This window comes from Dermacentor albipictus, chromosome 1 (assembly GCF_038994185.2).
Source record: "Dermacentor albipictus isolate Rhodes 1998 colony chromosome 1, USDA_Dalb.pri_finalv2, whole genome shotgun sequence".
Classification (NCBI taxonomy): domain Eukaryota; kingdom Metazoa; phylum Arthropoda; class Arachnida; order Ixodida; family Ixodidae; genus Dermacentor; species Dermacentor albipictus.
The window spans coordinates 339,474,517-340,051,232 of NC_091821.1; the positions used below are offsets into that span (position 1 = coordinate 339,474,517).

The window sequence follows — 576,716 nt, forward strand, 5'->3', positions numbered from 1 at the left end:
CCACTGGCCCGACATCAAGCCGAAGCCAACAACCTCAAGTAAGTGCAAACGTGCTCGTGCTGTATGCGCATATCGACGACGCATGCGATGTGCAAGCTACCCCCTTCACTTGCGTGTTAATACCCTCTTGCACTAAGCTAGCGCGATTCCCTGTTCACCGTTTGTAACCTGTTTTCGCTCGTGTTTAGTAACGCTTGAAAGCCGCAGCGCACTAGCTGCTTGTCGTGTCAAAGAAATGACGCGTCATCAGTTGAAAGCAGATCTACACGAACAACATTCATTTGGATTGAAAGATGCACACGTTGCGACAGTATAGTAGAAGATGAAGATGTCACTGCAGAGAAGATATCCGTTTAGCTGGGTTGTGCCTTCTCGGCTCACGGTCACGCGAGCTCAAATTCTCGCGTAAGCAGCTTCGACCGTCAACGCAGCTGGCGGGTCAGCTTGACTATCAGTGTTGACAAGTGCCGTGCCGTTCGCAGCATTTATACGAAGAAGAAGAATTAGAAGAAGAAGAAGGAAAAAAATATCGTTTTATGAAGAAACGTCAGGCTTCACCCCGACGATCATCACGAGACGTGTGTCGACGCGTTTACCAGACCCCGCGTAAACCGCTAACTGGCCCGCACTGTACACCGAACTGTACTATATTATACTCTTTCGCGGTAACGTTCAGTAAAGGGACATATTCTCACATATTTGTGCACCCATAAGTTACAAGTTATACGTTAACTTTCATTAATGTAACCTGTAGTAGGAAGTACACAGATTCTTGTTAAACATAGCGGTTGCCGTAACATTTCTTATAGGCACACAGTCTTGCAAGCTTTTACATGTACAGCTCGCGCAGCGATAAACGCTATTCGCGAATTTGACCGGAGGTCCAGAAAGCGGGGAGCATGTTAGCGCCATAAAAACCGTCCCACCTATCGTATACGACTGATCCTGCATGTAGCGCCGACGCTCATGCAAATCTTTAACGCGTTATATTTCCAACAGTATAGAAATCCGTTGGTCAGCTGGTCACTTTCGGTATGCGTGGATCGCCGAGGATATTATAAGCGCCAAATAACGAGAAAGTGGCATTGTCTTTGTTTTTGTTTTGTTTGTTCCGGTTTCCATTTCTAAATCGATATTATGTGACGCCTAAAGCCTAGTGGACAGGTACCGCGTGCCAGACGCGTGACAGTGCACGCAGAAGTCTTGCTGAGCGCGTTTACATATTCGCATGATTTATAGTTAGCGCGTTCGCATTGCAGTGGCTACCGCTCCCCCAGCAGTGGAATGAACAGAGCAAGAACGGTAGCAGGATGGCTGAGTAACGGCAGTCAATCACCCATATATGGCTAAGCATATTCAACTCTTCACTAAAGCCTACATAGAGAGGAGAAAACTGCTCCTCTCTCGGTCGCGTACGTACCCCCCTTGATGCGTTTGGCTGCGAATAATTGATTCCATTTCGTGTATGGCACTGTTTTCTCCTTCTTCTTTTTGACAAATATATTTCTGTTAGACGTTGCAACTTCGTCTGGTACCCGCTGCTCCTTTTCTCTTAACACTGGACACAAGTAATATTCAATAGGAATATTCATAATGTAACCCCGTAGAGTGGCAGCAGGCGTATAGGTTCACTTCTCGTGTTTCGCCGTCCAGTAAGGTTGAGACGCGCACGCTTCACGACACCGTAGATTACAGTTAGCGCGCAAATGTTGACGCGCACGCGATTGGCGCATATAGTCCAAGCATGTATACATTGCACTGCGCACCACTCGCATAGGTTGTGTTCAGTTTCTACTAGGCTCAAATACCCGGAACACGTGCCAACACTATAACAGATGGAGGCTAAGTTCGTTATCGCTCCTTGCGATTTGTTTCTTACTCTTCTAGAAAAAAAGTTTTTAATGTCTTAGCATCGTTCCTCGCTTACTATTGCCTTCGCACTTTGCTGAACGTATGTGCAGGGTGTCTCTTAAACAGTGACGGACAACTTTTGAGAGGCCCTTCACGAACTGGCGCCGGAAATTCGCCGGTTACCTTTTTGAGAGGGTGTATACGCGGACTTTGCAGAGCAGTTCCTTCAGCTGTTCTTCGAGCTCGGGAACCGTCTAACGATTTCGCACCGAAAAGATGGCCCTTGCGAACAACTCATAATGTCCCCCGTTGTTCCCTTTCTTTTTTTTTTTTGGTGTAAGAAGAGGGGATGCAGCTAAAGTCGTATACATGTAGTTAAATGTTGCACAAACTTTAGAAAGGCTAGGGCTATCAATGCGGGCCCTATGGAAAAACCGTATTCGTGCCCTCAATGTAATCCTATAGAAGCGTACAATCATTCGTCGGAGAAAGCACAGCTGTTGTGCTTCCGCCGGGCTTATGTTTCTGCAGATTCTTCGTCTGAAGCCCATGAGTGGGCGACGTTATTGAGAGTTTCTGTTCTCAGCAAGCGGCTCTGCGCCTTCTTCCTGACTTGCACTTGTCTGTGTGTGCGGTGTACTATAGCCAAGCCACACAACACTGCAACATGTGACGGACTTTGTCGTCTCTCTTGAAAACCGCAGTGCCAATCGACGTACGCGCCGCCTTGCCCTAAAATATTATTAAAAAATGTTAAGCTAGGTTTCTATACGACATTTCTTTAACGTACCTTCTTTGTCACTTTTGTCAAGATTTGAGAAAACGATGTCAATGCCGAGGACTGGTGCGACGCCGTCTGGAAGTTTTCGCATTAGCTCCCATGAGGTTGTGGCAACGTTAGGTCGAGCGTAGTTGATCGTTTATTGACAAGTCAATTACATTGTATTCGCTTACATATGAGAAAAAAAACTCAAACGTGCAACCAATTAGGATTTTTCTTCAGAAAAAAATTATAGCAGGAAATTCTTGACGCCACACTGAGATCATAAACGACCCGGTTAGGGAACAAAGTTGAAAAAGGGAGATCCTTCTTCGATAACTTTAATCTAGTAAGCCGGTTTTTTGTTTCCTATTTCTTTGCGAATGAAGTCCACAGGAAGCTTTCAGAGTAGTCCGCCCTTTTTGTCTGACTTAGTACCTCCACTTAGTGTCAATTAAAATACGCGCTATGGGTGTGCATTCTGACCTCGATACCCAAAAAGGGTGAACCAGGAAAGCGCGCTGTGATTGAAGGAAGCAGATGAAATGGCAAGATGGTTTCAATTACGGTGGCCACGGCACAAAGTGCGGGCACGTCTACAGTGTGGTCTACCACCACCGTGTCGCTGTATGACGTTCCTTCTACTGGCCATTGCGTAAGTGGTTACCCTGCAGAAGTGCCGCGAATCGCTTCATAACATATCTTCATCAGAACAAATTCTACGAGCGTTTACCACTTTGCCTTGCATACAGGCAAAGCAATTCTAGAAAAACCTTAATGTAGTGGCTCACTACGGGAACTGCGGTGAGTACGCCTTCGGTTCCGCAAGTTTCCGTCGAAGAAGTCCACGCAGGAAGGTTGCAGAAGTCCGGCGTCCGAGACCCCAGTGCGTTACCCAATCTCGGAGTCCATAAAACACGTCGCTATTGCAGACGGACTGCGAATCGATGCCCTCGTCGCCGCAAGTGAAACGGCTCACCCACTTCCGCTGCTTCAGCCAATCGCAGCGCGCACTCCCCGGGGAACAGCTGCAGCTTCCGCAGAGATCGGGTGGCGAACACATGCCCCTGGTCAGAGAAGCTTATACCTTCTCTCTCTCTCTAAAAAAAAAAGATCAAAACAAAAACGGCGAAACGTGACAAACGAGACACCCTGTATGTACGTACACTCCAATGTGCGAGCCGTGCGCTCTGGGCACCACGCAGAGGAGTCGTTCGTCCCTAACGTGGCCGTGGTGGGTGGAAAGAAACCAGCCGCCGACGCCGCACCGTCTCCTGCTGCTGCAGCACAGGCTTTGCCTCAGGCTGCCGTTCCTCAGGGGTCCGATATCGAGGCCGGTACTCCTAGGAAGTCCCAGTAGCGACAGCGACCCATATCTATGTGCGCATCCGACGTCATACGTAAGAACGCATCCGCGCCTCTAGACCTTATAGCGGACTCCTGCTGTAATATAGTTCATACTCCAAGAACTATATATGGCGCACTGACAACACCTTTGTGAGAGAATGAATGCTTGTTTCACGATTAACTCCGTTTTAGAGAGTTATAGCCCACGCCGATGGGATTGTATACTTTCAATGTCTACGTGTGTCTAAGCAAACTTTATCGCACCGCACATAACTCGAGGGATGGGACAGCCGAAACAAACGCAGCGGCTTGTCGTCGTCTCCCTGACGTAATACGCAAATTATCCTCGAGCAGCGAAGCTGCTCTTCAAGTGAAGCAAAAGTCGACAACGACAGCAGTCATTGATGCACATGGAAATGAAGGTGTTGTTTTGGCTTCTTATAAAAGAGCATTGCGGGGTCTTTATAGGGAAACCTTACAGGGACACTATAAAGAGAAGCACTGAATCAGTTTAGAGTGATAAAGCTCTCCTTCAGAACTCAATTTTTGGTAATTTGGTGGGAATGCGTTGATTAGTAGGGGAGAAAATGAAGGTCATAGTTAAATCTTTTCCTTTTAATTTAGTGTCGAAGCCTCATTGCTGGTACGTCAGTGTGACGTCACGGATTGCACAGCATCTCCATACTTGGGGCATTCTGGCGCAGTATAAGTTCTCAAAATATGCTAAATTCACTTTTTTGGCGTTCTTTTCTTTTTTTTTTAGAATACGGTGCAGTCCATCTTTGCCGATAAAAGGCTAAATAGGCTAGAGCAAACGTTATCAATGTTTATAAAGACATGGGGAGCTGCTGCGAGAACTTCAAGCCGGCCTCGAGGCCCGCTTCTCGTTTTCTTTTTTTTTTGTGCCTTTTCTAGTTTACGGTAAGAATGACTTTGCTGGTATTCTAGAAAGGAAAATTACAGACATTGTTCAAGATAATTTTTTAGTGTCCCTTTTAACTTATTATTAGACTAGGGATAGAAAATTTTCAAACGGAATGTCGCCGGTACGGAATGAATCCGTGACCTCCGCGATGCCTAGCGTCAGAAAATCGTTATCGAGAGAGTGAAGCACCGCGAAATGTGCGTGTGTATGTGCGTGTGTGCGCGCGCATATGTTCTCTCTTCCTCTCCTTATGTCTCGGAACGGCCAAGGTTGCCTCCCTTATTGTGCGTCACAGGGTGTCTCATTGTCACGTCTTCATGCCGCTCGTGTCGCTATACGATTGCTTCAAGGCTGGTAATTTAAGCCGCCACCATGCAAGGTCCTTAGGCAGTTTATTCCGCACACAAATACGTACTGCAGCGACTTCTATCGTGGTTTCGAAGCCAACGCGAGCGATCTTAAAGTTATACGGCCCCTAAATCACTCCAATCTTTAAAGCGAGCGAGCGATTTCTCTCTTTTCGCTTCCTTCCACACGTGCGCTCTCTCCTCCTCGCCACGTAGTTCTCGGAAGACACGTGGACATTACGTCGGCGCCGAAGGTCACGTCGGCGACTCTACCTTGTTTGAAAACACCATCAACTTCCACTTATCACACGACTCCCGAGTTTTTTTCGGCTACGCGCTGTCACCGTTGCACGGGCAGTGCAAAACGCAATGAACGAAATGAACTCGGGTGATTGCACACGACGGGCAAGCGAGATGTCATAAAAGAGCTGCAGGCGTACGTGAGTGCATTGTAGAGGCGCACCCGCAGACAGACCTAAACTTGAATTCTCGGGTTTTATGTGCCGAAACCACGATTTGATTATCAGGCACGCCGTAGTGGGAGACTCCAGATTAATTTTGACGACCTGGTGATCTTTAACGTGCCCTAAAACGGGACACGGGCGTTTTTGCATTTCGCTCCCATCAAGATTAGGCTGTCGCGGCCGCGATTTGATCCCGCGACCTTGTGCTTAGCAGAGCAACACCATAGCCGCTAAGCAGCCGCGGCTGGTTCGGACCTAAGCTGACGTTCCTCGTACACGGAGAAATATACAGCCTTTTATCCTGGAGATGTCTCGAGCATAACCGTGTTGGCGACACGACGTGCAACGAAGGGACTGGAAAAGTTGGAAGAGTAGCAATCTTTTGTTATAATTTCAATTTTTTGTTGCATTCCGCTTGACTTTCGCGCATTTAATAGCCGTATTGAAAGAAATGTATGCAGACGTACAGTTTACCCCTATTATTTATCCGAAATATTACTCACAAAAACTTGATCGATAAAGTTTACTTTGCTTCAATGCACATCCGATTGTCTCGCCGACGTTGCTTTTCGCGTGAAACGTTGTTACCGGGCTAAGGTCATTGCAGCCTTTTTGATTTGGTGCTTTCCCAGCACACAGAAAAGAAGAAGAAGAAGAAAAGTTCTTCAGTTACAGGGAATAAAAGATTCTAGACATTTTGCGCACGAATATCTCGAATGGTGTGTTTCGTAGAGAAACTACGCCTATAAACGGACTTAGAGGCCGCACGTACGTAGTCATCGTTAACATATAACGTGGCCCACCTGACCGTCATTTTCGCATCTGCGCGTTTCTTCCGCAGCCGAACACTTGGCCGCATCGTCCAGCCCTGGCCAACTTGCAAAGGAGGCGTAGTCCGAGTCGACGTGAAGCCAGGATTTCTGTTTCACTGCCTTTTTTTTTTTCGTCTGCGTTGGTCTTGGAGATGCGCCTATTTGTGTTCACGAACTCAAAAGTTGCCATCACCACCATCGTCATTAACACTCTCTCGGCATCCGACTTGCATCGTTCACTGATTTGCGTGTGCACGCGCAACGCTGGCGAGGGCGCTTACGACCTCGTCATCCCAGTGCCCCACCGTAAGTATCAGAACTGCTGCGTCATACTCGGAACAGCCTCGTCATCGCAGTGAGGGATCACCACTCTGAGAACCGCTGCGTCATTACACCGAAGTCGTCTGCTTTGATAAGGGAGCTTCATACCACGTGCATAGACGAGTGAACGAGATCTGCGCTGTTTAAACGCTGCGTCCCTAATCCTGTGGGTATTTGAGCGCAAAAAACAAAAGATAAAAAAAGATGAAGAGCCGCACGGAGTGCGTTTTGGCACTTCGACCTAACTGCTGCTGAAACAAACTTTCTCGTTGAAAGTCTAAGGATGCTGAGCAGAGAGTATTGCAAATGTGTTGCATGTCTGGGTAAACCGTACTATATTTACCTTGAATACAGTGCAGGAAAAAGTAAATTAACCATGACATGCTAAAGAAATGCCTCTTGTCATCTTCTAAAAACAGGCTTGTTGACGTCCTCTACGCATTAAACATTTTAACACCATTATGGGTGTATAAAGGTTGTACTTTGTCTGTCTCGTGTCTAGCATGCACCTCATTCTTCATGGGTAACATCGAGTCGTTAATGAGAATAATTATTTCTTCTTTGTATGCATGTGCGTGTGCGAGAGGGGGGGGGGTTGAATTTTTATTGCAAGTGAACATAATGATAGTTGCGACAGAGAACACGAAGATTGCTTGAAATAAACTTTAAAATAGCTACCGTTGTCAAACTCTCGCGTCTGATATTTCGGTGCACATCAGGTGCTCAGAATAATTACTTTTCAACCGCGGCTCCTCTCATCGCAGGTGTGGTTTGAGCTCACTGCTCACTGTTTACAACAAAATTTGTATAGCTTTAAGGCTAAGGATGTTAGTCATGGGACAAACAAACACCTTTAATGCTGTAAAAGAATTTCATTGCATACATGAGTTCACATGGGTTCATGGACCTTACTTCTCGTGATGTTTTTCCGCAAAGTCATTTTAATTTCGGCGTTGCCGTATACGTCAGCCGCGCGTTTAATACGGTGATCCACCGCCTTGCGCCTGCTGCTTTTTGCTTAAACTGAAAGGTTTCCCGTAAGGTCGCTTTTTCGTAAAGTGGCGTGGCTGGGCAAAACGCTTTTGCAGAATTTTCAAGGCGCCGTACGTCTGCCAAGCTCACAGAAGAGCGCACTTATCGTAACTTGCGGTACGCATCTAGAAGCGCTCGGGCTGTACGCGAAAACAGCTGTCAAGCCAAGCGGCGCATGGCGTGAGTAGTGTTACACCGACATGCAGCAGGGTCGTTGGTCGAGTTTCTCTACTGGGCCGTCAAGGCATATGTAGGTTCAGCTGAGAGCAAAGTGCGTCGCGCAGACACCTGCCTGCCGTTTGAACCGGTTTGAAGCTCGCCTCCCGAGTTGCGGGCAGTACCGTACACGTATGGTTGAGGCAACCGTACAGAATAGGTTTGCGCTCAATGCTCTTCGAACAGAAGTCCACACACACCGCTGTGAGACGGGCTATATTTGAGACTCGTCATTGTGAAGCCGTAAGGTATACACGACACAAGAAGGAGTTGTGGAAGCACAGCTGCTCAGGGGGCGCGTCTCTCCGTTCACATGAATGAGCGCGGTTGCAGTGTGAACAGCAAAGAAAGAAGCAAGACGGAACAAAAAATACGGAAGCTACGTGCAGTCGTGAGGAGTGTAAATGGAAGGCAAGGTATGTGTCAGCTTCTCATTGCGCATGCCATGGCGACAGCAACGTTTCGTTGGCATTTCGCCAACAGCATACCACGGAAATGTATAAGACTGCGTCAGCTGTAAACTGTGCCGAATCCGTGTAGTACATCGTATACGTAACTCAAAGAAAAAAAGTAAAAACAAACAAACGAACGTCTCGGCCCCAACTACACCCACAAAGCGTAACATCATTTTTGACAAGCTGAATTTGATGCCGCAAAATTCTACTTGCTGTGTAGTGCTGTAAACTCAACGCAAAGCCATATAGTAGCGTTTTTTGGTACACTGGAGAAGATTTTAGTTGTAAGTAGTGTAGCAAACCAATTATTGAGTACCTTACTAATCTTTGCTCAATTTTTTTTTCTTTTTGTACGGATGTATTCTCGGTTGCGAGAAATAAATATGAACAAGTTGCTTTAATGGGATTTGAAGTGGTGTGGGGTTAACGTTTGCCATAGTTTCATTCAAGCGTGCCTACATTGCCAGCTGTAAACTGTGCCGAATCCGTGTAGTACATCGTATACGTAACTCAAAGAAAAAAAGTAAAAACAAGCAAACGAACGTCTCGGCCCCAACTACTATACCGCACGACTATATTGGCGTCTGGTGACACTGTTACCGTTGTTCCGCAGGCTTTTGCTATTGTTCTGCTGCTGCGAATGAGGACGCGGGTTCAATAACCGACCACGGCAGCCACATTCTAATGGGGGCAGCTACAATGCTCGATTACCAAGCTTTAGGTGCACGCTAATGGAAACCCCAAGTGGTTAAAATTTCGAGCCCTCCACTTCGGCATCTCTCCGATTGTTGCTTTACGATGTTAAACACCTTGGATCAGTTGCGTTCATGAATGCTAAGTTCAATGAATTGTATATAGCGTCCCGTCAAAGAGAAACTGACTCGGTCCTTGATTTTATAGCGTGGTAAAATTGTCTTGCTTTTTAGTTCTTCGTTGCAATGAAAACGGCGTGAAAGCTCTTCGATCAGCAGATCGTACGACGTGCATGGTTGGGGGGCAGCGCAAGGGACGGAGACGAAGGTAGCGAGACGAACTGAAGGTTGCAACTGAAGGTTTTATTGCAAAAAAAGAACATACACTGAGTGCATCACGTGATGCACTATAGAAAAAGCTAGTGACAAGAAGCGTCAAAAAAAAAAGCAAGGCCGTCAGCAATGGCGATGAGAGGTTATGAAGGTGCAGCAATGATTAGTACAACCCAAGCACGTGCGTGGCATAATTCCAAATGTAACAGATACTTCCCACTCAAGCAATGATAGCGATGGCTGTCTGAAACAGGTGGAGCCCTTCTCCTTTATCTAGAAGGTCTCCATGATTTTGGTAGAGACCTTATTCCGATGCACGAACAATAGCTCGGTGCCTTCAAAAGGCGGCTTGCAGCTACAGTCGTGGCAGTGAACTGATGCGAGTGTGGAAATCCCTTCAGGCAGCTATTGTGTGCTCTTAATCTAATACCAAGGTAACGGCCAGTTTCACCGTTAAAGACAAGACAAAAAAGAGGAATCGAGTGAACGACGTCACATTGGCAAGAGGAATGTCAACCCCTGTTTTTCGCTGCACTTCATTTTGTGAACGTCCCTGAAGAAGGGACCGTGTTAGTCGTCTCGCGTCCTTAGTCCTTGGCCCTTGACCCAACCACGAATGTTAACCAACGTGCTCTATTTTCGGCTCTTATTTACGACGGGTTGTGACGCAGTCGCATTTTATTGCGTTCGTACGTTCCTTTACTGCGAGAAAACGCGGACGCACCGAACGTGCTGTTTCATTGCGAATACTAATGCTCAGTGGCCTCGCGAGTGCACGTTCTATACATGCCATATAGAGAGAACATTCGCAGTGCAGTGACTTACCGACCGATGGACCACACGCCCGGAGAGAGCCGTCCGCAACTTAAAAAAAAAAAACACGCATGCTTATCGTTGCGCCGTTGCTTTCATCGTTGCATGTAGAAATCGCAGCTTAATAGCTCCCATTCAACACAAACAAACGCAAACGTCGTTCGTAATCGATTCGTTTTGCACCCAGAACGTCGAAGCAGCAGGGAACGCCTGATTGTGAATTCCAGCCTTTCCAAGAGCCCAGGCCGGAAAAATGCAGCATTGTCAAAACGTGAAGGAAGGAAGTATTTAATGATTGGAAAATGTAGAGAGGTCGGCCGGATAATGGAGCATCTGGCCTGCTACTCTACGTAAGGGAGGGGGAAGAGGGGAAGAAAAGGGGTCACAATGATGGATGATAATGGGAGGAACGAGGTGAATGACACATTACACAACTGGTATCACAGGCGTGAGTCCAGGCCCGTGTCACCTAGGAAACGTTAAAGTGCACGCATTGTCTCTGTCGTCTGCCAACTCTGTGGCCACGAGCCTAGCAAGAGGTCCTCCGACAGTGGTCCATTGTGGAAAACGTGAAAATAGCGAATGAACTAATGGAACCGCGGCGCTACATTTACGAGGCCGATAAAACTAAAAGGCTCTATGTTACTCACATGCCACCACAAAACTAGTACGGTCTTTTAAGAACCGTTCGGTGAACTGCACATGAAAAAGGCCGCCTGTGGGTGGCCGCGTTCGCATACTTGCAGCAATGCACTATAGAAATGTCCATGCATCGATGCTTCTGCAAGCGTCCGGGAACAGCCTGAAGTTTGGCATCGGTTTCCCAAACTCCGTGCATTCGCTCAAAGGCGTGCTGCAACGATTCGAGTACTGCAACGATTCGAGTACTGCAACGAGTACTGCAACGATTTGAACTGACACAATGGTTAGATGTATCTCTCTGCTTGAAACTCTTCTAGACAAACAACAAAGGGCCTCGCATGGACTCGATTTGTCTTACTGTAACCAGAAACATGTTCGAGCTTCGTTGAAAGAGAACACACAGAAACAGATGCTGGCGCTTTCGAAAACCGGGCTCGTCCTCTGTCCTGTCGCGCGAGAAGCGCCGGGAAGGAGTTGCACCGCTGCGATGGTCTGTCTCGGTTACCGTAGAACTGGACAATGTCACGTCTCTTTGTAGCTAACGGGGAGTCGACGACCGGGAGATCGAGACCCGCGGACTGTTGGCCCATGCGCAAGGTGTCCACTTCTAGGGTGGTGGGCAGCCGTAAGTATGACATACATTACAAACACAACCACAGTGTGAGCGCCACACGCCTGCTATAACCTGCCTTCGCAAGCTTCGCTGGCCCGGCTCCCGGTTTCCATCGCACATCGATTCCTGCTGAATGGAAGCACAACGCACATAACCAAGGCGCTCATTCTCATTCGTCTTGTTATTCCATTACACACCAGCTTTTGTTTGTTTATTCTTTATTTCTTATTTATTTGTTTAGTTTCCACTAGCACATTTTTCTTTCGTGCCGGCCATTTCAAGCATGGCGTCGTCATGCTGCTCGAGCTTATTTTCTTACTTCTGGTCCATGTTTGCTGGAGAAGCATTTTGTTTGTGACCATGTGCACGCGCACACCGCTGGGTTCAACGACGCAAGAGCGCGGGTGAAGGGAGCTGTTCTAATTCCGTCGGGTCGCATTGTTTCCGCACTCACATTTGAGTCACGAGCAACCGGCATATATAGGTAAAGCGACCTATACCGCAGAGGACCTACCGACATTGGCACGAACCTTGAGGGTACTACGTTATCAGCAACACGCCGAGAGCTCGCGCTACATAGCGCACCGCCTGACCTCGCATATTATTTAGCTCGCGTTAGGTGGTGGTGGTAACAACTTTATTGAGACTCTGCTCAGTTATGATCTGGCAGGCCCGAGTCCTAGAATGGCCCCTCACGAGGAGCGACCCTTTCGGCCCAGTCTTGCAAGTTATCTGCACCGAAATACTGACTCGCATGCGCTTTCTGCGCACGAGTGTGATTTTGCCTGGTGACCGTTTTCCGGCAGCACTAAACCGCATGCGCCTTACGTTTGCCTCGTGCACTTGGCGTGCTGTAGCTTCCCAAACTAACCCGCACGGTTATTTGCTGTTTTGCACCATACGCCACCCTTTGTGTCTCCTTTCCGAGACTTGTGAGAGGCACTGCAAGCGTCCTCAGACAGCGTTTGCGAACGATGCATATTCCTTTAACAGTGTCAGACTTTCCGTAGTGTGCATTGGTTGCCTCCAAAAGGTAAGTGACTCTATACTGGAAACAATGCTGCAGATAATGTAGTTAAGTCAGGATGTGGAGTAGCGATCGCTGTCGCACATGATATTGTAAACTAATGTGCTGCGCACCACAGGAAGTTGAAGTGCCCTCATACACAAGCTACAGCAACCGAGGCCACAGTGGCTTCCTTTTGTTAAAGTTAATCAATATGTCAAATAACTGTACAGCCACATATGTGAAGCACCGACAAATTGCCGTCGTTAAATGATGCCTGTTCGCAACAGGGGCAAATCATTGTCGGTCATAAAGGATAGCGATGTGTGTGTGGGCGGGGGCGGGGGGGGGGGGGGGGGGTAGGGGTAAACGAGGGGGAGTAGAGAGAGAGGTAGTTGTTTGCTTCCCAAAACCGGTAATACGAGATGGACGGATATAGAAGTCGTTTCGCAACCAATCTGGTTAAAAATTGCTTTGGCTGGCTGCCATAATCGTCGGCCACGGGAAAACTGTTCAATTCGAAGGCGACAAAAAAAAAAAGAAACCGGCATCTTTAGCCTCAGCAGTGGTGTGTTGCGCGACTCAAGCGCGAAAAGCGTGAAAAGAGGAAAATAGTACAGCTTCGCACGTAACTACGCCTCGACGGGAACGCCTGTTACAGGGAAAAAAAAAAGTCATTTAGAACTAAAAAGTTTGCGAAAGCGGCGTCAGGCCGCGAGTATCGCTGCTGTTATTCACAGCTGCGCATGAAGCGCTTGAGAGCTCGGAAACAACTACCGCGCCTGCCACGCATCATTGCAAGGCGGCCCCGACACGCATCCCATTGTCTCCGATTCTATTTGTGGTTGATAACAACAGACAATCAGAGGGCGTTTTGTTTAACGACGGGCCTCCTGGCATGTGCATATTTGACCCGCCAAGACAAACGCCCCTGGTGTTTTCTTTCTGCTTGCGTCTAATCGACAATCAAAAAAAAAATCGCTCTTACCATAGAAAAGTCACCATAGGATATGTCCCCTTTCATTTGTGTTTAAGCAGCGGAGGGTTACACTTATCTAGACCAGGTAGTCACGCCCTGATCCCGAGAAGGAAGCATACAGAAGAATAAAAATGTGTTTGAACTACTTTGGCAGACACCCAAAGATCATAGAGTATGCCAATGCCAGTGATATGCCAATATGTATGGGAAAAAAATATGTAACTACCGCGTTCTGTCGGTATTAAGCTGTAAGGTTGGCCACTTCGAGCATAACAATCTTAAACTAAGGGCCAAGCATCGAGGGATGTAACGGAAGATCATGGGTATTACATTCAGAGTTAGGAAGACGCGGATAGATATTCTTTTTGAGATTAAGATTAAGCACGTTTGGACAGCTTATGAAATGCACGAATAACATGTAGTCTAATAAAGAACAGTACAGATACCATGAGAAAAAGAACAGTCTGTGGCTGCAGAGGTTTATGCAGAGTATAGTGAAATTGTGAAATTTAATTTCCATGCGTACACAATAGATTTGGCGGACGCACAACCTGGGTAATTCGAGAAGATTGCTAGACAAGGTTGTCGTCTCACAGTAAACTTAGAATCAGACATTAAAGTTGAAAAAATTGCTGTGTTGCCTGGGGCCGGTGCTCATAAAGCATTCGCACGAAAGTTCGTACGATATAACCGTTCGTAAGAAAGGCAACGTCAATGGAACGTATTCTTAGCGAAAGTGGCCAGCTAAAGTCTAACCGTCCGTAAGAGCGAAAAGTTTCGTAATTTAGACCCAGATTCGCAAATATTCTAGTTCGTAAGGCCTATTCGTCATTGGCTGGCTAAATTAGACAACTTTCGGGAAATTTAAAAGTATAAAATCGGCCCAAATAAGCGAAAATTCATTGAAATCATTGACCTCACACTAATGTCATTTGTGCAACTGTTTCGAGCTAAATTTAGAAGTAGAGTGATTTCTTCGCTAAACAACCTTTTTTTTTTTTCTAGCCAATAAAGGCAACGAGAGAGTTGTAAGGTCGCTATGCGACATCAAAATCTACTTGGTGTTTCTTTTTAGCGACTCTTGAGGGCGTCAACGCGCTAAATTTGTTTATAATATAGTTGTACATTCTTCAATTGTACAAATGTATCGTTATATTGAGCGGGCGAAGCAGTTGAGACAGAGGACACTGCGGCCACTCCAGCGACGACGTAGCTTGACTGGGTTAATGGCACGGTCCCTTGAAATTGCGAGTTTCTGCAGGCAGTCAATAAAGGGCCACCGGTCCAAGAGGCATACGGTGACGTTGGACCTGCTCACCTCAAACTAAAGTAGGCCGAATTAAAAAATGAAATATCCTGAATCAATCTGTCTATACTCCGTTCCATAGATAGCACTCAACGCTATGGAAGCTGTATACGCAAGAAGTTAGACCAAGAAAAGTTACGACTCCGCGCGTTCCGTCCATGCTTCGCCGCGCGTCGTCAACAGCGTTCGCTCGCACGATCATGCATGTGAAGATCCTCACGACTGGTTGCAATTAAAAAACCCGGAAAGAACAACAAAATTTTAAAAAATTGCCGTGGTTGAACGCGGTTAAAGCAAGTTTGTCGAGCGATAACACGGTTTTGCTTGCTTGACAGAGACGCTGCTCGGCGCCGTCAGGAACTACCGCATCTACTACCAATTGCACCACACAAGACAACACACACACGCTGCTCGGCGCAGCAGCAGTAGCGAGCGAATTGACCTTCATGCTTCGTCTCCCTTCAACGCAAGCTGAGCGCCGAAAGCACAGCTCATACGAAGCTACCAGCACTCGGCGTACTCTGTAAACATCGCGGATCGCTTCGAAGATGAGGCCCGCGCAACGGCGCACTTTGTTGACATCGCATATCGCTTGCGAGGCATATATGGGCGCCCACGCGGCGTACGCAGCAGCCGCCGGTAGTGGCAGGCTACAGGTGCCAGTTTGACCTTGGTTGAGCTTGAAGCTCGCATTTACGGAACCAGGCGTTTTCTGGGCTTATACCTGCAGTAGCAAAGCTATCGCTCGAAAATGATCTAAAACAATGCTTTAGCAGCCGTATACCACACTGTGTTTGCTTTTAAGGATTAAAACTTGTTTCATTCAATGCTGAGCCCATATAAAAAAACATTTGCGCACAATTGCGGTCAGAAACATCAAACTATATCCAAGTGCGAACGAAGCCACTGTAAGAAGTATCTCTAGCCTCCACAGCGTTGACTGCTACGTATGGAACGGATTGTAGTAGCATATGTAGGCAACGAAGGCCCACTACTCTGTTGGCGGAATGGTGTTGTTGCGAAAGGAGCGTCGGCCCCGACGGTGCAATCAAGGCAACAATCATCTGAACGTCCAAACACTAGCTGAAATTGGAGACCAAGCACGAAAAAACGATGGAGAGGTTTTTTGCGAGTAAAAAGGGCTCGGGGGCAGGTACGAATAGTAAAGATCTGGCTAGCTACTCAGCATCGAGGAAGGGGTGCAAAAAAGAAAGCGAGGGGAGTAAAAAAAAAGAGCGACAGAAATGACCACTGTGGGGGACGAATTTGATCGCTTGCAGGTATATGTGGGGTGAGGACTCTCAGCATTACGAATCCAGTCGGCTATCACGCAGCAGCTTCTGGGTATATATATAGCTTTAGATCACGTTGACGACGGCGTGTCTCGTATTTCTTCCAAGCCAGTGTCAAGCACGCGTACGTCATTTAGATAAGCCGCCGGAAGCATACACGGGGAAGTAAACTTGTTGACTGGCACACTTCCGCTGTCGTATCTGAACAGGCGAACAGTATTTTGATTAAAGCACTTCAAAGGACTAGGGAGAGCAGCGAAGGAGGATACCACATCTCGTGGTTCCCAGACCATCTGGATAGCTCAATTAACCCGCTTAGATGTAATCCTAACGAGCAGGCCCACCGGAGAGCGCGCGATTTCACGTACTGCGCTGTCGTGGGTAGCCAGGCTTGGAACGAGGTCAACGTGCACAAATATCCGTTATGTACTTTCCACGAAATTGTTTCCCATTATCGAATGGCCAGGAGAACATTTCCACCTCCTCACCCCAAATTGAACAAACCTCAAGCTAGCACACTCAGACTTCTGCAAAGCCGTTCGTATCCCCACTCTTCGGTCCCTTAACAGGATAGATCCTGACGACTCACAGTCGTGCCCCAACTGTGGTCATGACTCATGCTCTCTTGAACACATGCTCTGGCTGTGCCCTTAATGCCTCTCCACCCATCACGAAAGAACAATGGCAGGAATTTCTCAAGAGCAGCAATCTCCACATTCAACACCAGGCTGCCCAGAGGGCCCACAACATTGCGGCGGGACTTATCTCCCGGTCCCATCGTGGGCGGAGCCGCCGACTTGATATTCGGGAGCCTTCGGTTTTGGCTCCCCAAGATCTCAGTCCCTTAGGACTCAAATAAAGTTCTTGTCATGTCATGTCACTGGCACACTTCTCGTCACGGTTATTTTCACGTCGCGTAGCAGTTAAATTTCAAAGGAATGCTCTTCGTTTATTTCTGAGCGGCGGCAGACGTCGTTTATGATGGAAATGTCTGGCCAGGATCGGCCGCGGTGAGCCTTGAGACGGCGGGCTGAACATGACGCCCATGATGATGATGATGATGATGATGATGATGATGATGATGATGATCTTCATTTAAGACATGTACTCACTAAGTGAGATAGGCCAAGAATAGCGTAAGAGGAATATTTATTCTAAAAGAGAAACGAAAAAATGGAACAAATTAAGGGAACATTGAAAAGTGAAGAAATGCGATTGAGCAGTCAGGCTAACACTAAACAAGTTTATGAGAAAGGTAGTAACGAAGAAGAGATAAAATACCACATAAAAGAAAGGATTTGGAATATCAATTTCAGTTAAATGAACAGTGATGACGGGACTTGAGCTTCGCTCAGAGCTCATCGTTTTCGTCGTCGTCTTTTCAGACGCCGTGAAGTGGTGACCAACGTCGCCTAATCAGATAAAAACTAATATATTGGTGAAGTACATGCTCGTTCTGCCTGTGCAGGCCTGGTGATGATGCAGGCCTGTTCTGAGGTTAAATGGTTTCTCATTTTTTCCCGCTATGTCGTTCTTGTCACATTTCACCTATTTATAGCCGCCATCATCGATTACCGTCATTCTGATACCTGGTTGGTGGCCTTCTGATTGCTATAGGAGATGATGGCGATGACCATTTTGTGCACCATAACTCGTGTTTGAATGAACCTGGTTCTCTCAATTTCCTTGCAGCAGACGGCAAGGAGGCCAAGGAAGAGCTGGTGGAGACGCTGTACAAGGTCGACGGCGACAAGCTGGTGATCGAGCTGGAGCCGACGCAGCACCAGAAGCTGTGAAACCTCGTGCGTGCCTCCGCTCTGCAGTGCCGCCGAAGTTGCGCCGAACGGCCAGCGCTACGCCTTTGTCGGTCCACGTGGGCCAGCAGGTGTCGCTTCGATGGCGGTGTTCCTCCCTTCTAGACACAACGCAAGCCGTTCACCCCCTTTTGTACTCATACGACCTATCCTTCCGAACGACCCCTGGCGGCCCTGGTCACGAAGAGCTACTCCCGTGAACTGACGGTGGCACGGAAAACTGAAAAGGCATTTCAGTTACGCCAGAGGGGTCGTCGAGACCGCTGGTCCCGCACATGTCACAAGGCCTTTTCAGCGGGTATTTTGAGCGTTGGGAGCCCTACGTGACACAAGACTACCGCGGACGCTTCCAAACGAAAGCGCCAGGGGCCGGAAGGTAGAAACGCTTTCGGAATAAAAAGGGAATAAACCAGGTAAAGCGCTGCAGGTAGGTTGGCCGACGTCTCTACAGGTGTTTTTCAAAGGTGGCCTCATCATCTTTGGAATTAGTTTTACGTGATGACCGTAGTGAGGTCACGTGGTGTCACCTGACGTGAGTCAGTGGCGCAATACGCCAGCAACTCAACCCTCCCCCCCCCCCCCCTCGAGAATCTTGATTTGCAGATTGGCGCAGCCTCCAGTGAAACGACGTGACGTAGCTCCACTAGCAAGATATAACACGCCAAGGATAACAAGGCTGCGTTCGTCGAAGATGGGGTTCGCCTATGGAAATATTGACCAGCTTGTTTGTGGCGCCTTCACCCTGGTTCATCCTTCTTTATATAGATACCATGCGTGCGCACATACTTGCTTAAAGACGGTCTGTTTTTCCAGTCTGACTGGAAAAGACACAGCGAAAATAAAGTTCCTCCGGAGGACTGAAGCACACCGGCAATGTCTGCGGACATGGTTTATGAACTACAGCGCCTGACAAATCACGCGTGAGCTTTATAGGTGCGAAATGCCGATGCATATTTGTATTTGTAATACGTCAGCTCAGGGCATTTCGCTTCTCGGTGAATATTGCGGTTTTTTTTGTTTTCTTTTTTTACGGCACGCGAGATAGGCACAGTTGCCATGCAATTTGTTGCGGAGTGAGTGGGCTGCCTATAGAGTTCAACAGGATAACTTGACTGAAGAGAGATGAAGGTTCTGCAGGCGTACGTTGAGAACTTTGTGACTACTCCAACTTGGCAGTAGTCAAGCAGAGCTCGAACTCCGGACAAAGCAATGCTACCAGTGAACATAGAAAGCGTATACAGAACAACCACGACTGCATTTTGCGAAATAAAAAGAACATCGCGGGAGACTAAGTAAAATTCAGCAATATTTTGGATAAGCGAGGTCCTGCTCAAAATTAAAATTAGCTCATTGACACAATATATAGGAGTAAAATTTTCTAAAAAATGATGCCGATGCCACTCTGACCAACAATTCTGATGGAAAAGCCGATTCACAGCACCATTTGCCTATGTACGCTGCAATATAAATAATAAGTAATACACGTAAACCTGGCTTAAATTCTGTATAAATTTGCCAAAGCAAAGGGCAGAAGACGTGCAGGCCTAGGTACAGTTATACCTCGGTTCCGTGCTTCCTATATTATCGACAGTGTCAGGTTGGCTTCCACGCGTGAGCGGAGGAAACGGTTGCCCAGAATGCGAATAAATCGAAGCGGTCACTTCGCAAAGCGCAATAATAATGCTCATAGACTTGTATCGTTTGACGTTCTCCGATTTCTGTAAATTAACATTTATGCGAGAGCAATGAAAGTTTCGCACATAAATAAGTTGTTATCAGGGAAATAAGTGAGAAAGGATCGTGCTCAAGCAAACTACAGTTTCTCAATAATCTGCAATAGTTACATTATTGAAGTACAGTCTGTCGACAAAGTTCTATCGACAGTGAGGTTAAGAGGTTAATAGGCAGCGCAATCCGAGCTATACTGCAGAACAGTGAGGTGTCACTGATATACATAAATAACGTTTGTTGTCAAAGAAAGAGAAAAATGCCATGCGAGCGCTGGCTCTTTCAAGGTTATGATAAGCCTCGCTGTCAAGAGAATAAGTGCCAAATCATTTCGCGAGAGTAGGTGATAATGAATGTCGTCCAAATGAAACAGACTTGGACAGTGAGATCAGGTTCTGTTTAACCAGACCCGAATTAGTGCATCGAAATGAAGCATGCAACACCAGACACAATGTTAACTGTGCTATATTTTCCCCTTAATTGTTTCATAAGAAATATGGACTGCATTTATATATGTATATATCACTTGCATTTGTATCAATATAAATTTTGAGTGCACCCTACATGAATGGGCTGTCCTGTGCTTCATTTGGACGACGCCGGTTGCACAATGTGCGTATGGTGTTCACTTGGAAAGCTGAAGAGAGTGTAGACTGCTAGTGCGTTCCACCTGACGTTCCTTGAACTGTAACTGCGGGAAGTAAATGCGGACGGCGCAAGAACACCAGCATGCAGACATCCGAAGCCACTTTACGAAAGCTTTTTCGTACGTAAGATCGACGCATCGTTCCGCTGACGCCTTCACTTTCGTTTACTTGGCTGTCGAGGCGGACCTCGTGAGGCGATCTTACGCACGAACATCTCTGTGTGTTTGGCCCTTGACTTAAGTGCTTGTATGAGTGTTATGAAGCATGTATTATGCGTGCGATGATGTTTGTGTCTTAGTGACGTCATCACGAAGGCTTATAGTGTCGTTAAACATGAGCTTCGAGTTTGTTCACTCGTGTCTACCTACAGTGAGACAGCGCAAGGTGCAGGGCGACGAGACTCGACAGACTTTCCGTGCGTTCGCGTCCTTGTTGTTGACGATTTAGCTTCGTCATAAAGCGTTTCGCTTGTTTTGGTTCGCAAGCGTCGCGGATTTTGTCGAGCCTATCGTTATGTGCAGCGCCTGCTACTTTGAATTTATAGTATGCTTACCTTCTCTTTTCTGGACGACAAACCGATGAATGAGCCGTCGCTGGTGATGCTCATGTGCTGTTGTATCAAAGTGTTGTTACTGGTGGTGGTTGTAGCGCCTATTTTTGCTGACACCAATTCTTTGTAAAACCACGTAATAAAACTGTCTGCCAACGAATAAGAGAGAACCTGTCAATGATGTCACGTTTTCATTACTGTCGGGATAAAGAAATCTTCGTAAAATGATACCTGCTAAAAGGTTAAGCAACTCTGAATGATTCAAAAAAAAAAATTCCGCATTTGATGCAATTGCATAACGCGTCGTTCTTCACTGAAAGTGAGGTCAAGTGGAACAAAGCATCCATTATCCTCCAGAAATTAAGCTTGCAAAATTTCTAGGACCCTACACAGACAATAAGTAAAACGTTGGAGTGATCTTCCGCGTATGTGCAAAAGACGCTAGAAATGGTTATTAACCCGAACTTAAGCTCCCTGTTTTAAGAATTCTCTATTTAGTCGTCAAACCTTCCCTTCAGAAGCCAGTACGTACTTCAACATTTGCAGATCTCACCCTTTTAATTGGCGTGCTTGTCGTCAGCGTAAATGTTAATAATAATAATAATATTTGGGATTTTACGTGCCAAAACCACTTTCTGATTATGAGGCACGCCGTAGTGGAGGACTCCGGAAATTTTTACCACCTGGGGTTCTTTAACGTGCACCTAAATCTAAGCACACGGGTGTTTTCGCATTTCGCCCCCATCGAAATGCGGCCGCCGTGGCCGGGATTCGATCCCGCGACCTCGTGCTCAGCAGCCCAACACCATAGCCACTGAGCAACCACGGCGGGTGAGCGTAAATGTTATGCCAGATCAGACGAAACTTAACACTCTTTGAAACCCTAGGCATGAGTGCGTGGCAGCCCCTAGGAAACAGCGTGGGAACGTCCTCAAATCTTTCTTGGTGTCACTGGAGCAAACATCCTTGACTTACGTCTCAAGCGTTTTCGTGCACCGCTCAAGATCCAGTTGCACGAATAGGGCAGCGTCAAGTAACTAGGTCGCAGCCGGTCAAAAAAGCACGCGCTTGAATCAGCACTGCGGTGACAAGGGGGCGGTCTGGGCCCCGGAGGTCAAGCTTCGGGGCGTTTCGAATGGGTCGGGACCGAGAGCTACTGCACGCAGCTAAGGCAAGTTGACGTCAGAGAGCCTCGGGATGTGTAATTTATCGCTTCGGAGCCCAGCGCCGCGACGTGCCTGAGAGAGCCTGAGCGTTGCAGCTTTGGCACGCAACACTCGTTGACCGCCCAAGTCACGATGATTGTAGAAACGCAGCGACCCGCGAAAGAAGAACGTTTCTATGCAACGGCGTCACTCGAATAACTTAAGACAAGGAAGCAAAAGAAAGCCAAACGAAAACACACGCAAGACAAAAAAATATTAAGAAAGAAAACACGTGGAAGACAAATTGCCATTTTAACAACGCATGAAAGCAAGGGCAAGAATAACTTACTGCTTGCAAAACAAACACTACGTATACTCGGCGCTACATTTTCGGAAGTTGCGCATCGCGGAAAATCCAGCTGGACACTTTCTTTATGAGGGTCTAGGGTATAGACAGCATGTGCAGTGTCGTCTGCAAGTCCTACAGTTGTGCTACTCCACTCAAGAGCAAAAGAAAGCCAAACGAAAACACACGCGAGAAAAGGAGGAGGAGGAGGAATAAACTTTATTAGTAGAAATGAGCCGACGGTAAAATCGTCCGAGGTGGGCGGCTTCCCTAGTCCAGGATGCCGTGGGCCTGAGCTGATAACTTGGCCCTGCTCACCAGGCGATGCTGGTCTTCAGGGCTCGAGCTTGTCAGCTGGGCCTCCCACTGCTCGACGGTTGGTCCGGTGATGGGCGGTGTCGATGGGTTTTGCTGACATTCCCATACCATGTGGTAGAGGGTATTGGGCCTAGAGCAGAAAGCGCATTTGTGGGTATAGGTCGTAGGGTACATCGCGTGTAGCAGAGTGCCGTGCGGGAATGTGCCGGTCTGTAGTTTTCGGAACATCACCGCCTCTTCTCTTGTCAGCTGGGGATGCGGGGGTGGATAGATCCTCCTACTCAGCCTGTAGTGGCTCAGGATATCGGCGTATCTTTTCGGGACGCTATCTTGTTGGTCTACCGGTGCTCGTGAACCTGGTGGGATAGCCCGGAGAATGTGATCTCGGGCAGCGGCATTAGCCGCTACATTACCCGCCAGGGACTCGTGTCCCGGGGCCCAGACAATGTACAGTTCAGGAAAATTGTCTCGTTTTTCGAGGATGCTCAAGGCTTGTTTGGAAATGCGGCCCTTTTGGTAATTTCTACATGCTGTTTGCGAGTCGGTGATGATTGTGATTAGATCTTCCTCTCGCTGGCCCGTAGTGGCCGCCAGGGCTATCGCCGTTTCTTCCGCGCAGTCGATGTCTGTAGTGTTTACCGAGGCCGCAGCTACCTCTTGTCCTTGGCCGTTGATCACGCTGATAGCGTGGGCCGCTCTGTTCTTGTACTTTGCCGCGTCGGTGTATCGGACCTCTCCTTGTTTTGGTCCTTCGTAGGCCTTACGTAGAGCTTTCACTCTCGCTCGCCTCCTTTCTCTGTGGTATTCAGGGTGCATGTTTCTCGGGATGCTGGCCACCGTGATCTTCTCCCTCAGGGGTAGAGGAACCCGCTGTTTTGTAGACTCATATTCGACTGGGTAGCCCAGTCTTATTAGCATGTCCCTACCCGTGCTGGTGAGCTTGAGTCGCTCTATCTGGCTGGTCTTGTGGGCCTCTACAAGTTCCTCCCAAGTATTGTGTATGCCCAGGCTGAGCAGCTTCTCCGTCGACGTCGTCGGTGGAAGCCCCAGTGCCAGCTTGTAGGTTTTTCGTATTAGGGTGTTCAATTTGTCTCTCTCGCTGTTCTTGAGACCCAGGTATGGGGTGCCGTAAGTGACTCTGCTGATTATCAGGGCTTGTATTAATCTGATTGTGTCCTGCTCTTTCAGGCCGTGCTTTTTGTTTGTCACTCTTCGCACCAAGTGCGCGACTTGGATAACTGTCGCTTGCAGTTTTTTAATGGCGGCGAGACCGGCACCGTCCTTCTGGAAAGTGAGGCCCAGAATACGAAGTGTGTCCACCTTGGGTATGTTGACTCCATTTAGTGTCAACGTTGGGTCAGGTGTGTCCTGCGGAGGCCGCCCTCTTGTCCTCTTTTTGAGGATCAGGAGCTCCGACTTTTCCGGCGCGCATGAAAGACCGCAGTGGTGTAGATAATGCTCGGTCCTGTCGATGGCTTCCTGCAGGGCGTCTTGTTGTTCGCCCGCCGATCCCGTGCACGTCCACATGGTCAGGTCGTCTGCATACATTGCGTGACGGATACCCCTGATGTTCTCCAAGAGGTTCGGCAATCCCCTCATCGCTATATTGAACAGCAACGGGGAGATCACCGACCCCTGGGGGGTTCCTTTCTGCGGTACTGGGAACTTCTCGGTCCTGAGATTCCCCAGGCCTATGGTCGCCGTTCTACCCGTCAGGAAGTCCCGGACGTAGTTGTATGTCCGCCGTCCGCAGTTGGTATGTTGTAGGCTGTTTAGCACTGCTTCGTGTGAGACGTTGTCGAAGGCTCCCTTCACGTCGAGTGCCAGGATGGCACTCTTGTGGCATGTGCTGAGGCCGTCGATGACTTCTTCTTTAAGCTGAAGTAGAATGTCCTGGGTGGAGAGGTTAGGCCGGAAACCGAACATAGTGTTCGGCAGGTGCCCACCTTCTTCCAGGTAGGGCGAGAGACGATTGTGGACCATGTGCTCGAAGAGTTTTCCCGCGCATGACGTAAGAGAGATCGGACGCAGGTTCTGTAGGTTGATGGGCTTGCCGGGTTTCGGGATCATCGTTACGTCCGCGTGCTTCCAGGAAGCCGGTATACTGCCCGTCTCCCAGCTTTCATTGATATACTTTAGCAAACTCTCCGTCGCCCCGTCGTCCAGGTTACGGAGGGTCTTGTTGTTAATTTTATCCCTGCCGGGCGTCGTGTTTCTTGTGAGATTTCTTATGGCTGCCACGATCTCCGACTTGGTGAAAGGTTGGTCTAAATCCGGATTGGGTTCCCCCTCGTACTCCGGGTGAATGACTGGCTGCGTCTTCCGTTGTTGCTCGTCTCCGATGTATTTCGCAGTGATGGCTTCGAGCGCTTCTTCTTCGGTTCCCTGGAAGTTGTGTATAAGTCTTTGTATGTGTTGCCCCGTGACAGTTTTTGATTCCGTCTTCGCCAGAAGGGTCTTTAAAATGGCCCAGGTCTTTCGGTTGCTGAGGGTTCCCTGTAACTGGTCGCACACTTGATTCCAGTTCTGACGTCCGAGTTTTTCAGCATACTCCTCCGCCTGCCGCGAGATTGCGGCAATGCGGATCTTGAGTTTGCGGTTTCTCTTCTGCTTCTTCCATCTCTTCAAAAGTCCTCGCCTGGCCTCCCAGAGGTGAAGTAGGTGTGGGTCGACTTCGGGATTGTCCGCAGTGAGTTGGATGGTCTTTGTGTACTTGGTAACCAAGTCCATCACGTTATTGGTCCACTCCTCGATGTTCTCTAGGCTGCTGGGGTGTTCATCTTTGCGGAAAGCAGGCCAGTCTGTAATTTTGGCTTGACCTAATCTCACAGGGGTTTTGTGGTGCATGATTTCGGTCTGGATGATATGATGGTCGCTGCCCAGAGTCTCGTCCAGTCTCGACCACTCGACTTGCCTGAAGCCAGTGGAGAAGGTCAGGTCTGGGCTGGTGTCTCTGGAGACACTGTTGCCGATTCTAGTTGGTATTAGAGGATCGGTCCACAACGTCAGCTGGTGGTGTTGTGCCGCGTTGTGCACGTCCATACCCTTCTTGTTGGTTGATCGGTAGCCCCAAGCCACGTGTGGAGCGTTAAAGTCGCCCACCACGAGAAGTTTCTGACCGTCGGTGACTTTCTTCACTTCTCTCAGTAACTTGTCCAAGTCCTTTAGTGTGTCGCGCGGAGGACTGTATACATTCAGGATGTAGAGGCTGTGCAGGGTTTTCTTGGGAGGAACCAGCTCAATCAGAGTGTGCTCGATTCTGTGGTTGATTTCGTGCTGCTGCGTCGTGTAGTGCTTCTTGATGAGGACGGCGGTCCTGGTCCTTCCTTGGGCAATGTGCGTTTTGTAGCCACGCATCGTAATATTATTTGTCTCTGTTTCCTGTAAAGCGATGACGTCAGGTTGGTGTAGGGTGCATAGGTGAAGTAAATTTTGCCGTTTCCGATTTATTCCTCTGCAATTCCACTGCCAAATTTTGAGGGTTTCGGTCGCTTCTTTCTTCTTTGCTATTTTATTCGCCATCTTGGCTTCCCAGAGTCTCGTTCATCTGGGCTTCTCTGATGGGGTATTTTGGCTTTTTCCTTGCCTGCTCTTTTTCCCTTTCTAGGATGGAGATGCGTTGGTTGAGCTCGTTGCCCATCTGGGTGATCTCCTGGCGGAGCGTTTGTAAGGCTGCTTGGACGGTGGCTGCCACAGACTTGCTTATGGTGTCGACGGCCTGAGCCAGTTCGGCTCGGAATTCATTTCTCAGTTCGGTCTTGTCTTCGGTTCGGGCCTTGTTCACCTTGTACTCTATTCCCGATTCTAGGTCCTCTATCGGGGGAGTATGTTCCCTCGGTGGCGTTGGCGTTATGGTCGGTGTCTGCTGTTTTTGCAATTGCTCAATGAGATGTTGGAGCTTCCTCTCCAGGGCTTGTTCCCTGGCCTGAGCTCTTTTGTCCCGTTCCTCCTGACGTCCTTCTTGCTCTTCTAGACGCTTCATGAGCACTTCATTCCGCTTCATCAGGTCGGCGTTTTGCTTTCTGAGGGAGGCGATGGTTTCCTCGTATCTCGAATTTCGCTCTTGTGTCGGCAGTGAGGGAAATTGGTCGGTTGTCGACTTGGAACTGGCTATCACTTCCGCCCAGCTGATCTTCTGCTGTTCTTGCTGTGGCTTACTTGTTCGATATTCCGTGGAGCTTGAACTTGTCTCCCTTGTTATAGGTGGTTGTCGGCCTCTTGATTTACTTCTCTCCCTCACGTACAGGGGTGGGGGTCTTGGCTTGAGCCTTTTCTCGCACTCCTTGCTTGCCGTCTCGTGAGGTAGCCCACATAGTTTGCACTGCAACTGGCAATCATGATCTGTTTGTGGGTTCTGCACCCCGCACCTGTTGCAAATGTGTTTGTCTGGGTTGGGGCATACGTCCTGCCGGTGGCCGATTTCTCCGCAGGCCTTGCAATACTGTACCGATCTGCGGTATGGGCGGCAACGTGTGTACGAGCCGGCCACCTTCACATAGAAAGGGATGTGCGGACCTTCGAAGGTGATAACTGCTGAGGTGGATTTGCCGAGCATCCTCGCATGCAGGATGCCACAGTTGTTGGCTGCCAGCAGTTCCGCAAGTCGTTTCTCCGTCGTACACGCAGTGATGCCGTGCACGACTCCACGTACTGTTCCTGGGAGCGGTTTGATGTACGGCGTCATCTCGTATGTGGCCGCCCCAAGTTCGATGCCGTTGATGGAACCGAGTTTCAGTGCGTAGTCCTCGTCTGCGGTGCTGGCAATTATCAGGTTCTGCTTCCACTGCGTTTGGATGGTTACGTTCGCGCAAAATTCTTTGAAAGGGGAACCACTTGCCCTTGCAAGTCCTTCGGTGATCTTCTCGTCCGGCCAGCTTGACAGTTTCATGCCGGTTCTTGGTCGGTATACCACCTTGTAATCATTCTCTGGCAGCGGTGGCGTCACGCGTCGCGGCGGTGGCTTGCCGTTGGTTCGGCTTCCCTGATCTTGCTGCCGTTGGTGGTTGCTGGTGGCTTGCATGCTTGCTTCTACTCTCGGGTTGCTCCTCGCGCTCAGTCCTCCTTGCTGGTTCTGGGGGTTTCCTTGCTTTCCTCTCTCTTGTATGCGGTCCTCGTTCGGCGCCTTCTTGTTTTTTCTTGCCTTGATTGCTTGGAACCATGGGCCAGCTTGACTCAGCGTCTTGCCGCTGTTCTCATCGAATTCCATGTTGCTCTGGACCGCTGTGGAGTCTTGGCTATTGTTCTCTATGTCCATTTCGTGAGCACTGCCGTTCGTTTCCCCTGCCATTCTCGGTGCTCGCGAGGCCACGCGGGCCCGCTCCTGGGGCGCGTACGGCGTTCGGAGAACGGTGTTCTAATATGCCGAGGTGCTCGTTGCTCGGTGCGTCAAGGTAAACAAATCCACTCACCGTGGTAATTCTGGTGACTTTCGATGCCGATTGCCTTGTTGAGTTCAGTGGCACAAAATCGTGAAGGTTGGTTAAGGTTAACCGCAATAACTCACCACGCGAGAAAAGAAAAAAGAAAGAAAGAAAACACAAGAGAGACACACACTGCAAGACCGGGAGAACACGATTCTATACCAATGCTATTCCTTTTCGCGCTTCGTCCGTAGTCGGCACGGCGCCCTGATCACGATATCGCCGGGATCGTCCAGCCGTTAACGGTGGATGGTAAGCAAGGAAAGGAGTAGAGCGAGAGATAGAGAAAAAAAACGCTTTCGTTACACCGGCACAATTTGCATGGCTGAGTACTTATAAGCATTTACCGTTGCAGCCCCTGTAATGCGCATATGGCATGCACGAACTGCAAATTACGGAGGTGTCTTCTTTTTTCTCGCGTTTCATACTGCTGCCTCGTTAAAGGTATTGCGTAGCGTTCCGAGGTAAGTGCACGTGTAGGCCGAGAAATTGGTATAGAAGAAAGAAAATGGCCGCCAATCACTGCTGCCACACGATGCAATGTTGCAGAACGAAACTACGCATGACGACCCTTTCAGTTGCAGCAGGACTGTTCACGTTGTCACAGCTTGAACACTATAGAAACAAATACACAGCGAAGGCTTACTTACGCAGCAATGTAGATGCAAGTACAGCTTACCTTCAATCGAGGTTTACTCGTCACAGTAGAGCACGGTTTACATTAGTACTTCAAGAAAACGCACGTCTTATAGTAAGCCTGCCCGTAAATACTTAAAAGACACCGCTGCAGAATCAATACGATGCTTGGATGAAAGAGTGCCATTTGTCGTAGTAGTATGAAAATGAGGTTAGCCTGACACCGAGACTGAGCGCTCTGAACAGCCTACCAGCATCGCTCGGCTGGCAAGGAGGCAAGCCTCAACGAATGGCAACTTTTTCTTCTTCCGCTTACGTAACTGCGTTGAATGTGTCCTGGAGAGAAAATGAATATACGACCGGACCGAGTTACAGCAAAGAGGTATCCACTGCTTTTTTGTAAATTGAGTCGAACCGCTGGCCCGGGGCAACCGACATACAGGAACCATGGTACCATTCGCCGGAGCCCCAACATTATCCAGAAGCTTTTCGAAGCTGTTTGTTTATATATAAGGAAGGGTGCGCGAGAGAAGTATGTCGAAATACGATCGAGGTCAGAAGTTACCTTACACTCAGCCACAACTGGACAACCGAACGTGGGGCAAGAAAGGCACGGTAAATAGCTACATAAAAATTAAAAGCGTGGATACGAAAACGTTAAAATCATGGAGGAGTGTATATAAGGTGTATATAAGGAGTGTATATAAGTGTATAAGGAGTGTAGAATAAGGTTTGTAGATGAGAAGTGGTGTCTCTTAACGCTGGGAATGGCAACTGTGAAAAGAGTGAACCAAGCTGCTAGGTAGCCATCAACGGTCAAGAAAGCTTACCGGCCAGCAGAAATTTTCTTAGCCTAATGGATAATAATAAATAGAAGAATTCAAAACACAATCTATCAAAGAAAGCTGGGCCGTATACGTTTTGAACTCCTGGGCGCTGTTCCATCTGCTTCTCTGCCGCCCGATAGGAGCACGTTGGTTGTACCAGAAAGGCAGCAATCAGACGTGTGCCCCTGGTTCGGACGTGTACGAGGCTGACCTTCCTGGCACTGAAGAGGTCACTTCGTCTTCTCAAAAGAACGCGCAAGCAAAACGTTGATCGTGTCCCCGTGTTACTTCAATTACGAGCGAGAGTCCATATGCGGATCCTGTAAGAGTGCTGCTTGCGTGGCGGTGTGACGTTTTAGAACGCTGATCAGATTGTTGGATCGGCTGGAATGCGTTAGTCGCCCTCTCAGTGCATATAGGGATTATGCTTGCCGCAAGCATGGCGTGTTTGTCAGATGCAGGGAGAACGTGATGAAACGCACGTTGAGAGCATGCAAAGCACGAACAGAAGCACGCAAAGTTCCAAAGTCACTTGCAAAGTCTAATCGAATTATATTTCATCGATAGGACGGCCAGAAGCGACTTCCTTGATTCGTCGACGTGTGTTTACTTCAAGAAAAACGCGGCCTGTCGGTCTACATCAAAATCTCTTAGCTGCCAAACCAATGCGACTGATGCGTAGTTACCTTCATTGCGCGCAATATGCGCAATCGGAGTTTCCCCACGACCGCTGATAACGTCTCGCTGATAAAACTACTCATCGTAATACAAAGGCAGCACAAGTTTCCAAGACAGTCTGGTAAATGAACAGCATGGCTGGATTACAAAGAACAAAACTGTAGCTCATCTGCTAACGTTTCACGCTTTGTACAGTGACGAGACCAAATGACCAAATGCTGATTTTGTGCGGAAAGCTTTTCTTTTCTTTTTTAAGCGGACGGTCCACTGATTTAGACTCGGTGGGAAGCAGGCTCGATGCTGCCTGCATAGGCCTGACGCACACGTGGCGTGAGTCAGCATGGCAGCTCAATGAAAACGGACACGTGACCGCCGGGTGGTCGTAGTCAAAGTCGTGGACCTGAAGAACTCACCCGATGCGTCGTCTGCAGTCCAGACAATCGTCTCGGACACCGTTGACGGAATTTCCCAAGCTTCATCCCAGACACACATGCACTAGTCGGGACGGATACAGAAGTGTCACGGGAATTCTCGTGGTTCTCGCGAACCGGCCGCACGTAGGAGCAGAAGCCCTTGTTCTTGTGTGTAAAGTGCGCTCCTATACTTCGTGTGCGTGTTGGTGGCGATGGTGTTGCAGTAGGCGGGGCTAGCCTGGCATACTTAGCCGGCAATTCTTTCGAGAAGTGTATATAGCGTGCTACAGGGTTTATTGCACGCGAGGCGATTCGCACATGTCGCATGTGGAACGCATGCGCACGATCTGAATCGCTTCTTTGTGACGACTACGTTCTTCGTGCTACATGTCAGTATATGGGCATGTGTATACTCCACCATGCGGAGTGTGTGTGTGTGTGCTATGTGCTCTCTCATCTTTCATCGCCCCCATCGTTCTCCCATGTGTAGGGTAGCAAACCGGTCAAGCTAAACTGTTTAACCTCCCTGCCTTTCCTTCTCCACTTTTTCCTTCCTTCCTTCCTTCCTTCCTTCCTTCCTTCCTTCCTTCTTTCCTTCCTTCCACCATGCGGGCGCACTAGCTATCATGGCTAGTACGCTCCGCTACCTTCCTATGATCATATCACCTTTTTCTTCTTGCCTAATTAGTAAAACACTAGACCGTGACTAATAAAGATCGTCGTTCAATGTTCCTCTTGTCGTCTCTGCGCTTCATTGAATTTGAGCAGCCCAGCGCTGGTAAAGATGTAGCCTCCTAGAAGTCTACACATAGCAGGCTGTGCAAACAACATGCAACGTTTAACCTGCTATAATTAGATCAGCGTAAAGTGTGCGCAGTAGTATGTTAGCGGCTTTGCATGTTGTAAAGATGATGCGACACATCATGGCTTACTTACTACTGTTTCCCGACGTCATGCGACGGAGGCTGCATGCAGTCGGCTGCTCAGATGGAAAACTAACACACCGAATGATGTTGCCGCTGGAAGACTTTCCACTGACGATGCTTCCTCATATCACGACACTAAGTTTGTTGCACTGGCCATGCAAAAATGTAGAGCATAGTGGCACCGGTGTCGGTATTTCTTACGATTACCAGCCACGTGGCCTATTACGTACTTCCTCTACATAGCAACGTTATCCGCCTCAGAAGTAATCAAAATTTATAATTTCTTTCCTCGTTCCTTCCTTTTGCTCTGAGGCCGGGTGACCGAAGCTGCGTTCCAGATGGTGGTCTGGTCTCGATCAAAGAAATTCCGAAAATAAAGTTTTGTTTTGTCGGGCACAGCAGCCCATAAGACCATAATGTGCCACGTAAAATTATCAAAGCATCTAGCTTTCTGCGCTAAAGATAAATAGAGTGCACTTGGGCCGCACCCACTTAAGGAAACGTCCAATATGTTCCGTGCCGGCTCGACACACTTTATTTCTGCGCCTTGTCGATGTTAAAATTCAACGACTAGTCCTCATCCATGAGGCATCACTGCTGATGTCACTGCTCACGAAGCCGCAATATAATCACCTCACAAACTACGTTTACGGCTCGCTGCGGTGTGAGTCGAAGGTGTAATACTAGTACACAATGACCACAATTGAGTAAACGTATGTCGGTTTTTAAGGATCGTCTCTTGGCGGAAAATGAATAGCAAAAGAGAAAAGACAATAGATCGCAGTTATGAGCAAGACAGATAAAGTTAGGAAAGTACACTGAGAGAGAGAAGCGTCAATCTATGCCTGAACATGGTCAGCCATGAATTACCTAAGAAAATTACCATGGGCAGGAAATCTGTTGTCGTCGTCGCCCACACATTCCACAGACACATCGGCATACAAGACCTACAGAAAAATAAAACCTAAGCCAAAAAAAACTAACAGAAAACCAAGTTTCGCCATGATACATACCCTTTCTTCAGATTTTCTGGACACATGTATGCCCACGATTTCTGACAAGCATGAGGCGTCTTGAAAAAAAGAATGGTTCGTTCAGGGTACTACGTTCCATAATTGCGGTAACCGATTCTCCCGGTACTTCGATCAGTTTTAATACAGTGAGAACATACTGCAGAGTTCTTTGATAAGGCCTGAATGTTTGTATCTCGCCTCGGTCAATGCCATTTCCGATGGTTTTACTCTACCACGGTCCTCATTTTTTTCGTGATGGGATTCACCATAGCGACAGTACAATTCGAAACGGCGATTGCGTCGTGGTGAGGTACAGTGGTGAGCAGCCTTGTCTAGAGCGCGGCGACGGTGCTCTGCGGAGCAAGTCAGCGCCACCTAACGTTACGCTCTGGGTTTGAGCTACGCGTCTCGTGCGCATGCGCGGCCAAAATAAGGCGGTGCCTGCTCGTGGGTTCTCGGCCTCAGTGCTTGCGCTTCAGTCCGCCAGGGCCGCGCTGAACGATATGTAACAGCGGCCGGAAAACCAACGCGTTTCGCGCGTATCACGGGGCGGCTAGGCAAGCAAGTGCTAATGATATTGGGTGATCGCGCGTTTCTGAAGCACGTCCAAGTGATAGCGGGTGATCGCGCGTTTCAGGCGCAGACCAGGCTAAGAGTGCGAGAATTGGGCCTATATGGTTGTTTGGTGTCTATTTTCGTCGCCTATTTTCGTCGGCTGTGGCCCTTAGCTAAATACGCAGTGCAGATACACGCTGAAAGACATTATGGCCGCGGCGAGTGGTGCCTGTGCAGAAATGCGCGGTGATCTGCTATCACTCGCGCTTGCTTGCCTGGCCGTCTCGTTACACTCGTGAAACACGGCGACATAGCGACGCCCTCGCCGCCGTCAAAGGGTCACAATTTCAGGCAGCGCGTCCCTGGCGGCACGAAACGAACTCGCAAGGCGGTGGCTGTACAAGGAAGCGATGAGCAGGCATGCCTCTGTTTCTGCCGCGCATGCGCGCGGGAAGCCTATCTCAAACCCAGAGCGTAACGTTAGGTGGCGCTGATTTGCACCGCAGAGCATTGTCGCCGCGCTCTAGACAAGGCTGCTCACCACTGTACCTAATATATTGTAAAAAAATAATGTTCGCGTGGAAGGCGGCACGCATCTATCGAAACAGCACTGTCCTTGTCTCCTCGACAGCATTTACCGTCCCCACTTCTATTGGCGAGAAATACTGCAGTAATATCGACACCCAGTCGCCGCAGAACAATGCGTCGAGCTGTTCTCGGCTTGCTGTGGCATTCCACAGCCGATACGCCGCAATATGACTTCTGACAGGCAACAGGAAGTCACCTAGACATCCGCAGGAAGTCGCGCGACGACTGCTGGTGTAATCTATATCGTCTCAGGGAGGTTAATTTCACCCCGACCACTCGCACGCAGCCACAAAAGCCTGCTATATGAAACGCAGAAATTAAAATAAAGTAAAAGGACACGAGACCTGTGTTTCCGATAAAGTTGTGTTTATTGCGGAACCACTTCAATGAAAGTCACACAAAAAAAGGAAAAGAACAACCTACTGGTTTGCGATTCTGCGCAGATTACAGAGAGCACGTCATTTCCTCCGCCACAGGCTCGATTTGCAACAATGCGCCCGCGACGCTTCGCGCCTGACCAGCGGTGTAATATTTTTACTTTACAGCACGATACGTCAAGTAAAGACATGTTACCTCACGTCTATTATACGGGTATTATACGATCTCGTTGCGCACAACGAGATCGGCCCTAAAATGGGGAAAGGTTGGATTGGGGGGGGGATGAGGAGGGGAGGCTGAGAGGAGGGGGTGTGGCAAGGTTGTATGGGCGAATAGGGAGATAGGGAGGCGGGCAATGGGAAGTGAGGCGCAACAACACAGTCGCACACATACCCGCGCACGTTGTTCAGTCTGCATCGTCCTATGACAGCGACACAATATGTTCCGTATAGCGGCGCGCGAACCATATACGCGGTCACATTCGGAGATGGTAACAAGGGCATAACACGCTATAGGTTGGCGGGAAAAAGGGGGACTTCACTCGGTCAGAGGTGGCAATAGAGCGGAGACATGTTTTCGTAACAGCGGGATAGAGATAAGTAGGCTTTGTTTCGTCGCTGCACTTTGCCTCATTACTTAGACGCATGCATCTCGACAGAACACGACTATACGCACGCTCGCAATACTCGTGTAGTAGTAGTTGTCGAAGTAGTAGTATAGACATCGAAGAAGAGAACAAAAGTGCTACGTCCATTCTCTGTCATCATCAACGTGGTACATAAAATACTCTGCCGCTGCCGGCACGCACCGCGTGGTCTATGGTGGGTCATCGTATGTACAGGGTTGGGAGTAAACAACTTTCGTACGGGCGTCCCGAACGTTGCTTGCAAAGGTCCGTCGCGCATCATTTACATGTGCGTGCGTGCAAGCACTCGCATGTGCACATTCCACGCCAACACGATATGTCGTTCATGTAGGAAAGCGAAACCGTTCAACGTTGAAACTCTTTCAGAGGAAGCGCCCTCTATGGGCCACTCACAAAAAACGCAAGCTCCGTGTGGGTACCCGCGAATGTCATCGTCGGGACACTTTTTTGCTACGCCCGGCCGCTGCTGGTGTGTAGTGTGCGTGTTTTTTTGTGTTTGTTTGCGATGTAAGTGCAACAGGCGCGTTTGTGTTGGTGTGTCGTGCGGTGCTTTGAATTGAGGGTGACAAATATTTCGGCATCTTTGAAGTGTACGACGCACACCTGCAAGCTGTCCTCACGTGTGACAAAAGTTCGCGCTTAATTCTTTTAATTTGTTTTGCCTAAGTCACCTAGTCTGTCTCACTTATCACAAAAAGCTTTTACTCCCATCACTATTATAATAATACACAGCTTCGCTTCGGCTTAAATATAAGTTGCAAGAAAAAGGCGACGATGTAAGAAAACTATCTCGTGGTAGAAGCTCATGTCGATGCCCCATGTATATTTAAATACTGCGACTTTGTATGCAGCTGTAGCTTTTATTGAGGGCTATCGCGACACGTATGTCTGGTGTGCATGAATGGTAGCGTAATTACCAGTTCCTTTGTTAATGATACTGAGTTGCCACACATGTACGTATCCACTCACACGCCACTCTGTTAACTGTATAGCTAGGTATTATCGAAGGTCTTATTGAACAGGTGCAATTGGATCTTAGCAAATAAAGTTTCATTTTCCGTAGAACAAGAAGCACACCGAATTCGAGGACACTCTCTACTTTAGTAGGTAAAGGAAGTTTTCAGTCAGTGCAAAAGAAAAAGTAGGTGTTCTCATTAAAAGAAAGGGTAGGTTTCATCGCATTGCTGAAACTGCAACAAAAAGCTTAACTCGGTTTAAGCTATAACGCGTCGCCGATGAGGAAGCAACCGAGAGAGGGAAAAAAGCAAATACACTTATCATTCTAACAGATTAGGCTACGCACCACGACGCGTATGTACAAAGCATCATTTGCATATGCCTTTCAATATACTGACCGAGGCCGCACTTTAGGGTATACAACGCGTATGACAACGCACTAAGCAGCAATGCGTCTCAGAACATTCAAAAACTTCTTAATCAGTAAGAATGCAAGCCGCGATAAGCGCAGAAAAAGAAATTATTTTGTAAGCTACACTCACCACTCGGAAAACACTTGCCGCAAAGTGTTCGTGAGGACAAACGTGTGCGAAGAAAGGTTTACCCACAAGTGACGTCAGTTTATCTAGCCTCTCTAAAATGGCGAAAAAGCATCGTGGAGTCATCAGAAAACGTTAAATTCAAATTCACGTAAGCATCGGTAGGTGTCAAAAATGATATTCCGTTCAGGAAATGAAAGATTGTATGCAGAGCCACAAGGTCAACGAACATCAGAAGCAAGCGACAAGGTGTCTCGCCGTTCCTCTGTCTGATTCAAGTCGCTCTTTGCGTCCTAGATGCCTGAATCCGCAGACAGAGCCGTGCTGCTCCCTCCTGAACCTGGAAAGAAAAGCAATCACTTAACTTCACGTGCAAGTGCAAAGAATCTCCGAGAAATATTTGCAGCAAGCAAGTGAATGCGCCACTTTGCATGAGCTAAGTGAGAGTGAACAAAACAAAAATAAAATGGTTGTGAAAGTTAGCGGAGAATAAAACTCGCAGTATGAAATGCCCAATAATACTACAAAAGGATGCGATACGTGCTAGAAACACTGTACCCGTCTAGGGAGTGGTCAGCTAATCTCGTAATAGCCATCGGCGCGGAGAACGTCGTTCGTATAGCAAGGGTGATGGCGATGAATGACATATTCTTTTTCTTTCATAGGTGGGAGAAGACAGGCTAAACGAAAGAGGAAAGAAGCCTTTCTTACGTGGCTTCTGCAACGCTTTAAAGAAAATTATTGAAGAAAACGAGCCACAGCGCTGAACGGGACGTGACTGAGACAGACGAAGCGCTTCATCTGTTCCAGTCACGTCTCGTTGTTAAGCGCTGTTACTCGTTTTCTTCAGACGCGTGCCAAACAAGCCAAGTTAGCCGTTATTGCTGAAAAATTGATTGATTGATTGATTGATTGATTGATTGATTGATTGATTGATTGATTGATTGATTGATTGATTGATTGATTGATTGATTGATTGATTGATTGATTGCAATCGCGAAGCCAACAGGCGTGAGTGGTTAAATCGTGTGGTTGTCTAACTAATAAAGAATAGAGTCCCTCAATTCCCCTTATCCTTATCACTCATGGCTTACTGAGTGATCAGTCGATCCATTACTTGATTGATTGATTGACTGATAATTAATTAATTTATTTATTTATTTATTTATTTATTTATTTATTTATTTATTTATTTATTTATTTAATTACTGAGTTATTAATCGACCGATTGATTTATTCGTTTACTCATTGACTTTCCCTTAAAAAGCTTCCTTCGTCGGAAGGCAATCGATCAAAATCAGTCAGTCGAGTAGCGGCTGATCAAGCGGACAAAAGAGATCTCCGAGGGATGTGTAAGCGCCCCACGGATGGAGGCGTGCGCATGCGCTGGCAGTGGACACTCACCTTCCCGAGGCGCAGGCCGCGGCCGCCCACTCCACTACTCCCTGAGCTTGTGCCACTCGGCGATCTGGCGCCTCGGAGAGTTACGCACCTCGCGCCAGTGCTGCTGCGCGGCGGGCGACCCGCGCGGGCCCAGCTGCAGGCGGCCCACCACCTCGTTCTTGGTCACCCGGTCCCAGTCGAGCACAAGGAACTCGAGGCTCAGGTTGTCCAGGCCCTCGTTGTACGGCACCTCGAACACGAACGACTCGTTGAACACCGGGTTCACCGTGCGCTTCTTGATGTGCGTCTTCTTCTTGGCGATCCGCTGCTCGTTGTACAGCAGGTAGATCTTCACGTACGGATCTGCGCCAAGCAAGGCGTGAGCAGCGTCGCCCTTTAGCCCTCGAGGTCACGGCCATGTCACGCACGAATCGCCCATTGAAGCGTTTCGCGTAATTTTGCTCGTTTGGATGAAGGAGGCGTGACAATGCCAAGACTACCAGCACCGTAGCTACCACGGGGTCAGTGAAATTTTACACCATCGTTCCTGCGTCAAACGTCACATTTACTGCGCATATGGCGTCCCAATGCATTGTCGCAATTTGAATATACTTCGCGGAAACAAGAAACCTGGATAAGGAGTTTTACGCCGAACCATTGCGGGCCCCTCGCAAGTACATGGTAGCGGCGACTTCTCACACGGCCATTTAGTTGCGCACGTTATTTGCTCGGAGCGATTACGCTCTATGTCAGCTCTATGAAATTCCACACGTTCCCGGACGATAATGGCCGATGGTACCTTCTCACCAAGCCGCTCAAATGCGTCGCAAGAACGCCGGAGCTAATTTTTAAGCTGGAAGAATCAGCAACATTTTGTGGGGTTTCTTTTTCTAACCGCGCACTTATCGAAGAAACGAGGGAGTGCGACTCAACTGTAACACGAACGTAAGGATAAACTGCGCCATTAAACGTTACTACGACTTCAGCTGTTCACGTGAGACAGAGACCAACGAATTAAGATTATCGAAGTGGAGTAGAAAAAACTATGACGCAAGATGTGTCGCATCTCTATGGGAAACATTTGTGCAAGAAACGCGTAAGCCTTCAACGTCTGGTTGGCGCGTGTGGGCTTCTACACAGTTGCAAGAATGCTGACAGTGACCGACAGTCGATGCGCGTCATGGAGGCTACTACTGACCGACGATGGGAACAATCACACGCTGATTCTTTTTCTCTTTTTTTTATGGTAAAGATCTACAAGACACAACACCTAACACCTAAGAGATGTTCGAATGGTGAAACTTTCGCTTCGAAAATAAGTATTCGAAAATACGCAATTAGAATGTGGAATTGAGTGATGAACAAGTTCTCTGCGTTTGTATGCAAGTGAAGAACAAAAAGAATGCCGACAATTTTTTTTTCCACTTATGAGGAAGCTTTAGCTCGGCATTTTCAATCTGAATACGTGGGAAAAGATAAACAGTTTCTCTCTGCACCCACTGCGCCAAGTTTGATGATGCTTGTCACATTTTAAAGAATCAGTTAATATCTAGTGATTGCAGGAAACAGGAGTTTTTTAGTGCAGCCGTCAATTTTTTTTAATCAAAATTGCTGAAGGCTGTTGAAGTTCAAGAAACAGAAGTATCGAGTTTATAAATGTGTAAACCATCAAAGTCAGATTTATGTAATCTGAAAGTATTAAGACAGCTAAAGAAATCAGCATTGGTACATTGCACCCTTCTTTGAAGTATACCACTAATTTGCGAGTGAGACTTCTGCTAAACCTCCGTAAACATTGTAACACTTTAAAGCAAGCTGTAAGTTCAAATAACAAATTTGTCCGCGTTAGATTATCTAACGGATGCAGTTTACAGAACAGCGATATCTGATTTTGGTGCTGAGGTACGGATTTGTAAACTCGGGGCTTCTATTTTCTTTTCTTCCTTTTTTTAATGTGCCACGTTTTGAGAATTTTCATAAAACATTCAAGGCCCTAAATCTAAAATCTGGTTGTTACATTCACTAGCATGAAACCTTATCTCTCAAATACAATAAGTTGCATTCAAAACTATTCAGCAGTTGCTTTATTAAATCATTTCGGCGTTTATATGTACTTGAATAGGCGGCATCGTAGTTGGCCCCGAGCGAAAAAGCTTCTTCATATATGCTGCTGTTCATTACTCTATTACATTCAAAGGAATGTGCAAGCATAGTCAATTTTCTGGTTGGCCTTACAATGGACCACTCAGTACTGGTTAACCTCCCTGCCTTTCATTTTATCATTTGCTCACTTTCTCCATACGTTCTTACCACACCATTTCTATGGCAGACGGGAGTCCGATTATCGTAGTACTTTCGTGTATTAGGTTAGCTAAATAGTATATTCAATGATATCGAGTATCACATTACATAAACATGTAATTTTAATCGCATTCGAAATTTCCAACATTTTCACAAATCCCGCTATAGTATCCCTGTCGAGCCAAAAGATAAAAGAAGATTAGCTTTCCCACCTATTCGAAAGCACCCTACCAAGAAGTTCGCTCTTTCATTGTCACAGAACCGGCGTTTGTACAAATTCCGCTCGGTAAAATGTCCTCCACGTCAACTTTTTGTCGCGTCCGAAAGCGTCAGGCATCAACACAAGATTCAGAAGACATAACTGTCAGGCCAGATATGTTTCCCGCGCTACCACGAAGCCGTACGTGCAACCTGCATCTGCGCTGGAATGTCCCACGATTCACGTGCAACGTGGAAATCGGCACTTCACGCACCGCAGAGTCCGGTGATGTCCACCTTGGGCAAGTTCCGAGCCTTGAGGACCACCACGGTGAGTCGGTTGGCCGCCGGCTGGTGGCACAGAGAGACGAGCAGCTCGCCGCGGCCCTGGGAACGAATCTGCGGAAATGCGGTCTGGTTAACGCGTTGGGCATTGTCCTTACGACTAACTACGGAGGCTTGTATAAACACCACAGAGAGAAGGAGAGAAGTGGGCTATAGCAACTGCTTCCCGAAAGGGACACCACTCCTATCCACTTTAAGAGAAGAGAAAGCAATGGAAGAGAAAAAAAAAGGGGGGGGGGGAAGAAAATTTCGGTAGAAACTACATATATTGAAGTTGACTGTCAGTAATTGATAGCTTTCCAGTTACCCTGCGACATGGAACACGGCGCTGTGAATCAATTATGCGAACAAGGACGTGAAAAAAAAAAAAACTACGACACTCGACACATGCGAATCGCCGACTAACAACAGTTTTAATGAAAGCGACGGGGAAGAGAAAGTGTGTATATTAGGGCGAGAGTAAACAAGATGCATGGCTATACCTAGCGCTTCCTATCTGCACACTAAGTCGCACGCGAGTGAACTTTCTTTTCTCGGTATTTGCCCGACGCCGCGGGTGCCCACCTTGAAGTGCCGGGGCGCGATGTCTCGCGACAGGGCGAGCGTCTTGTCGAGGTGGTCGGTGTCCAGACCCGCCATGGAGCAGACCACTTCGCCGATGACGTCATCGCGCGAGTACCGGTCGAAGCTGAGCACGACGAAGTGCAGCGTAGTGGCCTGCAGCTGGTTCGGGTTGATGCCGTAGAAAGTGAAGTCCTCGTCGTACACCGGGCTCAGAGTGCGCCGCAGGACGCGCGTCTTCACCTGCTCGTGTAGAGAGAGAGAGAGAGAGAGACGAGGATTAGTACGAACCGCAACTTCTGTTGTAGAGAAAACCGCAACTGAAAGTGTTTGAGCAAACGCGTTAAGTACCGCAAGATCCCGCGTGCAGTATTAACCTAATCTTGTTACTAAAAATTAAATTATGGGGTTTTACGTGCCAAAACCACTTTCTGATTATGAGGCACACCGTAGTGGAGGACTCCGGAAATTTCGACCACCTGGGGTTCTTTAACGTGCACCTAAATCTAAGTACACGGGTGTTTTCGCATTTCGCCGCCATCGAAATGCGGCCGCCGTGGCCGGGATTCGATCCCGCGACCTCGTGCTCAGCAGCCTAGCACCGTAGCCACTGAGCAACCACGGCGGGTCCTAATCTTGTTACTGAGAGGTAGGCGTGCGCAAAGGAAGGATCCAAAATGGCAACACAAAAGCTCACTATCAACGGAAAGGTCGTACACTTTGAAGAAATAAAGGAGAAATAGACGAAATTTATTCTAATTTACTACCCCACCCCCATTTTAGTTAACATTAACCTATGTACAAGGGAAAGCTTTGCGGCCACGATATAGAAGAAAGTTATTCGGGTATACTACAGAACAGCGATTCGTCTTTGGTCGTACAAGGGCAAACTGTACTTTCTAAAGAGCTTAAAAGCCGAATTAATTACAAGGTGAAACTTCATGTGGCAAAGGTCGGAGCAAAACCCCGTGTTACAAGCTGGATTTTAAGATAATTGCTTAAGACTGTGCACTTTAGGTAAACCGGTTATCATTTATTTTCAGCTGCTCACTATTCGCGTTGACAGAAGTCGTGTGACAATCATTGGCTAACGCTTTCATTAACTGAAATGCGGTTGTGAACCTTTGGAATATTTGCATTATGAAACGAGGTATTACGAGACCGCAGCGTTATTTTCGAGCAACTCTTGAATGCGCGTACATCTGTGGACTCAGAAGTGCAGCGCGCCGGCACAGTGCTTTCAAGGCCGGGTAACTCAAATAATGCGCGCTTCCTAGAAGTCAAGCACGCGTGTACTAACGCCGCAGAGCGAGATGTCGTTTGACGTATTATCACTAGACGCACACATATATCAATCTCAACGGACACGAAAGCACTCATCTGCGCTATAACATGGCGCGCGTTTTAGAATTACCGAAAGCTCGAGAAAGGTTTCGTTGGGGGAAAGCATTGGTTGCGCAAATTAGACGAACAGAAATTACACAAACCCCGACAGCACGCGCGCTATGTACAGCCGTGCGATTGCGTCCTCCGTAACTTGGCTTCGTCTAATTTTCGTTAACCAATGCTTTCCTAAGTATCAACCAATTTACCTAGAACAAGTTCCTTCGGGCTACATTTCTACGTACAGTACAATCTATTTTGCATGAGTATCTTCATTTCCCCAAGATTATCTGTTAACGTAGCTTCTGTAATCCCCCGTGTCCTGTACTTCGTGTTCGTCTATGTTGCATTAGCCGACGCCTTCCTTCATATATCAACCGACTTGCCCAGCTGCAAGCTCTTTTGAAGGGATTAAAGTTGACACGTGCCGTTGCACAAAGCTCGCCAAGAATAACACGCACGTACGCACTTCGGGCCGATTTTATTTTTATATATACTTTTTCGCTCCCTTGTCGTTTAACATTGGCTTCACGGTCGCCGTCTTGGTGTGCGCGCGAGTTAGACAGTCTCCGAGGCAGGAGCGTTTGCTTGCGACACGCCACAGCGCACTGCCGTGGGCTCTCCAACTCCTTCGCCGACGACAAGTCTTCATAGACGCCGCGCTTTACCGTGTCGGCATGTGCGAACCTTCGCAGTACCTCTTAAAACACTAAGCAACCAAATCGATATATGGCGCAATATTTCTCGCGTTTAACGGTTCGCAATAGGATGCGTTGACTAAAGAGTGCGCGTAGCAGGCAACCCTTAAGCGTACGTTTTAATATACAAGGGGTCTGTCTGACGCTTTCTGACTCTTCTGACACGGAAGGCATATACTTAAACATATAGGCTAAGAAGTGATAAACGACTAGAATGGACTGTTGCCTTCCCTAGGTTCACCCGCTCCTGTAACGCTGGCCTGATTCATGCATTAAACCTCGCCTTTACGACCGCAACGCGCTTAGAATTCGGCTGCAGGGCAATTACACGTCGTACTCCAACGTACGTATGCGTTGCGTGTGTTTCGACCAGCTTTTTCCTGTTTCCTTTCGATTTATGCTGACAGCATGCGTTGCTCAACAACATTAGGCATTTTACCCACTGGTGCGAACCTGTACGTATTACGATTGTTTCGACATGCAGCGACGACTGAAGGCACATTCAGTCGAGTGCCTCAGCTGTCGCTGTCAAATAAAGATCACGCCACTCCAATGTTTGCCGACCCCTCTCTTTTTGCAGAGAATGTCGAGTCGGACAAAAGGGCTGCACACGGCAAGCGAGAGACTTCACGCTCTACCTTGTGCTGCTTCTCGGGCAGCAGCTGTAGCTTGACGTAGGGGTCGGAGGACCCCGTGTTCGGGTCCCGCGCCGGCAGGTCCGAGCAGCGCTCGATGGTCACCAGCAGCGCGTGCTTCTCCGAGTTGTAACGCAGCCGGAAGTGCAGCTGGCCGAGCTGCGTGGGCTTCTCTTCCGTCACCTGCGATGGGGAGGAGGACGACGCTGCGGTTAAATGGCCTACGCACTGCAGCCGCACGGCATGGCCACAATTAGTACATGACCGGGGTTGTCGGAGAAATATAGGAGAGGCCTTTGCCCTGCAGTGGGCGTAACCAGGCTGATGATGATGATGATGATGACTGCAGCCGCGGACAAACAGTGTACACGCGATAGTTTTATCAAGCCGACGCTTAAGTCAACCAGAGCACGTTTTTTTTTCTTTTTGTCCGGTACGTATATTAACAAGAAAGCTTGTCATTAGGAACCGTCACCCGTATTCACAAAATAAGCTATCAAGAGGAAGCTTTAGCACGGGGCCAACACCGAATTTCCTATTGAAATACATTTCACAAGAAGCCAACAAACACTGACACGCAGGAAAACATAGGGGAAAGAAACGATAAATTAATGGAAATGAAAGTGAATGAAATGAAAGTGGAAGTTTTTTTTGTTGTCCACTTTAATTTCCATTAATTTATCGTTTCTTTATTTCATTTATTAAGCACAAGTAATTTCCCTTATGTTGTCCTTCGTGTCAGTGTTTGTTGGGTTCTTGTGGTATGGCTAATAAAAATCGGGCCCCTCGGTTAACCCCCTTTCTTCGCCTCTATTGAAGTACATGTAACGCGCAAAAATGCTTATGTGATACTACCACTGGACCGATTTAAATGAAATTTGTTGCACTTGAGAGGGAAAGTTAAATTCTAGTAGCTGTGGATAGAAGGTTCTACAAAATTTCTGAAACAAATTGAAGATATTGAAGCACGATACTTACAAATCCGTAACTCTGCACCAACAACAGGCATCACCATTCTGTAGTCTGTATATGTTAGCACGTCTAAAACGGACAAATTTAATTTATGAATTTAGAGCCTGCGTGAAATCGCTACAATGTTCACGCGAGTTTTGTAGAATTCCTACTGACAAATTAATCGTGTATTTTAGAGTGGTGTAGTATAATACTTCAATTTCGTCCGCCTTGAATGTATTATTAGACGCAGTTTACAGAATTGTGATCTTGTCTTTATTGCTGAATCACGGAGTTGTAAGCCTGATAGTTTTGATTTTGAAATTTGGAATTTTCAAAGCTTTTATTAAAATATCGACGACCATAATAATATATCTGGGCCTGTATTCACAAAAAAGCTTTTACGATAGAATTGTTCGTAAGGGAACGTTCCAACCAGTATCGACATTGGGCATGTCATAAACGAAGGCGACCGGCCAATAATAAAGAGCCCTTAGGAAAGAGAAGCTTTGTAAATTCGGCCCCTGCTTCCTACACTCAGTAGATTTCGACTTCTTTTAAATTCCACATATATGGGACCAGTACAGTGCATTCAATGACACCAAACCCATTTGGTTTTCAAGAGCATAACTTCCCGGCTTTGGTAAAGGCCTTGGTAAAGTCTAAATATATTGCATCTATCTGCTCCCTGTTATTGATTGCTGCTGCAAAGTCATGATATGTGGTAATGAGCTGGGTGACGGTCGACATGCCTTCCCTAAAACCATGTTGATCTTCAGACAGCAAGCAGTTGTCCTACGTATTGTTTTAGATGATCACAGATCACGTGCTCCAACTTTTGCAGCAGATTGCAGTCAATGAAATGGGGCGGTAGTTTGAAACGTTTAAATGTTGATTAGTCTTTTTTACAGGCACAATTCGAGAAATTCTCCAGTCAAATGGAACGGCACACTTCAATAACGATGCATTGAGTATAACACACAAATACTGTGAAACCCATCCCGCGTAATGCCGATTACCTTTTCTTCTTTTAAATTTAAGACTAATTTCAGAATGCCCTCGTGGGTGATAGTAAGATTCCTTATTTCCGAGCCGACTCCAACAGATTGGATGACGTCATGCGCGTCTTTAGGTGCGTACACTGACTGGAAGTTCTTGTTCAATACATTTTCAACAGCCTTTGGATGACTGACGAGTGTGCAAACAAGCTCTGGAGACATAGACCGCGAATGGGCTGCTCTCGAAAACATAACAAACTTGTCAGGTGCTTCTCTCAAAGAAATTGACTAAAGTATAAGAAAAAAAAGGTTCTCCTTAGCTTTGTTAATTTAGCACCGCAGTCCATTTCTTAACATGGTCAACCTTGGCTCAGCACATCAGCTTGAAGGTTGCAACCATTTTAATTTTCCCTTCGTTTGGATGACATCCCTCGGGGTCCAAGGGACACGTTTCTTTTTCTTTATGTTATTGGGAACGAACCTAGTGAATCATTCTACACATAGATTATTAAAACCAAGACATATAATATATATATATATATATATATATATATATATATATATATATATATATATATATATGTCTTGGTTTGACAAAATGCACATCGACAGTAGTGACTATTGCAATCGCCCAGCTAGGACCAACCCATACAAACACACATTGCGGTGTGTTTACCTCTTCCTCCCCTCTCTCCCCAGCGTAGGGTAGCAAACCGTATCTACCCATCTGGTTAACCTCCCTGCCTTTCCCCTTCCTTCTCTCTCTCTCTAAAGAAAGAAAGCTTCTGGAGCGGAACAGGATAAGTGAAGCGTAGGGTGGTATTTCCTCAGACTGCTAGCCTTGTGCTGTGTGCATTTATCAAGAGGCAATGGCGGATCCCGCACCTCCCCTTCCCTCCCCCCCAAGACGTGCCAGCACTTCAGAGCTGATAATAGTGAGTGTGCGTTGAGACGCCCCTACTCTCCCCTCTCCTTCTTCCCTTTTACTAGCTGCCCTGGATCCGCCCCTGGCAAGAGATGACCTTGACAACTTTTTTTTCATATCCCTTCGCATCGCTTCAATGTGGTAGACAGGGTACGAAGGCAAACTTCAGCTCATAAATACTCAGAGCACAATACACGCTCTCATAGCTGTCGGATGAAGAGTGAAGAAAACCGAGGGCGAAACATGACGTAAAAGCGGTTCATTTGCGCGCTGCCCTCCATACAGCCACGTGACACATCGGTGCGTAGTTCAAGAATTTGGAGGATGAACATCGAGTTGTTTCTCTCTCTCTCTCTCTCTTTTATCCAAGGTGACGCCATGGCATTCTACTCTTCATTGCAAATAAATCGTTGAGTCGCCGACCCGTCGCCCTTCAGTATGGCATCGATCAGTAGTTTATAAAATCCATCGAAACTTAAGCGTAATCGTCGGCACAATATAGCTTTGTGTTATCGACCCCAACGTCATCGACCGTTCACTACGCAAACATGATCGAACTCCTTGCAAATTTAAACACGACAATGAACTCGCCATTATCGGTCAGTGGACGAGCAAGCGAACCGGTCCTTGAATAAGTGAGCGATCTTACGTGTGGACCTCACAGTAGCTGATGGTTGTGGAGTTGCAACAGGCGGGGTCAGTCTTGCGTGCTTGGGCGGTAAATTGTCCTACCCGAGTTTCTCTTGCGTTGCTGCGCGGCTGTTTCGCCAAACGTCGATCGAATCAGTGTCTCGGAGGATGGCAATCAAAAGGAACTTCTTTTCCTATCACTATCGGCAAGGACTGGGCGAGTATTCCAAGTTCCGAATACGAATAGAAGATTACAGACTAACTATTCGTATTCATAGTTGAAAAGGAACTATGCAATATTTTCGAATATTTGAAACTGAATAATATTTCGCAACAACCGCCTTGTTACTGTTCTCCGTCTCCTAAAAGAAGTATCGCAAATTGTCAGAAGTGAGATAACGAAAGAAGTTATCGAAACAATGTAGAAACGGAATGGGTTATGCAGTAATGCAAGCTCGGTCTGCCTGCATGTCAACCTATGATTTTTGCTTCTATCCTGTCATTTAGCGTTTCTGGATGTCTAGTCAAGCATCAGTTTTATTTTCGATGCTACAACCAGTGATGGTTTCCTTGCGACGGGACCTTTTAGATGTTTCCACGGCCCACAAGTCCTTCAGCAGCTTTATTTTTTCTTTCTTATTCCGCAACCTTTGATCTATTTCCGGCAACCATTTATTCAGCACTTTCTTTTTTTGAAAGTTGGTTTGAAACCAGGCTCTAAAGATGTGGAGATACTATTTGTGCAGCTCGTTTAATGGCAATTAGTTGCCTTATGCTTAAAAGTGATCCCTTGTCCCTGACAGCTGTATTTTTTGCACCACTAAGTACAGGCATGGCATCTAATTTTACCGATATAAATATTCCTGCTGTAAATATATGTGTATGTGCTTGACTATTCGATATTCGATACTACAAGCTTGCGTGGGGAAGATCTTTCTTCTGTAGTCTGCGAAGCAAAGTCATACTTTCCGGATCGAACTACGAGCCCATCCAGACGGAAGTATTTCACACCACATCAAACGCAAAGCAAGGAAGCAGATCATTCCATCTTAAGTGATCAAGCCTCGAAACCTCAATCTCTCGAAACGGGTATCGAGCGCGATATACGAGAGTAGCGCCTTTGCGAGTAAGTCATTTGATAACACAGGGCAACTGAATGAGAAATGCCTCCTCGTTGATAAAAATATCTGTAGAATCTAGACTGCTTTCTTCTATTTAGGACCATTGACTTACATTATACAAAAAATGTGTTCACTTACACATGCAGCGGAGTTCATGAACCAGGGTACTGAGCTCACAACTGTTAATAAAAACCTGGAGCATGTTAACTGTTTCAAGCAGTACAGAGCACTCGATCCATGAGGGGAGCCACGAGGGGAAATGGGCAGGTAGAAAGGCGACTTTACAATTGCTAGTAAGTACAGCGGGGCATGGCACTACCGTAGGCGCCGGACGTTTGTGCGCATGCGGAAGTAAGAGCGGGCGCGAGATAGAAAATGTGGGGGCTTTTGTTCCTTGAATATGTGACTGCCTAGGTAATACGGAGGAGGTTTCCTAGCGCATATTGCATGTGTTTGTCCCTAGGCGTGCCGGCATTGTGGAGTGGGGTCGGGTTTGTTTACGCTTGGACGCTGGCTGCCGGTGCAGTGAGACTGTTTCCATGGGAGCAGTTTGGACCGTAGTAGAAGTCGGGTCGCATATATTGAAAATCTAGACGGCAGAGCGCCTTAGCAACCGCAGTTGAACGCAAGTGGCTGAAAGGCCGCCGGTGACGGTCGCCCAGCAAGGTACTGCACCAGGCACTGACAGGTACTGACAGTGCTGACACCAACGATCGTAGAGACCTGTAGAGTCAAGGAACTGAAGCAACGCTCTCGCCGCTTTCTACGCGAGCGACGCACAAGAACCTTTGGCGCCGAAAACGGTATCTATGTCAATCCGGTTTTGGGTTTGAGTACATAGCTTCCTGTATCCCGCCTGTAGAGTGACGCAGGTCAGATCAACACACAATTGGCATAACACATTTCACCCACATTCCCCGAGTGTCGCACAGCCGGCCACACAACAGCAATAGTGCCACCTAACATAGCGGTGGCGAGCCGAGTGCCCGAAGCGTCCACGGGGCGACGCCCTATGCTAGTTTGGCGCTGCCCGGGGAGAGAGAGAGGCTCTGGACGTCGTAGAGAGCAGAAAAAATGCAAGAGGCGTTCATTTTCTCTTCGCACGAGTGAAAAGGCGAGCGGATGAGTGATCCAGTGAGAGAGCACATGAGTGAGGCAAAGTGTGATTGTGCGAGTGAGTCATCCTGTTGTGAGTTTGTGAGTGGAAGGACGAGAGTCAGTCAGTCTTCTAAAAGACAGGCATACCACTGAATGAATAAGTTAAAGAAACAGTGAGTCGGCGAGAGAGAGAGAGCGAATGCAAAAAAAAGGAAAGGAATACGGAGATCAACCAAATTGACGCCCTGTTTGCTATCCTACGCGAGAGAAAATGGTAAGGGGGGAGAGAGGGGAATGGAGGCACCCAAGAGAGAGAACGCTGCGCGCACGCAAGATGCGACGCATGGCTATGCCTAGGCCAATCAGGCAAATGGGCAAGTGGTTAGTTTAAGTTAGGTTAGACTACTGGTTAGGCAAGCAAGTGAGTGAGCAACGAATTAGCAACGGACGGAGCATACCTCTTTCTCCTTGGTGTCGGCGACGTCTTCCGCTGCCGGCGGGCTGACGTCCTTCTTGTCCCCGTCTACATGCGCCCTGGCTGTCGAAGCGACAACTGAGGCGCCGGTAGTCGAGGCTGCCGCCGCGGCCGGCACCACGGCGCGCACTTCCTTGGTCGCCGACTCGCATATCGAGCGGGCCGTCTCCGTCGGTGGCGTCAGACCACCTGCAACGCACCGATATACAGCGCCAGTGATTGGCAGCTCGTTGGCGTGAAGCTGGCCGTCAGCATGCCAGAATGACTGTGCGCTACTATAGGGTCGAAGTCGCAAAGATGCTCTGCGCCCGACTTCTTTACGCGATTTCTGGTTCATCATGCGCCAAATCTCTCGGAAGAACTCGTTGATTGATTAGTTGGCTGCGTGAAGGAGAAAGCGCCAAGAAAGACTATCGGGTATTATTCCGTCTCTCTCAAGGACGTTTGCTTCGCGTTACAGCTCTTTCGTAGAAACAACATTTTTCTGTGCGCTCTTCTTTAACCAAAACAGTACAGGCCGGCTGAGGATGACGTGTAATTCATTGCTTTCGAAAATAAATATTGACGCTAGAACACATGTGACGACAAGAATAGTTTGTCCTTAAGGTAAAAAAAGAAGGCCTTGCTATCTGGCAATAACATTGAAAGAAAGGGGAGTGGAGAGGCGGTAAATCTATGCACGGTTACTTCTTTGCCACAGCTAGCAGTTGAGCTGCCACGAAGTCGATCGATCGACTCTGCAGACTAAACGGGTCGGTCGCCCCAGCCTCTCTGACGTCATGGAACCCCCGCCGTCAGGTAGTTAAGTGTTCGCATACGAAACAAGCGCGTCGATTGGAGACACCAGCTTCGTAGCTCTCCACCACCCTGCGCAAGCAAGCAACGTTACGAACACAAACTGCTTGTAGCTGACGCGCGGCTGTATCGCCGCGTCTCAAGGCACTGTGCACGCACACACCTTGACTGGAGGGCGACTTGTGTCCTCCGCCGCCTAGCGGAGACTTGCTTCCCCCCGTCGGACTGGGCGACTTCTTGAGGATGGGGCCGGCCGGCCCGCTGCTGGGCGACCGCACGGCCGACGACTTCTTCAGGGGCAGGTTCTTGTCCGGGTGTCGGCGCTGCGAGGGACCCTTGGCCTGCGCCACCCCGCGGCGCCGGTAGCAGGCGCACGAGACGGCGGCCAGAGCGACCACGAGCACAAGGCTGCCCACCCCGATGCCCACCAGGGCGGGGCTCGCTGCGAAACAGCAAGATTGACTCGTCAACGAGAACTGCCCGGTCGGGAAACATCGCCTTCGGGCGACAATCTATTCTGCCCATAGAAAATGTAGTTTCACCACACTTCTTGCAGCTTCAGACGGAGAGGGAGAGATAAGAAAGAAATATAAGAGAGAAGGAGGTAACATCAACTAGAAACGCGTTTGGTGCAGTGGCGCTTCAACGTGGAAAAGAAGGGGAGAGGGCTTTGGGGGTGGTAACTTTCAACATATATGTTAAGGTATGCTATACTATCCTCCTTTTAAAAACCACCATGACGTCATGCCAACAAGTTCATCTCCCCCAACCCCTATTTTTTTCAGAAGGAGGTATTCTGGGTGCTCTAGTGGTCTGTTTGGCTACCCTACGATGGCGAAGGTAGGTGCAAGTACATAGAAAAAGAGAGAGAGAGAAGAGGAAGGCGGTGAATGTTTGCACGTGCGCGCTCTGCGGCGCGTAATCACAGGAGTTCTCAAAAAGCACGAAAGTGCCTTCACTGTCAGCTTCAAAATCACTAAAAGCTGCAGCTGAACAGGTTTAAGAATTTTTCATCTTTCATTGATTTTGCCAAGTTTACAAAATATGGACTCCATGAGTGAACTCTACACAGGAACGTTCGATATGAGAACATCGACTATTTCATGTCCAGCAAAGTTAGATATAATCCATCCAGCCACCTGAAAAATATGCCTGATGTAAAACACTGTCAGAAACAATGAAAGACGTGAGCCTGCTACCCAACAACATATTGGCACTGGAAGCGAGCACCCCAGCCCGTCTTTCTTCCAAATCTTTTCATCAAAACACTTTGCATATATTATTAAAATCTGCATCATCTTGAGTCACTTCCGGTCGGACCGACCGGAAGTGACTCAAGATGAAGCTGTACGGAACACTACACCTAGGACATTATTTTCGTCCCTGCTTTTGCCTTTGATGCACTATCTTGGCTGGCACTGTTGTGCACACGTCTGAAGGGAGATTTGAAACTTCCAACTTGCCTCCAAGAAGCAAACGCACAGGACCGCATAAAAGTTATCAGTGAGACTAAAAGCTGCTTGCCACATATTGAGATGTCAGATTTAGAATCGTAACTGTCGCTTAAAAACGACTTCGGTGTTTCCTCCAATTTTGCTATCGACTGTATAGCGTAGACAGGGAAGAAGGTGTGCAAACGCCTCACGCTGCAACAACAGCTGGCACGGATAGCCGTGTGGAAACCGAAACGCCGTTACACATCAAGGAAATATGCAAGAACTGGTAAACGTTTATTTATCAGATTCGGAGCCCGGACCGCACCTAAACCCGCTACCACGTCAGCCAGGGCGGCGAAAACAACACAAGCACGTACATGGCCATGGCAAGTACATTTGTGCAAGAAAGCAATTAAATGTTGCTTGCCTGTTATTTAATTAGTGTAGTACTAGTGCAGTAATTATACATCATATTAATTAAGTATGTGCGACTGTTTTGCTGAACTATCCGCAGATGAAAGAAAAAAAAGGAGGGGGGGGTGGAACTCGCTCCAGCCTATTGCCAACGTTACTATGGGCTTTGCGTAAGGCTTCCCGCACTTAAATCAATGTACAAAATTACGAAGCTCACCGCAGCACAAGATTGTGCTTTGTGCTTTGTGGGAATAAAAACGTTGCCTATAAAACCGGCGCCAACGTTTCGAAAAAAAGTTTTCGTCGTCAAGGCTCAACGACTCCATACGCCTCCGACTTTCTATACATTGCAAGCATCTGCGAACCTTTTGCATTTTGCTGACCTTTAAATACGCATGCATAATGCCTCCACAGGCTGTTAATGCTGAAGGGACAACTACTCGTTCATATACGATTGCTTTCAATGTGTCTTTTTAACAACGACTCAGTCGACGATAGTGACCTATGACAATTTGTAGTTCTGTGCGCAAAGCTGTGAAACTGCACTTTCTTAAAAAAACAGAAAGAAAGAAAGAAAGAAAGAAAGAAAGAAAGAAAGAAAGAAAGAAAGAAAGAAAGAAAGAAAGAAAGAAAGAAAGAAAGAAAGAAAGAAAGAAAGAAAGGGAGAAAGCTACCCTGCACTCACCGTATTTTTAGCTTAGAGACGCGACATCCCTTACAAAGAGCTTCCAGTCATCGCAATGCGCTGGATATTGAGCGATGCCGTGGATTTCACAAAAGTGTTATATTACCGATTGTGGAGCTATTCCGAGTAAGAAAAGAAAAAAGCACTGAAACGTCCGACCAAGTTGGACAAAATATACATATATATACGCTGAAGCGACACGAGGCGCAATCTAATCCCTCGCGCCCCCGCACAGCTCTACGGCGTAAACTTAATGGAATATGGCAGCGCCGTTCTTACGTAACACTGAGCAGCGTGTGCGTCTCTCAGAATGATGAGAACACAGATTTGAAGAGAAAAAAAAAAAAGCTTTCAAGCGCGAGAGCAAGGGGATGTCGCACGCGAGTTATAGATATATACAGTATAATACGGGAGAGAAAAGTAGACGCAACAAATTCGAGGAAGGTTAGACTGACAGGATATAGTGGCTGAGACTGCAGGCACATTATGGGGATAAATATTAAGCGACTATAGGCAGAGCGACTGCATTCAGCAGAATATTCCACTCGCCGTGTGTTTCCCCTCCCTCCCTCCCTCCCTCCTCTCTCTCTCTCTCTCTCTCTCTCTCTCTCTCTCTCTCTCTCTCTCTCTCTCTCTAGCCTGCGCACATTGTTCGCATGATGTTTTCGAGTGATCGCTTTGCTTTTCTTAAGGCTGAATTATGAACAACGAGGCGACGCTTACAGTGTCGACGATGAGGCTGGTCTGCAGCATACGAAATGAGGTGCAGCTATCATCATAAGGCCTAAGAAAAAAATAATAATAAAGCTTGATGGCCGTTATCGTTAGGCTTGCGAAATGCTTACAATAGATCTTCTCTATGCGGACACCTCATGCATGACTGAAGCCTGTAGTACCGCGTCAACATCTTGCTGGTCTCGGCGCAGCTCGTGTGGTGTCTACGCAATACAGAACCTTAGGGAAAGTAGTATTTTTCTCAGTCTGTTTTTTGTTTGCGCATTATTAAAGGTTCGTTGCGACTAAGTGTACACAAGATTTGTTTGCGCATTATTAAAGGTTCTTCGCGACTAAGTGTGCGCGAGAGAAAACCGGTGCGGGTCTCGAGTGAGTAAATGGTTTATCGCAGGAAGTGGAAAGGGAGGGGGGATTGTGGGGAAGGAAGGGAAGGAAGGGAGGGAGACCATCGCGGTTTGTACTCTTTAAATATGTACATTGTCAGGAGATGTTGGCGCCGTAAGCGACGCCGTCTACTTCTTTTTAAGTTACACGAATACATAAGAAAATAATAAGCCTGATTATAATTCACCTATCACATGCGCGCACCAATTTCAAGGGGCGATAGCACAATGCGGCAGAGACCAAAATAAAGATTAAGTCTTGCGTTGGGGCTAGTTGGAATAGTATAATTGGACTGCGGCGCTGCCCAGATAAAATTGACACGCAACTAAAATACGAATACGTATCACGATTAAACAAAAATGAAGGTCACCGAAAAAAAAAAGTAAAGGCTGAGACGTTACTTAGAAACACCTAAACGTAAAGTCACATCACATAAAGGGACAACCGTTAAGATTTAGTAGTTTCACTTTTCTGGATGCACATACAGATCAAGAACCGGTGTTTTTTTTTCCCCTTTCTTTTCTGGCGTATTCCTGCTTTTCAAAAGGATTGCCACTCACAGATAGACATGTGAATTTTAGGGTTTTACGTGTCGAAACAACGATTTGATTGCAAGGCACGCCGTAGCGGGGGACTCCGGATTCATTTTGACCAACGGGGTCCTTTAACGTGCCTCCAATGCGCGGGACATGGGAGTTTTTGCATTTCGCCCCCACCAAAATGCGGCCGCCGAGGCCGGGATTCGATCGCGCGACCTCGTGCTTAACAGTGCAACGCCATAATGGCTAAGCCACCGCGGCGGGTAAAGATAGACATACCCTGCCACATAGTTTGTATAAAGTAACTCACCGTCTTATAAGCGCAACAAATTAAGAAACTGCGGCATGCATTTTTAATTAGAATAAACCAAAATGCCCAATGAAAAAATTTTGAACATTTGGTCATGCTGTGATATAGGTTAGACGTCTCCAGTTCAATACTCACGTCCATAGATCTTAGGGACCTTCTTCAGAGACCAAGTATATATTTTTTTCTCTCAACACTAGAATTAAAAAAGAAAGCAAAGAGACAAAAATTAAATTACGCAGGGCCCCGGGTACTGTGCGTTTTATGGATTCATGCGGAAAATTCCTCTTCGCGAAACGCAGGCAACTCGAATATGAAGTCTTTTCCTGTTCGACGCGCACCAGTCTTTATACGCCTCGTCGTCTAAACACCAGAAAGACCGTCCCTGGAACGCCTGCTACAGCCTGTGGAATACCAACGAACGGTGTTCCCAGAAAATGTGTCTTAAACACGTTGCCGCTCGAAGGCGGCATTTATGGGGCGATTCCGTCGCTCTCCCGGTACCATATCTAATTCAAACAACATTTCTTTTCGGCAGGAGGACTAAATTCATTGCGGCAACACATCACAGGCTCCACGTGATGCGTTTCATGACTGGTACATACGTTTACACACGTTACATAATCTCCAAACAAGCCAGCGGGACTGACGCTAGACCAGGAGTTTTGACCAAATAAAGTTAGTTTCTTTTTTGCCCGCACACAAACCTTGCAAGACTTCCTATAGAAATTCGACTAATTTCTACAAAGGGTTTTTTTAAGGTCTACGGAAGATTAACAGCCATCTTGTGAAATGTCAACATATATATTTTTTGTAAGTACTCGTTGAGAAATCGTATTCGTGGATAAGCGAAACCGCTATAAGAACACTTGTGCCGACGAACACGTCATATTTGTAACGTTCGCGCTAAAGAAACTGCGTTCACTAAAAAGAAAAAAAGAAAAAAGAAAGAGAAAAGGTTTGTGGGGTTAGAAAAAATAATCTGTTGCCACAGTGTATTATGACACTCTTCCCGTCATTACAGCCCACATTAGAGAACATACAAGTTTTTTTTTTTTTGCCGCGCCCGTTATTCTCCTTCCAAACACCCGCGAAGTGTCGCTTCACCGGATATATATATATATATATATATATATATATATATATATATATATATATATATATATATATATATATATATATATATATATATATATATCCCTCTCTCTCTTCGTATAGCTTTCTAAACGCGATCTCACTTCTATCCTTGTGTCCCCGGCTCGAACAATAACACCTCCCCGGCACAAGAGAAATACAGAAGATAGCAATACCTGTATAACGCTTCTACATCTAGCGTTGTTTTCTTTCCTCGGCTCCCTAGTGGCGGCGCAAAAGGGGATGAAATTTTATGCTCCTCTCTTGTTGGTGACACACACGCCGAGCGAAACCGTATAATACCCTCCCGTCTCGAATCTCCCCGGGGCGACGTGAGCGTGTATAGAGGCGGGCATGGCAGAGCGCGCAGTCGAGATTGCCGAAAACAGTCCGCCCGGGCCTTGCGCGACACGCGGAGTGAGTGTGCGTGCGTGTAGCTGTGCGTGCGCACGCACACCGAACGTGCGATAGCCGAACGTGCATGGCACGAAGGATCGTCTCTCTGCACCGCGGAGCCATCGATTGGCACGCAGACTCATTCCGATTCAAGGTTACGCCTGGTCACCTTGTCAGCTACTTCCCCTTCCCTCCCTTCCTCCCCATCCAACCCCCTTTCAGTTCCACCTAGATGCATTCAGCGGTACTGTGTTTCGCCTTGCATTATGTCGCGGTCACTCTTGCGTTTTGTCGCCGTCCTTTTTTGGTGACTCTTTCTTTTTTCTGCCTGCCGACTCTGAGTGCTTGCCAATCCCATATTCCCCCGTCTATTCCCTTAACCGTTACTGGGCTCTTTCTTTTTTTCTTTTGTTTCCTTTCGCTCGCCGGACAGCAACCATGCGTCGAGCTTCCTTCGCAGGAATTCGACGACTTGCTTTTCTTTCATTTTCTTCTTTTCCTTCGTGTCCGTATGCAATGCTTAAATGATTAGTACCGAAAGTAACCGTGACAGACGCTGCTAAAAGAGAAAGAGTAGTCCACGAAGACAGTAAAAGCGGCGATCGTAAACACCCCGCACAGACGAGAACCGATCGCTTCGCTGAATAGGCTTTGAAATGCCGTCTACGCCTTTTGTGAGAGGAATTGAACTAGCACCTGGTTATTACTCGCTAACTTCTTGTTTGCTTCAAGGCCAGCGTAAACAAAAGAAGTTTAAATATATGCAGTCGAGGCACTTCGGAATATTTTATTGCCAAGTGAGAAGTATTTAAGACTTAGGTGCGCTGGAAATGGAGTAAGCGAGAGCTCATGAAAAGAATAAAAAGTTATATGTGAATTAAACATGCGAATGGCAAGGCAGAAAAATGCTGAACTTCTGTCACGAAACCAATCTACCTATGTGCCAGAGAGGTATAAATACGAGGTTGGCTTGTTTTTCGAGTAGGTAAAAACTAAGTGCTTCGTTTTCCACAGGTAATATATCTTTTAACGGTGAGGCACTGTGCTATCTGCACGGGGTAAAAAAGGGGGAAACGCTGAAGACAGCAATTTTTTATAACTAAACAAGCCGGCTATCAGGTGACAGTGTTGCAGCCTCCACGACTAGTGCTCAGCTTCAAGCACCGTTTAAGGCTGGTGAAAATAGCCACATGGTATTAAGTGCTAAGCGTATAAGCTGCAAGGCCAAGCAAAAGAAAATAATAATAAACACGTGATCGTTCCGCTCAGGGCAGCTGTAACATCGCCAACTCTAAAAAGGGCAGCTTATAAAATACGTCGGTTACATCGGTATGCGGCCGTCGTTTGCACCTGCTGCTGACAATCATTACAAAACATGGTGCGGCAAGCACTACGCTGCAGTTCCCAGAGCCCTTTTCGGCAAACAGTAGTCCTCTTCAACAGGCAAAGTAAATACCCCCAATAACATGCCAGAAAAAGCTCAAAATTTCCGCCTTCAGGTCGCTGTGGGTAACGTAAAGCCGAAGCTCTTTTGTCAAACCACACCAAGAATCATGGCTTCCTGTAGACAGCGTGAGACTTCAGTATCGCACATCTCTAATGCGCCACCTTCGTCAAGCGCGTACAGCTTCGAAGACAATGTGAAACGGGAAGTGAGAAGACGAAAGCGACCCAGCGTGACCGACGTTTGGTTGCGCATGTCCTGTGCGAAGCAACCAAGCACTGCGTGGGCGAGTCGGTTATCGGCGATACCATACGACAGCCTCCATATTGAATGCGGCGCTGGGTGAGTCACAGCTTGCGTCCGCGAAAAGCGCGCGTGCAACGGGAAAACCTGCGCGCGCGATACTCGGAGAGCCAGTGGAAGACACGGAAATACTTACATTCGTCGACAGCCTTGATCTGTGGGCTGTCGTCATGGTGGAAGCTGTGCTGCGAGACGCGGAGCTTCATCGCCGCTCCCGTTCGAGTGGCCTATTGTAACGCGGCGATAGCAATGCGCCGAGGCTTCCTTTTTTCCTTTCCGCTCCCCCTGAGGCTCGCGGAGCAGGAGTCCCGTCGTGTCACCGATGCGCAGACGCGTGCGAGATATCACGCCAACAAACGTTTACATGGTGGCCGCACGGGCGTTCCGCTGTGGTACGGAGGGGCGCAGATTTTTAGGGTTCCCGACGGACGAGCAAGTCACCAAGCCGCGTCGAGGCGAAGCAAAAAACAAAAGTAAATCAGCGCAAATTTTCGGTGCCGATTGTCAGGAACACACACAAGCGCCCCGTTGCGAGTGAGCGCCTCCCGAAGGACGGCGAACCGATCGATAAGTTGGCGGGCCGGCGGCGTCAACGCTAGGCGTCGCCATGGGGACGTGACGTCACGACGACTGCGCGGAGCCATTGGCTCGAGAGTCGCGGGGCGCCACCGGGTTTCGGCCGTGGCTGGCCGACTAGGGTTGCCAGACCCAAGGTGTTCGCGAAACTCGCTTTTCGACGTGCTTCCGCAGGCAAGAGTATAGTCGGATGGTACCGATGCGCTTTGAAGTGCGCACTTTACTTTTCAACGCTTATGGTGAATTCGTGCGGCTAACTGAATTGCTGATTCATTCTGCGCACTGAAAATCGCGTGGTTCATCGGCATCAAATCGCGCTGCGAGTAACTCATCTACGGCACTTTTACGCACGGCGTGGTTTGACGATTCAGCTCGCCATGTGATTCCGCCTCTAGAGACGTTAGTTCTGCCAACTGTTCACAGCCCTCATACATCCCCGATGTATAACCGTGCCACTAAACATGCGGGAAATACATTGAAAGTATATGTGTAGTCTTTGAAAGCCCGTTGCGAACCCATAGGATAACATTTTCACACGTCTGTTCCAAGACCGCAGTTATTTGTATCATGATTTGTTTAAAACCCTAATTGCTTCATATGCACGTGTGCGTTCGTGTGTGCTCTGGCACTCGCGTGCTAATGAGCCTTCATTCGATATTTTTACTCGCATCGTATGTAACACATGAATGTTCTGTGAAAAACGAGCAAGTTAAGACGGTTGAAACGAAACAATACTCACGGCGAGGCCGAAGAGACACCAATAGGCGACACGGACAAGTGATCAAAACCATCAAATGTCTAAAATGGCATTCTTCAGTGCATTTTCGCTATAACTAAGTCTGCGGAACTAGTGAAAGAGTGAAGGAGGCTGCTACTGCCATCAAGCAAGATGCTGGAAACAGCGAAACGCTTCAAATTGATTTCGATGTTGCTGGGTATACGAACCTATGTAAACTTATTGATAATTAAGCTTGCAAGTTAAATGTGACACTGCGTTTCCTGCATACATATAAGTTTTTATCATATTGTTTCACCATTCTTCGTTGATTTATTTACCAGCTCCACGCCTCACTACAATGCTAGTTTCTGTAAAGGTAGCTTCACCATTAGCGCATCCTTTGTGTGGCACAGCCTAACGTTCCAGCTTCAGATTGTAAGACATGGATCGATTGCGATGCCACGAAGAAGGAAACGTACCATCCGGATTGAATTAAATACGAAATAATCAAGTCACTTTTTACGTGTAACTGTTTTCAACTACGATGCGGTTTCACTGTATAACCGACGGCAACCTTCTGTAACCTCGAAAGTATACGTACCCGCTAAAAAACACTCCGGTGCCGCTCATAACTTCCAAGCGTGGAAGCAACAAAAATACTCGTTCTGTCTTGCTTTTTCGCATTTGCGTTTCATGCACTTTTTGCAGATGCTATCACGCTCTCACTAATCGGAAGTATAGGCAATGTCGCGCAATTACACCAAGGGGGAAAAAATCTTACACATAGGGGGTGTACTAGTTTTCCGAAAATGAATCTAACTCCTTATGAATTCCCGCTCAATTCAATAATCTTGGTGTCACTAGATTCGAATATATCCTTACAGCGGCAGATACGGACGTGCTGCGATAACTGGCTCCCCCATGCGACAAAGAGCCATGCCGTCTACAGGACGCTTCGAGTGCCCACTGCCAAGCCATTTAAGCCAATGATACTTCGTTATTCCTATCGTGCTCTTATTCAAGAGACCAGTTTGTCGGCATTCAGCCTTCCAACTTAAATACAAGCTGTTCAGAAAATTTTGAATGTATTGCAAAGGGCTTTCTTAAGCAGTATGGTCTGTCGTGGGAGTTACTGAAAGGCAAATTTGATACACAGGTGCGCTGACTCTCTAGCGAAGCGCGACAGGCACGAATTGCAAAAACACAATGCGGGGCCCCACACCCTCCCTATACCCTAGGCGAGTCGACTAGGAAATCTGAAGATTGTTCAGCAGCAAATCACCATCGTCGACGCCGTTGCGATACCACTCCCAGGCTATCCATGAACCGCAGTAACTCCGCCTCGAAGAAATTGGATTGGAATTAGTGGAAGAAAGAAATCATCCGGCGACACCTGGTTCGTTCGTCGTTGCCCACACCGTTCTTCGCTTAGTCTGCCAGGTGAAGGGCGGGCTGTGGGGTGCAACTCCTCACTTCTAGCAAAAACCAAAGGCTCACCGCACAAAACAGACACATAGAGAAATAGGTTGCATAGAGTAAATAGGCGCTATTTCTGCTTCCCTGCAGGGAGCACGGTTCCGCGCCAATGAGAGGCTGAAAGGACCTGCGATACCAAGTTTAAGTTAGTCCTGCCCAAGGTGGCGCTGCCATCCGAGCTAGTTCTCTGCAGCCGACGCTGCAATATGCACGTTGGCGAATTTGCACAGGTCTCATGAGCATTTGCGAAGCCTTTCTACGTGTTTGGTGTGGCGCAACATTGTGCCATCTATAGCATGCGCTCCGCAAATGACGGCTGCCGCCTTCGAGATTTTGGTGCGCATACCGTACTTTTTTTCCCCGCTATTACGCATATCACGCACGAGAGGCTGCAGAAAAGATAACTCGAGCCATTGCAAGCACTAATTTGCGCACGGAAAATTTTTCAACTAGGCAGCTAGGCGAGACGCTTCACCAATCATTGCAAACACTACGTATAACTTGTCATCGCAACTAAAGAACGTATTGACGAACAGAATGCAACCACCTGTCATGTTGCTGAAACAAAACAACTCCCTAAAGGCGCTGTCCGATCTGTGGAAGACGGCTCGAGAAAAAGTGCTCGCAAGAGTTCACGCAGGTCTTGGCAGCCCGACCAAGGTCGGAGAGCCATTGCGAGAGCTCGTTTCGAATGGTGCTCCTGGCGGCACGCTGAAAAGCGCCACATGAACCTTACTACGTAACTGTGTCAAGAAATAGCAAAGGGAGCTTTAGAATTAGCGGACTCGACGTTATCGGGACTCGAGATTATATATATATATATATATATATATATATATATAGATAGATAGATAGATAGATAGATAGATAGATAGATAGATAGATAGATAGATAGATAGATAGATAGATAGATAGATAGATAGATAGATAGATAGATAGATAGATAGATAGATAGATAGATAGATAGATAGATAGATAGATAGATAGATAGATAGATAGATAGATAGATAGATAGATAGATAGATAGATATGCGTTGTGTGTTTGTGTGTGTGCTCACAGCCGCACTTAAACTATGTGTGTGTATGTGCAGGAATTTACGGAGATTTCCTTTTAGAACAATGCAGGGAAAATTGGCGAAAATACAGAATTTTCGTCGCTAGGAATGGGAGTTCTGCAAAGTACGGAACATCACAGTGCCTTGCTAAGTGTGCTCGGGAAGAAGGCAGTTACCCACCGTAGGTTTCCGCGTCTCTGTTTGATTCACGTTTCCGGAGTGAATAAAGCGACACCCGTCATGTGTGTGTGGCTGCCGAAGCTTCAAGGCATGTCGAAGTACGATCGCGTGGTGGTATGCTCAAATGCCAACAAAAAAATTGGAGGACGCTTAAGCTTCGCCTTTAAGAGTGGAACACGATAGCATTCAAAGATTCCCGAGTGCTTTCCAAGCGTCCCGGCAACTGGAGCGTATGTAACTGCAATGTTTACCTGGAAACACTGGCGGCGAATGCTATGCACGAAGACGGGCTTTCTGGTAAAAACGCGGCCTTTTTCGTGGGCCGCGATGCGGCGGAGGCGAGCGTTATCTGGAGGTGTTGCAAGGAACCGGGCGCGCCGCTCCTTGGCCTCCAAGGTATTCGCGCGCATATGGCGGGCGCCGTGGCCGGACTATGAATGGTAGAAACGCTGGAAAATAGGTTTCTTTGAGTTTTCACGTCAAAGAATTACGTCTTATCCTGTATTCAAATTAGAGTCCGACGCTATCATGTCTGTACGTTGTGTGTATATAGTACTTTACGATTTTTCTACGTATTTTAGCTAGAGAAATTCAATTCGGTAACTTCCTTCCGCCACATGGAGGGCCTGGGTAAGGGTGATCCGAAAATCTTTTTGCCGAAACGACATCCTACACTAAACGCCCACGTCGGATTTTCTGCGACACAGGGCATTAACTCTATCGCGTTAAAATTAGCAGGCATCACTGTGCTAATCATTCCACGCAAGGCCTCATGTGCGGAAGCGACGGCAGCTATGGGACGTTGCCTTACGGCGCGGGAAACTTCTTGACCCCAAGCTTTCTTTCTGTCACCTCAGCGTTTGTTGCCCTCGATGATGCCTACATGGCTAAACGGCGAAGTTTATGACGACGTACCAGCATTTTGGTTCGGTGTGTCCGCCGTGAAAATGCGGTGCGAAGGCACTTCGCATTAGTTCTGAATGCTGCTTGCCAACTGTACCGTTTTCCGCTTCCTTGTCGCCTTGCTCTAGCCACTTTGCATGACTGCCCGAGTGCATCGCGTTGTGTGCTGTAGCTGCTGCGCCTTTCAAGCACAGATTTTGTTGGTTTTATGCTGCCCATTAAATCGTCGCACTAGCTGTCACGCAGTTCAAGGTTTTTATCTATTTTACGCACGGCTTCACGAATATTGAACTGTTGCTTGTTGATTAACGCCGAACTGTCGTTGTTTTTAAAGATCGGGGCTCTCGCCTCGCCTGATTTGTAGCATATCATGTTATTGTTTTTTTTTTGTTTTTTTTCAGAATCATTACAGCTAAGTGTTTTTTAACAGCTTGATTCTTTTCGCCAGAGGCCACATTCATTATATGTTGGAAAATGTTTAGAAAAGATTTTGATGGGGCGAAATGCGAAAGCACCCGCGGACTTGGATTTAGGTGCACGTTAAAGAACCTCAGGTGATCCGAATTTCCGGAGTCCCCCACTAATAATAATATTTGGGGTTTTACGTGCCAAAACCACTTTCTGATTATGAGGCACGCCGTAGTGGAGGACTCCGGAAATTTTGACCACCTGGGGTTCTTTAACGTGCACCTAAATCTAAGCACACGGGTGTTTTCGCATTTCGCCCCCATCGAAATGCGGCCGCCGCGGAGTCCCCCACTACGGCGTGCCTCATAATCAGATCTTGATTTTGTCAAGGAAAACCCCAATTTTCTTCTTTTTTTTTACAAAATGGGTAGGTCAGGACGAGGTTTGTTCTTTGATGCCGCGTATGGTATTGCCGTTTGACTTTCACTGAATAATTCCCTTCATAATTGTGAAGTCAATAAAGCTTGCTGCTGTCTGCGCAGACTTATCACGCCGTTTTTTTTTTTGCGCACCTGAGTGCCTTTTTGCATGCATTTTGTAATAATTTTAATTTTTTGTTTATATCTGCGTAGGAGTGCAATGCTTAGGCCGCAAAAGAGTAAACCCCCCCTTGCCGCCAGCGCCCGCCTATATATACCTTGACCGGCGCTTCTCTACCTTTAAGTATATCGTGTGGCTTCTCTCTCCAGTTACATAAATAATACTCACAGTTTGGTAATACTTTAGCTTTGTACGTTTCTAAGCAGCTCACTGAGAGAATTCTAAATTGAGAAAGCCCCTCGAGTAAGGCAGTTCGTTGGCATGGGCACCGGAATTGCATCGGTGTGAAGCAGCGCCAACTCGCGCTTGTACTCACCCGTGCCTTTGACGACCTCTTTGACGAAGGTGAGCATTTTCCTCAACAATTTTCACAACTGCCCGTCATAAGGCTATTTTCGCAGCAGTTATTCGGCGATGTCACGTGTATTCAGCGGTACCAAGATCACTACAATGTGTGTCCTACATCGCTCCGTGGGGAGTCGTTTGATATAAAGGTCTGCACAAACGACGTGTGCCAATTATAAGCGCGAAAACAGTAATGTGGCAAAGGTAGAATTCAAAAGGACGAGCGGGACATTGTATTAGTTAACAACATGACAATACTGCTTAACACAAGCTCCGCTTCGTAACTGGGCCTCGTTACGCTTGCCTGCGGAACGCACCTGGTACGTATGCAGACTGGGTCGTCCCAAACTCCACTAACATCGTGTACATGACCGCTTTCATGGAGGACAGCGCCGTTCCTGCAGCCTTCACCGCAGTTGCAGTCTGGCACGCGAACAAAGTAGAAATTACAGCCGCGAACTTCAGCCATCGGTGCTGCAAAAGATTGTCGTCTGCTATTGCACCCAAGCGTGCTTTCGAAACCGCCCGCTACGTGGCCATCAATGGCGCCTTTAGAGGCGGCGCGTCCGGCGGTGTTTGTGCATTGCCTGCCCGCGCCCTATCTGGTAGGAAATCTCCGGCGGGTGCAAGGGAAATGCGAGATGGTTGGTGGTTGCGCATGCGCTGCCTGCCCACACGCCTGATGCTGGAGGATTTCGGAGACTCACTGAGGCGAGAGGCAGCAGAAGCGTTTGCTTCGCTCCTCACGCCAGCGTTGTCATCCATCAAGCGAGATGTTTAAATGTGCACGCGTGACACCTTGCTACTTAATTTAATTTGTAAGTATGTTTACTGCAATTAATTTGGCCAATAAAATTAAAAAAGAACATTATGGGGCTTTACGTGCCAAAACCACTTTCTGATTATTGAGGCACGCCGTAGTAGGGGGCCCCGAATATTCACCCTGATAAAAATGCACAACCAAACTTAACAAATCAAGCACAATGTGTACACCAACAAATGTAGGTTTGCATTGTTTTTGATCAGTCAAGCAGCCAAAACCATATTTATGGCCAAACATGCGCACTCCACTACTACAAAAACGTGCAATAAATGACAAAAGGTTTGGTTTTACTACATTGTTTTATTAAGCTTATATACAGATAAAAATATATGCATCCTAGCAAACATAGAAAAACTGACTTCATTTCCTAAATAAAGTAAAGCAATATGCAGAAAAAAAAATTAAGGAGGCAAGTCTGAAGGAATCATTGTAAAAACATCAATTCAAGTGACAATTATGCTACAGGCAACACGCAAGGGGGAAAAGAACTTAGGTTGCCAACGAAATGTGCACTCTGAATGTTTTTCAAGCAACAATTAATGAGAAGAAACAAAATCAAAGTGATGACCTGCAAAAATATATGTACACGAGCTATACAATATATCTTATGTAAATTTTGACACGCGCATTGCATCTTGGCCAAAGAAATGGCCACTGTTTTCACCACACGAACACGCGCTATACAGTCACTGCTATCTATCTGCCACTCTAAAATGACTTCCATCTCCTCAAAAAAACTGACTTCCAAAACACCTTCCCGCCCATTCATGAGAACATCGTAAAAACTGCAGGCAGCTTATCTGGCTTCACACGATGCGGTTTCCAGTTCAAAAATTTAGAAAGATTTCAAAATTTAGAAAAAGGAAAATGCAAGCTCACTTTTCACATGGATGTGTACCACTTTCGTAATGCAACACTAACTGCAATCAGAGGTTCTACTGGCAGTACAGTAACGAACAACAGGCATCAGCCTCGCAATATCACTATAAATGCACAAAAGAAGGGCTTTCCTTAGGCCACATTCTTTTAATTTTCTTTCTTCAAGTTTGTGCCAAATGAACCGTGCTTTCCTTGAATTACAGTTAAGCAGTAAAAAGGCGTTACAAGATAGAAAGTAGTTCACAATTAAAATAAACACATAAACGCCTAGTCCAAACATAGGCAGAGCACCAGCCATAGCAGGCAGCAGAAGCAGTGTTGAAATGGCATGCAGGTGCTTAGACTGAAGCCAATGCCTCCTAGTGCACATTGTCTGCAGTAATGCAAAGTGGCGTACTGACAAACCGCACCTTATACAACCACTGCTAGGCAGATAATTTCAACAGCTATTCTATCATTTTGTTAGCAGTCAAAAGTTATGCATCGAAGTATTTGGTGCTGAAATGTTGTAAGCTGTTTGTGGCGTCCTGAATGTTGGGTCCACCACAAACAAACAAACTGGACATTTATTTTGTACATTCAACCTATTTAGCCACATGATTCGTTACATGACAAAGGCACCTATTTCCATGAACACCACCAGCACCAAAATATTTAGTTTGTTGGCTCACTGTAAGCCAACACACTTGAAACAGCTAGGCTGGTTGTTTGAGCACCTGATTTAGTTTATTATTACACTTAATAATAATAGTAATATGTCTTGTAGAGAATGTACGGTACCATTTAAATAAGGCCCCAAGATGATCTAGGCTAAGATAACAGCTGTTGAAGACATCTACACAGGCAGTGCTTGTACAGGGTATGCTTTGCAAATGTGCAGCTGGGCACTTCCAAAACATGAAGAGTTGTATTTGACCCGTGCTCATGCGTTCTCAACAATGAACCGCTCTCTACATGCAAGACTGCGTGGCATGCCAGATTGACATCAGAAGAAGCAGCTACAAATAGATAGCAATATTCTTTATGGTGTGCTGAGGAGGCATCCCATAAAAAGGCAGCGTAAGCATAAGCAGGTTGAGTAGTACAACAAATATTGAACGTTGTTGAACTACAAGTAGCTAATACAGACCCTTCACTTCTAAATTGAGCTAGGTGACATTGTGACAAGGCAGAGTCCATGTAGCCAAACGTGGATACAAGCTACATCCTCGCCGACTCTTTCTTGCAGTGAAATTCTCACGGTAGCACAGCAAAGAACAAGAGCAACAGAAATGTCCATGGTTTTTTTTTTTTTCTTTGAGGAAATGTTTCCAGCGCTTCTGGAAATGTTTGTTTTCCTTATGGACAACAGTAGTACATTTTCATTTCAATTATGAAATGGTGTTCTGCCTAACTTCAAATGCATAGAAGTCTTTAGCTGCAAACAACCTCGCACACATTACATATAAGTGGCAAATGCACCGCATTTTTGCTTGCAAGTGCGATGTGATACATGGGCTTAACTATAATGATCTGATCTGGACAAAGCATGTCATCCAGTTTTCACCCCTGTGTCTAACCCTGTTTCAACTCCCTAACGGGGTGTACACACGACAGACCAAACTCCACCGTTGAGCATGACGTGGCTGAGCTGCAGCAAATTGCACCGCCAGAAGCTTATCTGCTTTGTCCTCGTAGGTCCCGTGTTTGGGTGGCATTGAGCCACACAGTGTTCGTCTGCAGATTTTGGTCCATTGTGTGAATAGCCCAAATCTAGCAGGGCATTACTAATCAAGATTAACTATATAAGCCAGACTTGGGAGCGTGTGCATAACTTGTTCCTACACTGTTGTTTGTGCCCAGCCTTCTTGTACACTTATATATGCTTCAAGTGCAATACTAGCCATATCAGAGAGAAAGCAAGATGCAATATCAGCATCTTCAAAACGCTGCAAATGCCTGCCATGATATGCTAATATAACTGGGCTTCCTTTGTTCAAGTCAAGAACTACAATGTGTCCGTAAAGGAATGAAGCATAAGAGGTACTTCATTAAACCAAAGTTAGGCACCCCCTTATATATTTAGGATTTCATTTAAAAACATTTACTTCACTCTTCCTGAACACCTGCCACTTAAGATTCTGAGCACACCTCCCTATCTAGGATACAAGACTTGGGGGGAAGGGTGCACTTAAATTTGGATTAATATAGGATAACAACCTGAGGGTTCCAGAATGGGATCAAGTACCTCGGACTATTTGCAACTCTAACTACTCGACCACCCAAACAGTGTTGGCAGCGAGTCTGAAAATGAAAAAAAAAAAAAGGAGAGAGAAAAAAGTGTGTAGTGAAGATGCATGCTGCGAAGTCACATCGTCAGTGCAATGCTAAATCCTGGGCTGGAGCCTGGCTTTGCTCAAACTAGAGTGTCGCATCATCCAGTGTTTGTACCTGGTGGTACACACCTTCTATGTGCTCTGCTAACATTTCTAAAAACAAAATGCAGCACCAAATGTGTCAGGTCTTAGCCAAGCATGCCATGATGCCATGGCAACACAGGTGCTTGCTGCAGTGTATGATGGTCTGCGTTATACCACAAGCTTGTCCACATAAAGTGCATAGGAAAAAATTAACTTTCTGGGGCATAACCATCCCAAATTTATTGAGAACTGCCAGCCTCTGCTTAAAAGGCACTGCTTGAAAACAAGAAGCACTTACTATACATAAGTGCTCCTTAAGATATACAACATTACAAAGACAAACCAATTATTAAAAGCAAAGGAAGCTCCAGAAATGCTGGAAACACTGTCATTAGAGAGAGGCCAATGCAGAAATTTAATTAGAAATCTAAGGTCACTGTGCTTTCCTGCAACAGACGTACCAAGAATTACACCTAATCAGGTGCCAAATCTGTTGGCATGGTCCAATAAAACTGAAATGCAAAGGTCTAAAAAAATTAGGGTACCGTCCATGCAAGTCAGTAGAAGAATGAAAAACAACAAACCAGACAGCCCATAGCACAACAGTGTTTTGTTGCCAATGTATACACACGGTTCTGCCACACAAAAGCAGAGGGCACTAGACAGTTGGGAATTGTTACCACCTTCATCTATTGCAATCGCTTGTGAAAAAAATGTTTCCAGGAGAATGCAAACCCTCACACTGTATATGCAAAGTGTACAGGGCTTAGTGTATGCTTCAGTTTTGCAACACAAGGCAACTTACACAGGAATGCAACTATCACATCCAAAGAAAACTACATGTACCATAACCCTTGTATCCAAAAATCTCGTTATTATACGAGATCATGAGCAAAACAAGTGATCGTATAAGACTGCTGGGTATGTGGGCTATGTCGCATCAGAGTTCTTTTTTTTATGAAAAAGGCAGATTGGATATCTTGCAGATTGAAGCTTCCAAAAGACAAATTGAGGTCTAACTTTGCTTACATACCAAATATCAAATTTTGCGTCTTATATGAATGTGTCCAGCTAAAGATACAATGACTTTCATTACAAAGCTTACAAGTATGTTCCCAATACTAATCTCTTCCCTCTTAGTTTAACACATTATTTTGTTGTTTTGCTTTCTCGTGAGAAAAGAAAAATGCATAAGGAGAATTCCACAATGGTGTGTTGCCATAACTCCACGTCATGACATTGCCTGCGAGATGAGCACTGAACTATGGGCGGGTGTGAGCAAATATTACACCTGGCTTTTTCAATATGCCATAGCAGAGTGGGGCAACATTGCACACAAACACACACACACACGTACACGCACACGGAAAAGGATGCAACCAACCAAAACAACTTAATTAAAACAAAGTCATGCCCATGGGAGAAAACACTCCTTAAGGAACTCACATCAACTGAATTCACAGGATGAGGCCCTTGGCAAAACGATGTGAATTACAACGCAACGGTACAGTTTCTCAGTAAAACAGCCTAGTCTCATCTCTTTCCTTCAAATGTTCACCCTCAAAAGTCTTTCACAGACACTACCAAGAAGCAACGCGCAGCGCAGTTTCTCATGCCCAGTGCTGGCATGTATGGCACTAGAATCCTTCATCACTTTCCATTGACTGAAGCTGCATGTCGTTCAAGTCTGCCACGGAGCTCCCATGCGAGGATTCCGGGTCTATGGGATTCGACTCGATGCTCCCAGAGTCGTCAACCGCTGAAATAGCAAAATTCAATGAGGTAACTACTTGGGTTCGCACAACCCTGAGGCAGCAAGTCAAAAGCGGATGAAACACACTGCCTTGCTATAACCACTTAAATTGGCACTCATTAAAAATGCACAAATCACATACTATCAAAGCCAAAGTTGACGAACAGTGGGATCCAAGCAAACATTGAATTTCCAAGCAGTTTGTGACTGCAGCCAGCAAAACTGTACGACATAAAACTGTATGCCGTTTGCATATTACCAGTACAGGCTGGGAATCCGAATACCAGGGTGCATGCCTGGGCTGTGGAAATATTCCGCTTTCCTCTCAGATCCTGTGGTCCGTAAACTTTCGATGCCGACTGTAAACTTTCTTAAATGCAATCTTTGTTGAAACAAATTCTCTGATAAGCTATAAACTGTTGCGAAACCTTTATGTAGTTCCTCATATATTTCAGTACACTTCTATAATTGAGCCAAGTTCTCACAGACAATTTCTCATGATCTCTTTATGTTGATGTTGAGGAAGCCTATTTATTTGAATTTAGGATGCACTTGTGCTCTAACTGCTGGCATGTTGGAATAAGCACAGATGAGTGTCCTGTGTGTGCCTAGAGTCCTACGCAGTGCTACAATGATTTCCTCTGCAGTATCTTTGAACATGCAGCAGACTCCCTTTAAAGAAAGTGGACCAAGATCCATAACTGTTCAGTTTATTTGAAACGTTTACTTAACACAGTTTGTCCTCAAGTGGTTAGAATGCCTAGTGTCAGATACCTTTCAACACATTGCTAGAATTTCACATTCCAAGTTTTCATTTCTGAAATCAGTGTCTCTTACTATGCCTTTGTTTCAGATAAAAGCATACCAGCATTCATAAGCAGGTGTTATGCAATTATAATTTAACAGTTTTGCAATGATATCTGTAACGTCCCAGGGAAAGGGTAGCCTATTAGCGTATTTGCATGTAAATAATGCGACCACGAATATAATGCGAGATGGGGACTTCCGTCCTCTCAAAAAAATATATATATATATATATATATATATAATGATTCAAACATGACATGATGCCGCAAATAAGCAAGAAACAGATTTTAATAGTGATATTAACATTAATTTAGTGGATACTGATAATAGTACAGTAATATCATATAGTGATTGTATTGTTGGATTTGGGCTTGTCTTTATTTGCTCCTCCTACTCGATTTTCCGCTTCTGGACGACTCCGGAAATTTCGACCACATGGGGTTCTTAAACATGCACCTAAATCCTAAATCTAAGTACAGTCGCCGACCGTTTATTCGGACCTCACGGGGACTGCGAAAATGTCCGAATAAACAGGTGTCCGAAAAAACAGATTAAGAAAAAAAATTTAAATCCTTTATTTCCACGCACTTATTCGGGCTCAGCAGTAGGCTTGGAAGAAATCGTGAATGCGCCGTTGCACGCTGTTCCGTTTACGCGCAATTAGATAAGCCTGAATCTCGGAGAGGGTCGTACGGTCACTATTAGCGGCTGAAAGCACAGTCACTGCTTGTACACGCTCCGCATACGACAGCAGCGTAGCACATGGTGCATCATCTTCCGACTCAGAGTCATCGTCCGGCGGTGCAGCAGAAACCTGACGAATGATCTTGCCGTCGTCGAGTTCTGCGCATGTCAATACAGCACAGTGTCAGCACCTATGAAACTGTCAATTGAGACGGTGTCCGGAATTGCAATGCAACCACTGCGCAGGTCTCGGCAGAACATTTTCCGCGTCAGTAGGGAGCACATCGGAAGGTGACAAGTCTTAGGCCTCCCGGCACCCGCTTGCCGGCATTCCCCAGCGCAGTCTGCGCGGGCACTGTCGGCGCCATTAGACCCTTGACGCGATGTTTACGTACGCCGCGTTGGCTAACCGAAACCTCGACACAGCACACAAAGCAAACGCCACCGTGCCGACACCAGTCGCACAAACGAAAAACGCGGCCTGCTCGCAGCGTCTTGCGCAAAGAAACAAGTCAGCTGCTGGATTGTCTTGACATGGCTTACTAAGCTGAAACCGGAACTGCCGCAGAGCCACTCTAGCTAATCAGCCAGAAACAATGATGATGAGCGGGGATTTCCAGTAGCGCCACTTCGTGGGGCAGCAAGGAAGCTCCGTTCAAAACAAAAATGGCGTTCAGCAGCAAGTCGAACCATGCACCGGTCAGAGTCGGTGCATGGCGCTCTTGACCGAGTTGGCTCAAGGAGTGTCCGAAAAATCAGACGAGAGGTTGCAAGGTGTCCGAACTTTCGGCAGTTGTTATACATTATGGTCTATGGGGAGAATGGCAGTGCCGCGAGGCTGACCGAATAATCGGGCATGTCCGAATTTTCGGAGTCCGGAAAATCGGTCGGCGACTGTACACGGGTGTTTTCGCATTTCGCCCCCATCAAAATGCAGCTGCCGTGAGCGCATAGCGATGTAATACTTTGGATACACGATCGTTACCACACAATGTATGCTCTGCGCTTGTCAGCTCAAAATGGCTAGACCTCGTGAGGGGCCATTCAGAACTTGTCTGAAATATGACCAGAGCCAAATATTTATGCCATACATATATTCCTATATGTCACTGCAAAGGGACCAAGGGATCAAAGGGACCAAGGGACCATAATGACAATCTACAATCAGTCGCAGGTCGAGAGTGTAGAGGCGAGTGTTCCTCAATGGGAACATGTATACGTACGCCAGCAAATCACCTCATCTGAGTCCCACTGTCCTTTCCTATCCCTTGTATATGTATCTCCCCCTTTGCTTCCTTGCCTCGAAGCCCACCACCCTAGGCGAGAAGCCTTTAGTGGACTGAGTGTGATTGATAGTTCTGTGAAGAGGTCCATTTAGCCTTTCCTGGTACATCTCTAGAGTAGCACCCACAAATAAAGAGGAGGACAAGGTGTTGGCAAAGAGGTACTTTGTGTACCTTCTACTAACCTTTCTCCTAACACCCTTTTCAAATGACTTCTTTGTGCAATGAGCTGTCTTTGTAATCCCCACTTAGAAGATTTTGGCTGTTCGTGGTGTCACATGCTCATCTTTATGGAACAGCTAAAGCTCCTCCTTCTCATGCTGGTGGCATTTGAAAGAACTACAGTCAACAATTGATTTTTCGTACACCTGGCGATTCGGACACCTTCACGGCATCGCCACGTGCCCCACAGTGCCAATGTATATGAACATCTGCAATTTCAGATGCTGAAACCCTTCGCTGTCCAATTTTGCTGACCTTTTGTTGTGACCGTAGGGCGGAAACAGCATTAATTCAAGCCACCACTGCCTCCATTTTTATTATCTCGCTGCCTCAAACCAGTGCTCTCATGTCGATCTGCTAGCAGCCATAGTACGCGTTTTGTGCTGTCGTTCGGCCTAGCTGCTTCGACAATCACTATCAAGCTTCCTGCTGTTCAGTGCCATGTTCTCCATTTAAAAGATGTGCCACTATCAGTAATGATGCCAAGTCCACCTTTATCCTCAGCGATAGCATCAAAACATGGAAAGCATGGCAAGGGTCTTAATCATTGCACAATGCCACCTCCCAAAAGTCAGCTTCGCTGCAATAAGGCAGTATTATGCAGTAAAACGTACACAATGTACTGCAGTAAAGCCTTTTAAGGGTGCACACTGTCACTGTCATTGTACATAAAATGTGTTGCTAGTTATACACTCATGCACCTGCCGTCTCCTGTCATGGTACAAGCACTGGGATGCCTAAATTGTAGTGGCAGGTTTTTAAAGCTATTTCAGACGTGGCTGTGGCAATATGAGCCCTTAAAGGCAGTCAAAGGCTTTCATTCATTTTATCGGACCGCCCGATTTTTCTGACGTTTCAGCCGTCCCTAGAGAGTATGAAAAATCCAACTGTGACTATACTTCTTGAAACACATGTGTGTGTGACCCATAATCCATAATGGCTGCTTATTGTGCCACCACAAGGCAACTGTGATAAGTTTTACAGATGCTAGCAGCAACTACGGGTGACACTGAGCTTTTTTTTACTTGACCGCGGATGTGAATTGGCATTTGTGGTTTGTTGATTGGCTGCAGACTGCTGGTTCTAGTAGCTGTCAAGTTTTTCCTTGCCACCTATTTGTGACACCGCAAGCAGCCAATGTGAAGCACAGGACACGCGCACTCACATGTTTTCTTTCATAAAGGCAGTGCATGTACAAATTGCATGCACATCACACTTTTTGAGGGAGCCCTCACCTGCACTCTCAGATATCCCCGACTTGGCTGAATGTGAAGCTCGAGACAAACGACAGATGCAAAGGCTTGCAAAAAAAGAAATAATAATAAAGGAGGAAACTGCACTTACATAGTTGCTGGACAGCAGCAATGTCCTCTTCATCATGGCTGAAGCGCTTGTCAATGGACTCCTTTATCTGGTTGTTGGCACCCTTGGGGTCTAAGTCCATTGCCCACGAGAAGTTCATCAGGGCTAGATGGGTGTTGCCCAACTTCTTGTGAACCTGCATAAAAGGCGCAACCAGAATCTGATGTCACGCACAAAAAATGTCATCCAGTCTCTTAATTTGTAGGGACAATGCTTTTAAGGCCATTTCGTACACATGAATCTGCAACTGCACCTTGAAGATATTGATATGGAACAGCAGCCACAGTGTGGCTGCACTGAGGAGGAGGAAGACGACGTGTGTGCCCATTTGATACAGCGTCGCCATTTTGGCCTCCGTAAGCCCCCCTGTAAATTGTAAGTGTGCGGCACAGTAACACCATGTGTAAGTACAACGGCTGGAATTGGTGCGACCACATAATTGCCATCAGGTACAGTTGATGAGGACAACAAGTCAACGTGTGTCACAGAGTGAGGCAGTAGGCGAATAAAATCCATGCAGCTCAAATGGCTCGGAAGCGGGTCCACAGGGTCAGCAAAAAGAGGCAAGTCAAGGCAAAGTGAGTCGGCCGAACAGTCAATGAGGGCAGAATGATTGGCAAGGAAATTCATACTGAGAATGAGTTCATGAGGGCAATGCTCGATGACGGTATGCAAGTATTTTGCTGGGTGTTTATCTAAAACCCATTTTCATTTGCCCATCTAGATTTTTTTTTTTAAATTCAAGCTGCACCTGTCATTCACAGATAGTAATATTGCATCATTTGAAGCCTGCCTGCACATCACTGGCATATACAATATAAAACATTGTGCGTGGAGTGAATGTATGCAGTGAATTCATTTTTGTAATGAAGAGTGTGCAGCTGAATACACCCCCTTATGCAGCACACCAGCCTCTTGTTAATGGTCCAGACAAAACATTGCACTCTCTTATGTGGAATGTGCAATTAGACAGGAAGCTTTCAATAATGCTCAACATGTAACCACGGATACCCAGGGCAGAGAAATATTCTAAAATTCTGATGTGTCATGTTGTACTGTATGCTTTCTAAATGTTCAAAAAGACAGATAACAGGTACTGTTATGTGTGAAGATGTCCCTAATATCTGCCTCAAGGAGAAGTAGGTGATCAGTTGTTGATCTGCCTTCCCTAATATGGCCTAAGTATGGGTTGAGCAAAAGAAAGAAGGCACAAATAATCATATCACCATAAGCATAAATACAAAATCAGAGCACACAAGCTATATTTTATGTCTGACACTCAAGCTTTGTCATGCCTATGTGCAATGACAATAGGCTGCAAAGCTGTTATTGCAACTAGATGCGGGCGGGTACACTCTGAATGCTGACAATAATGGGAGAGAATCAATAAAAGGCCCCAAAAACAAATTTGTAACAAGACAGCCCAGTTGACCAATAGTTACCTTTCCACTAAGGAAGTAAACCAGCGACTCCTTGGGAACAAGCTGCTTCAGCTCATCCAACTCCTTGAGCGCCTCCTGGTAGCGATCCACCGAGAAAAAAATGGTAGCTCGCTGAAACTTGCAGAGCGGATTCCTGGGTTCCATCGAAATGGCCCTGTTTAGAGTTAGAATGGACTCTTCTGTCCTCTTCAAGGAATGCTGCACCTGTGCACAAAATTAGAACCAAACAATATAATCATGTAGCAATCCTGCTCAAAAAGTAGAGATGGCCTATTTATGCACGTACAGTCAAACCCACTAATAACGAGCCTGGATATAAAAAATAAGCGGCTATAACAATTCTATTTCACTGCACTTACCATTTTCTGACCCTGTCTATAGGAACTGTACCCAGATACAGATTAACCTTATTGACAAACTTTAATATAATGAAATATTAACTTTTTACAACTTCTTGTCCATAAGACACTATGTACAGCAGGACCTCATTCAAACATTTCGGGAGTGAATAAAAAGAAACTAGACAAGAAACATACTACAGTGAACTCTCACTTGAGTGAACTTCAAGGGACCCAAGGAAATAGTTCCCTTAACTGAAAGTTCACTAAAATGAATATTCACTAGAACATGGAACTGCACAGGGCACAGCAGACATCGAGTCAAAAGTGTGAAATGCAATTTATGAAGTTATGCACATGAATACATACGAAGTGCGTAACAGTTACGTTGCTACCTATCTCATTTTGAGAAAAAAAAAATCACATTTTCACTTGCACTGGTGCTCTTAAAAAACAAGAGGTAACAAAGCTGTCCAGAGAGTCTTTTTTGTGTGTGTGTGTGTGTATTTCCTCTGGCACAACTTGTTGCTGAGACTCAAAGTCTCGCAACTTTCCAACACATCCTACAGCCTCGGCTAGAATTACAGGATTTGAATCTGCCTCTAACATTGCATGAATAGGAAAACCGCTGGAGATATTCTAAAAGTTTGTTATTTGGAAACAGTCATTAGCCCTTTGAGGGTCGATGTTTTTCGCCATATGCGACGGCCCAGCGTCAATTTTTTTTATTGCAGATTCCAATTCTTCTTAGGGACTTATTTCAACAAAAAAATTTACCGTAATTTTTCTAGGGTGACCGTAAAGTGAAAAAAAAATATTTTGTGTTGGTGTACATGTGCTTTTCATTCATGAATAACAATAAAAAAGGAAATTAACTCATAAGAACTAAAAATTTGATGCCTTGTTATACACATAGTTCAAGGCTTTCAAAATGTGCACATGAGAATATTTCGCAACTCTTACCTGTTCCTGTTCTTACACTAATATTTACGTCCATTACGTAATCGAACTGCGTAGGTGTGCGCACTCAAGAAAACCGTGTGGTTGTGTGCCCGTCAAAAAACCAAAATGTGTGACAAACTTCTGCTAATCTTCACCTTATTGCCAACCAGAGGCAATTAGTTTTCGCGAGTGTCAAAAAAAAAAAAGCAACGAAAACGCATGCACGGCAGCATCCTTCCTATGCGCACCCCTGTGAACACTAAACGAGCGAGAGACAGGCGGTCGCCCTTTGAGCAATTAGTAACAAGATAGCCATCAGTTTTGCAAGCGAAAGAAGCCGAAACCACCAGCGGAACAAAACCCAAAGCGCCGGCCGCGCGCGTGCATGCCATTGCGCGAAGGGTAGTATATAGACGCACGGGAGCAAACTAGCGCTGAAACAAACCATGCAACGAAAACCGAGAGAAGGAGGCACGCGAATAAAATTACCTGTATTCCCACATAGTGGAAGCACATGATAGAAAAAAAAAGTTAGGAAATTAGCACGCTTTTTAAACATACAGACGGCACCGTAAACATGCGGCATCGATCATTTTTGGACTTGTTCGCGGCGCCGTATATTTACGTCGTTGACCCTCGAAGGGTTAAACTGATGTTCATACAACTGAGAGTTTACGGTGACCACGATAATGCACTATCTGATGTCACTAAAGAATATGGCAGACTGAACAGCAGTTGACATTTATGTAATGCGAAGCGTTGTACGAAATGCTACAGCTTGAGACGCCAACACCAAACTGGAGGGGCCACCTGGAGGAGCCTGAGCGGCCCGAGACGTGCGCTGTTCTTGTGGCTGCACTGGTACTGGAGTGTAGCAACAAAACTACAACCAAGCATGAAGGAAGTGCTTGATGACTTCAGCCCTTTGTTCACTACAATTCCTGGGTGTACCACCCAGCTCAGCAATGCATAGACACAGAGGATGGTGCGCCTGCAAGATGCAAGCTCCGTCCAGTGAATGCTAAGAAGCAGAAAATCATTGAAGGCTGCATACATGGCCTCCTAGAGCAGGGTCTTATAAGGCAAAGCAGCAGCCCTTGGACTATCATCCCATTGCTTGTCGCAAAGAAGACGGGAGGCTACCAGCTTGCTGTAAACTACTGACTGTTGAATGCATGCACCAAGGTACTTGCCTACCTAATGCCTTGAACAGACTGGCTGCTACAACTTGGCCAAGCTCAGTGGTTCTTAAGGTTCGATCTCTTGCAAGGGTTATTTTTTTCAGATTCCTGTTTGCGATGCCGAAATTATGAAAACGGTCTTCCTATGCCATCAGGGTGCATTTGAATGCGTCAGGATGCCCTTCAGGGTGGCAGGTAGCCCAGCAGTTTTTCACACCTTGATGTGCTACAGGAAATCAATCACCACTTCACCATGGCATTTTTAAATGACGGTCTAGTCTACAACCTATGTAACAGCACGAAACGTAAGGGGCGACAATAAAGGCCGAGTGAAAAGCGCTCTTTTCACTTTGTCTCTACAGTGAAACCTCGTTAAACCGTAGTCGGCCGGAGCTCGGAAAAAGTACGTACTAAACGGTAGTACTGTTTAAGCGAAATAGCATGAGATCGCCCACTTACCTGTCGAAAACTGAACTCAGAGAGAGTACGATGAAAGGTGAAAAAACATGCAGTATTTATTCACTTCGCGGGACGTAAGTGTTATTTTCGTTTGATGTCGCGGCGGCCTAGCACGACGACAGCGGCCTCAAACTTACTGAAGCTCCGTGCCCGCTTCTCAGCCAGCCCCCCTCCTCTCGGCAAACACTCGCACGGCAGATTCCTCGTTGGCGTTACGTATTCTCCGTGCACGCGCGCAGTAGTGCTGCATAAGTCCCGGGGCGCGTTTTTCATTGCCGGGTGCCGGAGTTCGGAAAACTTTTCGTTTGGAATAGTTACGTTATCGCGCCCCTGTTCTCCTTGCGACGATCGCATTCACGAGGCTGACGTAACGCGCCGCTTCTGCCACTGTCGGGCCTGAATAGCCCGTGCTGTCGCTTTCCGTGTCGTCCTCATCACTGTCGCTAGTTGACACTTCGGCAACAACAGCGGCAACGATGGTGAAAAGTCGAACCTCGTAACCGACATCTCTTCGCGGTCGCAGCAGCGCTGCCGAGCAACTTCGCATTCCAAATGCCACACACTGTAGTCAACAGCAGATCCACGTCGCGGGCCAGCGCCGACTTCATGTCACGTTCGGTAGCACGGACGATGTCTAATTTTTCTTCTATGCTGAGCATCCGGCGTCTTTTTATCCTAGCTTTGGCATGACGCGAGTCCTCGCTTGCACAACGCCGCAACGCTCTCTGGCACGGCGTCCATGCGGCGTCTAAATGATGTTGATGTTGATGCGGCTTCACGTGCAAACGCACAGGGCGCTTGGAGGCCGTTGTACCGATCTCCGAGGCTTGTTGTTCTCCCGGGCCGCCCGATGGAGACGACGCACCGCCGTGTTTGCGCGACGAAAAGTGGAAACGCTACGTTTTAACCGATGCGTACGCAATAAGCTGGTACGGTTTATGCGGATACAAAATACATTATGTTCAATGGCCGCTGAGTCGGGGAATTGACTTTACTACTTTTAAAACGAAACTACTGTTTAAGCGGGTACGGTCAATGCCTCCTTTACTAGATGCCAGCCGCGTTGCTCGCTTTCCCATTGCGGCGGCGGTTCCCTTAGTTCGTGGCCTCCGCGATTCGAGGGCAACGGCGCGCCGCCGGAGCCGATCGCGGAGCCGATCGCGAAGGCCACGCTTAGTTGAAGTTAGTTCAGCATAAATTTCGTGAGGCGGCGCTCGTTGCCTTTTCAACTTCCGGCGGATGCGGGCCTCCGAGATGGCAACAGACGCCATGGTAATCTCCGAGGTCGCAGCACGTGACGCAGACGTCCGCCACAAGCGGCGCTCGTTGCCTTTTCGCGGAGGAGAGTAAAGGGAGAGGGCCAGGAACCGAGTTTACGGACAACGCGGCTGGCATCTAGTAAAGGAGGCATTGGTACGGTTTAACGAGGTTTTACTTATCATTGTCCCTTCCTTATGCTTTGCACTGTTACATAGGTTGCAATGAACCAACTAGCCCAGCAAGCAACCATTCTGCAATATATGTCTAGTCTATTTGGAGATGCTTGAGAGTCGCATAGAGTACGTGAGGGAAGTACTGCAACAAATTAAAGGTGCTGGCTTATGATTAACCAGGATAAAATATGGGTGCCGTCAGCCCCTTAAGTTCTTGGGCCATGTCATCTCACATGAGCAATGCAGACCAGATGAAGGAAAGGTGCACGCAGTGCTAGATTCAACACAATTCCAAGACTCAGCACAATTAAGCAGTTTCAAATCACAAGTGACAAGCACTTTATGGTGCAATCTCCCAAAACTGGGGATCTAAGGATCTTCACACTGTGCCATATTAACCGGCGGGACAAAAGGTCGAGTACCACAATGGCACTATTAAGCAGTGCCTACAAGCATACTGCTCTAACCACAAGGACTGGGAGCAGTCCATACCCGAGATCGCCCTTGCCATCTGTACTGCAGAGAGTATAGTCATTAGATATATAGTACACCAGCCTCGCTGTGTTACGACTGTGAGCTCCACACCCCATAAGAACCCGCAAGTGACAAGGAAGATACAGACTTTCTGGCAGTGACACACCATGCCTTTGCTGCAGTACTCCAGCAGTGCTTTATGGAGGCCCTCAAGTCAGCTCAGAAACATCAAGCAGCAGCTCGGCAAGCACAGAAGTGCAGTTACAACCGTCATTGGCAGCCAATAACCATTAATGACGGTAATCTTGTGCTCATAGATAGTCGCACCTTGAGTGATACTGCTAAGAGTGTCTAAGCCAAATTGGCATCGTGGCAGTGCGGCTCTTATCGCGTGGTTAAGTGATTTAGGCGACAATGACTTTGTTTTGGGTGACCCTACTACGGGACATTGTCGTACTGTTATTGCCCATGCAGACCAGTTGGTGCTTTAACATGGACCCCAGTTCCTCTCTTCCCGTACAACTTCTCATTCTGAGGGTGGGGGAGAGCTTTGAGGAGAGTGGCAGCATGAGCTGACCGAGAGCTCCAGGTTAGCCAAGGCAAAGTGCCATTCTCTAAGGCCGCGCGCGTGGTTGACTGTAGCTAATAGAGGAAGGACCAGGTGGCATGAGTGCGGCAGTGAGAATGGAAGGAAGACTAGGGTTGCAAGAAGTGTGTTGTGCACGAGTGGAGGGCATGGTGGGAGTCACGGAGTGCGGTAATAAAGTGAATGTTTGAGACGGACATGTCGGCCTGTCGTCGTTCGTAACATGCTTAATGCAATAGAGTTGGCGGCAATAGCTGTGAATGTGACATGCAATGACCGGTAAGGAGATTAGCTGGTACCGGAATAGAAAACTGAGGGGACACCAGTGTTTTCACGTGAGATGGCCAGTCGAGTGTTGCGAGCCAGCTGCTGCAGCAGGCAGTTACAGTTCACGATTGCACACACCTAGCACCTTTTCTTGTTTACATGGGATCTAGCGGCAGAAAAACGTATTGACACGTGTACGTGTTTATTGAATTACCACATTTCATTGTCTAACAAATGTTATCGCACAGTGCAGGACGTGCCTGCATGTATCGGAAGTTTCTGGAATGTTATTGATGGTTCTATCCCCTGTATGTTGTCGCCGTAACTTCTGTAATCTGATTGCATGTACCGTATAATGCGGAATATAGGTCGAGGCGGAATATAGGTCGACCCCCTTACATTGAAGCAAAGAAGTCAACATAAAAATTATAAGGCACAACACTCTTTTCTATTTAGTGGTGCCGCCAGAGTCGTCGCGTGCTCATTCGTCTGAGCTGTCTGAACTATCGTCCGAAGACGACTGCTTTTCGCTGGCTGCGTCCCGCAACATGCCATCCTCGGTGCCGTCCAAGGAGTTGCCAATGCAACACTTCTTGAATGCCCGCACCACCATATAGTTGGGCAGCAAGCGCCAAGCCTGCGGCACCCATGTGGCCACAGTGGCGAGAGGCGGCCTGCGCAGCCGGCCAGTTGGATTCGTCGGGTTGTCGCCGGCCATCCAATGATTATATTGTTCACGGACACGGTCCTTAAAGGGCTTGTTGAGCACGACGTCCAGTGGCTAAAGGGCTGAGGTCATGCCTCCCGGAATGACGGTGAGTTCCGTCCTCCCGTCGCGGAGTGCCTGCTTCACACCTGCGGTCAAGTGCCCGCGAAAGGCATTCAAGACGAGCATGCTCGGACACCGCAGGAGTGCGCCGGGTCGCCGATTCCAGACGGTCTTAATCCAATTGAGCATGAGGGCCTTGTCCACATAGCCCTTTTCATTCACGCGAACAACAACATCCCGCGGGAAAGCCTCTTTCGGCAGCGTCTTCCTGAACGGGTGCAGCTTTCTGCCGTCTGCAGTACACACGAGCATCACCGTGAAGCGCGAATGCTCGTTCCCCGTAAAAGAAGCTTGACTTCTTTTGCGCCGTGTTCGCACACTGTGGTGGGCGACAGCATGTCGAACCACACCGGCGTTTCATCCGCGTTGCCGATGTGTCCCAACATGTAGCCATGCTGCTGCCGGAGACGGATAACATGGCGCTGAAATTCGACAAGCTTGTCCTCGTATGCCTCTGGCAGCTTCTGGCAGATTGATGTGCGCCGTCGAAGTGCAAATCCCTTGCGTTGCATGAAGCGACGAACCAAATAAATGGAGCCCTTGAATTGTTCCTTGGGCAGTCCGGATTCTCGGGCGATCTCAATAGCTTTGATGCGGATGAGTTCCGCTGTCACTGGCAATGATCTGGCACGATGCTCGCGGACGAAATCAGCCACCTTGTCTTCGAGCTCCGGGTGCACGGTGTTGCACCCGCGAAAGGACGTCTTCCGCGCGTTGCAGGCAGACAGCTTGACTTTCTGCGTTCGCCAGTACCGGACGCTTTTATCCGACACGCCGAATTGCCGCTGGGCAGACATGTTCCCATGCATTTCAGCATATTCAATTACTTTCTTCTTAAACGCCGCGATGAACTGACGTCGAGTACTCGCACTCATTTTGTGGGTTGTTGGGAAATTATCTACGCCAGGAATGATCGCTGCACAAAAGGGAAGATGGCGTCGGTCCAACTGCGTAGGCCGCATCGTCGGTCACCAAGGAGGCGATAACGATGCGGATGCCGAAAGGTCTGCACTCCTACATGTTGCCAGACGACTATTCATGTTGTGCCAAGGGCCGGTGTATAAGTCGAGGGGTGACCTTTCAGTAATATTTTTTGGAAAAAACCTCGACCTATATTCCGCACTATACGGTATGTGCGATGCGAATGGTGTAGAACTTTCTGGAAGACACGTACATGTAAGAACTACCTAAATTTTTCAATAAGCATCACCCTCATCTCACTTGTATAAAGTTCACAAACGGACACACTTAGCACCAACACAAATGCAGTCAGTGGCATACATGAAACTTACCACTGCAACGTGGCAAAGGAGCACAGAGCTCTGCGGGTTGATCTGGAGTGCTCGCTTGAAGTGCAGCTCTGCCAAATGAAACTGTTCCTGCTTGTAGTAGATCATACCTGCTCCATACCTGGAGAGGCGCAGGAAGAAAGCAGTAGTCACGCACAAGGGCAACACACATCTCTGCAAATTCTACCAGGTACTGACAAAGTTCAAATACTCTTGACAGACAAATTCCTTCAGCCTAATGATGTAATAAAATTATCTTCATTTACACATGCCTACACTGTCATCACTCCACTTGCAATGGTGGTATATGCTGTAGTTCTACTTTAAGACTCTGCTTGCCTTTGCAGATGTTAGCAGGACGTGAAAAAGAATGAAGAAAGGTTAAAGTGGAACACCAAAAAGATAGAGCCATCGACAAAATTTTTTGACTTGCTCGATTATTTGGACACTCCCACCTGCTCCACAAAACCAATTTATAACAGTAACCACAATTTGACACCGCATGGCTTCTCACTTAATTTTTGAAACATGATCTGCACTCACAATGTTGCAAGCACTGCGATCATGAACAGTGTTTCTGCTCTTCAGTTTGTCACCTGCAATTTCCCTTGGTTGGCAACACCATTTCTTGGCTTTCCGAGTGCTGTTAGGTCAATGGGGAAAACATTCGTTGACTCTGCACCAAACTGTACCTTTAGGTCAGTGAAGAAGCAGCTTTGATTAGGCCTAGCGACATTGCAGGTGCAGCCATGACAACAATTCACTGCCAGCAAAACGTGATGGTGTGTGAAAAGCTGTCATAGAAAACTAACAGCTCAGATGCAAGGTCATTGGGCTCAAGATTTTGTGTGTGGCCTGGTGCAAACTGGCATTGAGGTCCATGGCCAACTGGCTGAAAATGCTACGAGCGCCTACCAAGTTGTTCTGTACGCTTACTGGACAGACTACAAAAGCTCACGTGCCAACAGAAAACTTCAAACTAAACTTGTGCACAGCATAATTGCGAGCAGCATGCAGTCAAGGCTGTCTAAAACAAGTGACACTGCAACAATGTGAGACCCACAATGGTCAGTGCAACAGGCAAATGTGAAACACCCCCATAACCTCAAGCACCACGAAACTTCTAAATCAATATTGTTTTCACTGAATCAACCGAAGTGAAAGAAAGTATTTTTCAGGCAGCTGGCTATCTAGTGTTGTTCGCTGCTCTTCAGTTTCCAGATGGGCAAACATGCTTGTGCAAAGTAAGCAACTGTCTGAATTATGCAAGCCTCCGTGTGACCACAGAAGCGAAACGATGACATCATGACATTCACATCATGATGACATTCACTTAGGCGATGACCACGATCGCATCAGGACACAAGAGGCTAGATCATGACTTGCATGCCATGTCATTTATGTTATGTCATGCATATATATGCAGTTAAACTGCCATGGTGGCATCACGACAGCATAAGAGGCTAGACAGAGTGATAGACTCAAAGTGCCTAACATAGGCAAAAAATGCTTTGTATTAAGAAAAACAAACAAGAACAATTATCCCCTTCAGGAAGGATTGGTTGGCAGGTGCATCGGGCTAAACTGCACTTGTCAGGCATACCAGGCATTGTAGTGGCGAGGGTTGACCAACATGGCACTGCGGAAGGCTGACAGGGCCTGCTCCATTTCTTCCATGGCTGTTAACTCATGCCCGAGTAGCGTGTATGCATAGACAAAGTCCGGGTCTGCCTGAACTGCTCTCTGCAGGAAGCGCACTGCTGTCTCGTGCTCTCTCTGCAGACTGAAGCAGTTGCCGGCCGCACAGCAAGTCTACACCGCAATGAGAGAGAAGCAATGCACTCAAGATGAACAGGCATGGCAGTCGTTAATAACCACATCAAACTGACAGACAATGAAGACAAACAAAGCATTCAAAAGAATGATATTAAAATGAAATTCGGGGGTTTTATATGCCATAACCACAATCTGATTTATGAGGCGCACCATAGTAGGGGTCTCTGCAGTAATTCTGACCACCTGGGGTTCCTTACCATGCACCGAACTCTCGGTACATATGTGGAAACAAAAAAGAAAAAGAGCTTTAATTTCACTGTCAGATTATAAATGTAAGATAATTTTTTGCAACAGACCTTGTATCCTTTTAATAATAATAATAAAAAGGCAAGAGCGGGCGGGGAAGCATCACCATACTTCTTTTGCTGAAGCATCAGCTGTGTCATGTGGAGGCTATAGGTTCAGCTCCCAAGTTATGTTGAGGTTGTGCTTTCTTCCATCGGCAGTTCAATTATAGAAATAGCTCATTTTTCCTCATGCTTTTCTTGGCTTCACTCTCCCAGTTTGACATGGTTGCGACATTACTAAAGAGTAAACAGTCACTCAGTTCTCCTTATTTTTGCTTGTAGTAGTGGATATTTCAACGTGTGGCAAGTTGCATACAGTCGCTGACCAATAAATCGGACAGCAATAATCCGGACATGTTTGGCAATTCGTACAGCTTCACAGAGCTGCCAATGGCCACATATACTTAACGACAAATATTTTGGACAGCCTCCAGCCCTGAATTCGGTTATCCCGATTCCGTTCATGGCTGTAGCATACTCGTCGACTCTGCCACCATTATCTCCTCTGACAACCTCCACGAGACATCAAGTATGGCCTCAGAGATTGCACACTAGATGGTAGTCTCTGAGGCCTAGCCTTGGTTGCAGCTTTATGCTTCAGAGATTTAAATGCTAATGCCAATCTTGGAGGCTTTGCCTGAATAGTGACGCCGTATCAGCATTGTGATTATCGCATCCTATTCCAGCATCCCCGCACATGGCCCGCTATTGCAATTCTGTTTGTTGAGTTTGCCTTCCAGACAGCATTCTGCCATGCTGTGCTTGTTCGTTTAGTTTGCGTTCCAGACAGCGTTCTGCTGGCTCCAAGAAGTCTTTCTTGTGAAGTTATGGGCAGGCCGCGTCAAATGGCACCAACAGTGCCCTCGCAGTCTGAATGAGACCGACTGTGCAACTGAAAAGGCTGAACTGTCGCCTACCACAACTAACTCAAATGCGGGCACCGTTGATGACCTGCTAGGTTGCAGTGTGCCAATTCCTCCCACCATTATATTTGAAGACTTTAAAGATGTCGACAGCATGGTTTCGTCGGGTACCGAACTGAACAATGATGAAATAATTGAGCAAGTTCTCCCACCGTCAAACAGCGACGACTCTGACCCGGATGATCATGTGCCGTGTACTCTGGAGCCTTCACATGCAGATCTGACTCAAGCCTTTGCAGTCCTTTTATCGGCGTACAGCGCAACTCAAAACTGGCAGAAATACAGGCCCACTTGGTTGCATGTACGGGGAAGTGCTTGCAGCAATGAATCAACTACTTGTTCCTCGCACAGGGGCCTTACAAAGTAAATAAAGTAATCTATTTTGGATACATTTGTTGTTTTTTTTTTACATTCGATAGTTCGGACTTATTTACGTTTCACATGGAGTCCAAATTATCGGTCGTCGACTGTATATGCAGCCTGCTCCAGGTTCTTCGGGTTTAGCTAAAGTACTTTCCTATGCAAAGAATGTGCCATTTTATTCCCAGAAACATGAGGAGGCTGGCTCCAATGGTTAACAGATCAGTTGCAAAGCAAGCAAGCTTACAATCAATGGTGTAAGAGGCCAGTAAAACACTACAATCAAAAGAAGTTCAACTGCAGCTTCACAGAAGAAGTTATTCTCCTACAAGTTTCTTTTCTTTTGTTCAAATCACATCAAGAGGCTGCCAAATCTCAAGTCTCACAAGGTAATCACGCACCTCTGGCGCTGTCTTGTCCAGATCCATCATGTCTTGAGCAAGAGCAGAAAGGCTCACTTCCCTCTGCAGGTGCCACAAGGCTGTGCTATAATACTCCAGGCCCTGTAGCCGGTGTGGCTCAATAGACCTGAGAGTCTCAAAGGCACGAGCAGCCTACAAGAAGAACAGGGCATTCATCCACATTTGCTCTCTTCAAATAATACCTATAATACCGTTGCAAAACATCAAGATCTCACATGAAAACTTTGTCACACTAGCTAGACATGCAGGGAACATTTAACATCTGCATCGTATGGCGCAGTGATGTCAAACAATCCGAAACTTTAGCTGTGCTGCACAAAAACCATTGAGCACGCTCATGGCAATGGCAGATAAGAACAAACTGTGCAGTCCACAGTTTAGACACAACTCCAGCCAATATTTAATTAGTTCAGTTTATTGTCCTGAAATGAAAAGCACTGCCTACAGATCACTCACAAAGACCAAAACTAGCCCGGAATTTCTGCACGTTAATGTCGACTCTGCGTATGTCTGATATGTATAGAGTTCGCAACACTGTGATTAAGGGGTCACATTTTTCGAGGCTATTTGCGTTGCACCAATTTCTGCACACTTGCCCAAGTCACTGCCAAATGTTATTTCAAGCAAAACACAACACTGAATCTTCTTGAAGATGCAGTGCAAACAGCGAAGTAAAAGCAGCAAAGCAGCAAAGAGGCACCGCTAAACAACTAAGGCAGTCTTCCCACAGTCAGTAGGCACTATGAATGCTTACCTTGTCGTACTCCCCCAGCTCAAAATGTGCCCTGCCCAGGGCAGCGAGCACCCAACCCGTGGAATACTGGTGGGGCTGCAGGGCCTCCAGCGTTTCGATGGCTTGCCGACACCTGTACTGGCCCAGATAGAGCCGTGCCTTGCCCAGGTCTTGCAGCAGCTGCATCAGGCCCTCTGCAACAGCCAAAATGGCAGCTCATCCTACAGCTGCATAACATGCGCCTACGGTGCACAGTCATCACCTTCTGCAGCTATGCCCTGGTACTCAGGATATTGGGCACAAGATGCTCACAAAGGCCAAACTCAAGTCTAATGTTCCAGAGGACTACACACGTTGGATAACAACAAATGTGCTAACTCACTGCTACAGTACCTGCATCACAAAAGGCTGCATGCATTTGCTCAATGGCCCCCCCCCCCTTTTTTATTTATTACATATGCCTTGCAGCAAATCCCGTAAAGAATCTGTTAATTAACCTCTCCTGACCAGACTTTTCTGTCACATGAAAACTGCCTAAACTGCATTGCATGTGCTTGTTTGTGTGGTAGGAAGCAAAAAAATAAATGCACTCAATTCATTGCCCAATGGTTAATTTTGCAGCGTCACAAGAAAGCTGGCAATTGACCTCAAAAACACAAAAACTATCATGGTATTCTCACTTAAGGGGGGAGGTGGGGATCAGAATTAACTTTTTTGTTTCTTGACAGAAAGGGCTGAAATTTGCACATTGCACACTGCAAGAAGAAGACAAATCTAAAATTTCATTAGGATATCTTAATTAGTTTTTGTTTTATAAGAATTTATAAGTTCCTTGCTTGTGGAAAGCCTGGCACAGTAACGAAACATGATAGAGAGCTGGGAATACTTTGCATGTTTGCACAGATGTCTAATCTACATCAAGACAGTGTTCGATTTTTTTTTTAAAGCACTAATAATTTTTTGCTCAACGTAACATGCAACATGACTGTGCTTCACTGCATGGAGCCATGTAGTAATTGTGAAATAATTAAATAATGGGGAGATAAAGAAACATTTCAAGACTGTCTTTAAGTACAGCACAGCTTGTGGATCACAGCAAAACAAACTGGGCCAAAATCGGTCCAGCCATTGTTGTGCTACGCTTTCCACGAGCGAAGTGATTGACAAAAAAAATGCAATTGAGAAAACTGGCTGCAAAGTTATAACAGCACTGCAAATTTATTCAAAAGCACCAGGGCTGTAATATTTTGAATCATTGCTGTCAGGCATCTTCTTACACCTTTGCCTCAATGTTTGGTGGGCTTTGGATGCCTTCTTCAGGCGTTCTTTATCCTTTTCTTGTGCCGTCTGGAGTAGTGCATGACCACCATTTTCACTGCCAGACCGAGCCTGGTATCGCAGTGTACACCCACAGAACGCTGTTGGCCTCTTGGGCACAGTTTTAGCGATCAAAGAGTTCATCGCGGAAACGGGCATAACAATGAACTCAGTCACAAGGGGGCCGAAATTTGTTCTTGGCATTGCTGCTTCCGCTCAGTCGCGGACACTGCGCGAAGGGAGTCGCGAACGCTGCATGCCTGCGCTTCTGCAGTCACCGCTAGCACAAAACGCGGCTCGAGGCGCGTCTGAATCGTGCGACGATTCGTCTGGTGAGCCTTGAGTCACCATCCAGTATGTAGCTCCTCGACGGTTGGGGCTCACTCGCAGGCTGCGTGCCCCTGTCGCACGATGCATCGGAAACGCACACCGTCTCTGCCATCTCTGCCCGCGTCGCCATCAACGCGATCTCGGTTGCCGACTCGCGCGGCCGTACGCACAGGTGCGAGAGCCTTCGTTGGCACGTCTTCCGGTGGCTTGGTTATCAATGTAGATGTCCCAGGGCGATTGTCCGCTTCGCTGCTGGAATCGCACGGTGCAAGATAACGCGGCACGTCATCCGCGTGTTCAGTCGGGTTCTCCGCTTCCCCCACTTGCCGCAGTCTTTTTCTCGCCGTAAGAGGCTTGCGCTTCCGTTTTCCGAAGGCATGCTTCATTTAAAAGTTCTTTTCGAACGAGCGACGATCCATCACTGACCTGGGAGCTTTCATAAATCCGAATTCTGCGAGTGTCGAACGAAGAAACACGCCGGTGTGGTTTTCAAAGCAGACAACTGCGGTCCGCTGTGGTTGCCAGCTTGCCCGCAGCTGCAGCGGCAACCAATGGCGAGACGCCTTTCAGTACGGCAACCAATCGGAGGCCCGCTTTCATCGCAGGGCCCGTGTGACCGCCTCCAGCAGACCCGCGCTTCTTTTGTGTTTGTGTGTTTGTTACAAGATGGCGACGACCGAAGAATTGAGAAAGGGAATGGCGAAACTTCGAGCTTTCGAACGATACCAAGATGGCGGCGTTCGGTGGCGGGAAAGACGAGTTAGGGCTCCGCGAACTGCGGTGATTTTCCGCGATTTAAAGCTGTTTTCTCGCCCTACGCACTGATAAATTAATTTTTTTCGGGCACTTTTAGCGCGTTTTCAGTCAAACCATTTTGATACAATGTAGATTAGGCATTGCAGATAGCGAAACGCGTCGTTGCCAAAAATCGATCTTTTTTGCGATTTTCGCGATCTGATCCCCGCGTCCCCCCTTAAGCTTCCTTAGAATGGTCACTTCTAATCTGAAAGTACATGCATACAGCTTTGTTTTCAGAACAAAAGATGGCGATGTGCTATTTGTTGCAACAACATATGCAAGAGCACCTCATCCCATTTTGAGGGTTTATAATCAGGATGTCAGCAACATTGTGACAACTGGCTAGACGAGATTCGTGAAAATCTGCAGACCCTCAAGTCAAAATTAAGGCGGTACCACTGCCTCCATCTGTACTGAACACAGTCTCACCGATTCTGTGTAGCACAGCAAAAAAATCAGGTCTCATCAGCCAACCAGAAAAAAGAATTAGGAGAAAGGTTCATCCACTGTCCACCTCTGATTGCTTTCACTGTACCACTAAGTGAATGGAAGCTTCACGGAAGGATTAATAGCCCACAATGGACAAGTCGTCATCTGTTCTCTGGAACACGCAGCCGATTCTTGTTACTGATTTGGCTGATACATGCACTAACCTTTACTGCACTAAAACATAGTTGGCAAGGTAAAGCACCGTGGAACCTCTTTGATACATACTTGGTACCATGGCTATACATTAAACAGTAGTGTGCACTACATACCTGGCAGGAATGCACCATGGCGCACTATCTGGCAAGTACTAGTTCGCAATTTTTTATGTGTGCCACCATCAGCAAATTTTTAAAATGTAATGCCATAGTAGATATCAACTAAAATATGCATTAAGAAGTTTCTGAAAAAAAAAAATTGGAGACCTTTTCCGGCACATTAGATCTTTGGTCACACCGAGTCAAGGTTGTGCACATCATATAGAGAGGCCTCTGCCAAAGTTTCCCACAGAAATTTTTGAGGGGTGGAAGCAGAATTTTGACTTGGGGCCAGGAATTTTTTACAGAACTTGCCGAAAATCAGTAAGTCTGGAACTCTCCACTAAAAACAGATACCACAGTTCTGTAAACTGCATCCATTAGAGCATCTAAAGCTGGTAAATTTGATACAAATAAACCTCGTTTGACTGAAGACAGTAAAATCTGCAATTTAATTCATTACAGTCGACTGAATTTTCGGATGCCCAAATTTTCAGACATGTCTGATATTTCGGACGTCTTCACGGCACCGCCACAAGCCCCATAGAATCAATGTATAAGGACATCTGAAGTTTCGGATGCTCGAACCCCCCGCCGTCCAATTTTCCGGACTTTTTGATGCGACAGAAGGTCCTTTGGCTCCTCGCGCAGCGCCCTTGTGAAGGAAATAGACTTGCAGCCGAAGCATATCACCACTTTGAACCACAAGTAGCCGGATCTAGCCGTCACATACAGATTTGGTCTGGCCACGCTGGCTATGTTCATAGCCGCAAATGGCCGCACTTCCGCTTCCGGAGGAATTTCCGGAGCGGTGCTATTTCGTTTGTTTGCGCCACGGTTTGCGCAGGCCACGTTTTGGCTAGCGTGGTGTGTGGTTGTGCTGTTGTGTCAAGTGTGCTCTGCGACGCTAGGCCTAGGTGCTTCGACACTCGTCAGCGAACTCCACTGTTTGCAACTTGAGGATTTCGCTCGCCTTCGATGGCCGCCACTCCGTCTTCGTCGTCCTCGCCGATGGCATCGAAGCACAGAAAGCAGTACCGTATCCACGGAAATAACTTTTGAACAGTTTGTTGGCGCTGACAACGAGCTCAACTTCTGCGCAGAACTGACTGACGAGGGAATAGTCCGTCAGGTTGTGGGGAATTCAGAAGACTCCAATGTTGAAAATGAGGAGCCAATGCCTGCACCGCCTACAAGCACCGAGTTGATGCGAGCAGTGTTGACTTTTTCATCGGTGTACAGTGCTGACATGACCCTTGCTCAGATTGAGGCGAATATGATCGCATGCAACCGAAATGCCGTCCAAACAACAATCAACAAGTTCTTCAAGCCACTGCAGCAATAACACTGGCTGCTCGACGATGCACATGTACACAATAAACCGGCAGTCGGCTGCATACAGAGTTTTTGAACGCCTCTTTTTATAGCACCTTCATTGATGCTTTGGCAGGGTTTCGGAAGATTGGTACTTCACCCTCTACCTCTAGATCCGAGAAAAAAAAGAAGAAAGGTGCGGTTTTTTGCATGCATTCATATTTTCGGACTGCCTGAATTTTCGGAAGTTTTTTACGTTCCCTAGAGGGTCCGAAAAATCGGTCATTGACTGTATATCCAAATTTTGTTATATTAATATTCGATCTTTCATGAACTAAGTACAGTCACCAATCAATTTTTTTTTATACGAAAGGGGCCATAAAAGTTTTTTGTTTATCAGGCAATCAGAAAAAGCAAATCTGAATGAGAAAAAGAAATCATTTCGTTGAATTTGAGAGTCAGCAACGAAAGACATGGTGTCTGGCCATATTGACGGTACCAGCGGTACTGGTACTGGTATTGACGGTGTCAGCGGTACAAGTCAAAGCCAGCCACGTTTTCGCATCCACTCCTCCCCCATGGCTCATAGCATCGCCCACAGTGGGACAAAGCTATCAGGAAAAGCAGTGGGAAGCGAAGGCTTCGTCTGCCTCTTGCTTCAACGCATCTCCTTAACTCGAGATTACACATCCTCCATCAATGAACGTGCTGGAGGACAGCTCACTAAGACATGTCATCTCAGCTTGCCCAGCCTATACACTCACAGCAGATTAACTCTAAAACAAGGTGCGTGGGCTACATACGCACTCAGCCACTGAAAACCATGCACAGCCACAATCGTGGTATAAAAGGTGATGCAAGCTCACCTGCCCCCACTTCCTCCCCCCTTCTCCCTTCACACGCGCTTGTTCACGTTACTGTGAGTCTGCTCACCTCCCCACTTTCCCCTTACTCGTGCAGGAAGACTGAGCTAATCAAGCCGCCATCCTTCTTGGCTTGTCCTTGCCTGCTTTTACTCACGTCTAAAGTATACAGTGGGCACAATGGGATCTCATTGCACTTAACTTTATGTGGAACACAATGCACGGTAGGCAATTTGAGAGATGCAGTCGCAAGCAGCCACATGTAAATTAACTATTTAACCAACTGTGCCCGTGGAAGTTTCCATTTATTGTCTCCGTATTCCTTCGCAGCAGCAGTCATATCGTAAGATGCCAACAAACAATGACACCAAGGAAAACATAGGGGAAATTACTTGTACTTACTAATTGAATCTAAGAAATGATAAACTAATGGCAGTGAAAGTGGACGAAAAACAACTTGCTGCAGGTGGGGAACGATCCCACGTCTTCGCATTACGCGTGCGATGCTCTACCAATTGAGCTACTGCGGCAGCACTCCACAGCAGCAGCAGTGAAATTTTTTTATTTTGAAATTATGCTTCCTTCCAGTGAGGTTCAATATACACGGTGTTGTATGGACAAGTTGTAAAGGGTTACACAATTTGTTATATCGAGAAGTTCCGTATTCGAAATTCGTAAATTGAGGTTTAAATGGACACAATTTTACAGCTTACCTGGAATTGTTACACTGCCCAACAGAGTTTTGCAAGTGTCCTAATCACAAATTAGTGGCATACATTCAAACCTCGTTATAAGGAAGTTGAAGCGGAAGCCGAAATGACTTCTGTTATATCTATCATCATTATACTGGCTACTGCCATTTACTGCAGTACTTGCCGAATGGCACACACAACTTTAAAAATGCAAAATATAGCACACTTCTCTGCAACTCGGTAACGACTACGCAGCCATGCGTGCGACGAAAACTAAAAAAGAAAGCAAAAGACTCCAGCGCAATTTTTTAGCACCTGCTGCAACAGCCATACGATAGCGTCCATATGTTCCTGTGATGGTCTTTCGCTTCTGATTTTCGCTTGGCTCGCTCATACTGTTGTGAAACCCATCGAAGTATACGGCCGAGAGAGCTTAGCACAGCGCCAGGAGCAATGTGATCTATGGCCCCACAACTCCGGCATGTGAGCACGTCGGCTTGGCTTGGCCACTTCGTGCCATTTACACACGGTCTCAAAGGTCACACCTAGTTGTGTTAGCACAATGCACTGTGGTTCAGTTGGAGAGAAAAGTGGACGCTCTAGTTCTTAACACGCTGCACACAGACACCAACATCGATATGTGATGCGGCACAGCTAGGCAGGGCCTCAGAGATAGCCATCTCGGAGGGTGCACCTAGCTTCACCGGCTACTTGTCGCAGTGAGAGAGAGAGGTGCAATGAGAAAGAAGTGCTGCTTCTATGCGGCTACCATGCACGCAGCTACCGGCGGTGGTGAGAAAGACCAGTGCTGGTCGACGGCATGTTTGGTGCAAGAATTTTGAGCTGCCACTGATTGAGTGTGGAAACCCAGTGGAAGACGCTATGCTCGGTGAGCAACGGTCAGTATTTTTGGTTTTGGAGATGAATCTAGTTCTTTATATTCATTGGCAGAACAATTTTACTACGTTAAAATGAGGTTTAAAATACATTGATCCCTATGGAGATTTCAAGGGGAACTGCATTTACTTCGTTACATCCATTATTTCGTTATATCCCATTTCATTATAATGAGGTTCAAGTGTATTTCTGAGGTGCAAAATTAGATAAACTTGTCCGCTTTAGATGTATTAAATACGTGCAGTTTACAGAAATTATTATTTTTTTTTACTGCCTAGCTACAGCGTTGCTTACACAAATTTTAGTTTTTTTTTTTTAATTTTGCAATTTTGAACAATTCCGAAAAAAATGTATAAATAAACATTTCGCTTCCTACAGCCATTACATTTCATTGTTTTCTTTTAAATGCTACAAACTTCAGGAAATTCAGTGCAGTGGTTTTCACAGGTATTTAGATAGAAGCACTTAAGCTAAAGCTTCGTCGTAACGAGGTTTTACTGTACGGGGAGTGCATCACCTAACAGTGGACAACCCTCTGGATTACAACAGCGCGAAAAAAATAAACAAGTGTCCTACCTGCTGAGGCCCTCTGCATGCAGAGTGCAGTCTGGGCCAGGGACACAGGCAGTGGCTCAGGCTTGTTCATCTCGTTTAGCTCCCCTTCGGTGATGCCACCCGCGTTGTTTGAGCCAGAGGTGGCCGTGTTGGTGCGCAAAGCCCCCCGGGAGGGCTTGCTCTTTTTGGACGAGGGTAGCCGGGCGGCCAGGCCCCGGATGGTCTTGGGCGACGAGCTGCCCTTGTTGTTCTCCTTGACCGAGTTGGAGCTGCTGAAGAGGCGCGAGCTGCGCCGCACGCTGCTCAGGCCACTGGGTGGAAAGCTGCAGGGCCAACAAATGACACTGCAGGTCATGGGCCTCTTTGATGAACATTCAAAGCAGGGGATCGCAAATGAAGCTCTGTGGATGGCTCTCTTTGGGCTCCGAGAGCAGCACACAACTTGAGGCATGCACCCCATTTCTCTCACTTTTTTTTTTTTTTTTTGCAATTACAGCACTACCAATCAGCACACGTTCACCACTGTTTGATGGAACTAGCAAACACATCTCTCCTTTCTGCAAAACGATATACCTGCAAGCAGGTACAGCTCTACAGAAGGGCAGCAGAACTCTCAAAATGTCCTTCTGCCCCTACATCACGCTGATGCTACCATTAAGAAGTAACAAATTTTTCAAGTGCCTTGCTGCACTCCAAATGGAAAGGAAGAATCATGCTCTACCCCTTTAATGCCCATTTTCTTGAAAGCTCGTGGCAAGAATTTCAACAACCCACTTTCATATAGTTCCACATGCATTTGACTTCTTATTGGGAATGAATTTGTTACTAAATCTCCTCCCAGTTAAATTTGAAAAGCAGTTAAGGCGATATGCAATATAATGTACAACAGTTCTTAGGAAAACATTAGCAACAGTGCAAAGTGCAAGTATGTAATTTATTGTTTCCATGCCACGGCAAGGCGCCGAACAGCTATTAAAAATCATCAGAAGGTTCTTTACTAGCCTTTTGGAGGTATCATGCTTGCATATCTTTCAAGCAGATTTGATCACTAATTATTTTTCACCAATGTTAGCATATATGAGAACATTACTAAAGTATTTTCATGTCAGATGCGAGTGTCATCACGAGGCTCAATTGTATTCAGCTTAACTCAAGTGCTAAAGCCAGTCTACTGATGTTTGCTATTTGCAAGGGATTCCTACTGTTGAGAAAATCACAGTAAAATTAGCATTGCATATTATTTAACATTAGATATCACTCATGTAAAACTGACAAATACATCTTCCTCCGTTTCTTTTCTCTCTTATTTTTATAGGCAGCATTCGGCCTTTAAGAGGCTGCAGGAAGGTTCTTAAGGGGGACGTGACGTTTGATAACAACGTTCTAATTTTATGAGGATTTTTATGAAAATTGGTCTTGTCCTGACAGAGTGCTACAAAGGTTCTACTGTCACCATCACAAACAATGTTTGTATATAGCAAACCATGTTTGCCAAGGGACCTCCTGAATAGAGTCAATGCTGCTTCAACCTCCATTCTGCCAGAGTTCACATCTGTGTTTTTTTGGCAGACGTACGATGCTTTCCAATCATCATAGCCTTCATCCCCTTTTTTGGGGCCAAGCATGCAACCATGGCATCGGTTTGATAGGACCACACAGTCAACACCAGTCCTGTGAAAAATTCCACTACAGTGCCGACACCTATGTGGGATGTATGGCCGCGTGCTAACCGTGTCCCATCATAAACCACTGTTATATTGTTATTAAAGGTAGGGCCCATCTACCGGTAAACATTGTGTACTGCCACCACAGCATCAGAAAAAATATAGGCAGCAGCTGTCTCACTGGCAGGTCTGAACTCAGCCTTGAGATGTTTCTGAAATGTTGTATGATGCAACCCTCTATGGGAGACATTTATTATTGACCAGAAATCGGTCAAGTTACTGCCCCTTTGCCAATACTTTTAACAGCCCAGGGTGTCTACCAAGATTTCCAAATTACCTGAATTTTCCAGGTTTTACCTGAGTGCCTTTGCAATATTCCCTGAGTGGCCCAGAACTTTGTTTTATGTCAAGACGGGCACGCTACATCATGTCGCCCTATGGTGTCACCCTCTAGTAAGCACGTTAAAAAACAAAAAACCAACTTAATCCAGTTTGAATAGTAATGGGTAGTGTTTATTTTATTTAAAAAGAAAACAGAAGGGAGGGATTATTTAAATGCCCAGCGAATAAAAAATCTTCGAAAGAAATAGTAAAACCCACTGCAAATCGAGTCGAACATTCTCTAATACAAATAAATGAGAGATACATACAGAATATTTTCGAATATGAGCTATTTCTATCAACTGATAGCAATATAATTGGTATGAGGCCCGAACTTTATCACAAGTGATGTTCTCTCGAAACAGCTGGTAAGTCAATCTCAACTGTCCTGACATACTCACAGCCTGCCTCAACACCTCAGTGTTGCGTTTCACTGTTTTAAAGAATTTTTTCGCTTGGATGAGGGACACCTGCATCTCGGCGCCAGCCAACACTTTGCTTTTATAGCGCAAGCTTCTTCAAAAAAGTGGTGGCATGCTTCCTTTCCCATTCATTTCTCAATGCGTAGGTCCTTTGTGTTGTTCTCCTTCGGCTGCGCGTTCACCACACGGAGTATTTGAAGCATCCTCTTGGACCGTTGTACAGTCAGCGTCCGATTTTTCGGACTCTCTAGGGGCCGCGAAAACGTCAGAAAAAAATGAATGCATGCCTTTTACAGCCCTTAAGGGCTCAAATCACCACAGGCACGCCCGAAAAGCTCTGAAGGCCTGCCAGTACACTTATTAGGCATAGTGGTGCTCGTACTGTGACAGGAGATGGCGGGTGCATGGGTGCATAATTAAAGGAATACATAGTGTCCCGTGACAGTTGCCCCTTCCCCCACTTGTTATGCTTCACAGCGTAGCATTGCTGTAATGAACCAGCATTATGCAACACGCCATGCTTTCTGAGCTTGGAAGCTAATCGCGATGACCACAAAGGCGGTGTCGGTGCCTCGAAGCAGCTAGGCTTAGCATTGCCCCGGTAGTATCTACGGCTGCCAGCAGATCTGCGTGCGAGTGTGCCGGTTCCAGGCGGCGAAATTATCAAAATGGCAGCGGTTGTGGCTTTTATTATGCCGTCTCGGATCTGCGGTCACAACAAAATGTCCGGAAAATCGGATGGCGAAGGGTTCATGCGTCCGAAATTTCAGACGTTCTTATCCATTGACCCTATGAGGTATGTAGTGGTGCCGCCAAGCCATCCAAATTATGTGGCGCCCGGAAAGTCACTCGATGATGATGTGTGGTGTTTTATGGCGCAAGGGCCAGGTTTGGCCAAAGAGCGCCATGACAGGTGGTAATGTCGACGATGTGTTGGGGGTGACATGCACAATGAGCTCATCATGGTAGATGAAATATGGCTGTAAAAGGGCCTAAAAACTTACGCTGTAAGTGAAGTAGAATACATAGGTGCTCAAATAATGACGGTGACTAGGATGTGATGTGGACTATGGCAATGGGCTTTCGTTAAAACATGATGCAATAAAACTTAACAATGACAACAGAGTTTCAAGAGAGCCCTTGAATGCAGGGCTGTTAGTCGTGTGCTAAAAGTTGCCTGGCCAGATGATTTTCAGGGTGTCCGTTTCGGCTAAAAACTCTAAGACTGTTTGCAGATTAAAAAGCGGTTCATCGCTAAGAAAAAATGCAGGGTGAAGGGGTAAATTCTCGCGATACGCAGCAGGGAAAAACTTTTTCCTGTCTGTTTCTATAGCAGGGCACTGAATAAGAACATGGAGGACTGTGAGGCTATCGCCGCACTTAACGCAAGTTGGAGGATCGCCCCCAGTCAAGAGATGAGAGTGGGTATTATATGTATGGCCTATCCTTAAACGGCAAAGAAGTACTTCCTTGTAACGTGCTGTTTTCCCACTTATCCAGTTCCCCAGTTTTGGTTTTATTATGTGAAGCTTATTCATTACTTGTTTATCCCACTTGCCTTGCCAATGATTCCTTAATTTACGGCGCAGAAAAGGCTTTAGGTCTGTGATAGGGATGGGAATATTTCTATCTCTGTCGCTAAAAGTTACTGATGTAGCGCTTTCGTCAGTGGCTTCGTTACCTTTTATACCTTTGTGACCGGGTACCCAGCATATGATAATCACTTGATTGCACATATATAGGGTGCACAATAAGTTATACAGCTCATTCAAAACGGAATTCTTGTATTTTTGTAAACTAATTAGTGCTTTCACGACACTTAACGAGTCTGTGAAGAGAACAGCCTTAGCGATGTTTGTGAGCCTGATGTGTTTAATGGCCGAGAGTATAGCGTATGCTTCCGCTGTAAAGATGCTTGTGTATGGGTTTAGTGTCCCAGATATTGAAAATGATGGTCCAAGAGCTGCGTAAGCAACACCATCAGCAGATTTTGAAGCATCCGTGTAAAATTCGGCACAGGAATACTTCTCTTTTAGTTCAAGAAAATGTGACTGTATGCGAGCCTCAGGCGCTCGTTTCGATATTTCTACGAAAGATATGTCACATTGGATAGTTTGCCACTCCCAAGGCGGTGGGAACCGAGTAGGAGCCATTGGAATATTTTCTAGAAAATGGACATCTGTTTCTTCTGACAGTGTTTCTAGTCGGAGTGACAGAGGAGGCCTTATGGCTGGGCGGTTACGGAATAACCCGGCAGTGGACAAGTCGCTAATTGCAAAATGACATGGATGCTGAATATCTGATTTAACTTTCAAGGCGTAAGAGAAAGATAAATATGCTCTTTGTAGATGAAGGGACCATTCGTTGGATTCAACGTACAGGCTCTCCACAGGACTAGTCCTGAAGGCACCTGTAGCAAGACGGATACCCAAGTGGTGAATCGAATCTAACATCTTCAAGGCGCTAGGCGTAGCAGAGTTATACACTATAGCACCATAGTCAAGGCGTGACCTTATCAAACTTTTATACATGCTCAAAAGGCATCTTCTGTCACTTCCCCAGGATGTACGAGACAAGAGCTTCAGAAGATTCATTGTCTTCATGCACTTCGCCTTCAGATATTTCAAGTGGGGGACAAATGTCAACTTAGTGTCTAATATGAGGCCTAAAAATTTATGTTCATGGCTCACTGGGAGCTGTTGTCAATTAAGGTAAATAGCGGGTTCAGGAAATATACCTCTCTTGTTCGAGAAGAGAACACACGTACTTTTTTGCGGGTTTAATTTAAAACCATTCTCGTCTGCCCACATTGACAATTTGTTTAGTCCAAGCTGTACATGTCGCTCACAGATGGAAAGACTAGACGATTTAAAACCTATTTGTACGTCATCTACATACACAGAATAAAACATCGTATGTGGTATGATAGTGTAAAGTGAGTTCATTTTTATAACGAATAGAGCGCAGCTAAGCACGCCACCTTGTGGTACACCTGTTTCCTGTGTAAATAGACGAGATAGCACATTACCAACTCTGACGCGGAACGTGCGGTTAGACAGGTAACTTTGGATGACATTCAGCAAATTACCTCGGACTCCCATTTCGGCCAGGTCACGGAGAATTCCGAACCGCCACGTGGTGTCGTAAGCCTTCTCCAAGTCAATAAATACTGACAAAGAGAACTGCTTATGCACAAAAGCATCGCGAATATTCGTCTCGATGCGGACAAGGTGATCAGTAGTGGATCTACCTTCCCTGAAACCACACTGTAGGGGATCTAGTAGTTTGTTACTTTCAAGAAAATGAAGGAGACGCCGGTTAACCATTTTTTCAAAGAGTTTACATAGACAACTTGTCAACGCTATAGGCCTATAGCTGTTGACTGAAGTTGGGTCCTTGCCATCTTTTAGTATTGGAATAATTATTGCTTCCTTCCAGGCGGATGAAATGTAACCAGCGGAAAACACAGAGTTGAAGAGTGACAGTAGTGTTTTGTGTGTTTCAGGGTGTAAGTGTTTGATCATTATATACAATATTCTGTCACTTCCTGGAGCGGACTTGTTACAGCCATTCAGCGCAGCCTGAAATTCCGCCATGCTAAATGGGCGGTTGTAAGATTGGTTGCTATTTCCTTTCCGACCCAGAGGCAGTCGTTCCGCTTGTTGCCGGTATCTCAGAAATGCGTCTGAATAGTGGGATGAGCTAGAAATCCTTTCAAAATGTACCCCTAGAGAGTCGGCTTGGTCAATGAGTGTGTCTCCTTGTGTATTTACCAATGGTAGAGGATGAGTTTCGCGGCCTTTTATTTTGTTTACCCTGTTCCAGGCTTTTCCCTCATCTGTATAAGAATTAATACTAGAGATGTATTTTTGCCAGCTTTCCCTTTTGGCAAGGCGGCGCGTTCTTCTACCTTCTGATTTTATTTTCTTAAAGCTGATCAAGTTCTCGGTAGTTGGGCAGTCGCGAAGGCGACCCCAAGCCTTATTTTGATTTTTGCGGGCTTCCTTACACTGCTCATTCCACCAAGGAATACGCCGTTTAGAGGGTGATCCATTCGTTTGAGGGATACATATTGATGCAGCATCAGTTATAAATGCCATCAAATACGATACTCTATCATCAATTGAAAGGGTACAGATGTCATCCCAGGTCAAATGTGTCAGCTCTGTGTATCGTTTCCAGTCAGCACAGTCGACCTTCCAACGTGGCAGATGTGGGGAACACTTATCGCCTTTTGTTAATTTTAAGAGAATTGGGAAATGGTCACTCCCATATGGATTTTTGATCACGTCCCAATCCAGGTATGGAACTAGTGTACTTGATGTTATACTTAAGTCAATGGATGAGAACGTTTTGTTCGCCACGCTGTAGAATGTGGGTTCTCTTTTGTTTAGTAAGCATGCATTGGAGGATCAAAGGAACTTTTCTAATAAGCGCCCTCTCGTATCACAACGAGAATCTCCTCAGAGTGTGTTATGTGCGTTCAAATCACCTACTACAATGTAAGGTTCGGGGAGTTCTGCGATAAAACTCTGGAATTCTGTTGTGGAAAGTTGATGGCAAGGAGGGATGTACAGAGAGCTAACTGTTACTAACTTATCAAATAGCACAGCTCTGATCGCCACTCACTCAAGGGGCGTTTGCAGATGTAAATGCTGGCAGGCGATACCCTTATCAACTATAATAGCAACACCACCTGACGAGGCGAGAGCGTCACTGCAATCTTTGCGGTAAATGGCATACTGTTTCAGAAAGTTAGTATGTGAGGGATTGAGGTGTGTCTCTTGCACACACAGCACCCTTGGATTAAACTTGCGAAGGAGTTCCTTAATGTCATCAAGATTGTGTATTAAACCTCTCACATTCCAATGCATTACCTGTGTGGTCATATTGGAAGTGTTTTATGGTGTGTGTCAAGAGATATAAAGTTGGCTCAAGGGACCTTTCCAGGCCCCTTGATGCGGTGTATTTCCTTTTTGTTGGCGCGCTCCAGGGAGCAACGCCGTTCTTTTGGCGTCTGAGACGCCGGAGAAGTTTTCGTTACATCCATCGCCTCTTCAGAGGCACTGGATGACGCCCGCTCAGCGGGCACTCTCGGGAGTTTTTCAGGCCTGTCTGCACGAGCAGTGGCCCTGGGACCAGCAGGCTCAGAGGTCTGCTGGCCCTTCGTGGTAGGGGGCGGGAGAGCAGTAGCTGCTCCTGCCAGGGGGGCTGATGGCGTAACCGCGGTCACACTCCGTGTGACTTGCGCGGCCGCCAGAGGATGTGGCGCTGCCCCCCGGCGCGTCACATCACTGTAGGACGGATTTGATTGGTGGTGGACAGAAAAACGCTTGCACGCTTCTGGAAAAGAAATGTTTAGTTTGACCTTCAGTTCGATTATTTCTTTTTCTTTCTTCCATGACGGGCACGATCGCGAATAGGCGGGGTGGTCTCCGTCACAGTTAGCGCAGTGGGTTGCGGAAGAACAGTTATCTGATGTGTGGTCTTTAGATGAACATTTTGCACAAGTAGCACGCCCTCGGCAGCTCTGAGATCCATGCCCAAAACGCTGACACTTGAAGCATCGGCGCGGATTGGGGATGTATGGTCGTACCCGAAGTTTACAATATCCGGTCTCTATCGAATCAGGCAGTTCACTTGTTCCGAACGTTATTATTACATGCTTTGTTGGGATTTCCTTGTCATCGCGTCTTAACTTAATTCGTTGCACCTTTACAACGTTTTGGTCTTGCCATCCATCCAACAGCTCGCTTTAACTGAGTTCAAGGAAGTCGTCATCGGAAATGACACCACGCACAGTGTTCATTGACCGGTGGGGGCCCACAGAGACAGGAATGTCACCAAATGCAACAAGTTTAGTCAGTTTGCTGTATTGAAGCTTGTCACGTACTTCCAGAAGAAGGTCGCCGCTTCCCATCTTAGTTAATTTGTAACCAGAGCCGATTGCTTCTGTCAGACATTTTGCAACCACAAATGGGGATATTGTACGGACTGTCTTGGTTTCATGTTGACTATGTATTACGTGGTATTTGGGGAATATTTCTTTTGGTTTCATCAGAAAGTTAAAGGTTTCATCGGTGCGCCCCCTCTTCAGGGAGCGATCAGGGAGTGTGGGGAAATTTGAAGCCATATATAAGATTAATGTGTTCGGCAGGAATGCCCGCCGCCCACCTCGGAGCCCAACATGGGGACGTCACAGGATTAGACAAATTCTATTCTGCGTACGCCAGCGGTACGTTCCCACTATAACCTAATATATTATACCCAAGACTGGATATATTACACAAGGTTAACCCTTGCCGCCAGGAAATAGGAAGTTCAGGAAATGATCAGAAGACAGGAAAGATGGAAAAGTGGGAGAGAAAGACGAAGATTAGAGAGGAGGACAGGAAAAGGCGACTGCCGATTTCCCCCGGGTGGGTCAGTCCGGGGGTGCCGTCTACCTGAAGCCGAAGCCAAAGGGGTGTGTTGCCGCCGCCAAGGGGCCGTAAAGGTCCAAACACCCGGCATTGGCTCAACCCCCAGGATCCCCTTTTCCCCGGACACGGCTAAGCCGCGCACGGCTACACGCGGGAGGGTCCAACCCTCGTTTGCTCGGGTACGTGGTGTCGCAACACACCAAACGCCTGCTTAAGCAGACGCCCCTGCGGGGGGAAAGTCACTCGTTGACTGTACTCCGGCAACTCTTCCAGCCGACGACGCGGCATCAAAGACCATTCATTACGATTATTCTCTGTTACTCTAGCCAGCATTACCGCAACTTTCGTTCCCTTTCAATAAAAATTACAGCAAATTTTTTCTGATAGAAGCACAAATTCTGAGTTTTCCTTGAGTTTTTCCGACTACTCAATATCCCTGAGAATTCCCGGTTGATAGACACCCTGACAGCCTGTACAGCTCTTATATTCACATCAAAAATTTTGCCGCCTTACTTTCACAGCGATGACCACTCCTTCGCGACATTGCCGCAAAATGCGCACATCAGTATCATTTGCGCTGCTAATCTATGCCTTGTTCCCTGCTGAACTGAAAGTCCTGGTTGGGAGCACTGCTGGCACTTAGATTTGCTGAGAAGCGCATTCAGGGCAGTCGTTTGAACGATGAGAAACTCCTCCGCTTGTTCCGTACCAGCAAGCACCTCGTCTTCACCTGTCAGTTCAATTTCCCACGCGGTCGGCGACACCGAACTTAGTTTTGCTTGCACTCTCGCGGCGACCTGCCGGGATGCTTCGGCCGATACAAAACGCGGCTCCATGCGCACCGGAATGATGCTGCACGTACTTGTAGACAGCGTAGCAACATCGTGCGAAGTGCCGAGGCGATAACAGGACACATCAGAGGCACGATCGCTGGATGGATCCGATGATGTGGAATGCGGCACGACAAGCTCAACGGTGCCACTGCTGCTCGCACGAGATGTTTCGCCCGAGTAAGAAGTGTCAGAGAGCGACTCCTCAACATCATCGACACAAGTAGGTATTTCGCCCACGTGTGAAGTGCTCGGCGGCGGCTCCTGAACGGCATCATCGGCACGCGAACGCATATCCTGCCTGCATGTGGAGTCCTTGGCTGCGTGTCTGTGACTTCTGTGCTATGCTGCACAGTACTGCCACGCGACCTTGAAGCAGTCGTTTTCACCGTCGGCGATTTTCACTTACGATCGCCGTAAGCATGAGCCATCTTGTACTTCAGCAGTCGCCGACCCATGGTCACCAATAAACTTCCTTAACTACGCCCCGCAAGCACTGATGAATGCGTCGAGCTGATGTGTCCAGAGTAGCGTACCACAACACAAACCGGCTTCCGAAACTATGCTCCTCATGCACTGACAGTGAGCCAATATGTACACAGGCGCATATCACAACACAAGTCAGCTACGTTCCGCAAGTACTGGCGATTCTGGCAAGCCGAGATGCGAGGAGGTGCTTATCACTTGTGGAGACCACTGCCGAAACTACGTTCCATACATGCTCACAAATCATGCAAGGCCATTGTCAGACGCGCGAGTCATGGGGGATATCAGATGTAAGCTTCTGAAATTATACACTGCAAATACAGACAAACACTGCCCTCCGAGAGGCGTGGCCTGCACGCGGCGGTACGGTAGTAGAAGACGCGTACCGCCAACAAGACCAATCGCGAAGCTCCAATTGGCCACATGACAGGCGTGGCCAATCGGAGGCCTTGGAATGCTTTTTGTGCGCTTGCTTCTGAATGAAGGAGTGGCTGGCGTGGCAAATTTTAAGACGGGAAAATGTGCTTTTCAAAAACATGGGCAAAATGGCGGCGCTTGGTTGCGCCGTTGTGGAGATATCATGGCTTGAAAAATGCAGTTTTTTCGCAATTTCCGTGGAATCTTTTTGTCACGTTGGCTGCTACAAACATATTTTTTAGCACTTCTACGCGGTTTTCAGCGTTAATATTTTGGAATCGGATAAAAAAAGAAGAGTTATAGAAACTGAATACGTGCTTTTCAGAAATCCGATCTATTGGTCATTTTTTTCTATACGAAAGCTGCGTCCCCCCTCAAGCATAGCTGTTTGCTTGAGAATGTGAAGCTAGGATTCCATCAACATGTGTACAAAAGAAAGTCAGTACCTGGTTGGAACAGGCGGCGTCTGCAGCAAGTTGTTGTTACTCGACTGGCTGAATATTTGTATCTTTGGCGTGTTCAGTCCCTGAGGCTTCCTTGCAAGGTTCTGCAAAGAATATGACAAACTAATAAGCATTCAACCTACAAAACTGTACAGACATAACACCTCTTAAAGACAGGTCTTATTGTCAACCAATCTGTTACGAATTCCAAAAATTTTGGCAGCGCCCATCTCACAAGGACTGCTAATGTTAATGAGATTAGCACTGGAGCAATCTGGTGACAAAATACATGGCCACTGCCAATACGCATTGTGTATGAGGCGTGTATGGCCAGGCTCCTCTCTCCCGCTTCCCTCTAACACACTGTGCCATCTGGCAATTCCACCAAAAGTTGGTGCGTGGCACATGTCCAAATATGTATTCAGATAACATTGTTTGAATATATGCGAGGCAGGTTTGATCTCTACCCAGCACTTAATAAAGTTTAAAAGATTTTTTTTTTTTTGGTAATTGAAAAGTGGCACATGCACAGTGACCCAAGTTGATGTGAAAGAGGTCCATTTAAGAATGTTCCACACTGAAGTTGTTGGCACTGCACAGGTCGACCGCATTTGGTGCTGGCAGAAAAGAGTTCTCAAATTGGGAGGCCTATAGCAAGTTCATGTGATGCCCCGCCCCCGTCACTCCCTCCCCACACCAACCTCCCTTTTAATTAATTTCTTTCCTCCACGTCCATCTTTCGTGTAAATGCTTCTGCAGACGGGAGTCAAAGCGCTGGTCACATTACATTTTCGAGCCCACCATGCAAATCTGAAGCTAGTCTTGGGACGGGTCACCCAAAGCTATGAAAAGAGACTGTCGTGCACCTGTGAGCGGCATTCAGAATGAGGGGTCACTGTATGGTGTTTCGCAAACGTGGTGGCCGTGAACAATGGTCATTTCACACGCTCGCTTTTGTTGTCAAGGTGATTTTTCGACCTTCTAAAGGTCGACTTACGACTTTCGGTTTTCGTTTTCCAACTTTCGGTTCGGTTTTTCGACTTTCTGAGCAACGCCCTCCGAGCACCCTGCGCGCTTGCGCATGAAGCCACATGAACATCATTTTGGCTTGATGCAAGCAAGGACTTGCATCGTGTCGAAGCTCGGATAAAAAAACATCGGGTGCTCAGCATAGAAGGAAAATTGGACTTCGTTCGTGCTATCGAACGTGGCAGGAAGAAGTTGGCGCTGGCACACAACAGCAATCTACGTTGACTACAGTGTGTGGCATTTGGAATGTGAAGAAGTTGCTCTGCAGCGCTGCTACGATCGCGAAAGGGCGTCAGCTTTTCGCCATCAATGACTTTATTGCCAAAGTGTCACCTAACGACAGTGATGAAGACGATACGGAAAGCGACAGCACGGGCAATTCAGGCCCACAGTGGCAGAAGCTGCGCATTTCATCAGCCTCATGAATGCAATCATTGTGACAAGAACAGCGCCCCACAATGAAAAAGGCGCCCCGCGACTTCTGCGGCTCTACCACACCTGTGCACGGAGAATATGCAATGTCAACGAGGAATCTGCCACGCGAGTGTTTGCCAAGAAGAGGGGGCTGGCTGAAAAGCTGGCTCTCCGCTTCAGCAAATTCGAGGCCGCTGTCGTCGCTGCTAGGCCGCGGCGGCATCAAACGAAAATACCATGTTTGTCGCGCGAAGTAAATAAATACTGTATGTTTATTCCCCTTTCATCGCACTCTCTCCGATTTCCATTTTTGACAGGTAAGTGGGCGATCTCATGTGATTTCGGTTAAGCAGTACTACCGTTTAGTACATACTTTTTCCGAGCTCCGGCCAACTACGGTTTAGCGAGGTTTCACTGTAGTAGATATTTGAAACATGAATCGAATTATTCAAACGTTCACTATCGATTTGATTCAATGATATGTGAGTATTCGCACACCCCTACAATTAATGCAACAATGCAATGAAGAGATTCAGTGAATGTCAAATACAATGTACCGTAAGCGTACCTGCCAACCTGTGAACCTTAATATTAGTGATGATTACGCAGACACAATAGATGGAAGGGTGATAGGTGGTACGCATAGGCACTGCAGACATAAAGATTGAGTACTGGGCGTGCTGACTGTTTACACACCTTTTTGACTGGAGGGCAGGCTTCCTTGGAGATGGTGTCCAAAATGCCCTGTGAAGTGGGTGTGACATAGGCGAGCATGCCACTAATGGCTGTTGGGGGCACGGTGCCAGGCGTGGAGTTTGACAAAGGTAGCACACCAAACCTGCACAAGCGAAGACAGCACCAGCAGTTCAGCTAACCCAAATATTTCAGCAATAGTGAAAAAAAAAAAGCCCATCGAAGTGAGTTTTCCTAGTGTTAGCATTAGCAAAGAATGTTAACGGTTTTGTACTCTCAAATAAGATAAGTGATCAAGAGCCAGCAAACAATGGAAGCCTCAAGCTGGACTAAACATTTCAACAAGAGGACTGGTCTTCACTGGAGCCTTATGTAAAGAAGTCCTGTTCTTGAAACATTGGCTCGAGCCTGAGGTTTTCCTTATTTTTAATAGCTGTATATCCCTTGAAGTTTCATTCTTCCTGTGAACTTTTCGTTGGATGGAAATAAGTGATTTTAGAACTCACCAAGATGATTGTATTCGTGCTCTAACCCCAAGCAACACAAGAACTTGTTTTGTCAGGTCACTTTTGTTCTTGTTTTCTCTCTATCTTTTAGCAAATCGACCGAACCCTGGTCACCCCCCAGTTATCACCACAGGACCCACCACAGGGCCCAACAGTTCTCACAATGAATGAATGAAAATGAAAGCCCAGACACTCACGATGCTGACAGTGGACTCAGGGCCCCAGGTCCTCCCGCAAAAATGCTGCGTGCCCCCTTGACAGCCGAAAGTGGTTGCATCTGCTTGCTACTTTTGCTGCCCAGGCAGAGGCTAGTGATGCTCTCTGGAGCCAGCAGCTCCGGGGTGCTGGTCATAATGCCAAGAGGGGTAGTGTCTGGGCAGGACTGCTGGGGCGTACTTGTCGTCACTGTTGACCGCATGACCAGCAGTGGTGCCTGTGATGGTGGCGTTGAACCTGCTGACAGCGGCAGCACAGACACCTTGCCCGCAACTTGTCCGCCAGGACCTCCACCTTGGCCACCCAACACCTGGCAAGATTAGCAGGCACAACATGCCAAAAATTCATTAAGCAAACACAGATGTACAAGAGGAAAAGAATACGACAAGGAGTGCACTATCCCATGTGCCTATCTGCAAGGATGGGTTTTCATTAGTCCTGTATATGTGTCAGCCTGATTTGTCTGTTAGCAAAGTGAGAACAGTTACCTGGTGGGTGAGTTGTTCAGACATAGTGCTACTTTCGGAGCAAGGATGAGACAAACTATAATCTAGACAAATGAGCCCTGTCTATCAAATAATATTTAATGGTAAATTCTGCAGAATATATGCACCATAATCACGGGAGCAAGCAGTGATGGTTGAAAGTATACCTTTGATGCATCGAGCCTTAAGTATACCTGCACGACACGTTTAAGAAATTCAACTTTCTATTTTTATTTTTCTACTCTATTCGTTTTCCCCCATTTTTGAGAAGAGTAGAGCACTATTCACAGTAAGCTATTACAGACGACACACAAACTATCCCAACAAGATGGTCTAGTCAATATATGTAATTTCATGCAAGTTAGTTAAACATATCACTGAAATGAACTGCCACTGTGCGCTATGAATGAAACTAATGATCGCAACAGAACCCAATATATAAGCAGCACTAAAGCTTAGGAACTAAGAACTGTAAGTAGATTGTACAACCCCTTTTGATGCATAACAAACTACAGCAGTTGAGGGAGCTGCATTCCAGTAGGTTTAAATCTTGGAAACTACAGCACCACAATGAAAGTGAAATGGCCATTGAAGCTTACAGCAAGCCAGTCTCAGGTTGCACTGGCCATGTGGAAGGAAGAGAATCTAACGCCTATGGCTGGTACCTAGTGCCCTTGTGTGCACAGGAAGCATGACAGTTGATTCCACTTCGTAATGGTCATCAGCCTCTAAGGGTCGTCGCTCATGATGGCCTCCAGGTGCAGGAAAAGCTCAACTATGTTTGTGGTTCCTGAATACTAGCAGCACTCCTTTTCATTTGTCACAGATTACAATTTGCCATTACAAGACACAAGCTCTTTTCCGGCATTAAAAAAGCCTAAGTGACAAACCCCCAGGAAAGTGCAAATCTACACACAAGTCACTGTGTGCAGTGTAATGATGGCTAGAACTGCACACTATTTCTTTTTCTGGGTCGCACTGGAAGCTGCTACCTTAAAACAAGTTTGCTCGAGAAGTAACGGCCAGACAAATATAACTGAAGGTCCTTTCTCTGAAGATCTAAAAGCTGTGCTCTGAAATACACATTCGAACCCTATACAGTGAAAGCTCGTTAATTCGAACTTCAATAATTCGAATTTATGGATAATTCGAACTGTACGATTTGGTCCGGCCAAGCTCCACAGAAGTATATGTATAAAAAAAAGTTCGTTAATTCGAACGCGAGAAGGTTCCCTCACGGATAATTCGAACTACGCTCGCCTGGCACACGGCCAGAAAAACGCGCCTACTGCCTACACACAAGGCTGTATTGCCTCCGAAACACAGAGAACGGCGAGAGAAGGCAAAATCGGAAAAAAATCTAACCGACGCGGGGTCAGCCAGAAGGCAGCGGCGGCTGCCGCCTCTCCATTCTACGTAACCTCCGAGACTTCTTGCCCGTTGTGAATCTCGGAGGCTTTGCAAATCTTGTACAGCTGCTAATGTTGTGCGGAGATGGCATGGCAAGCGCCAAAACACAGCGAATCAAGTACCTCGCCGCTGCGCTTGCAATCAAGAACCAACGAATCAGGGCCTTCGCCAACTTCACATGTTCAGCGTCTTTGTCTCGGCAGTCTTCTTCGGTTGTGCACCTCTGTTTTCAGCTTAGGAGGTATCGGCCGTCGCGATTCATTGTGATGGTGTTAAGCCTCGGCTAACGTTCGTTTCGGTGGACAACGTTCGTTTCGGTGGTACAGTCGGAACCAGAGCTTCGACTTGAAGATGGCGTGTGCCCGCGGCACACACCATCACTTTCTGACACGGCAAATTTCTGGCATGCCCTACTGCTTCCAAATCGCAGTGTACTGTTGCTCTCCTTCACTTTCGTTAGTTCGAACTTTCATTAATTCGAACTGAAGCGTCTTCCCCTTGCGGTTCGAATTAACGAGCTTTTACTGTATATTGCTGCCCCCAATTTAACAAAAACTCCAAGTAGCAAGAAGCACAGGCAAAGCAGCAGTCCTCCGCCACAAGCTGCAAGCATTAGACGAAACAATGTTATTCAACATGTAAACGTAAAAACAAACCTTTATATCGTCCGTAATGCTGTCAATGTTGGTTTTATTAACAAAGTTGACAAGAGGATTGCTTCCTTGACATAAACTGAAGTTTTCAAGAGATGAGACATTAAATATATCTGTAGGATTTGGCGATTCTCCTGAAACAGGAAAATAAACAAAAATGTTAAAACCCGAAAAGCATTCCACACTTCAGAAAGAGGCAACAACCAAATAATGTTTTTGCTACACATAAATCTTAAGGTTAAGAACATTCTTAATGAATAAGCTGTGACTGGCCAACACAGTTTGAGTGCTGAAATGTAAAGGAACCAACATAAGGCAACATTAGGTAGTCACCAAAGCCACCCCTTTGCTATTCAAATTACCCGGGCCAAAAACATATCACAAAAAAACATTCGAAGGCACCCATCAATTGAGGAAAACGCACCTAGGTTTATGAGAGACTCATATGAGGACCAGAGGAATGGGTTGAGCTTCAGGCTTTTCCTATTGAAGAAAGAAAGAGTAATCAGGAATACAGCTCTGTATGGCAATAATCTGCACTATCATTTAAATAACAGGCACTTGCAACATAACTGAGCATATTTTACAGAAATACACTGTCCCCCCCCCCCCATATACAATGATTCATTATCTCAACAACATGAAAATGCACGTTATTCATATAAATATGATGCAGTTCACTACATTGAGAATTATGTTTCATATGCTAACTGCATGCCCGTTTTTGTCACAGGGATACTTAAAATTAGAAGGCAACAGTGAAATTAAAAAGCTTCAGCACAATAACAGTGCACTTGCTGAGACATAGAGGCAGTCTGTCTGAAGATTAATTCAAGCAAACAAAAATTTATTTGAGTTTGCCAAAAAAAAAAGTTAAATTATGAGGTTTTACGTGCCAAAACCACACCTGATTATGAGGCACGCAGCATTGTGGGGACTCCAGAAATTTGGACCACCTGGGTTTCTTTAACATGCACCTAAATCTAAGTACACAGATGTTTTTGCATTTCGCCCCCATCGAAATGTGGCCGCCGTGGCCAGGATTCGAACCTGCGACCTCATGTTTAGCAGCCCCACACCATAGCCACTTAAGCAACCACGGCGGGTCTGAGCTTGCCAAAATAAAAAACCAATGAATATGTCTAGGTACCTAGCTACTCAATGAAAGCTCTCAACATTTTAAGACATTTTCTTCAAAACTGTCCTCTACTCTTATTATCATTGTAAGGGTGAGAATTACCCTATCCATGGCAGCTGGACTGTGCTATACAGCTTTCTAACAGACTGTACTGGTCATCTGTTCAATGCATTACAAAATAGACCCAACAGCACTTTCTTTTTGTTAGCCGCAACTATAATTATCTCCAATGGTTTCCAGAAAACATGCCTGAAGAAAGCTTTAATCAGAAAGTGTTGTTTTTTTGTAGTGCAGCTCAAAATACAAGTGGATGCGTTACAAAAGGCTAGTAAATAGGCATTTTTGATACAAAGAAGCAGAAGAAAAAAAAAATGCCACAATTCCTGCTCGCCAAAAATAACACATGATCCGGAATGCTGACAAACTTGTGAAGGTCTTCAGAATGACTTCCAAGAAAAGTGCCACCCATGGCTGCTCCCAGCACAATGAAACACCTCAGAGGTGACGTCCTGGGATTTATGTCATATCTGCTAAATAACAGGTGAACATGTATTCTGCTTAGGTACTTTTCAAATGCTGCTAATATGAAAATCTGCAGATTCTTAATAGTACATACTATTCATCTTTTACTAATTTAGCAAAAGTGAAATATTGCTGCAGATGGCCTTTAATGCGCAGTATCTTAAATAGAGGGTAGGTTCACATAAATACCTATAGCCAACAACTCCTCAGGATATCTTCTCTGCTTCAATACTGCCACCTCATTTTGTGCACAAGTATTACACATGTGACACACACAGGCTCTCCAAAGGCCTTTGGAATAGGGAATACACATCGGAAAAGTGCTTACACAGGCTGACAAACCACAAAAAAGTATCTCTTTTCTGGTGTGAGGTCTCTTGAGGAAAGGGAGACATGCAATCTTCATTGCGAGCCTAAATGTGTAGCCCTCATGCACAGATCACGAACACAAAACTTGACAAGACACTGTCCCAAGGTGCTCACTTGAAGGCTTCTGTTGCACGGCTGACACGCTCTGTTTTCGAACACAGTTGTCCTAGCAGAGCTAGGGCAAAGGAGGCGGAATCCCCGAATGTTGTGACCGTCTCATCCAGGCCTCCCTTGGCTGAGCAGCGCGATGCCAAGCCAACGTCAGCATCGAGGGCCGACTCTGCCTCGGCAAACTTGCGTAGGTCGATGCAGCAGCGTGCCAGGAGGAAGCGACTTTGGGGCGAGCGGCAGCCACGTGACCGCAGCAGCATGTATGCCGAGACCTTGTTCCCTGCCCGGTAGTGGCATGTAGCTAAAAGATGCAGGCTTTCTTCCGTGTGCACTGAGAAGACATGGCGGCAGTGGCATTAGAAATTTTATGGCTTATGTAACCACAACTCCACATAACCTAGATAAATTCCTTACCACTCAAAAGCTTTACAAGCTCCGAGCTATTTTAAAGCTAAGTTACGATTCTATCACTTTTAGCTGTAAAGAACGTAAGCAACTAGTATTTTCACATACTGGAGATTTTCTAAAGTATCTTATCAGACTGAAGACAATAGGCCCACTCGTCATCCTTGCTGCATTCTTAGCAGATGTGCTACTGAATGCTTCAAAGGCTGACTTATTACTCTTATCACGCAATATATGCAATGAGAAATATTATGCTATGGAACTGGGTCCCCAGTAAACCAATGACCTGTTATCACATCTGCCAATCAGACTGCTACATATTACAAGCACTGGATAGTTGCAGCATGGAGTAAGTCCAAGGTGATATGCAGCCAAATGGGTTGGCTTACAACTGAACAAATTGGTCACCAATACCCGGAGGAAGTCCCAAAATTGCCATACCTGTATGGCTGCTGCATACATGTGTAGGTGGTAATGTTATCAAGGCCAGGCATTGTTAAAGCTTGCCTCCAAAAATGTACTGTAATGCTAAGGTGCCCTTCATGTTTAGCGTGGATAATGTAGTATATCATGACAGCAAGATGATTTGTGAAGTCCACGAAAAAACTACATTGTACATTGAACTAATGTGCCAGTTTAGTGACCTCTGCAACCAATGCACAGCTGAACAACGAAGAATCACACGTGTTTAAAATCTTCGTCTACAGGAAGAGCATTCCTTAAATAAGAAACTCAAAGCAAACAGTGATAGAAATGGGCAAACAATAAAAATAAAGACACCTTACCTTCTGCATAAAGCCGCTCTGCGAGAAAGATGGCATCCGAGAATGCATAGTGATTCAGGCAATGCCATATGGCTGCCTGCAATACACATTAAATATTAACAGTAAATATCTTTCTTCATAGTCATCAGCAATGCATAAGGAAAACCAATGAACTCAGAAAATGAAGTCACTTTGATACAATGGAATGCTGAACAATTTCTTGTAAAGTGCCAAATTTGCTTGCATTTACAGTGTGCACTATTAGATAATGTAGCAACATTGTTTCTAAATAAATAATATTACAATGCACATACTCTTGCTGAGTAAGTGAAGACAGCACATATACTCTTTGTATAAGGGAACATTGCACTAGCGCGTAAAAAAGGACACAGACAGGAACATGAAAAAAGACACACCGAACACTAGACATCAACTGGCTTTATTCTCAGAAGGACAAAAATATATATGCAAAAAGATGCGTGCTACATGATCAATCCCTGAAGCGCATGCATAATGGCACCTTATTATGCAAGAATCTAATTTCTTTTGCCGTCAAAAATACGTTAGGTTTGCTGACGCAGGCCTGTTTCTCCCGATGAATAAGGTAAGCCTTGAGTATTTCATGCTCTCTGTGAACTATGCTAGAAGTAATCACTTGAGTCTTATCAAAGAGCGGCATGCATTCATTCTCACAGCGCTTGCAATGTGCTGCCAAGTGCCCAGATCCCAATGGTGCCTCAACAAGCAGCTTGTGCTCCATCAGAAAAACGTTGATGCACCGACCAGTTTGGCCGATGTAGCAACTTCTGTAAACCACATTTGTCCTGCACTCCACATAAGGCAGTTCATGTTTAATTTGGCAGGGTGGTTTTCTGCAGGTGGCGCCACTGACAACTTTGCAAAGTTTCCCGGGTTTATCCCGTGCCATGAGCACAACTCCGACATTGCCTTTCTCCGCCACTTCTTTAAGGCGGTGTGTCAGCTGGTGAATATAGGGCAGTGCCACGCATCTAGCCTGCTCATGAGCTTGCCGCTCAATTGTCAACGCCTGATCACCAGCTATAACCACTTTTTTCAGGCCTTCAGCTACGGATGCCACAAGTTCCCTAGGGAACCCTGCCTTTGTCAGACAAACTGCCTGTATATGTACACTTTGATGAACCTTGTGTGACCGGGATCGAGAGGGATCGCCAAGACATTATTATGCGCTGCCCTTGTGTGAACCTGCTTTGCAGACGAAATGGCATCTTGAAACCAGCCGCTTACACGGCAGCAGCTCCGTCCTGCTGCTGCCAGCAGGCAGCGACACAAGTCTGCGCCAGGGCCAGCTTTTCAGGCAACATTTTTCCCGCAGGCAAAAACAGTTTCTCATTTTTGTCTTGAAGAGCAGGCAACTAATCGTGCCAAGTGTTATACTAAACGAAGTTGACAACAAAATGCGATCGTTCTGCAAAATTTGAGCATGACCAGTGCAGCAGTGAGTGCAAAATCTTTTTCCGAACACGTGCAGCCAAATATTCAGGAGCCAGTGCTTATATCTCACATTCAAATACAACATACAAAACAGCAAGAAAAGTCGCTCTAGCCTTCGCAGCATTGCCTGCCATGTATGAAATGGAGTATTCATGCAAGCTAGCATGTAGCCATAACAGCTGTCACAACCCGCTACACCTTGCTAGAAACAACACAGGTATTTCTCCCAGCTTTAAGTCAATAACAAAAGGTAAATCTCTGCAAGGAGGCAAAGTTCGTGTTTTGAAATGAAGCACTGCACTTGATATGTACTGCTTAGGAGCACATTACAACTGGGAAGTCTGCTCCCTGGTGGCCCATGTAGCTTGTCTGGCGAGATGTGCTCTACTTGACTACAAGAAAAACCGGGTCATGGGTACTGATGACTAGTTCAATCCAAGAAGATCCGACTTCATTTGGTAACTCAGCATTTGCTCTAAGTGATGCTTATTTGCAATGCACAATTATGTGCACCTGTGGTGTCCTGCAGCTTCATTGTCGGGTTTCATGACTAACAGGGTTCCTGTACTTCAGCAGTAAAGATCAGGGAGCTAGGAAATGAACAGCCTATTCAGCATTTTCCTTTAAGAAATCGCAGTCAACATATGTATTGCGTTTACACAGCACATTTTCAATTTGTAACAATAATGACACAAATACTGCAGATGCCTAACGCGTAATTTATGTGTCCTGTGAACGCTTGTGACTCAAAAATGTTGCAACATGAACTAAGTTAACGTAATGAAAGGCAGAAATGACGCCGCACAGGTGTGTTAACCGCAATCGTGAAAAGGTTGAAACTTAAGATTGCATGTCCGACTCGTAATTTCTTTTCTGTAAGAACACGTTCATTCGTTATAATTACACGCACTAACTCTGAAGCAGTGTTGTGGTTTAACGTATTACGCTGATTACGTGATACTGAAATGCTTGTTTAGCTTTTCACCAAGGGATTTAAGCCTACTTCGTTTCGAACTAGTCCACAACAACGGCTACATCGGATACACTATAGGCAAATTTCACTAGTACATAGTGGCAAGTCTTCATGCAACTATGCCAATCAAGCGCTCATTCATTGCCCTTAATGCCAGCTTGTTTTCATCACGACGGTACGCTGGGTAAATGTCCGTGCAGAATTGTTTATCCTCCGTCGCTTTATGTTCGAAGACAATATCTACAGCGCACAAATTAGGACGATAACTGCACGTGAATAATAGTCGCTCCTGATGCTTAGACGCGACTAACTATGTCATTGGAGTGCCCACAGGGACAAAAACAAGAAAATACGAGAGACGTAAGATCTAGTGTTTCGAGGCTGATAGGAGAATGCAAAGGTTTACCACCACTTTACCTGCACCGGCTCTTGGACTATCATGGCCACTCGTTCTTTCTACACCACAATCCGATCCAGCCTGTCTTCTTGGTGGCGTCCACAATCACACAGAATATGAAATAATTACTAGTTGAACGTGATTTTGCATGAACACGGACATTCACAACTATCCAACCGTCACAGCCATATTTCAAACCCAACGTTAACCGACTGCTGCCTCTATTGCTTGAGCGAAGTTGGCGGTGTTAGCCAAATGTCTTGGAAGTTAAAAACATTGGTAGAGAAACTATGCGACGTCCGGATATATGGGAATGCTCCTGCGGTGAGGCGCCGCTAATGGCGCTGTTGTGAGATTACCTACAAGCAAAATTAAAAGTTGAAAGTGAACGTTGGTTGTTAGAAATGCGTGAGAAAACGAAGGCCGCACCTAGAATATTTTGGAACCACATAAAATTATTTGGCAGGAAGTCAACAAGAATACAACAACATATCCTAGACGAAGATGAAAACAGACTGGAAGGAGAAGCACATCCGAAAAGTAACAGCCGAATCTTTCCAAGGCAATGACGAGGTTGCATTTGAAGAAAAAAAGAGCATAAAAGAGACCGAAGTGGAAAAGGAGCTGGTGCTGACAAATTTAAACTGGAAGAAAGCGGAAGAGAAAATTCCTAAGCGCACAGCAACAGGGCTAGACGAGGTTCCCGTTAGGCTTATAAATGAACTAGGACCAAAAAGTAAGGAAGCTCTGGTGAAAGCAGTGGAGAAAACTTTAAAAGATAAACGAATACCAGACAGTTGGCGACAAAGTAGAATTAATTTAATTTATAAAGATAAGTGGGAGAAAGACAGAATTCACTCGTATAGACCGTTGACCATTACGATCGGTATAATATACAGGCTAGCAATGCAGGCATTCAAATTAAAGCTTCAAGCATGGGCAGAGAATAATGGCATTTTGGGAGAGCTTCAGAATGGCTTCAGAATAGGTAGGCGTTTGGATGATAACTTGTTTGTTCTTACTCAGTCTATTGAAATATTAAAAGCAGAAAGCAGACCATTGTATGTGGCCTTTTTAGACATTACAGCAACCTACGACAACGTAGACCGCAACATATTGTGGGATATTCTGGAAGGGGAAGGCGTAATGATTGTCTACAGCTTTGGAGAGAGATTTACCTAGAAAATACCGTTTGCGTTGAATGGGAAGGGATGAGGAGCGAGGAGAAAGTTCATATCAACAAGGGACTGAGGCAGGGGTGCCCTTTATCCCCGCTGCTGTTTATGATGTACATATACATGGTGAGAATGGAGAGGGCGCTAGAAGGAAGTAATATCGGGTTTAATCTCTCGTACAAATAGGCGGGCACAGTAGTAGAGCAGCAGCTCCCAGGTTTATTTTATGCGGACGACATTGTGTTGCTAGCTAACAAGCAAAGTGATTTGCAACGTCTGGCCAGGAATCTGTGGACAGGAAGGCAACAATTTAGGTTTGAAATTTAGTGTTAGAAAATTAGGTGTTATGGTATTCAATGAAAACAGTGTACAGGCAGTGGCGATACAGGGCCAAGAAATACCTCGGGTAACAGAATATAAATACGTTGGTATATGGATAAACGAAGGCAATAGATATATGGAAACACAGGAAAAAAAAAACATAACAGTAAAGGGGAAGAGAAATGCAGCCATATTGAAGCACAGAGCGCTATGAGGATACAATAGGTACGAGGTCCTCCGAGGTATGTGGAAAGGTGTAATGGTTCTAGGACTTACTTTTGGAAATGCGGTTGTTTGCTTCATACCTATATGCGAGTGACAGCCACAGCTTTTTATTGCAAATTCTCCACACGGCGCAGCCGCAGCCGCTCCTCGTGATATATCACGTACAGGCCCTGGTTAGGCAGTGTCGAAGGAACATCTTTTATCGGTATCGTGATAATACGATAATCAGTATCTGCATTTCCGATACATCTATTGAGGTATATCGTGCATCTTAATTAAGATACTATATAAACATATCCCTAAATTCCCCAAGACACCGAGTCTACTGAAGGCTAGCAAATAGCGGCAATTTAAGAGGAAGCCTTAGCCCGGGTTCAAGTCCGACGCGGCCTATTCAAATACATGTAAAACGCAAAAACGCTTTTCTGAGATAACCCCTGGAGCGATTTTAATGAAATTTGTTGCATTTGAGAGAGAAAGTAAAATGCTATAGTGACTGTCGGAAGCGAAATTTCGATTTAGAGCCTGAATTTTGTTAAAATATTTTCAAAGCATGGAAAGTTTGGAAAAACAAATAGAAGCACGAAGTCTACAAATTAACAATTGGCTGAGGCTTAGCTTGGTTAAGCCTAGTCAGATGCGAAGCATATTGGTGGCTAAACTTGGTAAGTAACTGTCGCCGAGCCGCATACTGAGCACGTTGCTTGGCCAGACGTTCTTCCCGCTCTTCATCAGTCTCTGTAGCACGCCGCAACCTTCGCTTCTCATTCCAACGAGCAGCTCTGTCTCCAGGAGGCGTCTCACCTCGTGAGTGTCTAGCAGAGCCAAGCACAGCTGCTTATATACCGCCGCGACGCCGCGAGCGACGGCGCGAGTTGGAGCCCCGTTTCTCCTCTGTCGTGACGTCACGGTGTCACGTGGTATTGAAGGCGACACCGCCGCGCCTGAGGAGCTGGGTTGAGCTCTAGTAATATGCTTCGCATAAAACTCTTCGTCAAGAACAGATATCGCGGTTCTGTAAACGGCATCCACTAGACCATTGAAAGCGGACAGATTCTATATCTCAATCTATATCTTACGTGAATTTGTGACGTTGTGTAGGAGGGTTCTGCAAAAGCTGTATTTCCATATTACTAATTTTTTTAAAGATTCATGTGTAACATCAATTTTGTCCGCTTTAGATGTACTCTTAGATGCAATTCACACAAATCTGATTTCATTTTTCATTGTTGAGTTACATAGTTGTAAACTTAATAGTATCGTTTTCTGAAAATTTGCGATTTTTGCCAGTTTTTAATAAAACATCGATGGCCTAAGTCGAACATTTGAAACAACAGTCACTAGATTTTAAGTTTTTCTTTTAAATGCAGCAAACCTCGTCAAATTTGGTGCAGTGGTTGACGAGAAAAACTAATTCTCCTTTTACATGTATTTACATGTATAATTTCTATTGCCCCAAGAATCGGGTTCGACCATATACCTAATCTTTTTTTTAAAGAGTTGTGTGTATCTATATATCCCTATTGTTTCTTTTTCCCGAGCTGTTTGACGTGCGAAGCAAATTTGTTTAAATGAGATCTATGTGCTATATGCGCTTACTCTGTCTTTCCTTTCTCTCTTCTCGTTCTTCCTCTTTCCTTTTTTTTCGTTTTCTTTTTTTTCTCGCTCCTAGCTGTCTGCTGCCTTTTGGACCTTCTTTAGGACCAGTCAAGTTGATCTTTTGTAGCAACTTTTTTCCTAATGCCTTGGCACTTTGTACCACTTGTTTTCATGAATAAAGGCATCATCATCATCATCGTATTATTATTATTATTATTATTATTATTATTATTATTATTATTATTATTATTATTATTATTATTATTATTATTATTATTATACAGGAGCACCCGAGCTAAAGCTTCCTCTTAAGCGCATTCTAAGGGACGGCAGTTTTGTGTTAGCTCATCATCATAAAATTATGTTGAACGAGTGGCATATCAAACCACTGATTATAACGTTCCGTAAGCGGACTGGAGCCGTCACTGCGAATATATAATTAGAGCAGCTCTGTGGTCTCGTGAAAGCAAGATTGCGCGAACAGCTGTTTTCGTGTTCCTCTTGTGTACATAGATTTCTCCATGCTAAGTATGGTCAGTTCCGTACACCTACCGTACCCAGCAGTGGCGTAGACAGACTTTCTTTATTTCGGAAAGGGGAAGGGGGGGGGGGCACGCACTTGACCGGGGACGTAGAGGATGGGGGGGGGGGGGGAGAAGAGAGAGAGAGAGCTGGGCGCAGGCAGCTTACTTACACATAAATTTAGGCTTGTAGGAGGGGGGGGGGGGGGCGTGCACGTACCTGGTGTGCCACCCACTGGCTACGCAAGGAGCACCCGTGCTCTTAGATCTGAGTGAGATCGCACGCACTGTCATTTAGGGAGCGCGGTTCTTAATTGCGTTATCTTGCTGCCCTAGCCATGGTACAGTTGGTACAAACTATATACTCTATGCTACCATGTTGTGCTGTAGCAGTAAACAAATATCCGACAAGTGAGATGAGTTGCGTAATGAAGGGAGAAATTGCAGCTCGTAGAAGGCGCCCCCACAACTTCCCGCTTGCTTCTCGATCGGAGCCGGTTGACGGGAATGGCGCAGTGGCGCCGCCCTACGGCCGCTCGCAACGGGAGCCTCGCACGCATGCTGACCGCTTGGGACGGCTGGGATACTCGCACTGCTACGAGCCGGCAAGGATGCACCTGCAAGACGCCCTACAAGAAATAAAAAGGCTTCTGAACTAACAAGCGCAGTTTATTAAACTTAAGGTAAAACTAAATTTAATTACATTTCACCTAAAGCAGAGGCCTGGTCTATTACATGTCAACGTTTTCGGTCACACCACGCCAAGCGATGGCTCTCATCCCCGATCTCCAATTGAGATTATCAAAAGTGGAAAATAAATGTACGTACGACACCGCATTGAGGACGTCATGTATTGCTCGCTATAGTAGAAGCGTCCCAGAAGCGATATGCAAGTATTCTATATTTATTTATATTAATTAAGCGCTATCCGCTGCAGCACATGCAAAACCTTTGCATGGTAATGTGCAGTTTGTTCGCCATGGTCTTGGAGGCAATGCTCTGGTCAAACTGCGATGCCACGCGGTCTCCATATTATACAAACGGAATATGCTTGCAAGAGCTCGTATAAGCACAGGAAAATATAAATACGTTCTATTGAGTTAAATTTGCACCGTCTGAATGAGCGATTGTCGCGTGCAAACTCAAAAACGAGTGGCAGTCATACGGTTTGTGCTTTCCAGGCCGTCATAATAGCGAGAAAATATTCGGCAAATTTATCCCCCACCACTCACCCGTCCCTTAAAAAAAAAGGAAGAAAGAAACCATGAGGTAGGCTGGAAGCATGGCGCTCATTCGAAATCGAAACGCAATGCCCCTGCGGGTTCATTTCTTTTAAATGAATTGTTATCGCTGTAAGAAAGGTTGGTAGATAAGCGCTTGCTGCTTCTTTAGCTTTGCATCTTTAGGCGGCTACAAGCTGGCTCAGCCAGGTTCCTCAGAGGTCGAGCCTGGGTATAAATTCCTCGCCGCTATAAAACTTGCTTATCGGAAACGGCGCGAGCTCAGTCGATGTTAGCGCAGACAAAGCGATGGCTGACAAGTACCGGCTGCTGCTGAAAAACGCTAGGCAAGTTGTCCAAGTTGTGGACAATGGACAGAAAATTGTGAAAGGCGATTCTATGCGGCGACTGGCCGTCCTGCAAGGAGACGATGTTACTTTCAGCATAGTGGTGAACCAGTGAGTAAAACTTTGAAACATTCTTTTTTTTTTTTCTCGCTCTCTTCTCGGATCTCTCTCTCTCGCAAGCACAGACTTTTAGTGCATGTCGTATTTGTTGGGAAGTATTTTTGCACTAAGGGTGACCGAAAAAAGAAAATACATCTTGATGATCATTCCTCGAACACTTATCACATAATATCTCGTCGCACTTGAAGAATGATTATTGTATATATGTGCTTCAAATACTCAACGAAGAAAAAAATTCTTTACTATATTTTTTCGGTGAGCAGTCCGGAAATAACTGCTAAAAGGGTAACAACTCATTTTGGTGCACTATACACTACAACGCTTTAGTGCGTCCAGGTCTTTGATTCCGCTTTAGCTTTATCTTCGCAGCTTAAATTACACGACGTACCTATATTTTCCTCTTAAATGAGAAGAAAGGGGGTTAACCGAGGGGCCCGATCTTTATTAGTAATATCATGACAAGCCAACAAAAACTGACACCAAGGACAACATAAGGGAAATTACTTGTGCCTAATAAATGAAATAAAGAAACGATAAGTTAATGTAAGTGAAAGTAGATGAAAAAATAACTTGCCGCAGGTGGGGAACGATCCCACAACCTTCGTGCGAAGGTTGTGGGATCCCACAACGTTCCGCATCTGCTGCTGCGGAAGTAGCTGCATGTTTATGCAGTATTCAATGCCATTTTCGAGAGTTTTAGAACTCCGCAATGGTGCATATACTGTACATACGTTGACTCTTACGATGGAGTACACGCACGTTCACTTGGCTCATGCCGAAGCATGGTGAATGGGCTCCCATCATAGCATTTCAGAAAGGTGTCATATACGACAGCTCTTGCTCTCGCAAGAGGAGTTACCAGGGCATGTTGCAAAACTTAACTCTAAAAGTAATTATGATGATGACAGCTAACATTTAAGGACCCTTCGATGTATGTCAGTTTTCAGGACGCCTTTTCTTCTTCTCTTTAGACTCTACTTACTTTAGTATGCCCACGTTTACATTGCTTATGACGTATACAGCATGTATTCCTGGGGGAAAAAAGGATAACCACTACATTTTTTCTTGCTCTTTTCTTGAAGTTTATTTTTACACTCCCGTTCTTAGTTTGTTTCGTCTGGGTTCGATACCAATGCATGAAAGCAACATTGCAGGTTTGGGAGGATAGCTGCGATAGACGAAAGCAGCGTCATCGCCGAGAACTTCGAACAAAGCCAGTTTGAAGAAGTTATCGATGCCACCGGCTGCTGCGTTCTTCCCGGTGAGTTTGGGCTGTGTGCGACTAAAACGCAGCTCAGGTTGATGTAGCGACTCGTTTCGAGATTACTGAAAAACTTAATTGCTCAGAAATTCTGTCTAGTGAAGCGTTTCTCACATATCTTATGCAGGGCTCGTTGACTCGCACACACATCCCGTATGGGCAGGGGACCGTGTACACGAATTCGCGATGAAGGTGAGTGCCATAGGCTACTGCCGTCAAGCTAAGACGTGCAATTTCAAGCAAATTTTTATTTAAAGCCAGCTTTTCTTTGCATACGTCCCGGAGTTTGGCGTGTCGTCGAATGTCCCGTCGTGTAAAGTGGGCCGATCCCAAGGACTGTGCAATCAAACGTGGCAATCTGATGGGTCGATCGTTGCATCAGTGCACGATGTGCGTCCTCGCAAGTGTTTTAAATGTGGTATTTAACACGGGACGATCCTGGAGGCAGTGCAGTCAAATATGTATACAGGCCTATCCCGATAACGCGTTACAGTTGTATCATGTGCATCTAACTTCTTTGCTTCCTCCAGGTGTCTGGCCGTTGGTGTCTCCAGGCGTCGGCATGTGGCCGAGTACGCGTAGCGGGGGGTGTCTCACAAAGCTGAGACGCGGAGACGCAAAGCATGAGGAACATGTGTGACGTTAGGAGTTTGGAGATGAAGCACGTGCCTATAGTGGCTATACGGTTTATGCGCCACAAGTGTTTGTATAGCTCAGTGCAATGATAAACGATATTTAACAACGTCGAGATTGGCAGGTGCATTTGATATTTTTTTCGCGTACAGCGTAGACGCGTTGAACAGCGCGTTACGTTTCCTACTTATCAGCATACATACACTCGTACTTGTTGTATACCTGCCCCTCAGGATCAACAAGCGTCTCGGATATGGAGAGTGTGATGTAAGTCGTCGATAGGATCCGCGTCCACCGATTCCCACATCCCGTGTAATCCGGAATATTTTCTCTAGCGTAGGCGATGGGTGACATGCCCTTCATCTAAATGTGGCTCACGGATGTAGGCCCCCCATGCCGTCAGTTTTGAAGCGGTGCTTCTGGAACAGGTATGTGGTTGAACGCATTCAACTGGTTGCACGGGCCTTCGCAGTTGGCCGGCGCGACGTACCTGGAGATCCACGAAAAGGGAGGTGGCATCCACTTCACGGTGGAGCACACGCGCAAGGCCAGCGAGGAGTATCTTCTGGAGGGCCTGGTGGAGCGGCTGGACGCCATGCTGCGGGCCGGCACCACATTGGTCGAGGCCAAGTCCGGCTACGGGCTCGACCTGCACACCGAGCTCAAGATGCTAGACACGATCGAGAAGGCTCGCCTGAGGACGCCGATAGAGATATCCAGCACCTACTGCGGCGCGCACGCCGTTCCGAAGTGAGACAGCGCCGTGCACGGCGCATGCGCATAAATGTTTGCGGCATGTCCACACGCGAGTCTTTACGTGCGTTCATGCAAGTGCGTTTAAGAGGGAGCAAGTTTCTAGCGGTAGATTAAACGACGCTTGGCGTATACGTCAACGCGCACAGCGTCACATAGAGAGCTTGTTTTTGACTCGTGGGCGCGGCCATCTATATAGGGATGTTACAGAAACAATTCATCAACCGTTTGTGCACAATGCACTCGACATGATCGCGGAGCACCGAACCTACCCGCACGACCATCTTTATGCCCAGAAAACGTCTGTGTACTACCGTGAATTCGGTTGTTACTATTTGAAAACGGCAGCCTTCACAGTCCAAGATGGCGGCATTGCAACATTTCGATGGGTATACGAGCAATGACGAAGATCCTAATGAGATTTGGAATGCAATTTCTCTGTGAATTTATGCCATGTTGTCGAATTCCGTTTGAGTCGTGCAATCAAAGGCGGTGTAACTGCTCTGTCAGCCAATGGCGTCTGACAAAACGGTGAATAGAACAACGTGGAGGACAGCATGGAAGAAGGAAATAACTGAGCTATAGGAGGGAGCTTTGCGTCACGCAGCCATGCAGCCTTGGCAAGCGAACTCTCCGTGAAGTAATTCCCTTCGCGTTTTCCCTCGGGGTAGCGGCTCAATACGTGACCTCTGAGAACGGGCATGATTGATTCCCAGTATTCTTTAATCGCTGCGGACTTGTTCGGCTGCCCTGCTGTAGCTGTGGCTGCAGAGCGGGAGCACTAAAACCTACCGCACGCTCTGACGTGGCGATCACGTGTTGGGCCAATACATTTGGCTTCAATCGTGTCGCGCCAATGGTCTCTCCAAATTCTTTCCTTCCTCCAAGACAAAGCGTGTTCAGAATAGCACCCCTGGTGCGGGTAGCCTATATAGCCGAGCCGTGCTTCCTTTTCGGACTCCAGAAAAGAGCACTTTTTTCCACACCACAAGTCCCCAACCCTGTAGTCAAACGCCTGGAATGCTATAGTGCAGATGATAGTGGTGAAAAGTGAAAAACTTTGGTTATGGTGAAGGGTGAGGCTGAAGCGGTGCCAGCCTTGGAATTCCTTAGAAGAGGCTTTGGCTATTTTACGAGTTCAGAAATTCAATTACACACGTTTGCTACATTGCTGAACGACACTTTGTCAGACTGCACAAGTACCTGCCGTATAATGTCAGTCAGTCATGTTCACGTCCCGTCTGCCATACCGCGTATATATGATGTTGTACGCTTGCGTAATGTTATAAAAAAAGTATATATAGTTTTGAAGTGGCTTTCACGTATCCTCGAAGTAAGTCAAACATCGAGCGGTGGCAAAAGAATTATAGCTGGCTTTAAACACAATCGTCCCTCTATACGCACCAACATTTTCTCGTGTGTGTGTACTCAGGGAGCAGCGCACTGTGTCGTCGCAGGGGAAAGAGCGCTGAGGAGGCCACCGAGGACATCGTGACGAATCAGCTGCCGGAGATAAAGAGGCGCATCCAGGAGGGCACGCTGACCGTCGAGAACATCGACGTCTTCTGCGAAAAGGGCGTCTTCGACGTCCACAGCTCGCGCAAGATTCTGCAGGCCGGTCGCGAAGCGGGCCTCAGGCTCAACTTCCATGCCGAGGAGCTCAACTGGATCGGCGGAGTCGAGGTGGGAACTCCGAATGCATAGGCGAGCCTTAAAACACGTGCTCAACTCGTTTGAAGCTTTGAAATAAGTACACGGTCGAACAACAGCCGCGTCAAGTGGCACGTCGCACTGCATTTCTATATAGAGCACCGCGCCCATGTATATGCGGTAATGCGCTAAGAAAAGCGAATCGCATTAATGCGCCCGGAAATGCTAGATCGAGTCAACTCACGCGGTGCATGTAAACGCTGACGTATCGGATCGCGGGAGAGAAGAAAGGTGAGACGGCTGTGGCGTGTGCTCTCCTTAATTGACTCATAACGACAAATTGACATAACATAATTGACTCCTTAATATCCTTAATTGACTCATAACGTACTCGTCGAAAAGAGGTTCCGACGTGGGTCAGACGAAGAAGGATGGGCCACATATAAATGCTGTTGCAAAGGATTTCCGTGACGCACTACGAAATGCGATGCGCTATACTGTCGCATTCGTGCACATGCGGCTATAGTGAACATACCGAACGCTTAGACCTCATTTCGCCGTGAATCCAATAAAGATTGTCAAATCATGAAGTTGCGATGTGCAAAGATGAGGAAAGTAAGTTTGCGCTCCCGTCTATACGAGCTCCAGCGGAAATATATTCAGACAACCTTTACGTGAGTTCGTGCCACACCACTTAGACCACACCACTTAGATTTCTTCCGCCCTGCTTACAATGTACAAACTCTTTATGAAACGTAGGTACTTCTTTTACTTTACTTTTTATCGAACCACACTTTATACTGCACAAACGCGCACACTGTCTCCGTTTATGTCTCACCAGAATGCACCTACTCGGGTTTAAGGCCCTGCTGCACGCACACGGCGTCTACTTCTTGTTTAGGCTGCATGCGATTCCCTTATCTGCCTCCAAGCGGTACATGATACGTATGCGTTTTGTACCGACTGACAATTCGTGAGATAAAGGGTTTGTGTTGTTGCTCAGGAAACTTGTCACAACGGACAAGTATACGGCAAGAAGATATAAAGAATCACAATAATGCGCAGATTATTTGGCCATCGTTAAAAGATGACGGACCGTCCCATATTCCACTGTCTGGACTTCTTTTATTATTGGCAAATTAGCGTCGAACTTTTTCCTTTGCTTTCTTTTGAGCGCAGGGCTACCATTTAAAAATTATACTGAATGAATACGTGCAGGCCTTTTTTAAAAAAAGCTACATAAGTGGCTTGTGGAACTTATTGCCCGTCATTAATTGTTCGTGATCTGTGGGCCGGTCAGTTCGTGCCCGGCACCTCTAAGCACTTTCTCTCTTGCGAATTTTGTCCCTGGACACAGCCGCAGCAGATTACGAGCATCTACCGCAGATTCGGTGGCGGGACAATTCGAGTACTTCACAGTTTCTCCCAGGTGCTGGGACCCATCCTTTCGACTCCCGTTCCATGTACATACCCCGAAAATCTCTTCTCGTATATACGGGACGCGCGCACGTGCTCTATAATCCCTCCGCGTGTCTGCTCCCGTCCCCGTAATCTCGCTCGAGTGGAGTAAAGAATAAGTCTTTCTCCGTAGACTTCTGGCTGGGACGCACTTATACACATGCACCTTCCGTGACCTGGGCTGCCTGGGCATGTGCGTATACGGTCTGAGCAATGCATCTGTGTCAACAGAATGTATCTCGCGGCGCTTCCGGCAGATGGGGGCGTCTCTGGGCGCCGAGGCGATGTCGCACCTGGAGTGCGTGTCCGAGGCCGGCATCGAGGCCATGGAGAAGGCGGGCAGCGTGGCAGTGGTGCTGCCCACCACGGCGTTTCTGCTGCGGCTCGAGCCGCCGCCCGTGCGCCGACTCATCGAGGCCGGCGTGGCCGTCTCCCTGGGCTCAGACTTCAACCCGAACGCCTATTGCCTGGCCATGGTGAGTGCTCGAGATACAAGCGATATACCAGAGAACAGGCGTACACTCTGAGCTCGGGGGACGTTCCCGGGTGTGCCTATTCTTAATTGACACTGTAAAATTCCGCCATATATTCCAATTCGCCATTTTGTCAGCTCGGATTGGCTCGCAGAGATTTCTATACGGCCTCTATGATTGGCCCAAAATGCTAAGCCGGCGGAATGGGACAGCACGGAGGAATTTGACAGTGTCCAGAATAGTGTCAAGCGGTTCGCGGCCGGCCAAGCAACTTATACATGGCGTTGTGCTCCTGTGCCATTCTGCCTTATACTCTACGGCTCCGAATAAAATTCACTTGATAGCGCATTTGTTCCGTTCGGTCACTAGTCCCGTTGTCTGCGCAGTTTGCCATGTTGAGCACAAGCCAACTATAGCCCAGCTTAAAGCCACCGCGCTGTTGAGTGTCGCCTCTCCAAAAGAGCAGGTCCTCTTTATGTCTTCTCTCGTAAACAACGCTATAGAATTTTCCCTCTGAAATTGCACGCACGGTACCGCATGGTACGAACTTCCCTTGAAACGACGCATGAAAGAAAAATGACAGGTGTTCGCGGACGGCGAGATAAAGCTCCTTAGAACAATGCTGTGTTTTATTAGGAAGTTTGGTCCAATGATCTAATGCTTTGATCTTGGTCCGAGGCGCCATATATAAAGTACCAATGTGCCGAGAACTACAATAACGTCTCACCTATACATCTTTCCATCGAGGCATGAGAGCATGTCATATATCTGTACTGCTCAGCGTGGGTTTACTTCTAAAGGCATTATTGCGACGTCCATAATGCTCTCTTTGCAAACCTTAAAAGGGGTTCGGAAAACAAACAGTATACATTGTCTTTCATAATTTGTCTGACGCAATCACGTAATGTGGTTGTAGACCACGCAAATTTTCTAGCGTCCACGATAACAGTTTGTTCGAGGCTGCGGAAAGAATGACGTAATATAAGGTTACGAATAATAAATGTCACGCTGGAAGCGACCTTCTTTATGTTTACTGTCTGAAATTCCTAAATGTTTTTTTTTTTCACGTTTCTTTTTTGGCCGCCTAAATTAGTTTCACTTGACAGCCTTCGTCCGTTGGCTCTGGAGTTTGTAACAGCGCATTTGCAGGCGATCACGACATACAAAACACGTCAGTCGGTCGAGTCAAGTGAACTCAGCACCACAGCCGGGAAGCCAGCTAAATTCTTACAGCGACGGCTCGGACTTGCAGTCGTTCAAAAATAAGGCGTTTCTGTCAATCCCTCTCTATACATTGCGATGGCCTCGCAAACGAGTGACGTCATGACCTTCCATTGTGTTTTCTGTCCCATGTATAGCCAACGGGCCATTCTTCGAGAAAGACGAAGCACAGCGCGGGAGAGAAAAAACATGCACTGGCGTTGCTTAATAAATAATAACAAAAGCGCGGCTGCTTGTTAAGCTTGACGGGTGTAAAAGTGCCAGGAAAAAGCAAAGCAGCGTTTTTGCTACAGCCCTCTCCGTGTCCAGGGAACGCTGATGTACCGGCCCTCTATACGGCTGAACTTTCGACTTTTTGTTGCTATTCTACACAGATAACCGATATCTGTTGTCGTGACAAAGAATATAGTCCTCTTGTCGAAACGTTGCTTCCGGACTGAAGCTTCCATTCATCCGGCCGCTGTTGACCAAGTCTATATATACATCTTCCTGTGACCCCTTTGCATTGCATGGAGTAACATGTGATTCACGGATTCACGTTTACTTAAACTCAAACTCACACGAGCTACGATTCCCTGGGTAGTGCTCAAGATTGGACTCAGTTTCGACTCATTCAAACTGAAATGCGACCTAATTGGGCTCACACAGGCTCAGTCTCACACCCGCTCCGACGCACTCATGCTCAGTTAGAGTAAAACTCATCGGTGGCTTTGAGCTTCAGTTTAGACTTTGCCGGCTTATGGCTCCGACTACAAAGTTCTCGCCGATGTTGGACCTTGCCCTCATCTACAAGCGCTGTTAACTTAGCCAGGTAGACGCTCTCCAACATGCTTGCAATGCAGAGAAAAAAGCGCTGGCGTGTGTGTACAATTAAGAGGAAGCTTTAGCTCGGGCCAAACTCCGACGCGATCTATTCAAGTACATGTGAAACGCAGAAACGCTTTTCTGAGGTAACCCTTGGACCGATTTTAATGAAATTTGATACATTTGAGAAAGAAAATTAAATTCTGGTGACTGCTGGAAGCGGAATTTCTATTTAAAACGCGAATCTTGTAAAAAGAAGGTTGCTGCAACAATGAAAAAAACTGGTATACTTACGTGTCTTTGCATTGCGCCCTTGGCTCGTGACGTAGCCCATGGTGATGTACCTGGCGTGCGTGGTGTGCGGAATGAGCCTCGAAGAATCGCTGGTGGCGGCCACCATAAACGGTGCCGCCTCGCTGGGCCGCTCCTCGACGCACGGCTCCCTCGAGCTGGGAAAGTGCGCCGACATGGTGGTGGTGGAGGCGCCCTCCTGGGAGCACCTGGTGTACCGCTTCGGCTGCCACGACCGCCTCGTCAAGTGGGTCGTCAAGGCCGGAAAGGTGGCCCACCAGAGGGCGACACCCGTCGATTGCCAGAGCGCTTTCCGCTGGTGAAGCGATGCCTTTCAACGTGGCTTCACGCGAGAAGCATTAAGGTGGCTACCTAGCACGGGTTTCTTTCTTTCTTTCTTTCTTTCTTTCTTTCTTTCTTTCTTTCTTTCTTTTTTTGCAAATGTCGTGGCGAATGATAAAGGTAAAGGAAAATGGTGCAGCTTATGCGGGTTTCCACGAGCAGCTACATTGATAAGACCACAGTGGCCTTATCTTAATGTTGCGGTGGGGTCAGTCAAGCTGGCTTAGAGGGACACAAAAGACACGACAGACGAACCCTAATCACTGTAAATTGACACAGTTTTCTTTCAAAACTGCACCTTCGTTAATTCCGCGGCAATAGGTATAGACTATTAGAAGGGAGAATGAAGATCAAAGGTCCGTTCTCTGAAATTCGAGCCGATACAACGACGCCGGTATGTGGGTGTGACGTCATAAATTTTAAAGCATTTCTTTCACATTTGAGTCGCTGTAACTCGGTAAACGTTCTTGAGACTTGCCAAACTTTCTGTCTTTCACTCCTTTGGAATGCAGTTACCCTCGAAATACTAACCAGGCGCCGCGCAGACGCCGTCAAGATCCAAGACGTCCCGGTGAGCTTGGTGTGGTAAATTAAAGCGACGTCGCCACCCGCCTAGCGTCTTTCGCTTGTTTTCAGGCCCTCTCTGGCTTGCCAAACCTTCTTATAATGGTAAGAGTGGCTCATTTGGTATTGTAGAAAGGTGATTTACAAATACAGCTCACATCGTTTTTTTTTTTTTTATTTGGTGTCCTTTTAGGTAAGCAATTTTATTTTCTGCGTTCCTCACCACACCTTGTACTCGTACATGTTATATATATATATATATATATATATATATATATATATATATATATATATATATATATATATATATATATATATATATATATATATATATATATATATATATATATATATAATCAAGCTTCGCATTTCCAGCGTTCACCTAACTGCTATGGGATGTGTCTCTCAGAACGCGCAACTGCTGATATCAATATGCAACGTATACGGCATTCAGACTCGGAGCTTATATTTGTATGTGTAACCGAACGGCCACTCATTGTCGGTACAAGTACATACACAATATATAGTAGTTGCGCATAGCACGACTGTTGCAGCGCACCACCCCACCACTTCAGCAGCTCCTCCATTTTCCATTGTAAAGACACAAGAAGCATTTCTTTTTAAATTTACGACAAGAAAAATTGGGGGCGGGGGTGCCATAGATTTGCTCACGCAGTGACAAATAATCCGGAAGCAAATGTACGCTCAGAGACAAATAAAGGACACAACAAAAAGTACATACGCTCGTTTAATGCTCACCACGGAGACAAATAAATAAGACATTGCAAGGGTGTGGTGGGCGGAACCCCGCTCTGTTTAAAGCGTCTCACGAATGGAGTGACCTGAAGCACCGCAAACAAAACGTTTTCTTTTTTGGACAGGAGTGTTGTACAATAAGGACTTCGTGCGCACACGTTATAGCGGGCCTTTGTCAGACAAATACGGCATGAATATTCGGGTAAACATGTAGGAAAGATCACTCGCGTGTAAGGTGTCACACTGGTTTACCGGCAACATCAAAGTTAACGCCGCCACGGGCGCTGTTCACAATAGCGTTACGCAAGGGGGCATACATATCCCCCATCTACAAACGGCAAGATAGATACAGCTGTATTACACGGTCTACAACATGCACGAATTGTTTACCCGGCTGGTTAACCAAGGAAGACATGGTATAGTACAAAAGGTTGTCAAGCAGGAGAAGAATAAATAAACGAGAGAGAGAAAGAAATGGAGAGGAACAGTCCGGTCACTGCTCAGCTGCAGCAACAAAAGAGCGTTTTCTCGGCACCCATCATAACTTAGCGGTTCGGGGTTGAGGTAGCAAGCTACGCTTTTCTTTGAGTGCGCTAAGCGCGCTCACTCAGGTGCAACGTGCTAAATCATTTCCGTTTAAGCAAGAGAAAGGTGAGAAAGACAACTTTTATACAAGGCAAGGTACAGCGTATTTAATATGGTTAATCTGAACTTGCTGTCGCGAGTTTCGCACAAGTAACACTACTTTTGGAATCTTGACCCACGTCCGTCTTCTATCACTCGCCCCCCCCCCCCCCCCACTCATAGAGGTGTGCTCACGTGCATGCGTTCTTGAACTAAAGGTAATAAAGAAGGCGGTCACCGAATGTTACCACGTGTTTAAAGCATCTGTGTCTGCGGGATAATGTGCCACGGTTGCGATATGTTGCGATAAACACGCGCCTTCAGGAATAGAAAGTGTGCCTGTTTGTCTCTTTGTTTGAAGCTCGACACTCGCTACAGCTCTTGCGTTTGCGGGAGTCTATACCACGCCAGGGACGCCAAAAGCACTAAACAAGTGGCCTCACATGAATAGCTTACAAGGGCGCTAAAAATTTTTGTACTGCACAAGAATTTTAGCAATGTTACTTGCGGGGGTCCAAGCCCCGTTCCCTTCCCACCCGGTCCTGGAGCCCCTGAGTTCGACACTCGCAGCCTTGCGTTTGCGGGAGTCTATACCACGCCAGGGACGACAAGAGTGCAAGCGTTTGCGAGAGGTCTTACCAGTTGTTTCGCGTTGCAACAAAGAATTTCGCTCACCCAGTAAATCGGCCACTTCGCGCCTTCGATCGAGCGCCTCTGTTCTTGTGTTTACGGGAGTCTATACCACGCCAGGGACGACAAGACGAGAGGCGCTGCTCGTAATTTGACGAATCGGTCAAGTCCACGGAAATAATTTCTTTTTCGGAAAATTAATGAAGATAATCTAGAAGTCCCGGGTAAAAATAGATAATTTATAATGATTCGACATTGTTCTCGCAAGAGATTATTAATGATTTGAACATTGTTCTCGCAATAGATTATTCAGCGTTGCCCCTTACTGACGTAATCACGTAACATGTGCTTCGCGAACTGACGACAGCTATAGAGCGCTATAGTTCGCTTCCTGTCGTACATTGGTGTGCTAGACAGGCTGTAACAGTGAGTGACCTCTAATAATGGTCCTTTTGCTTCCTCTTTTGATCAATTTTCCCCTTCATCCCCGTACAGGGTAGCAAACGGGACTTCTATTTTGTTAACCACACGTGCGCAGCATGCGTGAGTGGGTCATTTCATGCATCACTCTTGTCATCCGGAGCAGCATGCTAATCGCATGCGCTATAGCATGCTACTGTCGGAGTCCACTCTTTCAATACTGCTTCAATAGTACACTTCAGTACTGATCTGCTACTCTATCTGAAAGCGGCCATGCTAGAATCCAGCCGTTTCGATTTTCTTAAAAAAGATTGGGGACGTGTCTCTGTGGAGATAGTAAAATCTTATAGATATTTAGGTGCCACCTTGTCTAACGACCTAACTGGAACACGCATTTTACTATGTCCTCTCATTAGATAACAAAGCATTAGGCTTATTTAAAGGGTATACCGTTGCTTCGCTCCAAAACGTGCGGCACTGATAACGTATAAATCACTGTATAAGAACGAAACTCGAATAGGCATCCTCCATCTCAGACCCGCACCGAGCTTATCTCGTCAAAGCCCTTGAGACGCTACGATATATCGTGCCTCTGGGTACGTTCAATTCTCATATACTCTTACGACGTAGACGTACTTATCATACCTGAAAAAAAAAAATATATGCCTTACCACTGCTATCCTCATATACCATGCTGCCGCAACATCGCCACCCTGTCCCCGTTTCACAGGTCCTTTTATTCGCCGCTTAATCGCACACTATACATTGTGCCTCTATCACGCCGATCACAGTACACGTATGACCCCCTTCATATAGTTTACAACCATGCTAGCACACAAATGCCTTTTCACCCTCGTTTTCCTGCCTAGAATCTAAAGACTGGAATGCCCTTCCTCGTTAAGTCGCGGTTATCGCCTGCTCATCACAATCTGTTCAAGATGTAACAAGTTCTTTTTCGATTTGAAAGCTGTGATAATACCTTTTCGTGTATATTGTGTGCCCACCCCCTGTGTAATACCGCTATACGGGGTCTTTAAGGAAATGAGGTGAAGTGAATAGTCAAGCACAGTCAGTATTTCAAGCAACCATTAACGAATCTCTCCCTTTCTCTCTTCTCTCACACGCACTCTCTCTTTCATGAGGCTAGTTTGACACTTGACACTCTATAAACGACGACGACGACGACCTATAGGCAAGTCAAAACAGAAGCAGTGAAGCTCTTGTATTCGCTCGTTCTCGGTCACTGAGACCTGTTCCGGTATATATATATATATATATATATATATATATATATATATATATATATATATATATATATATATATATATATCATTTTCCGTAGAACTGACTAGCTTCAAAGACGTACAGGAACGTCCCTGATAAACGTGTCACGCTGCGCATTCGGGCACGACATACGGCAGAACGTACTTATTGCTCCAGCATATACAGAACGCCACTGTTTCTGTCTTTTTTTTTTTAACTTCATCGAGCCTATCGAGCCATAAGAGACTCGATAGTGTACCAAACTGGTGTACCAAACGACGTACGTTCCTTTTCCACACCACAAATCTCTGCGGTGATACATCTCGTCATGCCATGAATAGTCTACGCTTCTCCTTTTTCCACTGTTCTCCACGTCACTGATCATTCTTCTTTCTTTCCATTCGCATACCCTGTTTAAAAAATCCATATGCCACATAACTACCATGTCCAATAATCCGATATGAAACCTACGGGTTTCCATATAAAAACTTGTTTTTCCCATACGTCATATGATGATATTGGATATAGGAGTTATGGGGAACACGGTTTCCTTTTTTTTTCAATAGGGATATATACAGTGCACGTTAGGGAGATTTAGAAACAGCTCTCCCAAGCGGATTTGCCTATAGCCCAAAACACACGCCCATTTGTATACATCTCGAATTCTGTACTCTGCGTTCTCTTGTGCGCCAGCCGCTAGCTTTGGGTGCCCCATTTCTAAAGCTCCCTATTATCCGGCTGGATGAAGGTTCCTCAGACCGATCACTCACCCTTTCTTGTGGATAAGCTATCCGCGAGTAATCCTGCTTATTCTCCCACCCACAACGACCCCGTCACATTGAATTATACGAATTTAACCTTGTGCCTGAGTTCTAACACACACGAGAACTTCGCAAATAGTGACCTTTAAGCTCTATGCACCTCTGCTAAACAACGGTGCGTCACGGCAACACCACCTAGATAGCACAAGGCCTGTTCACTACGCTCCATGACGTCATGCTACTTGGCCCGAAATTTCCATTGCCAAGGCTGGCGTGATGAAAGCGGTGACGTCGAAGTCACTGTTGCTTACTCGGGAGCATCCCCATTAGATTCTATGGCAGTCGGGCCAGGTAGTATGACGTCATGGATAGGAGTGCACAGGCCTTGTGCTATCTAGGTGGTGTTGGTCACGGACACACATGCAGACACACACAAGAAAGCGATGGGTGTAGCGCGGCGAACGATGGCGTCGATATCACAGACAGAAGTCGCGGCTCGGCGTATTATCAGCGCCCGCAGAACCGCACGGCGGAGACGGCTGGCTACGACACGCGCTGCTGCTGCGGCTGCTGTGACCAGCACAGCGCCGAGGACTGTGAGAGGTGCGTCAGCGCTTCGGCCGCTTCGATTTCCGTCCACCGCAAATTGGCAGCACTGCGAACCGGGGAAGGGGTTGAGGGGAGGCGCCAACCAAGTCTTAGTGAGGAAAACATTATGCGTCCTTATTTCAAGAAATGATTGCAGAAATATCAAACTGAGAACATAGTTTTACCTGGACGGTTCAGCGATGCACTTCCTTTTCTTCGCTGCTGGTCTTTGACCTGTGCAAACAGTAAACGAGAGTTGGTGATAAAAATAATAATAAAAAAAGACAGAAACAAGGCATAACGGAGCTATCACCACTGTCATCAACCGCAGTAAGAGCCAGTCTGTGATTCGCATTTGTCCCTGTCCTGCGTCAACCAACTCTTTTCTAAGTCTCCAATTTTTTTAGTATATTCAGGATCATTTATCGCCACTGATTGTGCATTCCTTTCCTTGAAACCCATTCTGCAACACCAACAGTCCGCCTGCTATCTGATCAATGCGTTACATGACTTGCACGTGACCTTACGGCAAACATTGTTCAATCCTTCGGCAATCATTTACCTTCAGGCTGAACCTTTACGACAAACTCCAATAGGCGTTCTTCTTGTTAATCAGGCTTGAGCAGATGCCATTCTATGCACAATATATATGCACACGATTTTACGGCACCTGCATGCACCAGCATATGCATACTGCTAATATCTTTCCTTTTCTTTAGATGCGTGAACATTAGGAGTGTCAAAGTGGAAAAAAGTGCATGTGTGTGTGTGTGTGTGTGTGTGTGTGTGTGTGTGTGTGTGTGTGTGTGTGTGTGTGTGTGTGTGTGTGTGTGTGTGTGTGTGTGTGTGTGTGTGTGTGTGTGTGTGTGTGTGTGTGTTTCTTTCCCTTCATTTTCTCGTTTATTCTATCTTTCCACCACGCGAAACAACTTGAGTGTGTTTGTGGTTGGGCGCCGCGTGTGGTTGGGAGCCGTATTTAGGGACGCTCGCTCATTCCCAGCTGAAATGACCAACAGCGGCACATGCCATTATTGTGGGTGTGACAAAACTGCAGAGCATCAGCCGCTTAAACTAAGCACCAACCGCCTAGACGACAGGCCGCTCTCGGAAGATCCTGGCACCTTGACTGAAGAACCTTAGTATATATGCACAAGGCCACCAAGAGTTAAAGGCAACTGGACTATACGAGTGCTTAAAATTAAATTAATTAAATTCTGGGGTGTCACGTGCCAAAACTACGACATGACGTTAAGGCCTTCGGATTCATTTGGACCACTCGGGGTTCTTTGACGTGCACGCAATGCACGTTAAACGAGCGAGTTTGCATTTTGCCCCGCATCGAAATGAGGCCATAGCCGCCAGGATTCCATCCCACACGTTCGGGCAGCAGCGCAACGCCAAAGCCACTACATCACTACGGCGGGCACATACGAGTGCTTATGACTGCACGTGAGTGAACGTTCATTTGCGGATCTGTGCACACTGATTCTTTCCCTTTTTATTTTATACACAGTGCCGAGAGAGAAGTGATGTGCTCAATGCGATAAACTGGACAATCGTCCAACACACAGTTCTAGGCCGGTGCTCCCAAAGGAACTCCGCGCAGAAGGCTATACCTGTGTTGCAGAAGTTCCTGTGGTCTCGGGCCTACATAATAGACATTGAGAACGCTGCCTGCTACCGTTGCTACCACTGAATTGCGTGCGCGGTCTACGTCGTTATCTTTCCCAAATGTAGCCTGAAGCAGCGCGAAGGGACGAGGACAAGAAGAACAAATCATCTTGTCCTCGCCACTTCTCTCTGCTTCTACAGCTACATTAGAGATGAAACAATGCGCCCAAATCATGTTGTTGCTACTCTCTTTCTATCCCGTTATCCATCCCCCTTCTTCCCCGAGCAGAGTAGCTAACCTGAACTACCCCTGTTTGTCCTCCTTGCCTTTTTATAAATCCTTTCTGTGCCTCTCCCTCTCTCTCCTATCTTCTTTATACACCTTTCACCTTCCCCACGTGTAGGGTAGCCAACTAGGCGCGACCATACTTAGCCTTTACTTTCCTCAATACTTCACTTTTATCGATATTCTGCTGGTACTATGAAGTGTGCGGACCCACGCAAACAAAGATCAAGACTCCGCCAGGCTACAAGAGGCATTACGCAGCACGGACCTGGCGGAGCAGCTCTGGGCTGTCCAGCGAGCCCATGATGCGTCCAGGGAGTTACAACTCCCGGTCCCAACGTGGTAGTAGCCCGCTCTATGGGACCTTGCGCCCCGTAGCTCGCAGGACCTTTCTATAAAGTTACTCCATCCATCCATCCATGAAGAGTGTGTACCTTCGCGCACAACCCTCTTGGGTTCGTTAGCACGGGCGGTCTGTTGCTGTTCCTCGCGCGGTCGCTTGGCGGTCTGCCGTGACTGCTTGCTCGCCGCCTGGACGCCGAACGGTGCCTCGCGTTCCGGGAGGTCTCGCAGGTTGGCGCCGATGTAGCGCAGCAGCATGCTCGTCTTGTACTTCTTGATAGCCGGCGACATCTGCGTCGAGTCTTCTTCCGAGTCGAACAGGCGCCGCTTGACGCCAGATGGCGGCACCGGTGGTGGCGCTTGAGGCGAGCCAGCGACCGGGCCTGGCCACCACAAAGAACAAAGAAGACCAGAGAGAGAGAGAGAGAGATGATAAAAAGTTTACTTAAAAACAAATAAATAAAAGGCAAATACTTAGCGCACCGCAGTACCTAAAGCACATCGCTGTTGCTCACTTACGACGTTTTCCCACTCATTATCACTATTTAATACCCCGTCCCAATGTTAGGGGATGTCAGGAAAATTTCTATACAATATAAACAAGAATAAACTAATAAATAAACTATAGGCATCTAAGAACTTTGCACAGATTAACACGTACAGTGTTGTGTCGGGCCTTCCTGGGTGAGATTTAAGCAAGGCTATCACGAGAAACGATGGCAACGAAGTAATTTGATTTGCAACCATGGTTTGCAGCTACCCACACGTCATCCAATTCAGATGTCAATTTGCCCGGTTCGCGATGTTGCTGTTATTTGCACTGTCCTCGTCTTGACAACCGCGTGCCAATGGAGAAGCATGACATATGACGTGACACGAATGTTCAATCCGCAGAATGAGTGCGAAAATTTCAATTGGCACTTCTGAATTCTTGTGGCCATCTAACCAACTTACCCACTGCTGTGGCTAACATGCTTTCCTGCTAGAGAAGAAAAAAAAATTATTGGGTTTTACGTGCCAAAACCACTTTCTGATTATGAGGCACGCCGTAGTGGAGGGCTCCGGAAATTTCGACCACCTGGGGTTCTTTAACGTGCACCTAAATCTAAGTACACGGGTGTTTTCGCATTTCGCCCCCACCGAAATGCGGCCGCCGTGGCCGGGATTCGATCCCGCGACCTCGTGCTCAGCAGTCCAACACCATAACCACTGAGCAACCACGGCGGGTGGCTAGAGAAGAGACAACAGTGTTCTATATAGAGAAATGCAATTAATAAGCCCGCAACATCTCCCGGGTGGCGTAAGTTTGTCTTCAAAGGTTTCGGGCTCGGGTGCCCCTGACGCTTGCTGGCACGTGGGTCTGGGGATCTGCAAGCGACAAACCCGCTTCCTGCTTCTGTGTCTACAGCGAACGTCCACCGCTCTTTGGGATTGTCTCCTGGTGATCAGGATATTAGACACAACATGCTCAAGGAGGCCAAACTAAATCAAATGTTCCAGAGTGCCAAATGTTCCAAACTAAACCCACTGCCGCAGTACCTGCATCGCGTAGGGCTGCATGTCTTTATTTGAGATGACAGGCCATTTACGGAAGCGAAGATCTTGGGAACCTGGCCTCACAGTTCATTGGCCCAGAAAGCCGTTCGAGCGCTTTTTCGCTACCTGAAGGCAACAGACTTGAGTGCCCGGCTATAGACATCCTACACTTAAGTTCTCTCTCTTCCTCTTTCACTCCCCATTCCCCTCCCCACGTGTAGGGTAGCAAACTGGACTCAGTCTGGTTAACCTCCCTGCCTTTCCGTCTTCCCTTCTCTCTCTCTCTCTCTCTTTATTTGATGACCCTTTTGTTCATTTCTTTACACATTACTACATACACATACACTACATGCACATTACTACCGCATGCCCTGCGGCAAAAATCCCCCGAATAAAAAAAAAAAACTGCGAAAGAAAGAAAGAAAGAAAGAAAGAAAGAAAGAAAGAAAGAAAGAAAGAAAGGAGCACACTCACGGCGCTGAAGAGTAGGAGGTGGTGTTGATTGCGATGGCTCGTCCGCAGCGCCAACCGTGGTAGACTCGTCGTCCGAATCGTTCTCCGACGGGCTGTCCGAGTCGCACGAGGGCCGTGGTCGCTTGCCACCGGGACCCGGTTCTCCGTCGGCGCAGCGAGGCCGCTTCGGCCGCGGTGTGGTCGCCGCCGCCGTGGCCCCGCGAGCACCCGGTGGTGCCTGGCCCTTTTGCAACGCGGTGGCCGAGTAGCTGTGCTCGAACAGCTCGGCGCGCGCGTGGCTCTCCCGCGCTGCACCTGCGTCAGGCGACGTTTGGCTCAGAGTGTACGCGACACGTTCATTCGCGCGTCTTGTGTCGCTGTTTCGCACGTCCGTGCTTGAACTCCATCCCGAATTCCCTATCTATGCGAGTCCAGTAAACAAGCGACGAGGTGTTTTGCCGATAGCCTTTGATTGCGGTAACATTGGCGTGCCATGTCATTTCTACGTTCCAGCCATTCTACATTGTGTGTGTGCGTGTCCTGAGTGCCCTGAGTATCCTGAGGTATTGCGCATGACTATGCATTCGTCTCGCTATCGGTAAACATGTTTAGTATAGTAAGCACCAGTTATGCCAAGAACTAGTTCTTTTGAAACAAGTAATCGGTTAAAGTGGTGTATGAAATATGATGCAACCAATGATGAACAGGTTAACTGAAATACAACCGATGTAATGGTTAACTGGTGAAAAAACTATTGTGAAATCAATTGCAACGCCGTGCTCGCACGTTCTATTGTGCCAATCGCATCCCGACATGCGCGATCTCGGTTGATTGGCAGCCTTAGTTTCTGCTAAATAGGTGCCGGCGTACGAGCCAGCATTATCTGTCATCTGCACATCTAATATAAAATGACTTCAAATATAGAGTTAATGACCCTATTTCCTGTGAAACAAAATTACCAACCCTTCCCCTACTGAAAAATGAGGGTAAGCGAAGCTTGTCCTGCGTGCACCTGACCTTCTTTAAGGTTAAGTAACCCACACGTAACGGTGCCCGATTACTTCGGCCTCCTGCTCCCTCAGCTCGAGATCTTTTCGTTGCTGTCGGATTGCCTGGGCTCGGGCAGCTCTAACGGGTGGATCCGCACGCCGACGGCGAGTCCTTTCACAGGCGAGTTTTAGCCGCTGCTCGTCGAAGGCTGGCGGTTCCTCGGAAGAACGCACAACGCGTGGCCGCCCCAACTGTTTTCCGAGACTGAATTGAACAAAAACAATTGCCGGTGCAGCACACATACACTTTTCTGCCCTTTCCCTTCCCGGCGGAAGCGAAACGGCTCTGATTGGTCGCGTGTGGTGTGTGCGCACGCCCATGCAGCCTCACGCTCCGGCACCGGCGCAACTGCTAACTCATCAAACCAGCAGCTGAACAAAGCAGCTGCTCTGTTCTGGGAGCAACTTTGTGTGTGTGTGTGTGTGTGTGTGTGTGTGTGTGTGTGTGTGTGTGTGTGTGTGTGTGTGTGTGTGCGCGCGTGCGTGCGTGTGTGTGTGTGTGTGTGTGTGTGTGTGTGTGTGTGTGTGTGTGTGTGTGTGTGTGTGTGTGTGTGTGTGTGTGTGTGTGTGTGTGTGTGTGTGTGTGACCACGACAACACCATTGAAACTTGTGAGCCAATACACGCGTCGCTTCAAAAAAAATAATAATAAGGAGTTTTCCCAAAACTCGATAAGGAAGCAAACGTAGTGCACAACACTGCTATCGTGGAGACGCAACGCGTACGTCTGCGATACCTTGCAGCGGTCTGCTGTCTCCTTCTTCTTCGGCGAGCCTGTCGTCATCGTCTGCTCCGCGCTGCTCGCAGTCACTGTCCCAAATGCTGTCGTCAGAGCTGATGCTCAGCGGCTCGGTGTTGCCTGAGATGAAGTTGTTGTACTGGCGAATGCGGTCACCCCAGTTCATACCTGGAACGTACACCTATGCGCAGGCGAGGGAGACAGAAAAAGAGACAGGAGGAGTTAAAGGGAAGCTGAAGAGAAAATTAATTGGAACTGCATTAGCAATGTACCATTCTACAATATCAAAAGGGCTCCTGTTATTCAGTGAGAGTGAATCGGAAGGCACTACAGTTAGGCACTACACTACAAAAACACGTACACACACGGCGGGTTCCTCAAGAAGTTAGCTGTAAATGAAAAATTCTACCAAGTTTCCTACATAAATGTCCTTTAAATAAATCTGTTCAGGTTTATATCGTAGCTTCACGCTGTATACAGGAGGATGCCCGCTTTCCGTTTCAAAACATACACAGGCACGTACGCACATGCACGCACCCAGGCACGCACACATAACCGAGCATTAAAAATCTCAGTGCCCTTCCACTCTGTGAAGAAGGCTGATCATCGAAGCTGTGTATGTGGGCCCCTTATGGCGAACTGCACCTCCCCCGCGGGTCGTCCCGGCATTGTACTAGCTTCGGCATCGGCCCACGTATGGGGAGTGCTTCAGGCCTGCGTCACCTCCGCCGCGGGTCGGCCCGGTATTGCATTATCTTCGGAGTTTTTTTTTTTTTTTCTACACGCGGACACGATAGTGAGGAAAGTAGCCCTTAACAACTTCGCTGTAGAACTTAGATGTGGCTTTCCCGCACAAAGTTACTCATTGCGGTGAAGGCATCGTTGTACTCCATCAAGTTGATGGAAATAAAGTTATTATATTATTGTATATATTATACTGTTGCCTGTATTTGGGAGCTCGTGCGCCTTTCTGCGTGCTCTTATTGTGTATATCGCTCAAAATATCACTGCTTGCCTGTACCATCGCGTGCTCAATGGCGAACGCTTTGAGTAACGCATTAACGAACTGCTGTGTGTCGAAGAACAAACCGCAGGCACGGCTGTCCTGCTAAGAAGCCGACCTTCAGTGGGAATAACGACCTGTAATAGAGCCTCTGCGCATGTTCACGAGTTTCTGGTGTCCTGTCTGTCAATATAGTCAATGAAGATCCAAGACAGCGGTCCTCGTGGCATGAAAATATACCTCGATTTCGGGCCAAGATAGTGGAGTACAATCTCAGCTCTTACATTCGAAGATACCCGTGTAATCGCGTGACGTACCACACAAGAAACACTCTCTTCTCGTACTATTGATATTGTTACGGAATGATGAACGAAGAGAGGAAGAAGAAGATCACGAGACGCTGGCTGCTGCGGGTTGTTGGTGGTCAGCCATCTTAACTACTCAGACTCATTTTGTATATATATTGTAAATATAATCTTCTATGCTCCCAGCATCCCCGTAACAATATCCTTCACGTGACAACACGGACCCAGCTTGTCGCCGTGCTAGTGCACCAGCATGGCGGCTACGATGACGTCAGTGCGCGTCGTCTATAGTTTCGGAATATGTTTTTCCCTTTATTTTGTTTATTTTTATTTTACCATTCGCTCTGCCGGTCAGAGGCCTATAGCTATACATTGTCGGGCTATCCGGTTCTTTTGTTCCCTTTGCTCAAGCGGACTCTCCCCGCTCCAGCTTCTGCAATAAAACACGTCGTGGGGCTAGTTGGTGCATAGCTTACAAAAGATGAAGTGCCAACAGTGACGGCACACTAGGAAGGAACAAAGAACCTTGTCCTGTCTTTGTTCCTTCCTAGTGTGCCGTCGCTGTTGGCGCTTCGTCTTTTGAACGCTCCAGCCTCCGCACGACACGAATGGCGGCCAACAAGCGACGCGTACACACGCACCGTGTTCTTGAGCCTCCGGCGCGCGTTGGCGAACCAGTTGGACACCTGTTCGAGCGTCATGTGCGAGCCGAGCGCCAGCGCCAGCTTCTCGGCCTTGCTCGGGTACGGCTTCTCGCGGTGGCGGATGAGCCACTTCTTCAGCGGCCGGGCCATGCTCTGCAGCACGTGGCGCTTCTTGCGGGGCCGCTCCTGCAGGCGACACCTGCGCGCGACGTCGATCGCTTAGTCGTCGCTTCGCCATCGTGCGCACTCGTGGTGCACCCGGGGAGAACGTGTCGACGGGCTAGCTCGGTTCGTGATTGCTACAAAGTACAATTATTTGTTTATTGATACAGTCGATCCCATCGGGGACCATAACAGGAAGGGCATGTGCATATGTGTAACCTTTTTAACACCTACTTACATGACATGTAAATCTGTACAAATGTGATCACACAAAAAATAGATCGACACTAAGCATAGCTATTGGCACGTAACACTCCAGAACTTGTTCTAATTTAGTAAGCATAGCTCAACAATATGCTAAACAACAACTAAAAAAAAGACCACATGGTAACAAAGTCAAGCTTAAACAATCTTGTAATAAAACTGCAGGGTTCATTTTAGATATCAGCAGCAGAAGTTAGGATTATGTAAGCAATAGGTTGCACAAGGCATAACAATAACACAGGTAGGTCATAATAGTAAAGCACGTAATTTGTTTTAGGCTAATGACAAAAAATAGGTAATGTTTGGTTGTTGCTGTTAGTCAATCACTCCGCAAATGCAAAGAGAGAAAGACATCACAGAAGAAAGCTAATAGAAACAGTGTAAGCGCTCAATCATTTTTTTTTTTTTTTGAAGTGAAAACGCGCCCCTGTATACTTGCGCTTTAACCAACAGAGCGCATGCGCTGACAGCATTCGGCGACTGTACTTTGCCTGTCGTGGTTTCTTAGTGGCTTCGGCGCAGCGCTGCTAAGCACGAGGTCGCGGGATCAAATCACGGTCGATGGGGGCGAAATGAAAGAAAGAAAACGCCCGTGTACCATGCATTGGGCGCACGTTAAAGAACCCCAGATGGAAACCACAGCACACACTTGGCAGGAATGCCCAGCTTACAGATACGATAGGACTTTTTTATTTTAGCATAACGGGCTCTGGTCCCCAAGAACCGGAGCTAGGAAGTATGCCGACATACTCCTTCAAATGCAGCGCGAACTCTCACTTTATTTTTCTCACTCCTTAAAAACACTGCGTGACATAACTGACAAGCCGTAGATTATATTTATATAAGCGTCACCCAGTTTTTTTTTTGCACCTGTACTTACCATAATCATACATTTTATTGTCATTTTCCCCCTCTCCTCCTTACAGAGCCGTTTTGTTCCCCACAGCCTTCCTTATGCAGATTAGTGTATAGGCGGCCGCATACATGCTATGCGGAATTCTCTACACTTCATTAAAGAGCTTTCTCTCTCTCCCCTTGCTTTGCAGTCAGGTATTCTCGCATCGAGTACAAAGCTAGGTCTCTATACTTGTATATTATTCATGATGTTTTTTATTATTATTATTGAAATGAAAATGAAAAGTTGAAGAAGGGAGTATTTGGCTATGCCAGAATTTCCAAGTAAAAAAAGTCTCCCTTCCGTGATCCAGGGCTCAGCGGTACGGTGCTCTGCTGCTAATTAAGCACGAGGTCGCTGCTTCGATTCCCGACGCATTGTGGCCGAATCACGACGAAAGCTCAACGCGAAAACGCTCGTGCGCAGTGGTTTGGTAAAACCAACTGCAGTTGGTCAAAGTTAACTCGGAGCCCCCCCGCGGCACGGCGTCTCTCCGAGTCCTTGCTCTGCTTCAGGACGTTGACGGCGTTCTGAATAGAAAGAAAGCCCTGCAACTCTCGGAAATTTAACGAGAAGTCCCTGCTCGCGCAACTTTGTAACAACCTACAGTTTGCAGAATGGCGTGCTATAGTAGACGCGCACGAACCCATGAAAGAATTATATCGCTAAAAAAAGGGTGGGGAGGAGGGGGGTCGGGGCGGGGCAGCGAAACAAGATAACCACCACGAAGTCTGCAGCGACGAGCATACGTTGCAAGCGTGTGCACGTGCGTACACGTGCCCATGATGGGTGAATACAACGCACGGGCCTAGAGCCCCGACCGGCGCGTGAGATCGCGTCGCGCTTCCGTCGCCGAGCTCTAAGCGCGTGTTACGTATCGGGTTTCACGCCTCCCGCGGAGCGCTTGGCTTGTGCGGTGCGGACGCCTGTCTCGCCCAACATCGGTGACTGTGGATGCGGCCACCAAGCGTGCGTCGCGGTCGCCTTATACAAGTGTCCGCTACATACCTCGTGCGCTGTGCCTGTTCTCGCTACGCCAGCCTGTGAAGGCGTGCATCTTCGCGTGCGCGACGCGCGAACGAGACGAATAAATGAAAGCACGAAGCGAGATGGCGGAAGTGTACAATCGATGTTACCCTATATACACATAACAACAGCTGCAAACGAGAAACAACGTGGCTTTCTGAGACGGACACGATGGACAGAGAAGAAATCGAGACTAAGAGACGCGGAACGTGTTCTTCGTGTTCCGTAGAGCACTGCAGATGGCAGTATACGACGACCAAGGCATAGTAGACACGAGTAAACAGCAAGTACTTGGAAGCGTGAGTTGTCAGGTTTACACGTTTCTATCTTCGTAAGTGGCTTGGAATTACCAGTCGTTGATCTTCATTGCAAGGTTTGAAACAGCTGTACCGGAGCTCTTGTCAAACAACCACAGATAACTGCCATGCCCCAATTTTCGCTGTCATGTACAGTATATAGCTATAAAAATATAGCTAGCATTTGCAAAAGTGAAATAAGCTGGAAGATTAGTGCAAAGCCATGGGAAAAAAAACAACTACGGCAACAGTGATCTGTTATCAACTCAAATTAGTTTTCTTCAAGGCAAACATTTTTATATTCGTCAAGGTATATCTTGATCTTCTAGTGAGTCTATATGCCTTGTTTAAATTTTCTTAATGGTTAAATGCGTCCCCAAAATTAGTTAGGTCTAGAGGCAAGATATTTAAACTCCCAGCTCCGATGGCGCGTCATAACACGCCCTTTCGGCCGTCTAACAAGACCCGATCGCTTTAGCCCCGCACAACAGCTCTGTTCACACGTCCGGTATATATACACATGCCCAGAGGAATCACCTCGTCGGTCTCATGCGTAGCGTCCTGCCGGACCTCGTCCGCACCACCTCCTCGACGGACGAGGCACTGTCTTCTGTCCTGGACAAGTACATCTGGTATCGAGCCAGGTTACTCGGCGTCAGACGGGCGAACTCCTGCACCGTTCCAGCGGGTTCTACGGGCCTCGCAGGTAGCTGCTCGCACAGCGAAGAAGACGACGACTCCAAGTTCAAGGGCCGCGCCCCGTGGCGTGAGGACGTGTAGCCCCCGTGCGCTGCTGTCGGAGACCTGTCCCTTCCGGAGATGTGGACGCCCAACAAGGGGCACCTGTCTGGCCCTGAAGAAGCGACAAACAGTTGTCAATTGCGTCAGTCGATAAGAATAAGCGTGCGCGGCCAATGCTAGTTTAAAGGGACAACTAAATGACACGCTAGATCAGCTGAAAATTCTAAAGTATTCTGTCGAGACTCTGTTTTCGTTTATTTTGGCGAAAAATGGCTGATTACTAGAGCGGGGAAAACGGATGCCAGATGTAACTGTCTAAATCTTGACTTAGAGGTGCCATGAATGTCAGTGTTAAGTTGCAAATTTGAAGGCGCGCTTTTGCATTTTGGGCAGATTTTGTGCTGAAGAAGTTCTCAAAGCTCGCTCGCTAGGTTGTGCATCGCAGTTGTCATTCTTTTTTACCGACATCATCTGACGTTGTCCTAATCAGTGAGTCATGGTCGGTATAGTGCCGAAAATTCAAGGTGGCGTTTCTACCAGTCCTTCGTTTTTTTACGCTATTTCTGGATTATAAAGTCGGCGCGCAGCAAGACCGACATCTTTCGATGTCCGAGAAGAATTCAATAATCCTTTTCCTCGCATCATACCGTATTTGCATCGCCAATATTTTCCTGATTCTGCGGTTCTAAAGTGTTAGGTGCACTTCAAACTTGTTTTACTTGCAAACCTGAAAAAATACTATACTACTATATATATATATATATATATATATATATATATATATATATATATAGTAAGCGCGTACCTGGAATTTGTTGAGGTCCCATCATCGACGAACCAGGCCTTCGTTACAACCCTGCATGTACGACATAAAACATTCAAGGCTCTTGTGCAGGCTATTGGTCAACGGAGTGCTCGAATGTCACGAACGAACAAACTAAATAAATCAGCAAATAACTGTTAGAAATTATTCCGCCATCCTTCCAACTGCTCGAAACATTGGATAAGCTATCAAATGATGAACAATTCACTCTACCTGTACAGACTTATAAATAAACAGAGGCAACGTACTACTGTGAACAGAATAAACGCGAACGTGTTAGGGACCACCCTTGGAGACAGAATAAACAACGGCCCGAGGTCGTGCACACGAGTTATGTTACTGCTTCGAACAGGCATCTTACTTTGTAGTTTCCTGTTCGCGTTTCATTCGTCCACGAAAGCAGACAACACAATCGAACATGTGTTGACGCTAGCGAGAGTTGGTAAAAGTTCATTTCTCGATGGCGTTCACAGTGCACACATTCTAAGGAAAGAAGGAACCGGCCGAACGGGCCACATCTTTTCTTAAAGAAAGAAAGAAAGAAAGAAAGAAAGAAAGAAAGAAAGAAAGAAAGAAAGAAAGAAAGAAAGAAAGACATGCGCTCTATCGCTTTTCCAATGCTGGATATCACAGTGCATAACACTCTTTTATATTGTGCCCATAGTATACTGGCGCTGTTAACACCGTCGAAATATACTATCGGACAGGCACGAAAAAGACAATTAGAAAGAAAATCTGCGTAGTCGCACTGACGATGATTCAATGTCTGGTGTCGCACTACGTACACTAAATAATCTACCTGCAATAATCGTGAAATGTAAGGTGCTCAACATAAAGTTAACAACGCAAGATGTACATGTCATGGGTAATAAATTGTATGTGTGACCAAGTTGCCGCGTGTACGTGCTCCATCGGCTCTGGCTTGTGCGCTGGCGTGCTAGATATCGCGGTTTGCTAACAGTCAGCATGTACTTCCCGCAGAGTTCTGGGAAGCAAACGAAGCCTAGCGCCACCTGCACGCATTTCTTTTCAGCATTTGCAAACACAATCTGAGTATCAGCGCATACACGAGTACATAAATGCAATAAATATAGTATGGTTCTAAATTAGGCGCCCATATGTGTCGCCTCACGCTTTGACTTTTCCCTCGCCTAATTGCTCTCAGAAATTTCAACCACGAGCATGTTTCACTTAATAGCTGTCGTTTCTCTCTTGTACAGACTGCAACTGCACTGTAATTCATGCTGCGTTCACTCACCGATTTACATCTTGTTTAAGCTGTAAGCTTATCGACAAGGCGTACGTTTAAATACAGGATAAGAAAAGCCGGGCGCAGCGACACCACAAAACAAAGAAGAAAGAAAAGAAACAAAGAAAGATGAACGTTCTCTCTATTGAGTATCCAATGCTTGATTTAATAAGGTAAAGACGGTCCATAGTCTTCACGGACGTATATTTAAGGAAGGCTGCTGGCCAATGCCAAATGGCACTTAAGAACGAAAAGCTTTGTCAATTCGGCTTCTTGTTTTGATCCCATATACTAGAACCGGCAGGCTGCAGCCAATTATCTGTCTTTGGTTTGTAACCTTCGACTTAATCTGGCTCGTTTTAATTCTTTCGTTGCTGCTTGATGATACGGTAAATGCGAAGGCACTTCGATGTCCCTCCCAAATTTGTTGCTGTAATGATTGACTCTAACTTTCTGTTTATTTCATATGTTAAAGCATGCATTTGCATGCAGACAGCATGCACTAAATTAGCAGCAGAATGGTGCATGAAAGTGTAAAATAACGAGAACTTCCAAAATCACCTTCTTCAGCTGATGCATGTTTATGAGCTGCAGGCGTACATACACAAACAACTCTGATTGGAGGGTGGCTGGCAACACTCTGAGGGAACAGTAATCGGCTTATGTTTCGTGCGAACGTTCGATGCCCCCAAGACTACCGACATGAATGCAAGCAGAATAACAGAACACTGCTCGGACCGAAATAAGATGCAGCCTCGCAGCAGTGTTCGCGTGCTGCGGGCAAGCGCCGACCGTTCCAACAAGAATGTGTTCAAGATGGCCGCCGGCCCCAAAATTAGCATCTCTCGCAAACATGCGCGTGATGACGACGGTGCTTGTTTCAGGCGCTATCAAAACCGTCGCTGGCACCTCATACATCGCGCTACCGGCAAAGCTAATCCTTAGGTCGTGCTCTTAGTTTGACACGTTCGCGAGGCGACTCATCTCCGCATAGTTACATGCCTGCTATATGCACGGAGTTATCGGGTAGCGGCGCTTACAAGACAACCAGCGTTAGGCCTAACTGCATGCCCGCGCGTTCATTGTCGTTTTCACGTTTCGGGGTTCTTCGTTTGTCGCCACATGCGTTTCAAGGATTGAAGCGGTACACCATTAATAGGGACCAGCACCTTTGAAAACTACACCAGAGAACTTCGAAGATAGCGATAGAACATGAAACGGTCATGAGTTTGAGCGCCTCGTCGAGACTGGATAACATCATACGATAAACGTCCACGCGAACCCTATAGAAACATGACGTCGTCGCAATTGCATATCGAAAAGAACTGCCCACGGAGCACGGTCCACGACATTGAAGGTGAGAGACATTTCAGTCATTTGCAGCGCGCCCTACGAACACGTGAGCAAAGCCTTTCCGGGTCCCCAAGCTCCAAACACAACAGCAAGACATGTATTGGTATAGCGGAAGACATCTTGTATCCTGTAAGCCATTTGCATGTCTTTAGAAGCACGATACCGCTTTTTACAAAACACACAAGACCACACCTATAGTTTCCTGACCTAACATCTAGTGAGCTAATCAGCATATTTCGGAAGTCAAGACTTTGCGGTCAATTTGAATAGAACACTGCGGAGAAGCGCAAAACATGACCATCGGCGTCCTACCTGAATATGCGGCGACGAAGGGAATAAATCCTAGCGGGAACGCGTCTCCGTGACAGTGACTCCCAGTTCGCGCATTCTCTCGCTCACACGCTGTCAGGAACAGTTCACTGATCTTCCGCCCTTCGGGCAGGCAACGACCTAAAACAGTGCGACCAAACTCGGCAGAGCCAGTGGAAGACGCTAGGCCTCAAGAACCGGCAACAAGCCCCGTGGGCCGAACGGAGCGGCGCGCCTGACTCCCCAGTGTTCAAAATTAGCCCCTCGACGGAAAGGGAAGATTCTTGGCGGGGGACGCTTAGCGTTGGTCCGCGCCGGCAGCCAATTGGCATATCCCACACGACGTGGGAGGAGCGTCGTCGGTTTTGTTTCCTCGTTTGCTTTCGAACGCCCGTTCTGAGGCAAAGTAGCGAACTTCCGTCGAAGCCTACTCGTCTCGTGCGAACGTTCACACGACATGTCTACAGCTGCAAGCGTGATGGTGTGCCTTAGATGCAGAATTTTATGGTGCGAACGCTATATAGAAGCCTTCGCCACGAAGTGAGAAGAGGATTCGTCGATCGCTCGAGTGAATATGAGCCACGTGTCGTTCACATAGGGAGTGTGCTATAGGATGCCGTTGGATGGAGCGACATTCGGGAGAAGCTGGCGAAGCCGTGTACATTATACGTAAGGTGATTTGTGTGTGTGCTGCTGTATGCCTTCGTTCAAATATGTGCGACTCTCAGCTGTAACGATGCTATTCAGAAACTATAAACGTATAATCACCGCACAACAGGTCCTCTCTATGTGTACGCGAAAGACGCTGGTCCTCAGAGATTAAACTCCACAAGTCATTTCTGTCGTATTAAGTTTTTCTCTTTTTTTTTCGCACTACTTGCATCAGTAATGGAATAGTATACCAACTAGCCCAGCAATACATCCTTATGATCCACAAGCATCATAGTGTTCTTCATACTACGTATCCGTAACTTTACTGAAAGGAAATACAAGGCAAAACTGAAACGGGATTGAGCTGTTTGCCAGGAAAAAAACTATAATTTATGATGCTATATATGCCTCTCTCGAAAATAGACCCTCCATAGGTAGACAATCACAGTACTAAAAAGTGAGACACATAGTAGACAACCGCGGGCGACGTTGAATGCAGGCTGGTGCACACAAGTTGTTTGGGAAGCAGTGAGCAATGAGCAATTAAGCCTGACTGATATAAGATTCGTTATAAGTTAAGCATAGCATGACAGACAAGCACGAATGTAAAATGTAATATACGACCCCACATACAATGGGTTCATATATTAGCTCGGTCAAACGTTGATATCGGGGCTGATTAGTTTTGAAAGGGTGACAATATTTATTCGATGTTAGGCGCAAATATTTAACTAGCACTGGTTGTCGAGAACGTAAGTCGACCACCGACAAGACAGCACCGACTGCGCTTCACATTTAACTTGATCGACGATTCCCTGTTTCCAAAACTAAAGCATAGGAATACTACATGCAGCCCGGTAAGCCCAACTTGCATGACCAGAAGTTTCGCTGCGACGTCAACAGAACGAAGACAGACAGGCAGCAACGCAAAATTAACCACTGGAAGTAAGTATACTAAGAGGTGAAATATTTTCGCGAAATAATGCAGCATATAGCTTGCCTTTTCTTGCATTGTATTACTTATTTTTGAATTCTTTGAACATGTTATTTCTGACACAATTTTTAAAGAACGAACATAAATATGACGGAACTTCGACGTTTTGCATGCGAAATATTTTGACGCGTTAAGGCCAAGTCGGTTATGCGTAGATGGATATATGTATCTCGGTCGGATTCTGAGGTTTTCGTTACTGAGCTGGGCTGCCTCCATGTAGTTGTCCATCCATATGTCTCGGCATTTTTTTTTCTTTTCATTCCCTTTGTAATCAGCCCAGCTTTGTGAATGCAGAATTTTCGCCCCATAATTAAGAAACATTTAACCTAATAGTTAACCGATTACTCGAATTTTTTTATTTACGTACGTGAGTTAAGAAATCACATACTGGTGTGCCAAGTACATAAACGCTGAAGCAAGAATAAACCGTCTATAAAACGTCCAGAAAACCAACATCTGCATTCATTACGTCACCGACACTTTGCTTTAGTGGAAATATTGAGTGCATCAGACTCACTGCTCCTCGTCCCCTACTCACTAACCCTTAGCAAGGTGTCTTTAAAATAACAAATAAACACATAAGTAAGTCACAAGTCCAGCTGTATTCAAATAAGGACATACTATGGGGAGTCCCGATTGTTTATACTTATCAGTGACATTTTTATGTGAAGCGGTAAATTGTCTGTGTAGAATGGAATCAACCTTAATTAATATTAACGCTTGCACCCTACCAAAGCTTTTGGGCAAATCAAGACCACTAGTACTATTGGCCAACGGGACGTTTTATTTATGTCGCCCACAGTATGCTTTTGAAAATTTGCCAAATTTTGGTTTTTGAGCAACTGAGTCTGACTAACCTCAAAATCAGTTTTTTTTTTCGGGGAGGGGGGGGGGGGTGACATTTTAATAGTTAAGGCAATGAACCTGAAAATTATTTCGGACAAATCTTCAAAAGGTTATCGCAAACCATAAAAAAGAAGCATGCAACTACACAGCGTATTTATTTCGTTATAAAATTTCAAGAATGGCAAAATTGCAAGAATAGCGAGAATTGGAACATTTTATAGAAGTTTTAAAGCAAATTATACTTAGATAATTAAATTTATATAAGAAAATGTATAATTTATAAAATACCCGTTCATGATGTTTAAATCTGTTACTGCAAGAACACACATTTGTTTAAGTGAGAAAATCGAGCCCATGTTAAGACCCACGAAGGTTCATCCCAATGATGGATCTCGTTCTAATAATAAAATAAAAATCACACTCATATTGAATTCTGAACTCATTCTTTTCGTTGTACTAGAGAATAGCGACTCATATTGTCTCCTCTTTGCCTCTTTTTAGCCACGAATCGAGTTGAGCTTGAGTTTTCAGGGCTCCTGCGTCCGTATTCTAACTACGGTACGTTGAGGTAGCAAGTACGCGAGAGCGCGTACAGAAAGATTTTCTTTTTAGACTAGTGGGGGGAACCTATCTCTGGCATTGATCTCCAATTACATCTGCTATCTGAAATGCTCCGCACTGCAGTAAATATATATATATATATATATATATATATATATATATATATATATATATATATATATATATATATATATATATATATATATATATATATATATATATATATATATATATATATATATAGGTGTGTGTGTGTGTGTGTGTGTGTGTGTGTGTGTGTGTGTGTGTGTGTGTGTGTGTGTGTGTGTGTGTGTGTGTGTTCAGGTGAGGACGATCGCAAAACGGGTCCCGAACATATATGTATGCAGATACAATGAACGTGTTCAAATCTCCGTGAAACAAAGCGTACTCCAAATCAGGCGGATGTACAGTGTGAGACTTATACGCCGTGAATCACAAGTACAAAGGCATAGTGCTCGATGACGAGGAAAAAATTACGCAGAGACAATTAATACTGCTTAAGTGTGGGAATGCGAAGGCATTATAGTCGCTTCGGTGAAATGCTCTTTTTTTTTCTGCGCGTTCCTTGTTCGCGCAAGCTCTCGCCCGCGTTTTAACTGCGCCTCGGCAAGGCCAAATCGAAACGCGCCAAGCGTCTCAACGCACTCTCTTGTCTGGGAGGAGTTCATGACTCGCAGGACCGCTCAGCGGCATTCAAGTGGGCATTAATGCTTCTTTATACACTCATGACGTGGCGCCACCTATTAACCCATTGGCTGCGCTGTCACGTGCCGAACATACGATGCCCGCACTAGGCCACACGTTTAGACAGCCAGATGTCTGCGACGTGACGTGCACGATGACGCACACACTGGGCCACACCTTTAATCAGCCAGAACCGTCGAGCCCCCGCCGCGTCGGAGAAGAGCGCTCGTCTCGCACCAAGGAGGACCGGGTTCCGTTTCCCACCCAGAACGAAACTTAGCGAATATTATTTTCAAGGGCATTAATTCACCTTGTTTACAGGAACCTCGCTGAGAAATTTCACCTCGATTCGAGTAATTTTTGATGTGGTTTCACTCTTTTCCGTCGGTCCTTTTTGGCACCGCCATTTGGTCACGCAGCCGACTACAACGCAGGATTTTCGCGTAATGGGGCATAAATGCTTTCGCATGAAAAATGGCGATGACGGGATTGCGAAAAAAGAAAGAAGAAGAAATAATTACGGCATGGTATTAAGCAATGTTTAAGGGTTCTGCTCTTCAGTCACAGTGGGACGTACCAATACTAGAAGACTGGCCAGGAATGAGCCCACCCGCAGTGGCACATACCGAATGTCTAAAAGTAATAAAAAAGTTTTATCAAGGAATCTGTCAAATATAAATCACAATTGTATCCGTAGATCGGTGCGCTTCAGAGATACTTGTGAGCCGACATCGTAGGTTTAGGTTTCATGTAGGAAGTTATTTTTCTTTTTCCGCGGGACAGATGTGGCGCCTGCTTGGTCAGCACACTAAGTTTATAGCAGTTCGTTCTCTGGTACTTTCAATGGGCGGACGTGTAAGCTCTGTATATACATTCACAAGTATATCTGCCGTGACAGCGACTGACCCAATAGCGCCTAACTGTCAGGCAACCACGCGAAACCCGGGAAAGTAGACAAAAAAAAAGGATTACTCGAAATTAAAACATTCATCGAATAGTCGAAAAGTTAATCGATCACTTTCCCAGCACTATAGTCTTATGTCACTTATAGAATAATCAACGTAGACGACCGTAGACATATGGTAATAGAGATATTCAAAGACGACGAAGGCCTATGCACGTAAAGGCGCTTTGAAGAAATGTACGAAGGGCAAAGTGCTTACCGAATGATATGGTAGCAAATTAAAGAGACTGCGGTTCCTCAGTACTTATGAAAGAATAGACAAGAGACAACCGTTCGAAAGGTGGCGTTCCACACAGAAGCACTCCCTTCGAATGCATTCTACAATGGTCTACTGGTCTCTGACTGACTTTGGCTTTCTCTTTTGAAGAGTGAAAGGCTAGTCGGTACAGCCCCGTGATAAACTGCGTCTAGTGGGGCATGACACCTGAAGAGCATGACGCACGCAAGAACGCAAGGAACGCAGTCTTGACGTTAGTTTATTCACGCGGTAACCTTCAACAAGTGTGAAAAGAGAGAGAAGAGGGATAAACGAGTAACGTGACTAAAAATTCAAACGCGGGTAACGCCAACGGTGCCAAAATAATCTGACCTCTGACTCACCTTTTGGCAAAGTTCGGGTGATTTTCATTGCGCCCGTGATTCTCCTTTATGCCTCTGGAAAACATTTAAACTCGCGTTTGCACTAACGCAAATCATCGTTAACGCTCTGCACGCGACGCACGCTACAAGCACTGCTTTTTACAGTTGCTATGGGGACGTTTTTTGCGCAGTTATTCAAACCTGTGAAACGAAAATAATTGCAGAAGTGGGCTTCTCCCCACACATACCCTTATAAAGGAGAAGCCAGCCTTGACAACATAGCTGCATTTGTGGCGTCGCCGTTGGCCACTGCCGTTATCGTGTTCCGCGAACCCGTTGCCACCATTAATGAAAGCAAGTTTCTGTTGTAATTGCACAGTAATAGCCATTAAATGTATTTCATTCAGATTCCGTGGCACTTGTCACATGCACGTATCATCAGCATGTTTATTATCAGCAATATTTCCTTACAGTGTAGAGAATGAAGTCGAGGTTTTGACGGAAGCCCGTCTGGTCGGGAGGCATTATGAAGAAAGGTAAAAAGAAGGACACCGACCACTGAATGAATACAAGAAAAAACGTTTCGGCTCCCCTGACGGGAGCCTTGTTCACGATGAAATCAAGGACGTGCGATACAGGGTTTATATGGCTTTAAGATATGACGTAAGCAGCGCGTGTAGATGAGGGGGAGGGTTCCGTCATTCTGGTTGAGGGTGCTATCTGTCATTTGGATTAGGAGGGATTCCAAGTGGTGTCTTGACGTCAAATTTCTTTCTTTTTCTAATATCTTGGCGTTATCCCAATCAATCCTGTGGCCCAAGTCATCTGCATGCTCTGCCAAGGCGTTTGAGGCGACTTTTTTCTTTTTGACATCGTTGATATGCTGCTTCAACCGCTGTTCGAAATTTCCTGTTTTAGAACAAGTTCCTGTTTTAGAATAAGTTCCTGTTTTAGAATAAACGAAAACTTTCCCCACCGAGGATTTGATCCCGGTTTTGCGACGTACGAGGCATCGTGAGGTCGCCGTGCCGGCGTCTCCTTACCTCGTTGTGATCGCTGTAGTGGCGCCTTTGTTGACGACTGGTTAGCTACCGCTCTTGTGTGTGTCACTTGGAGCGTTCATTTGAGCGGCCTGTACTACACCTGAAGTGAGGTTTTGTAGGTTTTCTATGCGTATTGATTGAATTTTTCGGCATATATACATACAAGTTCGACAAGCATTTATTGACATTTATTTTGCTTGGAAGTTCAGCGCATATCGGCGCCTTTTAGGCATTGTCGGCACTTTGAAGAAGTGCTCACACGTATTTATATAGCATAGTGGGGAGCAAACAATAGAATTCAAAAGCTTTACTGTCATAAAAGCATTGAAGCTAAATAAGCGCAGCGTAACAAACAGAACTCAGCGCCAGAACAAAGGACGAAGAAAGTGCACTACACTACGCGAGCTTTGCGATCTGTTGTGTGTTCGTGTGTGCGTGTTTTACTGTTCTTAGCGCCGTCCGAGTCTGTTGTGCCGTCCGAGCACGAGCAGTTTACCCAATAGGGAGGGTCCGGTCGCGTAATGGTAATTTCACGTGCTCTTCAAGTACCTCAGCACATATTCGTCAGTGTTTGATTCCTGTGTGTTATCATAGTTTACTTTCAGTTGTTCAGCACTAATTAACTACGTTATGTTATATATTACGTATAATATATTATATATTATATACTAATTATATTACGGTTACGACCTAGCATGGTGGGTGCAGCTGACCGCAAACGTTTTGGAGCACGGAAATGCCGAAAGTTTTCCATTTCCTAGCGACTACGTCACACAGCCTGAACTTTAGGTGGACATTCTGGTGGTCGTATATATAGGGAAGTACGCACTGCACCTTTAGATTCGAATGCGGACGCATTGCCTTTTCTTCTTTCGTTTTTTTTCTTTTTCCAGATTCAGTGTTCTGAAAGCTTCTGCCGCTTCGGGTGCGAGATGCGTTTAAAATATACTGGAATCGTTTCAAAGATGACAGGTTTTAGAATGCGCAAACTGGGGGCCGAATACCGGCGGATTAATTTCATTTGACGACCGCGATCCGAATTGCGACTGTTGCCGCCGTCGAGTAGCAGTAATTCCTTAGCTGGCACGAGCTCGGTCAATAAGGACGCCCTAACGTATCGTCACTGCCTCACCGCCGTCCTTGTCACTACAGCACAGCCATGTTGTCGTACAACAGGCTGTGTCCGCCTATTGTACGACGTGTATAGCGGTAAAGCGTTAGCAGTATGCTGCAGCGACAGGCGCTATAAGCTGCTATACGATGCTGAACCCTCAGCTCCGGTGCAGGTGCGCTCAGATGCAGGGTGCGTCGAGCCACGGCTGAGGAGCGTCGCACTCCTCCGCCTCTTCTCGTAGTCGTTGGGAGGCCACCCCCTACGAGGGCGGCGCCCTCCTGCCAAGTGGGCGCCACCCATGCAAGCGGCCGGCGACCGCGCTCGACACTTCAGGGCGAACGCCTCGCAGAGAGCACCGGCGTACCGCAACCGTTGACGCCTTTCGCTTGGTTGGAAGGCGTCCAGAAATAAACCCGCTCGCCGCTTTCTTCCTTATTTCGCGCTTCATTCGCCGTTCCGTGCGAGGATGAATGTCTCCAGGTGAGGCTATAGCGAAGTGAACCCACCCCTTCGCCGATCGCTCACAGACGGGAAAGAAATGAAACGTAGCCGTTGCTTGCCAGCGCTAAATTTATGAAACACCGTTACGCCGGTGCGTTGCCTAGTGGTTTGTATCTTGGGTTACGCAAGCAAATATAGGTTCGCTATGGGGCATGGCGTACGAACATGGTATAAAAATCGCGTGAATGGCGATTTAGAATATGCGCGAAAACGGTCAACTTTTCAACTCAATCTGTTCAGTTCCGATCAGAAAAAAGTTCGGCGGAACTCATCTCACAGTGACTGCAAATGATAATGCGTTAGCATTCAATCAATATAGCCACACAACGATTCTCCACCGTCGAAATGAGTTATGTATGAGGTGTACTGCAGTGGGACTCCTATTTCGCGCTTCTCTAAGAACCCTCAGCGCCATCTAGCACCGCCGCCACGAAGCCTGGGATGGCCTCCGAAATGCAAGGCGCGCCGTCATGAGGCAACCGGACTAATAATAATAATATTTGGGGTTTTACGTGCCAAACCCACTTTCTGATTATGAGGCACGCCGTAGTGGAGGACTCCGGAAATTTTGACCACCTGGGGTTCTTTAACCTGCACCTAAATCTAAGCACACGGGTGTTTTCGCATTTCGCCCCCATCGAACCCGCGACCTCGTGCTCAGCAGCCCAACACCATAGCCACTGAGCAACCCCGGCGGGTGCAACCGGACTCCTCTCCCGCTCTTCTCTGTGGTGGCGATGCCGTTAAGTCCACGCATGGCCTCCGACAAGCGTGGCGCTCCGGTGCCTTCGATCGCTGACTCGCTTGCCGCACGGCCAGTGACCCAAGTTTGCGAGAGGTTCGTCGAAGAGCGGCACACACCTAGTGACCTTCATGGCGCAGCTGGTTACAGTGTTGGCGTGAAAGACGTTCATTGAAAAGCGACGCGTACCCAGAGCGCTTGTGGTGCAGCCTGCAAATGCGTCGGGTTGCTGTTCTTGAGGAACCCATGTGCCGTGGATTCGGTTCCGCTCAGCATCGGAGAAATTTAAGGGATACTTTTCGTCCTTGTAGAGCGGCACACAGTAAAAGGTTTTACACCCTTAAGGGTGTTTGCTTGTCCCATGAGTAACACCCCTACCACTATGGCGTTTAAAATTTATAGAGGACGTCAAATAAACTCTAGCTAGACGTGCGACGAAAAAAGACGCAATTGAAAACTATGTAAGCATTCTTACAGCCTTGGGCGCACCGAGAAACGCGACAGGAGAATTTGATAGCGGCATATTTGAAACTTAGTTTAATGCACTTTTATGTCGCCTGTCACAGCTGTCATCCATTTTACTTCCAAGGAAAAGTCGGCAAACAAGATACCATCATTGGTTCCCACCAACAATTTGATCTTAACCCTTAAACGTGAGGGTGTTTGCCATGGGACAACCGAACACCCTTTATACACTCATAAAGGTGTAAAAATTTTTAGAGCGCACATTTCCAGAGTCACATGCCTAGTTACCCAAGTTGGACTCAAAGACGTTCATTGAAGAGCGGCACACACCTATAACACATATCCAGAGACCCAAGCTGGCATCAAAGAGGTCCATTGGAGACCATTACCGACCGAGTGGCCCATACGCAATACTCAAGTCCGTGTCGGAGAGTTTCTTCAAAGAGCGGTACCTACCCAGCCCTGCTTCTACAGTGACACATGTAGGCATGAAAGAGGTTCGTTGAAGAGCAGAACATATGTACACATTGCCATATACTCAGTGACCAATTTGGTCCGATGGTTGAATTCGAACCCTGTTACTTCCGCACAGCAGCCCAATGCGCTACACATGCCACCGCGGACTACACAGTGACCCAGGTCGGAGGGAAAGCGGTTAGGTACAAACTTACATAGATACATACATGGTTAGCCCCGAGAAAGTGGCTGAAGTGCCGTAAGAATGCTAAATCAAGAAGAGATTAAAGAAGCATGGTGCTAGATAAGATTTTAAGACCTATGCTGTTCTGTTGTCAGAACTCTAGCGACCGAACACCGTTAAGTCTTATAGTTGCATATTGCATTGTGCTTCTTGAATATTTTTCCCCGTTGAACAGCTTGGCTAATGTTAGCTGGGACACGCGGCATTTATGCAAGCACGAATCTTATATTCGTTACGTAATGAATTCATCGCAATACAACTATGCAGTGAGGTGAAGCTTACGCATCATACTGCAATGAAGGAAAGCGGTAATATGTGCTAGCACCAATTGCAAGCAGCGTGTCATTATTTGGTATACTTAGGAGGCGCCTCCAGGACACCAAAGGGTCAACGGGGATATCAAAACTGGAACCCGGATCGGTCCGTGGGCTGCGGGCTCGAAGGGGCCCATGGTAGTTCTAGGTTTGATGCACCCACTGTCCCTTGGGTGCCCTGGATATCCTGCGCCACCCGCTTTACTATTGCGATTAGCATTAGAACTACATGAACTTTCTGGTGTCTGATTATGTCCGTATCTAATCGTTTTCCCTCTAACTTGGGTCACTGGGTTGTGCATGGTATAATGGGTTCGACAGAGCATCGGGATGCAGTGCTGATGGAACCGTGTTCGAAATCAACCGTTGGACCCACCTCTCACACCAACATTGGTGTGCGTGCCAATAGGTAGGTGACATGCCGTCGAATAGGAGACATGCCGTCGATGACGGCATGTCTCCGAGGAAACCGACCTTTTATTTCAAAACGGCAATTTTTAAGTATTCCTTAAAGCCTTCGTAGAAACACGTGGATTATTCAATAAATACTGAGAGTGGTGCTCTGAAATGTTGATATCTGAAAAGTATTATTCTGCACTTTTGTTTCTATTTTATGCTCCCCAGAAAGTGAAACGCACGCGTTCCTGTGTTTATACCAAGCCTGGATAACATAAGCGGAGCTATCTTCTGACATCTACTTAAAAAGGTGCCTCTAATGTGTTTACAACGCCAGGTTCCATATCTTAAATGTTGCATATCAAAGCAATGCCCCCCCCCCCTTTTTTTTTTACCGTTCCCAGAAGCACCACAACAATCACATTACGAGTTCCGCAGTTCAGATGCGGCACTCTCCGACTTCTTTATATACCTCACGGTAGATAGGGACATTGCTTTGTCATGAAACGTTTTAAGGACTAGACAGTGGAGGCGATTTTAAAGTAGGTGTCAAAAGATGAGTTGGCTTATTTAGTCTGGGCAAAAGAAAGGGATAAAGGTGCTGATGGATAATTTTCTGAAAAAAAGCTTACAGAGCATCATGCCTCAGTCTTTATTGAACAGCCACGTACAAGACGCTTTTAGGCGGTGGAAATATTGCCTCAATGCTAATCATGTTAACGTTGATATGCATCGTGAAGTGGGTTCTGCCAGACTTTCTTTTATATATATAATCTTAGGTGCTCTCCAGAGGCCTCCGTTTGCCGCTATGTTGTATTTTCACATGCTAAACGATCTCATCGCAATAGACGTCTGTACTGCGGTGAAGCTTGCTAAAACGCACCTATCTGCATAGAACGCATTATGACGATTGCCTATATATATGGTCATGAATATTTGGCTGCGCGTGTCCAAAAAAAAAAAAAGTTTGCGCTCACCGCTGCACTGTTCTTGTTCAAATTTTGCAGAACGATCGCATTTTGGCATCGACTTTGTTTAGTATAATACTCGGCACAGTTAACTGTCCTGCTGTTTTTCTAAGAAAAAGTGGAAATTTTCCTGCTCTGCCGCGGCGGCGGAAGCATAAACTTGTGTCGCCACCTGTCGTCATCTGCAGAAAGCAGTGTTTCATGGAGGGCAGTCGCCTGTTCCAGGACCTGGCAACACGCGGCAGCCCTCCCCGAAACGCTGCTTTCTGCAGATGACGGCAGATGACGAGACAAGTCTGTGCCAGGGCCGGCTTTTCAGAAGCCATCTTTCCCATAGACGAAAACAGTTTCTCATTCTTGTATTAAAAACAGAAGACTAATCGTACCAAGTGTTATACTAAACGAGGTCGGCGCCAAAACGCGAGCGCTCTGCAAACTTTTAGCAAGAACAGTCCAGTGGTGTGCACAAAATCTTTTTTTTTTTAACACGCGCAGCCAAATATACCGGGCCTGTACGTTACTTATAAACACAACACATCTATGGCGATTCTACAAGAATGACTAAAGGCTCGTTTAAGCAAAGGAAAATTTACGTCGTGTTTTCGAGTTACGTATATGTTATTCACTTCATAGCACAAATAGATCAGCGCCGACGACATTACTTGACCAAAAAGCAGCGCGATCAGTGTCGTCTGCACAGAACACCAAATCTTCGTCTGCTACAGCGTTCCCCTCGTTTCGACAGATACCAAGATAACTTGCACTTCACTCATTGAGCTAATTATTATCAAAATAGTTGTCACCGGACAAGTTAATGAATTAAAACAATAAATATGGTTTCAATGAACCCGCTCGCCTAACTATTATTCGAACAAGAAACAGACGACGCGCTTTCACAACTGCACCGAAGCTCGCTGCCCCCGCAGCCACCGTACTGCTATCTCTACTGGCTAAAAATGTCTTCTCAGAGCTCCTTAAGCGTAAGTTGTAGGTTAAGCAAGTGCTACTTAACCATTTTGGTGTTCTGGACACTTTAAGTGGAACGATAAACATGTATAAGCGCATGCACTGGCCTAATTTGCAGGGATCATCTAGTTCGGACTATGGAGGAATGGATCTTCACGAAGCACTGGAACGGCACCGACGAATGACTATGGAAAACATAGAACAACTAGAGACGACTGTGAAATACGAAAAGGTAATATATCGAGCTTGAACGAAATCGGAGCTTTTTGGAGAGTACGATTCCTAACAATGTTACGTACTTACTTACAGTACAGGGAGGAAACAGGTAATAAGCATTTCCTGCCGCCAGACGAGCGGCTCAGCTGCTTTGCTAATGACCGCCATTTGTTGCACCAAACGGTTTCAGAAACGAAAGAGTTGTCAAGGACTTGCGACACTCTTTCCCCGATACCAGAAGCGCCTGATAACACTGAGATGCCAGTGCAAGAACTGGAGAAATGTAAGTACTGCTGAAAAAGAAAAACAAATCAAACTCTCAGTGTGTGGTGGTGCTTTACTTTTGTTTGGCCGAATTGTTAAAAAAGAAATGGCAGAAACATTTAAGTGTGGGAATGCGAAAGCATTATAGTTGCTTCGTCGCGCAAGCTCTCGCCTGTGTTTTAATTGCTTAATTAACTTAACACAAATTAACCGCATGTGAAAACGCGCCAAGCGTCTCAACGCGCTCGCTTGCCCGCGAGGAGTCAATAACTCGAAGGACAGTCAGCGGCATTCAATTCGACACTAATGCTTTTTATTTTATACACTCATGACGAGGCGCCACCTCCTACCCATTGGCTGCGCCATTACGTGCTAAACAAGGCACGCGCTCTAGGTCACACGTATAGTCAGCCAGAGCCGTGGAGCCGCTGCGGCGTCCTTTAACCCAACATTCACCAGTTCTGCATATAGTCGGAGAATGGAGGGCACAATGAAAGTCACACACAGAAAAAGCAGCATTCATACTGTGAGTACAGAAACGTTGTTTTCACTTTAGAAGGGTGGTAAGGATAAGCACCTCAACAAAATCGAGTACATCAATGTTTTAGGCGTAGTGTCATTTGAAAAGAAAGAAAAAAGAAAGCCGCTGCGGCGTCGGGGTAGCATTCTTGTCTCGCACCACGGAGAATCGGGTTCGATTTCGACCCAGACCGAAATTTACCTCTTATTATTCTCAGAGGCATTAATTTTCTTTGTCTACAGGAACCTCCCTGAGAAATTTCACGTCGATTCGAGTATTTCTTTTTTCACGTAGTTTTACTCTTCGCCGTCGGACCTTTTTGGCACCATCATTCGGTCACGCTACAGTCTATAAGGCAGGATTTTCGCGTAACGGGGAACATAATGCTTTCGCATTCAAGAAGCATTTGTTAACTTGTGAGACTTCCATCGCTCTTTTTCCTAGGCACAGCCATAGGCTTTGCGCTTGCTGAAAAGTGCAGACCGGAGGAAAAACTGGGCGAAGCCGTTCAAGCATGCAAGATATTCAGGCAGTAAGTTCATCTACATAAAATAGGCCGCAATGTTCTCATATACGTCGATAACGCTGTTTTCACAGCCAGTAGTTCAGACAGCGATAGTACGAAATAACTTTTGTATATATGATGACTATGGTAACTGTTCTGACGAGTAATATGCGCAAGAAAAAAGTGCTAATATGCAATGGAAAGCCATTCCATCGCGTTCTTTTATTTTAAAAATAAGTTTCCCCTTTCTTTTGGTGAGAAATATGAGACCATGCTGGTCTTTCTCGCATTTCTGTGCTCATCTATGGGTCTTTGCATAACAGAACGCAGGGTAAATGTGTTTTTCAGCAAAATATGAGTCATTCCACTCTGTGAAGGTGTATGACCAGCGAAGCTGTTTAGCACACGGCACAGAAATGACAGAATTTTGAACAAAGCTACAAACACATTTATTGCCTTGATCGGTGGTCATCGTGACGATAGGTACGCATACACATTCTCGTATCAGTCCTGCTATTATATGAGCAAGCATTTCTATGCCTATCCAACGAAAAATTTGTCCGTCATGTAAGACAATGGATGGCTCATACCTCCTTAAAGCAATGGCTCATACCCCGTAAGCAAGCAAAGAAGAAAAGGAAGAATTATTTACCAGGGAGTCTACTGATCTTGAATATGGTGCCTATAGATAACAAATCTACTGAATATGCACATCCAAGTGATGAAACGTATAAGCTTTCGCACAGAATGAATCGATTTTGCATGAAATTCGGGAACTGAGTTTCTTCGCACGCAGATTTGTTGACGGACACGAAATATCCACGATACCTTAGCCGTAAACAGCTTCCCTGTCGTAAACTTCCTCGCTAGCACCAGAACTTCTGGTGAACAGACAAGCAAACCAGACCCCATTGTGGGCGCCGTTATCGTGGTGAAAATGAAAAGCTGACAGCTCAAAAAAAAAAAAGAAACGAAAGACAAGACGACATCGCAGTTACGACGCCGTCAGCCTGCCTCACGTCTTTTAACACTGCCAATTTTCGTTCGCCATTAGGACTAGTATTAAAACTCATTCATAAGCACGTGCCAACATTTGTGGGAGATGTGGGGTTCTCCTCCGTGCTCTTGGGACAAAGGAACGACAACACAGTAGTGCAAACAATCACAATGGCATTTATTCCACCTTTCATAGATAAATGCCTGCTAGCCGAGCTGCTATCCACAAAACATGCCGATGAGCGCGCGATAAATCTAGAAGTCCGACTCACCGCGACCGGATAACGAGCGAATATGTTCACCCCATGCTGGATCCCAACGCCTGGTCGTTCGCGTGTATGGTCACGCGAATCGTGGCGCGTTCGAAGGTGGCCAAGCGAGGCAGTCTCTCAGAAGCATGGGTCGCCGCGCGCGCGGAATGTCCACGCCGTGCGCCGACCCGCCGGGAAAGAGCCCTCGCCTTGTCTCAAGCATGGATTGGCGCACGCGCGGCACGTCCGAGCTGCTTGCCGTACCACCGCCAAAGAGAGAGCGCCTTGTCTTTCCCGCACCCAAGTAACCGCGCAGCGGCGCGACACTCGCGCCATCTCTCGCACCGCGCTTGTACCACTCTGACCGCCGCGGCCCACGCGGCGACGCCGCACGGAGACGAGGGCTATGCGGGAAAACAAGATATCAGGGGAGGCGCGACGGTCGCGCATCCCACACATTTTACTGCCACAATACAACGTTGTGACCGAGAACTTTCGGCGCTGTTCGGGCGAACACGAGGACTTCCGATCTTTTTTTTTTTCAGTTGACCACTTAGATGACGATGGAGTGGTACAGCTGACTTATATCACACCTCCGGTGATGGCTTTTCTTTCAGGCGTGCTCAAGCCCTGCTGGCGGAAGCGGCGGAGCTGACTCGACTCGCGGAGCAGGCGGCCGAGACGGATTCGGACGACGAGCCCGGATCCGCCGGCACAAGCAAGAGTACTGCAATCAAATAAGCGCAATGCATTCTAATTTCGCTCTGATACAGTGCGGCTTTGAGTTGTTCTCAAGCGTGGTGTCAGATAAGGTAGAACATGTGTGCCGTTCATGCAAGATACCAGTATCACCTCAATTGTAAAAAAAAAAAATTCGACAAATTTCTTTCTTTAGGTCCATTCAAGTGCGGCGTTTCTACAAAGTGATGAGATTGGTTCTGGCAACTCCCTTTTCGGCGCTAACTGTATTTGTCCCAAATCCTTAACCTCTATTTTCGGGAGCGTCTTTTTGTACCATCGTCGATAGCCATGCGTACATTGTCTTCCATTAAGAGCTAGGAAGCATTATGTGGAAAGCTCTTATCTGGATAGATGGGAATGAAGAAATCGCTTTTCTCAGCATCCCCTGAAGCGATCTTGAAAAGCGTATACTTCATAGGAAAAACACTCGAAATGTGGCGCGCGACTAGTCGAGCGGCACTTTCGTATTTTGTAATTTTTTATTGTATTTTGCGGGCTTTCTTTAACGTGAAAGAGCGTATGCTTGGGCATATTGGTAATCAGTGGTAACTTTTTTAGCGCATAAAACGGACTCAAAAGAACTACGCGGACACGGCGCTACTTGGGAAAAATGCTTGAAGTAAAAAAAAAAGACGTTTAAAAACAAACGTTTATGTAGCACGTAATGAACAACAGAAAGATGGATCGGGAATTTTTCATGATGGCGTACAATTTTCTACTTTACAATTTTGCCCTGACAATAATATTTGAGAATTTAATTACCGATTCTGTACTTAGTCAAAATACAAAAAGCTGCGCGAGTTGCTCCAAGCGACGGCAAGCAACATTACCTTGGTCCTGTCCAGCTACGTGGCACTCGCATATCGTTAAAATCAAAGAAAATTAATACCTACACAATATTTGGACCTCTCAGCGAAATAACGCATTGTACTTAATGGATTGTATGATTTACATAGCCTTTCTGCGATTCATAAGCCACTCGGTATGTGCCACTGCATCTGTGCCTATTCTTGGCCAACATTCCAGAATAATTATATACGACACATTGATCGACATAATCAGGGATCGACATAAGTGATCGACTTCGCCTAGTCTTACTTCTCCCTGCACAAGCCTGTGATGGCTGTTCTTCTCTCTCAAGCATCGTGCATTGCCTTCGTGACAACGCTGCGTAAACGTCCCACACGGTGCGCGCATCCACCTGATTTTGTGTCTGTATTCAGGCATAGCTTGTGCAAAATATAAATACTGGACGAGCTTACAGATGTAACCTCTGCAACGCGTAAACATAAACACTGAATGAGATTACACATTGCATTCGGCGGCTTGCCTCGACGCATGGTCGACCGAGCGAACGATGCGGGTGCCAAAATATCACGAGGTTCTGCGCCCACGCGATTACCCCTTTTGCCTCAGGACGTCACGAAACATATGCACCTCCTGGGAAACGTAAACTGGCCGAAGAAAATCTACTGTAATAAACATGTAGGAAGGAAAAAGAATGGCAGAACGCCTAAGCATCGCCTTTAAGAGTCTAACGTGATAGCATTCAAAGATCCCCGACTACTTCTCATGCTTCCCGGCAACTGCAGCTTATGTAACCGCAATGTTTGCCGGGAAACGCTGGTGGCGAATGCTATGCAACGGAGGCGAGCTTTCTGGTAGAAACGCGACCTCTTGCGTGGGCCGTGCATGCGTCGAATGCGCGGAGGCAAGCGCCATCTGGACGGTGTTGCAAGAAACCGGGTGCGCCGCTCTATGAATGGTAGAAACGCTGGAAAAGGGGTTTGAGTTCCCGCGCAACAGAATTGTTTTTTTTTCGTTTCATCAAATTACAATCCGACGCTATCATGTCTGTAGGTTGCGTGTAAGCTATACTTCACGATTTTTCTAATGTATTCTACTTTGAGAAATTCAACTAGGTCAGTAACGCCTCTGCGATACAAGGAGGCCCTGCATCGTTCGGTGTGCGTGGTTCGGAATCATTTTTCGCTCACAAGACGGTCGGCGCCCGCGCAAGACGCCGACACCGGATTTTCTGCGACAACGGGGCCCTTAACCCTTTACTGCACCTTGTTGCATTTACGCAACATTCTGATGAACGGTGTTAAAAACCGAAGCAAAGTCACTTTCGAGCTTCCTGTACATGTTGTTGCATATCCGCAACATTGGTCTGTAAAATGCGGCCCTTTGTGCTGGAATCTGTGCTAATTCTTTGCATCTTCTACCAAAACAAACGTGGCGGAGGCTGCGCGCGCCCAGGAGCAGTGATATAGGTAAGTTTTACAAGTTGTAAATGTATTTCTCCAGAAGACAAAGAGCAAAAAAAAATTGTTACGCTATGCTCCACATCCTTCTGACTCTGTAGGTTCAAAAAAACATTGTAATTTCGGAATAGTTTGTTCCTGGCGACAGAACGTTGCTATGTTGCACAAATGCAACAACGTGTACATGGTTTATTTTCTTCGGAAAAGTGAAATGGCTCCGAAACGCTGGTATGGCCCAGCAATTCCTCCTGATAGTGAAGGCAGTGACTATTCAATTAGTCACGACAGCCACGAGTGTAAGTCCGTTTCAATTCAATATGTGGACAAGATGTTCTCTGGTTAAATTTCCTTTTTTCTTTTCAAAAGTACGCTGTGCCTCGGCACGTTGCCGTGTCACGTCGTCACGGGTACAGCTTTACGTCTGTGCTTCGATGTTCTATATTTTGTCAGTAACCCGAAAACACTGCATTGTTTCCTGGCTGGACGGGAATCTGCATGACGTGCTGCACGAAGTGTGGGAACCACCTGTGCTGCACAAACATGTACAAGTGCTTCTTTTTGTTCCACACTAAATCATAGGTGCACCAATGATTGTCTTGTGCAAATAAGCATCTGAGTATGAATCGCACTAAATCTATCTTTTACTTTCAACTTTTTCTTTATTTGCACATTGTTGCAAATATGCAACATACCCTTTTTCTGCAAATTGAAACCACAGACATTCGCTAAAGTAAGTTTCCATGGGAGTACACGTACTATTATGCTTCCCTACAACGCCATGAATAATATTTTGAGTAAACAAAAAATTGTGCAGTAAAGGGTTAACGCTACCGCGTTAAAAACTGGCCCTACCCAATCCGCGTGCTAGGAGGAAACTGCGGAGGAAGTCACACGACATCTTTTGATGGAGCGGCCATGTCGGGGCGAACTAAGGGTTCTGGTATGGTAGTGTGCGCTCATGTGCTCCGCAGGTCTCGTACCTTAGCAAAGGTGTCGTGTATGTAGGTTTGAGTTCGTTTCCGTTTTTTGTGCCGCTGTGTTAGCTACAAACCGTACGCTCCCGGCAGTTGTGGCCAGGGAGGTCCGGAAATAAAAAAAAAAAGTGGCATTTCACTTTGTGAAAGTGGGTTAAGCGCAAGCATATGGGTGCTGTTCCGTGGTTTCTAAGCTATGCCGTCTTGCCTGACACACGTGCATTGTTGCAAGTCGTCTAGTCCGTTTTTCGGGAGCCTCCTAAGCAGGCCTAGCCCGCAAGCGCCGGGCACGAGCTTAACTACAGTGTACTAGATACCCCTATTCTAGTACACTGTAGCTGAACAAGACCTGCAAAAGGCGAGGGCGCCCAGGAGACTCCCGCAGAACGTGCTAAGGAAAGCGCGAGGAAAGCGGAGCCAAAGCGCAAGAAAGGCGTAGTGCCGCGCAAGACGGGCTCTACGGCGACGACCGCCAAGAGACGGCGCCAGAGTAGCGCGCCGTCGTCTGTTCACCGATGGCACGCAGCGAGCGTGTCCACCGATACTACGAGTATAATGGAAAGCACTGGATGAGTGCAAGTCTTTCTGCGGCGACTGCTCTGAATTGCGCCTACGCGTCGCCCGCGTGCTGCCTCTCCCCATCAGCGCGGCAGTCGCACCACACTTCGCTCCGTTTGCAATGTGGAGGAGGAGGGAGGAGGAAAAACTTTATTCTGGTCCTGTACAAGGTGTTGCCACCTGCCTGGCTAGTTCCATGTTGGGACCGGGAGGTCAAGCCTCCTAGCCCTATCACGGGCGTACTGGACAGCCAGGACTTGAGGGATATGATCAGATCTGATCATTCCTAAAAACCGATTCCGGGAAATGCCAGGGCCGAGCGACCCACACTCCCAGAGCATATGTTCAAGCGTGCATATCTCCTTTTTGCATGCTTTGCATATAATATTCATGTCAGCAATGTCATACCATTTCTTTATTTGTGCAGGTGAATAATAAGACTGTGTACTGCATGATACAGATTGTCCCAGCCAGCCAATGTATCACGATATGAAAACATGTATAGAGCGCGCTCAAATTTTGCAGTAGGGAGCATCGTAATCATCAGTTAATTTTTAACGCTATAGCGTTAAGGGCCCCGTGTCGCAGAAAATCTGGCGTCTGCATTCGACCGTCCTTACGGCAAAAATGATTTCAAAGCACGCATACCTAACCGCCCTTTTATCACCTAAGTTGTTCGTACCTTGTCTTTCATTATGTACAAAATTATTCCTCAGAATCTTGAGAACCCACAAAGGTCATGTAAAAAAGAAAGTAAAACCAGTTACACGCAGTGAAAGCTGTCGAAACAGCGACGCTGGTGATTTTCTCAGATTCAAACTTGTGCTTAGCGCAATCTTCACGTGTCTTCTGTCTCGTCGTCGTTTTGCTGGGATTCGAGCTTCGGTTCCGGATTGCGCACGCTCTTCGGATGTGCGATGTTGTGATCAAACCAGTCTACCATACCTTGCAGTTCTGGCTGCACTCACGGTCAAGGAATTCTCTTTAACCGTTAGCCATCAGACAAAGCGTCGTTCTAAGGCCGAGTGCAACCAGTGACAGCATGTCCTAGAACTGCGTCCAATGACCACATGCTACCAATACACCATCTCGCCAGTACATTGAACCACGCATTCCGTGAAAGCCTTCCAGTATGTTTTTTTCCATTTTTCCATGCAGAATTTTTAAGGGGCCCCTCACCAGGTCTGGCCATTTTGAGCCGGCCGACAAGCGCAGAGCATACAATGCGCTCTAACGATTGTGTTCGCAAAGAATTGCTATGCGCAGCGGAAAGGTCTGAAATTTCAATCCAAACGCCGTTTTCCCTTTCCCTCGCGGCGACCGCGCTCCACGCCGGACGGCGACGTAGTCGCGTCCGCAATGCGACTCCGCTCGTGGTGACACGCGACTTCGAGAGCTATTGAAGGCAACATCTGTTATTTGTGTGATCTATTGCTTGAATTGAAGTTTAGAGAAAGGATAAAACACACAAACGAAATGTCTGCGCGTTTTTTTGTTTTACTTCGCACCGAAGTGAGATGTACTTCTGCTTCGTCTGCTTGTTCCCACGGCGTGCAGTCACGTGCGTAGGTACCGAAATTATGCCACTTTCTATCGTGTTCAAGCGCGTGATAATCCTCTACGATTCGCTTGTTCTGCCTCGGTATTCGTGTAGCACCGAATTATGCTGCTAGTCATGGGTCCTTGTGCACAGCGCGCAAAATCGTGAGCTGCGCGAAACGAGACATCACAAAAGCTTGCGCGCAATGCCGTCAGCGGAAGTGCGCAGCGCCGAAAAAAAAAAAAAGCGAGAAAAAAATGAAGGCGGGGCCCATGACGCATGCGTCACGTGAACCTCGAGGTCCGGTATAGACGAGGCAACCTAAAGTTTGCCCGCGCGGCACCAGCGCCGAATGCTCCCCTAGCGGACCGATGGAAGTTTGGAGGGTCGTCGCTGCGCTAGCGCGCGCCTGTGTTCTGTACGGCGGGAGCGCTCGTGCGCGTGGTTTTTGCGACGCCGAGTGCGACCTCATCAGCCAGGAAAGGTGGCACGCAATACTGATGTGTTGTTGATTGCCACATCAGCCTCGAAAACACGAAAGGTCCTACGCCGCCCGTGAAGTTCTACAGATTTCCCGGGAAGTGGTACGAGAAGGACAGACGACAAGCATAGATAACTGCAGTGCGCCGAGTCAAGTAAGTCTCATACTTTCGCATTCGCGTGTAATATCTTGAAAGCAGAATAGTCATATGCCTGTTTTTAGTGCACGGCCGTTTGTTTAGTCGTGTCGCGTTGTTGAATTGTGGTGGCATGCGCCGTTTGTTAGCGGTAAATGCAGGCGTGTTGCGCCGCTAAGCTCTACGACGCGTGCTCGATTCCCAGCCACGGCGGCCGCATTTCGATAGGGGCAAAATGCAAGAACACCCTTGTTACCGTGTGCTTTGATTTTTGTGCACGTTAAAGAACCCCCAGAGCTTAAAATTATTCCTGATACTCCCCATTACAGCGGGCTTCATATTGATTTCGTGGTTTTGGCACGGTTTTGGCACTTGGAACCTCCGAATTTATTTGATTGCACTGTGCCTTCCCTCGCGATTGGCATGGACGAGCTCAAGAGAATTATTTCCTTTTTCCAAACGCTGCAACTTAAATTACTAGTTGTGCAGGTAACGAAAGGGGCCGCGCGCTACTTGTGTGTGGTATCAGACCGTATTTAATGCAAGCCGCGGTCGTCGCGTGCGTCGGGAAGCGGCAGATCGGAAAGCAGCCGCTCGAGACGTGCGCGTTATGTTTGTTGTTTTCCCATGCTGTCTAAGTATCTAAGTGTGCAAGTATCGTAACTTGTAGTGGTAGCACTCTTGTAAAATAATATATGCACATAATCACAGGAACGTTACCTTTGCAAACATATTATTGGGAGTAATTTAATCCCCACAACAAATAGGCACACATACTGTTTCATTCATATGCGATGCAGAGGGAAGCGGCGCCAAACAGACCAATGGCAATCACAACAGTCTTCTCAGCAGTCAGCACCACCGGGACATGTGCTTTCCTACTGCAGCGACGCAGCTCTTGAGCAGCGGCAAGACACGTGTGAAACAGACTCCAGAACAAGCCTTTGTGAAGTGACGGAACCGTCAAGAAGCAGCCCAATGGAGCTGCAGTCATCGAGTAGTATGACAACAGAAGTTCCTGCTGCCAGTGTGACTTATGTTGTAATTGAAATAAATGTGGCTAAATTTCTGAACATAGTGCGTACCTCTAACTCGACGTCGTCTACGATCTTGTCGGACACCTGTGACACGCACTTGGCTTTCACTATCACATCACCGTCCACAATTAGTTCAACGCCGTACACGTTCGGAAGCAGACGCTCCCCTATCTTGAGGTTGCCGCCACGAAAAAAGCTGTCGGCGTCGGCAGCCTTCTTGAAACCGCACGGCAACCTTTGCATGGCTGTTGCGCAAGCAGGCGATCTGCCGCCGTCGAAAACGGAGCGCCGTGAGCACGAGCAGCGAAGAGAAGCGCGGACAACACAATGTAAACAAAGCGGAGACTGCGCCACGGCGCGACCGCCCGGCTTGACGCTTCCACATTGGGGGCGCTGTCAAGAGGCGCAGTAGCGCCGCCTGGCCATGGTTTTCTTGTCTATGGGAGAACGCCGGGAAGGAATTTCGCTTGCGGAGGCTAGACGAGGCAAGTGGAGGTGTTTCGCTACGCAGTGGAGCTCGCCTTCTGAAATCAGGTTCGGAGCACTGAAATATTTCTATCTCGGCTATTAATGAGCCGATCTGAAATTTTCTTGCGGCAGAACGCTCCCTAGAGAACACGTAACAACTTCCAGCATATAACCAAAATTTGCTATGGGACCTGGTGAGCGGCCCATTAAGAATGGTGTACTCGCACTGCGTCTAGGTACTACATGCAAAAGATAGCTCTGGCTACATGTATACCTTGGCCAAATGATGAGGTTGCAAGCAATGTGATCTGTTAATACCGTATTTACTCGCATAATGATCGCACTCGCGTAATGATCGCACCCCTGAATTTTGTCGTCAAAATTCGATTTTTTTTATTTCCCGTGTAATGATCGCACCCCGAACTTGCCGCAGCGATATGTGGTGTTCCAAGTCTAGCTAACAATGATCGCGCTTACCATCTGTCGAATGCTACGCGAACGACTCGCCTGCACGCACCAAACATTCTTAAGTGGATGCCTCATTTCATTACTTTCATCACTTTACGCACTTCCATGACAAAAAGAGGTACCACCAAACTTGCCTTTATTATGGGTAGGCTTTATAATCGTTGTGGTCAACAAAAACAAAAGATGCGCCTTTCGATTCTTTTCATCTGCACTCGTGAGCACGCAACAAATCGCGCGCGGCAATGATAGTAGCCACGTTTACACGGATACGTTAAAAGTGTACCCTATTCATACGCCGACGCTTGTAACACGGCTAAGATATTCGCCCACCCTTAGCGGAAACGTGCAGTGTTAGGAGAGTAGTGAAACCGGTGCCGCAGTTTCCGCAGCACACCGGCCATGCATTTCTGTCACTGGCAGCTAAGTGCGCCCATCTGTTTCTGTCCCCTCAAAGTGGACATGGCTACGTTATTGCCGCAAACTTGCCGATATTAACGATATTATTCATCACTGATACGGAAGAAACTGTTTGAATGCACGTAATGTACTCACGAGAAGAAAAAAAAAATCGCGTTTGGCGCGTTCGGCTTGCTCCGCCGGCCGCCATTTTTGTTTTGGTGTCCCGCACCCGCATCCCGCAGCAAACGCGGGACGAAAAAAAAAATTTTTTTTTTTCGTGGGAAATTTAACCCGCGTAATGATCGCACCCCTGAATTTGCGTCAATTTTTCTGGCGAAAAAAGTGCGATCATTATGCGAGTAAATACGGTAACAAGTGTTTCTCATTTTTCAGGTTAGGCCACCCTCTTCGTATCAAGCAATACGTTAAACTATGTTTACCAGCGAAGGTGGACTTTGGTATCAAGCAATATCCTACAGAATGATTTGCAGTGAAGACTGGCTGTTTGTTACAACTATGCATAACCCCCCCCCCCCTCAAAAAAAGAGCAAATAAAGTTCTTTGTTAACGCATACATAAACGGTCTCGCGATTCTGGGAAAGAAAAAAAAAACCACACAGGACCACACCTTGTCAAAACTCTCTGGCACAGCATTTATTTTACAAACCCAAGCAGTCTATCACTCACTCTTAAATAGCATGGAAGGAGGCGCACTGCCAACAGGCCAGGACCACCAAATGTTTCTGCTGTCCTGTTGGCAAACTGTTATGTACAAGAAAAGACCAACAACAGATTAGAAGAAAAATGCTATCCACAAAACAAGGACATGTGAGAAGGTGAACAGAACACTGGATGCTGATGCATTCAAGCAAAACAGCACAAGTTAAAAGCAGCACAATCAGCCTGACAATTGCTCCACATTTGTTTCATATTCAATGATTAAAAAGAAAAGCTAGTATTTTTGCTCCTGCAGGGGGAAGTGTGGAAAAAGAAAAAAAAAACATGAAAATCAGAGACAAGACAAAAGGGACTTGTCGTTGTGAGCTAGCATTTAGAACCTGGGTCAGTGACTGTTTCGACACATCAGGGCATACCCTGCCTGCTCTATAACATGATTTACACACACTCAAAAGCTGTGCGTAGCAGCAGTTGTGGGGCTCTGTGACTGCTTGCAAAGGTCAAGGCATCTCCATACGCACTGCAGTGCTGAAAGCTAAATATGAGAGAACTAAACCAGGCCTAGGTATTGCTTCTCCAGAAAGTGACTATCAGTCATTTGGAAGGTCATCACTGGAGCTTCTTTAAACTCTTGTCGCAGTCAAATCCCGCCATACAATCCTGTAGGATTTAATTGAGGGGAGTGGGCGACACATGGTCCTGCCTTGAGCCAACCACAGCAGGCTAAACGGCGGATTAAACATTGGCAAGATGTCCAGAAGAGAGCCCCAGGAATAATTTTCAAAAGTTACAGCAATGTGAAGAGCATCACATGTAGCTGCCATGATGACCATGGACTAGCAGCACACTTGGCATGGCACTCTTCTTTTGGTTCTCCAACAGCAAAGTATTCCACATAAAAAAGAAAAGCACCGCAATATATGCTTGAATCAAACTCTTGTGCCTGTAATTTGTGTGAGCCACAGCAACAGATGAACAATTTGCAAGGGTATGTTGGCTGTACACAAGTCTTGTTAGTTTCCAAGAAGGATCAAGGAGCCAGCCTGACCTAATGCCACTGCCACAGAGCCGGCGATGGTAGGATTTAGAAGTTGCACCTCAAGTGGACGCCGTGCAGAGAAGGCATTCATAGGTGGACAACGTGGTCACCGCACTCAAGGACTCGCACAGCTTGAGAGGCGGAGGTCTAGGCCAGCCATGTGCTACGCCATGATCTTGTTCACGATCGTCTGATGCAAAGTCCCAAGTTGAGCTGTCCACTTGTCCAGCGCGTTGTATCTGGCGGCACCTTGCCCCTTGCTGTCCAATTCGAGAACCTGATTCACCTGGTCGATGCGACCCTGGATCATGCTGCTCCAAAGCAAAGCAACAAGTAGAATGACAAGATGACATTATGAGAAAAATGTGGTAGGAAAGGGGTAAAATGCCAAATTCAAGTTTCAATATAACGAAGTTGTATTTGCAGCAAAAAACCTTCATAATATTGTGAATTTAGGTTTCAATTTTTCAGCAGTAAAAACTTCACAAATTCTCAGAGTATTCCTGATAGATAGTCTCATCAGTAAGCACTCATAAACAAATCGCAAGAAGGCTGGGCCATAACAGCGTAGTCATTAGTGGTAGCGTGTGCAGTGCAGATCGCGCTGAGTGCAATGCATCTACAAGGCTAATTGCCTCCGAGATTTGCATGCGTTACATCTCGCGGCACCGTAAATCCTGGGACACCATGGCTGACCGCGCTTAGTGCTCACAACTGTGATCAGATGGTGCCCACAAATTAAAAACAAAACTACGAGGACGAATCAGGAAGTCCTTGCCTCTATTTTTTTTTTCTTTAGCTAAGTTAAGGCTGTAAATGTGCAAAGTCAACACATCTGTTCCCAGCGGTGGACCTTTCTTGGATGGGCTCCACTTTATCTGCCGGCAGCTATGCGGCATGGCACTGTTCTCAGTTGTTGACGATGGTGGTTGTGCTTCACACATCCATGGTGTATGAGCACCGAAGTACGATTCTTTTTCTATGGAGCAAGAGACAAATGGCCATCGAAATCCACAGGGAAATGCAGCCCATGTATGGGGAAAGGTGTCTCGCTTTGAGAAGTGTGAGGTGTTGGTGTTGCGAGTTCAGGGAGGCTACGTGCTTCGTTGACTGACGACAACTGGAAGAGTCTGGGCCACCCACCATACAGTCTGGACTTCACCCCTAGTGATTTCCACGTTTTCAGTCAGCTGAAGAAGTTCCTGGCAGGACAGCGATTCACGTGCAAAGATCAAGCCAAGACAGCAGTCTGACCGTAGTTCCACAGCCAGCTGGACGAATTATACCACAGATGCGTGTAATTTAGCGTTACAATGGAACAAATGTTTGAACCGGTGCGAGCACTAAGTGGCAACATAGTATAAGGTATGTAGAATATATGTACCTTATTTGGACTAATAAATAACAAGGGCAAAGACTTTCTAATCCGTCCTCGTAAAAAGATACGAATGTCTGTCCCGAGTTTTGCCAGAAAGGCTGACCATTGATGGCAATAAGAAAGAGACAACTACACAAAGTAAGGTTCTTAGTTTTATCGGCGTCATATGCGCTCAGGCAAACATGAATAGATCTCACTCGATGACCATGAACTCGCTGTCAAAATGTGAATGAACGCTTGGCACCGTGTCAGGGAAACTAGAGATTACACGACTGCCAACACTAGATGCAGGGAGCACAATGCGCATCAAAGCACCAACCGTCTCGGCTCACCCTTCAAACTTGCCGCACATTACCTCTAAGATACAGTGCATGGCCTGCTTGTGAGGATGAGAAGCACGAGTTGAGGCACATTCACACCAAAGGAGGAGCGGCTAAAGCAGGCAAGTGGGCAAGAGGAAAGCAGGTGACTCCGATTTTGGTGTGAATGTGCCTTTAGGGGAAAGAGGGCCCACAGGCCAACGCCTCCTGGATAGTGTTGCATAGGCGTGTGTCCCTGACCCTTGCCTACCTCCCTCACCCTCCTCTCAACCTCTCCCCATTACCCTTGCGCAGAACAATAGTCAGCTCTTGTGATTTTTCGAGCGCTGTGAGATACCGTGTTTTCTGCGGCCTCCGCAAGTTGCTTATTAATGTCACAAATAGCACACCAGTCTAGCAGTGGTGTTTTCTGTCTAGCACGTCCCGGCGTGTGTGCTTTGAGAGCTTTTTAGAGCGCAGCTCTTAGGTGCCTGTTCCTGCGTTGAGAGTTGGCGTGCTTTGGCGTCATAACTCGTAACCTAGTGGATGAGCACAGCAAAAGATGAAAGCGAAGTGGAGGTCAGCGGAAGATCAAAGAAGAGGGTGCGAGGAGGAAAATGGAGGACGAGGCTACAGTGAAAGCATGAGGCGGAAAGTGGAGCAGGAGCGAAGGGGAGACGGCTTGAGCATGTGCTGAGTTGCTGGCAGCCATGGCATCCGCAATTCCAAGGATGGGGTGGGGGCAGGTTCTAGGAGATCGCGTTGCCTCTCGCAATCTCATCATTTGTGAGGCAGACACGCCACACGTTGCTCCATTTGCAATGTGCCGCGCATGAGACAGATTGTCCACGCCAGCTACGCTACTAACAGTGTTCTCTTCCTAATATAAACTGTATACCTACATAATCATAATAAAAAATACTGAAACGCAAAATGAAAACACATATAGAGCTGCACTCAAATTTCGCATTAGGGAGTATCGTAATAATTGGTTAACTTTTAGGTTCTAGGTGCCAGATCTTAGGTGCCCTTTCTTGCCGCGAGCATCAGCATTCAGGTGTAGCAAAGCGAAGGAGCACAGTGAAAGATGAGAGCAAACATGGCGTGCAGCAGAGGATGAAAAGAGCAGCGAGAGAGATGAGGCCCGAGGAGGAAAGCAGAGAGGAAGGTGCAGCGGAACCAAGAGACGGAAAGCAGAGGAGAGTACAGCAAAAGCGTGAGAAGCATAGTGCAGCGACAGTGGCTACGAGACGGCGCCAGAACAGCATGCGTCGCCTGGGAGGTTTGTCGGCGGCAGCTTCTGTGAGTTGCGCCCATGCATCACCCGTGCACTGGCTCTCGCGATGTCCAAATTAGTGAGGCAGTAGAGTCACATTTCGCTCCCTTTGCAAGATGCCACACGAGACCAATTGTCCACACCAACCAATATATCGCAAAATGAAAACACGTACAGAGCTGCACTCAAATTTTGCATTAGCGAGTATCATAATCGTCGCTGAATTTCTTGTGTCGATCAAACTTTTAATGCGAAAGGACACTTGGAGTATCTTTAACCTTGGCAAAAATAAATTTTTTTTCTAGATTTACTAGCCAAGCAGACTGAAAGTATGTGTTTCAAATGGCTGATAGATTTGTTAAATTGAAACCTTGTCACAAAATTACTTCATTAAATCACAAAGAAAAAAAAAAACTGTTTGCTGGAACTAAGATAGGAAAATGGAAATAGTTTGTTATATCACAGTCTCACTTGTTTCCTTGCACCAAAACTAATAGTATGTAATGTGCAAAGGTTTCGATGCACCTTTGCACGAATGTGTGTAACTGACATTAGGTTGCCATGCTCAACAGCATTCTAAAGACCTCACCACTACTAGTGAAACTTGCTCACAAGAAATAGATCCCTGTACTTGGCCATGAACTTTGGTTATCATGACCCTTTCAATCATCATTCCTTTTTCATTACTTTATTATGTATTTATAGCATATCCTTGTTTTTGCTTCTTTCCTCTAATAATGTACAATATGTACCTTGATGCTTATAAGTAAATAGTTACAATGACATGCACACATGCACACACATCTCCTGATACCATCTAAGCAGCAAGAAATAATTTCTTTAGTTGTGGTTAACTGCAACTAACAAGTGTTCAGATGCTCATAATACAGCTGGCCACAAAAGCTAATGCTCAAAATATTTGCTACACCAACGAAAACATGTGATGACAGTCACTACCTTCTTTAATGCCAAGCTACTGAGAAGCACAGATACTGTATTTACTCGAATCTAACGTGCATTCCCCCCCCCCCCCCCCCCGATAAAACGGGACCAAAAATTGCGTGTGCGTTCGAATCAAGTACAACCCTAAATCTGCGTTACCATATTGCCACTGGCAATTCAAGATGGCCGCCTCGCACGCGCTTCAAGTCTAGCTGTCGTAGCTTCTTCCATGAGCTGTAGTATGTGTGCTTAGATTAGTGCAACCGTCCCCCTTCCTGGTCTTTCCGTTTTCCGCATTTGCTCTATCAGCATGGAAGTGCCGACTGCAAAGACACGCCAAGTTCATCACGATGCTCCAATTAAAAGGAAAGTGATCGCATGTGTGGAGATGGACGGAAATTGGGCCGCATCACGGCCGTTCAGAGTTCCCAAAGCTTGCATGCGGGACCGGTGCAAGCAGGAGAAGCTTTCTACTCTGGTTGCAGCTACGTATGGCCCGGCCACGCGGCCCTCTCTTGCAAGTGATCTATGATGAAGACAGAGTCTGCGCATCTCTGCCATGGTGCTGGGTTCTCGTCGCTTAGTACGCGTTGAAGCTAGAGGTTGCACAAAGGTCAATTCTCTTGCTCCTGCTACCGCACATCCCCACTCCAACATTTTGGTAGGAGTTTCCGCGGTCATTGCGTGAGCCGTGGTCATGTTTGCATGTGTGTGCGTGACACCATGCTTGTTAATTTAGTCAGTAAGCGTATGTTTGAATGTTTATACGGCCAAAAAAACTACTATCCTTACTTTGCATATAGCTGTCTACGAATTTGCTATCGTAACTAATGCTTCGCCTTTCAGGCGAAACTGCGACTTCTCTAATTTATCGAAACTTTAGTGTATTGGGAGTAAATCTTTGTTTTTCCAAATGAAAGTTGTAATCCTGCATGAAAGAATGAGGTGCATGGTACTGAAAGGACTTTTCCTTTTTTAGGTCGTAGTAAACAGGTACATGTTACAATTGAGGGCGCGTTTGTTCCCCCTCCCTTATTTTTGATTGTGGAAAACGGGTGCACGTTACAATTGAGGGTGCGTTAGAATCTAGCAAACACAGTACCAACTACGTGGTTCTTTTTTTGTTAGGAAAACCTTGAAGGAATGTCTAAAGTAATCAAAGTCCCTAAAGTAAATGAATTTTCTCATAAAAGAATGTCACCGAATTGTAAAGTTGACAACGCCAAGATATTATTTACCTCACATTACTAACACTGCCTAAGCTGTTTCAGGCTGTTGCAATGCTGAGTTTAGCAAACATTTCACAGACTTTTGCACAAGCTGCAGTACTATTAAAAAGTCAGCATTTTTCTAACTGCTCATATACTCCAGTAGAACTATGCAGCGATGTAAGAAAGAACCGTTGTCATCCATAATTTTGTCACAACAAAGTGTCAAAGGTAGTGCTCCTGCATGATGGCCATGACACACAAGAACAATACAAATATGTTACATACAAAACCACCATTTGCCAGGTTACTGCATGAACAGGTTTCAGAACTACAGTACTACATCACATTGCCTAATAGAGAAAAATAAAGACACGAGATGCCCACCTGTCCAAAATACAAGACACTAGAAGATTTTCCACCTCACTTGAGTCTATGTTGAGTTCCTGGTAAAAAAAGATAAATATAAATAAACAAACTTATAAAAAGAGCCACCCAATGATTAGCAATGAATGTAAAAAACGTACCTTTGATATAAAAGGTATGTGAATCCTAGTATAAGGTGTGATGAGCTTTATTAAGACTTGTGTTCGAATGTTCCTAAGCAGGTCTGTGAAAAAAAAAAAAAACATTTGAAACAACAGAGTAAAGACAAGGAAAAGTTCTTTAATAATGCTTTCACTAACCTTCAATGTGCTCTCTGATGAAAGGGTCGTCCATTATGTTTCTCCTGTTGGTTTTCAATATTAACTCAAACTCACTGATGTCATTATTCTGGTAGGCACTGCAAGGACACAGTGGCATTAATTATGTTTGCAAAATCTTTAACAAAATACGAGGCGAGGGGAGGAGAACAAAAAGTAACAAGAATTCTTTTATTGAGACAGAAAGGAAGTTATTGGCAAAAAGTGCGACTAGATGTGCACACCACACTATTGTTTCCATTAGATGGCCAAGCTGTGCCCTTGTGTAAAATTTTCCCTGCTCCCTGGATTGCTTTTTTTATTTAGCCTCTGTCACTGTCTGCACCAGTTTTATGAAGACAGACGTTAAAGAACATTGCATGTGCTTCAAGTTCTGTTGAATCTTGGGAAGCTTTTTTTATGTCAGAAAGCTTGTGCACTTTAAACTTGCATCGCAAGGTGAGACAGTCAACAAGAATTCTTACGTGTCAAGTGCCCCAGCAGCTTATGATGCAATTTACACAACAACTCAACTTACGACAATTACGACAACACTCCCAGCTATACAACAGTGCACGCAGTACATCGACAAAAATGAGATGGCAGTGCTACCTAATTTATACAATCCTTCTTATGTTGCCCCTTGCTATCTCTAAAAAAATAAATGAGACCATAAAGAATGTTATGAAAATGTGGAGCATGCAGTGAAGTATGCGACGGAAGCATTGAAGGGCACGAGCTTGCAGAAGTCGCTGAACAGTATCGAACAATGGCTAAGGAGGTGGGGCAGGTCCATTGCATTCCAAGGATAGTTGTACAATAATGATTAACATTTTGGAATGTTTAAAGAAATATGTGATTTAGAAAAAAAACAGTTCTCATTAATTTTGGGCAAGCCCTCGTACAACTAGCCTAATGTGTCTCGTGCATGGGCAATTGACCACTTGCAGAAGTCGGAGCGCCACCTAGCGCGAAAAACAGGAAGCTTGTGCCTCGTCGCTTGGTTGGAAAACATCCCGGCTCCAGCCTTGCTTTGGTACGACGGCATCGAGTGGGGACATTGTGTTTGCAGAGCGTTTTTCACGTTTTGGGAAAGCGTCGACGTTCTTTGGTAGTTGCATATGACCTGCCTCAAATATGATTGACGAGGACTTCATTCCCTTGCCGTTTTTGCAAATGGGACAGAAAATTGACTTCTCAGAGTGCCGGGCAACGAGCGACAATGCGTGAGGTTATTTTCACGCCAACACTCTGTCCGTTTGTCAGGCACACCGCCGATGGGCTTTAAAAGAAGGTTAAGTTAAGAACATAAAACTTGACGTAAACACCTCGGACCCTGCACTTGGCCTCACACGAGTTACGTGCACGCCATCCATGAAGTCGGGTATCTATGTGGTTACAGCATGGTTCACAAAAGTCATTGGCGACATTGCCGGAGAGCACTGTGAATGTGCGACCGGATGAGCACATTAGGCCTGTCGCATTCCCGGAACTCTTAGTTGTTGCATGGAACATTAGATGTACATGCTCTAGCTTGCAAATTTGGTATTCATTCGCTGCTGTTTCGCCAAACTGCTGTGTTCCATGCTTGTAGCTGTACCAAACCGTATCCCAAATTTCGCATGCGCTGTATGTACGCGGTATGTTATTCAGTGTGTTTTTGCGAGCGCTAAGGCCTCAAAGCTTACGCCAACCTATTTTATTATACGTTATATTAGCTTAAATATGGGCAGCGCGTGCGTCCGCAGGCCAGTGCGCTCCCGCTCACTCGCGAATACTCATCAAGGCAGATAGCTGGGCGAATTGGTTCGAAGTCATAGTGGAAGAGAGCGCAACTTAACTGACATGTACGGAAGAAAAGAAGACGAGCGCTGACTCACAAATGACACGAAGTACATAGACTGGCTGCATCTGTTGGCGTCGTTTTTCACAAATCACTCAATCGTACTCGCATATACTCAGAGGCACTCAGTGACTAGCGCGAAGAAAAACTGCATCCTTTATATTTTACAGCCTTAGCGAGACCTGCCTGCACGTCGCTGGCCTTCTGCTCAGCGTTACAGAACTGGAAGGAGATGACAAGGGAATGGAAGTCGCCTGCACTGGCCACAGATCCTAGAATGTATTATTAGCTGCCACGGCGTGCCGTCTGGGTTCGACCGCTTCCCCGCTGTCGTCCACAAAGTTCTCCTCTTCACGTTAACCTTCGCGGGTGAAAATCTGAAGAAATTCTATTTCCATTTCCAAAATAATAGCTCATGCAGCCGAAAGCGACGCTGTTGGCCGGCATGTCACGCCCGAGCTGCGCAGTTTGCTTTCCAACCACGGAGAGCGCGCTCACGAAGCGCCGCCCCGCGGCCGGTTACGGCGCATGCGCAGTCGTACTTCTGCAAGTGGTCAATTCCAGGCAATATACACGAAACATGGCAGCACTGCGTACATTTTCTGACCAAGGGAACTCATAATAAAGTTATAGCAGGCTAACAACTATCAAAATCCATGTTGTATGTAGTTGTACACAATACCTGATAACAAATGCCCTATGTATTAATTTTTCTCCCAACAATCTAACTTACAATCACAGAATGGCACGGTCAGTTGTTAAAAAAAGAACTGACTTCCATGACTATAATGGTGCACTTCTATCAAAGAAATCATCAGAGTCCTGGGCAACCTTTCAGAACAGTTGTAGTGTAAGCTACAGCACCTTATTAGGCAATCATGTAAACCTTATGTACCAACTTGCCAAACTGCCACCCTTGTACAACATATAACAAGATAGGAGAAGTATATCACAAGAAGCCAACAAATATCGACACTAAGGGCTACATAGAGGAAATTACTTGTACTTGATAAGTGAATAAAAGAAATGATAAATTAATGGAAATCAAAGTGGATGAAAAACCAACTTGCTGCAGGTGGGTAACGATCTCACGTCTGTTTGGTGCGTGCAGACCACTTGGTATGTCTTGAAGAGTCAGCATTAGACAGCTGGCAAGCATGTTCATCATAAGCTAGACGGCACACAACATATTGCAGCGGCATGTTCGGGGTGCGATCATTGCGCGAATCCGACCATTATGCAAGTAAATACGGTAGATTTGGCGGCGCGTTAAACACAGGCGGTTTTCGGAATTATATTTTAAAGAGTCCAGAAAGACTGGGCACCCCAAACTGTTGCAACAGTGACATACCTGACAAGGTTGGTCATGGCAAGAATTTCAGGGTCATTCTTGTAGGGCTTTGCCTCCTGGGAGTCAAAAGGGTTGATGCCGCTCTTCATAAGCATGTTGGCCAGCACAAGGTACTTGAGGCAGGTGGTCCGTCGCGGGCTGCCCGACTCGTCATAGTTTTTGAATGCCTCAAAGAAGTCTGTGTGTGCACGCTCGTACTCGGCCTCGCGCAAGTGCATCTTACCACCACATTCACGAATCACACCCATAATCAATGGATGTGGGATAGCAGACTTGATGTGCAGTGACTGCTCATAAAGCTTTTTCAGCTTTTTGTTGTTCTTCTGCGCCGTGTACATTTGGATCTCCAATGCATATATCTCCAATAGCTGTGTCCCCTTTTTCAGGTCGTCACAACCGTCATCAGTCTGCCATCACATGAAAAAGAAGGATGACAGACACTCATTTAGTGCCAAGACAAAGCAATTCATCAGACCATCTCAATGTTTTAATTTACTAGTGGCTCACAACCCATGAGGCCGTAAAACTCTGACTACAGCTACATTCGTGGCCACGTGTAGCCGACAAGGGTCTAGGCACTGCTGTGAAATCTCTATAATTTAAATAAAAATAAACAGTTCAATAAATAAGTTATCAATTACTAATGCTTAACTTTAGCCGTTTGAACATTGAACCATTAATGCTCCTCTAGACTGAAAACTTCCTCACTAACAGAACTCAGTATGTCGCTGTTAACGATGCTAATTGTAGTGGGATTTCATGTCTGGATTCAAATGATGGACAGAATCAGTCCACGAATTGAGTGTGGTGTGGTTTAGCAGGTTTCCTGTGTATAAATTACAACTGTTCTTCTGCAATAAAAAGAAGCACAAACCTCTTACCTGGCATGACTGGTGCAACTGTTTTAGAATTTTTGCCAACTTGTTGAACTCGTTTCGGTCGAAGTAAAGCTTCCCTAGCTTTGTGTTTGTCTTGAACCACAGCCGGTCATTCTTTGCATCTTTCAGGGCTTCCAGGGTTGTTTCATAAAACTCTTGCAGCAGCTCCATCTAGGAACCATACTCAGTAATTAAATGCAACTGCATGCATAAAGCATAAAAACATAGCCCTGCATGGCATTATTTGTTGTACTTCAATTAATGGGAAACACAATAATACCTTTCATAAAATGAATTCTGCAGAAACTTGTGAGATACACCAAATTCACGAAAGACAAAAAGTTTGCAGTCACCAGACTTCAGTCAAAGCTACATGGGAAACCCATGGGGGTTCTTTAAAAGGCGATTTTTGCAGCTGAGCAAAAGGTAAAGCGCTAGCAACCATCATGTATCCCATGTTTTGCCAAGCCAGTAATATGTTAGTACCGTATCTCAATTGTCCAGAAGAGCACATGGACCTTCAAAGCACTCTTTAATGAAACTAAAAATTTTGGCCAATGAGTCATGTCATATGCAAGCAGATTGGATTGTCCAAGAGTGGGCCTATAGACAATAACAAGTCATGAATGTTTAAAAAGACGTGCCTCAAAAGAGCGAGCATCTGTTCTCGTATTTTAAGAAATGGATCCCTTTACATCTGCCACAAGTTTCACCCCATCTGTTCAGCAACAATGGGATATTATTTTCAGGCTCAAAACACACATGGAGAGTCCGAGTCGCCGGGTTTGAGAAAGGACATAGCTCGCAGCCTAAATAGGTAGATTGAAAAGGGATTAAGAGAAGATTTTCCCAACTTCCTCCCAAGAGAACATCTTTGCCAATATCTGCCCATGTGTGGGTGCCAGCCAGACGCTGAACGGTCACCTAACATCTGTGTCACAACTCATTTACAAAAAGCTCCACCACTACGCGAGGAGCTTCAGGACAAGAAAGCCTCTGAGCACAGAGGACACAAGGACGAGGGAATTCACCGGCGCACATTTACATGCTCCCTTTGAGAGACACTTGCCTCTGCATTTTTGATGTGTCGCTGACTATAGTACACAGCATGTGTAATACCCATTATGCTTGGCCAGTAGTGCATAACCACGTCACACCTTAATTTATGTTTGTTTATTGCTGATGCAGATTGGCACCTGCTCTATGCTTCCATGCTAAGAAACTGGCCAATGTCGTTTAAGACTTCACTGCAGCCGTTGGCATACTCGCACAAGACAAGAAACAATACCTCGCAAAGGTCTGAAAATTAGGAGAAAGCAAGAAGATTAAAGAACACTTCAGGCTTTTTGAGAGTTGATAGGGGATACAAATGATGTGATATTTCTATATATGCCACAAGTGTCCCTTATCCAGCTTCTGCAACACACGAAAAGAAACTGAGCTATACAATTGGGCATGTCATTGCAAAACCAATGTGACATGTGCTAATGCAGGCAAAAGAGCTTCTTCCTACAGACAATAACAAGTAAGTGCTGAAAATCCAATGCTCCACGCATCCACTGACCTGTTTGGATGTGGATATATAGTCCAGGATTGAGTTAATTGATTTCTCCGAATAATTCCTCGTCACCGCACTTTTGATGTAGGTGAGTAGTTGCTTATACCTCGTCATCATCTCCTCGTACTTGCTCTGTGCATCAATGAAAAACAAAACTTATGGTGAGCCCACATGCAATTCTTGCTGCAACATACCTGTACATTCTGCCAACCTAAATGTGAGAACACATCATTGTGAGATGAGGATAATATTATGTACTTCAAAATTTTGCACTTCATGCGAGTTTATTGGAAGCAATGTTAAAGGGCACAAAAAAGTTACAAAAGTGTGTGTAAAAGGTTACTTGTTGATGTTACGATGGAAAACACACTAAAAAGAAAGTTTAAACATCCCTTCATTTACACTGAAGCCTAGTAAGGGGCAGTTATGTCAAGCAATAATGCAAATAGTCTTATAGAAACGGCTCGCACTGACATCATCCTAGGTGCCGTGTTGGTGAACCAGCATGCGTCCATTGGCGTCTCATGCGGCTACAATAGTCTTGAAGACAGACGGTAGGGTGGGGATCTCTTCTGAGCTTTCTTTTCTCCATGGAAGCAGGTCACCCAAGACAGTGTATATGATACACTGACACTATTCTAGGTGTCATATTGAAGAACCATCGCGATGAGAAGCTGTGTCTGTGATGTCATGTGCAAGCTATCTACAGCAAAACACATTTTTTTTGTCTAGCCAAACTTTGAATAAGCCACTACTGCAGATTTACCTCTCATTTTGGTATTTCATTTCTATGCAGTTCCTTAAATAACCAATTGTTTGCTGAGCTTTAGGGTGCCGATTGTAGTTCTTCACACCTCTCAGTACTCTGTGCTAAAGAACAGCGTAACATCGCTGACTGCTGCGAGCGTTGCCCATAAAATAAGGTTCCTGCGTAACGCTGTTGTGTAGGATCTGGCAACACTGGCGTGTAGCTTGGTTCCTTCTCTCCCAGAGCTCACCCCGGCAAGCTGTCTGCGAAGCTCAGCCTTGGCTTGGCAGCCGTTAGAGATGGAGCTCCCACTCGTTCCTCCCGCCAGGAGCTAATTACGCTCTGCGCTTTGTTTTTTGTGTGCAAAAAATACTGCGCCGGTGGACGTTCATTCCAAATTCATTCCCAACTGTCTACAGAGAAATGTGGATGCGCATACAACACGTGCGCAAATGGTGCAGAGAATTCAAAGACGGACCGTCCATGATGAACAGTGTTACGAGCGGCTGTTGGTTTCCGACGAAATGATTGTGAAAGTGGAAGAAACAATGCAGAAAGATTGAAAGGTGACGGTGCAGGAGCTCTGTGAGATGATCCCTGATGTCAGCAAGAGCTGCATTGACAAAATTTTGACAGACCATTTAGTGCATGCCAATGTTTGTGTAAGGTGGGTCCTGAGAATGCTTACGGAAGACCACAAACAGCGTGTTGAAGTGGCCCGCGAATTTCTTCAGGCCTACGAAACTGATGGCGAGGAATTCTTGGACTCTATTAATAGTCACTGGGGACGAGACCTGGGTCCACTACACAACAGATATGAAACAACAATCCATTCAGTGGAAACATCCAGAGTCAATGAAGCCACGGAAGTTCAAACAAACACTGCCGGCCAAAAAAGTGATGGCAAGCGTCTTTTGGGACAGGAAGGGGTTATTGTGCGAATTCATGCCTGTCAATCAATCAATCAATCAATGCGGATCAAACAATCAATGCGGACTGCTACTGTGACACGTTGCAGAACCTTCACCGTGCAATTCAAAACAAGAGGTCAGGCATGCTCACAAAGGGAGTGTGTTTTCATCAGGACGATGCTTGTCCACACATCGCCCGTGTAACAAACGATCTCATCAGCAAATTTGGATGGGATACTGTCACACACCCACCCTACAGCCCAGACATAGCCCCAAGTGACTACCATCTCTTCCTTGAATTGATGAAACACCTGGGTGAGACGCATTTCAGAGTCGGAGAGGAGGTGAAAGAAGAGGTTTTAAGCTACTTTCACAGTGCAGCGGTGGAGTTCGATTCAGGCATATAGAATATGGTACATCGCATGCAAAAATGCACTGATCTCAACGGCGATTATGTTGAAAAATAGGGGAAAGTCCAAGCTTTCCATGAATTTATTATTCAATGCCAATAAACGTTTTTCATTGTGAAAAATCATTGGGAACCTTATTTTATACGGACAACCCTCATTAAAGAATAACTGAAATGACACAGAGCCTGTTTGCAAATCTAATTCCAACACAAGTCATAACTGACCACTCCAACAATCACTAGAAAATTTCATCCAGTGAGGTTGTTTGGCACAAGCAGCCAAGGGGGCGTGCTCCCTGGAAGAAGTGGTCCCTAGCATCATTAACAAGCTGACACTTTCACCACCTATATTTACATTTTACAACAACGCAAAGGATCCCAAAGGGACAGTGACTTACCAGTTTGAAGTTGATTTTGATCATCTGTTTAAGTGCCTTGAATCCCCATTCTCCCTTGTCGTTGTGCTCCAAGTCCAAAACCTAGGAATGACCAAAAGCGCGAAATAGGGTTAAAACACGCCTCTGTTCCAGTACAATTACAGTAAAATGAGCAGGAGCTAATATTTGGCTCTTACCTTTTGGAAGCTGACAAGGGCTGCCATAGGGTCATCCTCCTTGAGTGCTTTCGAGTTGTAATATTGGTTTTCCAAGTCGACGTCTGGTTCCGAGTTACTGTCCTCCGAATATTCCTAGGCATCGAAAGCAAATCAGTACAGTGAGGCTATCACGACGCGCCAAGTTGTCTGCTTTCAGAGAACAAAATTAATTGCAGCACAAGCGATGAGCGTCAATACTGCCAGAGGTGCTTGCGCTCGTGGTCTAGTGCTCCGACAGCTGTTCTGACCTAAAAAGTACTGACACAACACACCAATCATTGATAACCAGCGTGCGCGGAAAACTGCAGAATGCTACTATGTGTTTATGCTACAGAAATAAACCGATGTCGAGCGAAAAGGTAACGCCCGACAGTTATCATCCAACATCGATTCATTCGTTAACACAACGGTGGGTTGATGTGTGTCGGTGCAGTATTCGAGATTGACGACGAATATTTCCTTTCACTTCACAGACAATCCCAAACAAATATCACGAACTTCAATGTTGGTTACTTTGCAGAGAGGCCAGGAAGCGCGAGAGTTCACACGCACTGTCAACACAAAACGGCCCGTGCAGAACGCCGGCACGGCGCTAGGCCTAAAATATGTGTTTACCAGTCCGTGATTTTGGAAGCAAGACACGGAACGTGATAAAGTATGTGACTTTCACATCGTGAGTGTTTCTGGTGAGACGCCGAGCCTCTAGACTTTAATGACACAGCTACATACCAAGTCATAGTCCTCTTCATCGTCGCACATAAAGTCATCCTCACCGTCCGACATGTTGACTGCGCCCAGGGTTGCCAGATAGCGTTGACTAAAACCTCCAAACGAATGTCTAATGTAGTTCAAAAGAGCCAGTGGATATCACACCGTGCTCGTGCCCCCCTCCCTTCGAAATTTCTGTGTTAGAAAAAACAAATATTCTGGCCACGCAACTGCCTTGCGGGTAACAGAAACGACTCTCTAAAGCCATGCATTTGCCGACTGCATGCGCAGAAAGCATGCATAACGCCGAAAACGAGTCATATGGCGCCTTTTGAACACCGTCCGGCTTTTTCCCGTCCCATAGTGCACTTTAAAACGGTTGCACCATTTGGGGTGCATATATATCTGCTTTGTTTGCGTTTTCTTTCTTGAAAAGTCGGCGCTCGCTACTTTCCTGTCGAGAATGCTGTGTCACGCTGATAATGTGCAAGCCGTTCGTGACATATATTTTCCCATGGTTCGCGACTTGCAGTCCCGGGCCTATGCCCGGGCTTGCAGCATTAAAGAAAGGAAATGCAGTCAAAACAGATGACGATTATCGAGGTGGGACAAGATAAGCCCCATAAGGTGTACATGTGTTTTTTTAAGAGTGGACCAAGAAGCTTACAATAATTTTTCAGTACCTGGCGTAGTTTTGATAGGTGCGCACTTCGCGAGAAAGTTCCTCTTACGTCTTAGAGCTCGTAAAACAAAGCAACAGCCATATTAAACTTGGTATGTTTTTAATAGCAAATTCGTCAAATCGCACGGGCGCTCCAGGGCTTTCTAATGCGCTGTTTTATCCAATCATCGCCGCACCGGTGCGCGCTGGTACGGTTTGCCGAATTTGTTTACAAAAATGATGCAGTGTTTCACAATAACTCATCTACCTACGATAAATCAGAGACGAAAGTAAAAATGGATGCCAGCGTAAGAAAAGAAAAAGAAGAAACAACATATGACCCAAGTTCTCATATGAAAATTAAAACGATTACTTTTTACTGGTGAGCCATCTATTTTTACCTTTGAGTTTGACTCCAAAAAGTCAAAGTCAGCACTGTTTCTAGAATGAAATAATCACCGTGTTTCAATAATACTGCTCTGCTCCTAAGCTTGAATTTTGAAACCAAGCACTTTCAGCCGCCACTCAAGGACAAAGGAATGAAGGAGCATTTGTCATGTAATCCTTCATCATAAAAATTACCAATCAGTGTTCCTGAATTTTAACATCAGTTTCAATCAAGAGCTTATGTTTTGTGATGCTTCGATGTATGCGCAATAAAACAATGGCAATTTTGATCCCGATGATTTCCAGTACTTGGAGTAGTAGAGCTAGAGGTTAGAGTTGAGGCCTTGTGAATGCGAGGGTTCATTACCCAGCATTTTCGACTGAACTTATTTTTTTCAGATTTTTTTTTTTTGCAATCGCATGGAGCACATAACACCATTTAGCCTGTTCAGGTGGATCACCTGCAGAAGTGGAGATTACTTACACGATAGATTGCCATGTCCAGGTAGCTAATTAAGGAGATTCACTAATTTGAACTCAAGTATTCACTTCAAAAATGCATTGGCATTTCAGTTAAGGTAATCTCAACTGTTAGAGGGATACCTTTTAGAACCTTTAACTGGAACACCAATGTATTTTAGAGAACATTTTAAAGTATGGTATGTCAAAAATGGTTCTAGTCTTATAATTTCTTCTCAGTAAACAATACTTCACTATTGCACTACTGCATGGTCTGTCACGTCTGGAGTACCACAGGGCTTGGTCCTGGGACCATTGCTATTTCTTATTTTTATTATTGATTTGTCTAATGAGGTCTCCTCAACCATGAGATTATATGCTGATGACTGTGTTATTTACTGCAAAATAACCAACCCCAATGATAATGTCTTCCTTTAAACCAATGGTAAGAATGTCTCGCATTGGTGTTCTAAAAGGTTGATGATGCTCAATATTCGTAAGTGCAAATTTATGAGAATATCGTGCTCTGGTGGCCTCTCTCGTCTTTACCCGTATGTGTTTAACAATGTACCTCTAGAATCAGTTAACTCATACAAATACCTTGGTATCCCTATTACAAATAGGTTTTCGTGGAAAATGCACATTGACTACGTAATTAATAATGCTAATCATAGCCATGGTTTCATTCACCGTAATTTCTCCTCTGCTTCGAGCTCTTTCAAACTAGCTCTACAAAACTCGTCAGGTCAAAACTCGAATACGCCGCATGTATTTGGGATCCCTGTTCACCCTATCTTCTTCCCTTGAATCAATTCAAAACCGATCTGCCTGTTTTAATGTGCACAACTACAATCGTAACGCAAGCGTATCGGCAATCAAGCATTCTTTCAAACTACCTGACTTAGCAATTAGACGGAAAGGTGCTCGGCTGTGCCTCTTTCATAAAATCTTTTATCATATTACAGAGCTAAAATGTGAACTTGTCCCTGCCTCTTCATACATTCCCGCCTGTATTGATCACAATCTGAATATGTGCCTAGCTGCCTTACACACCAGTGCGCAAATTCCTTCATACCGAAGACTGCCTCTGAGTGGAACCACCTCCCCACCTCCATCGCCAGCAATCCCAGCGAGCCTTCATTCAAGACCACCATTTCTATGTTGTTACTAGAGTGCTAACCACTACTCTCTGTAAAGCCCTAATGGCCCTGAGAGTATTTAAATAAATAAATAAATAAATAAATAAATAAATAAATAGCTAGGCTTTCATTTTGCCACTGCTGCATGTAGCCTAATGTGCATAATCAGAAAGTTAATCGGTGGACCATCTGATTAGCTACCAGTCATTGAGATTTCACATGCAAGCAATTTCTGCCTCTTCCAGGAATTCATCTGAAAGGTGAAATATCGTTATCTGTGAAAGACAACTGAAAAAGAAAAGAGCTAAAAAAATTAAAAATAGTTATAAGCAGTGATATATAAGAATGAGGAGCACTCCACAAGAGTTAAATAAAAATAACTGCTGGTTGCAGCATCAATGTATATTTAAGAATAGTCCATAGCTTCTAGCAAAATGTACAATTCACTAAGGTTCACTGGTCGTCCCTCGAAGAAACCGCCTCGCAGCATTCACAGCTGCATTGAAGGTGCAGACAGCGGGGTGTGTGCGTGACGACTGTAGTAATAGCGTGCCAGCTTCTGCCAGCATATTAGCATTGGTAAGGCTCCTTGTGGCTTCTTCGATGCTGAAGTGCTTCTCCGCGGAGCCTTGACTGGCAATCAGGTGGTCTACGACTGGCTGGTATAGCGCTGTTGACACCACATCAGGAAGCAGTCTCAGTTGCAAAATCCTGTTCAACACAGTGTCGTCGTAGTCGTGTTCTGAAACCTGTAGAGCAAGAAAAAAGAAAAGACTCTCAGAAACTACAAGGAAAAATAAACACTTAGTTAATGTACAAAGTGAATGCAAAAGGCAATTAGAATTTTATGCTCTTCCTGCAATTCAGTGTTATCAGTGTGACAAATTGTCAAGAATTGAAAAGAAATGTGCACATGATGAGAGACAAATTGATCTGCAGTCCTAAAGTTGAATGTAACAAAGCAAATCAGGCTGTCCCACAAAGACTTAGAAAATGACAACCAATAAGGCTTCAGGCTTAAAAAAAAAAAAGCATGATTCTAATGTCCTTTCTATAGTGCTCAAATCTCACACAGAGATCATGTTTTGTAATTTACATTAAAGAACAGTGTAATTTGGCATTGGTACTTTCCTTGCTGATTCAACATGAATGTCATCTACGACTCAAAGGCAAGTTCAGCATGTGAGTGGAAAACCCTTGACAAAATCAGTTCACAAAGTTTCCAGAGCTGCTCTTGTTTTATTTGCTTCATTTTCTTCATAGTAAACAATAAAATAAAATTGCAGAGGGTAACGTCCCAAAGCAACTCACTGACTATGAGAGAGGCTGTAGTGTGGAGCTCAAGATTAATTCTGATCAACTTGGGTTCCTTGACACGCACTTAAATCTAATTACACAGGTGTTTCTGCATTCAGCACCATCAGAACGTGGTTACGGCAGCTCAGAATTTAATGCACAAGCCTGCATTCAACGCAACAATTAGTGGTAGAGAAGCTCTGGAAACAAGTGTCAAGGCCAGTTTACTTGAATGACTTGCTTCCTCCAGATGCAAATGGTTTTACAATGGACTGCTATGGGTTCTTTCCTCCCTAACTATGTTTTAGGAAATTACAAAGGTAACTGACATTAGCCGCAAGCTTATGTTGCTCACTGATTAAGCAGGTGAGAGTTGATGAGAATAAAAATGCATATTTTTCTCACCTTATCAACATGCCGGAGGAAAGCAATTGCATCCTTATGGAGCTGTGAATAATCAGTTTGAAGAAATGCTCTAACTATGTGAATCACGCTGTTCTTCTTCTCGAACTCGCAGAAAATATACCGGCAACACTGCAATGAATTTAAAAAGAAAGAAACAGACATTTAGAAACTATTTTCAGAAACTAGAGCAAGTGAAGATGCACACTACTTACACAAAGAAAGTAGAACCGTGTTAATACGTTCCCATTATGTATGTTTTCCTGGCACCAACGTTCGCAATGGAGAACACAAAAAATGACCCACTAGAGTTATGCTCATTCTTACCGGTTCATACATTCCCAGAAAACACGATTTTTAGGCACCAAAGTTTAGTACGCTGTCAGATTACGATAATCTGATACATTTTCTGGGCGCTCGATCCCATGTAAACAAGAACATGCATGAGGGGCACACAATTGAGAGTAGTATATTGCTGCCCGCCATGGCAGCTTCACCGCAATACTCGCTCGCCCCTCTCACGTCAAAACATCGGTGCACACTCATATTGGTACAAGCAAATCTTCTCCGGGGTCATCGCACGTGGCATTCACAGCTATCACTGCCAATCCTATTGCGATAAGCATCTTCGCTTTACCTGTTTCACAGCGTGTGGTGCCGTCGGAACTGCAGCGCATGCTTTTAACAGGCGATAACCGAAATGCGCTGCTGGTCTCTGCTGCAGACTGCGATTGCATACGTTTTCCGGCCACTAGATCCCACGTGAACAAGAAAAGGTGCGAGCCGCACGAGATCGAGAACAGCATATAGCTGCCCATCTCACGTGAAACCAATGGTACCAGCAAATCTCCACCCGAGTCACTGCAAGCTGCATTCACAGCTATCGCCAAAAAACCTACTGTGATAATCATCTTCACCTATCTGTTTTACAGCGCGTGGTGTGTAGTGCCATGGGTAGCATACTGTACGCTGTTAGTAGGCAACAATCGAAATGTGTCGCCGTTTCCTGCTGCAGGTGGCGTGACGTGGACATCACGGTTCGCTTTGGCGGTATCCATCGTCGCCCACCAGCTCGATTTCGTTTCGGTTTCCCGTCACGCTCTTAAAACACCAGGCAATAGGAAAACAACAAAACACATCTCGGGCCACCGAAGCACCACCAGCTCCACGCGCGTCGGCATCTCGTGCCGCAACAATCTGCGCGACACTTTGCATTAGGTAGATGTCAACAACAGTCGAGTCTGTCAAAATTTTTTAGTTACTTCGGATCATATGTTTTCCCAGTCAGTACGTTCTTTCTCGCGGTCTTTCCAAAACATGTGAACGAGGTTCTACAGTATTTCAGAACATTACAATAAACAATGCGGCACACACTCACTTCTAAATTGAGGTTACAATTCTTGATGGCAGCTAAGAACAGGCTTTCGGCTGCATCCAGGCCCGATGTCTTGTCACAAACCAAAAGCATATTGTATATCAGCCGAGTCCAGGGATTCTTTTTGGGGTCTCTGAAAACGATGTCAAAGGAAATCAAGAGAAAGAAAAAGAAACAACAAAAGACACTGGCAACAAAAAGTGGAACTGGAAAAGCTCTAATGGTGAAACAAGGAATGAAATCAATTTCATACTTTCTGCCTATCCCAGCATAGTGCAGGATGAAGAAGTGTCAGGTAGGGTAAAGTGCAGTGATCATAGGTTAGTGAGGTCTAGGGTTCCCCTGAATTTTAAGAGAGAGAGTAAAATTGGTCAAGAAGAAACAGGCCAACCTAGACGCACTAAGGATAAAAGTGGACTAATTCATGCTGGTACTTGCAAACGAATATGCAGCCTTAGAACAGCAAGATGTAGTTGACGTAGAGGTAATGAATGAAACCGTAACTAGGCTGGCTTCAGAAGCAGCAAATGAAGCGGGAGGCAACACACCAAGGCAACCAGTAGATAAGCTCTCCCAAGCAACGAAGGACCTAATAAAGAAACGACAAAGAATGAAACAGTCCAACTCAAGAGATCAGATAGAATTCGCGGTGTCGTTAAAACTGATCAACAAGGAGAAAATAAAGGATATTCGAAATTATAATGTAAGAAAGGCTGAGGACGCAGCAATAAATAGACGTAGCATGAAATCAGTGAGAAGAAACTTGGCATAGGACAAGCCACGATGTACGCATAATATAGTCGGTGGGTAGTACTATATACTCTGCTGTGAACATCCCAGCAAAGTTTTACTTTCGTACGCAGTGTACGAAGTCATCTTTCTCTCAAACGCTCTCTTTTCCACAGAAGGCCCTGCGCTCACTCTCTTCTAGATGCACTATTTCGTCGTTGGATGCACTATCTCGTCATTCCCTTAGACAGCTGCTATTGGACGATAGCTGACATCAAGCCGCAATCGGCTACATAGCGTAGATACCGTGGCTGCCGTGGGTTGCCGCAACATGTCCACTGGCTAAGCGCACTGCGGCTCGGTGAGGACAACCGTATTTGGCTTATGTTTAGCGCATCATAGGCACCAAAGGCAGAAGTCGTGCTGTCTACATTAACATCCAAAACAAAATTTGAACAACGTGCCACGGTGACACTTAGAAGGCAGAGCGTTGTGGGCACGCCCCGCTGCGCCATAGCCTTTGCAGTGCAAGGCATTGAAGAAGAAAACGGAGCACAGCGGAGGCCGTGTTTGATTGCCAATAACTCCACTTCTGCTGAACGCATTGAAGTACTTTTTGTGAGAAAGTATTTCTGAAATAGCCTGTTTTCACTTTAAATGCCTTTCTCCATTTTGATAAAAAGTGGTTCAGGGCCCCTTTAAATTATATCAATTTATTATTTATCATTTACAGCTGGCCTACACATTAGGTCTTAGGCAGGAGTGGGAATAAAAGTGAATACATTGTATGAGACAAAGAACCTTACAGCAAGCAAAGCAGTAAAGGCTGAAACAATGAAGCGTAACAGACATGCGAACATATCAAAAACAAAAGTGCCACGGGAATACCTGTTGTGCACATACATCCAAATACATTTAAACCTCAATTTAAAGAAGTTCACGGCACCCAAAAATAATTATTAAACTGAGAACATTGTTAAACCGAAAAATTAATGCACAAAGAACACAATGTTTATTAAAGTAGGAAAACGGATGTAATCTTTGCCTTGTATCGCTTTGCCACACTAAGGCTGCACTAGGAAGACAACAAACATTTCAACTCAGCTGCGACGGAGCAAGTGGTGCCATCTGGACACTGATAGCTTGCAATGCTGGGGCACTGCAACAGGCAGTTTCATAAAAGTAATATGGCTGACCTCAAACCATCATGGCGATGTGCTTACTGTACCAATGTGTGACTAAATTTAGAAGCACTTTGAACACAGCAAATTTCCTGTGACGTCATTCTTTGCCACACATTTCTTTCCAAAACTCCATTCCATTGCTTTGAGGTTTTCAATGCGTTAGGATCTATGAATGTGTGTCAAGGAATCGAAAATACTTTGTTCAATAGAAAGTTTTGTAAAATTAGGCTTTGGTAAATTGAGGCTTAGCTGTATGTAAAAGTAGCGCTGCAAAGTACAGCACAGCATGTGTACACTGTACAGTGCCCTGAAAGCTCCTTGAGATGCAATGTGAAATGTTTGATGCCTCATAACCATTACCATGCGCAATGTATGAAACCTCTTGTGGAAAGGAAACTATTGTTGGATATTGTGAATATAAAAGCAGGCAGAGCATTCCAGTTAGTGACTGAGAAGGGAAAGAAAGATTTTAAATGCATTCAGTTTAGATATAAATGTTAAGCTTAATTCACAACTACATTCTAATGAATTGGGCAACACAATAGAAAAAAAAAGACAAAAAATGAGTTTCCATACAATTCTGATGTGGAATCCAGGGGGTCACCGCACTGCAGGAGCTTTCCGAGGACAACAAAGCCCGATAGTGTGGTGCAGCGATCAAGGAGTTCATCGAACATGGCCTGCCTCGTGTCACAATCCAGTTCAGTGCATTCGTCAAGCTTCAAGAAAAAATGGAAGCACAAAGTTTATTGTTCTCGGGAGACTACAACAGACTGAACATTGTCTCTCAACCACATGCATGGCCAGCACATATTCTGATGTTCGGAAGCATTTGGAACGTGGAAATGATCAGGAAGTCTGCCAGGTGTTGCGCAATGAACACAAACTCGTGAAGTGATACATGAGCATGAGCATCTCCCATTTGACCGAATACAACATTCATTCATTCATTCATTCATTCATTCATTCATTCATTCATTTAAGGACATGCTCAGTTATCATTGTTCTATGCTGGCTCCACTTTTTTATATTAGAGAGTCATTCTTTGCAAAATAAAACATTCAATCAATCAATCAATCAATCAATCAATCAATCAATCAATCAATCAATCAATCAAATAGTTTTAATTGGGTTGAAATTTGACAAATGCTACCTGTACGAGCTTTGCAGCACTCACCTCATAGTCCGGCCATTCAGACCAAATTAGTGTCTGTACTTGCAAGAGCAGCAGGAGATTCTCATCATCGGTGCTTAGTGAAACATTCTGAAATTTACACAGCATGCAGTACCAATTATTTTGATAACCTAGTGCAATGTGAGGTTAGCAAAATCAACAATTAAATAATTTCAAGATTGATTAAGCACATAAAAATTTAGCACACATGCTTACACTTTTGGAGAGCTAGAATAACAGAGGGAGAGAAGAAAACACGTTGGTATCACAAAACTATGCATAAGCATACATGAATAAAGAGAAAACAGAAAAAGAAGTTCATTGATTCACATACAGTAGATGTATACACATAGCCAAGTAACCCCCTACAGCAGAAGACTAAAAGCAGACACTACAGGTGCACAAGATATTTCAGGACATGGTTTCAAAGTGCCACAGACTTTCAAGGGACTTCAACTGGCCAGAATGTGTTGCGAGACGTTGACGGAAATGAATTGACCATGATTTATTCTGATAGAACCCGGCACGCTCTTCGTGATTTACGTTGGAATTATAATTTTAAATTGGCAAAGAAAATCTCAAAAACGAGTAAGTGGCGAGGCCTGGTGGTGAAATATTGCTACTTCGGATGTAGTCTATTAGATACTTTACGTAAGTCAACCTTTATTAAGTACAGAGTAATTATTGCTTAAAACTGCAGTTGGTATATTATTAGACACTCGCGCATTATTCTATGCTTCGAAAATCAAAATCGCACACGTGGCTACGGCAGCACGCTGAAATCCGTATGACATTTAAAAGCGTTGTACCATTTTCAATCTGACTGATTTCATTTTGACTGGTTAAACACCAAAGCAGTTGGACAGGAAACCACAAAAACACATAGCTACTATTGCAGAAATACTTTGACAATTTGGAAAACACGAATCAGAGGAAAGTCAACTTGATAAACAAAATCATACTTTGTCACAGCTAAGGCCACAGTTGTTGTCTGCCTCACTAATGCCAGCGTATAATTGCTACTGCGCTCACCTATCACAAGTTTAAGCATACTTCCAGTGAACGACTACATCCTCATTGCAGATCGAAAAATTCTGATAAAAAATGTTCCCCGGTGTATTCCGCATTAGCACTTCATGATTAGACACTCTTTCCATTGCAATAAAAAAGATGGGCACCATGAAAATTGGTGGTCAGTCCCTTTGACATTCTCAATCTGCCTGTCGAGGAGCTTATCTTCACCTTTGTCAACCCCTCTGTCACCTATTTAGCCCATTTATTCCAGGGTAGCAGCAGCTTCTGGTCTGACATGGAAGATGAAGCCACATGCAGTCCTAGCTGTCTTGCATGCCCACCCCAGCGACTTAAAGAGGATCGCAGCTTTTCACACATCAGCCAAAATCATCTGTTTTCACAGTGAAACAAGAGCACAGAGCCAATGGTCATTTGTGACGAACTGCAATAAGTGCTGCCAGTGGCCGGATGCATTCAGCAGGTTGAGTTTCTTCAGCTAGTAGCCATCTACCATGAGCGAGAACCCTAAGAATCCAATGATGGCCATTGCCATGCAGCTTTAGGTGGACCGTCAGGCTTTCGGTGTATGAAAGCATTAGGTGCTACTTTTACGTAATGGATTTCCTTCCCACCGGTCTGCATTACCCACAAGTGGATGTGATTTTTTGCAGACATTACACCCTCAATGTGGCGCCGAAGTTTCCAATATTTAAACCTGCTACGCTGGTATGCATGGGGGTTTACTGAGAGGGAGACTAACAAACAGCTATGCAATTACAAAAATTCTATCTGCTAATGTCCTACCGCGGACTGCTATTGTAGAAGCCCTAGCTAACATGCATCTAAGCATACAGTTATTATAGATGTACAATTAGTCAGTTATTAAGCCTGAAGAGGGTTTTATTTAACATTCTTAGGAAACAGTGACAAAAACAAAACAATGAAAATATTTTGGAAGAAATATACCGAACGTTATCTTTCTGAAGTCATCATGTCATCAGAAACATTGCACACTCTGTATTCCTTCTACGTAACACGGTTATTAAAGTTTTCCAGTGTTTCATATCACAAAATAACCACAGAAGTTATAGCAGCTACCAAAGAAAGCAAAAAGCATAATTAAAGGAATGTATATCAATATGGAAACACAACAGAACACTTAACCAGCTTCTTGCAGCAACATGATTTAACTTGGACATTACAACCCAAAACATGCATGAAATGTAATGTAACATGCAAAAATGAAATAAAATAAATAAAAAAAGGAAAAAGATTCAGTTGCAATTTAGCGGTAAATTCGAGAGAAATGCATTAGGCCTTAGGTTGCAGCTCTTTGAAGCCCCAGGCCCATGATTTATCCCATGTTCACCATACTGCAAAGTATTCAGACACTCACTTGACACGTCCTGCTTTTTCAAGCAAGTGAAGTGCAACTGACTGTGCTCCGGAGCAGACCACTGCCAGTTGCACCACCCAAACCCACTCACACCCACATTCACAAACATACACCCGCAAACATACAAACACACTTCTAAGCTCTCCCCATCCTCTCTATACTTCTACCTTTGTGACCAGGTTCCCACACTTAATTCAAACCCATACTTTTTTCCACTTTGACACTTCTAATGAAAATGCAAAGAAAGAAAAACATTTCAACACATCTGAAATGACAGTCGATCCTGGATATATAGAACTCAAAGGGGATTACAAAATATCTCAATATAGGGGTAATTTGAAATACAAGATATGCCTACAATCTCAGCACGTCACAACAGTTTCTAGAGATCATGAAATGTGGGAACTTATCAACTTGCTTCTCCGAGGTCATGTTGAACACACGAAAGTTGACTATTTTTGCTCACGAATGTTACATGTCGCTAGTGCTTCGGAATGGTCTTCGCAGTGCTAACGCTAAAAGCTTAATAAAGAGAAAATCAGACATCCACCCGTTCGTAGCAATTGCTACAAAGGAAACCCATACGGGTTCCTCTAAAGGAAAGAGAGCCTCAGCGTTGAAAAAAAATTCGTCCTGGTCCGGGACTCGAACCCGGGACCACCGCCTTTTCGGGGCAGCCGTTCTACCATCTGAACTAAACAGGTGGCTAGCAGATGGCAGGGCGAAGCCAAACTTGTCAACAACACGAAGCAAAGGCAAGTTTGACGTAGCAGTTCTGCGGAAACACGCAAGGTGGAGAGAAGTAATTAATAATGTAATTAATCTCCACCTTGCGGGTTTCCGCAGAACTACTACGTCTAACGGTAAAAGCCTGCATTGCCCTTACATGAGACTGTGGTGTGCCTCATGCACACGTCGAAGTGGTTGTGTGTTTTTATTAGAAAGTAGGTAAATATGGATGGACCGCAGAAGCAAACTAGCTTGTATGCATATGCACCGTGTCACCATCAATGCACCTGTGGTGCGAATCGCGCGTGAATGTGCCCAGTCGCATGTCCATTACAATACGCCATTTAAACGGCCGATCGTCAAATGTGGGCAATGAGGCAGGCAGACTGTTATGTCATGATTTTGGAACCGACTTCCTGTTGCAACTAGTCGTCTTCTCTTCTCTTCGTCCCAAAGCATCTCTTCCTCTCCAGCTCCCGTGTCAGTGACTGTTGACGCTACACACGTGCTGTTAGTTTAGAAGGTGGCTTTCACCTTGCAGAATATCTCAGTCCAAACCCACTCACACGTAACCGTGCGAGCACGAATGAAACGTTTTCAGCACGGACTTGCAAATCGCACAGCGACGAGTCTTGCGTGCCACTGCTGTTCGTTTTGGCTGCTCCTGGAATCCTGAAATGCTGTTCACAGAAAGCCCCTGTCTACAAGATGAAGAACCTGGTGGCACAGTATCTCCAGTTTGGCATGCCGTGCCCGGCACAATTCAGTAAAAAGAAAGTGTCATCCATACTTTCTTGTGAAATGCGCATAAAACCAAGAGGCTTTTCACGTTCTTGAAGCATCCTATTATCCTTGGAATGATACACCGAAGTGACTGGATGCGTGGACATAGGAGCTGACTCGCACATGTGCACGGCGTCAAAAACAATGAGACAAAAGTGACCACAAGTCCACGAGACACGAAAAGCAGTCCTTTTCTTCTTGGTAGTGTCACCTGGTGTCAGGTTAACGAAATTAATTGCAGAGACTTCTGTACCTACCAAAGAATGGCGCTGCCGACGCACCACTGGCAACCCGCAAGTGGCAGCAATGTTACTTAGAATGAGCGACGGGATGTTTGAAGGGAGGAAGAAATAAGGACACGGCCACGGCGACACTTCGCCGTACTCCCTTGTGGGTTGCAGAATCAAGCGACTTTCCCTTCTTTAGATCACTATCATCAAGACTCGCACTGCCAGCCAGCTCAAGGGACTCAGGGGGTGCCTCAATGTGCATGTAGTGCCTCTTCCTCTTCACAATCACACTCTCTCTCGGCTAGCTCAAGGGATGCAAAGGGTGCCTCAATGCGCGTGTAGACACACGTGGACAAGTGTCGTCCCTGCCTACTCTTTGTGCCAACGGCACTCTGCGGAAACCTTGCTGTCGCCGAAGCTACTACGTGCACGCCAAGCGTGATGACACCGTTTCACGCTCCCTTCATCGGCAGGGAAACCGCAGGAGATGCATGCGGCTGCTGCTCGTGCTAAAATAACAAAATTTTGGGCAAAGTCCACTAGGTGGTCAGCGAAGGGAATTCATTATTGGGTGTATCGTACAGGGTGTCTCCCACTGCCACTTTGTTACGTAGAGGTCGCAAATACATGTGCTTCTGTGGAGTGATAGCAGGGAATAGAAAAACTTTGGAATATCGAGGAATTTGTTGTATGGAGGTTCGTTATAGGTAGGTTTAACTGTATCAAATGTGGAGGTGAATTGGAGTTCGATGCACACATAGTACATCGCTATAGTACTTTTGCATGGGACTTTCGAAGGAATTTTCAAGAAGATTTTACAACTGTTCGATATAGACAATAATTCAATAAATTCAAGTTTGACACATCCGGGACTGACTGTATTATGTGACAACACAAGTTAGGTATTAGTACGTACCTTCTCAAGTATCTCCAGCACTTTGAGGCGCACATGAATAGCAACACTACTGTCCAGGCAGAAAGGGCGCAGCAAGTCGAGGACCATGTCACCGACAAACATGTCTTCACTGCAAATAAAAGAAAGAACGCTTAAAAAGAAACTGAGATGAGTTTCTGCATGCCATCATCCTCTCCACTGTCAAGATAGCAAGTGGCACCATGCCGTGTTCACCCAATGGTAATCCTCATTGCCAATCAGTGTCAGCACCAACAATTTCTTGTTGCAATTGACAAAAGCAAGACAAAGGAGTTGCAGGAAGATGGAGACTTAAAATGATCAAAAAAATTTCATAAGGACAATTAAAGAAGCACGAACAGGACACAGACTCAAAGATGATACAGACACACATGAGAGTGCTACTTCCAACAGGTTATTCTTGTGACCTTGTTACTACATTAAACCCCTCGGACAATGGCGTAATCAAAGCAAGTCAGTGTGTAGTACAAGAGAGCTAGCAAGACGTGAACCTATCAAATTAATGTCAGCTTAGGCTCAAATAAATAGGGCACTTATTTGAGCATGCTATTAGTATTAGGGGAACAGGGTTCATCGATATTATAACTGTGAATGCTTATTAGTGACAACTTCAAGCAAATTGACCCCAACCATTTACTCTTCCTACAAAGCATGCCCCATTGTGATGTTCATGCCCTTTTTAGAGGCCATCTCTGACAAATGGAAAAGTTGGCACAAAAGGTATTGTTGCATCTGTGTGGAATAAAGTGCAACCTTTGAAGTTGGTTGAAAACTTAAAAAGCCTTTGAACCTGGGTTGCCATCCTTGACCTTGCCAACCCTTGTAATTCTGGCAGGCAGAGTACTTGCCTTTCTTCAAGCACTTGTCGAAGAATACGTTCCAAAACTTCCTCAGGCGTCATCACATCGAACACATCGTGCAACTTCTTTTCTGGGTTTCTGAGTGAAAATGAAAAGCACAACACACATGCTCATTAAGCACTTAAGAGGACATGACATACACAACAGTGTAGGTGTAGTAGTAAGTCAAGTATGTGAAGCAGGTTGTGAGAAAGCTAGGTGGTCAAGAACAGCCCCCTAAAATTTTCTGAGGTTCCATGCACAGTACATACCATGTGTAGGGTCTGAAAATGTAAACAGTCTGTCTGCATTCCAAAAACCCACATAAAACACAGGGATATAGATTGTTAGGTTATTAGGTTCATGATGAATAATTTAAAATAAGTCAATAAGAAATAGGCCAACCTAGACCCTGTAAGGGTAAAAGCAGACGAATTCAGGCTGGTGCTTACAAACAAATATGCGGCTTTAGAACAGAAAGATAAAGGTGACAAAGAGATAATGAATCAAGCCATAACTAAGCTGGTTTCTGAAGCAGCAATTGAAGTGGGAGACAAGGCACCAAGGCAGCCAGTAGGTAAGCTCTCTCAACTAACAAAGGACGTAATAAAGAAATGACAAAGCATGAAAGTGTTCAACTTAAGAGATCAGATGGAATTTGCTGAACTGGTCAAAACTGATTAACAAGAAGAAAGTAAGGGATATTCAAAATTATAATGTGGGAAGATTCAGGAAGCAGTAACAACTGGCCGCAGCATGAAATCAGTGAGAATAAAACTTCACACAGGAGAAGGCAAGATGCATGCACTGAAAGATAAGCAGGGTAATGCCATCAGCAATTTCAATAATGTAGTAAAAGCAGCAGAAGAAATCTACACTGACCTGTACAGTACCCACAGAAGCCACGCTACCTTCATTTTAAGTAGTGATGAACAGGATACAGAGGCTCCTTCTATAATTAGCGATGAAGTTAGAAGGGCCTTGCAAGACATGACCAGGGGAAAAGTGGCAGGTGGAATAACAGAATTTACTCATAGTTGGAGGAAATATTATGCTTCAAATGCTTGCGGCCCTTTATAAGCAATGCCTCTCGACTTCAAGTGTACCAGAAAGCTGAAAGAATGCCAACATTATAATAATCCATAAGAATGGAGGCATTAAATAATTGAAGGATTATAGGACCATTAGCTTGCTTTCAGTATTGTATAAAATATTCACCAAGATAATTTCCAATAGAATTAGGGCAACACCTGAATTCAATCAACCAAGAGAACAAGGAGGCTGGCTTCAGGAAAGGATACTCTACAATTGATAAAATCCATGCCATCAGTCAGGTAATCAAGAAATCTGCAAAGCAAAATCAACTTCTCTGTAGCTTTCATAGATTATGAAAAGGCATCTGATTCAGTAGGGATACCAGCAGTCATAGAGGCATTACATAATCAAGAGGTACAGGAGGCATACATGAATATCTTCGGAAATATCTACAAAGATTCCAGAGCTACCTTGGTTCTCCACAAGCAAATTGGAAGGTTACTTATCAGGAGAGGGGTCAGGCAAGGAGACACAATCTCTCCAATGATGCTCACTTCATGTTTAGAAGTATTCAAGCTATTATATTGGGAAGGCTTAGAAGTGATGATCAATGGAGAATATATCAGCAACCGTCTGTTTAAAGATGACATTGCCCAGTACGGCAACACTGGGGGACAATTTGCAACAAATGATTCAGGACCTTATCCGAGAAAGTGTAAGAGTGGAGTTGAAGATAAATATGCAGAAGACAAAGATAATTTTCAATAGCCTGGCAAGGCAACAAGAATTCAGGATTGCCAGTCAGCCTCTAGAGTCTGTACAGGAGTATGTTTATCTGGTCAATTACTCACAGGAGACCTTGATCATGAGAAGGAAACTTATATAAGAATAAAAATTGGTTGGAGGGCATACAGCAGGCATTACCAAATCCCGACTGGGAGCTGAGCGCTGTCATAGAAAAGAAAAGTGTATGATCATTGCATTCTACTGGTGCTAACATATGGGGCATAACCTTCGAGGATAACAAAGAAGCTTAAGAACAAGTTAAAGACCGTGCAAAGAGCAATGTAAAGAGAAATGTTAGGGGTAACATTGAGAGACAGGAAGATAACGGTGTGGATCAGAGAGCTAACAGGAATAACCGATACTCTAGTTGACATTAAGCGAAAAAGATGGAGCTGGGCAGGCCATGTAATGCCTAGTATACATAACCAGTGGACCATTAGTTGCAGAATGAGTACCAAGGGAAGGGAAGTGCAGTCAAGGACAGCAGGAAACTAGGTGGGGTGACAAGAAATTTGGTATCAGCTAGCACAAGACAGGGGTAATTGGGAGATCGCAGGGAGAGGCCTTCGTCCTGCAGTGGACTTAAACATAGGGTGATGATGATAATGAATGACTTGCAGCGCATGACAATAGGACAAAGACAAACATACATACATTGCTGTGTGTATGTTTGTATGTCACTTTGTCTCACTGTCATGCACTGCACCCTATTTGTCAAGCACAGGCTTATTAATCTTGAGTCGTGCTATAATCAAGCTGATGTGACTCCCCTTGTGTCCTGCGTGCATGTTAAGAAAGCTCACTGATGTGTGTTCTTGCAGAAGGTTAAAATAAAAAGCAGGCAGGTCAGAGAGGAGAGGCCAGAACGCACTGTCATCACTTGAACAATAAACATGGCAATTGATGTGCCAATGGGTACCCCAAGCTGCTCCATGCACGTAATAAAAATATGAAAAAGCTGCTCTATATACATGCCTTTAGCAATTAAACCTTTCTTTTTCAAAGCTGCTAGCTTTAATATGAAAGAAAATAAGGCTATGGTTGTAGCTTTGCAGCATCAACTTCCCTGAATGCATACATTGCTTTCTTTTTCCCATCTGCTGCAGTAAGTTAACTGTAGTATAGCCTAAACTGCATTAATTTTTTTCTCGTCCAAGTTAACTGGCAACTGAAATTCCAAAACTGATATTACCACACCATAGAGCACAACAGCCGGCACATATACAACAAGCAGCAGTCATGCATTATAATCACCAACCTGAGCTGTTCTGAAGCGAGCAAGATGGCATCTGAATAGATATCTGTGGGTTGCTTGTCCACCGTGTTTGGTGGGCAGCAAGACAGCAGGGACTGAAGCAGCCCAGGCTTGGTTTCTGACATGGCGCAACGAAGCAGCATGGCTTCCAACTGTAACAGAAACAGCAATAATAGAGATTTATCATAGCACTGCCATCTCACCGTTATTATTATCGATACCGGCTGCTGTGACTATGCCATCACGGAGTTCATGAAGCTCTGGTCAGTTTGTTGGAATGGCTTCTGCCAGTTAACGTGACTGCACAATAACATGGCAGTGCCCAGGCTGCCCACCTCGAAGGTACTTTGCGTGTGTTTCTTGCTCTCTGTCATGACAGCAAGAAATGAATGCTAAGATCAGCCACTGCTCAGTCTCTCCTCTAGCTGAGATCAAAGCATAACAAATGTTTTGTCGTTACTGAGATCAGTTGCTTGTTTCGACGCTGCTGGGCCTAGATGGCATCAAGGTGAGAAAGTGCGTTGATTTCCACTCCATAGATGGTGCCACAGCATTTAGCATTGACCAACTTTGTGGAATCGCATAGTCAACGTAGGTAACCGATACATCAAAAAAGAATGAATGTGCTGCATAACTATGGCGTAATGGTTCTTGCATGGCTGCTGCAGACTCTAGACCAGAACATAATTGAACATGTGTGGAATTTAATAAAAGTAGCTTTGTCATGCCGAAGCATCCACGACATAGAGTCAGCAGGGTGGGCAGATATTCACTCATACTCACTCACCAATGTTTTCGCAGGCTGCGCACTCACGCATTCGTGCACTTACACTTGCCGGTACTCATTCATGTTTCTACTCAAGCCCACTCACACTCACCAACATTCACATGCGTTCACAGCAACTTACACAAACACTTACTAGTGCCCACTCGCCAGCACTCGTTCACATACATACACGTCCACTCATGCTTACTGGTAGACAGTCACTTACGTTCAAAATCACTGTCACTGATTTTCACTCGTGCTCAAACTAACCTTCACGCACTCCCGTTAATACCCACATCCACTCACACTAAGCAGTACTCACTCCTTTTCCCACTTACGTCTACTCACACCCTTCATCATTCACTAACATCTTGCAGCTCTGAAATGAGTGTGGGGTGAGTATGAGTCGGTGCACCCGTGAGCGAGTATGCCAAATTATCCATGGCACATTGGCCAAAAGGCTCTGTGCACCGGTCCAAGCTGAATGGAATTGTGTGAGAAAGAATGTGAAGCTCACTATACACTCTCATTCCATGCCCAAGTAAATGAGGGCTGTTTAAGATGGTAGCAAAGATATAACACGCTACTAGTAGAACTGCACAAAGAGGTCATCGATGCAAACACAGCATAGCCAAGCAATCTGGCCATATTTAAAAGTAGCATCTTTGGGAAAAAAATAATTGTTTTGCTGCTGTATTTTCACATTTCATGCCACCATAGTAGAGTTTAGTGTACTTGTACGCTTTCTACATCTCACGAGTGGCATGCTACGAAATGAAATAGATTTCCCGCATAAGTAACATATGATATGCAATTGTGCAGCCAGGATGCTCAGAGCAACTCAAAGTTGAGCAACTTGGCAGAGATTCATGTCAGTGAAAGGCAGATGTGCAAACATAGACACAAGTAAGAACAAAAAGGACAACACAAATGCTAACTATCATATGAAAGGTTGCACAGTGGCAGAAAAGAAGGAAGACATAAAACTTAGCTGCGCATGCTCAAGGGAAGGCAGCGCCACCCTGTCAACCATGGACACGTGTGGGAGCTCGTCAAAAATAACTGTTAACTGTATTGGCCTAACAATTCTTTATACAAGAAAATTGAGCGACGACTTAGTATGATGCATATGCCATGACACGAGCCACCAGCTTCTGTGTTCATGCTAACAGTGGACTGACTTGTGCATGGCGCTTACTCATATTCAACTTACTTTTGTTGGAATGCCACGGGAAAGTTCAAACTCAATTGCATAGCTCTGGACCACAGGATTGCTAGGGTCGACAGCTTCGTCCAATACTCCATCCACTACCCTCTGCAAGTGTGACAGGTAGCTCTGGAGGGTCTTTGCTGCATCATTCCACTCCTTCTCAGATCCTCTGAAGGGAGTGATATACATAAAAGAAAGTCAGTTTTTAGTGTTAGTGCATATTATCGAAGAAAAAAAATACCATGCTACATTGGCACTCAGTGGCCAATGTGTACTTGTCAGCATAAGATTCATGCTCTAGCATCTCCATTCTTCTAATTGAATAAAAAAGCAGTGCATGCGATACTGGCATAATTATTTCTAGAATGCAGATGTTTGATGACATAGCCAATCTAAATTCTGAAGCAGACATTCAACTAATCAGCGTGACACATTACAGATTTACATTTGGCATTCAAATCTATGTTAGTGGTGCGCTTTATAAGAAGTTTGGAAACAGAAGCTTGTTTTCCTCAACATGAAAGTGCCTGCTTCATGGCCACTGCAAGACATCATCTATAAGAATAAAGCTTAATGATTCAGTCTCCTTAACATTTTTGGCAACACACAACAAAATTTTGTCAGAACTATAATGAAAGCTCCTTTGATCTTTAAAGGGCCCCTCACCAGGCCGCAGAGCAAATTTTGGTTATAGGCTGGAAGTTGTTACATGCCCCTACTGCAAAAATTTTTTAAATTCGTTCATTAATAGCCAAGATATAAATATTTCAGTGCCTCAAACCCATTATTTCAAGAATCGAGTGTCACCACCAACATAACGCTCCCTCCACTTGCCCCCTTGTAGCATCCGCAAGTAAAATTCCTTCCCTGTGTTCTTCCATACCGGAGCTGGTGGATCGCATGACGCATACGTCACAGGCCCCTTCATCTTCTTCTTCTTCTTCTTCTTCTTTTTACTTGATTTTTTTGCTGCCCGGCACACTACTGCTGATGATCTCTCGTGCGAGCTGCTGCGTTTGTCTTGTTCTGCGCAGCACATGATTTCATGTGCTGTGCACGAGAACACCTGACTTGCGGTATAAGTCAGTGCTACACTAAGATTGAGGCAGACGCAAGTGTATCACAGAGCATGATCGCACGCTGGAACACGGTGGAAAACGACACAGTTTCACTCTCTGCATGTGCGACCGCATGACATGGGAACATGCAGACAGAACGGAAGCACATCTCTTGCTATGGTACAAAGTAAAACAAAGACATGCAGACATTTGGTTTGTAGGTTTTATTATTTCTCTAAACTTTAATCCCTCTATTGAAGCAACAGATCAAACAAACATCTGCTGTTGCCCTGCATAGTTCTCAAAGTCATCTGCCACTATGAGCAACATCATGACACTGTGCACTTGTGCGATATATGTTGACTCTCCGGGTGGGAGTGCGGCGCCGGCTATGAAAAGAGTAAATGGGGTTTGGCTTGAAATTTAAGCTTTTTCCACAGCCACAGAGGTATAATGCTTAGCAGACATGATCGTTTGCGCACAGTATATGCACGGTACTTGTCAGCTCAAGATGGCCAGACCAGTGCGAGGGGCCCTTTAGCTCTTGCTGCTAAATTCTTGGCTACTCAGTATCTCTTTGTAATTTTCTTTCTTTTAGGTGCTGTAAATATAACACACACTGCAAACACCTAGTGGCAACTACTAGATCTTAGGAGAACTATATTTATAACCTGGCACTCGCTACATTTATCCATTATCGTCACATACATTTACAATATATTTGCAACTGCGGGGCTTGCAGGTTTTTTATGTAAACATCCAAAAATGTCAAAACCAGGAGGTGAAAAGTTGCATGAGCTGTCATTCCAAGAAAAGTGAACTTAAACTTACATTTTGGGTGTTTTCTCGACTTGATATTGCTTCGCAAGTTTTAGACACTGTCTCACCACATCCAGACGTATTCGTCGGCTCACCTGCATGTAGAAATGTGTCCATAAGCAGCAGTTCGTCTGACCGTGATACTACTACAGAAAAATTGTATGCCCACAAACAATGCAAAGGGCTCACTTTCCCTGAATTGAGTACCGTGTTTGAAAACAGATCAAGTTCACAGAGCACAGATTGGTTGGGGCAGTTATACCCAATGGTTGATGAACTATGAGAAGAAAAAAAAGAGAAGTCGCTAACTAGTGTTGCAGAGTTACAACTCCGGAATTGGAATGACTCCGGAATCATTCCACGTTTAGACAACCCCGGAATGGAATGGTGACAACGCTTGGAGAAATGGAATGGGAATGAAATTATGTCTCTTTCCGAAAATATAGCACTTTTTTGTCTATGCACTGCTTTTTGTCAAAATATGCTGAAGAAGCAAACCAGCCCACGTTCGAACATTAGTAAGTCAGGGGCTCAAATTTAACAATAAAGCAGTATTTTTAAAATGGCTTGGCTGATTACAAGCATGATACATTTATAAGCAATGCACCTGCTACAATTTTGTCCTTATAGGCCGAGTTGCTCTGAAGTTTGTCTCGATTTTTTATGTCACCGCGGCTCTATGCCGTTGATATCCTTTGTTTGGAACTAAGGCGGCAGCCTACTCCCCCCGCCCCCTCTTACACCTAGTGATTTTTTTTACCTCGGCGGCACATTTGCCCCAGCCACCTGCTGTCTCCCCACCCTTCATTTCTTTGTTTTTGCTTCTGTCGCCGTCAGCGACTCAAACGTATATTCGGAAAAGCGCTTCTCTGAGTTGTAATGCATATTGATGCTGATGCGATGCTTGTGTTCACTGCAAGCTTTCGCATACCGGCTTGCGTGCCATCTCACATCGTTGTCCTCCGCCCCTTCCCTTCCCAACCCTTTTGCAATACAGTGCCCCCTGTCTAAACACATGGATGCCTTTGCCCGAAGCTCTGTCTACAAAGGTCTGCAGGTCATCACAGCGCACAGTCGTACAAAATGAACTGTGTGGCCTCTCCCTCCACACAGTGAGAGAGAGAGAAAGAATAAACTTTTGACAGCATTGCTTCGAGAAGCCAGCCGAAGCAGGAGAGCCAACGTAACTGCGGCCATGGTGGCGCCTCCCTGAGCCCTGAAGCAACGATTTGTGCCGAACATAGCCCATATTTGCTCTGTTCTAGGGTGGGGGAGCTCCTTGGTATTTTTCTTCTTTTGTGATATTTCTCTCCTTTTTTTTTTTAAATTCTACCACTGCAAAAGCTAGCGCCACTGTCGGCGTGACGTGACATGAGGGATCACGTGGGCACAGCGGCCGTGTCGGCTGCTTCGGAAGCGCCAGTGAGCTGATAACGAAAGTGTAAAGTCCCACCTGCGCTGCCGTTCTGATTAAGTGGTGAGGCTTTACCACCTTGGGTGTCTGCTTGACACCATCTGAAAGTACTATAATAGGTAGTGGCTGCCTTTGGAGGCGTGCAGCACGGTAGGCTACTGCTCGGTGCCGCAGTATCAGACGTCCGCAACGGAGCCTGGTGTCAGCCTTATTTACATGTAGCCGCAGGACAAGAAGCTGCGTGAAGCTTGTCTGGCGGAACTTAGAACCGGCAGACAGCCATCGGCAACAAGTCGGGTATACAGCAAGCACAGACGTGAGGAACATTTCTGCTATGCGCACTGAGACGCTCACCCGCGCCCGCTGCCTGGCTAATGTCATTACGGTTTGGTCTATGAACTTGCTGATGCTAGATACTGGTAAGTTCACTTAAACGGAAAGGGAGTGGTAAGACGCACATTAAAGAAAGGCACGGCATATGGTCATGTTTGTGTTATGAATTAATGCACTGGATTACGAAAAACAAGCAGAGGGAAGTCATGCGCTGAGAAGACTGATAAACATACAGTGCGACGCAACTTGAGAAGTAATATTGAAATGTCCAAGAATTTAAAACACAAAAAAAGATTGAATCGTCGCGACGGCACATCACAGTCACCGTAGCTAGGCGTCGAAGTCTCTATACCGGAATTATTTTTGAACAGTTCTGATAGCGTCCATACAGCAACGGTCATTAGTGTACTGTTAAATGCTCATATGCTGCGGCCTAAAGCTCATGGCATGGTGCGAAAACACGCTCACAGAGAAAGCAAAATATTGTGTGCAGACATGCATGCAGACGTGCAGTTGGTCGCTGCGAACCCATGCGATCACTGGATTGAGGCTCCATTCTGTTATGCCCCATTTGGTTATACAGACAGTATAGTTTCACATAGTTTACTTTCAGCGTTTGGCTACCTATCACACAAGAAGCCAGTTTGGAAGACTCCATCACGGCAACTGCGTGCAGTGGCGTTCACTGTGCGTATTCGGTAAAGAGATTGCATCTGTAAACGACTCTGTGCTTTCCGTTTGCCCAAGATTATTATATCGACAGTCAAAAACTTCTCTCGTTTCGAGAGTACCTACATAAATGTCCAGGAAGGCTGCTACGTGGTGTTTTTATTGAGCACTGTAAGTGAAACCTATGAGGAGCGCGCCACGTGATCCCTCATATTACGCAAGGGAGGCGCTTCCGACAGATGGCGACTCCGTAACTCCTCGCCGCCAATACTCAAATAAGTGTGCCAAGAGAATCTGCCCTCTTTAAGTCAGTGGCATACAGGAGGACACATCAGTAGAAGCACAAACTTACGCGTTCAAGCGACACCTTGTCAAATGCGACTGATTCTGCAAACGTCACAAGATCTGATGGAGACAGGTTCTCAAGGTATCCCCGGCATTTGTCAAAGTGCTTTGTCCACTCAGTCTGAAAAGTGAGCAAGAAAAAATAACGAAAAGGTCTTACTAGAGAGAGAGAGAAAAAAAAGGAAGAGTCATAACAGCGCAAGTTTGTGAAACAATACGAGCCGAGCAATACGATCAATACGAAACAATAGCTGCATGAGCCACCAGCATGGCATTAAACATGTTTGGTTGACTGGTTTATCTAATGATTAACAGATTTATTGATTGAGTGATTGATCAATCAATTGATTAGTATGGGGGGGGGTCCTCATAACGCTCCCGGTAAAGCGTCGTTCTCAGTTTGTTCTCAGTTCTCAAACTAAGAATGACATAGGAAACTGAGAAGGACACTTTACCGAAATACTACAGATAGCCAGCAATATTTAGACTGCAACAGTCATCATCCACGACATTGCAAGCAAGGAATTTTTGTTGGACAAGCTAAATGAATAAGAAGAACCTGCAGCGAAGACAATGATTATACCCACCACCTAAATGACGTTAAAGCAACGATAGCAAAATGAAACTATCCACGAGTTGCTCTCGACAGAGCTTATGGCGTTGCGTCAAGATTGGAGAGGCGGCCGGAATCAGCTAAGAAACAGCCTACACCAGAATCTGGAATACCGCCAGCCTTTATAACAAAATATTCTAATGCCCTCCCAAACATAAACAACATCCTAAGAAAATACCACCCAACATTATCAACTAATGAGCACCTGAGGAAAACGTTCCCGGATGTACCAAGGGTTACCTATCGCTGCAACAGAAACTTGAAAGACGTGTTAGTGCACGCAAAAGTCAGCTAACACCATTTCCTTGTAATAAAAGCATGTTGTTGCCCCAGGTGCAAAACCTGCAGGCACCTTCAAAGTGACATTAAAATTAAAAGCACCGCAAACAGTTATACACACGAAGTGAAAACTAGCTTTACTTGTATAAGTTCAGATGCGATTTATATGCTTGAAGGTTCCTTCTCTAAGAAACAATATGTTGGTGAAACGGGACACTCAATGAACGTCAGGTTAAACAGACATCGTGCAGACACAACTAAAAAGCTTCCCAAAGCCGTCGCCAAGCATTTCAACCAACCAGGTCATAACATTGATGAACTTAAACTTTACATCTCACAGTCAAATTTCCGTTCTGAATGAGAAAGAAAATACAGAGAATCATACCTTATCCATAAGTTCGACATTGCAACCAATGGACGTTTCAAAGGGAGCTTTGGAATCTATTTACTATGCTAAACTGCAAGCTACAGGCAACAACAATTAATTGTTTTTATATGGCTGCTTAGTGCTTTTCTTTCCTGCCCTTCCTTTTTTTTTCTTTTATTTATGCAGTTAAACCTGGATATAATGAAGTCGATAAAACTGTCAATTTGCTTATTATATCGAAATTTCGTTGTAATGAAATTCGACTGTTATGTGAATAAGTACAGTCGCTGATCGAGTTTTCTTACACGGAAAGGGACCGCAGAATTTTCCGAACTATCGGGTAAGTAAAAAAAGGCAAACTTGAATGAGAAAACAATTTATTTTGGCAAATTTGGGAGTCGGTGACGAATGATACAGTTTCATGCCACATAAGTTGACCATATCTTCACATCGGCGGAGCCAGCTATGCTTTCGTGTGCACTCTGCCCCCGCGGCTGATGGCGTTACCCGCACTGTGACGGCGCTATCATGAAAAACGCCGGCAGAGAAGAGCGAATGCTTCGTCTGCCTCTCGTTCCAACGGGTCACCTAAACTTGAGATTACACACCCTCCAATACTAAATGCACATGAAGACAGCTCAAAAGGTGCCATGCCCTCTCTGGACGCCCACTAATTGCACACGCGGCAGATTGCCTCTAAAGGCCTAAATATAATCTGATGTAGCGTGAACGCGTGCACACATTACGTCACGTTGGCGAGGACAACATCATCCACAGTTCAACCGATGGTTTGATGCAATGGCACTGCCAACGCAATCGGATGCGACCAGTGTGCTCCGACGCGCCCGGCGTCTGATGACGATTGGCTGCGCGCCGATAATGTCGGGCTACAAATGCACCTTAAAGCCAGCTGCAGGGCTGTGCGTGCGCTCAACCACGCTTACAGCCATGCGCAGCCATGGCCCAGATGCGCGCCACCTTACCATCCACTCCGCAACCCCCAGAAGCAGAATTTCATAGCCTAAGAGCCATTGTAGCAGTCAGATGCATTTGATGTGTTTTACACCTTATAGTAGACATTCTGCCTTGTTTTTCTTCTTTTTTAACACATTAGGCTTGAACGTGAAAATGTCATCTGATAATGCAAGCCTGACCTCCGAAATGTAACAGACAATAATGCGGTCCTTCAATCTGTCCATGTATTCAAAGCACCCTGAAGATTGTCTTGCGAGGGTATTACGTAGGAGGGACCTAGGACAAGTGCACTATAAACTTAATTGATGTGTCCCTTAAAGTCAATGAGTACATTATCCAGATTACTAAATTACCGTTGTTAGCACTGTTTCTCCTCCCTTCGACAGGAAAAGTTTGGAAGCCCATGTGCAAAAAATTGAGGAGGACGTCAGGTGGCTGCCATCCTGGAAAAGCAGTAATGGAAAACAGCTGTTACAACAGAATTTTCGCCAGCACTGGACTTGTCTCAAGGCTAAGACAGACATAAGCTCTTCTGCATTAGACTAAGAAGTGAGCATCTTCCTACTCTTTCTGCATTACTTACAGAATCTTGATCCCAAGCTGTCTTAGCAATTCTGCTAGTATCGCTATTCTATACAGATATTTGTTACGTGTGATGAAAAGCAGAATAGGAGATGATGTTCAACTTCAATAGCTGTAACAGGCTCTTTTCTGGCTCAATATGATGCAGGGTGGTGGCTACTACAGAAACAAGCAGTCCAAATTGGCGCATACTGGCTTGAAATGGTGTAGCAAGCACAAAATGTCACCAAAATCGGCTGCTTAAGCTTGGCGCACAAGTGAACAGGTGTCACAAAGTTCACACAAGGTCTGATAAGGTTCCACTGCCATCGCTGACTGTGACTGTGCTGTGGATAATAAAAGAAAGAAAGAAAGAAAGAAAGAAAGGAAGAAAGAAACGAAAACCCTACAGGCTATTTTTTATTTTCTTGTTTTTCAAACCTTTGAGACCCAAACATTTACTTAACCATCACATAAGTGACTTATGCACATAAGTGACATTGTGCACTGCTGATATAGAAAAATCTAGTACTGTTGGTGTTCCTTTAGTTTTTGTCAAAAATTCTCTCTCTAAACAGAGTGAGTTTTGTATTTAGGAATTGGTAGAAAATAGGAAGTGTTTGTAAACACTGCTGGTTCATTTTCACCACACTACAAGTGCTACAACCCATAGAGATTTTAGTTATAAGATTGGTAATCAATGTAATACCGCAGGATACTCACATGGCAGGGAATGCTGGGAGCCAATTCTGAAATGGCCTGAACTGTGTCTTTGTTCACAAATGGACTCAGGACGACAAGAGGTGAATGTCCTGGCTCAAGTAAGGCCTTGTAGTCTATTTCTGAAGAAACACACAAGACAAATGGTGTCAGCGAAAAGGAAGGTTAAAGCTGCCCATCATCTTAACTAACAAATTTGTTAAACTACAGTTGAATCACGTTAATTCGAACATGATTAATTCGAACTTGCAGTTTATTCGGATTGACACTGTGCTCCCTTCAATGTTATGTGTGTTCCAATGGGTGAAAATGCCTGGTAATTTGAACATGCAAGCATTTGCGATGGTTAATTCAAACGACAATGCCCTCAGCAGCACGCCCAATCACGTGGCGGTGCCTCCAACCAGCATTGCTCTGACCCCACCATAGTGGAAAGGCTTAGGAAAAAGCCCTCAACGCCGCGTGAGGAAAACAAAAAAAAAGAAGAAGCGGCGGGAATTTTTTTATTTCTCAAATGGCAAGGTGGCCTCTCTGCGTTATGCCGTAATGCCCCAGCCACATTAGCGGCAAAATGCGCCACGTGAGGCGTTGGTCCTGGGCTGATTTTGATTTTTCGTGGCTTGCCGCAGTGGCAAGCGAGCTGCGAAAGGAGGGGACCAATAACAGCGGCCCCTACAGTGGTGTATGCGCAGGAAAATGGAAACTGAAGCCTGACCACACTATTTGTACTCGTGTCTGGCTCAGCCAGGCGCCTTGTTTCGCACTATTGTCTGCTTGTGTCAGCTCTCGCTCGCACTTGTTTTTGTTGGCTTGGTCAGTCTCCTTCGCGCTTGTTTTTTTACAATGACGCGTCTAAACCAAGACGCCCCATGGAAAGATTGTTGGAGATAGTGCGCAATATCCGATCGATTCTGTATGACACAACACGGACCCTGAATACAAGGACACGAAGGCGACACCCAGTACCTCATTCTCTTTGTCTTTAGAACGTGGCGACGCGGCAACAGAAGGGAGCACACCAACATGATTAGGATCAGCAGCAATGACTTCGCATCTTAATAAAACATGGGTTGTGTTAAGAACGCAGGACAAAGAAGGTAAATACAGTGCCGATCTGTCAGCAGACGAAGGAAGAAACACGCAAGCACACAGAGGAAACCAGCAGCGGAGGCCCAGTCCTGACCTCGGGTTCCTTCGAGTTCGAGTTATCGAGATTCAACTGTATCACAACCTGATGCTTGGGAAAACAAATCTGTGCCTGTGCCAGAGTTCGCAGTCGCACACAAAGAATATGTTTGATATGGTGCAACCCAGTGCAATTTTGTGCAAAACCTGCCAAATTTTGAGTTGAGCAGTCACGTGTAGCGAGCTAAAGGTGCTGCTGCTGCCTTATCTGCAGCAGTGTGCCTGCAAAATATAGTAGTCTTTCTCAAAGTTCCACTGCATAAGCTCTTCCACCCTGCACACAACTGTCAAAATATTTTTTGAATACTTACAAGCAGCCTAAAGCATGAAAACTTTGGCAATAATTTCACTGGCTTCACAGGCCTGTAACCTAGTATCCATGCATCCTATGAACTCTGCAAATGTGGATCAATCCTTATGCCTGTTACAGATGCACTGAGATCACGAATACTATGCAAGAAACTATCAATTGCTGCTTTCTGTAAAGAAGGAGAGGGCAGTCATAAATTAGCCTACGTACGAGGGCATGCTGACTGGAGCCTCTCCAGGAGCATGAGGTGGTCGGATGGCTTGAGACCCAAGTTGTCGGTGACAGTGCGGCCACAGATATCAAGCAGCTTGTAGAAAAACCTCATGACCCCATGGTCAGATCCATTGAGCGATGGGTAGATGCGGCTAAATAGCTGTTCCCTGAGGGACTCGGGGCTGGAAAGTAGGGCTTCCAGCATGCCGCCAGTGAGAAGGCGCTGTTCAATATCAGCCACGTCGCTGCACAAAGTTTTCAGCCTTGTCACATTATTTGGAGCAAAGCTCATGAAAAACTTGATCCAACAAGACAGCAAAGCAATACATGTCCCAGTTAAAGACAAGGCTAATCATGAAGTAAAGCGAAGTAAGAACAATCCAGTTTGTTTGCCTTTATCTTCCCAATAGCTACATTAGGTTTGAATTACGTTAAGTCTAAGGCCTGATGCCTGAAGCAAAGTTCCAGGACTAGCGATAGTTTGCCGTTATTCTACTTGATAGGGCTACTGACTCTTGTAATTGAGATTTCTAGATGTTGGCAACTATTTATTAAACATTGAGCCTCTTCGATTTTCAGAGTTCTGGCAGCATGGCAGCCAACTAGTATCGGTCCTGACAGGCAGTCACGTGGGCTGGGATCCCAAGACAACCCGAAGCTGCCTTAAGTTTGCAAAATCGAACGCCAGGACAGCTGGCCGTGGGAGTAACATAAACAAGCTGCCAGCGTGGCCGTGGCCAGCAAGACCGGCGCGTTGTTGGTGTAGTCGGGCATGCATTGCCAGCTCGAAAATATATGGTTGCACTTGGGGACAGGATCACCTTCGCGAGATTTCGCAGGACTCGGAACAGGATGCGCACAGGGCACCTCACTTTGCACAGCGCAGCGAATGGCTTTCGACACAACCGATGCACAACGCGAAATCATGTCTGAGTGATTGTATTGTATTGCTCGAGGATGCCTGCTCACAGCGATCACATCACCCACAGCCAACACTGATGACTTGGCATGTTGTCATCATTTGACAAGACATGAAAAAGCAGAATATTGCATAAAATTTCGTGCCGACCTGCTTGGGCTTCGATTTCAGAAAGTTTGTTTCGCCTGATGGTGCTTCTCTTCTGCCCCTGTTCTGAAGGAGCTGGGGAAGCGGCTGGCATATGAAAATGCACGCCACCTGTGACCAGCGAAAAATGTCACACGAAAAACAGTATTGGTCGCGATCATGACAATGATAAACTAATGTATGTGTAGTGATTACTCAAGCAGTGTATTCCTTTAATATCAGTGGCCTAGCTAGGACACATTGGTTTTGAGCTGCCACCCATAGATACGACGAAGAGACAGAGCGAACACTGGCATAGCTGCAACACCTTCGCTAACTGCAGAAAAAAAGGAGATATCACTGCATATACGCGAGAGGCTTGAAAAAGGATGCCACTAGAGAAAGATGAAGTGAAAAGGCACTGCAATGTGTGGGAATGAGCATCCACAACTTGCGTGTAACAAGATGCAGATAGCACACACGCATGACAATGCGACGCGCTCTTCACGGCCGGGATTAAAAACCCTTCACAGAACACGCACACAGAACACAGACACACAAAAAGCTTGAAATGGTTCGCCGCCGTTCGTATCGCACCGTTTTGCGAGGTGGAACAGTGCATTAGAACCTAGAAGTAAGGAAATCCGAAGGTAACTGTAGCCATGCAGTTGGCTGAGCGAGGTAAAAGTCCTCAAGCGACTGCGGTACAATCTGCCAAGTCCCCACAAAGATGGTGGCGAGCGCTCATCGCCTCTTTTTGTAGTTTGCTAGCCAGAAAACTTCCAGAGAGCAGCCAGACCAAAATCGTCCTGGCTGCTTCTGGCAGCCCACGAGTAGCCAGAGCCCTCCAGCCCAAGTAAAACGAGCGCGCGGCGCAAGGGTGTTGCACGGTAGGTGCAGCAATCCGAGGAAAACGAAGGCACTCTGGCTGGCTCTGGCAGCCCACAAGTAGCCAGAAGTGGAAAACCGAAGAGGCCCACTGAAAGTGGTGCTGTTGTCTATCAGGCTCAGACACTAAGACTAAATAAATGCTGCATATGGTAAACATGCTGCTTCATAATTGATAGGGAAAACGCTGCTTAGTAACAACTGAGGCAGCAGATTCACTGCTGATCCAGCAGCACTCAAGGAAGGTTCACTAAGTGCACACGGCCTAAGAGAAGTAGAAAATCGGAAAGATTAAATAAAACCTTACCATCCTTCAGAAAATAGAAATTCCAAATGGCATATATAAATATCCCATGCGGGAATGTCATAGCGCCTTCCCAGGGAGACAGCTGCTTCCAAGGCTTCCTGGTCCAGTGTGCTGTTTACAAGAAAATAACAGAAAGCAACTTAGCAAAGTAAAGCGGGAAACTACAGCCCAGAAGTTTGCAATGTATGCCCTCTGGTGCTACAGAAAAGACTGCCTACCTTCCCAAGTATACGGAGTAATGTGAAAAATGAGATAGCCATTCAATGTGGGCCCAAATAAACCATTTATCTACACAAAAGTAAGATGTCAAAACAAATCTACATCACCCTGCCACCCCTTGGTCACATGAAAGGAGGATAACACTACATCAGTATGACACGCTTCTTCACTCCCTCAAAACAAAGATGTGAAAAGATATGCCGTATTTACTTGCATAATTTGCTAACTTTTCCTCGTGATGTTAGAGTTCTGAAAAGGGGGTGCACAAATTACGCGGCGATTTCCCGAAAACACCCAAAATAATGTGCAATATGTAGTAACGTGCGCGGTGTATGCATAAAAAAAATCATAGCACAAATGAAGGGTACTTGTTTATTTAACCGAATTAGCGCATACATTAACCAGCCAGATCCGGTCATGGTCATACACGGTTTAGTCACAATCACTGGTCGAGAGGTCCAACTGGGAAGCATCGTCGCAGCCGCTGTCACCGCCCTCCCGAAGCGCATCGTCCTCGGTTCCGTTGAGTGCGTTCGACAGCCTCGTCTTCTTGAAGCTATTCTCGACAATACTGGGAGAAACCAGGTCCCACACTGCGAGTATCCCCTCGCAGACCGTTTCTGGTGACGGCCTCTTTATTCTGCCAGTGGGAGTGAGCCCATGTTCTCCGCTGACCATTCATTCCACGTACAACTTGCACGCATAGTCCTTGAAGGGTTTATTTACGGAGACATCCAAGGGCTGCAGAACAGATGTTAGTCCACCCGGAATAATAGCCAGGTTGGTCCTCATGTCCTGCAACTTCTCCTTTACACTGTCTACGAGGTGGCCTTTGAAACTGTCGAGCACCAGCAGCGATGGCAGTTGCAGTAAGGCCCTGGTCGCTTAACCCAGACAGTGTTGAGCCAGTCATTCATCAGGTCTTCATTCATCCAGCCTTTTTCTGGGGCATGGATGTGAATATGGCCTTTAGCCTTCAATTTGGGCAATGTCTTCCGCTTGAAGATCACGAACGATGGTAGTTTTTGGCCATCAGCTGTCACGGCAAGCATAACCATGCAGCGTTGCTTTTCACAGCCATTTATCTTTATAGGAATGGACGAGACGTCCTTTCTCGCCCACTGTTAAGTTAGGTGGAATATCAAAGGTCAACGGGGTTTCGTCCGCGTTCCCAATCTGGGACATGTCAAAGTTTCCAGTTTTGCGTACCTCAATCACAAAACGGTGTAACAGAACAACCTTCTCCTCATAATCATGTGGCAACCTCTGGCAAAGGGTCATTATCCATCCGAGAGACAGCTGATGGCATCTCATGAAGCATGTCACCTACGCTCTGCTTGCCTTGAACGTCACAGCAGGGACCCCTTTCTCCTGCGCTATCTTTCTTACCTCGAACAGCATCTTACACGACACTGTCATACTGGAGGACGTAAGCTCTCGCATATATTTCAAAAGGTCTTCTTCAATGGCAGGAAACTTTCCTTGCTTCAGTCCTCGGAACGCTCACCTTCCAGGTCTTGTATTTACAAGTGAACTCTTCTGCTTTCTCCAGTACTGACTATGACTCTCATTCATGCTGAAATTCTTGGCGGTGGCACGGCTCCTGTTTTCTTCGGCAAACTCTATAACAGCGAGCTTGAATTTCGCCGTATGGTTATTGTAGCCCATCGCAAGTGAACAGCGAGAATGCGACTGGCTGATGGTGAAACCGAAACTTCTGAAATCAACCAAAGATGCGCTGCAAGGCGTACGCAGAGAACAAGGGGCAACAAGGGGGAAAAATTGGCATGACTGGCCCTTGCACGCCTCCGATGGAGGAAATAGTCTGTGCCGTGTTGCGTGCATGCATTTTCATGGCGGGAGAGAAGAGGAGATAGAGGGAGGCAAACGCTCAAGCGGTTCTGACAACCCGTGAATAGGTTCGCGTGTTCAGGTACTGTCCCTAGAATATAATATTCTAGAGACCGTAGTTCGCGGGCTTCCGGAGAAAAGAACAAAGTCCTCGGAAGAAGGGACTTTGCACTCAGTGCAGTCATACACAAGACGGGCTGCTGTTGTGTATGACCGCACTTGCCTGCGCGGTGAGAAGCGCAGCCATCTAAAGTCTCTCCGTGCGCGCACGCCGGCGAGCTGGCTTGGGCGGGACGGAGAGCGCAAAATATGCGAGTAAAAATTGTTTTTTTTTGGTAAAGCTGGCTAAATATTAGGAGTGCGCAAAATATGCGAGGGCGCAAATTATGCGGGTAAATATGGTAGTGCTCTTTTGAATGCAAATTTCCTTATCAGTCACTTTTAGCGTCTACCCAACGTGCTGGAGCAAAGGCCATTTCTCAAACAGCTCCTCATGGCAGGAACTGCATAGCAGCACTATTGAAGTACAGCGACTACTCTTGTTGATAGGTGGTGCTTTCCTTTACTCAGAAATCTTAAGATGGCATTTCAGGTGAAAGAACAATGAATACAGCGGTATGGAATGAACTAACTATTCTTCCTTAATGGCAGATTCACATTAAGTAGGGTGGTGTGAAGTGAGCAAAAGATTAAATGCAATCACAGCAGTATGCAGTGACTAGCAGATTGCACATTAGCAAATTTCTGTGAAAATGAGCTAGATTTTGTGGAGGTAATAGCAGCTTGTGACACAATGCGAACAATACCAGTCAATGTGCTGATCCCGTAAAGATGGCATAGAGAATCTGGCTGAGTGACTGCAGTTTGATTAAGATTTCATTTTAGTGGAGTGCCCATACAGTATTTTTCTTTTTGATTACAGTAAGCATTACAATATCAGTGACACTAAATGACACACATGTGTCATTTTTTTAAAGGCTGATTTTTGCTTTACTGTATTTAATTGTATAACGTCTGTCTTTGCATATGGCCCACACTCTATATTGGAAACTGAACCTTTTCGGAAAGAAATATGTTTCAGCGAAGGAGACCCACATCAGCACTTATGCCAAAGCAAGCTAAATTACTGATGGCAACAGTGAAAACAATGCAGAATACTGAACAATAATAGCTTTCACGGTGGGCCCTCAATCTTTCAATATTCTGCGTAGCAGTTATGATACAGCACACAGCACCAACAGATAGCTATGAGATGGGACTGCATAAGGGCCATAGTGCACCAAGATTATTGGGAAATGGGGAGAAGAAAAAAACAAAAAACAAAGACAAACAAACTAGGAAAGGGAGACAGGTGGGTGTTACATAAGTAAACATGCTTATATGGTACACAGCAGACGAGACCTCCCATTTTGTAATATAGTACTATAAGCTACAAGTCCCAGAGCTAGAATCATGTGAGTGACCAGGAATTCTCCTGCTCCTTATTTTCTGAGTTTGAATGGCATGATATGGCAGTTCTATGCACACTTTACAGCAGTGGAACACAAGGCCTCAGTGCACAATTCACACACATGTAGCAATTACTGAACATGACAGTGACATGAAAGCATACATGCGCAAACGCAGCTGCCTGGACTTTAATAATGAATGCATGGAGTTTGTTCACAATGCTCGAGGTGGTTATCACAAGATGTTATCCCAAATACTGAACAAATTCTGCATTTTTATTGAACAAAGACTGGCGAGTGTTTTTACTGACAGCCTGTCAGGCCTTTACTACACATAACTTCACACTACAAGATTGGCCATTGTCACAACGCAAGGGGTGATGAGGAAATGCCACTCACAGAGCCATCCCAAGGATTGTTTCTGCCTTGTAGCGATTGTCCTCAGTAAAACGCTCCACATCAATGCTTCCGCCCTGCTTTTTCAGCAGCTCGGCTTGAGCCAGGTCTGCCTGCATTTGGCAAAACCTCGAGGCAATCGTTGCGCAAATGTGTGCACCATCGGTAAGTGCATCATGACTCTTGCTTGAAACCTACAAGAAAAGAGAAAAGAACTCAGGCACAAAGCAAATCAATGTTACAATTATAGAGCAAACTATCGGTGTATAATGTGACCATAGATGTCAGTATAATTAGTGGATATATTTCGTATCTAAATAAAATTTTCTCATTCCCTGTCATTTGATAATTTATTAAATGTCTCAGGAAGCAAATTTTACAATCTATGGGCATATGGTTCCCCTTCCACCGGCAAGGTACATCGATAATATGCACCCATGCTTTTCCCATGGTACACTTTTGCTTTGTTTATTTTTTAGACAAATGTTTGAGTTGGCATGCTGACAACATATAAACTGCTTACCAAGCCACAAATATGTACAATCAAATGCACTTTAGGCAATGAACAATTTAAGTACTCAGTGAGGGGCACCAGCATATTACATGTAGAACCACAAGGGCAATATATGCTCGATTGATCACACTCAGGGACACTTTAACTTATGCGTGAGCCAGCATTTAGTTCAACACTCCGCTGAAATGATGAATGTTCTGTCTACTGCATTAGGGCTCTTTAACACCAGCAACTCACGGAGGCCATGTGACCAAGTTAGTTGTGCAATGTGACCACTCGCAAATGGCCGAACAGCGACTGTTTTAGGTCAGTATCTCGCTGCATGATTTTCAGTTGCAAGACCGGAGTCCCAAAGCTGCTGGACCAATCAGTGGCATAGGAGCAGGATGTCTGCAAATGCTCATGCTTATTTTATGTAGGCAAGATGGTGCGAGCAGACGTGAATGATACCACTTGCAAGACATTGTGACGTGGTGACTGGCAGGTCGCACTTGCTGTTGTGAACATCGACTGCCACGAGTTCGTACTTGGTCATCGGTTGCAGTTGGTTGCATGACCTCATGACCTGTGCGAATGCCCCCTAACCAACCAGTGGTCGTTGAAAGTGTTACACCTGAAAGTGATCCCTCCAGAATACAAACCCAGGTGAAAGTAGCACCTGTTGTTTCCTACCCTGCCCTCATGTTCACTATTACCACGAAGCTCTTTCTCATCACCACTTAGCATTTGACAGGGCCACTGCTCGGCTGAAGTAGACACTGTGCTTTAACAATGTTCCTTGCAACCATATGAAGCCAACAGACAATGAAACCAGGGAAAGCATAGGTGAAATTAACTGTTATTATTGAAATTACCTGTTATTGACATTACCTGTTACCTGTTATTTATTGCATCAATAGATACTAAACGCTTAGCATACCTGTCACTAGTTCGCTCTATACCGGATTATGGAATAGTATGTCGGTTTCCCTTCCATAAACAGCACATAGCAAAATCGGAGAGCGTACAAAGGAAAGCAATTAGATTTGTTTTTAATAAGTATCGCCATCTTGACTCCCCCACAGAACTATTAAGGCAAGCTGAACTTCCCACTATACAAAATCGAGCTCGACTACTTTGTCTTAAGTTTCTTTTCCTTCTCCTTAATGGCAGTATGAAAATCAATGCGAGTGACTACTTACTACGGACAGATACATGTAGTTCTCAAACAAAACACAAAGCACTTAACAGAATACAGATTTCACCATGACATATTCAGGTACTCCTTTTTTTCCACATGCAATCCGTGAATGGAACATGTTGCCTGATGACGTTGTCACCTGCACATCGCTCGAAACATTTATCGCTAAGTTATCAAACTATGCTCTGTAGCTACGATCTGCACATGGGTGAGCTGCATCGTACAATGGCACTCTAATTACCTGCTAATACCTGCTGAATCTTGTCTCTTGCGCATTGCACATCCAATATATTTACATTTTATTTCTTTGTTCTTCTTCTGCGTGCTAAAGCTTCCAAAATGGCATTTACTACTATTTTTCCCCGCTCCTTTTATAGAAGTTGTAAAATGAATATAGAGTGCATATGTACTGCCTTGTTCACCCAAACTAATCTATGTCCGCGCCTACTTGAACTGTGTTCTCTTGAATATGTATCCTGCCCCATTCCTGCAACAGCCTCAAATGTGAGACTAGCAGTATGTTCAAATAAATAAATAAATAAATAAATAAATAAATAAATAAATAAATAAATAAATAAATAAATACTAGGGACTGGTCCTCTTTTCTCTATCTTCATTTGGCTATGCTACACCTCAGGTGATGCTGTTTTACCAAATGCAAGAAAATGTGTGGTACAGCATAGCACACCTCTTGTACCACCTGCTGGGCATCGAGGGAAAGCAGCCGATCTGTGTCGGCTGGATCGAGGGTGACGAGGACCAAGAGCGAAAAGAAGTAGGAAGCGACGCTCAGGACTACAGGCGTGCTTGGCAAGTTGAGGAAGAACTCTTCCACCTGGTCCAGCTGAAAGAGCACAGCATGTCTTGTAATAAGCACTTGATACCACAACAGGCTGGCATAGTATGATGATGCAATTAACCGCGAGATTTAAATCACATTGTGCATCAAAAGAAGCAAGGAATGCATATAACCCACGAAGGAGCAAGTACATAATACAGTACAGCAAAAATGTGCCACAGTTACTTCACCAACAGTAAAACCCCACACATAGAACACAGGAGTGACATTCCTGAGTGAATATGTGTTCATCCTACAGCAGAGGGTCCCAGTGTCACTAACAAATAAATCTGACAAATGCACTATTACAGACAGCATCAGCAGCTTCATCAGTGCTTTACACTACAAAGACTAGCAGTCACAAAAAAGCCAAATGGCTAAGTTCTTGCTAATAGTGCACCATGACATGGAATCTATGGAATCTTCAGCTCAGCTGCCGCTACTAGTTGCTGCTTCCAATATGCACGCCTTCTGTCCCAAACAAAACAATAGCATGCATTAATAATCCATTGTGTGCATTCATGCTTACATGAATGATGCATTTGTTGAAGTATGGTTTGCAGCTGCTTTGCCAGATAGCAAAAATTCTGATGTAGAGATCATTAATTCATTATTCTTGCTTCCTATAGCGGTTTATACTAATGGTACTTAACAATTTTTTAACAGCACAGAAAGGGTTGTCACAGCTAACCTCTTCTAGCGTGTTGTCAAGATTTCGTGACACACGTAAAATTGGAGATCATTTGAAGTTACCATTTGTGCGATACCAACTGTTTCACAGACAGCTGTAAGATGCAAGACGGTTCACTTGCCAAGTCTGAATTTGTTCAGTGCAAAAACATGCAAATATAAAGGCATTGTTTTCTGCTAGATACCCATTTCTGTTTTCTTTAAACTAGTCTACAAAGTTAACCTGAGCAGCAAATGGTGTGAAAGTAATTCTATATTTTCTCACCGTACATACAAATATTTATAACTGCAATTCCAATGTTCTTCAGGCAAAAAAATTCTGGCTATAAGAGGTTAATGCAAGCTGTGTATCTATTCATCACAACACTCAAAACTTTGTAAGCTGGAATGAGAGCGGCGCAATGAAACTACTACAGTCATGCCATAACGCTACACATGCCAGTGACAGCTTCAATGCTCATACACACAACTTACACTTGCACTAAATAAAGACCGCAGGTCCAAATTTTGCAATGACTTTTTCCTCTATTCATTCTTTTCCCCTTTAGTCACTGCTTGCACAGTTTATTGACTTCATCAAACTTTGAACAGCGTAGTGCATCGTAAAGAATAGAAGATAAGAGAAACAACTGTTATGGTATATGGCTCCTGACCACGTTAAGTCCTAATGCACGTAAAGTACTTGCAAGTTGAATTTCACTAATTTTCTTTTTTAATCACTGAAATTGCAATAAGAACATGGCAAAACACACTGCATGATGACAGAAGACATCGCTGTTCTGTTGCAGAGAAATGGCTATATCTTTTTAGGTGACACACACTTGCCATTGCCTTGGATTGGCGCTTCTTCCGGCTTAACCCTTTCCCTACCGTAAACGAACTGAGCTCGTCCACGCTGGAACAAGCACTTTTGCACTGCTGCAGTCAAGCTAACTTGATGAATTTTGTTTAGTTCTTTTTGGCTTCAACAGATGGCGCAGTAAAAAAATTAAAAACGCATTCAAAGCTTGCATTTTGGTCGAGTAACATTTTGACGCTCGTAACTGGGATTTAAAAATGGTGTTCTCCTCTATGCGTGTACCTGCCGGCAACGGCTCTGTTTTGGAAAAAAGGAAATAAACGTTGGTTTGCGGAAGATTTGTCAGACTCGGACAGTGAGGAAGTTCGATTTTCCTCCAAGAGTGGCAGTGACGATACTGAGCAGCCTATTTTCTGAGTCGTCAGATTCAGACAACGACAGTGTCTCAACGTGTCTGCAGTGGAAAAGGTTTGTTTTCACAGCCGCACTGGGCATAAAGGTACCTGTAACAGAGGACGGGAACAGCGCGCCATATTTTGAATTGTTTGTAACGAATGAACTAACAGATTTAATTCTCCTAGAAGCCAACCACTAACACGTATCTGGTGCAAGGAATGTGGACTAGCACTCTGCACTATTCCGTGCTTTGAAATGTACCACACCAAGCCTACAATTTAGGCATCTGACATCCCTTGCCACAGGCATGAGCCCCGCTTGTCACAGTATTGTTTTTGAATTTCCAAAGAGACGTTTTTTTTGCAATGAGAACTACAGCAAGTCAGACTCTCTCTGCTGTGCACTGCAGTGAAGCCAATCCTCTCACCATACTTTCAAAAGAATATTTTGCATGTATCTAATAAATAAAGTGCTTCTAAGGATATTTTTTGGTTGTATCAAAATGTGTAAAATTATTTAAGCAAATAAAGAAATCGGTATTTTCGTACTATTTTTGGCCTAAAACCTCAGTAGGGAAAGGGTTAAAGGGCCACAGGCCACATAGGACCAGGCCAGGCCACATAGCAAATTTTGGTTATACACTGGAAGTTATGTGCCCTCTTAGGAGTGTTCTGACACAAGAATTTTTTAAATTAATCTATTAATAGCAAAGATAGAAGTATCTGAAGTGCCACGAACCCATGATTTGAGGAGGTGAGCGTCATCGCCAACACAAGACGCTCTCTTCATTTGCCCCTTTCTAGGCCCCGCAAGCTACATTTCTTCCCTGCATTCTCCCATACTGGAGCCGGTATGTATTTTTGCTGAGTGGCGCCCTTCTGGTGATGGTCTCGCATGCAAGCTGTTGTATTTGTCCTGTTTCGTGCAGCAGATGATTTTGCGTGCTCTGGACGAGAGCACCTGATTGATAGTATAAGTCAGTGCCACAATCACAAGCACTGAGGCAGACTTGAGAGGATGAGCATGATTGCGGCGTTGTAACATGGTAGAAAATGACAAAGTTTTGCTCTCTGCGTGTGCTACTGCATGACATGGAAACAAGCAGACGAAACAGTAGAGTACATCTCTATTGCTATGGATGAAGTAAAACAATAAATTGCAGACATTCTGTTTGTATGCTTTATTATTTCTCTAAACTTTAGTTTGTCTACTGAAGCAACACATTAAACAAGTAAGTGATGTTGCCTTGAATAATTTCTGAAGTCACGTGTCCCTATGAGTAACGCCATAGTACTACCATGTACGTAGGCATGCTTGTGAGACAGACGTCGACTCTCTGGATGGGAGTGCAGTACCCACGACGAGAAGGGCAAATGGTGTTTGATTTGAAATTGAAGCTCTCTGCAGCACGTAGGAATGTGATACTTAGCAGACATGAGCGTTAGTTCACATTGTATGCACTGCTCATGTCAACTCAACATTGCCAGATCTTGTGAGGGGCTCTTTAAAGCTGCTTTAGACTGCCACAACAGATTCCTGACAAAGTCAGTCCTTTTATGATCAGGTTCGATTCCTGGCCACGGCAGCTACATTCTGAGGGCGGGTTGAATGCAAATACCCTTGTGTACCGTATCGTGCTCTGGTGCATGTTAAGGAATCACAAATGATCAGAATTAATCCAACGTCTCTCACTACAGTGTCGCTCAAAACCATGTGCATTGCTTTTGGGAGATTAAATACTACAACGTTGCAAAAGTGCAAAGTGAAAAGCATAAATGTGGCCCCGCATACTGAAACCTTCAAAGCTGTATAGACTGATATTGGCCCCAATGAAAGGCACTCACATGTTGCACACCAAACAAGCAGCACATTGCTAGAAGTGTGTCGTCTGGCAAAAGGCCCTTGGCTAAACCGAGCAGGATGGAGCTGCGGCTTTCTGAAAGACAGACAGTTGACAAGACCTGGATGCACTGGCTGTACCTGTCAAAAGTGTTGAAGTGCAACACCAACTGGCACAGGCTAAAAAGAAGGCAAGTTAAAATTGACAACACATTCTTTCATTTTTAACGTTCACCAAATATGGTGATCAATGCGCCCTTCTTATTGTGAGAGATACACTTTCAGAACTATAAAACTACCAAATAGCTGCAACTGGTGAAAGGTTTTACGATTACCCTTTACCTGTTTGCATTTCACGTTATGTTGCAGGGCGCAGACAGACCTTGCTCAGAAAACTTCCCAACCTCCAGGTTTAAGTGAAGGTATGATGGTTCCAGAAAGGTGAAAAGATGCGAGCACAAGTATAATGAGGACACCAGGACGAGGTTTAATCTCTGAGAAAACTTCAATGTTCTCTTTTGCAAGGTCTTATAGTCAATGTATTTTTTTTCATGCTAACCATAAATTCCCCTGCTTATAAAAACTTGTGCAAATTTTGGAGCAATGTGACAGTACAAGCAGATGGTACATACTAAGTTAGTTGGTCAGAAATTACTAATACAGAAAAGTAGTATACAACATATTCAATTTACATATCTTTGGTTTACCTAGTGAAAGCCGAACTTTACACAGTATTTACAGTTAACTATCAATTGACTTTCCCCTGGAACTCCAAAGCTACATGAAAGAAAAAGAATTTTTAAAAAGAGAGAAAAAGAAAACCGTATAATGCAAAGCTAAAAAGACAACATTTTACCATATGAGCACTGCGCAGAAGGTGACTTGTCATCAATGGCTTCCGCTATCATGGACGCCCTAAGAACATTGAAGAGATCCACCAACACAGGACTCCAGTTGGGGCTGTCTGATTTCTCATAGGACGGATTGTACTGTGAGAGAAAACAAGGCAAAATGAACACCATGTGTGATTTGTGTGCTCTCTACCACGCATAGTGAAAATGATGTTAATGTCCGCAATATTAAAACACAGCGCATTTCATAAATTCAAGCTGTGAGATTCAAGTACCCAACAAAACAGAGTTGTTAGCGGTAATATACAGACGATGGCAATGAGAGAGCAACAGGAGAAAAAGTACCGACCTCTATGAGCTAGCATTTGTAGGAAAAAAAAAAGTTTTTTTCATGACCATTCTTTTTTTAAAGGGATGCTATATAGCAATGCTGCGTTAGCGAAGTATTGCGAAGTATTGTTTTTCAGGACTCATATACTAACGTATGTATGGTGGGAAAAGGTTGGTTATTTACAGAAAGAATGAAGAGCAAGTTTCCCTGTCTTTAGTTTTGTGCTCAAACAGCAGCACAAGCCTGTTGATGTGACATCAAAATTTTTACAATATTTTCACATATTTAGGCCATTCTTTTTCACAAAACGTTCTCAGAACTTGCAAGGTTGAGTATTTAGTTCCTTTCATATGAAATGTAACCCTCGTTAACTGCTAAATTATTACAGTTGCGTGCCTCTACAATTAAATGACCTGTATAATGAAGGTATAATTTTGCCCTGGTTACATTGTGAGCTATGTGGTATGTGATCTTTACTATGAAATGACCTGTGCAACAAATGATTTTGGAGGTCCCAAGCACTTTGTTACAAAGGCGTTTGACTGCAACTTGTTCCGAGCAGGTGCTGTTCAAACCTCACAACATTGTGAAGCACTAACGAAGAAACTTACAGTTGGTTTTTCATTTTTGCAGCATTTCTGGACTTAACAAGATTTCGTGCATGGTAAGGCTGATGTTTCTGACATTCTGAAGTGCTATCTACCAATACAGCTGATTTTCACATACCTGTTTAGTGTCGCCTTTAAATAATGTGGTAAGAATTCACTGCACCTGGCAATAAAGCAGGTATATTTACTTTTCGAGTCTTTCTCAGATTCTATGAAGATGAGCATACGATTGCAAAAGAAACTGTTAGTGATTTGAAAGGGACGCTAAAGACAAATAACAACTTAAAAGGGCTTGAATGCGAGCTCATTGGTATGAATCCATCGAAGAAAACAGTGCTAAAAACACGGATGAGAAAGGAAGAAGCCAAGAAAGCACTCGTCCTACCTTCTTCGTTTCTTGTCTGTGTTTTTAGCGCTGTTTTCTTCGATGGAAAAGTCAGCGTGGACTAAAATACCATTCTGGAAACGTTGCAGTGCTTGTTTCACACCAGGAAAAAACTTAGTTCCATAGAAAATCGTGATTGAAAGGGTCCCATTTCTCTAGTGCAATTCAAATTGCCAGACATGGGCAAGGCAGCGCATCCCTGCATATGTCATCACTGCCCTTTACTGCCATCGGTGAGTAAAACAGCACCTAAAAGATCACATTACAACCTTTTGCGTAAATGCAAAGGCACAGCCGGAAGCAGAGCCAGGACATCACATGGACGCTGTATATTCTGTGGCTTGCAGTTAATATAAGCTTTGCAAACCATCAAAATCAGGGTAGCAACTACACGATACTGAAACTACCAAAACAAGAGAGCACGAGTGGTGCAGGGTCAAGTAAATACAAAACCTTTTGGCCACCAGTCAGTGTCATTGTCAAGAGTAACGTCTACCGGTTCTTTTTGCTATGAATCAAAGCAGGCAAGTAAGAGTTTCTTCCATTTTCTAATGCAATGCAACAATATTTTTATTATGCATGGGTGAATACTAGTGAGAGAATTATAGTGAGGCATTACAACATTATCGGGACAGTACTGGAATGTCCCGATAGTATCAAATCGTGTCCGACATTTGCCTAAATTTCTAGCTTACTAAAGCTCTGTTCTCAATACTATAGACATCTTAGCTGTCATTAATTAAAACTTAAGCTTGACTTGATATTTGCCTTTAGTGTTCCTTTAAAGATGTTTGCTTTGATAGCAGACTGTGCAATCTGAGATTCACAACTCCAGTGTCAGTGACATGTGTTGTTCACACAAGATTTAGATACAGTCGCAAGAGGCCATTGTCATACTCTTTTTCACTCAGCAATGGATGTTTGCAGAGAGCAATGAAAGATGTAACCTTTTTGGGAACTACATGCAGAACTGTACTAAGCAAGATAATGCTTCAAGATGCTTCCCACTAGATCTTCTGTACTGCAGAATCGCTTAATAAGTGCACTAGAAAAAGAGCAGAAATATAGGTGGCTGGTAGCTGCATCAGTATACAGGTTTACAGCAGCAAGTTTTCTTTCACCCTTTCTGACAGTAATGATTTATATGTACAATGAGTAACCTTTTGAGATGGCTGGGTACTTTTCCAGTAAACTGCACCTAAGAGCTTATTTTATTTCATGTGATTTTTTCTGAGGTGTTCAGGTGCCTGGTCCTAATTAGAGGATGCAACGAAGATCTGCAAAAGCTTCAAATATTTTAATCTGTTTTGCCACTGCTCCCTCGCATTGATGACGCTGAAGATGCAACCAAAACCAATATTAAAAACAAATGTTCAAAAGCACAAGCTGACACTTGAAGGAGATGCGACTGATATGTCATGCATACTCACATTTGAATGACAAAACTACAGGAACACACGTTCATCTTGCTTCTAAAGCAACAATAGAAAAGTGGATACCACCAACCAAGGCCTGAATTGCCATACCTTGCTCACATAAGCATCTCTGAAAACAGACTCGTAGATAGCGGGGACAGCAAACTGCTTGAGGTCGGAGTTAGAGCGCAACGTGGATGCAGTTCTCTGAACTGTCTTCTGGCGCTTGACATTGGTCAGATTCCTGCATGAAATCACTGCATCAATAGGCCTATATGCAAATGGGAGAAAAAAAAAACTAAGCATAGCGCTGCTTAAAAAAAAGAGAGAGAGACATGCTGGCATTGCAAGCTAAATAAATAATTAAAGCTGAAAATGCACTTGTTATGGTGGGAAACTTAATGAATGGCAACACATTACAAGTAAACAGTTATTGCCACAAGCAGCTTAGATATTGAGAGCTGTGGATTGTGCAAACAATACAGTCATTCAGTCCACACAAATGTATTTTGTGGTATCTGATCCATCGCGTCAGTATTTACCCTGTATGGCGATAATCATGGATACGTTACTTGCTTAATTATATACATACTACTTTTACCATGAAGTGCAACTGGTAACATGTGGGAAATGTGGGGGCAGAACAGCATTTAAGCAGGAAAATGGCCATAACAAAAGCCTCTTGCAACTCCATTAAAAGCCCATTGTTGACCTCAACTAATGCTTTCGAAGAAATAAAAAAATTAAACTTGTCAGCTCTACTTTTTTGAACACTGCAATATATGCCTGTCACCCACATATGTGTATCATTTCAATGTATAGCCCAAGGAAAGTAATTACTTCCATTATTCATTCTGAAACCAAATATTAGTGATGTGTTTTTGTAACAACGAAGTAAATTTATAAAGGTTTTCGTTCACAAGAGCCATTTATAAATGGACAGCCGTTTTAGCTAATGTACACATTATTTACTCCCGTTATTGCAGTTTACTATAGTACAGTGTTAATTAGAAACCTCTATAGTAAGGAAGAAGTATAACCAAAATAAAACACACATTTTCTAAATAAAATATTACAGTATCCCAATTCTGACATTTCAGGGCCTACGATGGTCCTTTGTTCACAATTTGCAAAATAAGATTAATGATTGATTCTGAAGCTTCAGGACCCATACAGATCCTTGGTTCACAAAAATACTGATTCTGAAATTTGGGGGCCCATATGAACAGGCCTCTTGTTCGCAATCACTGTGAAAAGAGGACCTCTATAGGCCTTGGAATGTCACATCAATAATTTGTGTTATTTGGCGAGTCTTCTTCTTTTTTTTTAATTATAAGATTTAATGGTTCCTGTCTCTACATCACAATCTGCAGTAAGAACTGCAGCGTGAATATAGACCTAGGTTTTTACTGGTTTATATAGGGACGAGAAGGAAAACAGTTGGAAACGTCTCACAATATGAGCAGTAACTGCAATCTAATATTGCCAGGTGATGACCAGCACACACCTTACGGTACTTTTCCAGAAGTCAGCACTGCCCAGGGTTGTCAGCATGGAGCGAGTTTTTCCTGCTGTGAAGCCTACGAAGCCCCAGGAATTTTCTTGGCTCCCATCTGACTTCACAGAGTCTCCGGAGCCCCATGAAGACACAACCTTGTTGTCGGGTATCTGTGCGTTTTTTCAATACAAAGCAACAATTAAAAGAGCAAGTTAATATTTTTTTCTCATAAAGCACTATTGGTACAAATGAATAGAATTTCGGGGCTTTATGTGCCAAAACCACGATTTGATTTTGAGGCTGGCCATAGCGGGGGGGGGGGGGGGGGGGGGGACTCCGGATTCATTTTGATCACCACGGCATTTTTAAAGTGCCCCCAATGCACGGGACACTGGCGTTTTTGGATTTTGCCCCCATCGAAATGCCGCCGCTGTGAATGGGATTTGTTCCTGTGACCTCGTGCTTAGCAGCGAAGCACCATAGCTACTAAGCTGCCACGGCAGGTCACCATTGACACAATGCTACCAAAAGTTCTTCTAGGGATGTCCACCATGCTAGGTGTATACACTGTTACAATGTTTGAGCAAAGAGACAAGTATTGTTTATATCAGTGATGAAAAACTTTCTGGCATTGTGAAAACACACTAATGTGCACCCATGCATGTACCCACACCACGCAGACAAAAAACAACAATGTAGTAACCAAAATGGAGAAAGTGTTAGTAAATACAATGTCACACTCAACAGCAATGCTACGTTAAATACTTAAATTTCTGTGTACTCTGGTCAATTACTTTAACAACCCAAGAATAATTGTAAACTTTACTTCACTCTTATACGTTAGCGTACAGGTCCTTTCCATATGGCTATTTAAAAGTGTTGTATTATTGCCAGGAAGCAATGTTTGTTACTGCTGAAAGAATACTTGCCTGGACAAACATTGTTGAGGATTCCTCTTACAGGTATTTACTGAGGAATCGTTTGCCTGTCTGATGTGGCAGAGCAGAATTTCAAAATAAATAACACAAGTGCATAAAGCTATGGGCCCAGTGGGTTCTCATCAAACATAAAAATAGTGACCTAACTTACCTAACAGAATACAGCAGAAAAAACTTAAGTTCTGCAAACTTTGTACTAGATATAGATGATGCAGAGATGAACACAGAATATGCACAGGCAAAAATACTCGAACAAAGACTACAGTCGAGCAATACCTTATGCTTATAGCTTAGGGCGTGCGAATACCGAATAGTAGGTTTTGAATAGGATATCGAATCGAATCAAGGAAAAAACGCCAAATATCAATATTATCAATATTATCAATATTAGAAGATTTTTCCCCCAAAATAATGCTTACAAATTTTGAGCAAGAAAACACGGTGCTGCACACACTCGGGAGTCCCCTAACATTGCAGAACAAGAATTTTTCAAGCTATCAATAATTTAGATACACAGAAATCAAGACATAGGATACAGTCTGCTCTTATTAAAGGGAACACAAATTAGTATGCCAGCATTGATTACAGCTCAGTTCTGGTACATGAAGATTTGCAAAATATATTTTTTTATCAGTAGTATTTCTGTTGAATAGAATTAGTCTGTTTTTCCCACTGAAACTAATTAATTAGTGGCATGCTGTTGTGCTCAATACCAATGAGGTTGTATTGAGTACAAATTAAACTCTCAGTTTAATAGTGGACAAGTGTTTTGCAGCAAGCTTTTATTCAATGCAGAGAATGTTTTGCTTTGCAGTTTATCTCCAAAATACAGAAGGGTTATCCCAACTCTAAGGCAGGGGGGCTATCATAAGGCCCATCCGCACAAGATACAAAAGGACTGTGCATCACATGACTGAATTACCGCTCTGTGCAAATCCGCACCGACGGTAAAGAGAAGGTGACGTCTGCGCCATTTCATTGCCAAGTTTGGCGCAATTTGCCACCGGTCGAAGATTCTGAAATCTGAAGGGTCACGACAAAGTCACCTGATGCTCGTGGAGGTGCAAATGTAAGTGACCTGCACAGTGCAGCCACCTAGTGGTGCAGAGCTCAACGAGGCAAATATCAAGAACACAATTATGCTGGTGCTGAAAATTTACACCAGCAACGAAGTATATCACATTTGTTTACTGCAATATCACCTCTGTATTTTTCTGGTTGGACTCTGCATCACCAGGTGGCACCACGGCACCAGCAGCTCATGTTTACACCCCTGCTTACCTGGCATTCGCCCATTTAGTGGAATACTGGAAACGCTAAAACTCTCTAAAGTCTGCTATCGTGTCAGCTGGGGTGGCCTCTCCGCTGTGCGTTAGCTTGTGCCGAAAATGAAGTGAAACGCTCACTTGGGTGGCATCGAGCACAAGGGGCTCAGCAAAGCTTGCAACATGTGGTACTGCTTGGGTCCCTACACCGTATATATCTACTGCATGCGAAACATGGACAGTTGTAAACATTTGGCAGAAAAATTCGAATAGCAAATGCTTGACTCACGATTTGAAATATTCGTACGTTCACTATTCTATTCGACTCGGTGATATTCGAGTAGTCTCACAGCCCTACTTATGGCCAATGTCAATCTAAGAATACAGAAGAAAATACACTGCTGTTCAACTCAAAACGAAATTCGTACAGGTGTGCCAGCCACTTGTATGTTAACTTATGCTCGTGATGCCATGGCACCAGTAAACTTCTTTCAATATCAGCATCTCCCAGCAACTATGTCTTCGAGCATGGAGAAACAGAGTAATGGTGCATAGAGACTGAACCTGCACTGAATGTTTAGATTTTCAACAAATATGGTGGATTCTTATCACATACAAACAATCCAAACTCATGCAGCAGGAGAGAGAACAATGGTTTTCACTCCTGTACTTTGTACTGAATTTATACGCTGCAGAGATGACATGCGAAACATGGACAGTTGTAAATCTTTGGTAGAGAGGTATGGCAGACGCAACTAGGTTGCTCTTACAGATTCTCTGTTGGCGCTGCTGGACAGCTCCTCCTGAGGAAGGTCTAGCTGTTGGTAGATCTCCTGCAGTTCCAGCATCTGAGTTGCCTTCAGCAGGTGGTCCACTGCAGTGTCCGGACAGTAGCAGAGGGAGAAAGCAAGGAGCTTCTGTCTGGACCATTTAAGTGAGAAGGCAAGAGAAAATGGGAGAGAGAGATTGACATACCTAATTTCAATCAATCAATCAATCAATCAATCAATCAATCAATCAATCAATCAATCAATCAATCAATCAATCAAATTGTTTATTTCTTGATATGCTAAATACAGCATTTACCATCTGGGCCCTTAGTGGTCATGGCTAGACATACCGTAAGTGCACGTATAGAGTCACGCAAGGTACTGAGAACCGAATGCGAGTGAAGCAATATATGCACACATAATAAATAAGTGCACTCAACTGTCATGCATACTCAACCGCACATTTATTGTTATAAGAGGCCACAATAATGGAGTTGATTAATAACATTTATTGTTAAGAGGCCAAATAATGGTGTTGTACAACACCATTATTTTAATGCAGTGCATGCAAATAAAACATAAGGCAAGAAGCGTTGCGTACACATCACTTGATGAGAATAGACATGTAACAAATGAGGAAAAAAAACAGAACTTGAAAAGTTTTTTTTTAGGAAGACTTGGAAGTGTAATGATGTAAGCAATGAGAGGTAAGGCAAAAGGCAGGCAACTGTCACGTAAAGCTTTTAAGCAGTAAAATAGCCTATGCTCAGAACAGAACAGTACACAGTACACGCCGCATATTTCCATGTGTAACACTTTAAGTCCGGGCGGCTTTCAATGGCAAAAGTTGTGACCTCATATTAGTGCTCAAAACTGCACTCATAAGCATATGAAACACAATTTTCAAGCACCACTACAACATGAGTATTCTGTGGCAAAAGAAACAGCAACAACAAAAACATGTCAGTGGCTGTGGACTTGATCTCACACATAGGTACAGACAGTGTTAAAGTTTGCCGACATGTGATCTGAGGAAACAAATCTCTGTGCAGTTTGTCACAGTATCCAGTAAAAATGAACAGTGCTATGTTTGTCACTGCAGTGGAACCTCACTTATTCAACCTACAAGGTGATCGGAAATTTATCAGAATAAAAGATAGCTTGAACTAAATGGGCCCTTATGAATACAACACACAATCGCCTCATACCACAGCGTGTAGTGCCATATGCGAAACTATCGCCAAGTGCTAGTAATAACCTTACCAACCATTTTTGAAAAGCTGCCTCAGAAATTGCGAATCATGCACAGAGTATGGCTAATTTGACTTGAGAACACGCAGAAAAAAAGAAATGCACCAGTGCGAATCTGTGGACTACAAGTGGTGGCCGAATAGCATTAAGAGCAGGACTGCTGCAAAGGTAGTGGCGGCTACTGCCAGTTACTGTGATTGCCTAACAATGCAGCCGGTCCTATGTTAGGTCCCAATTCACCCATGCTACTTTGCTCGGACTAGTAAGGGCACGAAACAAATGGTAAAATCCACTATCACTTAGCCTCATCACATTTTATGAGCAAAGTACATTAATGATGCTTTGTCAGTACTATTGAGATCAACTTTTTGTTTAAACGCTGTTATTTGCCAAAGATGCCACTGAGCTGCAAAAGTGTTTTGATTTTGACTTACCACTTGGGCTACACATCATTTAGTGTTGGTTATGCATTGACACAATGGAACAATCGTTAATATACTTCGTCAAAGTGTGGTACGTGATGGTATGCTGAAACGTTGATCTAACATAATGTCGTCTATTGCTCTGCAGAGAGGTGGCACATCAGCTGTGGGCTTGACGTATCACAGCGATGTGTCATGAAAAGCTAAAACACATGGTATGCATTGTTACATTGGCTAGCAACTCATCTAACCTGGGCCACCCTCTAACCTAACGAACCAATCTAACCCCTCGTTCAAAAAAATTGTTTTGTTTGTCCAAAATAATCGTTACACAGTTTGTGCAGCTGGAATTCATGACGGCGTTTTCCTGTTAAGTACGAATGACTTTCTTGGGGCCAACCAAGCTGTTTGAATTATCCAGATTTCACTGTTAGATTCCACGCTAGAAATACAAATACCATGCTGCGTGTGCAAGCTGTGGAAGCATTCAGATTTTACTCAGATCTTGTGGTTTGCAACTTTTGACACCAACTACATGTCAGTGGTTGTGGCAAATAAAGTCTAAAAGAAAACAAAATGAACAATATACATCTGTGGCCAAACCACCCTGGCAGTTGAAATGATAAGTGTTGTTTTAGCTCTAATAAAAATTTACCGATGAAAAATAATGCCACCATCACAAAATGTGCCACTATCAGATTGCTGCAGCGGTTCATGAAAGGTAAAAGGAAAAAGGGTTTTATGATTGAGTAGAACAAAAAGTAACACATTACCGAGCTGCAAGATCAGTAAACTCGGTGCACTCTCCAAGGTTCTGGCAGATCTTCCAACCTTCTGAATGGTACCCGGCCATCAGCTTCTGGCAAACCTCATAGCAGTGCTTGTAGTCTGCATCCTAGAGAAACACAGAAATTGTAAGCTGCAACCAAGCAATGTGACCTGTTTCGGAACCAAGTTACCCAGAATGAGTGCATGTAAGCAATGTGTTGGTTGCCTTTGTGTAGATTCTAATTTGCTCCTTTGCCATTACACAGGAGCGAAAGCAATCTGATATGATATGTGTTTTTTTTAATGGTGCGAGGGCCAGTTATGGCCAGACAGCAATCTGTCACACTATGTAGATGCCTCTGGAAATTTAATTAGCATTTAAATGCTGCCTCAAAACATTTTTGTGCTTGTCGCGCCCAAGTTTAAAATGCCACGAACTGGTGCCCCGAAGTTGAATACATTGCCAGAATTTTAGCTGAGAGAAACAGTTTCAAACAATTGTACACTTTATGATGCTGCTTCCAGCCATAAATAAATGTCAATTAGCTGCACTAGACGAGCACATACCATGACTTTGCTTGACAATTCCTATATGTTGTATAGGTATGTGCATAAGCACTTGTCAGGTTCGAGTAGGAGAAGTCTTTACGACCATTTTAAGCATACAGCGCCCCAGTACTCTACCTAGAGCCTTACCTCAAAGGCAACATTTGCAAGTAGAGAGAGAACAGCCCCTTCACGCCTTGCAGTGTCCTCGCCGTACAGGTGCAAAAGTTCTGCCAGCTTGAGCACCTATGATGACAGCAAGTGAGAGAGAGTTAATGTTTTTAAGCTTTGGTGTGCTTCAGAGCAGATAACTTAAAGAACAACTTGAAAGATGTATCCACTTTCGGATCTTTGCATACAATATTTTTCTAGAATTGAGTTACAAAAAAAAAATCAATTACGTGGATGATCTTAGAGCAGACAGCTAACTGAATTGCGCTGGTCAATCTGGTCATAGATTGTTTAGCTAAGTGGTGCAAAATGTGTTTTCCAGTCAATGCTTTGAATCAACTGATACTGTAGCCGACTGTTCTGTCTTGCTTCAATGCCAAGCATGGATTGTGCTCCTAGGTGTTCTAAAGCATACCGAGTCAGTTCTGGCAACTGCACATCACAACTTTTGTTTTGATCCTAAGTTGAACATTGCTTTTCCCTAAAAGATTAGTATTTACAAGATTCAAGCTTGACTCAAATGCTCGGTTGAGGATTCAGGTAGCTACTCCAAGTTACTCAAAGTAGAATTCTCCATTTGTGTCTGTTTCATGTTTTTGCAAGATTACAATGAAGACAGACATTTTCCCAAGAGCACAGATAAACTTAAGTGTATTACTGCTTTGATGGGTTGCCATTTTAATGAAATAGTAATTTGGTGACCACCATTGGAATTTTAACTGCCTCTGGATTGGCAGTTGTAAGTTTGTTAGTAACCTCCTATAAGACCTAGTTCAGTTGATTACTCATTGGGCAAGCAGCACATATATCAGCTTCTTCAACAATGTTGTAGTGGCTACTTGATGCTTTTGATGGGCAGTAAAAAATGCTGCAGTAAAGTCCCAATTACTAAAGAATAAGTTGGATACCCAGATCCAAATACAATTCTAATGTTTGCTTAATAATATGCACAGAAATAGTTTTACCTTGCTTGACTGTTTGTAGGCGTTTGGTGTCTGATGTAGAGCCTCCCTGACTAGCTCCATCTTATCACAGTGTCGTGCTAAAGAAAAAGGAGTGCAAGAATAAAACATGTATCAGTTGTGTTAAATTAGTGTTAAAGAAATTAGGTGACTTTGTTGTGCCTCTTTCAACATTGCGTTCATACCCCTTATGAGGACTCAAATCTTCTGTGGATGAGTGGCCAGACAAGGCAGCGGCACCATTGAAACATTCACACTATGCGTTACGCTTTGCAGGGCTGCTGCATGGCTAGTACAGAAGAATGTCATTGATACACTACTGTTTTTATGTCTTCCCGAACTCATACACTTTGAAGTGCTGGTCCCATTTAGTTTCCATAGAGTCATGTGTACTAGCTTCCAGTTTGTTACATAGCATGGGAACTGGTAAGGGCATCCCTTTCTAGTTGGTATGCTCAAAACTGCAAATGTCCACCATCAATGTGGCATTGCCTGTTGGCGGAACTTCTGTTGACCACCCCATGTAGGTGCTAAAATGGTCACTTTGCCGCGTTTGCTGTGCGGTACAGTTAATTGCCATTGCCCCATTAAAAATTTCGCCGGTCGCTGACCTCAGTATGGCTCTCAATGTCAAAAGCGAAGAGGAGGTAGATGAAGGCACAAGCGACTGCCACATATTCCTGCCCATGGATGCTGTCGTGACATTCGAGACCTCCAGAGCTTACGTCTATGCACATCGCTGTGTGGAAACTCGGAAAGGGCTGCGAGTGCTTGAAGAGGTGTTATTATTTAACATTCAACCAAAGAGATGGAAATCACAAACCTTATTTATTAAGATTCATAGCTAGGACAGCGCCAAAAATTTATGTAACAGTCGATGTAACCACTGGACAATGAATACGAGCTTCCAGCAAAACTTTTTGTTGGGCTAGTTGGTGCATTACTGAAGTACTATAGCGCCAAACAGACGACACAGGAAGAAGAGACACGGACGAGCGCTTACTAACAACTGATGCTTTAATGACGGAAACACACAATATATATACACAAATTTGGCGGCGCAACTCGCGCATTGTCAAAACATCACATGGTAAATGGGCAAAAGGCGATAGAACGATTGTGAATGTGACGTTCGTGAAGATGACACGTGGTGTACAGGGCCAAATGACTATAAATGATAATGGTAATGCGATACACAAACACCGCCGTAAGGGAGTACCCCTTAAAAACTAAAAGATTAGGAATGTTCACCAGGCGCGGGCGGCGCAGCAACATGCTCAGATTTAACTATGGGTTTCTAAAAATGACATCTCACTTTTATAGAGAATTTTCGATGGTTCGCTTACGCATTCAATGCCCTTCCTTTTAATGTGGAAGGCTTCCTTCAGCTCGCAGGCCACGCTGTATCGATTTCTGTCCAGAATGATAGTCTCTCTCAGGCGAGGCTTGCACCCGCACTCTTTGCAGTGGATGGACATATTGGAACCTGTTCCTTTCTCCTGTAGCCCTTCGTGTTCTTTCAGCCTTTCATTTAGACACCACCCCGTTTGTCCTATGTAAACTTTTTTGCATGAGAGCGGAATTTGATATACTACGCCTTCCTTGCAACTGACAAGTGGATTGGTATGCTGGGTTCCGCAGGTCACGCGTTCTGTTTTCTGGTTGTTAATGCGGGCGCACAATGTAGCAAGTTTTGAAGGGGCTGAGAAAACAACCGGGACTTTGAATTTACTCGCGACCTTTTTCAGGTTGTGGGCTACGCGGTGGGAGTACGGTACAACTACAGGTCTTAATCTCCTGGTTTGTTCTTGCGTGTTTTTTCTTGCTTTCCCTTTTATCTTCTGGAGCAGGCTCTCTACTACAGAACTTATAACTGTCTATGGGAACCCCGCCTCCTTAAGCCTTTCAATCTGCTGATAGAAGCTGCTCCGTATGGCATGCTTACATGACTTCCTGATAGCCGATTCCAATGCCCCTTTGGCTATCGCTCTTTTTACGGTCTTAGAGTGGGCTGACTCATAAGACAAGAACTCTTTTTGCGCTCGGGGTTGGTACTTTCAGTGCACTTCAGCTCCCAGGCTGAGCTCGAGGTCTAAAAACTGTAACTTGTTGTTCTTTGGTAGTTCAAAGGTGTATTCTAACCCATGGCTATATTTCATAAACACATCTAGCATCTCTTTGACAGTTTCTTGGTGGCCTGGTGGATCCTGTCTGTTTAACACAATTAGGAAATCATCTACATATCTAAATACTTTCAAAACCTTCTGTTTGTCAAGCATGCTGTCCAAAACGCAATCAACGGCCGAAAGAAAAGTGTTGCTTAAGATAGGGGCTACGCAGGACCCTATACAGATGCCCTTCTTTTGAACATAAACCCTATCATCAAACTGAACAAGCGTGGAACTGAGATAAAACTTCAGAAGCCTAATGAAATTTTCAACTGACATGCCCACAGGATTCTGAAACGAAATGGTCCCTTTCTTTTCAATACATGCCTGGACAGCTGAAAACAGTTCCTTGTGTGGGATAGAATAGAAAAGAGCTTTAACATCGACCGAGAAAAAACCACCTACGGTACCACAAGACTGTAAAAATCCTACCACATCATAGGAGTTCCTGGTTTCGAAAGGATCTTCCATGTTAAGTGAACTCAAATGCTTTAACAGAAACTGGCTAACATGACGTTGCCAAGATTCCCTTTCGCTCACGATACACCGGAACGGAACTTCTTCTTTGTGGGTCTTAGCGGTAAAAAACATGCCCAAAGTCTTATTTTTGCACTTACTTATGGCATTTGCTATTTTTCCTAGTTCCAGTTCCTTGCAGAGGGACACAGCTTGAGATTTCACCCTAGCCGGCTTGAGGCTTGACGTGGCGAAATTCTTTTCCACAGCTTGGCAGGCCTTCTCCTTGTAATTTCCTTGCGGGACCACAACGAAGCCTCCTTCCTTGTCAGCTTGTAAAACCAGCAGGCCATTGTCCTTGAAGAATGTGACAACTTTGTTAATCCCAGATCGGTTGCTCGAAGATTTCTTCGTAACTGTTCTTGACAGCGCGTCCACTCCTTCCAGTAGGCACCTTTCCTGGTCTTCAGGTGACGCCTTCTCGGCAACACACCTATTCAAAGAAAGTAGCTCGTGCGCTGCAGTTTCAGGTTCGAGGCTGAACTTCGGTCCCTTCACCAGCACGTTTTTTACATCCTCCGTGACTTGTACTTGTCCCAGTATTTTTAAAGCATCAGTTGTTAGTAAGCGCTCATCCGTGTCTCTTCTTCCTGTGTCGTCTGTTTGGCACTATAGTACTTCAACAAGACGAGCTTATTTAACTGGTTCCCAATATTTCATTGGCGTTTTATTCAACTTCAAATAAAATGAGCATAGCTTTCTAGCTCATCTATTTTGATGCTGCATGTGTTATTGAATGTAACATTTTCCTAGATCCTGTGTTCTCTTTTAGTGGTCCTATATGAAACATATTAAAAGGGGTCTAGTGTCTTTAATGGATGGATGCTGAGGGTTCATAATGCCAAAAGAAAAATAGGGTATACATATATAAAACAATTTGCATAGCAACAATGAGATGAGAAACAGCAGTAAAATGTGTCTCATAGCTTGCAAGCTGCTTTGGGACATTAAACCCCACCACTTAAGAGCAATCAGACCAATCACCTTGAACAGGGAGTGCAGCAACCTTGAACTGGCTCAGCAAAGGCAACGCTGACAGAAAGTCCAACTCTGCCTTCACTTCAGGAAGTCTGCTGTCCAAAATCTGCAAGCATGCCCTGGAAGAGAGAATGTGCACAAAAAAAAAAAAAAAAAAACGTTGTTAGTCACAAAGAAGAAATAAATCACCGCTTAAAGGTTTGTGGAGGCATAGATAACTTACTTAATGCTCTAACATATAAGCACACATCAAAGCCTTGCTGCAATGCACAACTTTGCAAGAAATGCACAAACAGATTTTATATGCAGCACAATCCAGATTATAAAAAAAAAAACGTGAGGGTATGTTGCCATGTTGGAGTGCTAATACATGTGCAGCTACACAACCAACACAAATTGCTCAGGGTAGGTTTTGAAAACAGCAATGTGGTCACACAAAATTATTCTATATTACTAGCATGCTATCTTAAGGCCAGATGTAGAAAAATTACCTTATTAGGACTTTTCTGTCATTATTGTGGTAGTTATATAAATGAAATTGTACAACCAATGCTACCTGCATGGAAGCTTTGGCTAGTTGGTTTCACACTAGAAATGGTAAAGAAGGGGCTATGCATATGCCTATAAACTTTTCATGTCTCTTGTGATGTTTCATCATTTTTAAATCAAAATGGTACTTTGACCTCATTATTTCACCTTGGCTTGGAGTAGTGTGAAAAGAATGCCCACATAACATGACCAGCACCGCAACAATATGTCCTGCAATTCCAACTCTTTTCACTACTCAATGCTTCATTGGGTTCACCTAGTGAAACAAATCATAAAGGGGTCAAAGCAAACAAAGAAAGAAGGAAGGAGGTAAGTGCTTGTTCTGATGCTTCCTTCTTTGTTGTCACTGTCCAAGATGAATACCAACTTACCTGACCAACTTTCTGGGTTTTGTTGAATTTCTACGGCTTCATTGACTGGTGGCTTTCTTTGCAGCCCTAATTAACTACAAGATACTTTAATTTAATGAGATTCCTCTCCCATGTTCATTTTTCTCTACCCAAACAAGCAAGGAATTGCTGAGCTGGTCATCCTAAACATATAATAAAGGCAAATATTCACTTATGCTAAGGCAACATATTAGTGTGGTGCCAAGATGTCCAAAGCCGCACTCATAACAACAACAAAGCTTTTGTAAGAAAGAAAATAATGTAAGTGTAGAACAAGATTGGAACAGATATGGTACCAGCTCCCGTAGCATAACATTCCTCATTCACAACTGGCGAGACACAGCCTACCATTGATATTAATGACTTTCGATGCATTTAAACATTAGAGTAACGCAGTTTGGCCACTTTTATAGGGTTTCCCAGCGGAAGAGTTCCGTCGTGCTACCCCTACCCACTGCGCTGTTGGTGCCATTTTTCCCGGAGTGTTGCACCCTCTCTCTCTGAGTCTATGACTTAAAGAATGCAACATGGCACCCAGCACACCAGGCCTCCAAGATTGCTGACACTGTTCCATACATAAGAAGCACCATTCATTGCAGGCAATCTAAATTGCAGCAAAATTGTGCAGCATCTTCAATCAACGAAGAGGCTGCACAATTCTGTGAAAAAATCACTTTCTGACACAAAAGAGTGGTTGTAAAGTTGAAGATGTGCTTGGTCAGTCTCAATGGAGGTCAAATAGCCACAGCAGTTGAACAGAGAGAAAGAAACGGGGTTGGAAAGTCCAGGAGGTTAAACAGAAGAAGGAGTTGAACACAACTTGACGGTCGCTAACAACCTAGGTTGGTTTGACATTTGCCTTTGGTGTCCTTTTGAAACCCTCTGCAAATTAAATACTCGGTAGTTTGCACAGCATGGACTTGCCTGGCGAGCGGAATGCAGGAATCTGAGTGCGACGCTGCAGAATCGACATACTCCCTGGCAGCGGAGAGAACCAGGTCCACTGAGGTCTTGTATGGCAAGCTGTTTGGGTGCCTCGGCTTGGAAGATGTGGCTTCTTGGTGACAGGTCAGCAGTTTTGATGCTGACCCAATAAACTCACGATTCCCCGATCCAAGCAAGGCATTTGCCACAATCTGAGGGAAAAAAAAAGGCAAGCAAAGGGCAAGTGTTCAAATTAGAGCTGAATCTGTCAACATGCAAGCTGATAGATGCCAGACCAATATATACATACATACTGCCTTATTAAGACATTTGCACTGACTTAAGCCACTTAAAAGGTTGATAGTGTAGAGACGTGAACACAGTTTTGTATTTCCACTCTGCTTAGACATTAGACAGTATTTTATCACAGTGCAATCAGGCTACATGCACATGTTTGAATGCCTCGTTAAAAAAAGAAATAAAGTATGCAAGGGCTCGCCACAATTTGCAGAGCAACTACAGCGATAGCTGCAGAACCTAACTCAGAAATGGGGTGCAGTGCATTTTGTACAATGCTTCAGCAGTTTCTCAGGAGGCTTTTTGTTGTGCGCTCTTTTCCCTGCACCATTCATGCATATAGGCTTGAATAAAGCCTACTTCATTACACTTTTATGCTCATTTTGTCAAAATATTTACCTTCTAGTTAAAAATTCATGCAGAGCAGTACATTTATGTAAATGATTCAGATGGAAAATACTTATATTATTATGTGGCTCTTGCCTCTATTCTAACACTTCTCACTGCTTACATAGCTTACATATAAATGCAAAAATATTACCAAAACATATCACAGCATGAAAACTAAAGAAAAGCGAAACAACATGAAATCTAAGCAACATAACCAGAACCTCAAATTCTGCATCACTGTCAGGCATCGCGTGGCAGCGATCTATCAAATGATGGTTCAGCATAAAGTACCTTGACACAGTCAGGCACTGTGATACTGCTGAAGACATTCTTCTGAAATTGCAATATGTCGTCCAAGAAAGAGCTCCAGTCATTTTCTGTCAGTGGAGGTGTTCTGAAAGATAAGTTTTTCTTTACTTAAAAAAATATGAAATTTTTCGCAAGCCAGACCTCATTACAGAAGTTTGCCAATATGTCTGAGTCACTGCCTTACAAAACAAAGCTTTCGTTTAGAAATACGTAAACTTATATTGCAGAATAGTCGACAGCTCATAAAAGACAGTACTAATTATAAACCAGCCTTCTAAAAACAGCCACCATTGCCTGCAAGTGGTAGTCACTAACATTGCCAGGGTGAGGTCTAGTACACACACAAATACCCAAGAAAGCAAAAAGGAAGTGAGCGCCACAGTAGCTCAATGGTAAAGCATCACATGTTTAATGTACTAACGTGGAAGACGTCGGTGTACCTCCCACATGTGGCAAGTTTTATTTTCGTCTGCTTTACTTTGCTTTTCTCTTCTCTTCCTACATTTTAATTAAAGCAAACAGTTATGTCTACTGCGTTTTCCCTGGTTTCATTGTTCATTGGCTCCGTGTGGTTGCATCAAACAAAAAACTGAGCCTCTCGGTTCCCCCTTACTCTTATCGCTAAAAAACGGCTTCCCATGCCACATTACTACTCAAAGTCAGGAAAAAGGATACAGCAAACATGCACACCTCTTTAGTGCTGCAGATGTGACTTTCTTCAACAGGACCTCAAGCTGTTTCACATCGCTCGCACTGTCAGCGATTGTCTTAACGCAGACCTTGGCACCATAACGCTGAAAACACTCTGCAACCCTAGAGGCAGGAGGAATAAGTGCATTTAATGCATAAACGGGTTACTTGAACATGTACTTCGCTGAAAGGATGGCAAGACAGCTATATTCTGTCTGTCTGTCAAATGCGAGTTACTTACTCAATGCAGCTTTCAAGAGCATCCAGTTCGTCATGTAGCCGCTTCAGCTCCTCGTTTTCATTCTCACCACTGCAGGAAAGCACAGTTAGCTGCCTTACAAAGTACACATAGAAAGGAATACACACACAATAAAAAATTGAAACAATTTACATGAGCCACTTATGAATCCCTACTCGGGAGAAAACAACATACAATGACACTGCAAAACCACTTGCCTGAAAGGTTCTATGCCATAAGCTGCAATAAAGTGGCCCATCAAGACTCTAGCTCATGAGTTGGATATAAGCACACTTTCGTTGAAAAAAGCATTACACAACAAAGCAATTGAATACATAGTTTTCATTTTTTGTGTGGAACGGACAACAACTACATAGGAGACTGAGTTTCAATGTCTGATGACGAAAACAACGCTTCATGAGGCAGTGCCCATCATGTCGATACAGAAAGAGCAGGTATTTGTAAAAGTGATGCTCAACCACACGTGACACCATAAAGCTGCATCACACTGTGATAGACCAGGCGGTATTTGAAAGTGCAATGAAGGGTAAAGGGAGTGAAATTGCAACTTCGCACGTTCTGCTGAATTCTAATGTTCCAATGCGTTGCGACGAGGAAGTAGGCGGAGCTAACAGACTGCACCAGGCCTTGATGATGGTGTATTGTAACTTGGCTTCGGAAAGCTGCATACCTGACTGTCTAAAGAATTTCTCCAATGTAGCCCAGATACCTTGAACAAATGGCAACACAAATTGCACATCTGCTGGCTGTGACCCACCTTGCTCCTCTCTGTGGAACACATTTTATGATCCTCTCAATGTAGTCCAATTGGTCCTCTCTGCAAGAAAGTGGAAAACAGGCACAAGGTGTAATTACCAGTTCACCAAATGCTACACAATAGCCTCAAACAGGATTTTCTCACTCATGCGAAGCATGGCCACAAAGGCATATTTTATGAGCCACAAGAGTTAAGCACTAAGTTCAAGAGCTGAAGCAAACAAAGGGGTCATAGATTTTTTTTTGTCATTGGCTGTGCCCTCTGGCTCTTCATTGCTCCCTCCATTAAGCAACACTAACTTGTCAAAACAGCAGACATGTATGTTTATGAGAATCGTTTACTGCGCACCAATTTTTAAGAAAAGTGAACAGTGGCTACCCAAGTGGCTACTATGTGTTTGTGAGCTGAAATTTAGGCATGCCATCAATGCAAGAAGTTATTGTCAAGTTTCTTGTCAATAAAGAAATTAAGAAGGGCGGGGGATGAAATTTGTAGCAAACATGAAAAGGTTATTGACTACAAAGCTTGTATCATTACAGACAAATTAAACACAAGGAGCAAACTCCAACTCTAAACAGTGAATGACGGGACTGTGTTTCAAGCACGTTAAGCCTTTGAGGTTGAACTTTTTCACAGAACTGTGCCCCGTGCTCACCTTTTTTATAGCCATTTCCAGTAGTAGGAAATGATTGGAAACTTTTAAAGGTAGCAAAAATTTATTGCAAGCAACAGTCTATGTTAAAAACACTTGACTTGCACCAGCAGTATACATAAAAATATGCTGTACAATAAGACGTAAAAAAAAATGTATAGGTGACAGCGCGTGCTCCAGTGTACAGGAATAGGCGAACCGCAACAGAAGGCAAAAAAAAAAAACTATTAGTATCTTTCAACTTTGGCCATAGAGGGGTATATCTAAGCTACTGGAAACATGAGAAAGCCGGCCAGAAAAAAACAATAGCATCTCCTCCACGCATGCCTTGGAGGCAGCAGACAGTGCACGCACGACCCCCCGAGCGAGCGCTCAGAGGCAAACAAGTGGAGTCGTGCACCCCGGCAATCGGAAATGTAATTTCAAACGGCTTTGGGTGGCTCCGTAGAGACGGCAGCAGCTCTCAACAACCAGTGGTGTTGAATATGCATGAAATATCAACGTAAGTTCAGCTCCATATGGGCATGTACATCGAAAACAAATGCGGGACGGATCAGCGGTCTACATGTATGGCAAACTTTCTCAAAGGGTTAAATAATGCTGCATGGGGACAAGCGAAGTGTTAAAGACGATTGGCTGCTGTGAAGTGGCAGTAAAATTATCTGTAATTTATCTTACCCAAACTGCAATTCTCTCATTTTGCTGTTCAGATTAAAACCGTCCTAAACATAACTGGTGACCAATGGTGCATGGTGGTACAGACAAATCTCGTTATAACGAAGTGGCATCCAACAGAAGAAATCTTCATTATATCCAATATTCGCTACAAATGTACATACCTACTGATATTGCTCCCCCCCAAAAATTGCAATTGGCTCTATGCGAAAGAAATGCGAGCGTGATCCCTCAGGTGGGCACGATACTGTCTTTTGTTGATTATTATAGTGCATTCCAGCTTGCAATGCTGATATGTGGCACATAAGAACAATGCTAAATTACAAAAATGTGTTTTGCACAAAAAATTAATAGGTGACCACCTGATCACAATGATTACATGGGATTAGAACATTGGCTCGCTGGCTGCAAGCCAGCCAAGCCAAGCTGTTGGCAAAAATGCGCATTTGCATCCAGAATGTGCAGTTTCAAGTTGCTTTTCCCAAGTATTTGACATTTTCGCCACCATAATAGTACATACGTTGAGCTGAGAGCAACCAAACATTTGTTCCACTGTAACTGATATTGTCTAGAGTCTTGCATTTTTAGTTTCGTTACAGCAGAAGAATACTCATTGAAATATATGACTAACCAAATTTTAGGTATACTTTCTCTTATCTGATAATTCAGTATATCTGTGTTTGTTATATCGACCTTCGATTCTACAAGTGAACACGAGCCATAATGTGCAAAATTGAGTAGCCCACCTTTGGCAGCTACGAATACAAGACAAGGCCAGTTCCGCAAGTTCGTGAGCATCTTGCAATATTCGCTCCGGATCCTTGAAAAAAAAGAAGTGCATGTTAGTTATGTTCAAGATATGCAATGATCATTCACGGTGCGGCTCATTTTATATTTAAGGGGTGAATTGTACCTCAAGGTTGGAGTTCTCAAAGACCTGGACGCAAGGCAACAAGTCTTCTTTCGCTGTCTCTGAGAGGAATTCTCCCAGCAGGCGGCGACGGCTGCCGGGTGAAGCTCGCTCACACCGATTCACAAATGGCAGCAGCCAATCTCGGAAGCAGAGCACATACTTCTTCTCTGAGCTCTATCGATTACACAGAATGAAGCCAATCAGATAGAGTCTCAAGAAAGCACTGGAAAGATATTTGCTACCCTGCCTTAAATCTGAGCACGTGAAGCGATGCAACAAGGAAACTGAACACATTGTATTCTGCTATTCATAACTATACATCTACTTGTGCTGCATAACTTATTAAAACGCATGAGCAAGACAAAATAAAAGTGTTTTAGTAACTTTTCCAGCTGAGACACTTGTATATTTATTACATAACTAGCTTTAAAGCAGTTTTTCTGGACTGTATTTCTCCCTAGTGCTTCAGCATTCTAGGAGCTATCTATTTTGCCCAATAATAACATAACAAAAGTTGTAATCCTCTTCTGACTGAAAAGTGCCACAGGAGATTGCTATTATTTAAAACATAACTGATGCAAGGATAAACATCCAGACTTCAATTTGGAAACGGATCAGGAAGAATAGATTATAAGACTTTAAACCAACATAGACAATGACCAGTAGTCTCACAAAAAGGAAATAGTATTACTACCAAACAACAAACTTTTTCATGAACTTGAGCTCTCATACAGGTGAGCGTAGAAGTGTGCTAAAAATAAAATACAATCAAAATGCCATAAAACTGCAGTTTCATTGGCTACATGATATGATGATAGACCAACTTCAAGGACATCAGTCACCTGGCTGGGGTAAATACAGTTTTTTCTTTGTCAATGCAAGTACTTGCCATGCTCATCAGAAGCCTGATCTTTTCGCCGTCCGAAATTTCTTCCAGCTGAGCCAGAGTCAATGGCTGGCTGATGCGACACTCATACACAAGCGTCTCAAGGGTAAGGAGGTCACCATAGAGCTTGCCTAGTCCCTATGATAAAAAAAAAGCAAACATACTGTGATGTTCAAGTGACAGTAAGCAGATAGACAAAGTATGATAAACTTTAAAGGAATTGTTTGTGGGCAAACTTGTGCCGCAATGCCAGACTTGTTTCTTACTGCTTAGGAAAAAAAGTTGCAGCTTTGCTCAAAAAGTGAAGTATCAATTGTGATAGCAAATTAGTAGACAGCTATACGAAGTAAGGATAGTAGATTTTTTGGCGTTTTAAATTAGTAAACATACACTTGCTAACTAAATTAGCAAGCATGGTGGCACGCGCACACAGGCAAACAGAAATGTATCTCACTCAATGAGCACAGACACTCGCTGTCAAAATGCTGGCATGACAAAGCGTACCAGCAGCAGCGAGCAAATTAACCTTCATGCTGCCTCTCGCTTCAACGGCAACTAAGCGGCAAGAACACTGCGCAGACGAAGCTGTGAACTCTGTGCTCATCGCAGCTCACTTTCACGATAGGGCCCGTGTGGCCATGCCATACGCAGCAGCCGCTAGATTAGAACGCCCCCCTCACTCCCCCCCCCCAGTGCGATGTGTGCAACGAAAAACAATGCACTTCCTCCCCGCTTTCCTGCTTTGCGCAGGCAAGATTGAGCCGCCATTGTCAACTCACCATCACACGCTTTCAGTTGCACATACAGCATAACGGTGCATAGTGACAATGCTATGGCCTTTTGACTTTATACGGAACATTACGGCTCTAGCGATGGCAACTGCATAAATGTGCTTGGAGTGCCCATATAATTACTATCACAATAAAATAAAGAAATTTAGGCAACATTTACTGTGGAGATGCATTTCTCTTTCTGCTGGCGGCACTGCACGTAAAGAGATGCAAATTTGTACTTGCCAGCTAGTGCATAGTGATACTACTGATTAGTGCATAATTATGTTGTGTCCCTATTAAATACATATAACTAAGTATCACTGTGCTTTTAAAAAGGACAAAAAACATTCATGCATAAAAATACGTACACATGCACGCACATAGTCTACCATCAACGGGGAACCCAGCACTTTTTTTTTCATCGATTCACAGGACAAACCTGTAATGCTGGTGAATGATTATGAAAGGAATATGCACCTCGACATTGTTCAGGCATCCAATCTTGACCAGCTCCAAGGCATTCTCAACCAGGAAACTCATCTCTTCAATTTCGTGAGCTCGTTCCGAATACCACTGCGTCAGCATCTCGCAAGTTGGCTCTTCAGTCCTGAACAAAATACACAAGTAATCTTAATGCTCATTCCCCACACAAGAAAAAGCCACAGTTGCAGGATGTTGATGCAACTTCGACAGCCGCATCGCCTCAGTATTACTGTTCTCTCTTATTACGGTTGGTGTGTAACACCCCGGGCAAAAAGGATGCTCAACCACCATGCCTCATCGAAACGGAGGATGGTTTCCTAATTTGCTATGGTTGTCTCGAGTGGTTGCCGGTCTGGCGGGCGCCCCGCAGCTTTCACAGGCCCCTTTGTGTGTGTGCTTGAAAACCCTTTCCGCGAACTGTCCAATTTCAGGGAAGACCCTTTCCATGAACCAACGTCGCCTAGGAAAGTGGGAGCAGTCGAAAAGCAACAACAGGGACGTACAACATCGCCCAGGAGAAAAGGAGCAGCCGGAAAGCAACGAGGGGGACTCAGTGCATGTCACTTGACGCTGACGTGAGCAAGATCCCACCTACGATTTCAGTGGGCCTGTTTAAGGAGCCTTGCAATGTACATTTTCATTCATTCTATTCTTTTACATCTTTCACCAACCGTTGAATAAACAGTGCAAGTCTCGCACTAGAAATAGTCTTGTCTCTGCCTAGTCACCATGGTCTACCGGACGCCTGCAGTCTACCGACAACGCCACGCTACCCAATAGTAACGCTGGTCGAGCTTCGAGAAACAGGCGTCGCAACACTCTACATGACTGTGAATCAAGACAGCAACCAGCAGTGCACCTTTGGTACTCGCTGCTGTATTGCTTGGCATCTGCTCCTAATGTGTTGTGGTTTTTATCTTGCCATCTTTATAGCCCAGCATACTGATCAACCAGCACAAATCCCTTAGAATTTAGCAATTTAAATGAGACAGAGTCAGGTAACTTTTGAGTGGCATACTCTGTGCTTTAGGACCCCATTATAGTAATTTGGCATGCAGTGAAACATGGCTTACAGTAGATGAAATCACTGATTCTAGCTAAATTTCTATGCCTTCTATATTATGAAAACACCCAAATCCCGCACACTTTTCTGTAAACGGGTTAAGAGTAACTTTGCTTATGACAAATTCCACTGGTCATACTAGATGGGTGATCCGAGTCCACAAGAGTGCACTCGAGCTACACTTGAAGTATGCCAGAGGAAGACAAAATGCGCTACACCAGATGGCTGCAGAAGTTGTCGTGTTTAGCTAGCATCTAATGCACCATTTATTTTATTTAGTTTAGAAAATCCATTTGAATCTACACTGAATGGTGGAGTGAGAGACACAGAAATCTGCCACAGACAGGGTTGACCCGACATGACCAGTGGAATATGTGAGAAATGGCAAAAATCCATTACTTCACCCACTGCAAAGCAGTGCCAATACACCCTCACTGGATGCACTCTCTCTTCCCTTGTTCTCAAGCAGAAGATGTCTCGAATATGACCACCTGTGCCCAAACCACCGAACACACTAAGCAGGTGCTAAGGGAGACAAGGACGGAACACCAACCAGAGCAAAAGCAGCAGGAATCAGCATCTTCCGAGAACAACACTCAAAGAAATCGAGCAAAGCCAGACGCCAGAAGTCACAGGTCCAAGTCAAGGTGAATACCCATCCCCTTCTTGCTAGACTTCCTACTGCCTATTCATCAAGCATCCCAGAAGCCAGTACGTCATGTTGGGAAGACTAAACAAACCATTAGCTCTATTTGGTTATCAATGAATGCGTGTTGTGTCGGCGCCCATGGTCCCCAGTGTGCCTCCGAAGGTCGGTAGCCCAGAGGTGTGTTTGTGTGCGCTTGGAGCCTTGACAGTGTCTATAGCACCCAAGTAGGTGCTAGACCGGGTGGAACCCCCTACAAATAAGAACTTGTTTCTAGACATACAGTGGAAAAAAGTTCTCACAAAGAAAGAAAACCTGCTCTACATCGACCATTAGAATGAATGTAAATTTATTCACTCGGTGATTCAGCAAAATTTCCTTAATTTAGATTTCATGGAACTAGAAGAAACATCCGAATTAACTGAATGCCAAATGGTCAAATGTTATCAAGAAAACAATAAACAAATGCTTACTACATCAACGTGCTTCTATTTACTGAAGAAATCCGTAGCCCTCATTCCTGCTTTGGGCAAAGTCAGTGAGGAAGCTACAATTCTTGTCCCCTTAGGACACCTTGAGGTGGCAAGGGCATTGTGACTTCCTTCATAGTGCTGCAGCGGTATGCAACACGTATTCATCAAAATAAACATGCTTTTCACTACTGTGCGCACAACCTGATCATGGTGGTTTCGATGCTAATGCACAGTGAGGACCCAACCGCTTTGTTCTGGTTGAATGCTAGCTCCAATTTGACTCTTTTGCTTCGCACATTTGCAGTGCTCCAGGCTAGGTGTGCCCCAAGAGCTATTGAAATTAATCGGTGTGCAGTTAAATATAGCCAAATTAACAATAATTTCATGCCATCAAATAATTAATACCCTTGCAAGAACCAGAAGGCTAGAAAAGTCTGAATTATCCAATTTTCAAAATTAATGGCAGTCTAGTTAGTGTGCTTTTAAAATTATATTTATTTTTGTTACATAGAGCTTACTGTAACTAGGCTTTACTCTATGAAGGCAATATAATGAATGCTAGTGGGGATCCAAGTGATGAAGCTTGAACAACTCACCACCACTTTTGTAGCGAAGGGTTGTCATCATAGAAGTCTTTGTCAAATGAATTCCACACAGCAACCATTGGTGCCCTGAAATAGTAAATAAATTCATAATGCATGCATAATAAATTAGGCACTTGTGTGATGTTGGCAAGCATCAAAATTTAAAAATAATTCTGGCAAATGGCCTACGAGCTGCATCCTTACTCTTGAATCATTTCCTCACACCAGTCCTTCTCCCTGAGGTCTTGTGTGTCCCATGAGATCACTTCTCGTGTGCCTTGTTCCGTGATCCTGAAAAACGAATCCAACAGAACATGGACGTCATGAGCCAAATAAAAATGGCAGTACCATGACTCACAGTATACTTACTTACGTTTACTTACGTTTAGGCTCATGTAAAAGTAAATCAGATAGTCAAATTACATCTGCATACGTAAACGATAGCTGAGGCATAACATATAAACAAAGAAATGACATGCATTTGCCAGGCTTCTGAGATGATGGAACATGGCTGTGCAATCTCAAGACAAAAACGATCTCCCTTTATTGTAATTAGTATATATGCCTTTCTGCTATCATACTGAATATCACTGCTTTATGTATGTTTACCTCAGTGACATGACATCTAGAGATTCAAGATGGACATCCCTTGCAACTACTTGAAAGTGTGATTCATTGTAATTTTTTTATCTCTTATCTGCTTTATCATATTTCATCCTTGCTTCTTTAACACATTGGCTTTGAAAGAAAGCAAACCAGGAAATAAATAAATCAAGGGCCACAATCTCGGCCAACTACTTTTGGAGACACAGAACGAAATCGCAACCAACATGAAAGCACCTTCGTCATATCTGATACTCGCTATAAGCATATAATTTGTTACATGCAGATATTGACAAGCCACATTTAGATATGCCATATTTGTACAATTCTACCACGCCCCCTATTGTAACACACAGTTATGTTACCGATCAAATATAAAAAAAAATTAAGCTGGTGCCGACTCTACCGAGCACATCAAATAACGAAACTTAAGTCGACACGTACCATGTTGAAACAACTTTATAGAACATATACAAAGGCACACATAAATGCACAGCTGAACCTTAGTGGCTAGTCACTATTGGAGTTGGACGACAACTCCCTTACGCTGTTTGCCGACCACAGGAAGTCATCTTCAGTTCCATCTAATGCATTAGAAATGCCGCACATACAGCAAACTGGAAAATGGTGAACACAAACCAAGGGCATAAGAAAAACGTGCTGTTCAATGGCAGTCTGGCTAGCTACCTTGCACCGAGCCTTTTTTTTTATAGGAAGGATCAGTTTCGGTTTTGATTCTGAGCACAATAAAAGAAAGGTGCACATTATAATCATGCAAATATGGTACTTCATTACAATCAAACCTCAATTTAAAGAACTTCAATACAATGAAATTCTTGATATAATGAAGTATTTAACTTTTCAAAACCTCTTGTTCATAGAACACAATCTATTTAAAACCTCAATATAACGAAGTGTGTTTGTATGCAATTTCAGTAAAACGAAATTTTACTGCCACCGCAGAGGAATGCTGAGACAATAAATGAAAACTTCCGTGGATGCAGATAGTCAAATGATTGAATTAGATGCAGCTGCTTACAAAGGCACCTCTAAAATCGTGTGCTGCACGATAAGAGGAAGCGCCGAAGTGGAGCGGCATCATGCTCCGTACAAAGTCCAAGTGCGATAAGATCCTACTGCCCCCTCCCCCCGTTCCCACACTGTGTGCTTTAGGTGTGAGTGAAAGTGTGTGAAAGTGAGACAAGAAACATGATGGTGTCCCGAGTGCTGCCTTCCTGCGCCAGCAAAGAGAAAGAGGGGGATGGGAGCGAGCTTGCCTTAACACAATCAAGCACACGTGAGAAGGCGGAGTGGGGAGTAATTTGGCGTGTGTCTCGATTCCTGGCACGCGCTTGGTCGTGGCTGTGCATGGCTGTAAGCGTGGCTGAGCATATATGCAGCCGCGCACCTTGCTTTAGAGGTAATCTGCCGCGTGTGCAAAGAGTAGGCATGCCGAGACGGTTGGCATCATGTAAGCTGTCTTTCCACACATTTAGTATTGGAGGTTGTGTAATCTTGAGTTTTGGTGACTCATTGGAGTGAGAGGCAGACGGAGCATTCGCTCTCTGCTGCCGGTGCTCTTCACAATACTGTCGTTCCAGTGCAGGCGATGCTATCAGCTGCGGGGGTGGAGTGCACGTGAAAGTGTGGCTGGCTTTGCTTAATTCGCACAGCCAATGTGAAGGTACTGTCGCCGACTCCGAAATTCATCGAAATGAATTGTTTTCTCATTCAAATTTGCTTTTCTCGATTGCCCGACAATTCAGATAACTCTGCAGCATCTGTCCATGTAAAAAAATCGATTGGTGACAGTATTTATTTGCATAAAAGGTTGAATTTCGATCCGACGAAATTTTGGTATAACGAAGCAAATTACTTCGTTATATCGAGGTTTAACTTATATCCGTGCTCATTATAAGTCGCTCCTGGATATATCAAACCCGAACATATCGAGTTATTGCATATGACAAACAATTGTGACACCTCTTTGGAAATCTCATGCAAAAATACCTATAGTGTTGTACGGAGTGTGTATTGAACTACCATTCGCCAACCCCTTTGATACATAGAATGCTGTGCTGCACCGCACACCTGCAAGTGCACTTCTCCTAATGCTGACACAATCACTTCTTTCACAGTCAGAAATATTTAATGCCAATTAATTCAAAACACCACTGTTTTGGCAGATTTGAAGGGCAGTATACACCACAGAGGAAGAATAAGCAGGGTGCATGTCTCAGTTTTGCTCACTGCAAATATGGATGGCTCGTGCAAACTGCGGCCGATCGGTATTGGCAAGAGAGAGCAGATTGCATGCCACTTCAGTTCAAGAACGCAAAATGCCACCCAGTAAGAAACACATTCCACAAAAGTATGGATGACGCTCAGTCTTTTCACTTAGTGGCTCAGAGAGTGGGATGTAGAATGGGAGTTTTCTGTGCTGTCGAATTCGCCTTCTTGTAGACGAGGGGTTTCTGTGAATGGCATCTTAGTGTTCCGAAAGTAGCCTAAACAAACCACACTTTGGATGGATCTATGCCACATCCGCGCTTCTTGGAAAGACCAATGTGGCAGCAATGCAGAGGACTCGTCGCAGTGCGATTCGCAGTTTGTGCTGAACGTGTTTCGTTCTTGCTCACGAGCTCACAAGAGCGGAAGTATAATTGAATGTTCTGCTAGCTGAAAGCTGCTTTCGAATCTTACAGCATCTGTAGGGTTGATTTGTTGCCGACGTATGACAACTGGCCATTGGAAAGGTGGCCGGGCACGTTCACATGCAATTCACAGCAGTACAACATACAAGTGCACTTATGGCTACATTGTGCATATCCATGCAGGCCGGTTTGCTTCTGCACTGTGTTAATGTATATGTTATCCTGAATAAAAATGCATAACAAGCACTTCGATGTGTGCAAGGCTTCTAGGATTAGCGTTTCTATAGCATACCAGCAAAGTTTTGGGCAATTGACACGGCCTTGCCGAAACAAATCATTAAATGCCCACTTTTCACAACCTCGGGAAACTGTCCGAGATATGTGGAGCTTTCCGATAAGTTTCAGGTAGGCATATTTTATATTTTGAGTTATCGATACACTGAAATATGTCGCAATACCCTTCGAGTATATCTGGGATAGACTTATCAAGGTTAAACTGTATTACACTTTGTGTGTGCATTATATGGCTGTCAGTGGAGGTGAATGCATGAAAGCTACAGAACATCTGCCACAAATGTTATTTGTGTGTTGTATAGTTGCCTTGACAGGATACTCATCACTCCAGTAAGGCATCCAAATAAATGTCCACATTGCACAGAAGTGAAATTACTCATGAAACTGATCAATCAAGAATAGTGTATCAATTCAAATTTAAGTCTGATTAATCCTAAGCTGTTGCCTGAAAAATGGATGGAAGAAAAGGAAGGAAGCAATGGAATAAGAAAAGAAAGTGTTCTTGTATTTAATAGGTTAAGAACAGCAGTAGCATGAATATTTCAAATCAATACGACCAATTATTTAACTATTGTAACTACTGAGAATTACTTTCTACACTACAATCACTTTTCCCTTCATCTTCTTTGTCCACATTGCTTAATTCTTTGTAGCTCTTTACTTCTCTCCACATGTCATCTTTGTGAGGGAAAGAAATTAAGTACTTAGCACATGGAAGTGCTCATGCTGTTGTTACAAATGGCATCTTATGGCTTATCATGGCTACTGCAGTGGCTAGTACTAGTTACATTGCAATCTTTCATTCTCCCTAGGCAATGAACAGCTGTGGCAGTCATGAGCGATTCCCATGGCTGTACTCTATCCTTGAACCTAAGCTGACCTACAAGGTTCATCCTGTTTATCTTGACGAAAGTGTCGGGCTTAGACTTTAATATATACAGTACAAACCCTAGAAAATCCCCACTACATTTATGCCAATGACAAGTCAAAATGAAAGAACACTAGTCAGTGACAACCTAATCATGCAGAGGCAAATAAATTGCTGCCCAATTAAAAGAGCATTCTTTAAGATGCTCCAGCCAATTACGCTTACGCATTTCAGAGATGAAGGTTCAATACTGGCGTCTTTAAGAAAGTATGTTTTGGAGCCCCAAGGTGGTTTTGTGGGCAGAGCTGGAATTGAAGTGTTAGGTTGTCACCAAGTATATGTGGCTTAATATGAGTAAACGCTGGACAAGCAACCCCACCTGGCCTTGGGCAGGCAGGTGGAATAATGAGACGGGGGCAGGGTCTCTGGGAAGTTGCTCACGACGGTTAGCCAGTGAGGCAGAGTGGCCATGCCAGCGTAGGTGAACAATGTTGACACTGCCGTGGCATTCCCTTCTTGTGCAAATGACAGGGCAGCCTCAAGGGGTGGCTGGCATCGAAAGCTCTCGAAGAAGTCGGCGTCGAACTTCTCAGGAGACAGAGACAGCCCTTCCTGGATCTGTCATACAAGAGAGATATGATATCTCATGAACAAGCAGAAAAGACAACCAACCAGCTGCCCTGTCTTTATAGATGCTGCACTGTAATAGTTTCCTTTTGCCATTCCTGGTTCATCGTTGAACTGAAATGTTTTACTAGTTATATTACTTACAGTGAATAGCTGTTAAGGGTTTATTACAGCTTTCGAGTTCTTCACACGTGCGAGGACACTATCACAACCATTGGAATCAGCCCAGCACACTGAATGCTGTTGTGAACAGAATGGGAAGAGGTGCATGCTGACAGTGTAATTAGTTACCAACTTTATCATATTTTAACTTAAAAGTGTTGAAAAAAATTTATAATTTTGACAAAGGAACACAGGGCAATGATGGTGATGTTATGCTATAACATCCTTGAACATTGTGCCTGTGGTTGCGCACATGACTGTGTGTGACTGGGTACGTTTGTACAGGATTGAGCAGTGAAACAGCTATTTGTTGTGTGTGACTATGTAAGCCTCGTTTTGAATAAATGCACTGTTTTGTGCACAACTTTAAGAATGGGATGGAACGCAAACACAGAGCGCGACACACAAACAACCACAGCACATGAGCAGGTTTAGGATTTTCTTGCCCAATGGAAATGGAAAGTTGATGTCGAATGATAGTTTGAATAGTGGCTTCAGTTTCTGCTCTGCCTCTTGCAAAAATGAGACTATTCATGTTTTTGGAATGTGGAAACTGAAAAAAGCTCATAAGCTTAGCGATCTAAGTGTGCAGGCTCAAGGTGAGCAGGCTGCTAGATAATCGACACACTGGACAGCAAAATGCACCCTACTACAGCAGGATGTCTACTTTGCCTGCAAAGTAGTATGTGGACTTTCTTGCAGTTCCCATGTTCTAAATACTTATGTAGGCCGATGCGCATTACGACATATAGCACATGAACATCAGCACTCTGTTCTCAGCTCTTTTGTTCTCTCTGTTTACGTTCAACAACTGCAAAAAAAAAAGGAGAGGGAAAAAAGCCTATCTGTATACAAGACACCACCTGCATAAATTGAAATATAAACAGGAAAGAATTCATCAAAACACCTGTTATGCATAATTACATCGAATCACAATCTGCAATAACTCCATAGCTAGTTTATGAGCATTGTGTAGTCCCAAATGCACATTTGGAAGCTTGAGAAAAGTCACTATTACAAAAGCAGGCAAACATGGACACGCAACAATGCATGCTAGTTGCTTTTGACTTGTTTGTGTTTTATGTCATTTATACCGATAGTACACAGTACATTAATGCACTTCTGTTGTATGATTGAATGAACATACCTCATACATGGCCAGCCTGTCTAGGTACACAAGGAGTTTCAAGCGGCATTCGCAGAGCCACCGTTGATCTAGAGAGAGACTGCAGGTGAAGAAAAATAAAATTTTGTCACAAAGGTGAGGGGGTTACAACAGGTTATGTACTCCCCTGAGCACAACTTAAGTTTTATATCTTGCAATTCTGCCTTTTGTACACATATTTTTTATGTGCTGCGTTGCCCCTCCTGCTTGGGACATGCAGGCCTGCAGTCTGGTGAGTAAAAAAAGGTGTATGGAACAGGAATCCTGCAATAATGTTTCTCCTCTGCCTATGAATGTGACATGTAATTGAGGACTGCAGACCAAACTTGGCATTGCAACATTTACAGTGGTCCCGTCAATATCAGTTTGTGCATCTGAATTACAAATAAGTTCAGTTTCTTTGGTAGGCCTGTCGTCTGTATACTTTTGCTCCCAGGTGCAGATGGGCAACTACAACCCCACGCTTTTTCCAAGCTCTCCACAATGTGCAATCTTATGCACAATGAAAGACAGCTGGCATGTTCCACCAAGCAAGCAAAAAAGATGCACAAACTGCACATTAGAAGTAGTGTAGGGAATTATACTAAGCCATAGTAGGCTTTGCATAAGACAATGTTTGAATCACTGAGCCAGGAAACAGCAAAACAACATTAAAAAAATAGATATGCCAGTAATTGGCAGTCCACTATATAAAGATTGCACTTGCACACCTTTTTTCGATAAGACCAAGTTCCCAATTGAAAGGCAATAACTAAGCAAGAATGTGAAATTACAGAGCCACATTTCAACAATGAAGTTGGTGGTAGGAGTGTCAGTTCCCCATCACTCATCCTTCTGAAATATAAAAATCTCATTCCTAGATACTAATTGCAAATGACACCTTTGTATTTGCATTGTATGCATGCTCGCTTTTCATTTTTTAATGTGTGAAAGTGCTACATAAGAGAAGTGCTGGTTTTCATTAATAAAATTCATTTGGTAGCCAGCATTCTATCTGACTTCTACTCCTTTCTTTCGCTAACATTTTGCACTGCTTAAAGTATAATGACTCTAATTTTTGTTAGCCATGAGCTCGCATATGTAAACAGTTACCTGCACTGAAACAAACCAAAACTCCTGACATAAGGTTGTGGTTGCAGCTAATATATTCATTGTGTCACTGTTCAACTGTGCTTGAATGCTGTGCAAATTAAAGTCACTGCGCAAATGAAAGGGCACATCCTGACTGCTTCTCCGTAGACAGATTTCGTGTCACCAATATCACCTGTCATGTACCCCATTACACCAATGCTCTATGGGCAATTGTAGTGCAACGAATAAAGAATCCAACAACTACTCATAGATAGAGGTAATCCTGTCTCACAGTCAGCACTTGTATAAAGAGTTGTATTTGGATGGAAGCTAAAAAAAAATGCCTCCTCGTCCCAAAATTACATATGTTTCGACAGATGGCCAGCCTGCTCATTTGCGTGATAAAATTTGTAATGCTAAGCAAGATAATGAAGACAAGAAAGTTGCAATACTCACTTGGCAAAGTCCACCTTTGCGAGCCACTCTTTTCTCCACTCCTGCTTGGCCACTTTCTGCTTCTCTGAAAGCTGATGCTCGGTGAGGTCCTTGTCCTCATATTCATTGTTGTAGACAGGAGGCTCACTTAGTATAAACCTGCAATACAAGAAAAGAAACAGTAGTCTTGAATAGAAATCATTGCAGCTAGTGTGATAACACAATCGGCTCATTCAGGTTCAGTGCAAAACGAAAGCCTCCACTAGAGGTATCCATTCCTGCATCACTCAAGCCCATCTCGTGTGAGTGTGAATTCCCTAGTGTTATCACTTTGTTTAACCCTCTGCTACACTTGACTCATTTCTCTTTCCTTCGACCCTATCCTGTTACTCTTAGGGACTGCATGCTGGTTATCTGTCTTACACTATCTTTGTGACAAGTGAATGAGACCTGCCTAAGAAGCCTGAAGCAACACTCTATTTTGCCCGTATTTATGAGAAGATGACATAATACATGATTTGTTGCTTGTTCGAGGAAATTAGGTCTCATACCACTGTCCCAGAGCTGGGAGCTATCCCGGCAACCTAATAAAGCAAAAAAGTGAGGTACAAGGTATTTGTGTCAGTAGCCCTCTAAATTTAGGCTACTGCAGTACAGAAATTTGCGCTCTATGAAAAACATGCAATGCAGAAAGATTGCAGGTGAAGATTGCAGATGGCAGGTGAAGCACAGTTGAATTGGCTCATGATGCCATGTATAATGATCTATCAGCCAGTCATAAACACTAGATTTGAGTAAAAACTTAAGTTGCACTACATTAAGTGCAGATATAACAAAGCCTACTGATGTAACTGTGTGGTGCAATTATTTCAGTTGCTATAAGTGGGTTTGATTGTAACTACTGTGGGGATGCGAGACTCTCATGTGTCCCCTGATATGTTGTTTCGCCCGCATGTCTTGCGTCTCCTGTAATCCGGCTTCTCTGCCTAGCTTAGAGCTGATGGCGGTAGTCTGATTGCAGCGCATTACTAAAGATGGCCACGTAACAGCGGGGTTGGTCGGGCGCAACAAGAAGTAGGCTCTTCCTCTTTAGCTTGGGGGCCGGCAAGTGGTGCGGATGTTCCGCTCGTGCGCTGATCCATGCTACTGTGAGACCTTCTCGTGAGGCCTCATTCAAATGCGCCACCATTTGCATGACCGTACACACGAATGAACGGTGGTGTCCAGCATGGGGCGAACATATTTGCTCGCCATCTACTCGCGGTGAGTCGGACTTCCTCGATTTGTCGTGCGCATATTGGCATGTTTTGTGGACAGCAACTTGGCTAGCAGGCATTGGTGTATGAAAGGTACGATAAATGCCCTTGTGATTGTTTGCACTACTGAGTTGTTGTTCCTTTGTGCCAAGAGCACAGGTCAGACCCCAACACTACGAAAAGCACTGAATTGAAAGTCATCACCATAATCAACTTCAACAATAAGATAATCAACATAATGACAACATCAATGATATCATTGTCATCAATGACAGCCACAACAACGGCACAAACAAGATCACGACAACATAAATTATAAGACCATCGTTGCCATCATCAACGTTGACAACAACTACAACAAAATTTTAATTTTTACAGCCCATTTGGTATTTTACAGCAACAACTAGCCCAATTTTGCTTACTATTAAGCGAGTATGTTTCATCAGTGTGGATTCAATGCATACCTTCCACCATCTGTGCCCTGCCCACAAGCGACAAGGGCCTCCACATCCGTGCCCTGGAGCCCAAACTCCAGCAGCCGGCGAGCTGCCTCCAGGCTTTCGGGAACCCTTTCCAGGCACTCGTGCAGCACCCAGGTGCACTTATTGATCTTGCTCTGTAAGCACAGAAGGCAAAGGAATAAGTGAGGTAGAAATCACCAGTAAAGCACTCTAACAAAACAAAAACATAAATGCAGATGAAACCACATCAATGACAGTGTTATGCCTAAATGCTTGTAAGACAGGGAGAAAGTATAGACATTGGTCTAAAAGAGAGATAGAGGGGCTTTTACGCTCATAAAGGAGGAAAGGTTGGCTACAAGAGTGTGTGTCTCTGGCCTGCTAATCTGCATTGGGTCAAGAGAGAGACTACAAAAGTGAAATGAGAGGTAACGGTCCTGGTACCATGGGACCGCCTATTGCACTTTCCATTTCTTGTCAATTTTGGCATAAATTTGTTTGCAATAAATTACATTGAATAACACAATGAGCTGCATGCACATCAATGTATATACTGTGTGCATACACTATATGCACACTAAATGTAGTTTGAGCACGTGCATGTGTTTGCTTGCAGGAGCAACTTGCCCACAGACTGATGCCACGTGGTCGAAGTGTTTGTACATGAGCAGAAGCTTGCGTCAGACATCACAGAATTGAGCTCACGATAAGTAAACCCTGACACATTCTAGAAAACAGCAGCAAAAGAGGATTACGTTAAGAGTACATAATGGGTAAATAATGGGGTAATGTGAAAGAAAGGACTTATCAGAAAGAGGGAAAATATGCAGGACAAAATACAGCTGACAGCTATGCAAAAATTTATATGTAATTGAAAGTAAATGTTCTTGACTTATAGCTTACTGGAGGAGAGATAATTGGGGAGAGGGAGTATATAAGAATGGGGCTAGATGCAATAAAAAACCATGGCAAATGTATGCTAGCAACTAAGCAATGGCCTACATGCATTAGTCACTTGCATCATCTGGTAGACTGCATATGCATATTTTATCACAAGGGTTTTATTTAAAAAATATAGGCAGTGGAGATGCTAATGAATGGCTAAAGATTGCGGGGTTGTCCCGGGTCCGAACCCTGGCTAGCCATGTTGGGCCACACCTGCGTAAGTCTTCTCCTTCTTCCTCGTGTTGTTGCTGCCACTCTCTTATACTTTGGCTCAAAATTAATTTGCAGTGCAAGCGTGCATGGGCCACTCAGAGTAGCCACTGCGCACATTGTGACAGTCCGCGACGTATCAAACCGCGCCTGTGCCACTTTCTCTGAGGAGAATGAAGTAGGCGACAAGAAGCAGACGACACAGCAAGCAAGTTGTACCCCTGACCGTCCACAGCAGCATTTATCACGAAGGACATGCACAAATAATTGATGCATATGCAATGTCATTCGCCAATGCTTTAACCTTGGTAATGCTGGTGGATGTGAGTTTTCATGGAAAAAAATTCAGATTCTATGCACTGTGGGAATCAGTGTAGGCAGAGCTTTTGTGTTCACTCCCAGAGTGGATCTACGCTGAAGCAGTGAGCCGCTCTGTACACGGTTCGACCATGCACCGTGATCACTATATTAAGTCCGTCGAATGCCGCAAGGAAGGTTTGCCTTAACAAACACACTCAAGGCACATTTGCAAGGTGTACTATTGCAGCATAAGCGAAGGAACCACAGAGTAAGACAGGAGACATGACTCCGTTTACGAGTATCGAAAAGGCACACATAATGAAATACTGGCTGGTGGTTCAAAGCATGCTACTTACATGCAGACACTTGAACATGGGAGATGAGTGCATCTGCTGAGCACTTCATAGTTTCACTTTTGCGCTTGGTTTTATTGGTTAAATGCTTGTAGAAAAAAAAAAAATTTTTTTTTCCCTATGCGTAAAGTTTTCTGCTTGCTTGCTGCTCGAGTGAGATGCCACAGGTGCGAATGTGCAGCAGATGACAGAATATGTTAGTGCCATACCGCCGGCACCATGCCCGATTTTCTTCTAGACAACAGAAGCCAAAGCAAAAGAGTCGTGAAAACAGCGGCACAATGGCAACCCAGTACTCCCCGTTATAGCAAAGTCGTCTGCGAAAGAACTTGTTTCCTAAGCTAACCGCGAGTTATTATTTAACTGAACCCCTCTTCCTGAAGGATCTCACCATGGATATTGCATAATAAAATTGGTAGGCAAGGTTTATGACGAACTACACTGAAGGTGGGTACCATGTCACAGTCACTTTTTTGTGAAAAAAGGCACCTACTGCAAGCACTTATTTAGAACGTGAGAAACTATACAAACTGCCAAGGTGTTTATTGACAGGGTACACAAGGGGCGAGAGGTCGAGATCGGTGCGGCAGTCAGAACCTTGCAAGCAGTTAGAACCAGCACTTCTTCATCGTTGTATATATGCTAGAGATGCACCTGGCTAATTGGCGGTCCTTCATCATTACAAAGCATTCATGTAGCGCTTGACATTACTAAACCTATGCCTCTGCAATAAACCGACATCGAAGTACGGAACTACATTCTTTTGTGTACTAACCCGTGCATGAGAAGCACATGGTGGTGCCTTAGCATGCCTCATAGCTTTCACTGCACCGCAAGTAGATTTTGAGCCAAAGTATAGAAGGGATTGTTCGCTGATGGGTAGTTCAAAGATCACTAGTTCCCACACTGCTCGCCCCTCTTCAATGAGGTCACTGGTCTTCTACAGAACACTGCTACAATACCACACATCACAGGCTTGCCTCCTTGCTTCCTGGTACACGAGACCAAATACAGGAGAAGAGTGAGCCCCCATGCCATCTTGCGTTGAGATCTTGCGAATGCCTGCAAGCTCTCAACTTGCACAGCTTTATAGATGACTTGGCATACCTGTTGATCACTGGACGTGTGCAAGCAGGCTCATCCAATAAGAATGCAATGCTGGCATTGTTTCTCCTGAGGTGCAGTGGTGCTACATCAATTGCAGAGAGTGCGCTGTTTCACCTTGTCTTCAGAACAAACTTTGCCTCGGCAATGCTTTGAGGTTTAGTACCAATGCACAGTAGTAATAGTAAAAGCAGCGGGAGAATTCTATACTGACCTGTACAGTACCCAGAGGACTCGGGATAACTCCGTTCAAAACAGTAATGAACAAGATACAGAAACTCATCCTATAACTAGCGATGAGGTCAGAAAGGCCTTGCAAGACAAGAAATGGGGAAGAGCGGCAGGAGAAGATGCAATAACAGTTGATTTAATCAAAGATGGAGGAGACTTATTGCTTGGAAAACTGGCAGCTTTCTATACGAAGTGTCTATCGACTGAAAGGGTCCTAGAAAACTTGCAAACATTATACTAATCCACGAAAAGGGAGACATTAAAGAATTGAAAAATTATAGGCCCATTAGCTTACTCCCAGTACTATATAAAATCTTCACCAACATAACCTCCAATAGAATAAGGGCAACACTGGACGTTAGTCAATCAAGGGAACAGGCAGGTCTCGGGAAGGGATACTCTACAATGGATCACATCCATGCCATCAATCAGGTAATCAAGAAATTCGCAGAGTACAATCAGCCTCTATATATGGCTTTCATAGATTATGAGAAGGCATTTGATTCAGTAGAGATATCAGCAGTCACAGAGGCATTACGTAATCAAGGAGTACAGACCGCTTACGTAAATATCCTAGAAAATATCTCCACAAGAAAAGTAGGAAGATACCTATAAAGAAAGGGCTCAGACAAGAAGATACAATCTCTCCAAAGCTATTCACTGCCTGCTTGGAACATATTCCACACAATATTCAAGTTATTAAAGTGGGAAGGCTTAGGAGTAAGGATTGATGGTGAACACCTCAGCAACCTTCGGTCTGCCGATCACATTGTTCTATTCCGCAACCCTGTAGATGAGTTACAACAAATGATTGAGGACCTTAACAAAGAGAGTGCAAGAGTGGGGTTGAAGAGTAATGTTCAGAAGATAAAGATAATGATGAATAACCGAGCAAGGGAACAAGAGTTCAGGATCGCCAGTTAGCCTTTAGAGTCTGTGAAGGAGTATGCTTACCTAGGTCAATTCATCACAGGGAACCCTGATCACAAGAAGGAAATTCATAGAAGAATAAAAATGGGCTGGATTGCATGCGGCAAATATTGCCAGCTCCTGACTGGAAGCTTACATTTATCATTGAAAAGCAAGGTGTATAATCAGTGCATTTTACCAGTGTTGACATATGGGGCAGAAACTTGGAGACTGACAAAGAAGCTTGAGAACAAGTTAAGGACCACACAAAGAGTGATGGAATGAAGAATGTTAGGCATAACCTTGAGACAGAAAGAGAGCGGTGTGGATCAGAGAGCAAACGGGTATAGCGGATATTCAAATCGACATTAAGAGAAAAAAATGGTGCTGGGCAGGTCATGTAATGCGCAGGTTAGGTAACCGTCGGACCATTAGGGTTACAGAATGGGTACCAAGAGAAGGGAAGTCCAGTAGAGAACGGCAGAAAACTAGGTGGTGCAATGAAATAAGGAAATTCACCGGTGCTAGTTGGAATTGGTTGGCGCAGGATAGGGGTAATTGGAGATTGCAGGGAGAGACCTTCGTCCTGCAGTGGGCATAAAATAGGCTGATGATGATGACCAATGCATGGGACTTTGTAATGAACAATTAATCCGGAATTCGGTTCCACGTCTGTGTGACCCATGGTGGTGTTCATCTGGGACACGGTGCCCATTCATGGTGACCACCAAGCACGTCGGTTCAGCAGCGGCACATAGTTCTACGATTTTTCCGTGCTGTCTTTCACATTGAAGCAGCCTACCTTCCCCACGTTTTGCTGGTTGAGCACACTCCAGCAGCTTTTCGAAAAAGGCGCTGCCACCACTGCTGTGTTCGTTGAGCACATGCCTCCAGCTGAGGTCCAGGTACCATGGCTGCTGAGGGTGTGAGAAGTAAGCGCCTGCAACGTAGCCGGGGACCCACTTTGGGCGCCAGTGTAGGGAAGTTTCAGGTCCAAATCCCAGCTAGCCGTTTGTGCCTTACCTGCACTAGTCTTGTCCATCTACTTCCTTGTGATGTTGCTGACACTCTCCTAGAAGAGATCACTTGCTGATGGATAGTCCCCAGATAAATAGTTCCCACAAGATTAGCTACTTAACTGCACTAGCAAGTGAAAGTTTATGCTGTGCAGCAGTTAGGAACATAGTAGCAGTACTATAATATACAGCAACAGTAGAACTAAAGAGCAATTAGATTTGTTTTCAAGCAAACTGTTTCTGAAAGTTGGTACTGTATTACTTTTTGGCTACGGATAATAACACAATGTTCAAAGAAACGTACCAAGTAATCCTGGATAGCTGCTACAGATGCTGACGACTTGCGCCACTGACGCTGATAGACGAGGTCACTGTCCAATCCATAAGTTCGAGCCAAATCCAGAGCTTCTCCATATTCTTCTGCATCTATCTGCAAGTAGTTCAAGTGATTCATTCATGTTTTTGGCACAATTAATTGCAACTTTCACATTTACTAAGCCCGAACAGGAACAACTTAACTAATATGGACATCGAAACACATCATGAGCTAATTAATTTCCAACTGACACATCACTTAAACATTTACATAGCAGCTACATTGCTTTGAATAATAATAATAATAATAATAATAATAATAATAATAATAATAATAATAATAATAATAATAATAATAATAATAATAATAATAATAATAATAATGAGAAGAAGATAGAAAGGCACCTAAATTTCAAAGCTACACAGAATGCCCACACACACTTCAAACAAAAATTTTATTTTCATGCGCTGATAAAGTAAAAATAAAAGAAAATAATCTTATAAGAGTGTTTTAACCGTGGCAGCTGAATCTGACTGAATCTCGCAATATGAGAAAATGTAACAACAGCGACATAGAAAAATATTAAGAATGGCGAAGATGAAGAATGAAATGAAGAAATTAAGAGGCAGACTTTATAAAGGCACAAAAAATTAAATACCATTTGTACCTCTACCATATGCAGACCATTTTTTGACATAATGCAAAAGTTCATATACTTAAAGCCTCGCTAAAATGAAGTTAACAAGAAGCCAATATTACCACATAAACTATTACTTTGTTATAACCATTGTTCGCACTCCTGGCCAGCATTGCCTACCTGAGGTGGGGTGAGCTACCAGCAGTGTCACATGCTGCCAGATTTCAGTCTAATTGGTGCGAAATGATCAGTAAACCTTCATTCTGAACTAAAAGGGTTTGTTATGTCCATTAACAGGAAATTTTTTGTTTCACTGGGATGAGAGCTTAAACGCACCGGTTTCTATGTAAATTTGAAGAATTATGATTAATTCGTTAAATCCATTAGTTCGTTATAACAATGGTTGACTTTAGCCAGATGGAAAAGATTGCGCAAGTGAACTAGACATTGAGGAAATGGTTGCTATTTACCTTGGCTGCGAAGAGTTCTTCCGGTGTGGTTGACTTCACATAGAGCAGCCGATAGAGCTTAGTGATGATTCTGGGAAATAAAAAAGATCAGAAAGGAAAGTAAGGTACATGAATGTAACATCAGAGAGGCTTTGAAATTGAGAAGCACAATCTGTTATATTTGACAAGTCTGATGCAACTCCGTCATTGTGATTTGCCCATCGGCCCTTTTCCTTCCTCCAAAGAAGGACCCCAAGTACAAGGCAGAGCGTTTCTGCTATGGAAAATCAAAAATAACTTCCATATTCTATGTTTTTGGTGTGACGTTTAGATCAGTGTATTCTGGAAGCACTTATGTGTCATCCTTAGTCACAAATTAAAGCCTACAGTTGGCTCAAATTCTGCACCTGCCAATTTTCATGGAACAACAAAGTAGAGTTCCCCAACCCTCCAGCAAACTGCAAGAAGCATCATGAAGCCAACAGACAATGAAGCCAGGAAATACATTGGGGAAATTAACTGGGCTTTTTTAAATTGCAAAAATAAAAGAAGAAGGGCAATTGAAGCCATTACTAAGCAGCCATTACTTACAGGGATGCTTGTCTTCTGCGGGCTTTAGCTAATCACGCTACCCCTAATATTCAAGCAAATAAAATATATTAGAAAATTCAAAATATCCAATTCTCAAATCAAATATGAATCAAGCAGCAAGAACTACAGTCGACTCTCGTTCTAATGAACCATGATAATCTGATAAAAAATGTCCGTTTTATCCGAAGTCCATAATATCCGAAATACCTCACTTCCGAAACTTTGGTCGCGATGTGTAACAACATTATTGCGAAGAGTGAGTGACGAGCGTCCAAAGTAAAAAAAAAAACAAAAGGAGCCGCTGTTTCACCCGAGAGGCTAAGTATCATTTGTGATAGCACATTGTTAGACAGCTATGCGAAGTAAGAACAGTAGTTTTATAGGCCACATAAAGTTGTAAACATTAGCTTACTAACTAAATTAACAAGCGAAGTGTGACACGCACACATGTAAACATGAACATATCTCGCTTGATGACCGTGGAAAGTTGCTGTGAAAACGCTGGAGTGAGAAAGCGCGGTAGCAACAGCAAGCGAATTGACTTTTGTGCTGACTCTCGCTTCAACGTGAACTAAACGTCGAAATCACAGCCCATACGAAGCTACCGGCACTGGGCACACTTTGTCCACATCGCAGATCGCTTTCAAGATACGACACCCATGCGGCTGCACCGCAAACAACAGCCGCCGGAGTAGAACCCCTCTTCTTCACCTCCCACCCATGCCTCGAGCGCGAAAAAAGACAGCATGCTTCCGCCCCACTTTCCTCCCTCTCGCGTGCGATATTGAGCCATGATCGTCGGCTGCCCCTCGCAAGTCGGTTGTCAGCCCGTGTCGATATGGCAAAAGTCAATTTTGTACGCCTGATTTTGACAAAAATTGCCGCTAATTTCGTCCGCTGTAGCCAATACTCCATTGCAGCGTGATACATTAAAAGCGAACTTCATTGCATTAATAAAACAGGTAGAGAAAAGTAAGGCTGAAATATGGTCCGTTATATCTGAAAATGTTCTTTGCGGGTCTGTTGGAATGAGCATAGACTGTATATGATTCATATTGTTATGGAGCAACCAAGAGTGGCACCAAAGACCAAGTTTAACTAAGAGTGATGCCAAAGACGAATTTTATCCTAAACAAAAGAAGACAATTTGATGGGGCAAGCTGGCTCTGGTTTTCATCAGCCATCTTGTTTTATGTATCCTTGCCTTATACATGCTTCTACTTTAATAACTTGTACACACACCTTTACCTCCGATCTTTTCATTCCTTCCACAACGTGACAATATTTCAATGCCTTGAAAATTTGTGCACTTCGAACCACTAGTTTCTTTTTTACTGTGTCCAGTTTTCTTTCTTATTAAATAAAACAGTTTTCATGTTATCAGCACGCAAAACAAAAATAATGAAAACTTGGGGCTGTACTGCATGCGAGCAACTTAAAACGAGAAAGAGGAGTAACAGCAGCAGCGACAGCTTGAGTGGTCATTGTTGGTGTAAGTAGCAACAGTTGGCAGTAAACAGTTGGAGTGGTCATAGTTCGCAGAAGTGGCAACAGTCAGAAGTAGACAGTTGGAGTGGTCATAGTGAAAGTGGCAACACTTGGAAGTAGTATTAGAAGCAGTTCAGTATTAGTACCAGTAGAGAAGCGGAAGCAACAGCAACAGCAGTAGTGGTAGCAGTAGTAGTAGTAGCAGTACATAGTAGTAGTAGTGCAATCAAACCTTGTTATAAAGAAGTTGCATCTGACACGAAAATATGTTTTTTATATTCAATATCAATTATCAGTACATATTCATTACATGCCAATATCGAGGAGAAATATTTTAGATTTATTTTGTTATACCCAACAATATGTTATATCCATGTTCATTATAGCGCGGTTTGACTGTAGTAGTAGTAGTAGTAGTAGTAGTAGTAGTAGTAGTAGTAGTAGTAGTAGTAGTACAGTCGAACCCACTTATAACAATATTCAGATGCCACAAAAATTCCATTGTTATACCGATAATTGCTATAACTGGCTTGCATGAAAAAATCAAAATAAGGGGATGACAGAGCTGTTGTGAGAAAACTATAACGGCGAGGAAGCCAATGCCCCCCCCCCCCCCCCCTGCCCTACCGCGTCATCGCTGCTGTCGCTATTCGATGCAAGCACGTTCACGATGATCGCCTTATCGGGCAGCGTGCCCCTCCTCGTCATCGCTGCCGTTGCTATTTGATGCAAGCAACTCATCGGTTAGAAGCACTTAGTTTCCAAATCTACAGCTGTGCACTTTCTTTTCACCGGCAACGTTGTGCATTGCCGATGATCAGCAGGTGTATCAGCCATCTTCTGTTTCAGCGACGAGAAACCGCGTGGTTAGGAACGATTTTGACGCAAACAATGAAGACCAGCGTGAGCGATTAAGCTGTTTGCAGAATGGCACTGAATGAGGAGACAGCGAGCAACATGTGAACAGAGCAGTTAGCATGGTCCAATCGTGTTTCGGAGGGTGGGGCGGCATAGAGCTGTGGGCGCAGCCGTGCTGTGCATGCAGCCCATTCGTGCTCAGAAGGGTGGAAAGGCAACGGGAGGTAGGCACGTGGAGATGGCTAGAAAATGAAAGTGCGGTGGCTGCTGGAGCAGCGGCTCGAATTTCGCGTTTTATTTTTGTCTTTTCAAGGGTTTCGCGTTTCACTACCTTTCGGCTCAGACACCCAGCTGCCAAACTTCATCGTTATAACCGATAATACAACATTGGGGCATTGTAGTAAGCGGGTTATTTCACCATGGAAAACATACAAATGCTGATGGTGCAGCAGCTTCTCATTGTTATAACCGATATATTGTTAAAACTGGTATCGTTATAAGTGGGTTCGACTGCAGTAGTAGTAGTAGTAGTAGTAGTAGTAGTAGTAGTATTAGAGGTGAAGGAGGAGGAGGACCATCAGCAGTAGAAAGTAGAGCAGGAAAAGTAGTCATAGGGGCATGAATAAAACCAATAACAAATGCTTCATAGTTACAAACACTGCTACCACTCACTTGGGCTTTTTTCTGGGCGGTGCAAATCGTTCACTGTCAGTCACGTAGTAAAGGGCATGCCGAACCACACTGCCCGCTTTGCTTGCCAGTGAAGGAGGCAAAGTCTCCTCATCACTGCTCTCGCCACCATCGATTGCGTCCACGGGTGTCCTGACCCCTGCAAACAGCCACTCGCACTGCAGGAAGAAAGACAGAGCAGAAACATCTTCCATCGCTCAATGCCATCTCATCTGTGTCATCTTTATTTGTTAAATGACAGTGTCAGATTGAAAATTTGAAGTGAGTGACAAAGCAGTCTTCAAAAATATGAAACTGAGCACAAGATGCCCAGCTTTACAGAAAGCACATACAGTTAAAGCTCGATATCATGAAGTGGGTAAAATTTGAGCTTTACTTTGTTATGCCGAAATTTCATTATATTGAAATTCAACCCTTTGTGCTAACAAGTACCATTGCCGATCAATTTTTTTTATGTGGTAGGGGTCGTACCATTTTTTGAATTATTGGGCAATTGGAAAAAAACTAATTTCAATGAGAAAAAAAATTATTTTGTTGTTAATTTTGCTGTATCAACGCTTTCTTTACATCGGCGGTCCGAAGCAAAGCCTGCAAAGCTTTCGCGTCCCCTCCACCACTGCGGCTGATAGCGTTGCCTGCAGTGAGATGACGCTATCACAAAGAGCACAGGTAGAGGGGAGCAAGTGCTTTGGCTTGGCTGCTTCTCATTTCAATGAATCTCCGAAACTCTATATTACATGACCTCCAGCACAACATGCACAGAAAGACAGCACACATAAAGCCATGGCCGTCTTGTCTTGCCCAGCTTTTGCAAATGCCGCAGATTACCTCTAACACAGCATGCGCCGACAGCCATGCCCAGTCAAGGCCACGCTAAAGGAAGCGACGTGCATTCTTCTGCCCAACCTCCCCCCTACCCCCTCTTCCCTCGATGTGTGGGAAGCTGGCACGCATCAAGCCATTATCCTTCTTGGCTCACCCTCACACACTTTCCCTCCCATCTACATATAGGATCTTATCTATAGGATGTTATTGCACTTGGACTTTATACTGAACGTGACAGCGAGAGGGGCTTGCTGCCCCGCTTTGACAGCCACTTTCTGTCCCACGGAGCGCAACTTAAGAGGTGTGTGCGCAAGTATCCACATGTAATTCTATCATTTGATGATCTGCATCTATAGCAGCCATTGCGGTGCTACTTGAATGTGTTATCGTTGCACGATGCGAAACGATTTAGAGATGTTTTGGCGCATTCTCTGTGGAAGTTCTTGAAAAACCATTGTGCAGCCTTTAGGTGTAATCATACACTGTGCAAAAATTTCTCTTGGCTGCGCGAACATGTGATGTGCATCGTCAGGCGCGATGTGTGTGTGTGCTGTGAACTATTTTAGCTGTATTGGTTTTTATTCAATGAAGAGCTGCGGTGTCCGAATTGCAAGCACGAATTGGAAAATCTCATTATGTGATAGATTGGCATAAGAATTAAAACAAAGAGTGCTTGTGTACTGCCAGCTTAATGCAATCCCAAAAGATCTATGCACTAATCGCTGCAAAATATTTGCACCAGCCACCGGCATCGTTCTCATGCCCTATGGCTATATCAATGTTAGCTTCTTGTATGATGCTGATGGCATTGCTCAACACAACGATCACTGCAGTTGGTGAACCAGCATGATACATCTAAGTTTTATGTTTCGGCATTTTCTTTTAGCCCTGAAAAGCAGTAATATTCAAACAGTACCGCATAAAAAGAATCCGACGGTCATTTGCAAGGACAAAATTTCTGTAAAATGGGTGAGTGCATCGTAGAGGACAAGATGAACAAGACTGAACAAAAAAGAAAAATTGGAGCTTGTCCTCTTCCTTCGAAAAAAAGAAAGCAACGCACACACACACATACACTCTCTCGCTAATGTCGCAATAAGACCTCACATAGTCATGCCACATACCTGTACCATGCACTTTAAAGCACAAAGGATCTACAACCCAGCATCTACCGCTGCTTTGGACGCTTGTGCAGCCCACAGTCAGTCGCTCGACCACTCAACAAGTATGACTCACACTGTATGGTATATTGTTATACTGAATAGTGTGGCTACCATTACTAACCAAAGCAATTTTATTCGTGGGTGGAAACCTTGTCCAACAAACAAGCTAGTTGTGCAGTGTATCTACAGATAACAACCGGAACTCTTATCAAAGTAAGCAGCACAATTTCTTTCGTAGCAGAACGTTACCCACGCTGTTAGGATTCACTTATGGTTTGTAACTACTGATTGCTGCTAAACCATAGCTTAGAATGTGGGAATGCTGCAGTGAGGTCACATCTGTGAAACGAATTTTCATAAATATGCAACTGATCTGCAAGGCTGCTAGTAGGTTCAAACACATGTACACGCATTGCGCTGGATGCACTGTCCACCTTAACGCCAGTAGTAGCACTGACCATGCAGACTTGAATCACTTCAGCACATCTCACAGAACTGTTTGCAACTTAGAAGACACCACGTCGCACTAAACAGACCCCACGAGCCCGAAAATAACCCACCAGTAACCAGCACTGAGTATATATTGTGGGGATGCGTGACTCTCACGCGTCCCCTGAGATCTAGTTTTCCCGCATAGCTCCCGTGTCTTGCAGTGCGGCTTCGCCGCGTGGCCTGGCGCCCGCGGCGGTCGGAGTGGTTGAAGCGCAGTGCTAGAGATGGCGCGAGTCTTGCGCTGCTAACGCCGCCTCACGGCTGGGTTACTTGGGGGCGCAGTGGAAAACACGCTGGCTCTTGGGCGGCGGGCCGGCGAGCGTGGCGGACGTCCCGCGCGTGCGCCGACCTATGCTTCTGCGAGACCGCCTCGCGTGGCCTGCCTTCGAACGCGCCACCGTTCGTGTGACTGTACGCGCGAACGACCAGGCGTTGGGATACAACATGGGGCGAACATATTCGCTCGTTATCCGGTCGCGGTGAGTCGGACTTCTAGATTTGTCGCGCGCCCATTGGCAAGTTTTGGGGATAGCAACTCGGCTGGCAGGCATTGATCTATGAAAGGTGCAATAAATGCCCTTGTGATTGTTTGCACTACTGTGTTGTCGTTCCTTTGTCCTAAGAGCACGGGTGTGAGAACCTCACAATATCTGGCACTACAACACAAAGCTAGTATCCCGACTGCCCAAAGATGGCACCCCTACCTGCGCAATATGGTGGCGGCCATCGAAAAAAAGGTCTATAAATACACTTTGTTATGTTGACGTTAAAAATACACTGAGTTCTGTTGCCATGAAGTAATAAAAGTTAATTACTTCGCTACACTGAGAACATTGTTATATTGAAGCTTGTTATATTGATGTTTAACTGCACACCCATGGCTGCACAAACATATGCACATGCATAGGCACCTTTGCCATACAGTAGCACACTGATAAAATTTATAGCCTGAGTCCCTTGATACAGTGACATAAAATTCAATGGTGCATCCCTTCCATATAATATGCAACCAAAAAGAGAGGATCTCTTGGAGATTTACTGCTTATTGAGTGCAAATGGCTAAAATGTGTCTTTAACGTTGTCCTACAAATAGTGCTGCCATTCTGTGGTCGTGAAACAATATGTGTTTGTAGCGACCAGTCCAAGTTTAGGATTTCAGGGAGCAACGAGAGGGACGTAGCTTCATGAGAGGTTTCGTAAACACAGCTGGTCCCGTGACCGCACAAAACTATGACACACACGATGGCGCGCAAGATTTGTGTTGCCAGGTGTTTTGCTTCACCTATGCACACGTGTGCCATGTTCTCGCTGTCAAAAAGCTGTTAGGTTCTATGCTTGAGAAAAATCCACATGTTACATAACTTATGTCAATGTGGAATACACCCTTGATAGATACAACATTTAACCACTTCCTAGCAGCACGTATGGATACAAATGAAGGGTACGCAGCAGCTGGAATTGACACTTTGCTGACTGCGGGAAAAGCAGCAGTTCTTGGGTAATCTCGTAAACACTCTTCTTTCCTGTCACAGAGCATGCTTGATACTAAAGTGCATAGTATGAAATTGAAGAAGAAATTTTCTTTTTGACAGTACTAGTCCCAAACATGTTTACTAAAAAGTTACAAAAAAAAATAATCTAAACAAGCAGTTCAGAGACAAAAAGGAAGTTTTATAAAAACGTCATTGTTGCTTCGCATAGAAAAACCTTAAAAAGTTCTAAGAATATACATTTTCAACATAAAGAACCTGTGCAATGTTCCAGTAAATGTTGTCTTCCTATGTAAAAAATATCTTTAGACACAAAAGAAAACATTAACTTTAGTGACTACCTCTAGCACGATGCCAAGGTCGACTCCCTGCCGTCTTTCTAGGTGGAACTCGACTTCTTGCATTGCTGCCGGCAAACGATCCTGACCAAAGGATGTCAACACCTTGCAGACAAGAACTGTGACCATTAGAACAAACAGAATATCTTTATATCGGCACCCGGCACCTTGGAAGCAGTTCGAAGAAGAAAGCGAAACTCCGTATTGAAATCTGAAGAACCGAAGTTGTCTTCAGCATCAGTACTGCTTTCAATGCGAAAAAAACTTGCATGCAGATGCATTAGAATCGGTAGAAATGCGATGTTTCTGTGCACGAGTGGCATGCGACGGCAATGCCATCTTGGAAACTACAAGCGCTCATTGTGCCGACTACATCCAGGTTTTGAAGGCACCTTAAAAATCAGCATTGGACGGAAAAAGAAAATCGAAACTGCCTAAATAGCTTCTAAATAGCCCAATAAATGTTACTAGCTGTCTGAGAGTGCTCAGAAAGCGGCAAAAATATGAATTTGCAACCATTGATAGTGGGCTATCAATGGGAATAGGCACAGAGAGGAAAGTCTTAAAGGGTGCAGACAAGAATAGTATTGTGTGTTCAGCACTCTTGGTTACAACAGTTTCGATGCAATAAAAAAACATTCCGACAGCTTTCTCACATTTATAATGGAGCTTCTTTGTCTAGAGATGCAAAACAATACTGCAGAGTCCACTTTCATAGCTTCACACTGGTATATGGTAACCATAGCTGAACTAATAAGCTATAGACCACAGACCAAGCACGGAAGGCTGTAGGGTACCGATTCATGAACACCTCGTGCGCTCAGCTCGTGATTGTCGTCTGTGCAGGCACAAGTGCATCGCTTAGATGTAAGCACATAAGTACGAGGACTGCTCACCTCGGGGGATATTTGTGTGGCTGGTTGTGCAGCACTCAGTGGGTCTGAGTAAACTGTGGTATGTCAGTCATGTGTGTGATCTGTCCTGGTCCATGCAACAGACGAAAAAGAGCAGGCTATGCCCATAAGGGTTATTCTAAAAGTTAGGCTCAAGAATACTGAAGTGGTTAAGTAACAGGGCCAGAAGAGTAAGAGGAACTACCATATAGACTCATGAAAGGGCCACACTTTTTTTTTTCCCCAATATTGACAAGGTGCGGCCCTACACGGGACTGAACCTCTCGGTCGAAATGGTGCCAGCGCAGCTGGCGACTACTGCACCCCCTAGATCCCCGCATGTATGTATCATTGCGTCAGAGGTCGACGCGCAGCTCACACGCCACTTAGTAGGGGCACGCGAAAGTGTGCAGTGAGCAAAAATTCACCGATGCGCGCGTGCGCGGCATCAGGGCACTGAGTGCGATTGGTTGTCCGATAAAAATCTTTTTTTTTTCTCCAAATTTTGGGCTGCCAAGTTGAGGAGTGCGGCACTTAGATGAGTCTATACGGTATGTCATGCTGAACATAACTGAAGCATCACTGACCTCTTGGCTATGTGTGTCCCTGAAACTTGAGTTGCCATGCTGCTATGTTAAAAACTGGACAATCATTACAACACTGATGGACATCAGTACTATCGTGATTATATACTGGAAGTCAGTTGAGCAGCCAGCACAGTTTCAGCATATGTGGAATGACACAATAATGTAAGCAGAGACAGTATGTGTAACTGTCTCCCATTTATCCTTGTTTCATATACTTGCCATTGAGTTTTGTTTTCATAATGTCAGAATTGTTTGGGACCTTTCAACAATTTCGTTGGGTCCCGAAAAGTGTATTAAAAGCATTGTACTGTTCAAGGAAGTCCACAATAAACTTTTAAACTTAAACGTGTAATGCAAGGTAAGAAGTCAGTACTAAAGCTGTATATTATGTATTGTGAGAACAACACCAACCTCAAAGGCAAGAAACCCCCGATCAAAGAGTCCAGACACTTGTGGTGAGAACTCAAACCACTCTGGGCTGTCACCCAGAAGGTTTCGCCGAGACAAGAGAGAGACCACCTTGACAGCACCCGAGTGATGAGCCAAAATCAGGCACTGCAAAAAAGATTCAAGGGCTTAATATCTCGAAATTGCACAATGGGTGATGAGGGAAGCCGTATTGGAGGAACCCAGTTTATTTGTGATCATATGCTTTCTGTTAAATGTGTACAGAAACACAGTAAACAAGTGCTTTTGCATTCTGCTCCTACTGGAATGCTGCTGCCACAGGCAGGAACTGAACCCACAACCTCATGCCTGGCTGCAAAATGCTATACCCACCGAGTTATTGCTGTGGGTGCGCTGCCATAGTGTTAGGGAAAAAGAAAAGACAATCAGAGACACGTTTTTCACTGTGTCCTCAATACTTATTTTGGCACGCACAGATATATTACTGGGCAAATATAATGCGCACAGTCAGACCTGATATAATGAACATTAGCCTAACAATTATGGCATACGACAAGTAAACTTATTATGTAGCTGGATATGCTTTGTACCTGTGAGCTTTCTATGGCTATAACAAAGCTGAAGTTGCATGAACTGAGGCAGTACTGGTTATAGCAAATAGAATATTTGTTTGTTTGCAGCTGAAAATGTATATCCTGGTCACAAAAATGACAAATCTGCAACAAGACTAAGTTGCAGTGGCAGTTTTATGAACACTTGAACTATCCGCAGAGCAAAACTGTGAATTCTGGACGTGAGGGTAAGTTTTACCAGCACATTACAGAAAATAAAAACAATGAAGTATTGATTGATTTACACGGTTTACTATATAAAAGCGATGCAATGATTACGAGCGACACTGTAGTGATGGCCTTTGGATTAACTTTGACTGTCAAGAGTTCTTTAACATTCATCCAAGCCTCAGCATACTGGCTTACTTGCATTCCAATTCTATTACAATGGCACCGCAGTGGCCGGGAATTGTACGTGCAACCTTATGCCTCGGGTGTAGAATGCAACAGATACTGAGCCTTTAGAGTCAAATGAAGAAAATGTTTACTTACATCATCAGACCACCAGTTCATGTCACAAATGGTGAGGTGCGCTGACTCTGGATGAAGTGAAAAGTAGCGGCGTTTGTTCAGCTTGTGTGCCTGAGGGTTTAGGTGGTCAAAGTTGGGCTGCATGTACAAGTGGGGGCTTCATCTATAATTATTTCGCACATTACAGAGCTACTATAGGGCATCATGAAATCTTGCACCATAAAAACATATTAGCCACAATATTATTCACACTAGCTTGCTCTTAATTCTTAGCACAATTCCTGCATGTAGACGACTCCTATATATTACACTACACTCAAGTACATTAATTTGGTGCCTGACATCCTTTGTATGGATTTCTCACTATATTGACACGTGCACTTGTTTATCTGGTGACTGCATTTCACTGGCTAACAAATGTTAAGTTATTGCTCAGCGCAAGATGTGCCTTTCTCTATAAGAATTTTCTCAAATGTTATCACAGGTTCTATACATTGTCTGTTTCCCACTGAACATTGTGCAATCAAATATTATGCATGAAATGAACTGTGTAGTACGTACTCTCTGGAAGGCACGCAGCCACCAGTGATTACACTGGAACGTTTGATGAGTCATGTGTAAAATCTGGCACACTTGACATACAGATCATATTTCGACGATCACCGCATGCACTCACTGCTATCGCAGTGCTTGAACATTAGCTGTTTTGTGGGAATAAGTTTGCCAAATAAAGAGTTAGCATTGTGAGTTGCAGTTGTGCCAACGTTTTATACTTCAACGCCACTATAACGTGACAATATTATGCACCCCAAAGAACATAATTTCATACCAGCAACACATAGCTGCAACTCGTTCCACTGTGACAGCCCAAGTTTTGGTACAATAATCTTCTGTTTATCTACTTGCTGTTATCTTGTCTGTCTGTGCACTGGTTACTTACTTCCTATAAGCACTAAATAGCACTATAGGAAGCATGACAAACAAACAAACTTGCACGCACGTGTGGGTGGACACACCAAGCATGCAAGCAAGCAAAGAAGAAACAATGTGCTCACTGAGAGCAGCCATTACATGTCTTTTCCAACAGAGAAGGTGGTGCAAAACATGGACGTTCATATTTGCACATAAGAGTGCATTCCATACCATGTCTTCAAGCTGCCAGAGGCTGATCCTTGTAAGGGAAGGGACAGCCCAGACAGAAAGTGCTCCTGAGGTATGAGCAGCTGCCATTTTGGTTCCTGATGGGGAAATGCTGAGCTGGTACACTGTATCCTGCAATGTATCAAAATACAGCAAGCACTGACTCACGTTCATGAAAATAGGGCTATTATCTCGAGTTATCACTTTGGGATTTACTCCAATTGCGTACACTTTCTGCATTCCTTCAATATGACATGGTGCAGCATGCTGCATTTTCATAAGTATATTACCATGCGTAAATCTAGAAGTTTATGGCATGCTGGTGCTGATTGTAAGCAAATTTTGTATTGCATTGTGGCTTGGCTTTACAGCAGGATGCTCAGCCTTGCAGTGAAGATCTGATGTAGCACAGTGTAGCTTCATGGCAGTGAACTGTACTGCTGTGAATTTGTGCCGGAATTCACTTCTACAGGCAGCAAAAGTGAGGACATTAATGTCCTCACTTTTGTATGACATAACAACCAGCTTCTAGGGCTCTGGTGTGTGCCAATGATTGCTCGCAGTATTTTATATAAAGATTTCAGGGTCACTAAGAGTAGTTATGGGTGCAGGATATACATGACAAAATATGGTACATTGCTTTGCTAACTGAAAAGAGGCATGCGTCCTTATGATTTCATTGTAATGTGCTCCAGTGGCTCCAAAGTGCATGCAACTTCTGAATAACAACATCAGCTGGAAGTTGTGGTTTTGCAAGTGGCGTGAGAACACGTCATTCAGTGCCTAAAGCAACCTGGAAACTTTAGTACAGTAGACGTCTGTTGTTTCGACTCCAGTTAATTTAATTTTTCAGTTAATTCAATCTCGATCGAAGGTCCCGACAGGCACCTATACATTTCTGTGGGGCCAAACTTCCATTATGTCGATCTCAAAATTAGCCTTCGCTGACTGTTTATAACTTGACTGGTCAGCTTCGTCGCAATATAGTTGTGTTATGTGGTGAAGCATACCAAGAAGATAAAGGGGCCACTGCACTGGGACACAGTATGTGTTTCTTAGTTATACACGTGTGCAGGCATCGTCTCTTTCACAGTACGAGCCCCTAGACACAAAACACATGCACTGGCACCCATTCAGAGCTTTTTTAAAATTTTATGTGGCGATTTGGGCCTTCGTTTCACCCACTATGCGTGTCTTGTAAACGAGACCGTTAACAGGGCCTACCTAGCATGTGTAATCCCCAATTATAGAAGTGCCGTGCAACGAGAAGCAAAGAAAAGCTATCTGTGCTTTAGAAATGCTAGCAAAAAGGAAGGCAGTAAGATGAAAAACTTGGAAAGTAGAGGGGAAGCTTAGGGCCAACAAAAGATCTAACACTCCGAAGGCCTGCAATAAACATATTTGGCATCTCAGTGCTCTTACTGTGACTGGAGATGGCATATGTACGTGTGTAAATTAAGGAGCAAGTGCTATATTCTATAACAATGACACCTTTTTCAGCTTGGTATGCTTCACCGCATAGCACGACTGTAATGTGGCAAAGCTAATTTTAAAGGCAAATACTTGCAAGTGAATCGACAGGTTTTGGCGTTCTTTTCGCCTTTTTGTTTAATTCGATGCGCCGGATAATTCGAGCATCGACCAGTTTCGACAGTCCACATAGTTCCCCAATTTCGTCAGTCCCGTCAGGGTCGGATTGACGGAAGTCGACTGTACAAGCTCTGCAATGAAAGGACTAGACTTTTCATATTGTTTCTTTAGCTAAAAAAAATTAGATTTCTGCAAACATTCACTCGTGATGTTGTTTACAACCACAAGCAGTAAACATAGCACTGACAGTAGATAATTAGTTCTCTGATCAACAGACATATGCACAAAATGACATCAGTGAATGCAAATGTTTCAGAACATGGCCACAGAAAAGCATAAATAAATGATAGAGTACTTGCAGATAGAAGGGGGTAAATGCAATATGATAATGGCTTGGATACATTGTTGCATCCAAGTGACAGCAGTTAGTGTAAACCAACTGCTTACATATCAAACCAAATGAATGGAACAGGTTGACACTTACCTCAGACTGCTTGTAGTAGAAGCTCACCTTCTTCAAAAACCGCCGCGGGTTCATGCGCTACAAAGGGGGGGAAATGTTAGGTATGAAAGGAGAGGCAATTTTGACATGGGACATTAGTTTACTGTTAAATGAGGTGTCTCACTACAGATGAGCAGGAATGCTTATTTCATTGAGTTCTGTTAAACTGAACCCAACAGGACACTCGAAATTGGTTCGAATGATCATTGCTCAAATGAAAAGAACTGTCAACATGCATGGGCACTATTTGGACACAGCTGAATTAAATGGTGGGTGCAACCAACCAGTGTGAAATTTAGGAAAGTCAATCATATTATGTCTATATTGGTTTAATATAAGTGAATACAGATATAAAATAAACTCAGAAGATAACAATAGATGATAAACATTGTATCGGATGAATTACCAGCATGTCATCACTAAGTGTTGTGACCAGCTTGTAGTGGGGATAGTCCGACAGAAACCGCCAGGCCGTGATGCCGAATTCCAGGGCTGAGCCATGGTTACCATTACTGTCATTTGCCTGGGGCACCGGTGAGCGGCCTGCCACAAAGAGGACCTGGTGAGAGGGGTGGTACTGGACGCTGGTCACTCCCTTCGAGTAGAAGGATGCCAGGCTCAGGCTGTGGTTGTCTCGGTAGCCATCAGATGGGCTGTCCACGTGGCAGAAAATGAGCAAATTGTTCTGTGAACAATTATCATTCGAATTTATAAACTCGACATTTCATGTTTTTTAGTTTGTATTGAACATTCTGATTAGCTGGTGGATGATAACTTTCCTGGAGTGGATGGATATGCCGTGATAAATGATTGAGTATGCTACAGAGTGCTAATTGTTTACGGGATTAGTCATGGGCTGTAGGATACTGAGTGACTAACTGATTGACTTTAATGTCACAAAACAGTCCAAAGGCTATGAGACACCGTATCAGTGAGCGCAGTATTAATGCTGAGAACCTGGGGTGGTTCTGTAACGTGCACTTAGTGTGCACATTAGAGAACAGAAGACGCATGAAAAAAAAAAAAGTTATTGTAAAATATTTAATCATTTGCGGCACTAATGTACTTCACCCAGAATACTTCTGCAGCATTGTGGAAGTTACAGGCACCCCAACAAATAATATGTACTACAGCCAGACATTCCCACAATGCCTGCAGATGCACAGTTAATTATGTTGTCAGCTGTATTACATAATTATAAATAATAAAATTTGCAGTTTTGTCCACAGTGTTGAGCAGGGGCAGCAGTAACTAGTATAATATGTGCCATAACATTTTCAACATTTTGTGCAATGTCATTTACAGTTAACACTTGTTCTTGCTTGTCAACTCTGAAAGAAACATTTTGTGTGCTTTTAAATGTGCTTATATACAGTGTGTTTCTTTTTTAACTATGCAGATTACTTATAAAAAATTACCAATGCTTCCCCAACCAGAAAATGGGGGCAAGCGAAGCTTGTCCTGTGTGCACCTGACCTTTGTCACGGTTAAGCAACCTACATGTAACGGAGCCAGATTACTTTGGCCTACCACTCCCTCAGCTTGGGATCTTCTCTTTGCTGTTGGATTGCCTGGGCTTGGGTGGCTCCAGCGGCTGGATCAGCGTGCCAACGGCAAGCCCTTTCACGGGCGAGTTCTCACTGCCGCTCGTCAAACGCTGCTCGTTCCTCAGGGGAACGCACATGTGGCCGTCCCATCTGTTTTCTGAGACTGAACTGAACGAAAACGAAGCCGGCGCAGCGCGCGCGACACCCTGCCCTGCACATTCCCCCCCTGGCGGAAGTGAAACGGCTCTGATTGGCTGCATGCGTGGCGTGAGCGCGCGCCTATGCAGCTGGAATCCTTGCTAATGACTAACGCCCGGGCACTGGCGTAGCTGTCAAATCATCAAGCTGCCCTTTCCCGTAGCTGCTCTGCTTTGGGAGTAACTGTGTTTTTTTTTTGCGTGACTACAGCAATGCCACTTGTGAGCCAATACAAGCTGTAGCAAATAGAGCATATTTTGTGGAGTAGCATCTGATAGGTGAGGCAGGCTTATTTTACCACTATAATAATATAACATTGTGACGCCTTATTAAAAAAAATTATAAATGAACTTTTTTATTAGAACCTTAGTGGCAGTTGTTTAGTATATGGCAAACATGGAGGCAGTCACATTTTAATCCACTTCTATATTTTAATCTTTAAATTCACATATAGTTAGAAATATTCATTACCAAAATTCAACACTCCATCCAGGCGATATCGAAATCGCGCATGCTGGGAGTGCTCAAAAGGCAGCTATACTGTCCCGTCAGATAGAAACATCCTGTGACAAATTGCATGACAAAGTTTTAATGGCTGCAGGTTATTATTAGTGGCAAATTATGTCCACCTCACTATACAACACCGTCGCAACAACACCACATTCACCAAGCTCAAAGCTGTTTCACAAAAAATCTGTATGGTTAAAAAAAAGAAAGCGCCTTGCATATCCTGTTTTTACCAATAATCCTTTAGTGGAAACTCAGTGCTCATGTTGTTCACTATCACTGAGACCTTGTTTTTTGGCTTTTTTTTTTACAGTGTGCATTAGTATCAACTCAACCAAACTATTTTTTTTTTACAGCAAATTCATTGTTTCCTCATGTGCAACGTCGTTCCAAAACCACTCACTAATTCTACAGAAGCAGTGGCTAGAGCAATCAAATGGGACTGACACAGTGAAGTGTTATATGAAATACAATGCAGTAAAAAAAACCTAACAATATTTACAATAATTATAGAAAGAAGGAAAAAACCACATTTTATCATACCTGAGCAGGTAGCTTTTAAGCTCGCCCCTGTAGTTGACTGTTATGAACTCGTATGACCTGTGGAAAAAATTAGGAACATATCAAAAGGGTAATTCTAGAACATCCAGCTCATAATGGCAAGACACCGATAGGTGTGCAACTATGACTACAATATAAACTTTAAAACATTGGTTTATTTTTGTTGACTTGGCCTGCATCAGTCATGAAAGAAGAAAAAGCTCCCATTGTCAGGAAACCACTTTATTTGCACATATTGCATGCATAAACTTAACATGGTATTAGAGCTTTAATTGCTGCATTTATGCAGAGTCGAAGATGTCTGTATAAATATAAAAACCATGCTGAGTCTTTAGCAATGCAAAAGAAAATACGGAAGAAATAACAACACAAACCACTGAGTCTTGTGCACTCGAGCTTCAGTGAAGAGTATGCCAGCCATGGCATAACTGATGTCATGTAGAACACCCTCAATCTGCATCACTGGCTGTAACAAGGAAATGCCACACATACTTGAAATGCTGAGCAATAACCATTGCGCACACCAACTTATATTTGATTATATAGCTAACACTTACATTTTGTCTTGTTAATATGCAGAGTGTGGGTTAGGGCTAATTGGTAACTCATGGTAACAGATTAACAGTGAAAGTGAAAAATGAAGGACAGGGAAGGTACTTGCCCTGTCATTTTGTTTGGCATTCTTTAGCTTACACTGTTAATCTGTTACCTTGAGGATGCACTTTCGAAATGCCACATGCTTAGTATGTTTTGACTTAAATACCCACATCAGAAAGTACCAAAACAAAAACAAACAAAAGAGGAGGACTAGTGCAGTGAATGAAATAGGCTGTCAAAGATTTTTTTTTATTTTTAAAGCTGATGGCTGGAACCACAAAGGCTGCAATTAGTGATAGTCTCCATTATACAAGTTATGGCAATTATTTCCATTCAATTTCTCTCATTCCTCCGTTTTATCGAACAATCTATGGTGCACCGAGCTTTTGTACAGTCCCAAAGATTTGAATTGATTGCATAGATGTGGTATACTCGTCAAAGCTGTTCTTATAAAGTGCTTCGCCCTAAGACACTGCCACCTGCATTCACCTTTGAAGCATAAAAACACCTATAGTCATTTAGAAGCTAACGAAGGAATGCATCAACAACTTCCCCTCGAAGAAGATGTGTATACCAGTGCCAATAAATTATCTTCAGCTGTCTTCCTCCTTTTAAACCTCTGTGTTAACTTGTCGGCAAATTGGCTCACTATTCTTGCTGTTTTGTGTTTTGCCTGTTTGTGACCAGTGCTATTTTGCAAGATCACGTGCTGCTCTCTTGGACAGCTCCTGCCACATGTCACCTAACAGTTTTCGTATGCATCTGTGCATTACACAGTAGGCTGGTGTGGCATAAGGCTTTCATGTATGGCCCTTACTGGTTCAACATGCACCTATGTGTGCACGTGTTCCCATACACCTCTTTTGTTGCCCTGACACTGCATACTTTGAGTGTTTGCTTCTGCAACGAGTTTTACTCACATACTTGCTACGTTTTGCGCACACCCTTCCCGCGCTTGCTCAAGAACATTTCACGCTTAACTGTGGCAAGTTCCTACTTTCAACTGCTCTTTTGTTTGCTCTTACATTGGGTCAACAAAACATGTTTCTATTTTGAACTACTCTGTTTGGCACTTCTGTCGCAAGTAAACAATGTGCACAACTGTGCTGCTGTGACACAACTGTGCTGCCAACCGGCTATACAGTGGAATCTCAATAAACAGAAATCGCTTAAACAGAACTGCTTCTTAAACTATCCTCATGGTTGGTCGGTTTTGTTTTCATGCAACTGTATTCAGCCTTGTCTCTCAGAAAATGGAACTCCTGATAAACGGAACCAATTTCCTTGGTCCCTTGAGGTTCCGTTTAAATAGAGTCCACTGTAGTTGAATCTCCCCATAATGCAGTAGCCATTAGACAAGAAAGTATTTTTGTTATATTTGATATCTGTTATAAGCCTATGTCATTAAACACTGGCATTGGCAAGAAACATCATAGGCTTACCTCATTATATCTGTGTTCATTAAACTGAGCTTCAAGTGTGTTTCCATTGAGGAAGAACAACAAAAGGTATGCACAACAGTCATTCTACTGTGCATCAGTGAAGCACCCTTTTGCACTTACCTCTGGGATGTGGAAGAGGGTGCTGCCCACAGTGTCAAAGAACTCTACTCGCCCAGTGCTTAGGGCGACAGCCAGGAAGCTGCAGTCGGGAGACCACGCGATGCGTCTCCACTGAGGCATGGGGTCCCGGGAAACTGCGCAACCCAACACACACCAGCACTGGAACATTGCTACCAATCTACCCCCGCTTCGTAACATCAACTTTTAATTATATTGCAATCCAAGCCCAGCCTACAACAAATTGTGGCCTGTATATCATAGTTCAGTCTGTAGCAATGTGCAACCCAACCAGGCAGATATCTGCTGAATGTTTACCTTTGATTTATTGTGCAATGCGATTTAAAATAGCGCACGTGGAAAGCAACATGGAACAGAAGAATGTGCGAAGTTAAAAACAGATAATTTTGAACAAAAGAAAAACAGGGATGATTGTGACAGCTGTGGTTTTACAAACTGCTGTAAGTGCACTCCAATGCAAAGCTTACAAAAGTTAAACACGGAAAGACAGCAAGTAATGAATGTAAAGTGGATGAAGTAGAGAATTAAAATATTGTTGCATTTTGGTTAAAAATTTTAATTTACTCACCTTTTTTGTATTGCAAACATGGTTGCACTTTTGTTCACAGCCTGAGATAGAACTGTACCTTTTAATTTGAATCACAGTATGATGGGCATTAAATAATTTTGCTTCGCACTCTCATTAAGGCCCAAAGTAGCAACAGCAGAGTTAACAGCTTTGACTGTGCGTTATGAAATTTACAGTGGACCATAGTAAGGTCACTTCCCATGCCTAACTACCACTTAGAAACAAGATTGCATTTGGCCATAACAGTATAATGATGTAAGTTTAAGCAACTACGTAATATTCTGATAATAGAGTCCAGGAACCTTTAGCAGTAACACAATTATTCTTTTCAAATGCAATACCAACAGTTATAAAACAAGGCTTAGATGCGACAGCGATAGCGGTTAATCTGGACGGCAGCTATTCTGCTAAGCGACAGTTCAATGCAGTACAGATATGTGCTGCTAAGTTTTACTCAGGAACAATGTAACAACATACACTGAACGTATCCAGGTTATAGGCAATGTCAGCTGATCATGGTATAAGTGGCAGCGTTCCATGCACAATATTGCCACAGGCTTGTGTCACGTGCTTGGGCCACGTGCTTGGACCACGCGCTTGGGCCACTTGCTCCCAGTAGAAGACGAGGACGAGTTAGCTGACGAGCTCGCACCTTAGTCTTTTGTCAATGCAGCACTGCCCCTTCGACGACTCGGACTTTAACAGCCTCTTTTAGAAGATGCTTGTCTATTAAAAATGACATTTTTCTGGTGGAGGTGCTGGGTATTTTCGACCCATGCAACAGACCAGCAGCAAGAATGCTTGACTGATACCAGAGCTTGCGCCAGTACACTGTGCGCCAAGCGAGAGAATACAGGGATTGGCCCCTGAGTTTGAGCCTTTACCTGTGAGGACAACAACGACGTCAGCAGGTATGGATGCTACACCCGATACGACGACTAAACATGCGACGGCTGCTCCGGTACCTCCTCATTACACTCTGCAAAAACCACGCATGCCAAGTCCCCTCCATGGCTACCTTCTTGATGATGTGGAAAACTGGCTGGTGGACTTCGAGCACATAGCGGAGTTCAATGGATGGGATGACGAAGCAATGCTCCGACACATCTACTTCAGCCTTTTGGATGATGCTCGTATGTGGTTCCAGAACCGCAAAGATGTCCTGACATAATGGTGTGAGTTCTGTCGCAGCCTCTTGGACACCTACACCAGCTCCGATCACCAGGAACGAGCAGAATGGACCCTCCAGTCTTGCATTCAGAAACCTAATGAGAGTGTCACTATGTACGTGGAAGACATGGTGCATCTCTTACCGCTCTGTTACCCCTGTGGTGAGGCCGGTCATGTCTACTGTGAGTGCCAGTACTGCCGCCTTGGACTCCAGGGGTTTCCTATTAATTCACCCCGATACCATTTCAGACAACAGCCACCCGAGATTGAAGATTTTATCGCCTGACAGCATACGTCACCGTCATCAAGGTGCCAGTTGCGATCGCCATCACCGTGACCATCCTATTCGAGAGGTACAAGTCAGATGTCGCAAGGGCAACCTCAGAGCCCTCGCCTGGAAAACTGATGTTAGTGACCTTTCGAGGCGAGGCCGCTGATACTCAACGTGCGGAAGACCTTCAATCGATGCGACCTCAGACTGACGGAGACGACGACGCTGGTGTCTCAGGCTGGAGACAACTTTTCAATGAACGTACCTGTGCTGATCGATGGTTGAAATATTACTGCTTTAATAGACACTGGCATTGACCATTCGATTATCAGCGGAAAACTGGCAAGCAGTTTAAAGAAAGTTGTTATGCCTTGAACAGGGACACACGTACGGACAGCTGGCGGACACGTCGTCAAACCACTTGGTGTGTGCACTTCTCAGGTGCAAATCTAAAATTCAACATTTCTGATCAGTTCCCTTGTTCTCCGAGAATGCTCCCATGAATTCATACTTGGAATAGACTTCCTTCGAGAGTATGGTGCCATCACTGACCTCCGCCGACACTGTATTTCTTTCTCTGCAAAGAAAGTGATGACACGAGACACCTGCCGCCACAAAGACACCGAGCGTTTCGTGCAGTGTGCCGAGGAAGCATGCCAACTGGCTCACGTGAACATCAGGAAACACCAGTGTATTGACACGTGACACTACAGCCTCCACCCCCGACACGATGACTACCAACCGGGTGACCAAGTTTTAGTTTGGACCACCGTCTGCTGTAAAGGCCTTTCGGAAAAACTTCTTAGTCGGTACTTCGGCCCTTACAAAGTGCTTCAGAGAGTGCGTGACCTCAATTATAATCCTCTTCTGGATGGCACCCAGCCAGCATGATGCTGACAACCATGGCCCGGGATTGTGCACATTGTGAGGTTAAAACCATATCACATGCCATAATGGTTGTGTTTGTCCGGGGACAAATCTTTCTGCCTGTCAATGTTTTGTTTAGCATCAAGTCGATGCTCTTCTGGCAGGAGGGTAATGCCGTGTGCTTGTGCTATGCACTTGGGCCACTTGCTTACAGAAGAATACGAGGGTGCCTTGGTCTTTTGTCAATGCTGTGCTGCCCCTTCAATGGCTCGGATTTTAACGGCTTCTCTTAGAAGTCACCTGTCTATTAAACGTGACAATACGCTGTCAAATGTGACATAGTTTACACATAACATAATGCTTAGGTATAAAGAAAGAAGTAAGCAGGCAGAAAAAAAAGCGACACATGGTAGTGGTTCTGACCATTGGCATGCCCAGTGGCAGTGGCCAACAGACAGCCCCAGTTTCACATTACATGAAATTCACATGAGATGGGGCACTATAAGTTCGCTTATTCATTGAGAGACCCAAACACCACACAAAACTGGAAAATTGCTAGGGATATCAACAGTATACTCTCTTGCAAAATTCATTTCACGTGCCATCACTAAACATAAACACACAACTGTGTTGAGGACACACTCACCAATTCCACGCCCAATGACAGTTGCATACTCATCCCTTGAGGACCTGCATGAAGCATATATTGTGATGGGTATAGAAAATGGGAAAGCTATTTTATTCTACTTGCCTAATCTCCACACACTGGTCTTGCAGAATGGCCAGAACTTTGCCGTCTCTGAAAGAATCAGGAACAAGCAGCAGGAGAAACATTACTCGAACTGGCAGCCCAAATTTAGTGAGTTTATAATACATATGTATGGACGACAGCACAGGATTGCCAGCATGTGTGTGAAGTGAGTGTGATGTTACAAAATCAGGTGAGTGTAATGCTACAAACCGAATAAGGGAAACGTTGTGTCTTCCAAATTTATGATAAGTGAGAACACCTCTGCATTTGCAGTGTGCGGAGGTGCTCTCACTCATCACTTAGAATCAATGTGATGCAGTGCCAATAGAGATGCAGGAAGTCCTGTTTATGCAGCCAGCATATTTTAGCGAAATATTTCCTGTACCTTGATCATTATAGCAACAAACATGCAATGCTTGAATGGGAAGTACAGATATCTTGAGAACTTGCAACATAGCAGGCAATGTGAACAATGTCACAAATACAGTAACGTTCAGTTGCGTTTACTTCCTTAAACCTCTGTGTTAGGGGTACTCCACAAGGGGTCATATAATAGGTATCACTGCATAGCGACCATGAGCAGCGCCTAATTTGCCATTATACGGACATATGCCACTGTTCTGCAACTGAAAAGAGCAAGGAAAGCAACATCTTACCCCCCAACGACAAAATGCCATTCCATGTGGAAGGAGCGAAGCCTTTGAACTGCGGGCGGTATACTGGACATCGATGTGGCCAGCAGTCCAAGCCAGCCCCAAAATCCTTTAAACGAAGCGCAGAACCAGGTTAGAACGTGATATTGGTAACAAGAATTAAGGCATTAAGACACTGTAGTTAAAATAAAAGCAAATGAAGCTGACAATACCTGATCCCTTAGCATCGTCTGACTTCTCGACAACTGCTCGGCTCTGAAAACAGCAAAACACAGAATTTGAAAGTTAAGTACACAACTTATAAATGTTAGCGTGTTTTCAGTTGCTACAATCCAATTATTCTCTTACACATATTCGTCTTTGACAAGAAAATAAATTTACCTAATACTAACCCCATTAATGTTAAGAAACGCTCGTACGTGCGTCTATTTTTCTTCAGCTGTACTCGCTACCCGAAAGCGGTGTCTATCACCGAGTTGTCAGTTGCAGGAATGTGATGACAGATAAATGCAGCAGCACGCACAGAACCTTTAGGTCTATTGTATTTTCTTCACAACAACAAGACGTGCTTTACAAAATTCCTTATCAGTGGACCTAGAGGTAAACGAAAACAGAGAACATCTAACGAGGTGCGATTACGACATCGCGTTTGTTGACTATCGACAGCGCTTAAACTGAAACTCCTACAAAGCATACGAGCTTGAGCCAGTCTTACCAGTTTTTCAGGTTCCTGCTGCCATTCAGCGTACGTTAGAAGTTCATATAGTATATTATTCTCAGTTTCCATTCCACTTTCGTCCACGCTGTTTACGGTGGCAGGTGCCATCGTGGATCCCAACGGCGCATCGTCTGGTAACGATCAACGTTGCTCGCCATACGTGAAATTCGGTTGCGCTCAGCCAAAAAGAAGGTTTCGGTTTCCGACACGTGCGAAGGACAGCTGAAGAGAAAGAGAGAGAGAGAAAGAGAGAGAGAGAAAGAGAGAGAGAGAAATAACGTTTATTTGCACCCGCAAAAAAGAGCGCCGAGGAGTCAAGAGTCTTCCCTTCTCTTCGGCTTGCTCCTCCCTTTTCAGCTGGCTGATGCTCCTTGGAGCTCAGCGGTGTCCAGGGCCATGCGGATGACTTCTCTTTGATAATCTTCCTTCGAGCTGGTCATTAAAGTCTCCCAGGATAGTCTATCCCTATCTGGTTTATTGTATCTAGGACATGTCCATATTATGTGGATCATGTCCGCTTTTGCCCCGCAGTGTTTGCAATTCATGTTCTCAATGCTATCGTGTCATCTCTTCAGAATGTGGGGGTTGCACATGACCCCCGCTTGGAGTTACCTCCATGTTATCTCTTCTTGCTTACTTAGTTTCTTATGCGCCGCTGGCAGTGTTTTCCTTCCCACTCCATAATAGCAGAAAATTCGGGTGCATTTAGGAGGACCTTTAATGCAATGGACAAGGCAAATATGACGAAGCTGGAATTACAACGATGGAACCAGGAACAGGAACAGTGGCGTAGCCAGCTTTTTCGGGGCGTGGAGGGGTGGGGGGGGGAGGGACGAGGCGTGAGGCGTGAGGGGATAATGAAAGGATCACCAATGCTGGCGCAGGCTGCGTATACTGCGTACTGATAGATTTTTTTTTTTTTTGGGGGGGGGGGGCGGGCACATGACCAGTGTAAGCCCTTACCCCCCCGGCTACGCCACTGACTGCGACGGCATCCCGACGACGGTATGACGAATGTATGACGACGACACGCAATGACGACGACGGCACGATCACAATTGAATGATAGTTGATGACGGCATGATTACGACGATTACGACTGTGATTACGACGACGTTATGGCGACGGGAAGAGTTCTTGCTGTTCGAGTGTCATAGGCATTTGCCTAATAAAACTGAAGGATGCCGTTAAAGCAGAACTACAACGAAATTTCACTTGGGTTAATTGACTATAAATGCCCATAGCGTATATCTCAAAGTAATCTTGGCAAATCCGCAGGGCTGGCAACTGCCTAATTTTTTTTATTAGCAGCTATTAAATAGCGTATATGCAGACGACGCGTGCACCTGGCGGCAAACCGCTAGCGATGCGGATGTGGCGAATATTGAACCGTACGCAACTGTCACGTCACATCCGCCGCCAAGGTTGCCTTCACCCAATAAGATCACGGACTCGTGACGCCTGCTGCAGAAAGGATGTTTCAGATCCGCCGCCAAGGTAGCCACCATAGCCAAGGTTTGTGAGTGGTGGCGCTGGATAATACACCCAAGGTTAGTTCTTGTAGTAAAACACAAATGCCCAAGAAAGTGGAAGGGAAAACGGTGCCGCGGTAGCTCAATTGGTTTGAGCATCGCACACGTAATGCGAAGACGTGGGATCGTTCCCCACCTGCGGCAAGTTGTTTTTCGTCCGCTTTCATTGCGATTAGTTTATCATTTCTTTAATTCAATTGGTAAGTACGAGTAATTCCCCCGATGTTGTCCCTGGTGTCTCTGTTTGTTGGCTTCATGCCAAGTGGCACATATAAGTTACCTAAGTTGGAGTGAAAGAGGTCCATTGAAGAGCGGCACATACCCACTGTCACATACTAAGTTACCAAAGTTGGTCCAATGGTTGGTTTCCGAACACGGTTCCCTTAGCAGAGCAGTGCGATGCTCCACCCATTAGACCATGGGCTAACAAGTGACCCAAGTTGGTGGGGAAACGGTTAGAGACAAACATAGAAGCTTCCCGGAAAGTGCGTGAAGTATTCTAAGAATGCTCATTATAGCTCGTACCGTGAGGGGAGGCTTACTAAGTCAGAGAGGGAGATATAATGAATTTTAATGAAAAGGATGGCTCAGTAGCCTAAGCAGGGGTGAGTGCAAATGATAGGGATAAAGACCAAATTAAAAAAAAAAACTGCAGCAGATTCAACGAAATGGAATTTATATAGTTTCTTTCTCTGTGTGTCTGGTGCGCTCGAGTAGCAAAACACCGAGTTAACGAAACTTGTCCAATCGCTAAATGAGGTACATGATGAGGTACATGAAGTACATAATGAGGTACATAAGGAGCAATGCGGCGAGCGCGAAGCGTCTAGCTTCGAGCTCGCCGCATTGCTCACTGCTGTTGTGCCATTACCACAAGCCCGGATCCCGATTCTGCAAGATGCAGAATCTATCCTGCGAGCGCCATAATTCTCCCTTCACAAGTCAAGATGCTGCGCCTTCGTGCGGGAGAAGCCTCGGCGGAGCAGCGTGTTTTGACGTGTCCGCGTGTGCCCGACGGCCCGGCGCCGCACCTCCCTTGCCTGGAGGTCACCGCGCGCGCGAACTTTGAACCGAGTGGCCAGCGCGGTCGCTGGTTGGACCCCTCGGACGACCGTCGTGTGCTGACTTTGTATTGGGCCGTTTGAGTGACAATGGGCCTCGGGGATTATAAAAGCAGCGACACGCCGCTCGAAAACAGGATCTGCCGACCCCACCGGGAGAGAGTATCGCTCCCGACTGGGGTGAGATGTGAAACGCGTTTTCGCCGGACGTCGTCGTGCGAGAACAGTCGCGTTTGTTGTGAGCACTCGGCCCCAGTGCCGACCCGTTCATGTCCTGTATGATAACCTGTATATAATGTATAAAGTCCCTTTTGTTATTCTCATCGACGCCAGGCTCGGAGTCTTCGCTACCAACGCTCTGTCACGAAACGGGTGAAGAGCGCTACGGGACCACAAAGCCGTAATCGTGGTGCAGCGGTGCAAGTTCGTAACACTGGCGGCACCGGTTGGATGTCGTAACACTGGTGGCACCGGTTGGGTGTCGTAACACTGGATGGCAGCTACGGGATTGACCGGCATCAGCTACCTCGGCGCGGTGAGTGCCTGAAGTTTACCTCAAACACCAGACTTTCTCTGACACAGGTTATAGTAGCTTAGGGAAGGATTTGGTGTTGCATTGTGATAACCTTGTGTGTTTCAAGCCTAGTAAGAGTGTTTTGAAAACCAGGGGATGCTGAGGGGGTAAACAGGGCAGTGTGTGATATACTTGCATATGTCTTACTAGTAGTGTTATAGTAGCGTACGGCAGGTATATTCAAAAAGGGTAAACAGCAGGAGGACAGTGTGAACGATGGAGAAGTACAAGGTGAAGGAACTTCTCGAAATTTGTGAGGAGTTGGGCATTGAGTTGGGCTCAACCAAAAGAAAGAATGCGATCCTTGAGGTCATGAGGACTGGGGACGTAACGGCTGAGGAAGCCGCTGAGGCCTTGGCGGGTATCAATGAACGTCGGGAAAGGGAGGAGAAGGAACGTTGCGAGCAGGAAAGGAGAGAACAGCAACGTCGCGAGGAGGAAAGGAGAGAACAGCAACGTCGCGAGGAGGAGGAAAGGAGAGAACAGCAACGTCGCGAGGAGGAAAAGGAGGAAAGGAGAGAGATTCGTGAGCACGAGCTTAAAATGAAAGAGTTGGAGACCCGAAATAGCTCGCCAGCGCCTAGTCTCACTTCTAACGTTCCAAGAATACGCGATCAACTTCCACCCTTTGTCGTCGGAGAGGATATGGCCAAATACCTCGTGAAATTTGAGCACGTGTGCGAACGGAATAGCATTGAGCGATCCCTCTGGGCACAGAATCTGTTAGCGTTGCTTCCTGGGGAGGCATCAGACGTAATAACTTGCTTATCGAAAGAGGCGTTTGAGAGCTACAGTGATGTGAAGGAAGCGCTACTGCGGAAGTACAAATTGTCGCCCGAAGCTTTCCGGCAGAGGTTCCGGTATGCAAAAAAGGGTAAGGAGTCGAATGTTGACTTCGCGTTTCGTCTAAAAGCCGACTTGGTGGAATGGCTGAAGGGCGAAGAGGTTTACGACGACCGCGACAAAATCGTCGAATGCATCGCGTTGGAGCAGTTCTACCGTTGCATTGATGAGGAGGTCAGGCTCTGGCTGCAAGATTGGCTAAAGGAGGTTAAGCTAAACAAGGCAGCAGAGTTAGCGGAAGAGTATTACACCCGCCGCAGCTTGCACAGCAAGGCAGTGCGCGTAGAAAAGGCAGATGGGAGAGTTGGGTTTTCCGGAAAGCCCGAAAAACGGAAATGTTACAATTGCAAAAAGCAAGGGCACATCGCTGCGAACTGCCCAGAGAAAATTGCTTTTGCAACAAAACAGCGAAATGATACGACGCGTTTTTTTGAAAAACGGAAACCGTTAACCTGCTACAATTGCAAAAAGCAAGGGCACATCGCTGCAAGCTGCCCAGAGAGAATTGCTTTTGCAACGATGCAGGAAACTCACAAGAACATACGTCTATTGGAGCCCTATGTGCAGGAAATTAAGGTAAACGGCAAGAAGTGCCGAGCACTGCGGGACTCTGCAGCAACTATGGACGTTGTTCACCCGTCTTTCGTCTCCTCGAGTGATTTTACGGGAGAGTGCGTTAGGATACGGCAAGTGGCCGAGAAGGAGAGTGTCTGTTTACCGATCGCAACGGTTATCATTAAAGGAGAGTTTGGAAAACTTAACACCGAAGCCGCTGTGTCAGCCGCCCTCCCGGAGCAATTTTCCTACCTCTTCTCAAATAGCTCGGAGCAGCTGCTGAGGGATCAGGGCAAATCATTCTTTGCCGACGTGGCGTACATGGCCCCCACGCGATCCAAAGCGCGCCCGCTGTCGAGGGAACTTGACTTAGCGTCGGTGAGCGAAAGGCGGTGCGGCACACGGACTGATCAGGGTAACTTGAGTGGCGAGCAGTCACGGGAGAGGCAGAGCTCGGAGGCTGGCCTAGACGAGCGGGTCCTGGAAGTGAGTGGGAGTGACGCGTGCAGTGCTAGCCGCGATATAGACTCGACGCCGCAATTAGGCGACGCGGGCTCCACACTCGCTCCGGTTTCCGCCAGCTGGCAGGAGCAGGCTGCAGTTGAAAGGGAAACTCGGATTCGCGAACAACAGGAAGATTGTTCACTAGCCGATCTGAGGAAGAGCGTCAAACGGGGAGTGAAAAAAAAGGAGGTTTCATTTGGCAAGGAATCTGGCTTATTGTACCGCCGCTACACGGATAAGCAGGGTCGCAAATATAAGCAGCTTCGGATTCCGCGAAAATATCGCCGGGAAAAATGAATGACCTCATTTGCTTCCTCAGAAGTATGTTTTCGGTCCAAGTGATTTCAAGGGGACCATTCTATTTGTAATTATTATTGCTGATTAATAATTGTTTCTATTTTGTTGAGTTGTTGATTTGAAAACTGATTGTTTGAGCCTTGTGTGCTAGATCGTACACCTGCCTCTTGTTGCAGCGGGAGCAAAAAGAGGGATAGCAATTTAGTTAGGTTGATTTGAATTATGGCCTTGTCTGGTGTTTGACGGGAGACAGAGGGCACTTGTTCGTGTTGGGTGTTGCCTTTTGCCGGTCGGTTTTGCAAGCTGCAGAACGACCAAGCGGGACCAGTGGCGAGAAGCAAGGTCTTAGGAACGACCCGAGCGGAGCTGGTCAAGGTGCCTTGGCGACGACGTGGTGAGCAGAGCTCCTGTCCTGGCGAGTCGGACCTGGGCACGTGAGGTTACCTGGCGTCCCGACACTGGACGTGAACTTGGACGAGCCTGACGAACGTGCGCGCCTGGCATCCGAGCCACGTGGAGGCAGCTCGTCTTCCCGGCGCCTTATCTGAGGGCGGGGATGCTGTTGTGCCATTACCACAAGCCCGGATCCCGATTCTGCAAGATGCAGAATCTATCCTGCGAGCGCCATAATTCTCCCTTCACAAGTCAAGATGCTGCGCCTTCGTGCGGGAGAAGCCTCGGCGGAGCAGCGTGTTTTGACGTGTCCGCGTGTGCCCGACGGCCCGGCGCCGCACCTCCCTTGCCTGGAGGTCACCGCGCGCGCGAACTTTGAACCGAGTGGCCAGCGCGGTCGCTGGTTGGACCCCTCGGACGACCGTCGTGTGCTGACTTTGTATTGGGCCGTTTGAGTGACAATGGGCCTCGGGGATTATAAAAGCAGCGACACGCCGCTCGAAAACAGGATGTGCCGACCCCACCGGGAGAGAGTATCGCTCCCGACTGGGGTGAGATGTGAAACGCGTTTTCGCCGGACGTCGTCGTGCGAGAACAGTCGCGTTTGTTGTGAGCACTCGGCCCCAGTGCCGACCCGTTCATGTCCTGTATGATAACCTGTATATAATGTATAAAGTCCCTTTTGTTATTCTCATCGACGCCAGGCTCGGAGTCTTCGCTACCAACGCTCTGTCACGAAACGGGTGAAGAGCGCTACGGGACCACAAAGCCGTAATCGTGGTGCAGCGGTGCAAGTTCGTAACACTGGCGGCACCGGTTGGATGTCGTAACACTGGTGGCACCGGTTGGGTGTCGTAACACTGCGCTAGCCTCCGCCCAGGAGAAGGTTCGAAAGGAAAAAGTCGCGCCAGGATATGGCGGCGCTATCTGGATCTATATCATGCAACATATATGCAGCGAAGCTTTGCGTGAGTGCATAAAGCGCCGAAACACGAGTTCGTGTTTCTTGAATGTCCGCACAAAGTGACACGGAAGGCTTTATTAAAGCATTGTAGAAAGGCTAATGAAATGCTACCGCCGCTGCCGCGGATGCGCGAAGGCGAGCTTTCGGGTTCTTTTTTGTTTCTTTGCCCAGCACGGCATCGCCGCCGCCACTGCGGCTGGTGATGATTTAGTGGCATCCCCACTGAAACGGTGCGGTGACAAACAGTCAGCTAGCCTGCTTGATGTAATCAGGTATGCTATGCATGTTTTTCATCCTAGCATTTGTGTATGCATCTCCTTAATCACCTTTTCCCCCTCACAACTTCTTTATCTCCCTTGTACCGCTACCTAAGCCGGTACATGATCCGGTGGTATCAGTCTATTACGTGCTTTTTTCCCTCCTATACTCTATATGTCTCTTGCTTATCTCTATTGCTGACCGCTTGATGCTTCCGTCCACTTCAAATCCAAGCGCTACTGGAAGTTGTACATTTCATATCGCTGGGTGAATTCCTTCGCATTCCACTAGGATGTCTTAGCGGTCTCCGAAGTTTTTCTGCAGCACACATTCCCGAAAAAAAGCATCAGATTGCGAATATTTGCTGTGGTGTGTTTTTTTTTTTGCTTAGCCAACCAGCTCGAGCCTCAAATAGCAAGGCACTTCTCTTCGTGTGATGTTGCAAATTTTCCTTCCCAATTTTTGTTTTTCATTCTTGTAAATCTCCATGGTCTTTTTCGTTTCCATTCTTTGCGTACAATTCGCTGTCTCTGTTTCTATCATTTTCTTTCTGATTAATCCTGGTTGTGTATGTACACTTTCAATTTCCCTGTGCTTGGGTGTCAACTTTCTTGCCAACTTCCTTATAAAGAATGGTCGAGCGCGACAAGGGGGAAAAAAAAAGCCGCAGTTTCGCTCGAAAGGCGAAGCATCGATTGCTACAGCAAATCAGTGGACAGCTAGCCCTACGAAGTAAGGATAGTAGTTTTATCGGCCGTGTAAACTTGTGCACATAGGCATACCAATTAAATTAACAAACATGTGGTCACGCGCGTACAAGTAAGCACGAACAAATTTCACTCGATGATCGCGGAAACTCGCTGTCGAAACGCTGCAGTGAGGAAGCGCGGCAGCAACAGCGAGCGAATTGACCTTCGCACCGCCTCTCGCATCAACGCGAACTAAGCCGCAAAAACGCAGCGCACGGTGAACTCTGTACCTGTCGCAGATGGCTTTCAAGACACAGCGGCCCGGGCGCGCGTGCGCGGCAGCTCGGAGAAGAATGCTCCCCCCTCCCTCCCCTCCCCTTGGAGCCTTGCGCGCGACGGAAGACGGCGCGCTTCCTCCCCGCTTTCGTCCGTTGCTTTGCACGAGATTGAGCCGCGATCGCCGGCTCACCCTCGGACGCTTTCACTCGCACGTACAGCATACGGCGCGCGGCGACGATTTTATCGCCTTGGGACTTTATACGGAACCTCACGGCAACAGCACCGCCGACTGCAGAAATGCGCCTGGAGTGTCCATATAATTGCTATCGCATTAACACCTGAAAGGAGAAGTTAAGCACCTCATCAAAAGACTGTATCAATCCGGCTAACACTCCTCTTGATCGTAAATGTCATTTAAGTGCGTAATCATTTGAGGGAAATGCGATCTTGAGGAAATTGTTTTCTGCATGTCGGTCTTGCAAACGCGTTTTCCATAGGATATGCAGGTCTATTTCATTCATTGTCATCAATAGCATGTTAAAAAAAAAAAAACGGCGTGGCTCAGTGGTAGAGTAGCTGACCCCTGCACAACGGGCCCATGGCCCATGACCCATGTTAGAACCCGCGGAAACTATGTGTGTGTGTATATATATATATATATATATATTTTCATTGCCGACGATAGCTGCGACGGACACCGGCGGAGGTGGTGGCGGCGGACAACATCGCCAACAGAAACGGCTATTGGAATGAGCCCATTACAGCTTACGCTGTAACATACAGAACAAACATGGGGCCCTATAACGTAAAACTATTCCAATGTGTTTCTATTCCAAATTCCTGACGTCAAATTTGCATAACCACCGACGCAAGCACCGGGCGGTCACCCATAAGGTTGTCTGAACAGACCAATCAAACGCTCTCCTCGTTCATAGGAGGTCTCTTTTGTTTGCTTGAAAAACGAATAACATTGCCTACACTGAGCGGCTTGTTGTATCTAATTGGCTGACAAGAGGCGAGAAGAACGCTCAAGCGGAGAGGGATTCACTAGGGCAGAGCCAGTGCACTGAAAACCGATAACCGGATGAAGAGGGTGGTGCCGGCGTCTGCGATTGGTCGGCTTTCCCTTACTTAGCTTGTGGTGGCTGGTCGAAAATCGCGGCGGCATGCAACGGAAGCTTAAGTATGACGCTAAAATTGACCCTCAGCAACGAAGAGTTGGCAGAATGAGGTAGTAAACGTGCCGAAAGTGCTTGAAAATGTTACACGGTCACGCAAGAAGTTTTATTATACGCAAATACACCCATGCTCTCCGGCAGGTGCGCGTAGCCAGCGTCTCAGCGATCGGCGGCAGCCATATTTTATTGCTTTCGGAACGGGGCTGCCTGCGGCTATTCCGAAAAAAATTCAGTTTTGTTCGGCATACTAATGCATCTTTATCGCGTACACGTCACTTCGACGCGGTGAGTTCGTGCGGTTTTGTGACGTCGCGTGACAGGCAGGTGAAGTGGGTGCAGCCCGAAAACTTTTTACCAATAGCCGAGGGCTAATGGCGAAAAGGGGTCGAATCAGAAATAACTGTTTTTCTTTTTTCTGTCAAATCATGCATAATCAGTGCGCACACAACATATCAGATGGGGAGGTATTGTGGTTTTCGTAACGTCGCGTGACAGACAGGTGAAGTGGGGGGTGGTCGAAGAAAGTTTTTGACCAATCGCGGAGGGCTGATAGCAATATTGGAATAGAAAATTTTGGAATAGTTTTACGTTATAGCGCCCATGGTACGTCGATGCAGCTGTTTTCGGTGCGCTTAAGCAAACGTTTAGACTTTATTGTATGATATTGTTACGAGGATTTGCGGAGGAATGGTTTTATTTACAGGAGAATTGGACGATGATGGTAGCGTGATCGTAGCGCCACCCGGCCTCTCTAACTCCTCGTTCTCTTCGTCTTCTCTTTCTTCTCCTCTTGTCCGTGCCTTTCGTATCTGTTACATTTCCCCGCAAGCAGACGAAGCCCGTGGGGCGAGTCAGAATGGACAAGCACGGTAGAAAGGCTTCAGGCTAGCAATATGAGTCAGCTGAGTTCTGCTTGATCGCCGACCATTGCACAGTATAGGCGAGCTATGACGTAAGTGAGTTCGCTCAGGCGGTCCACAACTACAAATGGGCCTGAATATTGTTACAAGAACTTTTGGCACAATCCACGCTTGCGTTGCGGTGTCCAAAGAAGGACTAAGTCACCTTTTTGCAGCGATACTTGTACGTGACGGTCGTCGTATCGCTCTTTCGAACGACTTTGCGAGGCCAGAGTACGAAGACGAGCTATTCGACGCGCTTCTTCGGCGAGACACAAAGTCTTCGATACAGAATCATCACTGTGCAGTACGAAGGGTAAGAAAGTGGTGGTGGTGGTGGTGGTGGTGATGTTGAAGCAGGCGGGGTTAGCCTGGCATACATAGCCGGCAATTGTTCCGCCTGATCCTCCTTCGAGTTGAGATCAGTGGTGTGTCACCAGGTGTCGATGAGCCCCGTGTCTCGCAGGAAGGCTATCAGAAGTCGTTGCGCTCTCTTCCTCAATGCCGCGGGCCCTCCGGGGAAAACAACATCTTCAAAGGTCCCGTGCGTGAGACCGCTTTTTTGTAGGTTGTCGACCATCACTTTTCGTTCTGTGTCAAACTGAGGGCATAGCCAAATGAAATGTTCGATGTCGCCAATGTCACCACAGAAAACACAGAGTGGGGAAGCGCGAAGCCCAGTCTTGAATAACCAAGCTGGGGTGTACGCGGAGTCGGTCCTGATGCGGTATAAAAGCGTCGCTTGTTCACGTGTAAATCCATGAGTCACACAGGATTCGTGTGGATTCTTGAACATCTCTCTAAAGTGAAGGCGGATTGCACCCTTAGGGTTTCGAAAAGCTTTTGGAGCTTTCACTTTTGGGACACATGTCAGCGCTAGGCGTGCAAGAGCGTCAGCTTCCTCGTTCCCATCAATTCCTACGTGTGATGGAATCCACTGAAACCTTATGTTAAATCCTTTGCTCGTTAGGTCGTCGATCAGTGCCAGAGACTGCCTTGTAAATTTCTCTAGAGGTAGGCCCCGATGTAATCTCTGTAATGCTGACTTGGAATCCGTCAGCATCACGACATCTCGTGCAGAAAAGGCCCGTAGTTTCCGCAAAGCCGCGGTGATTGCGGCACTTTCGACTGTTGTAGAGGAAACTACGCGATCCAGTCGGCCAGACCATGACCTCTGGACCAGTGTCCAGAGGGCTTTGCGGTAACCTTGCATACAGGAGATGAAATGGGCTATAGGTCGTGGTTTCGTGCTTCGCCGTGTTGTATGCATAAGTGATGAAGGGCAGCACGTCGTCCCAGTTCTTATGATTGGAGGAGACATACATGGCAAGCATGTTAGTCAGCGTTCTGTTTGTCCTTTCAACGAGGCCATTGGTCTGCGGGTGATACGGCGTGGAATGACGGAACTGTGAAGTGCACAAACGAAGTAACTCTTCAATGGCATCAGCCGTGAACTGGCGACCACAGTCGCTGATGATGACACGTGGTGGGCCATGACGAAGGACCACGGAACGCAGCAGGAAGACCGCCACGCAAGCAGCGGTGGAAGACGGTATGGCTGCAGTTTCTGCATACCGTGTAAGATGGTCTACGCAGACACTTATCCAACGGTTCTTGTTGTTAGATAACGGGAATGGACCCAAAAGGTCAATGCCTACTTGCTCGAACGGCGTACTTGGCGGTGTCAATGGCCGAAGGGGACCCGGCGCTGCGGTGGTCGGTCGCTTGTGACGTTGGCATGTTTCACAACTAGAGACATAGCGCTTGGTTGTTTCGTACATCTTGGGCCAGTAAAAGCGCTCCTGCGTGCGGTGCAGCGTTCGTACGAAGCCGAAATGGCCGGATTTCACATCGTCATGCATGGCGCGTAGAACGTCGGAGCGGAGACTCTCGGGGACAACAAGCAGAAAACGCGCTCCATGCCCGGAGTAATTAGTTTTGTACAGCAATTTATCACGGACAGTAAAGCGACCGCTGCTTTTACAAGTACGTGCGGCGACAAAAAGCGGATCAAAGGTAACATCATCCCGTTGTTCTCGCTGAAAGTCTTCCGCGTCAGGGAACGTAGGAGTAACAGCAGCAAGACAGTCGTCAAAATTCTCAGCATCGCAGTCGGTATTCGCAAGAGGAATCCGAGAGAGGCAGTCTGCGTCAGCGTGACGACGGCCACTCTTGTACGATGCCACAAAGTCGTATTCCTGGAGGCGCAGCGCCCAACGTGCGAGGCGACCAGAGGGATCACGCAAACCGACCAGCCAGCATAAAGAATGATGGTCGGTGATAATCTTGAATGGTCTACCGTAAAGGTAACATCGAAACTTTTGTACGGCGAAAACGGCTGCCAGACATTCCTGTTCCGTAACCGTATAATTGCGTTCAGATTTGCTCAGACAACGGCTGGCATATGCGACATGTTCTGCGCCACTGTGACGTTGTACAAGCACCGCTCCTATCCCGATTCCATTAGCATCAGTGTGAACTTCAGTCGGGCAAGATGGATCGATGTGACGCAAGAGGGGTGCTGACGTTAGTGTAAACTTCAGTTGAGAGAATGATGCGTCACACTCTGGTGTCCAATTGAAGGACGCATTTTGTCGCAAAATACTTGTCAACGGATAAACGATGTCGGCAAACCGGGGAACAAAACGACGAAAATACGAACATAGGTCAATGAATGAGCGGAGTTCTCGTGCTGACTGCGGTGGCTTGAAGGAGCTCACTGCTTCAATCTTACGAGGATCGGGTCTGACGCCATCCTTGTCGACTAAGTGTCCGAGGACCAGTGTTTGACGTTCGCCGAACCGACACTTTTTTCAGTTTAGGACCAGTCCAGCTTTCTCAATGCATTAGAGAACGAGGCTGAGGCATTCGTTATGTTCTTCAAACGTGCGGCCAAAGATTACAACATCATCGAGGTAACACATGCATATCTCCCACTTTAGACCACGTAGTACTGTGTCCATGAATCTTTCAAAGGTGGCAGGAGCATTGCAAAGGCCAAAAGGCATAACATTAAATTCGAATAGGCCATCTGGAGTCACGAAAGCGGTCTTTTCCTTGTCGGCAGAGTCCATAGGTATTTGCCAATACCCCGATCGCAAATCAAGTGTTGAGACGTAAGAAGCAGCGTGCAAGCAATCAATGACGTCATCTATTCGCGGTAGTGGATAGACATCCTTCTTCGTCACAGTGTTTAGATGTCTGTAATCCACGCAGAATCTCCAGGAGCCATCTTTTCTTCGGACCAGGATTACTGGGGCTGCCCATGGACTAGATGACTCTTGAATGACACCTTTGTTCATCATCTCCTTGACTTGCTCGGCAATAACTTTGCGTTCGGACAATGACACTCGGTAGGGCTTCTGGCGGATGGGGTGTGCTGAGCCGGTATCTATTCTGTGACGAGCGCGGGACGACGGTAAATGAAGGGGTGCATCTCCATGCGTGAAGTCGAATGCAGCCATATGCCTGGCAAGGACTTGTACTAGTGCTTGCCGTTCCGATATACCGAGACCCTTGGTGATCATGTCAAGCATTAGCTCTTCAGAATGGCGATTATCGCAAGGAGAGCAAGCTGTAGACACGTCCGTAGTTAGTGCCGCTATTGAGCTACATGCGGCTTCATCGAAAAGAGCGATTTTCATACCGCGAGGAGGGACAACCGGTGTGGCGGAACAGTTCAGCGCCCACAATGTGGCGACTCCTTTCGTCATGCACACGACAGAGCAGGGCACAAGTATATCTTTTTTAGCACAGTTTATGCGGAGAGGTTTAACTACAAGGTCAACACAATCAGCATCAACAGTAGTTGCCGAAACACGAACGGGCGTCAGGCACCACGATGGTGCAATCACTTCATCAAGAACACTGAGTGTGTCTGCGTCCCTGTCTTCACCACCCGAGCTTTGTTCAGGATGTGCTGATATTAATAACTTGTTCAATGATATTTCGCCACAACCACAGTCCACGGAAGCGCCGCACTGTTCAAGAAAATCGATACCAAGAATAACATCGTGCGAACAACGAGAAAGAACAAGGAATTCCGACACAAACACTTTCCCAGCCAACGAAACACTCACAGCACAAACACCAAGGGGATGAAGCCACTCACCGCCTACTCCACGAAAGGAAGTACCGTCGTTCCAAGAAAACATAACTTTGTGGCCTCGACGGTTTTTGAAAGCGAGGCTCAACAAAGACACAGTCGCCCCAGTATCCACTAACGCCATGGTCGGTATTCCGTCAATCGAGACATTCACTTTGTTTTTGTACATCACAACAGGCAGAGGTATTTCTTGCAAAGACCGTCCGGCGACCACACCTCCATTGGCCGTGGATGCTAGTTTCCGGTGCTAGTTTACGGGGACGGCTATTTGGTGGCGTCAAACTCCGGTCAGATGCTGGCGAATCGCTGCGTCTTGTCTCGTGTGAGAAGTGATCCCTTGGAAGCAAATCGGTCGTCCGCAGGTCATATGACGTACGGGTTCTGGGTGGCTAGAACATAGATGGTGTCCTACGTGATTGACGGGCTTGGCGACAATACCGAGCTATATGGCCCGTGGAACCGCAGTTGTAGCACACGGGAGGGTCGCGGTTCACAGCGTCTTCCTCGAAACGAATGGTTGACGGCTGCGGGAGGCGAGAAAGTTCGTGGTCATGTGGATAACGTGTCTCTGCTGCTTGCTGAAATCCGTTATATCTTTCATCAGTCGCGTCGTGGTAGTAGGGTCGGTGCTGTTCTTGTCGCGGCCTGACAGAAGTCGCAGGGCCTCGGGGGTAAAAACGCGGCTGCTCTCGTTGTGGCCGAGCGCCATAAGTAGGGCCTCTGTCGTAGAGACGTGGCTGCTGTCGGGGCGCGAGTTCATAATCCTCAGTGCCCCTTGCCGCAGGATACGGGGAGAAGGATGCCACGTTTGGCTCAAAATCTGGTGGTAGACGGAAGCTATGAGTGCCTGGATGTGTCACTTGCGCGTGCAGGCTGAGCTCTTCCCGAACTATTTGTCGTATCGTTGATGCCAGATCGAGGGGCTGGTTGCTGTCCACGCTTGCAACTGTGGTCACATTGGCTAGCCTGCCAAACTTCGGCGTGATGCGCCTCGTCTTCAGTTGCTCGAAAGTACGACAGTGCCGAATGATGTCAGCGACGGAAGCCAGGCTGCCTTTGGCAATGAGGAAATTGTAAACATCCTCGGCAATACCTTTTAGGATGCGCCCGACTTTGTCCTCCTCGGACGTTACGGAGTCCACCATCCTACATAGTTTTATTACTGCCTCAATGTAGGTCGTGCAGGTTTCGCCTGGTACTTGCTCACGTTGCAGTAGCGTCTGTTCTGCCCTTTTCTTTTTCGTCGCGGAGTCGCCGAATCGCTCTTTGATTTCCGAAACAAATCTTCCCCATGTTGTGAATGTTTCCTCGTGGTTGTCGAACCATATACCAACGCAGTATCCGTTAGAAAGAACACGACGTTAGAAAGTTGAGAAGCGCTGTTCCACCTGTTGGCGGCACTCACCCGCTGATAATAGATGAGCCATTCCTCGACGTCTTCATCTCTCAGTTGCAGAACAGAACTTGTCGGGGCAGCAGTTGGAATGGGCCGTTGTTCGTCTGCGTCGTGGGACATGTTCAGCTCCGGTGAATTCGGTGGGAGTCCAGCAAGGCGACGGCTCCGTCAAAGAACTTGTGGCTCAGCCTCCGTCTTCGGGTGTCGATTACCCAGCACCTTCCACCACAACTGTTACGAGGAGTTGCGGAGGAATGGTTTTATTTACAGGAGAATTGGACGATGATGGTAGCGTGATCGTAGCGCCGCCCGGCCTCTCTAACTCCTCGTTCTCTTCGTCTTCTCTTTCTTCTCTTCTTGTCCGTGCCTTTCGTATCTGTTACAATATATTGCATCAGGCATTACTCATGGCAGCGCATGTATGGCCTGTCGCTTCGGCGCGGGATGTAGCATACGATGGCCAGCTGCTCCGATTATATATATATATATATATATATCCTGGAAGGTTATCTTGGAAGATACGCGTCTGTTGTGTGTACTTTTGCCAATCACGCTTGCAACAGGATTGTCTCGCAATGTAATTAACCCTGCGCGGTGGTATCGAGGTCTCGTACTGTGGCAGATATTTAATCAGGCCCACGGCGAAGCCTTGGATTGCGTGGCTAATAGCGCGATTAGGCAGCTGGGGCCCACTCCTGTTAAACAAAAACCCAGGAGCCACGGTGAGCATGCATAGGGTGATCTCGTTACATGGCTCGTCGAGACAGAATTAGCTACAGATTACACGCGGGGTTAATTAGTTCGCGTCGACCACGGCGAGACAAGATTAACTATACACGCAGCAGCAGTATCCCAGCGGGTTAAATCAATTCGTGTTCGCAGTTCTCGCAAACGCGTGGAGGACAGCATCGCATACGAGATATGGAGTATACTCGAGACGTGCTCGAGACATACGAACGGTACAGCACGTGTTCTGACTTTCAGTGCAGTAGAAGACCACGTAAGTTTGACTTGCATCACACGTGTTCTCTTGTACAAGTTCGTCATGCGAAAAATGGCATTGCTTCTCTTAACTGCGATCAGTAGATTGCAGCTTATGCAGCACTATTTAATACCCATCTTTATTTTTTTGTTGAACTCTGACTTATTGTGATAATTCCAAACGACATTGAGCCGCTGCTCTGCTATATATCGGTTCTCGAATATGGCGGCCACATAGACGTCCGTAATATAAACGTACTAAGCTTACCACTCTGGCGGTTCGCAAACGTGTAAGTTACAGGACATGCGTTGATAAAGGAGAGCTTTGTCATTATCAGCGTGCCTCACAATTCCCCCTTATTCTCTCCCCCCAACCCCCAAAAGAAGATAAATAAATATCAATTTTGCTAGAACTAACTTCTACGACGTTTGTCTCTTTTCGTTGCTACACTCATGAACTTGTACTCACTCTTTGCAACATGCACGTTTAGCAAGGAATTAACAGCAAGTGGTTAAAAGCATTATACGACCGTTACCTGTAACGGCTTCCGAGTCTTTCGAGAGAACTCTACGGCACACCGAGTTTACATTTGGTAAACATTGGAGAAACGTTAATTTTGGTATGTGGCAACGCTTTGACGTTCCTGACTCAATTATGAGCTTTGCAAATAATCGCTGAACCTTCGTTTCCTCCCCACATTCATGCGTTTTATATACGAGACACGTAGATTTCCCAAGGGCCCTCGGTGAACTAAACACTGCACCTTGTTCAAATGTCGTGGAAGTAAGGGTGCAGGTTATGGGAGATGAGTAGGTATAAGTACAAGGTGCATGGGTCAATTACGGCTTATGTAGCAAATTAGTTGCGCGAGCGCTTCAGAATGTTATAAGTGTGTTTTAAAGGGACGCTAACGAGAAGCAGTAATCAACTTATACTCATAAAGTATTCTTTCAGAACTCCATTTTAATTAATGTCGTAGTAAGATGGATTAAAAGAATAGAAAACGAAAGATAAAGGCCTATTTCGTGAGCTTTGCGCCGAAACCATGAGCCCGGGTACATCAGTGTGACGTCACGTATATAACTGTTCCTTTTTTTCTTCAAACTTGGGTCATTGCGAGTCAACAAACGTTATTGAAACTTGCCAAGTTCACTCTCTGGCTCCTGTAGAACACAATGTAGTCCATTTTTGGTGATAAAGAGTTAACTAGGCCCTATCTGATGGCGTGAAAATCCATGACTTCACATCGCGCTTTGGAGCGGGATGCCTCCTTCAAAACTCTATTCAGTAAGTGCTTGAACAAGTATCTCTATTCTGGGAATAAAATGAACTTCCCGTATCCTATAGCTATGTATCGCTCTAAACCAAATACACTAAACAGCCTTTGGAGCTACCGTTACCAACTAACTTTGATTGCGATGAGTAGCGATACCGTGACAAGAGGATCTGAGCTCAAAGTCGCCTTCGCGACCATTTGAGCAGAGCTCGGAATCATGACGGAAAATTACTCCCCGCGTAAAAGTGTTATAGAGAAAGTCTGCTGTTTCTTTGTTGACATTGCGTTCTCTTCAATACGCATTCTGTTGACTTACAGTAGAAAACAGTAGCATGCGTGATTTTTGTAAGGGTCGCGTGACGCAATAGTGTTACTGCATCTGAACACCCACTGCCCGGTTTCCAACACACAGTACACAGGTCAGCGACGGGCAGTGTTTGCAGCTTTATTCGAATAAATTTATATGCACAGGTGACCCAGCTATGTGGACAGACTGCGTTGACCGGGAAGTGTCTCCCTGGAACTTAAGAAATTGTAGCTGCAAAAGGGCCATTGAACCTTCCTAACAATGTTCATCAGGGAGAGAACAGCGCATCGCCATTGCAACGGAACCACCACACAGTTTCGTCTGCAGAGAAAAGGAAGGTGCAGACGGACCCGTGTGGCGTCCAATCTGCTCCGGGGGAATATTTTTTCAAGCCGCATCTGGTCACGACAACAACCCCGAGGTTCGTGTGGCTGTCAGGGCGTGCTGATGTTGAACAGCTCGTAGATTTTCCTGTACAGGTTGCACCCGTCCTCGTGGAATCCCCATTCGACGGTGCTGTTGCCCGCGCGCAGCATGACATGCGTCGGCTGCTCCTTGGTGAACACGGGCCAATCGATGTCACCCTCGGGCAGCTGAGGTTTCCTGCGTCACACAATGCGAAAGGATCAGGAAAAAAAAAGGGGGGGGGGGAGATTGTGGGAACAAATTGGGAAATAACTGGGAGGCCCTCGTTTACGTAACCGTCTACCGCGGTTTCATGAACCCCGCAATGCTCAGACACGGTTACACGCCAAAGAAAATTAGAACTAAATGTTCCTCTTTATTTCTGGCCACGGAGAGTACCTTTGTACAAAAAGAAAATATTAAATGTAACTTTAATCATAGCCTAATTAGTACAGTGACTAATTATTTCGTAACTGGCTTGCTGAACCACCCACAGCTACCAACTCTAATCTCCAGCGTATCGAAACCCGATATACTATACATAGGCCCCGTGTTAGGTTCCCGTGCTGAAATAAGTATATAGATATAGATCAAAACAGCGCAGCGCACATGATACCTTGTGCATTACAGGGCTCAAGAAATACGACACGACATTTACGGATTGTCATATATATATATATATATATATATATATATATATATATATATATATATATATATATATATATATATATATATATATATATATATACACAATGTATCATCACGTCACGGCACATCCATGGCTCCTGGATACCAAGAGCGAAAGTGATATTCGTAGAAACAACTCCTCCGGCAAATTATATATGGCTAATCGCTTTCGGTATCGGTATCCAGGAGCCATGGATCCGTCGTGACGTGATGATACATATTGCCTCGCTCCGTTTCTGCTATCGCTGCAGCTGACATGCAGGAGCGCAGCCAGGAGAAACCAGCGCAGCCCTCGTTATTTTTTAACGAGCACTTTCGTGATACGAAGCTTCAAAACCCCCCGAGCTCCGCTAATTTCAATCCCCTGTGGACAACAACAACAACAACAACAACAACAACAACAACAACAACAACAACAACAACAACAACAACAACAACAACAACAACAACAACAACAACAACAACAACAACAACAACAACAACAACTCGGAGGGAGAGCACCCTTCGACAAAGTTAGAGACTGGAGAAAGTTGGCCCAACAAGAAACGCCCGTGGTCGTGCCACGGTAAATTTTAACGTCTTCCACCGCCGCGCTCAGCGCTGTCGAAAAGACGACGGGTGCAGCAGCGACGCGAAGCATTCCGCACTCGCACGCTGCAAGATGATTGAACCATTTGAACGAATGATTGAACATACGACTGAGCATGCGATCGAACAGGTGGCTGAACAGATGATTGAACAGATGACTGAACAGTTGGAAGGTTGTGGGTTCGGTTCCCACCTGTGACAAGTTGTTTTTTCATCCTCTTTAATTTCCTATAATTTATCATTTCTTTATTTCATTTATTAAGCACAAGTAATTTCCCCTATGTTGTCCTTGGTGTCAGTGCTTGTTGGCTTCTTATGATATGACTAATTAAAATCTGGCCCCTCGGTTAACCCCCTTTCTTCTCGTTGATTACATAACGAGGGTCTCGAATCCGGCAACATTGATGCCTTCAGGTAGCATATGTGGGTTTATTGACCTGTTGCCTTCACCCAAAAAGATCACGTTCTCGTGACGCCTGCGGCAAAAAGGACGTTCCACGTCCGCCGCCAAGGTCTGTGAGTGGTGGCGCTGGCTAACACTCCCAAGATTCTACTAGGACACATAAATACCCAAGAAAGTGGATGGGAAAACGACGCCGCGGTAGCTCAATTGGTAGAGCATCGCAGGCGAAATGCGAAGGTTGTGGGTTCGGTTCCCGCCTGCGACAATTGATTTTTTCATCCACTTTAATTTCCTATAATTTATCATTTAATTCATTTATTAAGCACAAGTAATTTCCCCTATGTTGTCCTTGGTGTCAGCGTTTATTGGCTTCTTATGAGATGAAATAACAGTTCGACGTGTTGACCAGGAGTGACGCTTTTACGCATGGTATATAATATTAAGCAGAGACGTGTAGAGTATTGGAGGGAAAAAGAAAGCACGGAAGAGATAGATACGGTCGGATCCGTTACAGGCATAAATAGCGGTGCAAGGTAGATAGAGAAGTTTTGAGGACGAGAGAAAGGATTAAGAATATATATATATATATATATATATATATATATATATATATATATATATATATATATATATATATATATATATATATATATATATATATATATATATATATATATATATATATATACACTATTGTGGGAAATGATTAACTTGGCTCATTCAAAGGTGAACTCGATGATTCAAGAAATCCATTTAATTATGTGGTCAGTTCAGTGACACACGTAATGCTATTCTGCGGGGAGTATCCGTCCTGTAAGCCAATCAGAGAGGACAAGATGGCAAATTGGACAATATCGCAGAATATTACAGCATCAGGAATATGGGGGCAACCGCGCAAGACAGCTGTGCAGCTTGCCACTTCTGCGCAGCACACGCTCCATGCTTAGTTTTTCTTTTCCGTTTTTCCTTTTTTCTCTCCTTTTTCTTTTCTCTTTCTTTCTGGCCAGCGCACAACATGACGCGCCCACACCTCTTCTTCGCCGTTTCTCATTTCGACCTGTTTTCTGGTTCGTGGAACGACGTACCTAGCTCACTGCTTCAAAAAAAAAAAATAAATAAAAAGGGAAGCAGTACCAGACGGTACGCTTGTCGGAATGCTGACGCCTTCAACTAAGAGTTGGTAACGATCGACGCCCGTCTGCTCGTTCTAGCTCGACGATGACCGTTGGGGCTGGCAAGTCAACAAGAGACGCGCTGCACTCCTGCACTCACAGCACTGGGCGAGGATGGTCGTAGTGGGTCTTCCTTACAAGCTATCGCTGGGAGGGCACGCCGTATGGTGCTCCTCCTCCTTCTCGCAATATTAAACTGGCCCCCGCGCTAAGCCCGCTCTGAGTAATTTAGCGAATGAATAAGTGGCCGCCAAAGCCATGCGCGCCTCGCCTAATTACCTAGTCCGGTCCGGTTATCGGCAAGTCCGGGAGGATTCGCGGGGAAATTTCCGGGTCGGGCGATCGAGGTGCAGGGAATCCGAGTGTTGTTCGGGGGAGCCGGCTCTCTTCCTCGTTTCGGTGCGCGTATGCAGGCGTCACTGTTTCGTTCGAACGGGCGTGGGACTCCTCGCATGCGTCGAGTCTGCCGGTCGTGTCTTGTGCACAGATGCGCCGGTGTATACCTGAGGCGTACACGAAATGCGTTAGGTCGGACTTCCCGCCAAACTTCGAAGATCCGAGGTTCTTCATCCCTAAGGCGGCTCAAATATTTGATGACGTTCGCCTCGACACGCAGCGCTGTAGAGCGAGGGCTGCGCAAAGTCGGCGACGTTCAATTTTTGAAGACGCGAAGAAAGCGCCGCGGGTCCACGAAAGGCACGAATGTCAAGTGACGAATTCGTAACCAGCTCTTATGTTTTAAGGGCAATGAGAAACGTCACTGGTGACTCGAGTTTCGGACGGCTATACTTGCTTGTGTTTTGCATCTGGCGTGTGAATAGCTGTGCGTTAAACTACACATGGGAGAGGGACGAGAGCTGTTGCCGCCGTATCTGTAGTAAAGCACCACGTCGTAGCGCAATTCAAGCTGGCACGAGCCACTCAGATTTGTCCATGTATTATCTATACGCCCAACCTGTAATACGCATGAACAGTAATTTGATTAAAAGGTTAAGGTCTTAAGCACATATATCGTGATGCACAGCCTCTAGACTTAAGAACTTTATGAACTTACAAACGTAACTTTCTATAATATTTTGCGGATTATAAGCATTATAGAATTTTCGTATACACTGTCATAAGACCATATATATCCGTGTACTACTTTATAAATTATATAGCGTGGTGAAATAAGTTTTTATAGGGGTATGTGTTCGCAATTGGGTGACATCTCCGCTTTAGATAGCTTGCCAGTGTGGCTGCCGCCATAAAAATGGATCGACAGTCGATATGTGCAGCCAGTCTACGGACTGCCTACGCTCATCTTATAGACATACTGTTTACAACATTTCGTCTAAACGTTTAAAGCAGTAGGTCCATTAATATACATGTCTACGTATTTGGATGCATGGTCTACGCGAGTGCCTACGCAACAAATTATGACCTATATGCGCAGCAAATAAATATGGTGTATACATGGACTTTTCCGAACAAACGTCCATCGAATTTCGATGGACTGGCCAAATAAATTGTAAAGGGGCAGAGTGCACGTGAGCTGACCAGTGGTAAACACTGTTACGAACCGGGCAGTTTTGTATGTATATCCCGCTTGTGATTCGCTCCCGCCCGCCTTCCCCAAAGCTGTGCGGTTTTAGTGGCAAAGAACGGGGTTGAGAAGTCTGCGAGAATACAGATAGAGAGAGAGAGAGCGAGAGAGAGAGTGAGAGAGAAAGAGATTGCGGAGAGGAAGAGGGGCTATATTTTGGAACACTTTAGGGAGCCCGGTTCAGCGCCTTGGGCAAAGGGAAGGGGTCATAAAAAGGAAAGAATACAGAGAAGGTCGTCGCGGTCACAACGCCCATAGTGGACGGCGGCCGGCAGCAGGAGTATTTAGATATTAGCCACTTTTATTAGACACCAGCCCCATGCCTTTCGAAAACCTAAGGGGGTGCTTGAAGGCCGAGCTGTGATATCGGCCGGGGAACAGATGTAGCGGCGCCGAGACCTGGCCCAGGCGTCGAGACAATGTGGAGAGAGAACCCAGAAGCAAAGTAGGTGCTCAATCATGTAGCCGCGCCGCATGCTGATCATGCTGGAAATTGGAGTCAGGTCCCTGCTGTATAGGAAGCTTTCGACACCGCGGCTTTCCTCCCCCTACCCCCTCTCTCTATCTTACCTTTCTATTACCTCTTTCCCGTCCCCCATAGTAGGGTAGCCAACCAGGTGCATTTCTGGTTAACATCCCTGCCTTCTCTCTTAATTTCCTCCTCCTTTTACTCCTCCTCCCCCTTCTCCACCTCCTTCGACAGCATTTTAATTTATTCCTCTCTCTCTCGCAGCTGCATCAAATATGTCCCCCATAATCTGCCCACATAGAACAAGAAATTAACTCGCTATGAAACTACCTCCATCGCATTACTTGGTTATTCAACTTACTTATACGCTCAGACGCTTTTAGCACATGCGTCATTTCTTGATTGGTTCATCGACTAAGTTAACGCGGTTCGTCGATTTTTTGGGCATTTGCGTCCCAAGAAAACACTTCGCAACGTAAGAGAGACACCTATACTGGAGGGGCCTAGCTATTACTATCTTGAGACTTTCTTTTCCTTGTTTTTTTTACTCTGCCTCAGTATCTTAGTATACCACTGTGTTGGCGTTGCCCATCCTACGGAACACGTCGCCATGGCGGAGAGTTGAATCATGCTCAGCGACCTAGCGCCGTATAGTCACTGAGTCATCACGGTCACGTTTTCCCCGCTACAATGTCACCGTTTACTCGCTGTAGCAAGATATATTAATTCCTTTGTACTGGTTTGTGAAACCCCTTTTCTGAAGTTTCCTGTGTGTCACATATGTGCCTCCAATATGTGTAATCCTCCAAAATTTTACTTGCGATATCAAGTTATACTCAGTGTTTCCAGTGGGTCGTATCATATCTCAAACTGAAACACCTCGTGTGTCATATGTCTAATCAAGCAAAAAAAAAAAAAAAAAGAAAAGAAAAAGGAAGGAACCGTTGATTGCGACACAGCCCTATGAGAATTTTGAGCGCAGCTGTGTAGGTATTTGGAATTAGCAATATATTGCGACAAAGTATTTGATTCTGAGCGACAGGGTCCTCTTGGCGCCGGCGCTGAGCTTCTGCTCGAGCAGCACGTTTAGAAGCAGCGGCAGACAAAACACTTCCACCGGTTGCGTCGCTCGTTGTTCAGAAAGAAAGCGTAAACACGGAAACGCGTGGCTCACGCGGAGGTAAGTAGTATCGGCACCTTGCTCGCGCAAGCTCATCGATGTGCACATAAAGCGGCGTTTGATGAGCAAAAGCCCGCACGTCAACGGCCCCGTACGCAAAAAAGACCGTAACTTTCTATAGCAAGTCAAGCTCTCAGTTGCAGATTTACGCGAAGGGCTTTTAGTATTCTTTTTTTTTAACGAAGCGTGTAATTATTTGTAAATATTAGAAGAAGTAGTTTTGATCGTCATCGCACTATACAGCTGCACTTCAAGTCCAGCTAAAATAGGTCAGCTGAAAAACGCGACCCAGCGCGGGACACGATCGAAGAATGTGAAAAAAAAAAGGAAAGACTACTGAAGAGTGTCTACTTGTCGAACGATTTCTCTCCTTGTCGCACGCACGCACGCACGCACGCACGCACGCACGCACGCACGCACGCACGCACGCACGCACGCACGCACGCACGCACGCACGCACGCACGCACGCACGCACGCACGCATTCTCCCTTGCTGCCGCGCACTTGCTCAACGGCATGTACAAACGCGAATGCGTTCACGCACGTACGCGCGCATAAGGACACGGACGTCAACGCTTTGTCTCTCGCACTAACGAGAAAACTTTGGTCCTGTTCCGCGGGTTCCCGTTAGGCATCGACAGCGTCGCCAGCAGCGTCAATAACATCAAACAGCGAGAAGACGGGGATGAGGTGCTTCTGCGGCAGTCCAGGCCATACATCAGCGTCACCAGTCGCATTAAAGGCGGGGCCACCGCTTGATTCGGAAATAACGAGGATGAATAACGCATGCATTCGGCTCGCGCGGATCTCCGGAGCGCGGGGCGCGACGATATGCTAAAACTGCCGCTGTCGGTCGTTAAAAACTCCGCTCTGGCGAACGAGTGAGTCCCGGAGATTTCATGTTGATGGCGGTGGCCGGGCGATCAATCACGCGCAGCCTGCACGACGGGGCACTGTGACTTGCCGTGGCAAAGTTTTGCACGCATTACTCTCTGTTCTCTTCGTTTCAGTACAGCCCGTCCGCACTTTTACCGCACCGCGTCTAATCCTTCACCGCAGTCCGAACAGTGGTCTCAGCCACACGGAACGAACCCTTCAAAGCTGTACTGTGGAACCTCACGTTACGAGCATGTCCAAGCCGAATAAGGGGAAAGGGTGGCACTATCTGCCAGTGAAAACATTTGGATACACGGAGGCAGTCGTTAAAGAGAAAGAGCACTTGACGTACAAAGCTCGACAAAGAGTAAGAGCTGCTGCCAAAGCAGATGACCTCGCGGTATATATGGCTTTACGCGTGCTCTCTGGTTAACACTAAAACTTCATTTGAACAAAATTTGAAGGTTAAGAGAATTCAAGAAATGTCATCAGAATAACTTATTCAAATGACCGCTCAAGGCGTATTTTGGGATGTGGGTAATGAGTACGGTGATAAGGCTAAGTACATGACTATTATTGATTACCGGGATTGTGGCGGAGCAAAAGACGAGGGACGATAGAAGCAAGATAGGTTCTTCCGTCTACACGGCTTCTGTCGTCGCTCGTCTTTAGCTGCGCCACAATTTTGGTAATTAAACTTGTTCTATTGGGATAGCAATCAGATGGACAGTCCAGGCGCATTTTTGCCGTCGCCGTCGCCGTGATGTTCCCTATAATATCCAAGGGCAATAACACCTTAGCAGCGCGCCGTATGCTGTATGTGCGAGTGAAAGCGTGCTAGGGTAAGCCAACGATCGTGGCTTAAGCTCACGCGCGCAAGGATGGAAAGCGGGGAGGAAGCGCGCCATCAAGGGAGTTAGTGCGTATATGGCATGGTCGTGCGCGGTCGCGCGGGCTTTATCTTGAAACCGATCTGCTTTGGGAGCAGAGTCTAGGTGCGCCGACGGCTCATACCTTTGTGCTTGCAGTGTTCTCGCAGCTCAGCTTGCGTCGAAGCGATAGACAGCACGAAGGTCACTTCGCTTGCTGCTGCTGCCGCGCTTCCTCACGACCAGCGTTTTGACACCAAGAGTCCGCGGTCATGGGTGTGATGTATTCATGTTTGTCGGCGCGAGCTGACACCATGCTTGTTAATTTAGTTAGTAAGCGAGTGGTTACATGTTTATTCGGCCGATGAAACTACTATCCTTACTTATTATGGCTGTCTACTAATTTGCTACGGCAAGCGATGCTTCGGCTCTCGGGCGAAACTGCGACTTTTTTATTTAACTCACTATGAAAGCTTCACGCGCGAAGCTTTATAGTCAGTTCCCCTTCACGCTATCCTGCAGCCGGACCCTGTCCTCGACGGACATCACCGCCTTGGGCCTGTGTCTCTGGCGCAATTTGAGGACCATGGCATCGCATACTGCAGCTACAAAAGGCCACAAAAGTGCTACTGCGATTTCTGAAGGCTACCGGACTTACTGACTGTCTGTGACACAGAGCAGAAAACAGTTATTAGGTCGGCGATATCGGCAGCGCACTTTCTCTTCTCCCTTTAATCTTCCCTCCCTATTTCGCTTCCCCCGTTGCAGGGTAGTCAACCGGGCTCAGTCCTGGTTAACCTCCCTGCCTTTCATTGATACTTTTCGCTGTAATACTGAGCGACTCGCGATCCGCATGTCGTAGTTAGAAAAAAAGTCAGAATATCCACCAAAGCTGTGTGAATTCTGCAAGAAATGTCGAAACGCATGCAAGTCCCCGAGACCTATGGACACCTGGTCAGGAGTCACAGGGGCGAAACGAAGCGGCACACACCGCGGCCCGAAATCATGCAAACCGGGCGTTATTGCCAGAGGCACTCCGAAGGGCAACGAGGAGCAAGGCGATTTCCAAGAAATATACGGATATCGTGCAGCGTTATAAATCGGAACGAAGGGTACACCCTTTAATGCACCCCAAACTAACCAGAGAACAGAGAGTCGCCCTGCAGTGTCTTTATCTTCGGCATTATAATGAATAAAATGCCCCCAACTTGATTCCTACGAACCGTTGTCGGTCCTACGGCGCACCGAGCACCCGTCGTCGCACGGTGATGGGGTGTTTTAACTTTGCAGAATTGAGCAATGAAGGAAATGAAGACGGAAAAAGAAGAACCGAAGAGAGAAGCACATAAGAGGACGGCCAGGACTCGTGGGAGGCCATGTTCGCGCCTTAGGATTTCGAGGACCAGCGCAAGCTGGTGAACCCGGCCAGGGAAGCAGCAAGCGCCAATAGCTAGCGCCAATAGCAATAGGCTACCTGGACTGAGGAGGCCACCCGCCTTGGTTGAGGCAAGAAGCAGTCTTTCTCACTGGTTCAGCTTATTAAACGTTTACACTCTCCCTCTAAGGGAAACACCTTATACATAAGTGTACTATCGGTGCAGAGGTATGCATATATATATATATATATATATATATATATATATATATATATATATATATATATATATATATATATATATATATATATATATATATATATATGTATATATATATATATATATATATATATATATATATATATATATATATATATATATATATATATATATATATATATATATATACAGTGAAGTAGAGGCGCGATTTATTGACCATCCGGCTGGGCCTCGGCCGATACGTCAATAAATCGTTTTTTTTTCTGGTTTATATATATACACTTTGACGCATGATCGCTCGACGAACACGTGCGCAGTACGTTCGAAGAATGCCAACGCCAGTCTTGCGCCGACGTTTAAAAGCAGTGGAAAGCTGTCATCCTCCTCCTTTGTGGACATTATTCTCTATTCACATTTATAAGAAAAACTACCTTCCGGCCATCTTAAAGAAACGTTTCTGCTGTGTCAGCGCCTACGCACGCAATGTATTAACGAAAGGAACAAAAGAAAATAAGGAAGCGAAGAGAACGGAACAGCAGCATATATCACGGGAATGAACACGGGTATGATGGCTATATCACTGCTTTGACAAGGAAGCTATTTATTACTCTTAATGGCTTGAAGACAAGTCAGACATATTTCCGCGAAGTGCGGGAAAAAAAGATCCTTAATCAAGATGAGAGAGAGCCGTTAAGGTTTTACGTATTTCATCATTTCAAGATATTCTTGCTGACTCTCAGAGGAAACGAGAACGGACCAGTGAACTAGCACACTCATCAGAAAAAAAAAAAAAAATGAGGCGTGACGTCAACTTTGGCAGAACGAACAGCTTCATTTTGCAAACTTCAGGCAGGTGAATCGGCCGTCTCATTCCGCTGCCCGTGACATATAATGTCGGCCTCCAGATTTCGCTTCTCGTGGAAGGTTGTACTTTCGCTCGACGCAGGTAGCAAGACGATAAACAAAACGAGAAAAGAAACAAAGAAAAAGAAGCAGTAGCAGCAGCAGAAGAAGTCCGAGCAGGGTGGATTTGGCGCGCAAAAGGGAATACATCAGCTACCATATTTCACACAGTGTTGACATTGGCAAGAAGGGGAGCATACATATTTATATATATTAACGGTGCATATAATATACCTACGCGGGGCTTTGGGAGAAGACGACGAATCACTGCAGCTATATATGTTTTCTCGTTTCCTGGTCCAAGGCACTTTCACGCGAGAGCGGTTCTCGGAATATTCCTACTTGCTTTCTATGACAGACGTCCCACACGTACCTCCTTTTCTTTCTTTTTTTTTTGAGCAGGCAACGCGAAGCATAGTTGAGCGTGCAATCCAGGTAGATCGAAACACGTTCGCGCAAGCACATAGGTCTGCGCATACTAAACATGCACGTCAGGACACCCAAAATAGACAGCGCCGCGTGCACCTGTCTACAAATTTGTCACGGAACATGTGGCTCAAGTGAAACGCTCGCCTTGCGAAGCTATTACCAGGGTCCTTCGATGCTTTCTTTTTTCCCTGCAGCCAACGCAGATAGACTCTGCTGTCGCGCCCAGAGTCCGTCTTTCGCGCCTTCTGCAACAGTGAGCCTCAAAGGGCAGTTACTTTGAGCCGACGCGTCATAACGGCTGCTGAAGATTTAGAAACCACCGTGGAGAGTAGTTGGCGACGCTAGGACGAATGAAGAACCAAGATGCAGCAGGTGGGCTTCCTTATAGTGTCAGGCTGCTCGAGGCTAAATCACCGTCCCGTCAATTCCTCCATCTTGCCCCTCGATTGGCTGCTCGCAAAGAGCTGGGGGAGGGGGGAACTTATACCACACCGGGCTTGCTGTGTGCGTACTGAATGCAACAGGGCTTATAGATACTAGAGTGATTTAGAATAGGAACACCAATGGTTTTGGGCCCCAAAGAGCTCTGCAGGTGTTAGCGTTGGGGCACGCAGGAGTGAAGAGTTTTAGAATAGGGCTTTGCGATTTCGGATAGCGTCTTGCGCTGACAGCGCCACTACTGAGTCAAAGAAAAGCTATTAGATATATTTAAATAAAATATAGCATTTTATGATAAGAACAGTAAATTTGATTTTCGTGTATTCGCGTTTAATTACAATTTAGAGGTTATTCTGTAAGCAGCAAACAATTAATTGCGCTTAATTTTGAGTAACCAACTTCACGCGCCTTCACCAGCCAAGCTAAGCCGTGTTAGGCCTACGAGCCATAAAATCCACAATCGAATTCGGAATCAGCGGCGTCTAATGAATCAATCTTCATTACACACCCTAGTTGAGAGAAATCGATAACCGCAGTCACTTCTCCTAGCTTGCGAACTTCACGCGTTACCACGAATCGAACCCAGTTTCGTGCTAGGTTAGAGCCGTCGCTTCGATGGGTGCCGCCATGTTTGTTTACGCAAATCTTTTGGGGCAACTTTTGGGGTTCTCGCTAAATCAGTGAAATAGCGTGCCCAACGCAAAACCCAAACGAAGTTTGCGTCTCGCGCTTGCGCGGTGGCTTCGACGTTGTTTTCTTGGGGCCTCAAAACGTTTGGGGCCCCTCAAAGCATAGAGTTTCCTACCTCATGGAGTTTCATATTAGTATAACTAGAGGGAAATCTGGCGCTGCGATCGCTCAACCATCATGGAAATTCTGCGAAGTACAGGTTACCGATTGGCATTCTGCTGCTGACTGGCGAACCAGTCTACAAATAATTTTTGGCAGTTTTGGTTTCGCTCCAAGTGCAATTGCTATAACCTCTAGTGGGACGGTGCGACGCAAAGCTTTCTGCCTTTGTTCTGTGGCTCCAAGTGGCGATAGCGCGCTGGGACAGCTGTTGGGGCGATGTTTGTGTCGCGGTGTGGTGTCGAAGCCCTGACGAGAAAGCGACGGCATCGTAAACGCTGTGTTAGGTTGGCATTGTAGCGTTACGTGCCTTATGGAACTTCAGAATAGGAAAAAGAAGGCACTACTGATACAAAACATAGACAATTGCACTTCTAGTGGCTTGACAATCAAATTTTACTGATGGCTTCATTATGCATTGCTCGTTTACGTGCTCATTGAAATGCGTGTTTTAGGACTTTGAGAACACAAACCTACTTGTGGTAGGAAAGGTTGCTGCTTCATGGCAGTAGTCTAGTGTCTCAAAATGAGTAAGTGCAAAGCCACGCCGTAACGCTTCGGAAGCGGTACGTCAGTATAAAATATGATGAAGCATACTCGTAGGAGACCACAAGCGTCCTAGCTAGCACTGCAGCAGATGTGCGAAATCCTGCCCTCTACCGCCGCATCAGTCCTCCGCATTTCGCCGACCATTGAACGTAATATTGCTGCAAGGATCGTCAATAAACCTCCCGAAACCGTAATGCTCGCGTCGTGTCAATACTTTGAAAACACGTCGCAGGAGCAGTACACTTTGCAATTATGGAAGTAGGCTGCAGTGGCTGTGTGCAATACATGAGCAATACATGGGCACCTTGCACATTTTTCTCCTCGTGCTTCGCTAAATTCCCTGCACTTCGCTATTTCAGCCACCTGGACGAGCCAGCTGCAGAGCTAGAAAGCTAACACCGTTTCAAGTTCGAGAGGGACAGTCAGTCACGTCAACGAGCAAAATGTGTGGGGGACGCCATCGCAATTTGCGGCACTTCCTTTATCACTTTAGCCAGCCAGCCAGCCGACCAGACAGCCAGCCAGATTAGATAGATAGATAGATAGATAGATAGATAGATAGATAGATAGATAGATAGATAGATAGATAGATAGATAGATAGATAGATAGATAGATAGATAGATAGATAGATAGATAGATAGATAGATAGATGTGCATGCTCAGACAGACAGACAGACAGACAGACAGACAGACAGACAGACAGACAGACAGACAGACAGACAGACAGACAGACAGACAGACAGACAGACAGACAGACAGACAGACAGACAGACAGACAGACAGACAGACAGAGCCACATTTACTTAGAGCGCACTGTACAAGTGATGAGGGGGTTGGATCTCAATAAATGTTCGCAAAGCTCTACCACGCTGTGGTGGCGTAATCAGTGTTGAATTAGTACAAATAAGTTCAGATAAGGTGTTTTTTATTGAAAAGATTGCTGAGGTGGTTTGTTTGTTTGATATTTATTTTTCAGGCACAGCTAAGCGTCCTGACGCAGTTTCTTAGGTAACAGTTTGCATCAGAAGCTTAGAACGCGGACGAGAGTTGTTTTAATTATTTATCTACTTCTTCATCGCTCGTAAAATAAACATTACTTGTGTTAAACGTCAGTGATTTCAAGAAAACACAAGTAACGATACTTTTTTCTTTCACAAGTACGCTGACACTGAAGTTTTCAATGGTTATTATTTTCAATATGTACTTGTTACAATGAAAAGCATCGTTAGAAGCGACGTAAATGATCACCTATGCAATTAAGACTTCAACGTCTGGAGAAACTCTCCAAGCTACGAGAGGTTGTGCAATTACCGTGTGTCTTCAACTAAACGTGTTCATCCACCTTTGTGAGAAAGAAAATCGCAAAATAACAATAAATAAAGATATTATGACGCCCGTAATGAAGTGAAGAAAACTGAACGCAACATTAAATGCACACCCGTGGGCAAAAGTATACGGACCAGGGATTGCGCGATAAAAATAAATTTCTCCATCACCCTCGTCTGGATCCCAGCACACGCCGGCGTTGTCCACCCGCACCTCACCAACCTCAACGAGGTTACACACTCCATAGCACGAGGACTAGTCAACCGTGCCGGAGACGGTGCAGGTGCACCCGCAGGACGCGACCGCCTTACAAGATACAACGACCTTGTACAGTCATTTTACCTCGCAAGAAGAACCTTCCCCACCCCTCACTGCAAGTTAAACAGGGAACAGGCAACCACCCTTCGCCTGTTACAGACGAATACATACCCCTCCCTCACACGCTATCACACTATATACCCCGACATCTACCCGAGCCAGACGTGCAAGGTCTGTAAAACTGAATCGGCAACACTCCCCCACATGCTATGGGAGTGCAAACACCAATACCAAGACCTTAATCCCGTGACCCTCTCGTCGAGATGGCACGCCGCCCTGCGCAGCTCCCACCTCGACGACCAACTCTGGGCGACCCAGCAGGCCTACGAAGCGGCGAAGAGGCAAGACCTCGACGTCCCATCGTGGGAGGCCTAGGCCCAGCCGGCAAAATTGCTGGTGCTTATTAAAGTTCACTCTCTCTCTCTCTCCACTGTCTGTGAACGCAACTAGAAATTAAAGACTGCGGTTCAAACTTGGCATTACAAATTTTCTAGTACACTCGGCAGTTTCCGGTTATGCGGGTTCATTACGAAGTAATTCTGTTTTTTCGGTGACCCTGTGGTCCATATACTTTTTCTCACGTGTCTACGTTAGGCTCATAACAGGCACATCTGCAAGAAATGTATCTGTATAGCGCAAGAAAACAAAGAAAGAAACGAAAATGAAGACAAGCGCTAACTAGTTAGCGCTTGTCTTCGTCTTCCTTTCTTTTTGTGTCTGTTTTCATGCGATATACAGATACCTTTCAATGATGACCGACCAACGAGCCCATATTGCCACTCTCATCGATTTCACATATTCAAAAACTTTGCGCAAGGCACCCAAGACTAGAAAAGAAGGAGCGATGTACGCGCAATAACAACATTGGGAATCAATTCAACGAACAACGCCTGGATGTCTGCAATCATTTGGCACTTGTGTTGAAAGTATAACAGAAAGTATAATTCGCCTGGTCGCGGTGATGCATGCCGCGATACCGCACAGAAGCTTATAGTCTAGCTACTTAGGTCAAGCTTTCTCAGCTTTTATTGTATGTAGTACGGTTTAACTAGAGCCAGTGCAACTTAACAATTCTATTTTAATGCTACTTTTTTTGCTCGCGCTTCGTCAATTGTCCCCCTACGTTATCACCGGTATCGGCCAGTCGTGAACGCTGAATGATAACAAAAGAATGCAATCCAACTAAATGAATCTGTAGATTAAAACGGTGTAAGTTTCATCACCAGGACTTCGTCTCACTGATTAACCGTTGCCAGCCAGTGTGCGCATCTCAATTTTGTTACCACTTATAAGAGGTATGAAGATGAGAATTCTAGTTAAGCCGAACGTTACGTTTAGTTACAAGAAGCACGTGCACTCTTCACGAAATATTACAATCGTCTTTCTGTAAAAATAAGAAAAATGGGAAAAGAAAACAGTTGAGCGGTGAAACTTTAGTGGCATCCGATTACATCGGCTTCAGACAAAGACGTCAAAGTTATCGCACCTGCTGAACGTTTAGTGCATACGAATGACTGCACAGGACCTCGTCTATATAGCTATCCGCACATCTCGCAAGCACTACCCTCGCCTTGCAGAGGTCCGGTGCGTGTCTCACGGAGCGTACGTCCATGTCATGAATACGAAATCACTGTTTTGATGATCCGTCCGATCGCACGGAATTATTGTCATTTGGCCATATCCGCTGAGCTACACATTCCGTTCTCGTCCCGAACGTAAACGCTATTCTCCATATCACCGAGATACTTACCCAGTGTTGACGTACGCGCCGGTGACTCGCATGCAGAGCAGGCTGAAAGCTCGGTCCTCGTCCGTGTACCGGCTGGGGAATACGAACGGCAGGCCGAAGAAGTACTGCACGTCCTCGAAGTGCATAGAGCCCATGTATGGTGGGAAGCGGCCTTTCTTGGACCGGTGGTCCAGCATGTAGAAGTAGGCAGGGCGATTGGTCTTTGCGAACAGCTCCGCGTGGAACTTGGTCGGGCACAAGATGAGATAGTCGCCCACCATGTCCATTAGAGATCGGAACACGCCTCGCCAGTCTTCGTCGCTGGTAACGTTCTTCTGATAGAACTCCCTGATCATCGTCTGGACGGGCTCGGGCAGGACTCCCAAGTAGTGCTTAAGGGCAAAGTCGAAAGCCTGCTTCCTGGTCAGCTCGGGCATCGTGGGGCCGAAGAGGACGTGGTCCTTGAAGTACAGGAAGAGGCTGCCTTCCTCCGTGACTCCCCCCGCGAGCAGGCTGTCCAGAGGAATGAACATGCTCTTCGACAGGCTCACCAGGTCCGGCAGCGGCAGATACTCGTCACCGAAGGCGGGACGGAAGGTGACGAGGTCGTCGGGAAACTGCGTCTGCTCGGCGTCGATTATGGCATCGACCGGCACCGAGCGCAGGCACCGGATTACTTGGGCCGGGTGTGTCTTGGAAGAGGGCTTCTTGGAGTCCAGGCAACCCACGTGCCCGGCAATCCGGTCGGCGAACTCGTGACCCACTTGATTCATGGGCGGCAAAAGCCAGAAGTTGCTTCCGCTGGCCAGGATGGCCCTGTGGATGAGACCGGCGTTCTGCTGCGACAGGAGCAGGGAGCCGACGGCTATGCTACCGGCGCTCTCTCCCCACACCGTCACTCGTCCCGCGTCTCCGCGGAAGCGTGCGATGTTGTCCCTTATCCAGCGGAGGGCCAAGTTGTGGTCCCAGAGCGCGTAGTTGCCGGTCGACGTGCCCGGACCGGTGTAGAGATAGCCGAACGAGCCGAGCCTGTAGTTGATCGTGACCACCACGATGTTGCCGGCCGCCGCCAGCTTCCTCCCGTCGAAGTCGGGATCGGAGGCCGTGCCAGCGCGGTAGCCGCCGCCGTGAATCCACGCGATGACTCCGAGGGTGTCCTGGCCGTCACCCAGTGGATACCAGACGTTTAGGAAGAGACAGTACTCGCTGACTTTGTCGCGGGGCACGAGCCACGACACCGGAGGCAAGGAACCGTTGGCCTGGGCACAGGGGCTTCCAAATTCGAGGGCATCCACAGTCTCCGGTTGCCACGCTCGAGCTGGCACGGACTTCCGGAAGCGAAGCGCTCCGACCGGAGGCTCCGCGTACCGTATGCCGAGGAACTGCGCCACGGACGCGCCGTCCACGTCCAGGAGTCTGCCGCGCACATGTCCGTTTGTCGTTTTCACCGTGACGTAGTTGGTCGTAGCGTCCTGGGCTGCATTCTGGTTCGTCGCGCACAACAGGATCGCGGCGAGCGGCAGGAGGCTGGGAGGTCTGTTGCCGCACATCGCGGCTGTTTTGCCGAAACGCGTCGTTCAGGCTTTAAATCGGATTTCACTGGAGAGAAGAGGGCAGAGGGGAACGAGTGTTATTAATGACGTGGTTCCAGCGAGAGCGACGTGGGAGCAAACGATGCGGAGAGTGTATACGGTGCGGCCTTGAAAAAGACAGATGAATAGGCACTAAGGACCTCCTCCTTGCAGCCAGCGTCCTACTCTCACGCGGTGCGCTGAATGCCGTCTCGAATGAGTGAAGGAGAAACCACTGCGAGACATCCAGGAAAAATTAAGATTGAGTACTCTCCGCACGCTCTGCTGCGATGCGAGGCTCGGGGCAAAACACGAAAGCGACTAATTCAATTTTAATGCCAAAAATATAGGTCGTTTGTCAAGGTTGCCAGGCTTTAACCTGCATTTGTTTGACCGCAATAGTACCGAATTCGTTTTTCCTCTATTTCTTTATCTACAAAACAGTAAAACTATAGCTGCACTTATCTGATGGGGGCGTGATTAGTTATTGTTTGATCAAATTGTTCTTCTTTTTCGCGGGATGTTTCTTAATGCAAGCTTTAATATTTGGTTTTGTGCATTACGTTTATGTTTCTTCTTCTTCTATTTTTTATAGGGGGGGGGGGGAGAGTAAATAGTAGGGGTGGAAGGACACGATTCGGCAACAGAACATGAATATCGAGGGCATGCCAAAGCTATCCGCCTACCTCCAACAATGCACAACAGTCACTTGCCGCAATCACAAAGCATTCGATGAGTCTCAGGAACAAAAGCTTGAACAGCGATGTATAGGCCTGCTAAAATACTAAATGCATCGTTAAACCTTCCTGCGCTGCCACGGTTGTCGTTCTGCATAACTCTCAAATTCACAGCGTCTGTCAATATTTATCATTTGATGAACCTCAAAATGCCATGTTTAAGTTACGTGGTTGCGAAAAAGCATGGCAGCGTCTGTGTACTTTGTGTCCCTCCTTTGTCTCCATCGGTTCCCTTCTAACCTAAGCCTTCTAACATTTCAACCAACAAGCCCTACTGATTATTCTGCTAAAAAAAATTGTTTTCTTTAAAAAGAAGTTTGTTTAGCATTTTAGTTTTTGACACTGAGTCAATACAGTAGCATTAGCTGGGCTGGGCAAGCTTGCATGAGTGCGTTATGTGAAATTTTATGCCTGTTTATTTACTTATCTTCTCACCCTTTATCAGTGGCGCGTAGCAAATCAGATCGTGTATATGGTTTACCCTCCAGCCGCGGCTCTTTCACCGTTGCACGTTTAAGAAAGCGGAGAAAAACACTGCGATCTGATTGTTCATTGCAAGGTTTGTTGCAGTGTCGCGAAGTAATACAGCCTATATGCCAGTTATGCGCGGCAGGTTAACCTGCCGCGTAGATATTTTGCAACGCCGCTGCGCAGAGAGACCATTAAGAAAGAAAAAAGACAGAAGAGAAAACGACAGGACAAGATCTGACCTACAGTTTCCTCTTCTGTGGTCGTCTTTCTAAACTTCTTTTTTTAAAATTTGCTTTGCACATATCAAAACAATCACAGAGAAGAAAACTAGCTGGCAACTGCCACCAGGAGGGGTACAACGCCTGCCGGCTCTAGAAGAGAAAAAGTACGTAGAAAAAGAGTAAAAGCTTTATTCAATATAAATAAATTAAGGCACGATGGTTGGAAATGAATAGTGTAAGAATAGCAGGAGAGATACTAAGAGGGAGAGTAAATTTTAGAAATATGGGGGAGGAAGTGAGCGTCTTCCTTGCGCTATCAGGGCAATCATGCAGGCGTACAAACTCGCCCAAATTTCAGTTCTTGTATGAGAAACAGCTTTATTGTGTCAGAGCTTCCGGAATTCGGCGGTGCGCGCGCAGTAATCTCGGAGGTCACAATTATGTGAGCGCGTGCGACGCACGGGAGGCGGAGCGCAATCAACTCTGACTACGAATGATCAAAACACGACAAACACACAGTGCATATCTCCGACACATTAGGCACAGTGTCAGCACGTCAATTCCACGCTTCCCGATGTCGACGCCGACGCCGACATAAGGTACGTGACAGACAGACAGACAGACAGACAGATAGACAGACAGACAGACAGATAGACAGACAGACAGATAGACAGACAGACAGACAGATAGACAGACAGACAGACAGACAGATAGACAGACAGACAGATAGATAGATAGATAGATAGATAGATAGATAGATAGATAGATAGATAGATAGATAGATAGATAGATAGATAGATAGATAGATAGATAGATAGATAGATAGATAGATAGATAGATAGATAGATTGTGGCCTTTCTGTTTCTTTATCCATCCAAGCCTAGCTTCCTGTTAAGCTCGACTATGCCTTGTATACTGTAAGGCTTTCACTCGGTGCTGACAGTGGCATCCACGACGCAACCTGCATATTTCAGCCGATATGACAGCGTCGACATCACGCGACGTGTAACAAACGCGTCGAGGAGATACCAGAAATGCTTTCCATGTGGTTGCCCCGCTCAAGCGGCAGCAGCAAGGAGCGCATTTCCTGCGTACTTTATCTTTGCCGAATCGGCGGCGTTCCTCTCAGGCAGCGAGATAACGACGTCATTGCCGAAATAAGTACCGAGTGGTTTTTTATACAGTAAAACAGCGTGAAAAGGTAAAAAGAAGCATACCACTAAGCGCGCTTGTTTCATGTAGTGCATGTACATGTCACTTTTTACGCTTTTTTTTTTAACTCAGCGGCATGAAACTTGCCTAGCATGGTGGTATATCCATGTGAGTATCATTTCCTTTTATTTCAGGAGGGGGAGTTGGGTGGGGTGAGACTGGCCATATTAAACGCATTTTGAAATTGAGTCAACCAACATACATTTGAGCGTGATGCAACATGAGTACATATCACGGCGTTAAAGTTATGGATGTGACGACGCCATGCATGCGCCGTCCATGCCGAAAGTATGCGTGCGGTTCCAAATACGTCGCACGTATTTGCCGCCTTCTACACTACAGGGTAACGCTGCTTGTACGGCGGAAAGCACGCGTGTTTGTCTCCAACCCCCGCGCGAATGTGTAGACAGCTTGCCGCCCCGGTTGTTTACCACGCGAGGCCACATCTTGCAAGGAGATCTGCGCAAGTGCAACTCGCATAAACTCAAGGCTCGTGCGCTTGTAGGACGATCTAAAAAATAATAATAAACGAAGAGTCTTCAGCTTCAGATTGCCCGCTTTATTTACCTTTCTCTCTCTCTTTTCTTAATTGTTTTATACCGCTTCCGTAGTCAAATTGCACCAAAAAACGCTCTTGGCAATGCTTGGCCTTTTCGAAGGCGATATAGCGACAGCCAGTTCTGAAGCTTCGCGTACCAACAGCAGCTCCGTAACACACAGCCTATAGCGAGCGGCGGAAACGGTTTTCAGGAGCACGTATTGCGATATCGCGTCACAAACTTCACCGCTCACCTTGAGGTACACGTGTCCAGGTTCTGGCCTCACTGGGGAACCGGCATGCTAGAACGTATTAGCGCATGCGCCTCTACAACGCACTTGGGTGTGGCCAGAGTTTGGCTGGACACATATACAGAGCTAAAGCGAACGTCGATGCAGGTGCGCGTCTGTTATCGTCCAAAATGTCGCACCGTTTTCGTGGCCTCCCTATCGGATGGTGTCATCGTATTTCAGCTGCACACTCAAACTGCCGCAGCGCCTGCTGATCACCGCTGGTTCCCCATAGCACCTTGGTGGAAACTTTCCCCGTTTCTAAGATGTCCTTCATGACCCTTGCCGTCGCCAATTTCCTGGCATACTTTTTTCGAGGACATAGAGTGATGTAATAAGCCCTCTTTCACAACCTACAGGCACCGTATGCGGCGCCCGGTTGTTTGATGATGTGTTACAGTAAGAGAATTGGTGTGAAAGGAGAATGTAATCGCTGTCGATAGCAGCAGAGATTCTCAAGAGTCAGGAATTGGACGTGTTTGTAGTACATTCTTATGAATAAATCGAAAAGCCCACAACGTCAGAGGAATATAATGCACATTGTGGCGTTATATAGGGTGTTTCAGCGAACACTTTCAAAATTTTTTAAAGGTTGTCTGTGGCAGATGGTGGCGTACTCGAAGTGGCAGGCACTACTTGCACAAAACTGGAAATGCCCAATCCATTAATTAACAAAAACTGCACAAATTAAGTTTGTAACTATTAACCTTGTGACCCACATTGCAATTTAGAAATTCTAGCGTTGGAACGAATTACTCGATTTTACATTTCAATCTTTTGTGCAAGTAGCGTACGCCGCTTCGAGTATACAGACCCGCTCATCAACTAGAATTGCGATGTCTGCCGCAGGCAACCTCTACAGATTTTGGAAAGGGTTCGTCGTTGACGCGCGCGGGGCGCTTATCAGCGCCGCGTCAATCTACACTAAACACGCGAACGAGGCGGAGGAAACCGCGATAGCCTTGGCTCTTCAAGCCGCAAAAGGCCCCACGGCCATTTTCTCCGACCCGCGCACGGCGGTCCGGGCTTTCCCGTCCGCTCTAGTTTCTAAACACGCAGACGGCGTCGTTAACAGATCCTTTCGTATTACTACGGGCGAAGAAACTGGAGGTCATAGCATAGCGTGGTTCCCGGCCCACGTGAACGATATAACTAACCAAACTGGTTACAACCCTAACGAGCGGGCCAACTGCCTGGCGCGTAAATTCACGAACCGCGCCCGAGCTAACGGTCCGGATCTCCAACAAGATTGTGCCTTCAAAGATCCTCTTACCACTTAACACGAGATTACGTCGCATTACAGACAAAGCAGGAGGAAATTCCCTCCCCCCAGCTCGAAACTGAACAGGAGTCAGGTCGTTACTTACAGGCTCTTACAGACGAGATCATATCTCACCCCCAGAGCGCCTAGTTGGATAGACCCCAACTTCCCGCAGTCGTGATCCAAATGCGGTCACGCATGCTGCTCCTTCGACCACATGCTCTGGCTGTGGCCGTACAAAGCATGCTCCGAACTTCAATACAAGTCCAAGTGGGACGCCTTGCTGTGGAGCTCGGAATTCACGCTCCAACTACAGGACGTCCAGAGGGCCCGCGACCTCGCAGAGAGTCATCATCTCCCGGTCCCGTCGTGGGCGCAGCCACCAAGTTAATTAGGAAGCCTTCGGCTGCCCCAATTATGTTCCCCAGGACACTTCAATAAAGTTCTTGTCAATTGTCACTTCTTCGCTGAAACACTCTGTACATGTTCTGTTCTGTTAAGCCGTGCAAGCCTTATTGTGCTTCTTGCGACCGATCGGGCTGTGTGAGCGCCTACGATGGTCATGCTCTTTGTGCTTATTTTATCTTTTTATTTCTGCCCTCTATCAAATCCAAATGCCTTAAATTCCAGCGCAGGGTAGAAAACCGGAAAGTTTCAACTGGTTAACCTTCCTGCCTTTGCTCTCTTTCTAGTTCTCTTTCTCACTGTGCTTCCACTTAGCCGCTTTGTAGTAAATTTGCACTTGTTAACAAGGTGGCATATCCTTAAAGTAGACAGAGGATACTGGGAAATTCCCAGGAATTAAAGGTTTAATTGGATGGCGAAATACAAACGTAACTAGGCAGATCGCTGGAAGAGGCCTTCGTAATGTAGTGGGCATGAACAGGCCGATAGCGACGACGTGCTGGCCTTTCCCGGCGATACTATAGGCATAGCGGCACGCCTGACACGTTGTTCACATAGCTTATGGGGTCCCTAAGTTTACGCAAATCCTTTCTCCCAATCGTTTGGTATATTTCTACAGCGAATGTGCAGCGTATTTTGTACTAAATGCTTGTTTTCTATTTCCATTTCATCACCATATCACGCAGATAGAATGGATGCAAATGGATACACATGTAAATATTAGAATGGATGGCACAGTTAAAATGGGTCCACATACAGGGCAAGACACGTGTTTTCTTCGTGTAGCCGGTTCTTACTGGTTTGTAGTTCACCGAAAAAAAAATACAGAGGAAGTCAGATGCCAGTAAGGGCAGAGAGCAACAGCAGGAAATCGGAGGTTAGGACGATGGTTAGCATGTTATTGTAATTAAAATAAGTGGTATAGATTTAGTGCGCTCTGTCTTTTTATTTCCTAAAGGAGAGAAGGAACTGGTTATACTGGGTTGGAGCCTGCGTTGCTGTTGCTTATATAGAGCTTCTAATTTCGGTACGTTCGCCTTTGAGTTTCTATTTCCCTATGGTTGCCATGTAACACTGCCACTCGTGTATGTAGCTAACGCGAGGTTCAACCTATTCCCAATTAAGAGGCCCAGCAAACTGGCAATCAATGGGCTGGGGTTGCTCGGTGGTAGTGCTGAAGGCTCTAACGAGAAATGTTGTTGACCGTTTATTCAACGCTCATTTTTGACCCCATGTAGTCGCCGTCTATTGAAAGCAAGGTGTGTATCTCGGACTTCCCGTCTATATACTGAAGTCTGAAGGTTCCACCACGGTTTCGTGGTCAAGAAAAAAAAAATCAATCAAGGCAAAACTTTTCTGCCACAAGAGGGCAAGAAACTACTCCTAAACCCAAACGAAAAGCAGCATAGAAGTAGGCAAGGCACACATGTCATGGCGGGGTATCTTTTCTCGACTATCGTCTCGTCTCCGGTTCCATACGCGATAGCCTCGCTCCCTTCCAATCTGTGGAGAGACTCACGTGACGACGATGTCTACTCGGAGGTCATGGGAGTCGTCAACGTAGACGAAACATGTCACGTGCTCCATACAGAGCCTCCCTTTCCCCCGACTCCGATTCTCCCGTCACGCCGCTGCATGGTCTCGCGCGGCGGGCATAGCCTTACAGCAACCTCACTCAGCCCGACTCGCACCATCGCTAACTCGGCGATAGGCTTGTCCCTTGCAGAAGGATAGCGCCTCGTGCAGTGAGGCCCACGGTGCAAAGATGAGCAAGTCAGTAACAGTTCACCTTCTCTTGACCGTCGCCCTCGGGGTGTCTGGCGATGTCTGGAGCAACGGCCACTTGATCTCCGCTGAGATAGACGCCTTTTCCGACAAGATGATCGAGTACATAAACTACCTCAACACCACCTGGAAGGTAAGACCCACTTAAAACAGCGCGCCTAGATAGAGCGCACCTCATTAACGCCGCAATTGTTCTGAAAAGCCTCTAATATGTGTTCAGGGTAATCTCGTCTGCTTCGACAACTGATGGGACGCACCTGTAAGAAAGCTATTACAGTAAAGGCGGCCGCTGATTGCGCTTCGGCCCGTAATTATTGTGAAGCAGCAGTCCTCAGTAGTTGCACCATCGGTCTGTGAGGACACTTGTTAGCAGCGATGCAAGGAAGCATTTTGATCAGAAATAACCTATCGGCTTTGCGTGCTGCAGACGGCTACGTTGGCGATCACTACTAGATTTTGATAATCACCCGCAGCAGGGCAGTTGACCATTAATGGAATCTGTTTCAAGAGCAGTTTCCGACAGCGGATAAAATTATTATTTGCATGAATAAAGAGCTATTACACTATGCGTATCTTTTCTTAAATGACAGGAAAAGTTCTTGACGCAGTGTACGGAGGGGGCGGGGTACCGCGTAACATTGTAAAAAGAAAATATTTACAGAAAATATCTTGTCAATGACAGTTCAAGGAATCCAGGGAGCAAAACAAGCGAAAAACGAATGAAAAGAAAGCGTGACTAATGTATACCTCTGTAACGCATTGTACGCGCTTGCATATTAATGTGCAACACCACTTAAAGATAATCTATTAAAACAAAAACTTATAGCCCAGAGCCCTGTTCGTACGTATATTGCATATAGGGCAGGCCTAACCTGCACATCGACATGCACTGGTAAGGCATTCACGTTTTTTTCGTTCGCCCATGGAACGACATTCAAATGTTGTAAACATACGAGTATAGCGTATTCTTGGTTGTGTGATTGTTCAATTGGCTAGGCCTATGGTGGTCCTAGTATACTCGTTCAGTGTCCCTAGACCTGTTGATGTTCTTCGCGCAGTACAGTTTGAAATTGTAAATCAATAAGTAACGTTATCTTCTGGGCGAGCTCCATACCTACCAATTATTGACTTTGTTACAAATACATAATGATGATTTCTTTAGAAACGCACCCATATAATCCTACATCATTCGAATACGTAGGCTGCACCAGGTTCTGTCAAATTGTAAGTTTTTTGAGCGGACTTTAGAGTAACAAATCATATTTATGAGCTCACTCGGTCTCCCGTCTCTCTTTCGCTGAAGGGAAGCTGTTGCTGCTGTTTCTGTTCAATATTATTGTTCAATGCTGCTCGTTTCGTAAAGAGGAGCCGATAGTTGGATTCCTCGTCTGCCGTCTCTAATTCTGCCCCTAACAAGCTTTAGTGCACTAAAAGCATATATAGTCCTTTAAAATATCTATTCATTCCTAACACTTGCGAAGCTTTTCTTAGGGCTCATACCTTAAAACGCAAACACGGACACAGTGATTAGTGAACAGCGTCAGGTTTTGCTGACTGTCGCCTCCCTTATGGACAGCTAAGATAATTATGAAACGCCAACTTTCGTGCGCAGTAACATGATACGATCTCCAGCATGCACGGTACGCAAAGCCAAACAAACAGTACCGTTCAGTCACCGCCTTTTTGAAAAGTTGCATTAGTAGACGATGGGTGACGTCGCGGTTACTTGCTCATGCGGGCGAACTTGGTGTTTACAACTCGCACTCCCCCCCCCCCCCCCCCCTCCCCCTCTGCCCTCCTCCTTATCTCGGGACGCAGGCCGGCCGCAACCCTGGCTTTGAAGATCTTCTGTACGTGCGTAGCCTCCTCGGAGTGCCCCCAGAGAACTCTTTGTACCGACTGCCCGAGCAGGCGGTAGACATCAGCTCACTTGGTCCCTTGCCCGAGAACTTCGACTCGCGAGAAAACTGGCCCGAGTGTCCCACCATCCGCGAGATTCGGGACCAGGGCTCGTGTGGATCCTGTTGGGTGAGTACATCCTCTGCCCCAGTCTTAACTTCGTTTCTCTTTTCTAAAAAACGGCTACTCTTGCATATTACGAACACCCAGCTGGTTACACCGAGGACTTTTCCCGATGGCGAGTTTACCCGTGGTTGAAAAAAAGAAAGCCTTTGCGCACATGTACTGCCTGCTTTGGCCAGGCACGCGACCATATCCGGGAGCCCTTGCGCATATGTTTCGTCCTCTGCAGTGACCGAATATACTGACGTCAGCACGTTGATTCAAGATGACTCTGATTACAGAGCGTTACTAGACTTCCTGCACGGCGATTCGGAACTACATCCATTTATATGTCTTTTCATATTTACTATGCCTTAAGCCGCCCACTTTGAAATAAGAGAAAATAAAAATAAAAAGTGACAGTAAGTTGTTGCCGAGCGAATTGATCGAGGGAGAGGGGCAAAAAGATGTCGCAGTTTCAATAATAATAATATTTGGGGTTTTACGTGCCAAACCCACTTTCTGATTATGAGGCACGCCGTAGTGGAGGACTCCGGAAATTTTGACCACCTGGGGTTCTTTAACGTGCACCTAAATCTAAGCACACGGGTGTTTTCGCATTTTGCCCCCATCGAAATGCGGCCGCCGTGGCCGGGATTCCATCCCACGACCTCGTGCTCAGCAGCCCAACACCATAGCCACTGAGCAACCACGGCGGGTGTCGCAGTTTCACTCGAAAGGCGAAGCACTGAGTGCGATAGCAAATTGGGATAGTAGTTTTAGCAGCCGTATAAACTCGTAAACATAGGCAGACGAACTAAATTAACAAGCACGGTGTCGCGCATGCACAAGCAAAGATGAACACATCTCACTCAATGACCTCGGAAACTCGTCGAAACGCTGGAGTGAGGAAGCGCGGCAGCAGCAGCGAGCGAGTTAACGCGCTGCGTCTCGCATCAGTGCCAACTAAGCCGCAAAAACACAGGGCGCGGTCTGTCCCCGTCGCAGATGGCTGTCAGGATACAGCAGCCCGGGCGGGCGCGCGCAGTGCAGAACGCGCCCTCCCCTCCCCCGGAGATTTTCGCGCGACGGAAGACGGCGCTTTTCCTCCCCGCTTTCCTCGCTTGCGTGCGCCAGATTGAGCCGCGATCGCCCGCTCATCCTTGCACGTTTTCACTCGCACATACAACATACGGCGCGCGACGACAATTTTATCGCCGTTGGACTTTATATGGAACTTCACGGCGACAACGACGCCGACGGCAGAAATGCGCCTGGAGTGCTCATATAATTTCTATCGCAATAAAAAGATGTTTCACGCGCTTACGTGCCTGTTCTTCACTCGACAATTAGTTAATGGAAGAGATGGTTAAGCATGACGGCTCTTACATCACGGAGGAAGGGCTAACCAACAATCGCCTTCACTCAGAAAAGATAGCATCGAACAGTAAAATCAGGCAGACCGCACAGATTCCACACTATTTTTGGTGTATCATAACCTCGTCAAACATATCACTGACCGACACTGTCAGTGCACATATTTATCTTACTACACGCGTTCTTCTCTGTGATATTACGCTGACTCACCATCAGTTCCAATGAAGAGTTCGCATGCTTTAGACGCATGTCACCATTAGGAGCGGTGAAAAAAAAAGGTAAGACAGACGCATTACATTTCATCACAGAGAAATACATGCTATGCGCTGGCAAAAAAGAAAAAAAAAATATGGCATATGTTCGGCGTAGGCTGAAAGCGCGACCATCGAGCCACAACTGAGTTAAAGCAATGCTAAAAAAAAGGGTCAGTCACAGTGGCCATGAAACGGTGCCATGGGCAACCGAGCTGAGCGCATAGTAGCATCAGGAACTGAAATGGGGCCTCTAATATTCTCGTTTGTCTTCATGCAGGGATCCTGGATTGGGTTGAGAGTTGAAAGTGCAGAAAATTCAAAGTCACCACATTTTTTCGTTCTTGTATTACACGGACTCTCTTACAACGGCACGATGAAAGAATACTTTAAAACTTCTAAGCGAGAAGTTACATGTATACGTCCGTGTTCCCAGTGGTTTTTTTCCGCCTCGTTATCAAATGTGGCGGAACAGAAACGGGGCGCACTCGCGGGTTGTAGCATTGCCTCTGTGACGTTGACCCGCGCGCACAAGTGTCGAGGTCATTGCTGCGTAGTATACAGACTACAGAATTGAAATGTATACACCGAAGCTCCTTAAGGCATTCGATATCAGTTCAGTCAATACGGGACCGGGACATCGGCGACACATGGTAACGTCATCGCCAGCGATGGGAGAGATAAAAGAGATTTCCACGTAAAGTATCAAGAAACATAAGATTGAAATGTTGGCTACCATGCCGTACGCTAAAACTAAGGAAGAAACAAAGAAAGAAGGTAAGAAAGAAAAATGTAAAAAAAAGCAAAGAAAAGTAATTTTGTGAGACTGAGTGCCTCGTTTTGCGACCTTGAGTTTGTAGAACCATACAGAAGGGCGTCTACGCGTGCATTCGCATCATTATACAGGCGCGGGCGCCGCTCTCGCACGATATCTTGCAGCACAGTTGGCCGCTGTTTTGTGAGATAAGGGAAAACCGTCTCGTGACTCAATGCTGCTTGCACGTTTACCCTGCAAGCCAGTCAAGGCGTATGCTGAAAACACGACCAATGAGCAGGGACTTAAAAAGAGGCACTAAGAGAGAACAACAAAGAGAAAGGCAAGGAGGTTAGCCAAATAGCAATTAGCTGTTTGATGCTCTGCGCAGGAGCAGAACAAGAAAGGATAAAAGAGAAAGGAAGAGAGAGAAAGAGCGATGCACATGCGTGAAATCAAAAACACCCTATAGTGTGCAGTCGGTTCGTAAAGGTAGTTGTCCGAAGGAAGCACACTGTTTTCTGCGCTGACAATCGTCGAGGCCGCTTTTGAATTTTCTGCGCACTAAATGATGGTTTGCACATAGACAAAATGCTCCAAAGAGAACCATGGACCAATGCAATTTATCTCCTTGTTTCGATGCACCACCTCGAGTCAACAAGACCTTCGATTCCTCCATGGTGTGTGAGCCATACTCAATTAAACCTTACAATCCCAGGACTTCAGAAAAAGTCGGACTTGCCAGCATCATAACTCAAGCAACTTACTCTACTCCTCTTGTACTAGAAATACAGTGACTGCACACATGTCTATACTGATGGATCAACTACATCAATCAATTCCGGTGGCGCTGTATTTATACCAACAATGGGAATAACCTAGCGGTCAAAGGCTTCCCATATCACTACGTCTACATGGGCAGAGCTCGCGGTGTCAAGAATGGCGAGCTGCGAAACAAGATTGCCACACAGTTACGACAGGGCGACACGACGCGCACCTCTCCCTCTCCGTCGCTGCAGCTGGGAGGCGTTCAAAGAAGCGGCCTTTGCGCTGGAATCCGTCGCCTTCCACCCGCCCCATCGACATTGTGACGGGACTAGTTCGGCGTGTGTGAACAATGATTCCGGAGTTCCCCAACGCGGAGCTGATTTGACACGCATGGACAAGCTGCCGTGGGGACAACGTATTTTGGTGCGTCTCACGCTTCGGCACCCCGCCAACGCCGTCGTCGGGCATCAGAGCGCGGTTGCCTTTGTGTACGTAAACTGATCTTCAGAGCAGCTGCGAGTTGGTGATGAGTAAACGAACAGTCGCCGCGTCGTAGGACCGGCGGATCGAGTGTATAAAAACTGTGGTTGTGCGAATGCTGAGGACACTTCTCTTGAGCAGTCATGTTAGACTGAGTCACTTCTCTCATGCAGTCCTGTTGGACTAATACTCTTTTTCTCAAGCAGTCATGTTAGACTGATTTAGTTTCTGTAAATAAACCCTTTTCCTCGTTCTCGATGAGAAGCAGTTCTTCACTTCATCAACGATCTCAGCATAAATAAGTTGGACGACGGCATGGGCCAGCTACCTTCGAATTCATGCCGTACTCCAATCTTGGCAAAGGACCACGGACGATGGGATTGAGCCCCCAATCCTGACAGCGGTTCTCCGCGACGTGCTTCATGTGATAAATGCTGAAAGTCCTCGAAAATGGGTAGTCTGCGATTCAAGGCCGGCCTTGTAATGTATGCGTTTGTTTCTCCGACATGGAACTCACGATCAGCTAACGTGTGAAATCGTGGAAGTTGTCCACCACTTGAGAGAAAAAGGCCATGATATCTTATTTCAATAGACACCAGGCCATTTCGGTATCATTGGAAATGATGACCCAGATAAGGCAACTCGGACGTCAAACAAAGAAGACCGCTGCGTCCTCATTCCTCTCTCAAGGACCGATGCCGCGAGACAACTTCGCATTCTAGCACGCACGATCTCCTTAGGAGAGCGGAATACCGCACATACAATTAAGGCGCACAAGACTGCACAAACTAAATCCGTCACTGTAATTCAGACCTCCGGCCGGTCTGCACCGACGCGAAGCGTCTCTTCTGTGTCGGCTGGGGCTTGGAGTTGCCTTCACGAATGCCTACTCAGCACTAGTTGGAATGGCTGATAGTCCTGAACGTGATGTTTGCGGATGCGAGGAGAACATTGACCACTTATTGTGCCACTGCCCTTAAGTTGAAGCACATAGGCAATCTTTGTTCAACACATTGAGGGAATTAGATGATCGTCCTCTGAGTGAACAGTACTAGAGCATCATCCCCACAGATCATCGGCTCAGAAGGCAGTGAAGGCACTTCTGTGCTTTCTGAGGACGTCTGGTTTGCACGAGTGGCTTTGGCTCAGTGATGGTCTGTGCACGTCTCTCTCTCTTCCCCTTCCCCCGATGTAGGGTAGCCAATCAGACTGTTGACTGGTTAACATCTCTGACTTCCTTATGTCTCTCTCTCTCTCCCTCTCTTTCGAGTCAATTATGGTGATAATTATGATGTTGGTGATTATGAGTCGGGAGGAGGAGGAGGAGGAGAAGGCAGCGGAGACTATACCCTTCGCAACAGGCTGGCGCACTACTATGCCAAGAAGATGGACAGGCTGCGCCACCTCTCTACTTAATTGGCAATTGTACTTCAATGACTCGCTACGGAGCGAAAATTTTGTAATTACGTGCCCTCCTTAGACATCTACTCGAATGCACTCGAGTGAACATCCGTTTCCCAAGCAACTCCTTGCCGTAGAAATAACCTAGGAGCGTAGTTGAAGCGAGTGTCACCTTCAGTCGAAGTTGGAGAAGGGGGTGGGTGGAGGCAAGGGTGCGTGGGTGGGTGAGGGGAGGCGCAACTGTGCTGCGCTCCACCTGGTGATTCCCAAGTTGAGCCCCCTTATGAAAATAACAGGGTCGAGTCAGCTTACGCAGGTAATTCTTTTTTTTTTCGATACGAGGCGTCGCTGGTTGAAAAAAAGATTGAGGTCCTTAAGGGAAACAAATTGCAGGCTAAACTTTCCTTTTCGGATTACACGACCGTAAAACGGCACCGATGACGTCTGTGTGTTGTTACGAATACGAGGTTTCGGGTGTCTGGGCGAACTGACCGACTGGACCATTACTTATCCTGTATTTACTTCTCCAAGCACTCGCTTCACAATTCGTAGGGGCACTTGACTCACTATGGCGTGCATCTTATTTATTGCAATGAGGCTGTAGAGAAACAATGAGACGGCTGGACGAAGCACAATGAGATCCAGAAATAAGCCACAATCACACTGCGTGAGCGCCTGTGTCGTAAACTTGATGTACCATTGGGTCCCCTTCTTTTCGCGGAACTTGTCACTTACATAAGGAGCTGTCACATAAAAAAAAAAAGCAGGCAGTCTCCACGACACTTTCATCTACCCCACTCGTGCGAATAACACTTTTCGTTTTATTTTCTTCTTCGTAGCTGATAACCACACCGGTTACCCCTTCGTGGCAATTCGGGCCTGTTTGTATGTCCTAATAAAGGGTGTGAATAGCGCAAGAGCACGAACAGAATACGGCAAATAGCGCTCTGTCTTTCCCATTATTCCCCCGCTTATGTGCTGTTCAGAATGATTACCCTTGTCTTGCGCCACCTGACAAGAAAAATGAGAACGAGGTAGGTCTACCCTTAAAAAATGCATGCCGGCAAATGTTTCACCCGAGCATCATATGTTAATTTGTGGGGGGTAAATAATGCCACACGGTATACCTGCACTTTAAGAGGGGTGAACGAAGTGGCGTAACGGAGCAAAAGTACGTGGGATATACATCCATGGCACCGCAGGTCCAGTCTTACTACATCGGGCGATTGATGGCTATTAGCAGGCATTGCTAAATGTCGCCACTCACTGGACAAATGGGTCTCTCTAACAAGCTTCCTTATAGGAGGCGAAACAGCTCCGTTCTTGGATGACAGTGTCCCCGTGGAAAGAAGTTCTCCATGCTCGCGCATGGAGACGCACTACATTCCAGTCCTACAAAGACAGTCTTTCGTTCTTTCAACGACTCCATCTTATGCCTACAGATCTCCTAAATCTCATCACACCCCGTAACCCTCTGCCATTCATTCTGTTGGTTTAACACACCACCGATTAGCTGCTCTGTGAATTACATGGTCTGCCCAAGTTCATTTCTTCATCCTAATTTTAACTAAGAAGATCAGACACACCCGTTTGTCCTCTAAGACACGCCACTGCCCATCTGTCTCCTTTAGGGACACTAAAGAAAAATATTAAGTCGGGTAGATTGATAGATATTACGCTTCGGACCAAGAAAGACGTACACCGACCCCCCCCCCCCCAAAAAAAAAAAAAAAAACTTTAAAAGCAAGGCGTTTAGGTTTCCGTAAGGAAGCCGAAACGTCTTGCTATTAAAGTTTTATATGGACCGTGAACGTATTTCTTTGTCATGTTTTTCATGACAAAGAAATACGTCATGTCATGTCATGTCATGTCATTTGTCATGTATTTCTTTGTCATGTTTCGTCGAACTCTGGATTACATATTACGTTTCTGTGACAACGAATATTCGTCATTGGTCGCGAGAATAGAGCTTTTGTAAGCGAGGAAATGACGAAAACGGAAAACCGGAGTGGTGCCACCTATTTTGAACCCTGGCACCTGTTACGTGACATGCGCACTGGCTGATTCGCAGAAAGTATCCGAGAGGGAGGTCCCATGGGGATTACGTCAAGTGGCGATTTTCTACGAAACAAAGTCATGTTTTGCACACAGAAAACGATATAGACTTCTAGACGCATAATCTATGGATACAACTCGGCTTAACATTTTCCTTTAGTGTCCCTTAAACGATGCTTCCTCTACGTTGACGAAACACTAAACGCGCTTTTTCTTGGGAGTCCTTTCGCACGCGATGTTTTGGTCATTTCGTACGGATGGTACCAAGAGTTGGAATGTCGCGTGCCCTGTGTCAAGTACGTAATCTGTCTTGAACGCTGCCCCGTTGAAAGCAGCCAACGCAAAGTCATCAAAAACAGTCGCGTGCGAGGTGCAGCCAGCGTAATGACGTTGGCCTTCAACGCGGCGCGCGCGCACGTTTTGCTCCCACTTATGCGTCCATCCACAAAGGTTGCTCCGTTCGCGATGCATTATGCATAACCAAACGATCATTTCATTCCTTCCGACTCCACAAGGGCACCCGAGGGGCGTTGTATTCTTTGTACTCTTTCTCTGTGTGTATAAGACGCCGTATTATCAGAACGACGTTGGCTTTTGACTTGATAGCTTTTGCCATTAACTTTCGTCTGTATAGCTTTGCATGGTGTTTCTACTTTGGGGCTACTTGGCGAACACTAAGTTCACGGAACGGGCCTTTGAGTAAAGCGACAAAGAACGATCTGTGTCCGCAGTGGCAGCTGAGCGAGAGCTTTCTCTACACGTCGTGGTCTCTCGCTCGCGTACGCGTATAGCAGTGTCTTCTCAATGTCTCCCTGTCATCTCTATTGCTCACAAACAATAGCATGGCAACCCGCATTCTACACTGTATAACTTTCATATATTGCGATCGTAAGCATAGAAAACGTGCAGGTCACCGTGAAAGAAGCACAAAAACAAAGACATAGATAAATTAAGTGAGCCAATGGCGAAGCTCGACCAACAAAGCAGTGTAATAAGATATCCGTTTTTCCCGAATGACCATTTCAATGATCCCAATCAATCAATCAATCAATCAATCAATCAATCAATCAATCAATCAATCAATCAATCAATCAATCAATCAATCAATCAATCAATCAATCAATCAATCAATCAATCAATCAATCAATCAATCAATCAACATAGTGTTTGGTGCAGCTATATGCTTCAGCCCAACGTGTAAACAGCGTTCGGCGTCGAAGTACACGCTCGTTGTATTCGAGCGGAGCAAGACCTGTCGATGCAGTCGCACGCCGTGCCAACGAAGGCTAGGAAACGACCTTGTCCCTGCGCAACTCTCCTAATGATTTAGCCAGGCAATATCAATTGCCGTGCGCGGAATTATAGATAAGCAACGCGGTTGCGCGCCGCCCGCCGATCCGCGAATAACGTTTGTACCACGTGACGCCCGTCTCCACGGAAGAGCATTGTTGCGAATAACGAATGCAAAGAGGGCGGAGGGGGGGGGGGTGCGGAGGCTCATGTTGTTGGACTCGCGAATGAGAATGCTACATGACCTGTATATAGCGTAGTACTGCCGTGGGACAAATGGCGGGGTATTATCGCGTGGAGCGTCAGGTACAGCACCTACGTAAATGGCGAGGCACGCTAGCACCCGTATCGCGCTACTGTGTACACGCTTGCATAACTCCTGGAAGGTTCGTTTCGCCGCTCACCGCATTACGGCTCGGTGAAAGGATCGATTCCGCGGGGCGAATTGCGTTTTTCCTTCGCGCGGACCGATGAGTCGATCTCCGAGAACGATAGCAAAACCGAGCTTTGGAAAAGAAGGACCGCTTTACGCAGTTCTTTATTGACGTGGTTATAGAAGGAGATTAGCAAAGTGAACTGTTTGGAGAGTTGGCACATGTGCACATATAACAAGAAAACTAAGAGCTGTCACCATAAAAGTGCAACTGAAGGGTCTCGCGATAGCAAGTTCTCTTTCGCATACGGTGTTACTGACCTATGTGCCATTGATCATCAATCGCTGATGCAGCTGCATGCTGTTGAACTGGCACTAACAAGGCGCTCATAAGAAGTACTACAATTGCGCTAACATGGCTAACTAACATTGCTGTTCGCAGTACCTGTCTTGAGGAAATGAGAGTTACAGTAGTGGGGCTTCTTATGAGAAAAAAAAAAAGGAAAAGAAGAGAAAAAGAAACTGAAGATGATTTCTTTCAAACTTCGCCTTCTGAAGGGGCTAAGGATTTTCATGCAATCCGAATGCGAAATGACGCATGCACAAGAGAAAGAGAGAGAAAGAGAGAGAGAGAGAGCGGCTTCAGCTAAGAGTGAGAACTAACCTTATCCAAGACGTTAAAAGAAAAGGTAATCCGACCGAACATTGTAGGTCTTATAATCGTAACCCGTACCATGTCTTTTCTTCTTTTTTTTCTTCTTTTAACAGCTTGGCTAACGTTAGCTGGGACACCCTATAGACTGGCGTTCTTTACGTAATCAGCTACGTCACGTGAAAGGCTTGTTTTAAATGCGTAAGCATTTCTATGGCTACCCAATGAGGAAACTTGTCCGTCAGACCATCCGCCACGTAAGATCAATCACCGTAAAGAAATTAACGTATAAGACAGAACAAATTAGAATGGAAAAATTGGCAGTGGCTTAGCTCGGCTATGCTAGGATATACGTAGCGAAAGCTAAGGCACAATTAGCCTTGGTTAATCTTGATTGCAAGTCCAGGTTAGTCTGGTTGTCTAGCTATGTTACGGCGTTTAGCCAGACGACGCGCTGTTCGTCTGTTTCCTGGGCGATTCGTTTCCTCTTCATCTCGTTCCGATGTCGATTCCAGGCCTCCTCCTGCTTATCACAATTGTCGCCGTCCATACTGCTGCCTCAACTGTGGTTGCGGCGCACGCGAGCTCTCCTTTCCAATCCTCCAACATGTTATCAGGCATGCGACGCAGCTGGCGAAGCGAGCGGAGGCGAGAGCAACAATGAGAAACGCGGTGTGAAGTCATGTGCCTCCTCGGAGCACGGCCATAGCGAAATCGCAAGTTCGCGGCCAGTAAAGCTCTCGCTTTAAAAACGCTGGTAGTGGTGAGTTTCAAACATACGAACCCATGCTCAGAAGCCGAGGAGTGTCTTACTCTCTGGGCTAAACACCCACGCTTACAAGGGGTGAATATATCTGAACCACATGAATGCGTTGTATCTGTGGTACAAAACAAACGTCAAAGAGAACAGTTTAAATGAAGGCTTTGTTGAAAGATTTGGTGATTCCACGTTGAATAAAAGCCCTCTCTAGGACCACACGTAGAGTCGTCTTGGAGCATTGTAGACATCAGATAAATTCTGAGTTTGTGAAAAATTAATGCCAAACATGCCACATCCCTGATGCGTTTCGCCGGTTGCAGGATACGCCTTCCGCCGGGGCGTTACTACACCGACCGAAAGGCCACCAATCACTGAGGGCTTCGCGTGACGCAACAATGACGTATAAGCAGTTATTGAGTTGATAAGAATTATAAGGAGTGATGAGGGGTTATATGAGTCTTATCACGGTCGATAAGGGGTCGACGTGGTTGGATAAGGTGCTAAAGAGCCATGAGGGTTTATATTGGTCGGAGAAATTTTGATAAGGTTAATAAGCACCGGTAAGGGTTGATAAAGGCGGGATCATGTCCGACAAGGTTGATAAGAGCCGATAAGAGTTGATAAGAGTTGGATCATGTCCGATAAGGTTGATAAGAAAAGGCAAGGGTTCACAAGGATCGGGTCGATTGCGATAAGGTTGATTCCGACCGGAAAGGGTCTGTATGGGTTGGATACAGACCGATAAGGTTGATAACAACCGGTAAGAGTTGATAAGGAGCGGATCTAGTCAGATAAGGTTGATAACGACCGATAACGATTGATAAGGGTTTATACTGGTCGGATCAAGTTTCATAACATTGATAATGACAGCGGGCTGCACTGAGATAAGCAAGCGGCACAATGCTTACGCCTATTTAGACAACTCCCAGGGGACGTCCTGTAAATTTTTTTATTGCGATAGCAGTTACATGTATACGCCAGGCGCATTCTTGCCGTCGTCGTCGCCGTAGCCGTGATGTTCCGTATAAAGTCGAAGGACGATAACACAGTCGCCGCGCGCCGTATGAGTATGCGCGAGTGAAAGCGTGCGATGGAGGGCGACAATCGCTGCACAATCTCGCGTGCGCAAGGGAGAAAAGCGGGGAGGATGCGTGCCGTCTTCCATCGCGCTCGAGCCACCGGGAGGGGGCGTCGTTGCACTTTGGCAGCAAGTGCGTATGCGCGTTCGCACGCGGCCGCGCTTACCGTATCTTGAAAGCGACCTGCGTCGGAGGCAGAGTCTAGGTGCGCCGACGGATCATACCTTTGTGTGTGCCGTGTTCTCGCAGCTCAGCTTTCGTTGAAGCGATAGATAGCACGAAGGTCACTCCGCTCGATGCTGCTTCCTGGATGCGCTGTTGAAGAAACAGGCATAATAGAATCACCTTCGACTACAATTCTCCTCAAGTTTCCAATATACGCTTATACCGTAATCGGGAAATTAAGAAAGTACAGTGGAATCTCGTTGAACGAAAACTCAAGGGACCACGTAGCTATGTTTCAATTATCAGGAGTTCCGTTTACCGAGAGATTGAGCTCAATGGCACACTAGGTGCTCTTTTGAAAGATGCGTTATGGTCAACAGCAGAGAATAGCTATAGCAGGTATGATTTGTGAGGACGCCCGACTTTCACCCGTTTCTTGATATTGCCTTCTCCACATGGCGTTGAAACGTTCCAACCGCCAGAAACGACAGAAGCGATTGGAGAACGACAGATTGCACAAGCGTGCCAAGCGCGCTGCCGAAACGGATGAACAGCGACAAGCCCGACTTGCTGACGTTGCATACCAGCATCGCAAGGTCGAGGAACGTCTATCTTTGGCAACGGCTGCGACGGACATCTTCAAGCGGGACTTCATCGACGGCCAGTTTGGCTTGGCGCGTTTTGTTCGTGACAAACTGTGGCACAAGAAGGACTTGGACTGCGTCACGGCTCCCATGTACGCGACCTTGGCGTTGGCCTTTTCCGACGTCGTAGAATTCTCTTCGTTTAAGGTGTGCAGAACGTGTATGTCTTCGCTCGCCCAAAATAACGTGCCTTTGTACTCAATGAGCAATGGGTATAAATATCCGCCCGAGCATTGAATAACTTTTTTATTGTACATTGCCTCTATGCAAAACCAAGCAACCATAAGGCGGTTGTTCCGTTGAAGCGGTAATACCGTTTAATCGATTTCCGTATGGCGAGATTCTCCAAAATTCACAATTTTTTCCATGATGCACTGATTCCAAAGGGCATATCTACAATTCAACATCACCACCACTACCACCACCGCCGCCGCCGCCATCATCATCATCATCATCATCATCATCATCATCATCACAAAAGAACATGCGCAAGTTATCTGTGTGTTACATAGAGCTTTGTGGGCAAATGCGCCTCTAATCATATTGCACTGTGCCATTATTGCGCTATCTGTGGGCAATGATTAACGCTTTGTCGATTGTTTTACGGAGGTCGCAGCCCTCCCACGCGCACGCGCATCTCCGATCAGCCATGCAGCCAACCGCGCAAGGTGTACGGCGCGCGTATGGTTGTCGTTAAAACGTTTATTAAAATAACCACAAAAAAGTTACCGGCGTACACGTGGCGCGCTTTACGGCGCCATAAACCGTAATTGGTCGTCCGTAGAACTGGGCGTCGGGCCTCGCTAAACCTGCGCAAGTGCTCTCCGCAAGTGCTCGATCGACTCGTTTACCGCCAATCAATAGAAGGACGCGCGACGAGCAAGCCTGGTTGCATTGTGCGAACGGGCTCTCCGGAGAGCGTCCCGCGAACCACGGCGAAGAGCTCGCAGCCTCGCCTTTTGATCGATGGGGCTTGTAATTACATAAGCCGCCGCGGTGCGCCGCGCCAGTTTGGCATGTCGGTTTGCAAGCTGTGGCGGCCGCGGGAAAGCCAAGAAAAATGCGCATATAGAGCGGGAGTCAAGCACGCACACACACAGACACACAGACAGAGAGAGAGAGAGAGAGGAACGGACGGACGATGTACAACATGCATGGGTCGGTTTCTCCAGGCACATAACATGCTTAGCGCGGTAGTCGCGGGATCCTGGTCGATTCGAGAGACTTTCATAGCGTTGTCATTTTTTTTTCCTTACTTTTATCGACCCGTTAGGCAGCGAAAACAGACAAGCGATCGAGGGCTGGCGGATTGTGGCATGGCGTGCCCGAACGAGAGTCAAGCAAAAGGGGACGAAGAAACGCAAGAAAAAAGAAGCAAGAAACAAAAACACACCGAAGCCATCAGTTTGTATGGAACGAACAGGCGGCTCGCGTATACACTTTTTTTTTGCTGGAGTTGTAATCCGGGACACGGATGTTTAGTGCCCTGTCACCAGCTCCCATGGAGACGTAATACAACCGCACTTAACGCATTGCGAGAGTAAGTGCGAGATCAGCTTGTGTTTCCGATGGAAAAGTTTCAGAGGATAAGTGGTGACCCGGGCTTGTTTGAATAAGAGTCGTCGACGAATGAATAAATCATGTGGGCTAGCTGTTCGCCTCGGCGAGGCGGGTTGCATAGTGCGGCGTGATAGGCTCAGCGCGACACCGACGTACAGTAGGATCACACTTCCTAGGTACACTTTGTGGCGCAAAATAGATTTCTTGAAAAGGGACAGAAGAAAGGAGGGAAGAGAGTGAAGTGCCAATCGTTGGCGCTTCACTGCATTCCTTCCTTTCTTCTGTCCCCTTTATACAAATGTAGTTTGCGCCACAAAGTGTACCTCGGAAATCTAAGCACCAGCTTACCCGAGAAGAAATCCTTTTAGGATTACACTTTTCTGTCTTTTTTTAGTCTTATAGAACACGAATATTTAAAAAAATGTTGGAATCAAATACCAAATATTTTTCTGAGAAACATTGGCAGGTGTGACAAAAGAACGAAAGAGATGTTTGTTTCCTTCGATGCTACTTGAAAATTCTTTCAAACATACAGAATGGGAATAAGCAGAATAGTAGTCACTGCGCTTTTTCCTTAGTTTACAGTGGCCACTTGAAACTAGCGGTGGAGCAATTGCATGGATTGTTTTCCATTGCTGACATGCTCAATAAATGTGTAGTAACCTATCCCGCGTATAAGACCACGATCAAATATTTGAAGAAATCGCATATCGAATTGTCTAATCGAACCCTTTCACACGGGACGGAGGTATGGAATAATATTAGACATTTCCAATGATCGCAACACTTTCCCACGGGACAGAACTAGGTATCGAATAATATTAGAAATTTCCAATGATCGCACAGATTTAGGTAGAACAGTAATACGAGTGCGACAAAGCGCGCTTCATGTTGTCGGCTTCACGTTTTCTTCTACGTTGCGCGGAAAGTAGCACGTACAGATAATGATAGATTTTGTTGTGCGGTGCGTTAAGGTTGCGCGCTGATAACAAATGCGTTCACCACGTTAATTACGTATGCCACGACTTCACCGCTAGTAGGCAGCATGTACTTCGCAAAGACGATAATAGCTGACTACGCTCGAAAGCTGCAGAACGAGCTATGAAGGCCGCCGAGGTTTAGCTTTTCGGATTAATCTGAGCACCCTGAGGTTCTCTAGCGCGAGCCGAAATTTAACAGTTTTTGGATCCAACGATTCCTGTAAGAATCGCAATGCTTTCCGAGGTGCAAATGATCGAAAGAAGAGTGAAAACTAACGTGAAACCAAATGAAAGCAGTGACACTTCAAGCAACGCTCAGGATCACATAGTTTATCTGAACTTGGCGCCGCAGATCACTGACCCTTCCTGAGATTTCGAAAGTGCCCGCATGACGCGGCATACTGCGATTAGGCGACTCTGCCGCACGTTTGAAACAGGACACGTGACTCAAAGGACGTGCAAATAGCCTCCTAATAATTTGTGAACATAATTCGCGCCCTTATAAACGCGAATTTAGGGACCTTATATGTATCAAGCTTCCGATATATAATTAAAAAAAAACTGCAGTGGAAGTTTCTAAAGCTTATGGTGCAGAAACATAAAAATTACATGGCGTTATACGTTTCGTTGGATGAACGCAAACAAAATTGTACGTATCGCTGGTTAGTTAGTTGTATATCACCTATTTAACCGCTTCACTGTATAGCTTCGCTTCATATAGATTCCAGCGTGTTTGTTGAAACTGCGTAAGCTCTTCCTTTTCTTTTTATTTTACCGCCCAGATGCACAAAGTATACAATTCTGACGCTAGAAAAAAAAATGAACCAATAAGAACCAACTGGAGTGTTTCTTGCAGTGCGTGACAACCCTGTGCTCGTCCGAGTGACTGCCGAGTTATTTTTGCGCATGGTTGTTCGTGACTGCACGCTATTTCTTTTCCTTCTCGTCGGTTGTTCGTGCGCTCTTCGTGACACCTTCTCTCCGGATCGCGTGACTCTCGGCTCTTGCAGTGCGAGGGTACAAATTTCACTCAGGTTGGAAGGTGCTGTGTTCGGAAATACGGTGCCATGTCCCCGCTTGCTCCTACTCGATCACAAACAGTACGATCGTCTTCCACTGGGACAATCAGCGTGCTGTATCGTAGCGTGCGAGAACTGTAGAGAATGAAATTTGATGCGAGGCAAGAATTTACTGCCGCGAAAGTGGAACCCGCATTATCTTTTTTAAATATTTTTTTAATATTTTAGAGTGTGCAAGTTGATGCGTATGCGGCGAAGATCAAAGTTTAAGACCAAGTTCACCCGTCTTTAGCTTATGCTTAGTGTTTTCACGGGCTAAAAAAGCCTCTTGTCTGAACCTTCCGGTGTGTCGTATGTACCTCCGATATGTGTAGTCACGCAAAATTTACACTTTCGATAGCAAATTTTACGTAGTTTTTGGATCAGGAGCAACCAACATATGACAAGAACAAAGGACTCGCACAGCGCTGACTTCCAACACTGCTTTACGTGACTGACTTCCAACACTGCTGTATGTGACATGCAAGAGCATGTCACATATAAACAGGCCAATATAAAAACAGCACCAAAAATAAAGAAAAAAAAGCGAAACTGATATACCGCCATGGACGCCCAGATATATACAGCAACTCTTTACTGCAGAGACAAGTGATGTGCAGAGTACTCGACCAGTTGGACAATCGTCCACTATCAGAACTCAAAGCTTCAGATCAGTGCACCCAGAAAGCATCCGCGCTGAAGGCCTTACTCGCGTTATTAAGGTTACTGCGGTCTACTGGGCTTCACGATATACTTTAAGAACGCTGCCCCCTACCGCTTTTCAGTGTACGCGGTTGGTTCGTGTTCATCTCTCTTTCTCTGTATGTCCCCCTTCCACTCTTTTTATTTTTACCCCATTAACCCTTCCCCCCGTGCAGCGTAGCCAACTGGAACTATCTCTAGTTAACCTCCCTGTCTTTCAATGCATCCTTCTCTCTCTCTCTCTCTCTCTCTGTCTCTCTTTGTTTACTGCAGAGTGCTAATGACGCCGTACAAGCGCACGGCGCGTCCCTCGACTAATCTCCCTTGCTTATAGGATCTGTTCTTCTAGATGTGTAATCACACAAGATTTTACTTGCGATAGCAAGTTATACGTAGCGCTTTCATTGGTTAGGGAAGCCTATTCTCTGAATCTTCGTGTGTATCACATGTGCCTCCGAGATACACAATAAAGCAATATTTTACTTGCGAATTAGAGTTTGGATTAGCTGGCGTGATCTTATCTGAAACCTTCTGCGCGTCATAAGTATAATCACGCAATAAAAAAAAACACGCAATGAGGAAGGCAGTTGTGGACGCAAATGTTTTTACCAAAATAGCGGAGGCAACAACCGTCATTCGCCATGTGCACGCTAGATAGCGCCATAATACCATGCCGCAGCAAAGTCAGATGTCGCACCGAGGCGTCTAGCCTTTTGAGTTTTGTTAGCACAAGGAGCGCCAATGAGCACCCAAAGCAGTAATTGATGAACAGGATCACATGCAGCCAAATACCGTAAAAAAGTATTGGTCAGTCGGCCATGGTTGGCAACGAACAAGTGACTTTTTATTATTTTGTGTTTGTGATATGATATACGTCAACGATGACATGCGCAAGTGAAACATGAACTTGACTAGCGCAAGTCATTTCAGTCCCAGTTTTGCGTCAAAAGCCACCAGAGTTTCCATTTATTTTCTTGTGTCTACATCAACGGCAGCAGCAAAGGGGGCTTGTTCGTTCAACAGCGATCCATGAGGGCGATATTTTTTTGCTCCAACTATAGAGGATAAAAACACGTGAGCAGGCAGACAAGCGCAACGTGTGCTTTCGTCTGTCTCTTCACGTATCTTCGTCCCAGTTTGAGCGAAAAATGCCGCCGTCATGGACGGACTGCAGTTATCAACTCGCCCAAACCATGTACCCCAATAATTCGTTCAACAGGCTTTTGGGGCCGTGGAAGCCATGTCGGACCGGACCTGCATCCATTCTCCGGCTGGAGGACCGAAGGCGGTCGTCCACCTTTCCGCTGATGATTTGCTGTCGTGCTGCCGAACCTGTGGGATGGGGTGAGTGGACAGCATCGAGTGTTTTGAGTTTTCCACTGTCTTTTGTTCAGAATCCTTTCGTTTGGCCCTTCGTATGGCGGTATAGTGCCTGCTTCCACATTCCCGCCGGCTTACACACACACACACACACACACCCACACACACCCACATATATATATATATATATATATATATATATATATATATATATATATATATATATATATATATATATATATATATATATATATATATTAGAGAGAGAGAGAGAGAGAGAGCGAAGTTTAGTGAAAAGGCACAGAGGTTGGCCTTAGGTACATTCCTCTAGCCAGCACTGGGGGAAGATGAAGCTTACAGCAAATCAACTCATGGCTTGGTAACCCAAATTGTGCGTCGTAAACTGCAGCCAGGTTACCTAAAAAAGTGTGATTCGTAGAGATTCACACACTGTTTGTCATTGTGTTGGCCATCGTTAAACACAATGTGGTAATCGGTCGAAACGGGCGGTATACAGTATAGCCGGCGCAATAGACAGACAACCAACAGAACAAAAGTGTCCATTCATTCCTTTTCACCACCTGTTTATCTATCGCTTGCACCGTTCATACCTCGTCATAGTAATCATTATCACCACCACCACCACCATCGTCGTCGTAATTGTCGAGACACGTAACGCCATACTAATGTAGCGTACAGCCAGCGAAGTAGTACACCGAACGCCTGTTCTGGAGTTCTGTTCTGGAGATGTTCAGGTGGTATGTACTTGATGGGTAGGCAGACCATTGCACAAGACTGCTCTGTCACTCAAAAATAGCTCGTTTCGACAGACCTGACAACCTAATCTGAAGCCTCAACTAAGAAATGGCCCGATAGCGAGACTGCTTGAGCAACTTAGAGAGGGCTTCAGCTTTCGAGAAAAAGAAAACTACTTTGATGGGTACATTCTTATCGCCACTTAAAGGACAATACCGTCAAGTTCTTTTGAAGAAGCCGAAATGGAGAAGGCGGGAGCCGCTCCTGCCTTGAAGGAACACTTGCGACATAGAATGAACAAAGAGATGGCGAAACTCTTCGCTTGTCTCGTTGCAGATGTAAACTTTCAAATGGCTCGCAAGAGATCCGTTGTACGGTCGCATCGCCGTCTGTCGGACGGCAGAATTTAAATCCAGAGCTCCATTGATCGACGCCGCTGTGGTGATATGCAGTCGGAGAACACAGTGCGCAACACTCTGTGTAATGCGCACAGACTAAAAGCGATCGCAAATGTGATAGCAGCTGGCTCCTTGGAATGCAAATCGAACTTGAATTCTAAGTATTCTTTTTCTCTCTCTCTCTCTCACTCGCTCTCTCTACCGAATTACAGTACCTTGACGCATTATATTAGGGTACCAGTAGACGGCGTCGGTTAACATTGGAGTTGTGCATGCATGAACAATTTTTTCTTAAAATGATCAGAGGATGATAATGCTGTCGAGGCAAGCCACGTTCGCTGACGCGCTCGAATTTATAATGCGTACGCAGCTGGCTAGCTAAAGTTAAATGAGAACGAACGTGCATGTTCCACGACCAAACTGGAACGCAGCGTCTCGTCCGGCATCAAGTTTCTGATTGCGCAAAGGACGTAGAAACGACAAATCGAAATATTGAAAGCCGCCGTCCTGAAACACGCTGCTGTTAGCAATCCAATCAAGACAAGGGTTCACCGGAAGATGGGGCCTCGATGTGGTCTGCAGTGGCCGAATGAAGGAAGCCTCAAGTTGGAGCTGATGTTTCAAGATGGAGTGCTTGCTTTCGTCTGGGCGAGAAATAGGTTCCCCGACGAAGACAACTTCTGTTGTCGAAACAGTGGCTTCAGACTGAGCTGCACTTGTGTATACTTTTGAGATATTCGTTTTAAATACAGGCACTGCGATAATGGCGGTTAAGTGACACGGGCAAGAAAGAAAGACAATGACGGTGCACTATACCTTCCTTGTCTTTGAAAGAGTTGACCAGCTCGCCCTCGCCACAGTACACCGGCCTTCCCGACATCCCTGGTCCAAACCAGGTCAAACTTACCTCTCGTATGCGTCTCCTCTTACGCACTTACCGAGAGCATAGAAGAATCTTTCCAAGATCAGTGCCACACCTAACCAAAGCCAGGGTTAATTAATTAAGTTAAGCGCAGGCAAACAGTTTACCGACGCCACCCTTCAGCACAATGCGCATGCGGCGCAAGATACGCTGATGCGCCACAGACAATACACAGCCCATCGCTCGCAACCCTCCCACAGCACTTGACGAAATACGTCAGCGAGGCTCTGGACTACGGGCTTCTGTAAACACAGCCACTTTATTAAATGAAGTTTACTCTCTTTCGCTCTCGCTGTCTTGTGCGCGTCACTAAAGCGCTATTGTTCATTGTCCCATTCAGCTGCAGTTGTCCCGACAAAAAACTAGTTTCCTTGTCAAAACATTGGCTCCAGCTTGAGGTTTCCCTTGTTCGCGCACTTTTGACGATTGCCGATAGAAGAATTTTATGGTGCTTATTTGCCTTTAAGAAGGGTGGATGCCTCCAGCTAAGTCTGTCATTTCAAAACATGTCCAAAGCTCGGTAATTAAATATTAATTAGCTTAGTAACGCAATTTTTGCATTTTTTCTCTCGCGAACTCTGTCCGTCTGTCAGCGGAATACAATTGCAAATGACCCCTCCGATCTCCTCTAACTGTCCACTTATATGATGTCGTTATCATCATCGTCAACATGTTGACGACTATGGTAGGAGAAAGACCATTTCGAGAGACGTTCTATTATACATGTTTCTTGTCAAACCAGCACCCTCCCCTACTATATATGCACATTTGTTATCTAATCACATTGTACAATCCTCTACCACCCTCAACTTCGATTCAAAATATGGTGTAGGCATCGGTAAAAAAAAGGAATGGCCGTATCAGAGGCTGATTTCGGCTGGCATGTTATCGCATAGGTGTTTCCAGGATATCTTGCTCTGCATAAATAGCGACGGCAGAGTGTATGCACTTAGGAGACGAGACAGAGCGAAGGTGAGGCGCTTCATCGATGAACAAAGTCATCGACGGGAACCATTTGGCTAAGCACTATCGGATGACCCGACCCATTAGCCGGTGCCGTTCCTAGCTGGGCAATTAGAGCACTCGATATTTTGCGAATGCTAACAGAAGCTCTGAACGCGCATACTGCACGTGTTGGTAGTCCATGTATTAGCATTTGTTGTATGCTATTCTGGACGAGCGCGCCTCAGATCTTGTTGATGCTCATTTTATCACAAGGAACGTAGCCACGAGGGGGACTTGTGACATAGGGAGGGCTGAAATCACTTACAAATGTCAAAACTTGCAAGACAGAGAAGAAAAAGAAAGAATCGAAACGGAAAATAATTAATGTCGAATTACAACGCAAATTTGGCAAAAAGAAATAAGGCGAAGAACACTTGACAAAGAAAGAAATGATATCGTAGCAGGAACGGCCTCCCTATTAACGTTACCGAGCGTCAGTGATAGTGCGAAGTGCAGTGCGAATTGCCCTGTGACTTCGGTCAAAGCTTACAGCTTTAAATGACAATAAATTTGTAACATTCATCGTAAGTGCGTGTTGGCGAAGAGGGAGTTGAAGGAAAATGTCCCACGATGAGGTGGAAGGGCGGCAAGTAAGTCGTCCATCGTTTAGTTCTTCTTCAATACAAAAGAAGAAAATTTGGGAGGTATAGAGGTCGCACCACTAAAGATTAAAAGGAAAGATGGAAAAATTAATGAAAGAGACAGAAAAGAAAGTTCGGCAACACGTTGCACGAAGCCGAAAGCCTGCTGGACACTTAATAATGCATTAAGCTATGCAATCGGAAGGCCAGACCTTGCAAGACATAACGAGCCGCAGTCTGAAGTACACGTGTGGCGCTCTAGCTCGACCTCCTCAACGACACGTGCGAGCACTTAATGCACTACTGCAAGGTGCAGCATGCTTGTCGCCAGTAAGTGTTCTATGCAGGGGAAAGCAGCACTATATCGGTCGAACGCCTTGCTCCCGCCGCTTCACACGTCGCACCTTATTTCTCGCTTGGCGAGGATCCTCGGCAGTAGCGTACTTCCGAGGCCTACCGTGCAATCCGTTAGGTCCGGGCGAGCGTCCTCCATTGCCGTCTTTCACGCTTCGCAGTCGACTGTCGCCACAACCACCACCGCGTGACGTAAGCGACGCAACACCTATATTTGTCTGCCTGGGCGCGCTGCTCGTTCCTCTCTCTAGCCGCCGCTCGCTCGGAGACGAGGACGTGTTCCTTTTTTTTTTACCGCTCGACTCGACACCGTCTTTCTTTTTCAAGGCCATCGCGCAACGAGCCACTTGGGGCGTTCGCCTTAAGAAGATAAGGACGAAAAATGACAGCGAAAGGTGGTCAACGACACTTCACATTGAGGGAAAATGCAGTGATCCGGCCTTCCATAGTGTTGAATATTATGCTCCGAAAAAGAAGAGAAGAAGACGAAGTTAGAAGCGAGCGTGGAGCCGAGCGCGCGCCTGCATTTTTTTAGTTTTTTTTGCAAGCGTCGAATAAAGAAGACGTTCTCTACTTCGGCTCCGCTTCCTGGTTTTCAACACATAGAAAAGTAAGTTCTCGGAAATCGACTGAAGATAATAGGGCGTACCATCCATAGTACTTTAACGGTAAAATCTGTCTGAAACGAGCGCTCGTCAGAAAGACTAAAAGTGGCAGAAGACGGAAAATATGTTCAAGCATAGGTAACGGGGCTGGAGAATCTGCACACTAGTTCCAGTTAAGATTTCTTTCTCATGTCCAGATAGACCCACGAGGTTCTTGAAGAGGAACTCTAGAGCTATTTGCCTTTTATATTTTACCACAAAAGCAATTTTATTCAACTATATGGACACTCCAGGCACATTTCTGCCGTGGCCGTCGCCTTAACGTTCCGTATAAAGCCCAACGGCAATAAAATCGCCACCGCGCGCCGTATATTGTACGTGCGAGTGAAAGCGTGTGAGGATGAGCCGGTGATCCCGGCTCAATCTTGCGCACTCAAAGGAGGAAAGAAGGAAGGAAGCGCGCCTAAAGCCCCTTAAACTTCGTAAAATAGTGCCACTCTCCTGCTCCGCCTTCACTCCTCCTCGTTTCTCCTCTTATTCGTGCTCCCTCCTCGACCGTGGCGCCACCTACATTGCTCGAGCGTAGCAACGGCGCCAACATGCGCTCCTCGCCACTCTGTAGACGCTTCTCGAGCAAAAATGGCGCTGAAGCAAGGGGCGTGGGCTCACGTGATGCTATTAGGCCAATAGCGACGCGGCGGTGGTCTCGGCCAGAGCACGCGAGGAGGAGGCGGCATTCTTCAAAGCGTGGCACTACTTTACGAAGTTTAAGGGGTTTTAAGCGCGCCGCCTTCTGTCGAGCGCAAGGCTTTGGGGGGGAGGGTAGTGTGCTCAAGAGGCCAGGTAATGCGAGGCTGAGGGAAAGTTGTGAAGCCTCCGCTATCCATGCCCGAGCACGCAAGGGCGTAAGCGCGCCGTCTGTACTTCAAGGCGAACAACAGCGCGCCGTCGTGTCATCCCTGCTGTGTCTTCTCTTTCAGTAAGTCAGCCCTGTTTAACGACAAAAGTGGTTCTTGACGTGCACGGCGAATTTCTGTGCGATGACGATGACGACGATGATGATAATTATTTATTGGCATTCCCTTTACCATAAATAATTTTACAAATAGCCACCTAGCCTGCTTGACCTAATCAGACAATATATACGTGTTATCAGTTTAGTATTTTGCATACATCTACCTAATGGTTTCTTTCTTCCTTAAAACCTCTTTATCTGTATCTCGATATTGACAGCAGTCCAGACAGCACCACCTGGCGCCAGAGAAGACGACGCGGCAGAAGCAGATGTTGCTGCACGGCGCTGTTTCAAGAGTGTTCCTTAAAAAAACACAAGAACAAAAATAGCTCGTACGGCCTCATGCTACACTTCAACGACTGTAATGCTTTATCATCGGCGCCTCCCTAGTATCATTTCATAGATGGGCAATCACCAAATGATACGGAGTTTCGAGTATCTATGCTCGTCCGGCAACCTCCTCCTGATTATGATAATGATGATCTCTAACGTAATCCGCTTGGAATCGGAGCGGCGACAAATAGTTGTCTAGCCTGTCCACTTATGTTTCACCGTATCGTAATGTAGCGCTCTGCATATCACTGCTTTATCTCGCAACGTTACGTACGCGTGTGACGGTCGCACTCCTATCTCTTCCTTCCTTTAGAGTGCGACATTCAGGCGCAGCTCTTAAACGCCCGTACTTGCGGCGAGCATCGGCGTCTATACCTAGTAACCGAACGAACGGGCACAGCGAAAGATGAGAGGGAACGCAGAGTGCAAGGGGGGATGAAACAAAAAAAGGCCAGAGCGAGAAGAGCGTGAGAGGAAAGCGGAGGTGGAGGGTATGGGGACAACGCGAGAAGAAAAGCGTAGTGCCGCGCACGAGGGACTTTGCGGCGACGATGACTACGAGATGGCGCCAGAGTAGCACGCGTCGTCTGTATGGAAAGAAAGCGCTGCATGAGCAGATAGTATCTGCGGCGGCTGCTGTGAGTCACGCCCACGCGTGTCACCCGCGTGCTTCGTATCGCGATCACCCGATTAACGAAGCAGTCGCGCCACACTTAGTCCCGTTTGAAACGTGCCGCACGAGACAGATGGTCGACGCCAGCCAATATATCACTGAATGAAAGTGCGCATAGAGTTTCGCTTTAGGGAGTATCGTAATCGTGGGTGAATTTTTTTGTTTCTCACCGATACTCTGAGCATCTGCCTGCTTATCTCGACTGCTCACGAGTTAACGCTTCCACCAGCTTCGAACCTCGGCGCTCCTGCATTAAAAAAGAAAAACCTTTACGATGACATTGAGCAATCACGCCAATATCCGGCCACCCAGGTCGTTTACACTGCCTCGGCGATAGGCCCGTCTCATAACGCGTCGACGCCTTGGACTTTGGACTCGTCTAATGATGTGTACTGTTGCAGACTGGTTGAAAATTGAGCTTCTTAGTATACATTGAACATATTGGAGGAGCTCTAAACAGCGGCATTAATCCGATTTAATGCTGGCGCATTAAATCACAATGGCAATTAAGAGTGCACGGACCCTGCAGGATTTTGTTACAGAAAATCCCTCACTAACAGGAATGTGCGGTGGAACGACGACGCAGGTGCAATGGCGGTTTCCCGGGTTCCGCCTGGAGCTTCTGGGTGCACAAGGGCATTGTCACAGGCGGCAACTACGACTCGGACGACGGCTGCATGCCGTACCCAATCAAGGCATGCGACCACCACGTCAACGGCACACTCGGACCCTGCGACAAGAAGATCCCGCCCACGCCGCGCTGCGTGCACATGTGCCGAAAGGGCTACGACGTCAGCTACATGAAGGACAAGCACTACGGTGAGCGGCGCAGCTTTGCGATTCGAATAGATGCAGACGAAGGAATGCTGCAGAACTGGCGAGGGTGTATGCGCTTCGATGTGCTTGAGCGCTTGAAACGCGCCAGTTTCTTTGCGACACCTATAGAACGCGTAGATGCACGTACAGCCTACTTCACTTTCGCAATTCAATCTTGACTAATCTGTCTCAAACTTAAATTGATCGTATATGCGGTACATTAATGCAATACTAAATGTAAAGAAAGATAACTGATGAGAGAGAGAGAGAGAAAGCAAAGACAGGAAAAAGATAACTGATACCAACTAAATAAATACCGACTCGCTCGTCTTATATGATACCAACTAAATAAATACCGACTCGCTCGTCTTATATTTAAGAGGCCCGTGTCCACATTAACGAAAAGCTCTTACCCTAAACGTACTTGCAAGAGCAAGTATAAGCCGATTCAGATTCTGGACATATTATTGGCGACGGCCACCGGCCAAACGAACGAAAAGCTTCGCGAAATCGGCCCCTTACTGTTAGTATTGCTATTAGACGGAAGTTCAGATTTCTTTAATTACTCATTAGTGTTACCAGCGTAACATAAATAAGGAACAAAAAGGAGACATATGTACCACACACGTTGGTGGAGGGACAAAATTGATGCACAGACATCACAGTGTTTGTAGTGTCTGTCTCATCTCGGTGTCTAGCTTTGTTTTGCTCTGGCAACATTAATCAATTAAGACCTGAGCAATATTCACAAGGCTCTCCTACGCTATAATTTTTCGTAACAGAAAATTATAGCCAATCTTGTTGCTGGACGTATGATTAGCAAAGGCGGACGACCAAAGGCAAAGAAAGCTCGCGAATGAAAAAAATTGTGCCTATGGACCCTGCTCTGACTACATACAGGTTTAATATTTATTTATTTATTATTTATTTATTTAGTGGCATTACAAAGGGGAATGCTTACAGCGAGTATGAAGAGCAACATATATACAAACAAAAAGAGAAACAAGGAGTATCCTGTAAAACGGCTTTGTTGTACTATGTTAGCTGAACAATTGTTGTTTTCATTGCCAGCTATACGGTGGCAATGTGTACAACAACGTGATTCCACTCTTCGGATGTTCGTGGTAAAAGTAACTGAAAAAAAGCATTAGTTTTTCATGATGCAATTCTAACCTTGTGACAATGGTCTAGCCGAGATGACACATAATAGCAAGATCAGTAGATCGCGCGGAGAAGGATGATTCTTACCAAGAACCGCCACTGCATGGAACCGCCTTCCCGCCTCCTTAGTCACCATTTGTGACAGCACCAATTTCAAGCTTGCTGTTCAAAGTGCCTTATAGTTCCTTCATTACTTTTTTTATTTTTTCTCGTTCTGCAAATAATGTACTCTACCACTCCTTTCTGTTGTGCCTGCCGGCCTTGAAAGTATGTACAATAAATAAATAAATAAATAAATAAATAAATAAATAAATAAATAAATAAATAAAAGATGCGATGAAAGAGGCACAGTCGGTCAACTTTACGGTGGCGTGTTAATAACGGTAGGTTGACGCTAGATTTCATGCTGATCAACTTCTGATCTTGCTTTCAACAGGCGTGATCTAGCCAATCCTAAGCGTAGACTTCATCGCAGCTGCAAGGCTTCGAGTGTCAATGTGTTCAAACTATAGAGACGTTTGACCAATCGCGATGCACTCTCTCGCACGGTGCATGCGGATGATGACTGTGAAGTTTATCGTGTTTGGATTACCGTTGTTCAGACGGTGCACATTGTACAGACATGTGCAGGATGACTAATCAAAAAGGTCGGCCCAGATGGCAGCACTAATAAGGAATATGTTTTCTTGCTTGTTTTTTTTTTTGGCGTGTACGCAAACAGGCAACAGTTCTTACTCGGTGCCGTCGGTGCCAAAGCTGATCCAAGCAGAAATCATGACCAACGGTCCGGTAGAGGCGGACTTCACTGTCTACGCTGACTTCGTCCACTACAAATCTGGTACGTGTACGCTTGATCGGCACACACGGGCCTCGAAGTAATGCCAGCCTTTGCCATATTGAGATGAGCGTAGATCACGAATGGGTGGTGGCTGCCAAAATATCTCTGGACATAAAATTATAACCGGGAGCCACCATTCCACACTGAAGAGCGGAAGGGTTCAGCAATGCAAACATCACTTTAGATGTTGACAGATAACCTTTATAAACTCTTACTGTCCATTGGCAACCTATATACGTAATACTGACAGAAAAAAAAAATCGCTTCTACTCAGTGCAATTAAAATTCACACTAGGTCGTACGGATTTATGCACTATGCAGATATGTTTATTTGTGGGCTTCACTTTTAGTAAACTATGTTTTACACAATGTTTAGAGGTTATGTAGGCTTACAAAGAAAAAAAAGAAAATGTCCAGAGGGATAAAAAGAAGACTACGTCACCACAGGCTTTGCAGAGCGGCATCCACAGTATTTAGGAATGTGGTGCAGTTCCTTTGCTGCTAACCGCAGAAGTGCGACAGAAACCAGTACCTGTGACTGCAGAGTGACGTCACGATTTTCTGCGTATCCTAACGGAAGTAACGGAAGAAAGTATACGCAATAAAAAAAATAAATAGACGGAACGCTTTTGATCGTGTTTTCTGCGCGCAGTGGCAATCGCGTGAAGCCAATTAAGAAATTGCCAACACGCTCATCCTTCTCGTTCTACTTGCGTCATGCAGGTCTCCTTTCCGTACTATAAATCCCTACAGCCTTGCTCAGCCTTGTGTTCCTTTAAGTTTGTTTTCGACGGGCAAGATTAATTTTTCGCAAGGACCGCGGTGGCGTCGGCGCAGAACCACGCCGACATACGCACGCGACGCGGTCTTATACGCTTTCGCGGGCGCGCAGGCGTGTACCAGAGGCACACGGACCAGGCCTTAGGCGGCCACGCCATCCGGCTGCTGGGCTGGGGCGTCGAGGACGGCGTCCCCTATTGGTTGGCCGCCAACTCGTGGAACACGGAGTGGGGAGACAAAGGTCAGTGACCCGATCCGACGCATTTCTTAACGTGCCTGCTTTTCCTGCCGGCGCGTATATATTCAGCGGAGACGGGAAGGGATTAGAGCGACGCGTAAATCCCTTGCATAATCCCTTGCCGCCCTTAATCGTTGACTCCAGTTAATGTGTACAGCGCACTGAGAACGATATGCGTGAAAAAAGAGAAAAACGCGCGTGACACACAATGGGGGTTGCTCACGACGCACGCAAGTGGTTACGAGGAACATAGCTCCCCTGTGTGTCGTGTATATATGTCTTCTTGTACTATCTCTGTATTGTTAACAAGAGCCAAGCATCAACTATCTGATGTCAAGATTTTGTTCTTCGATTAGTTACACATCTCGCGCACGTTTGAATTCTAAGCAGTGCGCGTCAGCTGTATGACAAATGACGGAAGAGTCTGGAATTACACCGACGCCAGAGTTCAGCGTATACCATGATGTTTATTGTTCATCTGTAGTTGACAGTTAACCACCAGGTATCAGCCTCGCTTGAAGTTAAACATGGTATGATTCGCTGCATGCTGATTAGGCATGCTATAGGTTATCCGTCATCTAACAGTTAGTTTCCGAAGCGCACCATTACACGTGCTGAAGTGACAAAGTGTGTCGATATTATAAAACAGAACAAGAACAAACAAATAAAATAAGCAAAACGAAAAAGAAACGAAGAAAGAAACAAACAAACAAACAAACAAATAAAATCCACATGCATCTGTGGCCCAAACTTACGGAACTGCTTTTGCCTGATGACCTTCCAATCACCAGGACATCGGTGTCAGGACGGTTAAGCAAAAGTCGAAATTCAAAAGGCGCAGTCATTCGTTGGCGTTACTGTAATGACGCCCGTTCTTCCACGCTTTCTCATCGCGTTCGCCGGGGAGCTTTGTGAAGGTCAAGCGTTCTCATTTCATCACGTTGGCGTTTGTCATGAGCGTAGAACACGTGTTGTTTTTATAGCTGCGTTTGTAACGTAAATACACGCGTATTTTCTTTCGTGACGGCCAATGAAAAACGATGCCAAAATCGCCTTGGATGCGCGTTCGGCTCTCGGTAGTAGGTTCAGAACGGCAGTGTAGGTCAGCGACCCGCTGTCGACACCGGAAAAAGGGAAAGAAAGAAAATGCTAGTGCCATTTGCTGCATAATCTGCACAGTTAGCGAACGCCCGCCGCGTTGCAGGTGCGGCGTTTAGCCAGCGTCCTTTCGGACACGTCATGCGTGCGTGTCATTACGCTCATGAGGCACTCAACTAAAGTGTTAAAGTTGACTAGTTAATTATGCAGGCATGATGCTTAAGAAGAGCGAAGGAAAAAGGCTGAATTCGCCCCAACCATTACGTTACAATGGTCGCTTATTATTCGTTTGAAAACGAAAGCGATAATGTCATTATGCAGCCAAGAGCGTGACCTCATCAGATACCTAGCCGAGTCAGATTCCAGGAGATAGAGCTGAAGAACAGTTATTACAAAGGGGTACACGAAACTGTGGCTATATGCAACTGTGCCACATCTACAAGAACCAAGGAGTATAGCCTACGCCGTACCTGTGCGCCGCCAACAACAACAACAACAACAACAACAACAACAACAACAACAACAACAACAACAACAACAACAACAACAACAACAACAACAACAACAACAACAACAACAACAACAACAACAACAACAACAACAACAACGACAACAACGACAACAACAACAACAACAACAACAACAACACTTTTATATGCTACTAAAACCGAGCCCATATGAGGGGCTGCACTGCCAGGCACTCGGAAGTATTTTACAACTTCCTAAATGCGCCAGTGAGACACAACATATGATTGATATGTCCACAATGTGCAGTTGGCTAGAACTTGGGCGCAATTACCAGCGTTCTCCAATGTTCTGCGCGAGATTCTCACTTTCTCAGGATCACACAGATGCACACATATCACACAGACGCACAGGCAAATATATATGTGCAACATAATACTCTTTTGCAAACACAAATTATGAGTATCCTTTAATTTTAATTGCGCTGTCAACAATTACAGTCAAGTAAAAAATAACACCGACAATTTGATAACGTTGCGGATTAGACACAGCCAATTTATCTGTGTCTCGAAGCTCATGCTAGATCTCTCCATCGCTGTATAAACAACGAGGCCGTCGTTTCAAACAGAACTCTTGTCCTTGGACCATTTCTGTTGAGTTTACCAAGTTCAGTAAATAAAAGAAAGAAAAGAAAGGGAAAGATAACTGGATGGAGCTCAAGCACCGGAGAGTGCGTTCTTAAACTTCATGCGCTATTACAAACACAAATGGCGAAAAAAGGAAAGGTACAAAAGTGAGGCGGGTTGCACGTACATTCACGCATTTGCATTTTATGCCTGTAGTTAACGCTAATGGTGTGTAACGCGCACTTCCAGTGACGCCTTGTGCAAAATGGGACAATCTTTTTCCCGAGCTTCGCTAAACTAAAGACGGGAGGCTGTGCGCTCGATGAGCTGTAACTACAGACTATGCTAAAGCATGAGACTGCGCAGTATGCAGTTTAGGCCAGAATCAGCCGACGCAGCATATCATCTCTTAACGCTCAAATACATTAATATCGAGGACGTGAGCCTGTTCTCAGGTGACTGAAGTGTGTGTTTTATTGATCGCAGGCTTCTTCAAGATCCTGCGCGGATCGGACGAGTGCGGGATCGAAAGCGACGTCGTTGCTGGACTCCCTAGACATTAAAATTCCTCACGGGCATTTTCTTAGCCAACGAGCGCAGCGCAAGGTGCTCGATATCAACACGCATCTGTGCCGTCTGTTCACACAGAACCATTTCTTTTTTACCCTTCTAGTTATATAGGATAACACAGGTTAATATTTGTGAGTAGTGTCGCCAGTAATACTCGCGAAATATATAGTGTCTCGCTGTATACTATGCTTCGCGTAATAAAATTGATGGAGTTTTACGTCAACATAGCTGCACTGTGGGCTGCGAAGGACGCCGTAGAGGACTCCAGGTGGACTTTTGAGCATCTGGTGTGCTTTATCGCGCATCGTAAGGTAAGTACGCATGCGTTTTCGCGAGCCGCGGTCATCAAAACGTCTGCTAAGGGAGTCGAACCGCGACCTCGCTCGCTCGGCAGCAAGAAGTCGTGGTCGCCGCGCCAGTCCTACGGATATGTGGCAGCTAATGAAATCGAAGATAACACCACCTCCCGTTCATGTGGAAGCTGGGGATGACAACGTGAATGCGCGCAGACTTCACGAATGAAAGTAAGTTTTTTTTGCGCCACCAGTGCGTTCAACAGCTAGGTATATAATCGCCATGTCAGATAGCCATGTTTCATCATCATCATCATCATCATCATCATCATCATCATCATCATCAGCAGCAGCAGCAGCAGCAGCAGCAGCAGCAGCAGCAGCAGCAGCAGCAGCAGCATCATCATCATCGTCGTCGCCGTCGCCATCATCATCATCACCATCATCATCGTCAGCAGCAGCAGCATATTTTTATGCCCACTGCAGGACAAAGACATCTCACAGCGATAACAATTACCCCCCTCTTGTTGAATTTCATCACCCCACCTAATTTTCGGCCCCCGATCGACTGCGCTCCGCTTTCGTTGGCACCCGTCTCCATATTATTCCTACCTTATTACGTGAGAAAGCGCTGAAGCATGTGTTCGCTCAGTGAGAATATCGTTCGAATGACTTACGCTGGAGTGCAATCTAGTCGTCGTCGTTGTTTCTTTTATCACCCGTAACCCCATAAGGACGCGTGTATATATAGTATTTATCTCTTTCTCGGCATGTCTTCCCACCAGCGTACATCTCCTCCCTCTCTACAATCAATCCGAAACGACAATTGCCGCGGACGCTGTCGGAGGGAGTTCGAATCAACGCCCAAGATAACCAAGGAGAGAAGTGCAGCCCCCCCGAGAAGGGAAATACGAGCACGCTTACAAACAAAGAAAGAAGGAAAGAAGCGCACACAAGAAACAGTAACGGGAGAGCAAATCAATCGACGTGATGTTCCAGAACACATAAGCCTCGCGACGCCTCGCCCTTATACTGTTCGGTAAACAAAGGGACAGGGAGGAAAAAGACGTGAAACAAACTCGCTTCCGCTGGGACGAATGTATACGATGGCGGGTGAGGCTGCCACGGTTGATGGGGGGAAAGCTCCTCGCGGTGTTGTTTTTTTTCTCTTGCTTCCGCCCCATCGCTGCTCCGAGGGAGGCTGCTTTTCTTACGCTACACACACTGCGCTGGGATGAACCGACGGTTGTCTCTCTTTCTGTGTGTCTATGGAAAGCAGCGCTTACTGAAGCCTCGCGTCGCGATAGTGGCGATCTAGTCGTTGCCCGCCTTGCGGTCTCCGTCTCGCGTCGGGTTCGTGCAGCCGCGCGCAGGGCCCGGGATGACATTAGGCGGACACTAAGCCCGCCCAGATTGTCCGAGGACGTGGCGCGCTAACCATGGCGCTGCCGAGAAGGCAGCCTATCTCTTCCTCCCCCTTCTCCTCCCCTCCTCTCCTTCACACACGTAGTTCGACTCTGCGTGCGAACTGCCTTTGCTCGTCCTCGTGGCGTCTCTGCTCTCTCCTTTATTTGTTTGTTTATTTTGCGTTGTTAGATGATGCTTAAGAAGATGCTGGTGCCAGTAGGTGGCACCGACTGGCTACTCCTCTTGTTAAAGAAAACAGAAAACGACAAGCTAGGAACGAAGAAAAAACTGCGTACGGAATGAAGCGGGAAAGCGCAGTCAAACCAGTCCCAATGCTCACAAATGCTTTACTGTTCACACACCTTATTGCCGACTCGGACCGTGGCCTTCCCGCCCGATCTAGGAGACCATGCTTGAAACCATGCAGATTAGTATGGAAAACACCAGAGGGAACTGTCTACGCCACGCAACGCTAGGGTAACGATGGAACGGGTTTTATTAAAATTCGGAGGTATGTATCGGCCCGGCTGTCGGTTAGGCTCTACTGGCGTCCTTGAAGCCCTTGAGCTCAGTGATAGCAAGGGGAACGTAATCGTGTCCGCAACGGAGATTAATGAAAGGCACTTGGAGGTTTTGGTGACAGAAAAATATTGCGATTACAAAAACGCAAGCTTACAAAGACGAAATTCCCTTTAATGGCTAGGAAAGCTTGATGCTAGGAATCTCTTTTCTGCGAAAAAATAATCAGCCCGGTAATACATGGATCCGCCTATAAACTTCGTCCTTGTACATTCAGATGGCTTTGTTACTTTGCAAATTGATCTTCTTCAACGAAACATTACATTATAAGCGTAACAATTCGGAATGATTACGCATGCGCACATATATAATTGCCTAATTGCCGAGCTGTGTTTAGAAAAGTATCAGCGTTTGTAAATTTAGAAATATAAAGCGCAGTGAATTACGTCCCGAGAACGCTTGAAACCACACGCATGAATATCAGACAGATCCATGTACTATACTCTCCATTTCCATGGTAGATAGCTGAACCCGTCGTGGTTGCTTAATGGCTATGGTGTTGGGCTGCTAAACACGAAGTCGCGGGATAGAATCCCGACCACGGCGGCTGCATTTAGTTGGGGGCGAAATGCAAAAACACCCGCGTATTTAGGTTCACGTTAAAGAACCCCAGATTGTCCAGATTTCAGGAGTGCCTCACTACGGCGTGCCTCATAGTCAGATCGTGGTTTTCGCAGGTGGAACGCCGTAACGTAATGGTACATAGCTGCATGGTTGCAGCGGCAAAGTTCACTCTAGTCATTTGTGTGGGAAATTCTGGGACAGACCATAGCCTCCGAGATTGCACCGTCGCACCTTTTGCGCCACTGCAATCTCGGAGGTCATACTCGGACGTGGCTCAAACCTCGTTATGGCTAAGATCGACCGCTCTGAGCGCGGCGTTCGTGCAGCGTAGGATGAGTCAATAAGGAATCTATAATGAAATGAATCGTTGGAAAATACTGCCCCTCGAGATACTAAAGCGATGTTCCTATTTGTCATCGTACGTATCATAAACACCCTATCAGCACAGAAGTGTAAGCCGAGCGCTATATATATATTCGCCGAAGACATGATCACGAACGGATCTCTACGTGAACAATTCATAAAAAAAAAAGAGGTAACCGAAAAGTCGTTACTGCAAACATGTTTCTCGCGCACAAAGGATGCATTTTATTACATGAAAATTAATATCGAAAGTACTTACATCCACACATATTTACACGCGCGACAGTATCTGTTAGATGATAAGCGGGTAAAGGGTTAGGCCAATGCCATATATGAAGATTCGCCCCTCGTTTATTGGCTTGGGCTTGGGCTAAAGCGACAGTGTACAGAATACCCTAATCGAATTCGGCTCGAAAACAGGGCGCACTTTCCAAACACTCAAGTGGGAGAGAAAGAGGAGGAAATACCTGGAGGTTGACCAGGTTGCACCTGGTCTGGCATGCCCTACACTGGGGCAGTGGCAAGCGGTGAGAAAAATGAGAAGACTATGAAAAGGAAATAAAATATTAAGAAACCATCGACGATTATTGCCACTGTAAGCGACTGACCGAACGCTTCTAGAAAGCTATTCGCTGCATTAAATGAATGATGCGCTTGAAGGCCGCGTACTTGTTGCGGATGCTTAGGCGGCGCTTGTTGTTCCATCACGTTATTCTGCGGAGAACAGGCCCGATAACCAGCACATCTTTAGCGGTATAGCACAGTTGTGCGACAACGCGTACGTCTCACGAGAGCCGCAGTAAAGATACGAGTTCGACGGCGAACGCGCTCCGCAAACTGAATTAGATAGATAGATAGATAGATAGATAGATAGATAGATAGATAGATAGATAGATAGATAGATAGATAGATAGATAGATAGATAGATAGATAGATAGATAGATAGATAGATAGATAGATAGATAGATAGATAGATACTGAAGCGCCCACCTTTAACATCCCTTCTGCTAACTTCCGTGTAACACACTTCGTGAAACGGAAAATTCACAGGGGCGTGCAAGATCTCAGACATTGGCCCAGACTTCCCTTCATTTTCGGTAAGAGAAGGAGCGTACGTATTTGGCGAAGAAGTACTACAGATGAGTGGGACGGGCGGGTGGTGACCACAGAGGCATCAAGGAGCAACAAGGCGCAGCAGGCAGAACGAGCGGCACGAAGAAAAAGTGGAATATCTGGGAAAGAAAGAAAGAAAGAAAGAAAGAAAGAAAGAAAGAAAGAAAGAAAGAAAGAAAGAAAGAAAGAAAGTGAAAATGATGATACGTGTGTACAGCGGGGGCACTGTCCTTCACGCCACAGGACGCGCGTCACCGAGCTCGGCTGAGATGTCCCGCGCTAGATCGCGGAAGTAGTTCGGACTCGGAGCTCGCTAGCCGGCTGTATCGAGTCTCCGCGCGCGCTTTGTCCGCGTCTGTGCGTGTGTGTATAGAGGTCAAGCCGATGGGCCCAGCTTTCATTCTTCCTGGCAGGTCATTACGCGTCTTCTGTCCGGGAAGACCAGTCCGCTGAGCGCTACGGTGCTTCTCCTTCCACCGCTACCGCTCCCCCAAACCTCGGCTACACTATCACGTCGCGCGTCCGCTCGCCTCACTAGAGCCTTCGTCGCCGCGTCGGTTGTGCTGCTGCTGCTGGGTTCACCGGGTCGCCTTTGTGTCCCATTGCGGCGGTGACGCGCGATCGAACTGACGGACGACGTCCGCGTGCTTCGCCGCCTCGGGAATTAGGTCTTTGCTCGACTGCTCTTGCGTCGCGAAGGAACAAGCTCGCTGAGATGGCTCGTCCACACCGCGCGCGCGCGAACCTCCACCCTTGCTTCCCTCCGGTTCTATAGTTCCAGCGCCACACAACGCTGCGTGCGCGAATTTTCGGAGTGCGAAAGATAAATGATTGATCGATTGACTGATTAACTGATCGCTCCATCGGTCTATTGAAGTGGTTTAATATCCCAATGCAAAGCAAAGACTATGAGAAACGTCGTACGTCGGGAGGCCCAGATTAATTTAAACTACCTGGATTTTTTTAGCATGCTCACGGTTGGAAACCAGGCAAATGATCGTTCTTTCATTCCACCCCAATCTGATGAATGTGGTTTCAGAGGTGAGGAATCGAAACCCTGGCTCCGTGCTCAGCGGAGCAGAACGCTATTGCTACTAAAAAGCGAGCGCGGTGGGCGCTCTCACGGCGATGGATTTACAACATGGCGAACACCACAGATCAAAAGGCAGTAGATAAAAGCGCATGCCAGATGCGCTGACGTCACGCGATATTTATTTGAATATATATATATATATATATATATATATATATATATATATATATATATATATATATATATATATATATATATATATATATATACATATATATATATATATATATATATATATATATATATATAACGAAAGGTAGGTATATTAACCATAGTCGTGCCTAGTTGGCGACCTTACACGTGGAAAAGGAAAGAGAGATAAGAATGAAGGAGGAGGATCAGTGTACTCGCAGACGTATATAGTCGCAAGCGCTCGTGTAGTCCAGTTGCCTTCCAGAAGCTCATTAGCGCTTCAGTGGCATGATATCATCGGCTGTACATCACCGAAGAGCCAACAGAGAAGTGGGTCGTATTTTGTGACTCTAAGGCAGCCCTTCATAGCATCAAGTCCGCGTTACGTCACAGAACTTACGAGCAAATGACATCTGAAATCAGGGAACTGCACCACCATGCTCTGGAAAGAGGACACAACATTGTATTTCAGTGGATTCCTGCTCACTGTGGCATCGTCGGCAACAACCTAGCTGACAAGGCTGCCCGGTGTGCCCACGAAGATACAAAGACGCGTCCAACACCTTTGGCGAGGTCGGACGCTGCCAGAGAACTTCGCCTACTTGCGCGCAAGAAGTCCCAAGATCTCTGGACATCTAGTGGCTTCAATTGCAGATTACGTCAACTGGACCCCACGCTACGGCTACAACTGCCACCTAGCCTTTCCCGCGGCGAAGCAACCTTGTTGTGTCGCTTGTGGTTGGGAGTGGCGTTCACGAACGCATACTCCTACCGTATGGGAATGGCCGAGAGCCCGATGTGCGACTCCTGTGGGTGCGAGGAGTCCATCGAGCACGTATTGTGTACCTGCCCTCGCTACGATGTCCAACGCCTCTCTCTGCGGGCAACTTTACACAGACTAGACTCGAGACCATTCACCGAGTCAAAGATACTCGGACCGTGGCCACAACCGTCACTGGCTCGAAAAGCGATTCGTGCACTAGTGCGGTACTTGAAGTGCACGGGCTTAAGAGACCGCTTATAGTGTCATTGTATAAGGTGTCCCTCCCACATGTACTCAGTGCTGACTCTCTCCCTTTCTTCCTCTTTCTATTCCCCTTTCCCCCACCCCCAGTGTAGGGTAGCAAACCGGATGCTGTTCTGGTTGACCTCCCTGCCTTCCCTACCCTTGCTCTCTCTCTCTCTCTCTCTCTGATATCATCGGCAATGAGCATGCCGATCAAGCTGTCCATTTAAGCCATGCAGATTACCTCCACCTATGGTAAACGCGCTCGCATTTACAAATGCCTTTGCTTTAAGGGAAAATGAGACATCCACCCATTCGCAGCGATTGCTACAAAGGAAACCCATACGGGCTCCTCCAAAGAAAAAGCCTCGCAGTTGAAGAAAAATTCGTCCTAGTCCGGGACTCGAGGCCGGGACCACCGCCTTTCCGGGGCAGTCAATCTACCATCTGAGTTAACCAGGCATCTAGCAGATGGCGGGGCGAAGTCGAATTTGTCAAGAACTTGAAGCAAAGACAAGAATTTGACGTAATAATTCTGCGGAAACCTGCAAGGTGGAGAGAAGTAATTGCGGGTTTCCGCAGAACTATTACGTCAAACTCTTGTATTTGCTTCAAGTTGTTGAGACATTCGACTTCGCTCTGCCATCTGCCAGCTAGCCGTGTCAGTAAACGGCCGTGTCAGTATATAATATTGTTGCACTGTTGTGATGGCGGAGAACATAGCAGCAAAATAAGTGAGTGGTGAAACTAACTCTCCATTTGGCGAACCTGTGTCTGAAAAAAAGAAGTTACACTGAAAGGACTTAGATGGCGGCGAGCACAGTCGGCGATCGTCGAAAATCTTACCTGCGGGTCAAATGCGTCGGCTATTTATACATGACTCATTGAAGGTTCCAGCGTAATCGCTGGTTGTGGTGTTAAGTTCTAGAATGTACAACAACATTCACGGCGCGCACGCGCTATGAATACAAAAGATTCGGGCGACAACACAGACTACACAGAGTCGGCGACAACAGTCGAGATTGTTCCGATACGCGCAGGCGCGTCTTGCGTTGAGCGATAACTAACAGTTCTTAGCAGGGGAAGGAGCGGTCACCGGAAAAAAAAGATAAACAATGCATACATGCCCACATGAGAGATAGTTAACAAGCAGGTAACACGAAAAGCACGAGGCTAATTTAGTCGGTCGGGTGGCATATCGTGCGTCTCCTGTTCCGTCGTCTGCGCTGCATGCTCACCACGTTGAACGTAAATCAAGCAGCCCTGCATAGAAATCTCGTGGAGAACCCGCCGTGGTTGCTCAGTGGCTGTGGTGTTAGGCTGCTGAGCACGAGGTCGCGGGATCGAATCCCGGCCACGACGGCCGCATTTCGATGGGGGCGAAATGCGAAAACACCCGTGTTCTTAGATTTAGGTGCACGTTAAAGAACCCCAGGTGGTCGAAATTTCCGGAGTCCTCCAATAAGGCGTGCCTCATAATCAGAAAGTGGTTTTGGCACGTAAAACCCCATAATTTAAATCTCGCGAAGGGATGTACATCACGTAGGCTGAGTGACCCCTCGTGAGCCTTGATGTAACCGCAAGGACGTCGTTCTGTTCACTAGCTTATTAAAACAACGGTCCACGAAACCACGGAAGGTGTAAAAAAGTAGTTTGGCGTTAGGAAATGTTGCCACTCACCCGAAGTTATTGAAATGACGCAGAATGACGCATCCTGGTGGCCTCGAAATACAAAGTTCGCAGTTTATGGAGATTCCGTGCTACTACGGGTATCGTAATTGGGGCTGCCGTCCATTAGTTTCTCACTCTATAAACACCGGAGCTGTTAATCGAGGAGTCTAAAAATTTACGAAAAGCACCTGGCTTCAAAAAATGCTCGTACGTTTGTCAAAAAAAAAATTCCGGGAGATTTTACGTGCCTAAACCTCGGTCTGATTATGAAGCTCGCTGTAGTTGGGTTAATTTTGACCATCCGGAGTTCTCAATGCGCCCCTAAATTTAAGTACATCAGGGCTTTTGCCTTTCTCACGCATGAAAATGTGGCCGTCGCAGTCAGAGATCGCACCCGCGACCTCGTGCTTAGGAGTGCAATGCCATAGCCGCTAAGTCATTCATTCATTCATTCATTCATTCATTCATTCATTCATTCATTCATTCATTCATTCATTCATTCATTCATTCATTCATTCATTCACAAATCAAATGGTTAGCAGAGAAGAGAGTGGCGTATTATTACGGTGGAAACAGAGCGCTGAAAGGGGTACCGAAGGTAAGGAAACGGGAAGAGAGAGAGAGAGAGAAACGTTTATTAAACGAAACAGTGTCCCGAGCGAGGCCGGGTATCACCCTAAGGTGGGAGGGCTCCTTAGTCCAGGAACCCTCTGGCTTCGATTGCCCTCTTGGCCCTGGCGACGAGTTGTCGTTGGTCTTCCAGGTCCCCATTGCAAATATACCGCAATCATCTAAATTTATCCACTGTGCTTCTACTAATTAGGAAGGCGCATGTGTTGAGCCATTTCGGAATTGTGTGTTTTTATCATCGACTCTCGAATAACGCGCATCCCTTGGGCGCTGCGGCTTTGACTGTGCGAGTATACGACTCCAGGAAGTTTTAATAAGATACACGACACCGGGTTAATGTTTTTCGAGGAAGGGATTTGTTCGAAGCAAGGGCTTTAACGGCTGTTGGCACACGACGACATCGCGTCCAGAAGCTGCTGGCCTGTCTAGAGATGTTATCGCGCTGTGGTGCGCTTCTTTCAAGGATAATGTCACGCCGTTCAGGTCACCGCTATACCGAGCAAGAAAAGAAGAAGAAGAAAGAAAGAGATTTCTGCGACAAGGACATGGATCGACAAAATTCACAAGCGCACTCACTTACATTACACGGCTACAAGGTAAACGGCGTTTCACCCGGTGTGTGTGGATGCACGGAACTGAAAACATCGAACGGACACGTGCGCCGATCGTCTTTCCCATGACGTGGCCATTCGACCTGATACATTTCCGGAGTGTGCAAAGAAAAAAAAGAACAAGGCCATAGCAGCCAAGAGTTCAGACTCGACATTTCCCTCACGTCGCGCTTGCGAAAAGTACGGTATTTCTTTTCGTTTTTTTTTATTCCCGGCTACGAAGTTGGTAAGCAAAGCGTAATCTCGACGCACTTTGCCGGAGTGGCGAAACTTTCGAAGAGCAAAGAAGAGAAGTTGACTTGTACGCGAGGTGATTTATTAAACCAACATTGATATGCATAACGGAGCCTGTGTCAAGTTGGGCCTAATGAACATTAAAACACCAGTTGAACCATGGAAAGGCTAATGTGTTACCTTCGGCCATACCATGCCGTTAGGATGCCTCACCTTCCTTATGCTAGCTTTCAATCATTATTTTTTTTTAGCGATGACATTCAGATATTAAACGTCGCTCTCAAAGGTTTTACATTGTCATTCACGCACTGCAGAGCTAAATTTATGCACTTGGCGGTCAGAATGCAGTAGAGGTACGATGAATAAAGCTAATCGTATGTTTAGTCCAGTACGAAAAAAACGAAGGCCTGGATTAGAACAGCGGTGTAGGCTCAGTCTGATGGCAACATATGTTTCACTAAGACCGATCATTGTCAAGGCACTTCAGACTGAGGTAACATTCAGTATTAGTCTGGAATATTAAAAAATAGGAAATTCCGTATTCGGAAAATTCAAAATTTCGATCGACAGACGGAAATTTTGAATTCGAAGCTATGTTATCGCACCTACACAGTGCTGCATTAAACTAGAAGCGTCATTGTTCAAATGAGTAGGAATTCACGTTTGTCGTGGAGACCATGTTCCTCGAATTTGCGCGTCCAATTGTACGTATATCCGTGAATTCAACTAGAAGACTCAGGGGATCCCAAGTACTTTATCTTTCTTGAATAACTAACAACTGTTTAAAACCGTTAGTAAGCCACAGGAATGCATATGAATAATTACCTGTGTTTTCCTGAGATGTAAATGCTGAAAAAAATCAAGAAAATACAAATCAACGGAAAGACAACTATAGCTGCCGGTGGAAGCCGAACCCACAACCTCCTCATGACGCATGCAAAATGCTCTACCAACTCACCTACTGCGGCGGCTGTACCCCTGTCCCGTTTCATGGGCGTTTGTGCATAGGTATTAAACCCAGCGCTCGGAGTGTTAGCTATAGCGCCACTCACGACTATTTTTGGAGGCGGAGGTTGTGGGTTCGATTTGCACCGTCGTTTAGTTTATATTTCATTGCAATAACAATTATATGGACACTCCAGGCGCATTTATGCCATCACCGTGACGTCCCGTATAAAATCCAAGGGCGACAAAAAAGACTTTTAGCGTGTCTGGTATTCGGGCAAGCGCGGGCGGTTTTCTGGTTTAGCGGGGGGCGTCAAGGTGAGCGGCCAGATTGGTGGCGCCAGCTGGTGGCGCAAAGCTTAACCACACAAACACAGAGCTAATGACTATATTCTGCTTAGCTGCTGGCGTAAATTTTCGACAGTGGCGCAATCGTGTTCACAATTACGCCGCTGCCAAAAATTTGCACGAGTGGCGAAGCAGGATATGGCGAGTTACTGCAGTTTTAGCTATGCGTTTGTCTGGTTGAGCTCTACAACACCAGGAGGCTTCACCGCTCACGTTTACGCTTCGACCATCCCGTAATCCGCCCAAACCGCTCCCGTTTACCGGAATAGCGTACAAGCTAAAAGTCTCTAAAATCATCCCCGCGCACCGTATGTTGTATGTGCGAGTGAAAGCGAGCGAGGGTGAGCCGACGATGGCCGCTCGATTTCGTGCGCGCAAGGGAGGAAAGCGGGGAGGAAGCACGCCGTCTTCGGTCGCACGCAAGGCACCGTGGGGAGGGGATGCGCGTGCCACTTGTGCGTCTGCTCCGTATGGCGCGGCCGCGCGGACCCCATCTTGCCCTGTCTTGAACGCGATCTGCGATGGGGGCAGAGTTTAGGCGCCTAGGCGCACCGAGCGCCGATAGATTCGTGTGCCTTGTGGTCTGGCAGCTTATTTCGCGTTGAAGCGAGAGGCAGCACGAAGGTCAATGCGCTCGCTCCTGCTGCCGCGCTTCCTCACTCCAGCGTTCTGACAGCGAGTTTTCGCGATCATTGAGTGAGATAATGTTCATGTTTGCTTGTGCGTGCGTGACACCATGCTTGTGAATTTAGTTAGTAAGCGAATGTTTAAATGTTTAAACAGCCGATAAAACTACTATCCTTACTTCGTACAGCTGTCTACTAATTTGCTGCGCCTTTCGTGCGAAAGTGTTACTATTTTTTCTCCAGTTTATTTAATATTTCTGAACGTCACAAAAAAAAAAACACACACAGTTGAAGCTTCCTATGCTTTTCTCTGAATCGTATGTCTGCAAACATGCAAGGCACAGGTACAACTGGGTAGAAAAGCTCGTACTTAGTCGCGTGCCTGCGTGAATTGGAAGCTAACGTTAGCATCCGCAAGCTAACGAGGACCTTCGATCCTTCCGGCGTGGCGTACGTGTCACGCAACGGTTCTGCAGCGTGTACAGAGGTGTTTCATATTCGGCTTCACAAAACGGTTTGAAAAAACATAGAAATGGCGTGGCACGACCTATACTGACATTAATTTGCGCTGGTGCTAACATGGGTGCTTATTGGCACAGCGGACAAACCAAATCGTCCTTGCGTCATCCGAGCACTATCGTGGGTTGTGGGCAGCTGCACTGAATGTTATACACGACCATCAAATACGTACAACATAAGAGAGCGAAACGGCGGCGATGTTTCTGTATAAGACACGATTAGCGCGCAGTGTGATCACTAAATGTATGATGCGCCGTTTATTTGTTCCGCTCACCGCTCACGGCGTCGCGCTTTCTCACATAGCGTGCGAGCAAAAAGATTGAGGGGGGGAGGGGGTGAAGAGGTAGCTAGCATTTGGTGCTGATCGCGGGAATGACCAGGCACGCAGTTCAGCTCGGTGGAGACGAGGATCGTGTCAGAGGTTTGAGTTGTACTAGAAGGGCCTACTGGAACTGGACTCTTTGCCCACCTTGCCTGCCTCGATTGCTCGCTGTCACGCCAAATCGTTGCTCCTATACAAGACCGGTATACGATACCCCAGCTACGATCCACCGCTCAGTCGTGACAGCGTCCCATCTGAAGCCCAGCGATAGCGGTGGGGCCCTGCTCGAGTGATATGCCTCGTCACGGTATGTGCTGTACGGCCGTTCGATCTGCGTGCACATGTTTTCTGGACACCTTCTCACGTATCCTTGCTATCCGTGGTCTGTTTCCTAAGCGACAAGCGTCACGAAACTTGCACGATCGCTGTTGCTGTTTTCTTTACTACTTGGTGAACTTTTGTCTTATTTTCTTATGTCGGCTTCCAATGTTGGCTGCCTCACTTGTCTGGGAGCGCGGTTGTGGGTTCTTTATCGGTCCATGTTTTGTTTCTGTTCCATAAGTGGCAGCTGCCGGTAGCTGCCATCTGTTATACCTACGCTCATCGAAAATGCGGTGTAGAAGGTGTGGTTTTTCATGCTACACTGTTGCTACGAATTACGGCTTTGTGTAGGTAGGCAGAGCTACACTTTTTCTACCCCACGTCCAAACAACTAACCAACCGATCAACAACAACAAAAAGAAGTGTCAACTGCCTTCGCTAAACACTCATTTAGCCAGTGTAGAAAACAAAAAATCACCCTATCAGGGGGTTCATGCTTCCACCTCCACCTACAACGAGATTACTAAACGCTACTATCTCAGCCGTAGAACCTACTTCGTTCCTTATCTGCGGCTCAATAGAGCTCAAGCGCTAACAGTCTAGTACAAACCAATACGCATCCTAGTCCGTCGCTATTACATACAATTTTTCCGGACACTTACACCGATGGTACTTGCCGCGAGTGCGGAGATAGAGCCACGTTAGAACACATGCTCTGGCGGTGTGCCCGGTCACGCTCTATCACCGATCATTGATCGGCCAGATGGGAGGCAGTTCTCCGCAGCCCTCTTCTGGCTGATTAGCTCTGGGCTGTCCAGCAGGCCAACGATACGGCTTGGCCTTCCGGTTCCCACACGTGGGAGCGGCCCGCTTCGTGATTACTCACGATCAGCAGGACCTCAATAAAGTTTTACCATACCATGCCATATCAGTGGCTCTAGCTTTCGTATTTTTCTATAAGCTCTTGCTAGAATTGTTGCATTTTGTTTGATCATGCTCGCAATGAGTGAAAGAACCACTCAGTGCTCTCATGTTTACGGTGCTAATGTTTTAACAGTGAGTATAATTGTCACACACACACACACACACACACACACACACACACACACACACACACACACACACACACACACACACACACACACACACACACACACACACACGCACACACACACGCACACACACACACACACACGCACACACACACACACACAGAGAGAGAGAGAGAGAGAGAGAGAGAGAGATAGATAGATAGATAGATAGATAGATAGATAGATAGATAGATAGATAGATAGATAGATAGATAGAGAGTGAGAGAGAGAGAGACGCGCTCGCGCGCTAGTGCAGCGCCATTCTAGGTGGCTTTGTCTAGTGCCACATCAGGTGTTCCCTTTCGCCCACTCTGCTCCGTCGAGGCGCGCTCGTGACTTGGCGTCGCAGCCAATGGGAATTTAGGTGCCGTTTCGCTGCTACAGACGCCGGCTATTTCTCCCAATGGGCCATTGGATGATTTCGCATCAATAAGCATGAACCAGCTAGCCCAGCAACGATTAGTAATATAGGTTCAGTGGCTATGACGTCCTGCTGCTCATCACGCGTTTGACGGGTATGAAATGGAAAAACGTTCGTGTACTTACATTTAGGTGCGCGTTAAAGAACCCCAGGTGGTCAAAGCTATTCCGGAGCCCTCCACTACAGCGCCTATGGAGGGCCCCAGGGTTGCTTTGGACTCCCGTTTACGTCCCTCTAATCAACCCATCACTCTACCCGCATTACTATTACTCGCAGCCCCGCATGAACGCCATCTTGAGCAAATGAAGTGTTGTCTGTGCGCACAAAGGTGAGCGGTATTGAAACATACCCTGAAACGTCTTTGTGCTTTGCCAAAAAAAAAAAAGAAGTATGGCGTTGTGAACCAGAAAAAGAAAAGAAAAAATAAGAACGACCGTGGATCCCCGGCGAAGTAAACAAGCTGCTTGAGTGCACCCGCTATTGCGGTTCCATGTCACAGACGTGCGGGTACACGAAATATTAGTTTTGAGTGTCACGTTTCTTTCCTTTCATTTATGTATTTTAATGTATTGCACACGCAGTGCACTGCAGCGTCTGCGCAACATTGTCTCTTGAGGTATATAGCAATTACGCAAGTTTGTGCACTCTGGGGAGACATTTCGTGAATTGCAAATGGCAGGGCGGGGGGGGGGGGGGGTGAAGGAAACGAAGGTTGTGTATAATGGCGTCATAGTTGTGACTCAACTGTGAGATCGAGTTTCGGCCGGGTAACACTGTAGTACACCCGTCGATAGCCGCACATAGGCCGCAAAAACAAGTGTGCTGTGTATTTGTATGTGCTTGTGTGCACTTGTGTGTGTGCGTGCTCGCGCGCGTACACGTCACGTCAGTACTCATTCACTTTTATTTCCGAGCGTCACGATGTAAATATCAACTTATCGCGATATGGTTTTAAGTTAGCATAATAACTGTAATAAATATCAAATCCTAATGGAGCAATTAAAATCACATGTGCGAAAGGATATTGTTTAGTAAGCTGAAGAATGTCATTTGTCATGTAATGAAGGCGGCCTTTTCGGGTAATTCATTTCAAAAAACAGAAATGCTGCACCTCCTACACAGACAATATTTTAAATTTCTATGGGATACAAGCAAAACTAAAGAGGGAAATCTAAAGAATTTAGATGGCACGTTCTTTTCGGAAAGGCCAGCATCACGTTCTTTTTTCTAACGTTCAGTGCGTGCACTGGCACGAAAGATAAATGAAAGAAAGCGAGAATTAGAGCGACAAAAAATGTTCGTTCTCGTAGCCTGAACTAGCTACAGCTACTCCGTTACAGTAAAACCAATACGCAGAACACAGGAACATCGGCAGTGCAGCCGAGGCAAATGACCTGAAGCAGCAAAACGAAAGTAGCGATGATAAAGGGTTCAAATTCTTGCATACATAATTTCCGAAAACAAGAAAATACTCTGGTTTAAAACGGGACTTTCAGGGCTGTAAGAAGTTTTATCTTTAGCACCGTGCCACGAACGCCTGCCTTTCGTTACTCGTTTTTCAGCGGGGATTATGAAACAATGTGCAGAAGCTTTACAAGATACGCCAGAGGAACACCGTAAATCTGAGTATTTACATACTTTCACAACTCACAGGTAATTTTTAATCACTTTTGTAGTGTTAGTGTCGTTCGTTTCTTCCGGCTTTGCCGCTGCTCGAGCGTCATGCCTCACTCCACGTCCGAAGCGTTGGTCAGGACAAAAAAAAAAAAAAGAAGCTCACTTTTTTTTTTAAGAAACCGTATTATCAACACAATTCAAGGATCACTGCCTCGCAACTTAATTTACTGATTCTTTCGTTGTGCGCTGATTAGATACTGTCGCGGTTTGATTGAAATTGAACGTGTAAGGAGACAAAGGGGAGGAATGACAGGGAGGTTAGCCAGTGTAAGTACCGGCTGGCTACCCTGTGCTGGGGAAAGGGGTAAAGGGAATAAAAGGGGAAAGAAGAAGAAGAGGAAAACAAAGTGGAAACCAGAAAAATCACAAAGTAACGCGATACTGCGCGCTACAACAGAAGAAGAAGAAGAAGACAAAATGGAAACCATAAAGATCACACAGTGCATCAGGCACTTCGCCCGACTTCCATCGCATCATCTCGCCTCCCTTCCTGCCGCTCGACCTCGTTCAGTGTTTGGCAAGATTATTGACGCCAACCATGGAACTTTACCGTGTAATACAAGAGCTCTGCATTCTTTCAGTGACATTTCATCGTTCTATCTGAAAATGTGAAAGACCTACTAACGCTGCCACATGCGTGTCTACGGAGGCTACGGCGCATGCCGCCGACAATTCCGGCACATTCACATTCATTCCTTGAAGTTTTGCGCGAGCGCGTGGCTCAATTTTTTGTAGCTGAAGAAGGTGAGAGAGAGAGGAAAATTTTTTGAGGAAATGTAGCGAGGTTGGCCTGAGTTAAAATGTCCTCTATAAGAATACTTTGGATCTGTTCAAAGGGACGGGGAAAATACACGAGCGTGAGGAGTGTCGACGAAGACGGGCAGTGGGGACGTGTGGGCTACAGACTTCTTTGTGGAGGGCTCCCACTCAGCCGGTAATCTAGGACCGTGTCGCACACGGACGGTTCACTTCGTTAAAGTAATATCCGACCAAGGGCCCAGAAAGACGTCTTCGCTAAATGGCCTCTTGCCCATTCGTGGTACCGAAGAGGCCAACGTCTGCCGCTCACACGCGTAATGATGACCTGTGCATCAAGTATATGCGCTCCACTGTCTCGGGAACGTTGAAATTGTGATAACAGAGCGACTTTGACTGAGTTGGCTATCTTGTGCGCGTGTCTTCCGTGTTGAAACCCATCGCACGTGTGCCGATAAGCGATGCACCGTGCCTACATAAAGCCTTGTTTTTAGTGCAATAAAGGAATCTTGCAAATGCTGCTGCTGCGCCCACATCGCTTATTACAGAAATAAAGAAGTGAGGCTTTGGCGAATCCGTGTGTTGGATGCGACGCACATGTCATTTGCAAAGGCGGCTCTCGTGGCTACGTTGGATGTCACGGCGCATCCGATGAGCCGCCGAGCCTATAGAGACGCGGTGAAAGTATGTACAGTAGACCAAAAACATTTATGGACCACGGGATCTCAGAAAATTCAAAATATACGAGCAGCCTTTAAAAGCAGTCAGTAAAATTGTGCATCACAATGTTGTTCGCATATGCCACAAAAGGCTAAAAGTGGGAATAACAGGCTGTGTTTTGAGACTGAGGAGATATTCAGCTTTGTGTCAGATCTCTTGGTCCGTAAACTTTTTTGGTCGACTGTACGTGGCAAAACGTGTTGACCAAGCGGCTCTCTCATAGCGTGTGACGGTGGCTGATGGTTCATATCGCAAGCGATAACATCTACAAGGCATTCATCTAAGAAATATCGGTGCACTGCTTTGGCTTTGCAATTCGTGCTTATGATGAAATACTTATGCATAAATTTTCTTATCTTGATTGAAGTCATGGTAGCTGCAGCTTCACCTGCAGGCCTAAGAACTGATGGGGCAGAAGTGTTGTTGAAATTTTCCTCCTTCTGTTTTCTTTTTAGGCAGAAAACAAAAATCTGAGCTACGCGTTATGATTATGATTGTGAGGAGATAGATAGATAGATAGATAGATAGATAGATAGATAGATAGATAGATAGATAGATAGATAGATAGATAGATAGATAGATAGATAGATAGATAGATAGATAGATAGATAGATAGAAAAATAAAGAACACGTTCTTTATTTTTCCTTTATTCTTGCCGAGGGCACGCTTATTAGCACCATGGAGGAAGGGAGGAGCGGTTCTTATGAATCCTAGGGAGTTCTGTCCGGTGACATGTCTAGCGTTCTATTCCACGTTGGAACGATAAAAAAAACGAAATCATATGCACAGTGCATGACACAGGCACACAAAATTCACAAAACACACCACAACCCCCAACGAACTTAATTATCTGATTGAAAATAGTGTCTCCAAGGAAAGTTAAATGACCCACCATGGTGGCTCGAAGCAAACTCGAAGCAAAGGCAAGAGTTTGACGTAATAGTTCTTCGGAAAGTGGTTGACAAATTCGCCTTCGCCCTGCCATCTGCTAGCCGCCTGGTTAGCTCAGATGGTAGAGCGGCTGCCCCGGAAAGGTGGTGGTCCCGGGTTTGAGACCTGGACCAGGATGAATTTTTCTTCAACTGCGAGGCTTTTCTTTCAAGAAATCCGTACGGGTTTCTTTTGTAGCAACTGCTGCGATTGGGCGGATGTCTCATTTTCCCTTAATTAATTACTTCTCTCCACCTTGCGGGTTTCCGTAGAACAATTACGTCAAATGTGCAGTTTATTGACCATTTGCCGGCACCCAAATAGATCACGTAATAGCAACGCCTGGAGCAGAAAGGATGTTCCACATCCGCCGGCAAGGTTTGTGAGTGGTGGCGCTAGCTAACACTACCAGGGTTAGTTATACTAGTAAAAAACATAAGTATCCCCAGAAAGTTGATGGGAAAACGGCGCCGTGGTAGTTCATTTGGTAAGAGCATCGCGTGCGTAATGCGAAGACGTGGGTTCGTGTCCCACCTGCTGCTGGATGTTTTTTTTTTATTCCCTTTCTTTTTCACTAATTTGCGATTTCTTTAATTCAGTTTGTAAGTACAAGCAATATTTCCTGTGTTGTCCTTGGTATCTTTGTTTGCTGGCTTCTTATGGTATGATTAAGAAAAACCGGGCATCTCGGTTCCCTTTGTTTCTCGTTCATTATATATGCAACTTTCTCTCTTTAAGTGCTCATTGTTTCCGCCCACAGCTTGGAACACTAACGCGTTACTGTCACTTAGTGGTTCACCTGTTCTTTTCTCGACATCATACGCAACGAAGCAGTTGCGAAAGTTCCAGCTTAATTATGCTAAGCTCTCTTCACAAAAGAAAGACAGTGCAACGTTATCACGACGTTGCGATCAGTAAAAGCCTCAAAGCCTTTACCTCAAGCAGCCTCGCTTCTTTTTGCCTGCAGGTCAGGGACGAAGTCGTGGAGTCTCTCTTGCTAACCGCGCCGTGCCGCGAGGTGTTCTAGGTTTCTGCCAAAGTCTGTGAAAGAAGATGCTGTTGTAAGACTTCAAAACTTTAGGAGCCACGGGCGCCTGATTCTTTTTGTCTCCCCTCCTCAAACTCTTCAAGCTTATTCCTTCAAGCGTGGCATGTAATTAGGACGGTGCGCAGCCTTGTCGTTCCGGGCAACGAATCTCTCGAGCCAAGCGAAAGCAGCTTTGATGCTATAACAGCAGGCAAGCTTTAGCTTTTCGTTCCATTGTTCAGGTTGCTACCTCTTGCAACATTTATGCGCAAAAGAAAATTAAAGCACGCGTTGGTCACTTTGTATATACTTCTTGCCACGTTGCACAGTACTGAATTGTGAATCAAGCTGTTTTCTTTCGCCTTTGACCGAAGACATCCTAACGCACACATGAGCATTCACGATAATGTGCGCCGGTTGCATGTGGTTAAAGCAAAAGGCTTTGTTTCGTACATTATGCGATGCACACTGCCTTCAATGCACCGCGTCACAGGCGCTTGCGCAAGCTGTCTACCCGACAACGTTCGATCGATTGCACGGGGGTGCGATCTAGCAGAATTTCACGCATACATCCATATTGCACCAAAGCCTGTTGACTTCTTGTCACGATCAACAAAGTGTTTGCGTTTATGAACGATCGTCATTAGCTTAACATACCGTTCCCGACGCTCTTTCAAATGAACAGTCGAGAGAGAGAGAACGAGAGATATTTTATATATGTTTGCTGCAGGTGGGGTTGGTCTTGAAGTCGGGGTAAGCCCGTCTGAATGTTTAAGTTACGGCCAGCAATTGCTTCCTCTCAGCGTCCCTTTCCTTTACTGAAAAACGTGTTACTATGTGTCCGTCGGTTCAGTGTAGCGTGAAATACGAGAAGACCCGAGACCTGCTTTCTCACTGTCCTCGCTCATTTGAAGTAGCTCTCTCTGCTACCCAACTTATGCATGTGGAAACCGTCTTCTTCTGAAGTTGTCAAAAAAGGTCATCCTTCCGACACTGAAACGCCGGCAGGACCAAATGAAATGCTCAGCTTCACCAATTTATTTGCGTTCTTCGCATAACACGACAAGAAGCTAGCTCGATGTTTCACCCAATATGTATCGTATAGGCCCGATCCTGTTTGTATTTTGCAAATGTACGGGCTTCATAATGATGTGCCTTCACTGCTCAGCGCGACAGCCAACGTGACCAAAAGTCCTACGAACTGCCACTCGAGGTTTGCGCTCTAATATCACTCTCGTGGTGAACCTTCTGCAGTTGCTGACGCGAAGAATTCGAGATCGCCATTCAGGGGATATACCCCTGTGTTGGTATTAACGGCAACAAAAGGGGGAATGCTCTTGCAACAGGAGCACCTGTCAAGGTCACCAACAGTCAGAGCCCCGATCAGAACCCAGTCCCTGAAAGGGAGAGAGCGAAATATAAAAAAAGTCATTCTTTAATAAAAAGTATAAAAATATTTGCCTAGCGATTTGTCTCGCTATATAGCATGCCACTTCCCATAAAAAGGCGTAACGTATGATATTACACTTGCACAAGCAGCCTCCGTTGCTTTTTCGGAGCAACACAGCAGCCATACAGTTTGTGTAGGTTTCATTTTTTTAAGTAGTCGTGGCGTGTTTCGCAAACGTGTTTCTGGTGTTACGCCGCAGCACTGGGCGCTTCTGAGATGTGCCCCGACATTTCAGATACGACGCACGTTTTCGTGGCTATGTTGCTGTTGCGAAATCGAGTCAAGAAAGCTCCTGTGGCCCGCGTCTCTTCTTAGTGCAGCACAAGCGACCGTCCAACGCACAGCCAACTTTGGCTGGTCACGTATCTGCATCCACCGTGGTGGCTTACCCGCTCTGGTGTTACACTGCTCAGCGCGTGAGGTCGCGGCGTCATTCTCGGCCATGGCAGCCGCATTCGAATGGATACGGCGGTGCACTGAGGTTTGGACACGCCTTAAACGACTCCAGGGAACCAAAATTAGCTGTCTAGTACTTTGGCCGACTTGGTGGACTTTGCAATAATGAAACTAGCGTCTAACAAAACAGGCTAAATGAAGGCGTAAACGAGCACAAGCTCGCACTGCGTTAACGTCAGAGAACTATGCTGCGATCGCATGTTCTTTCTTTCTTCATCTGTGCTTTCTGCTACCTTTCTCATCATCCAAAATAATTCAAGACCCTCCAGTATAGCATCCGGGATAGCCAATGTATACCATAAAGATGGTGAAATCAATCAATCAATCAATCAATCAATCAATCAATCAATCAATCAATCAATCAATCAATCAATCAATCAATCAATCAATCAATCAATCAATCAATCAATCAATCAATCAATCAATCAATCAATCAATCAAAAAAGCCGTTCAGTAGAGGGGAGGTATAGTCTTAAGATGATGAAATTAAACAATAAATCAATTCAAAAAGCAGTCCAGAATAGCCAAAGCGTAGTTTACAGATAGCGGAATCAATAAATCAGTCAATCAATCACTCATTCAATCGCTTGATCAATTCATCTACCGCCACCAATCGTCCGATAGAACGACGAAACAATCAACCCATCGATGTACTCCTGTTTCAAGCTGCCATCATTAGCTAACGTAAGAAATAGCTGTGTCACCCTTTGTGGCACCCTTAGTCCAGTGGTGCGTTTTTTACCTACGTGCTGAAGAACCTACAAGACGAGGAGGCAAGTTACCACCGTTATCCATTAGTAGTCTGCTCTAGCGAACTGAGTGAAAAGGAAAGAGACATGTTGATATATAAACCCAGGAATGAACCGCTGAAATTTTCTCTTTCAGAGGACTTGTGCTAACTTTGCCTAATGTTTCCTAGCCGTGACCTAGATGAGAAGATGCCCGACGACAGATCCTTGGTAATTAGTTTTAGAAAGTCTTTTTGACTTGCATGTTCTTTTGCTGCCGCAACTTTGGGATATTTTGCCTTTCTTCTAGGTCCGCGTCACTTCTTTAGGTGTATTCAGTTATTTACGTGTATCCACTCTTAGTAATAGGCTTTCTTAGTGAAGGATATTCCATCACTTTCGCTTGGAACACGAAAAAGACAAGATCTTGTGCAAACATGCTCTCGCGTACAGTACCCCTAAAGTGCCATTATGCTCGAACGATGCCATCGTGGGCGGTACCCGCGAATTACGCCCATTTAGTAAAAGGTTTACATGGTTTTTCTCCAGGGCCTTTTCCAGGGTAACCTCAAGAGTAAGGGGGGCCAGCACCCAGGGTTCCCCTAGATCTGCCAGTGAATATTTCAGTGGTTCAATTTATCGTGTTTGACTTTGCTGAATGGTCACATTAGGGTTTTCTGTCTGCCAATCAGCTGTTAATGTCATTCACCTTCTTCAACAGTTTAGTTCGTCAACACGCAATTCCGCTGATGACATCGGCTTCGCCATCGAGTGGATCCCCTTACGCAAACGCTGCAGGCTTGTTTGTTCATCTCTTTGCCGGTGTCCAGCACACACACGGATGTCGCCATACTTTTTGCTTGCTCAGAAGCAGCGCGGTTAGCATAACGCGCCAGTTGTCACGCGACGGCTTTTAATAACGTGCTTGGTTCAGTGACATTTAATAAGGCTTATTGAAAAGTTCAACGTGCCGGTGCCTCACCAGACTCCTTTGGCAGTCGCTGCATTGTTCTTGCCATCAGTGCGTAAAAAAAAGATAGCGCGGGCCACGTTTCATGTTCCTGTGGAGGGACGAATTAGGGCATCCGAATTTATCCGCATATAACCCAGAAGGATCGAAGAGTGGCGACCGAAATACGTGGTGTCCCTGCTATGCGGTCGGACTATGCAGTACTTTCGAAACTGTGACCGTTCTCGAGAAAAAAAAAGAAGAAAAAAAAGAAGAAACTGGCAGCATTTGCCTGTTTTTGCGCGTCAGCCACGAATATTTGCTTCTCAGTTGTGTTCGCGAGTTTCGACGAGAACGTACGGTGTCATTTTCAGCGACGTTGGCGTTGAAGCGTTCATGCACGACCACAATCACGAGTATGTAACTGCAGAAGCATGACGGAGCTGGCAAACTACCAGCCATTCATTGTAATGAGTGCGCAAGCAGACAAAAGATAAGGAGGGACAATACGATGGGCGCAGCTTACATTGGAGTACCTAACGTCGTGCCTCGAAAGTACTTCATTTTCTTGCAACCACACCAGGTGCTGGTTAAATGAAAATAGTACGCATCATCCTCTCTTATTAGACGGCAAGAACAAATAAGAAGTAACGCTGGTAAGGCTTGCATTTTCATTGTGATTCAACGGCGCAGAGCTAAACACGGTGTTATTGCGAGACAGTCTGTCCTGGCGTGCGAGCGCGCTAACCCAAAACAGCTGAAAGGGGTTTTAAAATGTGAGCGAGAGATAAGGTAACTTAATTCACGGGACAACGTTTACTCAACGTCTGGCGAGTGACAGGACAACGCAAACTTTGTACTCATGCTCATAGCAAAAAAAAAAAAGAAGATCGCAAGCGCCACAGGGACGGAAGAAAGGCCGACCTCACGAGAGCTTACTCACTATAGTTCTTTACACGGACGTTACACAGAATACACACAGTCGGGATGTACAGCTCAAAAGTAACAGAAAGAAAAGTTCGTGTGGAAGTTTAACATTGATAAACTAACAGTTCTGGAAACCCGACAGCTGTTCTTCAAGAAAGAAAACTCGACCTATCTTAAAGAAGTTGATGCCAACTTAACACAGGAAACGCACTACATGCGTTAGCCAGATATCAATTTATTGCTTGCACCGACATCTGTTTTAACGTGACTGCTTTTAGTAACACTTCTTGGCATGCCAGTAGCAATTAGTTATAAAAAGCCCAACCAGCATTTTCAGTTAAAATCACTCAAACTTACGAGTCGTAAGCCCTCCTCCCCGAACTTTCTTTTCTTACAGTGTTTCGATCATGTTCTCCTCGCCGCCTCTTTTGTGAGGCCCAACATCCTTATTCATCGTTAGCCACGTTGGTATCCCGGGTAATGAGAAAGCAGATAAATGTGCATTAATGGCGGCTGATGAAAATCTAATGGAAAGGAATATACCGTTGAAGGACTGCATACAGGTTAATCGCGTGCGTTCATCTCGAAGTGGCAAAAGGAATGGAACTGTAGAGTAACTAAGAATCTTCAAATAATCCCTCCGATACCCGAACAACGGAAGGCATGTTACGATCAGAAACGTCTCATGGAAGTATTCTTATATACCGTTCGCATTGGGCAAACATACTTTACTTACGATTTAACACAGCTAGCATTCTTCGGAAACTTCACCCAGTTTGCCGCCTCTGTCTTTCGGTGTTCGACCCCTTTCACGCCAACTTCGGTCACCGGGTAGTCTGTGATCTAATGGATGGAGCATCGGACTGCTGTACTGGGTTCGAAACCAACCGTAGGACCAAGTTGGACTACTGGGTATATGACGGTATGTGACGTTCTTCAATGGACCTATATGAAGCTAACTTGGATCACAGGGTATGTGCCACTGAGTATGTGCCGCTATGCAATGAACCTTCGCACTCACTGGTGCTGGGCGGAATCTAATTGGTCTCAGATATGTTCAGACACGCGCTGCGCACGGATTTTGCGGCGGTGGCGCTAGATGGCGCAGCGTGTCCAGAGGGAAGCGCGAGAGAGGAGCCCGGCTGCAGTACACGCCTTGTACATGACGCTTTTTGACGGTGGCAGCACGGTGTGTCGCTACATTGCTCTAGCGCTAAACGCATGACCGTCGACAATCATCCTAAGATTGCATTGCTGAGAAGTAAAGAAAACACGGCATGCAGTCGACGCCAGTGACTTCTTGCATGTGCGGAGGTTAGAAAAATTATGGCGCCCGTCTCTTGTGCAGCACAGCAGGGACGCGCCGTGCTAGGAATCCCGGACTGGGGCCTTAGTTCCCATGAGACTAATAAATGTTATTTGTCCCTTATTTTTCTCCTACCATGAGCTGCACTTTAATGATGTCCCCGACAGTGGAAGAGAAAAGACAGAAATACTTGTCTTCATCGTCACTTCCTCCCTATTTGATCTTCACAGAAAACACACTTGTATCTCCTGGCGATGTTTTTGAGCTTGTAGAGGCATCACATTTTTGGAATAAAACGTCAAATAGTGATTTCTGTTTCTTCAAAAATTTCTGTCCAAACTGTGTAATTCTACCTAGTGTGAGGCTTATAGCTCGTGAAAAGACAAGGACGAAAGGAAGACATGACACTCACAAGCGCCTGTGTGTGTCACGTTTTCCTTTCGTCCTTGTCTTTTCACGCGCTATAAGCCTCACGATGTCTTACCAACAAGCCCAAATCCCTGCTCTACCTCGTGGTTGGCGCAATCACGCCTAAGTTGCCTTTGCACCATGTAACCTTAAATAGCTAATTAACTCATTTATCTTGCGAGTTCAGCATGCCACGAGGCCTCCGTAGGCGAGAACGAGCATATATTCACCGCATCAGAATAAACGTGGCTTACACCAACTGCTTTAAATGCGAACTTCGGTTGTTCGACTCCCAATGTGTTTAGTATGCAATGCTCATGAGGACTTGCAGCGTGTCCTAAGTGACTACAGTCGTTATACATTAGACAGATAATCTCTGAAAGCTGCGTTGCATTTGTACCGCGACTCGTGCTCGAAACTGCGGGACGTTCTTTGCTCGTGGAGAAATATTGCTGGCAGTGAAAGCTCTTGCGATGTTCTTGAGAACTACGTGCCTGTAGAACGACTGGAAGTTCAGCAAGTTAGTGTGCATTTCGTGCAAAGACCCCTCTGGTGTTCCGTAAAGCATACTAAAAAGTTCGCAGAATGCCGTATGAGCGTAGATTACCCTGTATAAAATTCCTTTTAGCTGCAGTCGCTGTTATGTATAGGGCAGAATAACTTGCATCAATCAGAGAATAACTTAGCATAAACGATCCTTGACCGGTGGGATACCATCTAACTGCCTAACCTTCCTTAATATTGTCGCGATTGCAAGTGCATTCGAAAATTTGCCTATGTTATATTTATTTTCAGACATAACGAAGTCGTGCGCCTCAATAATAGCGGTAGCGTGTGCATAAGTCCACCCTCGATTATTTCGCATAAAGACGAATTGCCATGAATAAACAGTTTGTCTATCGCGAGTGCCCACTCGTGTCCATTATTTACAGGTTGGCGCTGCCTTCCCTTGAGCATGCGCACACAGTTCTGCATCTCCCTCCTTTTCCACCACTGTGCGACCTTTCATTTGATAGTCGGCGTCTGTGTTGTCCTTTCGTATCTACTTGTGTCCTTGTTTACACCTCAGCATTTCTGCTAGGTGCCTTAACAAGACCTTCTGTGCAGGTTGAGTGTGTGTACTTGCCTGTAGGTGCGGGCGTTTATATGATCACCGCGTATATTATATTTTTCGCCCAACACCTACAGTAGTATGTCACGTGGTCTGCGCTGCACCAGGAAGAAGAACCTGGGTCCGTACGTACAAATTTTCTCTTATACGTGATGCAGAGGTTGCTCATTGACCCTCGATCGGACGACCACTGTTGATGTCGGCGATCTGCGCGATAACGAGATGTTTGCTGGGGCGACTGGGGTCACTCGCGAATGGGGTTACGTACGAGAAGTTTGGGAATACGGGCAACCCATGTGCGTTAAAAGCACCTTTTAAACCAGTTGTTGGACTTCACAGAGCACTCTACATTAGACACCTTAGAAGAAGAATCGTAGAAGGGAAGAACGACGATAGAGGCTTTTGTATTCAATTGTACCCGCTTTGTATCTTGAATAAAGCACGTAATACTCTAATTTCCCGTGATGGTACCAGTTCGCTCGAGAAAAAAGGAGCCCAAGTTAGTTGAAAAGCTCCGCAGTGCTAGGACATCACAGTTTGTAGAGCGAGAAAGCTTGGCCTAAAAAAGAACGCCACAATATTTTCTCTAAGGAGTACTAAAATGCCAGATGTACTCGTAAGTTATTAATAACATTTGTTACAGTCGAGTTGGAGATGTTATAATGACGAAGCAGTGATTTCTGCAAAAATCTTGAAGGCTTTATAAAACCCTCAAATTCACAGTGTTCGAATAGTGGATGGATGTCGCTAGAGCCAACCTTTCGACAAGGGGACTTGTCCCGTAGGTGGCACTGCGCGATTTCGCTCGTGACATAAGTTGTAGTAAAAGCTTTCACCTCCGAGCCTGCCTGAAGGTAATAGGCGGAATCTTCAAAACGAGTCGTCGACCATTGAAAGTATGCAGGCTTTAACACAGCAACTGCCTTCTCAGTCTAAATAATTATGTACACAGAAACTTACCCGAAAAGAAAAAACAGAAATGATATAAGGAGACTTCAAATTTAAAGGTAATCTCAGATGCCACGCTGCAGTCATGTCAAGCAGGGAGGTGCTTGGGTGTTCTCCTACTGAACAGTAGAAACAAAGAAATGTCACTATTTTACACACAACAAACAAAAATGAGCGTGTCGACCATGTCGTCGTGTATGTGTCTTTCTTTTGTGTGCGTCTCATTTGCGGGCAATATGTATTTCTGCGAATCCCAACTAAGCCAAGAAGCCGTTCTCTTAAAAAAGTGAGCCTGCTGCACCCACATTACCCGAGTCAAACCTATTTTTAGTAAGTGGTCTTGAAATGGTGGTCCTCACTGTGAAATAATGCTGCTGTCTCGGTGAAAGAGTTCGGAGCTGAATGAATGGACGAGGTCTGTTGTCTTTTCTCCTTCCTCTTTCAGATATAGATGGGGACAATCTAGTTAAAGCGAAAGCACGTTTCTTTTTACTAACCCTTCCTGTTACTAAGTTTCACTAGCCTTTTGGTTATTACTAGTAATAATTAAGGTTTCGAGAACCTCGAGACATATGTGTGACGGAACTCTTACTGCTTCCTTTTATTCGGCACGTACATGACGTGTTTTCTAGAAGCATAGTCCAGAACTGTTCGGCGCCTCGATGAGTGCACCCCCGCTTAGGGTGAGGACAGACGCGTCGTCTGCAAAGGGAACCGCCATTTTCTTGCATCGGCTGGTTGCGGGGCGCGACTCGATATCAGGAAGCTGCTGCTCGCTGCGGTTGCTTGCACTGCATGTCATGTTTGATATTCTTTCCTTTTCGTTGCATATATAAAAAAACGAACTTTTCTATTCCAATTCTGCAATCAGCCCTCCGCGATTGGTCAAAAACTTTTTTGGGCCAGCCCCACCCCCCCCCCCCCCCTCACCTGTCTGTCACGCGACGTCACGAAAGCCGCGATTGCTCCCCATCTGATACGACGTGTAGACAATGATTAGGCATGATTTGACCGAACAAAAGAAAAAATAGTTATTTCTGATTCGACGCCTTTTCGACATTCTTCTGAGATGACTTTTGCTTTCCCAGATTTATTTTTGTGTTAAGTTGTGAGTCTGTCGTGTTTTGTAGTTTTTTACAGATTAACATCCCCCTACAACAATGACTCAGGGCGAACGAAGGTAAGCAAATAAATAAATAAATTAACGACATTATTGTGAGCATCATTCTTTTCTAAGATGGGTGACAGCGACGACGACCGGCAACAGACGTAAAACTCACTCGCCATCGTCGTCACAGCGTCGCCACAACGCCGTCCTAACCGCTGCCGTTGCAGGCAGCAAGAAGGTCGCTATTGCATGTCCATAGACAGGCCAGATAAATACGGACAGAGCGGAAAGTCGGTGAAGCAGCCGAATGACCAAAATAACTGCCGCGGATGTACGCATGTACTGCGTTCTCACATACACCGTCACTATTATGGTTTGACGGGTACTTGTGAATAAGTTTTAGAAAAAAAGACATGACGGCTAGCTGTGTCTCTCGCACATCAGGAATAAAACTATAGAAAGCTCATGCGGAAGGAAGTACAATTATTAAATGGTTTTATGTACAATACATTATGAGCAAGATGATTATAAACAGCATATTTCAGTGCAGGCACAATTCAACTTGCGCTTATTATGTCTAAATTTTGCATTATTTATGTACATATTTACGACAAAGTTCGTACTAGTTACAGTGTCTGTAAGAAATATTAACACCAGCACAAATTTTACTTCAGTGACCGCTGATGTAGGCGAATGCGCAGCCTCAGCCTTGTATGAGTGGCTAAGAGCATCTTGCTTATTGCTTCCTTGTGCATAGTGCTGCACGCGACGTCCGCGGCATGGAAAAGGACATCGAACATTTATTGTGCCATTGTCATCGATTTCAGTTGGAAAGACAAATATCTTTCGCATTGTAACAACTGTGCTGTCAGCCGTTGTCTGTGCAGGTGCTAGCTGAAGGCTACCCCCATGGCTCGTCGGCTTACACAGCTGTGAAGGCACTTTTGTTTTTCTTTAGGGCGACCGGCCTATGTGAACGCCTTAGACTCGCTCAGGTCCTCCGCTGACACCGCTTGCATGTGCGAGCTCGCCGCGGCTTTCACCCCTCTCCGCTCCCTGTCTCTATATTTTCTTTCTGTTCCCTCTTTCCCGTTCCCCAGAGTAGGGTAGCCAACAAGACTAATTTCTGGTTAACATCCCTGCCTTCACTCTTTATTTCCTCTTCCTGCTCCCTCCTCCTTGTGGTCTGCGCACGTGTTCAGGCACGGTTGGTCTACTTTCTCAAGGTATTCAGTAAGGGATCAGAGTTCCGACATCATCGTGAGTACTTTGTTCGTACAATAACGCCCTTCAAGTGCTTTCGTAGTTCTTCAGAACTGCGAAATCACTTCACTGCTTGCACAGATAAAGTTCCGCCCGTCGCTCAAATATTCCTTGAGGGTTGTCAACGAGGCAGATTCGTTGATGGCTGCTCCGAGTAGAGCATACTTGTACTGCAGGCAGGATACAGACCACAAATCGCTTCTGAGGATGAGGCCTTCAAGGTAGTATACAATGCATGATTCCGGTGGCGTCTACGCCACAATAAAATAGGTATTTGGTTCGTCAATTTCTTCGCACAAATTTTCTGAGCACTGCGTCTCCGCTTGGCAAATGAGGCCGACAAGGTACTCTCAATCATCGAACTCATAGCCTGTCGTCCGCGAGGTGTGGAGAAACTGTCTCACGTTCACAAGTGTCAGAACGCATTTCAGATCATGTGCAGCTGGCACTGGCTTCATGAGACGCACTACAGAGAAGAGGTTCTCGATGCAATCTTGGAGACGCACGCACACGTAAACATCATCTCGCTGCCAAAACATCAAAACACCGAACTCGCTGTCAAAACGCTGGAAGCAAGAATCGCGGCAGCAGAAGCGAGTGAATTGACCTTCGTGCATCTCGCACTTAAACGCGAGCGAAACGTCGAAAGCATAGCGCATACTAAGCTTATCGGCCCTACGCGCACACTGCAAACATCGCAGATCGCTTCGAAGATGAGGCCTGCGCGGGCGCGCACTTTAGCACTAAAGTGCGCGCCCGTCGCAGATCGCTTTCAAAATACGGCGCCCGCATGGTCGCGCCGTAAGCAGCAGCCGTCGGTGAACAACGCCCACCCCCTCCCTCGCCTCACCCCCAGGCCTCACGCGAGACATAAAAGGGCGCGCTCCCCCCCCCTCTCCCCCACTTCCTCGCTCGCGCACGCCAGATTGAGCCGCGCTAGCCGGGTCACCCTCGCACGCTTTCACTAGCGCATACAGCATACGGCGTGCGGCGACGATTATATCTCCCTTGGACTGCAGATTGCCATTATCCCTCAAGAGAAAAGTTTATAACAGCTGTGTCTTATTACTCACGTACGGGGCAGAAACCTGGAGGCTTACGAAATGGGTTCTACTTAAATTGAGGACGACGCAACGAGCTATGGAAAGAAGACTGATAGGTGTGACCTTAAGGGATAAGAAAAGGGCAGATTGGGTGAGGTAACAAACACGAGTTAATGATATCTTAGTTGAAATCAAGAAAAAGAAATGGGCATGGGCAGCACATGTAATGAGGAGGGAAGATAACCGATGGTCATTAAGAGTTACGGAATGGATTCCAAGGGAAGGGAAGCGTAGCAGAGGGCGGCAGAAAGTTAGGTGTGTGGATGAGATTAAGAAGTTTGCAGGGACAACATGGCCACAATTAGTACAGGACCGGGGTAGTTGGAGAAGTATGGGAGAGGCCTTTGCCCTGCAGGGGGCGTAACCAGGCTGATGATGATGATGATGACTTTATACGAAACCCCACGGCGACGCCGACGGCGACGGCAGAAATGTGCCCGGAGTGTCCATATGTTTGCTACCACAATAAAACCAGGAGCGGCCCTGACGTCACTCTTTGTGAAGCTCAGTGACGCCGGACGCTGGCGTCGCTCTGCCTAATCTTAGTCAATCTTGTCGGTGCAGATTCTCCTCTCTTGTTTACATTTCTCGCCTTCGGCGCGCACCCACGCCGGACTGCGCGGACGCGCGCGTGCCGTAGTGATAAGAAAAACAGATCCAATCGTGGTGTACAACATCGCAATACCGTTGCCCAAGTCATTTTGTCCGGGTGACGTGCTCTAGCGTTGAACGGAGTTCATAATGAACTCCGAAAGTTAGACTGTGAGGCCGGTCCCCGGCTACTTTTACCGGCTTTCCTGAATATAAATCTGTGTATTCTCACTGCACTGCAAAAATGCACAGGCGATGACCGGCAGCACGGTAGTTTATGAGAACAAACAGGTATGTTGGTCCTAGATTTATAGGAATCATTTTGCTTTATTGAACAAGTTTCAGGCAGTCGCGCACCGCAGAGGTTTCACAGCGCGCCGACGTCGTTACGAATTTAGATACACTGACTGCGGCCGGAGATATATTGTTCCCACGGTGATGCTTCGCGTGGAAACAAAGTTCTGTGGCATCCTCCACGCCGGTTGCTTCTACACTTTACAATTCCACTTTTCTCCAAGCGCGCGGAGTGGGTATAGGGCCTCTCCTCAGTTTTCTTCCTTCCTCCACGACGCACATCTAGGCACCCTATAGGCGCCAGACCTGCGCGCCCTTCTTTGTGCGCGCGATGAAAAATTAGCACCCGAGAGTAGGCGGCACATGAATCTTCCTGCGCAGACAGGCTCATAGTACACCAAGCTGACCCACACCCGCCGTGGTTGCTCAGTGGCTATGGTGTTGGGCTGCTGAGCACGAGGTCGCGGGATCGAATCCCGGCCACGGCGGCCGCATTTCGATGGGGGGCGAAATGCGAAAACACCCGTGTGCTTAGATTTAGGTGCACGTTAAAAAACCCCAGGTGGTCGAAATTTCCGGAGTCCTCCCCTACGGCGTGCCTCATAATCAGAAAGTGGTTTTGGCACGTAAAACCCCATAATTTAATTTTAAATTTAAGCTAACCCGCTCTCACGGCCGCCCACGATGTTCACAACGCTGGGAGGAACGAAGCGATGAGCCTTTAATGCAAGACAACGAGAGGTGTCGAAGGAGAAAAAAAGAAGAGGCAGGCGTGGGAAAGTATAATACCGGAAAAGGTTTTGAGGAGGGCAGCCACAACAACGAGCACAGCCGTCGCTCGTCTACGTATACATGCACACGACGAGGAAGCGACGCCCGGGACTTACGCTTGGAGCGGCTTACTTGGGAAGGAAACAAATGCGCACAGAACAGTGGTGGGTGCGACACGCGGTTGTTCCACGGTTGTGCTGCGACAGCTGGCGCGGTGCTTTGTTAGCGCGCTACGCGAGCAAGTGAGTTCGTAAAGATTTCAACGCACGCAGAGTGACAACGGTTGGGAGCGTCGCCGCACTGGCGGACAGACTTGAAAAAAAAAAAAAGGACGCTGTTTCAGACATCAGGGAGAACGCAATAAAAGACAACGGTGCGAGAAACTTGACAGTTTAGAGACAGCGCTGGAGTACCGCCATCGTCGGCTGTTACGCGGGCTTTACGATCAACAACGAGGCACGCCATACATCGCGGATTTATAAGCACGAAAATGGTGCGTGTAGAGTTATACGTTGGCAGTTTCGTAAACACGTTAACCGAACCTATTGTTTGGAAGGCAACATTTTATTTATTTATTATTGTTCTCTCTCTCTCCTTTCTCTCTCTCTTTCACTCCTTATTCCCATCCCCACGTGCAGGGTAGCAAACTGGACTCTGTCTGGTTAACCTCCCTGCCTTTCCTTCTCCCTCCCCCCCCTCTCTCTCTCTCTGTCTATTTATTTATTTATTTATGCAATATTCACCGCGCCTTTGCAGGCATTCCGGTGGTGGGTAATAAAATATAAAATCAAGGGGATCTAAGCACCATGACAAAGAAAGAAATATGAAAGAACAAAGGAAAGTAAAATGATCAAAACAGAACAAAAAAGAAGGTAGAAGTACACACACTTACAGAGAAAATACAGAGAAAATCATAATGGGCAGTAATATCTTATTAGTCTAACAAAGCACGAAACGTATCGTTCGATGTTACGTCAACCACTGAAAATGACAGCTTATTCCACACCGTATTGTTATTGTGAAAAAAGACATCCTAAACAGTTCTTTGTGAGAAAATATTTCACGTTCTTTAGGCATAGTCGTTATGATGTACAAGGAGGTCCAAGTAAATATTTGTGCCTGTCAATACCAATTGTTGAACAAAGGATACCATGAAAAAAATGTAAACGAAGTTTGTTGCCTGTGATCTTCATATGACTCCCATTCTAGATTACCCTTTGCTTGTGTGGTGCTAAAGGCTAAAACTAATCTCCTTTAACAACTCTTGCTGTTAAATTTTGCAGCATTTCGAGACGTTCCTTGTCAACAACCATCGGTTGGTCTCATACCTCGCGTGCATATTCTAAAATTGACCTGACGAGCATTTTGTAGAGCAGGTCTTTAATAGCCGCACCGAAAGGTTTGGCATTATACCGAAGAAACCCTAAAGAATTGGCCATGGCGGCCGCATTTCGATGGGGGCGAAATGCGAAAATACCCTTGTACTTAGACTTAGGTGCATGTTAAAGAACGCCAGGTGGTCCAGGTTATTCTGCAGTCCCACACTACGGCATGCCTCATAATGAGATAGTGGTTTTCGCACGTAAAACCACACAATTTATTTTTTTCAAGGAATTGTCTGCTATCGCAATTTCGCGATAGACGTGACGATGCCATTTTAGATCAGTAGTATAAAATAAACTCCTAAATATTTGTTTGCACACACCTGTGACAATGCGACGCTATCTAAGGCATACGCATACAAGCGTGGATTTCTTTTTTGTTTGTAAATGTTGCGAAGACAGACTTATCTAGGTTCAAACACAAGTTCTATTTACGGCATCAGTGAATGATGACGCTGTGATGGCACTATAAAACGCGGCAATCGCCTTCGCAAGTAATGGGCGTGTATAAAACGCAATCATCAACGTACAATCTGAAATGAGACAGGACACATTCACTGATATTATCTACGAATAAAAAATGAAAATACCTTTCCGGAAGTCTAGAAATATACATCCTATAGAAAAACGGTCGTCCATAGCACTGACGATATCATGAGTGCATTCAGCAAATTGTGTTAGTGAGACAATGTTTTTCGGAAGCCATGTTGAGAAGAATTAATTAGGCAATACTGATTTATGTGTGCTACAATATTTGAGTATGAAACGTGCTCTAACACTTTTCGTGCGGCGCACGTTAAAGGAATCGGTCGATAATTCATTACGTCACTTAGCAGGCCAGATTTAGGCACTGGGACAACTGCGGTAATCTCCCATCCATTCGGCAAGGAGGCTTCTGCCAGTGATTACTCAAAAGCTATTTTCACAAAACGAGGCCTATAAGGTCGCGCACGAACTTCAAAAGAATGATTTGTGAAGCCATCGGCATCGCCGACTCTGCCTTTAGCTGCTTTCAGTTTTGACAGCAGAAGTTCGACGCCAAGTGTGCTCGCAACGACATCATCCGCATCACCCATCAGTTCTCGCGGATTACTTCTGTGTCCACCAAACCGCCGCGTCGGCTTAGCGATTAAGGTGTTGCGCTGCTAACACACCGCCGCGGCTGCATTTTGATGCGGGCGAAATACAGAAACGCCCGTGTGCCGTGCATCGGGGGCACGTTAAATACACCCTGGTGGCCGAAATCCGGAGTCCATTTCGGCGCGCCACATAACCAAATCGTGGTTTTGGCCCATAAGACCCCAAACTCCAATTCATTTCTGTGTTCGTCGCCTCTCGGCATCGCCGAAGAAAACACGGAAGTAAAATACTGATTGGAACATTCCGCTTTGGCTTTATCGTCACAAACTGAGCTGTCTGCGAAATTAAGGGATGGAATGGCTGTTACATCATTTCAATTTCTTTTCACGTGATTCGAACGTTAGTTGGGGTCATCTTTTATTCCCACCCGGATAGATTCACTGAAAGTGTTTTCGGCTGCGAGAATGGCCTTCTTAATTTCTGACGTAATTTCTTTCAGCTTCTTGCAATTATGCTCCATCGGTACTCGATGACATTCATGTTGTAGTTTGTAGCTCAACAAGGTAGTGCCCCAGAACGGAAACTACAGCAAAATAAGCATCTCTACGATGAAAAAAAGTTGAGTCGCTTTAGCCTACGCTAAAGAGCATGAAGGCGAATCCTGCGCGCTCACGAGATAATCATTACATTACTTGACACTTTATTTCGAATGCGTTACTTTCTATTACTTGTTTTTTCTCACCAAAGGTCGTGGGTTCGAGTGCCTTAATTAACTGTATTTTAGTTAACTTTGCCTTAATTAACTTCGTCTTAACTTACACCGAAAGTAGTGAGTTCGACTCTCGACCCTCTGGATGTCTGTTGGAACCCACCTTGGAGACATGGCCGGTTCGCCGAAATCTCCTTGTTGGTTCGTGAGTTCGGCTGCGTTAATTAAGCTCGCCAATAATTAACACCAATGGTCGTGGGCTCTACTCTCGACCTTTACCATGTCAATTGGAATCCAACTTGGAAATATGGCTGGTTCGCTCATATCTCTAAGTGAGTTCTGCTTCCACCAAAGGTCGTCAGTTCGTGTGCCCTACTTAGCTTTATCTCTATTAACAGTGCCTTAATTCACTTCGCCTCAATCAACACCAAAGGTAGTGGGTTCGAGTGCTCATATATCGACGAGGAAAAAAAATGTAAAAATATGAGGAACGGAAAAGGACAGTTTAGGCAGTGTACAGCCAGCTACACTCAGACTGTCCCAAAGTACACATACCATCAGCTCACCCACCAGCGAGAGCGTAATAGCTCAATATGGTGTAAAACAGTCGCAGTTTCGCCCGAAAGGCGAAGCACCGATTGCGACAGTAAATTATTAGATAGCTATACGAAGTAAGGATAGCAGCTCTGTAGGCTGTATAAACTTGTAAACATTCGCTTACTAACTAAATTAACAATGATATACTATGTAAGCGCGACGGAATGAGGACGTAGAAAGAAACACACACACAGACAACGCTGTCTCTATGTGTGTGTTTCTTTCTACGTCCTCGTTTAGTCGCGCTGGCACATTCTATCATGGATTCAAACTAACTAGCCCACCATTGTGCTTTACCTAAATTAACAAGCACTGTGCTTTAGCAGGGTAAAGTTGGTGAGACATAGTGAATAACACCGCTACAGACCCGGGATGGAGGGAGACGACAACACAGGGCGGTTTTCAAATGTTAATGCTTGGGTAACAGGGTAACTTTCTAAATGGTAATGCAAGAAGCCTAGTAACTAAGTATCCCCTATTTATTCCTTTAATTTCATGATATTCTCCCCAAATTGTTGGTGTAGCTGAAACTTGGCCGAGTGGTGATATGCGCGACGTCGAAATAATACTACCAGGTTTTACCGTCCTTAGATATGACCGTACCAATGGTAGAGGAGGAGGTGTAGCTACATTTATTCGCTCTGACCTTGACTTTTCCGTTATTAAAAGCCCCACTGACATAGAATCTGTATGGTGTAAAGTGTACCTGGGAAAGGACTCGGTACGCATTGGCGCTGTGCCACCATTTAGTCAATTGCACATTTTAAACTCTTTCATTCACGAACAGGGTCTCCGTTCCTCCAATCTAATAATACTTGGTTATTTCAACTTGCCAGGAATCGGATGGTCATGCCTCACAGTTTCTGGTCCCGAACCTTTCATATTGTTGCGGGAAGAAAGCAGGCCCACGAGTGTAAAATAACTTATATTTACAAATGATGGATATGGCGTTCAGGCAACCGCCAGACTTCGTCTTTCTCTAGTCCAATTCAACGTCTTCCTTCACTTCACCGTAACATCACCCTCCCGGTGGGGGAGCTCCGTCCCGGTGCAAGTTAAACAGCCTCACTTATTGGGGGGACATAGGGCTTGAGCCTGGTGACGTGAACAACATCACTGGTTAAGTTGGGAGGCACGGAAGGCTGACCGAGTGGGGCGATCTCGTAGGTCACGTCGGACAGTTGGCGTAAGATCTGGTACGGACCAGAAAAACGGGACAGTAATTTTTGCGACAAGCCGACACGACGTGAAGGCGTCCAGAGAAGGACAAGGGAACCAGGTGAAAAATGGTGGTCTCGGTGCCGAAGGTCGTAGCGTCGCTTTTGAGAAGCTTGCGAGACTGTGAGGCGATGACGGGCGACATCTCGGGCCTGGGCGGCTAAGTCAATAGCATCGCGAGCGTAAGCAGTGCTGGGTGACTGTACTGCGGAAGGTAGCAACGTGTCAAAAGGCAAGGTGGGGTCGCGGCCGTACAAAAGGAAAAATGGTGAAAATCCGGCAGTGTCGTGACGGGACGAGTTGTATGCGAAAGTGACGTATGGTAAAGCGACGTCCCAGTCGCGGTGATCGTTGGAAACGTACATGGCGAGCATTTCAGTGAGTGTGCGGTTGAGTCGCTCGGTGAGGCCGTTCGTTTGAGGGTGGTACGCGGTAGCAATCCGATGTTCTGTAGAACAGGAGCGGAGCAGATCATCAACGACCTTCGATAGAAAGTAGCGGCCGCGATCCGTCAGCAACTGGCGAGGGGCGCCGTGGTGCAGGATGACGTCTTTTAGTAAGAAGTCGGCGACATCTGTAGCGCAGCTGGTTGGCAGGGCTCGTGCGATGGCATATCTAGTGGCATAATCGGTTGCTACAGCAATCCATTTGTTTCCTTTGATGGAAATTGGAAACGGACCAAGAAGGTCGAGGCCCACACGGAAGAAGGGCTCTGTAGGTATATCAATGGGTTGAAGCAAACCAGCGGGAGGCATAGCAGGCGTCTTCCGGCGCTGACACAGGTCGCAAGAAGCGACATAACGGCGCACAGAGCGATAAATGCCAGGCCAGAAGAAGCGGCGCCGCAGGTGGTCGTAAGTACGAGTGACGCCCAGATGTCCAGCAGTAGGAGCGTCATGAAGTTGCTGGAGCACGGTGAGTCGAAGGTGCTTGGGGACGACTAGGAGGAGCTCCGGGCCGTCAGGACGAACGCTACGACGGTATAAAGTTCCATCGCGCAAGGTGAACATCCGAAGGGACGGGTCATTGGGCGAGGAGCTTAGGCGTTCCATAAGTGTTCGAAGAACAGGATCCTTGCGCTGCTCGTCGCCAATGTGGAGGAAGCCGGAGAGGGACAGAATACTGATGTCCGAGTCTGCATCGGTATCGTCCGGTTGATCCACGGGATTGCGGGACAGGCAGTCAGCGTCTTTATGCAGGCGTCCTGACTTATATATAATAGAAAATGTATATTCTTGTAGGCGCAATGCCCAACGTGCAAGTCGTCCAGTTGGGTCCTTCAAAGAGGAGAGCCAGCAGAGGGCGTGATGGTCGGTGACAACGCAGAAGCTCCGACCGAAAAGGTACGGGCGAAATTTCGCGACCGCCCATACGAGCGCGAGACATTCTCTCTCAGTAATGGAGTAATTTCGCTCGGGCGTGGAAAGGCGGCGGCTAGCGTAAGCGATGACACGGTCTTGGCCCTGTTGACGCTGAGCGAGGACAGCGCCGATGCCATGACCACTCGCGTCAGTTCGTACTTCAGTGGGCGCAGAAGGGTCAAAGTGGGAGAGAATCGGGGAAGTGGTAAGCCGCTCAATCAGGGTAGAGAAGGCTTTCTCCTGTAGCGGTCCCCAAGAGAAAGAGGCGTCTTTCTTAAGACGGTCAGTGAGAGGGTGAGCGATGTCCGCAAAATTTTTCACAAATCGCCGAAAATAAGAGCATAAGCCCAGAAAACTACGGACATCGTTCGTTGAACAAGGTACAGGAAAATTTCGCACGGCGTGAACTTTCTGTGGATCAGGTTGGATTCCGGCGGCGTTGACGAGATGACCAAGCATGTTAATTTCACGGCGACCGAAATGGCACTTGGAGGAGTTTAGCTGAAGGCCAGCCCTGCGAAACACGGAGAGTATGGTTGTGAGGCGCCGCAGGTGGCTCTCAAAGTTCGGCGAAAACACAATCACATCGTCGAGGTAACACAGGCATGTAGACCACTTCAAGCCGCGCAAGAGAGAGTCCATCATGCGCTCGAATGTAGCTGGCGCATTGCATAATCCAAAGGGCATGACTTTAAATTGGTACAGACCGTCCGGTGTGACAAAGGCGGTTTTCTCGCGGTCCATCTCATCGACGCTAATCTGCCAATAGCCGGAGCGGAGGTCAATTGATGAAAAGTATTGGGATCCGTGAAGGCAGTCAAGAGCGTCATCAATGCGAGGCAAGGGATAAACATCCTTCTTTGTTATCCGGTTGAGGTGACGGTAGTCAACGCAGAAGCGCCACGAGTTATCTTTTTTTCTTTACTAAGACAACCGGTGATGCCCACGGGCTACTGGAGGGTTCAATGATGTCCTTGTCCATCATCCTGTCTACTTCTTTCTGTATGATGGCCCTTTCTGTTGCCGAGACACGATATGGCCGCCTATGAATGGGGCTGGCGTCACCGGTGTTGATGCGATGCGTGACAACAGATGTCTGGCCAAGTGGACGGTCGTCCAAATCAAAAATGTCCCGATAAGATGACAGGAGATGACGAAGAGCTGTTGTTTGCTCGGAAGGAAAGTCGGGGGCGATCATCTTAGAAACATCGTCCGCAGGCGTCGAGTACGGAGGAGTGGGTGACAAAGGTCCGTTCGTACTGAGGAAGGATTCAGAGGTCAAAAAAGAAATCTGAAATTCTTCCAAAGGAGTGATATGCGCTATGGCGATACCGTGTGGCAAAACATGTGACGAGAACCCAAAATTGAGGATGGGCACGCGAGCGCAGTTTTCTCGGATCCGAATTAAGGTGCTCGGTAGGGCAATATTACGCGACAAAACCACGTCAGTAAGCGGCGACAGGACGTACTCGCCATCAGGTACGGGAGGACAGGGCGTCAGCAGGACATTTGTAGCAGCCTGTGGAGACAGCCTTGCAAATTCAGCAGCACATAAGCGGTGTGGAGCACAAGTGGTTGCGTCGGCAGGAAGCGGCAGGTCCAACTGTACAACACCTGCGGAGCAGTCAATTTGGGCAGAGTGTTTCGAAAGGAAGTCGAGGCCGAGAATTAGGTCGTGTGGGCAGTGTTCAAGGACGATAAATAGAACAACGGTATAATGGCCCCCAATGGTCACACGTGCTGTGCACATTCCAAGGACAGGTGACGTACTCCCATCGGCGACTCGCACGGTGCACGGTACGGCGGGGGTCAGAACCTTTTTGAGCCGGCGGCGGAGAGCAGCGCTCATAACTGAAAGCTGCGCTCCTGTATCAACGAGAGATCTAACAGGAACGCCATCGACTTCAATGTCCAGCAGGTTTCCACATGTAGGCAGGGTCAATAGAGGATTTGTGGGCCGGGTCGGAGTTGCAGCTTCACCTCCGGGAGCTGCACCGCCTAGTTTCCCGAAGCGAAGCGACCGGTTGCAGAAGGGGACGAAGAGCGGTGAACGAGAGGCGAACGGTTCCTACGACCTTGCGGAGACGGGGATCGGCTGGATCTTGGTGGAGCACTGTCGGCGTTGATGTTCCTAGTCGGCGTATAGGGCGAGAAAGTGCGATTGTCGGGTACTTGGTCGGAGTTGCAGAGACTCGGAGACGACCACCGAGGAGGCGACGACCAGTGGTTGCGGCAATGACGGGCGATGTGTCCAATACCGGAACAATTAAAACAGATGGGTTTATCATCCGCTGTGCGCCATTCAGCTGGGTTGCGACGGAGTGGTGGAAAGCTTTGCGTCCGGGAGCGAGCGGTCGGAGAAATTTGGTAGGTGTTGGTATGGCGGACTGAGCAGAGAGATGGAATGCCCAAACTTGCTATTTCCTCCCGAACGACCGCTTGTATAAGGGAGATAGCGGGTACGCTTTCCCGACAGTCTGAACGAACGGGAGCCGGGGCCATGGCCTCAAGCTCACGGCGAACGATGCGCGTTATTTCTTCCGGTCCTGCGGGCTGAACGAACCGCGGCGGGTCTTCGCAAGAAGATGTCGCGGCGGTATTGGGCAACCGGTCGAAAGTTTGAGTGACGCGGCGGCCCTTCGCTTGTTCGAAGCGCCGGCACTCCTTAATAATTGCATCCACAGTGGCACAATCCTTACACATCAAGAGATTGAAGGCATCGTCTGCAATACCTTTCAATATATGGCCAATCTTGTCTGCCTCGGTCATGTTGTCATCAGCCTTGCGACAGAGGGCCAGCACATCCTGTATGTACACGACATAGGATTCTGTGGACGTCTGAGCGCGGCACGCAAGTTCTTTTTTAGCTGCCAGCTGACGACCGACAGGTCTGCCGAACAGGTCTCGCATTTTTTCTTTGCAAACATCCCAGCTCGTTAGGTCAGCTTCATGTGTGTCATACCATTGCTTCGCAGTTCCCTTCAGATAAAATATTACGTTTGCAAGCATCATTGTAGGATCCCACCTGTTGTTGTCGCACACTCGCTCGTACATCGTAAGCCAGTCCTCGACGTCGACGTTGTCCGTGCCACAAAATGTTCCCGGGTCCCGTGGGTGAGTGAGGATGACCGTGGGCACGGGCTGCCGAGGCGTTGTCGCTTGTGTCGGTTGATTTGCCATTGTGGCAGCAGGTAGATGACGTCCGCTGCGAAGTTCCGTGGTGGTACCCCGCACCTTCCACCAAAATGTTGCGGGAAGAAAGCAGGCCCACGAGTGTAAAATAACTTATATTTACAAATGATGGATATTGTTGTTGTTGTTGTTGTTGTCCTTAGTGGCCGTGGCACATACCCACAGTGGGGGATTGGCCAAGAATCGGGCGGTTTAATTAGGTGCCTAAAAATAATAATGGAAACAAGGGAGTTAACAATTTGGGCGTGTGAGTTTAAAAGTAAACGTTTTGTGTTTGGAGAAAAAAGGAAATAATCAGATGAAAACCGGGTATAAGATAATAATAATAATAATAACAATAATAATTAATAAAAGATAAGAAAAAAAAAACTATGGTTGGGAGGGAGAACGATCAATCTAACATGGAAATCGATTGGTTTCAATGAGGTAATTTTGCATCGCCAAGCAAACATTTCTGTCGCTGAACCCAACAATGGAGGCTCCAAAAGATAGGATCACAGGCACTGATAAAGTTAGACCAATAGAGCGAAGCGGGATTTCGAGTAGTCGTTTTCTTATAATAGAAAAACGTCTGCAAGACAACAAGAAATGGTCGATTGTCTCCGCTTCGCCACAGAATGAGCATAATGGTGAGGGGACCAGACCAGACCTGTGGAGGTAGAAGTTCAATGCAGGTATACGGCAGCGCAGCTTCGTGATGGCCACTTCAATTTTCCGTGTTCGGCAAAAATCTCTGTTCCAAGGGTGCAGGAGATGTCCGTAATCCGCAGAGTTAGTAATTGCGGAGCCTGATACTGACTGTATAATGATACTCCTGCGAAATCTAGCTGCAGTAACATAAGCAGTCAAAGGGCAGCAAGGAAGAATCGGGCCACTTATCGATGCCTTGGCTAGAGAGTCTGCAATTTCATTAATGATTAGTCCTTTATGGCCAGGCACCCAAATCAAACGCACGCTTCTCAAGTAACCAGGTACCAATGATTGAAATGTCCTCATCACGCGAGAATCACTAGAATCAGTAAGGGATGAGCACAATGATAAAGAATCAGTGACTATCACGGCTGACGTAATTGTTGGTCCTAATTTGCGTAATGCCAGCACCACGGCCATGAATTCGGCTAAAAAAATCGGTATGAAATCTGGCAGCCGAAGAGAAAATGTCCAATCGAGAATCGGGGAAAAAATTCCTACACCTGACTTTTCTTCACATTGTGAAGCATCTGTAGCAATTATAACGTTTGTTTGAAGGTTTTTCAGGTGATCTTGTAATATACCGTCTAGAATACGGTGTGGAAGTAATTTTGCATTATTAGGAAAGATGTCATCAAATTGAATATCCGTGGCAACAGCTCTGTCGGTAATAGGAAGAACATCGCATATGCGCACGCCCAAAGAGTCAAGTAATTTTTGCACAAATATAATTTGCGGATTATGTAGTCGCGGCCAGATGACACCGAAAAACAACGCAGGTTGTGAAATAAAGACTATTTGGGGATGGCGCAGTGGTGATTCGTAAATCCTTAAGAACGTCTGCACCGTCAAAAGCCGGAACCTGCACGAAAGTGGCGGAACACGGGATTCTAGATAAAGAATAGAATTTGCAACAAATTTAGGAAGACCTAAACACAGACGTAATGCTTCTCTTTCTAAGAGGATTAGAGGATGGGACATGTAGGCTGGAGCTCCAGAGAAGAGCACGCAACCAAATTCTAATACAGGGCGAACGTACATGCGATATATCATTAGGAGTGTATCTCTTCTCAATCCTATTCGACGACCGCTCAGCCTACGCAATATGCCAATTGCACGGGTACCTTTCCCAGTCAAATGAGCTATGTGTGAGCGCCAGTTGAGAGAGGCGTTATAAATAATTCCGAGGTATTTAACAGATTCCACCTGTGGTATGTCTTGAAGGTGGTAGGACAATGAAATGTGCACTATGTCACGTATCGGAAATACGAGAACAGCACATTTGCTGGCATTAAGGGTGAAGTGACTAGCATCTAACCACCTCTCCAGATCATAAAGGTAAGTTTGCAGTCGTTGGTATAGCGTGTGGATGTCGTTTGCAGATGCAAAAAACGCAATATCATCTGCATAAACATAAGTAGTTATTTCTTGATGACAAGGTAGTGTGCTCATGAGAATATTAAAAAGTACCGGGGAAAGAACTGAGCCTTGCGGTACGCCTCTCGTTTGTTTGTGTCTAGAAGAAGAAACGCCGCTTTCGTAGCAATAGAATTCTCTTTCACCTAAGAATGACCGAATCCACGCTACTATATACCCAGGAACACCACAGGAAGTTAACCGATTGATCAATATTGTGTGCTCCACAGTGTCGTATGCTTTAGCGATATCGAGCGTCACTAAGGCAGCGTATTGCTTATGACGTCGAGCGAGTTGTATTCGGCTTTCTAAGTCGACGTGGGCATGCCAGATGGAGCAGCCAGCCCTGAAACCAATCTGACAGGGACTAAGAAGGGAATTATCATTAATAAATTTCATGATGCGACGGTGAAGAAGCCTCTCAATGAATTTTACTACGTTTGATGTAAGCGCAATGGGCCTAATGTTCTCTAATACATACCTTCCTTCTTGTTTCTTAAGCATCAATATTACCTTGGCAAGCTTCCAGTGCAACGGAATCCATGCATATTTAATTGAATAATTCACCAGGTCTAAAAGAACGCTAGGCGATTCCTGTAACAGTATTTTTAACATTGCATTTGTGACGCCATCAGGGCCAGGGGCTGAATTCGGTAAACGTAGTGAAGTCTCATGTAGTTCAGCTAAGGAAATTGGAGTAAAGTCATCCCAAGGACCTAATGTAGAATGAATAGCCGGAAGCCTGGCCGTAAATCGATTTTCTAAGCCTTCGGCAATCCCTTCTAGGGAGGCGCTCAGTTCCTGCGGGGTCAAAACAATTGAATCTAATGTTAAGGGTGTTGGTAGCACCTTTCTAGCACGAAGGAATGAAAATAAAGCACGCTTATTTTTTGAATTAGATAGATAATCGTAATGTCTAATATCGTATTCCTCTTTGGCGCGATTAACAGTACGCTTAAATACACCAGCATAAAACTGATAATTTTTCCAATTGGTCGGGCACTGATTATGCAGAAGCATTTTCCAAGCGGCCTTTCTTTTTCTATAGTCCCGCGTGCACTCATTATTCCACCAGCGACAAGCTGTGCCTTTAGCCGAAGGGATGACAAATTCAGCTTGCTTCCGGGAATCCTCTAGAATTGAGCAAATGGTTGAAGCGATTTCCTTATCATTGGCATTGGCAAGTTTCGAAACGGCAGAACGCAAGAAAGTCTTAAATTTTGTATGGTCCATAAATGTGCATGCCTGGTAATCTAAAGATTGTATTTGACAATTGATTTCAAATGACACAGGAAGATGATCGCTGTTGGTTGCTGATTCAACCGCTACCCACGACAAAACCTTGATGCCAGCGCTACAAAATGTCAAATCTAACACTGAACGGAAGGGTCCTCTAACAAACGTTACCTGTCCTGTGTTCTGACATGAAATGTGACTATCAATGGTCCACTCCCAAAGTCGCTTACCACACAAATCTGTTTTTTGTCCCCACGACACGTGATGTGAATTAAAATCCCCCACAAACAAAATTTCTTTTCTACATGCAGCCACAGCCCTATCAAGTTGACGCGTACTTTGCACACCGCTGGGGAAATAAGCATTTATAATTGAAAATGGATGGTATCCTGGGAGACATAAATCTATGGCCAAAATTTCACAGTCACAGTCCATGATTTGAAAAGAAATTTTTGCCTTGTGACAAATCTTGCTGGAAACAAGTATCATTAATCCTCCACCTCGCGAGTCTCTATCTAACCGGAAGGACCGAAAACCTTTTAAATGAAAATTTTTCTCTGGTGAAAGCCACGTTTCTTGAAGAAGTAAGATATCTGGATTGAATTGAATAGATAGGCAATATAAATCTGTTGAAGCTGAAAATATAGAACGACAGTTCCACTGCAGCACTTTCAACTGTCCAATGGTGTTGAACGCACAGCAGCGGCAACTGCCGCCTTTAGAATACTTTCTGTAAGCACAGGAGTTGGTTGACTCTTTTTTGATTTTGGTTTCATCGTTTTTGAAATTGGGGACCCCATACGTTTGGGAGCTCGAGTGTCAAGTTCCATGTCTGTGACAATAACAGTGTCTGAATAAGAGGGCTCATCCTCACGTGTTTGGACTAGCGTAGTAGTGTCTGTGGAATAATCTGCAACTGTGGAAGGCGTCTCTACCTCGTTGCTAGGCGTTCGAGGTGTGGCGTTAGATACTGGGCACTGCATTGGTGTCCTAGTTGGCTGCATTATTTGCATCATTTGACTGGAAATGATTTGCGCTAAGCAATCAGAAAGACTTGATATCAATTTATCCATAGCTTTAGCCATTGCTTTTTCCACAGCAGAGTCAATTGCTTCTGAGAGGTTAAGATCCATGCTCGGAGTGTTGCGCGCTGTAACACCAGAGTATCCGAAGGCCCTGTCTTTGATAACTGAAATTGCATCTCTTCGGGAGCAACGACGGCGGTCGATTATTTCAAGAATTTGTATTTCTTGAGCGCGAGTTGAGCAGTTCGAATAGTCTGCTGGGTGTTCTCCCCCACAGAGGCAGCACTTTTGAGATTGAGTAGAGCAGTCACTTGAAGAATGACCATCCCCACAGGTGCGGCAACGCAAGCTAGACTTACATCCTCCTGCACTGTGCCCGAATCTCCAACAATTCTTACACTGGATTGGACGTGACGCAAGCGGCTCCACACGGAACACAAGAGGCCACACCTTTATTTCAGATGGACATGATGTGCCCACAAACGTTGCAATGACAGATTCTGTCGGAACCCTCTCGTTATTGGCTAGTCGATTGCAACGGTAGATGGCAATGACGCCTGCTGAGGATAGCTTGTCCAGGGTTTCAGTAGGACTTAATCGGGAGTCTACGCCCCGTACAAGACCCTTGGTGCACGCAAGGTGAGGCGGAATAAAAGCACTCACCGGGGTGGATGCGAATGAAGTGCATTTCAAGAGGTCTTCTACACAGGTCTGGTCGGGTGAACGACACACTATACCTCCCCGTCCGAACGCTCGCACATCAGTGATGGTCTGGAAGTGGTTAGACGTGGCCTTGAGTGCCTTCTGGACAGCCTGTGGATTCGTGATCCTGATGGAGCCTCCATTGGTAGGCACAAGCGCCACAGGAATGGTGCTGACGCCACTGCGAAAAAATAAATCTATGGGCAATTCATTAGGTGGCAGGGATGCTGACCAGGCGGATCGCGCCTGGCCAGGAGAACTGGTCGACATCAGCTCAAGACGGCTGACGCAAGGAATGCCAATCAACCAGGAACTAAAATACGCTTAATGAGACACCTTAAACCACCCGATACTCAGCCAAAACACCACTGCAGGTCAACGAAACGGTCGCTCTGTGGAGCAAGCAGGAACCAGGGACCAGGGACTGGGCTTGAGACACGGAGGCGTTCGAGAGCTCCTGCCAGACTTCGTCTTTCTCTAGTCCAATTCAACGTCTTCCTTCACTTCACCGTAACAATATATAGGGAGCTAGTAAACTTATCCTTATTTTGCAATCTAAAGCAAATAGTCGATAGCAATACTAGATGCACGTTATTGTTACTTTTGGTTTTCCTCATTGAGCATTTGTCTGAAACTGGCTGCACATGTGAAATTGTCGAGGGTATATCGGATCATAAAGCAGTATATGTTTCTGCTCATACACACGTTCGTATAATAAGCTTTATTTACTCCACATTTCATGATTTTGCGCAGGGTCACGATGCCTCCATCGTTGACTACTTAGCTCATTCATTTCCTACTTTTGAAGAGCTTAACGATGCGTCTGATGTTAATGGCTTAGTTACCTTTTTTGAGGGAAGTCTTAAGACCTGTATTGAGCACTTTGTGCCTCGTAAAACAAGAAAGGGCAAACACTAAATTACCTTGGATAACTCGCGAAATTCTGCATCTATCTTGCCGTGGCGCCCAATTTCGACGTGCGAAGAGAAGTGGTGAACCTAACATCTTGTAAAATTTCAAACTTCGAGTTAAAATGGTGGCTGCCCGGGATTTTTACTACAGCCACCTTGCCAAATTTACTTAGAAATAACCCGCGTAAGTTTTGGTCTTCCATTTTGCCCCCAGGTTTCTCGCCCAATTCATTTACACTTAATGGCCAAAGTATTAGTGTTCCACTTTAAATTTCAAGAACATTAATCAATTATTTCAAATCAATTTTTACTACAGATAATCTAGAGGTTCCTTTTTTTGATCGTGTTACGGATACTTCCATAGATGACATCGAAGTGAGTGAGGAAGATGTTTTAAATCTTATTCTAAATCTTGATTCAAAAAAGAACACAGGCCCTGACGACATTCCAAACTCATTTCTTTTGCGTTACTCCTTACGTACTTGCAGGCTCCTTACCATTATCGTTAAAAAATCCTTGCTCACTTGAGTAGTCCCAAATTCATGGAAGGTTGCTAAGATTCCCCCGTTATACAAATCTGGTGATAAGAACACTTTAACAAATTATAGACCAATTTCATTAACGTTTCAGTGTGGCAAGTTACTAGAGCACATCGTCTATAAAAAAATATAGTAGGGTTTCTTAAGTCTAACAACATCCTGTCTACTTCTCAACATGGTTTTAGAAAAGACCTCAGCACAGTCTCACAGCTCGTAGAATTCGCTTACGACATAGGCCAGACTCTTGATGTCGGTGACCGAATTCACGCTTTATTTATCGATTTCTCAAAACATTTTGATTCAGTAGTTCACACCAAACTCTTGCATAAACTTCAAAGTATTTCAGATAACTCTAATATAGTGAACTGAATATCTAGCTTTCTGTCTCAAAGGTCACAAGATGCACATTTTCACTCTAGTAAATACCCGACAGTAATTGTATCCTCAGGTGTACCACAAGGCTTCGTGCTCGACCTTCTCCTGTTCTTACTTTATATAAATGATTTCCCCTCTATTATTTCCTCGAAAATCCGCTTATATGCCGATGATTGCGTCATATACAGCGTCATCAAATGCCCATCTGATCACGTCGCTCTTAACAATTGTTTCGAAAGGTTTTGCAGCTGGTGCAAACAGTGGCAGATGACCATCAAATTCAGCAAAACTGTCCTTTTATCGTTTCCAAGGCGTCGTTCTATATCCCATTTTATATACCCCTGCAACGACCGAACCTTAAATAGAGTTAACCAATATAAACATTTGGGAGTTATATTTTCGCATGGTATATATGTGTTGGTCTTCGCACATTGAACTAACATGCAAAAAAAATACCTCTTCGACGCCTCGGTTATTTGCATCGCACGCTCCGATCCGCACCAAAACAGACTAGGCTGTTAACCTATATAACCCTTATACGTCCAATATTGGAGTACGCCCCTATACTATGGAATCCATATAATAAAAAAAGGCGTCATATTGTTAGAATCAGTACAGAAAAAAAGATAGATAGATATTTTTCACCCTCTTCCGAACTTTCTAACCTGAACTTAATCGCACTTCAGAAACGTCACCACTTTGATTGTTTGAAGTTTTTGCAGATATATGTAAATTCACCACGTTGCTCTTCTCAGGATTATATTTCATTTTCAGCACCCTCAAATATTCGTCATTATGATGCTCTAAATATTGTTCCTTATAGTTCTCGTTCGGACTTGTTTTTGGACAGTTTTTTTCCCTCGTACGATTCAGTGCTGGAATGTTTTGCCCGGGAAGGTACGCGAATGCTCTTTAGATGAATTTCTTACTGCTTTTTAACAGTTGTAATGTGTCTGTCAAATTTATTGTTCTCTTCCTACTCCTGTTATAGCCAAATGCTTGGCTGCACTATGTACAAATAAAATAAATAAAATAGATAAAATAAAATAAATGCATTTCAGGCACGAAATGGAGAAACTTGACAGAATCAATAATAAGACTTCAAATTTCCCACATTCTTTAATGGCTAGAGTTTATTTCGATAATCGGGATAGCCGGCACTTATAGGTGGCCTATTTTCGCACTGCTAATCACATAACAAAGAACTTCAACGAGCCCAGCGCTTGTAATGTCGGCGTTACCACTTTTGCGTCCCGTTTCTATCGCGCTGGCAACATGAATTAAGCACGGTATATAGGGAGCATGTGGCCGTACTTCTAGCGATTAGATTTAATTTCCCGTCCTGTTTCGGCCTTCGTCATTAGACAGTTTTAGCTGGGCGTCCGCAGCAGCTCTGCCTCCGCAGGAAATGTCGCCGTGACACCGTCGTCGCTCAATGAGTGTGACGTATTGTAACAACAGAAAAAGTGAAAATAGAATGGATCATTAAAAAAATGCGGGCCCAATTTCTTTTGCCAAGGATTCGTCTCCACCAATTCTAATAATTTCTTATCATTCGTCGTGTCGAGTGGCCTATCTACGGGCGATAATAGCGGCGCAGCGTTGTGCATGTCAATAGCGACAGGCAAAAAGAATTTAAAAAAATTAGATTGGTAATTTCAAAATATGGCCGTCAGCTGCGTGTCTAGCAAATAATTGTCGAGTAATTTCCGGCTCCAAGGTGCGCAAACGAAAACGTTCGCGCCATGGTGCGGGGTTCACTCGCTATGCGCTGGGGAGGCCGGGGTCGCTATTCTGGACCGGTATGATGCAACGATTCACTTCATTCGATAACGTGCATTTTGGATACTCCAAGCGCGTTTCGGTGTGCCAGCGTAACGAAAAATGTGCTTTCCAAAAATGTGGGTCTAACCTCTTTCACGGCGCCGTTAACGAAAAAGCCTATCCTTTAAAATTTCAATGGCTGATGTTCCTGTATATTATATTTTATATATCTTTATTGTTGTTCTGTATCCTATTTTTTTTATTATTTCCAGCCTTGTTTGTTACTATTGATGTAACCACTCCTGCTTGGGCCCGAATAGGGCCTGCAGTATTTGTAAATAAATAAAAATAAATAAATAAATTTCTCCGCTCCTGAGCGGAACCAAGACCCCGTCATCTGGGATCCTGAAGCACAGCAGCCCGAAGCGTTGACGCGGTGTGCCACGAATGCCTGCGGGAATGGAATAAATAATGCTCAGTGTTCGCATGCATCGAAGAGTCACGCATTTCGGAGGCTACGCGCAGGCTTTGCAGGCGAGCCGCTAGATGGAGCGGCGTGTCCAGAGGGAAGCACGTGAGAGGAGCCCGGCTGCAGCGCGTGCCTCATGCATGACGCGCTTTGGCGGCGGCAATACGGTGTGTCACTACATTACTCTTAATCACATTAACGTCGACATTCGTCGTGAGATTTATTCTGCCGGATTTACTTATCGACCATCACTCCTGAATGGCCGATCTCGGTGATATAACGCAGGCCGAGCAGCGCTCTGACCATTGGCGAAGCGCAACATGGAAAATAGCTCTGGATCAGAATCGTTACTGACACAACTTGATTTGGCCGAGTTGGTTCATCATGAGTAAATTGAAGCTGCTTCAAGTTTTACCCATAATCGTTACATTATGTTCGGACCCTGGACACAGTCGAATTCCGCTGTATTGTCAGATATCGTCACGTTGGCAATTTTACGCCAATCAGGGAGGCCGTAGCATTTCTTTTCTAAGGATTCATCTCCACCGATTCTAATAAGTTCTGATCAGCCGTATCAGCCCTGTGAGCCTATAAGGACTGATACAACGGCGAATTCGTCAGCATACGGCGGTATTATAAAATATGCAGGAAATTATCGAGGGAGAACCTACACGCCTACTTTGTGAAAACCTTACAGCTGAGCGCACGCGAGTTACACTTACACGAAACGTGGGGAACTATTATAAGTAATGCGATACTATTCGTCAACGCCATGGATCAACAGCAAGTTTCCCACACGCGTGTTCGCATACGCCGTTAATTAGGCGGAACGGAGAGGCTTGGCTGCGGCCCACGTGATGTTGGCTTGCAGAGCATGAAAGACGCGCACAAAGTTGTCCGCTTTTTGCGCCGGAGGTTTGCATATAAATGCGTTAGTCGCGACGAAGTTAGCCACGCCGCTCGCTGCATTCGAAATGAACACGCCCGAGAGCCCACCAGGAACTCGTTGCACTATAGACTATAGCATCAGCGACACCCGCAACGTTGCACGGTAACGGTACAGTCACATCAAGAAACAAAGGGAAGAGAGATGGAAAGGGAGCAGGAGGTGAGAAACAAGCATCGCGTTAAATTGAGATGCATTTATACGCGCGCTACGGGAGAGAGACTCGGCCGGTAACATCGCATCGCGTTCAGAAGGAGGCGCCGCGCGTTGTCGAGGCATGTCGCGACAGTAAAAGCGATGGCAGCGCTGAATATATCGCCGTTGTGGATCGGTGCTGTCACGCGTTTCTCCCACGCGCCCAGATTAGCAGCTTTGCTTTGGGGGGAGTGCGCGCTCTATCGCGCGAGCTTTGCGCTCTGTTTGCGATGCAGGGCTGGCCTTCTTCTTCTTCTTTTTTGGCGACAGTTTGCAAGGCCCGCGTCGACTAAGCCAAGATTTAGTTCAGGGGGACCGCACGTATGCATGCTTTGAGGCTGTTGCTGGCTATGACGGGACGTGCGTTGGATGCCTTTGGGGCGCACGGTTTCTGGATAGGGTTATTTTTCAAACCGACGCGCACACGTGTGCACGCGGTTAAGGAAAAGTAATGCGTTCGCCGTGTTTACCGTGCCGCAGTGTAAACAATAGCGTAATGCAGCTTTATGGGAGCGGCACGCTTTGTTTCCCTCACACACGCCGGCCTTCGTGTCGGCGGTCACCTGTCGGATTATTTTGCACCTGCTAATGGCCGGACAAACCACAACGTCCGGTTCTGGGTTTAGCGTTGCTCGCTGATGTCAAGCCGTCTTACCCGCGCGAATATTTAGTCGTTAAGCCCCGCTCCTAATGGTACAGGGCGGGTAGAAGCGCATTTGGACACTCTTGCTTATGGCGCATGCGCTTCGTTCTTTATTTATTTTTGTGCCGGATGTGCTCACTAAGGCTAAGTCAGGCTAAACTAAAGCCGTGTCTATGCTACCCTAGAATCTGCGGCCATTGCGTGCCGTTAGTGAACACTGACGCCTTTGGCAGAACAAGCGACGCGCATTTCTTTGAAGTGCAATATTAGAAGCTTGCTTTCGGTGCGCCCGCGGTACCAGCGCGTGTGACGGGGATCACTGCTCCTGCAAGGGGCGATGGCGAGCGGCTACGAGTGACGCTCCATTGGGTGTTGTCGCCGCTGACACTGGTGGCACGACTTCCCCGCAACGAAGCACCGCTCTCGTCGTTGGTGGAACGAAAGCGTGCGAAGAAAAGCACAGTGCCGCGCAAGGCGGGCTGCGCAGTGATGATGGCTGCGATATGGCACGAGAGTAGCGCACATCATCTCTATGGAAACAAAATGCTGTATCATCGGAGGTCTGTATGCGGCGGCTGCTGTGAATCGTGCCCACGCGTCACCCAGGCGCTGTTACAGTTGGCGTGTAACACTCCGGGCAAAAATGATGCTCGAACACCATGCCTCATCGAAACGAAGGGTGGATTCCTAATTTGCTGTGGTTGTCTCGAGTGGTTAGCGGTCTGGCAGGTGTACCGCAGTACTTACAGGCCGCTTCGTGTGTGTGCATGCCTAAGCTAAACGAAGAATGGATTCCTAATTTGCTAGGGTTGTCTCGAGTGAATGCCGCCTACGATCCCTGACGCACGTGTAGCCGCCAGCGGGGGGAAGCACGTGCGGACGTCACCTGGGACAAGGATCAGCAGCCTATCCACAACCAGATTCAGTGCCTGTCACGTCACGTTGAAGCGAGCAAGATCCCACCGACGATTTTAGCGGGCCTACTTAAGCGGACCCGCCATGTACTTTTTCACTTCATTCTCTTCTTCTTATCCTTCACCAACCATTGAATAAACAGTTCAAGTTTCACACTAGAAATCGTCTCGTCCTTGCCTGGTCCCCATGGTCTACCAGATGCCTGCAGCCCGCCGACAACGCCACGCTACGCAATAGTAACGTCGGTCGAGCTTCAAGAAACAGGCGTCGCAACAACTGGTCGGCAGCGGTGGGGTACGCTACCTTGGAGAACGCAACAGCGCTGCCTCTCTCGATTTCCCGATTATCGAGGCAGACGCACCACACTTCGCTCCGTTTGCAACGTGCCCCACGAGACAGACTGTTCGCGCCGGCCAATATACCGCGAAATGAAAACACGTACAGAGTTGCGCTCAAATTTTGCATTAGGGAGTATCTTAATCATCCGTGATTTTTTTGAACAACTTTAGCTTTCACCTTCTTTTCTGTTTCTTGTATCATTCTTTAAGAACTCAAAAGCTTTTCTTAGATATGCACGAGAGAAACGATAGCATAAGCGAAAATGTTTCTCGAGAATTATACATTAAGAGCTAGAATACTCAGCCACTCACATTGCACCAGTGAAGGAGTAGTGGCTACATTAGCTCTTACGTTTTGATCTGTGTGTGCACAGATCGTATTATTCTAAATGTTCAATAAACCAGCGTTTGCCTAAAGCAGAGGTAAGAAAAAAAGTGCGTGTAACCATCGACGAGGATTGTCAGCATAAGTGAATAGCACCAGCGAACAAACGCTTTCCTTGTCGAGCGCTCCATAAAGCTCACGCACGACAGTCCTAGTGTACTTTAGGGACCGATTTGGGCAATTTAAGCCTTATGTGACCCCCAAAACACACGCTTGGACATCGCCGCACTCAGAGTCTGTATATGGGGCACGCAAACAGTCATCGAAGCCCTTCCGATTGTTGTAACGGTCCATATTGTCGCGGGCGCTTCAAGTTGCGGTTGGCGAGGCTCTGTTTTAAAGCAAAGCCTTCTATACAAACTCTCCCGGACTTTGCTATGCGTAGCTGCTGCATGGGCGCTGCGTGACTGCTGGAGCCACTGGGTGCTGTGGCGTTTCCGGTTGGGTCATACACAGAACAGCACCCATACAACGAGTCGGCTTATATCCATCTGTATACTATGTACCACTATAGTCATGCGGGTGGCCAGCTCTGTTCTCTGCTTAATCACGCAGTAAAACAACAAACAGTACCTAGATATCCCCAGTGCAACAAGTATGCACCTTCAAGCGCACAACGTCCTTATTAAAGCGAAGCTCTCTGTAAGGCAGTGTGCTTTTCGTATACTTTCGCAGTGTCGCGAGTTGCCCACGTGTAATGTGTACAGGGAGGTCCAATGCCCTACGCGTGCGGGCGGCAACCGCTTGGGTTTCCTTAGTGTTTTTTGGGGGGATCGGGGGGTCCGCGTGGTGTCAGGTGCCGAGTCCCAATGCCCGCCATCGGGGCGTGGTGCGAATGCGGAGCACGGATTCGTAGAACGCGGTGTGGCAAGCAACAAGCTCACATTGTGCCGACGGTCGTAATTGGTGAACGCCGACAAACCCCGAGTGAGACTGCTGTACGCGGTGTTGTGGCTCCGACTGCCAAGTCCTTTGCTGGCTAGAGACGGCGGCGAAGTTTAGGATGGCCTGGCCATATTGATCATGCGTTACGCGTATGGGGCGGGGGTCCGCTGCCCTACGAGTCTGGGCGGCGACTGCTCGGATTTTCTTTTTGGTTTGGCGTGCTGGGAAAAGCCCGTGTGGTGTCGAGTGACGAATCAGAGTGCGTGGCGTCGTCGAGGCGCGGTACTCATGCGAAGAACGCATTCGGAGAGCGTCGTCTGGTAAACACCGAGTTCAGACGCCGCCGGCGGTCATAATTTTTCCACGCAGACAAACCTTGAGTGGGACTGGGCTACGCGGCTTTGCGGCCGCGACTGCCCAGTCCTTCGCTGGCTAGAGACGCCGCCGAGATGGCCTGGCAGTAAATTGTGCTTGCCTAGCGCTTCTCGCTGAGGCCGTCACTAACTAGATGGCAAAAGGAAAAGGAAATGTCATTGTATAGAAAGAAAGAAAACTGTTTTTTTCCCAATGCATTTACTTTTAAAAGCAAGCCCATCCTTTTGGGATGTGGCCTACCAAACTTTTAATTCTCGTTGGCGATTGCATCTGTGGGATGGGCCAACCGCCCTACCACACTATTTCTTTTTCTGTGTGAGCTATCTTAATCCAGACGATATCCTGTCCCTCAGGCTCGGCTGAAATCACGATTTCTTATATATTAGTGAGGATCCGTACAATGTACGTTAAATGGAGTCTGGGTTGAAATCTGGATTCCTGTTCGATCAGTGAGGCACCCTGCAATTGTGCGGATTCTAACAGTCATTGAGACAGACGAAGAGTGAAACACTGCTACCTCTATTGTTCAAGTTGTAATTAATTTGCATTGTCTGTAATGTATTGACATGGAAATGTTTAGCTATAAAGTTCCTTTTATTAGGTCTTCAAAGGCCCCATTTAAGGGGCATTACATTAGGGGTGGGCGGGGAGTACGTCGGTTACGAGAAAAAGTGATTTTCGATGGCAGTCTTGCACTGTTGAAAATCTGTTAGGGAAGCGATTAGGAAGCGATTTCTTGTCCATCTGGTCAACATCGCTTCCTGTCTGCGTACAGCAACAACACCACCACCACCAACAACAACATTCGACAGCAACAACAACAACAACAACAACCATAAAAAAAAACAATTACTCTTTCTATACTTTCTTTTTCAGGGTTTGGCACGCCGGCGCGGTGAACTTCGTGTCGAACAGGTTGTGCAGGTCTTGGACATATTGCAAAAAGTAAACTGGGCTGATTTCGGTGATGACGTTATGTCAAGGCTGAGTCTTGCTAATCTGCGAGGCAGGCATCCAATCGCTATGCTGCAAAACTCGTTGCAGAAGATTAATGGTTTTAAAGCATTTCATTAACAACTTCACGAACCTTAGCTTCACATAGCTTCCAAGTGGGCGTAATTCTTTTACTTCAATGTAAAGCTGTGGATGAGCACGCGGCCTGATGTCGACGGCGGCAGCGTGGCAGAAAGGACGGACGGAGCCAGGAAACCCAGATTCGATCTTTTGACCAATGTCGCAGCGAAGCACAATGCGTCTTTGAAAGCCACATGTGGCGTCTTACGAGACTCAGCAGGAGAGAGGTCAGCACCATTTCTCGAAGCCTTCCCTCGACGACCGCACTGCCAACAAGTTTAGCGTCCGTGCGAGTGATTAAGCTTGTTCCTAGAAAGTAAGCCGGAGCGTAAGGTCGAATCAGCGAATTCGGTTGGACACTGTGTTTCAGTTGCTTCCTTTACACGTCGCCGAATCGAGACAAGGAGTGTACAGACGGCGACAAAAAAAAAAAAAAAGAGAGAGAGAGATAGAAAGCATTTGTCGGTTACGCAATGCAGAGTTGTGATGGTGAAACCTACTGGGAGTTCACGTTCTTGTAACGCGATAATAATAACAATAATAATAAATAAAGTATTCCTGCCAGCGCAGCGAGACGTCGCCGAGAGTTGACGGTCTTGCAGTGTACTCGTACTGCAACTGCGCGCGGAAGCAGCGGGTGGCGGGCCGCGATTCGCCACAATTTCGCTGAGTGGCGCGCACTTAAAGGTTCGCCAACAAGAACCTCGACAACTCGGGCGGTGGGCCCGGTTCGCGCAATGAACGACGATAGAAATCGCTGCACGCGTGGCTGTAGCCTTTCCTCTTCTCCCCCGTCGCTGGCTCGCAGGCCGCCTGCTGCGTCTGCTCTCTACAGGCAAGGCCGAACAACTCCTCTTCCTTCTTTCTTTCTTTCTTCTTTTTTTTTCGTTCTTCAAAATCAGATTCTTGCGCGAAGCTCCCTGATTTCGTTTTCTGGTGTCCCCGTCCCTCGGGAGATGTCGGATCTCCTGCATCGTTTTCTTTCTTTCTTTCCCTCTATCTCTCTCTCTTACTCTCTTCCATTCGTTTCCGTACTGTCTGTCTCTTCTTGCACCAATCGTCGTCAAGCCGAGAGCCACACTTGAGGAGGAGGAGGAGGAAGAAGTGAACGCTCTTGTTTTTGCTTTTCAGCACGTCGTGTTGTGGGCTCGTTCCTTCATCCGCTCATTTCCGTTTCTTCTACTTCTTCATTTTCTGCCGCTTATCCCGGTCGCCAGCGGCGTTTTCTTTTCCACCCTTTGTTCCCGCCGTTGCTCGCCGCCTGTGTGCCTCGCACTGCAAGCAGCACGCGCAGCGACTCCTCACGAGAGGGAAGAAAATTCAATTACCGTTTCCGCGGTCGTCTCTCGTGTACACGGACTAGCAGGAGGGCCTCCACTCCGGTAGCGGGTGGCCAGGCGAGAGGACAGGGGGGGGGGGGGGGTTGGGAGGGGATACTTGGTGGGCGCGGCACACGCTCACTCGGCCGCGACAGCTGAACCGGCCCGGCGACTAAGGCCCAACGGGAGGAGAGCGGGGGATAAGGATCGTCTGGGGGACACACTAATCGGGTATCGTCTTTTCATTAGGAACCTGGCCGAACTCTTAGGCCTATCAACTCACTACGACCTGATTCGCCCCCTGCCTCCTTTTTCATTCTGCCTATTTTTTTGACGCTCGCTCACTCCTGTCCCTTTTGCCCCCCTCTTCCTTTCTTTCTTTTCCTTTTCTTTCTTTCGTATTGTGCTTTGGGCATGCGCGTGTATTGTGGACCGTGTTGTCGCGGGCATCCTATCATCTAAGATTTGCGTAGGTGAGAGCTTTGTCACCACTCCTTGCACAATCTGTGCGAGTAAAGGAATGGAAGTAAAGGACGCCCGGCCCGGCACTGAGTGGCATTAAATCGCAACCGCCACAAATCGCATATTTCTTTTTTAGGGGGAGGGGGGGGGGGTGGGGATGGCGGTCATTCGACTGCTCTGGGAGTAATCTAAGCACTTTGACATTCGCCAATGCTCGACGCTAGGTTAAACCAAACGCGACCCAAACCAATACATGCATCTGGCTCTGAGAGGTGCGCTAGTTGGTAGGAAGGGCGGTCTGCCCGCAAGGCCCAGTGCAGAAGCGCCTTTCCATTCCGTCAGCATGAGACTGCGGCCACAACAGCTGAGAATCGAACCCACGACCTCGTGCCCATCAGCAGAGCGCCAAAGCCACTGAGCTGCCGCGGAGGTTCTTGCTCGGTGCTCGCCGTATGCAGTGCCGAGAGGCTCGAGAGTCGTTCGGTAGGGCTGCACTCATCGCATGGGGAGAGAGAGAGAGAAGAATACAGGAAGGCAGGGATGTTAACCAGTCAATAGTCTGGTTGGCTACCCTACACTGGGGGAAGGGAGAAGGGGAAGAGAAAGAAGGGAGAGAGAAGGTGTAGGTACGTGTGCGGACAGCACTTCAGTTAAAGTCGTCCGAGCAAACCAGAAGTTCTGAGAAAACACAAAAGTGCCTTCACTGCCTTCTGAGCCGATGATCGGTCGGGACGGTGCTCTAGTATTGTCTGTTCACACAGAGGACGATGGTCTAGTTTCCTCAATGTGTCGGACAAATACTGTCTTTGTGCTTGAAATTGAGGACAATGGCACAATATGCAGTCAATGTTCTCCTCGCATGCGCAAACGAGGTATAAGAACAAGTAAGAGGACAGCAATGTATCTCGTTCTCTTGATATTTTAGGTGTTATGTATGGTTTTATTATAGACAAGGTTACCTGGGGCAACGGATGAAGATGTCGGCCGCAGAACGCTTCCGTCTGCGGCATTTCACCGAAACAGGCGCAGTGAAAAAGAAAGTAATAAATACGCAGAATCTTACTCAACCCAGAATACATTCAAAGCGATATCTCCAAACCTAATGGCTCGCCAGGGGCGTAGCCAGGGGGGGGGCTTATGGGGCTTCAGCCCCCCCCGAAATTTTTTCGTGTTGTCCATGCACCGCCGACCAAAGCGACCCCCGGCGCCGGAAATCACTCTGGATTTTGTCTAGAATGTCTTTTTGACGCTCAAAAAGACATTTAACCGCGAAGATTGCAAACTCGGGCTGGATTTCGTGGCAATGCCCATAACCGGGAGTCACATAACGCCAAGCAGTCCCATCCGAGCACAAAGTTTCAAAGGCGCTTTGATGGTGAGCGGGCTCGCCGCGGCATCTCACTGAGGCCACGGAATCTATGGAGAGCATGGATATCAATTGCAAAACTTTATAGGTATAAATCTCATAAGCTCTTGATGTGAAAGGTGCATTGACATTTCCAAAGTTGTGCTTTAGATTTTCAATTGCGGAACTTTGTGGGTTTAATGCTGTTATAAATATTTGACGCCAGAGGTCCATTGACTTTTCTAAAGACTTACATCGGAACATACAACGAGACAAGCCAAATCAACACACCAGCGGACGAGTTGACAAAGAAGGCAGCGAGGTCCAATGAGACGAAATGTTGGGGTGGTTCATTTGTGCCGTCATGTCATATAAAAAAATATCAACATTTTTTTAACCTACGCCAGAACATCCATGTCAAGACACTAAAGCCAGCCAAAGTAACTACCTTCTTATTTATTTTTTCTACTTTGACTTTTATTCGCGAGGACACATTGAGCCTCTTCATATTTTTTTTTTGTTCTCGCTATCCTACCCGCGGGCTGCCAGAGACAGCAGAGCGCATGCGTTTTTCTCGTATGGCCCCGACCACCGTGCGGTGCACTTCGGTGCGTGTTCGGTTTGCTCTGGCCGAGTGCATTTTCACCTGACATAGTTTTGGACGCTTTCTGGCTAGCAGACGAGAAAAAAAAAAAACAATGGTCGCTCGCCGCCATCAGTGTGGGGACTCGAAGGATTGCACCGCATTCCTTGAGCGGAACCTTTCCGGAAAGTCTTGTTTCGCCGCTGTAGGATACTGAGCATTATGCGTATGGTTCTCAGTGGACCAAGCGTCTCATGTTTTCTTCGTCCTTCCATAGCCCCATTAGGTGCCCGAAGTAGGCATTCGATTCTGGCCAACATACTTTCCTATGCGTTTTTTTTTCATTTCGGTGCCTCCGCCTCACACAAAAAAATACATTGTTGCGGCGCAGCGAATTGTCGCATGGTGAAAGTTGGTTTTGATACTTCTTTTGCGGAAAGTAATGGGCGACGGGACACTTCAGTTGCCGGATACGTTTATTATATTATTGCGAAAGCAATTATATGGATACTCCAGGCGCATTCCTGCCGTCGCCGTCGCCCTCACGTTTCGTATAAAGTCCAAGGGTGATAACATCGTGACCACGCGCTGCATGCTGTATGCGAGTGAAAGCGTAGGAGGGGAGGTAGAATGGGTGAGCCGACGATAGTGGCTCAGTCTTGTGTGCGCAAAGGAGAAAAGCGGGGAGCAAGCGCGTCGCCTTCCGTCGCGCGCAATGCATCGGGGGGAGTGGATGAAATGGGGGCGGAATCTAGGATTCTGTGAATCTATGATTGTGCAACATGTTTATTTGGCTTGTTTGACGCATTATATACAGTTACTTCTTCTTACATACATAGACTCATTGGAGACTTAAATGTATACTTAAATATATTGTTGCGAGGTTTCGTGTATACATGCAGTGAACTTTGTTTCCAGTGACACTTTTTTGTCCTTTATCAAGCCGTATTTTCGCATTTCTAATGTACCAGGGCGAGTCAAATGAAAGTGAGCCTACCCTAACCACGCAATAATGGTTCGGCTCATTACCTGCGAGGCATGCGCGTTGGAGAATGGCATGTCTCATTTACAAAAGTGACACGCAGGTGTGAAAAATGTTCTTTAATGCTCTCATACAGTGGGCTGAATGTGGTTGCGTCACATTATGGACACTTCAAAAGTTGAACAGCTCGGTGTCGCGAAGTTTTTGACAGATGAAGGTGTTTCCAAAACAGAAATTAATCACCATATGGCTGCCGTGTACGTTCAACACTGCATTTCACTGACCACTGTGAAGCGTTGGAGCAAACGGTTCAAAGGACGTTGCAAAGACATTCTAAGACCGGGCCAAAACCATCGTGCAATCATCCCCCCCACAATTCCAAAGGTTCATGAGCTGCTGAAACAAGAACGGAGGATAAGCATCGATGAACTGGCAGACCGTCTGAACATCAGTCACGGTTCGGTTCACGCCATAATTCATGAGCTTCTCGGTTATTGGCTCTTTGGTGCGCAATCGATCCCCAAGATTTGGATCCATCGCGAGAAGACGGAGAAGTTTCGCGCTGCCTTGACTCATCTGATCGGGTATCACAATGAGGATGACGACTTCTTCTTTGCAACTGTGATCGGGGACAAACCTTGGTGCCACTACTACGAGCCTGAAACACGACGGCAAAGCTTAAAGTGGAAACATTCGAATTTACCACGGCCAAAGAACGTAAAGGCCATCATTTCCGCTGGAAAGGTGTTGTTGACTTTTTTTTTTCGATCGACAGGGTTCATTACTGATAGAATTCGCTAAATCTTGAGAGGCTATCAATCAATCAAGAACGAACAACGTGGAAAATTGACGAATGGGGTCATCTTGTTCCACGACAATGCCTGTCCCCACGTCGCTTATGTGGTCAATAGAAAACTGGCAAAGTTCTAGTGGGAAACGCTGCAACATCCGCCGTACAGCTCAGGCCTGTCACCTTGCGACTTCTACATTTTGGGGCAACCGAAAGAAACAGCTCAACGGAACCAGATACAGACTTTTTGAAGCAGCAACCCAAGGAGTTTTATAAGACGGGAATCACGCTACTCGTTAGTCAATAGGACAAATGTCTAAATTTTCACGAAGACTACTTTTAAATAAGGTACCCCGTTGTTGGCTCATTCATTTGACTTGCCCTCATATATCTTGCAGAACTCCTGCTTTTTATGCGTGCTCTCTTTCGCGACTATAACTTCGGTGCAATTACTCACAATACACGACAAGGGACAGCTACTCCTGCGTAATACATTAGAACAAACGACAGCGTCATTGAGATTTTTCACTGGCCGTTGCATATATACAAAAATGTAAGCACGGTTCTTGAATGACAAAGTTTCATTAACATATTTGTCCTCAACTTGTTCAGTTCATTGCCTTTTAATTTTTCATATCAGTGGCATGCACTGCTTTCCTGGTTTCGAACTGATTTAGTTCTAAAGTTCGTGTGATATTTTATTTACTTAATAAATAGACAAAAAACATGGAAGCATTGACGTCAGTTATGTTGGGCACAATTTTTGGCACATACGAGCGTAATATTTTATGAAAAAATACATATTTTACTTGTATTTACAGGGCGTAGCTTTCAAGAATTCGTTTGCAGCATCTTTGGGAATGACAATGCAGTTATTATTCATGTATTTGATCCCTCGATAAATTGTTTAAGAGGAAGCTTTAGCTCGGGCCCAATCCGACGCGGCCTATTCAAATACTTGTAAAACGCAGAAACGCTTTTCTGAGATAATCCTGCTAATCGCTTTTATTGAAATTGGTTGCATTTGAGAGAGAAAGCTATATCTTAGTGTCTGTTGGAAACAGAACTTCGATTTAGGGCCTGAATTTTGTTTAAAACATTTTGAAAAATTCGAAAGTTCGAGAAAATAGAAGCACGACGTTTACAAATTATTAGCTATACATGAAGAACAGATATTTTGGTTCTGTAAACGGCATTTATTATAACAGTCAAGGCGGACAAGTTTGCTGTGTCAATGTGTATCCCACGTGAATTGGTTACGTTGTGTACAAGGGTTCTGCAAAAGACGTATTTCCACAATACTAAATTTTTTTGAGATTCATGTGTAACATATCTATTTTGTCCACTGTAGATGTACTATTAGATGCAATTCACAGAATTGTGATATAATTTTTCATTGTTGAGTGACGGAGTTCTAAACTTGATAGTTCCGTTTTCTGAAAATTTTCAATTTTGGCCAATATTTAATAAATAATTGACCACCTAAATGAAAAATTCGAAACCAGTAGTCACTAGATTTTAAGCTTTTCTTTCAAATGCAACAAACCTCATCAAATTTGGTGCAGTGGTTGCCGAGAAAAACGAATTCTTCTTTTATATGTGTTTAGATAGGAGCGCCCGAGCTAAAGCTTCCTCTTAAGGAGGAGGCGGAGCTGCAACGTGCAGCTATATATATATATATATATATATATATATATATATATATATATATATATATATATATATATATATATATATATATATATATATATATATATATATATATATATATATATATTGGGCCAGTGGCGTAGCCCCCCCCGAACAAAATTTCTGGCTACGCCACTGTGGCTCGCACATATATGTCTTGTCGCTTTGGCTGAACCGCGTTTACGAGGGGCATTCGTTCGTTGGGATGGGTCAGGAGCATGTGGAAGATCCAGCACAGACGCCGGTGCTGTTAACGGTAAGCAGAAACTCGCACAAGATCCAAGCGAAGCACTCCAATAACGTTTCTTATCGCGCGAAGTGCTAGCATGTCTTAGGAAATCGAAATGGAAAGTAAGCTGGTTGTGTAACGCTGGTTGTATAACGCTGGCTGTGTAATGCTCTTGTGTAACGCAGTTTAATAGCACTTACGAGTTAAAAGAACGGAGGTAATGCATGACATCTTTCTAAACGAAGTGTCGTCGTCGTGCTCAACACGGCACCGTGCAGCCGTCGTTATTGTCGTGGTCTTCAAGCCACAGTCTTAATCGACATTGTCATCGTGACGTAATTTTTGTGTCGCTGACTGTTGTTGTTGTTACATCAAAACATGGCTCGTAATGTTCACTGCCTTGCATGGTAACTGACGTCGTCGTCGTCGACATTGTTTTTGTAGTTGTCCTGCCTTTGGCGACCAAGAGTCGCATGGATAATGGAAATTGTAATATAAATTTAGTTATAATTGTGATGTTCTAGCATAGATGAAAAGTAAGCGCTCTGAGAAAGTACAGTGTAATCATTGTTAAGTTTTACGGAATTTTTAAAGATCGCCTGTTGCAGATAACATAGGTAATTGTAGTCCTTGAGCAGGATTATTCAGAGAGGCGGACATGACTTGCGAATGAAAGCAAGACACCTACTTAGGTAATTAACACTAATTAACAAATACTCACTAATTATCTCCCTGATTAATTACTTTACGGTACATGTTGCAATTTACGAATTGTAGCGGGTAAGTTTGCAAGGCGTGCCCGCTTAGAACGGATTTCCAGAATAATATGCGTGCGCACGACTTTCACGCCATGGCAGCGAAAGGCAGAACACTGTCCGTAGCGCCGCCGATTGATTCGTGGTGCATCCGCTTCGCTTTGTCATTTTTGCAGCTAAACGCCCCCGCTCTGCGTCTCTGGACACTCCTATTTGTCGCTGTCGTTAGCGGGAAGGAACGACGGTGGCGGCACCAACGGTGACTGCGCGAACGCGCCTATATAGAGCATCCGCGTAATTGTTACTGCAGTGAAATGCATCGGAGATGTATGCCTATTTGAGCAAATGAAACATTAGCGAGAGCGAAGCGGTACTAGCGAGTACCATGGATGTTTCCTGGCTGTTCTTGGTGCTGATTCTTCAACGACGCCCCAGTCCTACGGCGTTGTGAAGCAGGGGTCCGCGCGGCCACGAAGGTTCCATGGATGGTTCCGTGCCAGGTGCCAGGAGAAAGAAGAGCTCCGAGCGGCGTTGAAGATAATGAGAAAATTCAAAAAAGGTGCGTGGTTCCGTTTTACAAGCACGGCTCCAAGTATCGGAGCGCACAACATGCTACAGTTTTTGCATGTCCGAGCGTCTCTTCCTTCACAGCCGTCCGGATCCGCTTTTTATGCCGTTTATTTCCCTCTTTCACTCGTCGAGGGAATTCACGGGCCAATCACAAACGCCGAATCGTTCACCGCCTCCCGTTCCCTATCGTCCCCCCGGTTGCCCACCGTCAACATCCCACCGTGGCCCGCTCTCAACTCTTTTTCCTAATCTCAACGTCCCACCGTCGCTCAATACATGGTACCACGGGACAAAATGTGAAACCGCTGTTGACGTCCTTTCCCCGGGAGTCCTTAACAATGACCCTGTCATAAATTAGGGGCCTCTTCTGTCAAGATCGACAGACCGGCCTTCGTGGTAGTAGGGGGACGACGTTGTTGTCTTAAAGTGAGCGATGAAGCGTGAATATCAACCGTGGCAGCCGCATTTCTGCCGGTGAAGCGTCCTTTGCTCCGAGGGATCGCCAGCCACAACAGCGGCAACCTCGGCGCTCCCATGTAGGCTGCGTTACTGCTGTTACGTTTCAACACCAAAAGGGCATTCACTGGACGTTTGCCACAAGACGAACACCCGCCCATCCATCAGCCCCTATCCAGACGCCAACGCAGCGTGGACACCGACTCTTGACGGGTCCAAAAAAGGCCACAACCCCACAATACTTGGGAGCTGCCTAAGCTAAGGATTAAATGGAGACCCCCATCCATTGCTACCAAACAACAGCGACCTGGAATTCGCAGTTCATTAGACGTTTGCCATGAGTCAAACCACCACCCCTCCATCAGCACCTATTCAGAAGTCAACTCAGAGTGGAAATCGACTACTGACGGGTCCACTAAAGGCCACCAACTCCACCATTACCTGACAGCCTGAACTAAGGATGAAAGGGGGGACCTGTCTGATGCTACCAAACAACGACAGTGACCTTGGATTCACAGGTTGCTAGCCTGCCGCATATTCCATATCATCGGGCTTCGGAGGCGGGGTTACTGCGGAGTGTTGGGAGCATGGGCGTGGTATCGCAACGCATTCGACGATTGTGATTTGCTGCTGGGCAGTCTTCAGATTCCATAGTCGATTCGCCTAGGGAAGACGGTGGTATTAAAAGTGGAGAGTTTTCGAGCAGTCGACAGAGGGTCCTGATGTGAACGCGGACGTTTAACTTGCTGCTGCATAAAGCGGACTTCCGTAAAGGGAGCCGTGTAACTAAGCCAACAAATCATTTTTCCTTCATTCTTACAACCCGACATAACAGTCGATGGGCTTGATGGATTCCTTGCCCTGACGCCACCCTTAAGCCGCAACACTGCACACTGTCAGCGTTCACTGCCGCAGCCGTGCAGTTGTGACTATTTCATTACCAACGTAGAGCTGATGAAACACAGCGTTCGTAACAAAGATTACGTAAGTTACTGGGTAAAAAGATAAAAAAAAAGTTGAGGAGCCATTCGACTCTATGAAGGTAGATGAACAGCGAAGCTGCAGCACATCACTCAGGGTTAGGCAAGGGCACATGTATCCATTTTCATCATTTAATGGTAGTGACGCTAGCTTTGTGATTACTGTGATATACACTGATTGGTTCAGTTACAAACTTAGACAGGATCTCGGTCAAATTTAAAACAATACACGACTGGTGTTGAGTAATTGAGTGACTGGGATTGGTGCGACACTTCAAACCGAACTCGTATAGCACAATCAGAGGGAACCATTTGCTGTCTGGTCTTGAAATGTTCACATTGAAGTCTCCAACGATGATCACGGCGCTGATCTCGCTTTGGTATGGCGAGAACCACACCAGCCTGAAGCGCAGAACGCCTTCGCGCGTTTCCCGGCACACGCTGCGAACTTTGCCACTCACATTCCTGAAGCTGAGCGCGTCGCAACTCAACTTGTTGCCCGAGACACTACGGAGCCGGACCAAGTTCATCGTACCTTCGCTGAAGAGACTCGGCAGCAGGACGCCGCTCGCCAACAGGACGCCGCGGGCAAAGCAAACCTGCAACATGGTCACGGACCCGCAAACCTTGCGTTTTTCGCTGCAGAGGACCGTGAGTTCACGAAGCAAACATGTAACGGCTCCCGTGAAGACACGTTTCACTTTCGTGTCCCACCAATTCCTATGAAAGAGGAAAGAGGGATCAACCACATTTAAATAGATCAAATAAAGTTTTATCCATCAGCATGATCTCCCTGACATGGATCCGGCCCATGCGGGCCCTGTCCACCTGCACCTCCCCAACCTCAACGAGGTTGCCCACTCCATTGCGCGAGGCCTAGTCAACCGCGCCGGAGTCACTGGAGACGAGTTGGACATCAGGGACAATCTGCCCACTTATAACGATTTAGTTAAGGCCCTTTACCTCAGTCGCCGAAGCTTCCCGCCACCTTGCCCCAAGTTCAGCCGGGCGCAGGCTACCACCCTGCGTTTGCTGCAAACAAAGACGTACGCTTCACCCGCCCGCCTTCACCTTATATTCCCAGACGTTTACACTACACCGAACTGCCGGTGCTGCGGCACTCGCCCGGCTACGCTTCTGCATAAGCTGTGGGAGTGCCATGCACAGTACACACTCATTAACACCACGACCCTCTCGTTGAGGTTTCGTGAGGCTCTACGGAGCTCCGCCCTCGACGACCAAACCTGGGCGACCCAGCACGCCCGTGAGGTGGCGGCGAGGAAAGCCCTCGACATCCCCTCATGGGAGGCTTAGGCCAGGCCATCATAAAGTGCTGGTTCTATAATAAAGGTTTATCCCCCCCCCCCCCCACAACCCCCACAACCCCCAACAACCACATTTTTTTTCTTCTTCTGTTTTGTTGTACACATTTTTCATAAGTGGCACGCGCACGGTGTCGGGAGCGCCTTCTTTGCCTAGGACGCGTCACGAAAGTTAGGAAAGCTGCTGTATCCGTTAAAGAACTCCAAGCTGGGAAAACTAAGCTGATTCCTTCCACTAGAGGCATTCGTGATAATCCGCTATGCTGGACATACAAGTCCATAAAAAATCATATTTAAGAAATCAAGTACAGAATGAATAACTACACAAATGAATGAATGGAGGGCACAGTTCGACGTCTCTCACTTCGAGGTTTGAGCAGATTTTCTGGTTAATGAGGCTTGTCCTGCCTGGAAACTCTCCTTGTGAAATTCTAAACAGGTAAAGGTTTACATTTACGAAGACAATCGTCAAATCAAGTTCAGACCTATAAAATTTTCTTTTAGAAACTCTATTTCAGTTTATTCGGCGAAAAAGCAAAGTTGTTTGCTAGCGGAGACGATGAAGGCCTCTCTTGAGCTTGGCACACAAACCGCAGCGCCGGCGTGTCAGTGTGACGTCACGGATTTGGGAGTATTTTCTCGAATTTCTGTCGTTTCAGCAGAGACTAAGTTTACAAAGGTTCTTCCCAATAAATCGCTGATTAATTTAGACAGCGAAGAAATACCTTCTTTTTCTGTAAACGATTTTTTAGATCGCAAGGCATACGCTGTCAGAAATCAAGGCGTCATAGGAAGCTGATTCAGGAGCTTCAAGTCGACGCCACCGCCGCCCGGCTTTCGTAGTGGTATAATTTCTGGCTTACGAAGCCGGCGTTCTCGCTAAGAATGTGCTCCCGAAGCGTAATCTATTTATACATTGTAGCTTACTACCACATGTCCACATGTCACATGCTATCCAGGATGAGCCTTCTGCGCTGAAAAGTACGCGCTTGGTGGAGAAGAAGCAAACAACTTTGTGTGACAAGGTATTCAATTCTGGAGGTATAGTTCATGCAGGCGGTGGCTGTGTCCAGCTATGAAGGGCTGTCCCAAAGGTAGCCGGAGTAACGGCGAAAATTTCTGGTCCAAGGTGCTTACGCCAGCAGGCTCGCGCAGAAGGCCAGTGCAGAAGGCTAGAGCAGAAGGCTCGTAGATCGCATGAGCGATATGCACCTTGTGTCACGTTAAGTACAGTAGAATCCCGTTAAGATGAACTCGGTTAAGCCGAATGTTGGGATATTAAGAACAATGTGCTAACATTTGGTTCGTTGCTCAGAGATCCAATGCACAAAAAGAAAATAGCACAATCAGTGAAGTTATAAAAATAAAATAGGCTTATCACTGACTGCTAATTCGGTTAAGATAAATTTCGACAGTCGCCAGAAATTCCTATACTACTACACTGCTTGGCGGAAGATCCATGTATCGGCGGACTTGGAGACGACGACTCGGCTAGGTACACGAGAAGCGAATGATGTGTTCGGCTAACGTAAACAGCTACGCCAGCATTGACGATGACCTGGAAGCCTGCAGAACTGACACCTTGAAAACAACAATTCAGGAGGTGATCGATGCGCCACCTGAGGCTGATAACTAGATGCATGAACACGGCGCACGAGTGACAAGAACCGGCTACTCACATGACGCAGCTGGTAACGCCCTAACAACCTAGGTTCCCTTTTTTAAAGCGAATTTTTCCTTGCCTATTCTGCGGGGTTTGGCGTTCCTCGCTAGATATATTTGTGGGTGGATAAAGACAACTTGGAGCACTGGGTATGTGTACTTAACTTGCTGCTGGTTTCTGTCTGGCTTAGTAGTCCACTTGGGTCACTCGGTATATTCAACTGGGTATGTGCGCCCCGAGCAGAAGAGTTCGGAACTGGGGATGTGAAATTGGTATGTACCTCCTTTTGGCCTTTCCACCAAAATGGATGTCTCGGAACACAAGGTGTATGGTGTCTTAAGTGTATTTAGGTGCGTGTAATGTACTTCACTGTGCCGTATACCCGTCGTCAACATTATTTTAAATCACGAAAGCATCATACATTGCCTCCGTCATCGTAATGCGGACAGCCAACAGGTACAGGCTGACGAGGCTGTTAGTCCGGTAGCGCATGATACTGCAACTCAAACAAGCTAACTCAAAACAAAGTAACAACAACAACAACAACAACAACAACAACAACAACAACAACAACAACAACGACGACGACGACGACGACGACGACGACGACGACGACGACGACGACGACAAAAGCAAAAACAGACTGAGCAAACGTCGCCATCCTACCGCCTGACGCGTTCGGATACGTCAAAGACGTATGGAGGAGGAAATAAAGAGAGAAGGCAGGGGTGTCAACCAGAAATGCGCCTGGCTGGCATATACGCTCAATATGAGCGACTGGGAAGAATGCTTACGCACTATTTGACAAGTCCTACTGGGGAATTTCTGCAGAAATTTTTGGAAACATTAGTGTATGCTGAATAATTTGTTAGCATGCCAGGTGAAATGTCAGCTTTGGAGATCGAACACAGATTTAACCAACGTGGATTTAACAGCGCCGGCAAGTAACAATTACGCAATAACTTAATAGTGTACAAAGCATACTTTGTGTCATGCAAACCTCATAAATATCTCCTTTTACGTCTGCATTTTGGATTTAAGGCACTTTCATTTATTATTTCGTGCCGCAGGTATTCGGATGCAGGAGCACTAGAATGTCGTAAGGTCGGTGGTTCGCTTTTTTAAGGCGCACTTCTGACAAGGTGAACGGTTTTTCATGGTACCTTCGAGTTTGTCTTGACAAGCAGGGCTAGCAGATCTTGAGTTCTATCGACAAATTCTGTTAAGACGAACTTCGGGTAAAGCAAACAGACTTTCACGGTCCCTTCAAGTTCATCTTATGAAGTCTACTGCATAGTCGAAACGAACCACAGTTTGTCCAGCGCTGCGTTTGATGGACACAAAGAGGAAAGTGAAAGAACACCCGCGGCCATGTACTAATCTATCGGTAACACTGCAGCAATTATCCATATTAAACCATTCAGCGACGAGCTACAGAAAAATAAAATGCGTGGCCGAGCAGCTCCCGGCTCTTGTTTTTCATCGCCACAGGCGTCTGTCGATTTCCGGGTCATGCACGTGCACGACCTCCATTTTGTAATATTTGCTCCGTTTGTTCTGCGCGACCGATAACCGTCTCTCAAGATGCCCTTTGAGAGCCACCCCACAGAAGTCATGCTTTCAAATATCCGTTTTCCCGAGCACGCTGTTTCCTAAGCTTGACCTTGTTCTCGAGTTGACATGGACGGATCTTGTAGATGGATCACCAATTACGACGGACACGATCATCAAAATATCGAGCCGCTACACCACTCTATGCGTTAGGCCTATACGGCCGCTATTTGAGTGCCTAGTAGGTCACGGTAATGTAACCGAAACATCGCTTTTCAATATTATTCTATGCTTTGTGCGCGGGTCATTGTAATTTTAGCGTATCTGTGGATCAGTTCCACGTGCATCGTATTCCAACGAGCTTGGAGCTGGATTCACAATGCCACTTGAATACGCTAGAGCAATTGAAAGAAAACATATCGGTGAATTGCAATAACGAACGTGTCTTTTGCGAAAGCGGAATACTTATGACAATCTGTTATTTCGAACCATAAGCTTTGTGAGCTTGTCCTTTGATCCCAAAGCGCCGTACTAGGGCAGGAGGCCTTCATAGCGAATTGAGATAACGAACGTGTCTTTAACGAAAGCGGACGACTTATGACAAGTAGTTATTTCGAATGATAAGCTTTGTAAACTTGTCCCTTGATTCTCAAGCGCTGTACTCGGGCAAGAGGCCTTCATATAATTCTTAAAAAAAAACAAGAATAACTCGGTGCCCTTCCACTCCGTGAAGAAGGATGACCAGCGAAGCTGTGTATGTGGGCCCCTCAATGGCAATGGCGAACTGCACCCCCGCCGCGGGTCCGTCCGGCATTGCACTATCCTCGCGATCGGCCCACGCATGGGAAGTTTTGTGTCTACACACGGACATGATCCTGGGGGAACTAGGCCTTAGCAGCTTCGCTGTAAAGGACTAATTTATTCAGCGTTCGTACTCAGATGATGGCCATGGGGCACACTCTCTTTGGAATTTATATAATGCATTAAGGAACAGAGACAATAATTGTTGGGAACTAAAGAAGACAAAATGAGCAGCCTGGCATCAACAGCCCGGCGGGCGCGATCGAGGTATCAGCTGCCGTTCTCAAGCATGGACTGTTTTCTGTGGCCTTACGACAACTTGTAAAGAAATCCCGTTATAATTTGGCGCCGGTTCGGGGTAAACTTTAAAGCTGGGACCTTGCCTTCAGCGTCAAAAATGTCCTGCGAAGCCATCGCTAAAAGTGCTTCCCCAACTCCGGCCATCGCCTGTCCAGGTGTGCTGCGTCAGCGTGACCCGGCAATATTCAGTAGGACTGACCACTGGATGACATCCTATCAGAGGGCAAATGCATGCAAGTGGGGCGATGCGACTAAGCTGAGAAACGATTTTTTTTTTACTTGACCGGCGTCGCCAGTCTCTGCTTCCGCAATCATTAAGCGCATATTACCGATTGAGCTGTATTACAAGCGAGCATCGCAGAAGCATTCGGCTGCCCCGCAGTGTGAAAACTCCGCGGAGAACAGTGACTCCGTTGGTGCGCTCAGCAACCAGGCGAGGAAGTCACCAGTTATGCTGAAGCCGCCATTGACTCGTGCAAGCGTATAAATCCGTCGATGACCGAGTCGGACAGATCAAGCAAATCATTAAAGCGATAGCCGATGACGCTTGCCAAATGTTGTTGGCCAAAGTCCCACAAGCCGTCGCAGAAGTGGTTAATTTATATGCTAAACATTTAACGAATTGCGCAAGCAACGCACCCTAACGTGACCCCATGTGGAACGGGACGGGTATGTCGCGGTTTTGACTCTTGGAGTTGTCACGACACGCTTTTGACTCATATTAAGGAATTTGTGCGTGATGAGGTTACGGGTAGACTTCATTTCTTTTAACTATCTTTTTTTGTTTTGTTTTAAGAAACGCACTGTAAATACTGAAATATATGTCGTTTACACCCACATTCAGATGGCGCTGCAGTCGTCAACAACTTAAACTCTGGGGCATTGCTGCAACGCTAGGTCTTGCACTACTTCAAGACACCAAAGTGACTGATGCTAAACATGCTGAGCCCCCCCTTCGGAATCGAGATGGTAAATATTTTCGGTCTCGGTATTCATGTGTCCTCGATCGTTACTAGTTTTTAGCTGACCATAACAACGCTTACTGTTACTGCGGTCACTCACTCACTCACTCACTCACTTTCTCTTCTTTTAATCTTTCCGTCCCCCTTTCCATTTCCCCAGTGTAGGGTAGCCAATGGGGCTCAGTCCTGGCTAACCTCCCTACCTTTCGTTTATCATTTGCTCTCCCTCACTCACTCACTCACTCACTCACTCACTCACTCACTCACTCACTCACTCACTCACTCACTCACTCACTCACTCACTCACTCACTCACTCACTCACTCACTCACTCACTCACTCACTCACTCACTCACTCACTCACTCACTCACTCACTCACTCACTCACTCACTCACTCACTCACTCACTCACTCACTCACTCACTCACTCACTCACTCACTCACTCACCTTTAGCGAAGGCCGCTTTGACCAACGATTTTTAGCGAGACATGCACGCACACAGACAGCATTTTGCCCTGTATAGTCTATAGTTTCTATTAAGTAAAGGCGGCAACCGCACGTTCCACACCTAAGCCTGCATCAAACGTTAGTGCGTATACAGCAGGCGCTGACGAAGCCGCGCTGGCGGTGAACCATCGGCGGAGACTGCGTTTTTGTCCATTCGGGACGGGTGCCTGAACTACGCGATTCGAAATCGATGCGCGGCGGTACCCGAAGGTGGCGCGCCTTGCTGCCGAGCCGCTTACCAGAGCTATGCAGAGGCTCGAAGACGAGGTATCTGCCGTGCAGCCGTCACTGTCCGACTTGGGATCTCTCGCAAGACTGCGGCGAGCGTTGCGAGACGCTCCTCAGTTTCCGCTGACCTGTGTCTTTGTAATCTTCTGCGCACGTAGCAGTTCGCGCAACCTTCTGTCTTTTCGTTATTTTGTATCTACGACGTTGCTCGAGCTCCTTTCTATTTTGCCGGCGTTATAGCCATTTACCGGGAGCTGTTGGCCTCGTCCTGGAGGTGTCTGTCACTAAATACTCGTTGCATAACCTTTTGAATTTACCTAGCAAACTGCTTGTGGGAGCGCCGTACCGAGGCATGTTAAGCGCCATTGAATTACCACACCCTATGGCAGAAGACGCTTTCTCGAGGTTAGAAATACACTCACGTTACTCTTGCAAAACGCGCTGTAGTGACGTGAATGATGTGGCATTGAGTTTAAGGAACAAGATGTAAAAGAAGGAGGCATCCTTTCAGCTGTCGCTAATACAGTCAGTCAGCAAATGAATAATTTGGCATCAGGTTTCACTCATAAAGCTGCGTCGATAATCGTGTACAAATAAAAGAGAAAGAATTAGAGCTTTATAATAATAAAACAGCTGAGGGGTTGGCCTCAATTTCTGTGTCCTAACCTGCGGCTCAAGCTGGAGTATGGGGAACAATATGAGGGGGAGAAAAGGATAATGATGATGCTAACAAAATAAAGGTACGAGTGCACGAATAAAATAAAATAGAGCAAATAAACTGAGAGAACTTATTACAGCCGCATATCCAGTTCACTTTCTTTCTCTGAAAAAAAAATGGCTGTGGCTTAGGTAAGGTTAAGCCCAGGATGCGAAGCATACTAGCCTTTATTTTAGTTGTTGAACCACTGTTTAGCCTGGTGAACTGCTGTTGCTTGGCTATATTTGGTTCGGCTAGACGAAGAAACAACTCATGCATTACTTCTTCGCCTTCAAGAGTGGAACGCGACAGCGTTCCCGTCGACCCGCCAAGGGGTGTAAGACAATGGGCTACAGGGCAGCGACTACGCGTCCCGCATTGGACGCGGTGAGCGTCGAGCAAAGCAGCGTTCGGCGCGGCAACGAAATGTGCGCCTGAGCAAGAGACGCACGCCTTAGAAACAGCGCGTTTCTAAGGCAACACCGCATTCACTAGAGGCGCTTTTGTACCGCTTTGAAGCGTTGTACTCGTGGCTCAGTCATTCCACCTCCGGCTTTCAAGCGAAGCGGACGCGGGATGGCTTGCTCCCATGGAGCGGTTTCGGCGGCTCAGGCGGGCCGCGGTAACAGGTTTTTTGCTTCTACTGCCGAAGATTATCAGGTTATTCTGCCCAATCTGCCATCCGGACGCATCGTCGCGAACACCGTTTTCATGCACGGCGACCCAAGAGCTCGGCCCTACCGTGTCGAAGACTACCGGGACACTTTGGCCAATCTAGGTGCGCTCCCCGACGTTTTGGCGTTGGGGGCGTATCAGATGAACCACGTGTGGGCTGTAACAATGACGAGTGCTGACGCCGCTCAGAAACTGCTCACCGCTGTCAACGTGAAGGTAAAAGATCGCCCATGTTTGCTCATCGATCCAAACAACCGAGAGGTACGCTTAAAGCTACACTGGTTGCTGCACGGCGTGACCGACGAAGACATTCGTGTGGCCCTGACACCCTACGGGAAAGTGCTGGAGGTGACGCGGGAGAAGTGGCGTGTGCAAGGCGTCACTGAAAAGGGCTCGACGACTCGCTCAGTTGGACTGCAATTGCATGGCGACGTCAAAGTCGACGACATTCCCCACCAGCTCAAGATAGCCGGAGAGCTGACTCTCGTCGTTGTTCCAGGCCGCGCTCCGCTCTGTCTGCGCTGCAAGAGCACCGGGCACATACGTCGGGACTGCAAAGTACCTCGCTGCAGTCGTTGTCGCCGTTTCGGCCATGAGGACGCGGATTGCCCAAAAACGTACGCCAGCGTGACCGGACCAGTCCAGGCAAACGATGCATTGGACCACCTTATGGATGAGGCAGACTCCGAAGAAACAGCAGGAGTGTGCCAAAACCCGACTACTCAAGAGGGTACCCCGAACACTCCACAGGACGTCCTCCTTGAAGCTCCAGGGAAACCCGACGCCGGGCTTCTGCATGAAGCCGTGGAGGACCGGAGTAGGAAAGCTGCTCCAAGTAGTACCGGCCACACTTTTTCCAGCGGAGCTGTAGAGTCTACTCCCGAGGCAGTGCCGATGACAGGCATCGATAGCGACAGTGCCAGTGCGACCGCAAAGCGGCCCCACGAAGCAGGCGAAAAGGAGAAGGGGCCCAGCGCCCTCGCAACGGATGAGCCGCCTGCGAAAACGACTCCCGTGCGGCGTCTTTCCCATCGGCTTCGGCCGAACACTTCGACGGAGCGCAAGACGGCGGAAACGCCGCCTTTGCCTCCCTGAGGTCTGCACCGTGTCAAGGCACCCAGAAAAAAAGCGCAGTAGTGAGGTGAGCGTCATGCCCCCGGGTTCTCACCGCCTCGCAATGATGTCTATGGATAGGTCATTTCGTGTGGCCACTTTAAACGTACGTGGGCTTGCCTCAAGGAGGAAGCAAAGTCAACTCTATAGACTAGTTACCGAACATGACCTGGACATTCTAGCAGTACAGGAGACAAAAGTTGAGGGCGACGACGAAACCGGGGGCATGGTGCGTCAATTCTTAGCTCGATACTGTGTTATAGTGAGCCATGCTGTGGGAACTTCTTCCGGGTGCGCTTTGTTCATCCGACATAGCCTTGGAGCAAAAGTAGAAGCAGTGACGTCATGCCCATCAGGTCGGCTTATTGTCTGCGATTTTTTATTATCGTCATTGGAATGGCGTGTTATTTGTTTGTACGCGCCGACTGTCGCTGAGGAAAGATGCAGATTTTTCGATCAGCTAAAACAGTATACCCTGTGTAATAGGCTCCTCATCATTGCCGGTGATTTTAACTGTGTTCTTTCAGCCCGTGATAAAACTAGCGCCCGACCGTACAAGGATGCAAGCACCATTGCCCTAAGCGATATGATAAGGGACGATGGTTTGGAAGACGTGGCTGAGTGTCTCGGTGGTGGGAGGACTACGCAGTACACCCACTTTCAGGCAGCCAGCCACGCCCGTCTTGACAGAGTGTATGTGAGCCTTGATTTGATACCCCTTTGTAAGGAGTACCACGTGAGCGCACTTTCATTCAGTGATCACTGTTTGGTCAGCTTTTTAGTAGCAAGCACGAAAGAAAAGAAAAAGGGCTTTGAGTGGCAACTATGGAAATTTAATTCGAAATTACTAAGCGACGAAATGTTTACAGCGGATGTAACGAAGCAAGTTGAAGAAATGAATGCTGATGATAACACGACATCTGGTGAAAAATGGGAGAACTTCAAGCAGGTGGTTAAAATCAAGGCTTTAGAGCGTGCGAGCGCTATATGCAGAGAAAAGGGAGCAGAAGAAAAACAGATGCGCAGGAATTTAGAAAAATTGATCAGTGAGGAATGTAGGATGCCCGGCATGTTCATGGACGATATTCGCGCACTGAAACATAAAATAGAACAGTTCGATATCGAGAGATACCGCGGTGCTGTGGTGCGGGCAAGGGCTGAAAGGCTGATAATGGGAGAAGTACCGTCGAAAAGAGCGTTAGGCTCAGAAAAGTGGCATGCGCGCCGCAATCAGATAGCGGAAATCGAATATTGCGGAAAAGTTAGCGACGCAGCAGAAGATATCGAGCGTGCTTTTTTCGAGCACTATAGTGGTTTATTCACTTACTGCGCAGTCGACATTGATCGTTTTAAAAAGGACTTTTTGTCGTTGATGCCAAGGCTAGATGAAAGTACGAAAGAAACATTGGAGGAACCAATTTCGGAAGAGGAAGTGAAAAGTGCTATTGAAAGTATGCATCCAGGAAAGTCCCCTGGCCCTGATGGTCTAACCTCAGCCTTTTATAAATATTTCAAAGGTGCGATCTCACCAGCCTTAGCGGATGTTTATAACGAAGCATTCCAGCTCAAAGTACTACCCCCGTCCTTCTCATCTTCCCACACTATTCTTATACCCAAGTCAGAAGATCCCGTTGCATTGCGAAGGGTAACTTCTTACCGCCCAATTTGTCTCACTAACGGAGACTATAAGATAATGATGAAAATCTTAGCAAAGAGGTTGCAGACTGTCATTGCGAAGCTTGTGGGGCCGCATCAAACGTGTGGCATTAAAGGTCGAACTATCTTCTCAAACATACACGTAGCACGCAGTATCCTCGAATGTTGCGATGCCATGGGTGCACATGTGGCAATGCTCCAAATTGATCTCGAGAAAGCGTTTGACCGGGTGCCTCATGACATACTTTTGTGCATTCTAGATTATGTGAATTTGGGTAGAATAATTAGAGAGGGGGTTGCCATGGCGTACCGGGACTGCTCGACGCGGCTCATTGTCAACAAGATGTTGGGAGCGCGAATCCAAGTTAAGCGGTCTGTGCGTCAGGGCTGCCCTCTCTCGCCGCTGTTGTTTTGCTTGTATATAGAGTCGTTTTGTTTGAGTGTCATGGAGAATGACTGTGTCCGCGGGTTTAAACTGCACGAGGTTGAAGTCCGCCTGTTGGCTTATGCAGACGATATTGCTGTGTTCTGCACTGATTTGGACAGTATAACACAGGCTGTCAAATGTGTTAACAGTTTTTGTGCTGTGAGCGGCAGCGCGGTAAACTGGGGTAAGTGCCTGGGATTCTGGCACGGGGATTGGCGGGCGACCCCAGACACTTTTGCCAACATGAGTTTCGTTACGACTCCGGTGAAATACTTGGGTGTTCCCCTTCAGTGCTACAAAGACAGTGAGTCGTACTGGAGGAGTGAAGTGGATAAGCTCCGGGACACAGTAAACAAATGGAATGGCTGGAATTGGTCTATGTTTTCCAGAGCCACAATTTGCAACATATTTTTAGTGAGCAAACTTTGGTACATCCTCCAAGTCTTGCATTGCTCAAGGGTAAACATCCAAAAAATTCACCGGGTGTTCGCAGTGTTTGTGTGGGCATCGTCTTGGGAGAGATCAAGTCGTACCAATTTGTTTCTTCGAGTTCGAAATGGAGGACTTGGATTGTCACATTTGTTTTTGAGACAGGTTGTCAATCGTTTTTTTTTCTTCAGGGACGCAAAAAACCTGTTTTTATACACTGTCTGCCAACTTCGCCTGGGCAGGCACTTGCCCGAAATGGTTGTCCCAACGGGCAGTTTGCCAGGGGGTGTTTATGGTTTTCTACGTGAAGTTGTGGTTTCATGCAGGTTTTTGTCAGCGCGTTTTTCTCTTCAATATTTGAGTGACGTTAACCGGAAAAAACTGTACAGGGACCTGTGTGATGTTGTTCTTCCCGTGCCTTTATATCGGTCTCTCTACAGAGCTAGCCATGGGCACAATGTTCTGAAGCGCGTTAAGGCGATGCTAGTACCGTCAGGCGCTAAGACGTTCTTTTTCGAATTGCACTCCGGAACGCTGACTGTCAAACCATGGCTGGCTGAAAGAGGTTTCTTTGTTCCTTGGGGCACTCATTGTACAATTTGCAGGCAGGAGGAGACAATTGAACATGTTTTTCTGCATTGTTGGGATGCCGTTTTCCTCTGGGATGTGCTCCAGCGCACAATCAAAAAGGATTTCCCCCTAGATGCGTATGGGATTCGCTACTTGCCAATAGAAAGTGATGATGGTACCCCATTCGATGTGATCATGCTTTTGGCCCTGCATAGCATTTGGAAATGTAGAATTGCGGTAAGGCATGCCGATCTCGATGCAAGAGCGGCTCGCCAGTATTTCAAAGAAAGCATACGGAACTTTGTAGAGGAACAAAAGTTGCTGGAGTGCATCCCAGAGTGGTTGCCACGAGTGGAATTATTATTGGCGATAAGGGAATTTTAGCACAATCGCAGCCGCACAAGTTCTGCGGTTGTTTTCAACATATTGTGAGTGTGCCTTTTGATTATTTGTGAATGTGTAATTTTTATCCGGGCCAACGACCGGCAATAAAGAAAAAAAAAAAAAAAAAACTCGTGGCTCAGTGGTAGCGTCTCCGTCCCACACTCCGGAGACCCTGGTTCGATTCCCACCCAGCCCGTCTTGCAAGAGTTGAGCCAAAGCCACTTCTCCTCTGTCGTGACGTCACGGTGTCACGTGATTTCATGGTCACCGCCGCGCCTGAGGAGCTGGGTTGAGCCCTCGTAATATGCTTCGCATAAAAATTACCTTCATGGTCTGAGACGCTGAGTATTCCTACACGCACAATATTTAGTGCAGAGGAAAGCAGTATACTCTGGCGAAGCTAAAGCTCGTCTGGGGAAGCAGACACAATTCCCAATAATTTTCAGACGTCGTTGCACATTGTTCACATCGTTAAAACCTTGGCTTAATTCCAGTCTTCGTCATTTGTGCTAAGAGTGCGATGAATGGTGCATTTAACTTTTCGTTATTTTTTGTTTCTGAGCTCCACGGTGCCTCTTCCTTTCCATCTACTTGCCTCGATGTATACGATGTCCTGAACCGGCAGTATAAATAATTGATATCGACTCCCTGCGGGCGATGGGAAGCCCTTGAACACGCTCTCTATTCTCAGATGTGTGCAACGCGAAATTGCGATGACGCATGATTGGCTGACTTGGCCCGTGCTGCTTTCTCACAGCTAACATGTTCAATGTAATCGAAATCGAATTTTACTCGAATAACCGCAAGAGATGAGGTGTACCAATAGCTCGACCATGTCTCACTCACTCTCGACCTCTTAATTTGCTTACTGCTTCATAATTTGCGGTTACTGTTTGCTCGTATATACATGACCTAAATTCTGCGCCATTATGTGCAGGAGGCCCTCCACGTCAAGGTTCAACTGAGGAGTAACAGTACACGGGCCGAAAGTAGGATCGCCACCTGTTCTGTTCACGACCGGCTGAGCTGGTGTCTTGCGCAGAGGATACCAAGTGCCCGTTCAACCAATATGCGGATGCGCTAGCCGGTTTAAATTGTAGGCCCGCATTGTAGTACGCTTCTTTCTTTCTTTCTTTCTTTCTTTCTTTCTTTCTTTCTTTCTTTCTTTCTTTCTTTCTTTCTTTCTTTCTTTCTTTCTTTCTTTCTTTCTTTCTTTCTTTCTTTCTTTCTTTCTTTCTTTCTTTCTTTCTTTCTTTCTTTCTTTCTTTGCCTGTAATAAAATCGTACTAGAAATACAAACACTTTGAACCCGTAGCCAGAGGTTAGTAGTGGGCCCGATTAGTAATTGTTAGTCAGGAGCAGGGCAACTCATAAAGGATAGAATGGCGGCATGTGCATATATACAAGACATAAACGTTAAAAAGAACAGTGTACAACCATATACACACTGAGAGTAAAAAGAAGTGCTATAATCACATGCAGCGCAGAAGTGTTCTAAGAGACAGTGACAAACAGATAAGAAATGGTCAGTAATATGATAATAAAACTAAGCTTAAGTATTAATTTTTAAATAAACAGTTATAATTTCGAGACAGTTTCATATCCGGGGGTACACTTTTCCAAATTCTGGCTCCAGTAGTTATAAACTCCCGAAAACAATTCTCGCAGGGCAGACCGGGTGAATCAAAAGGCAAAGTGAAATGAGTGAATTGAGCAGTGTGTTCAATGGGGCTGGTTAGTTCACCTTTAGAATAAAAACTTTGAACTTTGAAGCATTTTGCATATTCAAAAGTGGCGACGCGTGCGTCAGCTCTGCGTCCTTCACGCTCTCAACGAAACAAATTTATTATCTTTGTGGCTGACACTTATCCTTCTTATCCTTCTTTTTCTATTCTCTATGTCACCCTCAAGATATATTTATATGCTGCTTCTGCAAATAAAGCATTTGGTTGCTAGTCAGCGCTCTGTCCTGTTTACTCGCTCGTCCTGTGTTTCACTGTTCCTGTTTTTATTCTGAGTGTATTGAACTCATGAACTCACATCCTGCTAAAATTGTAGCAGCTGCGTTTTACGTAGTAGCGCACTCAGTTCCCATGAAAGTTGAAACACAATACTGCTTTCCACTTGTGTTGCGTATTCAAACTGTCTAAAATTTCTCCTAGCTTTGTATTTTTTTCTTTGGTACAAACTTGTTTCAAAACAAATCTAGAGTTATTAGCTGCCACGGCAACAGCTACTACCCTGTCTCCCACTCCACTCGCCGCACCATACTCTAAAACCGGACCTTTGTTACGATTGATGTGGTAACCATAGGCGCAAGTCAATGACCGCAATTAAATGGTTGACCTAACGAGAGAATGGCGCTCAATGTTGCAACAAGATGCGAGTGGTCAGAAGTTTTTACTGGCGGTCGATAAAGGGAGAGATGTGGATAGAGAGAGAAGGGGGAAGAAGAGGGGTTGTGAAATAGTCGACTAATATAATGTCTTCGCTACTACGCCGCACAGAGAAAAAAAAATAATGAAAAAGTAAAGCTACTGGAACTGCTCTTGCCCCTCAGTATTTTGGCATTCTGCCAACATTAAGGCTTTAAGAGCCCCATTCTGGAGCGGTTGCGTCGAGAAACGCTAGATAAGCGCTCCAATAAAAGAAGAAGAAATAAAAGGGGGGGGGGAAGAGGGGGGGGGACAAGTATTACGTTGTCGTACTTCGATTGCGAGCGAAGGAAGAGACTCGTAATCTTCGCCTGTTACACTGCGAAATACCCGTTATTGCGCAATAAACCGTAAGGTGTTGCGTCAATAAAGTAAGCCGCTTTGGCCGCAGCTTCGACGATAATCCGTCGGCGGTGCGCATGCGCGGGCAAGACGACACCACAAGGTAATATCAGACGGAGGGCAGCACACACGGCAGGAGTGACAAAGCTGTACTACATGTGGCAGAAAAATCACGCCGGCGAAATAAAGATTTAACTGTTGGACTTTAAGAGTTAAGTGTTTTCTGCGAGACCATTCCGGGCCAGCATGCTGCAGTGAATCCTTGCGACGCAGTGACTGGGATTGGTGCAGCAACCTTTAATCCCTATGCGCACAGCGTGTTTTAGTTATGTTGCTGTTGGCTATGTCGACATGATTGACCGGTTGTTGGCACAGTGTATAACTGATTTTCGACAATAGCCTTTCGTGAGATTTTCGCTGTGTTAAAGCGATTTCACCACGAATGAAAAGGCTGACCGACCGGCTTCTGGTGATCACGGTTTGGATTCCTGCTGCTCGTTGTCATGGTAACCGAACGCTGCGTTTTTACTTTGTATCTCTTTTAAAGGTCATCTGCCGAACTATGAGTTGTATGTGGCTGTGCAGCATTGTAGCCAACAGTCATCCATAAATATTTTTTTCGACTCTGTGTAGGCATCCCTACGTATCCTTAAGTGAGTCATAAGGAGTGCCCTCGGCCGTTTCCACTGTAAATAAACGAAACAGGTTCATCAAAGCCATGGCACTCAACATGCAAGCGGTGGTCATCGCGGTCCTATCTTCGTTGACGCTAAAGAGAGGAAGTTGGCGAGTTGACTGCGAAAGCACGTATGAAACGTCAGCATGTCGCGGCTGTTTTCACAATCAGTGATAACAAGCATTCACATCTGAGGGTCGGCGTTTTCAGTCTGTGTTTTACAGAATCAGTGTTTTCATCTTGGCATAGCTCGTGAATGGCGTTGTGCATAAACGTAACCATACCATGAGATTACACGTTGCATAGGATGAAAATAAATATGATTGTAGCCCGCGAATACACGCAAAGTGCCTCGAACGGCCAGTCCCGCGGCAATGTTGCTCGTATTTGCGGGCTTCTTTCACGCTCGGAAAAACCCTTTTATGTGGCACGTGTTGAGCAACAGAAAGCTGTATCGGGAGCTTTTCATGTTGCTCTACAATTTTCTCATTGACACTTTTAATCTAATTATAGCATTTGGGAAGCTGGTTAATTAATTGCCCCAATTATCTAGTTAGGCGAAATGGAAAAATTATCTGAGTATCTCCAAGCGACGGCAAACAACATTACCTTGGTTCTGTCCAGCTACATGGCAGTTGTGTATTTTTAATCTTTGGCTCAAGTTACGTGGGAGGCCCTGTATACTGCAACATGTGGGTGAGCATTAGCGCAAGCTCTTGGGCCAGTTGGTGCATGGTGAACTTGAAAAAGGGGGCACCAGCGAAACACAAAAGGACGCGCACACAAGGAAAAGGCGTTAGACATGGACGCTGGGACGCTGGGAGAGATTTTTCCAATTTCATTTTTACTTCTCGATTTCTCCTAATTTGCTCTGGAGCTCTCCATACCATTTGGTTAGGGAGGAAAAAAGATAAAGAGAAGTCAAGGATATTTACCAGAAATGTGTCTGGTTGGCTACCCTATACACTGAGGGACAACTTCTCTTACACTCATGTTTCTAAACCCGAAAACAATGATTCGAGGAAAAGCGTGCGATCTGCTTACTGTCACGTCACCTATGGGCAGCAGAACTAAGTACGAAACGGCAATTTTTGAACGCCCCTCAAAAATAAAAGTTCGTCCCGCAGTGTAAGCAAAACTAAATAAACAGTATTTTCAACTAACACCATTCCTTTTTTTTTGTTCATTACTCAGATTAGCCATTTCGATGACTGACGTTTCAAGCCTCTTCAAACACAGGTCCATCACGTAGCTCGCTGATTGCGCGTCAGTTAATGATCCCCACTCCACAAAATGATGAGACTCCCGCTGCTGACGCTGCAAATAAATAAATAAATAAATAAATAAATAAATAAAAAATAGAAGAAGAAGAAGAAGCAGAAGAAGAAGTCAGACGACTGAGCCCTTCGTAATGACACCGCAAGATATTCACCCAGCTGAAACGGTAGAGAAAGGCAATCTTCCAAAACCACCTATGTTTAAAGCCTATGGGAGCTTCAACTGGTCAGTGATCCAGATAAGCAAAAGACGTCTGACTACTGGTGAAAAAAAAAAGAAAAGAAGAAGGGAAGAAATTGGGACAGGATCGTCACAGACATAAGTATTTCTGCGAGATAAAGCCCAAATACGTATAGAGTACCAGACTGCGATATGCTAACATGTAAGTAGTTCACACAGGCAAAGCTATCACTTGCCGGCATTTCGATTAGAATAATAAGCCATTAACGACGACGATCACCACCAACCATCACAATCGTCATCTTCTTTCCCGGGCGGGTCCGAAGTTTGGAGCGGACTGCAGAGCTCCGAATTCTTTCAGTCCCATGTTCAGAACACGCGTGTGCTGCACGCATATACTGAGGGCATGCTGTCAGCGAGTTCCTACTTCACACTTGTTTCTTCGTACTTGCCACGGCAAAAACAGAAAAAAAGAAAGTAATTCTGCGCCGCCACGTTCCGGTTCTGTATTGAATGCTACTAGTGGTTATGGCACGCAAACGCGTCAACCGTTGAATCCACTCGTACTACTTGCGCTAACTTCTTAACGTGCACGAGAAACATGCGGGCACGTGGAAGTACTTGGCGTGAGCAGCATAAATCAAAAGCAAGCAGCTAGCCCCCTTCATCGCCTTTAATCAGTGTTGCGAGCAGAGCGTCGTCCTAATTCTGATGTTTTCGTGCCTTCCTCTGCCCTGAGCGCCAAGTTCGAATTCAGACAGACTTGCCGAGTTTGCTGTTGCTGTGCGCTAAATGTAGGTCAAACACAAGCGATTAACTGTAGCCACGTGTCGGTGCAGGTGAAGAACAGCAGAAAAATTTGGAAAATTGGGAAGGCCTCGTGCTTGGAATTCATCATTCTTTCTTGAGAAAAATCAAACATCGATTCGTTCGATTTCCGGAGGAGAGAAACTCCGCAGCTTAGGTTACGTGACTATGAGCAATTATCTTCAGAAACGTGATCAATGAAAGGGCCTGCCTTAACGGACTGCCAGGGAGGAGGAAGGTACAGGGCTATTAATGAGGCTCTCGAAACGTCAATAATAAAACGAAGGAAAAGAAATAAAGAAATGTTTCTCGTAAATCGTGCATTGTTAATTTCCATCGTACCTCGATTTTCTAAACATGCGTTTTTATTATATTTATTTTGTTTTCCCTTACGCCTGCCGATTTCTCGAGAAGTAATCAAGTGTCTTACCGGTGGATCTTAATGAGCGCGGAACTTTAGACGTTACTTTGTCTGCTCAATTAATTACTCCCTTGCCTCAGAAGAATAATTAATTATCCGCCTTCGTGACGTAGCCTCTGCGCTATTTTTATTCGTGAATTCCCTCAAGGAAGGGCGTCATTTGGCCATCGGGCTTACGCAGCTCTGTCTCATATATTTTTTTCTAGGGCTTTCGCACGCATTCACACAGAGTCGCACAAATTGATTACTTATACGCTTTCGATTAGAAAACGACGTTTTTCTTTCAGCATAACGAGACGGCCCTGATTTTTTTTCTGCGGTCAGCTTCATCAGTGTTTAGTTACAAAGTGAGAATCGCAAATAAGGAGGTTGTAGTCGGCCTGGCTCAGAAGGAAGCAGTGTTGAGTAATTGGATACTAACTAACCTTCGAGTAATAAGCTATTTACGTGCAACGGTGATAATTCATTGACCGGTGGGTCAAGAATCGTAATGCTGGCTTTCGCAATAAAGTCATAAATGGGAGCAGGCAATTATTAAGTTAGCCACAGACAATGCGGCCTGCGCCGCAATATCGTTGCGGTGCTATGAAGTGCTAAATTTGGTGCTCTCAGAAAGAACATATATCTGCAGAACGTCACAGAATACGCAGAGGTAGCTCGAATGTAAACTATGTAATACCGGTGTCACACGTACACTTCTGATCGCGATCGGGCATGATCCGGATTGTACTGGACCCGGATCGAGTGTTGCTACGTGGTCATTAGCGATCGCGATCTTGCGCAATCCGGATCCGGACGATCGTGATGCAAGAATCGCGATCAGGCCCTTTGATTGCGATCTCAGGCTGACGTCTGCGCCCTCTAGCGCACTATTCGTTAAAGGTTAAAAAGAAAAAGAAAAACATCTAGAAACCTTTTTATCAGCAAAAGGAAGCTTTAAATTTGAAATATTTTCCAAATTTAACCATAATTTGCACATCTGAATTTGTAGCCCGGGCATCACGCAGCTCTTAGAGTTTGCCGACGATCAGCAGACGATAATATCTCAATCCGGATCCTTGGACCGTGTAGCAGCGACCATTGCTGATCCAATCAGGATCGGCCTCGATCGCGATCAGAAGTGTGCGTGTGACGCCGGTGTGACATATACTGGGTTTATATTGCCCGACGTACCATACTTTGAAGAAGTGTCGGTAAACGTCGAGTGTTGAAAATTGGCTGACGATGTAGCACACGTAACCACGCTGCACAAAAAGTAAAGTAGCGCGCGTCTTTGGCGATTTTTCCTTTTTGGTCTTTTTTCTTTGCGTGTGTCCGTGTTCACGCTTTGCAGCAACGTGGATCGCTGTACGAAGCAGCGTTTGACCAGTGGTCGCGCAAAAGACAGCCCTAACAAACACGAGCGCCCAGAGAACGGACCATTCGCGAGGGAGTCCTCCTTTCGCGGAGGCGTGCGTACACAAGTGGGGGGAGGGGAGGGAGGCCAACCGATTCCCTGCGCGTAAAAAGCTCTCAGCGGTAGGACCACAACAGAGAAAACGGCGTTGGAAATAAGGAAGTATAGGCAGGAAGAGGTAGTGGTGCGTGCGTGTGTGTGTGCGTGAAGGAGGAGGACGCCTATCAGGAACTTGCAGGCAGTAAGAGAGTGGGGCAGGCAGACGACAAAACGATCTCGCCAGAGGTGGTCCTTTATTCGCTGTCCTCGTCGGTCGGCGAGCTATCTCTTTCGTCAGCAGCCGAGCGTGGTACCGAACGAGCAGACGACGGACAAATCAGCCCGGGAATCGACAATAGACAAGCCGAGAACAGCCACACGACGGGAGATCAAACGGATCGGCTTGTTCTATAGCATCCGAGAACGGTGCGGGATATCTACGATGGACGGAAGTTTGCGTCTGGACGCTGAAACATCGAACACGAGTACGATACCTGCAGCTCACGTGCCGCACCAGCGAATCCGGACTGCGTGATAGCAGCCGCCTGTTTTCTCTTGTGGCATCCATTAGCGAGCCAGTTTTGAACGCTACGTCGACTATCGTGGACGCAGTGAAACGTGCGTGAAATTCTGTATAGCCTACTGATTAAATTATTGATTGAATAAAGGTCCGGGAACGCGTATAGCCCGAGATGCCGTTGAAATCGACAAATCGACCCGTCTAAATTGACATTTTGCTGTCAACTGTGCCGTTGGAGAGCCTTTCAAAAACCGGACTCTGTTCGCTTGAGCAGACAATTAAAAAATAAAAATAAAGATAGAACAAGATATGGCGAACGGAGGAAAACTAATGCAACAGAATGCAATTTTTCCTAGCGCCAGAACCACATTTCAAGCACGAAGCAAGCCGAAAGATCTCTATGCTGATTTTCTTGGCCTTGATGGCATGTGTCGGTTGGTACGGAAATCACGTTTTCTTTTGCGCGTGTAGTGCGTTTGATGGCTTCATGCATGTCTATCTCGCTTGTAATAAATGTGGGTGTTTCTGTTTAATAAATCCACTTGCAAATATTGGCGCTCCTTCTGTCCCTTCTTCTTTCCGCTGAGTTTTCTTGCGCCAGAACCACATTTAGAACGGAGGAACATCCCGATTTGTCGATCGCTGCGAACCAAAAGTGAAAAGTGAAAGTACAGTTTGAGAAGATGGCTTTCTTCGTGTTTATTTTAAATATACAAAAATTACAGGAAGTCTGTTGGCATATCTTCTATCTACCACTGGCAATGGGGTTTGACAGGTGGATACGTCCCTCTTTACATTCGGATCTTACTTCCTATACGAGAGGGCCATCCACCGTATAACAGACAAGGAACTGCTCCTTGAACGCGACTATATGTGGCACAGCCGCCGCGGGTGCTATTACTTTGTTTTTATTTTGTTCCTCTTCGTTGATCAGTAATGTCTCCGCGCAAATGCAGTTTGAATTTGTGGAACAATTATCCCCTAACGCCACTGTAAGCGCAACGTTAGTAAATGCATTTAAAGGAACTACTTAAAGGTACTACTTGAAGGAAGCGAAATTATCGACTTTGCCATTACTTTTAAGCTTTGGTCACTCGAAAACACAACCTTATTTATTTATTTATTTTCTGTACAGTGAGAGTAAAAAACCTTACAGAGACGAGGGCATACATAGCAAAAAATAACCGAAAAAGTTGCCGCATCACAAATAACTTTCACGAAGAGATTTGATTTCTAACGGAAATGGGAAACATGCCTGGTGTGATGATACTGAATAAAGAATTTAATGAGCAAAATATACGGTCATTTTCGTGATCGCTTCGTAGGGTAGTGTGTGCTGTACGGCTGTGCACATTATTCTCACTTTCTACCCGCGCGGATGCCTGAATCTCAATGAAACGACGTGAACTTCAAGGCGGCACGGGGCACCATTTTCATTCTCTTTAAAGGCAGCAAACCTACTCCGCAATGAAAGTTCAGTGATAGCTAGAGCAGCATTGTTTGAGAAACTACCCGCATGCCAATGTCGAGAAGGATTAAAGAAAGCAAAACGCATATCTGTTGCGGTTTTCGGACCTGCTACGATAGGCTTGGCAATACGTACAGGACTCAAGCGGGGGCAAGTTTGTAGAACGTTAGGTTATGCCGTTAGGGTGCGACCAAAGGGGCACTAGAGGTGGACGTCAAGTCAGGATAGGTTGGCAGGCTATTGTTACACAATTATATCGGAGTTTGTGGTGCGAAAACATAAAAGGGAGGAATTTCTTAGGGACGAAATTGCATCTGAAGGCCGAAAATCCTGTTTCTCTCTCTCTGTCTCTCTATCCACACACACACACACACACACACACACACACACACACACACACACACACACACACACACACACACACACACACACACACACACACACACACACATATATATATATATATATATATATGTAGTCAGCGTTCCACGTGGCGTAGGTTTGGTTCATGGAGGCAACGAGGCCATACAGAAAGTTACCTGAGCTTCGATCAAAGCTCTGGTACGATCGCATCATTTGCGACCTAATCTTAATTCACGGTAAGCGCTTTCGCACGTGCGCACGCACCTGAACTTTTTGCCACTCTTGATTTACTTGCACGGGTGCTCATTGAATAATACGAAATGATAAAAGTTATCCCGCTTACTACGGAATATGTCGTAGACAAGTAAACGCGATCTTGGTGTTGGTTTGAGACGATAAAATCAATCAATCAATCAATCAATCAATCAATCAATCAATCAATCAATCAATCAATCAATCAATCAATCAATCAATCAATCAATCAATCAATCGATCAATCGATCAATCAATCGATCAATCAATCAATCAATCAATCAATCAATCAATCAATCAATCAATCAATCAATCAATCAATCAATCAATCAATCTTCCTTATGTCTGCTTCCGGCTTTTTTACGGTGACAGGTATCACACCCTGAGCAACATTGTTAGCCTCCTTGCCTCACTCCTTTTTTCCTATTGTAACACAAAGAGCAGCAAGGCTTGGGGAAAGGAACCCATTGAATTTCGAGAGATGCAGTCAAAGAAACCAGCTTGACTGAATGTCTATCATTAGTTTCCGAGTAAGCTGAGAATCGACACGAATTGCGTCAGGCACGCAACAACGGTCCGACAGACTTTTCTACTCGCGCCGCTAACAAGGAGCAGACGTGTTCCTATGCGGTTTCGCCCATAACTATACGCCGGTTTCGTAAGCGGTCGTTGGTGTCGAAACTGCCGGGAGAACAAAAAAAAAAAAGTTGACGAGCCACTCGCGTCGTGGTGTAGGGGCGGCACAAGTGCTGGCGCACCCTCTTAAGTGTCTGAACGCAGGGAAAAAACTCGATTTATAGGCTTTCGTTATTGGAATTGATGGTTGCGATCGAGTGTCGATAACACTTGCCCGCGGCGTTACACAATAGGCCAAAGGTGGGGTGCTCGGAGATCCCCTCGCGTGGCTGCGAGCACCAAGGACGAAATACTACCGCAGCCAGCCTCTGCGCACGGAACGCTGTCGCACTTGCTTTTCAAAGCAGCGCGGGCAGACGACGCAGTGGCACAAAAACTAGATCCGGCAATTGTGAGGCGAGACAAGCGGGAGAAAAAAAAAGGAAACAAAGAGAGATTTACATCGTCACGCGAATATTTCCGAGGGTCTGTAGTTCAAGCAAGTTGCTTTGGGAACAATGTAGGTGGATATAGGATTAAAGAAACAAGAAGAATAGACGACTCACCTTAAACATACGAACAAGTGAGGTGAATGACTTTGAGGGTTATGTCGAAATGCGCGCCTGTTTCAGGCCTACGGGCACATATAGTGATAAAGAGAAGGAAAAAAAAAACTAAGTTAGAAGTGGGAGGTGGTGGTGCGTAGTCTTTGGAATGTGGCGCGAGTGAACAGACGATGCAGGCTTGTGGAATGGGAGGAAAGAACAAAAGAAAACGCGGGTTATCTCCGAGGAAAGAGCGAACATGAGCAGAGGTTTACGAAAACGCGAAAGAACAGAAAACCTATCCAATCCCTCCGCAGTCGTGAAAGAAAATGGGGCGGATGCAAGCGATCTTCTGTTGGATGCCGCGCTGATTAGAAGGGCTGATTACGCGTTCTGGCGAGATGGTGAGATTGGGCCGCTCGTATGCAAATTATGTGCGGGGTCGTCGTACTTACCCGCGGACAAATACGCAATCTCGCGTTAAAGCGAGAAAGGCGCAGGTGACGATGACATCGGACAAAAAGAGCCTATTCTCCTTACTTTTTAAATTTTCATTAAACGAAACTTTTTTTCTAAATGTAGTAAATAATATAGACGAAAGAGTGTTCGTACGGTTGAAGGTCTCATATCCAGACCACAGTCGACGCGAAGCCTAAGTTTTTTTCTTTTGTTGAGTGCTCAAGTTCTTCGAGCTTTTCACCAAGCAACTGCGAAGACAAATAAATATGATTCTGCTTTTTGACCCTGCCACACTGTTAAGCTACCTCATCGAAAAAGAAGAAAGAAAAAACGAAAAAGACCAACCAACCAAACAAACAAAACTACAGGACATACTTTCGTCGCAGGCTGATACAATGGCAGTACATGTCTGACAATTGGAGTAGTCCTGACAAGTATACTTGTTTCTGACACCGAAACACAATTGTTTCATTCACTTCTTCCCATCGTTTCTTCTATTGCCCCAAATTTAGGCTCTTGCAACGAAACTAGATCTGTGACTCTCTTGCACATCTTTGTTCAGTGTCTGTTTCGGGAGAGCCATACAAGTGCCTCTTGTGCGTTCGTCCATGCATTCCGTTTCCTCGTCGACTTAAACTGGCACCACCCAATGTAACCTAATCTTGTGCAGTCTAGTTTCGCCTAATCTAATGTAATAACACCACCGAGGCCTCTTACAAAGAATAAGAGAAGCGGAGAAATGCAGAAAGCATTCACGAAGGCGCGCTCACTTCTGAGGCTTTATTTTATCACGCCGTATTAGACTACAGACGGTGATGTGTGCCGCGGAGCATGCGAGAGAAACGACAAAAGCCGAACGAAAGAGGGAAATTCAGCGAAACGTCGCTGGCAATCAGACAGGCGCTGCTTGAGGGACGAGCAATGTGCCTGCCATGGTTCCGGACGTTTCTATATCTGCGCGCCGGCATGTAAAACAGGATGAAAGGCGATCAAATAACGACCTATAGTGGACGTAGGTGTCGTTGTCATCGTCGTCATCGTCGTCGTCGTTGTTGTTGTTGTTGTTGTTGTTGATGGTAGTGGTGATGGTAGAGGAGGAGGAGGAGCAACGATGGTGGTGCCATCGGTGGCGCTGGCTTGTATCAACAGGTGGGTTTAGCCTGGCGACTTAGGCCCAAAAGAGTGGCGCATCTAGGAATGCAAGAAGACGTGAAGTTTGCCCTTGTGGTTTAAAAGTTATAGCCGACTTCTCCGGAAGCACACGGCGTCGTAGGCAAGCATGCGCGAGGCCTTTTTTTCGCATGTTCTCCATAGGAGCGTCCCGGTCATTTCGGTAACTTGGGCACGATCGCATATTGTGTTCGACGTGAAGTATTCCTAGCGTTTTTAAGACCACAGCACATGCAAATGACGCAGACAGATATTCGGCAAAGTATTTCTAGCCCTGTAAGGACGACACGTAGGGGAAGACAAACCGAAGGGCACCTCTATGTGCAGAACAGATCGTGCGCATTTTTGTGTGAAATGCGCACACAGTAGGCGCGCTGCGCACCATGCGCACTATGCACTCACGATCCACTGTGTAGGGCACTGTGAGTAACGTACATCCATAGGTCATAGTGCATGTATTACGAGTTAGAAACGCAGAACGTTAATCGTACTAGGAACTTGTACAGTTCGTCTGGTAGACTGGTCTCAGTGGCCGTTTACAGCTTCGTTGTGCAGCTTTGCATGTAGCGCATTGTTAATTCCGTACACCAATCCTCTCCTCTCCTAACTTTTTTTTTTGCTTCATCTCTTTACTCCACTATCGACTCCCACTATCCCTAATATCCTAGCTACACCGAACTTGAAGCCAGCTTACTTTTTGATACGGAGTTTCGGCTGGGGTGCTCTGATTACAACAAGGTATCTTTTGCGGTGCTATCTTCGGCAGTGAGGTTGGCCGTGAGGTTGTGTCTGCCGACGAGCCCATAAAGTTTCGTGATTCGCGGTTGTCATAGTGATGTGGAACAGACCACACAAGACCGTTATCGCTGACTTTGGCGATCACCTTCGATGGTTTCAGCCACAATTTTCCCCTCCCTCATCGTCCTCCTTACGTGCAGGGTAGTAGCAAAACAGGCGAGACCACAGTGTCCAAGTTTCTAAGCGTTTAAGTAGCAATTAACAAAGTGGCTTTATTCACATTGATATTGGTGCTCCATTATCTGCGCCTGTGCTTAAAAAAGAAAAAGAAAGAAAGAAGAAATACTAACGAGGAGACGTTCTGCAACGCGCTGAACAAGAGCGAGCATGATCTTAGATGCGTAACGTCCTTGAAAATCAGCTCTGATTAATACAGAGGCAGGTGCTTTGTATTGCCGAGAACTTTCTTAGATTGCCAGCGTAGAGTTCATTGAACACTGTACCGCCTGGTAGTAAGGGGGTCGAAGCCCCTGATGTCTTCGGTTTTCGCCTCATTGGAAACATATATCGCAGTACCGGGAGAATTCCGAGAGTTTGTCGTTCTTTCGCAATTCGGTGTTGGGTCATTGCTGGGAAGAAAAAAAAGATGTCTGCACGCACACACACACACACGCAATACCCCCCGCCCCCGCCCCCTTGCACACACACATACAAACCCACACACACTGTCTCTCTCTCTCTCTCTGCGCGTCTACGTGCGTGCGCTATGCGGTATGTCTGTTTCTGAGAGAGAGAAACCTCTGCGACAAATCAGTGACGATGGTTCCAGCGAGAGAAATGAGGCTTCCCTCACGCTTCACTTGACTTTCACTTGTTTCGCAAGGCACCGCTGCTAATCAGAGGGCGAAGAAATCGGGCCAGAGTTGCGCACACATTTACGTTCGTCGACTCCGCGGGCGCAATGCCCAATCTGGAGGTCCAACGTGCAGTTCCCGGTCGACAGCGAGAAAAAGGAGGCCTCGCGGCATTTGCGAAACGGCGCTGAGATGGGGGGAGGGGGGTGCGGGCGCTAACAGGCCGACATCGACCACAGATGCCCAACGGACGTAAAGTAGTTCGCCGCATGCCGGGACACGGCGGCGCGACGCCCTGGGCTGACGACGCGCTTTGTGTTTAGCATGTACCGCGTATATCTCTCGTTCTTTCCAGCAATGCCGTCAAGAGTTGGTGCAGGGTGCCTCTGCGAGAGTGCGTAATGGCAAGACACTCGGGCCTTCCCTTCCTGGATGCGGCAATGCCTCCCGCGAGACACATCGAAGCCAGGCCGCAGCAGCACTTCACTTCAACGCGTCACCGGCCGTATGTGTGGGTTGTTACGGCGGTCGTCTTTTCTTCGGGCAGCCAAGGAGAGCTTCTATCTTCTTTGCTCTTATTGCATGCGCCAACGGGCTCCGCGTTGGCTCTGCGAACAGCGCTCGAAAAAAAGATTTCCGCTGGTACGCGGCGAGAAGCAGGCTTCTCTTGCGGCCTCATTGGCGGCGCGTCGTATATTTTAGAACGACCCCCTTGTGTGTGTGCGTGTGGGCGAGAAAGATACAGCGCCGTATTTTGCACTTTCATGTCATCTTTCTACCACGGAGATAACCACTTAAGTGATTTAAACAATAGAAACAAACCATTCTCTTTCTTATTAAAAGGGAAGGGAACATTTCTTTTGATCCTTTCGGGCCCTCCGAGTTTAAGAGATCTCACGGGCTGTCTGCTGAGTGGATGTGCGCTACGTTCATGCGCTCACGTCCTTGTGCAGTTTTACTTCGTCCTTCGCAATGGCGATGCTTCTTCAGAGGCCTCTTGACATTACATATAGCTGGCTAGTCACCAGAGTCAGTGGTAGCGAGTGATGGAGTTTCACATCTCAAGGCTACGACTTGAGGCGCCCTTAAAGTGGAGCGCTCAGAATTAATTCTGCCCTTTCGGGTTTTCTTGGCGGACGCTTAAATATAAGAGCGAAGTGGTGGTTCTGGATACGAACGTGCTGGCACGGTGCCCGAGAAAGAGAGAGAGAAGGATAAATGAAAGGCAGGAAGGTTGAACAGGACTGAGCCCGGCTGGCTACCCTTCACGTGGCGAAAAGGAAAATAAAGGAAAAGATTAAGAGGACTGGAAGTCAAGTGTCGATGTAGCCGATGTAGCCGATGTAGTGTAAATGCCAAGCGCTGTATCACTGACGGTCGCTGGTTCTGGTGGGTGTGGTGATCGGGCTGGTGATGATGGCGATTGCGTGGGTATATAGGCCGACGGGCGCGATCGACCATTGCTTTACCTCGGAGAACATGATGTATGCACACAAGTCACTCACCTAACATTGAGTAACCCAGGTAGACACGGTATCAGGAGTTAGGTACTCTGGCAAGTTACAAAAGTATCTTGCCAGAGAAACCTGCCCTATTGAAAAACATAAAGGCAAATGCACAGTCAGGCACCGTACCTGTTACATGGAGTGCACAGGCCAACTGATATACAGAATCCTCTTTCTTTTTTGTGGCGGCTGTTACGTAAGGCAGACAGGAAGGTACCTCAAATGCCGTCTGCGCGAGCACATTAACAATGTGCGCAATGTTAATGGAGGACTTCAGCCATTCACTGTCGTGCCTGTGGTCCCATCCCTTTGTTTGAACAAACCGATGTCGCCGGCAGGCATCGTGATCGACGCGCACGCGAAATCATTGAAGCTGCCGAGATGGCACAGGGAACGGATATCCTGTGTTAGCAAACCATCGACCAGTTTATCGCAGAAACAACTGCCGTTCTTGCGAGAGCGCACACACGGGGTGTAGGCGAAAGCAAGTCGTGTTTTATTTAGGACTTAACCTGTGCTGCACGACCTCTTGCTTGTTCCTTTGTTTGTTTTCATTCAGCAAGATGAATTCATGTTTCGTTTGCAACAAACATTCATGTAGTTGAAAGCAAGCGCTTGTCCTTGTCTGTTCTTCGGTTTTTCCTCGTGAAACGGTCGCGCTTTTATAATTTAAATTCGTTTGCTCAGGAAGCACTTAAGTACCGCGGTTCCAAATTCACTCCCGCAGAAAACGTTTCTTCTTGCATTCCTTCCATGTTTCAGTCCTCCACCCCCCCTTTTTTTTTCTTTTTGATGCAGGCTGGCCAACAGAGCTCAGCCGGATTAACCTCCTTGTTTTTCCCTCATCCCTTCTCTTCCTCTCTATCTCTCTCGGTTCCAAGATGCGGAGCGTTACCAACACCGCCGGTGAATGCAGCAACCCGATGAACTCGGCGAAACTGTTTTGTCCATTCTAAGCACATTTCCCAAAATACCAAACTCTGACAAGGACGTCGCAGGGCATCGCGTCATTCCCGGCACCCGTGTTGTCTCGTTACGTGGGAAAGCCTCGCGTTGGCATTCAGCTTGACAACCGCATATAGCGGGTTGTGGGACGCAAAAGGTATTACGCAGCCGTTATATAGATGGCGCGAGCACGCCCGAAGAGCCCGAGCAGAAACGCACGGAGAAGGCCACCGCCTCTCCGGTCGAAAAACTACGAACGTGCCTAAGTGGTCGCGACAAAGCTCCCGTGCTTCCTTTCACACCTTGCACGCACACATTTCTGAGCGACTCGAACGCTGAGTCTAAGCGCTCTTTTTCGTGGAAAACGTATCTAGGCAGTCGTCAGCCCGTCGTCTTTTTTTTTTTCGTCTTCATGAATGTCATGGGGCCTGCAGGTATCGGCATTTAATGCTACGAGGGGCCGATATCACTTCAGCAAGACATTCACAAACGTGCAACGACACGGGTGGATTGCACACACGTGGTGAAATGTGAAGTTCACAGCCAATAAGGCCCACTATGACACAATTTCATGAACATAACTGGCGCAAAACAAAGAAGTTATGCTCCACTGAAAAATAAATAAAACACGAGTCAGGACATACCAGAGCCATGGCCACAAACTCCGAGGTAAGAGAAGGAGAAAGACTCGCTAGAAATGCTAGCCGGATAAGGTCTGTCCTCTTGAAGTGTTAAAGCACTGATAAAGGTAAGCACAAATATAGTACATAACGAATAATCAAGTTCTTTTTTTTTGCAAATTTATTGAAGCGACTCAGCCTTTATGGTGTGGTTCCGAGCTGCCTGAGTGTGGAACAGGCAGGCGTTTTCGAGCAGAGCTGGGTAGGAGTTCACAAAGCTTTTCGTTCGTAATTGCTGTTTGTGCTTGACTGGTCGCCTTCGCTAATGATACATCCAACATCACAACTGACCGGCATCCGCTTTCGCTGGCTCTTATAGTGCAAGAACGTGCAATGGGGGGCAAAAATTCGCCTGAAGTGTCCCTGTACATTCGCAATAAATATAATTAGGCGCGAGTCATTAGGCAGACGCAGCGAACGATTCAATGCAGGGGAGCAAAGTTCTCGTGGCGATTTCCCTTCCACTTTTTACAGTTTTCCAGCGTTCGACCGGTGCGCCATAAACTTCCGCTTGCTGCGAACGACACGCCCAGCTACACGCCGGTACGCAACCTAATATTCGTGGAGGGCTCGTGCGCCGGCTCAGAGATCGGTGACGCAATAGGCCGCGCAGACTGCGCTGGCTGGGTTGCGGCTTCAGCGCGTTCGAATATCGATTGCGTTGCGTGCGCGCGACCACGGCCGACTGGTTCGCATAAATCGCGTATGGCCCATAACAAAGCCGCGGCTGGCTAACCCGCGCACTCGCTTAAAATGCAAACGACGCCGAACGGGAACCACGACTGGCCCCGAAGTGCACCCCTTCGCGCCCTGATGGGAGTCCCCGCCGCCATCCCCACCACCACCACCGCCGACGTCGTTGCGGCGAGGCCGTCGATTTTGCCGCTACTGGCGCCGGCAACTGCTGCCAGGTTTCCGGAACCCTTCGGAGTCATTACGTTCGATAGACCCCGTGCAGGGCCCTTGTGGGAGCAATAGGCGCCGCTCGTGTGAGCACGCACGCACGCACTCGCTCACATGCACCGGCAAGGGCGTTTATGTACACGGCCGGGGGGGCGTATGGTCGCCTGCTTTCCGAGGCCTGTGTCTCTAACTGCGTGCGAACGTGCAGAAAGAAGCAAAGCAACACGCAACGACCGTGGCACCGTCGAAAAGAAAGACTGCGAGCGACCGTCCGAGGAGAAAGTTGAAGCGCGTATGTGCATGTGGCGTGCGCGCGTTTGTTGGCGTCTATGTGCTTGCTGGCTTATGTGCGCTCATTCGGGTGAGCGCGGGCCTACATCTCCTATGCGCGCGACTAGGAAGAAGCAATAAAGACAGCAGAAAGCGAGCGCGAAGCATCAGCGAAAGCGATATAATTTGAGGAACGGCCGCGGAAGAAAGTTGAAGGCTTAAATGCATGTGTGTTTTTGTGCGCGTGTTTATGCTTGTCTTCTGAGGGTATGCGAACATTGAAGCGAGTGCGTGAGCGAAAACTTTAGCAAAGTTTTAGCGAGATTTTTCAAAGCTGCGCTTGTGTGCTTATGCATATGTATGCGTGCAATGTGATACGCTCGAACAGAGGCGCACGCCTTCTCAGCACACCATTTTCTTGTTTCACTTTTTAGCGGTAAAGAAAAACAAAAGACAAATGAACATATTTCTTTTAATTCTCAAGTCGTTTACACATTACCATACCAATAAATACCTCTCTGATTTAATGAGGCCCTGCACGCATATGAAGCTGGGTGGCTATGAGGTATACTTGTTGGCTTAGTAACGTCTGCTGCCGGGCTAGTTGGTATACATGGCTTTTTGAAATGGTTTTAGGCGAGAAAAATAGGGAACGGACAACAGAATAAAAGACACGGACAGGCGAATTCCTGTCCGTGTCTTTTATTCTATTGTCCATGTCCTATTTTCTTGTGCCTAAAACCATTTCTAAAATACTTGTTGGCGCTGAGTAACGACCCATGTCGCCATATAGAAGCTCTTCGAAGTTCTCGATTATGTTCAGTACGTTCGTGAGAAGATCGCTTTCTTCTTAAACATTTTTTTTTCGTCTCGACTGCTGACGTCACCAGAGCTTTACAGAGGCGTGCTTCATAACAAAATTGTGGTTTTGGCAAGTAGAAGCCTAGAATCAAGCTTTACAGAATGGCCGGGGAAAATGTGCGCCCAGGGACAAATTATTACTGGCAGGAACCGAAATTTGCTCTTATGAAACACGACCGTTCGTATGTACCGCAAAAGGAAAAGAAACATAAAGGAAACAGGAAAGAAAACACGAAAGTGTTTTTTTACTTTGTTATGTACCGTGAATATGCAGTAAGTTTCTTCATTGGCTTTCTTCTGCGTTGACTTAGTTTCTTGGTACTTTTTATGTTAACGTAAAAAAAAAAAGCATTTTTTACGCATTGTAAGTTTTGTCAATAGCAATAGCGTACCGTGATATACTGAAAGAAGATGACAGGGGGATACTGTGACGCACGTATTGTGTCGAAAATGCGTCCTGTTTAGAATCCTACTAATTCTATGGCTTATCGGAAGCGCTGACGTTAGCATCACGGAAAGAGGGGACTGTGTTCCAAGTTACGGGGCCCTATAACGCAAAACTATTCCAATATGTTTATATTCGAATCCATTGATGTCAAATTTGCGTAACCGCCGACGCAAACATCGGGCGGTGACAGGCAGCGTTGTCTCAACAGCCCAATCAAACTTTCTCTTACAGTACAGAAGGTCACTTTTCTTTGCTTTCAAAACGAATAAAATTGCCTACATTGAGCGGTTTTTCGCTCGTAATTGGCTGCCGCGAGGCGAGGAGAACGCTCAAGAGGAGAGGCTTTCGATGGGACCGAGCCGGCGCACTGAAAATAGATAAGCGAATGAAGAGGGTGGGGCTGGCGTCTGTGATCGGTCTGCTTTCCCGTACTTAGCTTGCGGTGGCTGGTCGAAAGTCGCAGCAGCGTGCAACGGAAGGTTAAGAATGCGGCTGAAACGAATCTTCAGCAAGGGAGAGTTGGCAGAGCGAGGTCGTAAACGTGCCAAAAGTGCTCGAAAACGTTACACGGCCACGCATAAAGTTTTATTATACGCAAATAAACCCATGTTCTTCGGCAGGTGCGAGTAGCCAGTGCCTGAGCGATCAGCAGCAGCCATCTTTTATTCCTTTCGGAACGGGGCAGCCTGCGACTATTCAGAAGAAAATTCAGTTTTTTTCGTCATATTAATGTAACTTTAACGCGTACACGTCACTTTGACATGGTCAGTTTTCGCAGTTCTGTGACATCGCATGATAGGCAGGGGAAGCGAATGCAGCCCGCAATTTTTTGACAAATAGCCGAGGGCTAATGGTGAAAAGGCGGCGAATGAGAAACAACTATTGTTTTTTTGCTTGATCTGATCATGCATAATCAGTGTGTACACGTCATATTAGATGGGGAGATGTCACGGTTTTCGTGACGTCGCGTGACAGACAGGCGAAGTGGGGGTGGTCCAAAAATGTTTTTGACTAATCGCCGAAGGATGATTGCAGGACTGGAATAGAAAAGTTTGGAATAGCTTTACGTTATAACACCTATGTTTTCAATAACATATATTATCTACGGACTTTGCATGTTATGTTAACTGAATAAATTTTGTGCTAAATTGAGCCCGCCAGAGGTCAAGAAATTTGGTTTCGATGAGCGCATAACATTCTGCAGAAAGCACACGGATGGACGGTCTTCGGTTGAGGCACAATACACCGAGTGCGTTTCTTCTTTTGTCAGAACTACAAAAAATTGCATTAGTCGTCTAGCGCAAATCAACCTGTTTAGGTGGATTACTGAAAGCGGCTGCCATTATTTGCACGATAAAGCTGCACACACTGGCACGAAACGTTAGGAGCCTAGTTCAACAGGAGTTATGGTTAGGGAAAATTTCGGAGGTGAACTGCGTGAACGTTGGTTGCAATACACATTCACATTTGAAGTTAGAAGAAGAAGAAGAAGAAGAAGAAGAAGAAGAAGAAGAAGTAACTTTATTAAAGAATAGTCCGGCAGTTCTTCCTGTGGTGGCCTCAGGTGACGGCTCGAAGTCCTTGGACTCGAGCGGCATCTTCGGCTTGCCGGACGGCCCAGAGCTGGTCTGCCAGCTCTGAACTTCTGATAGCCGCCTCCCAGCGGCGGCGACGCCTACGGAGAAGGTCCCCGGCGGCCTCCGCATCCGGGGCGGCGTCGGGAAGAAGCGAGCTCAAGCCTTCTCCTACTCTGGCAACGACCGCGATTATGGACGCGTCGCGAACGGAGCTGGTTTGATTACCCTTGTTGCCGGCACATTCCCAGAGCATGTATCACAGCGTTGCTCTCTGTCCGCATGTTTTACACGCGCCTGTTGGATATAAACGCGGATAGCAGTGGTGTAAGATAGCGGGGCTAGGGTAGGCGTGTGTCTGGAGCAAGCGTAATGTTGCGGCCTCCTTCCTGTTCACTTTATCGTGCGGTGGGTGGGTGAGGTCTCTGAACGTGGTTAGGCGATCGCCCCACGCCCAGTGTGTTTCTTGTTGCTGTGTTTCTGTTGTAGTGTCCCGATCCGGCAGATCCGATGCCCAAGATGAAAGTGGACACCGAAGCAAGAGGCTGTCACCTGCGCTGTCTTCGGCGTCCACTTTTCGGTTGACATTCCAACAGAAATAGACACTTAATTGAAAGAAGAAAAAAAAAGACAGGAGAAGAAAGAGTTAACCTAACGTCACACAATCATGCAGAAAGTCACAATATAGCAAGCTAAGTGAAAATTACAGACCAGGGCGACTTGCACGAACATTTAATAACGAAAATAATAACAAATTAAAGAACGTGTTCTGAAATAATCCATAGACAACACCTAGCCTGCACAAGAACGCGTTCTTAAATTCGTTATTATTTTCGTTAGTAAATGTTCGTGCAAGCCACCCCAGGACACGTTAGAAGTATACATAGTATATGTGCCGGCTAAACACTAAAGAAACATTGCAGTTATATACATAACAATATAAGAATGAAAACAGCAAGTACATACTGCATGAACATGAATAAACTGAAGAAACTGAAGAAACTTAAGAAAGAGGGAGGAAAATAATGAGCCATTTCTGTGAAGGTGGTTGACCAGCAAAGCTGTTTAGCAAGCGACACGGAGGTGACACATAATTTTGAACGAAGGTACGAACTCATTTATTGCCTTGATGGGTGGTCATCCTGACGAAAGGTACGCACACTCATTTATTGTCTTGATCGGTGTTCAATATTTCACTATCACATTCTTTGATAATGTCATATCGATGCACGTACGACGCTGGGGTTCGGTTGGGCCGGATCGGTGTGGCATCGCAAGGGATATGTCTGCAACAAGGAACGGGTAAACCGCTCCCTTTTCGGTACCGACGCATCCACATTGAAATCACCGACACAGACAACAGGGGTGGTGTCATCGCAGCTAATTCACGCAAAGTGAGTAGCCGTGAACCTTACGGGACTATGAGTCATTGCACTTTTTGTTTGCTTACGGGGGTATGAGCCATTGATCACGGGGGTATGAGCCACTGATAATGACAGTTTTCGGCATGTTGTTCCAGAGGGTGGCCAGCTATGAAGGGGAGCACCTAATCACACATTCAAGTAAAAAACAATAAAGGGGCTGGCAGATGGAATGGCACACTGTGGTATAAACTTTTTTAAAACAGGGTTGAAGTGCCTCAGACAGGCTGGCCAACGTTTCGATAGGTGGACCTATCTTCGTCAAAGGCAGCCTCGTCATCCTCGGCGTGTTAGTTTTAAAGGGTTAGTGCAGTGACGTCACGTGCGGGTGTTGTCGCTGGCGGCTGGTTTTAAAGAGAGAGATTACAAGAGGGAACAGGCGTTGTCGTCCGACGTCTGTGAGCCTCATTCTCAAGACGAAGGGACAAGAGCGTGAGAGTGGGCACGCGGGGAGGAAAGAAAAGAAATAGAAGCAGAAAAAAGGGGGGAAAAAAGGAAAAAAAAGCAGGGGAGAGCCAGGGCCGTACCAAGACACAACAAAGGTGAAAGAAAAAGAAAGAGAAAAATGAAATCTTTTAAGAAATACGGGGGCTTGGGAGCGTGTTGGGGATGTGAAAGGTTAGGAGGTATTCAGGGGAGTCGTTGGCGGCATGTTTTTGAGGCATTAGAACGGCCGGTCAAGCAATAGGTCGAGTAATTTTGAAATAGTTAAGGTGGCGGCGAGGAGTCTGCGGTGCAATGTGTGGGGTGACTGAAAGGCAGCGGCATGGTCTTTCAAGGGGCACTGCCCCACGCGCTTAACGTAGGTGTCGTTACGGCGGCATCCAGAAGGCGATACTCCGGGTTGAGGCGCCGAAAAAGGCATATTGACTTCGGAATGTGTTGTCGAGGGGGTTTCAAAAAAAAAAAAGACTAAAAGAGGGGGGCAGGGGGAAGGGGGGGGGGCGAAATCGGTATAGCAAACAGGAGGGTGACGCGTGCAGAAGCGGGCGCGGGCAAATGTACATGGAAGAAGGGGATCGTACACTTGGTGTAGACGTAAAATCCTGAAAGAGTACATTAAATTGAGTAGTAGGCAGGAAATTTTTTTTCCCTTCTCCCCCTCTCCCTTTCCCTTCCCTTTTTCCTCCGAAATGAAAGAGTAGGTGAGGTTAAGAATTAAAGTTGGCTGGTGGCCTAATGTGTTTTGTGTATTGGTTGATGATATGAGAGTTTCAGATTTAAGTTACAGCTTTTAAAGATTCTAAGTTGCCGCGTGCCAAATTAATTCCTGTCGGGTGTAGGCAATTAAACTTGTGTATGAGGTATGATTCCGTGTACTTCCTTTCGCGAGGGGAACGGAAATTTGTTTGTAGTATATAGAGCCTTGCTTTGTCAAACACATGTCCATGTTCGTTAAAGTGGCTGGCTACTGCTTTGGGTAAATTGTGTTTTGTGTCCGCGCGGTGACCATTGAGTCTTGTATTGATTTGTTGTCCGGTCTCACCTATGTATTGTTTGCTACAAGCGGCGCATTCTAGACAGTCTGTCTGTACTGTCTAGAATGCGCCGCTTGTAGCAAACAATACATAGGTGAGACCGGACAACAAATCAATACAAGACTCAATGGTCACCGCGCGGACACAAAACACAATTTACCCAAAGCAGTAGCCAGCCACTTTAACGAACATGGACATGTGTTTGACAAAGCAAGGCTCTATATACTACAAACAAATTTCCGTTCCCCTCGCGAAAGGAAGTACACGGAATCATACCTCATACACAAGTTTAATTGCCTACACCCGACAGGAATTAATTTGGCACGCGGCAACTTAGAATCTTTAAAAGCTGTAACTTAAATCTGAAACTCTCATATCATCAACCAATACACAAAACACATTAGGCCACCAGCCAACTTTAATTCTTAACCTCACCTACTCTTTCATTTCGGAGGAAAAAGGGAAGGGAAAGGGAGAGGGGGAGAAGGGAAAAAAAATTTCCTGCCTACTACTCAATTTAATGTACTCTTTCAGGATTTTACGTCTACACCAAGTGTACGATCCCCTTCTTCCATGTACATTTGCCCGCGCCCGCTTCTGCACGCGTCACCCTCCTGTTTGCTATACCGATTTCGCCCCCCCCCCCCTTCCCCCTGCCCCCCTCTTTTAGTCTTTTTTTTTTTTTGAAACCCCCTCGACAACACATTCCGAAGTCAATATGCCTTTTTCGGCGCCTCAACCCGGAGTATCGCCTTCTGGATGCCGCCGTAACGACACCTACGTTAAGCGCGTGGGGCAGTGCCCCTTGAAAGACCATGCCGCTGCCTTTCAGTCACCCCACACATTGCACCGCAGACTCCTCGCCGCCACCTTAACTATTTCAAAATTACTCGACCTATTGCTTGACCGGCCGTTCTAATGCCTCAAAAACATGCCGCCAACGACTCCCCTGAATACCTCCTAACCTTTCACATCCCCAACACGCTCCCAAGCCCCCGTATTTCTTAAAAGATTTCATTTTTCTCTTTCTTTTTCTTTCACCTTTGTTGTGTCTTGGTACGGCCCTGGCTCTCCCCTGCTTTTTTTTCCTTTTTTCCCCCTTTTTTCTGCTTCTATTTCTTTTCTTTCCTCCCCGCGTGCCCACTCTCACGCTCTTGTCCCTTCGTCTTGAGAATGAGGCTCACAGACGTCGGACGACAACGCCTGTTCCCTCTTGTAATCTCTCTCTTTAAAACCAGCCGCCAGCGACAACACCCGCACGTGACGTCACTGCACTAACCCTTTAAAACTAACACGCCGAGGATGACGAGGCTGCCTTTGACGAAGATAGGTCCACCTATCGAAACGTTGGCCAGCCTGTCTGAGGCACTTCAACCCTGTTTTAAAAAAGTTTATACCACATTCAAGTAAAAGTTACTTGTGACACCAAACTGCAATCTTCAACGCCTTCCCGAATAGTTCTCCTTTCGAAGAATGTGCGTTTTGTATTTCGCTGGTATAATTGCAAAACCAAGTACTATAGGTGCTCTAGTTTTTATTGGTCCGCACTGCGAGAGAATTATTCTGATTTTTTCTTCGTCCTCTCAATCAAGAAAAAAACTATTTATCCATCATAAAGATCACAGAGAAGCACGCACAGGCATACAAGAAATTCTCTATGGATAAATTTTAATGAGTTTTTGTAAAAAGATGTAACCAAGGACATAGAGGGTCAAGTTCCTTCACATTTCTGACATGCAGCTTCTGTATAATTGAGTGCAACGCCACGCTGGTTGCAAGTGCATACTGTAGACTGCAACTTTTAATTTCGCGTCATGTGATCGGGCTTCGCGGATATTTGTGTTGCTTTCCCCGCAAGTCCTTCTTTCGGTCAACTTTCGGCGCCGATAGTACAAGTAGTTGGAAAACACATTTTCCTCACCAGAGGAAATGCAACATTACACATCTGCACCTCTAATGGATCATCCAGGGCATTTGCGTACCTACGAAACGTACGCGTTTTGAAGAATAGAGGTTCGTTGGAAAATTTCAAATTGGCTATAGGAGTCGTGAGGGGAACTGCGATACTTCAACATCCTTTCCCGAGTGCACCCCATCTAGGCCTCACGCTGCAGTGTTCATTAATTCCAACCTCGTAATCCTACTTACTAACTTGGATGCCTTACGCGAAAGTTAAGCTCACTCGAGTGCTCCGCGGCCAATCTTCTCGAAGCGTGGAGACAAGAATGTGTGCGCGTGCTCCCGTCTAACGTGTCAGGAGGAATTAGAAGCGGCCATAAAACCAACGCGGTGACCTACTTACTGTGGCGCTTTACACGAGGAAGACTACCAGCGCCATACGCCTTCGCTCATTAGCAGGGCAGGTGAGCAACCGGGAGAATGCCGTTAATTGAACTCCTGCAGCTGCTCAAACAATGACTTTTCGTGAAAACACTGGTTCCGTAGCAATGGCGCAATTGTTTAATAAAGAAGGTCTTTTTTTTCTCTCTCTCTCTCCTTCGAAAACTACGTCATTAGCATTGTTGTAAGTTGCCGAGTTTCGGTCGACGAAGAATGGTGATCGTAGACGGTGAAACCTAAGTAAATACGCAGAGATTAGTACAGCAGCGATAACACGGAACCCTTTGTTGTGGGGTAAACATAATAAGGAAAAAGAAAAGAAGGAGGGTCAGTAATGAATCCGCCGACAGGAGCGCGAGGCTTGCTCCCGAGCTCCTCTCAGCTCTGTAATGGCTGAAATATATCGGTTAGGGGCGAGCAGCGCAGTTGGTTTACGGGTGCCTACAGCACACCACTGCACGCACTGCAATAAAATGGGTGCGCCAGTACGTGGCCTAAACATTCCGAGGTCATGGCCTGACTTAGGCTGTCATATTGACTTACTTGAGAAAGTTTCGCCGTAGTCTTCATAAACACCACTACTAACGCGCCTTACACATTTTGGTATGCATGTTCGTAACATTAATAATTGCATTGTGAAAACCTTAGTACAGAAGAGAGAAAGGTTAAAAGAAGAGGGGAAAAAAGTGTGAAAATTAATCGCCAGTACGAAATCAGCCACAAAATAAAGCTCTCGCTGCATTTCCACCATTCGCCTTGCTTTAGCCTGCATCCCTGACTCGCTCATTCATTGACTCAGTGAAAGATTGAACATTCCATTAGCTCCCTCACTCACTGCTTTGTTTCCAATTTGTTTTTGTAAGGAATAAATTCCTACACTAACAATTTGCAGATTTTTTGTAAGGTAACCTTCTCCTACAGCAGAGTCTATATGCAGTGAAACAACCATTTAAGGGGGAACCCTGTGACGAAAACTGTGAAGCCTCTTATAGGAGCGAATGGACAGCATATAAGGAGACTGACGCCATATCACACTTGTAAAATGCTTCATAATTCTTGCAAACTTACTTGCTTACTTACGACATTGTTAAAACTGAACTGCTTTGTTAACAGAGTTTGTCAAATGAACAGATGACCAAAGCTGTTTTCAACCAGGAGTTTTCTTTTATAACGCTGTATCACATGTCTCGCAGGCTCCAGGATTGCCTCTTCATGCAAGATTTCTCAAAATTATATTGTTGCATTTGGAAAGTTCTATTTTTCCCACAAAGATGATATCGAAAAATTGTTGCGGCTGATGTATAATTTTTCACCTACCCTAGAAGGCTTCTAGCGCAGCACTAAAACACGTTTGGTGATGACAACTATTGCCACTAGTAAGCAAAGCCTTAACTATCTCGCATTGCCAGGAAAACGTCGAACAAGTTGTTTGCCGCTATCCTCGCAGCATAACACTGAAATGGTCATCTCCGTTATGGCCACTAGCTGGTTTCGAGCTCCCTATCCTGACATAAAGGCCTTTACAGTCATTTTCCTTACTTATTCCACTTGGGAGGTTAGCTCATTTATGCATCCGGCTGTGACAGAGAAGCAGGCATTCTTCTGTTTATGCGCATTCAAATTGTCCTTACTCAACCTCTCTCTCTCTCTCTCTCTCTCTCTCGCACGCGCGCGCGCTTCATTTGCCAACGTACATCTATAGTCTGCATACAGTGGTGAAGCAGACGTATCGCTACGGTTAACCTTCGTACTTTTTCTCCGATTTCAGTCTTCTCTTTCTCTCTCCAGCAGACAACAGCTTCTTAGCTGTATATTCTATGCCGCAGAACATAAAGTTGCCTGACTTCTTATTAATACGGTATATATTAATATTATTATTAATTTAGTTAATTATTAATATTAGTTAATATTATTAATATATTATAATATTAACTCTTCCTTGCGTCAGGTTAGAGAGCAGTCCAAAGCGTGCCCTGCATCGGTAACATAGCCACGACTTCAGTCGGAGTTTTCAACCTACTTCTCATCTTCCGTCTGTGCCCACAGAGAGAGGGACAGACATACAGACGGAGGGACGGACGGACGGACAGACAGACAGACAGACAGACAGACAGACAGACAGAACCCATACGGGTTCCTCAAAAGGAAAGCCTCGCAGTTGAAAAAAATCCGACTTGTTCAGGGACTCGAACCCGGGACCACTGCCTTTCCGGAGCAGCCGCTCTACCATCTGAGCTAACCAAGCTAGCAGATGACAGGGCGAAGTTGAATTTGTCAACAACTCGAAGCAAAGGCAAGAGTTTGACGCAGTAGTTCTGCGGAAACCCGTAAGGTGGAGAGAAGTAATTAATTAAGTGGAAATGAGACATCCGCCCAATCGTAGGAGTTGCTACAAAGGAAACCCAAATGGAAACCTAAACCCGAAATTAATTACTTCTCTCCACTTTGCGGGCTTCCACAGAACAATTACGTCATAGTTTAAATAAGTCATATGGACTAAATGAAAGTGTGCCCAGGTCGACGCTAACCTGTTACTGTTCTTAGCAGAGTGTTTTTCACAGCCTTCTTTAGAATTTCAAAGCGTGTTTTGATATAGAATCCCCACTTAGGGTCAATAAATTCTTCTATTTTTCACTTAACATGGAAGGAAAAAATGTTGCCTTATCAAACGAGGCCAGGTGAGTGCGTCCAAGGGCCCTATAACGTAAAACTATTGCAATATGTTTTTATTCCAATCTCTTGACGTCAAATTTGCGTAACCGCTGACGCAAGCATCGGGCGGTCACCTGCAGGGTTGTCTGAACAGACCAATCAAATGCTGTCCTCGTTCATAGGCGGTCACTTTTGCTTGCTTGAAAAACGAATAAAATTGCCTACACTGAGCAGCTTTTCTTATCTAATTGGCTGACAAGAGGCGTGGAGCACGCTCAAGTGGAGACGGAGTCGATGGGCCCGAGCCATTGCACTGAAAATCGATAACCGGATCAAGAGGGTGGTGCCGGCGTCTGGTATTGGTGCGCTTTCGCTTACTTAGCTTGAGGTGTCTGGTCGAAAATCGCGGCGGCATGAAACGGAAGCTTAAGAATGACGCTGAAACGGATCCTCAGCAAAGAGTTGGCAGAACGAGGTCGTAAACGTGTCTAAAGTGTTCTAAAACGTTACACGGCCACGCAAAGAAGTCTTATTATACGCAAATGAACCTAAGCTCTCTGGCAAGTGCGACTGGCCAGTGCCTGAGCGATCGGCGGCAGCCATCTTTTATTCCTTTCGGAAAGGAGCAGCCTGCGGCTATTAAAAAAAAAGTCTGTTTTATTCGGCATATTAACGCATATTTAACGCGTACACGTCACTTTGACGCAGTGAGTTTTTGCGGTTTTGTGATGTCGCGTGAGAGGCACGTAAAGTGGATGCCACCCGAAAACTTTTGACCAATAGCCGAGGGCTAATGGCGAAAAGGAGTCGAATCAGAAATAACAATTTTTCTTTTGTTCGGTAAAATCATGCATAATCGGTGTGTACACGTCATGTCAGAAGGGGAGCTATCACGGTTTTTGTTACGTCGCGTGACGGACAGGTGAAGTGGGGATGGCCCAAAAAAGTTCTTGACCAATAGCGCAGGGCTGATTGCAGAATTGGAATAGAAAAGTCTGGAATAACTTTACGTTATAGCGCCTAAGTATGGTAATATATCGCGTTTATTTTGAGAGACTGCTGTCAGCTTACAGTGACGCGTCCATACGCTACTTTACGCATGAAAAAGGGGTTACCCTTAGTTTCTCTGGCACAAACAAAACAGAGTCTCTCTTGCTTAAGTTCTTTCTTAATTTCTTTCTCTTGCTTAAGTTCTTTAATTTCTTAACGATGAGAAATAAAACAGGAAAATATAAAGACTCCTTGTGGGACAATTAGCATTTAACTGACGTTTACAAGAAGGCAAGTGGCGTCTAGATTTAATTAGTGGACGTTCTGATGAAATTAGCACAGGTAGGACTAAACGTTCACTAGCACCTGTGTTGAATTGATTGCCTGTTTGGTTATACTGAGTAAGAAAAACCAGGGAGAATAACAAATGTTTTCATGCTATTTCAGGTAATAGGAATGGATTGATCCGGGCTCTTCTGTCCAGAGGAAAAAAAAAAAAAAACATGACAAACTACTCTTTGTTATTCATATGTTTTGTCTGCAGGCGCTTATGTGCAGGCAAATTAGTTTGGCCTCATTCACATATATATATTGAGTGTAGTTACCTAGTGGTTAAAAGTGCGAATACGTGGAAGTTTGTCTTCTGTGATGGGGTCGGTATTAAATTGAGCCGTGCTCAAGGTATTACAAACGATCCACGAAACTTCCACTGCGCTGGTCGGGTTTCTTTTTCGTTTTTTTTTGGTTAGCGAACCAGCGACTTCATTAACAGCGTTAGTGTAGTTCGGATAGTGGCTCGGAAATGTCGGCGCAGTTGGTGTTAACCCTGGCTAAGACTAGCAAGGAAGAACGTGGTGCAAGTTGCAGGTTTCGGCTGATTTGGTTGGACGTAATTAAACTAACAGTGCCACTCTGGAGCCGAGAAAGTTTTCTGGAGGGCCCGCAGTAATCAGGAAGGCGGTTCTGCGCGAAACCGTTGATTGCGTTTCTCCGAGACACTGAGTTGATCGGTGACTGGTGACACACCCTCGCCCGCAACGTGTGAGATGCTCAGGCGCAACATTTCCCCGCTACGTAAGCTAGGCTACACCCACATGCTGTAGCACTCCGCAAAAGAGTGAATGGACGAAAACATGACGCTGTCTTCCCGCTGGTCTCATTATTTTGAGAAGAGAAACTTCCATGCGAATCACGTACGGCAGTAAAAAGAACCACAGTGATCGAAAAAGAAAAAAAAAACTGAGATCAATGTATGAAGAAGATCAATATGAAAGACAAAAATTTTTCCTTCGATAGCTTTATTTGACAAGGAATAAAAAAATTTAAACTTGTAACGGAACAGTTCCAATGCAGAGGTATGGTTATGATGTTCAGTCTGCGGTTTTCTTTTTTCGTCTTTCTTTTTTCCTCTTCCACGTATATTTTCTTTATATCGCTCTGAGTTTCCTTGTTGTTTTACAAACTTGTCATCTTTTTGGCGCTGTACGTGATTCGTATAAAACTGTTCAGAAAAGAATAAAACCGGTTTGACGTTCTTGCAGTTCTGCCTTCGTGGTTCTAATATAAGATCAAGGACAGCGTGGCTAGGCGACACTCATTACTATTTACAGTCGAACGATTTGAAATACTATAATGTGCAAAATTAATACAGGCCTTCTTTTTGACGGCTGTCGAGAAAGGTTTGCTCTTTGTATGCGTAAGCCAACGCTAACCTTACTGAATTTCCTACAGCCTATAAGATGTGCTCAAAGATTAAAAAATTATACTTACCACTGGACTCTTACGCTATAGTTGGTCTTAAGGTTACAGTCGCATAACGAATTTAAGAATGTCGTAGATCTAAATGCCGATGTGGCAAACATAAATTTTGACAAGAGTGCTTTGAGCAATTGGAGGAAGTGCCTTCGTGTGTGGACGACGGAATGAATTAAGAAGGAAACTAAATGCATGCTACGCAGCTGCGAAAGCATTCGTAGTTACGCGGAGAATTTCACGAACTACGAGCTTCTCCTGCTCTTTAAATTTTTCCTGCTTAGAGCAGGAAACAATGAGAGAGAGAGAGAGAAAGAGAGAGTGAGAGAAAGCGAGAGAGAGTGCAGAGCCAAAACAAGTGTTTTTTCGTCTGTCGATGTAATTCGACCATTGTTCAAAAGAAGCTGTCGAGAACACGTCCGAGGTCGCGTTTTGGAGAGGGCCATTCATCTTCAGAATTGGAGGCAGGGACATCGAAAAGAAAGAGAAAAGATGTGTACAAAGTATATTTCTTCATTTCTGCGTTCGCGCCGAGAAGGCAAGCTACCAAAACGGAGGAACTAAACGCAATCGTACAAGGCAATCGAGAGAGGCTCGGGTTTGTCGCATACGTCTCTCTTTTTTTTTCTATCATTTTATTTTGTCCGGTTTTCGTCTGCCACTCTTCTCGGCGCGCTTTTGCACAATAGTGTCCCCTCAGCATTCAGTGGTCTGCCGGCCTCCCGGCCAGCCCCTGGAAACTGCTCCCCATCAACTCCCCCCCTCCCCTCCTTGAGCGTTCTCTTTCCCGCATGCCTTCGGCGTAATTGTGTTTCGTTCGCGGCAACGTCGGTCGCCGCCGCCGCACAACACAGAAGCCAGCTTGGCTCTGTTTGTAGATCGGGTTCCTACAAAGTTGCTTCTAGCTGCACCAGGATAAGATACACGAGCTGATTAGAGAGAGCCGCGCGTCGACTTCCCTTAGGAACGCGGCATGCCCGCACACGAACGAACAAAAGTTGCTGCGAAGAAGACCAGCGACACGATGCCGCCAATAAAGAAGGTTACCAGAAAAACGAAAAGAAAAAAAGAAAGGCAACGGCGCGTTGGACAACGGGAGGAGAAAACGGGGCCCCGACGAAACGTCGTCACTTCCAGCCAAGCACGCCTGCGGGTCTGGACCGGACGCAGCCGTAGTTTGAGCTCCCCTTCACAGATGGCGCCACGGCCGTGCCAAGCCGTCGTGCGGGACATCTAGTGGCAGGGTCCCGAAAAAGCAGAGAGGGAGGGATGGGGGGCACACCCCCATTACCAATCCTCCTTCTCATCCCCACTGTCGCATCTTTCTCGCACTCTCTCTTTCCTTCGAATTTCTTTCCCTTTATTTTTCGCTTCCCCCCTCCCCCCCCCCTTTGCCCCACTGTTCCCTCGCACAAAAAGACGCGGCGCGGCAGTTTTCGGCCGAACGACATCGCAGGCGACGGACTCGTCCCTCGAAAGTGTGCCAGGAGCGCGTGCGCGCGCCTTCAAGCAAGCAGTCGTAGCGTACGTTGCAGTGGGGGGCTGCACGTCGACATCGCCGGTCAGGCGCTGGGTCAGCCGAGTCGGCGTGCTTCGAGCCTCCTCAGATTTCCTCGACTCTGTTATTAAGCGTGAAACTCCTTTCCCGGGCGCAGTTTCGCTTTCATAAACACTCGCTCCCGCCGCTAGTTTCGGTTTATTCGAAGCTTTTCCGAGAACTGCGCGCGCATCTGAGCGTCCAACACCTGCCTTATCACGAGCTTCGCGTTCCTGACCCACCCCGTCATTACCATCGAGTGCTTTCAACAGGTGTGCAGTCTTTATTTTTTTTTCACTCTGTTCCTCTCTCGGTAAAACGCCAGAGAATACTGGACGGCGCTGGTGGTTTTCGTCCGTGTGGTCTGGAGTTCGTCGACGGCTTCTGATATCACCGCAGCAGCCGGGCCTGCTTTATCTCGTTCCGGAACACAAGACAAGGCGTCGTCGAATGCCGATGACGCTTCCAGGGTATCCACCTTGAGAGGAGAGAAAAAGAAAAGAAGAGGAAAGAAACAAAAACACGCAGACTTCCCGTTTTTGTGGAAGACAGCGGGAACGCGCCGTGCCCAGCAAGCGTGGAGTAGCCGGCGGCTGTTATGCCGGCGAACTCGGCGCTGTTATGGCTTCGCAGTGCGGTGACGTTGATACTGCTGTTGATGTTGCTGCCGGAATTGCCGTGGATTAACACCGCCGTCCTGGCAGAGACGACGAGGGAGTCTGTGCCAGGTGAGCGCATCTGCTTTCCTGTCTCTCCTGTGGTCCAAATACGTGAAGTTATAAACAAGCCCTCCAAACAATAGAAGTCATAAGGTCTTTGCTGCGCGAGAATTCGAAGTGGGAAAAGGCCATTTTTCCTTTCTTGTTTAGCTAACGCGTGCGAATCGCGACAAGCTGTAGGCGCAGGCAGCGAAGAAAGAAAACGAAGATGAATTAGAAACATTTTTTTTACCGCTTTCAGAATTTCATTCTCGTCTGGGATGCTCTGAGAATGGGTTCTGCAGACACAATTCGGTATAGCGCTGCTGAAATACAATAGAAAGGTGACGAATTAATAGAATTAGTTCTGATAATATTCCTAATGCATGTCAGGCAGCCGCGAGGCTCTGAATATTATAGCAAGTGACGTGAGCGGGTAACCACCATACACGGAAAATAATATTGATAGTAAAAAAATACGAGTACCGCGTGCCCCTTGTGCATAATCCGAAATTATGCTATGGCATACTGTATAAAGCGTTTTGTGTTACCTTATAAAATGATTAGATTGTGTATGAATATGCAACGTGACGTACGTTTAAAAAAAAGGACTGGTTGAAGTTTTAGAAAAGGAGGCATCGTTTTGCTTCCTGATTACGAAGAATGTACTTAAAAGCAGATTAATTATTTTCAGGAGTTCCCCGCTTGCTACGTCTGCGTTTCAGAATTGAAATATCATACTTGTTTGCTGTTTTTCTTCATTATTTTATTTTCTGGCGTCAACTGGTCACGATTGGCGTGCAGCACAATCATGTGACGCCCAACCTCTGCGTATATTCATTTGTAGGGAGCGTAGAGAGAGTACAGCAATATCGATGCAGACCCTTTCCCTACCATCTACCTATATTTGTTTGATCGGAACGGTCTTTTCATTTAATTAACTAAAAAACTGTTCGGTATAGTTATACAATATTCAAATCTTAATATTGAATATGTTAGGCACTGCTGACGTTTAGTGATCGCATAATATTCAACAACTAATTACGAAATAAAATGTAGATTACTAAAGTAGACGCTGACCTCCTTGACTTTTTTTGTTTCTTCTCTGAATGCTTTTATTTATTTAGATGTTTGACTAAACTGATGCTTGTGTTAAATACCCTTTTCTGTCAGTAACGTATATTTATTATTTATCATGAGTAATCAACATTCTAGTTCAGCAATGCTGAATATATAAAATTACCACAAATAAGTTTGTATAGAGAAACCTAAAATGAACAAAAACAGCGTTTAAAGCAAAAAATGAAAAAAAGAAATGTCGTCTCATGAAAAAAAGAAAAGAAACATGCTGTAAGTAATATCAATTTCGAAATAACGTTAGCAGTCTAAAACATTCATAAAGTGAAGCTTAAACATACCTTACGACCTGTAAACTTTAAATTTCATAATGTTCTGCGGGCATGACACCAAGGAAGGGGAGGTGGTAGCATGCATTGTTTTTTTCCGCTAACTTTCTTCTTTTTTTTTGCAGATTACCCCAGACACGCGTACTTTCAGATATACATACGCCTTTATTAACGTAGACTGACCGTTAGACGCATTACCCACGCAGCAACAAAATTAGAACAGTAAAGATTGAAAAGCGCACAGCTTTTAAGTCGCAGTGCATTTATTGGCAAACTTGCTGTTTCCGATTTCCATTGATTCAGGAAGTTGTCTGTTTATAAACTTCCTCGACTGAAGTAATCCTCTCGCGTCCTTTCAGCCGCAAAAGACTGCCACTGAAATGTTCGGGAACGAAAATGCGGAAGTTTTTCGTGAGCAGATTTCATTTTTCGTAAATAGCGACGCAATATTCGTAAAATTGCGAGACTTCGTAGTTTACCTTTTATTTTCATAGCACACCTCACGTGCCACTGTAATAGTTTTAACACACATGCAGTATATTTCACGCAATTTAGATCGAGTGCATTTAGTGCACTACACAGCCATGTCACAAATACCTCTCGTCATTGAATGCACCGTCAAATTACATCGTACTATTTAATGGCGCTCTTAGGCCATCATTGACCCTTGCACAACGAAATCATCATAATCATCATCATCCAAGGACAAATCCAAAGTTTTTAAACTTTACGAAAAATTTGGGAGGCTTGGCAGTATAGCAGCTGCAGAATTTGTGTTATCGTGTCAAACGGTAGAATAATTACGCCTTCCGTACGACAAATATCTCACCTACTAACACAATGCGTTTCTCGGCATATGAATTTAACATAATGAGTGGTGTAGTTAAGTTTCAGGTCAATAATGACTCCCCAGTTGATTTTCTTGTGGTCTACTTCTCCGTCCCGTATCGGTGGTAATGTTCCTAGCGCTAACACGCGCTATGCGCGTCCCTCGAGGCAATTATTCAGTGGTGAAAATTTTTAATTCCTTTCTTGCGTGAGTCGACAGCTCGGACACCTAAGAAGAGAACGAAATCGAGCGATGCTGCAGTCAGGCATTGTTTCGTACGCGCTCAACATTAATGACCATGTTCAGTCGCGAAATTCAATTATGCCGTTTTTAGTTAAGGCTAGTAAGACTAGAGAACGTTTATCTCTGAAAGCGTGAGAACGGACCATTTATTATTCAAGTGCGCAGGAAGCTGAATTTTTAGAGTCTTCAAAAATAAAAAAGAAGCGGTTTACTCGTCGGTCGACTTAAAACGCCGGGTCTAGCATCTTTCCAATCTTTCTGTTCTTTAAACAGAGGAAGCAAAAAGAAATGAGTGCATCCAAAAGGCGCACTTCGGAGATATCGAAGATGTTTGTGCAGTGAATACTTATATTTAACGAAGCGTTTGCTTTTAAATGCGCAATATTTGAGCGTTCTTTTTTTTTTTTTGAAATGAATATTAGGAGAGGTTCGCGCCTTTATGGTGGCACCGGCTACTCCTTGTCACTTGGCAAAGGAAAGAAATGTGCGTAAAAAGCCAGAATAGCGACACAAAATATGACACTCATCGGAACACTCGATGAATAAAATATATACAGTCCAAAGAACATGAATCGCAAAGTTTTGTTCTTGAGTTCAGTACACGTACGCATTATAAAGTCTGATATTCTGTACGGCCAAAACACACATGTAATACACTGCAAGTACAGAACAGAATTATACATATTGCGTGAAAGGTGCGATCACCACATAAACCGGTTATGAACCAGGAACGACATTTATGTCACTCATTTAGCTTATTCAGATAATCTCAAACTTAATATTTTCCCTAAATGTTGGTGTCCTCTAAAAACGTTTTCATAGCAAGATTGAGCGTCCTTAATCGACGCAGGTATAACGCGATATCGACGCCTCTCTGGTAAAAAGAAAAGTACTATCTTGACCACAGTTGGCCTGAAACCTCATTGCAGCGGTTGCTGAAACTGGCCTTTGTGCATAAGCACCTGCACAGTTCTATGTTTTTTTTTACCTAAGAAGAAAAACCAAGTGGCTGCTACTTACATAACCAGCATGGAGCTTTAAGCCTAGCTGTGTCACGGTCACAGTGAATCGCACTTTCTAAACACAGGTACGGCGCTTGGTCCACTGCGTGCGCAATTTATCTAGCGAATAGTGTGAATCCCCGTAGGTCACATGAACATGGCCGCTGTTTCGTCACTCGTTGCGTGGTGCCTAATTTATTCTCAGCCTCTTTTGTTAACCTTCAAGTTTCAACTAAAAAGCGTAGGGGGAAAAAAACAAAGACAGATTGGAACACCCGTGCATGTAATTTCGGGGTAGTGCGACGTGAAAGCACTCAACAGCTATAGTTTCTAAGCGTAGTGCAGGTCTACGAATGTACGTTTGGGAGCTGAATCGAGCAGCCGTTAAAAATGCCAGGCGAAGCTGCATACGTAAGGACGCATGCTAGTCGTGCTTGATTTATTCGCGTGAGAGTTTATGCTGACAATACGCTGCAATCAACAAATGATATGAAAATGTCCGATGTTCTCCGTTTGATGATTGTGGTGCTGGTAAAGGTGATAGAGCTGCCGTGGGTGGGCTATGCATTCAAATTAATCCGTACAGTGGCTAAGTAGTGACATCTCCTCCTCCTCCTCCTCCTCCTCCTCCTCCTCCTCCTCCTCCTCCTCCTCCTCCTCCAGCAACAACAACAACAACAACAACAACAGCAACAACAACAACAACAACAACAACAACAACGTCATCATCACCACCATGATTTTGCCAAGTTCGCTGTAGGAGCGAAACTATTCTCGATTAATATCCAGCTTGCTTCAGCTGCGTTGATCCTGTGCCGAAAATTCGCACAAACTGACCTATTTACCAGGCCCCATCTACCAATTTCTCCGGTTCCCTTGGTAGATAGTCCGTTACTCTGGCTGGCTATGAAACTTCCAACCAGACTTTTCTACGTAATTCTGCGCAGGAAAGCCAGGAATCAAAGCAGCGTCATATATTTTTTTGTGCGAATTGCGATGGGCCGCTCCCACAATACAATGCGGTTGATGCAGCGGGCGTCTATGTGGAGCCGACAAGCTTTCAGCAGCTTTTTTTTTTTTTTGCCCTTCAGGCGTATCAGTAGGCACGACATAATTGAGTGGTCCACGTCGCCCGCAATGTCCAGTATAAGGCACAAAAAGAGAATAGGATTCACTGCGTCCTGTAGCACTTCACCCTATGCGACGGCTCAATAGCTGATGTGCACGAGGTCCAGGGTTCGATTCCTTCTTGTGGCGGCAGCATTTTGATGGGTGCGAAATGCGAAAACGCTCGCCTACCCGGGCGCACGTTGCAGAATCCCGGGTGGTCATAGATCAATCGGTCTATATCAACCCGTGGGGGCATACGAAGGCCAAAGCGAAGTGTATGAGGGTGGTCACTCTTGCTTTTAGAGCGCAGCTCTTTGGCGTCCGTTCCTGGGTTTCGCGTCGGCGTTGTCGTCGGCCTCGTAACCAGCTCCGCCCCCCTTTCATCCCCCCAGCGCTAGCAGCGACCGACTGATACCGCTGGATGCCGCTGACGCCGCTAGAGAGTCAAGATAACGTGACTGCATAGAACACCGTCGCCGCCATGCAGAAAGAGGAGGAAAGGGTCCCCCCCCCCCCCCTGGTTCTTAGCGCTGCGGAAGCGAGGGTATCATATTGTTTGTGTCGGCATCGGCGGCGTTGTCCCTGAAACCAACTCCGCAGCTGGGGTTGACTCACTATCGGCGTCAGCGGCATCAGTCAGTCGCTGCTATCTCTTCCCTCCTCCCTTTATCGTGTTGTCCGCTTGCTGCACGCGCTTCTGCCCCCATCGTTTGCCGCTGGGTGTACACGCCGCCCCCCTCCCACCCCTTCCTGCGAGTCTCCGGTTGTCAAAGCGCCGGCTCGAACTTTGAAGTTGGCGAACTGTGCGCCGCAAAGTTGCCCAACGGCTTGCTGGTAGTAGCTGCCTACTTCGCCCCTACCGCACTCACGAAAGACGTCGTGCACTTCCTGCAACTCGCATTAACCGTCCATCGATCCACACCGATGTTAGTAGTGGGGGACTTTAATGTTGACATAAAGACAAACAGCAATTTCCTAACACTTATGCGGGAGAACATCCCGTTCCTCTCGCTCGTAACGCGTCCCACGGCTGTGACAACCTCGCGAGGCACTTGTATAGATCTCGTCTTTGAGAATCAAGCATTGGTGTACCAAGTCGAACATATATCAGTCTATTTCTCCGACCACAAAGCTTCCTTCATGACTGTCAAGAACTGTTAGTGGAGTCTTTGTTAAAGGAATACGTGTGAAAAATAAAAAAAAATTCTGTGATAGCGCATACATGTGTTGCTCGATTTCTTTGCCTCAATCTATCGAAAAGGTGAAACAGCTTATTTGCTGCGCTCAAATTTCGCATTAGGAAGTAACGTAATCGTCGGTAATTTTTCTTTCTCTTCTCGTTCGAGGTCATCTGTGGAGAAGATTCGATATTTCATGATGTAATTTACCACACGCTTTCATGAATTGTAAAGAATTTTAGAGAGCAGCCCTTAGGCGCCCGTTCCTGCGGCAAGCGTCGGCGTCGGCGTCCCTCGTCCTACCTCAGTGTAACCGAGCAAACGAGCACAGCGAAAGATGAGAGCGAACGCAGAGCGGAGCGGGGGATGAAAGACGCGAGGAGGAAAGCGGAGAGGAGGGTGCAGCGGAACCATGAGGCGGAAAGGGGAGGAAGGCACGGAGAAAGCCTGAGAGAAAGGCGTAGTGCGGCTACGATGGCTACGAGATGGCGCGAGAGTAGCGCGTCGTCTGCGAGGTCTGTTCGCAGCAGCTGCTGTGAATCGCGCGCACGCGTCACCTACGCGCTGGCTCTCGCAATCTCTCGGATTAGCGAGGCAGTCGCGCCACACTTCCCTCCGTTTCCAACGTGCCGCACGAACTAGATTGCCCGCACCGGTCAATATATCGCGAAATGAAAACACTTTTGCATTAGGGAGTATCGTAATCGTCTGCGAATTTTTTCTTAGCTAATGGCAAGCAACTCACTCTTTTTCGAGTTGAATAAATGATGCCTTTGAACTGATGCTGTCACAACACCTTCAGCCGCATCCGTCACCAGAATAGCTTGTTGTCAAAGGTGACACTTATGAACCGAACACTAGTTGCACGGGGAATTGGACGCAAAGGCAGACAAAGGATAGATAGAAAGGCAGGAAGGTCAACCAGAGTAAGTTCCGGTTTGCTACACTCCACGGCGGGAAGGAGTAGGGGGATAAAAAGAGAAAGAGAGGCGAGCACAAACAAAACGTTTACACTACAAAGCGGTATAGGAGGTAGCGTTCTTAGTCTATCGTGAAGGCCCGTAGACCGCAGGCAGATGTACATTGGGGTAATAATCCCATGTCTATGCTTAAACGGAACGCTGCACCGATTACAAACCGAATTCTCTACCAGCTGCCGTTGATATCACCATCACATAGCCAATTCGAAGGCTTGGAGGCAGTACATAGAAAGGAACTTCGTATGGCGATGGGTGTTCCCCAGGCGGATTCGAACAAGAAGGTCACCAACGGAGCCGAGTCACTTCCGCTTCTCCTCTTGGCATTCCAAGCCTTGTTGACTCAACTATTAAGGCTTGGAGAATACTCCGCAGGCAGTGTGCTTCTCCGGCGACTGCGAGCAAGAACGCCCTCCCACTTAAACGTGGCGCTGAACAGTTTCCGACTGTCGGTAGGTTTTGAATGGTCTAAACGGAGTCGTCAGTGCCCATCATGGTCTTTTGAAGGTGTTACATGCAGCGTCAGAGAACCTCAACTACCAGCGACACGTACCATTCCAACGGCCGAAGTAAAATTTCGTGCGCTGGAATACTTGAACACAGCGTATCGAAGCCACTTGCAAGTCCACACCGAGAGGTTGGCGTGCGGACATACACAGAACAGCGCAGTGGCATTCTGTATGTCGTGACCCGCCTCAGGAGAGGTATGCTAAGCAATCCCTGGTGGTAATTTATTTTATTTATTTATTTATACAAGTACCTGCAGCACCACAAGGGCATTATTGCAGGGGGGGGGGCAATTGAAGGAAAATGAATTAAAGCCCTTAGAAGCATGGGATTCAAAGTGAAGTTTCAGTGAATCCCTTCACATGTTGCGATTGGAGGTAATAAGAAAGCTGACGCTCTTGCGCAAGAAGCGCCATCATGTGCCCCTTCTCCTTTTCCTTTCTTTTATTTCTTCTTCTTCATCTTAAAAATGAAACGGCATACGTTCCTCAATATTTATTGCGCTTAGAAATGTGGCGTACTAATTATCGACTGCGAATCGCACATCGCCCTTCCGATTTACTGTTCTTGACATGTCAAATCGCTTTATTAGTGCATATGGTACGCTGTGTCTATTTACAGTCTGAATTAAACTAATTCTCTGCATGCTAACCTTCAACGAGCAGCGCGACGAGTTTTTTCTTTATTTTTTGCTGTAGCAACACGAGATAACGTGGTCAACTGTGTGTAGCTTTCTCTATATAAGTGCAAAAATCCCTGGTATATTCTAATAGAATATAATAGACCGGACAGATTCGAATGTTTCGTTGATAAACGGTTCAAAGCGCCACAATTTACCAGCCTACGCATATGAACAACCATGTATCCATGTGTGCTGCGATACGCTGCCTGCCTTCCTCAAGTGTTCGCCACTAAGGAGGAATTAATTTCTTGCTTCGAGATCCTTATTCAACATAGCGGCACAGATGGCGTGGCCGCTGTATTAGGCGAACCAAGAAGAATTTCGCGCCCAATATTGTTAGTTCGTGCGCTGAGCTCCCCACTGAAAACTATGCAAGCACTCGGCTGCATTGTTTTTCATCTGATACATGAAATTCCTGCCCCACCGAGGGCAATGCAAGCGTGAAAAGGAAGAGTAGAGAGCCACTGGCCCTGGTTCTTGAGTCAACTCTGTGAATTACTGGCACAAATTTACAAATTCATTGCATTTTCGCATAATTAGTGAGATTTAAAAAAAAAGAGAAAAAGGTGATAAAGTTATCTTATAAGAAACACTTCATAAGCGTGTTTTTAAATGCTCTCCTGAACAGCTTTGGTCATTACGTATGTGATTAATTAAACGTAGGGTAATTAATCTTGAGCAACAAGATCGGCGCGTCGTAAAAAGAAAATAGCGGTGGCAAGGATTTCCTATTAACAGCCACGCAGTCTCGGTGGCATGCGTGGGCAACCATCGTGTATTTCTTCATTTAAGTTGTGTACACTTTTAGTTGGCAGACCATTAAGGTGTAAATATATATTTTTTATACTTTATTGAATCAAATCATGATGAGTATGTGCTCGTTCGTGCAAACGCGCTGGAGGAGTTCGCGTTATAAGCCTGCACGAATTGGTGCGAGAGCCAGTCAGAATAGGACATACATACACCGGATCAAAGATGGGGCGATAAATAGAAGACGGGGTGATCTCTTGTTAGAAACGCTGTTGGTCACTGCACGTGCAAGTATATCCTTGCGCGTGCGTGAGCTCGTTCTGTCCAAAAAGAGCAACTCCCTCTGGCTTCATTTTTAGGGATTGGGGTTGGGTGCCCAGCAGAGACGCTACGAAGTGAGTCATGCAGCTCCGTGGAATCGGACCCACGACCTCGTGCTCAGCAGCGCTAAGCCTTAGACACTGAGTCACCGCAGCGGGTAACACAGGGAGCGCAGCGTACACATGTCGGACTGACGTATCAGAAACCAGCTGCACTGGTGGTGACATCTTGCGACACTTTCGTCAACAATAACTTGCCAGAAACATTGTCCTGCAGTGCAACTCCTTCATAAAAGGATACCGGCCATCGTCGTGATTGTGTCACTGCCGACGCGTTTGCGCGAGCAGACGATGTTATACAGTGGAGATCACACCTGTGAATGCTACGCACGCACAATGGTTGAGCACAACGCCGGTAGAGGGCACGTGGAACATTGCCCTTGTAAGCGACGCGTCACGTACGTTTGATTCAGCCTTACATCGTTTCCGGTACAACCTCTGCGCAGTGAGCGTACAACGACTGGCGCTCTTTATTGAAATGGTAATGTCTTCTACCTTTTATTTCTGGACTGAACCTATTTACATGTGCGGTCAGGACGATAAAGGTTCCGCCAAGCCAATGGCAGTATTGCTCTATATTTTAGCATGGTTGGAAGGCAGGTTTAATTAAACGCCGAGAAATGTGGTAACGAGGGTGGAAACAATAATCAAAATCCCCGGAGTTGGAAGGTACTTGTGGCTGATGTATTTTCCGGAGGAACCACGAATGCGGAGCAGGATTGAAAATCACTAATAATCGACTGGGCAGCTGGCGCTTACCGGGGCTGCTGCTAGAGGGAGAGCAATTTTAGAACGGCGTTTTTTTTTCTCTTTTGCCGGTGGATTGCTTTCGTATCATCGCTCATCTGCTTATGTCTCTTATACGCGCTCGTATTTCAATTTCTGAGTCAAATACTGCAAGGAATCTCGCAGCTTCATTCTGTTAGCTGGCCCGTTATTGTTCCTTAAGCACCTAAAGACAAAACAATCGGTGCCGTATCTGCGTATAAAGCGTTTTGTGGTTCACTTGGAGAAGAAAATAGCTCTTGGTTACTTTCTTGGAAGGAAACGCAGCTTCCGACCATACTAAACTTGTGTGCAGCTTGAGCTATTGCATGCGGAGTAAGCTAAGAGAGAAATACAAAGCGAGAAACATGCAGAACTGCTGGGCTCTTTCGGTGAAAAATGGGAGCTGTCCCACTAAAAGATAAGGAAAACAAGGAAGCTCGGCGTTTAAGAGCGAATCGAGATACTGTGTTGGACATTCCCTGCATTCCTTCGATGTGCAAAGGCCCGGCGGTGCAATCTCTCGCGAGCAACTCGCAGGAAGCGCCGACACGGTTCTCCTTTCTACGCGGCCACTTCAGACGGTTTGCCGACGCCATGTTGTATGTGTCCGATAGAAGAGGTGAATGAAAAGGGAAAGGAAGCACCGGCTTACGAACTTGGAGGCGTTGTGAAAAATGCCTATCCCCTAGGTCAGCTATAAAAAGTAGCTGCGCTTTGCTCAGTGTGTTACGCACTCGATGCTACAATGCGCGGTGTTAAATGTACACTATAGAAAAGTCATAAATCAGTTTAGGGCGTTAATCTATTCGTTCGAAACTCCATGTTTGTTAATTCCACGGCAATAGCCTAACGTTTAGAAAATAAAATAAAATGCAAACGTTCATTCTTCGAATCTCGCGCAGAGACTCCAACGCTGGTGCGTCAGTATGACGTACCGGTTTCGAAGTATTTTTCTTTTGCCATTTTGGATATTGTTGCTGAATAATAGTTTTGAAACTTGCCAAGTCAGTCTTTGACTCATTTTCAATACAACGCAGTCTATCTTTACCTACATATGAAAGTCGCAGTTTCACCCCAAACACAAAGCATCGATTGCGATAGCAAATTAGTGGACAGCTAGCTACACGGAGTAAGGATAGTAGTTTTATCGGCCGTGTAAGCTTGTAAACGTAGGCATACTAACTAAATTTACAAGCATGGTGTCACGCGCGCATAAGCAAACATGAGCACATCTCCCTCGATGACCGCGGAAACTCGCTGTCAAAACGCTGTGAAAGCGGGGCAGCAGCAGCGAGCGAATTGACCTTCGTACTGCGTCTCGCATCAATGCAAACTCAGCCGCGAAAACACAGCACGCGGCCGGACTCTGTCCCTGTGGCAGGTGACGTAGTAAAAAAACAGCACAAATCTATGAGAGGCCCGAATAAAGAGAACCGGTAAAACACATTTTTGCCTCTTTCGTCTTTCCGCGCGCAAAATTTTGCGGGGTTATTCAACTACGTTTCGCCAAAACCAACTCGCCCGGCTTTGATATTTGGCCAGGGGCCGCGCTAACGTCATAACGGCCGCGCTAGCTTTATACTACGCTTCTTGCCACACCACCGACCTGTGTGAACACCTATATTGAGAACACACTTTATGTTTCTGTTGCTTGTTTACATCTCTCTTTTTCTAGTCCCACCCAATTTCCCCCACTCTAGTGCAGGGTAGCGAACCGGAAACTCTCATCTGGTTAACCTCCCCGCTTTTCAGCTTTCTTCCTTTCTTTCTTTATTCTCTCAAGGGCCCATTTCCCGCCAATGTATGTGACAAACCAAATGCCCCTTTCAAAAAGCATTTATTGAATTGTGCTATTTGTCTTTCTTTCGCGACATAGCTTAGGCGAGAACAAACAAGCCGCATCACGACCAATGATTGAAAGCGCATGCCTGGGCCATCAAAACGCCATCGAGTTGAACCGCTCGCGGTCCTGCCAGCGACAGTCGCATATCAGACGCTCTCGGTGCAGAATCCATTTGCAGAGGCAAAAGGGTGACTTTCTTGCGACATTCGCCGTTGCTGTTATGCATTGTAGCTATGTCGAGATCAAACGCGCACGAATCGGTAGCATAATACGTTATTCTGACGCACGCTTGCTTCAAGACCGAGACAATCATATTACGAGCGTTCTGGTGAAGCGTGGCGCCTCTTTATTCGAACTCTTTTCTTTAGGAAAGAAGAAAAAGAAAAGAAAGAAACACAAAGGACGAGGAAATGCCCGCTCTAGCGCAGTTGCTAAAGAGAGTGGAGAAGAAGATGTACATAAAAAAAAGGCATGCATAATCTCATAAATAATTGGTTCATTAATTAGAAAGGTTGGCAATAAGTCCTAAAATACGTCACCGGTTTATCAACGACGTTAAATTGGTAAATTATTGAAGTTTGATGATTGATGAAGTGAAAAATTTGAAGGACGCTTAAGCTTCGCCTTTAGGAGTGAAACGCGATAGCATTCAAAGATCCCTGACTGCTTTTCAGGCTTCCCGGCAACTGGAGCTTGTGTTACCCTAATAATTACAGGAAAACGCTGGCGACGAACGCTACGCACGAAGCCGAGCGATCTGGTAGAAACGCGTTCTCTTGCGATGGCCGATCTCCTGTGATTGTTTTGCACATTTAATATTTCACTCTGTGAAGATCTAACATAAAAGGTATGTGCTGTCCGTGCTTTTTTTTTGCGTGAGATTCTTTGTGGGCTGTCATTCTCAATATTGCGACGGTCGACGCTGGACGCGAGACACCGACGCCGGATTATCTGCGACACGCGGCCTTTGAGGCTATCGCGTTAATATTTCAACTGAAAGAGCTCAATAGCGCCTTCGGCGCTTTGTGCGGTGATGAATAGAAACATTTGTGTTTTTGTATATAACTTGTATGCCAAGACTCTTCGTCTAATTGTGTTAATATGGTAGAGAGAGAGACTGACTTGGCGCACTGAACTGAGAATTATATCAAAATGAGCAATCTACGCTCTCGTGGATTACTTGTGCAGTAATCGCCGCATACTTATCTGCCTTTTTTATCAGCTAACGTCAACAATGGACCTACAAACTAACGGTTTGGAAGTCTATGATCGGCAATTAAAAGACCAAAGGAACAAACTTGTATATATATATATATATATATATATATATATATATATATATATATATATATATACAAGTTTATATATATATATATATATACAATGACCGCCATATTTGTATTTCGCAACCAACAGGACGGTCATTACCCAGCTATTGAAATAAGGAGCAAACATGAGTCGGCGTGAGTCAGAGGGCGACAGGGTGTATCAGACATAAAGAGAAGCACGGCAAGGATTAATGAGCCAAATACATGAAGGGAGAAGGACTAGCGTCCATGACTGCATGAAAATTGCGCCGCAGAGCCGGTAAAATTCGAGCGTGCTCCAAAATAGTAAACTTCGGCCTTGCAGCCGTGCCGCCCATAGAAATGCAGCCTCCGCGACAACCTCGCGCTACATGACAGCCTCATTGCCACTGCGGCGGGTGATTGTATAGTTTCAAGCAGTTTACCAGAGAAGAAAATCGGTTTACAAGCAGCGTACAGGCAATATATAAACACGCAACTGTTCATTAGTGTGTGACAGATGCGTGCCTTGCGCCTCAACTGTATTTATTCTGAACCTTACATCGTACTTGCGCGTAGGAGTATACTAGTGAACGCGACGCCGATCATGGAGCTTTTCATAAAAATGGATATAGGGCTCGTCATGGCGAGCTGTCTGGTTTTGTCTCTCGGTGTCGCCGCAGTGGTAGGGTGTTGCCACGACGACCGCAATGTCTCCGCAACATGGAGTTTAATCGCTGTCTTCGAGACAGAGACGCGGCGTATATTCGTTATTCGCGCTTGACGCGTAGATGGAAACAGAAGCTGGAATGACACGTGAGGCGGGTCGTTAGCGAATGTGATATGGTTAAAGTAAATGTCCCTTTCGGAAGTGTTCCACGAGGTTAGCCATGCGTAAACAGATCGAGCCTGCGTGCATGGGCATATAGCCAAGGTCATCGATACTAGATTAGTTACGTTGGCTAGTGTGCCGCCCAAGCAGTGACCTTGGTACCGAGGAGAGAAGTGGCCCGTAAACGTTGACGAGGCGCAGATAATTGTTGCTGGCGATCGTTAAACGTGCAATCGAAAGAACGACTGTATGTGTGCAATGCTATAGCGACACGACTCAAAACACAGCTACCTGAATAACGGACGGCCTGAGCACTCTGACAGCTATACGTTAGATGGGTGAACCGACGCTCTCTTAGACAACCATGCCCTGCAAAAAAAAAAAGAAGCGATTGCACGCAATTTCACCCACGTCTCTTAGATTCTATAGCCTACCTATTCTCAAACTTTTGCTTTAATTCGCTTGCATTTCTTATTTCTCAAGTTTGGCTGCCTGGTTAATCTCCGGGGTTAGTGTGTGCCACCAACTCGAAAGACTGCTTTTCTCAATCTGCAATGCAGCCGGCTTTCCTGCCAGACGTAGCAGTTAAAGCACATTGCGTGTGCTTTAACTTTAATGTATTTAATGTTCTTTAATGTCTCGGTCTTGCTCAGCAGTTTTCGTTCCCTTCGCACTGCGTGCGTGCTTGACTGACAAAATAACTTGAAGCTGGCTTTCCTGCAATAAGAGGTCTTATAGTCGTATACAACTTAACCCACGCCCTCATACCCGCCAGCCGCACTTCCTCCGCGAGGATGCGAATAATTCGTACTTCAAACGTATCCGGTTACCCAAATCAGGCGGTAACCACAAAAAATGAAATTATTAGTGCGTAATTTTATACGTTTTACCCCGCCTATTCTAGTGAAATGTCGAAGGCTAATTCTTTATTGAAGTGAAATAAAGTGCTTGCTTCGCTGCAGCTATTTATTGTCAAGATTCACTTCAGTTGGCAATGAAGTTTCATTAGTAAAACGGGCACAGCAGTGAAATGAAGTGTTCCGCAGACTTTTGAACAGTGAAATGCTCAGACTGCGTACACTTTGTGCACGTCTTTTGCACACCTCATTGCTTCCGCCGATAAAAAGACTCTTCAAGGACAGCTGACGCTCCGGAGGTAACAAGTACGACGCCATTTTGAAAAGGCAACATGACGACGATTGATTTTGTTAGCTTCTGTGATTGGCTGACGGAGCAACACAATCTCGTGCAGTCCGTGTGCCTATAGGAGGTCCTATGAGGAGAATGAAACTTTTCCTTTGTTTCCCATGTCCATTGCAGTTGCAGTATGTTAGTTTGCATACGTGTTTTTACTGATGATTGTGTGTGTGGAACGTTGCCGCAGCATATATATGTATATCCGAATAACGGTTATTGGCTGTGGTTAAACCTTCGGTGCTCAAAGAATTGCACCATCGAACTTGTAAAGCCTGCGAGTACAGTTGCGGTCGCAGTGTTACGTGTGCAGTCATTGTAAGATTTTCAGAAGGGACAGTTTAGTCGCGATAATAAGTATACTTAACTGCACCATGCGTATAGAGTCGGGTGAGGGGTACTCCGTGCACCAAGTTCACGCTTAGCCTTTAATTGAATGTAAACATGTCCACAAAATGTTTTAGAAAGCGGCAAAAAGAGGCAATATACTTCTGCATGTTTAACGACTTGGCCTGAGAATGTGATGTGCAGTCAGCGCTTGTGCACAGTGCACTGGCAGCGCGGTTGTCAGCTCCAGGCGGGATGCTTAGTTCACGATGTACTCGACGCTTTCTGCAGATTCAACATTTCGGCAACTTTTCGTGGCCAGCTGCACGTGGCAAGTACGCGGCTTGCTTTCGCCGTGTCCGCATCCAAACGTTCGCATCACACAACTTGCTCCACACGGTCGATCTGTGCGCCTTCACAACCGGCACTCCATCCCATCACACTCTGCGAGAAAACCGTTTCTCAAAACCGCTGGACGCATTGTGGGCGTAAAACGATTTATCCCGCGGGCGTGTTCCGACGACCCGGCCGACATCAACCACGCGCGCTTCGCTTAAACGCGAGTGTGTGGCCATCGTCACACGTGCCTCGGCAACCTTCAAGAGCGTGTGTGAAGTTCAAACGAAGCGCACACGCGCCGTGACTTCGTAAAACTGCCCAGTGTACTCGAACCTTCCGAAACTGCGCGCACTCGTGCCTATTCAGTCGTAGCTTGCTACAGAATTTACTAGAGGGCACTCTGGCGCTACCGTATGCAGGAGCTTCGATTGCGACGGTTCGGCAAGCTTAGGAATTGGCAGTACACGGATGTGTCTAAAGTTCGTCCTTCCACCTTCAAGCGGCTTTGCGAGTTTGCAATATTGATCATATTCAAGAAAACATCGCGTTTCAAATGCAACAATTCGCAGTGATTATGCATGTGAGCAAAAACTTGTTGCCTTCTCGCGCTTAAAAAAAAAAATCTGGTTGCCTTGAAGTTTAAGGAAGACGAATCGTAATAAGTACAATCCGAGTCAAGAACGCCTGAAATCACACGCACGAAGGCAACTGAATAATGTATACGCACTAACCATAATTCCTATGTTAACTGTACGATCGCAGCGCCAGAATTTCCTTTTGTAAGTTTTACAGGAAATGAACTCTATGCTTATAAGGCGTAACACGCAGGCTCGCGACGCATCGCAAGCGTGTGATGCCATCCGGTCGGGCCTCGCACCGCAAGTACGACGCCGCCACGCTCGTTGACACGTCTGGCCGAGCACGGGGTGTCGCCGTCTCGATTCACTCGTCGCCATGACGAATGCATCGGCGCCTTATACCCTTCACGTAGCCGCCTCCCTCCCCGTCTCCGTCCCGATGGCTGTCGGGCCACTGTGCGGCAGTCTCGGCTGGGAGGGCCGGGTCGGGTTAACCGCGTTTATGGCTCCCCGCGGTGCATAATTGATTGGGAGTCGCTAACCGCTCCTCTCCGTGTGCTCACCCTGGCTGCTCCGTGTGCGCCACAGCCCGGCCTCTTCCCCCTCCCGCTCCCACTTTTAGACCGCTGGCCAGCGGCAGCTGCCAACCGCCCTCCACTCGGCGACGATGACTACGGCATCGCCGTTTCACGAAAGACGACGTCTGCGTCGAGAAGGCGTGGGCGCCGGCCGGGTGTCGGGGTAATTATTTAAAAAAAATTAACGGAACGAAAGCTTCTTGATCAGAGAGAGGTTTTCGAGCCTCGATAAGAACCGTCGTCGCTGGAGGACGAACGACGCGCACAAGTTTGTGGCGGCGAGCTACACATGGGGCAATCACGTTTTACGACAAAATGTTATTCCACCTTGCACAAAAGAAAGAAGAAAAGAAATGAGAAAGAAAAGAGCAATCGAAAGATGAAGGAAAGAAACTGTGGCATGAAAAATCAGTGATGACGATGAGCCACAATAAACAGGAGTATATTTTTTTACTGAGCAGAAGGCCTTAGCTGACGGTCATTCTTCGGCGGATCAAATCTCGTGATTTGAGCCGCGCTCCCGCTTCGCTTCCTAGGAAATGGCCTGTCCCTAGCCAGCCGCTGTTCTCCTCCTCTTCCTCGACGACTATGTCGCTACAGAACCTTTGTACTGTCATTCATAAAATGATAAAGAAATAGAAACAGAGGAATGACAGGGAGGTTAACCATAAAAAAGTTCGATTTGCTTCTCCCAGTGGGAGTAAGAGGCAAGGAGATAGGGATAGAGGCAGATAGGAACAGAGAAACGGAAAAAATCTGCACGATATTCTGAGAAGACACGCGCCATTACCAATTTATATCGCGGGCCCATGGAGTTTTATCCATTGAGGGCTTCTCAATAAATGTGATAGAGGGATTTCTGGTGCTTCTATCGTTAAACTATAATGTGAATGATGCGTACTACGCGTATTCACATAATCTTTGTACTTGTGGCTGCAGGCATTCTTGTATATGTGCTGAATACGCTTAACTTGTTTTAAATTTCTGAGCAACCTCACTTTTCTATGCGAAAGAAAGCGTTAAATATATGCACGCATTCGTAATCACCCGGAATTATTCCGTTCGTGATGACATTGAAGTCTCGGAGGTCACGCTTTCATCTAAAGGGCCAAGTAATGACAACTCCAGAAGCAGTAGAGCTCTGTGTTGCACGATGACAAGTCATAATGAAACGTTGGCGGATGCTTCTGTCGTTCGCCAATTATTAATCGTCTTATATAGATCGAGTATGCACATAACTGATTCCATAAAGCGCTTGCTGACATCCGCGGCTATTTCTTTTTCTATAGTGCATTATAAGAAGGCAAATTGACTTGTTTGTGCTGTATGCCAATTTCCGCATGCTAAAAGAGAAATAGCGGCTAAATGATACTGCGAGTGTCACGCACTAAGTATGCACAAGAAAAAATCGAGCTCCGGCGTTGACGGAGGCGATGCGATAAACCGTGGTTAGGTAAATTCCTGTAATGCTTGTTATCTTTATGTTAGCTGAACAGCTATACTAGTTGTCTCTAAATAGTATACGTAGTGTGAGACCACTTACCGTATATTATAGGCCTTATTTTCTTCCGATTTTGTTGCTTTCGTATCATCAAACGATCATGGTTGGTCGATAGCGTTCATGATAAAACCAGTGCGCCGCATGGACCAAAAACATTATTGGGTTTTACGTGCCAAAACCACTTTCTGATTATGAAGCACGCCGTAGTGGAGAACACCGGAAATTTCGATCACCTGGGGTTCGTTAACATGCACCTAAATCTAAGTGCACGGGTGTTTTTCGCATTTCGCCCCCATCTAAATGAGGCCGCCGTGGCCGGGATTCGATGCCGCGACCTCGTGCTCAGCAGCCCGACACCATAGCCACTGAGCAACCACGGCGGGTGCAGCACGAACCACCGACAAAGCGCGGAAAGAGAAAGAGTTGGAATGGAATCGTCACAGTATCCCTACCGTATACTGCAAGAAAAACAATTCACTGTCAATTACGATAGTCCCTAATGTAAAATCTTATCACATCTCTACACGTGTTTTCATTTCGCAGTATATTGACGGACAATGTCTCGCGCGGCACGTTGCAAACGGAGCGAAGTGTGGCGCGACTACCTCGGTAATCGGGAGATACCGGGAAATAGCGAGAGGCAGCGCATGGGTGACGCTTGGGCGCGATACACAGCATCCGCCGCAGACAGACCTCATGCTCATGCAGCGCTTTGTTTCGATACATGGTATCGGTGCTGTCATCGGTGAACAGACGACGCGCGCTACTCTGGTGCCATTCGGTAGCCATCGTCGCCACAGAGCCCGTCTTGCGCGGCACTACACTTTTCTTCTCATGCAAATTTTGCCGTGCTCTCCTCCTCGCTTTCCGCTTCATGGTTCCGCTTCACCACCTCCTCCACTCTCCTTCTCGCGCTCTCTTCGCTGTCACCGTCTTTCGTCCACCGCTGCGATCCGCGTTAGCTTTTTCATCCTTCGCTATGCTTGTTCGCTAGGTTACGAGAGACATCGACACCGGCGTTCGACGCAGGAACGTGCTCCTAAAGGCCAGAATACACGGAGCGAACTTTCACGACGAAGTTCGGGCGGCAGAAAATCTGCCGCGGCGCGACGCCGTATGTTCGTCGGGCTGCGCTACATGGAGCGAAGACACGGCGGCCGCCGCCGGCAAGTCGCTGCGTTGTTATGAGTGTGGCTAGACGAGGCAAATGCTCTGTAGTGAAATACATGGCAAAAAAAAAAAACTTTAACGACAACTATTATCGCTTTTGAATTGCTTAACATTCTAAAAACACGTAAATTTTTTTTAGAAATGATTTCTAGTGTTTTTTATGTGTTTGAGACATTCATGTGCCGATGTAGTTGAAAGAAAGCGGCGATGCTATGCGTTGTGGCAACACTGGGCGGGCAAACAAATTTCGGCTCCTCCAACTCTGCGGCTCTGTTCTGTGGCTCAACGCGCGCGCGGCACGCTTCTGAACAGCCGAAATTAACTTGTCGTTAAATTCCAGCCTCGCAGCTTTGGATGCCATGAATACGAAAAGCGGGAGACCGGCGTGAATGATAGAGCGGGATCGGCATACACGGACAAGCGGGAAAGCCTAGTCGGAAGTCGGGGCGGATAGTGAGACCCGATTGGCTCGCTTTGGAGTGCCGCTCGTTTGCCGCTTCCGGTATCGTCGACGCCCGACGAAGTTTTCTGCGCCAGCTAGATCGGCGGCGAACGACGTTTTCTCCGCCGCCGGGCGTCGAACGCCGACTATTCGTCGCATATTCGCTCCATGTTTTTTTACCTTAAAAGTTGCCGTCTAAAAATTGACCCCCCCCCCCCCCTCCCTTGGGGTTCATCCTGTCCCCGAACAAAGAATATTAATCTGTCCTGCCTGCACTTCGTTTCCTTATCGCTGTGATCCCGGTACTCTGAAATTCTGAACGGCATGCGTGCGTGTCCGCGTGAGACTGCGTTCCTGCCTGGAAAGTATCGGGGACGCAGCGCTGTAGATCTATCGTTAGAGATGTTTAGAATAGCTGGTCTAATAGTTTGGGGCCCCAAAGAGCTTTGCGGATGTTAGCGTTGAGGCACGCCGGAGTGAAGAGTTTTAGAACAGGGGTTTGCGTTTTCGGATGGTGTCTTGCGTTTGACGCGCCATTACTGCGTCAAAGAAAGTCCGTTTTATATAATTAAATAAAGTATACCATTTTATGATAAGAAGAGTAATTCTAACTTTCGCGTTTTCCCGTTTCATTACAATTTAGAGGTTAGTCTAGTAGCAGCAAGCAATGTGTTGGGCTTAGGTTTGAGTAACCACTTTACGTGCCTTCACCAGCCGAGCTAAGCTGTGTTAGGCCTACCATGATATCTACAATCGAATTCGGAATCAGCGGCGTCTGATGAATCAATCTTCATTACACACGTTAGTTGATAGAAAGCGATAACCGCAATCACTTCTCCTAGCTTACGATATTCACGCGTTACCAGGATACGAGTCCAGTTTGGTGCTAAGTTAGAGCCGTCGCTTCAATGGGTGCCGCCATGTTTGTTGACGCAAAGCTTTTGGGGCAGCATTTGGGGCTTCCGCTGAATCAGTGAAATAGTGTGCCCGACGCAAAACCCAAACGAAGTTTGCGTCTCGCGCATGCGCAGTGCTTTTGACGCTATTTCTTTGGGACCCCAGAACGCTTGGGGCCCCTATATTCTGAAACTCTATTATTGCTTGGGGACAAATTAAGACAAATCCCCAGAGGGTATCATACTTCTTTAGGGCAATAGATACTGCGATAAGTGACAACAAAGTAAAGGCGACATGCACTGTGAATGTTTTACGGCAGCGGTCGGCGTACAAACGTAGCGAAAGACACTCCAAGTCCGTGCTTGCTATGTCAGTGTGTTTGAACAGTTCAAGCGCATGACCTGAACATTTGCGTCGTCGTCGAATAGCATTTCCCTCTCTCAAAGGTCTTCTATAATCAGTCGACTGCTGAGCGAGGCCGAGACCTACTTAAGATAACTTTCGAGCGGTTTTCACCAGTAACGAGGGTTCGCGAGCTGTGGCAATTAATAATGAACAGCATCAAAACTGTTGCGAACTTTCCTTGACGCCTGTATAACTGATTTTATCTTGACAATTAGTAGGTGACGGCATCCTGGGATGTTACGCGAATGTTTCTTTTTTTCGCGAAGTGAGGTCAAATTAACATGGTCATGAACTATGTTCGCAACTATGAGCGCAACTATGTTCATGCATACGAATCGGCTGTAGTACCACGCGTTTGGCTGTTGCAGGTAGAAAACGACAGCGTTATCAGCCCATGATGGCAACACTCAAACACTAGCGCAAAGTGGTCTATAGCAGCACCGATATTGCTGGCGATTGTGATCTACGTCTCGTTACATAATGGAAACAGTGATTAAGTACAACAACTAGATTGTTTGCTTGATACTGTGATATAGCAAGAGCAAGTAAATAGATATGAGCTCTTGTGAAGCGGCAAAAAAAGAAAAAGAAGTTTGGATGGAAAGAAATTGAGAAGCCAGAAGTGAAGTTTCACATGCCATTGACAAAAGGAGACCCTAGGCTTCGCGGAAAGCTCCTATTCAGGGCTTTTGCCGATGAGCCAATGTTTAGATTTCAACGGAGCACGGATAGGACAAAAAGAAAGCACACTATATAATTGAGGAACGCTGTTATCCTATTCACTGCTGTCATTCATGTTATGCAAAAAAATAATAATAATAAATTCACGAAAGCTTTCGACTTCCTGTGCACGTATAGGGCGGAAAAGATATTTTAATGAGACAGCACACGCGCACGCACGCAGTTATTAAGCTAGAAGAGAGGGAGAAAAAAAAACAAGAGCAAGAGCAAAGGCACGCCTAGAGGCCTGACTGCGAGGGAAATGGAAGTAGTTCAAAGAGAGCAGAAAATGTTAATCTGGGGAAATGCCTGAAATGCCGCGCCAGATGATTAGTGTGAATGACGAATATATATATATATATATATATATATATATATATATATATATATATATATATATATATATATATATATATATATATATATAATACAAACACGCATATATATGCGTGTTTGTGTGTGTGTTGTAAAAATGAATGAGAAAATTTTGTGCAAGAACATTATGCGGGAAATAGAAAAGACTGGAAAGAAGGAGGAAAAAGAAAGAAAGAAAACTAAGAAAAAGATGGACAAACGGTGAAGGTTTTGCGGGACTTGATCAAGAACACGCATATATATGCGTGTTTGTGTGTTGTAAAAATGAATGAGAAACTTTCGTGCAAGAACATTATGCGGGAAATAGAAAAGACTGGAAAGAAGGAAGAAAAAGAAAGAAAGAAAACTAAGAAAAAGATGGACAAACGGTGAAGGTTTTGCGGGACTTGATCAAGAACACGACAACGTATTTCCATGCCTACTTGCGGCGGGTCGGATTGGCTTCGACAGCGCTGAGTGAGTGGGTGAAGTAACTTTATTTTGGTCCAGAGAAGACGCAGGGGAGACCCCGCGCCACCCGGCTAGTCCCACGTAGGGACCGCCAAGCCGAGCTTGACGGCCCGATCGCGGGCACTCTGGACGGCCAGGGTTTGGTCACTGAGTTCGGGGCTGCACAAGAGCGCAGCCCACCTATCCTCGCTGAAGGAGGAGCCGATGGCTTCACACCCCCACAACACATGGTCCAATGTTGCCCTTAGTCCACAGGCAGGGCAGTCCGCACTGGGGTATCGTTCGGGGTATATGGCATGAAAAACCGCGAGGTTAGGGTACGCACGGGCTTGTAAAAGTCGAAGGGTAACCGCCCGCGCCCTACAGCGCTTGTTTGAATGGACAACCGAGAGCCACAGCGAAAGAGCAGCCTGCTTCGCTTAACTGTGCACTCGCGCCGTTTGACAGTAGTCCTAATGTTTGTCTCCGCTCCAGCCTTTATTGACAATTTGGTTGGGAAACATTATCCCGAACGAGGAGAAGCAACAGCAGTATTGTCAGCCGACGTACAAATGAAGCTTGAAACGGGAGAGTACGTCCATCTCCTTTTCATCTTTTGCAATACGCAGACGTGATAACTTCCGGTAGGTAGTTGGGGGGGGGGGGGGAGAGTTTTCCCAAGGTAGTTCACTTTCGAGTACATTGGCAGCGCTTGAAATGCTTTGCATGAGTTACGATAAGGTTAAGTATAATAAGTTGTCGAGCTACATGGGGTAGAATTTTGCGCTGGTGACACTCCTCTGTCACTCCTGATTTAATGATCGCAGGTGCGAATTCTCTGACCTACGGGTTAAGTGACACCCGCACAGGATGCTTGGCGTATAGTAATGGGATGCACAATAAGTGGTTGGGTGACAAATGTAATAAAATAAATGTTTGTTGCATAAAACCACGTCTGAAAGAACCTGAAATAGGAACTGAAGAAATAACAGCATCTAACTGTTACAGCAGAGATTATGCGTGGCTTGCATAACTTGCTGTCATAGAGCACATTTAGGAAGGCATGTACGTTTTCAGGTCTCTTTTGCATTAGAGCGACAGACAAGAGTGATATTTTGCTTGCTGACAGACCCGTGTTGGCAAAACGCAGCCTACCATTCTTCTTGGTGACGGCCTTGCAATTGCTGCGTTTGGGTATTGTGGCGCCATCTCACACGCACTATCCGAATGGCGGCTGGTATACCTAAAATATTCCGATGCACACCCTTGCTTGTTTCTCCACTTTGTTTTCTTGCGGGATTAGACATATGACACACAACGGGCTTCAGACAAGGTGACATGAGCGTATGACACACTAATTGTAGCTTGCTATTCAAGGTAAAGGTTTGCTTGATTAGACGCGTGAAACGCAAGAGGCTTCACACAACATAGGCCTCGCCGAAAACTAAGCAGGACTTGCTAGCATAAGTACTAGTTTTACCCTACTGCCACTCATTGGTCCGCTCGGCCAACTTGCTGTCACATACACGCGATGCTTCCGTAGCCGTCGGTGTATTTATCCACGGGTTAAGTGCACTCTGCAAGCGCCGCCTGATGTCACGTGTGTACTACATAAAACGCCCATCAGCCCGCGTGTTCTGCTTCCAATCGCGCCCTGCTCCGCTGCGGCTTCGCGTTAAATCGTCCGCGCAGCGTCGACCAGGCCCTCGACGAAGCGGCTGTGATGGACGTGGCGTCTAGCCTCGATGCGTGCGCGATCACGCCTGCCAAGCAGTCAAAAAACGCGCCTGGAAGCGGCGGCGGCGTCTCGTTCGAGTATCAGCAGAGCGCGAGACTGCAGAAACGTTCAGCGTGGCCGGCAGCATGCAGCCCATTCGTGGCGCTGATAGGCGGTGAAAGAAAGAGAAAGAGAGAGAGACAGCAGCAGAAGAAGACGATCCGGAGCAGCAATAGCAATAACGGAAGAAAACGGAAGCCGGACTGGATCGGATGCTGCCCGCACCAGAGACGCCAATTACAGGGGCCTTGCCTGATCGGTTGGTGTACCGTATAACCATAAGGTATAACGTTCGAAGCGGTGCTGCGAGGGCCCGACGCGGATGATGAGTGCCAACCTGACTCGTAAACCACTGCTCGCCGCTTTGGATGATGGCCGGGTGGCAAATCTGCTCGCGCGATGCAGGAAGCAATGAAGGCCAGGGCTCTGTCCCTAGTCCCTCCCTCCCTCCCTCCCTCCCTCCCTCCCTCCCTCCCTCCCTCCCCTTCTCTCTCTCACTCTTTATTTGCAGGCAGGCAACTGCTGTTGATGTACGTCGTCGGTAGCGGCAGCTGCGTCTAGATGGAGGGGTGGGGAAGTCTAAGTTTTAGTTGGTAAAAGCGAGCAGTTCAGTCCATGGTCCGTATAGATAGTACCGTGCACCAACTGTGAAGGCTGGAGCCGGCGTCGGCTTGGTGCCAGCAAGCCAACGACGTTGCTTTGGCACGCGAAATCACGGTTTTAAACTGGCGGGTACATTGGTTTCCGTGTCACTCTGTAAAGTACGAGAGTGCACATGCTATAATGTAACCGGAAGAACACGCTGTGATGGTGTGACGTGACATGGAGCGCAACTATCAAGCGTTTATTTCAGCGACAGAACAAAATAAATAATTAAACTAGCGTTTGCTCAGCTCCGCGTTAGTGGACCTGGGCCGCTATTTTGTAGCGATGCCTTATGCCTTATTCTATGCTATTCTTATCATCCACCACACACGGCCGTCCGATCCCGTTGATAATGTGGGCAGACCGTCGCTCTGACCACTGGCCAAGCGCGAAAAGAGTGAAAAAGCATAGAATCGGAAAAAGGCATCGCTACAAAATACCGGCCCTGATGATGACATCGGTTATTGTTTTCTGCATCGATTATGCTAAACTCTTTTTCTTTTGAGTGCAATACAAGCCGCGCTAATGCGTGCGCCCTGTAGAGTATTCATGATAGGGTATACGTAGATAATTATCATGTTGCAGTGATAGTTGTTATGGGCTGATTCCCCAATTCGTTTTGATGTCTGCCGGCGCTTGTGTCCCACGCTGAAATCCCATTGTGCTTTGACAGAATTTTATAAAAGAATAAAGAAAAGAAAAAACATTTCGGAATATCCTACGCATATGTGAGAACCAGTCTTAAGTGAAGCTTTCTTTGTTATTTATTCGAATGTTACACAAATGGGGCCATAATTGCGCAAATTCGATGTTTATGCAAATGTAACGCGACGAAGCAAATGTATCAAATAATAAATAAATAAATTATATAATAAAATAAGTAATAAGACAAATAAATTGTAGCGAAGCAAATAAATCAATTGTTGAAAGTTAGCGCTCGTCTCGTGTTCCTGCTTCGTCCTTGTGTCATTTTTCGCGCTATGTATCCCAGCTTACGAGTGTAAAAAAAAGAAACGACATAAATGTTTAAATGTAGATGCGGCACTTGTTTTAGCCTGATACAAATTCACTTTAGACACGTTGGGTTAGCTTATGAAGTGGCTATGGTGTTACGCTGCTCAGCTCGAGGTAGGCGGGTTCGACCCCGACCGCGGCCGCCGCATTTAAATGGGGCGAAATGTGAAAACGCTTGCGCGCTGACCTCTAGGTGCTCGTTCAAGCACACCAGGTGGTCGAAAATTTTCCGGTGTATTCTCACTACGGCGTGCCTAATAATTATATCGTGGTTTTTGGCGCGTAAGAAACCCAGAATTTAAATTTACATTTAGTATAAATTCATTAGATGAAACGCACTTGTCAGTTGGCCTTTTGAATTTTACATCGCTATACTATACCACTCGCAATACACAGTTTGTGCCGATTACATACCCACACCTTACGTAAGAGGTGGGTTCATACAGAAGGTATAAATGTCACGATGATCTACAGTGCAAGGTTACTTGTTGCGCCTTGCATGAAGCTTGATAGACAGGTGTTACTAGCAATGTTCTGGGAAAGGCCGTTTCAGTCTTTGACTGCTCTTGGGGAAAAATTAGGCGGAAGATGTCTTAGTACAGGCGCGTGGATGAGTGACTTGTGGTGAATGACTAATGCGATGATATATGTGAGTTGCAGGGATGATGTGAGGTGCGCGATCAAGTGCGTAGTGGAAGAGAGGGAAAGAGACAGTTGTTGCATAGCGCGACGGAAAGACAACGGTGATAAACTTTCAGGGATGAAACGCTGATGCCGTGTAAATGTACATCTTCCGACAGGATATTGAACGTGTTTGAGGGCGTTTGTGATACCTATTTCTGACGAGTTCCAGATGGGGGATGCATAAGCTAAGTTAGGTCTGACCGATCATTCGTAAGCAAGTAATTTTGCATGTTTTGGTGCGTTACGTAAATGACGTTTTAGGAAACGCAACGTTTTATTCACAGATGACGTGACGTTGGCGACGCGCCCGTTCTAAAACAGATCGTTAGATATCGTCACTTGGAGGTATTTCTAACTACCTATCGATTCAACAGATCTGTGAGCACTATTACACGAGGAGTAAATCGGGTTACGACGTAGACTGGAGGAAACAATGTTGCATTTGTTGCAACTTGCAACAATGTTACAAAGGGCATTAACCAGCTACCGTACCATTGTAGGATGTTGTCGAAGTCACGCTGCAATATTATTTGGTCCGATGGGTTAGTAATGGTGCGATAAGTAACACAATTGTCAGCAAATATACGGATATTTGAAGATACGTGCAGAAGCAGGTCATCAATCGATATTAGGATTAGGCGAGGACCAAGGACAGAACCTTGAGGTGCACTTGATGATGCTGGAAGTGGGCTAAGCGATTGTTTATGAATACTAACGGTGAACGGTTAGTCAAGAATGCCTCAATCCAATTCAGTACATCCGGGTGCAATTTTAAGCAAGATAGTTTTAGCTTTAAGCGCTTGTGTGGTACTTTTGATCAAAAGGTTTAGTGAAGTCAAGAAATGTGGAATCGGTTTGTACGTTAACGTCAAGGCTAGCATGCAGGTCATGAACGAAGAGCGCCTGCTTGGTCTCGCGAGAGATCCTACAAAACCCATGCTGTGAAGGGTGAAGGAAATTGTGAGTCAAGGAAATTCACAATGTAAGAGTAAATGACGTTTTCCATGAGCTTGCAAGGTGTATGAGAACGCTATATTCATAATATTGATTGCATTTGCATTGGCTATTCATGGACATCTTTGAGAAAAGGTAAACTGCGGCTTTCTGAACAGAATCTTTGAATTAGACAAATAAGTGTCAAGGAGCTTCAAGGCATTGCTCTTCTCGTTTTCGTTCGTCGTTCTTTCAATATATGATCACGTGGTTCTGTGCATTGTCCTCCATGTTTAAGTTTCCCGTGCTTTCCGAACAAACGTAGCTGTGAGTCCGTGCTTGTTTTTCCAAAATCTCTAGGCATCGGAAAAGGGCAAGGAAGAGTGCCATCCCATGCTCACATAAACTATTATTCTAGCAGTGCGATCACACCCGTTACACACCTTCGCACTTATAAAATAAATATGGTCTGTCGGCGATTGCCTATGCCTATTTTATTTATTTGTTTATTTATTTTTAGCTCGAGCGCCTTGATTTCGCTTTAAGTGCACGCATAGGGTGGCAAAACCGCCTCTTCTTTCACTACGTTTCCCAACGCACCGATGCACTTCAACGTCTACGGGAACATAATAAGCTGCGCGTCATCATTAGCCCGCGAGTACCGCGTTCTTCGTCTAGTTCCTCTTGCTATGAGCAAAAATTGGACTCGGCACCCTTGACGGTGAAAGGAGACCAACTTTCGAACTCTCGGTGGCGAAGTTTGCTCAAAGAGGTTTTCAAAACGGAGGCGACACAACCATCCCACGCGCCTCCCGCGTGTCCCCATCGCCCCTTGTCTCTCTCCCTCTCTCTTCTCTCAAACCTCTTTCACAAAGGCCAGCTGACCCGAGCAGACGCGCCGACGGTTCAACGCAGGCCGAGCCGTGCGCCTTTTTGAAAGGAGTCTCGAGTGGATGTTCAAAGTGAGGGAGCCTCACGCGAACGCCGCGGTGCACGAGCTTCCCCGGTGTCGAGTAAACCCTTCTGGTCCATTCACGCGGCCGGTGCCAGTGCGAATACACACAGAAATAACATACGAAGGAAAGAAATAAGAGTCGAATGCCAAGAAGAAGAAGAAAAGGGAAAGAGGGAGGGATATTCAGAGTCTTGTCCTTCGAACTCTCGAAAGCTGGTACATATATACATAACAAAAGGTTTATCCAATTTAGTCAGGCGAAATTCGTGGTCTCGGATATACGCGGTGTCCATTGAGTCCGAAAGGCAATAAGCGCCGTGTCGCGCGCTTCGCAATAAATGAGCCGGGAGGCGTCGCGGACGCCGAGGCTTCGGGCCCCCGGCTTCATCCCCAGCTTCGGCGTTATTGAAGGCATACCTACTTCGGGCTTCTGCCGGACGACGGCGATGGCACGGCGATATAGCGCAAGCCGCTATATCGACTCTTCTCGCTGATGAGTGCTGCCGTCGAGGGGTGCGCGAAGAAGGGCCGAAAATTGCCGTATTGCGTTTCAGGACAGAACCGACAAGAGTGGCCCGAGGAGGCGACACCACGCGAACAATGGCGACGCACCCTTTGCTGTACTGAAGGCCGTTTCCTCCCCGAACGAGCGACTCTTTGGAGGTTGCCCCCGGATAAAAATTGAACTGGGGTAGGTGCCTCCCGAGCGAGCGCTGGAGACGCTGTTAACAAATTGATCTTATGTCTACGAAGAGACGAAGTGCTGTCAGACTGACTTAATCTCTTCGAGATACCCGGCTGGCTTAGCGGTGTAGAGGAGGGGCTGCGACAGCAGTCCGATAAAGTCAAGCGGATAATACGTGACGTGCGAGGCCAATTTCAGTGTTTCCTCGAACGAGCGAAATGAGAGAACGCTCGGGAAACTTGAGAACTCTAGAGAACCTCAGGAGGTCAAAATTAATCCTGAGCCGGCTGCTACGAACTCCATCGTAACGCAACGAGCAGTTTTGGGACGTGGAGCCCCACATTCTTTATTTAACGAGATAGTTCGTCCTGCGGCACGAAGCACCCCACGATTTAATTTCATTTCATTTACTACCAGGAGTAAATGCTAGCACTCTCAGTATATAGTTGTAGTACATCTTGCCTTCTTACTGTACGACGACGGCCACAGCTAGTAATCATAACTATAACACTGATAACTTGAGAACTACGACGTAAATTAGAATCCTCTGTCACGGTTCAGAACAACATAAGAAATAAAGAAGGCAAAAAAAAATGATGCGAACGTGGCAGCCGAACTATACACGTGCGGGTGGGAGAAGAAAAAAAAAGAAGGAAACTATGAAAGAGTGTAAGTTTGGGCATGTTGGTATTCCATAACTTATACGTTTTTAGCGCACGAAAAGGGACGAGAGACAGAAGTACGACGCGGATACAGCGCTAACTTCCAACAATTGTTTTTTATTCTACGAAGCGTTACGCGCGCACACACACACACACACACACACACACACACACACACACACACACACACACACACACACACACACACACACACACACACACACACACACACACACATATATATATATATATATATATATATATATATATATATATATATATATATATATATATATATATATATATATGGAACAGACAGCAGCACATGCATGCCCTGCTGTCTATCACAGGAAACTGTCACACACAAAAGAAAAAAAAGTAAATGCCGTCACGATAAACCCACGCGCGTGTAAAATCGAGGCTTGCAGAAAAACGCACGATGTGGTATACTAATGAAGGAATAACGGCGCCTGGATTTTTTTTTTCCTTTCTCCTTCTACCGTACAACATACCATGACTTGCCACGGCCGTGCGTCTTTTTCTTTCTTCCTGTCGCCCCAACGGCGCTGACTACAAGGACACGTGGATGATCCACGAGGGAGACATACAGATTAAGAAACGAAAATTAAGAAAGGAAAGAAGGAACGAATGAACGAAGGCGAGAAGCAAGGAAGGAAGACGCAGGGAAGCTGGTTTGCGACGAAACAACAGGCGTTCCGCGCAGACGTAAGTAACGAAACGAACGTTATTGCAGCACACAATGGAATTGCGCGGCCTCCGATGTTTTGCCTTTTTTTGGCTGAAACGCGCCGGTTTCACCCGCTTCGACTTCTGCTTGGAGACAAGAGGAGACGGAGGAGCCAAATAAGAAAGGGTGCGCTAACTCCGGCACGCACTAACCAAAGCGCAGATAAATGTTATTGTTACGCTCATCAAGACGCAAACCGGACCGTTCGGTGCCTCGCTCCCAGTTCTCCCGCCCCTTGTTCTCACAGCGCTTTTACTTTTTTTGTGGGGAGGGAGGGGGGGAGGGGAGGACGTGGGCAACAGCTGCTGGACGCGCTTTTGATTGCGCCGTGGCGTGTTGGGTTGTCGTGTAAGCGAGGAGGCCGCAGTGACAGCAGCGGTGTTGCAGGCAGCCGCGCCGCACCCCGCGGTCCTTGTCGAGCAATGCTGTGTTTCGTCGACAGCGACGGAGCAGAAGGCAACAGTATAGCGGCAGCGCAAGAACGCTCTCACACTTCAGGAAGACGTGCGTTACGGATGCAGCTTCATCAGGTCGCAATTCGTCGCGAAGCATGGCGTTGCGAGAAGAGTACGTTTCCTTTGCGATCGAAAATATTTGTTCCCAAACGTCTCTATAGGCCACGCAGGACGGTATACAGCTATGCGGTGTTTTTAACGTTTGTGAGATGCGTGCGGAATATGGAAATGTATAGTTACGCGCAAAGCAGTGCGCAATGGCGGGATTTGAAAAGAAAGGGCGTAGTGCACGCATGTCACTCATTGGATGCGTCATAACTCCATAATAGCTGAGCAAGCCGAAGTGTTATGGTAAACATTCAGTGTAACTAAGTTTAATTAATGAGTGCATACTTAAAATCGTAAGTGATTGAAAGTTTACAGCGGGTATGGAATTCACTTATGCGGCAAACAAACAGAAGAACAAACAAACAGAAGAACAAACAAACAAACAAACAAGCAAGCAAGCAAGCAAACAAGCAAACAAACAAACAAACAAACAAACAAACAAACAAACAAACAAACAAACAAACAAACAAACAAACAAACAAGCAAGCAAGCAAGCAAGCAAGCAAACAAACAAACAAACAAACAAACAAACAAACAAACAAACAAACAAAAGAAGTGCGCCATAATTGTAGATTCTGTAGAAACAAATAGACAAGGAAGCAAACGAACGAACGAAAATCCGCTCCCCGTCACAGTCATGTAAGATGGGAAAATGCGGCGAATATTGGTATAACATGACAATGATATGATGACGAACGAACGTCTCTTCATGGAGACTGCAAGAAGGAAACCATAGCAGAACAATCAAAGCTGAAGCATAAAAAGGAGGAAAAATGGTTAATGGATATCACAGAAACGTTCGGTTTATTCCCTCCAACAACAAGCTTGTCGTACAGCCTCGATATTCAAACTAACGATCGTGATCTCACATCTATTTGAAACGCAATGTACTGATTTTGATGTTTCATAATTAAAAAAAAGAAGAATCTTGTTCTGTCAGGTTATGTTTGTCCGTGACCGCGCAGATAGGCAAATGCATTCTTTCTAACAACTTAATATAAGCACCCATAGAGGTTCGCTCATCGTCCTCACTTGACGACAGAGCGAACCAAACAACTCCCTAGTGGTTGCCTTGCAGAAACACCGAATGTAATTCCAACAAAAGTGGTGTCGCTGCGTTGTTACGGTGATGTTCTGAGCTACCGACATGATGGATGCAGTCGACCCGCCACTCGCTCTCTTTGAGCGGAGTCCGCATCATCTTCCTGCGTCCCAAATCTTCAGACCATCAGTCGTGCGCCACGAATACACCTGACGACCTGTATCATTTCGACTCGCTCCAGGGCACAGAGATGACTAAAAGTAAAAGGTGGAAGCGCAAACAAACAACGAAGTTGCTGCAGGAAGGAGAAGCGCGGGTCATTATTAATACCTAGTCGCCGTATGACGACTGGATACGGGATGATCTCTAAAAACAGCTCGCCGTGTAGTTATATAGCGCGCGCCCAGCCAGTTGTGAAATGCGCGCCGTTTCTATAAATAGAGAATCCGCTTGGCTCGAGAACCGCTTGCACCAGCCATGTCGCGCCGTGTTTTTCGGCTTTCTGTCGCTCCACTCCACCTCTTTCCACTTCCCTTCGTTGCCTCCCCTCTTTGGGCGCGTCTACGGCGGGCACCAGCCCCGACGTCTTCTTTTTTTCTTTTTTTTTTGAAGGAGGTCACCAGGAACGTGCTCCTCGCGGGCAATTATAGCGCAAGGTGAAACGTCGCCTGCCTCCTTTGAGTGTGTGTGGAAACTTGCGGCAGTGGGAGTCAGAAACCATTCGCGTGGACGCAAGCAGACGGCCTCCACGACATTCGTACTGCCTACAAGTATTACGAAATGTCGAAACGTGGACCCGCATTCACGAAATACCTCGTACGCTGGTGTTGCTCGTAAGTTAAAATTTTAGCCAACCCTGGTGCTGGACACATTATTGGCGAAGGCGGCTGGCCAATGGAAAATAGCAGTTTCTGAGGAAAGGGTTTTGTAAAATTGGCCCTTGGAGTCGAGGAATGCGACAGGAAAATTGTGACTCAATGTTTTAGAAAATATGACAGTTTCAAGACAGAGGAAAAGAGCGAAGAGGAAGTGAGAAGTCATGGGTTTTTAAGCAGAAACTCTGACTGGCTTTTCTCTGACTGGCTGCCCCATGCTGGGGAAGGGCCACAGGGGAATGTAAAGATGAGAGAGAGAGAGAGACCACAGGCACGATACATGTACGAATGCGTACAAATAGGACAAAGCAGTCAGAGGCGCTCGGACAGGGCAGTTCTTTATCGAAAAAGCACAAAACACCTTACGTGGGGCCGACGTGCGCTGGTGACGGTGTTCCAGTAACGCTTGCACGGACAGTATAGACGATCGACCAGTCTTCAAATTTCGAGAGAATTCAAATTAACGTACTTAAAACTATGCGTACCGCGCGAGGCCACCTACACAACTGCCGTACGGAGGTCTCGGACGTTCGTATTTATAGAGAGAAAATTTTAAGCAGAAATAAAGAAACGTAGATGCCTACTCAAATAAAATTCTTAAAGTGCTCCTCGCGAGGCTGTGCTGGAATTTATAATGTACCGTCCAGACAAATTCCTACTGCAAGAAGTTTTAAAACGGTTTTAGTATTAGCTAAGATATAAGCAGCTTATGCGTTCGAAGATGGTGGTGCTAAGGGATGAGTTACGCTTCCCGCAGCAAGGACTCTCACTCTCTCTCTCTCCCATTCTTGTCTATTCTGTCCGTTGTTTTCTCTCGAGCGTAGATACTAATGGGTTGCTTTCTGCGAAATCGTAGTATACGATAAAGGGCCCGCCAATCACTGCGCGATAACTTTTCTCGCGAGTGTGGCTATATATGTTTTTTTATATATTTTTTTTGCTCGAAAATAACGTATTCTATCATTACACTGCCACTGTACCACCTTTTGTGCTGCTTGTCGTTGTGGTGAGAACAATAATGGAAACCGAGGTGCTTAATTTTTTGTGTGTGTGTTAGTCATACAACCGCACAAAGCCAGCAGACAACGAAACCAAGAAAAGCGTATAGGAAACTAAATGTCTTTATTACATTGAAATGTAGAAAGAAGGAATTCTTTAATTAGTTTTCAGCAATGTGGCGCGTGTATGTGCCTGTGTGTCTTTATCCGTCCGTGCTTTCCGTGTGCTTGAACCAGTTTTTTAAAATAATTACTGTTACTATTACGCGTAAAAAGGAGACAGAACGGAAGCCATCGCAATTATAGAGTGACTACAACTCTTCCTTTTATTTTTATTTTAGTAATAAATAAAAATAAGCAAAAGGATAACGAAAGTGGACGAAAAGACAACTTGCTGCCGGTGGCATTCAAACGCATATGTTTCTCATACTTACGCGTCAGTGCTAAGATCTCTTAATGAATCAATCAGTTAATCAATCAATTTTTTTCACTTCGACTAAACGTTGTGGCGGACGCAAACAAAAAGCCATTAAGTCAGGCTTAACGAGGTGTGCACCCCCACATACGACAAGCAGCAATAGAAGCATATATATATGGCATAAAGTCAACTACGAGTAATGTATACAAGTAAATGCGCAGAAGTCAGTTGTGGCAATTATATACCTGCTATATACCAGGTAAAATGTCTGTCTGAACCGGTAATATGAAATGTTAGTTAATAAATAAATAAATAAATAAATAAATAAATAAATAAATAAATAAATAAATAAATAAATAAATAAATGCAAAAGCGACGTCGGGGGATTATCACCTTGAGGAATGCAACAACGAGATAAATAGGAGCGAGGAGACCGGCATGGTTGCTTGTCGCGGTCCACCGCGGCGCGCTGTCACCGTGTGGCACGTTCTACGGGGTCTGCTGCACTCCCCCGTCCCCGCGCGTAATTTGTTTATCCCATCACGAGTGTGCGCGTTCTTCAACCTCCCTGCCTTTCTGTGCATTATTTTCTCTCTCTCTTTCTCTCTCTCTTCTCTCCTTCAGCGTCAAGCTCTGCGCGCTTGGCTGCTTGTGCGGTGTAGCGAGGCGTTAAACATCAAGACAGGGAAAAGCGCGGAAGCATTTTAGTTTTACAGACTTTTCGCGTGTCTAACTCGTTGTCGTGGAGCGCGTCAGCGGTATAGTTTATTATTTTATTTAAGGTTTCCATTGTAAGTTCTGTAAATGAAAGTATCTGTGGTACGACTGAAGATTGCACAGAAACATTCCCGCTGTTAATTAGCCGGTGCCGCCTTCATTATTAGAAACGAGTAACATTCTTGCTCCCTCCTATCCTTTGCTTTCCAGTTTAGATTTTACGTATTTCTTATGAAGCCGCAAATAACAATTAGCTCGCTGCATTTTTTTCACGTGTTTCTCGGAGTCGTCATAATGTATGCTGTCTGAGCCCTTCAATGATGTGCCATGGAAATATATATATATATATATATATGCAAAATGAAAGTGCTTCTTTTTTTAGAAGACACTTGGTGCATAATTACCAATATTGAAGAATAGTTTAATACGCAATGTCCTAAGATAAAGGAAGCGAGCAAGCCTACATTCTTGGGGCAGCGTGCGACTCTTCTTGTACCTCATCATCACCGTAACTTCACTCGAGCAACCGAATTTCCTCTTAACCATTCCATCATCCATCATTCAAGGGATTGTTTTTTGGCGACTGACGCCTAGTCTATGATTTGCAAATGACCTGCTACTGAGCCAGCCATATTTTTACATATTCTGTGACGTTGAAGCGGAGAAAAACAAGCCTTGTGTATGACTTCTAACGTATAGAGGCCCCACTGCGCAAAGATAATTTTCTTCGATTCTAAAAATTTCTCATCACCAGTCACAGTTTTAAAAAATTAAATCGCGCGGTTTTACGTGCCAAAACTACTTTTTGACTATGAGGCATGCCGTAGTGGAGGACTCCGCAAATTTCGACCATCTGCGGTTCTTTGACGTGCACCTAAAGCTATGTACACGGGTGTTTTCGCATTTCACCCCCAACGAAATGCGCCCGCCGTGGCCGGGATTCGATCCCGCGACGTCGTGCTCAGCAGCCCAACACCATAGCCACTGAGAAACCACGGCGGGGGACCAGTTGCAGTGTGTGACCGATTGTGTGACTATTGACAGCGGTAAATTTGTTAGCTCAGTATTTTTAGATTACTAAAGCTTTTCGCACTATTAATCATACCATTTTATTTACAAAACTAGAATCTTTAGGTATAACAGGTCCAGCTTTATTTTTCTAAAGAATTACTTACACGACCATGAGCAAACAGTCTGTGTATGGGGCGCTTATTCCGAGTCGAAAGTTATTAATCAAGGGGTACCACAGGGCTCAATACTGGGACCGTTGTTGACATGCATTTACATTAGCGACTTAACTGATGTTCTTAATTTTTCTAATTCTAATTACTCATTCTAATGTTATATGCTGATGATACCACTATTTCCATGTCAGATAAGTCTTTAACATTTTTACTCTTTGAACTGAACATTACATTAATGAACGTTTAGAATAGTGTCAGATAAATAATTTAATTTTAAACCCTCTGAAAACTCAGTTCATGATATTTGAAGCAAAGCAGAGGATGGTGCCGTGTATCCCCTTGTAAACCTCGACAGTCACCTTATTCCTGCAGTGGACTGTGTGTCGTTCCTTGACATAAAATTATATCCTAACTTAAAGTTTACTAATCATATTGTATATGTTAAAGAAAAAAAACAGCTTTCGGCATAAGAGCTCTCATTAAATTACATGCACTCTTTTCAGAACACGCATTATTATCTTTATACTTTGAGTTCATTCATAGTCCTGTCACCTATGGTATTGCTTCCCGGGGAAACACATATAACTGCCACCTTTCGTCTATTCAACACATACAGAACCAGGCTATTCGCATAATCACCGACAGTTAAAACCTTTTACTCAAATGCTCTCTCGCTACTCCAGGCAAACTTCATACTACCTGTCTCTGGCTTGTTTAAGTATCAATTAATTATTCTCTTTTTAAAATTACTTAACAGCTTGCTTACGAATTTGTGGATTACCAATTACTCATTAATACCAGCCACACTAGGTTTGCGCATAATTCCAACTTCTTACTATCTAAATGTAACACTGGAGCTACGGAAATGATATCCTCGTTTTCAGCACTAAAAATATGAAATGACCTACCACATTCACTTAAACTAACGTCATCTTTGAATGCATTCAAACATGTGTTAAAATGTTTTATTTATTTGTCAATAGTTTCATGTCCTATAACATGTTCTTCTGTATAATAATGCTTTTTGATATATGTACTTTTTTGTTTGTTTCCTCTTATGAATGTTTTGTATTACGCGCGTTAATTTTTTTCCTTATACGTTTTTAATTTTGCTGCTTTAACCCACATTTTTTTACAGAATTTACTTTCTTTTTAGAACCGAGGGTCCTGTTGCAGTCATTGACTTTGGGACCCTCGTCTGCAAACTATTTGTCACCTACTCACTGTTATTGAATGGAGAATAAACTTAAACTGAAACTGAAACTGATATCGGCGATAACGAACGTGAGGCGTCAAGCTTACCAGTGACGAAAAAAAAAGAATGGAAAACGAAAAGAACATCTACACAGTACGGTTCCTGTATGGCGTCAAGAAGGAACCGCATATCTATGGCGGTCGTGGAAATACTTGTTTCGACCGTGTTTTCTAATTTCATTACCTTTTCTCTTTCGGTTTTGTCGTTTTTCTCAGCTAGGATATGAAAAGTCCAGCCCTTTCAGTTGCTAAACTTGCCATATTTCAAAACTAGTAATGAAAACGAAAAGAAAAGAAAGAAGTCCTTCGTAGGCGTCCGTGTTACGTTCCCGCTTTCCCTGCATATTATGTAGTGGTGAAGAGGGGCTAAAGGTTGCGGGCATTGACACCGGTGGCCAGTGAGGCAAGTGCGCGGTTGGCTCGACGTCCGCTTTGCAAAGAAGTATATAAAAAGAGAAATAAAAAAGGTTACTGTGGAGCCCGAGCTGTTCTAAAGCGGATCGCATTATAGGAGGTGGCTTATCGTTTAGAATGATCGATTTATCGAGGGCGCTGGGTGGCCGAGGTACTCGAATGGTAGCCACGGCGCCGGGGGGCTCCTCGGTGAGCCTGGGGCTGCCCCAAATGACCTGACATGGTGCGTGTCGTCAGCGCAGCGATCCCCGTCGCAGGTCGTCATTAAAGAAAGAAGTGAACGGTATACAAGATAAGTATCGCGAGGTTAACCAGACATAGTGCAGGTTGGCTACCCTTACGTAGATGAAAGTATTGAGGGGTTAGAAACAAAATTAAAAAAAAAAGATTAGATGAAATGAGAAGATATGAGGTGCATACACAATCCAGAGACAGCCACATCCGAATCGTGTTGACTCTTGTGCACCAGGGACAGAAGCAGCGCGCTCATGGGTTTCTGTGCAAATTGATCAAAAGGATGAGGAAGCGGTTTCTGGATCTGTGCGTTCTATAGTGTCATGAGATTAATTGCGTAATAACTTTGTCCTGCCCAAACTACGCGCTAATTATGGCACACAGACCGTTGGCGTTGCAGTCGCATCATCATGGAATGCATTACCATTTTTCATAAAACTCCACAAAGCCCATACAGTTTGCCATGAATTAAAAAAAAATTGTGATGTGTATGCGACGCAGTGTATAACCCGATTTTTTTTTTATTTTTGACCTGCAATTCTTATCTACTTCAACATGTTGCTTAAATTCGTTTTAATTTCATTCATTTTTCTTTCTTTTGCTTTTCCCGCCTCTTCTATATTTTTTTATGGAGTTTCACTATATTACTTACTGCCGATACATTGTTGTGCATTAATATCTTCATTTACTTATATATCTATCTCAATTATTTGCCATTTCTGTAACTGTACTGATACAGATGCTGATCTTGCCATTGTTACTTTTATGTTAACCATGAACAGGAGGTCCCAATTCAGTTTTTACTATGGGACCTTTCCTCTATACCTCTATCAGTAACTCACTTTGTGAAATAACAAAAAATTAATTGATTGATTGACTGATTGATTGGTTAATTGATGGATTGATTGATTGATTGATTGATTGGTTGATTGATTGATTGATTGATTGATTGATTGATTGATTGATTGATTCTCGTACCACGAACTGAGGCGGAGAGATAGTAACACGAAAATCCGGCACAGAAATGGGGAGTTTTTCCGCTGGTGAGCAGTGCCGTGGGTTCGCTTTGGAGAGAGGGCAGCGTGAATTTGAAGTCATTACCTGATTGACGTGAGTATCACCCGTCCGAAAGACGCCCGATTTCGTGAATAGAAAAAATGGTAGAATAAGTTGTTAGTTTGTTAGGCTTAGCAGTAGGTTCAGTTTAACTTTGTTACTACTTAAGCGCCTGCTTCTCGAGTAAATACCATAGTAACGACAGTACTTGCACATTCCACAATCATGCTATCCCTATCCATCTGCTGACGTCCCATAATACGCAGGTCTAGCTATCGCCTAAGCGCACTTTCTGTGTCAAGAGTATCACATTTGCGCATAAAACTCATTCGTCCTAATTGCGGATACCAACAACTCATGAGAATGAAGTATTGAATAAAGGCGCCATTCGAAAGGAATAATCCTATATAAGGCGTGCACAAGAGTGCCAATCAGATGTCTTTTTTTTTTGAAGAACCTTTCTTTTTTACAGTAATAGCTGCTAGGGGAGTTTAATTCAGTCTTAGTGGCCATCTGTACATGTCGTCATCATCATGCTCATCATCATGCTCATCATAAAGATCATCATATTTCACTGACTGTAGTAGTTGCCAGAAAACTATATTTTTCTCCCACAGAAGATCCAAACGCAGATCTGCTACATAAGTGACGTCATTCCGTCGGAATCATCGTTAACCACTCTTTACGAGTTTCGACTGCGCGAATAATCGTCGCCCTGCCGCCGTGGTCACCGGCCGGCACTTAGGAGTTTTTCTCGAGTTTTTCCTGTCGCTGGTTTCGGGGTGGAACCTAATTTCTTCCGTGGTAAGCTGAAAAGAACGCTTTTAAAATTTATTTGCTGGCATACAATGTCTACTTGCATACGTAGTAGAATTTTTACACTTGGGATGTCAAAGTACAAAAAAATAATAGGTGCTTCATCTTTTTACGTTTGGCGCTATGCTCGAGCCTCGACGACTTTCGAATTTCGGTAATTAAGTAAGCAGCTGGTGAACCGAGAAATAAATAAAAAAGACGGATGCAGAAAAAAAAATTGCGTAAATAGAAAGAAAAAGTAAGAAAGTAAGAAAAAGAAAGGTAGGAGAGGACAAAAAAAAAAACAAAAAACAAACTCAGCGATGAACTTAAAAAGCAGCGGTAAGTTAGACAACCAATCAACCAACCAACCAACCAACCAACCAGCCAACCAAAAAGAAAAAAGAACTAAGGTCGATAAAGTGAACGTTACTAGACGAAGTTTGAACAAAATGTCGTTACAAATCGCGGTAAGTATTAGGACAAGTTCGAGACGCAGGTGAATTGCCATTTCTTTATTCGTTTCGCGGCTGAGTTATGGGAACTGCGGCTTCTGGTCATGAAACTCGCGTTACACGCCGTCCTGCTCTTTTTATTCGGATGGCGGCCTCTAATGCGGTTACGATAGCGTTTGCGGCCAACGAAACGGCACCGTCGCCAAAAGCTCGCTGACAGCAGTAAGCACAAAAAAGGATTAATAAGAAAAGAAAAAAAACGCGAGCGAGGAGCTTTCACCGCGCACCACATTACACGTGTTATACTTTAGTTTCAGAAATACCGTTTTCATTCGACGCTGCCAGACGAGCTTTGCGGTTAACTCATTTGGCGGGGTTGGTGGTCACTTGGCATCGATGATTTTTGTATCAGCGAAAGCGTCGGTTGGTGGTTTCCAAGGCGTTGGACGGAGAAATCTGGTAGCAAGTGAACGCGGAGATTTTTTTTTCGCCTGATTGCTTGATCTGTTGCACGATGAGCCGCGGCTGCTTGCCCAACGTGCTAGTGTTGATCAAAGCGCATGATCAAAAAAGAAAAAGACTCCCGAACCTTTACTTTTAAAAATTTTTAATAACCGGTATCACGCAGCTGTGAAGTCTGCGGCGATCGCATGACGCGGAAAGCCTTAATGCAAATGCGTGACAACCAGTATGGCGAAATCGTACATGAACTGCTGAACGAATGTTGTTCTTTCATTCTTTCATTTTTTTTTAGAAAGCGTGCAGTGGTTTCGAGTACTAGCATGGTAAATGGAGTAAATGGTCAGCTTTCCTGGGAGGCTAAAATGAAGCGAAAGCAGGGTGCCTCCCACCTGTCAAGCACTAACGAGAAATGCTAAACCAGTTTATACTGATAAATTACCGAAACTGCGTTTTCGTTGATTTTGGGGTAATAGGTTGAAGCTTAGATGACAGAATGAAGGCCTCATTTCCACTTCAACGTTACGCTCAAACCGTTGGCGCCGGCAAGCGGGTGGGACGTCACAAATTTCAAAGTGCATTTCCTTTTTTTCTTTGCACGTTTGGACCACCGTCGCTCAGTTAAAGTTGTGTAAAGCTGCCAAGTTCAGTTCATGGCTTTAAAAAAAATACAGTATAGTCAACATTTACTCGTAAAAATGAACTAAAGCCAAACAGTCATGGTCAAAATCTACGACTTCACGATGCGCTGTTGCGGGAAGTTCAAGTCGGCATCGCCGCGAACCTTCGTTTTTGCATCTTTTCTGGCTTACCAAGCTTCTTCTCGCCACAAAAGAGGATCTTATGCGTATTGTGGAAGCGCAATTTACTAACACAGCTCCCTTTTTTCCTTCTTAATGTACCTTTATATTCTACATAACAGCGTGGGTCGTTTCAGAGCTGGATAGGGTCATGCAGACCTGCAGTAATTGCAAAGCAACATATTAATAGAAAACTTGCGCGTATATAGCACCGGCTTCGAAGAACACGTACTCTGAGTGTTCCGTGCAATGAACTGCTGTTCCAGTTAACAGTTTGTTGCGCTGATTTCTTTTTCACAGTGCTAAAAGACATTAACCGGAACAGCAATGTATTTCACTGCAAATTTCGAGCCCTTATTCCTCGAAATATGTATGCGAAAATGCGTGTTCGAGCAGGGGTTCCCTTGGGGTAATCATGTTGATAGAAGGCGGTTAAGGTACGGGGGAAATATATAGACTTAGAAATGTGCTGTATTGATCCCCATTGCCCCTCCCCCCCGCTACGAAAGTGCACGCAAATGTGCACGCAAACTACAAAAGTGCACGCAAATGTTTCATTACTCGTGCCTCGAAGCCTCAGCTTCCCCCCCCCCCCCCCACCCCCCCAAAAAAGAAAAGAAAAACAATGCGTGATCAAGTACGCCCCGCTTTGCCGGTTGCAGAGATATTGTAATATGTAGTTATTTGAAAAGCACGCGCTTGTGCAGGAAATGACGTATCGATTTTAGCTACACTTACCGGAACAAGGCTGTGTCCTTTGGAATTTCGTTGTATTTTCTCTCCGAGGCCGTGAGCCTGTAGGTACACTTACGTCGCACGCGGTGCCCCTAAATTTTGAGTTGGTGACCTTATTTCTGGCGGGGCGCGCGAGAGTGCACGCGCACGTGTGAGCACCGACATCTGGGCTGATATATTGCCTGCAATTACTTCCAATAGCAATAACGAGATGCGCAAGACCTGCTACATTAAGTGAATAAAGAATGGATTTGGACTTCAAAGACATATATATCGAGGGAGAAATCTTAATGGACTCTACAGCGAGCTTCAACGAGTAGGAATGATACAGTGAAGAGACGCATATGACTTAGCAATTACGTAAAAATATAGACACGTGAGAGATTTTAGAAAGGTTACAAGAAGAAGAAGAAGAAGAAGAAGAAGAAGAAGATGGAAAGGAAGAATAAAAGGAATGGTTTTTCTCCGGAGTGCAATTAGCGCCGGTCGTTAGCCAAGCTTTCGCATTACTCATGCTCTGTTCACCTTGTCGGTATGCGCATTGCATTATCGTCTGGCGCACATGCTACGCACACGTGCTGGTGCACCATCAATGCTAGACACTCTGTGTACTGTTTTCTTCTACCTGAGGCATAATAATCTTGACCTGCAGCGCAAACAGCAATCAGAGACGAGTAAACGCGAAGCACGCAAGCACGCACGCGCGGGAACATACACGCGTGCTCGCACACTCGCACAGTCACACATGCAACATAGACGTGTGCGTGCGCCCGTTTTAATTAGGTGTGCGCCCACCGACCCATTCAAACACACACACACACACACACACACACACACACACACACACACACACACACACACACACACACACACACACACACACACACACACACACACACACACACACACACACACACACGTGCAGAACATCTTGCGCACATGCCTATTTAAACAGACGCACATACACACGCACATCTACAGAAAGAAAAAGAAAGAAAGACAGAAAGAACAGAATGCTCAGACAGAACGAGGTAAATATGCAGATGTGCACGCACCGCAGAATGAATCGCAGAGGATACTCTACTATGGGTTTACGACACGCGCTGATCTATGCACGGCAGCAGGGAGTGGAAAGGGTTGCTTTTCGTACTTGCGTCGCCCGCGTCGTTTGCTCGCTGCCGACCATCCGCCGACGCTCGCGGGGCCGTTCGCCGCCGCCTCCGTGCAGGCCGTGCAGCGACGAGTCGAGACAAAGCTCTTGGAGGACTTCGAGTCACGCAACGCCGCCATCAGCGGGACCGCGCGCATGCATCTTGCGACAGACGCGAGCTCACTGAGGCATCGAGTTGTGCTCCGAAGGGGACCGTCGCGTCGCGTGCATTGGACATCGTGGATATGTCAGGCTATATCTGGCCGTCTCCGACAGCCACGTGAGCAACCGATCGCGGAAAACAGCTGCAGCGTGACAGAGATCACGGAGTTAAGGCATGGCTGAGGCGCGCTTTGGTTGTATAGCGTGCTTGCCAGAGGTCTCACGAGTTCGCGGGATACAATCCCGGCCGCGTCGGCCACATTTCGATGGGGCCGAATTGCAAAAACACCCGTGTCCCGTGCAGTTGGGGCACGCTAAAGATCCCCTAGTGGTAAAAATACAATCCGGAGTCAACCTCTACGACGTGTCTCATTATGAATTTGTGGTTTTGGCACGCAACTTGTTAAAAAAGCGCTTTTTTAAAGCAAGGATTTTTTGCCGAGTTCGAGGCACTTTTTTCTTACGTATCTCGCCTCTAACGACGAACGCGTTTAACGGGATAGGGGCGTCATCTAGGAATGGTGCAGCGATGAATAACTTTGCGAGTTCACCGCTTCAAGCCTAGAATTTCACACAGTAGTTACTAAAGGAGCTGTGCGCTATTAGGGGAAGCCAGGGAGGAAGGAAAACTAAAGGAGGGAGAATCGCACAACGCGATTGAAGCCAAGAGTGTCGTCTCGACACACGACCAGTCAACATACAGGCAAAATGCGACCAGAGATACAGGCAGAGCAGCCGAGCAGCTACCGGCCGAGCACCCATTAACTACCTACAGAATAAGGGAGCAAACACCTGGCACCGAAACTCTCGGCAATTCTCATTTCTTCCTCCATGATCCCGATGCGAGAGGTCACGTGTTAGACCGACACTGAGCAATGAACTGAGCAAAGGGACTGGCGTCACAGAGCGTTCGTTTGTCAAGGGCGGCTGCGTGACGTAATGCTGTCTCCCATCTTTTTCCTTCCTCCATTCTCCAAGCAGGGTGATTCCACCAGGATGGGAGTGATGGTTGTTGCCTCAACACAGTGGTTAGTACACGAATTTGCCTAAACTTGGGCCTTTTGGCTTCAAACGGCTTTGTGACTTTGCGAACTCATCGTTCATAACGAAATGCGGCGTGATAACAAATTAAATAAACTAGAATAAAAATTTGGAGGGCGCTTAAGCTTCGCCTTTAAGAATGGAAAGCGATAGCATTCAAAGATCCTCGACTGCTTCTCACGCTTCCCGGCAACTGCAACGTATGTAACCGTAATGTTTACCGGGAAAACACTTGCGGCGCACGCTATGCACGAAGGCGGGCTTTCTGGTAGAAACGAGGCCTCTTGCGCGGGCTAGGATGCGGCGGAGGCGACCGTCATCTGGAAGTGTTTCAAGGAAGCGGGCGCGTGGCTCCGTGGACTCCGAGATATTCACGCGCCTGCGGGCGCAAATGGCGGACGCCGTCGCCAATCTATGAATGGTAGAAACGCTGGAAAATAAGATTGTTTGAGTTTTCACATAACAAATTTATGTTTTCTCGTATATTCAAATTACAATCCAAGAGCTATCATGCCTGTAGGTGGTGTGTAAGTCGTACTTTACGATTTTTCTACGTATGTTAGCTTGAGAAATACAATTAGCTCAGTAATTTACTTGCGCCTCATAGAAGGTCTGGGTATGGATGGTTCGAAAATATTGCTACGGCACAATATGTGCGATCACGAAAGGCCAGCAGTGTGAAGACGACGACGATTAGATGCTAGCGCGGGCTGTTGCCTCTTGGCCTAGCGCAGCGTATTTTCCTTGTAAATATATTTGTACATAGCTTTTCGTCTGCGTCATCCTACGTAACATATCTGGTGGAAGTGCGGGGTATCGATCCCCGTACCTCGTCACGGAGCTTCGCAGTGGACGGTACGTCGAGCCTTCCTTCATGGCTCCCGGCGACGACAACCCGACTCCGCCGGCTCCGACCCCTCCTGCCACTTCGACGACCTACATCACTCTCCCCGCTACCCGTGATCCTGGCGTATTCTCGGGCCACGATGGGGAAGACGTCGACGACTGGATCAGCCTGTACGAACACGTCAGCCGCAATAACCGGTGGGACCCTACTATCATGCTCGCCAACGTAGTCTTTTACCTCGGTGGCACACCTCGAGTTTGGTATCGCACGCACGAAGATGAGCTCACCAGTTTGGATTCGTTCAAGCAAAAGCTCCGAGACTTGTTCGGCAACCCCTACGGTCAAAAACTGGCCGCGCAGAAGGCGCTTTCCGGCCGTGTGCAGACGTCAACAGAGCCCTATGTCACGTACATTCAGGACGTTCTGGCTCTGTGCCGCAAAGTTGATGCACACATGCCTGAGTCAGACAAGGTATCCCACATCCTCAAAGGCATTGCCGGTGACGCCTTCAACTTGCTCGTATTCAACAACGTCGCGACGGTGGATGCTGTTATCAAAGAGTGCCGCCGCCTGGAACTCGCTAAAAGCAGACGTATCGATCAGCAGTTTGCCCGTTTGCCCAACACCCCAGCGACTTCTTCCTGTGCCGACGCTCCTCGTCCCAACAACACCGGCGATATTACCAAGATCGTTCGGCGTGAGATTGAGGCCGCCTATCCAGCTGCCTTCGACTCCAGCCCCACCAACGCACCGGCAGTCACGGTTTCCCTGATCCAGGCAGTTGTCCGCCAGGAGTTCGAAAACATGGGCCTTCACACCATCTGCTCGGCCCATCACCCTGATACCCATCCGGCTTCTTCGATTCCGCCACGTCCCGCATCGTCTTACCAACCACGTTTCCGCAACCCAGCTGAATGGCGCACTGCTGACGACAAGCCCATTTGTTTTCACTGCCGTCGCATCGGGCACATTTCTCGGCACTGTCGAAGTCGCTGGACTTCCCCGACCCGGTCCGCTTATACTGCCTATTCTCGCCCCTCGGGTGGCCCTTCTCGTCCTTATGCCGCACGCTCCGATAATGCCGCCACTGACTCTCCTGCGCCGAACCGCCCCTATTCTCGTTCACCTTCGCCCCAAGGACGACAATCTCGCTCTCCCCAGCCCCGTCGCTCCTTTTCGCCGACTCCCTTCGGACGCCGCTCCCAGCCGGAAAACTGAATGATGCAGCGCCTCGAGGTGACGCTGCATTGCTCCCTACGCCGCCAAATCCTCCACTGACGTTGCCCACCCATCTGAACCTTCTTGACGTGCAAGTCGACGGTGTTCCTGTATCTGCTCTTATAGACACTGGGGCGCATTTGTCGGTAATGAGCGCGGACTTTCGTACTCGCCTGAAAAAAATAATCACGCCCGCCACGACGCTTGTTGTCCGTGTCGCCGATGGCGGAACAGCGCCCGTAATTGGTATGTGTGCCGCCCGCGTCTCCTTCGCCGATCGCTCAACAGTCGTGCTATTCACAGTCATCGCCCACTGTCCCCACGACATCATCCTCGGCTTAGACTTCCTCTCCGCACATTCTGCTCTCATTGATTGTTCCGCCAGTACTCTCCGCCTTGACCTGCCTGTTCTGGATCCCGCTGAACCACACCCAAGTCGTCTCAGTTCCGTCGACTTTGTTCGCTTGCCACCTACGGCACTGACTTACGTTGACCTAGTGTCATCCCCACCAGTGCCCGACGGTCACTATATCGCGGCTCCTATACAAGACGTCCTCCTTACACACAGGATCACGGTACCTCATACCGTTTTATCTATTACGGCTAATTGCGTCTGCCTGCCCGTGGTCAATTTTGGCTTGACGACACGAGTGCTGCCACGCGGGATGTCTCTGGCCCAGCTTTGCTCATTCGAAGATCACTCAATAGCATCTATTGAGGTAGACAGCAATTCAGCCGATCCTCCTCTACCATCTCAGTCGACAACTTGCACCATCGCCGACTTACAGCAAATGATTGCGCCCGACATGCCGTCCGAGCACGCTCGTGAGCTCTACCGCGTTCTGTTTTCCTACAACGATATTTTTGACTTTAACGATCGTCCTTTGGCCCAAACTACAACTGTTAAACATGGCATTAATACCGGCGATGCCCCTCCTATTCATCGCCGCCCGTATCGAGTGTCACCGGTTGAGCGTCAAGTTATTCACGCTGAAGTTCGCAAAATGCTTGCCAATAACATCATAGAACCGTCATGTAGTCCATGGGCGTCACCGGTTGTACTGGTAAAAAAGAAGGATGGCTCATGGCGCTTTTGCGTGGATTATCGGCACCTTAACAGGGTTACCAAAAAGGACGTGTATCCCCTACCTCGGATCGATGACGCCCTTGACTGCCTCCATGGTGCTCGCTACTTCTCTTCTATTGACCTCCGCTCCGGCTACTGGCAGATTGCTGTGGACGATCTCGACCGCGAGAAGACTGCTTTTGTAACTCCGGACGGTCTTTATCAATTCAAAGTGATGCAGTTTGGTCTATGTAACGCTCCTGCCACTTTCGAACGCATGATGGACTCCCTTCTTCACGGTTTCAAATGGTCCACATGCCTGTGCTACTTGGACGACGTCATAGTATTCTCCCCAACGTTCGCTACGCACCTCGAGCGCCTCTCGACTGTCCTGGACGTTTTTCGTCGCGCCGGTCTGCAACTGAACGCATCGAAGTGCCAATTCGGCCGTCGCCAGATTACCGTCCTTGGACATCTCGTTGACGCGAACGGAGTGCAACCGGACCCAGGCAAGATCCATGCTGTTACGCACTTTCCTGTTCCGAAGTGTGTCAAGGATGTGCGCAGCTTCATCGGCCTTTGTTCCTACTTCCGCCGTTTCGTGAAAAATTTCGCGGCCATAGCACGACCTCTAACCGAGCTTTTGAAAAAAGACGCCCCTTTCCAGTGGGGCGATAACGAGGTCTCTGCATTCTCGCATCTAATCGACGTTCTCACAACGCCTCCCGTTCTGGCCCATTTCGATCCTTAAGCGCCTACCGAAGTTCGTACTGATGCCAGCGGTCACGGAATTGGCGCAGTACTGGCACAACGCCAGCGCGGCAACGACCGTGTTATCGCTTACGCCAGCAGGCTCTTCTCACCCGCGGAGCGCAACTATTCCATCACTGAGCGTGAGTGTCTGGCCCTAGTTTGGGCGGTTGCGAAGTTCCGCCCATACTTATATGGCCGACCCTTTTCCGTTATCACAGACCATCACGCGCTTTGTTGGTTATGCTCATTGAAAGACCCTTCAGGAAGACTTAGTCGCTGGGCCTTACGCCTCCAAGAATATTCGTTCTCTGTCACCTACAAATCTGGCCGACTACACAAGGACGCTGACTGCCTGTCTCGCTACCCGGTAGACGAGCCTGTCGACGCCGACAGTAGTACCGCCGACGGCATTTTCTCTGTGTCTGCCTTCGCTAACATCGCCGATGAGCAGTACCGAGACCTATCGCTGCGAGTACTCATCGAGCGTCTGCGCTCTACACCTACCGACGCATCCGTTCGCCGATATGTCCTCCAGGGCGGCATTCTGTACCGAAGGAACTTCCTCCCTGACGGATCTGATCTTCTTCTCGTCGTGCCAAAACATCTACGACAGACTGTGCTCTTTGAGATGCATGACGCACCTACTGCAGGACATCTTGGCGTAACCCGCACGTACGACCGCGTCCGCCGCCGCTTCTATTGGCCTGGTCTCGCTCGCTCCGTCCAACACTATGTTGCTGCCTGTGATACCTGCCAGCGTCGGAAAACACCTCAGGTGCTACCTGCCGGTCATCTCCAGCCGATCACTGTCCCTGTGGAACCGTTCTTTCGTGTTGGATTAGACCTCCTCGGTCCCTTTCCCACGTCATCCTCTGGGAACAAATGGGTAGCCGTCGCAACTGATTACGCCACCCGATACGCTATCACGCGGGCTCTACCTACCAGTTGCGCCACTGACGTCGCGGACTTTCTCTTGCGTGACATTATCTTACTTCATGGCGCCCCGCGACAGCTGCTCACTGACCGTGGTCGTAACTTCCTCTCGAAAGTTATCGCCGACATTGTACGTTCCTGCTCCACTCAACACAAGCTGACTACCTCATACCATCCTCAAACCAATGGCCTGACAGAGCGGTTAAACCGTACTCTTACCGATATGCTGTCAAAGTACGTTTCCAAGGACCACCGCGACTGGGACATTGCCCTTCCTTACGTAACATTTGCGTACAATTCTTCCCGGCACGACACCGCCGGATTTTCTCCCTTTTATCTCCTGTACGGTCGCGAACCTACCTTGCCCCTTGACACGGCACTTCCTCCTGCTGCGGTCTCAACAAGCGAGTATGCGCGCGACGCCATCGCCCTCGCCGACCATGCACGCCAGCTTGCCCGTGCTCGACTTACGGCCTCACAGACCACTCAGCAGTGTCAGTACAACGCCCGCCATCGTGACGTACAGTTTTCGCCTGGTGCGCTCGTGCTCCTGTGGTCGCCATCTCGTCACGTCGGACTTTCAGAGAAACTTCTTTCGCGATACACAGGGCCCTACCGCGTGCTGCGCCAGGTGACGCCTGTGACTTACGAAATTGCTCCTGTGGGCTCAACCTCGTCCTCTCCTGTGGCATCTCGTGATGTCGTACACGTCAGTAGGCTCAAGGCCTACTATACTGCTTCCGAGTCCGATCTTTAGTCGCTCCGGGACGGCGCTTTTGCAGCCGGGGGTAGTGCTACGGCACAATATGTGCGATCACGAAAGGCCAGCAGTGTGAAGACGACGACGATTAGATGCTAGCGCGGGCTGTTGCCTCTTGGCCTAGCGCAGCGTATTTTCCTTGTAAATATATTTGTACATAGCTTTTCGTCTGCGTCATCCTACGTAACAATATATTACCGATACGACGTCGGACGCCAGACACCGGCACAGAATTTTCCGTGACACAGGGCCCTTAACGCTTTCGCGTTAAAATTTACCGACGGCAGAATGCAAACACCGAACTTCCGGAGCTCCAAGCCTGGTACTGAAATCATTACGCCACTGACGCATGCATCTGGGAGCGGCATAGAACACGCCTTCCTAGCGGGCAAGCCGGCGTATTGAAACGCTTGGCGCGTTTCCATCAGCAGTTGCGCTACATGAAACCGACGCATAACAAAAACCACGAGTGCAACAAGACACTGTGGACACCACTGAAATTTAAAACAAATAATATACGTACATATGATACACTGCACGTAAATATGTGTATATAATATTAAGCCTGCCTACGATGCACTGCGAGCAAAATAATTTCTTTGCAAGAGAAACAGCTTTTTAATACTTATATTTATACCTCGATGACCACAGTTTGTATATACGCATACACACACACGCACACACACGTGGTTCCTGAGCCACTCACACCAAGAATGCTTCGCTTTACGCAGATGTAAACTGCATAACTTGAGCCTCGAGGGAAAGAGAGATGTACAAGTTTATTGAGGCCCACAAAACATGCAACAACACAATCGGTGATGAAGCTGTTCGCGATACAGAATCCCTGATACAGTGCTTGCTATCAGTTGTCGTTATTCCGTCTTGAGAACGACGTAGAAGGAGATGTGCTTTTCTATCACTGCACTCAAGTACACTGCAGCACGGTCTCTAGTATGCTATACCCAGGTGGGAGTTATGACAGACAACGCCATAAATGCTGTGCATGTAGCAGACACACTGCATACACAAAACCCACCACCGAAGGGAACATACAAACTAAATATTGTGTCTCATTCAGACAACTGCCTCTCAGGTACAGTCGCGATCAATTTGAAGGTGATCGCGCGAGCATCGACCAGCGGGCCTTCCAAGCAGCATAGCGGCCGACTTCGGAACTGCGAAGATAAAAAAATTGCGCTGCCTTCTTCCCCTTTTATGCTCTTCCAGGCTGCACCCGTCGCCCCCATGACTAACTCACCCCATTTTTGTGTTTGTTTCTCTTTCACGGCAATGATGTGTGTGCGTCGCTGCCTCATGCATACCTTGGCTAACAATGACTCCTGTCTGCAAAACACGACACGCGCGGTGTACCGCTGCCTGTTTCTTGGGGCATAAAAAAATAACCAAAAGCTGCAAGTTGCAAGACGGGAGTGACAGCTGCTCAGGGAACAGTAAAAGAGAGAGAGGGAAGCTACATGGTGTTTTCCTCTCGACTGACGGTGATGACGTAACGTGGCTCTGCTCCTAGTTTCGGTCGCCGCTCGAGCGATCACCTTCAAATTGACCGCGACTGTGCGCTAAGTACGTACTGCGCAACAGCCAAGTAAACCAATACCCCGCAACGGGTGTCGCTGTAAAAATGAGTTAATGACACTGTTCCTCACACCAGCCTCCACATTTATTGCTGTAGTAATCAATGTGAGAAACAGTATACGGCGACGAACTCGCGATCTGCGCTCTCGCTATTGTTTGAGTGAGGTGTGGCAACACCTCGAGGTGCCTAGGGTGTGGCGCTGTACAGCAGCGACGCCCAGCGCAGCGATTCTGGGCTCGCAGTTGTTCGTGAGCTGCACGTTTGCGAACTGGAAAACTCGCGCTCATTACCTGTGGGAGCTGCGTGAGCGTAAAGCCCCGACATCCATGCAATTAACACTCCCTTTCCTGAGACCCACGCGACACGGAATAATTAGCCTCGTTTAATTAAGGGCCAAAAAAATAAACAAAAGAAAACACGATAGTGTTGAGAAAAAGAAAAGAAAGTGTTGAATGATAGAACTTTAAGTTACTGTCTTGAATGAGGATGCAATGGAAGAAAGTAGATGAAATTGCTGTGGTCAACAGATGTGCGGGGTAAAAAAATATTCGTGGTAGCTGTTACAATCGGGATGAAATATAAGGAAGTGGTGTAATAAGTAGCGCCTTCAACATGTGGTTGTGATAAATCTCGCGCAATAGACAAATGCTACACACCTATTATTTGCTGCTTAATTAAGGATTGATAAATTCAGGGACGTTTTTAGAGATGACACGGTGGCATTATATGAATCGCTCGATAAAATAAAGCGAGCTGCTAGATTTCAAATCGCTTCAAGGGCAATACTTAGCGATTAGTTGCCCTGAAAACACAAGGGACACTGCATACAGAAGCAAAGAGCTAAGTAATCTGAACGCAAAAAATCCATTATGTCAGTGCAATTATTTTACGATGCAATTCATCGAGATGCAAGCAAAAAAATAAATATGAGAATAAGTTGTTTTGTTTAAAACGGTGGAAAATCGCAAGAAAAAGATCAAAGAAAGAAGCGGGGGGGGGGGGGGGCAAACAAATACGGTTGATTGCGTTTTCAATAAAGCACATTTCTCAGAGTATTTAAGGTTACACGACTGAGTGTGGCCCTAAGGAGACTCCGGAGAACGAACTAACATTTGCCGGCATCCTCTGCGCACTAGGTTCGCTTACAAGAATTCGCATTTCTCTACCCGTGGAACTTCATCACCCCCTGGAAAGCAGTGACGCGGAACTATTAATTGTGCAAAACTTTTACACGTGATGCTCCTGCAGTTCACAATCCAAACCCGCACCACGTACGGAAAAGCGCCTTGCAATGAAGTGCGCTCTCTCTCTCTCTCTATCACACACACACACACACACACACACACACACAAACACACACACACATTATATATATATATATATATATATATATATATATATATATATATATATATATATATAGAGAGAGAGAGAGAGAGAGAGAGAAATTTCATCCGTCCTCATGACTTGGTGCGTGGACCGCTGCGAACACGGCTGAGCGCGATAGCCATTGCACTCGCCACGAAGAAAGTGGAAGTTTCGTCGAGTACTCTAAGTATGAATCTTTAAAACATCCGCAGTGCGGACACAGTTAATTTTTGTTCGGCTACAAACGGTTCTCCCCAAGACCGACCACACGGTTAGAACCTCTCAAAAAGGCTTCGCTTCGAAAGAAAAGAAGAAAGAGAGTGAAAAAGAGAAAGAAAGGAAAAGCAGGAGCAAAACGAAAAAAAAAAATTGACAGCGGCAGCGCTATCTGAAAACGCGGAAGTGAGCATAAATAGAGGCACCGTGGCTTTGACGTACTCCGAAAAGACCTATCGTAAGAACAATTTAGCGTGGCATGGTAGACGCGCTGAAAGAGAGGGGGGTGTTCTCCGCATCTGTTATCGACGTCGTGCGGTATTAAAGAAAATCACTTCCGCCTTCTTTATCAGTGCGAATAGCGATAGCGTAACATCATAAACCGTTGAGTGCTGCCGCATCGCGTTTGCTGCGGCCAGAAGAGCGCCAAACCTGTTAAGAACATAGGAGGACATGGCACTAGCGCATAAAAAAGGACACCGACAGGAACATAAAAAAAAGACGCACCGAACGCTAGACACCAACTAGTTTTATTCAAAGGAGGACACAAATATATAGGCAAAAAGAGGGATGCTACATGTTCAATCGCTAAAGCGCATGCGCAATGGCACCCTATTGTGCAAGAATTTTATTTCTTTTGCGTCAAAGATAAGTTAGGTTTGCTGACGCAGGCCTGTTTTTCTCGATCAATAAGGAAGGCTTCGAGTATTTCATTCCCTCTATGATTCCCTTCCATCGGCATCATTCGTTTATCACATGCCTTCATTGTCATCCTGCCATCATGACAGTTTTGTCGTTTTAACTCGTCGTGCAGTGATCGTGCCGTCGTAATTATGCAGTCGTCGGCATTCCGTCGTCGTCACGAAGCCGTCATTACAGTGCCGTCGTCGCGCCGTGGCCGCCAGGAACGTACCGCTCCCGTCGCTCCGCCGTTGTCATTCCATCACTGTCGTTCCATCGTGATCCGTTCGTGACTCACATCCCGACGTGCTCGCTTTGTCGTCACCATGTTATCACTGCCATTGTGTCGTCTCTACACCATTGTTATCGTGGAGTCGCGACGCCTTTCTAACACGCAGTCGTTGGCAAGCAATCATCCTCATGCGTAATCCTTTGGCAGCAGTCGTCGTTCCCTACTCGTCATAGCGCGTTTGGCAGGCCGTCGAGGTTCTGTTGTTATTATTTTGTCGTCGTTTCCATCCCACTGCCTTCACGCTGTTGTTACGCCGTCCTTGGAGAAACGTCGGCATAGGTGAAAATATGTCCCCATTTGGCCGCACACTCCGCCCGCTGAGTTGACGCAAGCCCAGCACCCACTACTTATTGCTCGATGCAAAAAAGAAAGTGAATTCGGTAACACTCGTGCCGTTATGCTTTGCTTGCCCGACTACAGCGTTGCACATGCGTCAGTGACATTTCACTCGCGTAAAAGAAAACTGTATTAGAGACATTTCGCGCAAAGAAACGATGGGATCCGCGGATATCTTTCAACCGGGTGGGCCATTGTGACAGTTAAAAGAAACGTCCTGCTGAACTGCAGGGGGGGCCCTACCAACGCTGAGAAAAGGAAGGACAAGACTTACAGGAAGCCACTTGTAGTTCTCCCTTGAGTGCCTCTTCCGAAACTATAATATATATATATATATATATATATATATATATATATATATATATATATATATATATATATATATATATATATATATATATATATATATATATATATATATATATATATATATATATATATATATTGCCACTAGGTACGAGCCAGCGCTGAAAAAGAAGTGACTGGAACGCGCGCTCGGCTAGAGGTGGGCGCTGAGGAAGAAGACGCTGAGGAGGCCGGCTTGAGTTTTTGTACGCCATCTTGTCTGTCTCGTCGACGCCGGGTACATCTTTAATTGTCTTTTCGTGACAAAACTGGTGGAGGTGCGGGGTACGCTTCATCCGATGCCACGAACCCCTCCTGGTAGCAGGAGTACCAGCCCGATACTAGTGGACACCCCTGTTCACCGGGCCAGCAGGAGAGTCCGAGGATTGCCTCCAGAGCTTGACCATCTCTCCACAGCAACATCGACGCCCCCACGGACCAATATGGAAGGAACATCGACCTCTCTATCGACCGTTATGCAAGGTGCGGCCACAACGGCAACTCAGTACCTGCTGCAGAATCTCCGAGTGCCGAAAGTGTTCCACGGAGATATCTTCGAGGATGTAGAAGACTGGTTAGTCCAGTTTGAGCGCGTTGCCGAGATAAATGAATGGAGCGACGCGGCGAAGTTGAGGAACGTCTACTTCAGCTTGGAGGACGGTGCCCGCACTTGGTACGAGAACCGAGAAGGGCTCATCAAATCGTGGCTCGAGTTCCGTCGTGCCTTGCTAGAGACCTACACCAATGCTGATCGCCGCGAACGAGCCGAACGGGCGCTCCAATCCCGCGTTCATCTGCCGAACGAGAGCGTGACGTCGTACGTCGAGGATATGACGCGCCTCTTCCGTCGGGTGGACCCAACCATGTCCGAGGAAAAGAAGCTGCGCCATCTGATGCGGGGAGTTAAGGAACAGCTATTTGCTGGCCTTGTTCGAAGCCCGCCGAAGACCGTGGCTGAATTTTTAACCGATGCCACCACGATGGAGAAGATGTTACACCAGCGCTCAGCTTTCTATGAAAGACAATTGAACCCAACTTCACCTTTGGACCAGCGCTCAGCTCCGTATGACAGGCACGCGAACGCTGCTTCACTGACGGACGCGATTGCCTTTGGAAACGTGGACGTTCTCAGAGATCTTATCCGCTCTGTGGTGCGTGATGAGCTTCAACGGCTCACCTGTCCGCCTCAGCCCACGCTAGGTTCCATTTCTGCCCTTGTGAGGAAGGAAGTACAGCAAGCGATTCAAGGTACCGTTCCAAGCAACAATGCGCTGCCTGTGACAGCACAGTTGCAGCGGCCGTCGTATGCGGAAGTTTTGAGGCGGGTCCCTGCCCCCGCTCCGACCCATTTTGACCCCGCCACGTCTTACGCCGCGTCATACGTCCCCCCGCTCCCATCTGTGCAACCGATCCAACGCATGGAGGATCGTCGCCCGCTGGAAAGGAAATCTGACGTCTGGCGTACCCCGGACAGACGGCCTCTGTGCTATCATTGTGGAGAAGCCGGTCACGTATACCGCGAGTGCCCATACCGCCGCCTCGGACTGCAAGGTTTTGCCGCGGATTCACCTCGGCCCAGATATGGCGAAAGGCCTAGGGCGATAGAAGAATACTTGACTCAGCAGAGTATGCCATTGTTCCCGCGGCGGCAGTCGCGCTCGCCGTCCCCCAGGCGTTCTCCCGCACCTAGAAGCCCTCCAATGGCAGCGCAGGGACGATCGCCAAGCCCTCGCCGGGAAAACTAAGAACAGCGACCTTCGGGGGCGAGGCCGCTGATAATCGCCCTTCCGAAGACCTCCCATCGACGCGAGCACGGTCCATTCAGCACGATTCAACGACGACAGCAGCCGAACTCAGCGACAGACTCTCGCTTGATATACCTGTTGTGCTCGACGGCCGCCACGTTAGTGCTTTATTGGACACGGGGGCCGACTACTCAATCTTGTGCGGAAAACTAGCGACGGAACTTAGAAAAGTTATCACGCCTTGGTCTGGAACGCAAATTCGTACTGCTGGCGGGCATCTCGTAACACCGTTGGGCATGTGCACGGTCAGAGTACAAATTCGTGGGTCCACGTTTCCAGCCAGCTGCCTTATACTCCGCGATTGTTCTCGGGACCTCATCTTAGGCGTCGACTTTCTGCGTGAGTATGGTGCCATTATAGACCTCCGGGAGCGCACAGTGACTTTTTCGACAGAAAGAGCAGCGAACAACCGCGACAATTACCGACGTAACGCGCTTCGAGTTTACGCCGACAGTGTAACTGTACCACCACGCGCAAGTGTCATGGTAATGGTCGTATGCGACGATCTGCGTGACGGCGAAGCCGTTGCAGAGGGCAATTCCTCTCTTATGCTGACTCATGGTGTATGCGCAGTCCGCAGTCTTATTATGCTTCGAGGTGGACTTTCGGCGGTCCTCGTGACGAATTTCAGCCAGGAACATCGGCACCTATTTCGTCGTACTGCTATTGCTTTCGCTGAGCCCATAGCAGACGTTGCTGAATGTTTTGCGTCTGCGACGAAGGAGAACCCAGTTCAGACACTCAGCAATATCGACATCAATTCAGACCTTTCAGAGGAAAAGCAGAAAGCGCTGCGCGAGTTGCTCCTTCGGTTCAAGGAGTGCTTCGCATCTTCTTCTAAGGTACGCCAGACGCCCATAACGAGACACCGAATAATCACGTATGACGACTCTCGTCCCATACGGCAACTGCCTTATCGCGTATCGGCGAAAGAGCGCTACGTGATTAACGCACAAGTGAAAGAAATGCTTGACGATGACGTCATTCAACCATCCCAAAGCCCTTGGTCATCGCCCGTGGTCCTCGTCAAAAAGAAAGACGGAACGCTTAGGTTCTGCGTTGACTATAGAAAGTTGAATAACGTCACAAAAAAAGACGTTTATCCGCTTCCGCGGATCGATGATTCGTTAGATCGACTCCGGCGAACCAGGTATTTTTCATCCATAGATCTGAAGAGCGGATATTGGCAGATCGAAGTTGACGAACGAGATCGCGAAAAAACTGCCTTTGTTACCCCGGATGGACTGTACGAATTTAAAGTACTTCCATTCGGCCTGTGTTCTGCACCGGCCACATTCCAGAGAATGATGGACACTGTTCTGATGGGTCTGAAGTGGCACATTTGTTTAGTATACTTAGATGACGTCGTCGTGTTTGCGGCGACCTTCGAAGAACACCTGAAGCGTTTAGAGGCGGTACTTGAGGCGCTCCGCTCCGCTAATCTCACACTAAAGCCCGAAAAGTGTCACTTCGGTTACGAAGAGTTGAAGTTTCTCGGTCATGTCGTGAACGCCGACGGCGTCCAGCCTGACCCAGACAAAACATCTGCTGTTGCTGCTTTTCCGACTCCTCGTGACAAGAAAGCAGTACGCCGCTTTCTCGGTCTGTGTGCGTACTATCGTCGCTTCATCGCTAATTTCTCCCGGATCGCCGAACCACTCATACGCCTCACACGAGATGACATACCCTTCGTTTGGACGGACGAGCAGGAAGCAGCTTTCACGGAATTGCGGCAGCGCCTGCAGGAATCACCCGTCCTCGCTCACTTTGACGAGGACGCTGACACCGAGGTGCATACCGACGCAAGCAACATCGGTCTTGGCGCTGTACTCGTTCAACACCAGGAAGGCGTCGAGAGAGTGATCGCTTACGCCAGTCGCACCCTTTCACGCGCCGAGATCAACTACTCCACCTCCGAGAAAGAGTGTCTAGCGGTTGTGTGGGCCATCATGAAATTTCGGCCTTATCTCTACGGTCGCCCTTTCAAGGTGGTGACAGACCACCATTCCTTGTGTTGGTTAGCCAACTTACGAGACCCGTCCGGGCGACTTGCTCGATGGAGTCTCCGTCTGCAAGAGTTCGATGTTACCATCGTCTACAAATCGGGCCGCAAACACGAAGATGCGGACACGTTGTCGCGCGCTCCTATCAAGACTTGCGATAAGGACATGGACGAAGACGGCGCATTCCTTGGGGCCCTCACCGCATCTGACCTGACCAGACGGCAGCGCGAAGACGCCGAAATACGCCCTCTCATCGATCACCTAGAAGGCAAGAACGCCACAATCCCACGACACATTTCTCGCAGTCTCTCGACCTTCTGCCTCCGACAGGGCGTCCTCTACAAGAAAAACTCGAGTGCCAGCGACAAAGAGTATCTGTTGGTCGTACCTGCCACCCTCCGTGATGACATTCTCCTAGCCTGCCATGATGAGCCCACGTCTGGACACTTGGGATTTTCACGTACGCTTGCAAGAGTACGCCAGACGTACTACTGGCCCAGACTTTCTACCACGGTGAAGCGTTACGTGCAAAGCTGCCGTCAGTGTCAACGTAGGAAATCACTGTCTTTGAAGCCCGGGGGGTTACTCCAACCCATCGCACCACCTAGCGCGCCGTTTGACCAAATCGGCATGGATCTTCTGGGACCCTTTCCCTTGTCAGCCAGCGGAAACAAGTGGATTATAGTCGCCACAGACTATCTAACACGCTACGCCGAGACGAAAGCTGTACAACGTGCCACGGCCTACGAAGTTGCCCACTTCTTTATCGATCAGATAGTCCTAAGACATGGTGCCCCATCGCATGTCATCACTGACAGAGGAACTGCCTTTACGGCCCAACTGATAGAGGACATATTCGAGTTGAGCTGCACGCAGCATCGCAAGGCCACTGCCTATCATCCGCAGACCAACGGACTGACGGAACGGCTGAACAAAACCATTGCTGACATGCTGTCTATGTATGTAGACGTCCAGCATAAAACATGGGATGAAGTCCTGCCGTACGTTACGTTCGCGTACAACACCGCCATTCAGGAAACAACACGATTCACACCGTTCCGTCTTGTCTACGGGCGCGAGGTCCAGACCACGCTAGACGCAATGCTTCCGCATGACACCGACGCATCACTTACTTCCGACGCCGAGCAACTTACTCAACACGCCGAGGAAGCTCGTCAACTCGCGCGCATACATATCACAAAGCAGCAGAGTACAGACGCACGACGCTACAACCTTCGACATCGACAAGTCGAGTACCAGCCAGGTGACCAAGTCTGGGTGTGGACTCCAATCCGTCGCCAGGGCTTGTCTGAGAAGCTGCTGAGTAGATACTTTGGACCCTACAGAGTGACACGCCGCGTTAGTGAAGTGAACTATGAGGTCATTCCTGACGGTGCCGCGTCGCCGCGGCGTCGACAGCACCACTCAGAGATAGTGCATGTTATTCGCCTCAAACCGTATTTCGCGCGTTAAGGCGGCGTCAACCCGATCTCATATGACTTCCACACTTTCACTCTTTTAGCAAGCATCGGGTCGATGCTTTTCTTTTGGCGGGGGAATAATGCCACTAGGTACGAGCCAGCGCTGAAAAAGAAGTGACTGGAACGCGCGCTCGGCTAGAGGTGGGCGCTGAGGAAGAAGACGCTGAGGAGGCCGGCTTGAGTTTTTGTACGCCATCTTGTCTGTCTCGTCGACGCCGGGTACATCTTTAATTGTCTTTTCGTGACAATATATATATATAGTTGTGTGTGTATTCTTTGTTTTCATCACGGTAAACTCGAGTAGCCCACTTATTTGTGCTGCTCCCTTCGCGGCGAGTTCGCGCTCCTATTAACGCTACACCGCACGACACGCACGGGAGCCTCCAACGCGCCCGCTCTTGCCACCCGCGCTTGCCCGCCTGTCTGCATGCTTTCTCGCTTTGGTGTGTGCGCTGCGCCGCGCAACACTGCCGCACTGCAGATAAGGCCAACGTCCCGACAAACATCGTGGTTCATTTATGCTCGAGCTCGCGCCCTGGCAAACTGCGCCGACGCAGATATATACCTCGGCGCGGGGGAGAACTTGATGAGGCGAAGAGCAGGAAGCGAGGGGCCGAGCACGCGTACGGCGGACACTGGGGCCGAGTCAACAGAAGGAAGAAGAAGAGTGTTTGCGAAAGAGAGATGGGGCAGGAATAACTGTCTGCAGAAAAAAAAAAGGACAACACGTAGAGCAACGAAAATGCCTAGAGGGAGAAACAGAAGTAAGAGAGAGAGACAGAGAAGTACGGAAAGAAGGAACGAGCTCAAAAACAAACGCTAAGAAATACACAGATTAGGCAAGCGTATAAGCCGTAAGCAGTGTAACGCGCGTACGTTACTTAGCATGCCCGTAACACATGACCGCATGTATATGTGCACGTTCAGCGAGACGATAAATAAGTAAAGCAGAAAAAGAAAACGAAGCCTAAGAAGTAAAAAAAATAATCTGTGCGTGGTATTCGATGCTCATAACGTGGCAGCCCGATGCCGCTTTCGCTTTTACGATGATCATAAAGAAAGGAGCTTTTGTCGCTCGTCGCACTATCTCGTCGCTCCTGTTTACGCGGGCTGCCAGCACGGTTTGGCTGCCGCCGCCCGGTTTTGATCTTCCGCCAACCTCAGTTAATGACGTGGTAATAACTGGACAAAACTGTTCGGCGCAAAGTAACGATGTGGCGAGTAGGAACAAAACGAGAGAATCTGCGGTACGTTATATAGGGTAGAGGTGCCGTTTTTGATAGAGCCGCTCGGCACTTAATTATTTTTTTTTGTAATTTTCATCAGCCCCTTTGCGACCTCACTTAAAGCGAACTAAAATTCTGCAATGCAGCGAAGCGGCTAGCCTGTGGCATATTGTTCTTATGTCAGAAAGAGAAGCAAGAGTTACAGCACCTATACTTTCTCTCTCTCTCTCTCTATTTCTTCGGTTCCCCCCTTCTATTTTATTATTATTATTTTGTTTTTGCGGAGCACCGCTACATCGCGACGCGGCAAGCCACGATCGCGTCTCTCGAGCGCAGTTGCAGCACGCAGAGCTCCCAAACCACACTGCTCGGAAAGAGATAACGCGAGCTGCTCGCTGACCGGAAGTTACGTACGCCGCAATTTTTTAATGTCCCTGCTTATAAAGTAGGCGCAGTGCTCCGCAAAATTTCTCTGCAATGAATTTTTTTAAAATTCTCTTTTTAAGCAAGTGTAAAGGCCAATACGATTTTGTTAATGCATCTTTTGATTTTGTCTAATAGTGCCGAGAAGAGCTTGATAACTGACCTGGCCCAAATAGGGAAAGCTTTTACGACCTCTCTCAGAGGGTACGAGTATGTGTTATCGCATGCTTCGAGACCTGTAAAAGCAGGGAGTTGTAAAAGTGCGTCATTTGGCCGAGGGACAATACGGCTGGTAAGTTAACACTGTGCGGCAACTTATAACGCTTCCTTATCCTCCGCCTTAGTCCCGTTGTGTTGTGGGGTCGGCTCTTTTAGATTCCAGATTGCATTTTCCTCGGTCGAGGGCCTGGTCTGGATGAAGGCCTGCCCAGCGCCTGTTTCGTCTTGGCCACCTCGGTCGCTTTCCGGGCACTTCGAGGCCGTAGCCTACACACGTGGGCGAGCTAGCCGGCATCTGAGCCAAGTATACGTGGTCGCCCCATCGGCGCGACCACGTATACCGAGCAGACGAGCTGCGTATATCGCCACGTATCGCCGAGCAGACGAGCTGTGCACGTCTGCTCGGCGATCGACGCAACGCGTGTAGTGCCGGCGGATGTCGACGTTTCGTACGCGGTCGAGACGAGCCCTGTCGCTGATCGAGCGCAGCGTCTGCACGAAGGCCAGGCGGCACTCTATCTCCTTGGTGGCGGGCCAGCATCGGCAGCCATACAGCTCGACGGTTCGGGCTACTGCGCGGTATACGTGTTCGGCTTCAGGCGGTCCTTCGTGCGGTGGTCGCAGAGCACAACAGTGGCGGTGCGCCAGTTCAGCCGGGCGGCGTTGACGCTTGCGTTGGTTTCGTGCTTCGGGCCCCCGTCAGCCTATAGATCGACGAGCCGATGTATACTCGAAGCGCTCGGCACGAGGCAAGTCATCACCGTCGATGTTGATTGCGCTGCGTTCGCTCGTATCTGTCGTCCAACACTTGGAGTCTTTGAAGTTTAGCCTGAGTTCGTTCTGGCCTAGAACTAAAAAATGAATTAAATTCCGGGGTTTTACGTTTCAAAACCACGATCTGATAGGGAGGCACGTCGTTGTGGGGTACTATATATATATATATATATATATATATATATATATATATATATATATATATATATATATATATATATATATATATATAATACTACCCTTGTAGACCAAGGAATACCCGGCGCCCCGTGCAGTCTACAACATAATCTTTTACGTTCACCTAGTCCTTTTCTAAACGCTGGAGGTTGCACCGTCGCCAGATGGAAAGGCCTAAGGTCTTGCCTAAGGAAAGCACACATACGCTGTAGCGACACATGGAAGCTTTAAAGTAGAAATTAAAAAGAGGTATCCACCCGGAAGAAGTACCATAATTTAGGAAGGTGAGGCAGACGAAAGCTGAAGGCATTCACGTATCTTTCTGCGCTCTTCTTTTTTTACAAATAGCCATGGCAGACAACGTAGAGTACTTTCTTTTATGTTAAGACGCATTGCCATCGGTGAACACCGGATTAGGAAGCTAAAATTGGTATTGCTTCCATCTGTGTAATTGCGTACACACGTTGCCGTGAAAAGGCGAATAAGAATTGTAATTAAATAAGTACTGTTGCACTTTACAGGAACATTTGTTATAGGGACTGATATACTCCTCAAGTATCTGTTTTGTTTAATCCCCTCTTGTTGCATTCCTCAGAAGGAGAAAAGAAAAATAAACCCAAGAAGAGAATTTGCGTTGTCTACGTCTGCTTCTTACAACTCGCAGTCTAGCAACATGTTGTTTCCTTACTTTCCTTCATTTTGCCCAGGGCGTGGCTTCATCGTAGTTTATGAAACGAACGTGTAGGCACGTGTATAGCGGCAACTCTTTATGGGTGGGTGGGCAGAACCGCAGGACGTTGGCTGCAGGCTTTGTGCGCAGCCACTGTGGCGCGAAACAGCAGTCGTGCATTGGCCGCGACGCGTGTAATTGCTCTTCCTTTATCGTCATCTGCGTTTACTCATGCATGCAATCGAGCTAAGTGCCTAGCGCAGTCAGCCGTCAAGGGCGGCCGCTCCCAGCAAAAAAGTTAACTCTATTGATGTTGACTGGCGGTGGTCAACGAAAAACGAACGAGAAAGAACGAAGACCAGGCTACTGGGGAGCAGAGCAAGGCGGCTCCGCATCGCCCCTGTCATGTAAGTCCTTGTCAAAAGAAGCGAAGCCAACAGGGGCAGCGGCTTTACTCAGCTCAGGCTACGTCGGTTGAGGCCCGAGGCACTGCTAGCGTTAGAAGGCTTTGAAGCCTGAGCACGGGTCTTCGTATCTATCTCAGGATAACTTCTTCTTGGGCGAGTTGTATTTTACACAAATGATGGTTTTTAGCTAAAAAAACTCGAAAAAAAGAAATCAGTGAGAGGCGAAAGGAACGACGAAGCTCGTCTTTTTTCAGTTTTCGCGCTAAAAAGTAGCATGTTTCGTGTCCGTCCGTCCGTCCGTCCGTCCGTCCGTCCGTCCGTCCGTCCGTCCGTCCGTCCGTCCGTCCGTCCGTCCGTCCGTCCGTCTGTTCGTCCTTCCGTCCGTCCGTCGGTCTGTCCGTCTGTCCGTCCGTCTGTCCGTCTGTCTGTCTGTCTGTCTGTCTGTCTGTCTGTCTGTCTGTCTGTCTGTCTGTCTGTCTGTCTGTCTGTCTGTCTGTCTGTCTGTCTGTCTGTCTGTCTGTCTGTCTGTCTGTCCGTCCGTCTGTCCGTCTGTCCGTCTGTCTGTCTGTCTGTCTGTCTGTCTGTCTGTCTGTCTGTCTGTCTGTCTGTCTGTCTGTCTGTCTGTCTGTCTGTCTGTGTCTGTCTGTGTCTGTCTGTCTGTCTGTCTGTCTGTCCGTCCGTCCGTCCGTCCGTCCGTCCGTCCGTCCGTCCGTCCGTCCGTCTGTCTGTCTGTCTGTCTGTCTGTCTGTCTGTCTGTCTGTCTGTCTGTCTGTCTGTCTGTCTGTCTGTCTGTCTGTCTGTCTGTCTGTCTGTCCGTCCGTCCGTCTGTCTTACAGCCGCGCGTGGGAGGCTGAATAAAAACTACTGCGATCATTGAGGTGACTCGCTTTATTTCGACATAGACGGCACGGTGACGCTCCCGCGCTGCAGGACTAACAATGAAAGCTTGAATCGAATTCACGAAACGTTTGGTTCGTACATGTTATTTAATATTGGCTGGTTGCCTTCGGTAATGGTATCTCGAACAACAAAACTGGCTGCCATTTTCTCTTACGAACAATTAGAATGTAAGAGCTTTTTGTGATAATGCGTCCTGGTTCCTTGTAATGCGTTTAGTATAGCAGAATTATTACACGAACCCAGAAGAACAGAAGACGCACCCAACATTGAACGCCTTCGGCATGACATATGTACAAGCCCAAATCGAAACCTGATCACCTTGTAATGAATTGTTCTTTTCCGTTCTTTGTTTGGAAGAGGAAAAGACGACGTCTGCCGCTGGGAGGCGAACACACAACACGGGTTATCACTTTGATATCCCTTTTTCTTCGTTAATGATATGAAGCTTATCGCACACTTATCTTGCAGTTATAATTATACTACATCCTAAACTAAAATAAGCTCATAATTTCCTTGAAAACTTCCTTGGCTGCACTATTTCCTGGCTTTATATTGTCGTTAAATTATTACTTACATTGGACTGCCCTGATATTGATACCTGTATGCGACTTTTGCTATATAAGTGAATCTACGGATAATTACGTTTTGATTTGTCTTTGATATTTAAACCAAGAGAAAAAAAAACAGCAAGCAAAGAGGCTTCTCGAAGCTTCGTCTCTAAAGCCTATAGAATGGGAGCCAGTGTTCCTGTTGTGTTGCCTCTACGGTCCTTGAATCTAGTATTAGCTGCGATAATGTCTGTTATTTTATTTATATTTTCTTGAATATAAAAAAATTGTTGCCGGGTTAGTTTTTTTTAGCGAAATATTTGCTTAGGTATTTCGATATCTGTATATCAGCTAAAAAAGTCGTACATGCTAGGGTAATCATTCTTTGCAACTTTTGATTTTGCTTGTCTGACTCAGTATCCATTGCTCTTGATCTACTAGCATCTACTGCCTTTTTTTAGTTTTAGTGCTTCTTGCACTTCTTGCTACAACGTTTACTTCCATCGGCTGATTAATGGCCTTATCACTGTGATGTCCACAAGGCAAAATTGAGGACCAACAAAAAGCAGAGTTACCCAATGAAAGACGATGGTATAGTTGGTAGCGTTGGTATAATTGGTACGCATCTAGAGAATTGCCTTAGGCAGTCCTATTTTGGTAAAAGGTCAAAAGATTCTCCGATCTGCACTTTATACAAGTAGGTAGGAAACATCGAACGCTTTCTGCGGTGTTGTCCCATCTACGGCGATGAAAGGGACGCTCTTCTAGTGAATCTGCAGATGAAAGACCTACCGCATTAGGTGCTTGCAGCACAGTGTGTTTTCAGAAGGGTTATACATAGTCCACATGCTTAATGTCTGCTTCGTGCATTTCTAAACAGTTATTTGCTGGACATGTAGCAACATACCGGGGTGACATTGCAAGAGACGCTCAGACGGAGCAATTTCCAGCCTTGCGAGGCTAAACCAAGTTAGTGGAGTACTGATAAAAAATAACAGGAAAATACTTACGCAGATCCAAAATTATTAATAATAGAAAAAAAGAACTGCACATGCTGCGATATATGTGAAGCGAAGCTTTGATGAATCGGTAATGAAATGTTGTGAAGCTGATAGCGTGCAACTTTGTTTACTTTTATCCTGTGTAACATGTAACCACACGCAATGTTTATGTTTAACCACTACAAAGATTACAACTTTATTCTGATGCAGTTTTTACGTTTACGCAGTACACCGCTCACAAGCTATGCCGAGATGCAAATATCAAATCAGGAGGATGCACAGCGTAATATCTCTACACAGTTATATGACGTGGATGAAGGCGATGTACGATTCTTGTCGAGGAAGGAATGACGATGACAGATGGACTCACATAAAAATACGACACATATCTGGCTACACTTGAGACTCACGTATCTTTTGTGTCCTCGTAGCAGATGCCTGTGTTGGAGAATTTGGCTAAGAATGAGCCGCAATTTAGTGGCACATACCGAATGGCTAAATAAAGAAAATCAAGTAGATGAAAGAATTTGTTGAATAATGTACGCCATTGTATTAGCAGATCGATGTGCTTTAAAGATACCTGTCAGCCGACAGTGTGTGTTTAAGTTGTATGAGGGAATTTATTTCTTAGTTACACGGAAGAGACGTGCACTTACTTGTACTACTTTGTCGGTCAGCATAAATGATTTGTATGAGCCTGTTCGCTGGTATTCGAAATGAGAGCACATATTGAGAGCTCTGTTTCAACTTCTGGAGAGGTTCTACTCTGAGCTACTATCGTGTCTGTCAGAGAAGTTCCTTCGACAGTGGCCATTCCATTTCCTGTCAGTGGCTGATGGACGAGTATGGCTTAATTTTCGACCAGCCTGGTTTTTGTAGCCAGGCCATAAAAATTATTCACTGAGTATGCATGTGTGTAGGTGCCCGTGATTTCTGGGTGCTTTCGTATGCATGATCATCTTTGCATATACACATCTCATAGCATCGCTGCAAAACTATGTAAAGTCACATCATCATTGTACATCACCGCTGTGTACACGGTTTGTCTTGAACATTATTTTGTGTAATGTGACGACTAGTTCACGTGTAACTGTGCGTTTCCGTGGGTCTATGTGGTTATATGTCAGTGAGTGTGGACTCAGTCAGTTCTTTCAAAGCGTGCCATGTATACAATGCTTCGTACTTTGTAGATATTATCGTCCTGGTGGAATTTTCCCGTCATTGTGACTCAGTGTTCATACCGTCTTTTGTTGAAATAAGCTTTTCCAAAACGCCCACAAACATATCCGCCGGAATGCCAACCGACCCCGCTGCAGACAGCAACAGCAGCAGCCACTCCAAATCCGGGATTGAGGCAAATAAGACTGCGCTGTTAAATGAAAGAGAAAAAGAAACGCTTATACGCTGATAAAAAAAAGGATGTATACATGTTCAAGCTTTTCAAAATAAATTTGCCCGAGTCGGAATCTAGACGACGGCGCTTTTGCTGGCGGCTCGACCAACGACGAGAATTGTGTATATTTTTCCTCCGTTAGCCTGACTCCAGTGGCATTCGCGAGGTTTGGTGGGACACGCTTTTTCTAGCCTAGCGGAAAGTTAGGCTGGCGGTTGCTGCGAGTTTTAGAAATTCGACTGCCGCATTTTCTGCACTGTTTCTACTATCGTGAGGCGACAAATTACTGCAAAACAAAACACGAACAACAAACCTTTTCGTTCGAGTCGGAGAAAAAAAAGGTGGACCCGATTTTCGCGCCACGCTTTCTCGTGCCGAGTTATTGGTTCGGAGTGCGGAAAGCTTGCACGGCACAATAGCGACTTTACCCTCTCCTCACGCTCGCACGTTTTAAGGCTCCTTTGTCAGCAGTGCTTCTTATCTCGGCGGCCTAACCGAGTTGGCACCGTGCCTAGCGCACTTTCGTCGCTGCAGGGTGCGAAGAGGGCTCAGTTTTGCGCCGCACGTCGATAGGATTAAACAATAAGGATAAAAAGAAAGTATCAAGGTAGTTTGATTATGGGGCGCGTGGTTGAGATCGATCCGTTGTCACTCACTGCGAGCTGTTTATGCGCCCCGTCTGTAGCCTTTTAAATTCTCAACGTCGCCACACGTGCTGAGAAAAACAAATTAATGAAATTGTACGGTTTTACGTGCCAAAACCACCATATGATTATGGGGCACGCCGTAGTGGAGGACTCCGGAAATTAGGACCACCTGGAGTTCTTTAACGTGCACCTAAATCTAAGCACACGAGTGTTTTCGCATTTTGCCTCCATAGAAATGCGGCCGCCGTGCCCGAGATTCGGTCCCGTGACCTCGTGCTTAGCAGCCCAACACCTTAGCCGTACGTGTTGAGAGAGCTTGCAATTTCAGGTTTCGCCCTTAGGGCGCTTTGCGAGCACAAGTGCAAGTGTGCCATTGTGCGCTGATAGCCGCCCGCCTGAAACACTTTCAGTTTATCATAAGAGACGGCACGTGGACGTGTATGAAAGGGCTGTCAATGTATTCTGCACTGTTCTAGGTGCTGTGGGAGTGGTCTAACGATTTAAGTTATGCGTTAGATAGGATGCGACAGATAGGATGTTCTACATGCACCGTCGTGGCCGTGAGTGGTGGCGCTAGCTAACACTCCCAGGGTTGGTTTTACGCAGTACAAACACATAACTACCCCCGAAAGGGGACGAGAAAACGGCCTCACAGTAGCTCAGTTGATATGAGCATCGCGCGCGTAATGCGAGGTAGCGCGTTTGTGTCCCACCTGCGATCAGTTATTTTTTTGTCCATTTTCGTTTATTTATCATTTTCACACTTCAATTAAAATTACAAATGATTCCTCCTATGCTTTCCTTGGTGTCATTTTCTGATGGGATCTTATGAGAAAGTGTTCTGTTTGGCACTTGAATAAGCAATAGCGATTTACTGAATCCGAGTTTGAGCACGTGTGCTTCCTCAATGCGCATTAAAATCTTGATACGCCGGTGCGTTTCAATCGCAGTTTGATCGGAACTCGGCCGCCGAAGCAGGGGTTGAAACACATGACCTGACACAGTCCTGGCAATGGCTGTCTTTAACGTGCTTATTGCGCTAGAGAATCTCATTTGTGACCGACTGATATCTCCAGTGGACTTTCTCTTCTTTTCATCTTTCCGTCCCCCTTTCCCTTTCCCCAGTGTAGGGTAGCCAACCGGGCTCAGTCCTGGTTAACCTCCCTGCCTTTCTTTTATCATTTTCTCTCTCTCTCTCTCATTTCGATCCACCGGAGCTGTGATTGATCGCTTTAAAGCCGTCCGCCTTGGCGGCTACAAAATACCAAGCACGTTTCTCACACCCTCACGGTACAGGGAGCTCTCGCTTCCTGTCGTCTAGCTTGAATCACGCATGTTCACCAACTGATAGGAACTAACACTGGGAATATTCTTGGACTAAAAAAAAAAAAACATGTTATTTGCTGAATCACGAGATAAATATGTATAAACTTGAAAAGTATGGCTACCGTGCGGTCTCTTTGCCTCTTTCTCGCTCCTACTTAAGCTGCGCAAGACAAGCTGTTGGAATGAATACCTGCATGTATAATTTGGTTCAATTCAATATGGCCTTCCTCAAGGCAGCCTCCTATGGCCATTTCTTTTTTGAAGGATACACGAACGACATCGTGAGCGTACCATTGCATTAACGTACAGTACGTATTATCCGCAGACGTCACCAGTTTTTCTTTTCTTTTTTTCTGAGTTACTCCTCGCAAGAGGAGCTTGTATATAGAGGTAATGCTGCTTTGAGTGCGCTAGACACTTTGTCTGGAGCAAACTGATTGCAAGTAAAAAGAAAAAGACTAAAAGTGTAATCTTTTCGCGCCCTCGGCAAAAAGAAATATAATATTAAACACTGATGCTAAATCATTCAGTTATTGAAATTATAAGCAACTTAAATCTCTTGGTGTAATATCTAATGAGTACGTGAGGCGAACCAACCACATCAGATGCATTACTTTAAAGCTGTTACGTGCTGTAGGTTTCTCATCAGAATGTCGCTATAAATTTTAACCTAAGCTTAAGCTCATCCTGTACGGTGCGGCTTTCCAATGCCACCTCAATTACTATTACCTGGTGTGGGCAACTACCTCTAAACCAATATCATTATGCTTCTAGTTCTGCAAAAAGAGCAATAATACTTATATCTGGAGTCAGTTACAGAATTGATACATATAAGCTTTTAATTAACTTCAAGATTCTCAGTGCGGACATTCTTTTCTTTATTACAGATTATTATATTCACGCAGATTTGATCTGCAAGTGTCTCTGAAAAGTTTAAGGCTGTCCTTGAAATGAGACGCAATACATCCGTATATTTCCATGAGACAAATAAATAAATGGCTAGTTTCGCGCCTAAGAACAAACTAATGTGAAAAGAGCCTACATTATTTATTGCCTACAGCATTATGTAAGTTTGACGACTTACATGATGCTTATATCCTGTCTTCCGCTTCCTTTAGGCTATATTTTATTAAAAGTTTCAGACAATACTGTTACCTAATACATTTGTTTGCCATTTTATTGCGCTCAATTCTGTTACAGATCTCCCGCCATGCTCCAATATTTCATATTGCAACTTGTGCCCTTTTGAAACGTTATTTCGCTATTGCCTGCTGGTATAAATTGTATCCTCGTGTGGCCGCTGTATAATGTATGCTTGTATTTGTTTTCTGGGCCCTAGATGTCCTCAAGCTACTTTTTTTGTAACGTGTTTGTCTGGAGTCCATTCCCTAATTGACTGCAACGAATAAAGCATTCATTCATTCATTCATTCATTCATTCATTCATTCATTCATTCATTCATTCATTCATTCATTCATTCGTCCATCCGTCCATCCGTCCGTCCGTCCGTCCGTCCGTCCATCCATCCATACATCTGTCCGTCCATCCGTCCGTCCGTCCATCCATTTATCCATCCATTTATCCATCCATCAATCCATCACGTACGTTTTACATGAGGGGTGGGCTGTTTTCGCACTCTAGTTCTTCAATGATGCACTTCAAGTGGATTAGGTTTGATTGAAGCACGGCGTTGGCAGGAAGGCTATTTCAGGCCTTTGATCTCTGGATGAAGAATGAGGAAACATGGGAAACAGTACGGGCTTGAGGTGGGTTTACGATCTTGTCGTGGTTGGTTGGGTTTGATTGGCGGTAAGCTGGTACTATGATATCCGTTCGAGGTGACGTGTCAGAAAATTTGTGGACAAGAGAAAGACGGGAGACTTGGCGGCGTGATGCAAGGCTAGGGAGGTTGGCTTGCGACTTCGGTCTCTGTGAGCTATAGGTACATAAATAATCAGGCAAAAATAAATCGTACTGCGCGGCCCAGCACAGAATAAAGCATGGTAATATGGTTGTGTTGGTAGGGATCCCAAAGTGAACATTGGTATTGCAGTTTAGGCCTGACTTGGGAGCATTAGCTTAGAAGTTTTACAGATGGCGGCGCTAGTCGTATATTACGACGAATGCAATTAAGAATGCGATTAGTTGAATTTATTATGTTGCCTATGCATGCGGACCAAGATAGATCAGAAGGCGGATTAATTCCTAAGTACTTGCAGGCGCTAACAGAAGAGATCACAGCCAGATATCACGTATTCGAGATTAGGGGAGGACTGCTTGTAACGAAATTAGGAAGCGAGGATGCTTTAGTCTTCAAAGACGTTAACGACTTGCAGCACCAAACTTTGTTGAATCGCAGGTCAGAATCGTTATTGTTGTTAATAGGGCGGTATAGTATGCAGTCGTCTGCCAATAGCCGGTTCGTCGAAGAAATTTTAGTTGGGAGATCGTTAATATAGATTAGAAAGATTAGGTAGCCTAGAACTGGTTTCCGGCTGAACACCGGAGTTAACAGGTGAATGGGAAGAAGAGTGCTCATTGGCGTAGGCGAACTGTTGCTTGCTCCAACTTGCTCAGAAAGTTTCGTATCCAGTTGAATACGAGATAATGAAGGTGTAAGTGCGAACACCTTAATAGCCGGTTTAATGCATGTTCAAAAGAGTGTAAAACTGGGTGAGCTGGTTGACGTTCATGATAAAAAGGAGCGCAAAAATAACAGCAACACAAGAAAGAGGAATACGCGCCTGTCCTGCATGCTTGTCTTTCTTGTGTTGCCGTTATTATTTGCGCTGCTTTTGCCATGGAGTCTTTTCGAAGTTGAGAACCAGGACGTCGACGGGTGTGTTCGTATCAAGGCTAGAGCTAATGTCGCTAAAGAAAAGCGCAAGATGGCTGTAACATGAAAGGTCCTTCTGAAAGCCATGCTTATCGGAATGCAAAATAAAATGTAGAGGTAAGAGACTCTACATTATCGGCATAGAGACTTTGTTCCATTAATTTGCAACATATAGACGCAAGAGAGATGGGACGACAGCTTTTAGATGAAGACAGATTACCATGTTTCGGAACTGGAATGACCACGCCCACCTTCCAGTCCCGTGGAAAGATATCATATAGAAAGGGATTGCTGAAATATTCATGAGAGAATGACACTGATAACATGCTTCGTACTTCTTAATATTTTAGTATCGATGCCATCTATAGCGGCTGTCGATGTTATCTGTAGGGTGTCGATTAAATCGGTAATGCTAACAGCTTCAAACGTGATTTCAGGCACTACTGGGCAAATGATTGGGGGAGTGCAGGCTAAATCATCGTCGTGTTTCTCAGTAAACACGGAGCAGAAAACAGAGTTGACTGCACTTCCATAGTGTATGAAACTGCACGTATACACATGCAGCGTCCTTTTCTGCAGAATGGCTAGGTTATCCTCATGACACATCTGTCGTCATGTACAGAGGAATTGCCGGCCCGCATAAGCCAGACGCTCGGGTGCGCCAAGAAAACTTGACCCATAAATTCAGATTTACGCCGATCGACCGACCGATGACTGTGCTCAGAGCTATCGTTGTGTTTTGAGTGTTGTTCTTCTGGGCACAGATTGGCCAAATCAAAAATTAAATTCCGGGCTTAATTTTAGCTTTGTCTGGTTCTTCACCACAACTTCCATATGACAATATTAAATAAAGAAGCTGAAGAGCTGGGCAGGTCGTGAAGGGAACCTAAATAGCACAATGATGACGATTATTATAGGCTGTCTGTTTATTGCTTTTGGGTCCCTGTAACTTCTCATAAGCCTGTCCTTTTGGCTTTATGCAGTGTGTAGGCACTTTAGTGTCGATCATTAGGAAATGTATTTCCTGCTGTGTATTGGGTGGTTTTGATGCAGAAAATTAACACATTGTTACAAAGAGAAAGCCGAATGCACAAACGTATATACAACTATTTACATGGGAAAGGTTGGAGGTAAACATGCAGGCTGGTACAGGTCACACAGCTCCAGTAAACAGTCCACCAGTTCTTTGTCTTTGTCTTGCCTGCACAGTCCTGTCCAAATGGACCATAAAAATATATTAGTCGACATAAATTGTAAGGCTGTAAGTCTATCGTCTGTTTATAGGCTACCTATAGCCTTTATATAGTAAAATGTAAATAGTAAATAAATTACATAGTAATGTATAAGTGTATAATGAACTCTATGAGTGTGACGCCAAGCGAAAAGCTAGTGCATCGGCGTAGTGCTACACACAAATCAGAAGAGACGGGCAAGAAAATTACTAGACATTCTCTAAGGTTTGGTAAATGCTGTGGTTGAAGGTTTCTGGCTCGAATAGAAATCAGTGCGGTTCCCAGTGGACATGACTTTCTGCAGAGAGCCCTATTTCTTGATAAAGACAAGGAAGAAACAACGGTTGATTGGAGAACAACTATAGTCGGAATCGTCTTCGTTTGCAGGAATCCGTTTGGACGTCTTCTCTTCAAACTCACGTCGTTGAGTGGACATAATAATGAAATAAGATATAACGAAAGTTAGATAGGTCAACCGAGCTCACGCCCGGTTCTCTACCCCACGTCTAGGTTGTGACGAGGGGGGAGGGCAGAAAAGTAGGGAGAAAAAACGAAAGTTTTGTCAAATACGCAATAAAGACAACGCAGTGCAAGCGAGAAAGGCTGACGTAAAGCTGCTTCTCGTTTTAAGATCTATTTTTACCTCCGAACGACGTTATATTCCATAAGTGTATACGGGTAGTGCGCAGAAATCCTCTCATCCGAGAACTGCCGAATGGGCCTAAGTAGGATTTGCTGCGCATGAACGAAAAAGAAAAGTCAAGTTCTAGTGCCTCTTGGGAGAAGAGTATCGATTTGGACCTTCAGATATTTTTACTCTGGAGCTGACAAAATCATTAAAGAAAATAAACTGGAGTATAAAGATTATAATTTCGTAACTTTGCAACAAAGGTGAGCTTCGCAATTTTGATTTTATCCGAAGCACATCAAAGGTTCCGGTTGAAGAGTCTAGAGTGAAAGAAGCGGATGGGGGTGGCTACAAGTAAGCGAAAGTAAATATATTCGAGCAGACAACAATTTATTAGGAACTAAAAATATGCCATATTAATACAACATGAATTGTGCAGAACATCCCATTGTGCAATAATCATGTATTATCAGATGCTTGCGGAAAATTCCAAATGTTTAACACACGTTCCAACACATAAACACATACAAGCGTAGGGAGCACGATACAGTTAAGAGCGAAAGCGTGGGGTTTGCGCTATATTAATAATAATAATAATAATAATAATAATAATAATAATAATAATAATAATAATAATAATAATAATAATAATAATAATAATAATAATAATAATAATATTGTTGTTGTTGTTGTTGGTGGTGGTGGTGGTGCCATCTTACAATAATCGTACATAATAATAATAATAATAATAATAATAATAATAATAATAATAATAATAATAATAATAATAATTTATTATTATCTTCTCCTTCTTGATTTTCTTTTTATGTTAACTGCAGGACGAAAGCCCTTTCCAGAAGTATCAAATTACCCCTGGCTCGCGCCAGCTAACACCATTTTAATTTATGCATGGAAAATTTCATCTTCTTTATCCAAAACCTGCTAAATTGATATAATATACATCACCATTAAATACACAAATCATTTGTGACTAACACTTTTCAAGCTCACAAAACAACTAAACTGCCTTAGGTAAACTGTTACCTAATATACAAAACAACTGTTTGCTTCAGGCGTTCTAAAAGACGCAGTTGAGATAATTGCAAATTAAATTATGGGGTTTGATCTGGATTGGCATCCAACAGCTCCAATGCTCCAAAATTTTGAAATTTACCGTTTTTCGTGATTTTTGTTGAGGAAAGGCAGCCTAGAGATTCTGTCCCTACCGTCAACGACAATCATATTTATTGTACCTTTATTATCTTTTAACAATTAGTTTCACAGAAAGAGAATGATTAGAGGAACCCGAGGTGCCGCTTGTTCAATGACACTACCCGAATAATTCAAACAAACTATGTCACTCATATCGGTTTAGTCTTACACAAAATATCAGTTTCAATAATGCCTGGAATGAACGTTGAAATTTGATGACGAATGCATTGAATTAGTTGCAATGTTGAAGATTTAGAAAATGTGACTGCGTTAACTTGTGACTGACTCCAAATTAGTCATTTAAACAACTTCCCCTTGGCACTAATAAAAATTTAATGAAAAGTAATGTGGTAGTCTTGTGAAATGCGCTTTATTAAAGGCAATGTATCACTGCCTCGCCTAGAATCTTTGTCATATATATATATATATATATATATATATATATCCGAATCGTCAAATCGTCAGCCGAATCGTCAAATAGATTGCGCATAAAAAACGTAGAGAGAAGAGAATAAGGCAGTCAAATACAGAAATAGAAACCAAAAAGTAGCTTGTCCGTGCGCGTTCTTTTATTTCATCCCGTGCGTTTTGAGCGGTGCTCCTTTATTCGAGAGGCAACCTCTGCAACGGCTCCGGCGGGATCAAGAAAGTTTTGGGCGGAAGAGTAGGCATAGTGTAGACTTAAAGCTGGGTGTATGGAAGCCCAGTTGCCTGAACTACGCTGCCGGGCTGACTGGTGACTTGCTGGCTTCAAAAACGAGACGCCTTAAAAAGACAGACTAAACAAAAAAGAATAAGAGCACCTACCAGGTTGAAATTTTGCTGCGGCCTTATTATAAAAGCAACGGCCAAGGCACTATACGAGATATGGCGTACTAGGTGGTTAGATATGGAAGTGCTTTGGCACAACCAGACACGCGTAGAGAGAGAGAGAGAGAGAGAGAGAGAGAGAGAGAGGAAAGGCAGGGAGGTTAACCAGAGAAAAAAAAATCTGGCGTAAATTCCGCCACAAGCTATCCAAAGGCAGCAGTCTGGCTGGATTCTAGTAACACCAGCTGTGTTGCTGCTGCCGTTGGGGCCTCAAAACAAGCCCTATACCACTGACCGCCCAGAAGGAGTTCAAAACTACACACTTAGGTAAAATAATAAAGCAACCAAAAAAGAAAGCAAACGTTGCGAGACACGACAGCAGGATTTCGCTGCGGCATGGTTAAGAAATAAAATGAGAGAAAATGGAGCATTCCATGTCGCTCGTGGTAACGGTCCTCGGTGCAAGACCCGCTGCGGTTATGAGGAAGAGAGCCGGCATGTCAGCTAACATTTCCTTCCGAACTCATTTAATCTCCGCGGCCTCGTTTCACGCTCGACAGTCGGAAAGCATAACGCGGTGACACGAAAGAAGTAACAGGAGTGGCCTGTTTAGATATTTTTGCTCACTCCTCTCGTAGGCGCCGCTTCGTCGTCTATAGGCCGCCTCATGAAGAACACGCTTCGGTGCGGTGTACTTTCAAAGTACTCGTCCATCCACTTACGTTCGTGGCTTCCAAGTCATCACAACATAATAAACATATTATCTGGAAGCACGGCTTGTGTCGTGTCTGGCTTCGCGACTCCCCTTCGCATCAGTGCACAAGCAAAAGGGCTCTTCGCCACGTTACACGGACTGAACTGTCAGCGCACGTTAGAACGGATATGCAGCCAGTGTGCCCAGCCGACACGCGCGCACATGGCGTTAAATATCGTGTCCTTACATTTTTATTTATTTAAGTGCTTTTCATTTTGAAAAGTAATTTTTTTTATACCATGTCACTTACGTAAAAACTCTGCGACAGGTTGCAATGCGTAATGGCGGAGCCGTGAGGGCGCAAATTGCTTTGACAGTTCCCGCACATCTTTTTTTTTTCGTTTGCTTCCCAGGAAGCTTTCCCCTTTTCATAGTGGTGCGCTATTAAATAACTTTAAGCTCTTACTCGACAAACTTCCGTGCGCTACTTAAATTCTGAGCATCGGTGGATTCCTTATGAAACACCATAAGTTGAATACACGTATGTGGAAAGCAAGCCCGCAAGTTTTGCAAGCTCTAAATTAGTGTTGCCTCTTCGAATAAAGCGGATTTTTCGAGCGAGGTCATCAGATAGTACGTCTTTTTCATACAAAATTTTTCATACCCAGGTAATTTCTATGCCTGAATCTTCCTTCTGTAAGAAATAATATATCGGCGAAACGGGACAATCAATCAACGTCAGGTTAAACGGACATCGCGCGGACACAGCTAAAAAGCTTCCCAAAGACGTCACTCAGCATTTCAAACAACAAGGTTATAACTTTGATGAACTTAAACTCTACATCCCACAGTCAAATTTCCATCTTGCGCGAAACAGAAAATACACAGAATCTTACGTCGTCCATTAGTTGCAACACATTGCAACCAATAGGCATAAAGGTTTCAAAGGGAGCTTGGGAACCTATTTGCTATCCTAAATTTCAAGTTATAGACAGCAGCACCTAGTTATTTTTTATTTCTAATCGGGTTGCTTAGTTTCTTTTTTCCTCTTCCTTTCTTTCGGTTTTTATTGATATATTTATTCTTCTTTACCGACGAGCACTATTTTCTGCTGTTACTTTTATTATCTATTTCAAAAAGATGATAGTTCACTGACCTCCAACAGAACAGATAATCTCTATCCCCCCTTGTCGTCCAAGGCCCTTCCACGAAAAACAGAACCCACATAGACACGTCAACCGGCTGACACACGAAGCTACCTCACATTCCTCCACTGACGTTGAATAGCACGCCTTTATTTCCCAGTTCTACACCTTCGCCGCTAACACGCCCTCGGTCGTTGCCTAGCCCACCCGCCTATCCCCCTCTCCCCTTTAGAACCACACCTATACATACTATGCCGAGGAGCGCATATGTCGCCTTGAAAAAGACAAGTCCACTTGTCGAAATCGTTGAGTCTGGCTTTCGCCTTGTTGTCGTGTTGCTCATTGTCTTGAATTTCCATTTCCCGCCTTCCCCGCGTTTTTCCTAGTTTTGGTAAAGCAGCCTTCGGATCAATGTTGCTATGGAAGCGTTTAATTATGTGTATTGAAAGGCCCTGCCATGAACCGCTTGCACGGACAAGAAAATTCACTTTTTACTTGCCTACGGTGTCTTTTTTTTTTCTTTCTTTCAACTTGTTTCGCGTCAAGAAAAGACTTAGTTTAGGAGAAAATCGCGTCTGAAAGTTCTGCACACCTCGAGCACACTTCGAAACACCCTGCTCAGAATGGGGAGTGTAGCATTTTCACGGCACGCGGCCCGAACAGTTACGAGGCACAGACCGCTCGAAAATAGAAGACGTTTATTTAGGGGCGTGTGATAGCTTTTATCTCCTGAAGTGGGAAGGGAAGTGGGAGCGGAAAGAAGGAACGGAAGTATACTGCGCATGCGCAGAACTAGCATGACGAAGACACAACGGAGAGTCGTGACATTGCTCATACCATCACCGCAGTTTACTGCCCACGGTGAGAGTAAAATGGCGCCCCGCAGCCGGCGCTACGGTTTCTTGCGCGAAACGCAATAACGCGGCCAGAAACTGAGCCGACAGTGCGAAAGAGCAAATGAAAGCGCAACGCCGAATCATAAACACGATCTCTGACGCTGGTCGCGATGGGCGTCGTTCTTTGCTGCTTGTAGTTTGTGCGAGTTTCGTGAACCAGCAAAACCAGCGCCGCACTACGCGGTAACGAAATCATCGAAGCGCGAAACCGCGGGCGGCGCAGAGTCGACGGAAAACGAAAGCAATTTCGACTGAAAAAAATCAAATTTTTTTTCTAATAATCAAATAGAAGTAGGCGAGTAACTTTTTTCTTCCGTCTTATAACGCAATGCAAACGTCTTTTCATTACGCGCGGTTGAGTGCTAGTCACATTATAATGAGGAGATGTGCGGTCGTCGGGCTAGTACTTGAACGTGCCGGTAAAGTCTCAAACCCTGTCCTGAATTTGCCTAAATTTCTTTATTACTAAAGCTCCGTTCTCGATGATATTGACACCTTAGACGTTCCCCAACATTTATCTGTCACTTTAGCTTGGCCTAACATTTGCCTAATAGATGGAGACAGGAGCAATATAAATTAGGAGGTAACAGGAATGCAGCTGCGTTGTTTCAGCCATGAACATTGGCACTTTCCGCAATAGAGAACCTGAAACAATCGCGACAACTACAGAAGTATACACAAGATAAACGCAAGGTTTTTGAACCTTTTCTTTAAGAGAAGAAACTAAAAAAATTTAATTGTGGGGTTTTA

The 576,716-nt window shown here is 46.0% G+C and overlaps 12 protein-coding genes, 1 long non-coding RNA gene and 2 other non-coding genes across 30 annotated transcripts in view; 7 read left to right on the forward strand and 8 right to left on the reverse strand.

Annotated features, from left to right (window-relative positions):
- Nucleotides 1–21,123, forward strand: part of LOC135903822 (aquaporin-9-like) — a 61,154-nt gene extending 40,031 nt beyond the window's left edge. The window contains exons 6-8 of one of the 4 annotated variants that reach the window (XR_011511335.1): nt 1–38; nt 6,536–8,491; nt 17,902–21,123. The exon at nt 1–38 is cut by the window's left edge and continues 93 nt beyond it. Coding sequence is in view for 3 of the 4 variants with exons in the window: in XM_065434264.1 (XP_065290336.1) it covers nt 1–38; nt 11,549–11,635; nt 17,899–18,002 (229 nt within the window). In the remaining variant the exon portion in view is untranslated. Of the gene's footprint in view, nt 39–6,535; nt 8,492–11,548; nt 11,636–17,898 lie in introns of all 4 variants that reach the window. The other 3 variants (XM_065434264.1, XM_065434350.1, XM_065434587.1) reach the window with 3 other exon arrangements.
- Nucleotides 21,124–34,159: 13,036 nt separating this feature from the next.
- Nucleotides 34,160–59,141, reverse strand: Syt4 (Synaptotagmin 4). Its single transcript, XM_065434767.1, has 8 exons — nt 58,741–59,141; nt 50,991–51,269; nt 50,016–50,221; nt 43,838–44,017; nt 41,122–41,361; nt 40,488–40,611; nt 37,735–38,076; nt 34,160–36,670 (listed from the first exon to the last, which is right to left on the reverse strand). Exons 1-7 carry the CDS (start codon nt 58,808–58,810, stop codon nt 37,769–37,771), a joined length of 1,407 nt encoding a protein of 468 aa, XP_065290839.1. The 5' UTR covers nt 58,811–59,141; the 3' UTR covers nt 34,160–36,670; nt 37,735–37,768.
- A 10,491-nt stretch (nt 59,142–69,632) lies between these two features.
- On the reverse strand, nt 69,633–119,278 carry Cdc27 (cell division cycle protein 27). Its single transcript, XM_065434872.2, has 16 exons — nt 119,031–119,278; nt 116,189–116,264; nt 115,002–115,329; nt 113,283–113,341; nt 112,862–112,992; nt 110,292–110,620; nt 109,592–109,733; nt 107,456–107,556; nt 96,409–96,710; nt 88,900–89,072; nt 88,125–88,277; nt 85,921–86,129; nt 84,321–84,438; nt 76,520–76,723; nt 75,060–75,213; nt 69,633–70,725 (listed from the first exon to the last, which is right to left on the reverse strand). The coding sequence occupies exons 1-16, from the start codon at nt 119,052–119,054 to the stop codon at nt 70,604–70,606; spliced, it is 2,625 nt and encodes an 874-aa protein (XP_065290944.1). The 5' UTR covers nt 119,055–119,278; the 3' UTR covers nt 69,633–70,603.
- Nucleotides 94,702–94,773, reverse strand: TRNAT-CGU (transfer RNA threonine (anticodon CGU)). Its single transcript has one exon. It is a non-coding gene; the product is annotated as a tRNA-Thr (tRNA).
- Nucleotides 119,279–122,588: 3,310 nt separating the features above from the next.
- On the reverse strand, nt 122,589–133,224 carry LOC135904397 (uncharacterized). Its single transcript, XR_010565106.2, has 3 exons — nt 133,086–133,224; nt 126,923–127,081; nt 122,589–123,480 (listed from the first exon to the last, which is right to left on the reverse strand). It is a non-coding gene; the product is annotated as an uncharacterized lncRNA (long non-coding RNA).
- On the forward strand, nt 124,133–134,211 carry LOC135904295 (probable imidazolonepropionase). 2 transcript variants are annotated; one of them, XM_065435041.1, is made up of 8 exons: nt 124,133–124,529; nt 125,693–125,799; nt 125,927–125,991; nt 126,905–127,182; nt 128,643–128,868; nt 130,551–130,769; nt 133,121–133,446; nt 133,937–134,211. In XM_065435041.1, exons 1-7 carry the CDS (start codon nt 124,381–124,383, stop codon nt 133,403–133,405), a joined length of 1,329 nt encoding a protein of 442 aa, XP_065291113.1. In that variant the 5' UTR covers nt 124,133–124,380; the 3' UTR covers nt 133,406–133,446; nt 133,937–134,211. The 2 variants fall into 2 exon arrangements, with proteins under 2 accessions (XP_065291113.1, XP_065291023.1); XM_065434951.1 differs by having other exon boundaries at nt 133,121–134,211.
- Nucleotides 134,212–137,759: 3,548 nt separating this feature from the next.
- On the reverse strand, nt 137,760–154,343 carry LOC135901654 (iroquois-class homeodomain protein IRX-6). 5 transcript variants are annotated; one of them, XM_065432499.1, is made up of 9 exons: nt 154,119–154,343; nt 151,187–151,237; nt 150,178–150,493; nt 146,995–147,196; nt 145,043–145,226; nt 143,280–143,573; nt 141,362–141,652; nt 139,216–139,264; nt 137,760–139,097 (listed from the first exon to the last, which is right to left on the reverse strand). In XM_065432499.1, exons 2-9 carry the CDS (start codon nt 151,209–151,211, stop codon nt 138,986–138,988), a joined length of 1,473 nt encoding a protein of 490 aa, XP_065288571.1. In that variant the 5' UTR covers nt 151,212–151,237; nt 154,119–154,343; the 3' UTR covers nt 137,760–138,985. The 5 variants fall into 5 exon arrangements, with proteins under 5 accessions (XP_065288571.1, XP_065287867.1, XP_070391654.1 ...); XM_065431795.1 differs by having other exon boundaries at nt 137,760–139,139; XM_070535553.1 differs by lacking the exon at nt 154,119–154,343 and adding an exon at nt 153,015–153,189 and having other exon boundaries at nt 137,760–139,139.
- A 12,139-nt stretch (nt 154,344–166,482) lies between these two features.
- LOC135904426 (uncharacterized) lies at nt 166,483–178,971 on the forward strand. 2 transcript variants are annotated; one of them, XM_065435263.1, is made up of 7 exons: nt 166,483–166,638; nt 166,743–166,856; nt 166,934–166,949; nt 167,031–167,123; nt 168,069–168,156; nt 169,994–170,100; nt 178,839–178,971. In XM_065435263.1, the coding sequence occupies exons 1-7, from the start codon at nt 166,615–166,617 to the stop codon at nt 178,841–178,843; spliced, it is 447 nt and encodes a 148-aa protein (XP_065291335.1). In that variant the 5' UTR covers nt 166,483–166,614; the 3' UTR covers nt 178,844–178,971. The 2 variants fall into 2 exon arrangements, with proteins under 2 accessions (XP_065291335.1, XP_065291387.1); XM_065435315.1 differs by having other exon boundaries at nt 166,627–166,645.
- Nucleotides 178,972–179,074: 103 nt separating this feature from the next.
- Nucleotides 179,075–195,291, reverse strand: alien (COP9 signalosome complex subunit 2 alien). Its single transcript, XM_065435432.1, has 10 exons — nt 194,971–195,291; nt 194,221–194,334; nt 194,045–194,125; nt 191,585–191,710; nt 190,024–190,191; nt 189,143–189,549; nt 185,952–186,049; nt 185,793–185,875; nt 185,653–185,711; nt 179,075–180,473 (listed from the first exon to the last, which is right to left on the reverse strand). The coding sequence occupies exons 1-10, from the start codon at nt 195,022–195,024 to the stop codon at nt 180,326–180,328; spliced, it is 1,338 nt and encodes a 445-aa protein (XP_065291504.1). The 5' UTR covers nt 195,025–195,291; the 3' UTR covers nt 179,075–180,325.
- A 2,670-nt stretch (nt 195,292–197,961) lies between these two features.
- LOC135904637 (NBAS subunit of NRZ tethering complex-like) lies at nt 197,962–304,902 on the reverse strand. Its single transcript, XM_065435540.1, has 57 exons — nt 304,747–304,902; nt 304,244–304,286; nt 304,035–304,140; nt 303,379–303,426; nt 303,274–303,317; nt 299,734–299,867; nt 297,949–298,040; nt 297,557–297,613; nt 295,168–295,414; nt 294,744–294,800; nt 292,673–292,801; nt 291,551–291,667; nt 290,451–290,594; nt 284,234–284,409; nt 280,646–280,715; nt 279,527–279,652; nt 274,158–274,309; nt 272,459–272,596; nt 270,914–270,992; nt 269,357–269,595; nt 264,763–264,849; nt 264,571–264,645; nt 261,787–261,916; nt 260,540–260,674; nt 259,651–259,824; nt 259,484–259,557; nt 257,411–257,470; nt 256,636–256,704; nt 256,395–256,517; nt 255,687–255,789; nt 254,709–254,920; nt 252,853–252,965; nt 249,188–249,264; nt 248,202–248,297; nt 247,511–247,632; nt 245,065–245,215; nt 242,101–242,261; nt 240,705–240,837; nt 237,860–237,992; nt 237,009–237,100; nt 233,130–233,285; nt 230,751–230,941; nt 226,834–226,944; nt 224,591–224,838; nt 222,889–223,007; nt 221,958–222,047; nt 219,378–219,491; nt 216,622–216,704; nt 214,736–214,901; nt 212,760–212,908; nt 209,690–209,779; nt 208,824–208,932; nt 203,759–203,845; nt 203,158–203,300; nt 200,672–200,801; nt 199,297–199,425; nt 197,962–198,344 (listed from the first exon to the last, which is right to left on the reverse strand). Exons 1-57 carry the CDS (start codon nt 304,855–304,857, stop codon nt 198,042–198,044), a joined length of 7,047 nt encoding a protein of 2,348 aa, XP_065291612.1. The 5' UTR covers nt 304,858–304,902; the 3' UTR covers nt 197,962–198,041.
- A 1,450-nt stretch (nt 304,903–306,352) lies between these two features.
- TRNAT-CGU (transfer RNA threonine (anticodon CGU)) lies at nt 306,353–306,425 on the forward strand. Its single transcript has one exon. It is a non-coding gene; the product is annotated as a tRNA-Thr (tRNA).
- A 16,532-nt stretch (nt 306,426–322,957) lies between these two features.
- On the reverse strand, nt 322,958–455,422 carry LOC135904696 (acetylcholinesterase-1-like). 5 transcript variants are annotated; one of them, XM_065435658.1, is made up of 5 exons: nt 455,351–455,420; nt 427,993–428,212; nt 361,172–361,262; nt 339,237–340,814; nt 322,958–323,444 (listed from the first exon to the last, which is right to left on the reverse strand). In XM_065435658.1, exons 4-5 carry the CDS (start codon nt 340,763–340,765, stop codon nt 323,276–323,278), a joined length of 1,698 nt encoding a protein of 565 aa, XP_065291730.1. In that variant the 5' UTR covers nt 340,766–340,814; nt 361,172–361,262; nt 427,993–428,212; nt 455,351–455,420; the 3' UTR covers nt 322,958–323,275. The 5 variants fall into 5 exon arrangements, with proteins under 5 accessions (XP_065291730.1, XP_065291811.1, XP_065291875.1 ...); XM_065435739.2 differs by lacking the exon at nt 455,351–455,420 and having other exon boundaries at nt 427,993–428,372; XM_065435803.2 differs by lacking the exons at nt 427,993–428,212; nt 455,351–455,420 and adding an exon at nt 378,607–378,726.
- LOC135904994 (cathepsin B-like) lies at nt 347,545–380,833 on the forward strand. The gene is made up of 7 exons (XM_065436020.1): nt 347,545–347,839; nt 349,525–349,734; nt 367,276–367,400; nt 374,605–374,837; nt 376,717–376,833; nt 377,726–377,854; nt 380,527–380,833. Exons 1-7 carry the CDS (start codon nt 347,687–347,689, stop codon nt 380,601–380,603), a joined length of 1,044 nt encoding a protein of 347 aa, XP_065292092.1. The 5' UTR covers nt 347,545–347,686; the 3' UTR covers nt 380,604–380,833.
- A 1,185-nt stretch (nt 455,423–456,607) lies between the features above and the next one.
- LOC139054574 (uncharacterized) lies at nt 456,608–463,245 on the forward strand. 2 transcript variants are annotated; one of them, XM_070531734.1, is made up of 2 exons: nt 456,608–457,852; nt 462,228–463,245. In XM_070531734.1, the coding sequence occupies exon 1, from the start codon at nt 456,613–456,615 to the stop codon at nt 457,804–457,806; it is 1,194 nt and encodes a 397-aa protein (XP_070387835.1). In that variant the 5' UTR covers nt 456,608–456,612; the 3' UTR covers nt 457,807–457,852; nt 462,228–463,245. The 2 variants fall into 2 exon arrangements, with proteins under 2 accessions (XP_070387835.1, XP_070387836.1); XM_070531735.1 differs by having other exon boundaries at nt 456,608–457,807.
- A 31,867-nt stretch (nt 463,246–495,112) lies between these two features.
- LOC135905088 (neural cell adhesion molecule 1-like) overlaps nt 495,113–576,716 on the forward strand; it is a 288,619-nt gene continuing 207,015 nt past the window's right edge. The window contains exon 1 of one of the 2 annotated variants that reach the window (XM_065436102.1): nt 495,113–495,932. In XM_065436102.1, the coding sequence (XP_065292174.1) occupies nt 495,803–495,932 (130 nt within the window). In that variant the 5' untranslated portion in view covers nt 495,113–495,802. Of the gene's footprint in view, nt 495,933–560,495; nt 560,699–576,716 lie in introns of those variants that run through there. The other variant, XM_065436177.1, reaches the window with a different exon arrangement.

Coding starts and splice junctions, on each gene's coding strand:
- Syt4 (XM_065434767.1), bottom strand. CDS start 58,810: ATGAAGCTCCGCGTCTCGCAGCACAGCTTCCACCATGACGACAGCCCA. Junction 50,222..50,990: donor CAAGTCGCCCTCCAGTCAAG/GTGTGTGCGTGC, acceptor GGTGCGTTGCAG/GTGGTCTGACGCCACCGACG. Junction 40,612..41,121: donor TCGCGCCCCGGCACTTCAAG/GTGGGCACCCGC, acceptor GCATTTCCGCAG/ATTCGTTCCCAGGGCCGCGG.
- LOC139054574 (XM_070531734.1), top strand. CDS start 456,613: ATGGCTTGCTCCCATGGAGCGGTTTCGGCGGCTCAGGCGGGCCGCGGT.
- LOC135904637 (XM_065435540.1), bottom strand. CDS start 304,857: ATGGCACCTGCCACCGTAAACAGCGTGGACGAAAGTGGAATGGAAACT. Junction 257,471..259,483: donor TGTATTCGTAGCTGCCAAAG/GTGGGCTACTCA, acceptor ACTTTCTTGCAG/AGAGGACCAATTGGACTACA. Junction 255,790..256,394: donor ACATCTGCAGCACTAAAGAG/GTGTGCATGTTT, acceptor CTTATCTTTCAG/AACACCTCCACTGACAGAAA.
- Cdc27 (XM_065434872.2), bottom strand. CDS start 119,054: ATGATAGTCCAAGAGCCGGTGCAG. Junction 110,621..112,861: donor GCATTACGGACGATATAAAG/GTTTGTTTTTAC, acceptor TAATCTTGCCAG/GTGTTGGGTGGCCAAGGTGG. Junction 76,724..84,320: donor TCCTTTGCCACGTTGCAGTG/GTAAGTTTCATG, acceptor TTTTGTGCACAG/GTGCAGCATTCCTTGAAGAG.
- LOC135901654 (XM_065431795.1), bottom strand. CDS start 151,211: ATGATGGGACCTCAACAAATTCCAG. Junction 150,494..151,186: donor GGGACCTCAACAAATTCCAG/GTACGCGCTTAC, acceptor TCGCTTCTTCAG/GGCCAGACAGGTGCCCCTTG. Junction 147,197..150,177: donor CTACGCATGAGACCGACGAG/GTGATTCCTCTG, acceptor CGTCGCGCGCAG/GTGTCGCCTGCAGGAGCGGC.
- LOC135904696 (XM_065435870.1), bottom strand. CDS start 340,765: ATGTGCGGCAACAGACCTCCCAGCCTCCTGCCGCTCGCCGCGATCCTG. Junction 323,445..339,236: donor GGCGCGTACGTCAACACTGG/GTAAGTATCTCG, acceptor TGTGTGACGCAG/GAAACCTCAGCTGCCCGAGG.
- LOC135904426 (XM_065435263.1), top strand. CDS start 166,615: ATGTCTTCTCAGAGCTCCTTAAGC. Junction 166,639..166,742: donor CTTCTCAGAGCTCCTTAAGC/GTAAGTTGTAGG, acceptor CCTAATTTGCAG/GGATCATCTAGTTCGGACTA. Junction 168,157..169,993: donor GCATGCAAGATATTCAGGCA/GTAAGTTCATCT, acceptor CTTTTCTTTCAG/GCGTGCTCAAGCCCTGCTGG.
- LOC135904295 (XM_065434951.1), top strand. CDS start 124,381: ATGGCTGACAAGTACCGGCTGCTGCTGAAAAACGCTAGGCAAGTTGTC. Junction 128,869..130,550: donor ACTGGATCGGCGGAGTCGAG/GTGGGAACTCCG, acceptor CGCTTCCGGCAG/ATGGGGGCGTCTCTGGGCGC. Junction 130,770..133,120: donor ACGCCTATTGCCTGGCCATG/GTGAGTGCTCGA, acceptor CTCGTGACGTAG/CCCATGGTGATGTACCTGGC.
- alien (XM_065435432.1), bottom strand. CDS start 195,024: ATGTCGGACGGTGAGGATGACTTTATGTGCGACGATGAAGAGGACTAT. Junction 194,335..194,970: donor ATGAAGAGGACTATGACTTG/GTATGTAGCTGT, acceptor TTCGATGCCTAG/GAATATTCGGAGGACAGTAA. Junction 185,876..185,951: donor CATCAGAGAGCACATTGAAG/GTTAGTGAAAGC, acceptor TTTTTTTCACAG/ACCTGCTTAGGAACATTCGA.
- LOC135904994 (XM_065436020.1), top strand. CDS start 347,687: ATGAGCAAGTCAGTAACAGTTCACCTTCTCTTGACCGTCGCCCTCGGG. Junction 349,735..367,275: donor GCTCGTGTGGATCCTGTTGG/GTGAGTACATCC, acceptor TTCGTTCAACAG/GCTTTTGGGGCCGTGGAAGC. Junction 377,855..380,526: donor CACGGAGTGGGGAGACAAAG/GTCAGTGACCCG, acceptor TATTGATCGCAG/GCTTCTTCAAGATCCTGCGC.